This window comes from Bos grunniens, chromosome 3 (assembly GCF_055505025.1).
Source record: "Bos grunniens cultivar Pamir isolate PY7600 chromosome 3, Bosgru_T2T1.0, whole genome shotgun sequence".
In the NCBI taxonomy this organism is placed as follows: Eukaryota; Metazoa; Chordata; class Mammalia; order Artiodactyla; family Bovidae; genus Bos; species Bos grunniens.
This window is the reverse complement of record NC_141167.1, coordinates 70378685-70955400: the sequence shown is the minus strand read 5'-3', so window position 1 is coordinate 70955400 and position 576716 is coordinate 70378685. Positions and strand designations below refer to the sequence as shown.

The 576716-nt window shown below is 38.9% G+C and overlaps 4 protein-coding genes, 4 non-coding genes and 2 pseudogenes across 40 annotated transcripts; 4 read left to right on the top strand and 6 right to left on the bottom strand.

Moving 5' to 3' along the window:
- The first annotated feature begins 80219 nt into the window (after positions 1-80219).
- DIPK1A (divergent protein kinase domain 1A) lies at positions 80220-210229 on the top strand. Its single transcript, XM_086391212.1, has 5 exons — positions 80220-80306; positions 167509-167643; positions 201347-201454; positions 207124-207300; positions 208218-210229. The coding sequence occupies exons 1-5, from the start codon at positions 80253-80255 to the stop codon at positions 209028-209030; spliced, it is 1287 nt and encodes a 428-aa protein (XP_086247338.1). The 5' UTR covers positions 80220-80252; the 3' UTR covers positions 209031-210229.
- A 198-nt stretch (positions 210230-210427) lies between these two features.
- Positions 210428-219348, bottom strand: RPL5 (ribosomal protein L5). Of its 2 annotated transcripts, none has more exons than XM_086391214.1 (8): positions 218941-219348; positions 217653-217722; positions 217452-217567; positions 216463-216597; positions 214683-214885; positions 213498-213672; positions 211044-211132; positions 210428-210589 (listed from the first exon to the last, which is right to left on the bottom strand). In XM_086391214.1, the coding sequence occupies exons 1-8, from the start codon at positions 219232-219234 to the stop codon at positions 210490-210492; spliced, it is 1182 nt and encodes a 393-aa protein (XP_086247340.1). In that variant the 5' UTR covers positions 219235-219348; the 3' UTR covers positions 210428-210489. The 2 variants fall into 2 exon arrangements, with proteins under 2 accessions (XP_086247340.1, XP_086247339.1); XM_086391213.1 differs by having other exon boundaries at positions 213495-213672; positions 218941-219025.
- On the bottom strand, positions 210833-210965 carry LOC147375815 (small nucleolar RNA SNORA66). The gene has a single exon (XR_015161725.1). It is a non-coding gene; the product is annotated as a small nucleolar RNA SNORA66 (small nucleolar RNA).
- Positions 213745-213840, bottom strand: LOC147375814 (small nucleolar RNA SNORD21). The gene has a single exon (XR_015161720.1). It is a non-coding gene; the product is annotated as a small nucleolar RNA SNORD21 (small nucleolar RNA).
- Positions 219349-242916: 23568 nt separating the features above from the next.
- Positions 242917-243022, bottom strand: LOC147375812 (U6 spliceosomal RNA). Its single transcript, XR_015161704.1, has one exon. It is a non-coding gene; the product is annotated as a U6 spliceosomal RNA (small nuclear RNA).
- A 14837-nt stretch (positions 243023-257859) lies between these two features.
- EVI5 (ecotropic viral integration site 5) lies at positions 257860-507879 on the top strand. Of its 31 annotated transcripts, none has more exons than XM_086391188.1 (21): positions 268166-268703; positions 333251-333480; positions 355305-355494; positions 356410-356634; positions 357441-357515; positions 363841-363966; positions 365379-365522; positions 366471-366560; positions 366666-366763; positions 374761-374821; positions 386808-386861; positions 388707-388739; positions 389291-389437; positions 411249-411383; positions 416961-417101; positions 418327-418485; positions 429658-429804; positions 440300-440395; positions 470602-470697; positions 484988-485082; positions 503381-507879. In XM_086391188.1, exons 1-21 carry the CDS (start codon positions 268608-268610, stop codon positions 503391-503393), a joined length of 2451 nt encoding a protein of 816 aa, XP_086247314.1. In that variant the 5' UTR covers positions 268166-268607; the 3' UTR covers positions 503394-507879. The 31 variants fall into 31 exon arrangements, 29 of the variants coding, with proteins under 29 accessions (XP_086247308.1, XP_086247315.1, XP_086247310.1 ...); XM_086391186.1 differs by lacking the exon at positions 484988-485082 and adding an exon at positions 478253-478422 and having other exon boundaries at positions 503381-503827; XM_086391182.1 differs by lacking the exons at positions 268166-268703; positions 484988-485082 and adding an exon at positions 257860-257919.
- Positions 275238-276078, bottom strand: LOC147375811 (small ribosomal subunit protein bS22, mitochondrial pseudogene; annotated as a pseudogene).
- TRNAC-ACA (transfer RNA cysteine (anticodon ACA)) lies at positions 476004-476075 on the top strand. Its single transcript has one exon. It is a non-coding gene; the product is annotated as a tRNA-Cys (tRNA).
- LOC147375809 (5S ribosomal RNA) lies at positions 488218-488336 on the bottom strand (annotated as a pseudogene).
- Positions 507880-533868: 25989 nt separating the features above from the next.
- Positions 533869-542084, top strand: GFI1 (growth factor independent 1 transcriptional repressor). Of its 2 annotated transcripts, XM_086394438.1 has the most exons (6): positions 533869-534006; positions 534328-534510; positions 536371-536852; positions 536975-537112; positions 538134-538299; positions 540709-542084. In XM_086394438.1, exons 1-6 carry the CDS (start codon positions 533892-533894, stop codon positions 540885-540887), a joined length of 1263 nt encoding a protein of 420 aa, XP_086250564.1. In that variant the 5' UTR covers positions 533869-533891; the 3' UTR covers positions 540888-542084. The 2 variants fall into 2 exon arrangements, with proteins under 2 accessions (XP_086250564.1, XP_086250565.1); XM_086394439.1 differs by lacking the exon at positions 536975-537112.
- The last annotated feature ends 34632 nt before the right edge of the window (positions 542085-576716 follow it).

The following is a 576716-nucleotide window of genomic DNA, read 5'->3' as shown; positions in this document are numbered from 1 at the left end:
CTATAGAAGTTAAGTGCTCTTAAGTCATGATATGACTTTTGCTTTGGCCGTAATTTTCCTTTTATTTCTAAGGGCTTCCATAAAAAGATTCCTTTGTTAACATATAATGTATTTTCATTGTAATATAACGTTAGATTTTTCCTCCGTATTTTCACAAAAGCAAAAAATTTTTCGATCTGTGTCAGATATGTTTCTTATATCCTGCAAACCTATTGCCACAAACTTCTGTGGAACAAACTGCCTCATGTGCAACAACATGAATGAACCTTGAAAGCATTATGCTAAGTGAAATAAGTCAGTCACAGAAAGAAAAGTATTGCCATGAGTACACTTAATATGATGTTTCTAAAATAGATTCATAGAATCAAAGAATGATCATAAATTTTCAAACAAAATGAATCAGTTCTACTGTACAACATTGTACCTGTAGTCAAGATAATATATTGTAAACAAAAATATCTTAGAGTGGGTTTCATGTTAAGTGTTCTTACCACAAAAAAATTTAAAAATAAAGCAAACAAAATGTTTGTACAAACCAATAATTATCTCTAACACATATTTTTCCAATTATAAAATGTTGATGTTATTTCTGGAAAAATACAGAAAAGTTTAAAGCATAAAATAAAAACTACTCATAATCTACATGGAAATGAACACTATTAACATTTGGTGTCTGTGTCCCATATAAAATACTTCTTTTCAAAGGAAGAAAAAAATGTGACACTCATAGTTTATTTAAATTGGAAGTAAAAAAAAATAAAAATAAATTGGAAGTAGAAAATACTAGAAGTGTGATTAGAAATATTTGTGAATATTCCCTTTTTTGATACCTACTGAGGACTAATGATGAATAGCTCCATGAAACCAGAAGTGAAGACAGAGGAGACAGATTTGTAATTCCCATTCTCAAGAAAAGATATATTAATTTCAAAATTTATTTTAAAATATGACATAGAATATCACCATAAGGAAGAGCAAGAGATGAATAAACTCATTATCAAGATATATGTCTAAAGTGAGAAAGAACATCAAGAATACAATAAAAAAGGAATACAGAGGACATCCCTGGTATGGTGGATAAGAATCTGCCTGTCAATGCAGGGGACACAGGTTTGACCCCTGGTCTGGGAAGATTCCATATGCCTTGAGCAACTAAAGTCCATGCGCCACAGCTACCGAAGCCCACACACTAGAGCCCACGCACTGCAGCTACTGAAACCGGAGCACCTGAAGCCTGTGTTCCACAATAGAAGCCACCACGTTGAGAAAGCTGCCACATTTCTTTTACACCACAAGAAAGAGTAGCCCCTGTTAACTGCAACTAGAGGAAGCTGATCAAAGCAATGAAGACCCAGCACAAAAAGTAAATATGTAAATAAATAAATTTTTTAAAAAACCAGAGTAATACGCACAAAGACTGAACCTTATTATAAACTATGGACTTTAGTAAATACTAATGTATTGATACTGGTTCATCAATTTTAACTAACATACCCCACCAATGCAAGATTCTAATATATAAGAAGGGAAACTGAAGGATTAGGGAAGGGAGTATATGGGAACTTTGTATTGGCTTCTCAATTTTTCTGTAAGCCTAAAATTACTCAACAATGAAGTCCAGCAATTTTTAAGTTAAAGAAATAAGCAAATTAAAATAATGTGAGTCTTCAAAACTCAATACTTTCCCAATGGATTTTCTAACTGTTTGTTAATTATTCTTCTTCTGCTTAGCCCTTAAATAATAACTATGATACCTCTTCCTCAGTCCTTTGCATTTTTATTCTCTAGTCTACATTTCATAAACCAGTTGATCCACTTCCATATTCAACTGTCACTTGTTACGTATCATTTATTTCCTCCCCATCTTCCACTAAAAACATCCACTATCCCTGTGTTCCTCTTTTGGCTATACATCTACCACTTTCTATCCCACTTCCACTTGTGCTACGTTTACACTTATTTCTCTGCCTTTTTTCATCCTGTGCCCCCTGCCTGGAATGCCCTTGCCCTCCATCTCATCTTCCTGTATTGTATTCATCTTTTAATGCCTAGAACAAATGTTACTAGTTTTGTGAAACCACTCCTGATTCAACCCTTATATTAATTTTGCAACTGCTTATAACCACAATATAAGCAAGCCATGTTGCATGGCATCACCAACTCAATGAACATGAGTTTGAGCAAGCTTTGGGAGATGGTGAAGGACAGGGAAGCCTGGCATGCTGCAGTCCATGGGGTTGCAAAGAGTTGGACACAACTGAGGGACTGAACAACAACAATAACCACAATTAGGGCTTTAAAAAAGAGAAAAAAAACACCACACAATCTGATTTATATTGTAATTAGTTTTATGGTTTGCTTACCTCCTTCACTAATCTTTGACATCCTAGGAGGTAGAAAATATATTGCTACACTTTACATTGCCCTGTTGCCAAATACGGTACTATAAGCATAAAAGATAATAAGTATTTTGATTCATGATAATCAGTCTTTGAGCAAAACTCTAATTTATTACTCTGCTTTCATAAGATAACTTTTGAACTAAGTGGAAATTTTGATGGGGTTGGTTCTTGAAACATTCCTGAAATATTAAATTCTACAATTTAGTGTTTGTAGGCATTTAGTGGTGAGAGTAATATTGATGCTAAGTCATTAACAAGCATTCAATTTAAAATATAATAAAAATAATTTCTAGAATAAAGAATTAATAAAGTCTATTGAAGTGAAGAAAGACTGGTAATAAAATTTTTTAAAATACTACCAAAAGAAATTGAATCTCAAATAACCCAGAAAAAGTAAAGTTGGTAACTATAATTTCCTTAGTGTTTCTCTAGAACTTTTCAAGGGAAGGGTACCTAGATAACTCAATATGAGTATTTCTTTTTTTAAAATTTTTATTTATTTATTTGCTTGCACTGGGTCTTAAATGTGGCTTACAGGATCTTTAGTTGCAGCATGCAGTCTCTTAGTTGTAGCTTGTGGGATCTAGTTCCCTGACCAGGGGTAAACCTGGGCCGCCTGCCTTCGGCGTGTAGAGTCTCAGCCACTGGATCACCAGGGAAGTTTCCACAATATGAGTATTTCATTTGGCATGAGAGCATAGTCTTACATGAAACATCAAATATTCACAAAAAACATGAAAGAGGGATATCATATCTTGGTTTTTGTTTTTATTGTTTCCACAGCAGGACTTTATCATACTCTTAAGTTTCTGGTCGTTTACACACACGCAAATAAAACTGAAGGTGCTACACTGATAATCAGCCATGTATATTTATTAATTTAGACTAGAAGAAGATAATCATATGGTAAAAGACACAACTGAACTCAACCCTCATACCATATACAAGGTATACCAGAGACATTCTAATAGGATAACAGTTTTAATGTAAAAAGAGGAAAATAATTAATTTCTTCATGGGAGTAGAGAAAACTTCCTATTCAGAAACATAAGAAAAAGATTAATAAATATTTCACAAAGTAATTTCAAAATGGGCTTCTCTGGTGGCTCAGTGGTAAAGAATCTGCCTGCCAATACAGGAGACACTGGTTTGATCCCTGGATCAGGAAGATCTCCTGGGGAAGGCTGTGGCAACCCACTCCAGTATTCTTGCCTGGAAAATCTCATGAACAGAGAAGTCTAGTGGGCTATAGTCCAGGCGGTCACAGAGAGTCAAACAAGGTTTAGTGACCGAACAACAACAACAAATTTTAAATTACGTGATAAAAATTACAATAAAGGCTTCCCTGGTGGCTCAGTGGTAATACAGTGCTAATACAGGAGACATGGGTTTGAACCCTGTTGCAGAAAGATTCCTCATGCAGCAGAGAAATTAAGCCCCTGCACCACAACTATTGAGCCAGTGCTCCAGAGCCTAGGAACCACAGCTGCTGAGCCCATGTGTGGCAACTCCTGAAACCCACACACCCTACAGCCCAGCTCTGATAAGAGAAGCCACCACAATGAGAAGCTGAGCATGACATCTAGAGGGTAGCCTGCATTTGCTGCAACTAGAAAAAAGCTCACATGCAGCAACAATGATCCAGCATATCCCCAAAATAAAGTAAACAAAAACATTTTAAAAATTACAATGAAGAAAATAAAAAAATCCCTAATTGGGAAAAATTTTGCAATATTTATCATAGAGAAAAGATTACTATATCTGGAATATAAAAAGCTTATAAAATACAAAAGACCAAAATCCAATATATCAAGTGGATTTGAGATATCACAAAAAAAGTAATGCTGTCTGTCAACTATATGAAAAGATTTCAATCTCATTCATAAGAAAAATAATACAAATCAGTACTACAATATCATTTCTCACCTATAAGATTGGCAAACATTCCAAAGTTTGACAATACTCTTTTAGTGAAGCTGTTTGGCACATGTATACTTTCCTGTATGCTCATGAGAGTACAAAACATGACAACTGCTAATGGCAGAAAATTTGGCAGTATCTGGCAAAATTACCTGTGCGTTTGACCCAGAAATCCTACTTCCAAGAATCTATTACAAACATTTACTGGCACAAGTAAGAAAAAAGTTTGTATGGGACTATTCACAACTACATTCTTTGTATTATTGAAATACTAGAAACAACCCAATAGTTCATTAAAAAGGGAAACATTGACTAAATTGTGACACATTTACACATGGTAGAAATATAAAATTGTAAAAAAAAAAATGAGAAACATCTTTATATATTAAAATGGCATGATCATCAGGATTAAGTGAAAAAAGCAAGGTAGACAAAAGTGTTTTCCTATGCTATGATTTATCTATGCATAGGTAGAGAAAACTGAATGTATACATACATTTGCCTTTATATATCGTTAAGCAGAATGATAAATCACACAATTTTAAAAACAGTTACCTATGGGAGAAAGAAGGATAGACTTGAGGGAACAAGGATAGAAAATATATGTGTTTAATCACATCTTCTTTCAGTTTAGACTCTGGAACGATGTAAATATTTAATATAGTTATAAAACAAAATTAAATTAAAAAAAATTTAAAGCAAAGATCCAATTCAACTTAACCACGTATCCAGTTGGTGGCATAACTACACAGAGAGGGACTATTCCAAATGGCTTTTTAAAATTTATTTATTGGCCGCATTGGTCTTTGTTGCTACAAGAGGGCTTTCCCTAGTTGAGGAGAGTGGGGGCCACTCTCTAGTTGTGATGCACAGGCTTCTCATTGTGGTGGCTTCTCTTATTGCAGAGCGCAGGCTCTAGGTCACTGGAGCTTATGTAGTTGCGGTGCATGGGCTCAATAGTTGCGGCTCTCACGCACTAGAACAAGGGCTCAGTAGTTGCAGCACACAGGCATAGCTCCCTCGAGGCTTGTGGGATCTTCCCAACCATGGAATCGAACCCGTGTCCCCTGCATTGACAGGCAGATTCTTAACCACCCCGTGTCCCCTGCATTGACAGGCAGATTCTTAACCACTGGACCACAAGGGAAGTCCTCCAAGTGACTTTAAAACTCAGTAATTTGACTGTAGGTTCCTATTGGAATATACCTTAAGAAAAAAAGAATTGCAAAAACAAAAGAAAACAAACAAAAAAAAAGACTGTTCAACTGTTTTCAGTTGCAGTATTCATATTGTTGATGGAAGTGTTGGTGCTGTCCTGAGATAACTGTGTGTTGTATAAAGCGAATTAGCAATTAATATTGGTACCATCAAGAACTTGTATTTTTGCCATGTGACAAAAGAGATATAAATGCAAAAGAGAATAAGGGGGGAGGGAACCTGAATTTGAACTGAAAACATCAATATGATCTCATAGTGTCTTTTATCTTTAAATATATAGTATGCATTTCCTATCTCTGCCCACAAAAATGGTCTAAAAACAATGACAAACCAGAAGTAATGAGCAACCCTGATGCCCAGTTTGTAGGTTGTATGTAGCATTTTGTTCTAAAAGAAAAATCAAGGATCCTAGGAGAAATGGCTGACTCTGTCTAGGGCAGAAAATATAAGAGAAAAGGTTGGAATATTTTGTAATACCTCAAAGCAAGAAGGCAAATCAAAGACCATTGGCAAATCAAAGAACTCAGAAGCCAACTGACCTAAGATAGGATAATTTGAGTATTAAGTTATTAAAAAGAGAAAATAATTTCAACGGGTTTAAAAACATAAATCTTATTTAAGTCCATGAATTTGTAGTGATTAGGAGAAACTAATTAGTCACATTTAGAAGGTTCTAGGAACCAACATTGGAGAAGGAAATGGCAACCCACGCCAGTACTCTTGCCTGGAGAATCCCAGGGACGGGGCAGCCTGGTGGGCTGCCGTCTATGAGGTCGCACAGAGTCGGACACGACTGAAGCGACTTAGCAGCAGCAGCAGCAGCAGCAGCAGCAGGAGGAACCAACATTGTATCTTGAAAACCAGTAAGGAAAGGAAAAAAAAAAGCAAATCTTTATTCTACCTTTCCTATGTGAACTCTACCAAATAACCAAATAGTTCATGAGAAAAAATTTCTCATTATAGAAGTATTCTAGTTAAAAATGCAGGCCTTATGTAATTAGAATATCACCTTTTTACAACTTCTATTGAATTAATACATGCATTAATTATGTTGCTGCTGCTGCTGCTAAGTCGCTTCAGTCGTGTCCGACTCTGTGTGACCCTATAGACGGCAGCCCACCAGGCTCCTCCGTCCCTGGGATTCTCCAGGCAAGAACACTGGCCTGGGTTGCCATTTCCTTCTCCAATGCATGAAAGTGAAAAGTGAAAGGGAAGTCGCTCAGTTGTATCCGACTCTTAGCGACCCCATGGACTGCAGCCTACCAGGCTCCTCCGTCCGTGGGGTTTTCCAGGCAAGAGTACTGGAGTGGGGTGCCATTGCCTTCTCTGATTAATTATGTTCAGTTCAGTTCAGTTCAGTTGTTCAGTTGTGTCCGACTCTTTGCGACCCCATGAATCGCAGCACGTTAGCTAACATTAAAAAAAGATAATCAGACACTGTGTGCCTTTTGTTAAGTGTCTGATTCAACATATGAAGTAGTCCTGCACCCCCAAACTAGCAAAAATCTAAGCAAATCTTGTTTAGATCTAAACTATCAATTTATAGGAAATACAAAGAACAGAGGAATATAGTAAAAAAATATCATTGGGGATAATTCAGCATATCTGTACTGTGGAAACAGTATAGGACAAAAAACATGGTTTTTTCAACAAATTTCAAGTTAAGGGGTGCAGCATGCAGGGGAATCTATAGATTAAAAAAGGTTTAAAAGACATAACAACCAATTACAATGTATGGACATTATTTGTATCCTGATTCAAACTAATACTGTAAAAAACAAATTTTGTGAGACAATCAAGGGTATTTGAACACTGAATATTTGATGATATTAAGAAACTGTTCATATTTTAGATGTGACAACAGTTTTGTGATTACTTTGTTTAGAGTCCATAACTTTTTTTTTAACTTTTTATTTTGTATTGGAGTATAGCCGATTAACAGTGTTGTGGTAGTTTCAGGTGAACAGCAAAAAAGTGTCCATAACTTTTAGAAATACACATTGAGATATTTATAAATGAAGCCATGTAAAGCCTGGGATTTGCTCCTATGAACTAATGAGGGCAAGAGGGCTAACAGATTGAACAACATTGCCCATGAGTTGGTAATTATTTAATCTGGTGACAGGAATTCTTTATTCTATTCTACATTTGTAAATATTTGCAGTTTTGCTTAAAAGGTTAAATAGCATCTAAACTCCTCTTCGTCTGGGAAAACCTTTAATCACTTTGGAAAGGTGAGATCCTGTGGGCTTCAAAAGGAGATAGGTAGGTCACCAGAGGAGTGAGGGAGAACATTATTAGTACCAGAGATATTTAGAAATTTGAGCACATTTATTGATTAGAGAAAGTTGCCATTTGAGAGAGAGAACTTGAAAATATAAGGAAGGAAGGATAGCTGAAAGAGCATGGGCTTATTTTATTGATTAGTTGAGTTCATCTATTTCTCAAAAAAGTTTTTAAAATAATATTTTTTCCTTGAAAATGTTTATTTCAATATTCTGTCCTTCAAATAAGTCAGGCACCATTGAAATATCAACCCTCTTAACAAATGTCTTCCAAATCAATACCTTTAACTCTCTCCCTTCTCTGCCTTTTGAGTATTTCCACTCAAATATCTTATCATTTCCTCTGACTCAGCATGACCACAAACTAACTCCTCTAACTGCCTGCTTATGTCAGAGGGGCTACAATTCCCAAAGTCACCAGCTGGCTAATCCTTTAAGTCCTCTTAACTCCTTCCTTACCCTTGACACCCCAGTCCCAATCAACAAATTTCTTTTTTTGTAAGGCCTCTTTCTTAGCCTTTTCTTTCCATTCTAATATCCCTATAATACAATTTGCAGAGTATCCATTCGTTCCAGCAACTATTTATTGAGCCAACTATTCACTAAGCACTATTCTAGATTCTGGAGATACATTAATGAACAAAAACATTGGATACCCCATCTTTATGGAATTTTGCATTCTCATGGAACTGACTTTCCAGAAATTCTATTATCAATGAGTAGGTCTTTAGATGCAATAACCCAACAACTGGAAGTGTCCTAAGTCATCAGTCTTTGGTGATTATCCCATCTTGATCAAGTAAAATAGAAGTTTGACTCTTGCCCAGATAAGAGAGCAAAGGTCTCCGGCTCTACCCTCTATTTGTGGTGGTTTCTTGCAGGACACTGAGAAGGTGTGATATTCATGTGCTCAGTCATGTTCAACTCCTTGCAACCTCATGGACTGTAGCCCACCAGGCTCGTCTGTCCATGGGATTTCCCAGGCAAGAATACTCAAGTGGGTTGCCGTTTCCTTCTCCAGGGGAATTTCCCCAACCCAGAGATGGAGCCCACGTCTGTTATGTCTCCTGCACTGGCAGGCAGGTTCCTTAGCATTAGCGCTACCTGCGAAGTGTAGAGGGAGTTATTGTCCAAGTCCCTTCTTCTGAAAACTCCATCCCATAGACAACTGTCTGAATCTCACACTCAAGCGACAGGAAACAAAATTCAAATCACCCTTGGAATTCTCTAGCAGTCCAGTGGTTAAGACTCAGCACTTTCATTGCTGGGGCCTGGGTTCAGTCCCTGGTTAGAAAGCTAAGATTCTGCAAGCTGTGCAGCACAGCCAAAACAAATGAACAACCAAAAAATGGCTCTTAAACATATAAAAAGATACTATCATAACTGCAAATTAAAACTAACTGAAATAACGTTTTGCACCTTTCAGACTGTTAAAAAGCAAAGTGTAACTACACATTTTGCTGACAAGGTTATGGAAATAAATAAAGTGCTGTTGGGAGTATAAAATCCAGGACCCCACAGAGGGCACATGGAAGGCATTTCAGTTGCATTTATTCTTTGACCCAACAATTTCACTTCTGGAAGTTTATCCTAAAAATATATTTGCATTTATATAAAGCAAGATGTTTACAAAGTGGTTTGTTGAATAATTTTGTACTAGCCAAGATTGGAAAGAGCCCAAGTGTCCATCTGTATCACGGTTTCTCAACCTCAGTACTAATTGATATTTTTGGACCAGATAAATTCTTTGTTGTGGGGACCGTCCTCTGCACTGTAGGATGTTTAGCAGTATCCCTGCCTTCTACCCACTAGACACCAGTAGCATTCATCCGTTCAAACCGAAATGACTGCAGACATTGCCATGTGTCTCCTGGGGACAGATCTTTCCCATTCTTCTGATGAAAACCACTGATCTATAAAACCTGGTTAAATAAACAGTGGTATATCCATAAATGGAATACTATGCAGCTGTAATAATAATGAGGAGAGCTCAATGTACTATATAGAAAACTGATTGGATAATAAAAAAAAAATAGAAACAAAAGAAAAAAGGAAGTTGCTATTTTGATTACTACAGGGTGTGCCAAGGAGAGACAGAGGGGAGCATGTATCTCCATTATCCATAATACTTTTTTTAAAGTTTATTTTGGATAACTTAAATGTTATTTCCATGAAAAGTAAGGCTATAATTTTTATTGACTGTGTTCAAGATAAATAGTGAGGCTACAGAGAAAAATATCATTTTATAAGTTATAACAATATTTCTCATTTACAAAAAGTGTTTTTAAAAAGATATGAAAAGAAACTGTTAGGTTGATTGCACTTGCTTTTAACTTAGGATATTGTGCTACTACAAGGAATTGCTTAGAGATTTGTTCAAGAATCTACTGAACAAATCTAGTGATGGAAGTTGTACAGTTACATTTTTCCAACAGACTTTAACTTCCTTTTAAAGGTGCTTTATTCTTTAAAGTTCTAAGCCAGAAAAAAAGCAAGCTGCTGCCTTTATGCTACCAAGGATGTAAAACCATCCTCCAGGTGTGACTCAAATAAAAATAGCTATGGCATAGGAGAAAAAAATAGCCTGTAGATAAGATGTATATCAGTGACATTGTTCCACGAAATCTATCCCTGGTTAATCTTGCAGCTCCATGGAGACTTATGTATTTCTCCACTCATTGAACATCATGTTTGAGTGCCTACTGTGCACCAGACGTTACGTTAGGTAATGAGAATATAGTGACAGTCATAAATGACACGTTTCTTGCTTTTAAGGAGTGAAGGAGTCAGACCTAAAAACACCGTGTGTACAGAATGGGAGTATGAAGAAAAAGCACAAAGGAACTGGTTTGTGGTTTTGCCTTGTTTAGAATGAAACTCATATAATGCTTATTTCATTCCTCATGACTGTAGCAATTGCCTTGCTCACTCATTGCCTGTGTAAAATCTACCTTTTCCATACAATTCAGTTTAGGTTCTACGCAATCCCACCTCCTTGGAGAAATCTTCCTGGACCATCTCCAAGACATCACAAATGTGATATTTATCATTTACTGATCATATCCCATGTACTAGGCCCTATACATGCAATACCTTATTTTCACATCAACCCTTTGTGTGCGTGATGATTATGCCTTACTTTACCAATGAGGAAAATGAAGCGTAAAAAGATTAAATGACTTTCCCAAGTTTTCCTTATGCTAAACGGTTTAATGGAAATTTGAAAAAAGGCCTGATTCCAAAGCCTGTACTCTTAAACATTGTGTCTAATGGTCTACTATTGTGCTCCTGTGATTCTCATAGCGACTGTTGACTATACTTCTCACTCATTCATTCCAAACGACTCTTGTCATTTACTGCTTAGGCTCTTGTTTGTTTCTGAATTGTAGATATGTGTGTGTGTGGGGGGTCACATGTGTGTGTGCATGCAATTGTCTTGCATTCTCAACTTGATTGTAAACTTCTTATGGATGAGGACTTTTGCGTAGGCTCTACAATATAGCTTTCAGCTTGCGCTTGACTTAAACATTCAGCTGGTCCCTTAATTTTTTTGATTCTTCCTTGAAATTCTCTGCAGATCTTTCTTTTCTTTTCTCCCCTTCCATTGCTAGTGCTACCACACACACATCATTTCTTCCTTTTGTCTCTTAACCAATCTCTAAGCCTCCATTTTCTTCTCCCTTCAAAGATTCTTCCTCTCTTGAAGCCCAGATTTGTCCACCTAAAATATGCATCTTATCATATCATTCCTGTTCTTAAAATACTCTTAATTCCACAGGAGTGACCAGCTTGAGGTCAGAACCTTCCTTTTCTTCATCTCCCTGATATACACCCCACTCTCTAGCCCATTAGTACAGTCACATTCCCCAAACAGAATATGCTCTCTCAGAGCTCTGGTTCTTCTGCCCTGCTAGAAGGAACTTGGTTTTTTACATACTGAGCTCCTCTTCATCCTTCAAAGACCAATTCAGATGTTCTAGATATTAGTCCCATTAGTGCCAGAATTGAAAGCTCCTTCCATATTTCATATTTCTATGTTTCAGTTGCTCACTGTATAATTTATAATTTACTTATATATAAATAATTTCTGAAAGTTTCCTCCTTTTAGTCTGGGCTCTTTGAAAGAAAGAACTATGTATTTTCTCTATATATTCTACCATGGAGCAGGTTCACAATATAAATAGGTGATGAATCAACAATTTAGTGAACAGCATTCCTTTTTCTCATTTTTTAAACAGCGTTTCTTTTTTGCCTATGCTAACTAATTAGTCTACATATACCCATAGAAGAGTAAAAACAAAATCCCAATGTGGATTGTTTCATATGTTTGTATTATATTTTTCTTTCTCATAAGATTTTTTTTCCCTTCCCACTTCTATATGGCAGAGAACCCAGGAATCTTATTCAAGGGTGTCCTAAAGATCATCCTTCCTCTGTCCCTACCCAGTTTATTCAGTTCTGGAGTATTACAGGCACCTTCTGGCTTGTCCCACTCTTAAGTCATGGAGGTACTTTTTGATTCAGACTGGTGTCCTAGCCCTCTTTTCATCTGAGTGATTCATCAGTCAACTGTGATTTATTTTAATGGCAAACATTAGTCACAACAGAAAGACAAAATCAAATAAAGTAACTATACTGGCTTTTACCAAATATCAAATCCCTTCTCTCCTATCATCAGTGGGCAGAGGCACCTGGCAGCTTCAGAGGCTGGGTTTCCCTAATCCTTATCAGCATGTCTGCTTTGGCCTGCTTAATTTAGGGAAAAGGCTGTCTGTTTAACAGCCCTCAGGGAGTCAGTATGCTCATGAAATTGACCATGCTGATCCCAGAAGTTGGAGCACACTTCCATAGAGAAGTCCCTGTCCAGATCTAACTGTACTCTATGTATTGAAATGTTTTGATATTAAGCACATTTTAAAATATTATGATTTATTTCAAGTTAATAATCCAAGTTGGAGAAGGAAATAGCAATCCACTCCAGTATTCTTGCCTGGAAAATTCCATGGACAGAGGAGCCTGGCAGGCTGCAGTCCGTGTGGTCACAAAAAGTTGCTGTTTATCTTTCTCAGTCTTATTTCACTTTACTGTAATATCCTCCAGAATCATCCATGTTGTCACAAACGGCAAGATCTCACTTTTGTGAACTATATCTTAGTAAAAGCTGTTTTGTTTCGTTTTAAAGGTACTCAAATATAAAGTTTTTTCTTTATTCTAAGGTCTGTTTCTGGATTTGTAATGGCGGTTTTTTGGGTTTTTTTTGGTGGTATTGGGTCTTAGTTGCAGCACATGGGCTTAGTTACCCTGTGGCACATGGGATCTTAGTTGCCAGAGTAGGGATCAAACCTAAGTCCTCTGCATTAGAAGGCAGATTCTTAACCGCTGAACCACCCAGGAAGTCCCTCAATAGCGTTTTTTTATTTGATATTTAATGTCATTCTAAATAAAGAGAAAAGTAAAATTTTAAATTATTAGCATGAATTTCAATGTTCATAGTTGTATTGTGCAATGCCAGTTTTAAGCGCAAATATAAAAGCATGTGGTTCATTCAGAATTACCAAAATTACAGAGTTCATATACTGTAGCTCATATATGCACATATTAATATATTTTGTCCTTATCAGAACAGTGGAAACACTGCACAGAAATAACTCAACTGTTTTTATTTCACTTCTTGATACATATATATCCTACAAGAACTATCTTCAGCTTGCTGATGAGTAAGGAAGAACTGAAAGAAAAGAACTATGTGTCATTATCTTTCCCTTTCCTTCTGCGTCATTTTTAGTGTAAATGGTTGGTTAATATAAGGAAGTAACACAAGTAAGAAAGGATATGATACTATTTTTCAGTCATTTGTGTTAGGAAATCAGAAAGCAAGTTCTGTCAGGGCCCCACTTAGTTTTGGACATGACATGCCTACCTTGAACTTGTTATGAATTTTGCTGAACACTCAGGCATTGTGGATCTCTACCAGAATTCTGCATTCATGGGGCAAATCTAAAAAGTTACATGCAATTTCCACAGCAATTTTATCTCTTCTGTTCTTGCACAGGCCACATTGTCCCATCAGACTTCACTTGCAATATTTAAGTTCAAAGACTAAATTATTAAGAATTTCAAGATGAAAACAGTAGAACATTAGGCCAAGTGTCAGGCACTTTTGAATAAGGATCCTGTGTGAATTGCATAGGTTGCATGCTCATGAAACCAACACAGTGAAAATATTTGATTTCTAAATGATTTTAGATATAGTTTTGGATCAATGGATCTGAGGGCATAAATTTTTCTGAGTTTAATGTTTTTCTAACTGAGTGACTTTGAGCAAGTGATGTTCTATTCTGAAGGCTCTTAAAATCTAATTGGATGATTTCATCTCTCCATTATACTGTCCTGATCTATTGACCAATCATGATACACAATGTACTGAGTAACATAATCACAATAGTAAAAGATGTTTATCAATTTTCACAATCAATAGCCAGACAAAAAATAAATTACAGTTGCAAACCATAGTGGAACATGGTTAACCTGACAATATAAAATAATTACATATAATTGGGGGGGTCAAGCAGAATAATGTGGTAAGTGGAAGTGCATATATGCCCATGTTTCATTTGCTCAGTCTTTGTCTTTTGGTTGGTGCATTTAATCCTATACTGTCCTGACCTAAAAACCTAGAAGAGTGAATTATTGAGTCATTTTTCTTAACTCTTTCAGGTTCAAAGAAAAGTTCAGTGAAAATATATGCCATGATCACTTGGATATATAAGAATGAGTCTAAGTGGGCAATACAGATTGCCCTGAATAAGAGATTTTAACCCCAAGAGGGTCTGTGGTTGACGGAGGGAATAGGAAGGGGTTGAGCAGTGGATAATGTGGGGAGCATGGTTGTGGTTAGTTAGGGCATGCATCTGGTCATAAGCTAGGAGGGGTCTGAAAAAAGCTCATCAGCCTCCCAGCCCTCCCCAGAGCAAATGAGTAGAAAGGTGTTTGAAAATTAAAATTGTAGGTGCTCAATAATAATTTTTAATAGCTTTTTGCTGCTAAATTGCTCCAGTCATGTCCGACTCTGTGTGACTCTGTAGACGGCAGCCCACCAGGCTCCCGCATCCCTGGGATTCTCCAGGCAAGAACACTGGATTGGGTTGCCATTTCCTCCTCCAGTGCAAGAAAGTGGAAAGTGAAAGTGAAGTCACTCAGTCGTGTCCGACTCTTAGCTACCCCATGGACTGCAGATTTTACCTGCAATTAATTTATGGCCTTGGGCTTCCCAAGATGGCACAGTGGTGAAGATTCTGCCTGCCAAGGCAGGAGACAAGAGTTCGATCCCAAGGTCAGTAAGATCCCCTGGAGTAGGAAATGGCAACCCACTCTAGTATTCTTGCCTGGAAAATTTCATGGACAGAGGCACCTGACAGGCTGCAGTCCATTGTGTCACTAAGAGTGGGACATGACTGAGCACACAAGCACAATTTACAGCCTTAATAAATAAAGGTCTTCTAAGCTGATTGCTTAAGAGAAATATTCAATAAGGGTTTATGTAGCTAAAAGCACATAGCACTTCTAATATTATGAGCTCAAAAATCCTTATTGAATATAGAATTAGATGAAAGAATCTAGTTTAAAAAAAAACTTTTTAAGCTGAGGCAATGGGCCACTAAATGCTGTTGAATGCAGAAATTTTACTATCATTTATTCTTAGTGAGAAACACCAGTGTTAACTGACACTTGTCTTTTTAACCCAGTACTACGTAATGATTATGAGGGCTTCCCTGATGACTCAGTGGTAAAGAATCTGCCTGCCAATGCAGGACACTCAGGTTCCATCCCTGGGTCAGCAAGCTCTTCTGGAGAAGGAAATGGCAACCCACTCCAGTATTCTTGCTTGGGAAATCCCATGGGCAGAGGAGCTGGCAGGCTACAGTCTATGGGTTGGCAAGAGTCGGACACGACTTAGCAACTAAATAACAACAACATATTGATTACAGGGTTTCATGTATGACCCTCAGCCTTTTCATACTGGGAAATGGAACAATGGACTGGTTCAAAATTGGGAAAGGAGTACATCAAGGCTTTATATTGTCACCCTGCTTTTTTAACTTATATGCAGAGTACATCATGCTAAATGCTGGGCTGGATGAAGCACAAGCTGGAATCAAGATTGCTGGGAGAAATATCAATAACCTCAGATATGTAGGTGACACCATCCTTATGGCAGAAAGCAAAGAAGAACCGAAGAGCCTCCTGATGAAAGTGAAAGAGGAGAGTGAAAAAAACTGGCTTAAAAACTCAACATTCAAAACACAGAGATCATGGCATCTGGTCCCATCACTTCATGGCAAATAGATGGAAAAACAATGGAAACAGTGGCAGACTTTATTTTTGGCTGTCCCAAAATCACTGCAGATGGTGACTGCAGCCATGAAATTAGAAGATGCTTCTTGGAAGAAAAGCTATGACAAACTTAGTGTATTAAAAAGCAGAGGCTACAAAGATCCGTCTAGTCAAAGCTATGGCTTTTCCATTAGTCATGTATGGATGTGAGAGCTGACAATAAAAAAGGCTGAATACCGGAGATTGATGCCTTTGAACTGTGGTGCTAGAGAAGACTCTTGAGAGTCCCTTGGACAGCAAGAAGATCAAACCAGTCAGTCCTAAAAGAAATCAATCCTGAATATTCATTGGAAGGACTAATGCTGAAGCTGAAGCTCTAATATTCTGGCCACCTGATGTGTAGGGCCAACTCATTGGAAAAGACTCTGATGCTGGGAAAGATTGAAGGCAGGAGGAGAAGGGGACGACAGAGGATGAGATGGTTGGATGGCATCACTGACTTGATGGACATGAGTTTGAGCAAACTCCGGGAGATGGTGAAGGCCTTGAGTGCTGCAGTCCAAGGGGTCACAAGGAATAGGACACGACTGAGTGACTGAACAACAACAAATGTATGACCCTGGAACCCATGTAGTAATTCAAAAATTTTAAATGGTGACATTACATTCAATTTTTCCAGAACATTATAGTGTGCCTGTGGTGTTTGATTATCAATATATCCTATTTTCTGACCAAATGTACTCTACTTATAGTAAAGATTTTATTTAGTTAGTTTTTAGAGTAAGATTTACAATCCTCTCTCTATAGCAGCAAAAAACATATTTCTGCCTTTTTAAAAAAGTGTTTTCATTATCACCAAATGTAATGATTTATTTATTTTCCTAACCCTTGCCCTTTAAAGTCATAAAATACACTTTTGTTGCCTTCTTGTGTCAGCCCTTCTATTAAAACAATATACTCTTAAAAACTGCATGAATAAAGTGTAAATTTTATCCCTGTGCAGCTGGTTGATATGCTTCATTTTGGTAAAGGGAGGTGGAGGCATGGGAAATACAATCGCAGACTAATTTTCAAAACATGGTTCAGCCGTAGAACAGAGAGACCACCTTGGAACTTCTGCTATTGAGTTGGCCAAAGAGTTGACTTGAGTTTTAACATACACTGTTACAGAAAACCCTGAATGAATTTCTTGGCCAGCCCAATATGTTATGAGTAGTTAGTGCATGAAAAGATGCATCAACTTAACTTTTTAAAATGATGATACATCTAGCTTTGTTTACTTTTTAAAGAAAGCTAAGTATATAATTAATGCCAGAAAGGAATTTTTGAAACTTCATTCTCATTTAAAGTTCCTTTTTTAAAATTTAAATTTATTTATTTTAATTGGAGGCTAATTACTTTACAATATTGTATTGGTTTTGTCATAGAAAGCTTTTCCTATGCCTACTCTCCCAGTCCCTTTATTGGACTTAAATGAATTCCCGTGGTATTGGACTCTGTATCTGGGGAAAAGCTTCATCAGAGAACCTATAATGATCTTTGCCAGTAGTTATCATCTGTGAACTGTGAAGCTGCACTGGAAACAGTGAAGTCAAAGAGGACAATATTGCTTCTTTTTTAATCAACCAGACTGACAGATTGAGGAAATGCTATGGCTGCAAGTTTTCCAGATTAAAGCAGGTCAGTTAGCAAAAAGTTTTCATCGTTTCCTTTAAATATTGACATATAGGCAGGATAAAGGCATTACAAGTGTCTTCATAGTTGACGGGACATTGTAAGCCAAAGGGTATTCCCTAACAGTCTGGAGAGAACTTTCTAGTAAAGTGTCCTGGGTAAGTTCTTATTGTTGCTGTTGTTCAGTTGCTAAGTTGTGTCTGACTCTGTGACCCCACAGACTGCAGCATTCTTGGGCCTGCCAATTCAGGATTTATACTGGTGATTTATATCATGGTTTTGAAGGGTTTTTAAAAAGCAAAACTTGACTCAAGTTTAATCTTCACAGAAGACACATATATAAAATAGATAACAGCGGTATGGCTTTGGTGAAGTGGGGAATAAGCAAAGACGTCCACACACCTCTAGGTCTTTCCAGAGCTCAGAGTACTATTGACCCAGGTTAATAAAACTAGCTAGCTTTCATTGGGACTCCCTGAGTGCCAGACATTGTGTTACAAACTCTATATTACCTCATATAATCATCACCACACCTTTCCATGAGGAAGAATTCCTTATTGACTCCATTTTACAGAAAAAGAAATTAAAAATCAGAGCTGTTCATTGTTTAGTTAATTAATGATTGCACAGTGGTACACAGTGGGCAAGGGGACCAGATTTCCTGACTCCAAAGCCCAGGCTCTTAACTGTCACGTTATTTGGCCTTCTGCGAAAATGTGCCTGTTACAGGTGCCAACTGCTGGACAGTGCAGGGAGCTGAGATGAATGATAGTATGCTGAGCTCATTCAAAGCACCCCAAACCCCAACACACACACTGGATGGATCCGCATCTGCCTTCCCATGTCTTATCTTTATCTCCTTTCTCTTTCTGCCTCTCTTCCTTTCCCAGCTACTCATCTGTGGCTTCTCTTTGTGTCAACCCCAATCAAATTTGGCACCTTGTGGTTAAACACAGGCTTCACCCTATAATGTTCCCATTGCTTCTCTGATTGAATCTGACAGGTACTTCCGCTTTCCAGGAGCCCACACATCTGTTTTCAGTTTTGTGATGACCCAGGTGTGGCCACCAAAATGCCAGATGGGGGGGCAACTGTTGGTACTGTGAAAATTAAAAGAGTAAACGTCAAATGCATTCTGTTTTTTTACACAAAAACCCGAGAAACATTTTGAGGTGAAATTGAGTGCTCTAGATTCCACATTTATATGTGAACTTCGTTCCTAATAATCCACTAGCTTGAGGCAAAGTATTTTAACATTGCTTTGAAAAGAAAAAGTTGTTAATATTGTCATGTAGTCACTAAAGAAATACTTGTAAGAAATGTGAGAAGCTCAACTGCTTTTTTTCCATCTCATATCATTTATAAATATATATGTATGAATATACAAGATAGTAAACACCACAAATGCAGTAGGAAGTTAATATTTGTATAGAATTGAATCCCAGGGCCAGGGGAGCCTGGTGGGCTACCGTCTATGGGGTCACACAGAGTTGGACACAACTGAAGCGACTTAGCAGCAGTAGCAGAATGTATAGAAAGACTATAATGATCAACAAAAATGCACATCAAAATATTTAGTCTTTGAAAGAGAATTAGAGGGATTTCCCTGACAGTCCAGTGGTTAAGACTTCACCTTCCAATGTGGGGGATATGGGTTCAATTCCTGGTTGGGGAGCTAAAATCCCACATGCCTCGCAGCCAAAAAACCAAAACATAAAACAGAAGCAATACTTTAAAAACTTCAATAAAGACTTTATAAATGGTCCACAGAACCTGCTGTATAACACAGGAAGCTCAGCTCCATGCTCTGTGATGACCTAGAGGGGTAGGATAGTGGGGAGGCTCAAGGGGGAGGGTATTATATGTGTACTTACAGCTGATTCACATTTTACAGCAGAAACCAAAACAACATTGTAAAGCAATTATCCTCCAATTAAAAATAATTTTTAAAAAATGCTATATAAAAAAAATGGTCCATGTAAAAAAAATCTTAAAAAAAGAGAGAATTAGAAAAAGTATTTTCACCATAATTCTTTCAAAGTTCTCTCCATGATATAGTCCAAAAGATCTATGAGTTCAAAGAATTTGGGTTGCTGCAGGAGCCTGGCCTTGGGTCTCATTACATCAGCCTCCTACAAAGCAACCTTGCAGAGTGCCACGGAGATGAAGTGACAGGACTGCACCTGCCTCTGTGTCATGTGGGTCCCTCTATCATCTATAACTTTCCATCAAGGGATAATGTTCTTTCAAGCTGCTTCAGCTCCTAGGTCCACCATAACCTCAAATATTCTTATAATTCCCCAGGCCCAGGGAAGTGCCTGCCTCTCTGGAGAAATTTTAGAGTAGGGAAGCACTGCTCTTTCCATTGGGGTTTCAGTTGCATAATCAGTAATATTTCCAGAGCTGGGAACTATTCCTGAGAAAGATGCGGGAGTCAGGCAGCTGGACATCAAAGTATCACCTTCATTACTGAGACAGGCTAGTTCAGAGAATGTAGTTTAGCAACAAGATTGGACAGACAGACCCACACACTCACAGGCAGCACTGGGCAATGCTAGACCCATCCCTGTAAAACCCACAGCCTAGAGCAACACCCCAGAAGGTGTGTTCTTTTTAGAAGGGTAAATTCCAAAGAGGCATGTCCATCTTTAAAATTTACGTAACAGATAATTAACACTGCCTTCCATGGTGTGGAAGGAGAAATGACCTGAGGAACAAATATGTGGAGACTCCTGGCAGTGGTCAATAGTCTGACCATCTGGTCAGGGATGTGGAAAGAAAAGGACTAGAAGATCAGAGACCAGGAACACAGGCTTGTGGAAGGATATAGAAAGTAGGCACCAAGTATGAAGATTTTTGTATCAAGCATTAATGCCTGCCAGAAGCATCCACCACAGAAGTGCTGAACAAAGTAGACAAAATGTCTCAGCTAGTTGATGTTAGCCAGCCATTGCCACTGTCAGGGCGTGATGGGCACATGAACAGACCGGCTAGGGTGGAAGTGAGGGAGGCAATGTAGCTTAGGAGGCTACTTTCCAAGGCCAATCTAGCTATTGCTGCCTCTGAATGTTCAAACTTTCAGCAGCATGGGTCCAGCAATACTGGGGTCCTCATATGGAACCGTTCCTCAAAGAAACCAATTTCAATGTCCCTTCCATCATTGAAGAGCTAGTGTTTCATCTTCACAAGGATAGATACCTATTCCAGGTGTGGGTTTCCCTTTCCTGCTCACAGATCCACAGCCTGGACCATTTTCTGGGGCTTCTGAGAAGCTTGATCCACAGGCATGAAATCCCACTCAACATAATGTCTGACCATAGGATCCAAATCATAGGGAAGAAGGTGTGGGAATGGGTTCATGACTCCATTTCTTGTCTGAATGGTATGTTCAGAAAATAACTTAGGTTTTCCAATTTTCATTCAGTATTACCCGAGCAGATATTGTGTCATTGTTACATTTTGTTTCTATTATATGCTGTTATGGACTGAATAGCGTCATCTGCAAAATTCAGACATTGAAGTCCTAACCCCTCAGTGCCTTAGAATGTAATTGCATTTGGAGATAGGGCCTTTAAAGAGGTAAAGTGTAAGATAAGGTAAAATGAGGTCATTAGGGTTGCCCTAGTCCAAATGACTGGTGTCCTTATGAAAAGAGATTAAGACATAGACATGCACAGAGAAAAGACCCTGAAGACAGAAGAAGATGGCCATCTACATGCCAAGAGAGAGATCTCAGAATGAAATAAACCCTGCCAGCTCCTTGATCTGAGACTTCTAGCCTCCAAAGTCTGTGGTATTCATTATGGCAGACCTAACAAACTAATACATATGCTAAATTAATAATAACTAACATTTAGGGAATTCCCTGGTGGTCCAGTGGTTAGGACTCCACACTTTCCCTGCAGAAGAACCAAGATCCTGCAAGCTACACAGTGCAGCCAAAACCAAAACTAAACTAACATTTGTAGAGGCTAGCTTTACACTTTACAAAGCACTTTTGGGTATGCATCTTAATCGAATCTCATAACAACTCTGTGAGGTTGCTGGTAGGATGTTATAATTTTCAGTCAGGAGAATGAGGACATGGAAATCCCTAAGATCACATGCTGCTGCTGCTAAGTCATGTCAGTCGAGTCCGACTCTGTGCGACCCCATAGACGGCGGCCCACCAGGCTCCCGTCCCTGGGATTCTCCAGGCAACAATACTGGAGTGGGTTGCCATTTTCTTCTCCAATGCATGAAAGTGAAAAGTGAAAGTTATGTCGCTTAGTTGATTCCGACTCTTCACGACCCCATGGACTGCAGCCTACCAGGCTCCTCCGTCCATGGGATTTTCCAGGCAAGAGTACTGGAGTGGGTTGCCATTGCCTTCTCCATAGTGAGGGATAAAATTAGATCCTGAATCCAAGTATTCTGACTCCAGCTCCTTCTATCAAATGTGTGTGTCAGTCTTTGAGACCTCATGTACTGCAATCTGCCAGACTCCTTTGTCCATGGGGTTTCCCAGGCATGAATACTAGAGTGGGTTGCCATTTCCCCCTCCAGGGGATCTTCCGGACCCAGGGATCTAATTCGAGTCCCTTGCGCCTCTTACATTGCAAGCAGATTCTTTACCACTGAGCCATCAGGGAAGCCCTCTATCAGCCAGGACCTTCTCTATTTAAAAACCATCAGTAGCCAGGTGGTCTTTACTTAGACTGGCATACAAGGTCCCTCTCATTCTGGTGTAAGGGACCAGCTTTCCTGTCCTGTCTACTACCGCTCAACCCCTTTCAGCCTATGCTTTATCAATACAGATTTACCCACCACTCTTGATAAACAAAATCAAATTTACCTTGCTCTCTCATGCCATCATATGAACTGTTTCTCCAGCTGGGATTGCTTTTGCTGCTTTCTCAACTTGACAAATTATGGCACAGTCTCCAAAACCCAGCTCAGATATTGCCTTCTCTGTGAACCCCGCTGTGACTTTCTCTTCTCTGTGCTCCCATATTTTGTATATATCTCTACAACTGCACCTATTTCATGAGATCGGGAAGCAAATGAACAGAGTGAAAAGGCGCCAGAGCTTTGGAGCTAAGCAGACACAGCCTCAAATCCTGACTCTGCCATGTTTCATTCAATCAAGTGGCTTTTATCAAGAATGAATTATATGAAACATGCAGAGCCATGTTCCAGGAATACAAAGATGACAAAACTGTGTTTTCCCTGAAAGAAATTCAATCCTAATGCAATCTACTTGAGGATTCAGACAGTAAATTAAAACTTAGAGAGACAAGTGCACTGCTAGAGATACATGCAGGGAGCACTAGGCAAGGCATTGACACTTCCCAGGGTCAAGGAAGGCTTTCTGAAGGACAAACAGGAACTATTATTAATAAATTAAAGTGGGTAGAAAGTTTCAGGCAGAGGAATTAAATGTACAAATGAGAGTGAGAGAATAGCAAAGGCAACCCTCTATAAGCAAATGAGGAGACATACCCCTATCTCTTATGGTTGATGGTAGGATTAAATTTTTGACATATCATATGTAAATCATCTAATAAAGTGTCTGATATTGAGTGAGTGCTCTCATTATCGACATATTATTAATATTATTGTGTTGTGGTTATAACTGTTTCTGTCTCTCCTACTTCTGTCTTCTCCTACATGGGGGTTTCCTAAAGGGCCAGGAACAGCCTTATTTATCTTTGTATCCTAATCTTCTGACACTGCGCCTGGCATGTAGTGAGGTGTATTTGTTGAATAAGCTCATGAATGCATGAAGGACTAAGGACTGAGCATGTGCTTCAGAAACTCATCTACTCCAAAATAAAGATAAGAAGGAACCAAAAAAACTACTGAAACTCTAAAGACCCTTCAAACTTTTCAAAACTTTTCCCTTTTCAATTAATAGAAAAGCAGAGCTTCCTTCTGTGATTTATGTCTCCTGATTTATCCAGAAATTACCAACCTACCACCTTAAAAAAGCCATCCATCTAGGGTGAGTTGATTTGTACATGAAAAGGAGGAGTAATAAATGAAGGTTAGACCAAGTATAAATTCAAATCCCATGACGTTTTTCCCTTCAACAATTGACAATACTTTATTACAGAGGATTTAAAACATTTTTAATTGAGAAATTGGTCAATTAGAGGGAGAGGGTGGGAAGACTTGGGAGAATGGCATTGAAACATGTGAAATGTCATGTATGAAATGAGATGCCAGTCCAGGTTCAATGCACGATGCTGGATGCTTGGGGCTGGTGCACTGGGACGACCCAGAGGGATGGTATGGGGAGGGAGGAGGGAGGAGGGTTCAGGATGGGGAACACATGAGAAATAAAGGAATAAAAATTTAAAAACATACTGGAAGAAGAAGATAAAAAAAAAAAAAGAAAGGTAGACCAATGTCTCAGAAACTCCCTTTCTTTCCCCTTGGCAAGTCCTGAGGGAGGACCCTGGGATGATGGTAAGAACCAGTCTCATAAATTTTATAAATACCATGTGTGTAAATAGAAATGTCTAGGTCTTCATTAAGAACCATTCTTTTTAACACCAAAAAATGATTATAATATAAATAGATGTCAGTCTTCAAGGTCAGATTTTCTTGAAACAATCCCAAGCTATTAACTATGAGAGTAATTAAACTGTAATTTAAGCACATTTTAAATAGCTGAGCAGATCTTTGTCCAGTCAAACATTCCTAGAGGACATGCTGTACTTCTGGATTAATTTTAAAGATACTCCAGCAGTATGTGTAATCAGAATTTAGTCTCCAAATTACCAAATCCAGATTCTACTCTCCACTATTCAATTTATTTTCTTCAGTTTGTATGCAGATTATGCCAAGCAGGTGGTCTGTAGCACGAGACTGACAACACTTACCAGCTGTTAAATTTACACATCGCTCTAATTTAAATGCTTAATTGCTCTCAGAGCACTCAATTTACAGCTCATAAATCCCTCCCAATGGCCCTCAAATCTCTTCGCCTATGATAGATTCAAAGCTAAATGAACCATAGTGTCCCTTGATAGGAAAATAAAATATCTGAATAATCTTATGCTCTTTAAATGTTTGTAATTATTTATTAGAAAAAAATAACATCTGAGCATTTTTTCTAAATTAATTTTAGAGAGGAGAGGTTAGGTTCAATGACTGCCAAATCTCCTACTAGTTCATTAACATCCTTTCTCTTTGAAACTGGAACACAAGGATGATACCTGCCTTTATATGCATACAGTGTCCAAGATGACCAGGGAGAATCAAGGAAATATTAAAAACACTGTGAACAATGACTGTATAATTACAAACTGTCCCATGTCAATGGCATCTAACAAAGGTAAAGAATAAGGTGCTGTCAGTATTATAGTCTGGTAGGAGTGTCTGAAGGCTTTTCTGTCTACTCCCCCCTTTAGCTGGGAAATTGAACTCTGATTTTGAAAGAGCTTGTCTCATTCAATGTCATCATTTTATGGCTTAAGACATAAAGTTTAAGCGATTTGCCCAGATAAATGAGTGATGGAGAGCAGGACCAGAGTAATTGCCTCTATGGGCAACCTTTTGGCCATTTGACCACCCGACCTATCTTGTCCCCCAGTTTGTTGCAGTCAACTGCAGCAAGAAGAAGGGGAGTTAACCTGTTTTAAACCTTGCACAAGATACAGAAATGGGTTATCTTCAACGACTGATACCAAGGTGCTTTCGGCTTTAAGCCAAACCACATATGAACATAGAGTGCTTCTGACTTAATTTACAAGGATTCTCTATTAGATTGTTGTAAACATCCAGCTCCCCTACTGAATTTTAAAGTTTGATTATGCTAGCCTCAAGAACACATCTATTATGTAAATTAAAGTATTTGTGCATCCAAACCAATTAGCAAGTGTTTATAAAGTATAGTTGTCCCTTCGTATTCACCGATACCAAATCAAGTCACTTACACAAAATGGTGTAGTATTTGCATATAACTTATGCACATCCTCCTGTATACTTTAAATCATCCTTGTTGTTGTCCTTTAGTCGCTAAATCATGTCCCAACTCTTTTCCAACCCCAGGGACTGTAGGCCACCAGGCTCCTCTGTCCATAGGATTTCCCAGGCAAAAATACTGGAACCGGTTACCATTTCCTCCTCCAAGGATCTTTCTGACCCAGGGATCAAATTCGCACCTCTGTTGTCTCCCGCATTGGCAGGCGGATTCCTTACCTCTAGCGCCACCTGGAAAGCCCTAAGACAGTGAAACGATATGAAAATCATTGCCTCTGCGTGAATTGAAGTTTTGCTTTTTGGGAATTTTTTTCCAAATATTTTCAATCTGTGGTTGGTTGATTGCGTAGATCTGAAACCTGAGGCTATGGAGTGCCAACTGTACCTAACACTGTGTCAGGTGCTATGCAATTTTTTTTAAAATAATAAGTACAATATAAGTCATGTTCTCTATTGACAAGAAGCTCGTATCTTAGTTGTGGGCACTAGACAAAACAGATGAAACAACTTGAAAATAAAGCAGTATATAATGAAGCATTAAATTGTACCACGTGGAAAATTTGTAGGACATGAATAATAAAGAAAAAAGACACATGAAAAACTTTGTGAGACTTAAACATCTCTGTACTAATTTTACTTGTGTGATTTTCTGCTTATTCTTGGGTTTGCTAATAAAAACAGGCTGAAAGCAAAGCAAAGGCAAAACCAAGTCCTCTTCCCCTTTCAAAATAATTTAGCGAGTTTGTAAGAGTTTTGACGCCCTCTAGTGGTCAGTTATAATAGTATTGTCTGTCACACTTGAAGTTCTCCAACAACTTTTGAAGCCAAAAGCAATGGGAAAGACTGATTTAAAACTAATACAATTATGTAAAGTTTAAAAATAAAATAAAATTTAAAAGTAAAAAAAAAAAACTACTTTCAAAGTTTTCTTTGAATAATAGAAGCTACATAGCATAGTGGCTAACACACAATCTCCAGAGGTAGCCTGTCTCAGTCCCAACGCCAACCTTGGCACTTAGTAGCGGTTTGAGTCTGGGTAAGTCATGCTTAATCATTCCATGTCTCAGTTCCCTGTCTGTAAAATGGGAATAATAATAGTACCCTCTTTATGACAGTTTTATATTTATATATATATATATTTATTTATATCTATTTATTAGGCTGTGTCGGGTCTTAGTTGTGGCACCCAGGATCTTAGATCTTTGTTGTGGCACGTGAGATCTTTAGTTGCAGCATGAGAACTCTTAGTTACAGCATGTGGGATCTAGTTCCCTGACCAGGGATTGAACCTGGGTCCCCTGCATTGGGAGCATGGAGTCTTAGCCACTGGACTACAAGGGAAGTCCCTCTTCATGACATTTTTACAAGAATAAACTGAACTAATATTTTTAAAGCATTTAGAATTGTTCCTATCACATAGTAAGCATAGTATATATATTTGCTAAATAAATTAGAGCAAAATCACAACAAATCTCATTCTTTTAAAAATTTTATTATTTACTGATTCTTTTAGGAACATTATTTATTTATTTATTTTCGGCCCTGCTGGTTCTTCATTGCTGTGCATGGACTTTCTCTAGTTGCTGCAAGTGGAGTCTACTCTTTGTGGGGGTACACAGGCTTCTCACTGTCGTGACTTCTCATGTTACAGAGCACAGGCTCTAGAGCATGTGGGCTTCAGTAGTTATGGTACACGGACTTAGTTGACTCAAGACGTGTAGGATCTTCCCAGACCAGGGATCAAACCTGTGACCCTCACAGTGGCAGGCAGATTCATAAACACTGGACCACCAGAGTAGTCCTAAAGTTCATTCTTATATTTAGGTTATACTGACAATATTTATAATTTTTCTAAACTTGGAAAAATTATTTAGCTTTTCTGTGCTTAAGGTTCTTTAATAATAAATGATTATGTGTCAGGAAATTTTAAAAAATAGACTTTATTTTATTAAGTTCTCTTTGATGGCAGCCTGGATGAGAAGGGAGTCTGGGGAAGAATGGCTACAGGTATATGTATCACTGAGTCCCTTCACTGTTCACCTGAAACTATCACAACATTGCTAATCAGCTATGTGCGTGCACGTGCTAAGTCACTTCAGCCGTGTCCAACTCTTTGGGACCCTGTAGCCTGCCAGAATCCTCTGTCCATGAGATTCTCCAGGCAAGAATACAGGAGTGGGTTGCCATTTCCTCCTTCAGGGGATCCTTCCAACACAGGGGTCGAACCTGCATTGGCAGGCAAGTTCTTTACTGCTAGTGCCAGGTGGGAAGCCCTAATCAGCTATAGCCCAATATAAAATAAGAAATTTTAATGAATAAATAAATTGGTTTTCTTGCTGAAAAAAGAGTTCTCTTTAGAGCAGTGCTAGGTTCACAGAAAAATTGAGGGGAATGTACAGAGCTTTCCCATATACCTCCTACAGTAAACATGCATAGCCTCCCCCACTATCAACATCCTCCACCAGATAGAACACTTGTTAAAACTATTGAAACTGTTGATACACCATTATTACCCAAGGTCCATAGTTTACATTACAGTTCACTCTTGGTGTTGTACATTCTGTGGGTTTGGACAAATGTGTAATGACCCATATCCATCATTATGGTATCATACAGAGTATTTTCACTGCCCTAAAAATCCTCTGTGCTCCATCTATTATTCATCTCTCCCTCCCCCCAAATCCCTGACAACCTCTGATCTTCTTATAGCCTCCCTAGTTTTGCCTTTTCTAGAATGTCGTATGATTGGAATTACACAGTTCAGTTCAGTTCAGTTCAGTCACTCAGTCATGTCCGACTCTTTGCAACCCCATGAATCGCAGCACGCCAGGCCTCCATGTCCATCACCATCTCCCGGAGTTCACTCAGACTCAAGTCCATCGAGTCGGTGATGCCATCCAGCCATCTCATCCTCTGTCGTCCCTTTCTCCTCCTGCCTCCAATCCCTCTCAGGATCAGAGTCTTTTCCAATGAGTCAACTCTTTGCATGAGGTGGCCAAAGTACTGGAGTTTCAGCTTTAGCATCATTCCTTCCAAAGAACACCCAGGGCTGATCTCCCTCAGAATGGACTGGTTGGATCTCCTTGAAGTCCAAAGGACTCTCAAAAGTCTTTTCCAACACCACAGTTCAAAAGCATCAATTCTTTGGCACTCACAGTAGGTAGCCTCTTTAGATTGCCTTCTTTCACTTGGTAATATGAATTTAAGGTTGTTCCACGTCTTTTCACGGCTTAATAGCTCTTTTTCTTAGCACTGAATAATATCCATTGTCAGAATAAACCTCAGTTTGTTAATCTATCCACCTTATGAAGAATATCGTGATTGCTTCCACATCAATTATGAACAAAGCTGCTATAACCATCCATGTGTGTGTTTCTGTGTGGACATATGTCTTTAACTCCTTTGGGTAAATATAAGGACCATGACTGCTGGATCATATAGGAGTATGTTTAGATTTGTAAGAAGCCACCAAAGTGTCTTCCCTTTTGCATTCCCACTAGCAAGGAAGGAGAAGTTCCTATTCCGCATCCTTGCTAACATTTGTTATTGACAGTATTCTGAATTTTGGCCATTCTAATAGGTGTATAGTTATATCTGTTGTTTTCCTTTGCATTTCTCTGATGATATATAATGTGAAACATTGGAACACCTGTATATCTTTGTTCAGGTGTGACTTTATTTTTTAGAAGTTTTGTATATACAGAAAAGTTGAGAAGACGGTACATAGAATTACCATATACCCACACCGAGTTTTTCTTATTATCACCATCTTACATTAGTATGGTACATTTGTTACAATCTATAAACCAATATTCATACTGTTCACGGGGTTCTCAAGGCAAGAATGCTAAAGTGGTTTGCCATTCCCTTCTCCAGTAGACCACATTCTGTCAGATCTCTTCATCATGACCCGCCCGTCTTGGGTTGCCCCACGGGCATGGCTTAGTTTCACTGAGTTAGACAAGGCTGTGGTCCTAGTGTGATTAGATTGACTAGTTTTCTGTGATTATGGTTTCAGTGTGTCTGCCCTCTTGCAACACCTACCGTCTTACTTGGGTTTCTCTTACCTTGGACGTGGGGTATCTCTTCACGGCTGCTCCAGCAAAGTGCAGCTGCTGCTCCTTATCTTGGTTGAGGGGTATCTCCTCACCGCCACCCCTCCTGACCTTGAATGTGGAATAGCTCCTCTAGGCCCTCCTGCGCCAGTACAGCCACCACTCCTTGGACGTGGGGTTGCTCCTCTCGGCCATTCCTGCGCCGTCGCAGCCTGGCAATGCCAAAGAATGCTCAAACTACCGCACAATTGCACTCATCTCACATGCTAGTAAAGTGACGCTTGAAATTCTCCAAGCCAGGCTTCAGCAATACGTGAACCGTGAACTTCCAGATGTTCAAGCTGGTTTTAGAAAAGGCAGAGGAACCAGAGATCAAATTGCCAACATCTGCTGGATCATGGAAAAAGCAAGAGAGTTCCAGAAAAACATCTATTTCTGCTTTATTGACTATGCCAAAGCCTTTGTCTGTATGGATCACAATAAACTGTGGAAAATTCTGAAAGAGATGGGAACACCAGACCACCTGACCTGCCTCTTGAGAAACCTATATGCAGGTCAGGAAGCAACAGTTAGAACTGCACATGGAACAACAGACTGGTTCCAAATAGGAAAAGGAGTACGTCAAGGCTGTATATTGTCACCCTGCTTATTTAACTTATATGCAGAGTACATCATGAGAAACGCTGGGCTGGAAGAAGCACAAGCTGGAATCAAGATTGCCAGGAGAAATATCAATAACCTCAGATATGCAGATGACACCACCCTTATGGCAGAAAGTGAAGAGGAACTAAAAAGCCTCTTGATGAAAGTGAAAGAGGAGAGTGAAAAGTTGGCTTAAAGCTCAACATTCAGAAGACGAAGATCATGGCATCTGGTCCCATTACTTCATGGGAAATAGATGGGGAAACAGTGGAAACAGTGTCAGACTTTAATTTTGGGGGGCTCCAAAATCACTGCAGATGGTCATTGCAAACATGAAATTAAAAGACGCTTACTCCTTGGAAGGAAAGTTATGACCAACCTAGATAGCATATTCAAAAGCAGAGACATTACTTTGCCAACAAAGGTCCATCTAGTCAAGGCTATGGTTTTTCCTGTGGTCATGTATGGATGTGAGAGTTGGACTGTGAAGAAAGCTGAGCACCGAAGAGTTGATGCTTTTGAGCTGTGGTGTTGGAGAAGACTCTTGAGAGTCCCTTGGACTGCAAGGAGATCCAACCAGTCCATTCTAAAGGAGATCAGCCCTGGGATTTCTTTGGAAGGAATAATGCTGAAGCTGAAACTCCAGTACTTTGGCCACCTCATGCGAAGAGTTGACTCATTGGAAAAGACTCTGATGCTGGGAGGGATTTGGGGCAGGAGGAGAAGAGGACGACAGAGGATGAGATGGCTGGATGGCATCACTGACGTGAGTCTGAGTAAACTCCGGGAGTTGGTGATGGACAGGGAGGCCTGGCATGCTTCATTCATGGGGTCACAAAGAGTCGGACACGACTGAGCAACCGAACTGACTGAACTGATAAACCAATATTGATACTTTATTATTCACTGAAGTTCACAGTTAATTCAGATTCTCTTAGTATCTACCTAATGTTCTTTTTTTTGCTATTCTAGGATTCCATCCAGGATACCAAATTCCATTTAGATTTTGTCTCCACAGGCTCCCCTTGACTATCACAGTTTTTCAGAATTTCCTTTTTTTGATGACCTTGACAGTTTCAAGGGGTCAGGTATTTTGTGGAATGTCCTTCAGCTGGGATTTGATGTTTTTCCCATGATTAGATTAGATTGGGATTACGGGAGTTGGGGAGGAAGGTCAGAGGCAAAGTGCCATTTTCATCAAGCACTCGGGCTCTCTGGTTGTGGTGTACAGGATTAGTCCCGAAGCTTGTGGGATCTTAGTTCCCTGACCAGGGATCAAACCCTTGTCCCCTGAATTGAAAGGCAGATTTTTAACCACTGGACCACCAGGGAAGTCCAGTCCTTTATCATGATTTGACCTTTATCACCAGACTGATGTAGTTTTTGCCCACAGTAAGCTTTTGTAGGTTTCTCCACAGTACAGTTATTCTGTTTCCTCTCTTTCCAGTCTCTTTAGTTACTACATGCAGCCCACACTTAGGGAGTAGGGACGTATGCTCCCTCTCCTTGAGAACAAAGCATCCTTATAAAGTATTTGAAATTCTTCAGTATAGGTAATTTGTCTCTTCTCTGTTTATTAGTTTATTCAATAATTTATATCTGTATTAATTCATGGATAATTATTTTATGCTTTGGGTTATTATCCAATTTTAATTTTATTTATTTTTTTCCAAATTGCTCCAACTTTGGCCTTTGGGAACTCTTTCAGTTGGCTTTTCTGCCCTTTGTCATATCTGCATCAATATGATTTTTAAAGAAATCATATCCTAAAAAAAAAAGAAATCTCATCCTTACTTTCTGTCACTTCTGTCACTGCAACATGCTCCAGGCTTATCTGGTATATTTCATGCCCTAGTCTTAGAATCATTTCTCCAAAAAGCCCTAGTTCCTTTCACTGGAGAATAATATTAGAAACCAAGTTGAATGCTACATGTGTTTGTGCTAGGTGCTGTCATTTCTTTTAGGACCAGTAAACAGATCAGTTAACAGATCAAAGAAATATATGTTTTATACAAATCAGTACATACATACACGGAGAAGGCAATGGCAACCCACTCCAGTACTCTTGCCTGGAAAATCCCATGGATGGCGGAGCCTGGTATGCTGCAGTCCATGGGGTCGCGAAGAGTCAGACACGACTGAGCGACTTCACTTTCACTTTTCACCTTCATGCATTGGAGAAGGAAATGGCAACCCAGGCCAGTGTTCTTGCCTGGAGAATCCCAGGGACGGGGGAGCCTGGTGGGCTGCCGTCTATGGGGTTGCACAGAGTCGGACACGACTGAAACGACTTAGCAGCAGTATATACATACACATCTATTGATATTTCTATTTGTAACCATATATATCTGTATTAAGCTCAACATGAGTTCTTCCTGATATCTCTGATGTCTCCAACTCAGTCCATTGTGACATGCATCATTTTAGCCTCCCTCCACTTGCCTGTCTGTAAGTTCTCACTTCAACAAAGAGCTGCACCTGCTGCCCATTCACTCAGTTACATTTAGTTCCAGTATACACATGTACCAGTATCAGAATTGCTAACACATACCCCCAAGTGAATCAACTTTTTTAACTAGAGTTCTAGGCAATTTCTTTTGCCTTCAGTCCTACAGATTCCACTTGTTCTCAATTTCCCTTAAGTTCATCACCTTTCCCTCCTACATTCTTCAGTGATGTTTCATATATTTTTAAAAAATGTAGATTCTCCTATCATGCATGATATGCTTTCCTTTCTGGAATTTTCTGGCCTCCTCAATGATTTTAATCGCAATACATTAAGGTTCACTCTTTGTGTTGTACAGTTTTATAGGTTTTGATAATTTTTGACTGTCATGTACCCATGATTAAAGTGTTACATATTATACAGAATAATTTTGCCTCCCTAAATGTCACCTGTGTTTCACCTCTCCATCCCTCCACCCTGAAACTCTGGAAACCACTGTTTTTATTGTCTCTATAGTCTTGCCTTCCCCAGAATGTTATATAATTGGAGTCACACAGCGTGTAATCATTTCAGACTGGCTTAGTTCACTTGGCAATATTCATTTGCAATCCCTCCATGTCTTTTTGTGGCTTGATAGCTTGTTTCTTTTTATCTATGAATAATATCCCATTGAGTGAAAGTTCAATTTATCCAGTCAGGCAATGTTTTAATAATTTAAAATGCAGAGATGAAAAAGCCATCCTTATTCTGGAGAAGGTTTCTGCCACTGGAGTTGGTGGCACATATTTAAACTATAGCCTGATAAGAGCTATATTACATGTATAAATGAGGCTCTATAGGCACCTATAGGAGGAAGTGGATATCTATTAATATGCAGGAATGTGATGCAGTGTAGTACAGAGAAAAGCTGGCATTCATCTTGGGCCTTGAAGGAAAAGTAGGCATTTGAGGGTGAGAAGGGAGCAGTAAGGTGACTGGTTAAAGTGAGCCTGCCAAGGAGTATTGCAAGAAGGTGAGAGAGACAGCCTCAGGTCCCAGATCATAACAAGTGCACTTTCCTAAGGCTGGGAAGAAGGGGCTTTGCAGCGCACTTTCTGGTGTCACTTGGATAATAGCAGTAACAGTGGATCTCATTTATCAAGCACCTACTACCGCATGCCAGGCACAGTGCGGGGCACTGTATGCACGTTTTTCCCTCACAGAACTGGACTTGTGTGTATAACACACATGCATGCAAAGATATGGAAAGACTCCACCGTTCTTCCTCTTGGAAACAGATAACTATTGAAGATGATCACTAGTCAGCTGTGTGGGGTGACTGAAGAGGCACCGTCTGATACGTGTAAGGAAAGCCTGACTTTTGCTGTCTAGCCGCCACTACCACTTTCAGGCCTTCCTCACCCCAGCGCCTCATCTCAAGGCCCCCAGATTTTAGAAAAACACTGCTTTACCAGTTGCTGTATTCCATGGAACTGGCTACCTCCTCTGTCTTATCCAGGGATCAGGTCTCAAGATCACCTCACTTTCTTCTGCCTCTAATATTCTGCTGCTGCTGCTAAGTCGCTTCAGTCGTGTCCGACTCTGTGCGACCCCATAGAGGGCGGCCCACCAGGCTCCCCCGTCCCTGGGATTCTCCAGGCAAGAACACTGGCCTGGGTTGCCATTTCCTTCTCCAGTGCATGAAAGTGAAAAGTGAAAGTGAAGTCGCTCAGTCGTGTCTGACTCTTCGCGACCCCATGGACTGCAGCCTACCAGGCTCCTCCGTCCATGGGATTTTCCAGGCAAGAGTATTGGAGTGGGGTGCCATTGCCATTCTATGCCCAAACAATTCTAGAAATGAGCGATGATAGGAACTTGGATCAGAATTAGAGGACAACAAACTCTTCTTTTAACAAAATAGTGAAATGAGGTCAATGTTCTCTTGACTCTGTTCCATGTAAGTTTCCTAAAGAAAGTCAAAGCTGATCTATTGATCTATATTTAGGCTGCCTGCTTCCTACTGCAGAGTTCAGAACTGAACTTTTCTCCCTTATGTTGACTCTATATTATGTGGGAAGGCTCAAGACAGGGCTAACACCCCCTACTGGCCATCAGAACAGCACTGTTCTGTAACAGAGTTCTCTAGGGAAAAAAGCTATAGAGATATGGGAACAAAGAGTAAGAGCTGCACTAGTTCCAATGCTGTTTGATAATAATGACTTTTGGCTGGAAGATGACAGGCCAATTTGTACGAAGAAACAAATTACCAGTTTGGGACAGTCTTTAACAGAGACTTGGTAACCATATAAGAAACTATAAATCTTTTCCGCATTTCAGCTGTTGCAAACCTTCAGGGAATGTGTACATAGCTAAATATAAAATAGCAGTTAATTTGACACCCACTGCTAGATGACAGAAGTGGAGCCTAACAAGTGACTCATAATTATTATTTCCAACATTTAAAATACTGGTAATTAAGTTTCCTGTATTCACTTCCTAAGATGCAAGTGTTTCCAAAAACTAAACTCAAAAGTGTTGTAGAATAAAATTTCAGGATCCAGGCATTTATAGAAGGTCACGGTTGCATAAATACAAACATGTGTCCTTATCCACAATTGGCTAATTAGTATTTAGCTTACAGTCCTTATAATTTTATCAATATTGTAATCATATCTTTCCCTTTAGGCAAAAAGTTATTTTAGTCAAGTTAGACTGGGGGGTCATTGTGTATACAACCAATTCCACTACTAGACTGAAGCATCCTGAAGGTGTGCCTATGTTTTAAATGTTCCTGAACCTTCCACACAGCACAGGCTTCCAGATGTCCTTCAATATTCACAGCACTACACTCCCCAGTTTTTAAGTGGGTTACATGGTCACTCAGAATACAGACCACATTTCCTCAGGCTACCTTAACAGTAGGTATGGCCTGGTAACTAAGTTCAAACAAATGATATGCAAGCATAAGTATAAACAGTCTCCAGGAACCTTCCTTTATTTAACTTTCTTTCCCACTCTTTTCTTCATTCTGCTGGCTGGATGGCAGATCTTATGGCTAGAGGGAAAGCAGCTAACCATGAAAGGAGCAGCTTTGACCATAAAATAATCTAAGAAGTGAGGCCAGGCCTGGCAGAGCAACTTCATGGAGCAAAAATCACATGCCAATCTGGCCTGCTTTGATCTGGACTTTTAAATTTATTGATTAATTTAGGCTGTGCTGGGTTTTTGTTGCTACACGCGGACTTTGTCTAGTTGCAGTGAGCAGGGGCTACTCCCTAGATGCAATGCACAGGCTTCTCAATGCAGTTGCTTCCCTTGCTGCAGAGCATGGGCTCTAGGGCCCTTGGGGCTTCTTAGTTGTGGTTCATGGACTCTAGAGCATGGGCTCAGTAGTTGTGGTCCACAGGTTTAATTGCCCTGAGGCATGCAGAATCTTCCCAGACCAGAAGTGGAACCTGTGTCCCCTGCACTGGCAGGCAGATTCTTAACCACTGGCCCACCAGGAAAGTCCCTGATCTGGACTTCTATGTGAGATATACTTCTGCCTTTTTAATGTAAGCTGCAATAACTAGCAACTGATAATAATTGTAACTGTTAAACCTTAAAATCACTAGCATATGTTAATGTCATCAGTGCAGAATATATAATATTGAAAATTTATTGAATAAATGTTGCAAATTTGGGGGGAGTACATAATTTTTGTTGATCCAGAAATTCATGGGCTGAAACAGGAAAACAGTGAGGTCATCCCAAGGTCGGAGGGAAATGATTGATCGAGGAGTGGGAGCATTCAAGAGACCAGCACTTGTCAGGCAAATAAGGAAGAAATAGTCAAAACCTAGGCTCATTGAAAGAAGACATCACTTGGTTGGGGATCCTGGAGAGGAGAGGAGTTTGGGATTATCTGTGTCTGGCCTGGAGGACAGTGAGCATGAAGCTCAGGGTCTATGTCAGAGGTTCTCACTTGGGGGGTGATTTTCCTCCTCAGGGGACATTGGCAATACCTAGGGGCATTTTTATTTGCCATAGCTGGCTGGCAGAGGAGTGATGCTGGGAGTCTCTAGTGCATAGAGGCCATGGATGCTGCTAAATATCCTACCATGCACATCCCAGCTCCTATAACGAGGAATTATCTAGCCCAAAATGTCAGTAGTGCTGAGATTCGGAAACCCTGGTTTAGCTGGCTGTAACTGTGCAGATTGGACCCCAAACTCCAGCTACTCTTGGAGGTCAGGCCAGAGGTAAAATGGACTATTTAGCCAGCCTGGAAAGCAGCTTGGAAACAGACAATCATCCAGACTTAGATGTTCAGCATCCTTAAGCAGATTTTGTGGCTAAGCTGCATCCCTGCAAATTGCTCCCAGCATATTAAATAGCTTATACCTCCGAGTTCCCCCCTCAACACAAAGATGCTTGTGCTTAAGTATAAGGCTGAGGCTGTGACATACTCACAAGCCCTTAAAAAGAGTATGGGATATAACACAGGCATATACTGGGGCCCTAAGATCTCAGATGGGGAAGCTCCCTTCCATTCTCCAAACGTGAGGGAGAGAAATTAACTTGACAAGCAGCCTCTCCTTTGGTGTGTGTCATCCGCATCCTGATATGGGAACCATCTCCACATCCCCAAGGCTAGAGCTTGTGCAGAGGACCCATGCCAGCGCGGCAGAGAGGGCAAATCTATTCTCAGTGCTGCAGTTGGCTTGCTGGTTGAACTGAAGTAACCTCTGCCTTTTCCAGGTACCAGATTTTCTTACAGTGTGGAAGTCAAAACTATCATTAGCTGGAGGGAAGGCCTGAGGGAAAGAGAGAGGAAAAGCAAGTTGATTGAGCTGCTCTGGCTGTTAAGCACTAGGTATATAAATCAACTCACTTCAACCGCAGACTGTCCCCTTTGGTTCTAGGATGACAGCACTGTGGAAACATAGTCCTATTTATATTATAATTATATTCCTGCAACATACATTGTTTCTCATATTAATTAGATCACAGTAATTACTTTTGTTTCTTAAAAAACTTTTGCCCAACTGCCCTCAATACTAATTGAGGATTTCCCTGGTGGTACGGTGGATAAGAATCTGCATGCCAACGCGGGGAACCTGGGTTTGATCCCTGGTCTGGGAAGATTCCACATGCCATAGAGCAACCAAAGCCCATGCATCACAGCTGTTGAGGCCATGCTCTAGAGCACAGAAGAAACCATCATAATGAGAAGCCGGTGCACCACAACGAAGAGTAGCCCGTCCTCCCCACCCCTGCTCACTGCAGCTAGAGAAAGCCCACATGTAGCAACAAAGGCTCAGTGCAACCAAAAATAAATAAGTAAATAAATTATAAGAAAATATTAATTGGATGCTTATAAGAAAGCACTATGCTTGGTGTTATGTGATTCCTGCCCACACAAGGCTTTCATTCCAGTTGGAAAGCAGACATACACACAAATAAATTGTTACAAGCCATAATATTAACTGAAAACTATGTCTCTTTGTGGCTATTGAGCCAAAAGACAAAACCAAGCCAAAGACTGGGCAACAGAAGAATTTACTATTACTTGCAGCAAGTAAGAATACTAGGGATCTTTCGCAAAGCACGATCTCCTCAAACAGCAAAATTTGAACTGTTTTAGGGCTTCCCAGGTGTCACTAGTGGTAAAGAACCTGCCTGCCAATGCAGGAGATGTTAAGAGTAGCGGGTATGATCCTTGGGTCTGGAAGATTCCCTGGAGGAAGGCATGGCAACTCACTCCAGTAATCTTGGCTAGAGAATCCCACGGACAGAGGAGCCTGGTGGGCTACAGTCCATAGGGTTGCAAAGAGTCAGACACAACTGAAGCGACTTAGTATGCATGCACGCATATGCCTATTTGTGAAGGGCATTTGTTGTTGGTCAACAGAGTCCAAGCTTTAGTTGACTGAAGTCATGAAGGTCAAAAAAGGTCAATGTCCTCACCCCTTAGATTCCAGTAGCTCTGGTGGTTGAGCACTCTAGGGAAATCTTTGCCACTGAAACAAAACTGCAGTCTTTACAATAGATATATTATCTTTGCTATTGTTACTTCTCTGGCCTGATAACATTTTTTTCTGCATTCTTTTGTTCCCTCAAGATCATTAGTTAGTGAGACCTGTTTACGGGCAAGCATTGTGGCCAGGCTTAGATCACAAAATGGCTTAAGCCAAACATGGCTTAAACCAAAAATGGCTTCTCTTATGTCAAGAAAGCCATGCCTGGTTCTCTTTCTCTGGGGAACCCCGACTCTATCTGCTTACAATAATGCCATGGAAGAGACATAAAGTGTTATGGGTGTTGGGGATCAGGGATCGAACCTTTATCTCCTGCTTGGCAGGCCGATTCCCACTACCATGTGATTCAAAAGGAACTGCAAGTTGTTACAAATCCTGTTCTTTGGTCACAATTGATGGGTCTGTGGGTACAAACAGGACCCAAACAGAGCCAACCAGAGTATTTTATTACCTAGTCAAACCTAAGTCAAATCACAAGCCAAGTTAGTATGCATACTGTCTTCCTCCCCACCCCCCAGTACTCTAAGTTCTAAAATTATGCTTATCAACTTCTGCTTCCTAAATAAAATTCCTCTCCAAAGTGCTAGGAGGAAGTAATCTGATTTGGTATTGAAAGCAATTCACACTGAAATAGGGACAATTTAAAAGCTTCCCCGTGTTGATAATGGAGGAGGCTACGTCTATGTGGGAGCAGGGGATATATGCGAAATCTATACCTTCTGAATTTTGCTCTGTACCTAAGATTGCTCTAAAAAAAAAACAAAGTCTATTTTTAAAAAAAGCCTCCCTGGAGGCTTTGCCTTGAGATTGAGTTTTTTTTTTTAATTGAAGTATAATTGAAATACAGTATTATATTAGTTTCAGGTGTACTACATAGTGATTCGATATTTTTATAGATTGTACTCCATTTAAACAACTATTTTAAGGCACTAGAATGAAAATAAGACAAAAGAGAAACAATTTGAAAGTTTTCCCTTTGCCTGAAATAACCACCTCCTCACCCCATTCTCAAAGTTCAAAAACCACTTCACAATATGCATCTTTTATCCACTCAACTTAGGGCTGTTTGGTCTCATTCATTTTTTAAAATAATTATGTGTTTCTCACTTCTTTGCTTCTCTCAGCACGAGACTTCATTCTCTCGGTATAGCTTCATGGCAGGGAGAGGACTTCCAGCTCCCTATAGCTCCTTGGGCTCTCACAGCTTTGCCTCCGGATGCCTGACCTTTCCACCCCCTCCCCGAGCTCCAAGCCAAAAAAACCCCAAATCACAAGCTAACTAACTTGGCTTGTGATTTGACCTAGCTTTGACAAGTTTATAAAATACTCTGGTTGGCTCTGTTTGGGTCATATTTGCACCCACAGACCCATCAATTGTAACCAAAGGGCAGGATTTGTAACAACTTGGCAGTTCCTTTCCAATTACATGGTGGTAGTGGGAATCCTCCTGCCAAGCAGGAAACACTTTAGATCTCTGGGTTGGGAAGATCCCCTGGAGTAGAAAATGACAACCCACTCCAGTATTCTCTCCTGGGAAATCCCATGGACAGAGGAGCCCAGTGGGCCACAGTACATGGGGTCACAGAAGAGTTGGGAATAATATACCCCAGAAGAAAAGGGGTGCCCTTCTGAGGAAAGGAGCCTCGTGGACCAACACACATGCTAGCCGTCCACTAGGGGAACACACCAGGTGGCTTGGCAAGGCTTTGGGCAGAACAACAGATTCCTATCACTTGCAAACTTTTTCAAAGCCCTGGAAGTCCTAACAGCCCTACATCACCCTCAAGTCATCTCTGGCTTATGCTTCTGATAATGTAACAAACCCAGTGCACAATGAGCTGGATTCCTCAGAGACCTTGATCTTCTGCTATTTAGGTAGTTGGGGAAGGAAATGCACCCAGTTCTGCCCATTAGCATTTTTTCCCTTGAGGATTAAGTTGTAAAATAAACCACAGGGTCCTGAAGTAGCAAATTATATCAAATATCATATCACACTGATTTGTGCTGAATCCTTGATATTTTCTGGCTCCTTTCCTCACTATGTTCACATCAAGGTCACCTCTTCAGAAAGACCTCCCTGACCCATCCAGATATTTTCATTCCTATTCTCCTACCTGATTCTACTTCCCTTCATTCACATTTATCACTACCTGATGTCTATTAGTCTCTTTGCTTACTGTGTGTCTCTCAATAGAATTAAGGCTACCTGAGGGCCAAGACAGGAGCAGCACCTGTCACATGATAGATAATAAGTAAATTTTGCTTCATGTCAGCCCCTTTGATAGAGCAGTGATCTTCATACTCATTCAGGGTGAAATACTGGGAAATCATGATGTCATGCTGGGAAATAATGTATTTAATTTCATCTTATGGAATAGAAACAATTTTCTTACAGAAAAAAATGGCTGTAGGTTTATAATTTTGGTGGGGCTTTCAACTGGGCCTAAACTATAATTCAGACACTGATCTAGGCATGGGGATTCTACAACCACCTCGCCAGGATCCCAGACAGGCATTGGATAAATGGGCTGAGGATCCATTTGATAGAAAGATAGGTAGATGGGTAGGTAGGAAGATATATATTCATCAAATTCAGAATACTGGTTACCTCTGAGAACTAAGAAGAATAACATTCAGAAGGACTTTAACGTTATTTTAATGTTCTAATATTTTTAAATATTTTGAATAGAGAGAGATAGAAAGAGATAAAGATACAAAGACAGAGATACAGGGATAGGCACAGAAAGATAGAAAGAAATATTTTTAAGAGTAACTATGAACATGACAAAAGACTGGAAGTAAATAGGCCAAAATATTAAGAGCAGTTGATTTTGAATGGTTGGAATATGGCTGATTGTTTTCCTCTTTATTCTCTTGTTTATTTTTCAACTCACCCTCACTAAATAAAAGATAATATAAAAACAGAATTAATCATAAAAATGGAAGAATTAAACTATGGCTAAGAAAGCTCTTCCTGAAATAAACTGATGGAGTAATTTGACCATTTTTTTCTGCAACACTAAACTCGTATTCTTGCACTTTCAGCTCCTAGGCCAAGGATTTATCTCTTTTTGAAAACCGTTTTCTTTTAAATACTATGCTGATGTTCTGAAAATTTGGGGAGAGGAAAGATGTGTGACCTTGTGTCAGGTCTCTGCTTCCTAGAATCATTTTAGATTCAGAACTGGTTACAAATTATCTCTAACCAGCAGAGTGATTCAGTTCTGTGAAAGGAGAGAATTTTAATATCTCTTTCTATTGATATCTTGCATTTTTAATATGCTTTGTAGAGTAGATTAGTTTTAGAATCCATAAAGCCTATGGTAAGACTTATTTGATCATAAAGGTCTTTGCTGGATCCAGTAAATTCTCTGCATCCCTTTTTAGCACTTGGAATTTTAGTAATCACATGGCTGTTGTTGTCAGAGTTACAGAATTATCCAGGGAAGGGATTTATGTCTGCTTTGTTCATTGCTATGTGTTTACCCAGTTCTTACCACAGTAGGTAGGTAGCATAGAAAGTGCTCAGTGAATGTTTGTTGAATAAATAAATGGCTTTGAAGCATTTAAGATACATTAATTTAAGATTTGGTTTACATTCTCTTCAGGTGAGAGTTTCTAACAACTATGTAATAAAACACCAGGAAATGGGAGACTGAGCTGATCAGACTAGAGTCCCACACATCTGGGGGAGTAGTGGGGTAGAATTAGGACCGGGTTGGGAGAGGTTCTACTAAGGAAGGGAGGAGATAGGGTGTTGGGAATTAAAACCGACAGCTGCCCACCTTGTAGCTCACGAACTCATCATAAACTGTTCAATCACATCAGACTTTTCAGAAAGAAAACTTAAAATGAGAAAGGAGAAAATGTTAGGGATTATGGCGAGGAGCAGAGAGAGGTTGGAGGAACAGAAGGGAGGCCAGAATGAGTGAGGTAGAGAGTGCATGGACATGAACACTGGCAGGACGGTACAGCAGGCCAGGGTTCAAATCTAGAATTTTATTTTCAGTGTGTGGAAACGACATGACCCATTTATAGATCACTCTGGTAGCTATGTGGAGAATGGTCATTGAGAAGTGGCAAGAGAGGAAGTTTGGAAACCAGCTAGGGTTTCTTTTAGTAGTTCAGGCAAGTGATGGTGATGGTGGGGACTGGGGCGGCAGTAGAAAAGGGAGGAACCAGACATTAAGTGACTATTTAAACAAATAATTAATTATAACTGCAGAGAAGGCAATGGCACCCCACTCCAGTACTCTTGCCTGGAAACTCCCATGGACGGAGGAGCCTGGTGGGCTGCAATCCATGGGGTCGCTAAGAGTCGGGCATGACTGAGTGACTTCACTTTCACTTTTCCCTTTCATGCATTGGAGAAGGAAATGGCAACCCACTCCAGTGTTTTTGCCTGGAGAATCCCAGGGACCGGGGAGCCTGGTGCCGTCTCTGGAGTCGCACAGAGTCGGACACGACTGAAGCGACTCAGCAGCAGCAATTATAACTGAGTTGTGCGCTCACTCAGTCAGTCATGTCCAACTCTTTGTGACCCTGTGGTCTGTAGTGGGCCAGGCTCCTCTGTCCATGGGATTCTCCAGGCAAGAATACTGGAGTGGCTTTCCAGGTCCTCCTCCAGGGGATCTTCCCTGACCCAGGTATCAAACCTGGTTTTCCCGAACTGCAAGTGGATTCTTTACCATCTGAGCCACCAGGGAAGCCCATAACTGAGGCAGGTGTCATGAAAATGTTGAATGAGGCAACTCAACTAGTGGATGGAAGAGCAGTCAGGTGAGGTTTCTTTGAGCAAATAGACTTCAAGCAGGGACTGGAAGGATGAGCAAAGAGGGAGAAGAGAAGAAAAATTTCTAGAACAGAGGATGCAGGTGGGAAGGCTTTGAGGTCAGGAAGAGCACAGCTCAATTCAGGAACTAAAAGGAGGTCCATGTGGCTGCAGCAGAGAACAAGAGGAGCCATTGTGTGAGATGAAGCTGGTGGGGTCAGCAGGAGTCAGGTATCATAGCATCTTCTCAGCCTTACATGCCGTGTAAGACTGTTATGTTTTAGCCTAAAAATACTAGGAAGCCATAGAGGGACTTTTAGCCTAAGGGGAATGTTACTTATTTCCTCATTGAATATATATTTATTAAACATCATTTAGATGATCATCATCTCCATGACCAGATTCATAGTTTAGAAAGAGGACTCTGATTGCAGTATGGGAAATGAATCAGGGAGCAAGAGCAAGTGTGAAGGATTAGTGGGTGAGCTTGTGAAGTACACAGTGGGAGGCAGCGGTGGTTTGAGCTACCAGGGTATCAGTGGGCATGGAGGGACATGAATGATGTAATGGTTTGGTAAACCAGGAGAACTAGGAAAGTCCATGAAGGGTGGAGAGTGGATCTGGAAGGGCAACCAGAAAGAAGTCCGTGGTGGAGTTCAGCCAATTAAATCGACAATTCAACTTCTCACCTCTTGGCCTACACTGGGACAGGGTTTCAAACACTTTAACTGAGAAGCAAAAACGGAAGAAGGAAAGTTTTCTCAGCTGTTGGAGGAAGTCCCTCCATCTCTTCCTACGTGTTACTTGGAATATTTAGTTGTGAAATCTGACAAAAACAACCTTCAGGAATCTGTAGCTTTTGCCCTTGGGGGAATCGATAGCAAAATCTTCTAAAATATAGTTTGAGAAATGAAGACTTTTACTGTGAAGTTCAAAGGAATTTGCATCCTGCACAAGTCTGGGCTGTTTCCTGCACCCTAGGCAACTCCTTGGAGCTTAAATGCATCAGAACCAGCAATCTGGTCAGATTACGAAATTATTTCTCTGCATCATGAACCTGAGCTACCTAGGCTTTCTGCCTTTGTTTTCCCAGTTTCCCAAGTTACAGCAAATTTGTTTTCTAAGCACATTGTCTTTTTAAAATCCATGACAAATCATGGAAAAATCATCATTCTTGCTTAAAATTCATCTGGTCAGCACATTTTTCATCTATGACTTAGTAAAACAGGTTAGTCAGGTATCTTATTTCTTTGCCCTCTAAAATTATATGATCTTGGAACAAGCTGTCAATATTTTTCTTAATGGCTCTGGTTTCCACTGCACTTTAACAATGATTATTTGTGGTCTGACAGTTCCCTTGGCATTACACCAAAAATAGGAGCAAGAAAGCACATTCTTAGTCTGGGAGGTTTAACATATAAGCCAGACATTCAGCTGTGAATCCAAATTTTCTTCTTTTCTGTACCCCTTCTCTCCCTTGAGTGAAAATGCCATCTGACAGTTTCTTTGGTTTCCTACTTTGGAAAGCTATTTGAGCCCAGCAATTCCCAAAAATGTCACAGCATTTTCAAGTCAGTATAAATGTCGATCTGTTTTCTTAAGTAGAATGTTTGTCTCCAAGTTAAAAGAAATGAAATATTTTTTTTCTCTACTCTAGAAAGTTGGTTATCAAATATTGTCTTGGGGCAGAACTGCAGCCTGAGATCAGTAATGTAGACAAGTCAACAGCAGGTTGTGAGCTGCATGCAAAGAAAGTGGAAGCCTGTCCCTTCTCTCTCTGCTCCATCTGCTCTGTCCCTGCCACCCAGGCCTCACCTGAAACAGTCCTCTCCTTGAGAAAGAAGAGAATAACAGCAAGAGGATGGGGCACGGGAGCCTGTATGAAGAACCTGGGAAAGCCTGGTTTCTGAACACTTTAACAATCAATGTTCAATAACAGCAGAAGAGTTTCAATTAAAAACCTTAAGCATTAAAGGCAAATTAATTTTGCCTTTTTGTTTTGAAAGTAAAGATTAGAGAACAGAAAATTCAATTTAATAAAAATAAAAATTTTTAAATACAGTTCTAAAGTATAATCATTTAAAGGCAGATGATAGAGAAAAACAGGAGAATGAAGAGGTGGAGCAAGAAATAGAGAAATGATCTCAGTAATTGTCAAACTCCTGAGAAGTACAGATTCAATGTGTTCATGTTAGTGCTAATATATTAATACCATCTTTCCCATTAAAATTTTTAATTTATGACTTGTTAAATATGCCATACAGTTTTAACAAATTTGAGATTTTGGGGATTCATTTTTTAGTTTTTTAGTTTTAATAAAAATGTGTGAATTTAAGGTATAACATGATGATTTGATCTACATTTATGCAGTGAAATGATAACAAAGTCAAACTAATTAACATGTAATCTCCTCACACAGTTACCATTTTTTAGGGGGGTGATGAATACCTGAAATCTATGCTCTTTAGCATATTTCTACTGTTCAACAGAGGATTATTAAGATTAGCTATCCTACCTGTACATAAGATCTTTAGATTTTTTTCATGCTACACAACTGAACATTTGCATCTCCCAGCATCTCCTCCTTCCACCTCACTACCCCCTAACCCCTGATAACCACCATTCTATTCTCTGCTTCTATGAGTTCAGTTTCTTCCCTTTTTGTTTTTTTTTAGATTCCACATATAAGTGAGATCATGCACTTTTTGTTTTCCTTTGTCTGGCTTATTTCATTTAGCAAAATATTCTCCAGGTTTATCCTCATAGGACCTCATTCTCTGTCCACACACCCTTCTCTAGCCAAACCTATCTCCACACACCCAGAGCCTGCCCAGTCTCTACCCTAACCTCTGAAATCTACATCTCCCTAACTTCTGTTGGCCTGGTTTGTAATTTATAATTCCCTGATTTGCACTGGCCTTTAATTTCTAGGCATCTGGATAAAATGTTTATTGTTGACTCATTGCCTAGGTTATAAAGTGATCCTTGTCTCTTGCTGAGTAATGGATCTAGTAGAATAGCCCAGGCCTTAAAATCAGGCAGATCTGAGTTTGGATTCCGTACTGCCAAATTACCAGCTGTGTGAATTTGGTTAACAAAGACCACCTGACCTGCCTCTTAAGAAATCTGTATGCAGGTCAGGAAGCAACAGTTAGAACTGGACATGGAACAACAGACTGGTTCCAAATAGGAAAAGAAGTATGTCAAGGCTGTATATTGTCACCCTGCTTATTTAACTTCTATGCAGAGTACATCATGAGAAATGCTGGGCTAGATGAAACACAAGCTGGAATCAAGATTGCCAGGAGAAATATCAATAACCTCAGATATGCAGATGACACCACCCTTATGGCAGAAAGTGAAGAGGAACTAAAGAGCCTCTTGATGAAAGTGAAAGAGTAGAGTGAAAAAGCTGGTGTAAAGCTCAACATTCAGAAAACTAAGCTCATGGCATCCGGTCCCAACACTTCATAGCAAATAGATGGGGAAACAGTGCTGATTTTATTTTGGGGGGCTCCGAAATCACTGCAGATGGTGACTGCAGCCATGAAATTAAAAGACGCTTACTCCTTGGAAGAAAAGTTATGACCAACCTAGACAGCATATTAAAAAGCAGATACATTACTTTGCTGACAAAGGTCCATCTCCTCAAGGCTATGGATTTTCCAGTAGTCATGTATGGATGTCAGAGTTGGACTATAAAGAAAGCTGAGTGCCGAAGAACTGATGTTTTTGAACTGTAGTGTTGGAGAAGACTCTTGAGAGTCCCTTGGACTGCAAGGAGATCCAACCAGTCCATCCTAAAGGAAATTGGTCCTGAATATTCATTGGAAGGACTGATGCTGAAGCTGAAACTCCAATACTTTGGCCACCTGATGCAAAGAACTGACTCATTTGAAAAGACCCTGATGCTGGGAAAGATTGAAGGCGGGAGGAGAAGGGGATGACAGAGGATGAGATGGTTGGATGGCATCACCAACTCAATGGACATGAGTTTGAGTAAACTCCGGGAATTGGTGATAGACAGAGAGGCCTGGCATGCTGCAGTCCATGGGGTCGCAAAGAGTTGGACATGACTGAGTGACTGAATTGAACTGAACTGAACTGAATGCTGAGTTTAAATTATCTCGTTTGTCAAATACGGGCATGAGGTCATTGTGAGGATTATTCGAGACTTCATATGTAAAACAAATAGTGTAATAGGTGGCAGATAAGATACTTTTCATTCTCTTTTCTTTCCAACCCATCCAGTAGGGGAAAAAGTGAGGGAAGAAACTATGGTGTTTGGGTGTCTGAAGTTCTTTCCATTTATTTTTTGTTAAAGTATACTTGGATTACAATGTAGTGTTAGTTACTGCTGTACAACAAAGTGACTCAGTTATACATGCATATACATTCTTTTTCATACTCTTTCATTTCCATGATGGTTTATCACAAGATATTGAATATAGAACTTAGTTCTTTTTATATCTCACCAAGAAGACAAATGGGATTCCCTGGGCTCATGAACAGTATAATTCTTGGCAACAGATAATGTCTCAATTTCAAGATTAAGGGTTATAAGAAAAGTGGGATCTGGAGAGTCAGTGGCATTTTTTAACACCCTTGGATTATTTCAGTCAAATCTCAGTAGTGATTTTTTTTTGCAGTAGACGTTTTTCTTTTTCTTGGCAAACTATCCTGCTCAAATCTTTAGAAAGGAACGTGGATAAGAAAAGGAGAACTCTGAACATTAATCACTTCCCATACTTGTGAATGGTAAATAGAATTAAAACTGCCTGATAAAATCAATCCACTAAAAATCCTCTTTAATAAAAAAAAAAAGAATTCTTAAAAAGTCACACAAAAAAAGGTTTGGTATAACATGCCTCAAAATAAGTAAATTTTTTTTGAGCAATAAAGGTGATGGCAGAAAAACCATAGCTAATTAATCAGAATAAATGTGGTTAAGAAAAACTATTTCATAAAGTAAAAACCCGACAGTGTGAGAAACTCAGGTAAAGATTTAGTAATAAATAATCAAAGTGATTTGTGGGCTTCCCAGATGGCTTAGTGGTAAAGAATCCACCTGCCAAGGCAGGTGATGCAAGAAACACAGATTCGATCCTTAGGTTGGGAAGATCCCCAGAAGGAGGAAATGGCAATTCTCTCCAGTATTTTTGCCTGGAAAATTCCATAGACAGAGAAGCCTGCAGTCCATGGGGTCACAAAGAGTTAGACATGAAGCACACATATGCACACACACACACACACACACATACAATAAAAAATTATTAATGACTGACATTAAAGAAAATTGTTGGCCATCATAAATGAGTACTGACTCAAGAATAACACTCAAAGATTTAAACTAGGGAGATTATCCCATAATATATATAGATAGATCTGCTGGATGGTGGGCCCCTGGGGAGAACAGGGAAGTATGTGTTGTAAAATAGACACCTTGAGAGCCTGGCATGTCTCTACTCTCCTGTACAAAGATTTTATTCCAGGCACAGAATCTGGCTAAGCTTGCTAATATCCTTGTGCTGCCCCTAGATCCTTCCAAAGTGAGACTTGGAATAACTAGGCCAAGATATACCTCCTGCCTCCCACAGAAATCCTAGAGCTCATCTTAACCCTTTACCCTGCCCAAGATCTGGGACATGAAAAGTGGCTGACCAAGTAACAAACACAGGAGTCTAGCCAACTCTTGAGACAGTTGAATCAAGAGATATGCAAAGTTAGTGTCTAACTATGATTGATTCATACGGGGGTCAAGGATTTTGGTTTGTTTCAAGCTTCCATTCTACCTGAACTAATTTTAAACCACAGGGTAAGTCTCTAGACAGACAGCCTAACCTCCCAGTATACCACAAGGTTAAGGAAGGGGTAAGAGTTGGTCTGTTCCAGATGATGGCAGAGGACACAGATCATTCAGTTTGAGCCTGTACCCTTAGGACTGGCCTAAAACCTACTGCTGGGTTTGGGTACCATCCACCAAAGTATTTGCTTTGTCATGATACTGAAGACCAAAGGCTGGGAAGATCACATTATCATGGCAGTAACAAATGAAACTTACTTTCCTGCCTATTCTGTGATTTGTTTGCCTAGTCATCTTGTTTCTTGGGCAATATTAATGGTGAGGCAGAGTGAAGCTATAGAGGTTCTAAAGGGAGAAGCACAGCTGTAGGCAGTTGAGAAGAGAGTTGCTTTAACTATGAAGTCCTTTGCTCCTTACCTCCTCTAAGAACCCCTTCTCCATTCCTCCTGAAAAAGTAAGGTTCTGTTTTCACAAACATCTAGGTTTCATAGGTTGCATCATTCTTTCTCATGGACCCATCAAGGTTTAAAAATGAGCTTAAGTGTTTGCCCACTGAGAGCAATCCTGAAATCTTGGGTTTCACCCAAGAAACCCCTGATGAAAAGAAGCCAGATACCTTCCTGCATCTCTTCTTGCTGGGGCTCGTGGCTTTTGCATCCTTATATTGTCACTGCAGAAGAGATCTATACTCTGAGCCCGGGTTAAAAGCCAGAGTCCTGCTTTCCTGCTTCACTCCTACAACCTTATTTCCCAGGAGCTGGGTCCTGTTCTCATTAGTGTTCCTCATTAGCTTTGAATAGGTTACCCTGAATGACACTACTCTGCTGAGAATTTCTGAGGATGGGATAAATGTTAAGACCAGTGAAGATCATAATCACAGCCTTACCTTCTTTTTTTTATTGTAAAATAAATTCTTTGATCAGAAGCAATGTTGTATAGTATACCATTCTGGTGAATGAAGCATTAGTTACGTACATACATAATATTACTGGACGACACATACAGTTGGCAAGAAAGATTATCCAGAATAAATAGCTATTACAATGATGACAAATTACTAAATTACCATTCCAGAGATCAAATTGCCAATATCTGCTGGATCATGGGAAAAGCAAGAGAGTTCCAGAAAAACATCTATTTCTGCTCTATTGACTATGCCAAAGCCTTTGACTGTGTGGATCACAATAAACTGTGGAAAATTCTGAAAGAGATGGGAATACCAGACCACCTGACCTGCCTCTTGAGATATCTGTATGCAGGTCAGGAAGCAACAGTTAGAACTGGACATGGAACAACAGACTGGTTCCAAATAGGAAAAGGAGTACATCAAGGCTGTACATTGTCACCCTGCTTATTTAACTTATATGCAGAGTACATCATGAGAAACGCTGGGCTGGAAGAAGCACAAGCTGGAATCAAGATTGCCAGGAGAAATATCAATAACCTCAGATATGCAGATGACACCAGCCTTATGGCAGAAAGTGGAGAGAAACTAAAAAGCCTCTTGTTGAAAGTGAAAGAGGAGAGTGAAAAAGTTGGCTTAAAGCTCAACATTCAGAAAATGAAGATCATGGCATCTGGTCCCATCACTTCATGGCAAATAGTTGGGGAAACAGTGTCAGACTTTATTTTGGGGGGCTCCAAAATCACTGCAGATGGTCATTGCAGCCATGAAATTAAAAGATGCTTACTCCTTGGAAGAAAAGTTATGACCAACTTAGATAGCATATTCAAAAGCAGAGACATTACTTTGCCAACAAAGGTCCGTCTAGTCAAGACTATGGTTTTTCCTGTGGTCATGTATGGATGTGAGAGTTGAACTGTGAAGAAGGCTGAGCGCCGAAGAATTGATGCTTTTGACCTGTGGTGTTGGAGAAGACTCTTGAGAGTCCCTTGGACTGCAAGGAGATCCAACCAGTCCATTCTGAAGGAGATCAGCCCTGGGATTTCTTTGGAGGGAATGATGCTGAAGCTTAAACTCCAGTACTTTGGCCACCTCATGCGAAGAGTTGATTCATTGGAAAAGACTCTGACGCTGGGAGGGATTGGGGGCAGGAGGAGAAGGGGACGACAGAGGATGAGATGGCTGGATGGCATCACCGACTCGATGGACGTGAGTCTGAGTGAACTCCGGGAGATGGTGATGGACAGGGAGGCCTGGCCTGCTGCGATTCATGGGGTCGCAGAGTCGGACACCACTGAGCGACTGAACTGAACTGAACTGAATACTATTAATAGAGGGGGGCAATGTAATCAATGTGCCACCAGGTGGCAGTGTTTTCCTGCTGCGTAAAGCACTGAATTGAGGGCTCAAGATAGGTGGACTTGACAGCTGGCTCAAGATCAGGTTGATATTAAACAACTACAAGTAGTTGTTTAACGTGGTAGTAGCCAGATCAGCTTTGTTGAAGAGAACCCTATATTATACCCATGAATAATCTCTATCCGTGACACCATTAGTCTTTCCATGAGCCTACTGTGCAAGTAGGCAAGGGCTTCCCTTGTGGCTGACGGTAAAGAGTCTGCCTACAATGAGGGAGACCCGGGTTCGATCCCTGGGTCGGGAAGTTCCCCTGGAGAATAACACCCCACTCCAGTATTCTTGCCTGGAAAATCCCATGGACGGAGGAGCCGGGTAGGCTACCATGAGGTCGCAAATAGTCGGACACGACTGAGCCACTTCACTTCACTTCTTTACTTCACTGTGCAAGTACTGAAGTGTTAAGGAGAAAGAATCTGAATTCCAAAGTGGGTAATTTTGTTCACCTGACTATTCAGAGCATTTTCTACTGCAAAAGCTATTTGATGAGCATTCACAAAGGACAGAAAAATTCTCACATTGATAATCTTTCCAAAATATTCATTCACATGTATCTTCCCTAAACCTATAGCAATTTGGTATTCTGTTCCTCCTTCCCAGTTTCTGAACTTGTGACCAAACCCATAGCCTCTGTCCTTGAATTTATATAGATCTACTTTTCAGTCCATCCTTCTTTCTTGGCAAATGGACCATAAGATGTACTGGTTGAAGTTATGCCCCTGCCCCCTGGAAGGATTTCCATTCCTCCATGGTCTTTTCAGGATACACTCAAGTTGAACTGACACAGCAGTTCAGTTTTGACTAGTAATATCAGCTTATGGACAGTCATTTGTAATTCAGGCTTGAATTTCTTTTTCCTCCATTAATTGATTAAGGTAATTTCTCATAAGGATATAGGTGTGGAGTGAGTGTGAGAAGAGTAGGCATACTGTGAGTGAGAGACACCTGTTCATGCAATTTACTTGGGTTCTTGGAAGTTGCTTAAATCTGATCTTATATATGCTATTTCCCCTTGATAATGGAATGCTTGGCTTACCAAATTCATGGTTCTGTGGCTCAGACAACTGCCAGTAAAGATGGGCAACTCACTGCGTATTGGGTGTTCTGTGGTCAGGTAGAGGTGACTGGTTGCCTTGGTAAGACATATGCATCCCAGAGTTTGGAGAGAAACTCCATGAAGACACAGAGACCAGTTAATTCAGTGTAGTTTTTAGGAGTCCAGTGGTCAGAAGCTTGCCAAAATAATCTCCTTAAAGTAAAATACAGGGACTTCCCTGGTGGTCCAGTGATTAAGAATCTGCCTTGCAATGCAGGGGATGGGTTTGATCCCTAGTTAGGGAACAAAGATCCTACGTGCCTTGTGCTCCAGACCCTGTGCACCACAACTAGAGATCCCCTGCACCACAACGCAAGATCCGCATGAAGCAACAGAGATCCCACATGCTGCAGCTAAGATCTGACACAGCCAAATAAAAAGTTTTTGAAGTAAGATACAAATTATAACATCTTTAACCCTTACCATAAAGAAAGAACCACAGAGACTGGAAGTCTGTTTGAGTTCTGGAGGCAACATATTCCAGACTTAAGAACATTGCTCCTGCTCCTATATTGGGTAACATGGAGGGATATCAGCCTCAAGGGGGCTCAGAGCAGGAAAGGATACACCCCCAGGTGCAAAATGTGGAGCAATCAGCCACTAGGGTCATGTGATCCAGCAGGACCTACAGTATTGGACGTGTCAGGGGTGGCAAAAAAAAAAAGCCTATAGAAAGAGCCTATAGAGAATCCCAGAAGGAGTAGTAGAATCAGAAGTTCTCATACTTTTTGTAACAAAAGTGTTTTAAATTCCAAATGTTAATAAACTTTTATTTTGACTGAGATTTTAGAAAAAGAAAATCCCCCAAAGCTGGCCCCTGAGATTCTGGAGAAAGGTCATACCACACAGCAGAGAATTACATATAATTTGAAAAACAGATCATGGCAAGTTACAGAGGGCTAGTTACTTTGGTAAAGGCAGAATGTTTTGACTATGGAACATCAAATGATCCATGCATTCAGAATTTCCTTTTTTTTTAATAATATTTCATTTAAAAATTTTGAGCATTGATGCTCCTCTTTTATTATACAGAAACACATGTGTTTCACTTCTGGTAATTTGGTTATTCAATTAAACCCAAAGACTAATGATAACAAGAACAGTGAGACAAAATGTATATTTTTAAAAACATACTTGAAGGCATTAAAGAGCTAACAAGATAATGAAGAATCTGGCCAAGATGAGAAAAACATAGAAATTCAGAGGTGAGGCAAACTTCTGGGGAAAACAGAAGTGAGCCAATCTTCTGTGGATTTTTGTATAAAAATATTTGTTCATGCAGAAAGGTAGTTGAGAGGCTGAGCAGTTATTTCCATGGTTATTTGGGGCCAGAAGCTATCAGTCCACACTTTGGGTTGATCCCAAGAACCTGGACCCTAGAAGTAAAGAAGGACCAAAAGTAAACCAGTTCTCATATGGATGGCAGCTTAGCTTTGTGTCATACAAGTAACTCAGAAAAACACAATTTTTAAACTGGATTAAAGTGAACCTGGACCATTTGTATCCAGTTATCTGACAGAAACAAGTGAAAATTCTCTTTGAAGAAAGATCCTCCTAGGTGCCAAACTTTTTATTTTTCTATGAAAAATTTTTCATTACAGTATTCTGGCACACACTAAAAAATACGCGGGCAAACAGGGATATATGACAACATAACTAAACCCTGTGAAACAGTGAGCAACAGAGACAAACTCATAGAAGCTTGATATTGGAGTTAGTAGATTTTGATTCTAAAATAAATCTGGTTGTCCTGCTCATGGAGATAAAAAGCAAGAAAAATTTTGTGAGATAACTACAAGCTATAGAAATGAACAGCTCAGGAGAAAATGAGAGAATGTGAGTGAACACACAGCTTCCCCAGTAGTGCACAATGCTACCCATGAGGCCAACTTGTTTCTCACTCACCCAGAATCCTGAGGTGATCTTCATGACTGAGGGGTTGGGAAAGGTAGGTCAAAACAACCACCTCTCAGAACTCCTCACAGGAGCATGGATCCTACTAACCACTCTATGGACTTCATCAGGAAATCTGCCCATGTTCCCCTCAGAACAACTCACTTGATAATTGCTCTCTAATGGCCCATGGGTACTCCTAAAGCTTGTGCACCTCAAACCCCTCCAACCTCCTGCCATGGCTGACTTCCTGCATATAGTCACAGGGACAGCAAGTGTGAGCCTTTATTTCTCTTTCTCTTTTTTTTTTTTTAATGAAAGTATAGTTGATTTACAATATTGTGTTAGTTTCTGGTGTATAGCAAAGTGATTCAAATATATATACATATGAGTATATATATGAATATATATGTGTATATATATATGAATATGTATATGTGTGTATATGTGTGTGTATATATATATATATATATATGGGCTTCCCAGGTAGCTCAGCTGGTAAAGAATCCGCCTGCAATGAGGGAGACCTGGATTCGATCCCTGGATTGGGAAGATCCCCTGGAGGAGGGCATGGCAACCCATTCCTCTATTCTTACCTGGAGAATCCCCATGGACAGAGGAGTCTGGCTGGTTATAGTCCATGAGGTCGCAAAGAGTCAGACACAACTGAGCGACTAAGCACAGTGTATATATACATGTATGTGTGTATGTGTGTATATATGTATTTTCTTTTTCAGGTTCTTCTCATTATAGGTTATTATAAGATATTGGCAAAAAGTTTGAATATCTTCACCAAACAAGATATATGGATGGCAAATAAGCACATGAAAATATGCTCATGATTAGTCCCTAAGGAAATGAAAAGTTAGACCACAGTGAGACACTGCTCTGCAGGCACCATAATAGAAAACAGATAATATAAAGTTTTGGCAAGCATATGGAGAAACGAATTTCATACACTGCTGGTAAGCATTTAAAATGATATCAATCAGGTTGGAAATCTTTTAAAAAGGTAAATATACATCTATCCCATGATCTAATCAACTCTAGCATTTCCTTAGAAGAAAAGTAAGCATATGTTTATACAAATACTTGTACATGAATGTTCATAGCAGATTTAATTGTAATTGTCCAAAACTAGAAGCAACTCAAATGTCTACTGATGGGTGAATAGATAAACAAATTATGATATAGCCATACAACAGCATAGATAGTGAAGTCGCTCAGTTGTGTCCGACTCTTTGCGACCCCATGGACAGTAGCCAACCAGGCTCCTCCGTCCATGTGATTTTCCAGGCAAGAATACTGGAGTGGATTGCCATTTCCTTCTCCAGGAGATCCTCCTGACCCAGGTATCGAACCCGGGTCTCCTGCATTGTAGGCAGATGCTTTACCGTCTGAGTCACTAGGGAAGTCTACAACAGCATGCTACTCAGAATAAAAAAATTATGATTTTTTTTTTATGCACGAGTAGAGTACATCAGGCATTTGTGGATATCTTTATTTGTTCAAGTCATCAAATCTCAATTTTCATAAATTACCCCAGCAGTAATTAACAAATAGTCCTGAGTGGCTTAGAGTTACAGATGACCCTTTTAATGTGCAAACCACTGTTTCCTTTGGGGGCAACTTGGAATCTGGAAAGGCTTCTTATCAGCCTGGAGCGTTCTGTTCCGCTTCAGGAGTGCTATGTCCTTCGGGTTCCAACAATGGTATTTTTTAAAATTTCCCACTGAATAATAGTTGATGAACAAAATTATATAAGTTATAGGTGTACAATATAGAGATTCACAATTTTAAAGGTTATGTTCCATTTATAATTGTTATAAAATAATGGCTACCTTCCTTGTGTTGTACAATATATCCTTGTAGCTTATTTTATGCGTGATAGTTTATACCTCTTAATCTTCCACCTCTACATACCCCTCCCCTCTTCCTTTTCCCCACGAGCATCCACTAATTTGTTCTCTATATCTGTGTTTGATTCCTTTTAGTCAATAAACTATTGATACACACAATAACACAAATATATCTCAACATAATAATGCTGATTGGAAGAATTGAGATCCCCTAATAAAAGTGCATACTGTATTGTTCCATTTATATAAAACTCTAGAAAATCAAACTATAGTGACAGAAAATGGTTCAGTGTTTAGCTGGGTAGAGAGTGACTAAGGAGAGGGTACGGAGATACATGAAAACTTGTGAGGGTGATGAATATGTTTCCTACCTTGATTATGGTGATTGTTTCACAGGTGTGTGTATATATATATATAAAAACTTACGAAATTGTATACTTTAAATATATGCAGCTTACTGTACACAGTTATACTTCAGGGCTTCCCTAGTGGCTCAGTGGTAAAGAATTTACTTGTCAATGCAGCGGACATGTGTTCCATCCAGGTCCAGAAAGATTCCATATGATGTGGAGCAACTAAGCCCATGTGCTACGGCTACTGAGCCCGCACACTGCAACTGCTGAGCCCGCACCCTAGAGCTTGTCCTCCACAGCAGGGGAAGCCACCGCAACAAGAAGCCTGGGCACTGCAACTAGAGAAGAGCCCATGTGAGCAGTGAAGACCAAGCACAGCCACAAATAAATGCGTACATAAATAAAACTTTTAAAATTATACTTTAATCAACATTTAAAAATTGTAATAAAATGATAGTTAAGCAAAGACTTGAGGGAAGGAAGTTAGTCTTGTGGATAACTAATGAGAGATTAAAAAAATATATTAACCAAATATTTGCAGTAAACATTCATTTCTTTTTAAGCCAGTAGCTTTTCCTTCTAGTATAATATTATCTTTTGCATCAGTTAGGGTTAGTTTGGGCTGCAAGTGAAGGTAAATTTTGAAAGGTAGTAGCTAAAAAAGCTAGAAATTTATTTTTCTTTCCTAAATCTAGGCATTTCAGGGCTGGTGTGTTTCCATGATGATCAGGGACACAGATTCCTCCTAAATTTGTTGCTATGGCTTCCATTTTCTGATCCTAGCTACTCCAGGTCCAGCCAAAACATTTCTCTTCCAGGTAGTAGGAAGGAGAAAGGAAGCATGCCCCTCCTATTAGGATACTTCTTGGAAGCTGTGTATATGCTCTTCTGCTTACTATTGCTATTGGTTAGAACTTTGTCATATGACCACATGCAGGCAAGGAGAACTAGGAAACTTCTGAGCCACAATGTGCACAGATCAAAGAGGAAAAGGGAGAATAAGGATATTAAGAGACATTTAATCAGTCTTTGCCATATCCTCTTCTTTTTTGAAGACAACTCCTTTTCTTTTATTTTTAAATAAGATTTAAATTAATTTTAAGTTAAACAAGATTTAAATTAATTTTTATTGGAGTATAATTGCTTTACAATGTTGTTAATTTCTACTGTACAGCAAAGCGAATCCACCATACATATACATATACCTCTCTTTTTTAGATTTCCTTCCCATTCAGGAAGAGAGCATTGAGTAGAGTTCCCTGTGCTACACAGTAGATTCTCATTAGTTATTTATGTTATATGTATCATCAGTAGTGTATATATGTCAGTCCCAGTCTCCCAATTCGTTATTCTCCTTTCCCCTCTTGGTGTCCATACATTTATTCTCCATGTTTGTGTCCTCCTCTCTTACAAAGTATTATATGTGGTTCTAGTAAGGGCTGTCTGCCAATCATCTTAATATCTCATTGGTCACTGAGATGGGTGCATGACCTAAGCTGGGCTAATGGGAGTGATAAAGATGGGAGATGGAAACTTGAGAGCCCTTGGAAGTCAAGGGATCATTCTCAGGAAAGTCAATGTGCAGAGGGCAGTGAAGACTGAAAGAACAGTCCTGAAGGTGTTCAAATTCTGCTCTACACTTGAGGCTTGCTTGGCTACATTACTCAACCCTTGTTTATGTTACCCAAGATGATATACCTTCTACAGCTCAATTGTTAACCAAAGAGAACACAAAGGGAACAGTTTTTTCTCTTGAGCAGCCTCCTAAGGTGCCAGTTTCACTAAAGAATTAACACTACCTTTGAGGCAGTTCATATAAGAAGAAATATAAATGGCTAGTAAACATAAAACAATGCACAATATTCACTTCTAGTTAGGGAAATAATTATCAGAACAAAAAGAATACTTTTTTGTTTGCTTAGCAGATTGACAAAGTTTCACAAACTGGATAACATTCAATTCCTTTTAATGAGGAAATAAGAGATTTTAATATACTATAATGAGAATGTAAGTTATTACCACATTTGTTGAGAAAATTTTAGTACTGACCATGATTTAAAATGAATGTGTCTTTTGATCAGAAATTTACTTTTAGGAAACTTCACTCCAGAAAACTATGCATAAGGATATTCACTGCAGCATTATTTAAACAGGTGAAAGTTGGAGTCAAAGTAAAACATTTATTAATAAACACAGTTTCAGTAAATTATGGTACATTCATATGATGGTACATTTTTAAACAATTTATAACCAGGCTGTTTACAACTTTGCCCTATGGTATATGTGTAAAACTATTGGTAGAGAGCAGGATGCACTCAGGTGGTAGTATGTAGGTGATATGAACTTGCCAGGTGGTGCTAGTGACAAAGAACCTGTGGGCCAGTGCAGGAGACATAAGAGACACAGGTTTGATCCCTGGTCAGGAAGATCCCCTGAGGGAGAGCATGGCACCCAACTCCAGTATTCTTGCCTGGAGACTCCCAGGGACAGAGAAGCTACAGTCCATCCATAGGGTCGCAAAGAGCTGCAACAACTGAAGTGACTTAGCATGCACACATGCATGTAGGTGATACACTGTTAAATGGAAAAAGCAAGTTACACAACAGTATATAATATATAATCTCATTTACTTTAAAAATACATATATAGAGAGTGTGTCAAAATTTGAGATTCCTTATCTCTCTTACTAGAGCCTTATTTTCATTTTTTAAAAAAGAATTACAGTGAGACAAAAATCAGAGAATAGCAAGAGAGGGTTGTAAAATAGGTTTGTTTTGTTTTATTGTGGGAGGTGTGTGCGCATGTTGAGCTCCAGTCTGGCCAGGCGTGTCCCGATACCATCACACTACCCCTGCCCTTCTGCCTGAAGGTGAGCTTGCTCAATGATCTGAATGGGCCTGGGCCCCAGAGTTGTGTCTGCTCACCAGGCAACGAACGTCAACAGCAAAACAGATGTCCTCCTCTGCCAAACATTTTCCAAACCAGGAGAGCAAATATTCCAAAGCAGGAAGATGTTCTGATACCTTCTAGTACTTTCCTCAGAGCACAAATTGTGAGCCAATGGTGATGGCCAACTTGACCCCTTTCTCGAGGCCTGGAGAGACCGACAGGCTTCTCCTGAGTCTTTTGTAGAAACACATAAAAAACAAGCAATACTTTCTGTATTAAGAAGTGTAAAGCAGGGTACTTATGGATGCTCCATAAATGCTCCTTTATTGCAAATTTGGAAGGATCACATAGTCTTGGTGTACCTTGCTTAAGAATAACAGAATATAATTACAGCCTGTTCATCTCATCTGCTCTCCATGAAAGAGAAAATCATAATAGTGTTAGGGGCATCAGGACCTCCCTCCTCAGTGATTTCCTTAAGGTAGCATGTAGATAAAGGTCTGGAAGGAAACACAAGAAACCACTCCTAATGGGTACCCAGTGTGCACGCGTGCTACCTTCAGCATATCTAACTCTTTGTAATAACTGTGGACTGTAGCTCTCCAATCTCCTCTGCCCATGGGATTCTCCGGGCAAGAATACTGGAATGGGTTGCCATGCCCTCTTCCAGGAGATTTTCCCTATCCAGGGACCAAACACGAGTCTCTTACATCTCCGGCAGCTCCTGCATTGCAGGCAAATTCTTTACCGCTGAGCCACTGGGGAAGCTCCAGTGGGTAGCCAGAGGCAGTGAGAAGATAGCAGTAAGAAGGCTTTCTGTGCGGTCTGAATATTTTGTGTTAGTCCCTCAGTTGTGTATGATTCTTTGTGATCCCATGGACTATAGCCTGTCAGGCTCCTCTGTCCATGGAATTCTCACAAGTGTTTATTGCTTTGTTTTTTGGCTACCCCACACAGCATGTGGGATCTTTATTCCCCAGTAAGGGACTGAACCTGTGCCCCCTGCATTGGAAGCTCAGTCTTAACCACTGGACCCCCAAGGAAGTCCCAAGTGTTCATTACTTTGTAGTCAAACTCTTTTCTTTCCTGCTAGGAATTCATGCTGTATGCCTGCTGTGTGTGTGTGCGTGTGAAAATGTGTGTCCCCCACCCCCTACCCTGCACAAGGGATTTCCCTGGCAGTCCAATGGGTAAGACTCCGTGGCCAAAAAAAAAGGACCCCCCAAAAAATAATCTGAGGAAAAGCTTGTCCTGAATTTTCCTGTTCACCTTCATGAAAAACTTGAATCACTCTCGATTTAAGTATACATACTGGTTAGATGCTTTTCTTTCATAAAGGGTATCAATTCTAGGTTGATTATGCTTGATTATGTCATAGAACTTCTATACTTGAGGCTCTTCTCGGAAAAGACAACTTTAAAATTTCTAGTGTTGAATTATTAACAAAAGTTTAGTTGTGAAAATTATATGCAAGGAGAACAGCCTGATGGGAACAGACTCAAAAATTCTCTAGTCATTCTAAATTCTGTCAGGCTGGGGACAAATCCCAAAAGAGATTTCTTGGGCCATTGACTCAACACCTCTCTCCCTCGTGACATGGCCCTTTCTGACCTACATTTTTGCATTTTGCTTTGAATCTACACTGAGAGCTGTTTTAAGAAACAGCCACAAAGAGTCGGATATGACTGAGTGACTAACACACACACTATAGTCAGCATGGTATAATACTGTAGAATTGTTATTAAGAACATTTTCTGGTCATCACAATATATAGGAAAAGCAAAAATTTTCCCCGAGCATTTGGTCTTCTTTTATCTTATGGATACTGTGAATCTTTTAATAGCTTTGCTTTCCCTCGGGCATTAGGAAACTGAGCCAAATTTGAGTTTTTCTCGGTATCTATGTAGAAGTTCATGGATGAATTTTTAGTGCCTGAATATTATATTTTCAACTCTAGGTATTATATTTTTATACCTTTTTACTTTCCCTTTGCTCCCTGTCCTCATTTATGTTAGTAGACTTTTATTGTTACATTTTATTATAAATGACTCCAAATCCTTTTTTTTTCTTTTAAAAAATGAAATATACTAAGGGATTCACTTTACTTTTGTAGTGTATAATTTGCTAAAACTCACATGATTCAAACCAAGATTTCAAAGTCTTGTATGGTGGTTCTGATTATACCATATTAATCCTAGTGTCCTCAATATTAACATCAGACCCTATTGTCACAATTCCAGAATGACCTTGAGAATCTCAGAACCTTATTAAATCAATACTGTCCGGAGCAAGCTATTGTGTTTTGAGTTAGTGAAAAATGCCGTAAGATTTGAACTCTAGATCCAGTAGGTTAATTCATTTATTTAAATATTTGTTTACTATGGACTGGGCACACAGGTTCTGCACATACAGTGGTAAACCAAAAACAGACATGGCCTGTGCCCTCATAGAGTTTATAACCTAGAAGTCAAATAATCAAATGATCCACAAATGTAACTACAGGCCATAAGTAGGCTTTGGGAACATATGATGTGGAATCAGACTTGTCTTGGGAGTTAGGGAAGACTTCTTTGAATTGAGATCTGCAGGATATACCCAGAAGTTTGGAGCAAGGATAAGAAAAGGCAAGAAGCATTTTGGGAAGTAGGAAAAGTGTGTGCAAGAGCCACATGGCAGGAGGAAGCACAGTGCAATAGGGGAACTGAAAGAGGAGGCCTGTGGTGAAACACAGACATCTGAGGGACGGTGGTGCTAGCTGAAGCTATGCCAGCAGGCAGGTGGGAAGCCACTGAAGCATTTTAAATAACGACCGAGCTATGATAAATGCTCCTTAAGAGAATGGTAACGTTGAGTTACCAATTCAGCCACTGTTAAAGTGACTAAGGGGACTGAAGCTAAACTTTTTCTCAGGACCAGCACACTGGAAATTTCCATCCAGTTAAAAAGAAGGCCATCTATAGGAAAAAAAGTCTTTGGGGATTTTTTTTTTTTTAATAAAATTATGCACCATGAAAGAACAGCCTCAAATGTAAATAGGTCTGGATGAATGGATAGCCTACTAGGGCCAGTGTCTGCCCTCTCACCTTCAGCCACAAAGGCTGTTACCTAATCCTTATGTTACTCTCCACAGAAAGCCTGCAATATACAAAACACTTCTGAATAGTTTGTTTAATTCACACAACAAGTCTGTGACTTAAGCATCATTTTTAATCTTACAGTGATGAGAGAACTAGACACCAGAGAAATCAGGTAACTTGCCCAAGGTCATATTGCTAGAAAATAATAGAGCTGAGACTTAAACTCAGGTGGTCTAATCCAAATCCATATAAATAACAGTCATAGTAGGGGTCTACAGAAGAATGAATGTGGGTGAAATTCCCTGTCAGAACTTGTAGTTACCTTGAAATTGAGGGGGAAAGGGAAAACTGAATCCATGGTCCTCATTCCATGAACTGAATATAAAAGGAATTTTATCTTCTAAGGAAGATAACTTCTGCTATCAACCTAGTCAGGTAAGGCAGGAGCAGAGAGTCATTTATCCACATATTGTTGACCCTTGATATCTGCCAGGGTGATTCCAGGACTCCCGAGGATACCAAAATTCACAGAAGTTCAAGTCCCTTATATAAAATGGCACAGTATTTGCATACAAGCTACTCACATCCTCCCATATACCTTAAATAATCTCTAGGTTATTTAGAGTACATAATACAATGTGAGTGTTATATAAATAGTTGTCTGCAGACTATAAGTTTTGCTTTTTGGGACTTTCTGAAATTTTTTCATATATGTTTGATCTGCTGTTGGTTCAATCATTGGATGCAGAAACCACAGATATGGAGGGCCAACTGCATGTAACTACATGAGATGGTTCCCAGCTTAAAAGAAGGAAGTGAAACAGATAAACCCTCTGCCTATAGAGATAAAAGATTCTATTTCTCCAGATGGCCTCGACAGGGGGTGGGTTGTGTGAGACCTATGCTCTATAAAGAGAAGGGAAATGTCACCAGACTCATATCTGTAGAACTTTTGTTAGCATTCCGTAAAGAGGGAGAAAATAACATGGTACCAGCTGTTGATACTTCTGTTTTAATAAGAAAACCACCTTTGGAACAAAATCAGACCCATGCTGGGATAGAATAGGATTTCCTAGACACAACAAATACTAACTTGGTGTGGGATTATTAAGAAGCAAGCTCTCCAATCCTGCTGAATCAATGGGTAGGATCTATTTTCAGTTTTTGACTTTGTCCTGAGAGAGTATAAGCCTCTTGCCAAGTTGAATCAGAGCAGCATCTGTGGAAAATGATTAAGAATGTCACATTACCTTGGAAGACAGCTACAAAGTGCTGTGAACTCTTATCTGGATAAAAGTGTCCAAAAGTGAAAGATATAGAAATAAGGCCTATCTAGTCATAGAGTCAAATCTTTTGTTAACAAGGAAAAAGGAGGACCTCCTCTGGTTGAACCAATTCCATATTCCCTGGGCACTGGGTTTCCATTTCTCCTGACGGTTCCAAGCTGGACCCAGTTTGGCCTGAGAATCAAGTTTCCTTTGTAGACATCTTTACCTGGGTGCTTGACTTCTGCTGTCCAGAACTCTTGCCTCTTTTTTGCTTACTGGGTTCCTAACCATGGGCCTGGCTTTGGGTATTCTTGGTCTCCTAAAGCATTCCTTTGGGATTTCTGTTCAACTTAGTTGCTATCTGCTTGCCTAATTTCCAGCACACTCTAAATTTTGCCTGCCTTTCATTTCTGGATCACTGATTTTTATTTTTTATTTTTTTGGTCCTTTGGGAGAATGGCATTGAAACATGCATAATATCATATATGAAACGATCGCCAGCCCAGGTTCGATGCATGATACCGGATGCTTGAGGCTGGTGCACTGGGACAACCCAGAGGGATGGTATGGGGAGGGAGGTGGGAGGGGGGTTCAGGATGGGGAACACGTGTATACCTGTGGTGGATTCATGTTGGTGTATGGTTCTTGCATACTTTTAAACTATTTTTTCATGCCTGCTGGCCCACTGCCTAGCAAACATCCACTTTCAGCTTTCCTTACCCGTTTGATTTTCTTAACCTTTTTTTGCAAAGCACCATCTTTATTCACAACCCCAGAACTGACGTTTTTAGAGCCTGAGGTGAAACAATCAAGTGGAAATACCTCTTGTTCAGTCTTCCTTAGATCTGAATCTCAAAAGGCAATAATAATAGAGACTGTAAAGTTAAAAAAAATGAATTCTAATAGAAAGGAATTTATTGTTGGTAATAATGTAATAATATCTAAGAATAATTTAGAGTAAGAACCAGGTAGATCATTGATTCTAATAATATTCTATTTTCATGTCAAGACAATTTTGTTCCTTTGAACTATATACTTTTAGCTTATTATGAAATTTTGCACATGTGAATTTAGATTCTTTTAGACTTAGAATTCTTAGAATTTAGATTTCTTTTAAATGGGTAAAATTGAATTGTGCTATCTTCATAGGGATACACCGGCTCCTTTTGAAAGATTTACTTTTATTCTTTTTTTTAGCAATCTTTAAAAAAATGTTTTTAATTTATTTTTTGGTTGTGCCAGGTCTTCAGTGCTGTGTGGGCTTTTCTCCAGTTGTCGGTGAGCAAGGGCTGCTCTCTGGTTGTGGGACAAGGGCTTCTCATCGTGGTGACTTCTCCTGTTGTGGAGCACAGGTTCTAGGGGTTGTGGCACATGGGCTCAACAGTTGTGGCTCCTGGGCTCTAGAGCAGTGGCTCACGGTTGTGGCACAGGGGCTTAGTTGCTCTGCAGCCTGTGGCATCTTCCCAGATCATGGACTGAACCCACATCTCCTGCACTGTCAGGTGGATTCTTTACCACTAAGCTACCAAGGAAGACGGAAAGATTTACTTTTAGAATGCAGGAATTTATGAGAGTTAATTCTTAAGGTACATATATAGCAAGCTATTCCTTACCAACAATATATATTTCTTATAAATACACAATTCACTCTTGTCCCTTCAAAATTTATAAATGACACGACTCTAGAATTGTACAGTTGCAATTTTCCTTGGAATCAGAAAACCAAATCCAGTTATTTTTATATTTTCCAGAGTTGTATAACCTCTGTTTTATATTTTTTAATATAAATTTATTTTAATTGGAGGCTAATCACTTTACAATATTGTAGTGGTTTTGCCATACATTGACATAGATCCGCCACAGGTGTACATGTGTTCCCCATCCTGAACCCCCCTCCCACCTCCCTCCCCATCCCATCCTTCTGGGTCATCCCAGTGTACCAGCCCCGAGCATCCTGTCTCATGCATCAAACCTGGACTAGTGATCCATTTCACATATGATAATATACATGTTTCAATGCCATTCTCCCAAATCATCCCACCCTCGCCCTCTCCCACAGAGTCCAAAAGACTGTTCACTACATCTGTGTCTCTTTTGCTATCTCACATATAGGGTTATCGTTACCATCTTTCTAGATTCCATATATATGCGTTAGTATACTGAATTGGTGTTTTTCTTTCTGGCTTACTTCACTCTGTATAATAGGCTCCAGTCTCATCCACCTCATTAGAACTGATTCAAATGTATTCTTTTTAATGGCTGAGTAGTGTTCCATTGTGTATACGTACCACAGCTTTCTTATCCATTCATCTGCTGATGGACATCTAGGTTGCTTTCATGTCCTGGCTATTGTAAACAGTGCTGCGATGAACACTGGGGTACACGTGTCTCTTTCAATTATGGTTTCCTTGGTGTGTATGCCCAGCAGTGGGATTGCTGGGTCATATGGCAGTTCTATTTCCAGTTTTTTAAGGAATCTCCATGCTGTTCTCTGTAGTGGCTGTACTAGTTTGCATTCCCACCAACAGTGTAAGAGGGTTCCCTTTTCTCCACACCCTCTCCAGCATTTATTGCTTGTAGACTTTGGATAGCAACCATTCTGACTGGCATGAAATGGTACCTCATTGTGGTTTTGATTTGCATTTCTCTGATAATGAGTGATGTTGAGCATCTTTTCATGTGTTTGTTAGCCATCTGTATGTCTTCTTTGGAGAAATGTCTGTTTAGTTCTTTGGCCCATTTTTTGATTGGGTCGTTTATTTTTCTGGAATTGAGCTGCAGGAGCTGCTTGTATATTTTTGAGATTAATTCTTTGTCAGTTGCTTCATTTGCTAGTATTTTCTCCCATTCTGAAGGCTGTCTTTTCACCTTGCTTATACTTTCCTTTGTTGTGCAAAAGTTTTTAAGTTTTATTAGGTCCCATTTCTTTATTTTTGCTTTTATTTCCAATACTCTGGGAGGTGGGTCATAGAGATTCTGCTGTGATTTATGTTGGAGAGTGTTTTGCCTATGTTTTCCTTTGTTTTAGTTTAAAGGGAATAAAGAAAAACAGCAGAAATATTTAGGGGAAAAAAAAAAGAAATATGTTGGGAGTCAAACAGCCTGTGATACAAGCCCAGCTGTGTAGCCTCTCAGTAAGACCAGGGCAGATTATTCAGTGTGTCTTCACTTGAGAAAGATTAAAAAAAAAAAATCAATTCCACCTTCACAATCTATGACCTGGACTCAAGTCATCCTACTGGTTTAATCTAGATAAGATTCTAAACTTTACATCTCTCCATGTGTCTCTATCCTAATAGTTAAAACTTTGCCTTGACTTCTCTTCCAAAATTTATGTCCCAGCTTCTTGTCTGCACAGTTGCTAAAATTTAGAGCCCTCCCCTTCACAAAGATGGTGGATATAGACCCTGACAAGCTTAGAGAGATCATTTCCAACCTGCTATTCTGAATTGCAGAGTACTGTCTTTCCCTGAGCTGCTTGATTTTCTGTCAACTTGATTCAGTGATCAACTGCTGCCTTGGGCCTCTCACTGACAACTGCTTTTGTGAACTATGTCTGGTACCGAGAAATATTTTGAACACTGTCTGGCTTCTAATTCTTTTCCATTGGTTATGTTTAAGACTGGATCTCCTCTCCGGTATTACAGGGTCATACCCTGCCTACTTGTAATATGCCCGATGCGTGATTCTGTATTGCACGGTTCTACAGCATGAAGTTGTTAAATTGTGTCCATTATAATTTGTTTAATAAGACAGGGATTTAGGTGACATAGTTCAAAACAACCTCTATTAATGTAACAATGGTCAAAAGTTTTATGAGAGATGGTACTTAAAGAGACGAGTTTTGTTTTCTAATAAAATTTATTTGTATGGAAAAGTTCATTCCCTTAAAACTCAAAAATGAATTTTTACCTAAAGCTTTTTGGGAAAGTTTGTTGAAGATGCTGACTCAGGTTGTTCAATAAAAAATTACACAAGAATGATAAATCTATTCAGTTACACCTTTGAATTAAAAAAAATCCTTTCATTGTTTCTTTTCATCAAGAAAATAATAATGGCCTTCTAGAATTTTATTTTATTTATTTTTGGCCTTGCCACATGCTTTGTGGGATCTTAGTTCCCCAACCAGGGATTGAACCTGCAGTGAAAGTGCTGAGTCCTAACAGCTGGAATTTCCAGCAGCATGGTATTTTAGACATCTCTATGTGTGCATCTCTATGCTAGGTATCATGCTAAAAGCTCATAACATGAAGTTTGGAACCCTTAGGGCATTTTCCGTACTTCATGTGGAGCATAATTCTTATCTTCTCCTGAACTTTCTCCCCTTTTCTTTCTTTCTCTCTCTCTCTCTTTTTTTTTCCTTTTCAGTGTTTCTTGTTCCCATGTAATGATTAGGAGCTATCTGGAAAGAGTTTCCAAAGAAAGGCAATGTCAAAGAATGCTTAAACTACTGCACAATTGCACTCATCTCACACGCTAGTAAAGTAATGCTCAAAATTCTCCAAGCCAGGCTTCAGCAATACGTGAACCGTGAACTTCCTGATGTTCAAGCTGGTTTTAGAAAAGGCAGAGGAACCAGAGATCAAATTGCCAACATCCACTGGATCATGGAAAAAGCAAGAGAGTTCCAGAAGAACATCTATTTCTGCCTTATTGACTATGCCTTTGATTGTGTAGATCACAACAAATTATGGAAAATTCTGAAAGAGACGGGAATACCAGACCACCTGACCTGCCTCTTGAGAAACCTGTATGCAGGTCAGGAAGCAACAGCTAGAACTGGACATGGAACAATAGACTGGTTCCAAATAGGAAAAGGAGTACATCAAGGCTGTATATTGTCACCCTGCTTATTTAACTTATATGCAGAGTACATCATGAGAAATGCTGGGCTGGATGAAGCACAAGCTGGAATTAAGATTGCCGGGAGAAATATCAATAACCTCAGATATGCAGATGACACCACCCTTTTGGCAGAAAGTGAAGAGGAACTAAAAAGCCTCTTGATGAAAGTGAAAGAGGAGAGTGAAAAAGTTGGCTTAAAGCTCAACATTCAGGAAACGAAGATCATGGCATCCGGTCCCATCACTTCATGGGAAATAGATGGGGAAACAGTGGAAACAGTGGGTGACTTTATTTTTTTGGGCTCCAAAATCACTGCAGATGGTGATTGCAGCCAGGAAATTAAAAGACGCTTACTCCTTGGAAGGAAACTTATGACCAACCTAGACAGCATATTAAAAAGTAAAGACACTACTTTGTCAACAAAGGTCTGACTAGTCAAGGCTATGGTTTTTCCAGTAGTCATGTGTGGATGTGAGAGTTGGACTATAAAGAAAGCTGAGCGCCGAAGAATTGATGGTTTTGAACTGTGGTGTTGGAGAAGACTCCTGAGAATCCCTTGGACAGCAAGGAGATCCAACCAGTCCATCCTAAAGGAGATCAGTCTTGGGTGTTCATTGGAAGGACTGATGTTGAAGCTGAAACTCCAGTATTTGGGCCACCTGATGTGAAGAGCTAACTCAATGGAAAAGACCCTGATGCTGGGAGGGATTGGGGGCAGGAGGAGAAGGGGACAACAGAGGATGAGATGGTTGGATGGCATCACTGACTTGATGGACATGGGTTTGGGTGGACTCTGGGAGTTGGTGATGGACAGGGAGGCCTGGCATGCTACGGTTCATGGGGTCGCAAAGAGTTGGACACGACTGAAAGACTGAACTGAACTGAACTGGAGAGAGTTCAATTGTTTGTCTGGTTCTGTTGCTTTCTAGCTGTGTGACTCCAGGCAAGTTACTTAAAGTCTCTCTGCTTTAAAGTGGCAGAACCAGACAAACAACTGAACTCTCTCCAGATAGTTCCTAATCATTACATGGGAACAAGAAACAATCAACAAAAGGAGAGAGAGAAAGAAAGAGAGAGATAAAGAATAAGGGGGGAGGAAAAGCTCAGGAAAAGATAAGGATTATCGTCCACCCAACATTTGGACCTCTTAAGACATTTCTGAATTGGTTCTTGTAATTGGATTTTACTTGGGGTAATCAGCAAGGAAACAGATGGGTCCTCCGCAATCATCTGAGTGAATCAGCTGTTTCCTGGATTAAGATGGTTGTTCTTGCGTTCAGGAGAACTGGGAAATACCTAGGACTGGCCTTCAGAAGAAAAGAAACACGACAAATCAGCCAATGAATAGTGCTCTGGCAGTGCTACCAGGTCATCTCTTGCTTATTCTTGTCTCTACTCAATTTTCCTCTTTGATAAACAGCATGGCATACCTTAAAAACCAAATTATCTGCTGAGTCACTCAGACTTGTTCGATTCTTTGTGACTTCATGGACTGTAGCCTACTAGACTCCTCTGTCCATGGGATTCTCCAGGCAAGAATACTGGAGTCAGTTGCCATTTCCTTTTCCAGGGAATCTTTCTGACCCAGGGATCAAAATCTCCTGCACTGCAGGTGATTCTTTACCATCTGAGCCACTATAAACAAAATTCAGTTCAGTTCAGTCGCTCAGTCCTGTCCGACTCCTTGTGACCCCAAAGAAAGGCAATGCCAAAGAATAAACAAAATTAAGAGGATAGTTAAACTCAATTGTGGAATGCTGTTTGAACACTATGAATTTAACAGTTTGTCTATATGAAACCTTAAGACTGTTCCAGAGACTGAAAATACTCTGTCTCAGGACAAGTTCATATCCTGCTGAAGACCATAACTCACAGTAATAAGGTAATCCCTTCAATAATTCCCATGTGACAGGTTTTATATGATCATCTCTGTCACACTTGTTACAGCCTTGTGAATTCTCCATACAAGTCTTTTATTGCAATCTTTTCATTAGGGGAATTTCAATATCCAGAGTTTTAGTATTATGCCTCAAGTCAGACAAAAATCCTAGTATCAAATTATTATTGGCCTTTCCTTTTCTTGAGGAATTATTCCCCCAAAAATGTCTTCAGTGAATGTACTGATAATATTAAGGAATAGAATAAATGATTCTGTTTCAGATTCTGAATGATGCTTTCAAGTTAAAAACATCTTTAACATCTATTCTATTTTTATACCTTTAATTCTCCTGACAGCCTCATTTATTTATTTTATTCTTTCAGCAAATATTTGTGAATTACCCTATGTATGCCAGGTACTGTGCTAGGTATTAGAAACATAACAATGAACTAGAATTCTGATTATTCTCTTTTTTCTATTGTGAAGCATTCCATTTAAAACCAGATACACAAAATTCTTACCCTTCTTCATATAAGGTTTATGTATTCCATACTCTTAACATCATTTTATAACATTTTGGACATAAAAGGTTCATAGTATTAGGTGGTGGTGTTAGTGGAAAATCAGAGAACCATTGTATTTTTTTTTTTTTGCTTCAATATCCAATTTGCCTTTTCATAGAAGATCAAAGAGAGCCCTATCTCTCCTTTTAGTCTATGATCTCATGCCTAAAACACAACAGACTCATTTTTTCTGGAGTACAAATTTAGTCTCCACCTTGGCTAACCAATACCCTAAGCCATCTAGTGGATACAGGTTAAACAGTGTAAATAGATAATTTGTCTATTCTTTTCTCTAGGGAAGTTCTGGTAAAACGTGGGTTCTTTTTTAACTGCAGTATTCATTCAGAGCCTAATCTCCTCCCTTCTGTACTCTTTACTAGTTCCCTTTCCTGCTTCCCATTTTGAAGCTTCAAAGAAGCTCCTGATTGGGTCTACTTGCCCAAATCACTGTGAGGTTAACTCAGAGGTCATAATGTCAAATGCCTACAAGGACCAGACTGGAAAAATAAATAAATGTGGGGGGCTAGGGCAGGAGAATTAAGGAGTGAGGGACCTGTGGCAAACTGCAGAGCCTTGGCCCCCTCAAAGAAGGAGGAGGTACTCAGTGCCAGCTCATTGTTGCTGAGTGAATGAAAGACTTGGCTAGTTGATCATCCGATTTTTTAGAAAAGTAAAAAATCTGGACATTTATGTAAAGTGTCTTATTCTGTTCATGCTGGATCTGTCAAACAAAACACATCTGCCCAGGGCTGCAATTTGCAACCTCTGCTCTCACTGGTGCTGAGTTCAAAGAACTAAAAGCACCTAGGTTTCCAAAAAATCCTTGAAGAATATAAGTCGAGTTCTGTGATCCAACCCCATTATCAAGAGGAAAGGGGAAGAAAAACTTCTTATCAAGAGTATGATTTGATATTGGTTTAATCAGTGTATTTTCATTAATACTAATTAGTAGATTGTCACGCTGCAGTTTTTAAAAAATATAATTAAGTAATCCATCTTTATGTAAGAAAAGGGGATGAAATTATATTGAAGTTTAAAAATACATTTGATTTTGATCTCTGTAAAGGAACACTGACACTGGAAGAATGCAATAAAAATTCTATGTGGGTATGGACAAGGTAGAAAGGCAAGAGTGTGTATACATATTCAAAAATTAAAGTTTTAAATGAAAGTAAAAGGCATTAAAATGTCTATTGCAGAGAAGTATGGTCGGTTGAAAAATAGATTAAAATGTGTAAAAGTATGTAACAGGAAAAAATGTTATAAGGGAATGCAATTATTAAAGTTCAAGAAGAAAAGGGAACAGTGTTACATTTCTGATAGCTAAAGAAACAGTGTTTCATTTATTCATCAAATGAATGATACTCTTTCAATTGTATTAAATAGAGATGGTATTTAAATTCAACTGGACATACTTAAAGTTGTGTAACTATTTTACTTTCAAATGCCAATATTTACAACATAATGCTGGAAATAACTTCCTTTACAATTGCTTGATTTTATGAGAAAAAGATTTGGATGTTGATATAAAAATGAGGAAAAGATAGAAGAATTTTTCAAAATTCTTTTGGGAGTCCGCTGGATCACTGAAAAAGCAAGAGAGTTCCAGAAAAACATCTATTTCTGCCTTATTGACTATGCCAAAGCCTTTGACTGTGTGGATCACAACAAACTGTGGAAAATTCTGAAAGAGATGGGAATACCAGACCACCTGACCTGCCTCTGTATGCAGGTCAGGAAGCAACGGTTAGAACTGGACATGGAACAACAGACTGGTTCCAAACAGGAAAAGGAGTACATCAAGGCTGTATATTGTCACCCTGCTTATTTAACTTATATGCAGAGTACATCATGAGAAATGCTGGGCTGGATGAAGCACAAGCTGGAATCAAGATTGCTGGGAGAAATATCAATAACCTCAGATATGCAGATGACACAACCCTTATGGCAGAAAGTGAAGAAGAATTAAATAGCCTCTTGATGAACGTGAAAGAAGAGAGTGAAAAAGTTGGCTTAAAGCTCAACATTCAGAAAACTAAGATCATGGCATCCAGTCCCATCATTTCATGGCAAATAGATGGGGAAACAGTGGAAACAGTGGCTGACTTTATTTTTCTGGGCTCCAAAATCACTGTAGATGGTGATTGCAGCCATGAAATTAAAAGACGCTTATGACCACCCTAGACAGCATATTAAAAAGCAGAGACATTACTTTGTCATCAAAGGTCTGTCTAGTCAAGGCTATGGTTTTTCCAGTAGTCATGTATGGATGTGAGAGTTGGACTGTGAAGAAGGCTGAGCGCCGAAGAATTGATGCTTTTGAACTGTGGTGTTGGAGAAGACTCTTGAGAGTCCCTTGGACAGCAAGGAGATCCAACCAGTCCATCCTAAAGGAGATCAGTCCTGGGTGTTCTTTGGAAGGACTGATGCTGAAGCTGAAACTCCAATACTTTGGCCACCTGATGCGAAGAGCTGACTCATTTGAAAAGACCCTGATGCTGGGAGGGATTGGGGGCAGGAGGAGAAGGGGACAACAGAAGATGAGATGGCTGGATGGCATAACTGACTCAATGGACATGAGTTTGTGTAAACTCCAGGAGTTGGTGATGGACAGGGAGGCCTGGCATGCTGCCGTTCATGGGGTGGCAAAGAATCGGACACCACTGAAAGACTGAACTGAACTGAACTGAAGCAAAAAAGTCTAAAGATCATTGATGTTGATTTTTCTATATTTGAAACCATTGGAGTTGCTCTTTTGTCTCTGGACATCCAAAGTTATGTTATACATGAGGACTAAGAGGCCACAAATTACCTCTGAACGCAACCATATGGATCAGCTACACAACGATTAGTTTTGCATTACCTAGGAGAAGGCAATGGCACCCCACTCCAATACTCTTGCCTGGAAAATCCCATGGATGGAGGAGCCTGGTAGGCTGCAGTCCATGGGGTCGCTAAGAGTCGGACATGACTGAGTGACTTCACTTTCACTTTTCACTTTCATGCATTGGAGAAGGAAATGGCAACTCACTCCAGTGTTCTTGCCTGGAGAATCCCAGGGACAGGAGAGCCTGGTGGGCTGCTGTCTATGGGGTCACACAGAGTCAGACATGACTGAAGTGACTTAGCAGCAGCAGAAGCAGCAGCAGGTTTTATTTAGAAAAACAGTCTTTTAAGTTCACAAGAATGGATGCTAGGTAAACAGGTAAATTTAAATGTTTGTAAGGTAGTTCCACCACATGACATCAAAATTCACAGGGCAACTGTAATGCACATGGGAAGGAGAGCCAGGTCAAGAGGTAGAATGTTTCCTACCCAAAATGGCCACAGGTCAACCTGCTTGGATCATCTTGGGACTCACATGTAGATTTAAAGGAAAAAGTTAAGTCCAAAGGTATGAGAGCTCATCAAACTCACCTAGGAGGTTCCCAGGAAGGACCCTAGGGTAGCTGCTGCTCTACATGGGATGACAAGAGAAACTACGCAAATGAGAATTGAAAATGAAAATGAATAGAAAACTAATTTCCCCCTTTTGAACACGAAAGTGTTAACTACATTGATTCTTTTTGTTGTTTTTTGTTGTTTTAGTCACTAAGTCATGTCCAACTCTTTTGTGAACCCAAGAACTGTATGAAGCCTGCCAGTTTCCTCCTTGCTTGGCATTTCCCAGGCTAGAACATTGGAGTGGGTTGCCATTTCCTTCTCTAGGGGATCTTCCTGACCCAGGGGTGGAACCTGCACTGCAGGCGGATTCTTTACTGCTGAGCCACCAGGGAAACCCTACATTGATTCTTTCTTGATTCTAAATGGAAATTGACATTCACTTCTCATTTGGTTGAAACTTTATCCCTATTATTCCTGTTTATATCCTTCACCATAAGAAATCCTAGACTCCCAGATCACCCTTCGTCTTCCACCCACTAAATCACTCAGGGCTCTTCACATCACCTATTTTGAACCCCTTTACCACACTCCCCAATTTCTGAGACTCTTTCCACTATGTCCTCTGGAATTCACAGTTCATCTTCAGCGAAAACCTTTGTATCTTCTATCTCTTCTCTATTTCTTCACCTTCTTGTTCTAAAGCAAACCTGGCTCACCCTCTGTGGATGCTGTTGTCCCTGCAACCTTCCCAGAACCCTTGGAAGACTTGGAGGTGGGAGAGAGACCCTCTTTACCCTTCATTGCTTCTCTCAGGCTATTCTCCCCATCTCCTATCTAATTCCTCCCCCTGAAGTATTTGTTTCTTTAACGCATGACCTCCCATGAGAGGACATATCACTCATATCACTCTCCTCATTGTGGTAGTCCCCTACTCACTTAGCGATCACTCTGAATTATTTCTCCAGGACTTCAACTTTTGGCTACTGGCATCCTATCCAGGGGGCTTCCCAGGTGGCGCTAGTGGTAAAGAACCAGCCTGCTAACGCAGGAAGATACAAGAAATGCAGGTTTGATCCCTGGGTCAGGAAGATCCCCTGGAGGAGGGCACAGCAACCCACTCCAGTATTCCTGGAGAATCTCATGGACAAAGGAGCCTGGCAGGCTGCAGTCCATAGGTTGCACAGAGTCAGACACGACTGTAGAGGTCTAGCACACGTTTTCTATCCAGTATCTCTCTTGTCCTAAATCTTGCTGTTTTTAATATGTATAGTGAGAATCCTCATGATACTCCCTCATTGACTCACTTCCAATGACACTGTATTCCAGACTCCTTAGTCATTCATTGGCATGGTCAAATTCACTTCATCACTTCTCCATAATCTTTATTGCATGCATCCCACTCAAACTGCCACATTGTTATGGTCATTCTGCAGACTTGAGATAGATTCCTCCACCTGTATTTTGTTTGGGATGTCAAGACTGATGATGCTACACATGTACCAACTTTTTCAGAGTATGAAAAATTTTATTACACACGTAGAGAAGTTTTCTGAGGAAAGCAGGGCAGTCTCCAAGTTGGTCTAAATATGACTTGAGGGAACAGAGAGAGGAGACTTTCTTAGGGTTTATGGTGTTTGGGGTGAGTGTAGGGGGGCAGGGTCAAGTGTCCCTCACATGGACAGGCTCTTGTATACTTTGAACTTCCCATGGGCACCAAAGGAGTGAGCAGCTGGGCTTTCTGATCAATTTTCCCAGATGTGGGACACAGGGAGCAAAGAAGTGGTGGGGCTTGAAAGCTGTCATCAAATATCAAAAATGGAGCCAGACCGTTTATGTTATACCTATATTTTCAGATCATTCCCTCTTCTTGTTGGACTCCTACAGACCCTCAGCCCCAAAAGGACCTGCAATTCACTGATCCAACCACAGTTTTTCTGACCTTAGTCTCTCCATGTCTACTATTCCCTCATCTTAAAACTCCATGGTGAATCATACTCACTCCCTTACATCTTTGACTTCCTTGTGCCTCTGTCCTTGCTCTTATTTCCTTGGTAAAACCTAATTGCATACAATTCTAAGCTTACTTTGAGCCTGCATCCTGGCTCAGTCAATTACTGCTGGAGGAAGAAAGGACAAACATACTGACTTATCCCACTTAAATTTATGACCATGAACTCGGTTCAGTTCAGTTCAGTCGCTCAGTCGTGTCCCATTCTTTGCGACCCCATGAACCGCAGCACGCCAGGCCTCCCTGTCCATCACCAACTCCCAGAGCCCACCCAAACTCATGTCTATTGAGTAGGTGATGCCATCCAGCCATGTCATCCTCTGTCATCCCCTTCTCCTCCTGCCCCCAATCCTTCCCAGGGTCTTTTCCAGTGAGTCAGTTCTTCGCATCAGATGGCCAAATATTGGAGTTTCAGCTTCAGCATCAGTCCTTCCAATGAACACCCAGGACTGATCTCCTTTAGGATGGACTGGTTGGATCTCCTTGCAGTCCAAGGACTCTCAAGAGTCTTCTCAAACACCACAGTTCAAAAGCATCAATTCTTTGGCGCTCAGCTTTCTTCACAGTCCAACTCTCACATCCATACGTAACTAACTCAAGTGGGCCCTTAATGACACTCAGCAGGCCTGTGATATATTTTCTTTCCTAGTATATTCATCTTTCCATTCTCCTGGATGAATATATCACATCTTCGCTTCTTTCCTCATCACCTTCAGTTACTCTTCTGAATCTCCTCTTCCCTGCTGATGACCTTACATCATATGTCTCTGAAAAAAATTATCAGAAGAGAACTTCCACAGATCCTCACCACTGCTCCTATGACCTTCCCTCCAGTTTTCATAGATGAACAGTCTGTACTCCTGTCTATAGATAATCCTTTCATTTGTGTGCTAGATCATAAACGTTTCCCCTTTCAAAGGCACCACTCTAGCAATTCTCTCTTCTTGCTCCTTCATAAAAATTTCCTCTCTTCTAGATCATTCTCATTGAAACAAATATTTCAATTTTTTGGCCAACCTACTTTTGACTCCACTTCCACCACCAGTTAACTGTGGTGGTAGGCTCCCCATGATCATTTTTGGGCTCCCTTATACAGGAGAACTTCTAAAAAGAATTGCCTATAATATTAGTATCTCCAATTTCTCTCCTTCAATTTTCTCTTAAACCCACTCAAGTTTTTTTTCCCATTTCCCATAGCCTCCATGGTACTAAATCCAGTAGTTATTTCTCAGTCCTCACTTCCTCACTCACATGTAAGCACTAATACCTCCTTGATAACATTATATTCACTTGACTTCCAGGCACCTCACTCTCAGCTCACCAACTTCACTGGCTGTTCCTTTTCAATCTCCTTTGCTGGTTCATCCACTCTCCTGCCTTGAAGTTACAAGGTTTCATCTTTGGTTCTCTTCTATTTATATTCACTTCCTTGTGACTTTAAATATCATTTAATATCTCTATTTTTGGACAAATCTAAGTTTCTGATGACTTTCAGATCATACTACTGAGCTGGCAAAAACTCCTATATCCTGGGCTGTAGTCCTCAGTAAGGTCACAGAATAAGACATAACTTTCATCTTAAAAAAAAAAAAAGCTGGTATCTCTTATGCTGCATATGGTAGCTTGGACCACCCTTCTTAACACTGCACTCCCATGTACAACTGCCTATTTAAGATCTCCACTTGAATTTCCAATAGATATCTTGAATGTAAAAAAGTCCAGTCCTGAATTCCTGATCTTTGTCCCCTACCCAACTCTACCTGTAGTCTTCCTCATCTTCACCGGTTTGTTTTCTTTAACATACCCTCTATCTGCTTTATTATCCTATTTGATTTTCTTGTGTATTACTTGTTGCCTGCTGCCCCCACTTCCAGAATGTAATATCCACAAGGGGTGAGGGTTTTGTATTTTGCTCAGGTATATAACCCAATCAACTGGAACAATGTCCAGGGGCTCAATTAATATTTGTTTATTGAATGAATGAAAGAACGAATTAAACCAGTACTTATCATACTCAGAAATTACTGAAATCTTTTAACTCAAGCTGAAAGATCAATGAAAAACGGGTTTATTTGCCGCAATAAAATACCACACAGGTTTTAAACCTGTTTGTGCTTGGGTTGGGGGAGGGGCAGGCAAGAATGCAATTCTTCAGAAACGGAAAACACTAGAACAAAGCTTAAGTAAAAACCACAGTGAGAGTTAGTCACGTTTTGCTCCTAAGGAAACTTCTTGTCAGAGCAAGAGGCCTGAGTTCTAAGTGGCAACCTATGGGGTAAAAAGAAGCAAAAAGCATCTTCTTACAAGTCACTAGGATCAACAGCTGTTCTCTCCTGCTAGGATGGCTGTTTTTCCCTTATTTGGACTTCACTGTCAAAAGAAAGACACCACACCCTGTGTTATGTAGCCTTAACTGAGTGTGCCACGTCCCGGGCCTCCTGACTTCAGAACTGTATTTAATTTAGTAATGTTTGTCTTTTTCCCTTTTGACTCAAGGTTCGTGGGTAGGGCCAGGAAAGCTCTAAAGCTGTTTTGAAGCAATTCAAACCCAAAAGGTCAGACTTTAAAAAGTACTCAGGAAAAACAAGTTTAAGGCTGTAAGAGTTTAAGGCTGGATGTGGGGGCAGGTTACATTCAGTAGAGGGGAGCCCCGTCTGCGTTGGCTCAGGGGATGCGCCAGTCGGTTGCTCCCGCGGCCGCAAGGGCCACGGTACGCGAGGGAGGAAAAAGCCGGTCCCCAAGGAAGGAGCCCCACGCTTCCCTTGAATTTCCTCGCAACCCGCCCAGACACGTCCGGGCTGAAGGAGCAGAGTCCAAAAGAAGCGTCAGACCTGCCGGGCGGGGTGGCGGGACGCGCGGCCAGGGTAGCCAGGAGCAGCCACTTAGGTCGGCGTGTTCGGAGAGCTGGGCTCCACGGCCCTCCCCTCCAGGCGCCGAAAAAGCGACACCCCGGCTTCCGCGGCGCCCCCTCCTTCCTCCGCACGCCTCCCCTTTAAGCGCGAGGCGCAGTTGGATTTGTGTCGGCCGAGCGAGGCGCGACTCCCCTTTATGGCGGAGCCGGCAGCGGCGGCTCTGACAGCAGCGGCAGCCGGGCGAGCAGAGCAGGAGGCCGGGCCTCGGGCCGCCGGCCGCCGTCGCCGCAGCGGGGCCGGGGGGAGCGCGGCGCGCGCCGCGACGGGGGCGGAGGAGTGGGCGGGCCCGGCCGGACTGGGGGCGGGGAGGCGGGGAAAGGCGGGGAGCCGGGTCGCCGGCGCTCGGGTCCGCCTCTGACTGCGGCGCGGCGGGGCGATGTGTGATTACCATGGCGAGGAGTCTCTGTCCGGGGGCCTGGCTAAGGAAGCCCTGTTACCTCCAGGTAGGCCGGCGGCGAGCCCGCCGCGCGCCCGCTCTCTGCGCGGGACTTGCCCGCCTTCCTCCTTCCTCCCTGGGTCGGCGCCCGCCCGAACCCCGCTGCCCCCTGCCGTCCGGCACCTGGCGGCGCGCCCTCCCTCGCTGACCCGGCGCCGCAGCCTCCACCGCGGCGCTGTCCCGCCGCCCCCCAGCGTCCCGACCGGTCCGGGCTCGCCCTCGGCGCCTCGCATCCCGAGAGCCCCGGGACGTGACCTGGGTGCGACCCCACGCCCCTCGCGTTTGGGGCTCCGCAGTCTGGGCTCGGGACGTGCCGCGGTCCTCTCCCTGGTCCATTGCTCTCCTCCCCCCTCCCTGGTGGGCCCCGCAGGGAGGCTGTTCTCGGTTCAGTCCTGAGTCCTCAGTAGGTGGTAGGAAAGGTGGTGTGTCATTCCTCCATATTTTAGAAAATTATGACAAATTGTCACATCAGTGTTTTCTTCATACCCTGGTGAAGCGGCATGTGCCTCGGGCTGAACCACTTGGTTCGATCTCCATCACACCCGTGATTTAAACGGGAGCAAGGGCTCAAGCGAGGCGGATGGATGTTTGCTTTTTAAAAGGAAGGGGACAATGTCTTGTGCGGATCCCGAATACGCCAACAATGCAAATGTAATTCTGTTATGTCATGTATACTATTCGCGTGTTAATTTTTCATAATTTCCCATTCCACCCTCTATTCCGCTGCCAGTCTGTGTCTTCGAACCCTGCTACAGCTTTCATGTTAGTCACCAGGGGGACCTAGTAGACACCATGAGTAGCTGAGCGCAAATCCATCACCCAAGTGGAAAAACAACTACAAATCAGTTCTTCGCGTGGGTCAGCAGTTGTGTCTGCATTCAGAGAACAGTATTCCTTTACCGCTTACATTAAAATGCTTAAAGGTATCGATAGATTATTTGGGGATGGGAATTCATTAGGTGGTGCTTTTATCAATTATTTTAAAAGTTGAGAAGAAACCGTCGTGGGGCACGTAAATCTTTCATTTTTGTTTGGAAATTGCATGTGTGAATCACTGCTCTGCAATGAGTGATGTACTTCAAGTTGGAAGCTTGATTGATAGCTCATAAAATGAAGAATATAGGAGTAAAACTGATTGTTCTGAGCCTTTGTAGCAACTCCGCCAGTAGTAATTGTGCCCGAAAACAGTAGAGAAACCCAGTGTAGAATTCAATCCAGGCCAGATACCTCTTTGTAACCCTTTATGTGAAGAGAAAAAAAAAAAAAAAAGGAAAACAAACCACTTTCCAGACTCTATTCTCAAAATTAGTTTGAGATATTTAAAATCTTTTTTCGTAACTAAAACTGTCCAGCTTTTTTTTTTTAGATTTTGTGGCACACTTTTAGACTTTGATTCATTTGGTTCTCAACGTTCTCCACACAAGTGATTGTGACATTTTTTTGGCACCATAGCATAAGAACTTTCAGATTGGCTGAGTTAAGGTTAGTTTTTCAAATAGTTAGGCTTCTGTTAATGGCAAACATTTAGTAATTCTGCCTTCCAGAATGTGTGCATCATTATCCATTACCAAATTAAGGTAAACTCAGGTCCTCAGCATTTCAAAAGGATTTGGGGGCATAGTTATATATTAGTAGGCTATTTCTATATAAAATAATGATTAAATAGAAAACTTTGTTGGTTATAGTATTGTATTTGTGATAAATTTTAGAACTTGGGAACCTGGAGTACTGGTGTTTTAAACATTGTCTTGGTATTAGTATTTATTATTTATTAGTGTTTAGGAATTTTCTTGTTAGTTGTCCTTCACCATACCTTTTCAGTTTAACCCGCTGAATAAAAAGGCCTTCACATTACTCAGTGTCATGCCTTCTGTTCTCCATTGCTTAAATGCTTCACCTTTTGTTTTTAATACTACTTCTACTGTGTGGAGCTTCCCTGGTGGCTCAGATGGTAAAGAATGCCTGCAATGTGGGAAACCTGGGTTTGATCCTTGAATTGGGAAGATTCCCTGGAGAAGGGAGTGGCTACCCACTCCAGTATTCTTGCTTAGAGAATTCCATGGGCAGAGGAGCCTGGCTAGGTCTCACTTTTTTTTTTTTTTCTTCCACTAGGTGCTTCAACTGTAAATTGTTTTGGATGAAGTCAAAGAAAAATATTTTCATCTAAGACTATTGTACAGCTATCTATTCAGTTTCTCAGTCACTGAAAGTTGAATTAACATATACAATACTCCTTTCATTTTTTATTTTTATGATCTTTTAAATTTTATTTTATTTATTTTTGTTGTTTTTTGGCAGTGCCATGTGGCTTGTAGGATCTTAGTTCCCTGACCAGGCTTTGAGCATTGTGAGCGTGGAGTCTTAAACACTGGACAGCCAGGGAAGTCCCTGATTTTCTTTAAAATGATGTTCCTTTGGGAACAGCGTGAGGCATGAGGACAGAGCTGAGTTTTGTTCATTTGTGCATCTGGTTCATTATGACCTTGAAAAAATTTCGTAACTTTCTGGTTCCATAGTTTCCATATCATAAGTAGAAATTGTGGTTCTTAGCTGTGTAATCACATGAATGTAGTGAGGATAAGCTCAGTTTCAGTTCAGTTGCTCAGTCATGTCCGACTCTTTGTGACCCCATGGACTGCAGCATACCAGGCTTCTCTGTCCATCACCAACTCCCAGAGCTTACTCAAACTCAGGTCCATCGAATCGGTGATGCCTTCCAACCATCTCATCCTCTGTCGTCCCCTTCTCCTCCTGCCTTCAATCTTTCCTTGCATCAGGTTCTTTTCAAATGAGTCAGTTCTTCACATCAGTTGGCCAAAGTATTGGAGTTTCAACTTTAGCATTGGTCCTTCCAATGGATATTCAGGACTGATTTCCTTTAGGATGGACCTCCTTGGATCTCCTTGCAGTCCAGGAGACTCTCAAGAGTCTTCTTCAACACCACAATTCAAAAGCATCAATTCTTCGGCACTCAACTTTCTTTATAGTCCAACTCTCACATCCATACATGATTACTGGAAAAACCATAGCCTTGATTAGACCTTTGTCAGCAAAGTAATGTATCTGCTTTTTAATGTGCTGTCTAGGTTGGTCATAGCTTTTCTTTCAAGGAGCAAGCATCTTTTAATTTCATGGCTACAGTCACCATTTGCAGTGATTTTCAGTTCAGTTCAGTTCAGTTGCTCAGTCGTGTCCGACTCTTCGCAACGCCATGAATCGCAGCACGCCAGGCCTCCCTGTCCATCACCAACTCCCGGAGTTCACTCAAACTCATGTCCATTGAGTCGGTGATGCCATCCAGCCATCTCATCCTCTGTCGTCCCCTTCTCCTCCTGCCCCCAATCCCTCCCAGCATCAGAGTCTTTTCCAATGAGTCAACACTTCACATGAGGTGGCCAAAGTATTGGAGTTTCAGCTTTGGTATCAGTCCTTTCAATAAACCCAGGACTGATCTCCCCTAGAATGGACTGGTTGGATCTCCTTGCAGTCCAAGGGACTCTCAAGAGTCTTCTCCAACACTACAGTTCAAAAGCATCAATTCTTTGGCACTCAGCTTTCTTCACAGTCCAACTCTCACATCCATGCATGACCATTGGAAAAACCATAGCCTTGACTAGACGGACCTTTGTTGGCAAAGTAACGTCTCTGCTTTTTAATATGCTGTCTGGGTTGGTCATAACTTTCCTTCTAAGGAGTAAGCATCTTTTAATTTCATGGCTGCAATCACCATCTTCAGTGATTTTTAGAACCCCCCAAAATAAAAGTCTGTCACTGTTTCCATTGTTTCTCCATCTATTTGCCATGAAGTGATGGGACCAGATGCCATGAGCTTAGTTTCCTGAATGTTGAGTTTTAAGCCAACTTTTTTACTCTCCTCTTTCACTTTCATCAAGAGGCTCTTTAGTTCCTCTTTGCTTTCTGCCATAAGGGTGGTGTCATCTGCGTATCTGAGGTTAATGATATTTCTCCTGGCAATCTTGATTCCAGCTTGTGCTTCATCCAGCCTGGAATTTCATATGACGTATTCTGCATATAAGTTAAATAAGCAGAGTAACAATATACAGCCTTGACGTTCTCCTTTTCCTATTTGGAACCAGTCTGTTGTTCCATGTCCAGTACTAACTGTTGCTTCTTGACCTGCATACAGATTTCTCAGGAGGCAGGTAAGGTGGTCTGGTATTCCCGTCTCTTAGTTTTCCAGTTTGTTGTGATCCACACAGTCAAAGGCTTTGGCATAGTCAATAAAGCAGAAGTAGATGTTTTTCTGTAACTCAGCTACATGTAGTTAAATCTATTTTGTGGCATCTTAACTGCATTTTTAATAGAAAAGCATGTGAACTTAAATGGTAAATTTACATGTAAGTAAATATGTTCATTTCCTTCTACCAAAGGTCCCTGACTTTCTATCATCCCCTCTTTTATTTGTTGAGTCTTTATTGATCTAGGGGCATGATATGACTTAATTTTACTGACTTCATCATTTACTTAGTAAATATTTGTCTATGCTTTTCACATGCCAGAAACTCTGTGAGGGGGTTGGGATTCTGCAGAAGCTAAACAAACACCCTTGTGATCCTCATGGAGCTTAAAGTCTAGTCAAGGAGACAAACATTAATCAAATAACCTTAGAAATAAAAGTGCTATGAATAAAAAGTGAAGGGACAAAAGACTGCCTGAGAGGAAGAGAACAGTTTCTCTCTTTTTAAAAAGTATTTTACTATAGAAATTTTTATACATACATAAAGCAGAAAAGAATAATGTACTCTCAGGTACCTGTTACTTGCCCTCAACAATTATCAGTATTTTGTTTCATGTCCCTTCCCCTGTGTCCTTTTTCCAACTAAAATATTTTGAAGCAGATCCCATATATCACATAATTTCATTTAAATGCCTTAGTATGAATTTCTAACAGATAATGATACTTTTGACATAATCATAATACCATTATCATGCCTTAACAAAATTAACAACAGTTTCTTACTTTCTCTCATTCTCCTACATATGCATTATTCTGAGAGAATGACTAGATTTGATTTACCATGGGATGGATTTACTGTGATATGAGAGGGTCTCTTGGTAAAAACAAAATGAAAAACTCTCCCCTTACGAGCTAATTCCTACCAGAAGTTCTTTGAAGGAAAACTTAATTCTCATTTCAGGTTTTGGGAGAAAGTCTTAGAAAATGTCTGGTGTAAGTAACATTTTCATGTAAATGTAATATTTTAAAGTAAAGCTGTAATTAGTCAATAGATATATAAAAGATTTTGTTTTGTTTGGAGATAGGGTTGGGGTGAAGAGCACTGAAGGAATTAAATTTCAAAGATAGGGGGATGAGGTGAAGGGCCCAGCAAGAAGAGAGGAAAGTTTCAGAGACCAGCTTTGTATGCTTGCTTACAGTTTTGCTCTTCTGTCTTCAAGTGGGTGGAGTCCAAAAGTAGTTCTGTTCTGAGGTGTTCAGGCCTTAGGACTTGCAAGTTTCTCTTCCTACTGTGGTTTACAGGAAAAAATTTTAAGCAATTACCTATAAAGGAGCTTCATTCTCAGTATTTTCTTTAATCCGAAGGTCACTGTGATAATTGATAATGTTTATGGAAACTGTAGAATGTTTCTAGGAACAGTGGACTTCACTGGTGGCTCAAATGGTAGAGTCCACCTGCAAAGCAGGAGACCCGGGTTCAATGCTTGGGTTGGGAAGATCCTCTGGAGGAGGAGATGGCAACCGACTCCAGTATTCTTGCCTGGAGAATCCCATGGACAGAGGAGCCTGCAGTCCATGGGGTTGCAGAGTTGGACATGACTGAGAAACCAACACTTTCTAGAAACTGTAGTATGATGCAATTTATGATAAGTTTTCAGCTATAATATGGCTTAAGTAGGCATTTATGGACTAATGTGGGGACCTAATTACTTTTTGCAGTTTTGTTTATGTAGCAAAGGAGATTCTTCTGCTTGTGAAGAGAAAGACTGATAATAGTATATACCCATGTAGTAGAATATTGTTCAACAATAAAGAGAAATGAAGAATTGATATATGCTATAACATGGATGAACCTTGAAACCATTAAATATATGAAAGAAGCCACTCATAAAAGATCACATATTCTGGGGTTCCGTTTATTTGAAGTAGCCAGCAAAGGCAAATCTGTAAAGACAGAAGATAGATTAGTTCTTGCCTAGGACTGGGAGGGTTGTGGGGAAATGGGTATGGGGTTTCTTATGGGGTAAAGGAAATATTCTAAAATTGATGCTGTGCACAACTCTGTAAATATACTAAGATCCACTGAATTGTATACTTTAAATGAATAAATTGTATGGTATGTGAATTATATCTCAATAAAGCTGTAAAAAAAGAAATTTAGTTTATCCCATTGACATGGTTCTTCTCACTGCTTCTTGTTATAAATTCCACCCATGCCAGCTTTTTGGTGTAGAGAGTACTTCGTCCAGAGGACCAGTGCAGGCACACTGCCTGTGCGGCCTCTCTGTGAACCAAGAGGGCTTGTGATCTGCTAGAAGTAGGTATAGCCCAGCAGCATTTACCTGAGCAAACAACGGCTCAGGGCAAGGCAACATTCCCAGAGCACATTAACTTCAAGTTCTGTCCTTCCTGGCTAGTTTGTTGAAAGCTTACCTGGGAATTAGTATTTCCTGGACTAGCTATATGTTGTGGCACATTGAACAGAGTAGAATCCTGCCTCTGAGAACAGGATCTGTAGGTGTGTTCATGTTCACTAGTTTGGACCATGTTTAGGCAGTGTTTTTCTTCCACACAGCATTGTGATGGTACTCTTTGGGGCCTGTGTGGTGACCCAAGTTGACACCTGTGTTTGTCTCTTTTTAGCAGTGTGTTTTCAACAAATTAGGATCCACTTTGTTTAGAGTTTGCTCATAGCCTGAGTGGGACTGATAACACAACAGCCCTATAATTCATTGGTTTTCCTTTATAATACCTTCCTTCTTCTCACTGTCATTAAGTCCTGGAAGAATGAAAGTTAAGACAATTTAAGCTAATTCTCTATACTTAGATTAGACACATTTTCCATTCCAGTCATTCTGCCTACGTGCGTGCCCTGTTACATATAAAAGGCTGCTGGAATGCTAATGGCATTTGAAGTCTGAGATACTTGGGTGCTTATGAGGGTTTTTCAAGTCCTTTAAATTGCAAAAGTTTTAAATTTCTTAAGGTAGCCTCTTAAAAAATAACTAACAGTTTCAATGTGTTCAGTAGGGCTGTTACGAATGGATGGATAAATGGCATGTTCTAATGAGGGTGTCAGCACTTTAACATTTCTGATACCTACCTGGCTCTTTGATTTACATTAGTACTAGTCTTCAAACGTGACTGCTGTAGATGGTTTGGTTCTTTTTTACTTCATGTGTATATTTTTGCAGGATTTAGTGTCTTGTAGGGTTACTGATATGGTTTAGTTGATAATATTGACAAGGTTGACAAATACTGTAGTAAGAATAATATGGCTTCTTGCTCATTTTCAACTCCCAGGATTATTTTAAATTTAAGGGTAATAAAAGCAAGTATTGTTTCTTGTTCTCCAAAGGGAGGACTGTAGGTGGTGTGGTTCATCAGCTCTTTAATACGTGCTGTACAGGGTTAAACTTTTGCCTTTGCCTGAAACTGAATCTCCATAACTATGATTAGCTTTCTTAAAGTAGTGACTATACAGGGAGCATATGCATCCCATAATGTCTTAAATTTAAGCATAGAATTATAATGCAGCCTTTTGATATTATTATTAGTCACTGTAATAAACTCAAAGAAATGGTGAATTCTCATGCAGATTTCATACTCACACACTTTCAGGCTATCAGATCAGATCAGATCAGTTGCTCAGTCGTGTCCGACTCTTTTCGACCCCATGAATCGCAGCACGCCAGGCCTCCCTGTCCATCACCAACTCCAGGAGTTCACCCAGACTCATGTCCATCGAGTCAGTGATGCCATCCAGCCATCTCATCCTCTGTCGTCCCCTTCTCCTCCTGCCCCCAATCCCTCCCAGCATCAGAGTCTTTTCCAATGAGTCAACTCTTCACATGAGGTGGCCAAAGTACTGGAGTTTCAGCTTTAGCATCATTCCTTCCAAAGAAATCCCAGGGCTTATCTCCTTCAGAATGGACTGGTTGGATCTCCTTGCAGTCCAAGGGACTCTCAAGAGTCTTCTCCAACACCACAGTTCAAAAGCATCAATTCTTCAGCGCTCAGCCTTCTTCACAGTCCAACTCTCACATCCGTACATGACCACAGGAAAAACCATAGCCTTGACTAGACGAACCTTTGTTGGCAAAGTAATGTCTCTGCTTTTCAATATGCTATCTAGGTTGGTAATAACTTTCCTTCCAAGGAGTAAGCGTCTTTTAAATTTCATGGCTGCAATCACCATCTGCAGTGATTTTGGACCCCCCAAATAAAGTCTGACACTGTTTCCACTGTTTCCCCATCTATTTCCCATGAAGTGGTGGGACCGGATGCCATGATCTTCGTTTTCTGAATGTTGAGCTTTAAGCCAACTTTTTCACTCTCCACTTTCACTTTCATCAAGAGGCTTTTGAGTTCCTCTTCACTTTCTGCCAAAAGGGTGGTGTCATCTGCATATCTGAGGTTATTGAGATTTCTCCCGGCAGTCTTGATTCCAGTTTGTGTTTCTTCCAGTCCAGTGTTTCTCATGATGTACTCTTATTTAACATAAGTTAAATAAACAGGGTGACAATATACAGCCTCGACGAACTCCTTTTCCTATTTGGAACCAGTCTGTTGTTCCATGTCCAATTCTAACTGTTGCTTCCTGACCTGCATACAAATTTCTCAAGAGACAGGTCAGGTGGTCTGGTATTCCCATCTCTTTCAGAATTTTCCACAGTTTATTGTGATCCACACAGTCAAAGGCTTTGGTATAGTCAATAAAGCAGAAATAGATGTTTTTCTGCAACTCTCTTGCTTTTTCCATGATCCAGCAGATGTTGGCAATTTGATCTCTGGTTCCTCTGCCTTTTCTAAAACCAGCTTGAACATCAGGAAGTTCATGGTTCACGTATTGCTGAAGCCTGGCTTGGAGAATTTTGAGCATTACTTTACTAGCGTGTGAGATGAGTGTAATTGTGTGGTAGTTTGAGCATTCTTTGGCATTGCCTTTCTTTGGGATTGGAATGAAAACTGACCTTTTCCAGTCCTGTGGCCACTGCTGAGTTTTCCAAATTTGCTGGCATATTGAGTGCAGCACTTTCACAGCATCATCTTTCAGGATTTGAAATAGCTCAACTGGAATTCCATCACCTCCACTAGCTTTGTTCGTAGTGATGCTTTCTAAGGCCCACTTGACTTCACATTCCAGGATGTCTGGCTCTAGGTCAGTGATCACACCATCGTGATTATCTGGGTCTAGCATGCAGTAAAAGGGTTTCTTCATTGTTATCTTCCCAGTACCTCAGCTTTTCATCTTAATGTTTTGTATTCTTTATAGTTTTCTTTTTTTTACGGTTTTCATTCCTTAAAGTTGCTTTGAAAAACAATACTATACTATTCTGTTAAATACCATATTTTCACACTGACTGGAAAGATAAATGTCTCACATTTTTAACATATTTAGTTCTAGACATTTAAATATTTTGTGAATAATTTTTCTTTAAAACCCTTTAATCTACAATGCATATGGGTTTAGAAATAGCAGAATACTGCAAAATGAACATGTTTAAAATACCAAAATATTAGTCGATGAATTTTTCTTTAGAAATAGTAGAGGATTTTTTTTGATAATTAAGCAGAGACATTACTTTGCCAACAAAGGTTTGTCTAGTCAAGGCTATGGTTTTTCCTGTGGTCATGTACGGATGTGAGAGTTGGACTGTGAAGAAGGCTGAGCGCTGAAGAATTGATGCTTTTGAACTGTGGTGTTGGAGAAGACTCTTGAGAGTCCCTTGGACTGCAAGGAGATCCAACCAGTCCATTCTGAAGGAGATAAGCCCTGGGATTTCTTTGGAAGGAATGATGCTAAAGCTGAAACTCCAGTACTTTGGCCACCTCATGTGAAGAGTTGACTCATTGGAAAAGACTCTGATGCTGGGAGGGATTGGGGGCAGGAGGAGAAGGGGACGACAGAGGATGAGATGGCTGGATGGCATCACTGACTCGATGGACGTGAGTCTGGGTGAACTCCTGGAGTTGGTGATGGACAGGGAGGCCTGGCGTGCTGCGATTCATGGGGTCGAAAAGAGTCGGACACGACTGAGCAACTGAACTGAACTTTAATGAAATTAAACAATATCTGTTTTAGGGGTGATCATGATGTTGTGGATTTTTTTTCCTTTTGTTTTTTTTATTGTGGTCAAAAACACGCAGCACAAAGTTTTCCATCTCAACCATTTTTAAGATTATAGTACAGTACTGTTAACATATGCACATTTTTCGGCAACAAATCTGTAGAACTTGTAATCTTGCAAAACTGAAACTCTGTGCCTATTGAATAAGAGCTCCCCTTTTTCCCCTCCATACCATCCTGCTAACCACATTCTACTTTCTTTTTCTATGTGTTTGACTTCTTTAGATAACTTGTGTAAGTAGAATCATGCAGTAATTTTTTTGTGTGTGTGACTGGCTTTGTTTACTTGAATATCCTCAAGATTTATTCATCTGGTATGTATGATAGGATATCTTTGTTTTCAAAGGTTGAATAATATTCCGCTGTGTGTGTATACCACCTTTTTTATCCGCTCATCAGTTGATGGACATTTGGGTTACTTCCACTTCTTGGCTGTTGTAAATAATGCCATAGGGAACATGGGAGTGCTCATATAATATCTCTTTGAGATATTCTTTCAGTTATTTTGTATATATACCCAGAAGTGGGAGTGCCACGTCACTGGGTACTTCTGATTTTAAATTTTTGAGGAAAGTCTGTACTATTTTATATAGTGGCTATATCAATTTTATATTCCCATCAACAGTGCACAAGGACTCCAATTTTTCCACATCCTTGTAGCATTTGTTATTTTGTTTTTTGTTTGTGTGTTTACTGGGCCAGCCATCCTAACGGGTTTGAAGTAATGTCTCATTGTGGTTTGGATTTGCATTTCCCTGATGATTAATGATGTTGAGAATCTTTTCATCTGCTTCTTGACCATTTGCATGTCTTGTTTAGAAAAGGTTTCTTCTTTTTTTAAAAAGGCTTTATTTAATTTAATTAATTTATTTGGCCGCATCAGATTTAATAGTTTTGGCATGCAGGATCTTGGTTGCAGTGCACAGACTCTAGTTGAGGCAAACTGGCTCGGTAGTTGTGGTGCTTGGGTTTAGTTGCCCCATAGCATGTGGGATCTTAGTTCTCCAACTAGGGGTAGAACCCTCATCCCCTGCATTGCAAGGCAGATTCTTAATCACTGTACCAGGGAAGTCCTGAAAAAGTTTCTTTTTGATTTATTGTTTCAGAATGATGTTTATTCAGCAGGGTTATGTTAATGTAAGCAGTACTACCCTTTCTTTCCTAAGAAGGAGAAGGAGAAAGAGGGAGTGATGTTTAAATGTTTAGAGAGAGTGAGAAAGCAAACAATTATTGGACACTGTTAGCAATTGATTAGTAGAGGCATAGGTATAAGAGTATTCTTTGCACTTTTCTCCTAAATTTTCTGAAGATTTAAGCATTTCCAAAATAAAAGGTTACATTTCCAAAATAAAAAGAGAGACGGGTTTGATCTCTGGGTCGGGAAGATCCCTTGAAATGAGTAAGGAAGCAATTTGGGGCCAGGGCATTAGCTTTGGACATGTTGAACATGAAGTGCTAACTAGAGGTAGATACCAAATAAGCAGTGGGATGCAACTCTGAAGTTTGAGGTGGGGACGTTTGGGCTGATGATACACTAATACCAAATACTAATGGGTTGAGACCCATTAGTATTTGGGTTGTCGTGGAAGCCATGTGAAGAGACACAAGGAGACTACAAAATGAGAAGCAGAGAAGGTTGGAGTCCTGAGGACAACAGGGGCTAAAGAAAAGATGAGATTGAGATCAGAATTCAGTTCCATGCTGTGGTAGGATTGAGGGCTGCATTTCCTTGCTGGCTGTTGGCGGGCAGGGGTGGTTGTGGGGGGGTTGTTCTCGGTTTCTAGAGGCTGCCTACATTCATTGGCTCATGGCTTCTTTTCTCCATCTTCAAAGCCAGCAACGGTGGGTGGAGGACTTTGCGTGTTTTTATCTCTGACTTCCTCTTCTGCCTCAGCCTTTTTCTACCTTTCTCTGCCTCATATCTCTGACTGCTGCCTCTAAGAGTTCATATGATTATATTGGCTTCACCTGGATAATTCAAGATACTATCTCTACTTTAAGTCTCTTTATAGCAGTATCTAGATTAGTGCTTCGGAGAAGGCAATGGCACCCCACTCCAGTACTCTTGCCTGGAAAATCCCATGGACAGAGGAGCCTGGAAGGCTGCAGTCCATGGGATCGATAAGAGTCAGACACGACGGAGCGACTTCGCTTTACTTTTCACTTTCATGCACTGGAAAAGGAAATGGCAACCCACTCCAGTGTTCTTGCCTGGAGAATCCCAGGGACGGGAGAGCCTGGTGGGCTGCCGTCTCTGGGGTCACACAGAGTCGGACACGACTGAAGCGACTTAGTAGCAGCAGCAGCAGATTGCTATGCTATGCTATGCTAAGTCGCTTCAGTTGTGTCCAACTCTGTGTGACCCCAGAGACGGCAGCCCACCAGGCTCCATCGTCCCTGGGATTCTCCAGGCAAGAACACTGGAGTGGGTTGCCATTTCCTTCTCCAGTGCATGAAAGAGAAAAGTGAAAGGGAAGTCGCTCCGTCGTGTCTGACTCTTAGCGACCCCATGGACTGCAGCCTACCAGGCTCCTCTGTCCATGGGATTTTCCAGGCACGAGTACTGGAGTGGGTTGCCATTGCCTTCTCCAAGCAGCAGATTAGTGATGATTAAATAATCAGGGGGTGGAAACCTTGGGAGACTTAGAATTCTAACATAGAAAACACAACTGAAAATTGACAGTTAAAAAAAATTAATCATTAATCATTTCCTAAAGTATTTTGTTTTCCTTCCATTACTATTAGGTTTTAAGATGTTGCCATAAGAAATTTTATGAGTTACCATTGTATTTATCATTCTAGCAATTACTATGAGAGGAATCTTGGATACTTATTAAAGGAAAGAAAATATAAATAGCTACTGAACAACCACATGTGGCAATACTTGTTTTTACAATAGATACTATTCTTAAATCTTTTGTAACCTTGTACAAGCTAAAAAGTGGAAAAGTATCACTTTATGAACTCTAAGAAAAGGTTCTTTAAAATGTAACCTAATACATTGCCATATGTAGAATAGATAGCTAATAGAAAGTTGCTGTATAACACTGGGAGCTCAATGCAGTATTCTGTGACAGCCTAGAGGGGTGGGTGAGGTGGGGGGGCGGTACAAGGGGGAGGGGACAGATATATACTTATGGCTGATTCACATTGCTGTATAGCAGAAGCCAATACAGTATTGTAAAGCAATTATCCTCCAATTAAAAATAAATTAAAAAAATGTAACCTTGGACGGAGGAGCCTGGTGGGCTGCAGTCCATGGGGTCGCTAGGAGTCGGACACGACTGAGGCGACTTAGCAGCAACCTATGTCTGTCTGTTTATTACCTAACACTTGTTCTCTACTCCTTAAAGAAAAAAAATGCTTGTTTTGTTATGTCAGCTTATAAGATTTCAGTCACATCTGATCCTGTATAACTAAATTCATACCCAGTGAAGGCAGAGCCTACTTATTACTCTAGTTTTGTCCTTTATCCTGAGCATATAGTACTCAGGATGTGCAAAATGATACAGTATAGTACACATATTGAAAAATATTCTTTGGGGTTGGTGCACTGGGACGACCCAGAAGGATGGTATGGGGAGGGAGGAGAGAGGAGGGTTCAGGATGGGGAACACATGTATACCTGTGGCGGATTCATTTCAATATTTGGCAAAACCAATACAATATTGTAAAGTTTAAAAATAAAATAAAATTAAAAAAAAAGAAAAACTGACCAAAAAAATAAGAAAAATATTCTGTAATCACTCTGAGAAATTGAACTGCAGTAGCTCACACTAAGCACACATTGCTCTCTCACATTCTTACTGTTTACTCTTACTACCACCTCCATCATATCATCTTCACCATTGTCGTTATAACTGAGGCTGTTGCCACCCCCTCTTCTTCCAATCTGCCAACCTCCTCTGGCTTCCCTCTTTTCCCTGTTCAGTCAGGACCCGATGTTCTGTCATGTCAGCTACTCTTCTTTGCCCACTAACTACCTCTTTGCTTCTCTTACTTTCCTTTCTTCTTGTCCTGATACTCTCCTTTTCCTTTCAATCTCATCTTTTCTTTAGCCCCTGTTGTCCTCAGGACTCCAACCTTCTCTGCTTCTCACTTTGTAGTCTCCTTGTGTCTCTTCACATGGCTTCCACGACAACCCAAATACTAATGGGTCTCAACCCATTAGTATTTGGTATTTGTGTATCATCAGCCCAAACGTCCCCACCTCAAACTTCAGAGTTGCATCCCACTGCTTATTTGATATCTACCTCTAGTTAGCACTTCATGTTCAACATGTCCAAAGCTAATGCCCTGGCCCCAAATTGCTTCTTTACTCATTTCAGTTAGTGATACTCTCCAGTTACTCAAGAGATAAATATACTCAAGTCCTTCTAGACTCTCCCTCTCTCCTTATCCTCATATTTAATCCCTCAACAATTCCACTAGTGAATCTCCTTAAATAGCTTTTGATTGCGTCATCTTTCTTTTTTTAAATATACAGTGTTATCAACTGTAGTCACCATGTTTTACCTTAGATCCTCAGACCTTATTCATTGTGCAGTTGTAAGGTTTTTACTGGCCTTTTACTGATCTCTATTTTCCCCACCTCTCAGCCTCTGGTAGCCATTTTCTACTCTCTGTTTCTATGAGTTTGACTTAAAAAAATTTTTTTTTAGATTCTATATGTAAATGATGGGAGAAGGCAATGGCACCCCACTCCAGTACTCTTGCCTGGAAAATCCCATGGACAGAGGAGCCTGGTGGGCTGCAGTCCATGAGGTTGCTAAGAATCAGACACGACTGAGCGACCTCACTTTCACTTTTCACTTTCATGCATTGGAGAAGGAAATGGCAACCCAGGCCAGTGTTCTTGCCTGGAGAATCCCAGGGACGGGGGAGCCTGGTGGGCTGCTGTCTATGGGGTCGCACAGAGTCGGACACGACTGAAGCGACTTAGCAGCAGCAGCAGCATATATAAATGATACTATGCAATATTTATCTTTCTGTCTGGCTTCATTTAGAATAATGCCCTCAGGGTTCATCTATTTTGTTGCAAATGGCAGTATTTCTTTCTCATGGCTGAATAATTTTCTAGTGTGTTGCGTATGTTTGCATGTCTGCCATGTTTTCTTATCCATTTATCCTCCAGTGGACACTTTGGATACTGAGGTTATTTCCATGTCATGGCTATTATGAATAATGCGGCATTGAACACAGGGGTGCGGCTATCTCTTTGAGATTCTATTTTCACTTCCTTTGGCTATATACCCAGAAAAGTAGGAATGCTGGTAGTTCTGTTTTTTAGTTTTTGTGGAACCTCCATATTTTCCATAGTGATTAAACCAATTTACATTCCCACCAACAGTGCACAAGGGTTCCTTTTTCTCCACATCCTCACCAACATAGCTGTCTCTTGTCTGATGATAGCCATTCCAACGGGTATGAAGTGATAGTTCGTTGTGATTTTGATTTGCATTTCTCTGATGTTTAGTGATAGTACCTTTTCAGGTACCTGTTGGCCATTTGTTTCCTGCTGGTACCCTGATTCTTTCCTTTTGTCTCACTCAGTTCAGTTCAGTTCAGTCCAGTCGCTCAGTCTTGTCCGACTCTTTGCAATGCCATGAATTGCAGCATTAGGCCCACTATAATAGCCTCCAGAAGGGCCTTCCTGCCACCTTTACCCCTATCGGATTCACCCCCCACTTTCCTTCCAGATGAGTCTTCTCCAAAATGCCAATGGGATCTAATCCTCCTCCTACCAGTGAAGTCCTTCTGTGATTTACCATTGACTTCAGTGGACCATTACCTTCAGTGGCTTCCCTGATAACTCAGTTGGTAAAGAATCCGCCTGCAGTGCAGGAGACTCCAGTTCAATTCCGGGAAGATCCCCTGGAAAAGGGATAGGCTACCCACCCCAGTATTCTGGCCTAGAGAATTCCGTGGACTGTATAGTCCATGGGGTCGCAAAGAGTCAGACACTACCGAGTGACTTTCAGTGAACTAAGCAGAGCTCTGAGCCCTTTTTTTCTGGTCCCTTCCTGGCTTGCCATTTCATTCAGGCCACAACCATCTCATGAACTGTTTACTCTAGCAATTCTGAAAAACTTCCCGTTTCCCAACACACCTTGCTCTCCTCCACATGTCACCTATCTATCCCACCATTTCCTCCTCTTTGCCCTAGAATGCCCTTCCCCCATTTCCCTGCATCCCTCTTTACCTGGTTTATTCGCAGTTTTCTGCTTGTCCTTTAGGTTTCAACTCAGAGAGGAAGTGACCTTTCAGAAATTTCTCCCTAAACTTCACACGGCAACCTTTTTTGTGCCTCGCAGTGTGAGAACCTGATATCTGGCACACACTTCTCTTACAGAACTTATGATATTGAATTGTTATCACTGGTGACAGAAAGAAAGATTTTATTTCTCTCTTCTGAACCCCAGACTGTGATCTCCCTGACAGCTGAGATGGAGATGTCAGTTTCTTCTCTTTATCTTTTGTGCCTAGCCCAAAGCAGATGTTCAATAAATGTTTGTTGAATGACTGAATCCTCACAAACCTGTATAAGTATAGGAGAGCTTATGATGCAAGTCATGTTTCCCCTTCCACTTCTTACCCCCAGCTCTACTCTCAGAAGGTAGCCTCTTTGAATCACTTATCTTTTTGGATTTCCTGGTGGCTACACTTCTAACTTCTAGAACAGTGTGTCTAAAGGGAACTGCACACATCCCACACCCTGGGAGGTTCTTATAATGCTGAATTTGTTTCCTGGAAGAAATTACTTGAAATTGTGTTTATTCTTATGTGCTTTTTATATCTTAAAATATTTTTCACAGAATAGCTGATGGTTTCCTGTATTTGGTTTATTATTATAATAAGCATTTCCCCCAAGTAAAAATCAATTCAAAATTATTCTTCAGTTCAGTTCAGTCACTCAGTCATGTCCAACTCTTTGCAACCCTGTGGACTGCAGCACGCCAGCCCACCCTGTCTATCACCACCTCCTGGAGTTTACACAAACTCATGTCCATCAAGTCAGTGATGCCATTCAGCAATCTCATTCTCTGTCATCCCCTTCTTTTCCCCCCTTCAATCTTTCCCAGCATTAGGGTCTTTTCAAATGAGTCAGTTCTTTGCATCAGGTGCAAAGTATTGGAGTTTCAGCTTCAACATCAGTCCTTCCAATGAATATTCAGGACTGATTTCTTTTAGGATAGACTGGTTGGATCTCCTTGCAGTCCAAGGGACTCTCAAGAGTCTTCTCCAACACCACAGTTCAAAAGCATCAATTCTTTAGCGCTCAGCTTTGCTTGTAGTCCAGCTCTCACATCTATACCTGACTACTGGAAAAACCATAGCCTTGACTAGACAGACCTTTGTTGGCAAAGTAATGTCTCTGCTTTTTAGTATGCTGTCTAGGTTGGTCATAACATTTCTTCCAAGGAGTAAGCATCTCTTAATTTCATGGCTGCAGTAACCATCTACAGTGATTTTGGAGCCCAAGAGAAGGTTGTCACTGTTTCCACTGTTTCCCCTCTATTTGCCGTGAAGTGATAGGACCAGATGTCATGATCTTAGTTTTTTCAATGTTGAGTTTTAACCCAACTTTTTCACTCTCCTTTTTCACTTTCATCAAGAGGCTCTTTAGTTCTTCGCTTTCTGCCATAAGGGTGGTGTCATCTGCATATATGAGGTTATTGATATTCCTCCCAGCTATCTTGATTCCAGCTTGTGTTTCATCCAACCCAGTGTTTCTCATGATGTACTCTGCATATAAGTTAAATAAGCAGGGTAACAATATACAACCTTGATGTACTCCTTTCTGATTTGGAACCAGTCTGTTGTTCCATGTCCAGTTCTAACTATTGCTTCTTGATTTCTCAAGAGGCAGGTCAGGTGGTCTGGTATTCCTATCTGTTTAAGAATTTTCTGTAGTTTGTTGCGATCCACACAAAGTCTTTGGCATAGTCAATAAAACAGAAGTAGATATTTTTCTGGAACTCTCTTGCTTTTTCGATGATCCAATGGATGTTGGCAATTTGAATCTGGTTTCTCTGCCTTTTCTAAATCCAGCTTGAACATCTGGAAGTTCACGCTTCACATACTGTTGAAGCCTGACTTGGAGAATTTTGAGCATTACTTTACTAGCATGTGAGATGAGTGCAATTCTGTGGTAGTTTGAGCATTCTTTGACATTGCCTTTCTTAGGGATTGGAATGAAAACTGACCTTTTCCAGTCCTGTGGCCACTGCTGAGTTTTCCAAATTTGCTGGCGTATTGAGTACAGCACTTTCACGGCATCATCTTTTAGAATTTGAAATAGGTCAACTGAAATTCCATCACCTCCACCAGCTTTGTTTGTAGTGATGCTTCCTAAGGCCCACTTGACTTCACATTCCAGGATGTCTGACTCTAGGTGAGTGCTCATACATCGTGATTATCTGGGTGGTAAAGATCTTTTTTGTATAGTTTTTCTGTGTTCTTGCCACCTCTTCTTCATATCTTCTGCTTCTGTTAGTCCATACCATTTCTGTCCTTTATTGTGCCCATCTTTGCATGAAATGTTCCCTTGGTATCTCTAATTTTCTTGAAGCGATTTCTAGTCTTTCCCATTCTATTGTTTTCCTCTACTTCTTTGCACTGATCACTGTGGAAGGCTTTCTTATCTCTCCTTGCTATTTTAAAATTTCTATTATTGTGAGTTAAAATATACATATCATAGGTTAATATGACCATGATTTTTATAGAATATAAATAAGTATACAAATGTTAAGGATTTTTTTTTCCCTAATATATTTTCCTGAGAGCATTTTACTATAAAAAAAGTTTTGGGGCTGCTTTTTATCTCTGTTTCTTGATTTATTAACTTTAGATAATATCTACTGACTTTCTACTTTTAAGAAGGGCTATTTAGCTTTCCTTACACTACAGTTCTCATTCTCTGCCAGCGTTTGATTTTTAATTTTGTTTCTTCTGTTGCTTAATTTAGTAACTTCAGATAATGACAACTCTTTCTCATTTCATCCACTTTTGACAGTCTGTCTACTCTCCCCCTTTTTAAGATGGGGATTAGAACCTGTTTCATTTTTTGTGTGTTTTTTCTCAATTTCTGTCAGCAACACTTTTACATTGTCAAAAGTTGGTAACTTATATTTTGTCCTATGACAGTAACCAAATCACCAAATAAGTGAATCTAAAATATGAAAACTATAAAGTAGTATTATATTCAGTTGGCAAAAAACTTCGTTCAGGTTTTTCAGGAACATATTTCAGAAAACCCAAATGATTATTGTGATTTGTTAATTCTTCCATAAATAAAAATTCCCCCTATATATATGGCTGAGTCTCTTCACTGTTCACCTGAAAGGATCACAACATTGTTAATCAGATATACTCCAATAAAAAAATGTTTTTAGTGTTAAAAAAACTAAATTGAAAAAAATTTTTAAAAATCTCCCTTACAAAGCTGAGATCCTTTGACTACAACATGAAGTTCCTTCCCCTTATCAGGAAAGTGGGTAGAATTAACAGACTGGGATAGATGCCTCTTGTTATTGAGCAAATTATTGCAAGGATTTCCCCCTTTCCACAAGCTAAGCCGTATTTCTGCTAGTAGGGAAGAGAATGTGTGATATTTACACTTTTCCTGTAAAAAGTTTCTTTTTCTTAGAAATCATGCTTGCTTACCTTTTAATATTCTTACTAAAGAATAATTATTTAAAGCCTAGCCTTTGGAATCTGTAGTGAAATAACAGAGTTATGATTTGAGATGACTGTGAGTTACAGTGTCTACCCTTAGCAGTCAATATACTGGCATTTTTGAAATGGGTACCTGGTTATGCTCAGCTCTAGGGACTAGACATTAATTCTGTTATCTGCCCCTCAAATCCAAGTGAACTGAGCTAATTTTGGAGTTCTAGACCATTTGAATAAGGAAAACAATTTTCATCTTCAGAGAGAGCACAGCAGGTAGGAACTGAAAGTGAAAGTCTCTCAGTAGTGTCAGACTCTTTGCAACCCCATGGACTGTAGTCCATGGAATTCTCCAGGCCAGAATACTGGAGTGGGTAGCCTTTCCCTTTTCCAGGGGATCTTCCCAACCCAGGGATCGAACCCAGGTCTCCCACATTGCCGGCAGATTCTTTACCAGCTCAGCCACAAGGGAAGCCCTTGATAGCAGGGAGGAACTGGCTATCATTTTGTGCCACAGTTGTAGAAAATAGGAGGAGAGTAAAGCACTTTTTGCCAGTCTTTCTCATAGAGTCCTGAAGTTTATGTCTTGAGACCAACCATATCAAAGTTAATTCTGGCCTAAAATGAAGGGCCTCTCTATTTTTAGTACTCCCTAAAATATCATTCTATATTTAGTGCAGAGCCAATTTGTGTGCTAGGATTACATTTTCTTCTCTCCAGGGCCAGGGTCGTGACTCCCTTGTCTCTCAAGACTGTAAGATCAATAATGACTACATATTTTCTCATATTCCAATTTCTTATAATTAGGGTACATATAAGCATGCTTCTTATTTTGAAATGTAGCTTTTTTGGTGACATTTGTCTTTTCTTTCTTGCTTTTTAGTTTTCAGGGAGTTTCTAGTTGCTCTTTTTTTGGCCTAATATGCCTTTGCTGCAGCCTCACTTTTCCCATATTCTGTTATTTTTTTATTGTGTGGAATCCCATTTATGACCAAATGACTCTCTAGGCTGCTGCACAGCTGTCTTCCAAGGGCTTGCCTCCATTCTTCTGTGTTGTAATCACTGTTCTTAGGGTCCTAGGTCTTCCACTGTCCTGATTTATGCCATAATTTTACTGGGGTGTATCCTGAGATAAGTTCTTTAGAAAGGATGTGTGGGAAGTAAACTTTCTGAGTCATGTCTAAAACTGTCTTTATTATACCTTTGTTTGTAATTAGGTTGGGTGTAGAATTCTGGGCTGAAGATAAGTTTTTTTAAAACTGTGAAGACATAGTTCTATTGTCTTCTAACATCCTCTGTTGCTGACTAGAAGCCGGTTTGGTTATCAATCCTCTGTGGGTGACCTATTTTTCCTGTTCAGGTCTCCTTTTTATATTTGTTTTGGAATTTCGTGAGGAAATGTGTAAATGTGGGTCTTTTACTGGTTGGTTATATTGAACACTCACTGAGCCCTTTCAGTCTTAAGACTTGTGTCTTCTCTTCTGGGGAATTCTATTCTAAATTCTATTTAATAACTTCTCCTTTCTTTTTTTTCTGTTCTCTCTTTTGGCGGCGGGGAGTGTTTAATTAGTCAAATGTTGTACCTCTTGGATTGGCTCTTTGTATCTCTCACAGTTTTCTCTATTAGTTCCATCTTTTTATCCATTCTGAGTTTCTCAATTTTATTTTCCAGCTCATCTGTTGATTTTTTTCTTCTAATCACTCCTTAAATTCTGTCTTTTTGATTTGAAAGACTTCTGTGAGGTTCTTTGTTCCGTTTCTCCGTGTGTGGTTTTCTATTCCTAGTTTATATTCCATGCAGTACCCTTTTGATTATATTGGCTTGGCCAAAAATTTTGTTCAGGTTTTCCACACATACAGAAAAACTTGAATGAACTTTCTGGCCAACCCAATAGTAGATGTTTTGTTTTGTTTAATAGATTTTATTTTTGTAAGTTCCTTAATTGTTCCCCTCAGGATTCCTTTTTCTAAATGTTTTTCTTAGCTCTTCTCTTTTGTGCTGCTGGACTTGCCCATGTGCCTTGGTTGTCTACTCATTTTGTAGAAAGCAGGACTGAGACACTGGTGTGGATTTCCTCTGCTATTTTAGAAGTTGGTCTCTTTTCCCTCAGACCTTTCACCTGACTGGATGGCTGACTGTGCCCTCTGTGTAGGTGGGATGCGTTGGCTGGCCTGCTTGCTCTGGGGTGAGCCTGTGCTCAGGCCCTGGGGGCCCCGTTTCAGAGGAGTCCTCTACCTGGGGCGGACTGGACTACCACCAGAGGCCTTGGCTTTCCCCGGGTTGTTTGTTCCTTCAGGTATCTGGTTTTTCAGCTGAGGGTTAATGCCAGGCTGCCTGTGATCTATGTGGGCATGGGGGAAGCAGATAGTGGTGCCAGCTTGTGCAGTTCTAGATACAGACCTTCAGTTATTCCCACTGTCTTCAGCCTACTTCTCTCTCCTGCCTTCCCTCATACCTCTGGCCCAGAGCCCGGAGCCATCAGTTGTTCTAGGCCAGATTGGCTCTCCTGATGCCTTCTAGCATTCCAACAAGCATTTTGGCTTCCAGCTCCTTTAGGTTGCCTTGTGGAGTATTTTGGGCCGTGGCTTTCTTTGCCTCTCTCATCCGTCAACATAATTCAACCTGCTTTTTTAATTCTAGAAATTAGTTCTATCTTTCATCCACTGGTGAACCCCCTACATCCCCTTTCTTTTGATATTAGAGTTTCATTGTTTCTTTTGCCTGCCTTCTTGAAGTGTGATTTTGCACGCTATAAGTAGTAAACATAAATCCTCAGTAGCTTGAGATCTTGACAATCTCAAGAGTGTCAAGACATCTTGAACTGAAAGTCCTGACGTGAATTTTATCTATCATCTGAATATTTACCTACGTTGTTCATCTTCATGAATGAGGTGTCTAAGCATTGCATAGTCAATAAATTATTTCAATAAAATAAGGCAAGAGAATTTTCCCATAAAATCTTGTATAATAACAGTTTATTTTAGTAAAAAAAGAAAAAACTACTCAAAATTGGAATCTTAAAATTAGCATCAGTATTGTGCCTAATTTCTATAGATTATAGTCAATAAGGAGATTGCCTGCTATGTGTTGGGTAAGCACTGGGTTTGTAGCAGTGACTATGATAACAGTATGCTGTCAGAGAATTTGCATGTTATTTGGGGGATGGGCACTGATGGATAAATAATAAGTGAAATTAAAAAACAAGCACACAATGAAAACATCAGGTGCTTGTGTGCTTAGTTGCTCAGTTGTGTCTGATTCTGTGACCCCGTGGACTGTAGCCTGCCAGGCTCCTTTGTCCATGGGGATTCTCCAGATAAGAATCCTGGAGTGGGTTGTTGTGCCCTCCTCCAGGTATGGCAACAGTTAGCTATGTGCAAATGCAAATAAACTAAGTTAGGGATAAGGAGTGTCAGGACATTTGTGTTGGCTGACTGGCTAGAAAACCTGAGATCTGACTAACAAGCAGGAGCCAGCCAGGCAAGAACAGGAAATTTTGCATTACCCTCAGAGACATATCCTTCCCTTAGTCAGAACTATCTACCCCCCTTTTGGTTTTGGTCATCCTCTGTCCTGTAAAAAGGTTTTTATATTAATGTAATAAATTGCCTGAACATTTCATCAGCTTTTAAATAGCACTTTGGTGGAATAGAAAGACTCATACGATAATTTATTCCCCCAGGACAGAGAAGGGATAAACAAGCCTTTTTAGTCTGTGATAGTGGATTGGTTTGGTGAATATAAAGGCCTTAATTATTATGCTTTAAGCAACAACTTAATTTGTTTCAGTCTGATTCCTGGCTTTCAAGTGGAGTCTTCCTCTGATATATTGTGTTGCTATTTTGGTACTTGTCATTTTGCTATTGCACTTTTCCTCATCAAAAAGCATTTACTGAACACTTCTTATATAGTCCTGGTGCTTGTATTGATACCATGCACTGCAGATGCACATTCACTTTTATCTTGAAATTGGGTACATTTTTCAAGGAGTATGGGGAATGGATAGTTTAAGGGGATCAATTTGTAGATCCTTAAATTACCCAAGTACTTTTTCCTAACATTGTTCTGCCTGAGAATGTGCCTTTGATGGAGGCGCGGGGCTACATTCCCACCTTCCCTTTTGCAGTTGCCCTTCTCCCACTATTACAAAAGAAAGACACATTGCTCATCCATCTCGGATCTTACAAAGGTCCCTGGATGTGAAAGCCACCAGGGTGCCAAACAAAGGGAAATTGAAAATATTGGTGTTTGTGTTGAGATCATGAATGACTGAGGAACACTATCTCAAGGAATGACTGGATAACAGTTTCTTTTGCAATTCAAATAGTTTCCCATTTTTTGCTTTCGCAAAATTAAAAGACCTAATTGAGTTGCTTGCTAGTTTACTAGTAAATCATTAAGTATATATGTACATTTTTTGAAGTGGTTAATACTATTCTATAGAAATGATACTTTTTAAAATTTGATTTTTATTTTATATTGGAGAAGATGGTAAAGAATCTACCTGCAATGCTGAAGACTTGGGTTCCATCCCTAGGTTGGGAATATCCCCTATAGATCCACTGGAGAAGGGAATGGCTACCCATTCCAGTATTCCTGCCTGAGAAATCCCACAATCAGAGGAGCCTGATGGGCTGCAGTCGCTGGGGTTGCAAAGAGTCCGATATGACTTAGCTTAGTGACTGAGCAGCAACAACATGATGGGTTAGTCACCAGTTATACAAGATGTTAGTGTTGGGGGATGCTGGGGGAAGAGTACCTGGACCTCCTTGTATATCTTAGCACCTTCCTGTGAATCTATAAATACTTCAAATTAAAGTTAAAATAATTTGTGGTGAAAGTAGAGAGGAGAATAAGTTCAAGAATGAAAATAAGATATAGAAAATTTCTGACCATTCTGAACCAGTAGTTCATTCATTTTTTGAAATGGATAAAAGCAGCTATCAAATTGCAATAGAGTTTAAATTTCATTTGATGCATTTAAGGTAGCATAATAACTTTGTTTTAAAATATCAATACTTACAATATGTTGGAAATTATTCCTTTGAACTATATAAACTTATGGTGAAATTTTAAAATACTAAAAATTTTATTTTATTTTTGGTCACATTGCATGGCATGTGGGATCTTAGTTCCCCGACCAGGGATCGAACTTGCACCCCTGCAGTGGAAACATGGTGTCTCAACCACTGGATCACCAGGGAAGTTCCCTTATGATGAAAAATTTTAGATATCAATTTAAAAATGTGTGAGGAGGAGTATATAGTTTTTAAAATTCTCTTGGGGGGTCTACAAACAGAAAAACTAGATTTCAGTAGCATAATACCCCCATTGATGAAGGGGTTAAATTCTAAAAGTATACTTTAACAAAATCGAAATCTTAATTACCAGAGGTAGTTGAAACTTTTTTCATTTTTTTGTTGTTCTTGCTTTGGCACGCCACACAGCATGCAGTATCTCAGTTCCCCACGTGTGTGCATGCTAATTCACACATGCTAATGTGCATGCTTCAGTTGTGTCCCACTCTGTGCAGCTCTTTGGACTGTAGCCTGCCAGTCTCCTCTGTCTGTGGGATTCTCAGGCAAGAATACTGGCGTGGATTGCCATTTTCTCGTCTACTTAGTTCCCTAACCAGGGATCAAACCAGTGTCTCATAGTGGAAGCTCGGTGTCTTAACCACTGGACCACCAGGGAACTCCCTAGTTGAAATATTAAAGAACTTGAAAACTGTTGGTTAAGGGTAGGATTGTAGTATCCAAAATCCATTAAATAACTAGGAATACTAAATATGGCTCAAAAAACCATAAGAAAATGAAGTGTTGTACTGTGTTTAGATAATGTTATTGGCTTCAAATGGCCTATTTTTTGAACTGATACAGGTATGTTTAGTTGCTGTGTTCTGAACAGGCAAGAGAAGAAAAGGAAAGAACGTCAGTAGAGGGTTGGGTTTTTCAGCAGTCTATGTTAGTGGGGGGCAGAGTGACGAGGGATGTTCACCTCTACCTCCAGCAGTCACCCTGAAAGGACTACATACATCTTGTTAGCCTTTAGATAGTGCATGACTACAGACTTCCTGTTTCTGTCCCCACAAAAAGAAAATCTCTATAGGCTTGATGATGTCTCAGTCATACAGAGGATTAAACCTTCCATTTCACCATTAGCTGACTTAACATACAAGTACTTCGGGGATTACGTGCTGAGTCACTTTAGTCATGTCCAGCTCTTTGCGAACCTATGGACTGTAGTCTGCCAGGCTTCTCTGTGCATGGGATTCTCCAGGCAAAAATAATGGGTGGCCGTGCCCTCCTCTAGGGGATCTTCTCAACCCAGTGATCGAACACATGTCTCATGTCTCCTGCTTTGACAGGCAGGTTCTTTACCACTAGTGCCACCCAGGAAGCATTAGTTATAGTATAAATGAATTTCAGTCATTTGATATATGCAAGTTTGCATTTTCTAGTTGATAGAGAAGTGGAATGTGAAGAATTATTTATCATTCAACAAAGAGAGTACATGGGAAGGTGAGGAATTGGAGAGTTAAGTTTTGAAAGCTACAAATAGGAGTAGAAAGTGAGGTATTTTGGTCTTGCTAATGCATTGTTTAACATGATTTATGAATGTTTTTGTTAATATTTTATAATACTGCTGACTGCTTTATTAAGGAATTTATATCTCTAAGGATTAATTAACCTAAAATAGATCCCATTAAATCAGATTAATATAAAATGGCCCATAGCTCGAGCTGCCAAATAAATGTGAAAGTCATTATGTTATGTAGACTTCCCTCCCCAAAGATGATAGAAATTAATCATATAAAATGATACTTGGGGTACAAATGTCTTATGTAGCAAGTATTTTTAATGAAGTGATTTTGAATTTAAAGAAAAGTGAAAGAATTCTAGTGTTATATGCTTTCAAGATGAATAATATGCTTTAGCATGTCATTTGACTTGTCTTGGGCTTCCCTTGTGGCTCAGCTGGTAAAGAATCCACCTGCAATGCAGGAGACATAGGTTCGATCCCTGGGTTGGGAAGATCCCCTGGAGAAGGGACCAGCTACCCACTCCAGTATTCTGGCCTGGAGAATTCCATGGACTGTATGGTCCATGGGGTCACAAAGAGTTGGACACGACTGAGGGACTTCCACTTCACTTCACTTTTCTCAGCCCCTTTGTTTTTCTTAGCCCTATTTTTTTCATTTACTAGCGAGATGATGATGATGGTTGATAGGCCAGTTTTTCCTTCCCTCTCTAACAATATTTTCAGTATTGAAAGAGGAATGCTTTAGCTTCCTCATAAAATGCTATGATACACAAAATTATACATTTTTTAATGATTTTCAGAAAATGTTATGGCTTTCTATGTTGTACTCTTGTCTATTTCAAGGATTTTTTAAAACATTTATTTATTTGGCTGTGCTGGGTCTTAGTTGCGACATGTAGGATCTAGTTCCGTCACCAGGGATCAAACCCAGGCCCCCTACATTGCAAACAGAGTCTTAGCCACTGGACCACCAGGGAAGTCCCTCAAGGATTTTTTTGAAGTCAGATTACTGAAATGCCCACTTTCTTTCTTCAGATTGTCTATTTATCTTAGTTTGTGTTTATGATTATGTTGGAGAAATCAATGTATTTTTTTCTTATTGAGACATAATATATCCATTTCATAAAGATTTCTAGAAACTCATATACCAGTTATGTTTACATTTAGTCATATTGAATATAGAAAATTTCATTATTATGTCTGATGGTAAATGCTTTAACAAACTACAAAGTTCCGCAGAATTTTGTTTCACTTTCAGTAATAGGGACATATTTATATTACCTAATACAAAAAGATTCTTCTAATGTGTTTTTAGAACTTTAAATAAGTAGACAGTTTACATTTTTACTTATGGAAAGGGCCTAGATTAACACAATGGAGATATAGGTCAGTGCTGTCTGTGTTTACTAAATAGAGCCACATGTGATTCCTCCCCCTCTGTTTATATAAACACTTTCAGGAGTCTGGATGCTGTGGCCTTCATCTAAGTGAGTGGGTGTGGCTTAGATTCACACACTGGGCTACCTCCATAGAGAAGTTGTGTGAAGTTGTGTGTGTGTCAACAGGAGGCTGCTTTACCCAACAGGAGGGAAAGGTTGGAGTGGGGAGTATCCCTAACTCATAATTGAGGATTATGACTTTGTATGGAAAACTCTAAGATACTCATTAAGTGTATAACTCTATATACTGGCAAGTGTGGTTTCCCTCTATTATGAATAATGACATTTAAGGTTTAAATAACCTTCAAGTTGAATAATTCAAAATAAACTTTGAAATTTCTTATAAATGAAGGGTGATAGAAATAACCTTAGGTCGAGATGTGATTTTTCTTGAAATGGACCTTTGAAACAAACTGACAGTTACTTTTTAAGTTTAGAATTTTCCAAAGTAGAATAAGTAAAAGTGCTTATTTGCTCTTAGGTACCATATCTTGAATTTAGGAAGGTATCTACTAAAGTGATGTTTTTTTCCTGAATAGAGGTGTGTCTGATTAAAGATCAGAAACTAAGATCCACAGTCCAGACAATCATAGTTTTCTTCTACCATAAACTTTATTAAAGGTTTACTAGTATTCATATTAACTAATCATTGCTCATTAGCACAAGTTTGGAAAATAACAATCTCTAGAGGAAGACATAAAGAAATGCAGATGCTGATGCACAAACAAGAACCTTCTCACCGATCTTCATTTTTAACAAAATGTCTTCATCTATCCCTGCTTCTAACATTGTGGCCTAAATAAAAACATTCATCCTGGATTGGCCTAATTTGAGATCAGTCTGCTGAGACTTCTACCCAGTTTCCTGTTTAGCCAGTTGTTAAAATCTGTAAAACATATCTATTGTAGGCCAATTGGTGGCATGGACTCTCTATCTTTACTCAATACTCAGCTTTTACTCCTTAACAGTCTAGGCCCTCTATGGGTCTTTATAAAATCACTTTAACCTCTTAAAGCTTCCAGTATGACAATAAGGTAATATGAAATAGTGATTAAGAGCATCAGCTTGGGAGTCAGACACTGCAGGATTCATATTCTGGCTGTACCATGTAAGTGCTGTCTCCCTTTAGACAATATACTCAGCCTAAATCTCCTTAGCATAAAATTATGAAAATAAAAAAGTATTATTTCATGGAGTTATGAGAATTAGATGAAATGATGTATATAGCACACTTTGCTCTGTGTATGGTTCATAATAAAAACAGTGATAAGGGGAGGGGGAAGAAAATCATTCTTTTCAAATGTCTTTGACATTTTTTTAAAATCAAGAAAGAGCAAATTCCTTCCACTAGATTGTTACTAGATCTCTAATTCTGTGAAGCTGTTTGGTAAATGTTACTCTGCAGTTAGCTTAAAATCAGTTTCATTATTAGCCCTTATCGCATACTTTGACATTTATCCAAAAGGGGTTGTTTTTTTAATACGAAAGGCCAGAACCTTAACATGAAATAGCAAGAAAAAGTACTACTGAACTTAAGTATAACTTGCATATGAAAAAGTATATATATGATTGAGAAATAAAACCATACCAGCACTCTAGAAGCTGTCTTCATGTTCTCTTCCTATTTCTACCATCCCCAGTGATGGTAACCAGTGTCCTGACTTTTAATGGAATAGATAATAGGTCATATTTTATCTGACTTTGTTTTTTATATAAATGGAGTCACGTCTTTTGGGTCTGGCTTCTTTTGCTTAGCATTATATTTATGAGATTCATCCATATTATCACGTGTAGTTGTTACGGAGTCTAAGCGCATACTGCTTGCCACATAACAGTCCAATAAATCAAGAGATGAGGTTTTGAGACAAGGAGCAGCAACTTCATTCAGAAAGCCAGCAGACCAAGAAGATGGTGGGCTAGTGTCTCAAAGAACCATTTTCTTTGAATTAGAATTCAGGCATCTTTTATACTAAGAGAAGAGATATGATTGATTGTTGCATTCTTGGTGCTAGAATCTTTTGTTATGGCAGTCCATGAATGTCTCGCCACGATGTTCCTATAAACCTCCAACAAGACATGCTATTCTCCATTCTACAACTTTTTCTATGTGAAGGAGAAAGTGTTATACCTTTAAAGGTCAGAGCCTTGAGAATGGGTTATCCTGCATATTTCAGGCTATAGGCAACATCATTTCAGGCTATAGCAAAGCATCATTTGCTACAAGTGATTAATTTGTAGCAAAAGCAATAGAATACAAAGGTTAAAGTAAAGAAATAGAACCAATATGGAGTCCTATTTATTCCTCTCTATTACATGGTTATATATATTCACTTTTAGTGCTGTATAGTGTCCTGTTGTGTGAGCATACTGCAATTTATTTATCTGTTCTACTGTTATTGGATATTTGGGTTATTTCCAGCTTTTTAGCTGTTACACATATTAAAGCTGTGGAGATTTTGGTACCTGTGTTTTGGTGAATGTGTGTAAGCATTTCTCCTGGACTGGAATTGCTGGGTCATAAGTATGCTTATGTTCAGTTTAAATAAATATACTCAATTTTGCAAAGGATTGTACCAGTTTATACCACCAGCAATGTGTGATAGTTCCAGTTGCTCCATGTTCTTACCAATACGTCTTCTTCATTTTATACGTTCTGATGTGTATAGACTATCACACTGTGGTATTTAATTATGGTTTTAATTTGTATTTTCCTGATGACTAATGAAGTTGGACATCTTTTTAGGTTTATTTTCTGTTTGGATGGCCTTTTGTGTGAAGTCACACAAGTTCAAGTCTTGTTCATATTTCTGTTGTGTTGTCTATATTTTTCTCACTGATTCATAAGAATTCTCTATGTAAAATCCCGTCGTTTCCCAGATATATTATTGTTACATCTTCTTCCACTTTTATGGGTTGTCATTTTGCTCATGTTGTCTCTTGATGAACAGAAATACTAAATATAATCAAATTTATCATTTTTTCCTTTCATGGTCAGGGTTTTTGCATCCTGTTTAAGAGGATGTTGTTGCTATTGTTTAGTTGTTAAGTTCTGTCTGACTCTTTGTGACCCATGGACTGTATGTAGCCCACCAGGCTTCTCTGTCCATGGGATTTCCCAGTAAGAATACTGGAGTTGATTGCCATTTCCTTCTCCAGAGGATCTTCCTGACCCCAGGACTGAGCCCACATCTCCTGCATTGGCAGGCTGATTCTTTGCCTGTGAGTGACCAGGGAAATCCATTTAAGAGGATACAGATACCTGAAATAATTTCACAAAAAGATATTTTATGTTTTTCTCTGAAATTTTATTATCTTTAATATTTAGGATTGTGGTCCATCAGGAATTGACTTTTGTATATGGTATAAATTAGAGGTTAAGGTACTTTTTTTTTTTTCCCAACTGGATATTCAGATGACCTTTGCTGAGATTTTTTTTTTGAAAAGTAGCATGAATACTTTGGTAATAATAGGTCATTCACTGTAAGAAGGAGTTCCAACTCTAGCCCAAAAGGAGGCTAAAGGAGTGTTTTAAGACCTCTTTTTCTTTCCTGATTTCCTGGAACACAATAAAGCAGGTAGGGATTTTTGTTGATTCCCATAGGCTAAAAGTCATGTCTGCTAGAGTTAGGTAAAGTGTAACATGCAGTAACTGTGAAATAACACCTGCAAACTATCCAATCCTAAAGGAAATCAACCCTGAATATTCATTGGAAGGACTAATGCTAAAGCTGAATCTCCAGTACTTTGGCCAACTGATGCGAAGCTCCACCTCATTGGAATAGACCCTGATGCTGGGAAAGATTGAGGACAAAAAGAGAAGGGAGCAGTAGAGGATGAGATGCTTAGATAGCATCACCAACTCAATGGACATGAGTTTGAGCAACTACCTATAGGTAGTGAAGGACAGGGAAGCCTGGCGGGCTGCAGTCCACAGGGTTGCAAATAGCCAGACATAGCTTAGCGACTGAACAAGAGCAACATGATGGGTTAGTCACCAGTTAATGTGCTATGAGGAAGTTTGAAGTGATTGGAGAAAAACGTAGATCTGATGGTATCTAGTTTTAGATTTTATATGAAAGTTTTTTAAAAAGTAAAAAGTTTTGTAATAACATCGATTTACATTTGTACAACAGTTTACAAAGTATTTTTGTTTACACTTTTATTTTTATCCTTATAGTAACTAGCATTGTAAAGTTTTCAAGACAGATATTACTGTCCTTGTTTAACAGAAAAGAACCCTAAAATTCAGATCAGTTAATCAGTTTGATAAATAATTTTATAAAATTGAAAACCCTTTAGTCTTCTTCCTTTGAGCCAACCATTTTTACAAGACTGGCCTAGGCAAATTGAACCAGAGATGCAGAGAGCCCCAAAATATGATTTATTCTCTCAAAGAGATGTAAAGTTTCAGGAGTTAATCAAAACAAAGTATAATGTTTCACACCTGATGAATGACCTGGAGCTTGGAGGAGTTCAGGTAATAGAATTTGATGATTTCAAATTTTCCTGTTTTCTTTTTACAACTGTCAATTGAATTAGCTCTTTATGATGCTTCAATCTTCCCTTTTCTAGCACTTTATAAACTTTATGTTTGATGTCTGTTAGCAAAGAGACACAGTACCTAACTGCAATTAAACTGTACTTGGAAACTGATAAGAATGTAATTTTAAATGTATTACTCAGAGGTTATCAATTTTGCATAATCCTATTCAGTTGTTAACTCCTGGCAGCTCGTAGGTACAGGGACTATGTTATGCATTCTGGTTTTCCCTAGAGTAACCAGTTGTGAACCACATGTAATGAATATCCATAGTCTGTATGAGCTAACAATTGTCTCAAGTAGAGAAGTGAAGGTAAAAGTTGCTTCTACTAGTGATAGTTAAAAAAAAAAAAAAGATCTAAATGACTAACCCATTTAAAGGCTCAAACATAAATTATCCAGAGCCACATAACAGCATTCAATAAAGCAAAGATCAGGGTTCTTCATATCTGGTAGAGACACATGATTCTGGCAAAACTAGACTAAAACAGAAGACCCCAAGCTTCTTTTATGTTCTTTTATGTCCCCCTTCAGAAAAACTAGTCTTTGGTTTTCAAAACTACTTAGTTAAATGAATGCATAAATATATGATCTAAATCACCATAATTTCAACTGTGCATACCACGATTTTCTGATAATAGTGTTCTGTCTGACTCTGCAGAGCCAAATCAAATGCAGAGCTTTATTTTGTAGTGGGGATGATATTTCCTGTGTTTTAACTTGTTTAGTTAATCAAATATGGATCAATCGATGTGTTTATTTATTTGCTTTACTATTTGAATAAGTTATAAGGTAATCAGGATAAGGTAAAGATCCTATTCTTAAGTTGTCTGAAATTATATTTTAAATGGTAGAATTAATTTTAATGATCCTAAGCCAACCTGCTTATTTATAGATAAGGAGAAAACAGCCTCAGAGTCACACAGCTAGTCAGTAGCAGAGCTAAAATTTAACTCCTGGTCTTAGGATCCTGATTCAAGTGCTCTGATACCTTTAAATAAATTGGGGCATAATTTTTTGAAAATTTGTTTTATTGAAGTAGTGTTTATTTACAATGTGTTGCTTTCTGCTGTACAGCAAAGTGATTCAGTTATACATCCGTATATATTTTTCATATTCTTTTCCATTATGGTTTATCACAGGATATTGAATATAGTTCCAGGGGCATAATTTTTAAAGAATCTTCCCAAGTTTAAAGATACAGAATTTCTTAAGTATGTTTTCATAGTTTTCAGTCCACTTTTAGCTCCATTTTACTTTCATGACTCTGGAACTTAAAATACACAATTCTTTTAAAAACCGTTATGTATGGGGGTCCAAAATAAAAATATATTGTCATTTCTAGCAAAATACTGATAGAGAAAGAGCCTGTGACTTTCAGGTGTTTGAAATGACTCAGATTAAAAGTTTAAGATACAGGCAGCATTATCATTTTAAGATTATTTAGAAAAGTAGCACTGTTCAACAGAGCAGTCAAAAGGTTATTGTACCTAGAGTCTTGAGACCCACATTTTTTAGAGGCACCCACTAGCTGTGTGATTTTGGGCAAATGACCTGCCTTCTTCAGGCTTCAGTTTATCTATGGAATAAGGAAATAAGGCTAGAATTATAACTGTCTCTTTAGTAAATAACTGTCTTTATTGCAGAATTTGAGAAATCAGGCAGAGCAAGTTTGTTGTCAGAAGTCTTTGGTCATGAAAATTATCTGTGCATTACATTCTTTATTTGACACTGTTAAGTAACCACAGACTAGCCAACCAGCCATCAATCTCCATCTGTAGAACAGCCACTGTTGTCCATGTATGGAGAAGGGCCAGATTTTATTTTTGCCAGAAATACTCTTGGCAAATCTGTATCCCTAGAGATCACTGTTTAATTTTGTGGCACAGTGTATAGTTTAGTGAAAAAGAAAAGGAATGCTGAGCTATTTCATTTTAAATGCTCTCAGAGACAGCTCTACTTCATTTGTTTTTGTACTATCTGTGTTTCAAGATGTGTTGAGTGGAGGTAAGCCAAAATGAAATAAAAAGAGGAAGGTGAGAAACTGTCCACAGTATCTGCTGACTCTAGAAACGAATTTGAATGATACGAACGATTTGAATATATATTTACATATATTGGAAACTTAAGATATATGTATATAGTATTAACTGTCTTGCCAAGTTTATAATTTTATACATTCTTATGCTATTTTTGTTTTGTTTTGAATTAGTCTCATCTATAAATTGTTTAAAAGCACTTCATTATTGGGAAAATTTGCATTAACAGATAATTCAAAACTCTCCCATTATTTTGCCTTCTGGAAATAATGATAATGTGAATTTGAATAAATTTTCCACTGCTTTTTATTTGTAAAGATTCCAGTTAACAGCTGGATTTAAAATTCATTTGTTTGAAGAAGTTCATTTTGTGATTGAAAGTTCAGTGCTGAAAATGAAATCGCTAAATTTCATACGTTGTTAAGAGTAAATTCGGTTGAAGTTGTATTTGTCTAAAATGTCACCACCGATCTTCATCCTTCATTTTCTTCTTTCAGTCTTTCTGACACTTTTAAAATCCTTTTCTCCTAACCTCCACATCCATTTATTAACAGGTCCTAATAATTTTGCTTTCATATTGTCTCTCAGATTTCACCTTTCATCTTTATTGTGTTGGCCCATTCTAATCCAGGCTGAGCTTAGGTTGCTGCAGCAGCTTTCTGAGTAGTCTCCCCTGACTTTGGTATTCTCTTTCAAACTGTCCAACTAAAATCCATATTAATCTTTAAACATCAATTTTATATATCTGTTTAAAATCTTAAAACCTTGTAATTCAGTTCTCAGTGCTGTCAAGCCTTTAAATCCGTCTGTATGTGGTCCGTCCTTTTCCATCCAACTGAATTTATTCAGCAAATATGGTTTTGAGCATCTGTGTGCAAGACACTGTACAAAGGTAAAAATAAATAAAATATAGCTTCTTGCAGCTATATAATATCAGCATTTAGTGTTAACACATCCAGGATTTTTTTCTGTTTAGAAATATGTACTTACATTGTTCTTGCTAAGGTTATCAGTGAGCTCCTTATTGGCAGATTCATCAGGCGGTTTTCAGTCCTGATTGTGCTTTACATGGCACTGGGTGCTGTCTACCATGCCTGCTTTGTTGACACATTTTCCTCCCTCAGTTTCTAGGTATAGAATCACATTTTCTATTTCTTCTTGGAATTTTTTTTAAGGAACATAGTTTTCATTTTTTTGATCTTTATTTTGGGTTATTTTCTATTTATTAGTTTCTGTATTTATTCCTCCTTTCCTTCTACTTCCCTGTTTGTTTTTTTTTCTGGTTGAGTTCTTCAGTTTGATTTCCTATTCTTTTCCAGCTTCTTGAGATGCATGTTTAACTTTTAAATTTTTATTGAAATGTAGTCAATTTACAATGTTGTGTTAGTTTCTGGTGTACAGGAAAGTGATTCAGTTATACTTATATATATTCTTTTTCATATTATTTTACACGATGGTTTATTACAAGATACTGAATATAGTTCCCTGTTCCATATAGTAGAAAGGGCCTTGTTTATCCATTCTGTGTATAATAGTTTGCATTTCCTAGTTCCAAACTCCCAATCCATCCTTCCCCACACCTCTTTCCTCTTAGCAAACACAAATCTGTTCTCTCTATATCTGTGAGTTTGTTTCTGTTTCATAGATAAGTTCGTTTGCGTCATATTTTAGGTTCCACATGTATGTGATATCATATGGTAATTGTCTTTCTCTTTCTGACTTATTTTACTTAGTATGATAATTTCTGGGTCCATCCATATTGCTACAAATGGCATTATGTCGTTCTTTTTCCCCACTGAGTAATATCCCATTGTGTGTATATGTGTGTGTGTGTGTATACATACACACACCCCCCACATCTTTATCTGTTCATCTGTCAAATTTAGGTTGCTTCCATGTCTTGGCTATTGTAAATAGTGCTTCTATGAAACATTGAGGTGCATATATCTTTTCTAATTATAGTTTGTCTTGATATATGCCCAAGAGAAGGATTGCTGGATCATGTGGCAATTCTATTTTTGTTTTTTGTTTTTTTAAGGAACCTGCATACTGTTCTTCAAGTGGGTGCACCAATTTATATTCCCACCAACAGTGTTGGGTGGTTCCCTTTTCTCCACACTCTCTCCAGCACTTGTTATTTGTAGACTTTTTAATAGTGGATATTCTGACTGGCATGAGGTGGTACCTCGTTGTAGATTTGTATTTCTCTAATAATTATCAATGTTGAGCATCTTTTCATGTGCCTGTTAGCCATCTGTATGTTTTCTTTGGAGAAGAGTCAAGTAGACCTAAGCAAGGTCTTCTGCCTACTTTTTTATTAGATTGTTTGGTTTTTGTTATTGAGTTGTATTTGCTGTTAGTGTATTTTGGAAATTAAGCCCTTGTTGGTCACATCATTTGCAAATATTTTGTCCCATTCTGTAGGTTGTCTTTTCATTTTGTTTATGGTTTCCTTTGATGTAATAAGCTTTTAAGTTTAATTAGGTCCATTTGCTAAAAATAGACTATATGGTTTATTTATTTGACCACACTGTGTGGCTTGTGGGATTTTAGTTTCCTGATCAGGTATCAAATCCAGGCTCTTGGCAGTGAGAGCACGAAGTCCTAATACTGGACCACCAGGGAATTCCCCCAAATAGACTATTTTTAATAGCAGTTTTAGATTCACAGCATAATTGATCAGAAAATACAGAGTTCCAATGTCCCCCACATATATAGCCTCCCCCACTATCAACATCACCCACCAGAGTAGTACATTTGTTAAAAAATGGATTAACCTACATTGACACAGTATTATCACGCAAAGTCTGTAGTTTACATTAGCCTTCATTCTTGGTGGTGTATGTTCTATGGGTTTGGACAAATATATAATGATGAGTGTTCATCATTGTAGTATCATACAGAGCAGTTTCACCAAATCCCATGTGTTCCACCTGTTCATTTCTCCCTGTGCCCTAATCCTTGGCAACCACTGTTCTTTTTACTGTCTCCATGTTTTTGCATTTTCCAGAATGCCATATAGTTTAAGTTATACAGATTTCCAGATTGTCTTTCCAGATTGTCTTCTTTCACTCAGTGATAGGCATTTGAGGTCCCTCCATGACTTCTCATGGCTTGATTGCTCATGCCAAGACTGAATAATATTCCTTTGGATGTGCCACAGTGTAGTTACTCATCCCCCTACCGAAGGACATCTTGGTTGCTTCCATGTTTTGGCAACTCTGATTAAAGCGGCTGTAAACATCTGTACACGGGCTTTTGTGTGGACTTTTTTTTTTCACTTAATTTGAGTAAATACTAAGGAGCATGATTGCTGGATTGTATGGTAAGAATATGCTTTATTGTATAAGAAACTGCCAAACTATCTCCCAAAGTGGCTATATCATTTTACATTCCCACTAGCAATAAGAGAATTTTTGTTGTTTCATATCCTCACCAGTAATTGGTATTATCGGTGTTTTGAATTTTAGCCATTCTAATAAGTGCATAGTCATATCTTATCGCTGTTCTGATTTGCAATTTTCTAATGGCATGTGATGTAGAGTATCTTTTCATATGTTTATTTATCATATCTTTTGACTCTATAGTTTTCAAACTTCTTTTCTTTACCTGTGCCTTTACAGCTGTGGATTACCCTGTTAGAGCTTTGGTTGTTTATCTGTTTGTATGATTTGAACTGTTCAAATTTTGTTTAGACTTTCTTTATACCTCAGCACTAAAAAATTAGTTTCACATGTGCTTGAAAATAATATGTAGTTAGTACTCTTGCCTGGAAAATCCCATAGACCGAGGAGCCTGGCAGGCTGCAGTCCATGGGGTCGCGAAGAGTCGGACACGACTGAGCGACTTCCCTTTCACTTTTCACTTTCATGCGTTGGAGAAGGAAATGGCAACGCACTCCAGTGTTCTTGCCTGGAGAATCCCAGGGACAGGGGAGCCTGGTGGGCTGCCGTCTATGGGGTCGCACAGAGTCGGACACGATTGAAGTGACTTAGCAGCAGTGATGTTGAATGAAACACTCTGTATTAGGTCAAGTTTCTAGTCATGTTGTGGTGTTCAGATCTTTTCCAGCCTTACTGATTATTTTTTGGTTTACTTATCTATCAGTTATTGAGAGAAATGTTAAAATCTCCCATAATTATTGTGAATCTGTCTGTTTCTTCTTGTAGTTCTTTCACTTTTGCTTTATGCATCTTGAGGTTGTATGATTAGGAGCCCATCCACCTAAAAGTGCTGTATCTCCATGATGATTTCACATTCTTTTCATTAGGAAGTGTCCCTTGTAGTCTCTTTTGGCTGGTGCCAATACAGCTATAATATCAGCTATGGTGCCAGTTATAGCTGCACCAGCTTTCAGTTTGTATTTGCTCAGTATAACTTTTTCTACTGTTTCACTTTCATCCTTTTTGTATTCTTAAATTAGACATGAGTCTTTTGAATTTTTTCTGTTTCATTTTTATCTAATCTGAGAATCTTTGTTTTTTAATAGCCTGATAATCTTTGTTTTTAAAGGAGCATTTCGCTCATTCATATTTCATGTTACTCGTCTGTTTGAGTTTATGTTGCTTTATTTTGTCTTCCTTAGTTTGTGTAATGTTACTGTCTTGGTTCTCTTCATACCTTTCTGAGTTTTTAGTTTTGTTTGTGTGTGGATGGGGGTGTCACTCTCTGTTCTTCACTTAAATGCTAAAGTTCCCCAGGATCTCATTATTTGCCTTTTATTTTTCTTACTCTGTGTACTTATCCTTGGTGACTTTATTCATACTTATAATTTCAAATGCTATTTATTTGCTGAACTCCAAACCTATATATTCTTCCTGGACTTCACCACTTGGAAATGCTATTGCTTCCCCAGATTCATCATATCCAAAGCCATACCTTCTTCTATTCTAAAACTGGTCTACTAACTGTGTTCTCTGGATTGGTGAATATTGCTACCATTCATTTCTCAGTATATCATCATCTATTGGTAGAGCCACCTCCTTTCTATTCCCAAAGCCACTGCCTTATTTTAGATCTTTATTATAATTTGCCCACTTTGTTACAGTAGTCTTCTAGGTGGTCTTGCTGCATTTATTCTTACATGACTACATTTTACTTTCCGTTGCTTTCAGAATGATGAAGGGTTTTATGCAGAACAGTGATATCAGATTTGCATTTTAGATACATGACTCTGAAAACATTTGCTGAACATGGCAGCTATTAAAGGCATCTAATGACTGAGCACCTGAACTGAACTGAATGGCTATGTCCTTCCATCTCTAGTAGATTTTCTAGACCATGACTTTCTCACTTTTTCAGCCATAGCCTATAATAAGAAATACATTTTGTGTGATCAATATAAATGCACAAGTAACTGAAAGAAAGTTTCTGTTATTGTTCAGTCACTCAGTCGTGTCCGACTCTTTGTGACCCCACAAACTACAGCATGCCAGGCTTCCATCCTTCACTGTCCCCTGGAGTGTGCTCACACTCATATATCACATTGATCAGTGATATAATCCAACCATCTCATCCTCTGTTCCCCTTCTCCTCCTGCCCTCTGTCTTTCCCAGCATCAGGGTCTTTTCCATTGAGTCAGCTTTTTGTATCAGGTGGCCAAAAGTACTGGAACTTCAGCTTCAGCATCAGTCCTTCCAATGAGTATTCAGGGTTGATTTCCTTTAGGATTGACTGGCTTAATCTCCTTGCTGTCCAAGGAACTCTCAAGAATCTTCTCCAGCACCAGACTTTGAAAGCATCAATTCTTCGGCTCTTAGCCTTCTTTATGGTCCAGCTCTCACATCCATAGATGACTGCTGGAAAAACCGTACTTTGATTATATGGACCTTTGTTGGCAAAGTGATGTCTCTGCTTTTTACTATGCTGTCTAGGTTTGTCATAGCTTCTCTTCCAAGGAGCAAGTGTCTTTTAGTTTCATGGCTGCAGTCACCACCCGCAGTGATTTTGGAGCCCCAGATAATAAAATCTGCCACTGTTTCCACTTTTTTTCCCATCTGTTTGCCATGAAAAGATGGGACTGGATGCCATGATCTTTGTCTTTTGAATGTTGAGTTTTAAGGCAAATTTTTCACTCTCTTTCAACTCTCTTCAAGAAACTCTTTAGTTCTTCTTCATTTCTGCTGTTAGAGTGGTATCATCTGCATATCTGAGGTTGTTGATATTCCTCCCAACAATCTTGATTCCCACTATGAGTCATCTAGCCTGGCATTTCGCATGATGTACTCTGCATATAAGTTAAATAAGCAGAGTGACAATATACAGCCTTAACGTACTCCTTTCTCAATTTTGAATTAGTCTGCTGTTCCATGTAATATTTTGACTGTTGCTTCTTGTCCTGCATACAAATTTCTCAGGAGACAAGTAAGAATTTTCTTTAAGAATTTTCCATCTCTTTAAGAATTTTTCAGTTTGTTGTGATCCACACAGTCAAAGGTTTTAGCATGGTCAGTGAAGCCAAAGTAGATGTTTTCTTGAATACTGTTGTTTTCTCTACAATCCAACAAATGTTGGCAATTTGATCTCTGGTTCCTCTACCTTTTCTAAACCCAGCTTGTACATCTGAAAGTTCTCAGTTTGCATACTGTTGAAGCCTAGCTTAAGGATTTTGAGCATTACCTTGCTAGCATGTGAAATGAATGCAGTTGTGTGGTAGCATTGCCTTTCTTTGAGATTGGAATAAAAACGAACCTTTCCAGTCATATGGCTACTACCAAGTTTTCCAAATTCGTGGGCATATTGAGTGCAACACTTTGACAGCATCAACCTTTAGGATTTGAAATAGCTCAGCTATAATTCTATCAACCTCCACTAGCTTTGTTCATGGTAATGCTTCTTAAGGCCCATTTGACTTCACATTCCAGGATATCTGGCTGTTGGTGAGTATTCAATAGAATACTGTTTAGTAAGAAAAAGAAATGTAGTACTGACTGGCACATGCTACAACATGGATAAACCTTGAAAACATTATGAAAAGATGAACAGATCCAGTCAAAGATGACCACATATTGTTTGACTGTATTTATATGAAAGGTCCAGAATAGGCAAATTTTAGAGACGGAAAGTTGACTAGTAGTTGAGGGGAAATGAGGAAAGACAGATAATAGATACGAGGTCTCTTTTTAGCGGATGAAAATATTCTAATATTAGGTTTTGGTAATGGTTATACACCCTATGAGTGTACTTAAAAAAACAAAACAAAACATTGAATTGTAATTTAAATGGGTGAATTGTATCATATGTGAATTATATTTCAATAGAGCTTTTTTTAAAAAGCCAAGGGAGAAATCAAAATGCAGTACTAAAGCCTTTTTCTCAGATAACCCCAAAAGAGAAACAAGCAAACAGATGAACAGATGGCACAAATAGAAAACAGGTAGCAAAATGGCAAATCTAAACTCAGCCAAATCAAATGTAAATGTTAGACTAAACTCTGTAGTTAAAAGGCAGAGATTGTCAAACTGGATAAAAAGCACGACCCAACTATAAGTTGTCTATGTGGCATGTACATTTAACACAAAGACACAGGGTTGAAAATAAAAGTATGGGAAAAGATGAAAAATTTTGCCATGCAGACATGAATCATTCGAAACTCAGAATTAATATTTTAATAGTGGAAAAAAATATAAACTTTGAAACAGGGAGTATTATCAGAAATAAATAGGGACTTTTTATAATTGTAAAAACCCCAGTATAACAAGAAGACACAATTACAAATGTATATGCACCTAGTAATGTAGCTTTAAAATAGATGATGCACAAAACTGGCAAAACTAAAGGGAAAAGATTCAAATCCACAATTGTAGTTGGAGATTTTCACACCCATTTAGAGCAGCAGCCCCCAACCTTTTTGTCACCAGGGACCAGTTTTGTGGAAGACAGTTTTTCCATGGACTGGAAAGTGGGGGATGGATTCAAATGTATTACATTTATTGTGCACTTTATTTCTAATCTGATGCTACCGCTTATCTCACAGGAGGTCCTAGTCTGGAGTCCAGAGGTTGGAGACCCCTGCTTTAGAGTAATTAATATAACAACTAGGTCAAAAATCTGTGGATATATAGAAGATCTGAATAGCACTGTTAACCACCTTGACCTGATTAATATTTATAGAATCCAACACCCAACAATTACAGAATACAGAATCTTTTCAGGTAGCCTGGAACTTTTACCAAAACAGGCCACTTATAGGTCCATGAAACAAGTCTGAAGTCTGAAATCTAAAAGAGTATATTCTCTGATCACAATTGAATTTCATTATAAATCAGTAACAAAAGGATATCTGGAAAATTCCCAAAGAATTTAAATTAAATAATGTATTTCCAAATAACACATGAGGCAAAAGAATATCAAAGAGAAACTGGAAAATATTTTCATGTGAATGATAATGAAAAACAAACATGTGAGCATTTGTGAGGTGTAGTGAAAGCATTGCTTAGAGGAAAGTGCACAGCTTTAATGGTTCATACAGGCATACCTCGGAGATATTATGGGTTCAGTTCCAAACCATTGCAATAAGGAAAATATTGCAATAAATTGAGTCACAGGAATTTTTTGATTTCCTAGTACATGTAAGTATGTTTACACTATACTTAGACTATTAACTGTGCAAAAATATTATATATAAAAAATATATACATACCTTATTTTAGAAAGACTTTATTGCCAAAAAATGTTAACCATCTTGCCTTCAGTGAGTAGTATGTAGTAATATCAGAAATCACTGGTCACCATCACAAATATAATAATAATGAAAAAGTTTGAAATATTGTAAGAATTACCACAAAGACACAAAGTAAGCCAGTGCTACTGGAAAAATGGTGCAGATAGAATTGCTTGACACAAGGTTACCACAAACCTTCAATCTGTAAGGGAAAAAAAAAAAAGACAGTATCTGTGAAGTGAAATAAAATAAGATATGTCTGTATTTGAAAGAAGAAATGATTCAAATTTATTTTGTATATTTCCAGAAAGCTAGAAAAACATAAGCAAAGTAAACCCAAGAAGAAGTAAATTAAGAAAATAGAAGGTATCAGTTAAATAGAAAATGGACAACAAAGTAAATTAACAAAGCCAAATGGATTTTTTCAAATGATCAGCAAAATTGAAAAACCCACAAGTTACCAGTATTGGAAAATAAAGAAGGAGTATAATCACAGATCCATAAACTTTAAAGAATAATAAGGGAATTCGAAGAAAACTTTTGCCAGTAAATTTGATTTAGTGAAACAGAAAAATTTCCTGGAAAAATACAACTTGCCCAAATTGACACAAGATGAAATTAAAAATCTGAATAGGCCTGTCAGACTTTGTGGAAGAAACTGAATTTGTTTCTTTGTTTGAAAAAGAAAACATTTTTCCAAAGCTAACTCCAGTCCTAGAGAATATCACTGATAAATTATATCAAACGCTATGAAAGAAACCATAACAGCCTGACAAACTCTTTCAGAAAATGAAAGAAGAAGCCTTTCTTTTTAAAAAAATATTCATTTGTTTGGCTGTACTGTGTCTTAATTACAGCATGTGGGATTCAGTTCCCTGACCAGGTATTGAACCCAAGACCCCTGTATTGGGAATGTTGAGTATTAGTCACTGGACCACCAGGGAAGTCCCCGAAGAAACCTTTCTTAATTAATTTTATGAGGCTAGTATAATCCTGAGACTAAAACATAGTAAAGATATTTAAATAATTAAAAAATCTCTTATAAAGAGACATAAAACTCCCTAAGAAAATATTGAACCCAGGAATGTGTATGAGGATTAATATATCATGACCAAGTGGGTTTAATCCCAGGAATGTAAACTGATTTTGTATTTGAAAATAAGCATACTTACCATATTAACAGAAAAAGGAAAAAAAGAATATACGATCATCTCCATAGATGCAGGAAAAAAACATTTGACAAAATTCATCACCCATACTTGACATGTGGATCTGGAATTAGAAGGGAATTTCCTCAGTCGGATAAATACAGATGTACAAAATAATCTTCAGCTAACATCATGCAAAATGGTTAAGTTCCTGGAAATTCCCCAGGAATCCAGTGGTTAGGACGTGGCATTTTCTCTGCCCTGAAATCCCTGGTCAGGGAACTAAGATCCCACAAGCTGTGCTGCGTGGACCAAAAAAAAAAAAGTCAAATTAGTTGACAAATTTTAAAAATAAATGATAAATCATTGAACATTTTCCCTTTAAGACTGAGAAGAAGGCAAAGGTGCCGCTCTCACAATTTCTACTCATCATTTTCCTGACTGTCTTTGCTAATGCAGTAAGGTAAGGAAAACTCAAAGAAGTCAAGATTGGAAAGGCAGAAGTAAAAACTGTTCCTATACATAGATAATTTATATGTAGAAAATTAATCATCAAAAAATCTTTATAATCAATAAGTGAATTTAACAATATAATCTTAAGATATAAGGCCAATAGAAATACTAATTGTATTTTTATATATTAAAAGATGCTTGCTCCCTGGAAGAAAAGCTATGACAAACCTAGACATAGGTTTGTATTAAAAAGTATTTGTATTAATACACATAGGTGTGTATTAAAAAGCGGAGACATCACTTTGCCGACAAAGGTCTGTATAGTCAGAGTTGTGGTTTTTCCAGTAGTCATGTATGAATATGAGAGTTGGACCATAAGGAAAGCTGAGCACCAAAGAACTGATGCTTTTGAATTGCGGTGCTGGAGAAGACTCTTGTAAGTCCCTGGGACAGCAATGAGATCAAACCAGTCAATCCTAAAGGAAATCAACCCTGAACATTCATTGGAAAGACTGAAGCTGAAGCTTCAGTACTTTGGCCACTTGAAATGAAGAGCCAACTCATTGGAAAAGACCTTGATGCTGGGAAAGATTGAAGGCAGAGGAGAAAGGGGTGACAGAGGATAAGATGGTTGAATAGGATCACTGACTCAATGGACATGAGTTTGAACAAACTCCAGGAGACAGAGAAGGACAGGAAAGCTGGTGTGCTGCAATCTATGGGGTTGCAAAGAGTTGGACACAATTTAGCAACTGAACAACGAACAAAATAAATATGAGATTTTAAAACCAATGATATTTTAATAGCATTAACAGTAAAATACTTAAATTTAACATGCCCAGCTCTACATTGAAAAGTGCAAAATACGGCTCAAGGAATTAAAGCTGTAACTACATGAAGATATATAATTTTCATGAATTGGAAGCCACAATATTGTTGATATATCACTTCTTGCAAATAATTCTATAGGTGCAATGCAATGCCAATTATAATCCCAGCTTGTTTTGTAAATAAAAACATATCAGCTACTTCTAAAACATATGGAAATGCCAAGGACCTAGTATAGCCAAAATAGTATTGAAAAAGAGCAAAGCTGAAGGATTTATTCTCATCAAGGTTGTTATAAAGTGACAGTAATCAATATATCATGGTATTGGTATAAGGGTTGACGCATAGAGAAATAGAAATAGAGTTCCAGAAATATACACACATATATACAGTCAACTGATTTTTGCTAAAAGCACCTAAGCAATTTAATGAAAAAAAAGAAAGAAATTTCAGGAAGTGATATTCGAAAAACTGGCTATCTAAAACAAACAAACAAACAAAACTCAATCCCTGCATATGCCATCCATAAAAATTAATTCAAGGTGGCTCAGAAACCTAAATGTAAAAATTAAAACTATTAATATAAATTGTTTAGGGAATTCCCTGTTGGTCTAGTGGTTAAGATTCTGGGCTTTGACTGCCAAGGACCTGGGTTCAATCCCTAATTAGGGAACTAAGTTCCTACAAGCCCCTCGTGGCCAAAAACAAAAAGCAAGCAAAAAACTATAAAGCCTTTAGAAGAAACTATAGAATTTTTTTGCAACCTGAAAATCATACAAAATTTTCTAAGGCACAGAAAGCAAAAACTTTAAAACAAACATTGATACATTAAACAATCAAAATTTAAAACTTCTGCCCATCAAAATGTGCAGTTAAGGAAATGAATTTGGACCCCATAGACATAGACCACATAGACCCCATAGAGTTGGAGGGGAGTCACTAAACATGTATCTGACAGAAAACTTGAATCAAGAATATGAAATAAGTTACTGCCACAACTCAGTAAATGACACCTACCCCCAAATATTTAAAAGACCTAAACAAATATTTCACAATAGAAGATATTCTATAAATGGCCAATAAACATAAAAATACAAAATACCCTTAATCAACAAGGAAATGCAAATTAAAAGACAATGAGAGGGCTTCTCTGGTGGTCCAGTGGTTAAGGGTCCACCTGCCAATGCAGGGGACACAGTTTGATCCCTGGTCTGGGAAGATCCCACAAGCTATGGAGCAGCTAAGCCCGTGACCCGCAACTCCTGAGCCCACTCATGGCACCTAGTGAAGCCCACAGCTGAGAGCCCATGCTCCACAACAAGAGAAGCCACAGTAATGAGAAGCCCACATATCACAGTGAAGAGTAGCCCTGGCTTGCCATAGCTAGAGAAAGCCCATGTTCAGCAACAAAGAGCCAGAGCAGCAGCCGCCCCCAAAAAACTGCAATGAGATACTTCCTATTCCCTAGATTACCTGCAATAGTAAGGCTGAAAATACCAAATGTTGGCAAAAAATGTGGACTACTGGAATGTTCATACGCTGTGAATGGAAATTTTTTTTGGCGATTTCTTAGAAAGTTAATTGGAGAAGGAAATGGCAACCCACTCCAGTTCTCTTGCCTGGAAAATCCCATGGATGGAGGAGCCTGGTAGGCTACAGTCCATGGGGTCTCAAAGACTCAGACATGACTGAGTGACTTCACTTTAGAAAGTTAAACATAGGACTTCCCTGATGGTACAGTAGATAAGAATCTTCCTGCAGGGGACACTGGTTAGACTCCTGATGTGCAAAGACTCCACATGCCTCAGGCAACTAAAGCCCATGCATCATAACTACTGAGCCCACGCACTCTAGGGCCCATGAGCCACAACTAATGAGCCTGTGTGCTGCTGCCACTGAAGCCCATGGTCCTGGAGCCTGTGCTCTGCAACAAGAGAGGCCACCACAACGAGAAGCCTGCTCACCGCAGTGAAGAGCAGCCCCCACTCACCGCAACTAGAGAAAACCCACGCACAGCAGTAAAGACCTAGCACAGCCAAAAATAAATAAATAACTTAAAAAACATAGAAACACCTCCCCTTTAAATTAGTAATTCCACTTCTGCATATCTGTACAGGAGTAATGGAAACATTTCACAAAAAGGCTTGTGCAAGAGTGTCCATAGGATCTTTATTCCATGTGCAAAACTAATAACCCACATATCCATAAATAGGAGAATAAACCACATGGTTATATGCATACAGTAGCATAGTGCTCACCACAAAAAGGAGTGTACTATTAATCCATGCAACAAATGGATGAATCTCATAGACATAATGCTGTGTGAGAGAAACCAGACATTGAAAAGCTTATGTTGAATGATTTCATTTATATAAATTTGTGAAAGAGGTAAAAATCTCCAGAGGAAAAATATTGGAACAGAGGTGGCCTAGGGCTAGTGGTGGGGAGCTATAAATTGACTAGAAAGGTACAGAAGACAACTTTCTGAGCAAACAGAAGTTCATCTAAATTTGATGTGGGTTATTCAGATGTGGCCATTTGTTAAAATTTTAGTTAAGATTTGTGCACTTCTGTTTATGTAAATGTTACCTGAGAACTTCCATTACCAAAATAACAATCACGTAGGGGTAGGGAGAAGGTGGAAGCACCATGATATAAGAATGGCAGAATCCTAAAGTGTTGAAGTTGGGTGATGAATACATAGGGGTTCATGTTACCATTTTGTGTACTTTGTACAGATTTGAAGTTTTCCATAATAAAAAAAAATTTAAATACCAGATGCCCACCATAGTACAGAACTTCCCAGTTATTTGAGCCCATAAATTTTATTTCTGTCAAAACCAACTAGAGATGGATTTTCTGTTACTCATAGTCAAAAGCATCTCAAGTAATACACTGGAGATTGTAGTAGTCTTTTTTTTTTAAAATTCTATCATTTCTGCGTGACAATAAACCTGGTAGTTGGATCTTATCTAAGTTTAGCAGATGGAAACCTGTTAGACACCAGGAATTAGACGAGAAGTTGTGCTCGTCACCCATACAGCTGTAGACTGGAGCAGGGGAATCCACTGGCGCGTTCATTGACAGGATGGGACCAGTTGTCTGTCCACGCATTCTGTTTGTTGTCGAACACCAGGTCTAGGTATCTTTCTCATCCTCAAACGAGAGGTCACATAATAATATGGGACTTGGAAAACTTTTAGAACAAGGGAAAGGGAACATCGTCATGAAGATTTAAAGGAAGAGCGACTGAAAATTATTTTTTATAAGAATTATGAGAAATTTAAAAACTTTTCTGTATCCTTTGTTGATGCAAGAAGATAAGGCTCCTGTAGAACTGAAGCATAAAAGCAAAAGGAACAAATAGGTTAAGATGAAAACAGGACAAAGTTGGATAGATGTAGGTGAACACCATACAGGAGCAAAATTAAAATACCAATTGGAGATGGTGAAAAAAGGACTCACATTGAGGTGAAGCAATGAATGTGGAAAACACATTTGACAGTGTCTTGGGAACTCAGAGGGAGAAATAAAAGAGTTTGAAAATTGTGGGAGAGATGGTAGCTATGGATGACATCAAATGTCAGAAGGTGAGCCAAAGTTTTCAGGGGAAAGTCTGTGACTAGGGAGTCTTGTATCCAGCTGCATTTTGTTTTATTCATGAGAGTAACAGACATTCAAGTGTGCCAGAGTTCAAAACTGTGCCAACAGTTTACATAACCTTCTTGAAAAATAAAGCAAAACATTTAGTTGACTGAAAAACAAATCAAAATAAAGAACTTAAGAACAGAATATATGTTATGAAAGTCCTGGCATACTTCCTAAAGGACTGCCAGTAAATGGAAGGCCATCACAAGTTCTTGGTTAAATACTCATCTTACCAAAATCACTGTGATAGAACTGAGCACACTGATGAAGCTGTGCAGGAATGTGTATTGTGTGCTATCTGGACTAAACTTAAAAGCAGTTTCTTTATGAGTTGTTATTCCTCTGGGACAAAACTGTGTAATTGGCACAAACGATTCATCTGGAAACTGTCTCCCTCAGGCGCTGTTTACAAGATTCAGAAGCTCCAATAGAAGTAAAGTACGATAATGTTTTCAAAAAGAAGAAAAGAATAACTTCTCAGAAAAAAAGACTGAAAGGAAATACTTCAAAATTAAATTAGCACAACATTGTAAATCAAGTATACTCCACTTTTAAAAAGTTAAATGATTACTACAAAGCTATGAATTTTAATCTTTGACTTTTATGTTATTTTAGCTTTTGAAATGAGCACATATTGTTTTTCAATTAAAAAAAGAAAGAAAAATTGATGAGAATGCTGTTACTAAGCAAAAAAAAAGAAAAAAGAAATATTGAAATGAGAGAGCCAAAAACAAGGTTTCATTATACAGTTAAAGCAGAGAATACATATATTATTCAAAGTATGTCATTAGCGAAAACAATGTAAAAGGGAACATTGGAAACCTTCACCTTTTTTCAATTTCAAAATTCTTAAATTTTATTTAAGTAATAACATTTAAATAGTGGCTTTACAGTTTTTCAGATATATCAGTTTATGAAACATCACAACAAATAAACAAAAGCAAACAGTAAAACCAGAGGATAGAGAGGGGAAATATATAATCCAAAAGTAGTACATGCTCCCAGAATACACGTATCCTAAGTACAACTACAGTCTTCCAGTAATAGAACAATAGTTCTATATGGTTCATACCCTACCAAGTGTAATCATAAAGGGAACCTTAGTCATAAATCCTTATCTTTGGATCAAGGAGGTCATTGGGTGCTAAAGATGTTATAGACTTGCTATGCCTGTCTTTTCTTTTTTCTCTGGAATGGGTTATTTATTCCTTAGTTTCCCCTTCAAAATTCTTAGATTTTAAGGGCAGATCAGAAGACAAATGCGAGGTCTTAATACCCTTGTGCAGTGTCCTCTAACCTGAGATGAACAGTAAGACCACACTCTGACGGCCTTCCAGCGTGATGGTAGTTGGAGAGCCGAGGAACTCAGGACAGACTCCTGCATTGTACCTTTTGTGCCAGGCTTTCAAGTACTTCGTAGTGACTTCCCTAATTTGATCCTTGACAGCAGAGGCAGAATCAAACTTTTAGTTACACCCACATCTAATAGGCCTCATCTCTAGCAATTAGAAGCTCATCCAAGGGCTTCCCTGGTGGCTCAATGGTAAAGAATCCACCTGCATGGGTTCGATCTCTGATCTGGGAATATCCCATATGCAACTACACCTGTGTGCCACAACTATTGAACCTGTGCTCCAGAGCCCAGGAGCCACAACTACTGAAGCCCTTGTGCCCAAGAGCCTGTGTTCCATAACAAGAGAAGCTTCTGCAATGAGAAGTCCACACACCACAAATAGAGAGTAGCCCTTGTTCACCAAAACGAGAGAAAAGCCCAAGCAGCAATGGAGACCCAGCACAGCCATAAATAAATAAATAAATAAATAAAATTATTTTAAAAAGAAGAAAAGCTGAACTAAAAAAAAAAAAAAGAAAAGAAGCTCACCCCCTCTTCTCAGATATCTGAAGAGAGAATCAGAAGCCTACTGCCTTGCCATCTCTAGACAGTTCCACGTGCCAAGACCAGGCAGCACAGGTGGTGGAGTTCGGGTGCCCTCGCTGGGGCCTCGGGACCAACAGATAACAGCTTACCTCTTGCTTGAGGATTCCTTGGAAAGTTCTCTGTAAGTCCTACTCCTGAGTCGGGAAATGCTTCCATACACCTTCCCTGACCTACTTATCCATCAGATTCTTGTAGCTCCTTCACTTTAGATCAGCTTCTTACCTACCACCCAACCCTAAGGACCTGGTTTTTCTCCAGACTGTGTTTTTACTCCTGAGACTTTCTACCCAAGACTCGGCAGCTGAATCTATATTCCCTGGGTTCCCACTTTCCTACCATCTGCAAGGGCACTCAGAATATAAAAAATTGCTTATATAAAAAAAAAATCTCTTAAGCCTGTTTATGCTACCTTATTTTACTTCACATTTTTTTACGCATATATTTTCTGTAACTATCTTCAGGACTTGGTCCAGTATTGTTATCTTTGCATTCTAGTTTCATTCCCTCTTTTTCTGGGAAGTCTTTCACAATTTTTCCATCCTGAGTGTGTTTCTATAGCACTTAAAAACTAACACACATAATTGCTTTCTCAACACAATTGTAAACTCCTTGCAGGCTGGAATCATGTCCAATACTTTTCTTATGCAACATAGGGCAAAGTATCCTGGTATTTAAAATAATAGTAATCAAGTGCCCATAACAGCAGCAAGTAAATATTTCTTGGGCTGTGCATTAGCCTCCCAATGTGGAAACTGTGGCTTCCTTCAGATTCTTTCCCAACTAGTTCAGAGAGTCCCCAGGGACAGTTCAAATCTGCTCTGGAATAAAGTTCTTTAGGCTACTTTGTGTGTAGCCATTTCCCCCAGCTCGTGTTCCTTGAATGTTTTTCTTTCTACCACCACCTCCCACACCCACTTTCTTCCTTTTACACTCTGGCTACCATGGTAAAATACTCTGCCACTCCATGCTCTTATGTGCAGCATCCTCTGGGACCTGGATCTTCTTCTTTAATATTATTTCTTTGGCTGGGCCGGATCTTAGTTGCAGCATGCAAACACTTATTTGTAGCATGCAAATTCTTATTTGCAGCATGTGGGATCTAGTTCCTGATCAGGGATCAAACACAGACCCTCTGCATTGGGAGCTCAGAATCTTAGCCTCTAGACCACCTGGGGAAGTCCCCTATTTCTTATTTCTCGTTCTTTGTCTGGTTCAATTTGAGATAGTATCGCCTGCCTCACCAGCACTAACCCATTGATCTTACCCTGCCTTATGTTCTAGGATTCACATGGACCAACCCACCCAAACATATTAAGACATATTGTGGTTGTGTAGGATTGAGCCTGGGACTATCTCCTCCAGGAAGCCTTGCCTGAGTCATGCCTGCCCCCACCACTACCTCCATATAGGTAGTATACATCGCTTCTTTGTACCATGGTACTCTGAATATGTCCTAGATATAGTTCTTATTATGTTATATGGTAATTATCTTTTTGTGAACTTAATTCCCCATCTAAACTATGGGCCCTTTCAGGGAAAGAATCATGTCTCATGCCTTTGAGCGTCTCGCTTTGTTCTTGGTACTAAGATTCCACAGTATCTCAGGCTGGCCCCCCAGTGTGCTTGTATGTTCCACAATTGATTTGATTTGAATAATACCTTGTTTTAATTAATGGAAGTTCTTCCTTTGACAAGACTTTCTTGCCAAGGTGATTCATTGTTTTTTCCTTTAAGATTTATGTCAAATTAATTAATCAAACATTGAACGAAGCCCTGTATGTCCTAGTAATGCCCAGCCCCGTGGAGATATGGAGATGAATAAGACATGGTTCCTGCACAGCAGAGATCTAGAAGCTTCTTTGGGTTTCCCTCCCTCCATTTCTCCATTCTTTCCTCCCATTCCTTTTCTGGATAAATTTTTATTGCGTCTGAAATTATGTCTAATGGAGTAAATGCATGCAAAGAGATTTTTTTTTCTTTTTTCAGTAAGTTCTACTCAGTGCAACAGTAAAATTTTATTACAGATATAGAAATAGCACAGAAGAAAACATCATAGAATCTTAGGGTGGACTTGGCAGATCTTGCAGGAGGTGACTTTTAAGTGAGTGGTAAGGGGAAAAAAAAAACACAACAGATGCTGAGGTGGATGAAAGATGCATGCATGCTGAGTCACTTCAGTTGTGTTGGACTCTTTGCGACCCCATGGGCTGTACCCTGCCAGGCTCCCCTGTCCATGGGATTCTCCAGGCAAGAAGACTGGAGCGGGTTGCCATTTCCTCCTCCAGGGGATCTGCTCAATCCAGAGATTGAACTCACATTCACGTCTCTTAGTCTCCTGCATTGGCAGATGGGTTCTTTACCACTAGCACCACCTGGGAAGCCAAACAAAGAGCGTATATAAAAGCCTTGAGATGTGAAGAAGCATCATGTGCTCCAGAAACAATACTACTTGGCTATCTGTCTCTGCAACATAAAGTTTAGTAGAATAGGGATGGGGTGAGATGGAACTAGGGTAATAGGCAATATTTTAAGTCTTTTATGTTTGGCACACTTTTTAGTGAAGAGAATGGTCATCTCCAGTATGGCTGGTGGTATTAGTAATGAAGTGTGAAGTCATTACATTGCAAATTTCCATCCATTTCCATCACAGAATTAAGTGGGGTTCTGTGATCATCTAGCTGTAGTTTAGTATTCACTGTATGGGTGAATAAGAATGAAAAGAATATGCTCCCTAGATTTGATGTCCCTATTGAGGATAAAGAATTGACCCACACAGACAGTTCAGAGTCCTTACCAAGCAGTCTACAAACTAGTACAGACTTAAATTGTAAAGATAGTATATAAGCACAATATTTTTGCTTTTTTAAATTAAATTATAGTTGGGCTTTCCTGGTGACTCAGTGGTAAAGAACCCGTCTGCCAATGCAAGAGACATGGGTTCAATCCCTGGGTCAGGAAGATCCTTTGGAGAAGGAAATGACAACCCATTCCAGTATTCTTGCCTGGGAAATCCCATTGACAGGGGAGTCTGGTGGGCTACAGTCCGTAGGGTTGCAAAGACAGTGATTCAACATCAACAGTAGTTGATTTACAATGTTGAGTTAGTTTCTGGTGTACAGCAAAGTGATTCAATTATGCATATATATACATATTCTTTCTCATTATGGTTTTTACAAGATACTGAATGTAGTTCCCTGTGCTATACAATAGGACTTTGTTTATCTGTTTTATATATAGTAATTGTGTATCTAACCCCAAACTCCTAACTTATCCCACCCCCACTGATGTTTGTTTTCTGTGTCTGAATAAGCACACTCTAGATGAGTCATAGATATGATTAGGAAAGTGTGAGTTATAAAGAGACAACCTGATTTGGGGTTTAAAAACAATTTCCATCAAAGCTAGCTGAGTATAGAATATGCAAAATTGAGGAATGTATTTGTAAGTTAAAAACCTCTAACATTCTATAGTCTTACAGTCAAGAAATGACCTTCTAGTTAGACCAACAAATACTCATCTTTGAGCTTTATAGTATAAGCAGGAGACAAATTTATTTTTTCTTTATAATAAATTTGTTTACTTATTCTCTACTGGTGACATGAGCCTATGTTAAGTCTTTGTTTTCCACTAATCTTATTTTTATGCTTTTAGGTATTCAGTTTGCCTTAGAGATTGCTTATTATTTGTATGAAATGAGTCCCTGTGTTTCTGCCAAGTTACTCTCTGTCCAGACCACACAGGGATTATCTTAGATTCTCCTTTCATCTTATTATTTTCAGAAATGCACCATGCTTCTGCCTTTTTCCTGGTGGAATGCATTCACTCTTCTCCTTGTTTCACCAGGGCTCATATCCCCATAGCCCTCTATTCAGAAATTCTTTCCTTTCATAGAGCTCATGTGAACTTTTGTCAGCTCCTAGGGTCTGTATGTGAACCATCGTGGAGCCTTTGATCATTAAATCCCATTTCACACTTTTTGTTGTTGTTCAGTTGCCAAGTCATGTCCCATTCTTTGCAACCCCATGGACTGCAGCATGCCAGGCCTCCCTGTCCCTCATCATGTCCCAGAGTTTGCCCAAGTTCATGTCCATTGAGTTGATGATGACATTCAACGATCTCATTCTCTGTCACCCCCTTCTCCTCATGCCCTCAATCTTTCCTGGCATCAGGGTCTTTTCCAACAAGTCAGCTCTTCGCATCAGGTGGTCAAAGTATTGGAGCTTCAGCATCAGTCCTTCCAATATAATATTCAATGTTGATTTCCTTTAGGATTGACTAGTTGGATCTCCTTGCAGTCCAAGGAACTCTCAAGAGTCTTCTCCAACGCCACAGTTCAAAAGCATCAATTCTTCAGCACTCTGCCTTCTTTATGGTCCAGCTCTCATATCTGTACATGACTACTAGAAAAACCATAGCTTTGACTAGACAGACCTTTGTTGGCAAAGTAATATCTCTGCTTTTTTTTTTTTTTTAAATCTCTGCTTTTTAATACACTGTCTAGGTTTGTCTCCAAGAAGGTTTCCCTTCAAGGTTTCCCTCCAAGAAGCAATTGTTTTCTTAATTGTCACACTTAGGCAAACTCAAATTTACAAGGTGATGTGTTATAGTCATGGAGAAGGCAATGGCACCCCACTCCAGTACTCTTGCCTGGAAAATCCCATGGACGGAGGGCCTGGTGGGCTGTAGTCCATGGGGTCGCTAAGAGTTGGACACGACTGAGCGACTTCACTTTCACTTTTCACTTTTATGCATTGGAGAAGGAAATGGCAACCCAGGCCAGTGTTCTTGCCTGGACAATCCCAGGGACGGGGGAGCCTCGTGGGCTGCCGTCTGTGGGGTCACAGAATCAGACACGACTGAAGTGACTTAGCAGCAGCAGCAGTGTTATAGTCAATCCTCCAAAAGTATAGGGGAACCTTTCACTTTCAGTTTGTATACTTTATAAATTTACTATTTTCATAATAAAAAGTAAAGATGACCCAATTTGAAAAACTAAATTCAATAGTAGAGCCTTCAGTACCAGTTCAGGTCTGTTATCTTATCTATATCTACACACACAGACACACACACTCCATAGTGCAAAATAATATTGAAAGCCTCATACTAGTTTAGAAAGCAAGAGCCATAAAAATGTTCCTACTATATATGACCCAGAAGCTCTACCGTTGAGAAACAGCCTAAGGAAACAATTCAAAAGAAGGAAAATATAAATATCTATACAAAGCTTGTCTACACACAGAAAAATTGGGGAAAGAAGACTTTAATATCAACATTAGGGGAAAGTTAGGAAAATAATAATACATCATGGCATATTATTGCAACACTGAAAATGATTATTATAAAAAACCTATATTAACAACATAGCATGTTTACAGTATAATGAGAAAAAGAATACAAAATTATATATACACAGATTATAGCTGTGTATAAGATGAATTACATGTGGGTAGCTAGAAGGAAATGGACAAATGAAAACAGCTGTTGTAGTTCAGTGGAACTAAGGGTGAATTTTAAAATTTTATTGAATGTTTTTTCAGGAGATAAGATTGGAAATTTTGAGAGTTTCAAATTGTCAGTTAATTCAGATTATTATTGTTCTGGGACTTTTGCAGCAAAGACTCCAAGATCTGAGCCTCTTCCCTCTCTATTTCACTAACCAAGAGAATTACCCCCTAGGAAAGAAGGCAACATCTATTTTCTTAGAAAAGTTATAAAAAGGAACATTCTCAGGGCATATGATACTGGAATGACCTTCTGCAGAAGTCTGTAGATTCCATTCTTAGAAATCTTTAAGAAAGTAGTTGTGGTTGATTACTAAAGATGCATCAAATCCAGTAACCTCTTTGCTGCTGCTGCTGCTGCTAAGTCGCTTCAGTCGTGTCTGACTCTGTGCGACCCCATAGATGGCAGCCCCCCGGGCTCCCCCGTCCCTGGGATTCTCCAGGCAAGAATATTGGAGTGGGTTGCCATTTCCTTCTCCAAAGCATGAAAGTGAAAAGTGAAAGGGAAGTCACTCAGTCGTGTCCGACTTTTCTCGACCCTATGGACTGCAGCCTACCAGGCTCCTCTGTCTATGGGATTTTCCAGGCAAGAGTACTGGAGTGGGTTGCCATTGCCTTCTCCGAGTTATCTCTTTACTGAGATAAATTCACATATTATAAAACTCAGCCTTTTAAAGCACACTTTTTAAGTAGTTGTTCGTGTATTTTTACTTTATTCTACTTTTTAAGTAGTGTTAGTATATTTACAGATTTGCACAACCATCGATCACTATTACCTATTTTTAAAACATATTTTTTAGTACCCATTAAGCAGCCACACCCCCTTCTTCCCTCCTGCCAGCCCCTGGCAACCATCAGTCTGTTTTCTGTTTCTATGGATTTGCCTATTCTAGACATTTCATATAAATATGTGTGATTCATGTCTGTCTTCTTTCACTTAGCATAGTGGATTTCAAAGTTCATGTATGTTATAGCCCATATCAGTGCTTCATTCCTTATTATAGTTGAATATTAATGTTCCATTGTATAGTACACCACATTTTGTTTATCCATTCACCAGCTGATACACATTTGGATTGTTGCCATTGTGTGTGTGAAACTGTTGTGAGTAATGCTGCTTTGAACATTTGTGTAAAAATTTTTGTGTGGACATTTGTTTTCAGGTTTTTTGGTTAAACATGTAGGTATGGAATTGCTGGGTCTTATCACAAGTCTATGTTTAACTTTTTGAGGATCTCTTTTCCAAGTGGCCGAGCCATTTTACACTCTCACCAGCAATAAATGAGTTCCATGATGATCTTTTGACATCCCTTCCAGCTCTTAATGCAGTGCTTGAAGTGTGGTAAACATTGAATAGATGCCAGTTACTCTTACTGATAATGATGTCAGAGAAAACTGGAAATTGCCTTGTCTCTAAGTAAAATGAAGTCACTGTAATATTTTCCTCACTAGGCTATATTTTGGCTTTTTTTTTTTAACTCTCAGTAATTGGTAATGATATTTTCTTCCTTTAATTTTCCAGAGAGAGATTATAAATGTGTGTGTGAATTTTTTCCTTTTTGTTTGATAAACTACTTTGACATAGTTCTGAAGTCTGTAAGTATTAAATAAATACATGTACTCATATTTAGGGCATGCCATTTTGTCCCCAGGGTCCCCAGTCCTGCTATCCTGAATATAGGTGGTGGAGAAAAACCTGCTGCTGTGGCCTAGCAGCAGGCTGTGAGAGTGAAGGAAGGTGAAGAACAATAGAGACCTGGGCTGTGAACACCGGGGTCACCACGGTTAGACCTGCCGTAGGGTGTGTGGGAGTCTTCAGTGTGATCTCTCTTTCCTGTCCTTACCACCTTTGCCACATCCCTCCCGCCTCACTCCCTTGCTGCTTCCTAATGTTTACTATTCCTATTTTAAGGGAAAGTTCATATTAAAAGAGCTCCATGTATGATAAATGATTGAAGTGTTGGGACTTCCCTCTAGGGGTCCAGTGGTTAGGCCTCCCCGGTTCCACTACAGGGGGCCGTGCTGGGGAAGTTGGATCCCACAGGCCACGAGGGTGCGGCCAAGAAAAAAAAAGGTGTTGACAATGCGAAGATTTAGGTCAAGTCATGGTTTAGCACCTTTTATGATTTTTCCTCATTGCCACATTTAAAAAATGTTTTCTTCTTTCATTCCCATAATTCAAGTCACTCACTAGGTATTTATTGCTCTCCTCAGGTGTGCCAGGCACCGTTTCAGGTAGCCGTTTTTATCCTTCTGCATCCATTGCCTTCTGCTCCTACCTTTTTCTACCCCTTTACATTTCCCAAATTGGAAGTCAGAGAGACAAACGAGAGATAGAAATTATAGGATATAGTATCTATGTGTATTATATTCTCCTCGTATTCTAGTAATCATTTCATTGATTTTCTTTGATTTCAAAAAAATTGTATGTTTTCCCCAAACACCTCAGAAGTGTGTGAGAGGACATCCTATTTGTGTATACATTGGGTTTGAAGACTTCTTACTAGTTTTCTGCTTCTTTCCAGAATGGCATTGTTGATTTGTTCTTTATTTTCTGAGTCTGGCAAAATAGGAAGGAGGTCCTGGCAGGAGGAGTAAGAAAAATATAAACCAGAGAAGATAGACAGAAAGGAGCAAAACCAAAGTCTTGGCCAGAATGGGGGTTACTAATCAGAGTAGTTGAGGCCTCCAAATACATAATATCTTATATGTAATATTATTACATTATGTTGCCCTTTTGTATCATTTCAATAAAGTAGTTTAGTTTTCATGGTGCCAGAAGAAATTTTAGAGATTATTTAATTCACTTACAAAAATAAGTCATGGAACATGCAGGGTATCCTATTTTCACCCTAAGAGATAGAAAGGGGATAATAAATTGGATATTTTTGCTACTTTTTATTTACTAACTCAGAAACTATCTTTGTAGTAGTCTCAAAACAGAAAGGTTCTTCAATTAAGAAGACAAATGAATGGACTGGTATTTCCTCTATTTTTTTTTTTTGTGTGTGTGTCATATTGTGGCATAAAAAAGAATGAGCATTTGTAAAGCACTATGGCAAACAGACAGGGCTACTGTCAACTAGAGGTGACTGACCTGAGGTTGAGGCCACCAGTATTTTAACCTACCTGTAACTCTATCTCTTACACCAGCTGAGGAACTCGGAAACAAACTGTGTAAGCCACAGGATTATGGTGGATTGGTGTTGAATTTTACCCTTTACCGAGAAAAGTAGAGTGTTTTAGCATGAGCAAGGGGGCTGGAAATAATGGCCTAATTAACTCTGTGGCTTCCTATATACACGTACACTTGATGTTGTGTCTAGTAACATAATGTATGTCTACAGCAAGAAACAATTAGTGCATATTTTAGATTATAAAAGCTGGTCTCACATTTTTAGATTTTCATGGTCACTTGGGTTTTGGAGAAAATTTGAGGGAATTGAACTGTAAGTTCTAGACCTTTGAACTCATCAGGTCTTGGAGAATGAGGTATTGGAGCTTGAAGGTTCAAGCAGGTGAAACACTTTTACAGGTATCTAATATCCTATGGTATTTTGAAAATTACATCTATATTTTCATAGAAAACTTTTTTTCTCTGCCTTTTTCCCTTTACAACAAAGGGAATTCTTTAGAGGTATGAGATATGTATTGTCTTATTTTTAAAAGTCCATGAATGTTTGACATACATGTAAATATTGATACATTTTTAATATATACATATATATCATTTGTAAATTTTAAATCATAATTAAAAAAATTAACATCCACAAATCTATTGGTCATGTTAGTAAGTGATGGGAATGGGGCAGGAACCCAAACAGTTTCATCCTAAATCCATTGCTATTTCTAATAAGTATCTTGATATGTATCATTCCTCATTATTAAAATGTGCAATGGTGTCATGAAAACAAATTGAAATCGGTCAGTGATGACTCCAAATGTTGATAGGAATGCAGAGGAACTGGATCCTCATACATTGCGGTAGAAATATGAAATGGTGTAGCCACTCTAGAAAATAGGCTGGCAGATCCATTAAAAATCTAAACATGTAACTGCCATACAGCCCAGCAATTACATTTTGGATCATTTGTTCCAGAGAAATGGAAACTTCTTCACATACAAAAACATGTCAATGAATGCTCACAGCACCTTCATTTTGTAATACTCTAAAGCTGGAATCAGGCCACATATCCTTCATTAGGTAAATGATTAAAGAAACTGTGATACATACATACTTCATGGCTGCCAAGGAATCAGAGGAGGGGATAAAAGTGAGTGTGGTTATAAAAGTGCAGCACAGAGATCTTTGTCATGATGGAATTGGTGTGTACTTGACTATAGTAGTGGATACACAAAACTACATGTAATAAAACCAAATGGAACTAAATACCTTGACACACATAGAAATGAATACAAGTAAAATAGCAGATCCAAAAATCAGTAGATTCTATCATTATCATGATTGTGATATTATAATTTTGCAAAATGTTACTATTGGGAAAACTGGGCACAGGGATCTCTGTATTATTTTTGACAACTGCATATGATTCTACAATTATCTCCGAATAAGAAGCATACAAAAGTGAAATCCAATTTTAAATAACAAAATTATTGGTTCTAATTTTAGGAGCTGTAGTATATTCCTTTTATTAATAATAACTGTTACAATTTATAATGAACATTTATGGTTTAATGAAATCTTGGGATGGAAGGGAGCTTGAATGATGCATTCTAGTTCTGGCACTATTGCCGGTTAAGTAGTTGTTGAATGTAAGTCCATTTTAGTAAACTAGACAAGGGTTTCCTGAGAGGTTACTATTTATTTAGCTTGTGTCTACAACTCTTTCCCCCCAGATTTAACATGAATAACTTGGGGAACTTTTAAAATGCATATTCCCAAGGTTCATCTGTAAGGATTCTGATTGAGTAGATCTGGGAGTGTGTGGTGGGATGGGTGAGTGTTAGTTGCTCAGTCATGTCCCAACTCTTTGTGACACCATGGACTGTAGCCCGCCAAGCTCCTCTGTCCATGGAATTCTCCAGGTAAGAATACTGGGGTTGGTAGCCATTTCCTTATCCAGGGGAATCTTCCAGACCCAGGGATTGAACCTGGATCTCCTGTCTTGCAGGCAGAGTCTTCCGTGGGGCTACCAGGGAAGCCCCAGATCTGGGGATAAGTCCTGGAAACCTGCATTAAAAAAAAAATCAGCTGATTTTGATTCAAAAGAACAATGGATTATGCTTTGAGAAACATTGAAGTATAATTTTTACAATGAATCAATAAGAACAGTTTCAGTTGCTTTGTGGCATGAGGATTTGTGATTAGGTGAGAATTTTAAGAGCAAACTACTGATAAAATTCACCCACATGTTGAAAATGTTTGAATAAACTGAGTATGTATTTACTCTGAATCAACAAGAGCTTTGAACAAAACGGAACTTGCCTTTGATTCTTATTCATGTTGAAAGAATCCTGCCAATCTCTAAACTGCTTGACTTGCCTGAAACCACTCTTGATTTACTTGTTATAAAAAAGGCAAAGACTTCTGTTTTACTTTCATAGACTGTATGAAGGGAATGCTCTGCTAGGGTGAATGATTTATAAACTCTGAAAATAATCCTTATCCTTTTCCTCCTAAACTGTAGTAGTCACTTTAAGTGACTGTAGTTGAAAAGCAGGTGCAAAGAAATCATCCTATTTTAATTTTGGGGGGTGCTCAGTTTGCTTTTTGAAATCTGATGGGTCTCCCTCTGCTCTGCCTCCTCAAACAATTAAAACATATTCATTTGAGAATTCTTCAGGCTTAGAGTGGAGTCCAGCTCCTGAGTGTATGCTTTGAGCTAGTGAGTTGTCCTGTGGAAGCCCCTCTCTCTAGGCTTGGGGCAAGGAAGGATCAACCCTACCCTTCCTTTCAAGAGTATTTATAGGAGAGCAATACATCTCTTCAAAGAAACCTCTTGCAAATCCTCCCTTTCTAATAACCCCATCTTTCTGGGGATTGAAGTCAGAGAACCAGCCCTGGTCTTTTTGACTTTTAACACATGTGTTTTCTTGGGCACCTCATTTTGATATGCAGCTTTTATTATATTTTTGTGTGCTTCACAGTATAAAGCATATAGCACCATGTATCATATATAACTTGGTACTTCATGTAGCAAAATGCAAAAATATACATGGGAAAGACAGATAATGATTTCCTCTGAGGATGAAAGTTAAGATAATGAATATAAGGGGAGAGAGTTAGGTTTGGTCATAACATTGTATTTCTTCTTAAAAGAGAGTTTTAAATTAATATGGCAAACTATTGACATCTGTTTACATTTAGTGGTAGATATGGAGCTACCTTTTATGTCATTTTTCTCTGTTTTCCTCTTTAAAAAATTTTTATTGAGTACAGTTGATTTACAATGTTGTTAGTTTCTGCTGTACAGCAAAGTGAATCAGTTATATATATGTCTACTCTTTTTTAGATTCTTTTCCCATATAGGTCATTACAGAGTATTGGGTAGAGTTTCCTGTGCTATACAGTAGGTCCTATATAAAATATAACTTTTATATATAGTTATGTGCACGTCAGTCCCAATTTCCCAATTAATCTCTCCCTCCTTCTATTTTTCTATACAGACAATTTTTCTGTATGTTTGAAATGTTTTATAAGTTCAGATCAGTTGCAAGAATCAATCTAGGTTACAGTAATTTCTCTGTTTTATTCTTTGTATTATTTCTCTCTTCCTTTATTCTCGAAGACAGAGAAAAGTCATCTGATAGAAATGATCCCCGCTGACCACTCAGAGCCACACACACACACACACACACACACACACACACACACGTGCACACTTCTTTCCTTCTTTCCTTTGGGCACAGTGGAGTTGCTCTCTTCATCTCTGTTCTGGGTCTCCTGTCTTCTCACCTCTCAGAAACTTTGTACTATTAATCTGCCAACACCTTATCTCTTCAGGTTATCTCTTTCTACTGACTTCCTGTAAATATATTAAAACGTGCTAGTTCCTCTTAGCTTAAAAAAACACAAACAAACCCATGCCTCAAGTAGGTGCAGAACTATCCACACTGCAGGCGAAAACATTTTCATTTGGAAACTGTCCCAGTGCATTTTCTTTAGAAGTCAGTTCCTTTTCTTCTGTGTGAAAATCACTATGATCAAAATAGCTGTCGTCTGTCTCTGAAGCATTTTCTATAGATTTTGTTTTGTTTTGTTTTTAGCTTTCTTTGGAATTTAGGAGAGAAGTGAGAAGGCAGTTTTAGATTAACACCTGTCTGAGAAATTTCAAAATTAGAGATGGCCATCTGGTTTGCATAATGTGTAATATTTTTGAAAAAAAGGTCTTATCATTCTAAATAGATTTTTAAGTATTATTCTAAAATAATACTTAATTTTAAAACTGCTACAGCTATCAACATTTTACTATTGAACTGAAAAGAGGATCATCCGATGTTGGTGATGTTCACTCCAAAAAAGAAAGCTTCTGTGACCTCGCTGTCCTCTGTGAGATAGCTATGGGCAGTGGAAGGCCACATTTCTCCTTATTCAGGCTCATATAAATTGAAGGCCCATCTTCAATTCTTCTGTGCTTCTAATTATTCTTTAGAATAATGTACTTAAATCAGGCCTTAGGTAGTCAACCACAGTAGCTCTTAACATGTCTGAATTTGACCAAGGTCATCCCTACCTCGTGGGTACTTTAAAATTTGACTAGCTCTCTTGCCTTCTATTATAACTTTGAAATAAATTTCCTGGATACATCCCTGAAATTCTGCATTTTATAAATCCTGAGATTATCATTCACCAGCTCTTATTCAGTGCCCTACTGATCTATGTATACCTGAGCTTTTGTCAGATCTAGTGCTAAAGATTCAGAGAGCATATTAAAAAAACTCAAGGCTACTGTTCTGAAACTGTGACTGTAAATAAAACTGTAAACAAAACTAAAACTGTGATTGCCTATAGAATTTGATGCTGCAGGAGGTGAAAAAAGTGCATTTGAAAAACCAGTGAGTGTTAGTTGTTGCAAGCTTTTTGGAAAGTGGTGTAACAATATATATCATTAACTTTTTAAAACCATGTATCCTTTGAGCTAGAAATTTTCTTGCTAAAATCTTTCCTGAAAAAAATAATCAAATACTCAAGCAAGTATTTATGTATTTAATACAATAGGCAGTAGAATAGAGAGAGTACAGACTTTGAGGCTAAGTTTCCTCAATTCAAATATTTATTCTCCTATTTACTGCTCGTATCAGTTCATTTCTGTTCAGCTCAGTGGCTCAGTCATATCCGCCTCTTTGCGACCCCATGGACTGCAGCACGCCAGGCCTCCCTGTCCATCACCAACTCCTGAAGCTTACTCAAACTCATGTCCATCGAGTCAGTGATGCCATCCAACCATTTCACCCTTTGTTGTCCCCTTCTCCTCCTTCCTTTAAGCTTTCCCAGTATCAAGCCCTTTTCCAGTGAGTCAGTTCTTTCACATTAGGTGGCCAAAGTACTGGAGTTTCAGCTTCAGCATCAGTCCTTCCAATGAATATTCAGGACTGATTTCCTTTAGGATGGACTGGTTGGATCTCCTTGCAGTCCAAGGGACTCTCAAGAGTCTTCTCCAACACCACAGTCAAAAGCATCGATTCTTCGGTGCTCAGCTTTCTTTATAGTCCAACTCTCACATACATACATGACTACTGGAGAAAATATAGCTTTGACTAGACGGATCTTTGTCATCAAAGTAGTGTCTCCACTTTTTAATATGTTGTCTAGGTTGGTCATAGCTTTTCTTCCAAAGAGCAATCATCTTTTAATTTCATGGCTGCAATCACCAACTGCAGTGATTTTGGAGCCCAAGAAAATAAAATCTGTCACTGTTTCCCCATCTATTTGCCATGAAGTGATGGCACCGGATGCCATGATCTTCGTTTTCTGAATGTTGAGTTTTAGGCCAACTTTTTCACTCTCCTCTTTCACTTTCATCAAGAGGCTTTTTAGTTCCTCTTCACTTTCTGCCATAAGGGTGGTGTCATCTGCATATCTGAGGTTATTTATATTTCTCCCGGCAATCTTGATTCCAGCTTGTGCTTCTTCCAGCCCAGCGTTTCTCATGATGTACTCTGCATATAAGTTAAATAAGCAGGGTGACAATATACAGCCTTGACGTACTCTTTTTCCTATTTGGAACCAGTCTGTTGTTCCATGTGCAGTTCTAACTGTTGCTTCCTGACCTGCATACAGATTTCTCAAGAGGCAGATCAGGTGGTCTGGTATTCCCATCTCTTTCAGAATTTTCCACATTTTTTTGTGATCCACTCATATACCCTTGCTTTACTCTCCATACGTTTCTCAGTTTCTCCATCTGTAAAACAAAGAATAGTCCCCACTCATAGAGTTCTTACAAGGAGATTTAAGAGTAAGGAAGAGTCCAATATCTGTTAGCTACCACAGCAATGCTGCATAACAAATTGCCCCCAAAACTCAGTGACACATAATGAGCATTTATTTCTAACTTGTACATCCAACAGATCAGCTGGAGTTCAACTTTTATAGGCTGAGATTGGCTCCAGGCTATGGGTTTGGTTCAGGTGGGCCATGGTGTCACTTACTCTCCTGGAATGTGTGGACTGCCAGGACCTGTTCTTCTTTTGGCAAAGCCTGAAGCACAAAGAGGCAAGTCTTATTGTACCTTTTGCTTTGCGTTGCATCTACTAACAAACATTGACCAAAGCAAGTCACATGGCCAGGCCAACAGCAATGAGGCAGGGAAACTAGGGGAGGGGGAAGGAATGAATATTTACAATTCAAGGGTTGACAAACTATAAGGAGCAAGATAGTAAATATTTGGGGCTTTGCTGGTCATAAGGTCTCTGTTGCAACCACTCAACTCTGCCATTTATAGCATTAAAGCAGCTTTAGATGGTAAATCACCACAGGGGCTGGCTGTGTTCCAATAAGATGACTTGCAAAACCAGGTAGCAGACAGGATTTGGCTCATGGACCATAGTTTTTTTACCCCTGGCCAATATACCACAGTAGATCAGACTTTTTATGAAGATAACAGTCCCTGGTACAGTGCAACATAGTAAATATTGGCTCTCACTAATAATGTTTTTACTATTAATAGACCACAATATTGGAAATAACAACATGTTCAATGATAGAAATAAGGTTAAATACCCATAATGTATGGCATACCCATACTGTAAAATGTTAAACATTCATTTAAACATCATATTTTTAAAATATCAAGACTATGTCATGGCCTAACAATGTGTTTTAATATTAAGTCAAAAAAAGTGATAAACGACATTTATCATTTGACCCCAATTTCATTTTTCTTACAAGATAATGTAGATTATATAAGTACATTATACAACAGCTATGAAATAAATACACCAAAACTGGATTGTTTATTATACTTTTTTAACATAAGTATTCTTGTTTTTTATTAAGTTGTAATTAACATATCATGTGTTAATTTTAGGTGGACAACAGAATGATTTGATGTGTGTATATACTGTAAAGTGATCACCGCATAGATTAGTTAACATCCATCTCCTCACATAGTTACAGTTTTTTCTTGTGATGAGAACTTTTAAGATCTCCTCTCTTAGCAACTTTCAAATATACAATACAGTATCGTTAACTATGAGCTTCCCTGATGGGCTCAGATGGTAAAGAATCTGTCTGCAATGCAGGAGACCCTGGTTCAATCCCTGGGTCGGGAAGATCCCCTGGAGAAGGGAATGGCAACCCACTCCAGTATTCTCGCCTGGAGAATCCCATGGACAGAGGAGCCTGGCAGGCTACAGTCCATGGTCACTATGCTATACGCTGCACCCCAGGACTTACTTGTCGTTTAGCTGAAATTACATAATTCTTTGTTGTCCATTTTTTCTATAGGATGTGTGTCCTGTTTCCTGGTTGAAAGTACTTTGATGAGAAAAAAAATAGAATCCAGGTCTACTGAGGACCATTCTAACTGACGTAGTTACCATTTCTATGTCACTTCTGTTTCAATTGCTTGACAAACTGGGAGTGTACCTTCAGAGATTCTGATTAGAATGGACTAGATAGACACTTTCCAACCACTGTATTTTTAAAGGAAAATTGTTCTGCTCCAGGGCTCCTGGAAATATGTGGTAGGGTACCAACCAATGTGAATAGAATCCCCATATGCCTTTCAGGTTGAAGAAACAGTAGCTCCTTTCTGACCACAGTTCCTGAGCAACCACAATCCTTTCAGTGATACAAAGGCAGAATGTTGTTGCTCAGAGGTGAGCAACCTCCCCCACCCCTGCTTTGACCACCCCAGTATTTGAACATACACATCTGCTTTCCTCATGTATCAGAGAGAGGTTGGGTTTCAATGTTTAATTGCCACTGTGTCTGGAAGTCACCCAGATGAATCCTAGGAAAGGAAGTTTCTGAACCCAGCCGTCATCTTCATCAGTCTCACAGAATATTAACTAACATTAATTTCCTTTTTAAGACCCTTTAGAGTAATCAAGTTTCATCTAATTCTAATCAGCCTCTGGGTACACCAAGATTCTAAACTCTGTTGCAGATTATGTTAATCAGATTGTACAACCTAGAGGTAATTATCCCAAATAAATTTTCCTCTAAAATGTACTTCAGAGTCTGAAGTTTAAAGGGACCATGCTTTTTAACCTTTGAGTTTAGGTAAAATGTAGCTAAACTTTATTTTTAGTGAGTGAATTATTAGTGCCCACTGGGATTCCCATGTAAGATTTGCCTGCGGATGTTGTATGTTTACTAAGTTCTAGATTATAAAGAAAGCTGAGTGCCAAAGAATTGATTCTTTTGAACTGTGGTATTGGAGAAGACTCTTGAGAGTCCCTTGGACTGCAAGGAGATCCAACCAGTCCATCCTAAAGGAGATCAGTCCTGGGTATTCATTGGAAGGACTGATGTTGAAGCTGAAACTCCAATACTTTGGCCACCTGATGTGAAGAGCTGACTCATTTGAAAAGACCCTGATACTGGGAAAGATTGAGGGCAGGAGGAGAAGGGGATGACAGAGGATGAGATGCCTAGGTGGCATCACTGACTCGATGGACATGGGTTTGGGTGGACGCTGGGAGTTGGTGATGGACAGGGAGGCCTGGAGTGCTGCGGTTCATGGGGTCGCAAAGAGTCAGACATGACTGAGCGACTAAACTGAACTGAACTGAACTGAGACCCAGTATAGTGCTCAAGCCTACTAAAAAGGGAAAATGACCACCTGATTTGCCCATTCTGAGTCCCCAAATGTTGCTAAGACAACATGAATCCTATTTGGAGACTTATCTCAAGCAGTTCTTTAACTTGGAACTTCATGTGTATAAGCTAAAGTTGGGACTTCCTGACAGTCCAGTGGTTAAGATTCCGTCCTTCCATTGCATAGGGCGTAAGTTCAATCCCTGGTCAGAGAACTAAGATCCTACATGATGCAGGTGTGGCCCCCACAAAATAAATAAATAAATAAAGATTTGTTGATAGTTACTGCGGTCATGATATGGAATGAAAACTGTATTTAATAAGCTTAAATATATATACAACTACAGATACTATGAGTGGATTTTAATAGAAATTTCCAGTTATGCTCCATTAAGGAAGAAGGAAGAGCCCTTAATCTGAATGGCCAAGAAAATCATCTGTTCTGGCTAGGACTTGCACTTGTTTTTCTCTTCACTCTTAGACCCTGCTTTGCTGACCCGATCTGGGAATGGCAACTACTCTCCAAAGATGACCCTGCAGTAGCCCTGCCTCCTGGTGTGCATGCCCTTAAGGAGTGCCCCCTACAGTCCCTCTGATCTGGCCTGTGTAACCACGAGAGTAGGGCAGAAACGGGGCCGCTTCCTCCTTGGTCTCTGGGAGCTGTTGTCCTGGGGTAACCCAGCCATCATGAAAGAAGCCTAACTACCCTGAGCACCGTGCTCAGGAGGCCAGCTTGCCGTATGCAGCTGTTCTAGCTACTCCAGCCAAGGGACTGGGCCTGGGGGTGAAACAGCCACACGTGTGTCCAGCCCAGTCAGTCCTTTGTCACATGTCTTCAGCCCTAATCATGAATTCATGGAAAACTTGACTGACCAGCTCAGTCCAGTCAACTCAGAACCACGGGAGACATAGATTATTTTTCTAAGCCTCTGGGTTTGGGGATAGTTTATTATATAACAATAGAAAATGGGAACACTTAGCTTTCTTAACCCCTATCTTTTGTACTGGGATGTTGAAGAACTCCGTGACTGAGTTCCTTTGCTCTTAAAAATCCTAATATTCCTTTTATGTAGAGTGCTCATAGGGACTGCATCTCCCTTGCATTTGCTGCATAAAATGCAGGTTATTTGTTCATTAAAAGCCTTCTGTGTGCCTTCTTAGGGATGGCTTTGCTTTGTTTTTCTGGTCTTACGCTCTTTTAAACATGTGCCTGGCTTGTGGTCCCTAAAGCAGCAGCACCCTCTCCAGAATTTACTGTTTGTAGATTTTTTTGATGATGACCATTCTGTCTGACATGAGGTGACCCCTCACTATAGTTTTGATATGCATTTCCCTAATAATTAGTGATGCTGAGCATCTTTTCATGTGTTTGTTGGCCATCTGTATGTCTTCTTTGGAGAAATGTCTATTTAGGTCTTCTGCCCATTTTTTGATTGGATTGATTGTTTTTTTTAATATTGAGCTACATGAACCATTTGTGTATTTTGGAGATTAATCCTTTGTCAGTTGTTTCGTTTGCAAATATTTTCTCCCATTCTGAGGGTTGTCTTTTCATCTTGTTTGCTGTGCAAAAGTTTTAAGTTTAATTAGACCCCATTAGTTTATTTTTATTACTCTAGGAGGTGAGTCAAAAAAGATCCTGCTGCGATTTATGTCAGAGAATGTTCTGCCTGTTTTCTTCCAAGAGTTTTATAGTGTCTGGCCTCACATTCTGGTCTTTAAATCATTTTGAGTTTATTTTTGTGTATGGTGTTAGGTTGTAATTTTATTCTTTTACACATAGCTGTCCAGTTTTCCCAGCACCAACCACAGCCTCCTTTGTTATAGATTAGGTGACCCTAAGTGTGTGGGTTTACCTCTGGGGGTTCTATCCTGTTCCTTTGGTCTACATTTCTGTTTTGTTTCTTTTTGTGTCAGTATCATACTCTCTCTCTCTTTCTTGCTTTTTTTCTTTTTTTAAAGAATTCCCTAAAGCAGTAACTGACAAGGATCTTGGGACTATGGGATTACCATAATTCAGTATGACACTTTCTTGATTACTGTAGCTTTGTCAAATAGTCTTTTTAAAAAAAATTAATTTATTTATTTTAATTAGAGGCTAATTACTTTACAATATTATAGTGGTTTTTGCCATACCTTGACATGAATCAGCCATGGGTGTACATGTGTTCCCCATCCTGAACCCCACTCCATCTTCCCTCCCTATCCCATCTCTCAGGGTCATCCCAGTGCACCAGCCCTGAGCACCCTGTCTTATGCATAGAACCTGGACTGGCGATCTGTTTCACATATGATAATATACATGTTTCAGTGCTATTCTCTCAGATCATCCCACCCTCGTCTTCTCCCACAGAGTACAAAAGACTGTTCTATACATCTGTGTCTTGAATAGTCTTAAGGTCAGAGAGCCTGATTTCCCCAGCTCCATTTTTCTTTCTCAAGATTGCTTTGGCTATTTAGGGTCTTTTGTTTTTCCATACAAATTGTAAAGTTTTCTGAGCTAGTTCTGTGAAAAATGCCATTGGTAATTTGATAGGGATTGCATTGAATCTGTAGATCACTTTGGGTAGTATAATCATTTTCACAATATTGATTCATCCAATTCATGGTATATCTCTCCATCTGTTTATGTTGTGTTTGATTTCTTTCATCAGTATCTTATAGTTTTCTGTGTACACAGGTCTTTTGCCTCCTTAGGTAGGTTTATTCCTAGGTATTTTATTCTTTTTGTTGCAGTGGTAAATGGAATTGTTTCCTTAATTTCTCTTTCTGATCGTTTGTTCTTGGTGTATAGGAATGCAAGAGATTTCTGTATATTGATTAGAAAAAGGAACCCTCCTGCACTGTTGGTGGGAATGTAAGTTGATACAGCCACTAAGAAGAAGAGTATGGAGGTTCTTTAAAAAACTAAAAATAGAACTACCATGTGACCCAGCAGTCCCATTACTGGACATATACCCAGAGGAAACCATAACCAAAAAAGACACATGTACCCCATTGTTCATTGCAGCACTATTTACAATAGTCAGAATATGGAAAGCAACCTAAATGCCCATCAACAGAGAAACGGATACAGAAGATATGGTAGGGACTTCCCTGGTGATCCTGTGGGTTGAGAGTCTGCCTGCCATGCCAACGCAGGGGACTTGGGTTCTGTCCCTGGTTGGAGAGGATGCCACATTGCCATGGAGCAGCTAAGCCCATGTGCTACAACTACTGAGCCAGCTCTCTAGCGCCCTCGAGGGGCAATCACTGAAGCCTGTGTGCTACATCTGCTGAATCCCAAGCACCTAGAGCCCATGCTGTGCAACAAGAGAAGCACCACAAGGAGAAGCATGAGGGTAGCCCCTGTTCTCAACTAGAGAAAGCCTGAATGCAGCAACGAAGACCCAGTGCAACCAAAAATAAATAATAAATCAACAAATAAAATTTAATTATAAAAAAGATGTAGTACATATATACAATGGAATATTACTCCATTGTATGGGTCATTTCTAGGTTTATTTGGATAAACCTAGAAACTGTCAATGAAGTAAGTCAGAAAGAGAAAAATATTGTATATCAATGCATATATGGAATCTAGAAAACTGGTATTGATGATATTATTTACAAAACAGGAATAGAGACACAGACATAGAGAACAAATGTATGAACACAGGAGGGGAAGGGGAAATGCATCAAAGAAAAATGCAAGTCACTGTACATGGTATATGTTTCTATATCTATAAAGTTCAAGAGTAATGAACATCAAATTCTGCATTTTAGGTATACATGGTCAATGGTTAAACTACATAGGAAAGCACATATATGATTATCATTGAAGTCAGGTGCATGTTTATTTATATATATAACCCTTTGTTGAGAAGTCACATGGAGATCAGTGAAGGTACTAGAGAAACTGTTTCTTAACCCAAGTGATAGTTACATGGGTATTTGCTTTCTAATTATAATTTAAGTTACACCAGTGACCACCTGACCTGCCTCTTGAGAAATCTGTATGCAGGTCAGGAAGCAACAGTTAGAACTGGACATGGAACAACAGACTGGTTCCAAATAGGAAAAGGAATACGTCAAGGCTGTATATTGTCACCCTGCTTACTTAACTTATATGCAGAGTACATCATGAGAAACGCTGGGCTGGAAGAAGCACAAGCTGGAATCAAGATTGCTGGGAGAAATATCAATAACCTCAGATATGCAGATGACACCACCCTTATGGCAGAAAGTGAAGAGGAACTAAAAAGCCTCTTAATGAAAGTGAAAGAGGAAGAGTGAAAAAGTTGGCTTAAAGCTCAGCATTCAGAAAACGAAGATCATGGCCTCTGGTCCCATCACTTCATGGCAAATAGATGGGGAAACAGTGGAAACAGTGTCAGACTTTATTTTGGGGGGCTCCAAAATCACTGCAGATGATGATTGCAGCCATGAAATTAAAAGATGCTTACTCCTTGGAAGAAAAGTTATGACCAAATTAGATAGCATATTGAAAAGCAGAGACATTACTTTGCCAACAAAGGTCCATCTAGTCAAGGCTATGGTTTTTCCAGTGGTCATGTATGGATGTGAAAGTGGACTGTGAAGAAAGTTGAGTGCTGAAGAATTGATGCTTTTGAATTGTGGTGTTGGAGAAGACTCTTGAGAGTCCCTTTGGACTGCAAGGAGATCCAACCAGTCCATTCTGAAGGAGATCAGTCCTGGGTGTTCTTTGGAAGGACTGATGCTAAAGCTGAAACTCCAGTACTTTGGCCACCTCATGTGAAGAGTTGACTCATTGGAAAAGACCCTGATGCTGGGAGGGATTGAGGGCAGGAGGAGAAGGGGATGACAGAGGATGAGATGGCTGGATGGCATCACCGACTAAATGGACATGAGTTTGGGTGAACTCTGGGAGTTGGTGACGGATAGGGAGGCCTTGCGTGCTGCAATTCATGGGGTCGCAAAGAGTCGGACACGACTGAGCGACTGAACTGAACTGAACTGTGTATTTTTTAACTTATCTGTGGCTGCACTGGATCTTTGTTGCTTTCTGTAGTTGCGGTGAAGGTGGGCTACTCTAGGTTGCAGTGCACGAGCTTCTCATTGCAGTGGCTTCTCTTGTTGAGGAACACAGGCTCTAGGCCTGTGGGCTCAGTAGTTGTGCACACAGGCTTAGTTGTACCATGACATATGGAATCTTCCCAGACCAGGGATCGTACCCATGTGCCCTACATTGGCAGGCAGATTCCTAACCACAGTACCACCAGGGAAGTCTGACACTATTGTATTTTAAACAATTCTATATGAAGGATTTATTTCCAAGTTTTAAAAAAGAAATTTTTAAAAAGCACTCAGAAGACTTCTAGATCCTAGAGATATGTTTTAAAATAGATATGCTAAAGCACTTATATGAAAAAAAAAAACAACTATGTATTTGCATCTACTTACATATCTATCAGTTCAGTTCAGTTCAGTCGCTCAGTCATGTCCAACTCTTTGCGACCCCATGAATCACAGCACGCCAGGCCTCCCTGTCCATCACTGAATCCTGGAGTTCACCCAGACTCAGGTCCATCGAGTCAGTGATGCCATCCAGCCATATCTTATCCTCTGTCGTCCCCTTCTCTTCCTGCCCCCAATCCCTCCCAGCATCAGGGTCTTTTCGAATGAGTCAACTCTTCGCATGAGGTGGCCAAAGTACTGGAGTTTCAGCTTTAGCTTCAGTCCTTCCAAAGAAATCCCAGGGCTCATCTCCTTCAGAATGGACTGGTTGGATCTCCTTGCAGTCCAAGGGACTCTCAAGAGTCTTCTCCAACACCACAGTTCAAAAGCATCCATTCTTCGGTGCTTAGCCTTTTTCACAGTCCAACTCTCACATCCATACATGACCACAGGAAAAACCGTAGCCTTGACTAGACGAACCTTTGTTGGCAAAGTAATGTCTCTGCTTTTGAATATGCTATCTAGGTTGGTCATAACTTTCCTTCCAAGGAGTAAGTGTCTTTTAATTTCATGGCTGCAATCACCATCTGCAGTGATTTTGGAGCCCCAAAAAATAAAGTCTGACACTGTTTCCACTGTTTCCCCATCTATTTCCCATGAAGTGATGGGACCGGATGCCATGATCTTCATTTTCTGAATGTTGAGTTTTAAGCCAACTTTTCACTCTCCTCTTTCACTTTCATCAAGAGGCTTTTGAGTTCCTCTTCACTTTCTGCCATAAGGGTGGTGTCATCTAATGTAATATATATTCATTATAGAAAATCTGTATAATACAGAGAAAACTAAAAATCATTCATAATCCTACCACTTTTGACATTTTGAAATAACCACCCTTGACATTTTGATGTATTCCTTGTAGTTTGTACAGTCTGTTTGTGACTTTCCTTTTTTTCTTTTCTTTTTTTTTTTTTTTTTTGAAGCAAAATTGGGAACATATCATATATGCTGTTTTGAAAGTTGATTTTTTTCTCTTACCGTATCATGAACATTTCCACATACTTTGACACTTTGAGATATTAATTTGCTATTGAAATCAGCCACAGGCTTCAGGATCACCCCATGCAATTAGTTCCCCAAGGAAAAATGTTCTGCTTTTTTGGTGCTGTCAGCCCTGTAAGCTGTAAAAAATATGAACCAGCATGCAAAGAAAATGTGAAAATTATCTGCTACTTGTTAGAATTTTATTTCTAGAGTTCTAATAAAATCAGAAAAGAGAATATGCTCATGCAAATAAAACCTTTAGAATTTAGATCAGAGAATAATGACAGTTCTTCCTATAAAAGTGAAAACTCAGCTCTTAGATAAAGAATGCTAAAACTCTGAGCAATAGGCTAATAATGCCCTTTGACAAGGAATTCTCCTCTAAAGTTTTGTCATAAAAAAAGTATTTTCATGCTCAGGACAAGCTGGGGAACATAGATATTTTTAGGACCTTTTTTTTTCACTATTTTTAACTTATAAACACTCAAGATCTTCCTTGTGTGGAATGACATGAAAGTTCTTTTCTTGTGTGTTTCTTGGTTAAACATCATAACTGTTTCTTGATGTTCATGAATGTTAGCACTAAGAGAGTTAAGATACATTTAGATAATTTTCTTAATGGTTTTCCCACAACCCTCCAACTAAGCAGTGAGACAACCTTTAGTAAAGGTATAGGATCCATTCCAAACAAAGTTGATCTGGAGGTGTTGTGGTATACAGTATTTACCTTATTAAATGGTTTCTTTATATTTCTGTTTTTACAGTCAGCATGTTTTTCATGCTCAAGTATTATTATAAATATCTAGAGTTCATTTTTTAAAAAAGGATACAGTTATATTTAAAGATATGTCAATAATTTTAACTTTAGTTTTTTCCAGCCACATTACTCCTAAATATTTAGCAGTAAAAGTTAGCTAGCTATAGTATTGTTGCTGCTACTGCTGCTAAGTCGCTACAGTCGTGTCCAACTCTGTGCGACCCCATAGACAGCAGCCCGCCAGGCTCGGCCATCCCTGGGATTCTCCAGGCAAGAACACCGGAGTGGGTTGCCATTTCCTTCTCCAGTGCATGAAAGTGAAAGGTGAAAGTGAAGTCGCTCAGTCGTGTGTGACTCTTAGCGATCCCATGGATTGCAGCCTACCAGGCTCCTCTGTCCATGGGATTTTCCAAGCAAGAGTACTGGAGTGGGGTGCCATTGCCTTCTCCGATAGTATTGTTAATATAACAATAAGGGGAAAAAAGATATTTGAAGTTTATTTAAGAGTAAGTGATTATTTAAAAACTTGAATAAAAATACATTGTACACATGAAACTGATAAAAATGTTGTAAACCAGCCTCAAAAAATAGCAAGCTCATCTTAACTTTTTCTATGAAATGATGAAATCCTTGTATTTGAGTTTTTACAAGTTATAACCTTATCAGTTTGTTAGATTTTCTGAGTGTTCAAGTCTACTACATATATTAAGCAAAGTGTGAGAGAGATTTTTCTTCCTTACTTTTCACAATTAAGAACATCTGTATGGGGAGGTACTTAGGGATAAAGCAGATGGGCTTTGTGCTTTATATGTTTGTATTAGGTTGGTGCAAAAGTAATTGCAGTTTTTTGCATTATAAATTTGCCTTTGATATTAGAATGCATTCTTAAACAAATGTGGTTATGCTATACATAATTTTAATGCACATTTCTCATTTTATGTTTTTTTTGCTATTGACTTATTACTTGCTGTTTATTTTATATTTATTTTAGATTAGGGACATGATGTTACACAAAAAGCAAATTTGAGCAGTTTTCTTATTTGAGTTCAAAATGGGTCATAAAGCACTGGAGACAACTCACAACATCAAAAACACATTGGGCCTAGAAACTGTTAACAGATGTACAGTGCAGTGGTGGTTGAAGAAGTTTTGCAAAGGCGACGAGAGCCTTGGAGATGAGCATAGTGGCTGGCGATTGGCAGGTGACAACAACCAACTGAGGGCAATCACTGAAGCTGCCCCTCTCACTACTGCACAAGAAGTCACCATTGGCCATGCTATGGTCATTCAGCATTTGAAGTAAATTGGAAAGGTGAAAAAGCTCTATAAGTGCGTGCCTCATGAGCTAACCGAAAATCAAAAAAAATAGTCATTTTGAAGTGTCTTCCTATTCTACGTGACAACAACAAACCCATTTCTCTATCAGATTGTGATGAAAGTGGATTTTGTATGACAGCTGGTGATAACCACCTCAGTGGTTGGATTGAGAAGAAGCCCCAAAGCACTTCCCAAGGCCAAACTTGCACCATAAAAAGGCATGGTCACTGTTTGGTGGTCTGCTGCCAGTCTGATCCATTATAGCTTCCTGAATCCTAGTGAAACCATTACATCTGAGAAGTAAGCTCAGCAAATCAGTGAGATACACTGGAAACTGCAACGCCTGCAGCTAGCATTGGTCAACAGAGAGGGCCCAATTCTCCACAACAGTGCCTCACCACACATCACATAACCCATGCTTCAAAAGTTGAATGAATTAGGCTAGGAATTTTGCCTCATCCACCATATTCACCTGACTTCTCACCAACTGACTACCACTTCTTCAAGCATCTCGATAACTTTTTGCAGGGAGAATGGTTCCACAACCAAAAGGATGCAGAAAATGCTTTCCAAGAGTTCATTGAATCCCAAAGCACAGATTTTTACACTATAGGAATAACCAAAGTTATTTCTCATTGGCAAAAATGTATTGATTGTAATGGTACCTATTTTAATTAATAAAGATGTGTTTGAGCCTAGTTATGATGATTTAAAATTCACAGGTCGAAGAATCAATATTGTGAAAATGACTATACTACCAAACACAATTACAGATTCAATGCAATCCCTATCAAATTACCAATGGCATTTTTCACAGAACTAGAACAAAAAATTTCACAATTCATATGGAAACACAAAAGACCCCAAATAGCCAAACCAGTCTTAAGAAAGAAGAATGGAGCTGAAGGAATCAACCTTCCTGACTTCAGATTATACTACAAAGCTCCAGTCATCAAGACAGTATAGTACTGGCACAGAAACAGAAACGAAGACCAGTGGAAAAGAAGGAAAGAAGGTGTGGTCGCTCAGTCGTGTCTGACTCTTTGTGACCCCATAGACTGTAGCCTACCAGCCTTCTCTGTCCATGGTATTTTCCAGGCAAGGGTACTGGAGTGGTTTGCTATTTCCTTCTCCAGGGGATCTGCCCGACCCAGGAATCGAACCCAGGTTTCCCTCATTGTAGGCAGATGCTTTACCCTCTGAGCCACCAGGGAAGCTCTAAAGACCAGTGGAACAAGATAGAAATCCCAGAAATAAACCCATGCACCTATGGATACCTCATTTTTTATAAAGGAGGCAAGAATATACAATGGGGCAAAGACAGCCTCTCCAATAAATGGTGCTGGGAAAACTGGACAGCTACATGTAAAAGAATGAAATTAGAACACTTCCTAACACCATACACAAAAATAAACTCAAAATGGATTAAAGACCTACATTTAAGACCAGAAACTATAATATTCTTAGAGGAAAACATAAGCCGAACACTTAGTGACATAAATCAAAGCAAGATCCTCTATGACCCACCTTCTAGAGTAACGGAAATAAAAACAAAAGTAAACAAGTGGGACCTGATTAAACTTAAAAGATTTTGCACAGCAAAAGAAACTATAAGCAAGGTGAGAAGACAACCCTCAGAAAATCCCATGGACGGAGGAGCCTGGTAGGCTACAGTCCATGGGGTCTCGAAGAGTCGGACACGACTGGGTGACTTCACTTTCACTCTTCACTTTCATGCATTGGAGAAGGAAATGGTGACCCACTCCAGTGTTCTTGCCTGGAGAATCCCAGGGACAAGGGGAGCCTGGTCGGCTGCTGTCTATGGGGTTGCAAAGAGTTGGACACGACTAAAGCGACTTAGCAGCAGCAGCAGAATGGGAGAAAATAATAGCAAATGAAACAACTGACAAAGGATTAATTTACAAAATATACAAGGAGTTCATACAACTTAATGCCAGAAAAACAATCAACCCAATCCAAAAGTGGGAAAAAGACCAAAGAAGACATATAGATGGCTAACAAACACATGAAAAGATGCTCAACGTCGCTCATTGTTAAAGAAATGCAAATCAAAATCACAGTGGGATATCACCTCATACTGGTCAGAATGGTCATCGTCAAAAAGCCTACAAACAGTAAATGCTGGAGAGGGTGTGGAGAAAAGGGAATGCTCTTGCACTGTTTTTGGGAATGTGAATTGATGCAGCCACTATGGAAGATGGTATGCTGCTGCTGCTGCTAAGTCACTTCAGTCGTGTCCGACTGTGTGTGACCCCATAGATGGCAGCCCGCCAGGCTCCGCCATCCCTGGGATTCTCCAGGCAAGAATACTGGAGTGGGTTGCCATTTCCTTCTCCAATGCATGAAAGTGAAAAGTGAAAGTGAAGTCGCTCAGTCGTGTCCGACTCTTAGCAACCCCCATGGACTGCAGCCTACCAGGCTCCTCCATCCATGGATTTTCCAGGCAAGAGTACTGGAGTGGGGTGCCATTGCCTTCTCCGGGAAGATGGTATGGAGAGTCCTTAAAAAACTGGGAATAAAACCACCATATGACCTGACCCAGCAATCCTGCTCCTAGGCATATACCCTGAGGAAACCAAAATTGAAAGAGACACATGCATCCCATTATTCATTGCAGCACGATTTACAATAGCTAGAACATGGAAGCAACCTAGATGTCCATTGACAGATGAATGGATAAAGAAGTTGTGGTACAGATACACAATGGAATATTACTCAGCCATAAAAAGGAATGCATTTGAGTCGGTTCTGATGAGGTGGATGAACCTAGAACCTATTATACAGTGAAGTAAGTCAGAAAGAGAAAGAGAAGTATTGTATTCTAATACATATATACGGCATCTAGAAGAATGGTACTGAAGAACTTATTTACAGGGCAGCAATGGAGAAACAGACATAGAGAATAGATTTATGGACATAGGGAGAGGGAAAGAGAGAGTGAGATGTATGGAAAGAGTAATATGGAAACTTACATTAACATATGTAAAATAGATAGCCAAAGGGAATTTGCTGTGTGTCTCAGGAAACTCAAACAGGGCTCTGTATCAACCTAGAGGGGTGGGATGGGGAGGGAGGTGGGAGGGAGGTTCAAAAGGGAGGGGATATATGTATACCTATGGCTGTTTCATGTTGAGGTTTGACAAAAAACAATAAAATTCTGTAAAGCAATTATCCTTCAATAAAAAAATTAATTAAAAAGAAAAAGCAAACAAAAATTCATGGGTCAAAACTGTAGTTATGTTTGCACCAACCTAATAAATGAATGTGAAAAATAGGTAAGTAATATAGAAGTAGTCTTATGTAGCTGAATTTTGATATGTTGCCTCTTTATGCCTAATTCAAAACTTAATGTAAAACTATTTGAATAAATTCATAGGTTTTCAGATTTTTCATGAAATAAAATCATCACAGTAAAATAAAACAATATAAAAAAAAGAAAAAGTATCACTGTTCTTTACAGTAGAATTGGTAGAGAAAGTTTGTTTCATCATGTATATATTTTCCATCTCCAGTGATTTTTCTTTATGTATAATAAGATATTGCCAATCATTTAGTCATTAAGAATTATTTCTGTTATTTCCAGACAGATGTTATATTTTTCTAATTAAGTAGTAGTTTATGCTTTAAAGATTAATTTAAAATAAAATGATAGTGTCATACAAATTTGATTCTTTCAACCCCATAATCTTTGCTTTCATGTTATTTTGTAACCGTAATACAAGTTTTCTCAGTCTTAGTTAGCACTGTGGACGTTTGGGTAGATAATTCTTTGATGTGGGGAGCCCTCCTGTGCTTTGAAGGATGTTTAGCAACATTTCTGGCCTCAACAGACAAGACTCCAGTCACACTTTGTGGTTCTAGATCCTGCCAGGTATCCCCAGGAGGCAAAACTGACTCTAGTTGAGAATCATGCCATAGTGTATTCTCTAAAATTCTTATGACTTTCAGGAGCATAATTTGGAATAAAGCAGTGTACCACTAGTGAAAAGTGAAAGTGAAGTCACTCCGTCGTGTCCAACTCTTTGTGACCCCATGGAGTATACAGTCCATGGAATTCTCTAGGCCAGAATACTAGAGTGGGTAGGCATTTCCTTCTCAAGGGAATCTTCTCAACCCAGGGATCGAACCCAGATCTCCCACATTGCAGGTAGGTGGATTCTTTACTAGCTAAGCCACCAGGGAAGTAGCTAGGCCCAAAATCAGCAGAACAAATTTTGCTTCTGGGCAGTATTTTGGATAGTTCAGCATCAATAAAAAGATCATAAACAGTAACTATATTTTTTCATCAAAGTCTAGATTGTCTAGGTAATTGGTATAGAACAGACCACTGGGAACATTTTAGTGAGTGCCACACAGGGAAACAGTCAGTAGGTACAGATGTCATTTATGGCTGTTTTTCTTCAACCTTTATTTTAAAATGTGAGGCAACAGGATCTGCAGAAATTAAAGGACACATGAAAGCCCTTATACTAGTTTGTGTTACCCTCAAATCACGGTGATTTCAGTGACATACCAGAATAAAAATGCGTTTCGCTCCTTTTGTCATTTACATATAACAGGTGATGCCCACTGCCCTGCTGGGAACATCCTCAATCCAACTTCCTCTCCAAAAATTTTGGCATTCTGTATCATGATGAACACACAGTGGGCAAGCCAGTTTACAGGGTATTTTTCCATTTAAACATATGCCAGAGGGAAAAAAAAATTTAATTTAGCTCTTTGAGAGAAAAACAAAATTACTTCAAATTTTATTAAATTGGCTGTGCAGAAGGGAAAAATATACAGGTCTCTGCTGCCAACATTTATTAAGCTTAATATGCATTTGATAGCTAATAGAAATTATTGATGAAGACTCCAAAGGTAGTTGACATTACTAGACTCCTTGAGGTGGGTGTCAGGGAGAAGGTAAGACAGACCAAGTTCTGAACTAGCAGAGAACTCACCATGTCTGCGTGGTTTCCTTTACTCTGTGACTTCTACCTGCTGCAGAGCAAGGCAAAAAAAGGAAAAAAGAAAATATTATTTTACAGTGTAAGGTCTTCTTGATTTTTTACTAAACGAATTGAGGTTAATCTCGTTTTAAAACCCCATCTCAATATTAATGTAAGATTGAACTTCTCACCTAAGTGGTTGATTGTAACTTTATGGCCACTAAAAGATTTCAAACTGCATTCATTCCTCTTTGTATACATAATGAAAAATGGGCAAAATAATGAAGATTGATGTTTCCTTAAGTCTGCTCTGTTTAATTCTGCTGTCTGCTCTTCTACAGTGCTGTCTCTAATTGTACATAGTTTAATGATATCTAGGAGTATAAAGGTGTTGCCCATAAACAGCTTGTAAATAGCTTTCCTAAAATAAAATGGTTTCAATAATTGTATTCAGTAACTTCTTGATTGCTGAAACTTGGTTGCCTCTGATAATGCACTGTTATAATAATAGGTGTAAAAGATGTCATATATATTACATTGGGGTGGGTCGGGGGATGTGTGTGTGGGTATGTGTATAGTATAGACTTAATTCTTCACTTGTGATATATCCCTAAATGTAGAATTTGCTAGATGAAAATTTTTAGAGTTTTTGATGTATATGGCTAACTGCTCTTTCAGAAAATGCTGTGACAGCATACCCTACCACCATCCTAGGAGTGAGTACAAATCTCCTCAGTTCAGTTCACTTGCTCAGTCGTGTCTGACTCTTTGCGACCCCATGAATCGCAGCACGCCAGGCCTCCCTGTCCATCACCAACTCCTGGAGTTCACTCAGACTCACGTCCATCGAGTCAGTGATGCCATCCAGCCATCTCATCCTCTGTCGTCCCCTTCTCCTCCTGTCCCCAATCCCTCCCAGCATCAGAGTCTTTTCCAATGAGTTAACTCTTCACATGAGGTGGCCAAAGTACTGGAGTTTCAGCTTTCGGATCATTCCTTCCAAAGAAATCCCAGGGCTGATCTCCTTCAGAATGGACTGGTTGGATCTCCTTGCAGTCCAAGGGACTCTCAAAGTCTTCTCCAGTACCACAGCTCAAAAGCATCAATTCTTTGGTGCTCAGCCTTCTTCACAGTCCAACTCTCACATCCATACATGACCACAGGAAAAACCGTAGCCTTGACTAGACGGACCTTTGTTGGCAAAGTAATGTCTCTGCTTTTGAATCTGCTATCTAGGTTGGTCATAACTTTCCTTCCAAGGAGTAAGCGTCTTTTAATTTCATGGCTGCAGTCACCATCTGCAGTGATTTTCAAGCCCAGAAAAATAAAGTCACCCACTGTTTTCACTGTTTTCCCATCTATTTCCCATGAAGTGATGGGACCGGATGCCATGATCTTCGTTTTCTGAAGTTGAGCTTTAAGCCAACTTTTTCACTCTCCACTTTCACTTTCATCAAGAGGCTTTTAGTTCCTCTTCACTTTCTGCCGTAAGGGTGGTGTCATCTGCATATCTGAGGTTATTGGTATTTCTCCCAGCAATCTTGATTCCAGCTTGTACTTCCTCCAGCCCAGCGTTTCTCATAATGTACTCTGCATAGAAGTTAAATAAGCAGGGTGACAATATACAGCCTTGACGTACTCCTTTTCCTATTTGGAACCAGTCTGTTGTTCCATGTCCAGTTCTAACTGTAGCTTCCTGACCTGCATATAGATTTCTCAAGAGGCAGGTCAGGTGGTCTGGTATTCCCATCTCTTTCAGAATTTTCCACAGTTGATTGTGATTCACACAGTCAAAGGCTTTGACATAGTCAATAAAGCAGAAATAGATGTTTTTCTGGAACTCTCTTGCTTTTTTGATGATCCAGCGGATGTTGGCAATTTGATCTCTGGTTCCTCTGCCTTTTCTAAAACCAGCTTGAACATCAGGAAGTGACTTCAATTCTTGTCCTGAGCCCTCTAGCTACCCTCTCTTAATCTAATGATGAAAACTCCTGTCACATCCCATTTTATCTTTCAGCTTTGTTTACAGTGATTTTTGTCACAACTTTAAAGTTTTTACATAGTCAATGTCTTCCTTTAGAGATTCTGTGGTAGTTAGAATTTTTGTCATCTCAAAAAATATTTTTGAAAAATCCCTACATTTGTATTATATTATGTCATGTATTACATGTTTATCAGTTTCCTGTGGAATTTATTTTGATGTAAGATGTGTTTTAGGTTTTTAAATATGCTATTTCCAAATGATTAACAGTTGTCTAATCATCTTATACTAAATAATCTTTCTCTAACGGCCACATACACACAAAAGATTGGACTTATAAAAGTAAAATCATGCCATGCTACTGTTGTCCAAGAAACCCTCTGAACTGTGTTAAGGGTACTTATCTGGTATTTAGGATTTGTTTGTCACTGTAAACGCAGATGTTCTGAATGTGCCTAAGGTGGCGCCAGGCACGTAGTAGACAACAGATGGTGGCTGAATGAATGTGTGGGAAGCGGGTATCTTGGTATGAAAGTATTCCTTATCTTACAACGTAAACAAATGTTAAATCAGTAGAGAAAAACGTACAAACGAAGGCATGTAACCATCGCCCAGCTTGAGCAGTTACCAACTCACGGCCAGTATTGTTTTAATACTTTTCCCACATACCTTTCCCTTCCTATATTGTTTTGAAGCAAATCCCAGGTACTATTTCATTCATAAATGTTTCAGTGTCTGTCTCAAAAAGATTAACTCGTGTTTCTTTAAACATCACATTATTATGCCTAACAAACTAAAATAATGCCTTTACAGCATTAGGTATCCTGTCAACCTTCAAGTTTTCAATTGTCTCATAAATGTCATTTTTTGTTTTACAGTTTTTCATTTGAATCAGGACTCAAAAAAGATCCACGAAATGTGATTATTTAATATACAATATTTCTTAGGTATTTTTTGATCTTTGGTTTTCTCATCTTCTCTCTCTTTTCTCCCTGGTGATTTATTTGTTGAAGAACGGGGTTATTTGTATGGCCGCATTTCCCACAGCCTAGAGTTTGCTGATTGTATCCTAATACTGTCATTTACTTAAGTGTTACTTATATGCCTCTGTCTCCTGTATTTCCTGTAAACTGGTAGTTGGAGCTAAAGGCTTAATCAGATTCAGATTCAGTTTTCTTTTTGGCAAGCCCAAAAAGAAGGCGGTGGCCTATCATAATGACAGCGTTACTGGCTTTTTGTTCAGGGCCTTGCAAATTGATTTTGCTAACGTTTGTTGAGTATTTTCTGTGTGCCTAGCAAAGTGCTTATGTTCTGCAAGCATTATGTCACTCAATAATATTTAAGCTTTGTAATACTAGTACATATCAATTTCTGTCTGATGACTAGACCTCTTATTAGGGCCAAGTTATCTTAAATGTCTTTCAAACAAACCCCTTGGTGTATACTCATGGTCATTTATGTGATTTAATTTGGAAATCTATCTGGACTTTCTTTTTATTGGATTCATTTAGAGCTATACAAAAATAACTTGCATTTAAGTCATTAAAAAAATGTTTTAATAATAAAACTCAGAGATCTATCATTTAACTGTGAATTTGTTGTACTCAAGCTTTTTGGTACTGGGATTCACTTCACAAAGACCGATATCTAAACCACAAATAGAGCCAAAAGAATTCAGTATTTCGGAGTCCCTTTCTCCTCTGCACTCCGCAGACGCACTTGTGTCTCCTTCATCTCCCTCGGCTGTCTTTGCAAGCCCACAGCGCTCACAGTGTCCCGCTGTTGTCCCGTGTGAGAAACTGACTTGGGGTTGTGAAAGCAAAACTAGCTTTTCGTTGTTTGTTTACATGTCTTTAATTTATTTTTGCTCAATTCTCCACATGGTCCTAAATTCAGTTATTTATAAAATCAGACCATTGGAGTTCCAGACTCAAAACATAAATGTCAAATTATCTTGACCAGCTGACAGTTTTGGAGATGAAACTGTTTGATATGTAGTTGATGGAGAAAAACCCCCAACTGACCGGAGTCGCAATTAGATACCAGAGCACTAGTTGCAAAGCAAGGCAAAGAGGATCCTATTGTACAGCTTTACAAACTGACATGAGGGGAGTCATTTATTCTTTATATATATTCATCTTTCTTCTCCTTTAATAGTTGTAACTTTTTCCTCAAATTTCCAGAATATCTGTTAGGTGAAGCATTTGATTGATTGAATAAAAGGAACATAAAGCATTGGTGAATACAGCAGGGAAATAGGAATGAATGTGAAGTTTCATTTCATTTCATTTCTGGTTGTACCTCACTGTGAGACATTAGACTAGTAGCCAAATTCTCTGTTTTTATTTCTTTAAAACACAATTATTTTTGCCATACTTATTCATACAGAACTTTAAGATTCTTATTTGAACCAGTCTTCTATAAGCTTGTCATAGAGGGGACTGTGTCTCTCTTCACCTGATCTTACTCGGTGTCCAGGGTAGCACGGTGCACGTGCTTGAGCTTAATGAGTAACTTTGGATTCTGGTGGTATTTGAAAGATTATACATTTTAAAGGGTATTTTGTTCTCTTTTTCTTGGCAAGACCAAGGAGCTTCCTTTTCTAAGACCAGTGCTTTTTAGACTCAGTGAAAGTACACATTGTTCTAGGAGAATTGCCATATGAAAGCCTAGAATATATATTGAGTGCTTCCAAGAAAGGGGGAAAAGTCATGTTCTAGGACAGTGAATGCTGACTGTGTGCTGAATGATTGACTGTTATGTGCTCTTTTACTCACAGGCTCGCTTCTCATATGTGCGAATGAAATATCTTTTCTTTTCCTGGTTGGCGGTCTTTGTTGGAAGCTGGATTATATATGTGCAGTACTCTACCTATACAGAACTATGCAGAGGAAAGGACTGTAAGAAAATAATAGTAAGTATTTTTTATTTTCTAGTATATGAAGAAACCTATTCTCTAATTGAAGTAGAGTTGATTTAAAATGTTGTACCAATCTCTGCTGTGCAGCGTGACTCAGTTATATATATATACACATTCTTTTATTTATATATGTATATATATATTATTTTCCATTATGGTTTATCCCAGGAGGCTGGGTATGGTTCCCTGTGCTATATGGTAGGACCTTGTTGTTTATCCATTCTAAGTGTAATAACACATTAAAAAACTATATTAATAACAGATATATTTATTACTTATACATAGACTAAAATTATTTTCAAAAAGTAAAAGTTAATCTGATTTTGAGTTGTGTTGAACTTCTTACCATTTTGATATGACCAAATTAGTAGAACTGTTCCCCACTTTGAAAAACTCTGTATTCAGAAATCTGAGTAAGCCAGACTAGTATGAGAGCATACTTATTACAAAGAGGGATTCTTGCTTTTCAAATATATTTGAAGTTTAGTTTAATCAGATGGATTTTTAAATATTTATAATATGAAAGTGTTATTTGCATCCATCCTTTCTGGAACATATCTTTTGAATAAATGGAGTCATTCTCGAATGCTGAAAATATTTGTAAAAAGTATATACGTGTATTTATTATTTAATTTATATCCTACTGGATATATCTTAGGAAAATCACTAACAGAATAAGATTTCTAGTAGTAAATATTGGTTCCATAGCACTTATATTTTAAATGTTTGAGGATAATACTTAACTCCTTGTTTTCTGCTAATATCTTCTATATAAATAATATTAAAACATCTAAGAATTCATCTAAGAATTATATTTTTATCTAATAATTATTGAGATCCCAATTATTGTAACTTGTTAATGGTTCTAATTGTTGAATGGTTACTTTTTAAACAGGCCAGTGACGTAGGTGTGTACATTTAGCAATAAGGCATCCTGACCTTATGAACTTAGAGTCTAGTAGGGAAGAAAATGAATAATTACAGTAAGGTAAGATAATTATTATAATTATTACAGTAACAAATGATATAGGGTCATAAGATAGGGAGACCTGAAGCTTTCCAAAGTTTTAAGAGAATAAAAATCAGGTTAACTCTAGACATTCTGTCAGTCAGAATAAAAATAAATTATTCCCCAGGAGTATAATATTCGCTTAGTAGTCAGAAGAGAAATACTAATATAAGAAGCAAGGGAATTAATTAGCAAAGAACAGTTCCAAATCAAGGAAGGTTGAAAGATGTCAATCTCGTGTTCATTCCAATTGGCCATTCCAGATCCTTGAAGACTTTAGGAAACTCTGGGGGCAGGCAGTATACTGGGTACTTCATATCGTCATTAGTACTTAAAATGATCCTGTGAAAGCCCCCCCCAAAACCCACTTTACAAATAAAGAAATATGACTAATAAGAGAGAAGAATTTGCCTTTCCTGGTGGAGCCAGAATTTGATCCCAACTCTGTGTGTATAGAAAGCTCATGCTCTTTCTGCTACCCAGAGTCAGAAAAGACTGATAAAGGGAGTTATAGATTAATAAAGCTAACAAAACCCCCCCACAGAACCCACCAGCTCAGCTTCAGTGAAGAAGAAAGAAGTTATATAATCAACTATAATAACATGTAAATAACCAAAACTATTTGAAATGTTTATTTTCCTTTTTTAAGGTCACCTTTCTCAAAGTGGGTTTCTTGAGGCACCTTAAAAGGTAGTCCATGAGTCAGATATACTTGAAAACAGAAAGTTAAACAAAAATAAAGAGTTGACTTTACTGAGGACTTCTTAGGATCTTTAATATACTAATGTGTGTTCTGCATCTCCAAAGAAAGCAAATATATTTGATTAGGCGAAAAATCCATCCCCACTGTAATCCTCCCAGGAAGACCTATTAACATCATCTGGCTATGTTAGAATACTGTTCTAAGAGATTAGAAATAGACATGGTTTTTATCTTGTTTTTAATATAGTAGCCTTTAAAATGTAAGGCATATGTTGGTACATATTCTGTTATGAGTGAAATTATAGTTTAAGTACCTCATTTTTCATTTTAATGGGTAAGAAATGAAAGCAAAACATAATTCTAGCATAATTTAATGGTTATCTTTCTAAAACTTCAAAATAATAAACAAGTTTTCTAAGCCTAAAATATATCTTTTTCCTAAGACTGTCTTTAAAAAAAAAAAAAAAATTATAGTTTCTCTGCATTTGGGAATTATGTTCTTAAACTTACCCAAACTGGCAATACTTTAAGACCAATAATACTAAATAGTACTGATATGGCATAGGAATTGTGTAATTAGAAAAGAAAGCAGTGGGGCTTCCCTGGTGACTCACTGGTAAAGAATCTGCCTGTCAATGCAGGGGACATGGGTTCAATCTTCCATAAAGATCCCACATGCTATGGAGCAACTAAGCCTGTGCCTCACAGCTGCTGAGCCTGTGCTCTAGAGCCAGGGAGCTGCAACTGCTGAGCTCACGTACCTAGACCCTGTGCTCTGCAACAAGAGAAGCCATGGCAATAAGTCTGTGCACCACAGCTAGAGAGCAGACCCTGCTCGCTGCAACTAGAGAAAAGCCTAAGCAACAGCAAAGATCCAGCACAGCCAAAAAGAAATAAAAGTATTTTTTTTAAAAAGAAAACAGGCAGAGAAAATATTTTTAAAGTATATGTTAAAGCTTCAAAGAACTAACAAGGTAGTGAGGAATTACTTGATTAAGATCTGAGAAAAGGGAGACTTGCCTGGTGGTCCAGTGGCTAAGATTCTGTGATCCCAGTGCAGGGGGCCTCGGTTCAATACCTGGTCAAGGAACTAGATCCCATGTGCCACAACTTCAGAATTCGAATGCCACAACTAGAGATCAAATATCAAAGAAACTAGTGCTGCCAGTAAGATTCAGCATAGACAAATAAAATAAGTAAATATTAAAAAAAAAAGATCTGAGAAAGGATAAGATTTAAGAGAGGTGAGCCTTGATTTTGTAACTGTGTTTGCCTGGAGATAGATGACCTAAAATATAGTCTTTTTTTTTTTTTTTTTAACGTGATAGTTTTATCATTTATTTTAAATCCAGTAATGCATAGTTCTCATTTAAGTAATCCAGTTCTCATTTAAGTCTCACAAATACCTATATAGCTAATTATTGTCATATAAATTTCACATGAAGAGAACAAATTTTAGCACTGACAATATGAGAACTCTATTGTTTGATTATGAAACCCATAAATTATGTTCTGACAAGCAGTAATTATAAATATATAGGGTCATATATTTAAATTTTTGTATATTTTTCCATATACATCACCAAAAAGTATCTATTGGTTCTGTATTAGTATTCCAAGAACTACAGTTGTTGAGACCAGAGCAGTCAAAATACTGTACTTGGAAGCTATTACTGAAACCAGGAGTGAGTTACCAATAGTCTCAGCACATAAATCAGTTTAATATGGAAAGATTTTATTGTCATTGTTGTTGTATTGTTTACTTTTCCTTTCTTTTTAAAATCATGGTAGGAATGAGGTTTGGAGAACGGCATCTCATAAATTTTTATAGGATGCATTTTCATTTTTATTCATCTCAAAGTAATTTCTAATTTTCATAGTCTTATGAGGCTAGGAAGATAAAAATATAGTACAGTTTCTACCAAGAGTGGGACCTTGGTACACCGTGCTTTGGGCTGAGATCCCAAAGGGCTAGACCCCAAGAGTGAAGGTGAGCTAAAAGAATCTCAGAAAGGTGAGCTGACTCTTGTAGCTTCTTTTTCCCTTGAGGAATTTGCTGATACTAGGCATGAGCAGGCGTCTGAGAACCAGGACTGTATGCTGGGAGACCTTTGCTCTGGGGACAAGAAACCAGCAAGCTTTTATAGAAAACTAAGGGAACCTCAAGCAAACAGGCAGTTATCCTGTTGGGATGTTTGCCAAATCCTGGGCTTTACAGAATGGAAGGCTAAAAAAAATCTCATTGGAAAGCCTTTGAAAAGCAGACATTTTGGCAGTCTCACAAGATACAGACTAGAGTTATAAACCTGCCAGAGGGAGAAATCTCAATGAATTCCCAGGGTCTCAGTTAAAAATCCTGGAGGGTTGTGCTCTTGGAATGGAGATGAACCCAAAGTAGCTTGACCTTTACTGGAGACGTAATTAAGCCTGCACTCAGCACAGCCCCCTGATTGGTTTAAGGTGATCAGTTACCATATCTGCCTACTAGAGGAAAGGGAAATCCTCTCTGGAGGCATTATGTACAAAATTACAGGGCATACCAAAAGACAAGATGACATGACCGAAACCCAAGAAATAAACATGGACAATAGAAGCAGATCCGTAGATAATCTAGATATTGCTGTCATCCAAAAAAGATTTTTAAATAACTGTGTACATGTTCAAATATATAGGAAAAAAACAAAGGTAGAGAATATAAATTTTTAGAAATGGATAATTTCAACAGGGAATTAAAATGTATTTAAGAGAATCAGGAAGACAATATAGAAGTTCCTCAAAGTTAAATATAGAATTACCATATGAATTACCAGCAATTCTACTTTTAGGTATATACCCAAGAGAATCGAAAGCAGGGACTCATATACTTGCACACCAATGTTAATAGCAGCATTATTCACAGTAGCCAAAAAGGTCGAAACTCTCTAATGTCCATTAGCATAAAGAAAATGTGACATATCCATACAAAGGAATTTTAATCAACCTTTAAAAGAATGAAATTCTGGTGAACGTGCAATGTGGAGTAACTTTGAAAACACAATGCTGAATGATATAAGCCAAATGCAAAAGGACAAATGTGTGATCCACCTATATGAGATACCTAGAATAATGATTACACAAAATCATTACAAAAATTGGTTTGACTCCACTTGTTTGACTTAGTATGAATAGAATGCTTGATTTCTGATTTATAGTAACCGAAGACTTTGATATAGTTTCATGTATTTTCACATCTAGTATTACTGCTAAAAGTCTAGAAAATTTATTATCTTAGTGATTTAAAAACACTTGAGTGAAGCTTGAACTTTTGGACATAAATGGTATGGACCTAACAGAAGCAGAAGATATTAAGAAGAGGTGGCAAGAATACACAGAACTATACAAAAAAGATCTTCATGACCCAGATAATCACGATGGTGTGATCACTCACCTAGAGCCAGACATCCTGGAATGTGAAGTCAAGTACTTCTGCTTTATTGACTATGCCAAAGCCTTTGACTGTGTGGATCACAACAAACTGTGGAAAATTCTTCAAGAGATGGGAATACCATACCACCTTACCTGCTTCCTGAGAAATCTATACAGGTTAAGAAGCAGCAGTTAGAACTGGACATGGAACAACAGAGTGGTTCCAAATAGGGAAAGGAGTACATCAAGGCTGTATATTGTCTCCCTGCTTATTTAACTTATATGTGGAGTTATTTACCTTATATTCTTAACCTATATAGCTTATTTAACTTATATTCTTTTATACAAGAAAATTAGAGATACCAAGGGAACATTTCATGCAAAGATGGGGCTCGAAAAAGGACAGTAATGGTATGGACCTAACAGAAGCAGAAGATACTAAGAAGAGGTGGCAAGAATACACAGAAGAACTGTACAAAAAAGATCTTAATAACCAAGATAATCAAAATGGTTTAATCTCTAGTCTTTCCCATTCTATTGTTTCCTCTATTTATTAGCACTGATCACTGAGGAAGGCTTTCTTATCTCTCCTTGCTGTTCTTTGGAACTCATTCAATGGGTATATCTTTCCTTTTCTGCTTTGCTTTTGGCTTCTATTCTTTTCAGAGCTATTTGTAAGGCCTCCTCAGACAGCCATTTTGCTTTTTTGCATTTCTTTCTCTTGGGAATGGTCTTGATTCCTATCTCCTGTAAAATGTCACGAACCTCACTCTATCAGATCTAGTCCCTTAAATCTATTTCTCACTTCCACTGTATAATTATAAGGGATTGGATTTAGGTCATACCTGAATGGTCTAGTGGTTTTCCCTACTTAGTTCAATTTAAGTCTGAATTTGGCCATAAGGAGTTCATGATCTGAGCCACAGTCAGCTCCTGGTCTTGTTTTTGTTGACTGTATAGAGCTTCTCCATCTTTGGCTGCAAAGAATATAATCAGTCTGATTTTGGTATTGACCATCTGGTGATGTCCATGTGTAGAGTCTTCTCTTGTGTTGTTGGAAGAGGGTGTTTGCTATGACCAGTGCGTTCTCTTGGCAAAACTCTATTAGCCTTTACCCTGCTTTAATCTGTACTCCAAAACCAAATTTGCCTGTTACTCCAGGTGTTTCTTGACTGCCTACTTTTGCATTCCAGTCCCCTATATTAAAAAGAACATCTTTTTGGGTGTTAGTTCTAAAAGGTCTTAGAGGTCTTCATAGAACCGTTCAACTTCAGCTTCTTCAGCATCACTGGTCAGGGCATAGACTTGGATTACCATTATATTGAATGGTTTACCTTGGAAATGAACAGAGATCATTCTGTTGTTTTTGAGATGGCATCCAAGTACTGCATTTCAGACTCTTTTGTTGACCATGATGGCTACTCCATTTCTTCTAAGGGATTCCTGCCCACAGTAGTAGATATAATGGTCATCTGAGTTAAATTCATCCATTCCAGTCCATTTTATTTTGCTGATTCCTAAAATGTCAGTGTTCACTCTTGCCATATCCTGTTTGACCGCTTCCAATTTGCTTTGATTCATGGTCCTAACATTCCAGGTTCCTATGCAATATTGCTGTTTACATCATCGGACCTTGCTTCCATCACCAGTCACATCCGCAACTGGGTGTTGTTTTTGCTTTGGCTCCATCTCTTCATTCTTTCTGAAGTTATTTCTCCACCGATCTCCAGTAGCATATTGGGCACTTACTGACCTGGGGAGTTCATCTTTCAGTGTCCTATCTTTTTGCCTTTTCATACTGTTCATTCAGTTCTCAAGGCAAGAATACTGAAGTGGTTTGCCATTCCCTTCTCCAGTGGACTGCATTCTCTAAGAACTCTCCACCATGACCTATCTATCTTGGGTGGCCCTACACGGCATGGCTCATAGTTTAATTGAGTTAGACAAGGCTGTGGTCCATGTGATTAGATTGGTTAGTCTTCTGTGATTGTGGTTTTCAGTCTGTCTGCCCTCTGATGTAGAAGGATAAGAGGCTTATGGAAGCTTCCTCTGGGAGAGACTGACTGAGGGGAAAACTGGGTCTTGTTCTGATGGGCGGGGCCATGCTCAATAAATCTTTAATCCAATTTTCTATTGATGGATGGAGCTGTGTTCCTGCTATTTACCTGGGGCCCAACTATGGTGGAGGTAATGAAGATAATGGTGACCTCCTTCAAAAGATCCCATGCGTGTACTGCTACACTCAGTGACCCCAACCCTGCAGCAGGTGACCACCAACCCATGCCTCTGCTGTCACCAACTTAGACAGCATATTAAAAAGCAGAGACATTACTTTGCCAACAAAGGTCAGTCTAGTCAAAGCTATGGTTTTTCCAGTAGTCATGTATGGATGTGAGAGTTGGACTACAAAGAAAGCTGAGTGCTGAAGAATTGATGCTTTTGAACTGTGGTGTTGGAGAAGACTCTTGAGAGTCCCTTGGACTGCAAGGAGATCCAACCAGTCCATCCTAAAGGAAATCAGTCCTGAATATTCATTGGAAGGATTGATGTTGAAGCTGAAGCTCCAATACTTTGGCCACCTGATGCAAAGAGCTGACTCATTGGAAAAGACCCTGCTGCTGGGAAAGCTTGAAGGCAGGAGGAGAAGGGGATGACAGAGGATGAGATGGTTGGATGGCATCACTGATTCGATGGACATGAGTTTGAGCAAGCTCTGGGAGTTGGTGATAGACAGGGAGGTCTGGCACGCTGCAATCCATGGAGTTGCAGAGTCGGATAGGACTGAGAGACTGAACTGAACTGAAACTTTTAATCCAGTTCTGAGCCTATAAAGTGATACTGTGTTGTAAAAAGAAGAAAAAAAAAACAGAAGAAATTAATGTGATACAGTATTATTAACTAAAGTATAGATTTTGTTCAAATTTCACAAAATTTTATGCTAGTGTCTATTATTTGTTTTCATACCTTATTCAAGACTCCATATTATGTTTAATTGCATTGAGCAGCTTCAGCTGCATGCAACAAATTCTGGTAAATTCTCTTTTCATTTTTATTCTTTGCAAATATTTTCTAATTTTCCTTGTTATGGCTTCTTAGAAACATCTGTCATTTAAAAGTGGACATTTAATTTCCAAATGCATGGGATTTTTAAAATATCTTTGATATTAATTTCTCATTTAAATGCTTTCTTCTCTGCAGTAACTCTCTGTTTTTTCAGTCTTCTAATATTGAGGCTTTCAATGGCTAAATCAAAGATCTCTCTTGGTAAATGTCACATTGCACTTGAAAAGATACAGATTATTTTCAAATATCTTTTGACACTGATTTCTAACATAATTTCACAATGATAAGAGAACAGACTCTGTATGATTTCAGTACCTTTAGACCATGAAATTTTTGCACCTTTTTTTATGTCCCTGGATATGTTCCAGTGTCTCCTATTTTATAATCTATGGGAACTTGAATAGACTTCGTATCCTACCGTTGTGTGAAATTTGTATAAATCTTAATTATGTTGAGTTGGTTCATAGTGCTTTTCAGGTCTACTATATTCTACTTCTCTGTATATCCATTCTATTAATTTTTAAGAGTTTGATATTGAAACTCCAACTAAAACTCTTAATTTGTCTGCTTAAAAAATAATTGTAATACATAGTGGAACTATATGTAAGCTTGTTTTGTAATTTCCCAGTCTCCTATAAATGTGTTATCATACTTTCATAATTTAAAACATAAAAAAGAAAGACAAAAAAACTATTACACATAAATAGGGAAAAAGGTAAACGGAGTTAAAATGTTTAAAATCCTTATCATATTGCAGAGTAGGGGAAAAGTATTAATTAACTTTAGACTTACTAATTCAATTATGTATTTTGTTATTTCTAGGATAGCCTCTAGAATAGAAAAAGAGCACATCATTTCCAAACTAATGTAGGAAAATTGGGATAAATAATAATACTCAGTCCTAAAGATAGCAAGAAGGTCAAGAAAAAGAAACATAACAGGCAGAAGAAGTAGAAAACACATAATAAGATGATAGATATCACAAATTAAATTCCCTGGGAAACAGACTCAGAGACTAAGATTTGCCCAAAGGAAGTTTGTTGGGATGGTCTTTTGAGATTAACATCTGTGAGGGAGTGAAGAAGCAAGATAGACCTGAAGAAATTTAAACTGCAATGCAGTGGTAATAAACGCCTCAGTTGATTCTACAGGGAACCTGGAACTGGGATGGGCTTGCAGAGATGCAGGCATTTATAGAAAGCATCACTATGAACAAAGCTAGTGGAGGTGATGGAATTCCAGTTGAGCTATTCCAAATCCTGAAAGATGATGCTGTGAAAGTGCTGCACTCAATATGCCAGCACATTTGGAAAACTCAGCAGTGGCCACAGGACTGGAAAAAGTCAGTTTTCATTCCAATCCCAAAGAAAGGCAATGCCAAAGAATGCTCAAACTACTGCACAATTGCACTCATCTCACATGCTAGTAAAGTAATGCTCAAAATTCTCCAAGCCAGGCTTCAGCAATATGTGAACCGTGAACTTCCTGATGTTCAAGCTGGTTTTAGAAAAGGCAGAGGAACCAGAGATCAAATTGCCAACATCCGCTGGATCATCGAAAAAGCAAGAGAGTTCCAGAAAAACATCTATTTCTGCTTTATTGACTATACCAAAGCCTTTGACTGTGTGGATCACAATCAACTGTGGAAAATTCTGAAAGAGATGGGAATACCAGACCACCTGACCTGCCTCTTGAGAAATTTGTATGCAGGTCAGGAAGCAACAGTTAGAACTGGACATGGAACAACAGACTGGTTCCAAATAGGAAAAGGAGTTTGTCAAGGCTGTATATTGTCACCCTGCTTATTTAACTTCTATGCAGAGTATATCATGAGAAACGCTGGGCTGGAAGAAACACAAGCTGGAATCAAGATTGCCGGGAGAAATCTCAATAACCTCAGATATGCAGATGACACCACCCTTATGGCAGAAAGTGAAGAGGAACTCAAAAGCCTCTTGATGAAAGTGAAAGTGGAGAGTGAAAAAGTTGGCTTAAAGCTCAACATTCAGAAAACGAAGATCATGGCATCCGGTCCCACCACTTCATGGGAAATAGATGGGGAAACAGTGGAAACAGTGTCAGACTTTATTTTTCTGGGCTCCAAAATCACTGCAGATGGTGACTGCAGCCATGAAATTAAAAGACGCTTACTCCTTGGAAGGAAAGTTATGACCAACCTAGATAGCATATTCAAAAGCAGAGACATTACTTTGCCAACAAAGGTTCATCTAGTCAAGGCTACGGTTTTTCCTGTGGTCATGTATGGATGTGAGAGTTGGACTGTGAAGAAGGCTGAGTGCCGAAGAATTGATGCTTTTGAACTGTGGTGTTGGAGAAGGCTCTTGAGAGTCCCTTGGACTGCAAGCAGATCCAACCAGTCCATTCTGAAGGAGATCAACCCTGGGATTTCTTTGGAAGGAATGATGCTGAGGCTGAAACTCCAGTACTTTGGCCACCTCATGCGAAGAGTTGACTCATTGGAAAAGACTCTGATACTGGGAGGGATTGGGGGCAGGAGGAGAAGGGGATGACAGAGGATAAGATGGCTGGATGGCATCACTGACTTGATGGATGTGAGTCTGAGTGAACTCCGGGAGTTGGTGATGGACAGGGAGGCCTGGTGTGCTGCAATTCATGGGGTTGCAAAGAGTCGGACACGACTGAGCGACTGATCTGATCTGATCTCTGATACCCTTCTCCCTGATTAATCACTGGATACCATTTTCCATCCTCTCCCAACTTCCTTAAAGAGGATATGACCTTGGATAAGACTGTATTCCAGCTGAGGGCAAGTCCCAAAGAAGGATTCAGCCGAGACCTGTTGACTACCTATGTGCTCAGCAGCTGAGGGAATGAATGCTCCAGTTCTAGAGCAAATATGAGTGGCTTAGCATGGCACTGACTGTCGTATATCTAAACCCAAACATGTTGGTAATTAAATTAAATATAAAGGGACCAAATGCTTCAGTTAAAAGACAAAGATTGTCGGACTGTGTTAAAATTTAAAAGCAATTATATAAGATACACATCTAAAATATAAAGATGCAGATAGATTGAAAGTAAAAGAATAGGAAAACATTCATGCACATATGCAGATTCTAAAAGGAGGAATGTTTAGAGAAAAAACCATGGCTATATATATTCTTGTAAGTTCAATATTGCACAGACTACCTCTTTTTAAAGTTTGAATTAGCTCTTACTGGCTTGAAATGCAATTCCTTTTAAATTTGCTTCCCCCGGGTTACAGGTTTGCAATAGCTGCCTAAGTAATTGTCTGGTCTTCTCCTAAATTATGGCACTATCCACGCATACTTGTTCTGGTCTTAGTAATTCCTGTTTTGAAATGTGGAGTCTACACTGATTATCTCTCTCCCTCTGTATTACTGCATAGACTGTTCTCTTAAGTGGAATGAACTGAAACGGAGCATGTAATAAGATGGCTGGTTTTCAGTTTGGGATATACATACATAACACTGCATTATCTCAAAACCACATTTAGTGAAAACATGCTTGCCAAAGGATTACAGTATCTTGTGTATAAACTCTGAACAGATTTCCTTTAAAATCCTCAGTCAGTTTCATCTTAGTGAACTAAGGAAGATTAAAAAGAGACACAGAAGATCCAAAAGCAGCCCTGTAAATACTGTTTGCTAAAGTTTAATAATGAGGGTTCTTTTCTTTCTTTAAAAGTTGACAGTTTAGCTTTTAACCTTTTTCTAGTTTTTTTCTTATTTTTCATAATTTAATATGTATTTTCAAACATACATATTTAATATGTATGTTAGTCATTATTCTGAGTGCTGTTGATACAGTCGTAACCAGAGTCCATGTCTTAAGAAGCTTATATTCTTAAAGTGGAATATGAATAATAAAAGCAAAAAACAAATAACTGACTTCATATATTAAGAAGGGCAGTGAGAAAGGATATAATAGCAGCATTTAGTAGAGAATGGCAAAGGATCCTATCTTGACCAGAGTGGTTGGGACAGGATTTCCTGAGAGGAGGGCATTTTAAATTGAAACCTGACGAGAAGGAAATAGCTGTGTATCGGGGCATAAAGCATTTAAAACGAGAAAGGAAGTACAAATGTCCAAAGAACAGAGCAAGTTTGGAAAATAGGAGTGGTTTCATGTGTGACTTGTGGAAATGTCTCATTACTTTAGTCACATCGGTGTATCCTCAAACCCTTGGTACTAATGGTACAATACACAAAGTATGAGGAGCCTCTTGACTGTAAGTAGCTCAACCATAACATGTTAGTCTATTGGAGAAGACACTAGCCTGGACTCAAAGAACTAGTCTTACCCTTTCCCGTGATGCATGACTTTGAATAAATGACTTCATTTTATTGACTAGCTATTAGTTCCATTGTACAGGTGAGAAAAGTATTTCTTTTTAAAAATTATTTATTTTTGGCTGTGCTGGGTGCAAAATTTATTTTTGGCTTTTGTTACAGCGTGGGCTTTTTCTAGCTGCGGCGAGCGGAAACTTCTCTTTGTTGCCGTGTGCAGGCTTCTCACTTGGGCGGCCTCTCTTGTTGTGGAAAAGGAGCTCTGCGGCTCTTGGACTTCAGTGTTGCGGCCCGTGGGCTCAGTAGTTGCAGTTCCCGGCCTCAAAGCATAGGCTGAATATTAATAGTTGTGGCACACGAGATTAGTTGCTCCATGGCAGGTGGGATCTTCCCAGACCAGGGATCAAACCTGTGTTTCCTGCATTGGCAGGCAGGTTCTTTAACACTGAGCTACCAGGGAAGCCTCAGAAAATATTTCTGCCCTACCTGCATCACAGATTTTGTGAGGATAAAGTAGAATTGAACCAATTAAGCTGAACGATATTCTGACATATCTGTTTTTTGTTTTGTTTGAAAATAAACGTTTATTTTATCCCACAGTATGAAAAACAAAGACATTTTTTGAGCAGCTGAAGTATCTTGACATATCTATTGAATACAGAGAACTTGACTTCCTTTGGCCTGGGGCAAGTACCCTAGTGCTGGTGCCTGTAACAATTTGTACTTCAGAATTTCCTTAGAAGATTGCTCTGACTCTCTTACTTAGAGCATTGCCTCCAAGGTGAGCATATTGTCTAGGACAGGAACAACAGGTGACTGACACAGTGTTACAGGCAGTTTACTTACGTTTAAGAATCATGGTCTGTCTCAATTTACATAGCTTTCTTTTTCTCTGTATATCTCTATCTCTGTCTTTTCCACTTTCCTTCCATTTGTGTGTAATGGTTCCTATTTATTCTAGTAAAGTGCATCAGCTTTGGAATAAATGAACTTCAGGTTTGAGTTCCAGCTTTGCCATTCCTTAGCTGTATAAGTTAGGCAAATTATTTAGCCTCTATAAAATGGGGATTAATAATACTACATGTCTCATCAGGTGGTTGTGAGGATAAAATGAGTTCATGTATTAAAAGGCTTAATACAATACTTAACACTTGATACATAGTGTTCAATGAATTATTATCTCATTTATACCTTTGAATATGACTAGGAAGATAAGACATATACAAACATATATATGTACATGACATTATATGATCAGTGGTATCAATCAAGGTTCAAGCAGAGAATCAGAGCCAATAAAAATACATATTAAGAGATTATTATTTTAAATTTTATTAATATAAATTTATTAATATTATTTATTAATAACATGGGTGGACCTCAGGGACATTATGCTAGGTGATATGAGAAAGACAAATACCACATGATCATGTTTATTTGTGGAATCTAAAATATTCCACAACAACAAAATCCAGCTCATAGATGCAGAGAACATATTAGTCTTTGCCAGAGGAGGGGGTGTAAGGTGGGCAAAATTGCTGAAGTGGATCAAAAGTACCAAACTTCCAGTTATAAAATACACAAGTCATGAGGATATAATGTACTCGATGGTGACTATAGTTCATAATACTGTAGCCAGTGAATCACAGCTTTGGTCACTGGGCCTTTTGGCTACCTGTAAATTAATATCTTTTCCTCTTTTATATTTTTATAATAAATTTCAAAAACAAACAATATTGAACAAATCAGCTATGTATTTCATATGCATTATGTACCATATGTGAATTAGTCTAATTTAGTAATTAATTACATTTCTTATAAATTCAATATTGAAAATCACTATAGAAAGTTAGTATTACTGCCCTGAGATGTTCTTCACTAACCAATGGATAATTTTTGTCAAAAGATATTGTAAAGAAATGAGAACTGTATTCTGCTCTTCTTTGTTTAAAGGCAGCTCTCACTAAAACTAAGGGCAACCAGTAACTAACCCTAATTAGATGTGCTCAGAAGGATCCATTTTTTCCCAGTTGTGCTTTTTCTTTTTTCCACCAAGCTAGTTATAACATATTATACATTTTCTCTGATCGTAGCTATCACTAATTCACTTGTTATTTCAGCAAAGTCCTATTTTGTGCCTAACCATAAAGAAAGTTTGCAGTTTGGTTTGCTGGGTTCTTTAAAAAAGAAAAAAGAATGAGGGAGGAGGGAGAGAAATTTTCCTTCTATACATTTTTCAGGAAAACTTTAATATTGAAATTTCTGGCGTGTTCCTCCACGATCAAGAGTGTTTGTTCTAAGGCTCTACCTCAGCAAATAATGAGGAATCACTCCCTGTGATACATTCTGGTGAACCTTTGTGACTATTATATGAGCAAATGCTTTAAAATGTAAGCATTAAAAGATGAAAGAGCCCGTAGATTTTATTATAGTCTCTTAAGATTTAATTTCTAAAGATAATAGTTTGTTGCTTAAAACCACTAGCTTCAGTTCAGTTCAGTTCAGTCGCTTAGTCGTGTCCAGCTCTTTGCGACCCCATGAACCGCAGCACGCCAGGCCTCCCTGTCCATCACCAACTCCCAGAGTCCACCCAAATCCATGTCCATTGAGTTGGTGATGCCATCCAACCATCTCATCCTCTGTCGTCTCCTTCTCCTCCTGCCCTCAATCTTTCCCAGCATCAGGGTCTTTTCAAATGAGTCAGCTCCTCACATCAGGTGTCTAAAGTATTGGAGTTTCACCCTCAACATCAGTCCTTCCAATGAACATCCAGGACTGATCTCCTTTAGGATGGACTGGTTGGATCTCCCTGTAGTCCAAGGGACTCTCAAGAGTCTTTTCCAACCCTCAGTTCAAAAGCATCAATTCTTAGGCCCTCAGCTTTGTTTATAGTCCAACTCTCACATCCATACATGACCATTGGAAAAACCATAGCCTTGACTAGACAGAACTTTCTCAGCAAAGTAATGTCTCTGCTTTTTAATATGCTTTCTAGGTTGGTCATAATTTTCCTTCCAAGGAGTAAGCATCTTTTAATTTCATGGCTGCAGTCACCATCTGCAATGATTTTGGAGCCCAGAAAAATAAAGTCAGCCACTGTTTCCACTGTTTCCCCATCTCTTTCCCATGAAGTGATGGGACCGGATGCCATGATCTTAGTTTTCTGAATGTTGGGCTTTAAGCCAACTTTTTCACTCTCCTCTTTCACTTTCATCAAGAGGCTCTTTAGTTCTTCTTCACTTTCTGCCATAGGGATGGTGTCATCTGCATATCTGAGGTTATTGATATTTCTCCTGGCAATCTTGATTCCAGCTTGTGCTTCTTCCAGCCCAGCGTTTCTCATGATGTACTCTGCATAGAAGTTAAATAAGCAGGGTGACAATATACAGCCTTGACGTATTCCTTTCCTATTTGGAACCAGTCTGTTGTTCCATGTCCAGTTCTAACTGTTGCTTCCTGACCTGCATACAGGTTTCTCAAGAGGCAGGTCAGGTTGTCTGGTGTTCCCATCTCTTTCAGAATTTTCCATAGTTTATTGTGATCCACATAGTCAAAGGCTTTGGCATAGTCAATAAAGCAGAAATAGATGTTTTTCTGGAACTCTCTTGCTTTTTCGATGATCCAGCGGATGTTGGCAATTTGATCCCTGGTTCCTCTGCATTTTCTAAAACCAGCTTGAACATCTGGAACTTCACGGTTCATGTATTGCTTAACATATACTAAATTCAAGATACTTAGAACCATGTTTTCAGTAAGATAGCAGTACATAACTAATGGTTTCATTTAGCTTTCATTTACTCAGAATCAATTATTGTTTGGTTCTAGAGGTTCAGTTTGTGCTGTTATCCTATATTTTTTAGAACCAATTCATTTGAAACATACTGCTTTTAAAGTACAAGCTTAATTTTTTCCTTTTAAAAGTATGGCTTTCCTTTATGCCAACTTGAGTTAGGTTCCCAGTCTCTTATTTGCAAACTTACAGGAAAATATTTACTAAACAAATTTATTTCAAATCTTAACAGACATAAGCCCCAGAAGAGCTTCCCATGTGGTTCAGTGGTAAAAAATCTGCCTGCCAAGCAGGGGACACAAGAAACGTGGGTGTGATCCCTGGGTCAGGAAGATCCCCTGGAGAAGGAAATTGCAACCCACTCCAGTATTCTTGCCTGGGAAATCCCATGGACAGAGGAGTCTGGCAGGCTACAGTTCATGGGGTCACAAAACAGTCAGACACAATTTAGCAGTTAAACAACACAACAACAATGTAATTGAGACTGGAAGAAGGGTTGCTAGATTTATGAAACAAAACAGAAATAAAAACAGTATACCCAGTTAAATTTGACTTCAAAATAATGTGTTTTTAGTGTATGTCCCAAATATTACCAGAGAATAGCTAATAATTTTTTAGTATATGTCCCATGCAATATATTTTTTCATTGAGTAATCCTGAGAAGGTTCCAGAAGACTTTCTGGAAGAGGTTATATCTGGACTGAATTTTGAAGATTGAGCAGTGCAGGCAGAAAAAGGCTTGTGCAAAGCTACAAAGATATGAATGAATGCTGCATTCCAGAAACAGCCTGGCTAGAGCAGAGCGCATGGGGAGCAGTTTATAGAGGTCAAGTTAGCAGAGTCAAATTCAGAACTATGCATGTTGTGTTAAGGGTAGCAGAGACTCAATAGCAGGTTTTAAACAGGGAAGTGAGTGATTAGATTTATGTGTCAGAGGAATGTCACTGTCTGAGGCAGAGAGTGGATCGGGTAGGAGACTGTCACACACAGGGAGACCAGTTTTATGTTGTTGTTGTCCAGGCCCAGAGCAGTGAGAGTTTAACCGGCAGCCTTGGCAGTGGGAGTGGAGAGGAAGAAATAGCTTCAAAGTGTATCAAGGAGATAATTTGACCGCCAGCACATGGTGACCAGCTGAACACGGGAGGATTAGGAGGAAGGAGGCAGTTAGGACAGCTCACTGTTCCCTCTCTTGGATGCCTGAGTGGATGATGGTGCCTTTCAGTGAGGCAGGGAATGAAGGAGAATGACCCTCGGAGAGGAAGGCACGAGATGGTGAGTTCGGTTTTGTGAAGGTTGAATATAAAGTACATGTAAGTTATACAAATGGAGATAGGAGATGTCCAAAAAGCACTTAGATATATAATTCAGGAGAAAGACCTGTGTAAGGACAGAGATTTGTTAGAGCCATGGGAATAAATGTTACCATGATGACATACAGAGAAGCCAAAGAAAGTAGAACAAAACCATGGAAAAACAATAATACTTATGATGATGAGAAAGGACTGAAGGTTATAATTCAGAGTTCATAGTCAAACGTGTTATAAGGATTTTCAAAGTCTAATAGGATCCAAGGGCTTCAAAGCCAAAATACGTTGGATTAAATTTGAATGGGAGGAAAGAAGTGTCGATACCAAGTTTAAACTACTGTTTCTAGAAACTGTGCTGGGAATTTGTTGGTTTGGGTTTGGTTTGAATTTTTTTTTAATTATGATAAAATCCACATAATATTTACTGTCTTAACCATGTTTGCTTTTTAGTTTGTTACTACTTTTTGTCCTCACTTTATTGAGGTATAATTGACAAATAAAATTGTAAGATAGTTGAAAAGTATGTGGTAAAATAAAATCAAGTATGTGGTGATTTGACATACATATATACTATGAAAAGATCCCCCCCTCAAGTTAATTATCACATTCATTGCCTAACATATTTACTCTTTTGGTGTATGTGAGAACAATTAAGTTCTACTCTCTTAGCAGATTTAAATTATACAATAGAGTGTTACAGCTATACCTATAGTCACCATGTTATGTTAGAACCTTAGACTGTCTTCATTTTATAACTGAAAGTCTGTACTCTTTACTATCCTCTTCTTATTTCCCCACCCTCTCAGCCTTTGGCAACCACTTCCCCACTCTCTTGTTTCTATGATCTTTTATTTTCTTTTTTTTCATATTTCACTTAAAAGTGATACCATCTAGTATTTGTGTTTCTCTCTGTGGCTTATTTCATGTAGCGTAATATCCTGCAGGTTCATTCATGTTATTGCAAACGACGGGCTGAATAATATTTCATTGTATCTATTTACCACATTTTCTTAATCCATCCCTCTGTCCATGGACACTTAAGTCGTTTCTATAACCTTGGCTATTGTGAATAAGACTGCAGTGAATGTGGAAGTATAGCTGTCTCTTTGAAATAATGATTTTGTTTCCTTCGGATATATACCCAGATTTGATATTGCTGGATCACCAGGTAGTTCTATTTTTAATTTCTTGAGGAACTACCATACTGTTTTCCATAGTCCATGTTCACTGTTTTAAATGTACAGTTCAGTAGTGTTAGGTTTATTCACATTGTTTTGCATCCAGTCTCCGTAACTTTTTCATCTTGCAAAACTGAAACTCTATACCCCTTAAACGCCAGCTTTCCATTTTTCCCTCCTCCCAAGGCCCTGGTAGCTCAGCTAGTAAAGAATCTACCTGCAGTGCAGAAGACCATGGTTCGATCCCTGGGTTGGGAAGTTCCCCTGGAAAAGGGATAGGCTACCCACTCCAATGGGCTTCCCTGGTGGCTCAGACGATAAAGCATCTACCTGTAACACGGGAGACCCAGGTTCGCTCCCTGGGTTGGGAAGATCCCCTGGAGAAGGAAATGACAATCCACTCCAGTATTCCTGCCTGGAGAATTCCGGGGATTGAGGAGCCTGTTAGGCTACAGTCCACAGGGATGCAAAGAGTTGGACACGACTGAGCGACTTCACTTCACCCACTCCAATATTCTTGGGCTTCCCTGCTGGCTCAGACAGTAAAGAATCCGCGTACAACGAGAGAGACCTGGGTTTGATCTCTGGGTTGGGAAGATCCCCTGGAGAAGGGAATGGCAACCCATGCCCAGTATTCTTGCCTGGAGAATTCCATGAACAGAGGAGCCTGGTGGGCTACAGACCATGGGGTCACAAAGAGTCTGACGCAGCTGAGCTACTTTCACTTTCAAAGCCCCTAGCAACCACCTTTTCTACCTTCTGTTTCTGTGAGTTTGACTACAAAAGATCTCACGTAAGTGGAATAGCACAGTATAGTTACACTTGAACCACATGGATTTGAACTGCATGGGTTGACTTATGGTGGACTCTTTTCACTAAATACAGACTACAGTATTATATGACTTGCAGTTGGTTGAATCTGTGGATTAAGGACTATGGATACAGACAGCTGACTGTAAAGTTATACCCAGATTTTGTACTGGGGAGGGGATCACTGCCCTTAACCCCCGTGTTGCTCAAGGATCAGCTGTGTTTGTCTTTTTGTGACTGGCTTATTTCACTTAGCATAATATCTTGAAGGTTCATCCATGTTGTAGAATATGTCAGAATCTCCTTCCTTTTTAAGGCTGAATAATATTCCATTGTATGTATATAACACATTTTGTTTATCCATTCATCCATCCACCCACTCTTGGATTCTTGGGCTGCCTCCACCTTTTGGCAGGGAAATTGATTTAAACTCAACTAACCCAGGTTGGGCATGCACGCTTCCTTAGATTCTATTTTGAAAGATAATGGCAGCCACAGAAAATTTTGATGTAGGTGAGTATGAACTACTGCCACACAACCTCTTTACTATGTTATAATGAAAATGATTTCTACTATATACATAGGCATTTATTCAGCACATATTTATTTATAAGCAGTCATAAAACATTTCATATAATCAGTCTGTACCAGGTGGCTCAGTGATAAAGTAATCCTTCTGCCAAGCTGGAGACACAGGTTCAATCCCTGGCCTAGGAAGATACCCAAGAGGAGGAAAGGGCAACCCACTCCAGTATTCTTGCCTGGAGAATCCCATAGACAGCAGAGCCTAGTGGGCTGCAGTCCATGGGGTTGCCAAAGAGTTGGACACAACTTACAGACTAAACAGTAATAACAACAAACCCATTTAAGTTCTAACTCTGGCCTTTTAGTTGCTCAGTGAACTTTCATGAAAGATTTCAGAGGCAGGCTCCTGTTACCCTTATAATTAGCCTCGAGCAACTAGAAATTCTGAACCTGATTCTCAAAATGTTGTCTCTTTGATAAGCAGCAGCATTAGTATCACCTGGAGACTTGCTACAAATGTAAAACTGCAGCCCCACCTAAAACCTAATGATTCAGAAACTCTAAGAGTGCAGTCCAGCTGCCTGTTCTAACAAGATCTCCAGGTGAGCTGAAGCTCCCTAAAGGTTGAGAACTTAGCTCTAGGTACCTATCTAGACAAAGGTATGACTTCTACTGGTTCTTATAACATTCCCTCTCTGTGAAAGAGTAGGAATATCTTATATTTTAGCCAATGCACATCTCTCAATTTCACCAGTGATAGCTCATTTCTAACTTCACATGCCCCAAGTTTCACCTGTAAAACCCTAATTTGCTAATTAACGATATCTCAGAGATGGATCGATCTTTATCATACAGATAACAGAAGCCCTTACAGCCTCTGGAACATGGGCTTCCTTGCTCCCTCATTAGAACGCTAGTCAAGAGCCTGTGCGTTCCTGACTGGGGTATTGGAGGCGCCTGGACCATAAACAGGCCCACACAGCACACTGTGTGCTGCATGTAAAATACATTATAACATAAGGGAAGGCAGGAGTGGAGAGGGTTCGTGTGTGTGTGTGTGTGTGTGTTTGTGTGTGAAACGAGAGAGAAAGAAATTGAGAGTGATGAGCACTGTTAATGTCTGAGAGAAAGAAGTCAGGAGAGAGAAAGAATGAGAGGTTGATGATACGGTGAGAATGCAGAGAATGGTGAAGTTGCTTTAAAATAGCTGATGTAGGGAATGGGCAAGGGTGCTGACTAGAGACTCAAGAGAATTTTCAGGAATTAAGAACCCAACTATTGTGCTTCTTCCTAAGTAAGGAGAAATTGATAATTGTGTGAAATACATTTTTAGAATGTGGATCTTAGAAAATCATCTGAAACCTAGTGCTATACATCTGTTCATTGTTACCACCTCTTGTGGTACAGTTTCCATAGTTCATGAAGTTATTGTCAGCACAAATGGGTTTCATCAAATTTAGCTGAAGAGTGCCATCTTCTGGTACCATGAGGTATGTGCAAGCAAAAGGGGTGAATAGTAAAATCCTCATAGTTAAATAAAGCCTTTGATGTTTTCTGCTCAGTATTGTAAAGTTGAACATTCTCTGTAGTCTCTGTGTCTTTTTAGTTAGAAGATCAGATTACTGACAGTGATTATAGTTTGTGTGTATGGCTGAGCCTGAAAACAAGACAAAACGAAAAACAAAACAATATGTGGCCGACCATCCTTTTCATAAAAGCATGTGGGAAATTTGCTTTTAGTTTGTGATGGAAGCCACAAGTTGAAGAGCCTGTTCTTTGTGACTACTTCTTTGATGCAGGCTTGGCTTGGCGCCTTTGCTTAAAACAAGAATCTGATTCTTGTAGCTGAATGCCCGCTGAATGTCTTCACTGTTTCACAGTTTACTAATAAGATACTGGTTTGTTCCTTTTTTTTTTTCTTTAGTGTTTTAAACATTATGGGAAAGCATTCATTTTATCCTCAATGAGGTTTTAAAATCAAAAGCTCTATGTTTTTATGCTGGTTATTTAATAAGCATTTATTAGACACTTAAGCAATTCCAAACTGTGCTATGTGCTAGAGGGAAAGGGAAGTTCAGAGATGGCAAGGACCACATCTGTGTTCACATTGTATTAGGGAAGATAATGTGAACGTAAATGAAGTTAGATTTGGGAATGCAGGGAGAGAAAGAACAAGAATATAAGCTCAGGAAGGAAATAATACAGCCTTGGGATTGTTCAATGGAAGACAGGTGTGGTAGAAAGAACCACTTTAAATCTTGACCTGGGGTAGAGTTGCAGATAAAGTGTGCCTCAGAATGCAGGAGCCAAAGATTAGTTAAAGCAGGTAGCTATCCTTGTCCTACTCTAGGAGTTGTTCATAACAGAGTGCCCTATTTCTAGATAAAAAAACCAGAATACTCTTAATCTATTCATCTATCCAGTAAGAACTTTTTATATGCATTTGATTATATGCAAAGTTCCAAGGAAACAAATATGAAAGTTGTGTCCTCGCTTTGAGTTGCTGTGTAAAAGGAATGAGCACTTAGCAGGAGCACTGGGGATGGGCATGCGACCCCATCACTATTAAACATGCTCTAAATGTTGCCCTCCAAGATAAGTAATCCTGGTTCTTTTACTTGGGTGGTTAAAAGCACAGGCTCTGGAGGCAGACTGTCTGGGTTTGGACCAGCCCCACCACTAATGTGCTCTGCAAGTTTCTTTTTTTCCTTTTGTAATTTTCTAAAAATGTATATATTCAAACAAAATCATCAATTTTTTGGTATAAAATCTGTAATAGTCTCTGTTTTTAATGTCTGCAGAATATGTGGTGATATCCCCTCTTTCATGCCTGGTATTTTTTTATGCCTTCTTTTTCTTCATCAGATTTGTTTCTGCAAGTTTCTTAACCTTCTTGTGACCTCTCTTGCTTCAGTTTCTTTACCAGTAAAATGGAAATAATGATAATACCTCTTTCATAGGGTGGTTGTGAGGATCGAAGAGAAATATAACATGAAAAGTTCTTAGAACAACGTTGACCTATAGAAAACAATACAACAAACACCTGTGTACTTCCTACCTAGATAGCAGACCTTTGCCATAGTTGCTTAATTTGTATAGATTTTAAAAATAATTTTATTTAACTATGTATGGCTGTGCTGGGTCTTCGCTGCTGCGTGGGCTTTTCTCTAGTTGTGGCGGGGGGCTGCTCGATGCAGTGGCTTCTCTTGTTGCGGAGCACGGGCTCTAGGGCCCTCGGGCTCAGTAGTTCCAACTCCCGGGGCCTAGAGCACAGCCTCAACTGCTGTGGTGCGTGGGCTTAGTTGTTCTACAGCATGTGGGATCTTCCTGGACCAGGGATGGAACCCATGTCTCCCGCATTGGCAGGTGGATTCTTTACCACTGAGCCATCAGGGAAGCCCTATTTTTTAGAGATCTTTAGAATTTTATTTATTCATTTGTTTTTGGTTGTGCTGTGTCTTTGTTGCAGTGTGCAGGCTTCTAATTGCGATTGGCTTATCTTGTTATGGCAGGCCCAGTTGCCGCTCAGACAGTAAAGAATCTGCCCGCAGTGTGGGAGACCTGGGTTCAATCCCTGGGTTGAGAAGATCCCCTGGAGAAGAGAATGGCAGCCCACTCCAGTATTCTTGCCTGGAGAATCTCATGGACAGGGGAGCCTGGTGGGCTATAGTCCGTGGGGTTGCAAAGAGTTGGACACAACTGAGTAATTAACTTTCTCTTGTGGAGCACAGGCTCTAGAGTGCAAGGGCTTCAGTAGTTGGGCATTTAGAGATAAGCTTTATAGTCTCTGCGATCTAAAATCCTTAGAAACCTTAAACTATACCTGCAAAATCACTACAGATGGTGACTGCAGCCATGAAATTAAAAGACGCTTACGCCTTGGAAGGAAAGTTATGACCAACCTAGATAGCATATTCAAAAGCAGAGACATTACTTTGCCAACAAAGGTTCGTCTAGTCAAGGCTATGATTTTTCCTGTGGTCATGTATGGATGTGAGAGTTGGACTGTGAAGAAGGCTGAGCACCGAAGAATTGATGCTTGGAACTGTGGTGTTGGAGAAGACTCTTGAGAGTCCCTTGGACTGCAAGGAGATCCAACCAGTCCATTCTAAGGAGATCAGCCCTGGGATTTCTTTGGAAGGAATGATGCTGAGGCTGAAACTCCAGTACTTTGGGCCGCCTCATGCGAAGAGTTGACTCATTGGAAAAGACTCTGATTCTGGGAGGGATTGGGGGCAGGAGGAGAAGGGGACGACAGAGGATGAGATGGCTGGATGGCATCACTGACTCGATGGACGTGAGTCTGAGTGAACTCCGGGAGTTGGTGATGGACAGGGAGGCCTGGTGTGCTGCGATTCATGGGGTCGAAAAGAGTCGGACACGACTGAGCGACTGATCAAATCTGATACCTGCAGAAGGTTTCACTCCTGAGTCTTACCCAAGAACTCCCACCACCTTTCCCTCAGTGAAAAAAACATGCCAATGAAATTCCTGGCCATCTGATACCAAACAGATGGTTCTGCATTTCCTCAAAATCGCCAGAGGTTGACCTGGATGAGAAAGTATTGAGCATCTCCCCATGGAGTTCCCCACAGACTGCTTCTCCTATGAAGATGAAACCTAATATTCTTGGTTACAACCTGGTCTAAAGGAGAAAGGAGGCATGGTGAAGGGCTCACCCAAGAGCTTCTGCTAGTGATAGCTGAAGAGCAACAGATTCTAGGTGTTTGTATTCAACTCTACATGTGAGCAGGACTCTCATCTCTATTAGGGCTATCCTTATTCTCAGAGCAAATAGGTCTGCTGAGCCTGTGCTAGCCTTTCCAAGTATTGAGTAATTACCAAAACCCACTATGCTTTGGCTGTTTCTTTGGGATCATGAAAAATTTATGCCCCCAGGGACTTCCCTGGGGGTCCAGTGGTTAAGAGTTCTCATGCTTCCAATGCAGGGGGCACAGGTCCAGTCCCTGGTTGGGAACTAGACCGTACATGCTGAGCAGCATGGTAAAAAAAAAAATTATGTCTCCAGAATGAAAGGTTCAAGAAATTATCCTCAGCCACAATCCCATACAACAGGAAACCCAGTCACTGCAAACCTCTAATAGGTTGCCTTATCCCAAGAGCTAGAAGTGGGCAAGACTGAGACTAAGAGAACCAGACAGACAGGAGAAATTCTGGGAATGAGCAAACAAAAGGTAATTGCAGAAACCAGGAAAGAGCAAGAAGGTCTAAAGTAGGCATTAGGAGATAAAGATCAGAGGAATTCTCTCAGTTACAGGAACATACTTCCCTGGTGACTCAGACGGTAAAGCATCTGCCTCCAATGTGGGAGACTATGGTTTGATTCCTGGGTTGGGAAGATCCCCTGGAGAAGGAAATGGCAATCCACTCCAGCACTCTTGCCTGGAAAATCCCACGGACAGAGGAGCCTAATAGGCTACAGTCCATGGGGTCGCAAAGAGTTGGACACGACTGAGCGACTTCACTTTCAGCCATAGTCTTTTCTTTATTTTATATTGGTTAATGCATTCTTTCTGCATTCTTTAGATTTTTTAATTCATTTGTTCTGTGTTGTTTATTAATGTAATTAAGACTGCATAGAGCTTTGCCACGGAGAAGGCGATGGCACCCCACTCCAGTACTCTTGCCTGGAAAGTCCCAGGGACGGGGGAGCCTGGTGGGCTGCTGTCTATGGAGTCCCACAGAGTCGGACACGACTAAAGTGACTTAGCAGCAGCAGCTGCAACAGAGTTTTGCCAAGAGAATGCACTGGTCGTAGCAAACACTCTCTTCCAACAACACAAGAGAAGACTCTACACATGGATATCACGAGATGTTCAGTACCAAAATCAGATTGATTATATTCTTTGCAGCTGAAGATGGAGAAGCTCTATACAGTCTGCAAAAACAAGACCGGGAACTGACTGTAACTCAGACCATGAACTCCTTATTGCCAAATTCAGACATAAATTGAAGAAAGTAGGGAAAACCACTAGACCATTTGACCTAAATCAAATCACTTATGATTATATAATACAAGTGACAAATAGATTCAAGGGATTAGATTTGATAGACAGAGTGCCTGAAGAACTATGGACGGAGGTTCATGACATTGTACAGGAGGCAGTGATCAAGACCATTCCCGAGAGAAAGAAAAGCAAAAAGGCAAAATGGTTGTCTGAGGAGGCCTTACAAATACTATGAAAAAAAGAGAAGCAGAAGGCAAAGGAGAAAAGGAAATATATACCCATTTGAATACAGAGTTCCAAAGTATTGCAAGGAGAGATAAGAAAGCCTTCCTCAGTGATCAGTGCAAAGACATAAAGGACAACAATGGAAATGAGGAAGACTAGAGCTCTCTTCAAGAAAATTAGATACCAAGGGAACTCTTGCAAAGATGGGCACAATAAAGGACAGAAATGATAATGGACCTAACAGAAGCAGAAGATATTAAGAAGAGGTGACAAGAATACACAGAGGAACTGTACAAAAAAGATCTTCACGACCCAGATAATCACAGTGGTGTGATTGTATCCACGATGGTGGAATATCACTACAAACAAAGCTAGTGGAGGTGATGGAATTCCAGTTGAGCTATTTCAAATCCTAAAAGATGATGCTGTTAAAGGGCTGCACTCAATATGCCAGCACATTTGGAAAACTCAGCAGTGGCCACAGGACTGGAAAAGGTCAGTTTTCATTCCAATCCCTAAGAAAGGCAATGCCAAAGAGTGCTCAAACTACCACACAATTGCACTCATCTCACACGCTAGCAAAGTAATGCTCAAATTCTCCACGTCAGGCTCCAACAGTATGTGAACCATGAACTTCCAGAGGTTCAAGCTGCATTTAGAAAAGGCAGAGGAACCAGAGATCAAATTGCCAACATCTGATGGATCATTGAAAAAGCAAGAGAGTTCCAGAAAAACATCTATTTCTGCTTTATTGACTATGCCAAAGCCTTTGACTGTGTGGATCACAACAAACTGTGGAAAATTCTTCAATACCAGACTACCTGACCTGCCTCCTGAGAAATCTGTGTGCAGGTCAAGAAGCAACAGTTAGAACTGGACATGGAACAACAGACTGGTTCCAAATTGGGAAAGGAGTATGTCAAGGCTGTATATTGTCACCCTGCTTATTTAAGTTATATACAGGGTACATCATGATAAATGCCGGGCTGGAAGAAGCACAAGCTGGAATCAAGATTGCCAGGAAAAATATCAATAACCTCAGATATGTGAATGACCACACTTAAGGCAGAAAGCAAAGAACTAACGAGTCTCTTGATGAAAGTGAAAGAGGAGAGTGAAAAGTTTCTCAACATTCAGAAAACTAAGATCATGGCATCTGGTCCCATCACTTCATGGCAAATAGATGGGGAAACAATGGAAACAGTGGCAGACTTTATTTTGGGGGGCTCCAAAATCACTGTAGATGATTACTGCAGCCATGAAATTAAAAGACACTTGCTCCTTGGAAGAAAATCTATGACCAACCTAGACAGCATATTAAAAAGCAAAGACATTACTTTGCCAACAAAGGTCCATCTAGTCATGGCTATGGTTTTTCCAGTGTTCATGTATGGATGTGAGAGTTGGACTATAAAGAAAGCTGAGTGCCGAAGAATTGATGCTTTTGAATTGTGGTGTTGGAGAAGACTCTTGAGAGTCCCTTGGACTGCAAGGAGATCCAACCAGTCCACCCTAAAGGAAATCAGTCCTGAATATTCATTGGGAGGACTGATGTTGAAGCTGAAACTCCAATACTTTGGCCACCTGATGTGAAGAACTGACTCATTTGAAAATGCCCTGATACTTGGAAAGATTGAAGGCAGGAGGAGAAGGGGACGACAGAGGATGAGATGGTTGGACGGCATCACCGACTCAATGGACATGAGTTTTTGTAAACACTGGGAGTTGATGATGGACAGGGAGGCCTGGCGGCTGCAGTCCATGAGATTGCAAAGAGTCAGACATGACTGAGTGACTGAACTGATTGAACTGAAGACTGCATTCTTCTCTGAATCATTTTTTCAATTTTATCATTGGTTTTAGCTATAGTTTCTGATATTTTTAAAAATGCATTATTATGATTTCCCAGATGCTTAAAATTTCAATTTAGGCTTTCTCTTTGACTCAAGAATTAAAAGAATATTTCAAATTTTCCAGGTAGATTTTTTTGTTAATTTCAAATTTCTTATCATATTGTGACGGGAGAATACTGCTTTCTGCTGTGTCTATTTAGTGGAATGTGTAGAGCTTTTGATCTAATTCGTAGATGTTCCATGGGCATTTGAAAAAGTCTGTTCTCAGGGCAATTAGATGCACCTAGATTATTGAGTTCTTTTGTGTCTTTTTTTGTAAACTTTTTCCATCTGTCATGGACAGATAAGAAAAGTGAAATAGGGACTTCTAATGGTTTTCTCTTTATTTCTTTTTCTATTTCTTATAGATTTCATGTAATTAATTTTAACGTTACTTGGTTTACTTTATAGAAATTCAGGAAGGGGGAGGACTGTGAGGGAGAGGATATATGTATACGTATAGCTGATTCACTTCACTGCACAGCAGAGACTAACAACATAGTAAATCAGTTGTATACTCCAATTAAAGTATTTACACTCCAGTTAAAGTATTAGTATTGTAATATCATCGTGGATTATATGTTTTAACATTCTAAAGTTTCTAACATTTTCTTTTTTGCTTTATTTAACGCTCCCTCACGTAAAGAGGGGGATTCAACCTTATCTGGTATAAGATTGTAGCTTAACTTTTTTCTTTGTGTTTGGCTGGTATACCTATATCGTCTTTTATTTTTCAACTTTTTTGATATTGTCTATTTTCTAAAGATACTTTTCTTGCAATAGGTAAGCTTATCCCATTGACCTTTATAGGTATGTCTTAGTTCTGTAACACATTTTATGACCTACTTTTTGTTTTTAAGGATTGGTTTGTATCTTTCTCCAGAGGGTATATATTTGTTTTATGCTTTTGTTCCTTTTGATAATTTAGGAAGGTTTGTATTCTGATTTTAGCTCTTCTATTGGTTAGCCTTATACTATAACTTTTAAAAATATATTTTATTCTCTATTGCTTTAGGCCACATCTATTTATTCCCCACTACAAGCAGTGACAAAATTATTATACCTCTATCCATCCCATCTCCTTTACTCTACCTCATTTTAATGAATACATTATTATTATTAGTTCTTCAAATTATCATCTCTATACTTTTGAATATACTCTGTCTCTATTATTTGATTTATAAGAAATAAATAATGTCTTTTGACCTAGGATATTAAAGATAAGGAAATCAACATCCTTTTGCAACCTCTCATCTTCTTACATCTCCCCTTCTTGGTTTTGTTAATTCTATTACTTTTACTGGTATAGTTTATAATATTAACATTCTGAACAATATAGAGTAGTGATTAAGAGAATGAGCTCTGGAACCAGACTGCTTAGGTTGAAATCTTGGCTTTTATGATTTTGTAGCTTGAGTATAGCAATAGGTTCTACCTCACAGGGCTGTTGTCATAAAAAAAATGTGGCACTGGAACAGTGCCTGATACATGGTAAGCATCTAGTAACTACGCAATACTGTTTTAACAGTTATTATGAAATAGATTTTCAGGGTTGTTTTCATCCCAGTCCTACATCTCAACTGGCTTCCATGCGCAGTTTCTGTGTTCATCTCTTGGTTGCCTCAAATTCATTCTCTAATAGTTCTTCAAGAGATGCTAATGGGAATTATATCTTCTGATCCTTAACATATTCAAAAACATTTGATGCCTTTTACTTGAAAGAAAGTTTGGCTATGGAAAATAAGAAGAGTTATTATTGAGCACTTATTAAAATCACAGGTGATCCATCCTCATTAAATGATTATAGCTCATAATAGTGCTATAAGTCAAGCAGTATTTACATCTCCTTTTACAGAAGAGAAAATTAGGACACAAGCAGGTCACACTTCTTTCTCAAACTTTGCTGGCACTGCACTACCTTTGAAGATGGCTGTTGAGAAATCCGAGTCCAATCTGATTTATTTTCCCTTAAAAATGTCTTGATCTTTTGCCTGCTTGCTCAAAGGATTATTTATTTTTCAAGTCCAGTAAAATTCAATGGGATATGTCACAGGGATCATTCTGTGTCCATTTCCTTGGGACACTGTGAGTCCTTTCAATCTGTACATTAAAGACTTCTTTCACGTATATGAAGTTCTGTTGAATTCTACCTTGATTATTTTTTTCTTTTCCATGTATTCTGTTCTTCCATATATGGATATGCTGGATATCCTTTGTCTTCTATATCTATAATTTTATCTCAAATTCTTTTAGTTCTTTTTAAATTTCTATCTTATTTTGCTCACTTTTCTCAACCTAGCCCTCATAAGTCTTCCTGTGTTGTTGTTTTTGTCTTCCTACGCTTTTACCCATTCACACTATGTCTTTAACTTCTGTGATTTTTTTTTTCCTTTTCTTCCTTTCTGAGTCCTGTTTGCTTCATTTAAATTCAGTTCTTTTGTCTCATCATTATGTCTCCTGCTTTGAAGTCTTAAACTATTTCATTAAGTCTTTTGAATTGATAGCAGTATGTTTGCTGTGCTTCACGGCAATATTCTTCTGGAAAAAAATTTTTGTTTGAGATGTCCTCTTCCTATTCCTTTCTTCCTTTTCCTCATAGATTTGCTGTATAGATCTCCAGCTTGTTTTGAGTATTACTCATTAACTGAATGAAAGGAGTTCTTCAACCCGCTATTTGCAGGAAGCAACTGGGGCAGTGAAATGAGCGAGTGGTGAAATTCCTGTGGCCCAGAATTTGTGTGTATGTGTGCGCGTGAAGAGAAAAAGAAAAGATGAGACAGAGAGACAGAGATACACAGATTGCTTTAGCCTATCTCTCTCCTCAGCAACTACAGAGTTGCTCATAATATAGTCTCTCCCAACCCTTATTTTATTTACAGATTGCCTCCAACATAGATAAGATTTTTAAGGATTTTATTAATCAGTGCTGCCTTGCCCTGGTGGCTCAGTGGTAAAGAATTTGCCTGCCAATGCAGGAGACGTGGGTTTGATCCCTGGGTCAGGAAGATCCCCTGGAGAAGGAAATGGCAACCCACTCCAGTATTCTTGCCTGGGAAATTCCATGGGCAGAGGAGCCTGGAAGGCTGCTGCTGCTGCTGCTAAGTCACTTCAGTCATGTCCAACTCTGTGTGACCCCATAGACGGTAGCCCATCAGGCTCCCCCATCCCTGGGATTCTCAAGGCAAGAACACTGGAGTGGGTTGCCATTTCCTTCTCCAATGCATGAAAGTGAAAGTGAAAGGGAAGTCGCTCAGTCGTGTCCGACCCTCAGCGACCCCATGGACTGCAGCCTTCCAGGCTCCTCCGTCCATGGGATTTTCCAGGCAGGCTGCAGGGTTGCAAAGAGTAGGACATGACTGAGCACACACACACACTGCCTTGCCCTGCTACTTCATGATGCCAAATAGAGTCCTGGGAAGTTCTCACAGCTTGTGCCCCCTAAACTTTCATTGCAAACCAGAGAGATGGGTCTGTCCCTCAGGTATACCACGTAGTCAGTGCTCTCCCAGCTTTGAGAAGTGAGGTCACAGCAGGTATTTCATCTCAGCATCCTTCTGTACTCTGCTGTAATTTTTACTGTATTTGGCAGGTCATCCTCATTTATTGTGCCTTAGGGTTACATTCGGAGAAGGCAGTGGCACCCCACTCCAGTACTCTTGCCTGGAAAGTCCCAGGGACAGAGGAGCCTGGTGGGCTGCAGTCCATGGGGTCTCGAAGAGTTGGACACAACTGAGCGACTTCCCTTTCACTTTTCACTTTCATGCATTGGAGAAGGAAATGGCAACCCACTCCAGTGTTCTTGCCTGGAGAATCCCAGGGACGGTGGAGCCTGGTGGGCTGCCATCTATGGGGTCGCACAGAGTCGGACACAACTGAAGCGACTTAGCAGCAGCAGGGTTACATTGGCATCTTATCTTATCAAAGGATTTGGTTTCTTTTTTTTTTGGTCGCAACACATGGCTTGTAGAGTCAGTTCTTTGACCAGGGATTGAACCCAGGCCTTTGACAGTGAGAGCAGAGTCCTAACCACTGGATGACCAGGGAATTCCCATCTTTTTTTTTTTTCCTTGTCTTGGGGCAATATCAAGGAGACAGACAAGATGACAGAAGTGCCTTGTTATTTTAAAAATATTTTGGTATTTTAAACTTATTTTTAATTCATTTTAAAATAGAGCCATTTTAAAAAATAGACTGCCCATCTTCTCATAAGCAGTAGATACCATACTACCTCAGGCCATGCTAAGTGGGAAAAAATGACTTCAAAGTTCTGTGCATGCCCTAGTCACAATAAGATCTCTCATAGTTATATAACTAGTAAGGAGCAGAGCTTGGATTCAAATCCAAGTCTGTCCATATCCAAAGCCTGAATTATTTTTATCATAGAACTTTCTCTTAAAGAATGTAAATATTTCTTTATGGTATCTTTAATATGTTTCTTCTTTTTTAATTTTAATTTTATTGGCATACAGTTGGTTTACAATATTGTGTTAGTTTCAAGTGTACAGCAGAGTGATTCAGTTCCACATATACATATATTCATTCTTTTAGTTCTTTTCTCTTAGAGGGTATCACAGAATACTGAATAGAGTTCACTGTGCTATATAGTATTCCTTGTTGATTATCTATCTTATATATAGTAGTGTGTGTATGTTCAGTTCATCATTCTGATTTATCCCTCCCTCTCATTTCCCGTTTGGTAACCATAAGTTTGTTTTTGATACCTGTAAGACTGTTTCTGTTTTGTAAATAAGTTCAGTTGTATCATTTCTTTTTGATTCCACATGTAAATGATACCATATAGTATTTGTCTTTCTCTGACTTAATGCACTTAGTATGATAGTCTCTAGGTCCATCCATGTTGCTGCAAATGGTATTATTTCATTGTTTTTATGGCTGAGTAATACTCCACTGTATGTGTGCCACGTCTGCTTTATCCTTTCCTTTGTCAATAGACATTTAGGTTGTTTTCATGTCTCGGCTGCTGTGAATAGTGCTGTGGTGAACACTGGGGTGTATGTATCTTCTTGGATTATGGTTTTCTCCTGATATCTGCCCAGGAGTGGGATTGCTGGATCATATGGTAGCTCTATGTCAGTTTTTTAAAGAACCTCCATACTGTTCTCTATTGTGATTATACCAGTTTACATTCCCACCAACAGTGTGGGAGGGTTTCCTTTCCTCCACACTCTTTCCAGTATTTATTGTTTGTTACTTTTGGATGATGGCCATTCTCCATGGTGTGAGGTGATACCTCTTTGCAGTTTTGATTTGCATTTCTCTGATAATTAGTGATGTTGAGCATCTTTTCATGTACTTTCGGCCATCTCTCTGCCTTCTTTGAAGAAACGTCTATTGTGATCTTCTGCCCATTTTTTCTTTGGGTTGTTTTTATTTTGACATAAAGCTGCATGAGCTGTTTGTATATTTTGGAGATTAATCCTTTGTTGATTGCTTCATTTGCAAATATTTCAATGTGGTTCTCCTTGTGAACATTTTCCTATTAACTACTTTTTTATTTCCTGGTTTTTAGTGTGACAAATACAAGACCGGAGTTATTGATGGGCCTGCATGTAATAGCCTTTGTGTCACAGAAACTCTTTACTTTGGAAAATGCTTATCCACCAAGCCCAACAATCAGGTATGGACATTGTGAATTAACATTCCAGATTTATGGTGCTACCTGATTTTACCTTAAACTACTTATTAAAAGAACTGTTGAACTGGAACTTTAGGATATTTAAATAATTCAATTGTATAAGTGTTGACTCACTCATCCAACAGGTATTTATTAATCCCCTAGTCCAAGCATATTCCATACACTATTTTAGATGTTAGGAAAACAGGGGTGATTAAGACAGATAAGATGATTTCCCTATGGGTCTCACATTATCCCAGAGGGATAAGGAACATAAACAGTTGACAGATAAGTAAATAAGTAAAGTAATTACAGAATGTGGTGTTTTGTATAGGATATACACAAGGTGAGTTGATGAAATATACTCATTCCTTTTATAGAAATTTAAAGTAGGTTTCAAGTCTATAATACTAGCTATGCTTAAGAAGTTTTCTGAAATAAAGTCCAGTATTTGAGTATCTGCTGTTTGCTAAGTACTGCTTAAGGCATTGGGAGAGACCATGGGGAACAAGACAGACAAAACCTCTGGCCTCATATGCCTTATGTTTCATGTGAAAGAAGACAGGTGATAAAGAGTCAATAAAGAAATAAGGTCATTTCATGGATTCCCTGGTGGTACAGTAGATAAGAATCCGCCTGCCATTGCAGGGGACACAGGTTCAATCTCTGGTCCAGGAAGATTCCACATGCCACGGAGCAACGAAGCCCACGCGCCACAACAACTGAGCCCTTGAGCCTAAACTACTGAGCCCGCGTGCTGTAACTGCTGAAGCTTATGCACCTAGAGCCTGTGCTGTGCAACACAAGAGGCCATCAAAAGGAAAAGCCCATGCACCACAACTAAGAGTAGCCCCACTCACTGCAACTAGAGAAAGCCCATGCACGTCAGTGAGGACCCAGCACAACCAATAAATAAATAAAACAGAACATTAAAAAAAATAAGATCGTTCCAGACAGTGATAAGGGCTGTGAAGAAAATAAAATGAGGTCATGGCTTAGAGGGTAGTCTGTGAGGGAAGAGGGATCTACTGTAGGTAGGAAATTAGGGAAGGTCAGCCGAACGGGACCTCTTGGCTGAGACTTGAATGATGTGAAGGAATGAACTGTATGAAGATCATTGAGAGTACACTCCGGGCAAAACCAGTAGCAAGTGAAGGAGGTCATGAAACAGGAATGATGGTAATAGGTTCAAAAAACAGAGAGAAGACCAGCATAGATGGGATATAGAGACTGAGGCAGTAGGTGGTAAAGATCAGGTTGGAGAAGCAGGCCAGCTCATAAGAAGCCTAGCAGACAATGAAAAGGGCTTTGGACTTTAATCTGATTGAATTAGAGGGTTTGAAGCAGAGGAGAGAGTAATAGTATTACTAATTAATATGGTCATATTTGTTTTTTACAAATAAATAACAACAGTATAAGCAGCAGTAGACTGCCTGGGTTCACATGCTACCTTTGCCTCCATCGTATTCCCTTCAGCATACTGCTTCACTTCTCTCTGCTTCAGTTCATCTATCAGTGAAGTCAGGGTAATAATAGTATCTACTGCATAGGGTTGTTATAGGGAGTAAGATAATCAAGTAAACTAACAGATCATAGCATAACGTAAAGCACCATATATTGTTAGACTGTTAAATAGTTAGATAGTTAATAATGACTAATTCTGGGAATTAGGGAAATGGATGTTGAACTTTTCATGTTTCTGTGTAATTTGACTTTAAAAAAGACTATATTTATAGCTATAAACACATATTAAGAGATAAGATCTCAAATAAACAACTGAACTTTACATTGTAAGGAATTATAGAATAAACTAAATCTAAACCTTGCTGAAGGAAGGAAATAATACAGATTACAGTAGAGATCAAGGAAATAGAAAAACGATAAAATCAGTGAAAACAAAAGTTGATCATTTGAAAAGGTCAACAAATCTGACAAACTTTTAGTTAGATGGACTAAGAAACAATGAGAGAAGACTCAAATTATGAAAATCAGAAATGAAGCAGAGACATTACTGTCAGTTGTACATAGATAAAAAGGATTATGTGAGAATACAGTGAACAGTTGTACAGCAACAAGTTGGATAATCTAGATGAAATGGGCAGATTCTTCCTAGAAACACAAAACCTACTAAGAAATAGAAAATCTACATAGACTAACAGGGAGATCGAATCAGTAATCAAGCCCCCAACAAGAAAGGCCCTGGATGTATGGGTTTCTCTCATGAATTCTGCTGCTGCTAAGTCGCTTCAGTGTCTGACTCTGTGCGACCCCGTAGACGGCAGCCCATCAGGCTCCTCCGTCCCTGGGATTTTCCAGACAAGAGTACTGGAGTGGGGTACCATTGCCTTCTCCCTCATGAATTCTAATAAACATTTAGAAAACTAACACCAATCCTTCTTAACTTTTGATGGCTCAACAATGAAAATTGATCAATGTAATAATACATGACATTAACATAACAAAGGGGGAAAAGGAACACCACAATTAATGCAGAAAAAGCATTTGACAAAACTCAAGATAAAAACACTCAACAAACTAGGAATAAAAGGCAATTATTTCAACATAGTAAAAACCCTGTGTGAAAAACCTACAGCCAACATCATGCTCAGTGGTGAAAGACTGAAAACTTTTCCCCTAAGATCGAGAAAAAGGCAAGGATGCCTAGTTTCACCAATTCTATTCAATATAGTACTGGAAATTTTGGCAAGATCAGTTAAAGAGATAAAAGGCATATAAATTCGAAAGGAAAAAGTAAAATTATCTCTTGATAGGTGATATGATCTTATTTGTAGAAAAACCTAAAAATTTCACAAGATTATTAGAGCTAATAAATGAATTCAAAGTCCACCCACAAAAATCTGTTGCATTTCTATACAGTAACAATGAGGACAGATATATAGACTAAAGGAATATAATAGCCCAGGAATAAACCCTCACATATAGAGTCATATAATTTTTGACAAGGGTGCTAAGACCATTCAATAGGGAAAGAACTCTTTTTTAACAAATAGTACTGGGAAATCTGGATATACACATGCAAAAGAATGAAGTTGGACCCTTACCTAACACCACAGGCAAAATTCAAGTCAAAATAGACCAAAGATCTAAAGATAAAATTAAAACTATGAAACTCTTACATGAAAACATTAGGTAAAAGCTTTGTGACATTGGGTTTGGCAGTGATTTCTTCCACAGGCAACAAAAGAAAAAATAAATTGTACTTTATAAGAATTTTTAAACTTTGTGCATCAAAGATCTATATCAGTAGAGTAAAAAAGAAACAGAATGGGAGACAGTATTTGCAAATCATATATCTGATAGGGGATTAATATCCAGAATATATAGAGGGCTCCTAAAACTCCACAACAATAGCAACAAGAAACCCAGCTGTATTAAAAAAATCGGCAGGAACTTCCCTGGTCCAGTGGTTAAGAATCCTCCTTCATGCAGGGGACGTGGCTTTGATCCCTGTTCAGGGAACTAAGATCCCACAGGTCTCAGAGCAAATAAGCCCATGCGCCACAGCTAGAGAGCCATGTGCCAGAACTGAAGAAAGCCCACCCATGCACTGCTAGGAAGACCCATAGCAGCCAAAATTAAAAAAAAAAAATTCCATATATATGCGTTAGTATACTGTATTGGTGCTTTTCCTTCTGGCTTACTTCACTCTGTATAATAGGCTCCAGTTTCATCCACCTCATTAGAACTGATTCAAATGAATTCTTTTTAATGGCTGAGTAATACTCCATTGTGTATATGTACCATAGCTTTCTTATCCATTCATCTGCTGATGGACATCTAGGTTGCTTCCATGTCCTGTGGCAGATTCATTTTGATATTTGGCAAAACTAATACAATTATGTAAAGTTTAAAAATAAAATAAAATTAAATAAATAAATAAGAAAAATAAATAAATAAAAATTAAAAAAAAAAAAAGGTCAAAGAATTTGAATAGACATTTCTCAAAAAATGGTATACATATATCCAATAAGTACATGAAAAGATGCTCAGCATCACTGATTATAGGAAAATGCAAATCAAAACCACACTGAGGGAAATTCCCTGGCTGGCCAGTGGTTAGGACTCCGTGCTGTCACTGCCGGGGCCTGGGTCAATCCCTGGTTGGGGAACTAAGATCCCACATGCCATGTGGAATGGCCAAAAAGAAAAAGATACCACCTCACACCCATCAGCGGAGAAGGCAATGGCACCACACTCCAGTACTCTTGCCTGGAAAATCCCATGGACGGAGGAGCCTGGTAGGTTGCAGTCCATGGGGTTGCTAAGAGTCGGACACAACTGAGCGACTTCACTGTCACTTTTCAGTTTCATGCATTGGAGAAGGAAATGGCAACCTACTCCAGTGTTCTTGCCTGGAGAATCCCAGGGATGGCAGAGCCTGGTGGGCTGCCGTCTATGGGGTCACACAGCGTCTGACACGACTGAAGCGACTGAGCAGCAGCAGCAGCACACCCATCAGAATGGCTACTGTTAAAAAAAAAAAGGAAAAAAAACAGGTGTTGGCAATAATGTAAAAAAAAAAACTAGAACCCACTATTGGTGGGAATTTAAAATAGTATAGCCACTGAAGAAAACAGGTTGGCAGTTCCTGAAAACATTAGAAGTAACGTGACCTTATGATTCAGTAATTCCACTTCTGGGTATATATGTAAAAGAATTGAAATCAGGATCTCAAAGATATATGTGTAGATCCATATTCATAATTATTCACAATAGCTAAAACATGGAAGCAACTCAAGTGTCCATTGATGTATGAATGGAAACACAAAATGTGGGATATTCCTACAGTATAGTTTTAATTCAGCATTAAAAAAGATGGAAATTCTGATACTTGCTACAATTTGGTAAACCTTGAGGACATTATAAGCTTGTTAGAAAAGAACACTTACATAAGATACTCAGAGTGAGTAGTATAAATCAGAGACAGACAGTAGACTGGTGCATGGCAGGGCTGAGGAAGGGGGCAAACAGGGAGTTGTTTAATGGATAGTTTCAATTTTAGAAAATGAAGAGTTCTGGAGACAGATGATGGTGATTATACCACAAGTTCATGAAATCTAATACCACAGAACTGTATTGTTAAACATGGTTAAGATGATAAATGTTCTATTTTCTATATTTTAGCATGATTTAAAAACTGGAAAACAATAAAATTGATCATGGTAAAAAAATATATATTTATATATATATAAATATATATATATTTAGGTATGTAATATTTTTTAATTAGGAAAATTAAGGGAAAAAAGCTTTGAAGTATGATTTCAGATTTGCAACTCAAAAAGCCAGCTCAGTGTCGATGTTTTGTTGCTCGTTTGTTTTTTTGAGATGTTGGTGGTTTAGTCTCTAAGTCGTGTCCAAATCTTATGGCCCCATGGACTGTGGCCCACCAGGCTCCTCTGTCCATGGGATTATCCTGGCAAGAATACTGGAGTGGATTGCATTTCTTTCTTCAGGGGACCTTCCTGTCTCAGGGATCAAACCCGTGTCTCCTGCATGGAAGGCAGTCTCCTGCATTGCAGGTGAATTCTTTACCGCTGAGCCACCAGGAAAACCCCGTTTTTAAGAGGAGGGGGACACTAAAAATATCATGTAGATTAGATGAGGGTTTTCTACTCTGCCTAAAGCATAATTTGTCATTCTTTTCACAGATGTATTTAGGGATTTGGGATAATCTACCAGGTGTTGTGAAGTGTCAAATGGAACAAGCACTTCATCTTGATTTTGGTACAGAATTGGAACCAAGAAAAGAAATAGTGCTATTTGATAAGCCAACTAGGGGAACTACTGTCCAGAAATTCAAAGAAATGGTCTACAGTCTCTTTAAAGTAAGTATATGCATTCACATGTTGCTGGTATGACATGGTTCTCTTCTAGAAGCTGGCAGGATTTCGTTGTAAGCCATAAAAATGTTGCTATTCTTTGACCTATATCAAGGACTCTATCTTGAGAAAATAATTCAAAGAAAAGAAAAAAAAAAAAAGGAGGGTGTTTACTTTAACATTACTTATTATAGCTAAAAATGTCCAGATGTGAGAGTAGAGTTCATTAAGTAGATGGGCTGCTCTATAGCTTCACATTATAACCGGTACACCATTTTCAAAAAGGTGAAATAAAATTAGGCCGATTTTTTTTTTTAAGAATTAATACAAATATTAAAAGATGAAAATAATTAACACTTCTGGAAAGAATATGTTTTCTCATTTTCATTGCACTCATATATTTTCACTCAAAATCTTTTCTTTGGACAGACTGTTTTGTGCCAGGGAACATTTGTAGGGAAATGCTTTTTAGCCTTTACTATTGGAACAATATACTTGAATGAAATGTAAAAACAATTACAAAATAAGAGATAGTAATCTGTAGTTGACCTTTATAACTTTGGATATGGGCAAATCACGCTGCAATTTTGCAAGTGTATGGACAAGGCAAAGAATAATTAAATTAATGGCTTGGTTAACTATCTACAGGGTTTAAGGAGATTATGGGAGTTAGGGTGGTCATTTCTTAACAGACAAATATACTTAGCAAAATGGGTTTTACTGCAAGTACCTAAAGCATAGTTTTGACTTGACAAATATTATAAATACCTGGGAATGTCCTTAATCTCCTATGGGTATTCAGTAGCAAGGTTATTACTTAGCAGGTTAATCATTCCCATAGAGGAAGTTAGTTATGTATGTTACACTTGGGATACTCATTTTTCATACCTTCTATGTAATTAGCCAAGTTCTTATCTTTACAGGCAAAGTTGGGTGACCAAGGGAACCTCTCTGAACTGGTTAACCTCATCTTGACAGTAGCTGATGGAGACAAAGATGGCCAGGTTTCCTTGGGGGAAGCGAAGTCAGCATGGGCACTTCTTCAATTGAATGAATTTCTTCTCATGGTGATACTTCAAGATAAAGAACATACCCCCAAATTAATGGGATTCTGTGGTGATCTCTATGTGATGGAAAGTGTCGAATATACCTCTCTTTATGGAATAAGCCTTCCATGGGTCATTGAACTTTTTATACCATCTGGGTTCAGAAGAAGCATGGATCAGTTGTTCACACCATCATGGCCTAGAAAGGCTAAAATAGCCATAGGACTTCTAGAATTTGTGGAAGATGTTTTCCATGGCCCATATGGAAACTTCCTCATGTGTGATACTAGTGCCAAAAACCTAGGATATAATGATAAATATGACTTGAAAATGGTGGACATGAGAAAAATTGTGCCAGAGACAAACCTGAAAGAACTTATAAAGGATCGTCACTGTGAGTCTGACTTGGACTGTGTCTATGGCACGGACTGTCGAACTAGCTGTGATCAGAGTACAATGAAGTGTACTTCAGAAGTGATACAACCAAACTTGGCAAAAGCCTGTCAGTTACTCAAAGACTACCTACTGCGTGGTGCTCCAAGTGAAATTCGTGAGGAATTAGAAAAACAGCTGTATTCTTGTATTGCTCTCAAAGTCACAGCAAATCAAATGGAAATGGAACATTCTTTGATACTAAATAATCTAAAAACATTACTGTGGAAGAAAATTTCCTACACAAATGACTCTTAGTTCATTTGGACGTTGTAACCATTTTAAGAAAACTTAGCACTTCAAAAGAAAACTATTCATCATTTTTTCTACATGGCTTGATTCAAACCCTTGCGTTAACTCCTTTCCCCAATCCTAAGGAAGCCATCATCTTAAAATACATGTTGATTGCTGAAGGCAGGAGTTACAGGATCAAAAGGTCCAAAAAATTTATTCCTGTCCTTTTAGAAACTCTTGGTACACTTCCTAGTACATCTACCGTGTAACTATTTTGACTAATGACTTAAAAAATAATGCTGTGAAAAGCCTCATTCCATAAACATCAACAGTGAAGAGTATTTTGTAGATTTGTTAGCCAAATATCAGTGCTGGAAATTGTGTCTGCATTGAAGCTGCTATTTAAAAAAGAAAATTTATAAATTTACTAATGTCTTAGCATGGTAAAGTTTGCACATTAACAGGAATTAAGACTGCAAAGCAGGTAAATTAAAATTACTCCTTTATAAACAGGTGTTGGGTTAATAGCATGGTTTCTTGTATTATACACTTAATCCATTTATATATCAAATTTTACGTGGCTTCAGAATGTTGAGTGGCCCTTCCCCACTTGAAACCCATCAGGAAGATTCTTTCTGGCAATATGTAACTAACTGCCAATTTCAGAGGCTGAATATGGATGAGCTTTCATCATCCTAGATTTAAAGCATCTGTATCTTAGTAACCAGCCACTGGTCCTTCAAAAGGTGCATCTTTAGGCCATAGACCCAACAGTTCCACATATCTTGAATCTAAGCTGTTCAGAGTGGGACTCTGAAATCATACAACTTCCTATTAATAACTGTTTTCAAACATTCCCTATTGGCCAAAGGGCTGTTTCTTAAGAGGCATGTAAATTTACCCATCTAACACTTTGTCGTGTAAATCTGACATACAAGCGTTGATATGTGCTCCTCTTTTGTTTATTCAGATCTGGCATGTGCCTTTCAACTCTATAAAATGAAACATCTCGTGTGAGAAAGACCCAGTGTTTTCTGCTCAAAGCTTTCACCTGGTTAAAATGAATATGTTAAAATTATATGACCTTCATGGGACAGCTTCCTCTGAAAAATTAAAGCCAGGAATTAATTAGCATCAGTTTTTCTTACTTTAAAATTGTAAACTTTGAAGGTACTTTTTCTTCCCACTTATCATCTGGTTACAATAAATGAATTGAAGAAATACTTCTAATAGAAGGTTTGTCTGTTGCTTGCCAGACTTGAATTAACTCCTGTCAGGAAGAACTGATGCCCAGGCAGCAGATATGAACCTTCAGACAATATGTAAGCTCTCAGAAAAGCTATACTTCTTTCTGGAAGGAAAATACTGGCTATGTCAGGTGCTTTCCAAAATTCCATTAACAAGAGCTTAACACAAACAGCTGCTTGTTCAATAAGTTTATTATTCTTATCTGAAAAATCTTGATAGAAAATTGTAGTTTGGTTTAACTCTCAGCAGCTCGTTCCTGAGCTCTAAGGAAGCTTGCCTTCTTCTGAGCTACCCGATCTTTCTTCTGGGCAAGTGACATTTTGGGACGGTTCCACCTAGGAAACAAAAAGAAAACAAAGGGATGTAACTTTTAAAAACCTGACTTTAAAAGTCAAATAATCCAATTCTCAATACATGTACTCATTTATGATCTTAGTCTAACTTTCCCAAATTCCAATTTCTGTGACACTGTCCTATTATATCACAGGGCCAAAAATCAAGTAAAGTATAATGCTTAGACTCATTATTAAAATCCCATGTGCCATGCAGCACAGCCAAAAAAAAAATGGCAGTAGTTACAATGTACTGGGATAGAATGAGCCACCTCGGTAGCATCCGAGGCTAATACATTTCTATCACCACAATTACTTTAGCAAACCTGGTTCCCCTCACCTCTGCAACATCATGCAGAGCTAGTGATCGAGTTTGCACAATTTCAGAGTCTGCGAGAGATGCAACAAGGCAAGAACCCCTCCCAACCTTTCTTTCCAAAAGAAAAAAGATACACACCTCTTCTTTTTAACTTCTTTCTTAGGCTTCTTCTCATACACTGGATTCTCTCGTATTGCAGCATGAGCTTTCTTATACATCTCCTCCATCTGAAACAAAGCAAAGCAAACAGTACTTGGTTTCATTTCACATGCCCTAAACGATAATATGACACACTGTATTCTACTGCTTGCTCTATTTTGTCCTTCTAAGACAGATTCTCAAAAGGACTAAGTCCATGTCGGTATCCATATAAAAACCACATTTTCCTAAGTCCCAGTTTTTACCACAGGCAATATGAACTGACACTATTCACAAAACTTAACTTACTCTTCCTCAAAAAGAAAAAAATTCACAATTTCTGAGCTGTTCAACTATACTTCTTGAGTTAAGTTCAGAATAAACTGTTTCTGTAGAAACACATACTATGCTCACTTAAAACCATCTGACCTAAATTCTTTCATTCAAGTATGGATACATGCCAGCATTTAAGAGGTTACAATGAAGAATATGTGGGCCGACAAACAAATGCCAAATGCATCTCTGTCCTCCCACATTCCCCATTATTTCTATTTTCCACTGATTTCTGATAGGTCTTTACAAAAGTTATTCCCAGGATCCCATACCAGGGACCTCCTGATCTATTACCACAAATCACCATATCTGGCAGTATCAGGCCTTAGTGGAATCAGAAAGAGGTCTGAATTTCCCTAGAAAATCCTGAAAGGCTATTAGAAACATTACTGAGAATTTTGTTCTAAAATTTAACAAAAAACAATGTTGCAACTCTCTGAATTGTTTCAGTACTTCCTAACCCAAGCAAATGACTACCAAACACATGGAAGATCAAGTCATGAAGAAACTAAAATGCCTGAGACTCAGTAACAATTACCTTCTTCCTCAAGAATGAGTCAAGTTAATCCAGATCTCTAAAACTACACATTCAACGTGGATAAAATGCAATTACAACATGTATTTGTATAAAGCTCATTAGCCAAGGAAAATAATGCAAAAACTTAAAACAGCACTTGAGACCTCAAATACCTAAATCCCTTTTGAAAGTTTCTCTACTTCTCTTAGCTATTACAGCTCTCTACTGTATTTAACAAATTTAATGACTTCAAATGCAGCCATTTAACAAATCTAACCAACCCAGTTCACTTCTTCCACAAGATCAATTCCATAGGAAATACAACCATGTATGTAGATAACACCATGAATTTGGTTTATAAAAAGACCACTTTCTGTTGGAGACATACCAGATGTCTGCAGAAGATTTCAGGAGGCACACATAAGCAGAGGCCTCTACAGATAAAATGAATGAGCTTACTGTAAAAGGATTAGCCAAAGAATGGTCTGGCTGAAGTATACCATGCATTAAGAAAGCATTAGGAAGCAGACATCTGAAACACATGTTGTAGCTTAGGAAGAAGTTTTACAGGCAAAGCAGAATTAGTCAAACTAAAAGGTATTTTTAATATTAGGGTGATGTCAATAGTAACATAAATATACTCACGTGAAAATTAACATGCATCTACATTACTAATATAAAACTACCCATTTCCTAGCTCAAAAACTCAGAACTATAGTGTTTATTTAGTCTTAAAAGATTGTGTACTAAGCATACAAATGACAGTAAGTGATCTACCACCCAATTCTAAGTATAATTTTTAGACATAGGTATACCAAAATATAAACTATGCACCAACAGAAAGAACCTAATAACAACAATTACTTGACATATAATCCATCAATTTACATAAAATTCTATATTTGTAGGTTTTATAATCTGTGATTTTGGTGTTCTATGCCTTCATTATCAACACTAGCACTATCATCTTCAATTACTTCAATGTGTTAAGAGATAACCCTGAGACTCAACTTTAGGTGTGATAAACTTCACAACATTAAACTTCAGAAAACATGGGCCCTTTCACTTCTGCAACATCACACACAACTAGCGACAGACCTGTCCCTCTCCTTTTCTGTGCATGCCTGAGACACAGAAAATCAACATGGCACTTATTGGCTATAATGAAGACTGAACCTTTCCCCTATTATCTCAAGAAAAGGGAAGTTTAGTACATAGAACCTCATATCAGAGTAGATTATAACTATGACCACACAAATGAATTTTTTAACTACAGAACAGCCAAATGCATAAGAGCCACCAAATGCTTTAGATTTGATGTTTGAAGCTTGCCATCCTTAAGCATCTAAAAGATTCCTAAAAGCATGTTGACAAGCCTAGCTCCTTCTAATATCTTTTCTGACTTTTTAACTTGCCCTGGGCCCAATATCCCAATTTCATTTTAAGCCAAAACCAGCTTTTTAAGGTCTGTCTATACCTACAAACATGCCCTTATTCAATTTTAACTGTTAACCTGAAATAAAACTGTATTAACGTACCTACCCAAAACAGAAAACTTGGTTCTATAAATTTACCAATACAGGCATTTAAAAATTTTTTACCATGTCTGGAGTTACGTTGTTCTTTATGTACTGAGAGAATTGTTTCTTGTAAGCATCTTCATCTTCCTCAATCAGGTAGCGCATGTAATCTGCAACGTTTTGCCCCATGATGTGCTTTCGGTGTACCTCAGCACTGAATTCTTTGCTTTCTGAATCATAACCAGGGAACCGTTTGGTACTGAAATAAAATTTTCCATATTTTAGTATATACTGGTTGAAATCAGTTTACTAGCAGGAATTCATTTCAGTAGCTGCCATCAGTCCCGTCTTGAAACAATTAATTGCATCATATGCAACCAAAGGACCAACTACTGACTGCTCAGTTAGTGGGATATCATCATTCAGCAGCTAATTTCTGAATTCCTGGACAGAAAATCATGCAACAAGCACCTTTAAAAACTATTAAATGAACCAAGGCCACTATAAAGTTAGTTCTCCATATTTCATAGACACGTTTCAAAATTACTTTCCTGAAAACCTACAATTACTTAGTGGTGCCTCAGGGCACATGGTAAGTGATTTGTTCCAGATTACATTTAACAGGTGCCTTGCAAGAGAACTGGCAAGACACAACTCCCTCCCCTCTATTACAGAAGTAAGTGCCAGTCAGGCTATATTTTACTGTTTACCACTCCCCTGCCAAAACAGGCGGGGGAGGGGGAGTATCGGTGGAATAGAGCTGCTCATTTCCAACCAAAATTTCTCTTGTGGCTCAGCTCGTAAAGAATCCCCCTGCAATGCAGGAGACCTGGGTTTGATCCCTGGGTTGGGAAGATTCCCTGGGAGAAAGGAAGGGCTACCCACTCCAGTATTCTGGCCTGGAGAATTCCATGAACTGTATAGTCCACGGGGTGGCAAAGGTCAGACATACCTGAGCAACTTTCACTTTACTTCAACCAAAACTTAGCCACACACAAAAGGTAGTGGTTTCAACACTGGCTTCTCTACTTACTGGCTCTAAAACCTTGGACAATTCATTTTACCTCTGAAGCCCAGTCTCTCCACTTATAAACCATGTTACAATTCCTTCCCACCCCACCAAGTTCCTTTTACACAGTACCCAGCACATGGCAAGTACACAATGATACTACTATTACTTTCACTGGTTCAATTTTCTCCAAAGCCCAACTAGTTAGAAATAGTGCCGTTTTGGAGTCCAGGAAATGTGGCCTTGAATACTATTATTACCTGTGAGGGATAGACAAGCCTCCATCGACAGCTCCCTTTAGGGCCCCAAAAACTTTATTCCCGGTAGTAGTTCTGGCAAGTCCTGCATCCAGGTAACAGGTGAAGGCACCAGGTTGACCATCGATGCTTTCCACATTGTATTCATCTCCAGTCACCTCGACTTGCCCTTCATAAATTTTGTCCATACCAAACCTATTAAGAAGCTATTAACAAAGAAGCCAGTCTAAATGCTTATCAGAATATATTCAAACAACTCTAAAATATCTCAAAATTCACAACTTTAATAGCCAAACAATTCTTTCCAATTCACTTTTCTCTTTATCCCAACCTACTTTTAAAGAAATTTCAGACATCCAATTTTAATCACAAGTATAACTGTTTAACAGTTTCTGAATCGGCTACACTGTCCATACTTGATTTTTGTAACAATCAATTAGGACACGGTACTTAAAACAATATCTTTTTTTCTCTACAAAGCCACTACATTATGTTAATTAAGCCACTACTCTGCTAGTACACATCAGGTGGCTATGGTTTCACAAGTAGTGCCTTTGCAATAAAATGCTCTCATATAAAAGACAGTGTTTCCCAACCAAACATGTTTATAACCAGTGAAGATGTGGGTCCCCAACAATGGCACATGCTTAACCAAGAAAACAAAAACAAGGCAAAAATTACACTTTCATTTCCTTTCTGTATTATAGGAAATGCTGCCACCCAGAGGCAAAGATTATTAAAACTGAATACCCCCAACCAATGCCTAGCCCCACCCCAAAAGCTTAAGGCACTGCTTCTCAAAACTTAGCATGCATATAAATCACGTGGACATCCTATCAAAACATAATTTCTGAAGGTGTGAAGAACAGTCTGCATTTTTAACGTACGCTGATGCTCACAATGTATGGATGTGAGAGTTGGACTGTGAAGAAGGCTGAGCACCGAAGAATTGATGCTTTTGAACTGTGGTATTGGAGAAGACTCTTGAGAGTCCCTTGGACTGCAAGGAGATCCAACCAGTCCATTCTGAAGGAGATCAGCCCTGGGATTTCTTTGGAAGGACTGATGCTAAAGCTGAAACTCCAGTACTTTGGCCACCTCATGCGAAGAGTTGACTCACTGGAAAAGACTCTGATGCTGGGAGGGATTGGGGGCAAGAGGAGAAGGGGACGACAGAGGATGAGATGGCTGGATGGCATCACTGACTCGATGGACTTGAGTCTCAGTGAACTCCGGGAGTTGATGATGGACAGGGAGGCCTGGTGTGCTGCGATTCATGGGGTCACAAAGAGTTGGACACAACTGAGCAACTGATCTGATCTGATGCTCACAAGATCTACACTTTTGAGTAGATCTGTCCAACAAGTAGCCACCAACCAGCCACAGACGGTTATTCATATTTAAGTTAAAAACTCAGTTATGAGTAGCACTAAAAACATCTCAAGCACTCAATGTATGTGGCTAGTGGCTACCACATCAGACAGCATAGATTACAGATACCCATCACTGCAGAAAATTCTACTGGCCTAGATACACACAACAAACAGGAAAGAAAACTGGAGAGGAAAAAAGGCTTCCCCAGATTAGAAAGTGTATCTGTTAGAAACAATGCATTTATAAAATTGTCTTCTGCAGTAGTGCCCTTTTAAGCCACAGGGCAACAACAGGCACTTCTCTGTTCCCACGGTTGAAGGTATCTGATCCATGTATGAACCATCTATGTTACAGACAACTCAAGTGAGCTAATTCCAAAATATGCCAATTGAAATAATCTTGTACATACCCTGCGGGCCAGCAGCAGGCCAGTACAATATGCCGCAGCATAATTTGTCAGGCCAACCTTCACACCATATTTTGGGAGTTCGTGAGCATAAGCTGCACAAACTATCATATCTCCTTCTATACGGGCATAAGCAATCTACAATAAAAGAAAAATGAGGTTAGTAATCTGTTTTCACTGATTACTTGTCCCAAGTATCTTCTTTGTCAAAGGAGTTAACAAAAAGCTAGATACAGACCTGCATCACTTAAGACTTGTCTTCGTTAAACCCACTCACTGTTTCAACTACAGATTTATGGCTTCGTCAACTACAGCAGGTAGGTTTGAGTCAAATGCCACAATACATATGTCTCAAATTACACAGCTGGTAATGGACAGGGAAGCCTGGTGTGCTGCAGTCCACTGGATCACAAAGAGTTGGACATGACTGAGAGACTGAACTAATAAGCAAACTGCTGCTTTCTGAAAATCTTTTGCATGGGAGACACCTTCACACATATTTACTAAAACTACTTCAAACAATATACAGGAATAAGAACACTCTTAAGAGTCTAATATTCACACCTACCTACCTCTTCAAAGCAGTGCATAAGTGGACTTAGTCCACAACAAATTCTAGTATCCTACTGGAATTACAATGGTCAAGAACCTTCTACTAGGTCTTAAATTTATCCTCCCATCCCCCGAAAAACAGCACAGAACCATAAATTTCTCTAGTCCGCCCCCCTAAACTGAATGGATTAAAATGGAGTAGGATTGCTGAACAGCTGATCTTCAAAGTATTTTTTTTTTAACAGTACCAATTCTCCAGGCTCCACCTTCAGACCTACTAAAACAATTACTCAATGAATGTTTTTTGGAGTGCCAGGCACCAAACTAGACAGACCTAATGCATACATTTGTTCTGCTTCCCAAGTATGTCTCTAGCACAGTAAGGGAAGAAGTGGGGGTGGAGGTTACCAACCATTATTTAAGTCTAAAATACAACTTACCTGACAAATGATATCTCTGTTCGTTACACGAACAATCATTCTGTATTTAGGTGTGTTGTACTTATTTTTATCTTGGATTACCAATCGTTTCCGAGCATAGTAGTCAGTTTTGCCCTCTGAAAGAAAAAAATAAATTAAGAAAGTCCACTCCGTTACAAAGCAGAATCTTTTCCTAATGAGAATATGAAAACCTGACCATACCTCGCCTTCTTCTGAATTTCACTTGGTATCTCTTGAAGTAGGCCTTGTTCTTGACAACTTTAACAAACCCCTTTAAGATAAAAGAGTAAATTATTAAAACTTTGATAAATGTTTTAGCTTGATATCTTTGACATTTGAGTTAACTTTGTAACAAAGTAACAACTTTGTGACAAACAAAACTTTGTGACAAAGTAACAACTTAACTTTGTGACAAAGTAACAACCTAAACTTCAAAAGTGAATCCAGAAAACCATCACTTTCTCAAATCTGAGAAATCAAATCACTTTTCTTCTATTTTCCATCTATCAAGACTGACAATTTTATACAACAAAATAAAAATGAATCAGCGCCAAAACAGGAATGAAAAAGCAAACATACAAAATGTAGGCCAATTTATTATAGTAACCAGATATAAAACGAGCACTATTAAAGTTTTAAACACTCTCCACTTTTATTCCCTCTTGGACCAACAATCCTTGTGTCCCAACTTTTGCTTAAGACAACTATTTTGCAAACGTCAGTCTGTTCTTAATGCTGTCCCATTTCATGAACCTATATTTTCCCTTTCCACGAACTTTTTTCAAAAGCCTAAATTTCTTGTCACGAAACACAACTGGCCAAGCACATACTCGGCAATCACTCCCGATTAAAACAACAGTCCCCCACAAACTACAGCACCACACCACCCGAAAATTCACTAAAATCTGGTACCAGCGACAATTTAGAGAAAAAAGCAGGAGAGGTACACCAAACTAAATGGGCTTTCTTTCGGGGCCCAAAGACACCAGAGCCTCCAGGTTCTACTGACGGTTTTGGTTTAAAAGCCACTTTTTCGGACCAGTAACACAGGTTTCCCAAACAACCTGCCGACCCCGACGCTCCCTCGGAAAACCCACCAGTCATGAGCGGAGCTGGGTCCGAGAAGCCACAGCCCGTCTCCACTCAGGCCAGTAGTCTGAGACCGACTCCATGCAATCTTCCCTTCCGGGCCGCCTGCCGGAGCTCCCCTCTGCCAAGCCAGAACTATCCACACCGTTTGCTTACTCTACTCACCTCCTCCTCAATCCCCGGTCCCAGCTCCCATCTTCTTCAACCCCTCCCCCCACTAAGCTTGAGCGCCGTGGCAGCCATTAAGGCCACGCTGGGAGCTGCAGCCCGACCACAGCGGAGCCGGCAATCTAACGCCATCCGATTCCTGCGCCGCGCTAAACGGACTTTAGGCGGGCTTTAGGACAAGGAGAGGAAGGCCCCATGCATCCGTAGCCCCAGCAACGGGATACCCACTCACCATCCTGCGGATCAGAACCCAGACTCCGCGGCTTGCCACAGAGCTGCAGAACCAGCACGGCTCCGGGGGGGAAAAAGGCCGCAGCGCACGCGCAGGCGCAGTATGTAGCGCCGACGAACACGCCAGCGACGTGTGGAAGAGAGACCAGCCGGTCGGCCGGAGTGCAGTGTGCCTCCCCCTGCTGGTGGGAAGACCCGTGCTGACCTTCGCCTTCCCCCGACGAATCCTCAGAGCCGCAAAGTCCCTCATCTCCAGACTGGTAATCCGACAGGGAGCGACTGTGAGCACTAGCATGGAGGATTATTAACGGCATTCACTTGCCTGTGCTAGGAAGTTGTTTCATAACAAACCTGTATTACTTTTGTAAGCAAGAAAAAAAATTTTAATTAAGTAGAATAAATTTGCTGTAGAGCACTTTTGCCTGCTTCTTGACTACGCTTCCGAGTCCAGAGCATATGCCCCTCACGAAGCCTTGCCTTAGTGCTCCAAGCCTGGGTTAGGGGCCTTCCCACAGCACCTTTGTAATGGCACCCCAGTCCAGTGCTCTTGCTTGGAAAATCCCAAGGACGGAGGAGCCTGTTAGGGTGCAGTCCATGGGGTCGCTAAGAGTCGGACACGACTGAGCAACTTCACTTTCACTTTTCACTTTCATGCATTGGAGAAGGAAATGGCAGCCCACTCCAGGGTTCTTGCCTGGAGAATCCCAGGGACGGGGGAGCCTGGTGGGCTGCTGTCTATGGGGTCGCACAGAGTCGGACATGACTGAAGTGACTTAGCATAGCATAGCCTACCCTAGATTGTAAACTCCCTGAGGGTAGTAGGCCCTGCTGTTAAATTCCTTTGCTTCTGTAGCACTTAGTCTAATCTGTCTGATACTTGATGAAACTGCAAACAAACCCAAATTGAGAGACGTTTTACAGAGTAACTGGTATGTATCCTTCAAAAATGACAAAATCAGGATGGATAAGGAAAAACTAAAGAACTATTCCAGTTTGAAACAGACAACTACATGCAATGTGCGATTCTAGGCTTCATCTTGGACAAGAAAGAAAAAAAGAAAAAGGAAGGGCTTTTTTTTGTTGTTTTCTATGAAGAATATTCTCAGAATAGTCAGTGAAATTTAAATGAAATCTGTGGATTAGATGGTGGTAATAGATCAATGTCAATTTCATTCTGATAACCACACTACCGTTATGTATGAGAGTGTTCTTGTTTTTCAGGAAATATACTTTGAACTATTTTGGAGTTCAAAATAGGCATCATTTCACAATTTACTCTCAAAAAATGACAAAAAATAATTACATTTATGTGTGTATACACATATCCAGTATTTTGGCCACCTCATGTGAAGTGTTGACTCATTGGAAAAGACTCTGAAGCTGGGAGGGATTGGGGGCAGGAGGAAAAGGGGATGGCAGAGGATAAGATGGCTGGATGGCATCATCGACTCGATGGACATGAGTTTGAGTGAACTCCGGGAGATGGTGATGGACAGGGAGGCCTGGCATGCTGCAATTCATGGGGTCGCAAAGAGCCGGACACGACTGAACAACTGAACTGAACACACATACATGTAGAGAGAAGGAAAATGAAAAAGCAGATGTATTAAAATGTTAACAATAGGGAACCTAGAAGAAGGATATATGGAAATTTTCTGTACTATTGTTCTTACAACCAACTTGTGATTTTGAAATTATTTCAGAATAAAAAATAAAACATTGTGGTGACTTTTCTGGTGGTCCAGTGGCTAAGACTGTGTTCCCAACACAGGGGGCCCAGATTCAACCCCTGGTCAAAGAATTAGATCTTACATGCCTCAACTAAAAACTCCTCATGCTGCTGCTGCTGCTGCTGCTAAGTCACTTCAGTTGTGTCTGACTCTGTGCGACCCCATAGACGGCAGCCCACCAGGCTCCCCCATCCCTGGGATTCTCCAGGCAAGAACACTGGAGTGGGTTGCCATTTCCTTCTCCAATGCATGAAAGTGAAAAGTGAAAGTGAGGCCACTCAGTCGTGTCTGACTCTTAGCGACTCCATGGACTGTAGCCCACCAGGCTCCTCCACCCATGGGATTTTCCAGGCAAGAGTACTGGAGTGGGATGCCATTGCCTTCTGCATGCTGAAACTGTTCATAAAAAAATCTCACATGCAACAACGGGATTTAAAATCCTGCTTGCTGCAACTAAGACCTGGAGGAGCCAAAAAAAAAAAAAAGAGAGAGAGAGAACATTAGGAATTCCCTGCCAGATCAGTGGTTAGGAAATCCCTGGTTGAGGAACTGAGACCCCCATAAGCGGCTCAATGTGGTCAAAGGAAAAATAATTAAAAATAAAACATTGATTCCTCTTAAAATAGAAGATATTTCTCATATTATTTGAAATGAAAACAAACTCAGTTTTATCAAAATTTATAACAAATAGAAAATAAATCAGCAATTTTTAGTTCTGATAATGATGATTTAATACCAAAATATGGGAAGTATTCTATGATGTCAATCCATGAGGTACTTACTTAGTGCCCAAATCATCTAGATCTTTATTGAAACCATCATCAGTTCAGTTGTTGCTCAGTCATGTCCGACTCTTTGGGCCCCCATGTACTGCAGCATGCTAGGCTTCCCTGTCCATCACCAAATCCTGCAGCCTACTCAAACTCATGTGCATTGTCAGTGATGCCATCCAACCATCTCATCCTCTGTCGTCTGCTTCTCCTCCTGGCTCCAATCTTTCCCAGCATCAGCATCTTTTTAAATGAGTCAGTTTTTCGCATCAGATGGCCAAAGAATTGGAGTTTCAACTTCAGCATCTGTCCTTTCAATGAATATTCATTCAGGACTGATTTCCTTTAGGAATGATGGGTTGGATCTCCTTGCAGTCCAAGGCACTCTCAAGAGTCTTCTCCAACACCACAGTTCAAAAGCATCAATTCTTCAGCGCTCAGCTTTCTTTATAGTCCAACTCTCACATCCATAAATGACTACTGAAAAAACCATAGCTTTGAGTAGATGGACCTTTGTTGGCAATGTCTCTGCTTTTTAATATGCTGTCTAGATTGGTCATAGATTTTCTTTCAAGGAGCAAGCATCTTTTAATTTCATGGCTGCAGTCACCATCTGCAGTGACTTTGGACCCCCCAAAATAAAGTCTCTCACTGTTTCCATTGTTTCCCCTTCTATTTGCTATGAAGTGATGGGACCGGATGCCATGATCTTAGTTTTCTGAATGTTGAGTCTTAAGCAAACTTTTTCATTCTCCTCTTTCACTTCCATCAAGAGGCTTTTTAGTTCTTCTTCACTTTCTGCCATAAGGGTGGTGTCATCTGCATACCTGAGGTTATTAATATTTCCCCAGGCAATCTTGATTTCAGCTTGTGCTTCATCCAGCCCAGCATTTTGTATTAGTTACTCTGCAAAAAAGTTAAATAAGCAGGGTGACAATATACAGCCTTGACATGCTCCTTTCCCAATTTGGAACCAGTCTGTTGTTCCATGTCCAGTTCTAACTGTTGCTTCTTGACCTGCATACAGATTTCTCAGGAGGCAGGTCAGGTGGTCTGGTATTGAAGAATTTTCCACAGTTTGTTGTGATCCACACAGTGAAAGGCTTGGCATAGTCAATAAAGCAGAAGTAGATGTTTCTCCAGAACTCTCTTGCTTTTTTGATTATCCAATGGATGTTGGCAATTTGATCTCTGGTTCCTCTGCCTTTTCTAAATCCAGCTTGAACATCTGGAAGTTCATGGTTCATGTACTGTTGAAGCCTGGCTTGGAGAATTTTGAGCATTACTTTGCTCAAAATGAGTGAGATGAGTGCACTTGTGCAGTAGTTTGAACATTTTTTTGGCATTGCCTTTTTAGGGATTGGAATGAAAACTGACCTTTTACAGTCCTATGGCCACTGCTGAGTTTTCCAAATTTGCTGGCATATTGAGTGCAGCACTTTAACAGTATCATCTTTGAGAATTTGAAATAGCTCAACTGGAATTCCATCACCTCCAATAGCTTTGTTCATAGTGATGCTTCCTAAGGCCCACTTGACTTCACATACCAGGATGTCTGGCTCTGGGTGGGTGATCACACCATCGTGGTTATTTGGGTCATGAAGATCTTTTTTGTATAGTTCTGTGTATTCTTGCCACCTCTTCTTAATATCTTCTGCTTCTGTTAGGTCCATACCATTACTGTCCTTTATTGTGCCCATCTTTGCATGAAATGTTCCCTTGGTGTCTCTAATTTTCTTGAAGAGATCTCTAGTCTTTCTCATTCTATTGTTTTCCTCTATTTCTTTGCACTGATCACGGAAGAAGGTTTTCTTATCTCTCCTTGCTATTCTTTAAAACTCTGCGTTCAAATGGGTATATCTTTTCTTTTCACTGTAATTATGATCAAAAAACATCTAATTATCTCAAAATGTTTTTTCCACTTTGGCCACTCATGCAAATTGTTGACTCATTGGAAAAGACTCTGATGCGGGGAGGGATTGGGGGCAGGAGGAAAAGGGGACAACAGAGGATGAGATGTCTGGATGGCATCACCGACTCAATGGACGTGAGTCTGAGTGAACTCCGGGATTTGGTGATGGACAGGGAGGTCTGGCGTGCTGCGATTCATGGGGTCGCAAAGAGTCGGACATGACTAAAGGACTAAACTGAACTGATGATCAATTATTGTTTTCAATAGAATACAGCAGAAACTATTACCAGATATTTTGATATCATCATATAAACCACTGCCATTTTTTTTTCCAGATTTCTTTGTCTCTTGCAATAGTATCCACAATTCAGTTCAGTCACTCAGTCGTGTCCAACTCTTTGCGACCCCATGAATCGCAGCACGCCAGGCCTCCCTGTCTATCACCAACTCCCGGAGTTCACTCAGACTCACATCCATCGAGTCAGTGATGCCATCCAGACATCTCATCCTCTGTCGTCCCCTTCTCCTCCTGCCCCCAATCCCTCCCAACATCAGAGTCTTTTCCAATGATTCAACTCTTCACATGAGGTGGCCAAAGTACTGGAGTTTCAGCTTCAGCATCATTCCTTCCAAAGAAATCCCAGGGTTGATCTCCTTCAGAATGGACTGGTTGGATCTCCTTGCAGTCCAAGGGACTCTCAAGAGTCTTCTCCAACACCACACTTCAAAAGCATCAATTCTTCGGCACTCAGCCTTCTTCACAGTCCAACTCTCACATCCATACATGACCACAGGAAAAAACATAGCCTTGACTAGACGAACCTTTGTTGGCAAAGTAATATCTCTGCTTTTCAATATGCTATCTAGGTTGGTCATAACTTTCCTTCCAAGGAGTAAGCGTCTTTTAATTTCATGGCTGCAGTCACCATCTGCAGTGATTTTTGAGCCCAGAAAAATAAAGTCTGACACTGTTTCCACTGTTTCCCCATCTATTTCCCATGACGTGATGGGACCAAATGCCATGATCTTCGTTTTCTGAATGTTGAGCTTTAAGCCAACTTTTTCACTCTCCTCTTTCACTTTCATCAAGAGGATTTGAGTTCCTCTTCACTTTCTGCCATAAGGGTGGTGTCATCTGCATATCTGAGGTTATTGAGATTTCTCCTGGCAATCTTGATTCTAGCTTGTGCTTCTTCCAGCCCAGCATTTCTCATGATGTACTCTGCATAGAAGTTAAATAAGCAGGGTGATAATATAGAGCCTTGACAAACTCCTTTTCCTATTTGGAACCAGTCCGTTGTTCCATGTCCAGTTCTAACTGTTGCTTCCTGACCTGCATATAAGTTTCTCAAGAGGCAGGTCAGATGGTCTGCTATTCCTATCTCTTTCAGAATTTTCCACAGTTGATTGTGATCCACATGGTCAAAGGCTTTGGCATAGTCAATAAAGCAGAAGTAGATGTTTTTCTGGAACTCTCTTGCTTTTTTGATGATCCAGCAGATGTTGGCAATTTGATCTCTGGTTCCTCTGCCTTTTCTAAAACCAGCTTGAACATCTGGAAGTTCACGGTTCACGTATTGCTGAAGCCTGGCTTGGAGAATTTTGAGCACAATTACCCATGTTTTATTATTCTTCTTACAGTATTTCAATGATGGCATATGATAAAGGAAAACAAAATAGTAGCATGTTGCTCGACTTGTTCAAATGTCTTCAATCAGACTATCTACACTGACCTTTCAGGGTCAGAAGATAATCTCTATAGAAATTAGTTTTAGGTTTGTTTGTGCTTGAGTTTACTTCTTCCCAGTCATGCAGACTTTTCCATTTCCTTATTCTAATTTCCTTATATTTCATTCTAATGTCACATTTGTTGAATATCTCTCATGTAGTTTCATTCAACATAGAAAAAAATGTATCTACAATTTTTATGTTCTAAAAAATTAGATCTGTTTGAACACTTGTAATTATTAAAAGCAAGTAATATTTAAAAACTAGCACAAATTCAAAAAAATTTTTATTTTATTTTTGCCAAAGACTAATTTGCTCTCTATCTGAGCACCTTCCCTGTTTCACTTGACTCTTCCACAGCATCTCATATCTTGTTTAAATAAAATCTAACTTTTAGCAGGATGAATACCTCTAAACCTGAAACTGGAACATAAAGATAAGCACGAAATTAGAGGCTTGGCTTTACTCAGTCATGAAACTTCATTATTCTAGAATCTTTTGTGTTCCCTTTATCACAAAGAAAAGATATGATCAGTTAGTTTTTTTTTTTTTTTTACTTCCCTAATAAAAAATTTCCATTACTCAAATTCTCCTGCACTCCAAAGCAGTTATCTGTTTCAAACAGCAGCACAACCTAAAACCTCATGACATTCAGACACAGTTGCTTTTTGTGTTGAGGACACAGCACAAGAAATGTGAAACAGCATTTCCCTGGGGCCTGAAGGTGTTGATTGCCAGGGCAGATGCTTAGAGTTTCTGGTAAGAGCTGAATGCCAAGTCCCAAGTGACAGAGGCAGCCATGGCCATGCATTCCATAATAAATCTACTTTTCTATGTGTTTGAGAGATGTGAGGTTTTATAAAGTACAGACCCAGGGTAAGGGACCTGGCAAGGGCCGCTCTTGCCTGGGTCTTGGGAAGGTACTTTCTAGAAGCATCACAACCCCTGAAGATCATCTGACTTGAAATGTCTGTACTCCTCCCTGTTGGACTGTTCTTCCAGACTAATCTCAATGACTCAGACTTGGTTGGGGGGGGATAGTGAATAGGGAACAGAGAAGGAGTGGCAGGATTTCTACATGTGGATCAGAAATAACAGACATCTACTGAGAACTTACTATGTGCCAAAGTCTATGCTAAGTATTTATTACATTATTTCATTTTAATCTCAAAACTGATCCATCAATAGTTCATTATCCTCACTTTATAGATGAAGAAAAGGATGCCATAGCCAATCACTGTGGAACACAGAAGGACTTTTCAAATCTGAGCCTGTCTTAAAACTGTACTAAAGGAAGGACCTTGTACTATAAAAAGTTCATTAATGTGTGTATTTGACTTTGGAGTATATGCCATGATGTATTTTTGTTTGACTAAGATGTTAACATTGTTTGTGTGAAAGTGTTAGTCTCTCAGTTATGTCCGACTTTTTGCAATCCCACAGACTGTAGCCCACCAGGCTCCTCTGTCTATGGAATTCTCCAGGCAAGAATACTAGAGTGGGATATATGTATACCTATGGCTGATTCATGTTGAGGTTTGGCAGAAAACAACAAAACTCTGTAAAGCAATTATCCTTCAATAAAGAAATAAAGATTCTTCACTGTCTGAGCCACCAGCAGCTGAAACATTGGTTGGCTTAGACTAACTACAACTAGTTTGACATTGTAACTAATTCTAACTTTGTTTGAAAATAAAGATGAGGGAATTCCCTGGCTGTCCAGTGGCTAGGACTCTGCACTTCTACTGCAGGGAGCATGGGTTTGATCCCTGGTTAGGAAACTAAGATCCTGCAAGCCATGCGGCCAACAAATAAATTAAGGTGAGACTGTAGCTAGTGAACTTCTTGTCATCTTCTAAGTCATCAAAATGAAACTAAAGTTTTACAAACTTCCAGAGAATGAAGACTTAACAAAACTCTGATCAGTCTGAACTAAGAGTCATAGCTTGTTGACTAGATGAAACCTTCTAATCTAGAAGGATTAGAAATCCTTCTAGAAGCAGGAGAGAAGCCCTTGAAGCTAAACAAGGCGGTCTCAGGACGAATCTGGTAAGTCCAGCACCATTTTATTAGATGGTCAGTTAATATATGAAAGTCAAAAAACTTAAATGATTCAGTAGTATTTAGGTGTTTTTCTGGAGACTAAATTTATAGCAAGTCCTTAAGAAAAAGTTTGAAAGTCTAGAGATTGCTGAACTTTAAAGGTCAGTGCTGTCTTCAGGGCAATTATCATCTATTATGCTCAAGTTAAAAAAAAATCTATTATTGCCACAAGTTGAAGAAAACTATTATTGCCACAAAATCCATGGGGATACGAAATAAGGGGAAATCCCTGGCAGTCCAGTGGTTAGGACTCGGTGCTTCCACTGTTGAGGTGGGACGCACAGGTATGATCCCTGGTTGGGGAACTAAGGTCCTGCAAACCTTACCGTGTGGCCAAACAAAGCAAAACAAAAAAATTGAAACGAGAGGAAAGAAGCAGCTGGCTAGGCCGGTGTTAGGTGGTAAGGAACTCACCTGGGAATTAAAAGTATGCCTTCATCTTTCCTGGAATCATCCAAGTTAACTACAGTCTTATCTTGCCAGTTCTTCAAGGCTTAAAATATATGACTCATAGCAACCTCCATAAATCCTTTTGAGACTGTACTTGTTAAATGACACCAATAATATCTGTCTCCCTCTTCAGTTACTTTGGGAATGTAGGGAAGACCCCAGATACACACAAGAAAGCCCACCGAGTTCTTTTGCCCCTTAGCCCACGATGGTAAAACCGGCTTCTAGATTCTCCCTGTTTCCTGAGTCAACTTCTTCAAGGAAATGTTGCAAGCAAAAAAAAGGTGTAATTAGATCTGTTACAGACAACTTCAAAGTGATGGTCATGGTGTTCTGAGTCATCCCTGCATTTCTGTGTGGGGTCAGCTTCTTGGAGAGTCTGTGCTTAAAGGCACAGTGTCTTGAATGGCATTTAACTCTGGCATCATGGCTATTAGATGAGTCAATACACAGAATGACTCTAGTATAATAGCAATGGAGGGCAGGACAAGTACGTGAACTATACTTGCTATAGAGCAATAACACCAAAAGCCTTAAAGTCATACTTAATGCCTGTCTTCTAATCAAGTTCCACATCCATATCCTAGTGGCTGTATGTACTTTTTTTTTTTGGCCGTGCCATACAGCTTGTGGAATCTCGGTTACCAGACCAGGGATTGAACCCAGGCCATGGCAGTGAAAGACCTGAATCCTAACAACTAGGCCCCCAAGGAACTCCCATGGTAGCTGTACTTTTAATATATATATGTAATATCTGACCACTCTTATCTCTCATGCCCTGGTCTAAGCTACCATCATCTGCTACCCAGATCATTGCATTAACTTACAGGTCTCTCTGTTTCAAATTCTCCACACAGTCAGACTGATCTATCAAAAATATATGTCACTTCTGTCCTCAAAACCCTCCAGTGCCCAAAGTTTCTTCCAGGGCCTATGAAGCCCTATGTGGTCTGTTCCTGCCCCTATCTTCTTCTAACTTCATCTCCTCTCTTTCCATCCCTCCCTCATTCTGTTCCAGCTGGCCTTGAAGCCACGCCTCTTGAGTTTTAGCATTTGCACTAAATATTCCCTCTGTCTTTATTGCTCATCCCCCAGATATCCGTGAGATGTGCTGCCTGACTTCTTTCAAGTCTCTATTCAGTCATCTTCCTTTCAGAAAGGCCTTTCTTGGCCACACCATCTGATATAGAATACTCCATCACTCTTTATTCCTCATAGCCTGCTTTTCCTCCAAAGCATTTATTGCCAACATCTGCTGGATTATGGACAAAGCAAGAGAGTTCCAGAAAAACATCTACTTCTGCTTTATTGACTATGCCAAAGCCTTTGACCGTGTGGATCACAATAAACCGTGGAAAATTCTGAAAGAGATGGGAATACCAGACCACCTGACCTGCCTCTTGAGAAATCTGTATGCAGGTCAGGAAGCAACAGTTAGAACTGGACATGGAACAACAGACTAGTTCCAAATAGGAAAAGGAGTACGTCAAGGCTATATATTGTCACCCTGCTTATTTAACTTCTATGCAGAGTACATCATGAGAAATGCTGGGCTGGAAGAAGCACAAGCTAGAATCAAGATTGCCAGGAGAAATCTCAATAACCTCAGATATGCAGATGACACCACCCTTATGGCAGAAAGTGAAGAGGAACTCAAAAGCCTCTTGATGAAAGTGAAAGAGGAGAGTGAAAAAGTTGGCTTAAAGCTCAACATTCAGAAAATGAAGATCATGGCATCCAGTCCCATCACTTCATGGGAAATAGATGGGGAAACAGTGGAAACAGTGTCAGACTTTATTTTTCTGGGCTCGAAAATCACTGCAGATGGTGACTGCAGCCATGAAATTAAAAGATGCTTACTCCTTGGAAGGAAAGTTATGACCAACCTAGATAGCATACTAAAAAGCAGAGACATTACTTTGCCAACAAAGGTCCATCTAGTCAAGGCTATGGTTTTTCCTGTGGTCATGTATGGATGTGAGAGTTGGACTGTGAAGAAGGCTGAGCGCCGAAGAATTGATGCTTTTGAAGTGTGGTGTTGGAGAAGACTCTTGAGAGTCCCTTGGACTGCAAGGAGATCCAACCAGTCCATTCTGAAGGAGATCAGCCCTGGGATTTCTTTGGAAGGAACCATGCTAAAGCTGAATCTCCAGTATTTTGGCCACCTCATGTGAAGAGTTGACTCATTGGAAAAGACTCTAATGCTGGGAGGGATTGGGGGCAAGAGGAGAAGGGGACGACAGAGGATGAGATGGCTGGATGGCATCACCGACTCAATGGACGTGCGTCTGAGTGAACTCCGGGAGTTGGTGATAGACAGGGAGGCCTGGCGTGCTGCGATTCATGGGGTTGCAAAGAGTCGGACACGACTGAGCCACTGATCTGATCTGAGCAATTGTCAATTTATTTGTCAATTTTTAAATTGTGTGCCCTCCATGCTACAAACACTCCCTTAAGGAAGGGAGGAACATTATCTGTTGGAATCACTGCTGTACCACCAGCATAAAACAGAGCTTGGTATGAAATTAATTGAATGATAAATGAAATGAAAATAATATCAAGATAGGCACACTGTAATCTCTAATCATGTATTCTGATCATCCCATTTATCAATTGTTATGTAACAATCTACCTCAAAACATAGAAGCTTAAAATAATACTGTCATCCATTTGTTTTCTGTGAATCTGTAGTTTGGGTAGGACTCAGTTTAGATGGCTTAGCTCTGCTCCCTTTGGCATCAACTAAAGCGGCTCAACTGGAGCCAGAAGGACCCATATTCTAAATGGCCCATTCACAAGGCTGATAGTTTGGCTAGGAGCTTGGTTCCTCTCCATGTGGGCCTCTCTGCAAATTCTTCACAGAATGATGACCAGACTCCTCGACTGAGAGTTCCGAGAGAACAAGGGAGACACGCATGGCAGTGTGACTTCTGTAGTACTCCACGGGACAAGGCAGTCACAAAAGCCCGCCTAGAGGAGAGGCACGGACTTCATCTCTTACAGGGGGAGTGGCATGGTTCTAGAAGCACATGTAGAGTAGGAGAGATTGTTACAGACAGCTTTAAAAAAACAAAACAAAACACAGTATTCTAGGGATTCCCTGGTAGTCCGGAGGTTAAGACGCTGACTATCCACCACAGAGAACGTGGGTGTGATCCCTGGTTGGGGAATTAGCATTCTGCATGGTACACAGAGCAGGCCAAAAAAATACATACATACATACATATATATATATATATATATATAAAGTCTTCTAGGGAATTGCCTGGTGATCTGGTGGTTAGGACTCCATGCTTCTACTGCATGGATTCAATCCTTGGTTGGGGAGCTGACATGACCCCCCCAAAAAAAGTCTCTTATGCTAATTAAATGAATTTTTGATTTTGTAAAATCATTATAACAACAAATATATTGATTTGTATGGAAATGTGCTCTATGATAACTGTACTTTTTTGGAGCTCATGTTTAAAAGTTATGCTTAAAGTATCTCAGAAAAAAATATATTCAATTCTTTCTGGACATTGTGTCCAGTCCTACTTCCTGGGGCTTGTTTCTGGCTTCTATAACTACCTCTTCTCTTATTTATTTTATTTTTGGTTGCCCTGGATCTTCATTGCTGAGTGAGGGCTTTCTCCAGTTGCAGCAGGTGGGGGCTACTCTTCATTGTGGCGCATGGGCTTCTCGTTGTGGTGGCTTCTCTTGTCATGGAGCACAGGCTCTATGTGCTCAGGCTCAGTGGTTGCAGCACATGAGCTTTGTGGAATCTTCCTGGACCAGGAATCAAACTCACGTACCCTGCATTGGCAGGTGGGTTCTTATCCACTGTTCCACCGAGGAAGTCCTATAACCACCTCTTTAAAAGGGATTTCAATGAGAACTGAATTCTTGATCTTTTCTTTTCTTCTACTATTAAAAAATTATAGAAAAAAATTTAAATATCAATTAAAAAGTCAATCAGATCAGATCAGATCAGTCGCTCAGTCGTGTCCGACTCTTTGCAACCCCATGAATCGCAGCACGCCAGGCCTCCCCGTCCATCACCAACTCCCGGAGTTCACTCAGACTCACGTCCATCGAGTCAGTGATGCCATCCAGCCATCTCATCCTCTGTCGTCCCCTTCTCCTCTTGCCCCCAATCCCTCCCAGCATCAGAGTCTTTTCCAGTGAGTCAACTCTTCGCGTGAGGTGGCCAAAGTACTGGAGTTTCAGCTTTAGCATCGTTCCTTCCAAAGAAATCCCAGGGCTGATCTCCTTCAGAATGGACTGGTTGGATCTCTTTGTAGTCCAAGGGACTCTCAAGAGTCTTCTCCAACACCACACTTCAAAAGCATCAATTCTTCGGCACTTAGCCTTCTTCACAGTCCAACTCTCACATCCATACATGACCACAGGAAAAACCATAGCCTTGACTAGACGGACCTTTGTTGACAAAGTAATGTCTCTGCTTTTTAGTATGCTATCTAGGTTGGTCATAACTTTCCTTCCAAGGAGTAAGCGTCTTTTAATTTCATGGCTGCAATCACCATCTGCAGTGCTTTTGGAGCCCCCAAAAATAAAGTCTGACACTGTTTCCACTGTTTCCCCATCTATTTCCCATGAAGTGATGGGACCAGATGCCATGATCTTCATTTTCTGAATGTTGAGCTTTAAGCCAACTTTTTCACTCTCCACTTTCACTTTCATCAAGAGGCTTTTGAGTTCCTCTTCACTTTCTGCCATAAGGGTGGTGTCATCTGCATATCTGAGGTTATTGAGATTTCTCCCGGCAAACTTGATTCCAGCTTGTGTTTCTTCCAGTCCAGCATTTCTCATGATGTACTCTGCATATAAGTTAAATAAGCAGGGTAACAATATACAGCCTTGACAAACGCCTTTTCCTATTTTGGAACCAGTCTGTTGTTCCATGTCCAGTTCTAACTGTTGCTTCCTAACCTTCATACAGATTTCTCAAGAGGCAGATCAGGTGGTCTGATATTCCCATCTCTTTCAGAATTTTCCACAGTTTATTGTGATCCACACAGTCAAAGACTTTGGCATAGTCAATAAAGCAGAAATAGATGTTTTTCTGGAACTCTCTTGCTTTTTCCATGACCCAGCAGATGTTGGCAATTTGATCTCTGGTGCCTCTGCCTTTTCTAAAACCAGCTTGAACATCAGGAAGTTCACGGTTCACATATTGCTGAAGCCTGGCTTGGAGAATTTTGAGCATTACTTTACTAGTGTGTGAGATGAGTGCAACTGTGTGGTAGTTTGAGCATTCTTTGGCATTGCCTTTCTTTGGGATTGGAATGAAAACTGACCTTTTCCAGTCCTGAGGCCACTGCTGAGTTTTCCAAATGTGCTGGCATATTGAGTGCAGCACTTTTACAGCATCATCTTTCAGGATTTGGAATAGCTCAACTGGAATTCTATCACCTCCACTAGCTTTTTTCATAGTGATGCTTTCTAAGGCCCACTTGACTTCACATTCCAGGATGTCTGGCTCTAGGTCTGTGATCACACCATCGTGATTATCTGGGTCGTGAAGATCTTTTTTGTACAGTTCTTCTGTGTATTCTTGCTATCTCTTCTTAATATCTTCTGCTTCTGTTAGGTCAATACACATATTCTAACTGCACATCTCAAATGTTCTCTTAGCTGTCTTCATTTTCAAATATTATTTCTTTCATGGAGTTGGATATGCATGATTATTCATCTTTGAATTTTATGTTGGGTGTTTTAAAACTAATTTTATGAAGTATAGTTGATTTACAATATTATGTTAATTCTTGCTACATAGCAAAGCAATTCAATTATACATATATACCTTCCTTTTCTTATTCTTTTTCATTATGGTTTATCACAGGATATTGAATATAATTCCCCATGCTTTTGGGACCTTGTTGTTTACCCATTATATATATAATATTTTGCATCTGCTAACCCCAAACTCCCAATCCTTCCCTTCACATCCTCTCTCTCCAAGTCTGTTCTCTATGTCTGTGACTCTGTTTATGTTTTGTAGATAAGTTATTTGTGTTATATTTTAGATTCTACATAAAAGTTATATCATCATATGATAAATTTGGATTTCTTTATCAAGTGGACCTCAATTCAGCTCTATGGCTTGAAAAGTATATGAAATACCTACTACTTGCCTGGTACTGTGATAATGCAGTAGGAATTAGGAACAGTTATATTCCTGCCTCAGAGCCGAGGATATTTGATCAAATAGAACATTTCATTCATCTCAGAATGCTGAGTAGCAAAAATTATCATAATATGACTTAGTTATTCCATAGTACTTATATTTTCTGTAAAGAAGAGAACCAGGTATGTGAAAAATATCATTTATTCAAGATAATACCTTTTGAATTTCCTGTACTGATTACTAGCAGGGCCATATTCTAATGAACATATCTTATATTTCCTCTGGAAGCTTGGCTAAAATAAGAATATTTGTTTCCTCTCTGTGCTGGTGCGTGCTCAGTCATGTTTGACTCTTTGGGGCTCCATGGACTGTAGTCCACCAGGCTCCTCTGTCCATGGGATTTCCCAGGCAAGTATACTGGAGTGGGTTGCCTTTTCCTCTTCCAAGGGATCTTCCTGACCCAGGGATTGAACCTGCATCTCCTGCATTGCAGGCAGGTTCTCTACCTGCTGAGCCTCTGGGGAAGTCTTCTCTCTATAGAGTAGTTTTTTTCATGCAGTTTGAAGTACTGTTTGGTCTTGTCAAAATGGACAGAGTATCCACAGCCAAGGACAGAGTTGAAAGTAGTGCCTGGCAGTCCAGTCAGATGGATGAAGCCGCCTGATTTTCTGGGGCAGCTGTGCACTGGGGGTGAGTGAGACAGACTGCAGCTCAAGGTCTGCAGTAAAAGAGCCAGTGAGACAAGACACACACCACAAACTCACTAAAAGCAGCAGTACAGAAGTGAGTAGCAGTGCCAGGGGGGCAGTGTGTTATTAAGTGTCACAGAACACACAAGTTAGGAAGTGTGGGGCCCTAGAGAGCCTAGCAGAGAGCAACTCTAGAGCTCTGGAATACTTTGTGCAAAAAGACGGAATTGGATAGGTGGGGGGAGGGTGCTGGGTGCAGGCTGCTGATGAACAAAGGTGAAATGCTGGGGCTTCCCTGGTAGCTCAGTGGTATAGAGAATCTGCCTACTAATGCAGGAGACATGGGTTTGATCTGTGGTCTGGGAATATCCAACATGCCACGGAGCAACTAAGCCCATGCACCACAGCTATTAAGACTGTGCTCTAGAGCCTGGGAGCCGCAACTCATGGTCCACATGCTGCAACTACTGAAGCCCACACACCCTAGAAGCCATACTCTGCAACAAGCGAAGCCTCCACAATGAGAACCCCGGGCACCACTAGAGAGTACCCCGCTGCTCACTGCAACTAGAGAAAAAGCCCACTCAGGGATGAAAACCCAGCACAGCCAAAAATAAACAATTTTTTTTTTTTTTAAGGTGGAATGCAGGGATCAATGTGAAGGTGGCATCTGGGGTAGAGTTGGGCAGAGGTGGAGTGAAGGAACTGGTTGGGCACAGGTCTTCCACACTTCCTGGGAGTAGTGGGAAGAAATGGGGAAAGCTGGGCAGGATCTGGACAGGGAGAAAACTCAGACTACTGTGTCTGGCTTCCCTCTGGTGTCTAATCATGAGCTTCTAAAGGTTTTTTAGCAGGAAAGGTTCTGAAACCTGGTGTTACATTCTCATGATCACAGGACTTCTCCTCACAAGTTATTCATATTATTTTGTTGAATGAAACGAGTTGCAGTGCTAGAGTTTACTCTGAAGTTTTGTTTCTTAAAGAGTGTCAAGATTCATGATTATTATATTATCAATACACACCCTCTTTATTGTGAGAGGCACCCAGGAAGCCATGTCTTTGCTTCTCCGGTGATGTGATGAAGAGCAGACTGGCTCTGCTGACATGGGTAAGTTAGTCAATGTCTCTGTGCCTCCCAGGAGTAATATGCGGGCAGTCAGAGCATCTGTCAGCTAGAGGTGTATCAAGAGGATGGTCTGAGCCAGTACAGGGATGGACCTTAGAGCAGGACCTGGCATGCAGAGAACACTGCACAAGGGCTTGTTAACTGAATCACAGACAATTCTGATAGCACTTTCCCCTGTCAGGACAGACTCGACATAAATGCTGGAGGTGTCAGGCCTTGTTTGAACCTCATTTTCTTCTAGAAAGAGAGTTTCAAGTGGGATATACCCCAGAACCTTCTCAGTAATGGAGGGTTAGAGCCGGAAGAAGCTTCTAAGAGCAACCAGCGAGGTGGTCCTTCTTACAGGCGAGGAAACTGAGACTGTGGCCCCGTGGAGCAGCAGCCTCCGAACACCCCCCAGGCTGCCTCTCCCCTCACATGGGGGGCCTCGCCCTGCCTCTGACACACTGAGAATATTCCCTCCTCTGGGCCATTGCTCTTGCTCTTTGCCCAGAGGTCACTGTGGCCTCGGGTCACGTCCCTCAGGCCTCGGGTCAGACGTGTCCCGTGAGGTATTTTTTGAAGTGTATAAATTTACAGTGTTATGGGTAGTTTTGGCAACCTGCTCCAGTTTTCTTGCCTGTAGAATCCCATGGACAGAGGAGCCTGGTGGGCTATAGTCAGTCCATGGGGTCTCAAAGTGTTGGACACAACTGATTGAGCACACACGCGCACACGCGCGCGCACAATGGGTAGTTTGATATTGCTTGCAGTGCCTCTGTGTACCAGAAGGACTGCACTCAGAAGGCTGCCAGACAGAGCTGTATTTCAAGAGACAAAAGGCAAATAGGGAAATGAACAAATGACCTACTCGTCTCCGTCCAAGCGTCCCTGAAGAAGGGCACAGCTCTTGGCTTCTGTCCTGACATATGGGAAGCAGGGAAGGAGGATGCAAGTGAAAAGCTGGGGGGAGCTTTTAAAGCTTCCTCTTTTCCCACTAACGGAGGGGCAGGAGCAGGGCAGTGTAAGTGTCTGTGCTTGTGTTTCAGGTGCCATGGCGGGGGGGGGTGGGCGGTGGGCAGGTAGGGAGGAATCCTCAGAAAGAGAAGACTGGCAATGACAGAGTCAATAGGTGTTAGTACACGACTTCACAAAACAAAATGAAAAACCAGAAGTAAGCACAGGACTTCACGGACATCGTGTAGTTCATATTCATGCATACTTCTGTGTTTGGTCCTAAAATATGAGACGACCTGTATGTGCACCACACCTGTCCTCTGTATCTCAATCTACTAAAATACGCCGACAGACATTGTGCCTTCAGCGTGGAATTGAACGTATCTCCTGGGCTCACTGTCTTCTAATTTTTGCCCCCTTTCCTTAGCTCACTAATACCTGCTGCCAGTCTTCCGTTGAGACAAAGACCAACTCAGGGTGGGATGCCTTTTCAAGAACACCTGCAGTTCAGTAGCAGTGACTTTGTATATTCTAAAGACCTTAAGTGACTGAATCAATTCTGGGATGACTTCAAATTTGAAACCAACAAACCAGAAAGACTTCAGACCACTGTGGACTCCAGGGCCAGGGTGGTGTCAAAGACAGAGAATGGGCTTTAGTATCTGCACAGTCTCGTTAGCACCATAGTCATTGATGTAGACAATTAACGTTTCCTCAGTTTCTGTGAAGTGCTGTATAACTGCAGCTTCAAGACCTGTTCCCTCACCCTACCTTCCCATCTAGAAAGCTGCCTGTCCCAGACCCCTGCTATAAAGGTATCCTGAAACCATCACTAGTTCCTTATCTGCCATGAACCAACAACATTTGGTTTCCTGACTTGGCTTGATGATTACAGTCTTATCTTCAGTTTTTGAGTGGGTGCAATTGAGAGTCTTTGAACTTTGCCCAACTTTGTCTCATGTAACCAATGTAGTTATAATATCTACATTGGAATAACAGTTTTGATTGGCATTAGTTTGGGTACTTTAGGTGTAGTTTTAACATCTTTGCTTTTAGTTCACTGTGTGAACTTTGGCCATTTAATCCTGGAAGTAATCATTAAAACATGGTGTCATCTAATCACATGTTAAGTAAAGACCCTGTCAAAAAAAAAAAAAAGTCTAAAATGGCTTGCTTTGATTTTTTTTAATTTTTATATTAGAGTGTAGTTGATTAATAATATTGTGTTAGTTTCAGATGTATAAAATGACTCTTTGCTTTAAAACCACACATATAAGAATAATTTTTCATTTGACAAAAGTATAAAATTAACATGACTTTTTGGATAGGAGAATTTGAAAATTTTGCTGTTATCATTACTTAACACATTTATTAATGACTCACCAGTCCTTTTTCCCAGAACCAAGTAAGTTTTATCTCTATAATAGGGAGAGGGCTTCCCTGGTGGCTCAGAGGGTAAAGTGTCTGCCTACAGACATGCGGGAGACCCAGGTTCGATCCATGGGTCGGGAAGATCCCCTGGAGAAGGAAATGGCAACCCACTCCAGTACTCTTGCCTGGACGGAGAAGCCTGGTAGGCTACAGCCCTTGGGGTCACAAAGAGTTGGACACGACTGAGCGACTTCACTCACTCTATAATAGGGTAGATGACTTTTTTTTTTTTCCTACCAGATTTCTTCTCAAGGAGAGCACAGTATTTGTTGGAGAAAATACTTGGATAATGTGCTAGTACAAAGGATGAGACCCCGACATACTCAAGCACCATGCTTGCTAAATTGCTATGCAGAAAGCCAAGTGAAGAATTTACTTTGCTTCTGGAAAGCATTAGGGTGGATGAGAGAGAAGGGAAAACAAAGAGAGAAGAGTGAATCTATGAACTGACCCACAGAATGGTGGTGGAAGTGAATTTCTTGTGAAAACTCATGAAGGGCTGAGTTCTGGGAAGGCATTAATGAAAGAGGAACAAAAACAACGAGCCCAGAATATGAGCCACAGGCAGAGATGGTCATGAAATCAGAAGCCACCGTGAGTGAACAGAAACCTGGATTAGGATATTGGATTTTATGGATCTCAGAAACTGAGAGGTTGAGTTCTCTGCCAGCTGAACCTGAAATAATCTTCAGAGAGAATTTTCTGCAGAAGAGAGAGGACTGCCTAACACCAATTGTCAAGCCAGACAGTTTGTGTTAAAAGGGAGGGTAACTACTGCCTAACTTCATCATTTGGAAATTAAACCCATATCATAAGGATTGGCCTTTTTGTATTACAGTGAAGAGTCTACTGATTATGTTTTTTAAAACTCCTTCTTCAAACTCTGAAATTTTCAGAAATATATCTCATTTTTCAGTAGTGAACTGGTGCTTCAGTCTGAAATTTTGATATACCCAAGTATCAACTTTGATAAATGTCCCCAGAACTGACTGATGTTGCTTTCATGCTCTGTTCCTCTGCACCTGTCTCTCTGGGAGGAATGTTAAATTCTTCCTGTGAAGAGCCTGGGGTTAGGGTGAGCTCCTCTAGATTTTTACACGGCTCTGCCACTTATCATCTCTCTGAGCCCTAAATTCTTTACCTGGGAAATGGCAATAATAATAGTACCTCCTTTCAGGTTACTTTGAGAATTAAATAAATACTCAATGTTTATTCTTACTAGTAATACTGATGGAAATATTAATGGAAATGCATATAAACCCAATTTCTATGCTGGTGTTTTATAATCTTCTTAGTGTTCAGGTTTATCTCTTGAAATGGATACAGGAAAGTGTCAGTGAACCTGAACGCAAAAGGAGTTTCTCCTGAATAGGGCTGGACATAAACAAGATAAGCAAATGATAACAAGGGATTATCCAGAACCACAACCTGAAGCCTCTATAGCTATCACATGCCTTCTCAGCTGTTGACTAACATCCCATGAATCAGAAATCTAGCCATTTAAGTAAACATTTTATTCAAATGCAAATACACATAATGCTGATAAAGATAACTATGGAGTGAATAATTTTAAACATTCCTTTCCTAAGAAGAGGTTTCGAATGAGCTAATGAAGGAGAAAATAAGGGGGCAATGAACAGACTTCTGATAATCCTAAAAAGAGAGAAAAAATTAGAAAATTGAGAAGAGATGGGTCTCAAAGACAAAGGAAGGATTTAGTGATAAAAATGTTAGTAGTCAAGAGAATCTGTTTGCAATATCCTGATACTGTAGCAGATTATCAATGTGGACAATGTTAGACAAGCTAACCCAGAGGGAGATTTCAGTCTAAGGGTGTTGTCTTTCAAACCAGAGTGAGAAGTGAGGTTTGCTTTCCTGTCTCTCACTCTTATGTTGCTTAACCACACTGCTGAAATTTATCTGGGCTGATTTCTCTGGAAATTCATGTGGTCTTGAAAACTGAGAGCTAGAACTGAGGATCACAGTGAGTGCACTGGCCACGCTCAGACTTGGACTGAGGCAGTTTCTGTGATGTCACCAGAGACTTGTGGACAAAGCAAGCACAGGAGATCTCTTCAAGACCAGAAAGACTCCCTAGAACATGGACTTGGCAGGAGTCAGACAAGCTTAGGTTTGCACCCTGACTCAATGGCTTACTCATTGTTTGACTTGAAGCAAATTAGCTAACTGCTCTAAACCTTAGTTTCATCATCTGTAAAACAAAATTAATTATACCTCATGGGGTTGTATTAAATAATACAGTTCATGTGAAGTACCTAGCATTATATCTGAGAGTACAGATATAATGTACTAATTTTTTATAATTTTTAGATATAATGTTCTAATTTTTTCTACTGCCCAACAAAGTACAGTGTGTGTGTGTGTGTGTGTCAGTGTGTGTGTGTGTGTGTGTGTTTTCATATGGAGGTTTGATGGCTTGTCTTATGTGTCAACTTGGCTAGGCTATGGTACCTACTTATTCAATCAGACATTAATGTAGGGACAGCCCTGGTGGTTCAGTGGTTAAGAATTCATCTTGCAATTCAGGGGACATGGGTTTGATCCTTGGTCAGGGAACTAAGATCCCACAGGCCATGGAGAAACTAAGTCCATGTGCTATAACTACTGAGCCCATGTGTTCAGTAAATAAGTTAATTTAATATATATATTTTAAAAAATGAATGTAGGTATTGCTGCAGTGGTATTTTATAGATGTGGTTAACATCTATAACCAGTTGGCTTTAAGTAAAAGAGATGACCTTGATAATGTGAGTAGGCCTCATCTAATCAGTTGAAGAAATTAAGAGCAAAAACAGATTTCTTGGAGAAGAAATTCTGTTTCAAGTATGCAGCATAAAATCATGCTTGAGTTTTTAGTCTGCAGACCTGCCCTACAAATTTGGACTCAGGACTGGACCATCAGCTCCTGCCTGAGTTTCCAGCCTGCCAGTTTGCCCTGCAAGATTTCACATTAGCCAATCCCCACCATCACCATGAGCCAATGCCTTAAAATAAAGGAATTGCATGTGTGTGTGTGTCTGTGTGTGCGTGTGTGTATTCTATGGTTTCTGTTTCTCTGGAGAACACCGACTGATATATGGATTACACTTTGGGTATAAATCAGCACAACAGGTTCAGAAAATCCAATTGAGACTGTGGAAAGAGGGAGAGGGGGCAAGAGAGGTTTTAAGAAAAAAAATAGGATCCTTTAAACAGCTCACTAGACCCAATTGGAATTTCTACAGGAAGTGGGAGTCCCTCAACTGGTGGGCTACCCAAAGTGGCTACACAAAAGTGGGCCTGGTTCCCCCAGAGGAATTTTTGCTCCCTATCACTGAGGATCTTCTCCTGTGAGTTGCCTGCTTGACCTCACCACTTCCTCTGTGGTCCTCTGGAATTCATGGGTCCATGGGTCAGAGGCTTCTTTCCTCCTGACTCGGACTGAGGACTGAAAGATGCTGTACCCCCATCAGTGCACAAACTGGCCCTCTCAGCCTCCTACTTCTTAGAGTCTCTGGAGAAAAGTCAAATGGGAACAAAAATCTCCTCCAATCCCTGAGGATTTCAAGGATGGACTCTTTTCTGCTTTGTGTCACTTACTGACTGGTACATGTTCCCCAAAATACTATAGATACAACATGGTGATTGGAATCAGAGTTGGAAGTTGCTCTTTTAGAGTCCCAAAGGGCACCTAGCTATTAATTAAAGCTCAGAGAAACTAAACACTGCATCTAGACAATGAAGCAGTTAATTAAGCAGAATTTGTTTAGATAATACTCAGATTCAGATTTTAAAATTAAACTTGTCAAATGACTTAAAAACCACTCACTTCACACTCTACTTAAAATTACTTAAAAATCAAGGTATTACTATGCTTTGAAGACTATATCAATAAAAGGAGAACCTAACAGGAGTAATACCTGTATGGATAGTCTTAATGAAAAACTTTGTTTTATATTACAAATATTAAATGCCTAGATAATTAAACATCGCCAATCAAACACACCTTTTTGTCTCACTTAAGTTTCTTGCACCATGGGTGACTTTCCAGTCAGCATTTTCTACCTCTGTATATTCTCCATACTTCTGTTAAGTTTCGTCTTTCTGAAATTCCAGTTTTATCAGATCAAATTAATAATGAGCTTCTTCTGATTAAATCTGAGTACCTAAAACAATAGTATCTATTTATATTTTTAAATTAAAACTCTATAAAACTTTCTTCCCGTGTAAAAAGTGTTTCCAAAGATAAATCAAGATCATTATAATATCAGTGGATACTTACTGGAATTTATGTCATTGTTTGGACAAATTACCCCTGAAAAAATTAGAGCTGAGTAAGGAACTAATTATGTCCCATCAAGTGTTCATATGGTTTCCCGATTCTACCCAAGGGTAGGGAAAAGGGGTTTGTGGACAAGATTCAGTAGGGATCCTTAGGATATCCAAGAATTCACCAAGCCAAAATAGCCAAAAAGGAGGTATTAGGGAAGGAGAAATGTAGCAATGTGTGAAAAATATTGATAAAATTTGGATGACTAACTGAGGAATCAAGGGTCAAGATGACTGGGTGGATAGTGATACTGATGACCATGAAATTGAAAGACCAGAATGAGAAGGCAAGTACTGACTAGATACTGATAGAATTTTGAATTGGTAGAAATATGTTTCATCCTATTTCCATGAAAGAAATAATTTGAGGAAGAATGAAGCTGTAAAATCATAGAAGAAAGGTTGTTCATTTTACCAGAATCTGAGTTTTGATCACATTTGTATCTCTGCCTACTCTGTGTCTACATCTAGTATATTTGGTGTAAAAGCACAACCATGCTGACTGCTCTCATTTAAAATTTTTGACTGTGAACTTTAAGTAGGCCATTGATGATGCCTGGCAATCAATCATATTGTATTTCTCTATTGAATTTGTTTCACTGTCCCAGACAATTATGTCATACATTCCTCTTAGCTTTTTCTTCATCTTCATGAACACTTCACAGATTTTCATATTCCCTTGTTCAGGGGTTGTGCTGCTTCTCTCTCTATTGTTCCCATTTTAGTATATGTGCTGCCAAAGCAAGCATTCTTTTAGCTTCTGAAATTGTCAACACTGTCTACATCCTCACTCTCTGATGGCTTTCCGTCTTGTTTCACTGAGAAATTATAAGCACAATGAGAAAAGAATGTCTACCAATTCCCACGATCTCTACCCCGCTAAACACTTTTGTGTATAGACACCTTGCATTTCCTCTTGTAACAGTGGATGAATTGCCCATGATTCCATCTGAGGCTAACACTGCCACGCCAGCACCTTATTCTGTGATGTAGCTCCAGTGATTCTCTCCCTTCTCTCCTGCACCCTCAGTTTCCTCCTTCTAATAGATCTTCTCAATTAGCATCCAAACAAGATGTTATTTATCTCACTTTAAAAAACAAACAAAAAACACTTTCTTACAACCATCCTCCACTTTTCACCTTTCCGTTACAGTGAAACTATCGCAAACATTTGTCTATGATTCCACTTTCTTTCCTCTTGTTTTTTCTTGGACCTACTCCAGACAGTCTTTTGCCTACACTGTTCCATGGAAACAGCACCAATAATGTCCATTTTGCTAAATCCAGTGGTCATTCTTTACTCATCAATAGCAATTAACTCAGTATTCTTGAAATACTTTTTTTTTTTTTTTCTCTCTTGGCTTCCCAGACTCTATACAATCTCCTGGTTTCCCGTTCATTTCACTCAATTGCTCTTTCTCGGTCTCTTTTGTTAGTTCCTCCTCTCTCCAGCCTCTCTAGTTGTGCTCTAGCTAAAACCCAGTCTCTAAGCCTGTTCTCTTCTTCATCTATACTCACTCAGGTCCATTTCATGGCTTTATGTGAGTCAGTAAGTATGATCCCATTTTCATAAATAAACAAACTATAGGTATGCATTTACTCAGAAATGAAACAGAAAGAAAAGAGATGAAAAATGTCAATGGTGATTATAATTCTGTGATGAGATTATAAGCGATTTTAATCTTTGTAATCACATACAATTAATAGGTAATGTTTCTATAATCTGATTTTTTTTTTTAAAAAAAAGAAGTACACATAGCTGGAGGGATGCAGAGAAATTTACCTAATAAACTCTAAAACTTTCTTTTCCCACCCTAATAATCAGAAGCTTTGGAAATAATGAGAGACATGCAGATTTGAAGCAATACTTCACTGGTGGGAAAAAAAGAAGCCTTGGTCAACAAAAACTATGCCAATTTGCTTGCATTGTCCAGGATGAGACCTGTTTATATTTCCCAGGCTCTGAATGACTGAGAGTCAGGGTCATTCTCCTGAGGAAGGACAATGGGAAAGTCTGAAGGCTTGAGGATCCCAGCCCATGAGTCCTTAGGCTCCACAGTTTTCTTTGATGTAGAATAAAAATTCACTGAATATTTCTGTTCCCTAAAAATTGAATTTTAGTAGTAGTACTTCTTGTTTACTAAATCAGAATTTTCCTCTTTAAAAATTTTTTGGCATGTAATATTTGCTCAAAAAAAAAAAAAGAGAATATCTGTATGTAATGAAATTCAATAATAAAATAGATGGCCTTAAACAACCCCAAACTTTGCCTGGTCCCAGTATATCACCAATACATTTGCATGTACCTGGGCCACTCCTTTCCTATCCTATGGGCTTGCCTGTCTCCCTGGAGGAAAAAAAACACTAATGTTGTTAGCATTTTCATATCTATTTTAACAGTTTTGTTGAGTATGTATACTTTCTTAAACAGTGTATTATTTAGCTCCTTTTAGAACTTCTTAAAAATAGTGTCATATCTTATGAGGCTTTCTGCAAGTTGCTTCTGCAACTCAATATGTTTCTATGGCTTCCCTGATGGCTCAGTGGTAAAGAATCTCCCTGCAATGCAGGAGATACAGGATTGGTCCCTGAGTTGGAGAGATCCCCTGGAGGGGGGAATGGCAACCCACTCCAGTATTCTTGCCTGGGAAATCCCATGTACAGAGGTGCCTGGTGGGTTACAGTCCATGAGATCACAGAGTCGGACATGACTTAGCTACTAAACCACCACCATCGTTATGTTTCTAGGTTTCATCTACATTTTGTGTAGAGCTGTAGTTCATTCATTTGCACTGTTATATAATATTCATTGTGTTAATATTCCATGTACATTCACCTGTCAATGGATATTTGGTTTTGTTTTGTTTTTTTTTCTACTACTAACAATGCTGCTATGAACTTTCTTGAAATAAACGTGTGTAAGAGTCTTTCTAGGCCAATAGTTTCCATGCTTTTTTCCCACTGCAATCCAAGTAATAAGTAAATTTTACTCTACAATTCAGTACACCTATATGGCACAGATGGTTTGCTGTTCATTCACTTTCATAGTGCAGAGTTATTGCTGGAAAGCAGAAGTTACTTAGAAGTATATTTTCAGACTCCCTTGGTAGTCCAGTGGTTAAGAATCTGCCTGCCAATGCAGAGGACGTGGGTTCAATCCCTGGTCCAGGAAGATTCCACATGCCAAGGTGCAACTAAGCCCTTACACCACAACTACTGAAACTCAAGTGCCCTAAAGCCCGTGCCTCCCCAACAAGACAAGTCACTGCAATGAGAAGACCGCACACCACAACTAGAGAAAAGCCTGCACACAGCAACAAAGACCCAGAACACCAAAAAAAGAAAAAAAGAGCATATTTTCAAATATTGAGATCTCTGGAGATTAAAATTGATTTATCTATCTTTTTACCTTAAAGAGAGAAAGGTAAATAGATAAAATTTTTGCTGTTGACTTCTAATTTCGTTGCATTTTGGTCAGAGAAGGTATTCCATATAATGCCAATTATTTAAAATTTGTTGAGACTTGCTTTATTGTCTGAAAAGTGGTCAATGTTTAGAAATGTGCAGTGTATGACAAATAAGTATTCTCAAATTGTTGGAAACTGGTTCCTATTTTTCCATAAAAAAATCAAAGTTGTTAATTATTTTTAAAAAACTTTTAAAACAATGTTTACAGATGTAATAATTTGCTTTAAAATACTCCAGTTCCTCTTGGGCTTTCCCCAAGGCTCAGAGGGAATACTCTGCCTGCAATGCAGGAGACGTGGGTTCTAATCCCTGAATTCGGAAGATCCCCTGGAGGAGTAAATGGAAACCCACTCCAGTATTCTTGGCTGGGAAATCTCAGAGGAGCCTGGCGGGCTACAGTCTGTGAGGTTGCTAACACATGACTGAGCAATAGAGCACTACTACTCCTCCATTTCTTCTAAATCACTCAGAAAAAAAATTGCAGAAATATTTTAAACCAGCAGTCCCCAGTCTTTTTGACACCAATGACCAGTTTCATGGAAGATGATTTTTCCACAGACAGGGCCAGGGGACCGGGGTGGGGGCGGGGCTGGCGGGGCTTGTGGTGGGTGGGTGGGGGTAGGGGATAGTTTTGGGATGATTCAAGTGCATTACTTTTATTGACACTTTATATCTATTATTATTATATCAGCTCCACCTCAGATCATCAGGCATTAGACCCTGGAGGTTGGGGAGCCTAGCCTTAAATAAGGTTGCCAAAATGGGGAATTCCCTGGCAACCTAGTGATTAAGACCCAGCATTTTCACTGCTATGGCTCTGGCAAGCCACGTAGGGCAGCCAAAATAAAAAAAGATTGCCAAAACGCGTCAGTACTTAGAGGGTCATTACATCAAACCAGGGACCCTTGAAGTGAGGTTTTCCAACTAGCAGCAGCAGCACCACCTGGGGACCTACTAGAAATGAGTCCCAACCTTGACCTACTGATGTAGAAACTGGGATGGACCCAGCAGTCTGTTTTTACAAACTCTCCAGGTGATTCTTATGTACACTAAAGTCTGACATTTTATCATAGCTATCTTTTTGTTGGTGTTTGCCTGGGTTATCTTTTTCTAACTGAAATTCTATTAAGGTAATAGTACATTTATACACATTTGTAAGAAATACTACAGGGAAATCTTTCATATAGTTTGCCCAGTTTCTCCCAAGGCTAAGATTTTGCAAAATTATGGCATATCACCACCAGTCTACTGACATTGATGACTGGCCTTTTTTCTACTTCTTTAAACCTTTCCCTATTCTTATATTTTAGGTATGTCTCTTGTAAATAGTTGGGTTTTATTTATTTTTTCATCCAATCAACTTTTTTTTTTTTTTTTAAATTTTTAGCCTGCACTGGATCTTTGTTGCTGAGCAAGGGCTTTATCTCGTTGCAGTGAGTGTGTTTGTGTGGGGGCGTTCAGGGTGGGTGGTGTGCAGGCTTCTCACTGCAGTGGCTTGTCTTGTTTCGGAGCATGGGCTCTAGAGAGTGGGCTCAGTAGTTGTGGCGCGTGCATTCCATTCCTGGTACAATTCCTGGGAAGATTCCACTTGCCACCTTCCCAACCTAAATTTCCAATTTTTTCAGATATAGCTTTTAAATTTTAAAGTGTTTGGTAAACTGTGGCTGAGTTTTTTCTGTTGCCAGTAGCAAACTGCTTTCCCATTTATGGAGAATTCATGCCTTTCAAGCATTTTAAATATGACAATATTTATAAATGTGTGGTTTGGAGGAATTGTTTAAATTCTTTTTCCTAATTTCCTTTCTCTTCAGAATAGATTCTTTCAATAAGTAATTTGTAGTAATGACTGTGTTGACTTCAATTTTGGAATGTAGTGAAGCCAACACAGAAATTGCTGCTGTGTTTTTTCTTCAATGATAAATAAAATACTTACAGAATTTGTAAAAAAAAAAAAACATAAATAAACAAATTTCCAGTTTTTTTGTTTTATCCTTTAAAAAAAAAACTTCCAAATGAGCGATATTTATTGTTTATAGATATTTGTTTAGATTTGACTACCTGCTTAATTACATCTTTGCTTAATAGTTCATTTCCCACCTTTTAGCTAGAATTATTTTTCTTCTTTCTTTTCCTGCTTCTGGTCTGAGATCAGCAACAATGGCATCACATGGGCAGTTATGAGAAATGCAGACTCATAGGCTCTTCCTCAAGATCTACTGAAACAGTATCTGCATTTAATATAATCCCTGGGTGATCTGTATACACTTTAAAGGTACACATATTAAAGTCTAAGAAGCATTGCCCCAAAGTATTCCCTTTTAGAATTCTGCCCTGTGCAGATCTCTAGTGGCAAACATTCTCGTTCCTATTTATCCAAAAAAATCTTTATGTTACCATTCTTCTTGAATGGGTACCCAATTCTTCATTAGCAACTATTTTCTCTTAGCATTTTTAATGACTTCATTTCTCTATCTTCTAAATTATTTGCTCTTAAATTTCCTGTTTACCTAGTTGCTATTTCTCTCTCACTGCCACTGAGATATTTTCCTTTGACATTATTCTGTTTTATTACAGTCTTTTCAGCTTTAGATAGGAGTTTTCCTTGTGGTATAGATTTGGGAAGATCTAAGGTAAAATCTTTGCGTTGATCGCTGAGGAAAGCTTTCTTATCTCTTCTTGCTATTCTTTGAAACTCTACATTCAGATGCTTATATCTTTCCTTTTCTCCTTTGCTTTTCGCTTCTCTTCTTTTCACAGCTATTTGTAAGGCCTCCCCAGACAGCCATTTTGCTTTTTTTGCATTTCTTTTCCATGGGGATGGTCTTGATCCCTGTCTCCTGTACAGTGTCACGAACCTCATTCCAAAGTTCATCCGGCACTCTATCAGATCTAGGCCCTTAAATCTATTTCTCACTTCCACTGTATAATCATAAGGGATTTGATTTAGGTCATACCTGAATGGTCTAGTGGTTTTCCCTACTTTCTTCAATTTAAGTCTGAATTTGGCAATAAGGAATTCATGATCTGAGCCACAGTCAGCTCCTGGTCTTGTTTTTGCTGACTGTATAGAGCTTCTCCATCTTTGGCTGCAAAGAATATAATCAATCTGATTTCGGTGTTGACCATCTGGTGATGTCCATGTATAGAGTCTTCTCTTGTGTTGTTGGAAGAGGGTGTTTGCTATGACCAGTGCATTTTCTTGGCAAAACTCTATTAGTCTTTGCCCTGCTTCATTCCATATTCCAAGGCCAAATTTGCCTGTTACCCCAGGTGTTTCTTGACTTCCTACTTTTGCATTCCAGTCCCCTATAATGAAAAGGACATCTTTTTGGGTGTTAGTTCTAAAAGGTCTTGTAGGTCTTCATAGAACATTCAACTTCAGCTTCTTCAGCGTTACTGGTTGGGGCATAGACTTGGACTACCGTGATATTGAATGGTTTGCCTTGGAAACGAACAGAAATAATTCTGTCATTTTTGAGATTGCATCCAAGTACTGCATTTCAGACACTTTTGTTGACCATGATGGCTACTCTATTTCTTCTGAGGGATTCCTGCCTGCAGTAGTAGATATAATGGTCATCTGAGTTAAATTCACCCATTCCAGTCCATTTTAGTTCGCTGATTCCTAGAATGTCGACGTTCACTCTTGCCATCTCTTGTTTGACCACTTGCCTTGATTCATACTGTTCCTCAGAGATCAATGCAAAGAAATAGAGGAAAACAACAGAATGGGAAAGACTAGAGATCTTTTCAATAAAATTAGAGATACCAAGGAGCATTTCATGCAAAGATGGGCTCAATAAAGGACAGAAATGGTATGGACCTAACAGAAGCAGAAGATATTAAGAAGAGGTGGCAAGAATACACAGAAGAACAGTACAAAAAAGATCTTCACGACCCAGATAATCACGATGGTGTGATTACTCATCTAGAGCCCGAAATCCTGGAATGTGAAGTCAAGTGGGCCTTAGAAAGCATCACTATGAAAAAAGCTAGTGAAGGTGATGGAATTCCAGTTGAGCTATTTCAAATCCTGGAAGATGATGCTGTGAAAGTGCTGCACTCAATATGCCAGCACATTTGGAAAACTCAGCAGTGGCCACAGGACTGGAAAAGGTCAGTTTTCATTCCAATCCCAAAGAAAGGCAATGCCAAAGAATGCTCAAACTACCACACAATGGCACTCATCTCACATGCTAGTAAAGTAATGCTCAAAATTCTCCAAGCCAGGCTTCAGCAATATGTGAACCGTGAACTTCCTGATGTTCAAGCTGGTTTTAGAAAAGGCAGAGGCACCAGAGATCAAATTACCAACATCCTCTGGATCATGGAAAAAGCAAGAGAGTTCCAGAAAAACATCTATTTCTGCTTTATTGACTATGCCAAAGCCTTTGACTGTGTGGATCACAATAAACTGTGGAAAATTCTGAAAGAGATGGGCATACCAGACCACCTGATCTGCCTCTTGAGAAATCTGTATGCAGGTCAGGAAGCAACAGTTAGAACTGGACATGGAACAACAGACTGGTTCCAAATAAGAAAAGGAGTACGTCAAGGCTATATATTGTCACCCTGCTTATTTAACTTATATGCAGAGTACATCATGAGAAACGCTGGGCTGGAAGAAGCACAAGCTGGAATCAAGATTGCCGGGAGAAATATCAATAACCTCAGATATGCAGATGACACCACCCTTATGGCAGAAAGTGAAGAGGAACTCAAAAGCCTCTTGAAGAAAGTGAAAGTGGAGAGTGAAAAAGTTGGTTTAAAGTTCAACATTCAGAAAATGAAAATCATGGCATCCGGTCCCATCACTTCATGGGAAATAGATGGGGAAACAGTGGAAACAGTGTCAGACTTTATTTTTGGGGGCTCCAAAATCACTGCAGTTGGTGATGGCAGTCATGAAATTAAAAGACGCTTGCTCCTTGGAAGAAAAGTTATGACAAATCTATACAACATATTAAAAAGCAGAGATAATACCTGACCAACAAAAGTCCATCTAGTCAAGACTATGGTTTTTCCAGTAGTCATGTAAGGATGTGAAAGTTGGACCATAAAGAAAGCTGAGCACTGAAGAATTGATGCTTTTGAACTGTGGTGTTGGAGAAGACTCTTGAGAGTCCCTTGGACTGCAGGGAGATCCAACCAGTCAATCCTAAAGGAAATCAGTCCTGAATATTCATTGAAAGGACAGATGCTGAAGCTGAAGCTCCAATACTTTGGCCACTTGATGCGAAGAATTGACTTATTGGAAAAGACCCTGATACTGAGAAAGCTTGAAGGAAGGAGGAGAAAGGGGCGACAGAGGATGAGATGGTTGGATGACATCGCCAACTCGATGGACATGAGTTTGAATAAACTCCGGGAGTTGGTGATGGACAGGGAAGCCTGGCGTGCTGCAGTTCATGAGGTCCCAAAGAGTCAGACACGACTGAGCAACTCAACTGAACTGAGACTCACAAAACTATAGTTTTGCCTTTTTTATACTTAAGTATTAGAAAACTAAGATCATGGCATCTGGTCCCATCACTTCATGGGAAATAGATGGGGAAACAGTGGAAACAGTGTCAGACTTTATTTTTTTGGGGCTCCAAAATCACTGCAGATGGTGACTGCAGCCATGAAATTAAAAGACACTTACTCCTTGGAAGAAAAGTTATGACCAACCTAGACAGCATATTCAAAAGCAGAGACATTACTTTGCCAACAAAGGTCCGTCTAGTCAAGGCTATGGTTTTTCCAGTGGTCATGTATGGATGTGAAAGTTGGACTGTGAAGAAGGCTGAGCACCAAAGAATTGATATTTTTGAACTGTGGTGTCGGAGAAGACTCTTGAGAGTCCCTTGGACTGCAAGGAGATCCAACCAGTCCATTTTAAGGAGATTGGTCCTGGGTGTTCTTTGGAAGGACTGATGCTAATGCTGAAACTCCAGTACTTTGGCCACCTCATGCGAAGAGTTGACTCATTAGAAAAGACTCTGATGCTGGGAGGGATTGAGGGCAGGAGGAGAAGGGGACGACAAAGGATGAGATGGCTGGATGGCATCACCGACTCGATGGACGTGAGTTTGAATGAACTCCCGGAGCTGGTGATGGACAGGGAGGCCTGGCGTGCTGCGATTCATGAGGTCGCAAAGAGTCAGACACGACTGAGCAACTGAACTGAACTGAACTGACTGATACTTGATTATTAGGAAAACTATATGGATCATAACTAGATAGGAGTTAAGCCCTTTAAATTCTGATAGGATAGAGATAATAGAATTCTGTACCATTGTTTCAGGTCTACATCAAAAGATTAAAGTCTTTCTATGGAACTCACCCCTGGAAAAAGAACGAAATATTGCCATTTGGAGCAACATGGATGGACCTAGAGAGTATCATACTAAGAAAGTAAGTCAGACAGAGAAAGATATATATTATATAACATTACTTAGATGTAGAATCTAAAAAATAATACAAATGAATCTATATATAAAACAGAAACAGACTCACAAATGTAAAAAACACACTTATGGTCATCAAAGGGGAAAGCCAACGGGAGAGAGATAAACTAGGAATGTGGGATTAACAACTAGATAAGCAACAGTATTTACTGTTTACACAGTGAAATATAGAAAATGTAATAGTCTAATATGTAAAACAATCAAAGTAAAACGGAATCACTTTGCTGTACACCTGGAACTAACACAACATTGTAAATCACTATATTTCAATAAAAAAAACTTAAATGATGAAATGAGCGCAGGCTAAGATCCAGGACTAGTAAATTGTGTGTTTCCCATAACTTCTACTTAATTACAAACAAAGATAAAATGCTTTTTTTCACTTTCCCCACAGTTATTACAGAATGAGTAGTATTGGGGCAGGGAAACCACTAACAGATATCAGTCTTTCGTTTCTTGTAAATGGAAACTCCATCCTTCTATTTGCGCAATCCCCCAAAGTTGGAGTTATCTCTGATTTCTCTCTTTTAACCCATAGCCAACCTGAAGACAAATCATGTTGACTGAAAATACATTGATCACCTCTCACCTACTTGAACTTCCTACTCTGGCCCAAGCAGTCACTTTTCTCATTAGCTTCCCTGTTTGTACCCTTCCCTAGAATCAATTTTGAGAAGGAAATGGCAACCCACTCCAGTATTCTTACCTAGAGAATCCTGTGGACAGAGGAGCCTGGTGGGCTGCTGTCCATGGGGCCGCATAGAGTCGGACACAACTGAAGTGATTTAGAATGCATTTATGCATTGGAGAAGGAAATGGCAACCCATTCTAGTATTCTTGCCTGGAGAATCCCAGGGACGGAGGAGCCCGGTGGGCTGCCGTCTATGGGACTGCAAAGAGTCGGACACAACTGAAGTGACTTAGCAGCCGCAGCAGCTAGAATCAATTCACTGCACAGCAGCCAGGTGAGACTTTTAAACATAAAACAGATCAGAGCATGTCATTCTGCTTATCCATCCTACTTAGAGTAAAAGCCAAAGACCTGAAGATGGCCTGCAGGGCACACTTTGTATCCTGGTTCTGTTTTCTCTCTGATTTCATATCCTAGCATTTTCTATGTTGCTTATGCCATTCTAACCACAACACTACCCTCTTTGCTGTTCCTTGATTATACTAGGTATATTCCTGCCTCGGAGCCTTTGTGCTTGCTTTTCTCTCTGCCTGAAATGCTCTTTGCCAGATGACTTGCTCTCTTACTACTTTGTTTGTGAGATCTTCCTCTGACTATTTTATTTAAAAATTTAATAACCCTTCCCCATACTCCTTCTTCCTTTCTCTGTTTTAATTTTCCCCTTGTACTTACACCATCTTATATACCATCTATTTCTGGAAGGTTGTTTATATATTCAACTTACTATTTCAACTAAGTCAACTCAAGATTCTCTTTCTCATTTTTAGGAGGCTTTCTTTTCTCTTCCTATTGTGGAAATATATATATATATATATATATATATATATATATAATGAAGTTTACTATTTTAATTGTTTTTAGATCTACAATTCAGTGACACTAAGTACATTCACAGTATTGTATAACCATCACCATTATCTAGTTTCAAAATATGTTCATCTCCTCAATCAGAAACTCTCTGCCCATTTAAGATTAACTCCCCATGTTCCCTTCCCCTTGACTCTAGTAACCCCTATTCTACTTTCTGTCTCTGTGAATACCTAGATACCTCGTACATGTGGAATCATATAATATTTGCTCTTTTGTGTCTGGTTTATTTCACTTAACATATTTGCGCTTTATTCATCTTGTAGTATGTATCAGAACTTCATTGCCTTTTACAGGTGAATAATATTCCTTGTATGGATATACCATATTTTTTTAATCCATTCATTTGTTGATATATTCTTGGGTTGTTTCCCTTTTTGGCTATTATAGATAGTGCTGCTATAAACACTGATGTATCTGTTTAAGTTTCTGTTTTGAATTCCTTTAAGCAGCTTGAAGAATGATTGCAGGGTCAAACGGTGATTTTGTTTAACTGTTTGAGGAACTGCCAACTGTTTTCCACAGTGGCTTCATCAGTTTACATTTCCATCAGCAATGTGTAAGGGTTCCAATTTCTCCATGTACTCTGATATATTTGTAATTTTCTGATCTTTTTTTTCCCTAACAGCCACCATACTGAGTGTCAAGTGGTATTTCATTGTGGTTTTCATTTGCATTTTTCTAATGACTGATAATACTGTGCATCCTTTCATGTGCTGTTTTATATCTTTTTGGGTGAAATGTCTGTTCATGTTCTTTTCCCATTTTTTAATTGGCTCATTTGCTTTTTTGTTATTCAACTGTAGCATTCCTTTATATAGTTTAGGTATTAATTCTTTATCAAATATATGATTTGAAAATATTTTCTCCTACTCCATGAGTTATTTTTTAACTCTTTTGATAGTGTCTTTTGATGCAGACACATTTTTAATTTTGATGAAATCCAGTTTATGTATTTTTCCTTTTGTTGCCTGTGTTTTTGGTGTCACATTTAAGAAATCCAATGTTATGAAGATTTCCCCCTGTTTTTTAAATTGAGTTTATAGCTTCAGTTCTTAAGTTGAAGTCTTTGATCCACTTTGAATTAATTTTTTTATGTGGTATAAGACAAGGATCCAACTTCATTCCTTTACATGTGGATATTCAGCTTTCCTACTATTTTTTTGCTTATAGTATATATCTGATTATTGTCTGTTTTCTCCCACAAGAATTTGAGCTCCATGAAGGCATGGTCTCTGTCTGTTCTTGCCATTGACATATTGTATTAATTTTTATTACTCTTGCCATTTATTGCTATTTGTGGTAAAAAAAAATCACTTTAAAATTTAGTGCCTTAGAAAAGCAATAAACATTTATTATTATTTAGGTTTTTTTGGCTACACTGGGTCTTTGTTGCTGTGTGCAGGTTTTCTCTAGCTGTGGCGTGTAGGGATTACTCTCTGTTGTGGTGCATGAGTTTCTCATTGCGTTGGCTTCTCTCGTTGCAGAACACAGGCTCTAGGTGGGCTCAGTAGTTGTGGTGCAGAGGCTGATCATCTCAGACCAGGAACCAAACCCGTGTCCCCTGCCTCGGTAGGCGGATTCTCAACCACTGGACCACCAGGGAAGCCCTAATAAACATTTATTATCCCTTACAGTTTTGACATGTCAGGAATTTGGGTGCAGCTTGCTGAATGGCCCAGGTTTACGGTTTCTTGCGGGATTCAGTCAGATGTGGGCTAGGACTGAAGTTATCTGAAAACTTGACTGGGACTAAAAGATCTGTTTCCAAGGTGGCTCATTGACATGACTCTCAAGTTGGTTCTAGATGCTGATGGGAGGCCTTAGATTTGTTCTTAATAGAGTTGCTCACACATATCTGCTGACTTCCCCCAAAGCAGACAATCTAAGAGAACAGGGAAAAACTACAGTGCCCTAACGACCTTGTCTCAGAGGTTATAACCTACGCTTTTCCTATTTTATAGGTCACACAGTCCAGCCCTTATCAATGTGGGAGGGACTATACAAGGACAGAAGAATAGGCAGCAAGGATCACTGGGGGCCCAAATAGAGGCTGGCTACCACTTGTATCTATCCCCAGTGCCTAGAACAGTACCTAGAATAATAATCTGATATAATAAGCCATATATTATATAGGCAGCGTATATATGTAAATGTTCAGAAAATACTTGATGAGTGAATGAGTCGCTTAGAGGTTCTTGGTGAGGCCGCAGCATCAAAGAAAAATCAGAGCAACAGAGGCTTAGGAAAGGCAGGATTGACTGGAACTGAGGATTCTATATCTTCAGGATGCTCTCTGTTTCATTTTTTACTTCTTTGAGAACAGCCAGGATCTCTGGGTTCAAATCCCTGAGCTTCATAGTGAGAAGGCAAAGGGCAGCTTTGGCCTGAAAAATCCTTGGGGAGGTTTCTCCCAAGCCTACCCCCTTGAGCCAGTTACTGTGGTCAGGGGATCAAGGTAACATGATTGGTTTAGCTTAAGGTCAGGTGTCTACACCTGTTATTAGAAGACGGAAGGGGATGTGGGCAGATAAAAATAGTACAACTCCCTGGCCAGATTAGGTAGATCCCCATTCTGTATGTTCCCATCATACTATATCTCCAAATAATAGAACATATCATTATTGTCCATTTATTTGTTCACATGTTTGTCTTGTACAGGAGACTATACGATCTTAAACTAGAGTCTCAACACAGGTACTACATTTTTGTAACTCCAAACAACACAGTGAAGGTAGAATTATGATTGCATTTTTGCGTTTTGTTTTTCTGTCATTGTGGTTTTGGGCCAGCCATAGTGTCCTCATCTTTTCTATGGGCCAAATGATAGCTTCCCAGGTGGTGCCAGTGGTAAAGAACCCACTTCCCAATGCTGGAGGTGTAAGAGAAGTGTGTTTGATCTCTGGGTTGGGAAGATCCCATGAAGGAAGGCATGGCAACCCACTCCAATATCCTTGACTGGTGAACTCCATGGATAGAAGAGCCAGGCGGGGTACGGTCCATAACGTCACAAAAAGTCAGACACAACTGATGTGACTTAGTAGCAGCAGCAATGACAGCCACCTCATTTTGGAAGCACATTACATTATTGGTGATGTGAACTGAGAATATTAGTTATTGCCCTTCCTTTTAGAAAAGTGCCTGACACAATTCTATGTTCTTGATAGGTTTATAAGTGAAGGATTGAATGAGTAAATAAATGAAGCATTCTTAGAGATTTGCTTGGGTTCACTTATAAATGAGGATAGTAATAGGGATATGGTGAAGATCGCTCAGTCGTGTCCGACTCTTTCAGACCCCATGGACTGTAGCCTACCAGGCTCCCCTGTCCATGAAATTTTCCAGGCAATAGTACTGGAGTGGATTGCCATTTCCTTCTCCAGGGAACTTCCCAATCCAGGGATCAAACCCGGGTCTCCCACATTGTAGACAGACGCTTAACTGTCTTAGCCACCAGGGAAGTCCCTTTTAGATAAAAAGTGCTTCCATAGCCCAACTCATGGACAGTGGCTTATCTCTATTTAGATATCTCTCATAAGGTATATAACTTGCCTCTGTATTTCATAAAAACTGTCAATGAATAATCCTGAATAACACAAATGCAATATACATTAACACAATAGCCTGCAGTATTCCGAAACCTCAATTAAAGAGTAGAAAAAAAACAAAAAATAGAACTTAACAAACTAATAATTTTGTCTAGAGTCAAATTTAGGTACTGAAACCAGCTAATATAAAGAAGCTTCTAACCAGTGGCTCAGACTTGGCACCCCAAACACAGTAACAGTTAGTGTTATAATTGTCATTCTGAGACAAATCAAATCATTGAAAGGAGGAAAGAAGGAAGGAAAAGGAAAGAAAGTAAAGAGAGAGATGGAGGAAGAAAGGAAGGAAAGCTGGAAAAAAAAATTAGCATCCTTATGGCCAAAAAGCTTTGTTTATTGCATTCCTAGTCCTCCACGTTCCCAGCTTCCCCCAGAGGTGCTACCTAAACAAATATATAGGGTGGAACCGAAAGGGTGCTAAATGGGTGGATCCCAGTGGCAATGTCTTGTAAACACTCCCTATGAGTCAGCTATAAATTCAATTCAAATCCCCGGTCTTCCTGTCTTTGCTTATCATGGTTACCACCAAAATGACTTCTGCCTTTAGAAAGCCTAGTAGGAAACAGGTAAATGTCTAAAACAATGTTTGATTTTACATTAAAACTTTGAAAATGTAATTACTCAAAAAAGATATTTTGTTATTCAGTTAGGATAAATATACCTTGCTTGCTCTTCAAGTCACAGGAACAGCTTGTTAACATTTCAGCTTTATTTTAAGACTGTTATCTCCTTATTCTGTGGCCATTTGAGTGTCGAACAAAAATTTATGAAGTGTTAGGTTTAATTCCACACCTGTAAGAAAGGTTATTTTAATAACTGACTTCTGTAATTCAATACTGTTTCTCTCCTTGCTGTAACTGGCTGCTGGTTATCTTTTCTGAATGTGTTTTTTCAGAGGAGACAATGTGGCTGCATGGGTTTCAAATTTCTCATGTGGAGAAAATGATTAACTGGGGAAAAACCTGGTTACCACAGAATTTGTTGACAAATTCTGTTTGGTGGCAATGTTGATGGTTGTATGGCTTTTCAGTGATGACTTCAACAGTGGTTGCTACCTAGTTGTGTTTTGATGCACAGGGCATAAAAAAAGCTAAATTAATTTTATCATAAAGTAAAATTTTACCTTCCTAATGTAGTTTCTTAGTTTCATTTTTGGTAGAGGTTGGGACAAAGTTAACATTAGCTGATATTGTACTTTCGGAGAAGGCAATGGCAACCCACTCCAGTCCTCTTGCCTGGAAAATCCCATGGACGGAGGAGCCCAGTAGGCTGCAGTCCATGGGGTCTCGAAGAGTCGGACACGACTGAGTGACTTCACTTTTACTTTTCAGTTTCATGAATTGGAGAAGGCAATGGCAACCCACTCCAGTGTTCTTGCCTGGAGAATCCCAGGGATGGGGGAGCCTGGTGGGCTGCCATCTTTGGGGTCGCACAGAGTTGGACACGACTGAAGTGACTTAGCAGCAGCAGTAGCAGATACTGTACTTTACTGCTTTTAGACACTTCTCACACGAATAACACTTCTGTTGTTGACAACTCTTATTCTTACTTGTCTGATGAAACAAGCTTACAGAGACCAAACAATTATTAGCAGGTGGTAGAGTCAGGATTTTTCTGTTACAGAGTCTTTTAGAAATCTATTTAAATTTTTGTCATATTGATGCTTTGTAACTTTGGATAACAGGAATTACCATTCACTGAATGCTTATTTTGTGCCTTGGGTATATTATTTCACTTAATTGTCACTTCAATGTTTAAGTAGATCATTTTATTCTCTCCAGTTTATAATGAGAAGACAGGAGCTCAAAAAGGTTAAACACACATTTGGCAAACGCATGTGAAATTTTAGGTTACAATCTAGTCACGTGCATTAATTTGGAAGTTATTAGTTCCCAGATAATTGGATAGATTGGAATTGCTACTCTAATTGCACTAAGTTTTGTCTTGCTCTAAAACAGACACTTTAGACTGTCAAGAAAAGAATGGACTTCTCCTTTGGTGGGTGAGGTGAAAACTGACACTCAACTGATGTCCCAATTTGGTGGCAGAGTTTTAAAAGCTGTTGTTGGGTTGATAGTGTGAATGTGTGATATCACACGTAGAAATGATGTCCAATCACTGGAGCCCAAGACCTGGTTCTTTACCACAACTATGGCAGATCTAGCCCTTACTCGTGCACAAGTGCCAAGAGATGGCAATAGAATTGTGTGCCTCTCAACAATGTTCTTTCCTAAGATAATGTGTCTTGCAAACCACAGGATGTGGTGGAGGTGAAGCGGTGAGGTTAAAGCCATTTTTATCACCTCAGTACAAGGAGAGGCCACAGTTTTTTTGCTTGAATGCCTTTTGGTTTGCGCTAAGGAAAGCACTGAGCCAAGTGAAATAGGCTTTCACTCCACTATTTCATTGTGAGCCTTTGGGCTGAAGGTCACAATGGAGTGTTGTTCCTCCTTTTTCTGGAATAGTGCTGCCAAGAGAACTTTCTGATGGATAGAAATGGTGTATGTGTGCTGCCCAACTTAGTGACTAGCTGCCGCATGTGGGCTATTATTAAGCACTTGAAAGGCGTGACTGCTACTGAGAAACTGAAATTTTAAGTTTCAATGTAAATAGTTACATGGGGCTAGTGGCTGATGTATTGGACAGTGCAGTCCTAGAATGTAACTGAGATGCCCTGATTTTCTCTGGAAATTCAAGATGCCAGCTGATGCCCAAAGTGAGTTTACCACTAGTTAGTTCCTTTTCTGGACTCTTGAGTAGTTTTTGCCTCTCATGGGAATGTACTGAGGTTATAAGAATGCTTCCCTTGCCTCTCCTTCCTGTGAGCAATGAGGCTCACATGGCTGACTTATAAAACACTGTTGGTGACTGAGAGCACAATGCTCTGATGTTTAACCCTTACCTGGTTTAGAGGGGACTAGAACTCAAACTCTCCTTCTGTTCCCCTCCTAGTGTGTGCATGCTAAGTTGCTTCAGTCATATCTGACTCTGTGCAAACTTGTGGACTGTAGCCTGTCAGGCTCCTCTGTCCATGGGAATCTTCAGGCAAGAATACTGGAGTGGGTTGCCATGCCCTCCTCCAGGGGATCTTCCTGACCCAGGGATCAAAATTGCGTCCCCTGTGGCTCCTGAATCGCAGGCAGATTCTTTACAACTAAGCCACCAGAGCAGCCCTCCCTTCTTAGATAGTGACCCAAATCAATATCAGGGGTGTGTGGCATTAGAACACAGGGAATCTTGAATTGCTAACTGAATTTGCCTCAAATTCAACTGTCTCTGAGGAGGGGACCCCTGCCCACTGCACCCGCACTTCCTCTATCTGCTATTCTAGTTTCATTCAGGGTGTGAACCGCCGAGTGGCAGACGGCTGGAGCAGAGGTGGTGCTGGTGTGATTCACACAGTGGAATTTCACTTATGCAAGTGTTTAAGCACTTGGGAGAGGTTAGAATTAGCTATTTCTCTAGTTAGATTTAGCTTTCATTTTAATCTTATTATTTATTTGTACAGCTTTTTAAAATTTAAAATAAAAAAAATTAATTTTTCAGTGAAAAACTAAAGTGTAAACTCTTTCATCAAATAAATTGGATGGTTAGAGCTAATGGTAGAAGCTTCTCTCCTCAGACCTATGATCTCATTAGAGATAGTACATCTTAGGCACTTAACACAATGGTACTGATTATTTAGATTGTTTAGAATATTACACACACACAGACACATGCATGCGTGCATGTGTGCTCAGCCGCTTTAGTCATGTTGGATTTTTCTGAGGCTCTATGGACTGTAGCCTGTCAGGCTCCTCTGTCCATGGGAATCTTCAGGCAAGAATACTGGAGTGGGTTGCCATGCCCTCATATAATTTGTACCAATTAAAAATACATAATTTGTACCAATAAAATCTACACCAAGCTTGTTCTTTATCATTCATTCAAAATATGTTAAGCAGCTACTATGCAAAGTGCTGGGGCAACTGAATAGTCTAAGACAAAATATGATTTCAATCTTTGCAAAGCTCTTGATCTAGTGGGTAAGTAATATAAACCACTTCTGACATTAGACTGACCGGGTTCAAAGCAATGCCCCATCATTTTTTATTTTTATAGATAGGGGCAAGTTACATGGTATTTACTAAGTCTTAGTTTTCTTATCTGCAAGGGGGTTATAGTGATACCAACCTCATGAGCATAGCATAAGGATTAAAAGAAAAAATGTATTAATATATACAGTCCTTAGCCAATACTTACAAAGTGTGCAACTGTGCATTAGCTTATTTTTAAAATTGAATTGACTCATGATATTATATTAGTTTCAGATGTACAACATAGTGATTTGATATTTTTATACATTATGAAATGATCACAACAGAATGGCTAGTTATTAGGTTGGTGCAAATGTAATTGTGGTTTTGGTCTGTGAATTTTAAATCATTATAACTCAAACACATCTTTATTAATCAAAATAGGAAACCATTACAATCAATACATTTTTTGCCAATGAGAAATAAGTTTGTTTATTAATGTAGTATAAAAATCCATGCTTCCGGATTTGATGAACTCTTGGAAAGCATTTTCTGTCTCCTGTTGGTTGTGAAAACATTTTCCCTTCAAAGAATTGTTGAGATGCTTGAAGAAGTGGTAGTCAGTTGGTGAGAGGTCAGGTGAATATGGCAGATGAGGCAAAATTTCGGGGCTTAATTTTTGAAGCATTGGTGTGGGACACGCAGTCATGCATTGTTGTAGAGAAGAAGTGGGCCTTTTCTGTTGACCAGTGCCAGCTGCAGGTGCTGCAGTTTTTGGTGCATCTCTTTGACTTGCTGAGCTTGCTTCTCAGATGTAATGGTTTTACCAGGACTCAGAAAGCTGTAGTGGATCAGACTGGCAGCAGACCACCAAACAGTGACCATGACTTTTTTTTTTGGGTGCAACTTTGGCTTTGGGAAGTGCTTCGGAGCTTCTTCTAGGTCCAACCACTGAGCTGGTCATCTCCAGTTGTCCACTTTTCATTGCATATCACAATCCGATTGAGAGATGATTCGTTGTTGTGTAGAATAAGAGATGAGGACACTTCAAAACGACAATTTTTTTGATTTTCAGTCAGCTCATAAAGAATTCACTTATAGAACTTTTTTACCTTTCCAATTTGCTTCAAATGCTGAACGACCTTAGCGTGGTTGATGTTGAGTTCTTTGGCAACTTCTTGTGTAGTTGTAAGAGGATCGGCTTCGATGATCCTCTCAGCTGGTTGTTGTTAACTTCTGATGGCCCGCCAGTGCACTCCTCATCTGGTCTCAAGGCTCTCATCTCCATTGCAAAACTTCTTGAACCATCACTGCACTGTACATTTGTTAGCAATTCCAAATGCATTGTTGATGTTTCGAGTTGACTCTGCTACTTTATGACACATTTTGAACCTGAGTAAGAAAATTGCTCAGGGGACTTCCCTGGCAGTCTAGACTTTGCCTTCCAATGCAGGGGGTGCAGGTTTGATCCTGGTTGGAGAGCTAAGATCCCACATGCCTCATGGCCAAAAAGCCAAAAACATAAAACATAAATAATATTGTAAAAAAGTCAATAAAGACTTTAGAAAAAAAGAAAATTGCTCGAATTTGCTTTTTGTGTAACATCATTTCCCCAATCTAAAATAAATATAAATACACAGCAAGTAATAAGCAAACAAAATAAAGGGAGAAATGTGAATTAAAATGATGTATATCATAACCACATTTATTTAAGAATGTATTCCAATATCAAACAGCTAATGTCGACAACATAAAACCGCAATTATTTTTGCACCAACCTAATATACTCTGTCACCAAAGTTATCACAACATTATTGACTACATTCCCTATATTACACTGTACATTACATTCCCATGACTTATGTTATTACTGGACATTTGTACTTCTTAATTCCCATATCCTATTTCACTTAATTCCCCATTCGGTTTGTTCTCTGAGTGTTTCTATTTTGTTATGTTTGTTTTGTTTTTTAGAGTCCACCTATAAGTGAAAACATGATATTTGTTCTCTGCCTGACTTTTTTTTTTTAATATAGCATATTCCCTCTAGGTACATCTACGTTGTTGCAAATGGCAAGATTTCATTCTTTTTTATGACTAACATTTCATTGTGTATATATACGCTGCTGCTGCTAAGTCACTTCAGTCGTGTCCGACTCTGTGCGACCCCATAGACGGCAGCCCACCAGGCTCTCCTGTCCCTGGGATTCTCCAGGCAAGAACACTGGAGTGGGTTGCCTTTTCCTTCTCCAATGCATGAAAGTGAAAAGTGAAAGTGAAGTTGCTCAGTTGTGTCCGACTCTTAGTGACCCCATGGACTGCGGCCCACCAGGCTCCTCCATCCATATCTTTATTCATTCATCTATTGATGGACACTTAGGCTGCTTCCATATGTTGGCTGTTGTAAATAATCTGCAGTGAACTTTGGGTGCACATATCTTTTTTTTTTTTTTTTTTGCCACACTGAGAGGCTTGTGGGCTCTTAGTTCCCCAACCAGGGATCAAACTCGAGCCCCATGTAGGGGAAGCACTGAGCCCTAACCACTGGACCACCAGAGTATTCTCTGCACATATCTTTTTAAGTTAGTGTTTTCATTTTCTTCAGATAAATACCCAGAAGTGAAATTGCTGGATTGTATGGTAGTTTTATTTTCAATTTTTTTAGGAATTTCCATACCATTTTCCACAATGGTTGCACCAATAGTGTGTTACTGTTTTGAGTACTTGAACTCTCTAATCAGTAGAAATTGATAAGAGGCCAGATGAGAAATCCAGGCAAGTTATTGGATCTCATGCTGCAGCACAAGGGAAGGAAAATGAGTAACAGATGCCCTTACTGGCTCCAAGGGGTGGTGGGAGGCAAGAGGTTTCTTAAATGGGTTGAGAGGATGGGCAAGTTGGTGGGTTGGGCAGGAAACATAGCTTAGATGGTCCGTCCACCCAACTGGTGGTGCTGTGTGCAGGAGTCATACATAGTACCCTGATTTTGCTCCTGACACCTTGGAAATGGCAGTTGGTTTGTGGTCTTTTTGTATCTGCACATGTGTGCAAGTATTTTTAGTCCCTTATAGCTTCTTTGTATTCTGTTGCTTAAGGAAATATTTATGCAGGTGCAAGCACTCCGGTAAAGAGTCCCAGGTATCAGCCTAGCCCAAGCGGGACAATTTTATGACCCAGAAATTTCTCTCATGTACCTTCCCAATTTCCTGCCAGAGGCAATCTGTTATGATTTTTTCACCACAAACTAGTTTTGCCTTTTCTGGAATTTCAAATAAATAGAATCAGAGTATGCACTCTTTTGTGTCATTTATTTTCAAATAGGTAATATTAATATATTCACATGGCTTGAAATTAAGAAGGTACAAAAGGGCAGGCAGTCAAAAGTCTTCTTCCCAGCCTTGACTCCCAATCATTCAATCTTCCTCCCTTGAAGCAACCATTGTTATTAGGTTTATGTGGGAACATCCCATGGCAATCATTATTAATTCAGGGCTTTCTTTATACAGGTACTTTGAGAATTCAGTTTTAAAGGTTACCCAAAGGATCTTCAGACAACTCAGCTAAACAAAATAAAATCAATTTTAAAAATTACTGGAGTTCTTTTTAGACTCTGATTCCAAATATCAGATTGTGACATTTTACCTATCTATGACTTAGGTAACCTTCAAGCCATATCTAGTTCAAGTTCTAGTATTAGAATAATTAATTGTTAATTACTTCTCATTTATTGAATTAACAAAACATACATTGAACAAGTATAGAAATACAACCATGAACCAAAGAAAACCAAGCTTCTGGCCGGCGTCATTGGTGTAATTAGTTGAGTAGGGGAAACAAAAATTCACCAAAAAAAATCACATTATTACAGTTTCAGTGCCATGTGATATGAAAGGACCAAGGCAGGGGAGTCTGAAGGTACCTCTCAGAGGTAGAGACTAGAGGTGCAGTCAGAAGGATGAGTGCTGGAAGAGGTTTCCAGGCACAGAGCAAAGCATACACGAAAGGTCTGTGGAGGGAGAAAACTGAGGAATTGGAAGAGGTCAGTGTGGCTGGAACAGAGATAGGACAGAATGTGGTCTGAGCAGTGAGAAGAGCTGGAGAGGTGGAGAAGAGGCCGCCTGACCATGCAGATTAGTTAAGAGGTTTTGTCTAAGGAAGTGGGAAGCCATTGAAGTGGTAGTGCTGTGGTACACAGAGCCATTTGTGTGGAGACAGGATTAGAGAGAGGCTACAGGGCATATATTTAACTTATATGCAGAGTACATCATGAGAAACGCTGGGCTGGAAGAAGCACAAGCTGGAATCAAGATTGCCAGGAGAAATATCAATAACCTCAGATATGCAGATGACACCACCCTATGGCAGAAAGTGAAGAGGAACTAACAAGCCTCTTGATGAAAGTGAAAGAGAAGAGTGAAAAAGCTGGCTTAAAGCTCAACATTCAGAAAACTAAGATCATGGCATCCGGTCCCATTACTTCATGGCAAATAGACGGGGAAACAGTGGAAACAGTGTCAGACTTTATTTTTCTGGGCTCCAAAATCACTGCAGATGGTGATTGCAGCCATGAAATTAAAAGACGCTTACTCCTTGGAAGGAAAGTTATGACCAACCTAGACAGCAGATTCAAAAGCAGAGACATTACTTTGCCAACAAAGGTCCGTCTAGTCCAGGCTATGGTTTCTCCAGTGGTCATGTATGGATGTGAGAGTTGGACTGTGAAGAAAGCTGAGTGCCAAAGAATTGATGCTTTTGAACTGTGTTGTTGGAGAAGACTCTTGAGAGTCCCTTGGACTGCAAGGAGATCCAACCAGTCCATTCTAAAGGAGATCGGTCCTGGGTGTTCTTTGGAAGGAATGATGCTAAAGCTGAAACTCCAGTACTTTGGCCACCTCATGCAAAGAGTAGACTCATTGGAAAAGACTCTGATGCTGGGAGGGATTGGGGGCAGGAGGAGAAGGGGACGACAGAGGATGAGATGGCTGGATGGCATCACTGACTCGATGGACATGAGTTTGAGTGAACTCCCTGAGTTGGTGATGGACAGGGAGGCCTGGCGTGCTGTGATTCACCGGGTCGCAAAGAGTCGGACACAACTGAGCGACTGAACTGAACTGAGAGGGCGTAAAAGTAAACCAATCAGAGACTAAATTAGTAGCCCAGGGCCTCCCTGGTAGCTCAGTCTGCAAAGAATCCGCCTGCAGTTCAGGAGACCGGGTTCTATCCCCTGGAGCAGGAAATGGCAACCCACTGCAGTATTCTTGCCTGGAAAATCTTACGGACACAGGAGCCTGGCGGGGTACAGTCCATGGGGTCCCAAGAGTTGGACACCATTTAGCGACTAAACCACCACCACCCAGGCCCCTGGTCCTCCCAGGCAAAGGTAGTTTGGACTTAGGGTGGTGATGGAGGATATAGAAGAGGCCAGATTCAAGGAAAATTTGGTAGGTAAAAATCTACAGGATTTTCTGATAAATGGAATTTAGGAAGGAGAGGTAGATTAACATGGTGTCTCAGCTTTCTTATACAAGATGGATTCAGCTGTGATGAAACTTGGTTGAAATTACTTTAAATAACGGCATAATCTAAAGTTATGCAAAATTTTGCCTCAGATAAAATTTCAAGTTTTTATCTGCGTGGAAAGACATGGCTCTACTTCCTATTTTTTGAACTTCCTAATCTTTTTTTTTTTTTTTAATGCTTATTACAGTGGAACCCTTTCTGGAAATTATGGTTTTCAATTAGATAATAACCAGGGCTATCTAATTTCTAGGTTCTTTTTTGGGTGCTAATTACTATCATTTTGTCACTTCTAAATGTCTAATGAAAGTAATTTATATTGCCTTTGTTATTATTTTTTGCCTGTTTTTCTGGGATTTGACCGGGATTCGTAGCTTGTTTCTGTTCCTCAATAAGTACTTTCCTTCTAAGAATGTCTTCGTTGATATTGGATGACTGCCCGACTGGACATCACATATTTGTGCCCATGTTCTGCTTACTGCCGGACTCTGCATAAACCCAATGTGTCGAGACGACTGATGGTAGAGGGATTTGCAATCACAAGTGCCATTTACACGTTAATTGTTTTTTCAGAGTGATCTGGTTGCCTCTCGAGGAAGCTCCGGCGACCGCTGTAAGCTTGCGCGCCTGCATCGCGCGGCCCCAGCCTGGGACCCCTGCGCGTGGGCGGTGCGGCAATGCCAGGCCGGCAGCCTTAAGGCTGGGGTCGCTTCGGGCCGGGAGCGGGAACGTTTGGTGCAGCTCTTACAGGCAAGGGGCGGTTCTAGAGACTGGGGAAGTCAGCAGTTTGTGCGTCCGATGGCTGGAGCTTTGAAAGAGAGGCGGAGGAACAAGCGAGAGCTCCCCGCCCCCCTTCCCCACTGTCCAATCCCTTCGGCTTCTCCTATCCTCGGCTGGCCGGCCCGACCCCTAACCTGCTCGAACCCATTATGCGGTAGAGACGGCCGGGGCTCTTTAAGGCCCTTGCCGCGCCTGCGCCTTGAGCCTTCCTGACGCGGCCGGGCCGGACCCGGGAGGAGCCGGCGGCGGGCACGCTAGGGGTCGGGTGGTAATTGAAACCGCGGCGGCTCGGCAAGAGTGAGGTCAGGGTCGGAGGCGGCCCTGAGCTCCTGAGTGAGCGCGGCGCTCGAGAGGAGGCGCAGAGGGCGGCCCGCGAAGCCGGGAGCGAGGCCGAGGAGCTGAGACGCGGCGGCTCGGCTGCCGGCTGGATGGGAAGTTAATGTTTACGACGGAGTCCACCCAACGTTTCCAAGGTGAGGGGCGCCGCGCCAGGCCGGGCGGGCCGGGAGGCCGGGCGGGCCGCGAGCCCGAGTTCCGCGGGACGCACAGCCGGGCCGAGGCGCGGCGAGTCGGGGCCGCCACTAAACTTGCGGCGCGAGCGGGGCGGGCGCCTCCGGCCCTACTGGGGCCTAAGTTCCCTGTGGCCATCGGGACCCTCCCCACCGCGGTTGCTGCGGAAGAAACTCGCCAGCGGAACTCCCAGTAGATTCCCAGGGAGGTGAAGGGACGAGGCTGCTTCGGGGGCGCTTCCTCGATATCCTGTGGGGGCATACTGACTCTTCACCCCCGCCCTCGAGGCCAGGAGTCTGTTCCCTCTGGGTGACCAGATGGGGCGAGACTGTCCGCGCCTCTTGCGAAGTTGGCGTCTTTACTTGGCCTCGGGGATTCTGCGTAAGGCCATGTCTCCAGGCAGGTGATGGGAGAGCCAGGTGTGGTAAATGACGCCCAAGGATCCAGTTCGGAGCGTTTGTAGCCATCACTATAATCACCTTATGACTAGAGGGGCAAGCCTCAAATTAACCACAGAATTTCCGGTAGGTTGGATTGTGGTGGTAGTGTCTGATTTAGAGTTGCTGTGATTTCTTTGTGTCTTTCTTTCTGTCTTGGGCATCATAGATCAACTCGGTTGGCATCCTTTCACTGAAGAGTTATCCAAAACTTTTGGAATGGTTCCTTCACTTTACTCCTATCTGTTGATGTTAGAAGTGGTTTCAAAAAGCAGCAGTTTCTTGCAGAGATATCTCAGCTGTGGGTTTCAGTGTAGAATAACAGAATTCTTCCATTGGTGAAAGCAATCTGGTGCTTCATGAAAATCAAGAAGTTATCTGTTTGTAGTTTTTACCTTTGTTCTGGACTGAAATGTATTAGTAGCTTTTTTGTTTTGTTTTCCAAAAATGTTATTAATAAAGTTTCTGCAGTTTACCAGAAGCTCCTATTCTAAAATGCTAGCCTTAAGGTCTCTGAGAAATTTGTGTCAAAGAAATCTTAGAAAACTTATTGTAGTATAACGTATTTTTAAAAAGTGCCAATCTTGAGTATGCAGGTAAAGACTTTTTACTAAGTGTATTATTACAGATCAAGAAACGCAACATTGCAGGATTGGGTTATATATCCAGGAGTGGAACTGTTGATTACTGAGGTATGTGAATAATAAAATGTTAGCATTAGATCCAGTTGAACATTTTCCCAAAGTAGTTTTACTTTGGGAATTAGCAGGGAATGGTATTCCATTTACCTCATATCCTTGCTAACGCTTCTCAGTTTAAAAAATTTTTGCTATTTTGATGGAAGTGCAGTAATATTTATGTAGCTTTATTTTACATTTTTCTGATGGTTGTGGTGAGTACCTTTTGTTGGCCATTTATATGTTGTCTTTTGTGAAGTGCCTGTTCAGTCTTATTATTTTTTAAATTGGTTTGTAATTCTTTATTCAGAATATGAGTTCTGTTTGTGTGTGTGTGTGTGTGTATGTATATACACATCTATTTCCCATGAGTCCTTTCTGGACTTAATCATTTTCCACTTTGTATCTTGTCTTTTCAATCTTGATGGCCTTTTTTTTTTTGATGAATGGAAATTGCTAATTTTAATGAAATAAACTTATTCCTGATTACTCTTTTTTGTGAACTATTAAAGAAATCTTTGCTTCGCCTAAGAATATGGAGATGATTTCTCATGTTACCAAGTATGTGTGCTCAGTTGCTTCAGTTGTGTGCGACTCTTTGCTACACTGTGGACCTTAGCCGATCTGGCTCCTCGTCCATGGGATTTTTCCAGGCAAGAATACTGGAGTGGGTTGCCTTTGCCTGCTCCACCCATGTGATCATACAGAAGTTTTATTTTTACTTTTTACATTTAAGTTGTACAACTTACAGTAAGTTGTAGGTGGATTGTAGGGGTCAAGATTCACTTTTTACCGTATGGGTATATATTTGACCCAGCACTCTTCACTGATATATATCATCCCTGCCCCTCTGCACTGTGTGACACTTTTGTAAGTCAGGTGAACGTAGAGTGTGGATCTGTTTCTGAACACTGTTCTGTTTCATTGGTCTATTTGTTACCCTTGCACCAATATCACTGTATTAATTGGTGTAACTTTATAATAAGCCTTGATATGGGTCTTTCCTATTTTGTTCTTTAAGATGGTCTGGACAGTTCTTGGCTCTTAATGTTTCCATATAAATTTCAGAATCTTGTCCATTCATACAGATTTTGGAGATTGGAATTGAATCTGTTTATCAATTTGGAGAGAATTCAGTTCTTAACAAAACTGAGTTTTCCAGTTTATGAACGTGATATGTTCTTCCACTTCTTTATGTCTTTTAAAATTTCTCTAATGTTTTGTAGTTTTCTGTATTAAAGTCTTGCATACCATTTGTTATTTATTTGTAGGTATTTGATATTTTTAATGTAATTGTAAATGATATTTTAAAGCATTTGTGGCCAGTATACAGAAATACAACTGATTTTGGGAGTGAGGGGAGTGGCTCGGAAATTATTTTAAAACAAATCCCAGACATCATTTCATTAATAAATCCTAAATTTTTAATCTCCCTTCAAGACCTAGTCCAGATTACACCTTGTATGTTCTAATTTTCCAAGGTTTTCTCATCTTTTTCTATTTGCATGTTTTCTCCAGGGTCTGAGACAAATTAAAGATTTGTAGAGTGTTTAATATAAAGTGTGAATGTGTTAGGCTCTGGGGATACAAAGCTAATTAAGATGCTGCCCCTGCTTTTAAGGAGTTTAGAGTCTAGGAGGAGTTGTAGAAATTCAAGAAAAGGCCTTTATCTTGCTATGATGAAAATTGGTTTGGCTGCATGCAAAAGGGACATTTAAATCAAACTGTGGGGGAGGTAATATGCCTGGCTCCCAGTGTTCTGAGAGCTGGGCAAAGGAAGTGGGCTGTGGGTGGGGGCTGCTATTCACTATACATACTTCTGCTTTATCCCTTGGCTTTCAGCCTTGAGCCTCTCTCCACTCTTCTTGAGTCTGGAGTCTCTCCAAGTCTGTGTTTCCAGAGAATATATTTATGAGAGGACGTGAATGGGGGAGAAGGGAAACTGCAGGTCCATATACAGACTTTGTGTGTGTGCTCAGTCGTGCCCAACTCTCTGAGACCCCATAGACTGTAACCTGCCAGGCTTCTCTGTCCATGGGGTTCTCCAGACAAGAATACTGGAGTGGGTAGCCATTCCCTTCTCCAGGGAATCTTCCTGACTCAGGGATGGAGCCTGGGTCTACTGCATTGCAGGCAAGTGTCTGAGCCACCAGGAAAGCCTTTAGCTGACTTTAAACCACTAACCTGATTTTTAGCCCTTTACTTCTTCCCCACTGACTGTGTACTTGGAGACTCTCAAGGGCTGAGCCTTTCTGGGGCTCTGAATGAGGCCTATCAGTGTGTTGACCTCCAACTTACTTTTGCAGGCCTGGAGGTTTGACTTCTTGTCCTCTACTTCCTGTCTTCTACCTGTTACTTGTTTTTTCATCTCTTTTCTTGTTTCATAGATGCCATATCTCTTTATCTGTCTCAGAACATTAAAGATAGTTTCTTTAAGCTGTTTTTTTCCTTACATAGCTTATTTCCTCCAAGTTACTTTTTTTCCTGTTTGGTATAATCTCAGCAGTAGAGACCCTCCTCAGAGGTCTGGTAATCCTTGGTTGTTTGCTTGTGATTGAGAGACCAAATACATTATGTAGCAGTACTTTTAAAAATTTAGATGTGATTGCCCACAGTAAAATATATAGAGTAAGTGTATAGTTTGATAGTTTTCCTATGTATGAAAGTGAAAGTGAAGTTGCTCAATTGTGTCCAACTCTTTGCGACCCTATGGACTGTAGCCTACCAGGCTCCTCCGTCCATGGGATTCTCCAGGCAAGAGTACTGGAGTGGGTTGCCATTTCCTTCTCCTGTGTAATTAACACACAGTACAGAGCATAGTGAAAAACCCAGACAATTCCTTCATATTCCTTTCTTCTATCTACCCCACTCCCTGCCCAGAGGCAACCCCTATTCTGATTTCTCTCTGCATAGATTAGCACCAGTATTTTCTAAAGTTGCCCAGGTGATTCAAAGGTATGGTCAGGGTTGAAGCCATTGGTTTGAGTGGGCTGTTTGAGCCTCTTTCCAGTGTCTGTCTTTCCTTTTGGCCTGATTCTATTTCCCAGAGAGTATGGAAGTTTTCTGCTTGGAGGCCAGAGGTCTAGTTGCCAGTGGTCTGGGAACTCAGGAAAGGAGAGTTGGGTAATGAGCCATTAATGAGCTTATAATGTGAAGGGACACATAATTGGCTTCATCTTTCATGATGTATGGTTTTACCCTTTTTAGAGACTGAATCTCTAATCTGCTGCCTTATTGAGATTAGATCATTCAGTGACTTGAAAGAGGAATGCAGGTCTAGATTTCTAACTGTTCAGTTTTCACCCCATCTTTCCTTCTTCAGTCTCCCCCTTCTTTGCTCTGGCAGTTCTGGATCCCTTTGAGGATTCTGTACTGTAAACTGGGTTTGTTCTTGGTGGTCAGTGCACTGCTGTCTTTGCAAACACTACTTGTCTTTGACCCAATCAGTTACCACTCATCCATCTCTCCACTTTTCAAGGTTGTGTTGCTGTTCTTTGTTCCATTCTCTTGATCCTTATGGTAAGTGTCCTAAAAACAACAGCAAAGTTTTCTTTATTCTTGTTTTATTAGAGTTTTGTTGTTGTTTAGTCACAGTACTGTCTAACTCTTCTGCAATCCCATGAGCTGTAGCCACCAGGCTCCTCTGTTCATAGGATTTCCCAAATAAGAGTACTGGAGTGGGTTGCCATTTCCTCCTCCGAGGGATCTTCCCAACCCAGGGGTCGAACCCGTGTCTTCTGCATTGGCAGACACATTCTTTACCACCGAGCCACCAAGGCAGCCCTATTAGGATTCTGGGAGAGAGAAGAATTAGATGTGTGTGATCAATCTGCCATCTTAACCTGGAAGTCCCTCATCTTTCATCATACAAAAATGTGTTGCCATCTGTCAATCACTGTTGTCTCCTACCTGTGGGGTTATAGCTTTTAAAGTTTCTTTACTGTTATCTACATAGAATGGTAGGAGGGAGAGCATCTGAATACTGGATCAAACTGTCATTTCTCTAGAAATCCCTAAATTCTTTTGAGAAGTATCCTTTGTCCCAGAGTCTTATAATCTCAGGATTGGAAGTGATTTTAAAGATAAGACAGCTTAGTGAGCTATTTGATACTTTCTGTAGTGGGGAACTCACTTCAGTTCAGTTCAGTCACTCAGTCGTGTCCGACTCTGTGACCCCATGAATCACAGCACGCCAGGCCTCCCTGTCCATCACCATCTCCTGGAGTTCACTCAGACTCACGTCCATCGAGTCAGTGATGCCATCCAGCCATCTCATCCTCTGTCGTCCCCTTTTCCTCCTGCCCCCAATCCCTCCCAGCATCAGAGTCTTTTCCAATGAGTCTACTCTTTGCATGAGGTGGCCAAAGTACTGGAGTTTCAGCTTTAGCATCATTCCTTCCAAAGAACACCCAGAGCTGATCTCCTTTAGAATGGACTGGTTGGATCTCCTTGCAGTCCAAGGGACTCTCAGGAGTCTTCTCCAACCCCACAGTTCAAAAGCATCAATTCTTCGGCGCTCAACTTTCTTCACAGTCCAGCTCTCACATCCATACATGACCACAGGAAAAACCATAGCCTTGACTAGATGGACCTTTGTTGGCAAAGTAATGTCTCTGCTTTTCAATATGCTATCTAGATTGGTCATTACTTTCCTTCCAAGGAGTAAGCGTCTTTTAATTTCATGGCTGCAATCACCATCTGCAGTGATTTTGGAGCCCCCCAAAATAAAATCTGACACTGTTTCCACTGTTTCCCTATTTCCCATGAAGTGATGGGACCAGATGCCATCATCTTTGTTTTCTGAATGTTGAGCTTTAAGCCAGCTTTTTCACTCTCATCTTTCACTTTTATCAAGAGGCTTTTTAGTTCCTCTTCACTTTCTGCCATAAGGGTGGTGTCATCTGCATATCTGAGGTTATTGATATTTCTCCCGGCAATCTTGATTCCAGCTTGTGCTTCTTCCAGCCCAGTGTTTCTCATTATGCACTCTGCATAGAAGTTAAATAAGCAGGGTGACAGTATACAGCCTTGATGTACTCCTTTTCCTATTTGGAAACAATCTGTTGTTCCATGTCCAGTTCTAACTGTTGCTTCCTGACCTGCATATACGTTTCTCAAGAGGCAGGTCAGATGGTCTGGTATTCCCATCTCTTTCAGAATTTTCCACAGTTTATTGTGATCCACACAGTCAAAGGCTTTGGCATAGTCAATAAAGCAGAAATAGATGTTTTTCTGGAACTCTTGCTTTTTCCATGATCCAGCGGATGTTGGCAATTTGATCTCTGGTTCCTCTGCCTTTTCTAAAACCAGCTTGAACATCAGGAAGTTCACGGTTCACGTATTGCTGAAGCCTGGCTTGGAGAATTTTGAACATTAGTTTACTAGTGTGTGAGGTGAGTGCAATTATGGGGTAGTTTGAGCATTCTTTGGCATTGCCTTTCTTTGGGATTGGAATGAAAACTGACCTTTTCCAGTCCTATGGCCACTGCTGAGTTTTCCAAATGTGCTGGCATATTGAGTGCAGCACTTTCACAGCATCATCTTTCAGGATTTGAAATAGCTCAACTGGAATTCCATCACCTCCACTAGCTTTGTTCATAGTGATGCTTTCTAAGGCCCACTTGACTTCATATTCCAGGATGTCTGGCTGTAGGTGAGTGATCATACCATCATGATTATCTTAGTCATGAAGATCTTTTTTGTACAGTTCTTCTGTGTATTCTTGCCAGGAACTCACTTAGAAGAGATGAATGACTGGAGAAATGGAGTTGGCTGTGGATCTCTGCACTGGGTCTGGAAATCCATATGTGCAGTAAACATCAGATAGTGAATCAACAAATAATCTTGCATATTTGTAACATATAAAAATTATTAAAAAGTCATGGTGGTTTTGTTATTTTAATCAATAATTCTTAAATCTAGTTATGGCCATGGGGGGTAATACTTAAAATTTTTTGTTTTTTGCTTTTGACTGAGTTCTCTGAATATTTATCACACAGGTCACAGCAGTAGCAGGTATGAGGGAGAGATGGGCGACTCCTTTACCCTTTAGGTAGGTCTTGGAGGTCTGCCTGCCTACGGGGGGTTTCCTTCAGGCCTGCCTTCTGCCAGATGTGCCTCAGGTCTCTCTTGAACTTGATCTGCTTCGCTTCCAGGCTGACTTTCCACTGCAGGAATCAGGTCCTCCTGACCGACTGGCAGTGCTTGAGATGATGCTGGCAGATCTTGAGCACATCTTTGCAGTGCATCTCAGACCTCCTTACCCCCTCCTGCCTAACCCCTTCCCCAACCTGGCTGGGCAGACCCTCAGAGTTGGTGAGACACAGTCCCTGAGGCCCCAGCATCCAGTCTGGGCAGGAGGTAGCAAATGGTTAGCCAGTTCTCCAGGGGCTGATGGAAACCTTCCTGGGGACCAGCATCTCCTCAAACTCCGGGTGGACCTGCCGGCCAGGAAGGGAGGCAACCCCATGTGGGCCTGTTGGTGGCGTGCTGTAGTGAGACTGGCAGTCTTGCCTGCCCAGCACCTCTGAGACAGGCCAGGGCCCACTGCAGCCTGCCCCGGGGTACATCCCCAAGCAGCTGGGAGTCAGGTGTGCCAGAACATGGTCTGTGTGTGGCAGCAGCCTCAGGTGCTCAGCAGGGCCTTCCTGAGCCTCAGCTTCACCCTGAGGCACCCACAGTGCATTGCAGGTGGTGTGGGTGCCTCGGCTGTTCCTGGAACCCACAGGCTGTGGCCTCACGCTGACCCTCCCCAGATGTGGCCAGGAGACTGACCATTCCACCATCCAGAATTTTTTGTTTTGAAACACAAGGTTTTGTACCAGAAAAAATTGATAAATTGCTAAAGTTGTTGAAATCTTGATAGTTAACTTAAACTGGTAAATTAATTAGAACTACCCATTAAAACCTCTCTGTTACTCCTTTAACAACTTTGTTATGCTTTGCACTCTTTTTTTTCTTTAAAACACTAAGTAGGTTTCCAAAAGCTTTTTGAAATAGAGTTCATGATATGAAAATATTCTCAATGTAACTTGCTTTCTGTTAGGCTAAATTTATAAAATTTTATTTGTTTACCCTTCAGTTGTACCCATGTTTCTGGGTTTCAGTGTCTTTTTTTGCTGTTGTTGCTCTTGTTCAGTCACTCAGTTGTATCCGACTCTTTGCAACCCCAGCACACCAGGACTGCAGCACACCAGGCTTCCCTGTCCTTCACCATCTCCTGGAGTTTGCTCAGACTCATATCCATTGAGTCCATGATGACATCCAACCAGTCTCATCCTCTGTCGCCCCCTTCTCCTCCTGCCCTCAATCTTTCTCAGCATCAAGGTCTTTTCCAATGAATCAGCTGTTCTCGTCAGGTGGCCAGAGTATTGGACCTTCAGCATCAATCCTTCCAGTGAATTTTCAGGGTTAATTTCCTTTAGGATTGACTGGTTTGAGCTCTTTGCTGTCCAAGGGACTCTGAAGAGTCTGTCTCAAGAGTACTGTCTCTGTGCTTCATGAGAGGGTTCCCTGCCTGTGCTGTTTGTAGTTTATTAAGTAGCCAAAGACAATGTGGCTTTAGTGCTTGTTTATTGTACTTTGTACTAATCCAACCCTCACAGTTGTACTTTGAAAAATGTTCCCTAAAGCTGGTTAAACTGGCTATTAATCTGGGTCTTCATTGTAGGTTTTGGTAATCAGTGTCTTATGAATTTATGATTAGGGCTCTATCTTTAAAGCACTGCTGGCTCCTGTGTTCTTGAAAGGAACCTTGATAGAGATAGGAACAGAATGGTTTTTTTATGGATCATTGCCCTTTTTGTTTTTCACAAGAAAGTGTAAGCACTGATGGGGAAATGACCATGGGCATTTTGTCCATGGTCATTATTTGAGCAGTGATGCTCAAATGATTAGTTGCTGTATTTGGCTTGGTACAGTTCTTTTGCCATGTTAAAAATGAATCCAGGGACTTCCCTGGTGGTCTAGTGGTTGAGAATCCATCTTCCAGTGCAGGAGGCATGGATTTTATGCCTGGTCAGGGAACTAAGATCCCACAGGCCATGGGGCAACTAAGCCCATGCACCGCTTCTACTGACCCCGAGTATCACAACTAGAGAGGCTTTGTGCTGCAACGAAAGGCCCGATGCAGCCAAAAATAAATAAATATTTTAGAAAATGAATGGAGCTTTCTCGTACATTATGCTAGTAAGTTTGTTAGAACAATGTTAACAGATATTGGATAAAAGTTTCACTTTAATGAACAATTGTGTAATATCATATTTGAATGAGATACATGACAGAAAGAAAAATTTAATATATTCGGGTATACTAGAAATCATGATAGTTTAGAAGACTGAGCCAGAATTTGATGGTGAGAAGATATAAGTAATTTGAGAATGAATCCTAGCTCATGAAAAGTGTAGTGGCTTTAAATATTTAATTGAAATGCATGTAAGAGAGGAGCACAATGTTAAAGACTCAACTTGGCTGCCTTTTTGAAAATGTGGAGAAGCTTCTTTGCCACTGCTGGATGAACAAGGTTTTAAATGTTGTCAAGCATGGTATGTTTACATTTAACACACATCAGAAAAATGAGTCAGTAGATGATCTAAAAATTTAATGGAGTTATAAACATTGTCAGTAAGTCATTAAGAATCAGCAAAGATAACATATATATAGCATCCCGAATGTGTCAAGTATAAAGATGGGTGCTGGGGTAATTGTAATCAATTCTACATAGACGGAATCTTTGCTTTCACGGAATTTATAAACCAGAGGAACACACAGGGGCTACAGTCTTGTTTCTTTACTTTTTTTGCGTTTGGTCACGCTGCTCAGCTTGTGGGATCTTAGTTTCCTAACCAGTGATCGAACCTGGGCATGTGGCACTGAGAATGCCAAGTCCTAACTACTGGACCGCCGGGTAATTTCTGGTGTAGTCTTGTTTCTGAGTGAGACGATAAAGAAAGAAGGGGGGTGATTTAGTGATTGGTTTGTTTTAAATCTTGAGGCTTTTTAAAAAATGAAGTATAATTGATTTTCAATGATGTGTTTCAGGTGTACAGCAAAGTGATTCAGTTATACATATATCCTTTTTCAGATTCTTTTTCTTTATAGGTTATTATAAGATATTAAATATAGGCCCCTATGCTATACAGTAGGTCTTCATTGTATGTATAGTAGTATGTATCTGTTAATCCCAGTCTCCTATTTATCCCTCCTTTCCCCCACCTTTTTGCTTTGGTAACCATAAATTTATTTTCTATGTCTGTGAGTCTATTTCTGTTTTGTAAATAAGATCATTTGTATCTTTTCTTTTTTTTTTTTGATTCCACATTTAAGTGATATCATATGATATTTGTTTTTTTCTGTCTGATTTACTTCACTTGGTATCATAATCTCCATAGGTCTGTCTGTGTTGCTGCAAATGGCATTATTTTATTCTTTTTTTATGTGACTAAATAATATTCCAGTGTGCATGTATATATACCACATCTTTATCCATTCATTTTTTGATGGACATTTAGGTTGTTTCCATGTCTTGGTTATTTTCAGTAGCGCTGCTCTAAATATTGGAGTGCATGTATCTTTTTAAATTAGAATTTTTGTCTTGTTTGAATATATGCTCAGGAGTGGGATTGCTGGATCACATGGTAACTCTACTTTAGTTTTTTTAAGGAACATCCATACTGTTTCCATAGTGGCTGCACCAATTTACATTTCCACCTACAGTACAGGAGGGTTCTCTTTTTTCCACACCCTCTCCAGTATTTGTTATTTGTAGACTTTGGTGATGGCCATTCTTCCAGATGTGGTGGGCTATTCTGACAGCTATGAGGCTTTTGTATGGAAAAATGCTGATTTAAAAGTTTTAAATCTTAATGTTTGCTTTAGAAATTTTTGAGGTGAAATTTATGTGTAGCAAAATGCTCAGAACTTAACTATAAAGCTGAATGAGTTTTAAAAAAATTGATGTGTAATGGTTTTACAGTGTTGTGTTTCTGTTGTACAGCAGTGTGAATCAGCTATAAGTATACATATATCCCCTCTCTTGAGCCTCCCTCCCATCTCTACCTCCTAGGCCATCACAAGTGCGGAGCGGAGCTCCCTGTGTCTGTAGAGCAGCTTCACACTGGTTGTCTGTTTTATGCGTGGTAGTGTATAGATGTCAGTGTCCCTCTCTGTTTGTCTTACTCTCTCCTTCCCCTACTGTGTCCACAAGTCCATTCTCTGCATCTGCGTCTCCTTGCTTTGCAGATAGGTTTATCAGTATCATTTTTTCTAGTGAATGAGTTTCAGTAAATATGTACTCTTGTGTGACTCTCTGCCTTCCCAATAATCCTGCATAGTTCCTTTAATCAATTCCTGTTCTGATAGCTTTTACTACCAGTTTAGTTTTTCTAGGTCTTGAACTTCACCTAATAGAAAAGTAGAATAAGTGTGTATTCTTTTCAGGCTGGCTTCTTTAGTTCAATGTAATGTCTTTGAAATTCATCCACTGTTGCTCTTATCAGTAGTTCTTTTATTTTCCTGTTGCTCGTTGGGGTATATCTGCCATCTTCCTTTTTTTAAAAAAAATTAATTTATTTTTTTTTATTGAAGGATAGTTGCTTCAATAGTTCTTTATAGTGATGTGTAGTAAAACATTATACGGGCTTCCCTGGTATCTCTGCTGGTAAAGAATCCGCCTGAAATGCAGGAGACCCCAGTTCAATTTCTGGGTCAGGAAGATCCCCTGGAGGAGGGCATGGCATCCCACTCCAATATTCTTGCTAGGAGAATCCCAGTGGACAGAAAAACTTGGTGGGCTACAGTCAGTGGGGTCGCAAAGAGTCAGATATACTGGGCAACTAAGGACAGCTCAGCACGATACATTATATAATTATAACACAGTTTGTTCATTCATTCTCCCTTTAGGCTATTATGAATATAACTGTTATGAACACATAACTGCTAGTCTTCTTATAGACATACATTTTCATTTCTCTTGTATAAACAACTAATGGTGGACTTACTGGCTCATGGGGCAGCTGTATGTTTAACTTTAGAAGACACTGCCAAACAGTTTTCCCAAGGGAGTATATCATTTTACATTGCAACCAGCATGACACATCAGAACTGAGTTTCAGAAAGCCTTTTCTGGCACAGTGGGGTATGAGACTTGAGATAGAGGAGCACGCACAGTGAAGCAACACAGCTGGAAATTGGTGTATTCCTGTTCTAAGGAATTGATAGGACGGGACAGAATCCTATGGACTCTAGAGCCTATGGTGTATGGGGTGAACATAAAGCAGGGGTCAGGTGATCCCCACATATCTGCCAACATGTTAGTCGTTCAGCAGTGTCTGACCCTTTGGGACCCCATGGACTGTAGCCCGCCAGGCTCCTCTGTCCACGAGATTCTCCAGACAAGAATACTGGAGTGGGTAGCCATTCTCTTCTCTAGGGCATCTTCCCAACCCAGGTCTCCTGCATTGCAGGCAGATTCTTTACCATTTAAGCCACCAGGGAAGTGCATATCTGCCATAGGCTGTTGGATATTGGTGCACCAGTCATTAATAAAATGGAGGAGTACATTTTAGAGGGAAGAGGGAGAAATTTGTTTGTAAGTAGTAATTGGGGTAAAAGGAAGTAGATGAGACAACTGTGTATAGAAAGGAGAAAACCCAGGATGGAATTGGAATTTTGGGGACCACTGACATATAAGAAATAAGCTGATGAAGAGAAGTCTGGAAAGGAGCAGGAGGAATTCAGTAACCACTACAGAAGGGACACCGGAAGCGATTTTAACAAACTGAAAGAGTTCAACTTTGAAGAAGGAGGGAGAGGCTTGAATGTTGTTAGTGTGAGTAAAAAATAATAATAGCCTTTTTGGAGATTAACTTAAAAATCCATTAAAACTTAAAATATAATGTTATTTGACCATATAGTTGCACTTTATGGAATAACTGCTAGAGAAACAGACAAATATGTAAAGATGTGTTTCAGTTCAGTTCAGTCGCTCAGTCGTGTCCGACTCTTTGCGACCCCATGAATCGCAGCACGCCAGGCCTCCCCGTCCATCATCAAATTCCGGAGTTCACCCAAACTCATGTCCATCGAGTCGGTGATGCCATCCAGCCATCTCATCCTCTGTCGTCCCCTTCTCCTCCTGCCCCTAATCCCTCCCAGCATCAGAGTCTTTTCCAATGAGTCAACTCTTCGCATGAGGTGGCCAAAGTATTGGAGTTTCAGCTTTAGCATCATTCCTTCCAAAGAACACCCAGGACTGATCTCCTTTAGGATGGACTGGTTGGATCTCCTTGCAGTCCAAGGGACTCTCAAGAGTCTTCTCCAACACTACAGTTCAAAAGCATCAATTCTTCAGCGCTCAGCTTTCTTCACAGTCCAACTTTCACATCCATATATGACCACTGGAAAAACCATAGCCTTGACTAGACGAACCTTTGTTGGCAAAGTAATGTCTCTGCTTTTGAATCTGCTATCTAGGTTGGTCATAACTTTTCTTCCAAGGAGTAAGCGTCTTTTAATGTCATGGCTGCAGTCACCATCTGCAGTGATTTTGGAGCCCAAAAAAATAAAGTTGACACTGTTTCCACTGTTTCCCCATCTACTTGCCATGAAGTGATGGGACCAGATGCCATGATCTTCGTTTTCTGAATGTTGAGCTTTAAGCCAACCTTTTCACTCTCCTCTTTCACTTTCATCAAGAGGCTTTTTAGTTCCTCTTCACTTTCTGCCATAAGGGTGGTGTCATCTGCATATCTGAGGTTATTGATATTTCTCCTTGCAATCTTGATTCCAGCTTGTGCTTCTTCCAGCCCAGCGTTTCTCATGATGTACTCTGCATAAAAGTTAAATAAGCAGGGTGACGATATACAGTTTAGAGGTATTCTAAACCTCTAGGCACCTAGTAAAGTATGTAGTAATGAAAAACTGAAGACAACTCAAGAATCCATTAATAAAGGATTGGCTAAATAAAATATGATACATTCATATGATAAAATGCTATGCAGCTGATGGAATACGTTATACACACATACCATATTCCATCAGCTATATAGCATTTTATAGTATGTGCACCATACACACACAGGGTATTAGTTTTCTATCGCTGCTGAAACAAATTAGTACAAACTTAGTGGCTTAAAACAGAAATGTAGTCTCTTACAGTTACGGAGGCCAGAAGTTTCAAGTGTTTTACGGGGCTAAAGTCAAGGTATTGACTCTGCTGGTTACTGAGGTAGAATCCATTTCCTTGCCTTTTCCAGCTGTTAGAGTTGCATTCTTTGTAGTCTTTGCATTGCATTCCTTGACCTCTTCCTGCATCTTCAAAGTCAACTGCATTGCATCTTCAGGTGGGCCCAGCTCAGGTAATTTAGGATAATCTCTTCACCACAAAACCCTTCCCTTAATTACCTCTGCAATTTAAGATAACATGCCCAGGTTCTGGGTTTTATGATGAGCTCTTTTGTTGTTGTTTAGTTGCTAAATTGTGTCTTGACTCTCTTGCAACCCCAGGAACTGTAGCCTGCCAGGCTCCTCGGTCCATGGAGTTTTCCAGGCAAGAATACTAGAGTGGGTTCACATTTCCTTCTTCAGGGGATCTTCCTGACTTAGGGATTGAACCTGCATCTCCTGCATTGGCAGGTGAATTCTTTACCACTGAGCCTCTAGGCAAGAATACTGGAGTGGGTTGCCATGCGCGTCTGCTGGGGATCTTCCTGACTGAGGGATCAAATCCAGACCTCCTGCATTGCAGGTGGATTCTTTACCACCTGAGCCACCAGGGAAACCCTGAGTTCTTTTGGAGGCCATTAATTACGCTGTCACATAATATACTAACAAAGAAATCAGGCTCGTTATATAAAGATTTCTCAAAAATATATAGTATCTATTTTTTTTTTTTTTTGGCTGGGCTGAGCAGCATATGGGATCTTAGTTCCCAGACCAGAGATTGAACCCATGCTCCCTACAGTAATAGCTTGGAATCTTAACCACTGGTCCACCAGGAAAGTCCCCAAGTATGATCTAATTTTTGTTAACTTAATACATATACCCATATAGTAGCATATGTATAGCAATCTTAATGAATATGTACTGTACTGCTAACAGTGGCTGTTTTTGAGAGTGGGATTACAGAGTACTCAAACTTTTCCGTTTTTTCTATGATAATTTCAGTTTTAATGAACATGTATTTACTGATCAGAAAAATAAAAAACGAAAGAGTATTGTGTGGGTCACATGTTACAGAGAGATCTGCAAGTAAGATGAAGATTGTAAATCGTGTACTGAATTTAGCGCAAAGAGGCTGTTGGTGAGTGACTTTGATAAGTGTGGTTTTAGTAAAATGGTATGGTGGAAACCACATTTCAGTGAAAAAGTGGGAGATGAAGTAGGGAAGAATGAAAATTAAACGTGTGTCCAGCTGTTTAGCTGTGGGGGAGGGACAGTACTGTGAGACAGTGGGTATTTAGTGGGATGTAAGATCTAGTTAGAGTTCTCAATATGGCAGAGCAGCCTGTGTAAAAGTTGAGAGCAGAAACTGGGAAGAAGAGACAGACTGCCTCCTGAGTTCCAGGACAGAGAACAGGAGGCCTGTCTTCTGACTTTAGACAGAAACCCTACCTCTCTGTGGCTAGTGAGACTAGAGAGGTATGGATATAGGTAGTAGTTAAGTTTATAACATTTTTGTTTTCTTTAACATTATCAGATTAAAAAAAAAAAAATCTCTCGTAGTCCTAAATGTTCCTCTGGCGTTTTGTTAAAGTCTAAAGTTATTGTGTACCTGGGTTAATTTACCCAAGAGTACTGGCTAATGTACTCTCACTTTGTTGGTTTGTCCCAGAAATTCTGATTGTTTCTGTAGCCTCGTAGTGGCTATGTAGTTCAGGGAATGAGACCTTAGTTTTCTAGTGCAGTGTTTTGGGGATTCCCCCTACTCCCTGGCCCCTTTATTATTGAAACTAATATTACATAAAAATCTGCTAGTATGAGCTGATCTATTTTCTTTTGGCTCTACAATGTCTGAACAGAAAGGCATTGGAGATACCATTCACCCCAGCCTTTTTTTTTTAAGTTCTGACAAGGAAACAAGGTTTAAAAACACTTTAACTTGTGAAGGCCCTGTGGCTTTTGGTTGCTTGCATGCTTAGAAGGCCCTATGTACTTTGTCAGTAAAATGTGGTGCTTTTACCTTGCTGAAATGCTGAGGACCTTTCAAAAAATCATTTCATTGGTACTATATTTCTGTGAGAATTTCTTGAGTTTTCATGTGTCCTTCTATCCAACTTCAATTAACATACATTTTCCACTCTTATTTTAATCAGTTTTTTTAAACCAGTATCAGTATAATTAAATTAATTTAAATGTCAATTTAAAGTAATTTTTAGGCCTTGCCGTGATGTGTGCATTATTTGCCTGTTTTGGAGAATTATGTTAAAGATTTTTATTGGCATTTTAGGATTTTTCAAAACAGTGGCAATTCATTTTTATTTCACCCTCAGTATGGAGTGATAGTGCTTAACACACTTTTTTTTTTTTCACACTTCTTGATATATTGTGTACATTAAATAAAAGATTCCTGTAATGTGTGATATATTTTAAGAGATACTTGTTCTGAATTTGTGCTTTTTTCATACTAGATGGAAGCATAAGAAAACAAGTATTTTAGTACTCTTGCTGCTGCCAGGAAAAAATTGTGTGTGCGGATATGCTTTTTTTTTAAAAACAATTTTGTGTTTGTAACAATGGAAGGTTGAGGTTGGGGACAGGCTTATTAGCTCTTTACTCATGAACTTGAACACCTTGGCTATAGAAATTTTAGGTTCAGCTCACAATGGCCAAATTTTAGTTATCTAGTATTCTTATCAGTGTATTTTACATAGCATTCTCTTCCAGTTTTAATGCATAAATATTGATGGAGAAATTATATCAGTAGTTTGGTAATACAGTAAAATATTTCACATAATATCAGTGCCTTTTCTTTGAAGGAAAGCAGCAGTAGTTTTTATTGAAGCAAGTAAAGTTCTGTTTCAGGAAGAATTTCGTTATGATATGAATTGGTGGCCAGAGGGGAACAAAGTGGCATAATGTAGAGAGTGTGTGTTAGTCACTCAGTCATGTCTGACTCTTTGCAACTCCACGGTCTGTCCATGGAATTCTCCAGGCAAGGATACAGGAGTGGGCTGCCATTCTCTTCTCCAGGGCATCTCTCCAACCAAGGGATTGAACCCGGGTCTTCTGCATTGCAGGCAGATTCTTTACCATCTGAGTAGAAAGAGCAAGCATTTTGCTTTGTCATTTTCCTTCTTCTTTTAACCTGTCTGGGTCTGTTTCTTTATCAGAAGAATGGGTGTTTTCATATTTACCATGCAATGTTGTTCATGAGGAATGGAAATAATAAATGTAAAGTATCTGGAACAGCGCTTGGCCTGTTTTGTGTTAAATATAAATAGCTGTTATGATTTTGTGATTATCAGTTTCTTAAAGGAAGTTTAAAAGAATGCAGAAAGCATGAATGGAATTGACTGTAAAATATAAGGAAGACCCTTCTGATAGCAGGATTGGTTTCAGTTTTGTGTTCAGTTTTCAATTACCAGAATGTCTCAAGTGGATTGCCAGAACTACCTGTAAGTTAGTTTTCGCCTGTCAGTCTGAGGAATTATGCTGTGTACCTCATAAAGTTGTTTGATGCATTGTATATACTTAAAAATACTGATTATCTTATTCTTTGAATGGTTTGGCCTATAGCAGGCAAGATTCTAGGTTTATATACATTTTAAAATAGGTTGTGTCTGCTGAAGTGTATAGCATTAAATAAGTCATTTTTAAGCGTGAACAAAATTTAATTCAGATCCATAGCTCATGGTAATATTTGTTTTATGATCAAGGTGATTTTAAAGGTCACTGTTTTTTCTTAAAAAACCTAGCAGTGACTATCCTGAATGTATGAAAACTCTTTTATGAAATGTCCAGTTAAAAGATTTCATTAGATTTTTGAATAAAACTGAACTTGGATAGCTCTTAGGTTTCAAAGACTTAAACAAATGCTAATTCTTTAAGATAACTAAGTACTATAGTACAGTTTTGTATATTTAAAACATTTAAAATGCTAAAACTTAGGACCTTATCCACATGTAATGCTTTAATCAGATAGTCTCTAAATATCAGCAGTACTCAGGTGTTTTGAATGGTTGGAAAAGTGTGTGAACTTTGAATGTAGTTTAAGGTATTTCTGAGCTGTGGCAGTCCATAGAGTTAAGGGCATTTGGTTAGAGAACAGTGCATATAGTTCTTTAAAGCTGAGTATAGGTACAGATTTGCAGCTATTAAACCATGAGCTTATACTTTTGGAGCATCCAACAAAACTGACATTTTATGTTTAGAAGATTTTTAGAAAACTTATAATTTATAAACAAGTTAGATTAGTTGCAGTTGAATGTTTCTGTTACCCTTGGTAAATTTCCTTTTATCCCTGTTTCAGGCATGTAATTGTGATGTGGTTGCCGATGGTTGCTTTTCACTGTTCATTTTCTTTTCTTCCTTTCCTTCTTTTTCTTTAGAAATTATTGCTGTAGCTTACAAAGTGGGATGGTTTTCTTTTGTGCAAAATGTTAAAGTCAGGAAAATGTCAAATATTTCTGCAGTTATGCAGATCTGTTTACACTTTCTATAATAAAAGAGGTTTTTGTTGATATTCTTGAGACTTTTTTTTACACTAGTATTATACATTGATATAAAAGATAAAATATAGTCAATAATACGCTCTTGTCAAAGGAGGTAGGAGTTTTCTTGTGATTGACAGTTTATTTTCAAATATAATTTCCATCTCAATATTTTAGTTAATTGAATCTCTTAAGTAGGTAATCAGATTGGTTTGCTGCAGGTCCTATCTGTCTGTCAAAATCCTTAGAGTCATGACATGTTCTGGTGTGCTGTGTTTTTACTTTTATGCTCTTCTGTTAGTTTAGCTCACCTTCCTTTGAATGATTTACACTTGTGAGGACATTTTGGTTTTAGGACTGAATGTTTAGTATCCTGGCTCCATCACTTATTAGCTAATGGCTTCTTGGGCCAGTTGTTCTGTCAGTCAGTTCAGTCCAGTTGCTCAGTCGTGTCCAACTCTTTGTGACACCATGGACTGCTGCATGCCAGGCCTCCCTGTCCATTACCAGCTCCTGGAGTTTACTCAAACTCATGTCCATTGAATTGGTGATGCCATCCAACCATCTCGTCCTCTGTCATCCCCTTTTCCCCCTGCCTTCAATTTTTCACAGCATCAGGGTCTTTTCAAATGAGTCAGTAGTTCGCATCAGATGGCCAAAGTATTGGAGTTTCAGCTTTAACATCAGTCCTTCCAATGAATATTCAGGACTGATTTCCTTTAGGATGGACTGGTTGGATCTCCTTGCAGTCCAGGGGACTCTCAAGAGTCTTCTCCAACACTGCAGTTCAAAAGCATCAATTCTTTGGTGCTCAGCTTTCTTTATGGTCCAACTCTCACATCCATACATGACTACTGGAAAAACCATAGCTTTGACTAGATGGACCTTTATTGGCAAAGTAGTGTCTCTGCTCTTTAATCTGCTAAGTTGATCGTAACTTTTCTTCCAAGGAACAAGCGTCTTTTAATTTCATGGCTGCAGTCACCATCTGCAGTGATTTTGGAGCCCCCCCAAATAAAGTTTTACCTCTGTAAACTTCAGTAAAATCTGTCTCCGGATTATCGTGAGGATTAAATAAGATAATGAATGTAAGTCTTGTCATAGTGCCTGGTAACAGTAAAATATACAGCAGCAATAATATATCACTGTGTGCAAATTTTCCTTTTCTTTTTTTAAATTATAGTTGATTTACAATGTCATGTTAGTTGCAAGTTTTCTTTTCTGAAACATTGCCCTAGAGGTAGGAAGGATCAGAGAGAGATGAACATATGCTGTATGCATATAGAAAATAAATTAACTCAGAGAAATTTGTCATATAGACATCTAAAGGAAGACTTGTCAGCAGTGTTACCCTTTTTTTGTTTTTTTTTTCCCCTTTCAGTGTAATTCCTGTTTGCTATTTTTTTCTATTCTTATCGAAGTCAGTGTTTTGTATCTTTTCTTCCATCTGACAACTGTTAAATAAGTGAAAGACATAATTTGAAATTCTTCTTTGAAGATATTTATAGATTTTTAAAGATCTGTACTCCATATTTATTGATAATACTCAAAACATGCAGAACATTGCTGTTTATAATAATGTTTATTCCCACATTTACAGAGCTGAAATAATACTTCCTTAGGACCTGCTTAAAGACTGATGATAGATATTATATTTGTGTCCTATTGGAATAATATTGAGTATAAATATTTATATATTTTTTGCTTTCTACATGTTTTTCAGTTGTATATCAAGTTCTTTTATGGGCTCAGAATTTCTAGTACTTTGAAGAATAAGTAACAATGTGTATGGATCACAAATTGATTATTTTTTATATTTACATTGGCATAGAACATTTTGAAATTTGAGCATATATTTTAGGTGTATTTCTAAGTTTGACACATTGCTGTTTATTTTGGAAGCAAAGATGAAAAGACCTCTCTGGACCCATTTGGCAATACACACAGACAAATACCCACTTAAAAAGTATGATGCTATAAGGTGATGAACTTTGGGTTTGCAATCTTGTTAAGCAGTCAGAGTTGTAGTTTAAATAATGGTCCTAGAGGTACAGTTGAAGAAGGCAATGGCACCCCACTCCAGTACTCTTGCCTGGAAAATCCCATGGACGGAGGAGCCTGGTAGGCTGCAGTCCATGGGGTCTCGAAGAGTCGGATACGACTGAGCGACTTCACTTTCACTTTTCACTTTCATGCATTGGAGAAGGAAATGGCAACCCACTCCAGTGTTCTTGCTTGGAGAATCCGAGGGAGGTGGGAGCCTGGTGGGCTGCCGTCCATTGGATCGCACAGAGTCAGACGCGACTGAAGCGACTTAGCAGCAGTAGCAGCAGCAGAGGTACAATTGCCTGTCATTCAGGTACTGGCCAATTTCTCCATAAGTTCATATAAAACTTACTGAAACTTGAGATGTTTCTAATATTCCATTTCAGACTAAGAGTATAAATACTTTTAAAAATATGATGTAGTTGGAGGAGCTCAGAAATCTATAGAATTTGTCTTCTATTTTTTTAACCGATTTTTGTTGTTGAGTTTCTGGTATATACCGGGTACTGTGCTAGGCATTACAGAGGGCAAGTAATACTTTGTCTTTGGTCAGAACAAAAAGGAGATGCCTTCTCAATAGTGCTCCTAACGTGCAATCCTGACCTCAGTAATGATTTCTTAATATGTTATTTCAGTATTGTTGCTTTCTCCCTTTTGATTCCTTCTTGCAAATATATTTTTCAGATTAGAACATATATAGTCTGTCATGACAGAGGATTTTAAAAAATGATTTCCCCTCAATAATGCAAATAATACATATGTGTTTAGGAAAATTTGGAAAAATCAGAAGTATAAATAATTTTAAAACCATAAAGTTGGGACTTCCCCAGTGGTCCACTGGTTAAGACTCTGCACTTCCACTGCAGGGGTTCTATCCCTGGTCAGGGAACCAGGATCCTGCATGCCTTGTGGTGCAGCTGAAAAAAAAATCCATAAAGTTAATGTCTTGTATTCTATTCAATTCTGTTGTGGTAATTGCTGTTGGCAGCTTCTGTTGCTGTTTTTCTTTAGCCAGAGCAGACTATTAAAGGTCTATTTGACATTTGTATGCCATGTTCATAGCAGCATTATTTACAATAACACAAAGTTGGCAACAACCCAGATGTCCATCAGTAGAAGAAGGGGTAAACATTAGATGAGTAGAGTTCGTTCTTTCTTTCCTTCCTCTCTCCCTCCCTCCTCTCTCCTCCCACCTCCCCACAACCCTTCCTGCCTCCATACCTTCCTTTCTCTCTCCAGTTTTTCATGGCCTGAGTTTCTATTCTAGCACCATGAAGAATGAGAGAAGTATATATAATGGAATATTGTTCAGTCATAAAAAAAAATGAAGTTCTGATACATGCTGCAGTGTGGATGAACCTTGAAAACTTTATGCTGAATGAAATAAGCCAAGACACAAAAGAACAAATATTGTATGTATTGTTTGCTGTTGTTTAGTCACTAAGTCGTGTCCGACTCTGTGATCCTATGGACTGTAGCCCACCAGGCTCCTCTGTCCATGGGATTTTCCAGGCAAGAATACTGGAGTGGGTTGTCATTCCCTCCTCCAGATTGTATGTATTAATATGATTCTATTTATATTTCTAGAATAGTTAAATTCACAAAGTCAGAAAGTAGATTAGAGGTTACCTGAGGCTATGGAGAAAGAGGAATGGTAGTTTCTGTTTGGTAGAGAAAATGTTTTGGAAATAGACAGTGGTGATAGTTGTACCTCATTGTGAATATAATTAATTCCAATGAGTTGCACACTTAAAAATTGTTACAACGGTGGGTTTTTATGTCCTGTATATTTTACCCCAGTTAGGAAACAGTCTGTTAGGAACCTGTGAGAGCCTTGTGGCTAGTTCACAGTTTTACTTCTTAGTAAGGCTAAGGTCTCATTCATGCTTCCTCATGCTTCCCTTGTTCATGCTCCATCATTTTTGAAAAAAAAAGACTAGCGCTGATTGAGTGGCGATTTTATGGATAATTTTTCTTCATAGTTTTTTCATTTTTTGGTAAATATGGATCACATAATGAAAATATTCATAAATGGGACTTTTTTTTAAAAACAAATCAGAAAATATTTATCTTCTTTGGCTTATTGCATAGTGTTATTTCTTTTAATCTTTATTTCTTCTTGATCATTTCACTTTCACTTCTTTCACTTTTTTTGGATGTGTGTATCATTCTGTAATTTTATAGTTTTTAGTATAACTAAATTGGAGATAATTGGAAAAAGAAAGGAAAGGATTCTTCACCTGCCCACAATTCACTACTATATCATTGAGTTTCTTGGTTTTAATTTTAATATATTTTCTTCTATTCTCTTCTTTGCTTATGTCTTTGTCCTTATGAAAATTTATGTATAATTTGAATTCCTTTTTCACTTTTTGCTACATGAGCATTCTACATGTGGTCTGCCTTGTCTTCCTAACCATCTTTTTTTCCTCTAATCATCTTTTTAAAATAAAGTTACAACTTCCAGTTTCTGCAGTCAAATGCTCTACCCCTGAGCTATACCCCCCTAACTTCCAGTTTCTGGTTCAGCATGGAAGTTGCCAGTTCCCCTTAACAACAGGTAAAAAAACTAAACAAAGTGAAAAATCAGTGATTCTTATATTCACAAAAAGTGAGGCCACAAGACAGAGCACTGCCCCCTAAGTTGGAGAAACACAGAAGTAGATACGGAGAATTACAACTTACTGGAGAGAAACCTGTGAGTTTGAAACCTCTGTGGGAACTGGTGGTAGGGAAGGGAAGCCTGAACTAAAACTGATGGATTGCTGCAGGCTCAGTGTGAACAGGTCTGAGAGATAAAAAGTCCAGGGGGATCCAGTCTTCGGTGCCCCAACACTTTTGTGAATTTTTCCTCCAGGAGCTTGGCCAGGTTTTCATAGTAAATATGAGAGAAAAATCCCCTCTTGCTTCCAACTGGAGGAAAAGAAAAGGAAATGTTTAGAAATACACCAGAATATTCTCTTCTTAACAGCATCTGCCCTCAGGAGAAAGTGTTTAACCAGAGCCTCATCTCCTGGAGTTTGATCAGGGCCTAACTGACCTGGGGGAAATAAACAGCTCTGGCCTTGTCTGGCCATTTTGTCTCACATAAGGGGAGTGAAGTGATGGGAGAGGGAGATGACTGAGTGGCACATGTAAAGTTCAAAGTTCAGAGATACAGGTTCACTGAAAGACTAAGATCTAATCATAGGACTATAAAATGCTTCCCTTCCCTCCACACTGTGCTACCACATTATTAATAAAGGCCTGTTTACAGCAGTTCCTTTTACCTAGTACATCATATCTATAAAGCAATTATAAGACACACTAAAGACAAAAAACAATTGGAAGAGACAGTGCAAGCATTAGAACCAGACTCAGATATGGTAAGGATGTTGGAATTATCAGACAAAAGAAGACTTTAAAGCAACTGTGATTAAGATGCTAAGGCCTCTAATGGATAAAGTAAATAGCTGACGCAATAGATGGGCAATATTAGGAGAGGCTGGAAATTATAAGAAAGAAACCAAAAATAAATGGTAGAGATCAAAAACACTGTAATGAAGAATGCAGTTGGTTCAGCTTATTAGTAGACTGGATATGCCTCAGGAAAGAATCTCTGCGTTTAAGAATAGCTAGGTAGAAACCACCAAAACTGAAAGGCAAAGAGGAAAAGTGACTAAAAAAAATAGAATATCCAGTAATTGTGGGATAACCACAGAAGGTGTAACACATGTGTAATGGGAATTCCAGAAGGAAAGGAAAGAGAAAAGAACAGAAGGAATAGTTGAAGCAATAATGAGTGAGAATTGCCCCAAGTTAATGTCACATACCAAATCATAGATCCAGGAAACTCAGAATGAAGCAGGATAGGTGCCCAGAAAACTACGTAGGCATATCATTTTCAAACTACAGAAAATCAAAGATTAAGAAGAAAAAATCCCGAAAGAAGCCAGAGCGAAAAAAACACCTTACGTATAGAGAAGCAATTTTAAGAGTTACATCCAACTTCTCAGAAATGATGTGATCAAGAAGGGAATAGAGCAAAATACTTAAAGTGCTGAGAAGAATTCTGTGCTTTGCAGTATCATTCTTCAAAAGTGAGGGAAAAATAAAGATTTTGTCAGTCAAGCAAAAATTAAGGGTATTTGTTGCCAGTAGACCTGCCTTGCAAGAAGTGTTAAAATAAGTTCTTTACAGAGAAGGAAAGTAATGTAGATCAGAACCTCAGACCTTACTTCCTTACATAAAGAAAAGAAGAGTCATGAAAAAGGAATGGGTGAAGGTAAAATAAAAACTTTAGTTTTTTGTTATCATTGATTTAATAAGTTTGTCCAAGATAATGTCAGTAGTGTATTTCATTATGTATTCTTACATGTATATATATATTTATGTATTCTTACATGTATATATATTTATGTATTTATACATATATATATGTATGTATCCTATGCATAAGTGCAATGAATAACACCAATGAAACATGGGCAGGGGGGGAGGGGAGGATTTATGATTATTTCCTTATCGTAAGGTTCTTGCACTACCCATAAAGTGGTATAGTGTTATTTGAAAGTAGAATTGGATTACCTGTGATTGGGTAACCACTAAGAAATGTATAAAAGAAAAAATATAACCAATATACTAAGAAAGGAGAGAAAATAGAATCTTATAAAGTTTTTCTTAAAACCATGAAAGTCAGAAAAAGAATAGAAGACAAAAATAGCAACAAAGAACAAGGAAGCAAACAATAACAAATTTGGTAGGTATTAGTCCAACTGTATCAGTAATCACTTTGAACATCAATAGTGTAAATGCACAAATTAAAAGATAGAGATTGTTAGAGTAGATAAAGAACAAGATTCAACTATGTTGTCTATAGGAATTCCTCTTTAAATATAAAGACACATACAGATGGGATTAAGAGGTACAGATTACTATATATACAATAAATAAGCTACAGGGATAGATAGTACAGGGAATGAATATAGCCAGTATTTTATAATAACTAAAAGTAGAGTATAACCTTTAAAAATTGTGAATCACTGTTATACACCTGTGTAAATCAACTATACCTCAAAAAATAAAAAAACCCCACATAGATTAAAAGTAAATGAATGGAGAAAGATATCAAAGATACACAATTGCTAACACTAATTAAGACAGAACAGCTGTATTAATTTCAGACAGCAGATTTCAGACCAAGGAAAGTTTTCAGGGATAAGCAGAGAAGGGGATATATAATGATAAGGGGATCAGTTCATCAAGAAGACATAACAACCCTTGATATGTATACATCTAAACCAGGGAACCAAACTGAGGCAAAAACTGAAGAATTGCAAGGAGAAATAAATGAATCTATTTTCACAGCTGGAGACTTTAGTACCCCTCTAAGAAGTAGACGAACAAAGCTAGTGGAGGTGATGGAATTCCAGTAGAGCTATTTCAAATCCTGAAAGATGATGCTGTGAAAGTGCTGCACTCAATATGCCAGCACATTTTGAAAACTCAGCAGTGGCCACAGGACTGGAAAAGGTCAGTTTTCATTCCAATCCCAAAGAAAGGCAGTGCCAAAGAATGCTCAAACTACCTCACAGTTGCATTCATTTCACACGCTAGTAAAGTAATGCTCAAAATTCTCCAAGCCAGGCTTCAGCAATACATGAACCATGAACTTCTGTCAACAGCGTGAATGTTCAAGCTGGTTTTAGAAAATGCAGAGGAACCAGGGATCAAATTGCCAGCATCCACTGGATCATGGAAAAAGCAAGAGAGTTCCAGAAAAACATCTATTTCTGCTTTATGGACTATGCCAAAGCCTTTGACCATGTGGATCACAAAAACTGTGGGAAATTCTGAAAGAGATGGGAATACCAGACCACCTGACCTGCCTCTTGAGAAACTTATATGCAGGTCAGGAAGCAACAGTTAGAACTGGACATGGAACAACAGACTGGTTCCAAATAGGAAAAGGAGTTTGTCAAGGCTGTATATTGTCACCCTTTTTATTTAACTTCTATGCAGAGTACATCATGAGAAACGCTGGACTGGAAGAAGCACAAGCTGGAATCAAGTTTGCCGGGAGAAATATCAATAACCTCAGATATGTGGATGATACCACCCTTATGGCAGAAAGTGAAGAGAAACTCAAAAGCCTCTTGATGAAAGTGAAAGAGGAGAGTGAAAAAGTTGGCTTAAAGCTCAACATTCAGAAAATGAAGATCATGGCATCTGGTCCCATCACTTCATGGGAAATAGACGGGGAAACAGTGTCAGACTTTATTTTTTGGGCTCCAAAATCACTGCAGATGGTGACTGCAGACATGAAATTAAAAGATGCTTACTCCTTGGAAAAAAAGTTATGACCAACCTAGATAGCATATTCAAAAGCAGAGACATTACTTTGCCAACAAAAGTCCATCTAGTCAAGGCTATGGTTTTTCCTGTGGTCATGTATGGATGTGAGAGTTAGATTGTGAGGAAAGCTAAGTGCCGAAGAATTGATGCTTTTGAAGTGTGGTGTTGGAGAAGACTCTTGAGAGTCCCTTGGACTGCAAGGAGATCCAACTAGTCCATCCTAAAGGAGATCAGTCCTGGGTGCTCTTTGGAAGGAATGATGCTGAGGCTGAAACTCCAGTACTTTGGCCACCTCATGCGAAGAGTTGACTTACTGGAAAAGACTCTGATGCTGGGAGGGATTGGGGGCAGGAGGAGAAGGGGACGACAGAGGATAAGATGGCTGGATGGCATCACCGACTCGATGGACGTGGGTTTGAGTGAACTCTGGGATTTGGTGATGGACAGGGAGGCCTGGTGTGCTGCGATTCATGGGGTCGCAAAGAGTCGGACACAGCTGAGCGACTGATCTGATCTGAAGAAGTGGACACGTTCAGTGGACCGTGAGGACACAGTTGAGTTCAGTAGCACCATCCATCAACTAAATGTAACAAATGCCTGTTAATATAGACTACTTCATCCAACAACAGCAGAATGTACAGACTACTAAATTTCACATGGAATATTCATCAAGACAGATAACATTCTACCAATCTTGAGAGACATGATCTGCCGCAACTCACAGAAGTATAGACAGGTTTTTTAAATTAAAAAGTAATAAAATTTTTTTGGCCACACCATGCAGCATGTGAGATCTTAGCTTAGTTCCCTGACCAAGGATCGAACCCCTGCTCCTTGTAGTGGAAGCATGGAGTCTTAATTAGTGATCTGCCAGGGAAGTCCCAAGAATTGACAATTTCTATTAAAGTAATTGAATCAATTAATAACCTTCCAGAACAGAAAGCACTAGACTCCTGTGGATTCACTGGTGAATTCTACTGAACAGTTAAGGATAAAATTGTATCAATTCTCTACAGTCTCTTTTAAGAAGATAGAATGGATAAGAAAGCCATGGTACATATACACAATGGAGTATTACTCAGGCATTAAAAAGAATACATTTGAATCAGTTCTAATGAGGTGGATGAAACTGGAGCCTATTATACAGAGTGAAGTAAGCCAGAAAGAAAAACACCAATACAGTATACTAACGCATATATATGGAATTTAGAAAGATGGTAACAATAACCCTGTATACGAGACAGCAAAAGAGACACTGATGTATAGAACAGTCTTATGGACTCTGTGGGAGAGGGAGAGGGTGGGAAGATTTGGGAGAATGGCATTGAAACGTGTAGAATATCATGTATGAAATGAGTCGCCAGTCCAGGTTCGATGCATGATACTGGATGCTTAGGGCTGGTGCACTGGGACGACCCAGAGGGTTGGTATGGGGAGGGAGGAGGGAGGAGGGTTCAGGATGGGGAACACATGTATACCTGTGGTGGATTCGTTTCGATATTTGGCAAAACCAATACAATATTGTAAAGTTAAAAAAAAAAAAAAAGATAGAAGCAGAGGAAGTACTTCCTAACTACATTCTGTGAGGCCAGCATTACCCTAATACCAAAACTGGACAAAGACATTAAAAGATAGCATGCAGACCCAAATATCTCATGAACATAGATGCAAAAATTCTCAACAAAATATTAGCAAATTGAATCCAACAATGTATAATAGAATAACATATTGTGATGAAATGGGATTCATCTCAGTTATGAAGGACTGATTGAAATTTTGAAAATCAGTTAATATAATCTACCACATCAACAGGCTAAAGTAGAAAAATTGTATCAATAGATGCAGAAAAGCATTTGACAAAATGCATTACCCACTTATGAAAACTCTCAGCAAACTCTCTTTGAACTTGATAAAGAATGTATACAAAGTTATACAGCTGTTGTACTTAATAGTGAGAAACCTGTAGCTTTCCCACTAAGATCAGGAACAAAGCAAGGATGTTCCCTATCCCACTGCATTTCAGCAGCATACTGGAAGTCCTAGTTAATGCAGTAAGATTCTTTTTTTAAAAAGGGAAGTTAAAGGTATACAGACTGGGAGCAACAACAACGAAAACTGTTCACAGATGACATGACTTGAAACTCTGAAAGGTTTCAACCACAAAAACTTCATGGAACTAATAAGCAATTATAGGAGGGTTACAGGAAAAAAAATACATAGTCAATTGATTTACTATATATCAGCAATGAACAAGTGGAATTTGAATTGAAAAACACAATGCCATTTACAGTAACATCTTGAAAAATGAATTATTTAGGTATAAATCTAACAGTATGTGCAGGGTCTATCTGAGGAAAACTATAAAACTCTGAATGAAAAAAGCTACTAAATAAATAGATATTCCATATTCATAGATTGGAACACTCAGTTTGTAAGGAGGTCAGTTCTTCCCAACTTTAATCTGTAAATTAAAATCCCTGTAAAAACCCCCAGAAAATTATCTTATTGGTTTTGGCAGACTGACTCTAAAGTTTATAAGGAGAAGCAAAAGATCTGGAATAGCCAACGCTGTTGAAGGTGAAGAAGAAAGCTAGAAGACTGATACAATTCAATTTCAAGATATACTATAAAGCTATAGTAATCAAGAAAGTATGGTGGAGAGGAAGGGGTAAATGGGAGATTGGGACTGGCATATACACACTGCTGCTGCTAAGTCGCTTCAGTTGTGTCCAACTCTGTGCGACCCCATAGATGGCAGCCCACCAGGCTCCCTCGTCCCTGGGATTCTCCAGGCAAGAACACTGGAGTGGGTTGCCATTTCCTTCTCCAATGCATGAAAGTGAAAAGTGAAAGTGAAGTCACTCAGTCGTATCCAACTCTTAGCGACCCCATGGACTGCAGCCTACCAGGCTCCTCTGTCCATGGGATTTTCCAGGCAAGAGTACTGGAGTAGGGTGCCATTGCCTTCTCCATATACACACTACTGTATATAAATAGATAACTAATAGGGACCTACTGTATAACACAGGGAACTCTACTCAGTACTCTGTAATGACCTATATGGGTAAAGAATCTAAAAAAGAGTGGATATATGTATAACTGACTCACTTTGCTGTATAGCAGAAGCTAACATACCTTGTAAATCAACTATACTTTAATAAAAATGAAAATTGTTTCTAAAGGGAAGAGAAAGGAATGAATTGATGGTGACAGACAGATGGACAAACTCCACATATTGATTGGGGGAAGAAAAAAAGGGCAGTATGGTGGATAAATAACAAGGTCTTATTGTATAACATGGGGAACTATACTCAGTATCCTGTGATAAACAATAATGGGAAAAGAATATGAAAAAGTTTTATATATATATATGTATATATAGTTGAATCACTTTGCTGAACACTCGGAGAAGGCAATGGCACCCCACTCCAGTACTCTTGCCTGGAAAATCCCATGGATGGAGGAGCCTGGTGGGCTGCAGTCCATGGGGTCGCTAGAAGTTGGACACGACTGGGCGACTTCACTTCCACTTTTCACTTTCATGCATCGGAGAAGGAAATGGCAACCCACTCCAGTGTTCTTGCCTGGAGAATCCCAGGGACAGGGGAACCTCGTGGGCTGCCGTCTCTGGGGTCACACAGAGTCGGACACGACTGAAGCGACTTAGCAGCAGCAGCAGCAGCAGCTGAACACTAGAAATTAACGCTGTAAATCAACTATACTTCAGTTAAAAAGTGTAGTATTGAAAGAATATACAAAACAATGGAGTGAAATAGCCTAGAAGTAGTCACACATAAATATAGTCAACTGATTTTTGACAAAGGAGCAAGGCAATGCAATGGAGAGATGTGTGTGGGTTAGTCGCTCAGTCGTGTGTGACTCTTTGCAACCCCATGAACTGTAGCCCATGAGGCTTCGCTATCTATGAGATTCTCTAGGCAAGAATACTGGAGTGGATTGCCATTCTCTTCACCAGAGGATCTTCCTGACCCAGGGATTGAACCCAGGTCTCCTGCATTGCAGGCAGATTCTTTACTATCTGAGCTACAGGGAAGATCTCGGAGAGAAGATAGTCATTTCAACAAAAGATAACTGGAGTAACTAGGTATCTACATTAAAAAAAAAAAAAAAAGGATTCTAGGTACAGACCGTACATCCTTCACAAAAATTAATTCAAAATGGATCACAAACCTAAGTGTGAAAGGCAAAACTGTAAAATCCCTGGAGGATAACATAGTAGAAACTCTAAGTGACCTTGGGTTTGGCAGTGACTTTTTAGACACAACACCAAAGGCACAATCCATGAAAAAAGAATTCATGCCTGAATTTCAATAAAATTAAATATTTCTACTTTGTGTAAGACACTGTAATGAGAATGAAAAGGCAAGCCAAAAAATGAGAGTATTTTCTAAAGACATATCTGATAGTGAAACCACACTCCTATTCACATAAGATTTGAACTCAGCCAAAACTAAGGTTAACCCCATGGGCTAGGACTTGAACCCACTGTCTTTTAATTAAAATCCGCTACTGAAGCTCAGTAAGGTTCTTTTTTCTCTGATATGGAAAATTTGGCTTGAGGCAAAGCGATTAGTAAAAAGTGTGTTTATTAGCATTGGACACTTTTGTAGGCAAGAGAGCACAGCCCTGAGAACAAAGAGGGCTAGATTTTTATAATCAAAGAAAAAGTAGGGAGGGAATAAGACCACCTTCTTCCTCATTCTTGGATATATGTCAATCAGGGCTTTCACCATTAGTTCCTCTTTTGACCCTTTATGATCTGAGACTGTCATGGTGCTATTTAAATCATATGTATATTAGCATAAGGGTAGTAACCAATTCATCTCAGCTTTCATTATAAGGTGCCCTTTCACTTACATTCCTGTCTTGGCTACATGCAGAGATGCTACTTTTCAAGGACCATTAGCTCCCTGACTTCAGGTAACATGAATCAGACCCCATGTCTATTATCTTGTGTTTGAGTTATCAGGATTTATGACTTGAGTGTGCCTGGTCTTCCTTCAAGGTGTAGATTGTTGCTGGGTTCCTGGATTCTTTCCTTGAATGGTCACTGACTTATATCAGTTTCCCAAAACTCTTCTTAAAATTCTGTCTCTGTCTTTAATCCCCTAGTGGAATTTTTAAACTAACCTTTTATTTATCCTACTTTATCTGATATCCCTACTGATATCCTATCAGTAATGGACTTTATCTGATATCCCTATCAGTAATGGACTGTTACCTAAAAATAGAGAATTCTTAAAACTGAACAGTAAGAGCTCAACACAATTAAAAAATGGACCAAAGACCTTATCAGACACCTCACCAAAGATATACAGAAGGCAAGAAGCAAATGAAAAGAAAAAAAAACAAACAAACAAACACAAAGATGTTTCACAACATATGTCATCCAGGAAATGCAAATTAAGATAACTGTAAAATACTACCATATTCTTATTGGAATAGCCACAATCTAGAACACTGACAACAACAAATGCTGACAAGGTTATGGAGCAACAGGAGCTATATCATTCATTACTTTTTGCAATGCAGAATGGTACAGCCACTTTGGAATAGTTTGTCTAGTTTTTACAAAAGTGAACACATTTTTACCACACAGTCCAGAAGTTATACTCCTTGGTGTTTACTGAAAGGAGTTGAAAAATTACATCAATACAAAAATCTGCATATAGATGTGTATAGCATCTTTACTCACAATTGCTAAAACTTAGAAACAACCAAGATATCCTTCAGTAGGTGAATGGGTAAGTAAACTGTGGTACATCCAGACAGTGGAATATTATTTAGCACTAAAAAGAAATGAGCTATCAAGCTCTGCCAAGATGTCCAGGAAACTTAAATGCCTGTTACTAAGTAAAAGAAGCCAGTCTGAAAAGGCTGTACGTAGTAAGAGTCCAACTCTATGATATTCTAGAAAAGGCAAAACCATGGAGACAATAAATGGGTAAGTTGTTGCCAGGCATTGGGAGGAAAGATGAGATGAAGAGGCAGAGCACAGAGGATTTTTTGGGCAGTGCACCCACTATGTATAATGCAGTTGGATTTCCTTATTGTTGGGTTTCTCATTCATGGATTCAACCAACTACAGATAAAAATATTTTAAGAAATTCCAGGGACTTCTTTGGTGCTCCAGTGGTTAAGAATCTGGGTGCCAGTGCAGGGGACATGGGTTTGATCCCTGGTCCAGGAAGATTCTACATGCCGTGGAGCAACTTAAACCCATGTGCCACAACTGCTGAGCCCACACACCCTAGAGCCTGTGTTCCACAGGAGAAGCCACCGCAATGAGAAGCCCACGCACTGCAATGAAAACCCAGTGCAGCCAAAAATAAATATTTTTTTAAAATTCCAGAAAGTTCCAAAAAGCACAACTCGAATTTGCCACACTTCAGCAACTAGTATTATAAGTAATCTAAAGATGGTAAAGTATAGGAGGATGTGTGCAGGTCATATCCAAATGCTACACCATTTTATATAAGGGACTTGAACATCCACAGATTTTGGTGTCCACAGGGGTTCCTGGAATCAATCCACTGTGGATACTGAAGGGTGACTGCACTGTAATGATGAATACATACCTTTATGCATTGTCTAAACCCACAGAATGTACCGTAATTTAAATAATGGAATGACAGAATGGGAATAATGGAGTGGGAGGAATACAAATCAGCTAGGATCTTTTGTTAGTGTGACCAAAGCCATTCAGTAATACCTTTGAACCCTTTACTTCTAGCCAAAGATGCAGAATTATTTGTTTATTTCTATTATCTTTTATATAGTTCTTCAGCTTTTGTTACATTATGTGTTAATTGTTTCTATGTTTGTGCACACTCCCATCAGTGGTGCTACTTGAGGACAGGGCAAGACAGGAGCCAAATATGTTATTCTTCCCACTCAGTGCTGTGCTTAGTAAATATCTGTTGAGTGAAATTATGGGGTTTTTGTGGAAGTAAATAAGTTAGAAGAAACATTAAATTCCTGAAGCTGAGATAGGCAGGTTTTTGAGTCATTGTTAACTTGTGTAGACCACCCTGTTTCTTCTGAAGAGTGGTAACAGTAAGCTTCTGAACTACTTATGCCACTTTGGCTGTAGGAGTTTGGCACTGATTTTGAAGTCTTGGCATTTGGCTTCTATTTTGTTATTGTTCTCTGGGGCTTGGTTTAGGAGAAAATGTCTTCTGTAAAAGATTTTAATTGCAAACTCCTTCTGGGCATATTAATTGAAGGTAAATGTTCTTTCATTTTTCAAAATATGAAAGTGTAATAAAAGACCTACAGGCCTTTCAGTTGAGGATTTTGCTGATGGTGTCCTCAGGAGGCAGTGCTTAGCTTCAGCTACATCCTAATGTGTTATTTTTATTTATAGGTTTTGGAGAGCCAGTGTATTACTGCAGAGAATAATATACCTAATTTTAGAATATCAAGGTTTGAGTCTCACTTTTAGTTTTTATTTTTAAGTGTCAGCCTCTCAGAACCTGTTTTCTTATTTGGAAAAGATTTCATGTTCATGAACTGTAGCACTCCCTGCCAAATAACAACAAAATGCCAATTTCTCTGGTTTCAGTAAATGGCACCATCAGTTGCTCAGGTCAGAATAGACTGTACTCTTGATTTGTCTTTTGTCCTCATTATCTACATCTACTTCATCAGAAAGTCATTTCCACCTCCACAGTATTATTTTGGAGGTAAATATTACATCTATTTTCTTAGTCTGTGCTGCCCCGTAATAGCTTAAATCTTATCTCTTACCCAGATTTCTGTAACAGTTCCCTACCGAGTCTCCCTACCTCTTCTCTTACTCCCCTATAATCTGTTTATAAAGGAGGGTGCTTTTTTTTTTTTTTTTTATAAAATAGAAAAGACCATATTATTCTTCTACACATGGTTAAAATCTTAAATGACTCTTATATTCCAAATAATTTCCTTTCTTATAAGATCCTTACTGATTGAACCCTGGTTGACTTCTAGTTTCATCTTTTTGCACGTCCCCTTAAACTACTATGCATTAGCTGTAATGCTCTCCTCTTAGTTCTAACCTCTGCTGTTCAGTATGGAGGCCACTAGCCACGTATAACTGTTGAGCACTTGAACTGTGACTAGTCTGAAATGAAATGTGCTCTAAGCATAAAATGAGCTTCCTGGGTGGCTCAGTAATAATCTGCCTGCCAATGCAGAAGATGCAGGAGACATGGGTTTGATCCCTGGGTCAGGAAGATCCTCTGGAGTGGGAAATGGCAACCTGCTGCAGTGTTCTTGCCTGGAAAATTCCATGGACAGAGGAACATGGTGGACTATAGTTCATGGGGTCTGAAAGAGTCTGACACGCTGAGCACTCATTCACATACGTAAGTATAAAATACACACTGAATTTCAGCTTAGTATTAAGGACAGAATGTAAAATATTTAATTAAATATTCATTTTCTGTTGAAATAATATTTTTGGTATATTTGGGTTAAACAAAAGAATTTCATTTGCTTTTACTTTTTAAAGTTTAGCTACTAAAAAATTTAACTATTGTGGCTTGCATTGGGGCTCATCTTATATTTCTTTTGGGCAGCTTTTTTCTAACACATTAAGTTTGTTAATTCCTCAGGGCCTTTGTACATGTCGTTCCTTTCTTTGCCTAGCTCTTTGTATAGCTGGCTCCTTCTTGCTCATTTGGAAGATCCTAACTCGAATAATGCCTCCTCAGAAAGGCAGTCCTTAACTGCCCTAACAAATTGAGTTCTTGTTTGTTGTCCTCATGCCATATAACCTTCCATGCCTTTGTTCACAATTTGTCTGATTTAACTAGTTCCTTGAAGGTAAAGAACATGTCTCTTTTCGTTATGACTACATATTCATGTATATTTATTACCCAGTAATGTGATTTTCAGATTAGGTTCTAAATAACTGTAACTTGTCAAATAATACTTGTCAACGTAGTAATACTGGACTTCTTCTCAGATCTGTTGTAATTAAATATATGAAAATATTTTGTAAAGGCCAGTAGCAATGTTATTTATATATAGAGAAGCTGGAGAAATTGGTCATATGCCTCTTGAGAAATTAAAAATCAGTTAGATGAAGCAGTCTGAATTTAGCCTGCAATTTGGTGTGTCCTTCAACCTTTGCCTCTGATAGTTTGACATAACAGTACATGTATTATGTGACCTAGAACTTTGGAGGATTGTCATGTTTTAAAAATGGTTTTTTGAAAGGTTTTTTACCTCTGTTTCTTTTCTCCAGTAGTTATTTTTATAGCTTTTATTTTCTTTGTAAGGGTAGTTAGGGTATTCATTTAAAATAGTATCAGATCTCAGAATAGGTGATGAAATATTTGTAGGTGTATTGTTACCTTCAGTTTTGGCTATATCTTTTTCTTGGCCATTCCTTAAATATGCTGAGATTATCAGAATAAAACTTAGTATTCTAGTCAGTATTCAGGTATCACTCATGCTAAGTTAGGATGACATTCTTGAAGAAATTATTTCCATAGGAAGAATTCTTGTCAAAAAGAAAATTTAATTTGATTTTTTATTCAGTGATTTCACAGATACATATTTGTATTTTAGAAAATAAAGGTTAACTCACATAGTTTGTGACATACTGATTATAAACCCATCTACAGCAGCAGCGATCTGGAGAACAATGATAATTCTTACTTTGTGAACTATTAAAGATTGGGAGAGGAAACAAGCAAGGGTCCAGATATAATTAGTTTAAGCCTCTGTAAAAGCTTAGGGGCTTCCCAGGTAGCTCAGTTGTAAAGCATCTGCCTGTCAATCCCTGGGTCGGGACGATCCCCTGGGGGAGGGCATGGCAGCTCACTCCAGTGTTCTTGCTTGGAGAATCCCATGGATGGAGGAGCCTGGCGGGCTGCAGTCCATGGGGTAGCAGAGTCCAGCACAGGTGAGTGACAGTACACACGCACAAACACAAAAGCTTAGGAGATAGTGCGGAGAACACTGTGAGTCTTTTATTAATAAATACACAGCAGCATAGGCAGTAGAGGTAGCACTGATATAGTAGTAGTGGCAAAAGTTTGAATGCCTACAATGCCACGTGGCCTTTTAAGTGTCAGAAAAACATAATTTTCATGACAGTCATAGGATATATGTTATCAACCCACTTTTTTTTTTTTTTCAGTTGGGGGTTAGAGGCATCAAGTGATGAAACAGATTGCCCAGGGTCACACAGCAACATCTGGGTACAGAGTTTGTATTTGATTTAGCACAGAGTAAAAGGAGAAGTGGCCAAAGATGGCTTTGTGGAGGACATCTGATAAAGCATAGAAAGGATCTAGCAAGAAAGAAACCTGAGAAGTAGAAGGAAAAACCTAAGGACATGTCATCATAAAGGCTCCAGGAAGAGAGAGAAGAAGAAAGATTGTTAGTATGAAAATAGCTGCATTTATTGAGTGCTCTACATATGCCAAATGCTTTGATTACATCTTATCTTTTATTTTTGACCCTGTTTTATAGATAAGAAACTGAGGCTTATTATATCAGTAGTAAGGAGAGGAGCTGGTGTTGCACCCAGGTCTTTTTTCTTTTTTACTGGGGTATAGCTAATTAACAATGTTGGGATAGTTTTACATGAACAGTGAAGGAGACCCAGACATACATATACATGTATTCATTTTCCCCAAACTTTCCTCCTCTCCAGGCTGCCACATAACATTGAGCAGAATTCCCCATGCCATACAGTATTTCCCTGTTGATTGTCCATTTTAAATCTAGCTGTGTTTACATGTCCACCCCAGACTCCCAAACTATCCCATCCCCCCAGCAACAGTAAGTTCGTTCTCTAAGTCTGTGAGTCTGTTTCTGTTTTGTAAGTAATGACCTCAGTCTCTAATTTCAAAGACCAAGTGCTCAATCTTTAAGCTGTCCTGCTTCCTAACAATATGAGGGTTTGTGGAAAATAGTGATCAAATTGGGAGGAACAGTAAACGTAGGAATCCAGCCCAAGAAGTACAGAAACTGCATAATAAGACTTTGGAAAAAAATATCATCAAAGAAACAAATCAGGAAAATTTCCCAGGACTGAAGGACATGAATTTCTAAGTTAAAAGAGCCCATCAGAGTGCTGAGCACAATGGAGGAAAAAAAGATTTGTGTCAAAGCATTTCATTGCAAACTTTTACAACTTAAGAAACCAAAGAGTTGGAGAACTTCCCAGAGATGAAGGGAAAATGGGTTAATTAATAAAACTAGAGTGGTTTCAGATTTTTCAATAAGAATAGTGAAAAAGACAACTGAGTGCTATATCTACAAAATCTCAGGGAAAATTATTTTTAATCTAGTTTGTAATGCAGCCAAATTTTGAAGTGAGAGAATAGAATAAAGATATATTCATGTATGCAGTGTCTCAAATTTACCTCTCGTTCAGCCCTTCTCAGAGGCTTTGGAAGGTGTTAACCCACCAGAATGAGAGAATGTACCAACAAATAGAAAGACACAGGGTTTGGGAAATAAATTACCCAAGCCAAGTGAGGAATGGATAACAGTGAAGGGAAGTCCCTGGAGGACAGTTGTATACCAGGTATAGCGAGCAATCAGTCCAGAATGGAGCAGGTCAGTTTTCAGAATGGACATGATCAAAAATTGGTAACTCATGTGAGAAATATGTTGTGGAAATTTATAAAATTGGATGAAATGGGAAATAATTGGGCATGAATTAATAATGCATACATATTAAAATGAGGATGTTTCTTAAGGGTATGTAAAAAGTTCCTCTTCATGAACGACACCCTTGTCATGGTAAAGGGGCTTGCGTTACTCAGTGAAGCTGAGCCATGCCGTATAGGGCCACCCAGGATGGATGGGTCACAGGGCAGAGTTCTGAAGGGTCTTAGTGAAGAGTTTTCTGGGTCCACAGAAGGAGGAAGTGGCAATCCACTCCAATATTCTTGCCATGAGAGCCCCATGGACAGTATGAAAAGGTGAAAAGATATGACACTGGAAGATGGGCCCTTAGGTTGGAAGGTATCCAATGTGCTACTGGGTAAGAGCAGAGGCCTATTACTAATAGCTTCAGAAAGAATGAAGCTGCTGAGCCAAAGTGGAAACAGTGCTTAGTTGTGGATGTGTCTGGTGGTGAAAGTAAAGTGCAGTGCTGTAAAGAACAGTATTGCATAGGAACCTGAGAAGTTAGGTCCATGTATCAAATTAGACATGGTCAAACAGGAGATGGCAAGATTGAACATTAACACCTTATGAATCAGTGAACTAAAATAGATGGGAATAGGTGAATTTAATTCAGATGACCATTATATCTACTACTGTGGGCAAGAATCCTTTAGAAGAAATGGAGTAGCCCTCATAGCCAACAGAAGAGTATGAATGCAGTACTTGGGTGCAACCTCAAAAACGACAGAATGATCTCAGTTCATTTCCAAGGCAAACCATTCAACATTACAGTAATCTAAGTTTATACCCCAACCACTGATGCCAGAGAAGCTGAAGTTGACTGGTTCTGTGAAGACTTAAAACACCTTTTAGAACTAATACCAAAAACAGATAACCTTTTCATCAGAGGGGATTGGAGTGCAAAAGAAAGAAGTCAGGCGATACCTGGAATAACTGGCAAGTTTGGCCTTGAAGTACAATATGAAGCAGGGCAAAGACTAACAGAGAACATGCTGGTCATAACAAACACCCTTTTCCAACAACCCATGAGATGACTCTACACATGGACATCATTAGATGGTCAGTACCAAAATCAGATTGATTATGTTTGCAGCCAGAGGTGGAGAAGCTCTATACAGTCAGCAAAAACAAGACGTGGAGCTGATTGGCTCAGATCATGTGCTCCCTATTGCAAAATTGGGGCTTAAATTGAAGAAAGTAGAGAAAACCATTAGACTGTTCAGATATGACCTAAATCAAATCTCTTATGATTATACAGTGGAAGTGACAAATAGATTTAAAGGATTAGATTTGGTAGACAGAATGCCTGAAGAACTATGGACAGAGGTTCATAACATTGTACAGCAAGCAGTACCCAAAACCATCCCAAAGATTAAAAAAAAATGCAAGAAGGCAAAATGGTTGTCTGAAGAGGCCTTACCAATAGCTGAGAAAAGGAGAGAAGTGAGAGGCAAAGGAGAAAAGGAAAGATATAAGTATCTGAATGTAGAGTTCCAAAGAATAGCAAGAAGAGATAAGAAAGCCTTCTTCAATGAGCAATGTGGAGAATTAGAGCAAGACAATAGAATGGGAAAAACTGGAGATTTCTTCAAGAAAATCAGAGATACCAAGGGAACTTTTCATGCAAAGTTGGGCACAATAAAGGACAGAAATGGCATGGACCTAACAGAAGCAGAAGATATTAAGAAGAGGTGGCAAGAATACACAGAAGAACTATACAAAAAAGATCTTCATGACCCAGATAACCATGATGGTGTCATCCCTCACCTAGAGTTAGACATTCTTGAATGCAAAGTCAAGTGGGCCTTGGGAAGCATCACTACGAACAAAGCTGGTGGAGGTGATGGAATTCCAGTTGAGCTATTTCAAATCCTAAAAGATGATGCTATGAAAGTGCTGCACTCAATATGCCAGCAAAATTGGAAAACTCCAGCAGTGGCCACAGGACTGGAAAAGGTCAGTTTTCATTCCAATCCCTAAGAAAGGCAATGCCAAAGAATGCTCAAACTACCACACAGTTGCACTCATCTCACATGCTAGCAAAGTAATGCTCAAAGTTCTCCAAGCCAGGCTTCAATAGTACGTGAACCATGAACTTCCAAATGTTCAAGCTGGTTTTAGAAAAGGCAGAGGAACCAGAGATCAAATTGCCAACATCCGCTGGATCATTGAAAAGGCAAGAGAGTTCCAGAATAACATCTGTTTCTCTTCATTGAGTATGCTAAAACCTTTGACTATGTGGATCACAACAGACTGTGGAAAATTCTTCAAGAGATTGGAATACCAGACCACCTGACCTGCCTCCTGAGAAATATGTATGCAGGTCAAGAAGCAACAGTAAGAACTGGACATGGAACAACAGACTGGCTCCAAATAGGAAAAGGAGTATGTCAAAGCTGTATGTTGTCACCCTGCTTATTTAACTTATATTCCGAGTACATCATGAAAAATGCTGGGCTGGATGAAGCACAAACTGGAATCAAGATTGCCAGGAGAAATATCAATAACGTCAGATATGCAGATGACACCACCCTTATGGCAGAAAGTGAAGAAGAACTAGAGTGTCTTGATGAAAGTGAAAGAGGAGAGTGAAAAAGTTGGCTTAAAACTCAACATTCAGAAAACTAAGCTCCTGGCATCTGGTCCCATCACTTCATGGCAAATAGATGGGAAACAATGGAAACATGAGAGACTTTATTTTTCTGGGCTCCAAAACCACTGCAGATGGTGACTGCAGTCAGGAAATGAAAAGACACTTGCTCCTTGGAAGAAAAGTTATGACCAATCTAGACAGCATATTAAAAAGCAGAGACATTACTTTGCCAGCAAAGGTCCGTCTAGTCAAAGCTATGGTTTTTCCAGTAGTCATGCATGGATGTGAGAGTTGTATTATAAAGAAAGCTGAGCGCCAAAGAATTGATGCTTTTGAACTGTGGTGTTGGAGAAGACTCTTGAGAGTCCTTTGGACTTCAAGGAAATCCAACCTGTCCATCCTAAAGGGAATCAGTCCTGAATATTCACTGGAAGGACTGATGCTGAACCTGCAACTCTAGTACTTTGGCCACCTGATGTGAGGAACTGACTCCTTTGAAAAGACCCTAATGCTGGGAAAGATTGAAGGCGGGAGGAGAAGTGGACGACAGAGGATGAGATGGTTGGATGTCATCACCGACTCAATGGACATGAGTTTGAGTAAGCTCTGGGAGTTGGTGATGGACAGGGAGTCCTGGTGTGCTGCAGTCTGTGGGGTCGCAAAGAGTTATATACAACTGAACTGAACTGAATGTAAAAGTAAAATGTAAAAAAGTAAAACAGATTTTACTTTTTTGGATTCCAAAATCACTGGACAGTGACTGCAGCCATGAAATTAAAAGACTTGCTTCTTGGAAGGAAAACTGTGACAAACCTAGACAGTATATTAAAAACCAGAGATATCACTTTGCCAACAAAGATCCATATACTCACATCTGTGGCTTTTCAGTAGTCATGTACTGATGTGAGAGTTGGATCATGGATCATAAAGAGGACTGAGCACTGAAGAATTGATGCTTTTGAATTGTGGTATTGAAGACTCTTGAGAGTCCCTTGGGCAGCAAGGAAGGAGTTTAAACCAGTCAATCCTAAACGAGATCAACCCTGAGTATTCATTCAACTGATGCTGAAGTGAAGCTCCAATACTTTGGCCACCTGATGTGAAGAGCTGTCTCATTGGAAAAAACTCTGTTGCTGGGCAAGATGGAAGGCCAAAGAAGAGGACTTTGGTTAAATGGTTTGACAGCATCACTGACTCAATGGGCATAAATTTGAGCACACTTCGGGTGATAGTGGAAGACAGAGGACCTGAATAACAACAGCAACAGTGTAAAATGTTGGGCTAAGGGACTGTGAAGAAAGTTGAGTGCCGAAGAATTGATGCTTTTGTGGTGTTGGAGAAGACTCTTGAGAGTCCCTTGGACTGCAAGGAGATCCAACCAGTCCATTCTAAAGGAGATTGGTCCTGGGTGTTCTTTGGAAGGAATGATGCTAAAGCTGAAACTCCAGTACTTTGGCCACCTCATGCGAAGAGTTGACTCATTGGAAAAGACTCTGATGCTGGGAGGGATTGGGGGCAGGAGGAGGAGGAGACGACAGAGGATGAGATGGCTGGATGGCATCACTGACTCGATGGACGTGAGTCTGAGTGAACTCTGGGAGTTGGTGATGGACAGGGAGGCCTGGCCTGCTTCGATTCATGGGGTCGCAAAGAGTCAGACACGACTGAGCAACTGAACTAAACTGAAGGGAGTAAAAGTAAACACAGCCACTTATAGAACCACTGTGACTTCAGTTACATAGTCACGTTAATGTATATACTGAATCTTGATGTGACCAAAAGTATGTTTTAATTAGATAGGAGTGGTGAAATGTAAGAGATGTGTGCATGTTATGGTAGGCAAGGCATGGATGGTTTGGGTGATGGGGAAGAGAACTAAATTGTCCTGTTTCATAGTGAGAGGTCAGTAGATAAATTATTTAAAACTTTCTTTTTCGTCATAGGCCTCGTATAGCTGATAAGCATAGTGTGAGTAAGGGGAAGTAACAGTGATGAATCAGGTATTAGCTGAAGGAAAGCCTGGTTTTCTTATTCCTGTGTCTGTGTATTATGTGAACCTTTGAAAGCTATTTGCAAAATTTTGTTTATATGTTCCTGAAGTTTTCAGAGTGACCTTAAAAATGTCCAGACTTCTGTCTTATAGGAGAGGTGTAAGGGGTGGTATGATTATAGTGATGGTGGTTTTCAGCATGCTTGACAGCTGAGGTTGTTTTGGTGCTGATTCTTTTTTTTTTTTTTAAGTTTTTTGGCTCCATGGCATGTAGATTTTAGATTCCTGACCAGGGATTGAACCCTGCCTCCTTCATTAGAAGTACACAGTCTTAACCACTGAACTGCCAGGCAAGTCCCCTGGTGTTGATTCTTGATTCATGTTTTTCTTCATGTATTATTTAATCATCTTATATGAAAAAAAAAAAAAATAAGAGAAGGCAATGGCAACCCACTCCAGTATTCTTGCCTGGAAAATCCCATGGATGGAGGAACCTGGTGGGCTGCAGTCCATGGGGTTGCTAAGAGTCAGACACGACTGAGTGACTTCCCTTTCACTTTTCACTTTCATGCATTGGAGAAGGAAATGGCAACCCACTCCAGTGTTCTTGCCTGGAGAATCCCAGGGACGGCAGAGCCCGGTGGGCTGCCGTCTATGGGGTCGCATAGAGTCGGACATGACTGAAGTGACGTAGCTGCAGCAGCATATGAAAAATGACATTGGGAAACTAACTACCATTTTGTTTTTGGTCCTTTATCCAGATAAATCTCCAGAGTATTGCTTTGTATCTTTGTGCTGCTTTATAAGGTATATTCAGTTCTTCTAGTTCACTGATTTCCTCTTTATGGGTGGTTATAACCTGTTTAACTCTCTATCTCCCCCATCCTTCTCATTCCTGGTTTTTTCCTTGCTCATTTAAGATACTCTCTTTTATTGCTTTCAGCATTTTAGACGTACTTAATTTATATTCTGTATTTGGTAACTCTAGTAGTCGAAGTGCTTCTTGATCTAATTCTGTGTTATTTAATTTGTCATTATTATTAATATTATTACTATTTTTGACCACTGTGAGATCTTAGTTCCCTGATCAGGGATCCTTTCCCCAGTTGAAGTGTGAAGTCTTAACCACTGGCCTGCTAGAGACGTCTTCAGTTGCTGTTCTTTGAGCTTTGTTTCCTGTGTGCATTGTAGTTTTAAATTGTGAGCTTTTTTCCATCTGTGTCTACTTTGGTGGTTTGATTGAGCATTTTTAGTTAGAGAGATTTTAAGAGCAGTTATGTGAACATGAGTTAGTGTGGACATTTGGAAATTTGAGGTTGTGGGCCCAGTTTTAGCAGGATGTATATTGCATTTGGTAAGATAGGATCTGCATTTTAATGATCATTTGAGTACTTAGCAAACTGCTTTTTTTTTTTAATGCCTTCATGTGCTCTAAATAGGGAGGGAGTTTTCCCCTAGATGTCTTAAGGTCAGCATGATTTGGCTAATTGAACACTTATTGTATTTACTGGTTATTACTCTCCCATTTATTTTATATGTAACTTCTTATTGCACAGACATTTGTTGAGTATCTGTTTTATGACAGACACAGTCTTTGGTACTAGGGATATAGAGATATTCAAGACACAGTATCTTATTTTGGGGAAGTCAAGTAGCAGTTGAAACTGAGAAAAACCTTGTTGAGAACTTACAGTTGCTCAGGCTGCACAAAAATTAAAAATGATAGGATGTGTTGGCAAATAGAAGGGGTACTTTGCTCTGAAGTAAAAGAAAAAGATGTTTTGAGTTGAGTAGAGAAATAAGTGAGGAATTTAATTATTAGACCACTTCTGCTTCATTAAGGTAAGGCTGTTTGAGAACATCTGAAAGTTGTGGAAAGACATGAAAAAAGGGTTGTTTTTTTTATATTTATTTATTTGGCTGCACCATGTCTTAGTTGTGGCATGTGAGATCTAGTTCCGTGAGCAGGCGTAGAACCTGGGCCCCCTGCACTGGGAGTACAGTCTTAGCCACTGGACCACGCGGGAAGTCTTTTTTTTTTTTAGGATAGGAGATTTGATTAGAGGTGAGAGTTGTCAAGCATTGTCTGCATCATAAATTGGTCTTTGTTATTTTATGGAGAAATTTGTTCTAACCTAAATTTTATGTTGTTGTTTTATGTACATTATAATGCTGATATTATTTAAAATACATAAGTATGGAAGAAAATATATCCAATATTAATAGTACTGACCTGGAATTGTGTGTGTGTGTGTGTGTGTGTGTGTGTGTATGTGACTGTGCTGCGAGGCTTGTGGAATCTTAATTCCCGAACCAGGGGTTGAATCTGGGCCCTTGGCAGTGAGGCACTGAGTTCTAACTGCTGGACCACCTGGAATTCCCTGACCTGAACCTGAAAATTTTTTAATTTTATTCTATTTGTTTGACTATACTGGATCTTCCTTGCTACACACTGGCTTTCTTTAGTTGTGGTGAGGGGAGGATACTCTAGTTGTGATGCTGGGTTTCTCATTGTAGTGGCTTCTCTTGTTGAGGATCATGGGGTCCAGAGGGTGAGAGCTTAGTAATTGTGTCACACGGACTTAGTTGCTCTATGACATGTGGAATCTCTCGGACCAGGGATTGAACCTGTGTCCCCTGCATTGGTCAGTTGATTCTTAACCACTGGATCATCAAGGAAGTCCTAACCTGAATTTTTAAAATAACTTTTTTTCAGACATAATTCACATCCTATATAATTCACCCATTTAAAATATGTAATTGACTGGTTTTTAGTATATTCACAGGCATGTGCAACCATCATCATAGACAATTTTAGAACACTTTCATCACTGCAGAAAGAAACCTAGTGCCCTTTAGCCATCACGTCCTGTTCCTACATCCTCCCCAGTCCTATGTAATCATTAATCAGCTTTTTGTCTCTACGTAATGCCTATTCCAGACATCTCTTGTAAATGGAATCATTATATGTGGTATTTTGTGGTGGGTTTCTTTTACTTAGTATAACGTTTTCAAGATTAATTTATGTTGTAGACTATAGCTAGTTCATTCTGTTTTTAGCTGTGACCTATTTTTTTAAATGTAAATTTAATTAAAACTGCTTATACCATTGAACTAAACTTTTTTGGATATTCTTACTGAAAAATTTCTTTCAGTAAAATAGAATAGGTTTCTATTTTAATCACTTGTCTTAGTTAAAATATAAATATTTATAACTATATCTTCAACTTAATTATATCCTGTATTACTCAAAAAACAAGATTTCTATTTCAAGAGAATAGCCTACTTGTTAAACAAAAGGCTTCCTTGAATATCTTACTTCTTGGCATTGCTTTAACATATGATCAAAATGCTATTTTAATAGCAGTGAAAAAATAACATGATTTAAAAGCATTTGACTCTGAGCTGCAAGTCAAGTGATACATTTTCTAACTTAATTAAATGCTGTTCTTTTAGGCCTTTGGAGCATTAATTTTATTTTCTGGTTCTGCTATTTACTTATATTTTCCTAGTATACTAACTTTGTTTTTTCTCAATTACATGTATCCTCCATCCTCTCAAAAGCAAAAACAAGTGCAGTATGATGTCTCTACTAATGCAACTTCCTGGCTTTATTTTAAGTTTTGTTAAATATTTTACTTTTATTTTGTGATTTATAGCTGTGTATCAAGCCACCATAAAACTTAGTGACTTAAAATAATCATCTTAGTATATCTGTAGATTCTTTGAATCAGAAATTTGGACAGAGTTTTATGAGGAGAGCTTGTCTCTGCTTCATGATGCTTTTGAAGCTGAGAAATGGAGACCTTTCACCTAAGGCCTTGAGTTATTTGACAGTGTATCTACGCTCATGTCTGGTGGTTGATGATGGGACCTCAGAGAGGCTGTTAGCCAGAATACATACCTACACTTGGCCTTTCCATGTGGTCTCTGTGTGGACTAGTTTAGGCTTCTTAACAGCATGGTGCCTGGGTTCCAAGAGTGAGCCTCAGTAATGATGTTCAGTGTACACTGTTGGTTGAGGTAGTCAGACAGGTCTGCTCAGGTTAAAGACACAAGACAGAGACTCTCCCACTCAATGGGAAGATAGCAGATAAGCAATGTGGCCATCTTATGGATTGAATTGTGCCTCTCCCTCCTCTGCCCCATTAACTCAGAATGCAGTCTTGTTTGGAAATAGGTTTGTTGTATATATAATTAGAGGAGAATGCCATAGAATATTGGAGGCTAAATTGAAGTGCTTGAAGTACTGCAACTACAAGCCAGGAAATGACAAGGATTGTTGCCAAACCACCAGAAACTAGGAAGGGACATGGAAGGGTTCTCCCTGTAGATTTTAGAGGGAGAATAACCTTCCTGATGCCTCGGTTTTGGATTTTTAGCCTTCAGGACAGTGAGACAACAAATGTCTGTTGCTCTAAGCCACGCAGTTTGTGGTACTTTGTTAAGGAAGCCCTAGAAAACTAATACAGGACATCTTTAAAAAACACAGTCTGCTATAGTTTTGTAAGATAGCTTTTTTCTCTTCATTTGTATTTGGCAGTGATTTTGCCCATCTACACTTTTATGTTAATACATCCAACGGAAACTTAACAGGAGGGGCTATTTTAACAGTCATCAGCCTAGTTTATCTGTTAACATTTTTTGTTGAATGAGTACAAAACATAAAAGATTGTCAGTGTATATAGCTGCAAAAAGAAGTTGGAATGGGACTTAGATTCATTGAAATGTAATGCTAATAAAAATTTATTAGGGGAATATTAATTTTGAGTGCCTACTATTCACATAGTTTTGTTCCTTTTTTGTTTTTGAATTGAAGTATAGTTGATTTACTGTATATATATTGTTTTACATGTACAGCATAGTGATTCAGTATTTTTGCAGACTATACTCCATTATAGGTTATTACAAGATAATAGGTATAATTACCTGTGCTATACAGTATATCCTTGTTGCTTATCTATTTTATATGTAGTATTGATAGTTTGTATATTGGATGTTAATCTGGTACCCTTAATTTGTCCTCCCCTTCTTTCTCCCTTTTGGTGACTACAAGTTTGTTTTCTATATCTGTGAGTCTGTTTCTATTTTGCAAATATATTCATTTGTATTATTTTTTAGATTCCACATATAAAGGATAAATATAGTATTTGTCTTTCTCCGACTGATTTCATTAAGCATAATATTCTGTATGTACATCCACGTTTCTACAAATGGCAGTATTTAATTTGTTTTTAATCCTTAGTGGAAACAGTGTCAGACTTTATTTTTTGGGGCTCCAGAATCACTGCAGATGGTGACTGCAGCCATGAAATTAAAAGACGCTTACTCCTTGGAAGGAAAGTTATGACCAACCTAGATAGCACATTAAAAAGCTGAGACATTACTTTGCCAACAAAGGTTCGTCTAGTCAAGGCTATGGTTTTTTCTGTGGTCACATATGGATGTGAGAGTTGGACTGTGAAGAAGGCTGAGCACCAAAGAATTGATGCTTTTGAACTGTGGTGTTGGAGAAGACTCTTGAGAGTCCCTTGGACTGCAAGGATATCCAACCAGTCCATTGTGAAGGAGATCAACCCTGGGATTTCTTTGGAAGGACTGATGCTAAAGCTGAAACTCCAGTACTTTGGCCACCTCATGGGAAGAGTTGACTCATTGGAAAAGATTCTGATGCTGGGAGGGATTGGGGGCAGGAGGAGAAGGGGACGACAGAGGATGAGATGGCTAGATGGCATCACTGACTCGATGGACGTGAGTCTGGGTGAACTCCGGGAGTTGGTGATGGACAGGGAGGCCTGGCATGCTGCGATTCATGGGGTCACAAAGAGTCGGACACGACTGAGCGACTGAACTGAACTGAATAGTCCATTTCCCACACCCCTTCCTCCCCCACACCCCCACACATCTTCTTAATCCAGTCATCTGTTGATGGGCACTTGGGTTGCTTCCATCTGTTGGCTGTTGTAAATAGTGCTGCTGTGAACCCTGGGTTGAGGTATCTTTTCGAATTATGTGTTTTTTGTTTTTTTAAGATACTGAGTTGGCAAAAGAATTGGGTCAGGTTTTTCCGTAACATCTTATAGAAAAACCCAAATGAACTTTTTGGCCAATTCAGTATATACCCAGGAGTGGAATTGCTGGATCATATGGTAGTTCAACATTCAACAACTCAAACATTCAAAAAAGTAAGACCTTGGCATCCAGTCCTATCACTTCATGGCAAATAGATGGGGAAACAGTGGAAACAGTGACAAACTATTTCCTTGGGCTCCAAAATCACCGCACATGTTGACTGCAGCCATGAAATTAAAAGACACTTGCTCCTTGAAAAAAAAGCTATGACTAACCAAGCCAGCATATTAAAAAGCAGAGACACTACTTAGCCGACAAAGTAATGCAGAGACATTACTATGCCAGCATTGTCAAAGCTTTGGTTTTTCCAGTAGTCATGTATGGATGTGAGAGTTGGACCATAAAGAAAGCTGAGTGCTGAAGAATTGGTGCTTTTGAACTGTGGTGTTGGGGAGGACTCTTGAGAGTCCCTTGGACTGCAAGGAGATCAAACCAGTCAATCCTAAAAGAAATCAGTCCTGAATATTCATTGGAAGAACTGATGCTGAAGCTGAAACTCCAATACTTTGGCCACCTGATGTGACTCATTAGAGTTAACTCACAAGAGCCGACTCATTAGAAAAGACCCTGATGCTGGGAAAGGTTGAGGGCAGGAGGAGAAGGGGATGACAGAGGATGAGATGGTTGGATGGCATCACTGATTCAATGGACAGGAGTTTTAGCAAGCTCCAGGAGTTGGTGATGGACAGGGAATCCTGACATGCTGCAGTCCCCGGTGTTGCAAAGAGTCAGACATGACTGAGTGAACTGAGCTGAACTGACTTGCATCACTGATTCTGTTCATCATGCCCATTGTCTTGCCGTTCACACTGTTTGCACTGTTTGCTGAACCCAGGATAGGCAAGGCTCGAGCTAAGAGGCTGAAAGGAGACTCGAGGAGCTGTAGGAACTGCAGACACATTTATTCTGTCCTGGCTACCACGGCAGCCATAATACAGCCTCTCTCCTGGCTGACACAGTAGCTGTAGCAGCAGTGACAATATAACCATAGCGTAGCCATGACATAGCCATAACATAATCTCATATAACATAACCATGAGGCTGCTCGAATGTAACTCCAGTGCAGTAGCAGCAGTCATGGCTTTCATGGTGAAGCTCATACAAGTATACTGCACAAAGTAGCTTGTGACCAAGTGAGCACCTTGTGATGCACAGTCTACAAATGATCTCAGCTGTTACATGGTCTATTCACAAAACATGGGGTGAGAAAGCCTGAACATGCCCTCTTGGCCAATTTGCTTTCTCTCCACTTTCCACCTCTATGGGATCTTTCACCTCACATTCTATGTGCAGTGCATCTTTAGTGATATTCCCTTGGTGAGTAGCACTGACACTTGGATTTACATCTTGTAACGGCAGTGGCTACAACAGCAGTTACATACCCAATACATATCAATGCCAGGTATCACCTAGAACTCATGTTCCAGTCCTTGCCCTCAGGGGGCTAGACGAGCCACCCTCCATGTGTGGAGTGCCTTTATCTTCCATGGCCAAGTCCAGTCCACCATCTGTCCTTGTGAGATTGCAGGAGAGCCTCCGCAGGGGAAGCTCCACTCCTGCCAGGTTTATTATTAAGGACCCGCAAAACCTCCTACAGGTGCTGGGGCCCACCCCTTCAAGGTTGAGGCATTCCCAGGCCACCCTACCTGATTCCAAATGCTCTCACACTCTTCTAAATCTGCAGGAGAATCAGTGCGTAGTAGCACATCATACGACACAGCCTTTTACAGTGCAGTGTCCTAAATCTAGAACACAGCCTAAGTCTCTGCAGTCTAAATCTGTATCACTTGGCCGCATCACCATCAGTGTATGCACTAGGACCGGGAAACTACTCTGGCTTGTCATAAACAAGGCTGCATTCAGCACCAGTGTCAACCAGGGCCATTACTCTCTGCACATTAGCTAGTGACCAGTGACTTGCAAGTTCTACATGGGGCCACCTGTCCTTGCTTGGGTTCTTCAGGAGGGCACCCTGGTCTGAGCCATATTCAGAGCCGGAAAAGGGCATCATCTAAAGGAATGTCCTAGGGCGCCGTATGATCTTTTAGCTGAGCTGTCCATTTCTTGCTCTGGGTTCTTCCCAAACATGGTAAACTGCTGCTCTGGTCTCAGTTACTTCCATAGCTCTAGGAGCAGAGCTTTGGGCTGTTCATCAGTTTTATTTCTGTCAACTGCTGCCAGCAAATCAACCCACACTTGCATTCTCTTCACCAGGATGGGGCCTTTACCAGCTTGGGTCCCCTTCGGGATCTTCACATGTCTAGTCCCCTTTGGCCTGCTGCTGCCCCTCAATTTTCTCCCAAACTAGCAACCATCAAGGTCACCTCATAGATGGGGTGCCCCACATAGGGTGCTAGGATAGCAGTCAGGGGTCCAAAAAAGGTAGATGGTGCGTTGTTCAAAATGTCTTCTCAAACGCCGCCAGTAAAACGCTCGTCATTTGGCCTCGGGTGTTTGGGTTGAATATTGACTGCTCCATGCCCAGTTCTCTCACTACTTGGGTCAACGTGGCATAGGTATGCCATTTACTCACAGTATCTGGGAGCTCTCCCGCGTTTGACCACACCGTGTAGATGACGGCGTTAATCCAGTCCATGAGGGTGTGCGTTTGTTTAGGCGCCCCTTGCATTAATTGCCTAGCATTCTGCTAGGCAGAATGAAACCTTTGTTTCAATGAGGGGGTGAGTGGTTATAGATGTCAGCCATTCTATTTCATCCCCAGAACACAGGATACCATCCACCCCTGTGTCTCAGAGTCACAGGAGCCAAGTTGCCATGGTTTCCCTTGCTTTTGCTGAAATTGTGTACCCAAGTCTGCCAACTCCACCTGAGTATATGGTTGATAACGTTGTGAACTCAGTCACATTGGGGGCCGTTGAAGATGTCCCCCTGAGCCACAGGCTGCTCATGCTTCAGTTTCTGCTGTACAACAGGCCTCACTGCCAAGTGAGGACCTGCAGTCTCACAGCGTTCATCATCATCATCCTCAGTCTCATGTTCATCATCACCGTCACTTACCGCTTCGTCGTCAGAGATGCTGGGTTCTTCAGGGCCATGGGGTTCTTGCTCTAATGCCAGTATGTGTTGCTCTAGTTCTTGTAAGCATCTCTACACATTACGCACTAGTGTAGCATCAGTGAGGGCGTTATCCATATTTGCCCTCAGTGCAGTCAGGAAAATCTACTTCATGGTGCCAGTGGCAGTCCATGCCACTTTGTTTGGCAAATGGGAGCTCACTGCCCATAATGCCTTTTCAGTGCTATCTGGTGAACCATACGTTGCCTCCCAGTCTTCCACCAGACTCCATGCTGAGAGAGTCGTGGCCATGTGGTACCACATGCTATATGGTGGCCACTGGCTTCCTCCATCCAGTGGCGCCTTAGGCTCCCCTACCTGCTGGTATCCTGCTGACCTTCTGGGAGCCTCAGGGTCCTCTGCCTGCTGGATATCCTGCCAACTGTGCCAATTGTATCACTGATCCTGTTCGTGACGCCAGTTGTCTTGCTGTTCCTACTGTTCGCTGAACCCAGGGTAGGCAAGGCACAAACTAAGAGGCTGGAAGGAGACTCAAGGAGCCATAGGAACTGCAGACACGTTTATTCTCTCCTGACTGCCACAGCAGCCATAACACAACCTCTCTCCTGGCTGACACAGCAGCCTCTCTCCTGGCTGAGCAGCAGCCATAGCAGAAGTCACAATATAACCATAATGTAGCCATGACATAGCCATAACATAATCTCATATAACATAACCATGAGGCTGCTCCAGTGTAGCCCCAATGCAACAGCAGCCATGGCTTTCATGGTGAAGCTCATACAGGCGTACTGCACAAAGCAGCTTGTGACCAAGTGAGTACCTCATGATGTGCATGCGCAGTGCAACAAATGATCTCAGCTGTTCCGTAGTCTGTTCACAAAATGTGGGGCCAGAGAGCCTGAACATGGCATCTTGGCCAATTTGCTCTCTCCCCACAGTACTTCCCAAGTGGTTGCACCAATTTACATTCTGACCAACAGTGTACTAGGGTTTCCTTTTCTCCACAACCTCTCCAGCATTTGTTATTTGTGGACTTAAAAAAAAATTAACTCAATTATCTAAATAATATAAAAAAAATTATTTTGGCCATGCTGCATGGCACATGGGCTCTTTGTTCTCCATTCAGGGATTGAACCTGCACCCCTGCGCTGGGCATGGGGAATCTTAACTGTTGGACTGCCAGGGAAGTCCCTGCTTGTAGATTTTTTGATGATATGTCTCATTGAGGTTTTGATTTGGATTTCCCTAGTAATTAATGATGCTGATCATCTTATGTGCTTGTTAGCCATCTTTATGACTTCTTTGGAGAAATGTCTAATCAGATTTTTGGCCCACTTCTTGACTGGGTTCTATTTGTTTTTGTTGGGCAGGCATGGAGTTGTATGAGTTATTTGTGTATTTTGGATATTAACCTGTTGTTGGTCACATCAGTTGCAAATATTTTCTCCCATTCCATGGGTTGGCTTTTTTGTTTTCTCAGTGACTTTATTTGTTTATTTTTGCTTTTATTTCTTTTGCCTTAGGAGACTGCCCCAAGAAAATATTGCTACAACTTATGTCAAAAAGTGTTCTGCCTTTGTTTCTTGTAGAAGTTTTATGGTTTCAAGTCTTCTATTTAAGTCTTTAAAGCATTTTGTGTTTATTGTTGTGTATGGTGTGAAGGAATGTTCTAAACTCGTTGTTTGGCAAATAGCTGTCCGGTTTTCCCAGGACAGCTGTCCAGTTTTCCCAGGACCACTGTTGAAGAGACTGTCTTTTCTCCATTGTGTAGACTTGTGTATACTTTGTCATGAATTAATTGGCCATAGGTGTGTGGGTTTGTTTCTGGGCTCTCTCTTCTGTTCCTTTGATCTTTGTGTCTGTTTTTGTGTCAGTACCACTCTGTTTTGACTACTGTACATATAGCTTCGTTCTTGCTCATCAAGACAATTCATGAAAAGAGTAGTCTTGTTGACCTATTACATTCGTTTTGGTGACAATATGGATATATATGAAATATTATTTTTATTTCTTAAGGAACCTCTAACATCTAAGTGGTTAATAATCCAACAGTATAAAGATAATATGACACAGGTACCACAGGGTTGGAGGTTAAATTACGTGATATCAAGTATCTGAGTGTAATTTACTAAGCACTTAGTAAATATTAACTGTTATTACTTTGCTAATGAATGCTAAAGTATTCAATTAAGTTGTCTCTCAGTATCTGCAGGGGATTGATTCCAGGACCCCATGGATACCAAAATTTGGGTATCAGTGACACAGTATTTGCATATAACCTACACATATCTCTGAATACTTTAAATCATATCTAGGTAACTTATAATACCTAATAAAATGTAAATGATGTGTACATGTAGTTATCAATGAATGCAAATTCAGTTTTTCGCTTTTTGTAACTTTTTTGGAATTTTTTTTCCCCTTCTATATTTTCTATCCTTGGTTGGTTGAATTGGTGGAAGTGGGACCAGCATTTATAGAGTACTGACCCTAAGAATGAAAAGTACCATAGAAATGGAGAGAAAAGTAAGAACACAGTTACAAACACCTTAAAGAATGAATACTGTTTGGAAATAGCATTTCTCAAAATATGTTTGCCTATAATGGTGAAAAAAAGGATTTATGGACAGTTAAGATTGGAAAGTACATTCCTTTACCTTCTGTCTTGACAGTAATATAGTAATATAATTCCTGCCTGTACAATAATACAGTTCAGTCTGTGAGAAGTTGAATAATTTAAAAAAAAATGTCACCTAATCTATAGGACCTCTTTAAACAATATGGTTCACCACTGCTTGGAAAATCTCTTCCTAAATAAAGCATCTAGAAATGCAAAAATCTTTTTAAATGCAAAATTGTATTTCCAAGAAGGTAAGGGAAATACCCCAGAGGAAAAACAGTCAGAAACTGGAAACCAGATGGCCTTCAAACCCACCTATGTATTGTATAAATTATTTACTTTTTTGAATAATCAATAAAAAGCTGGAGTAGCTATGTTAATTTCAGACAAAGCAGACTTGAGAAGGAAAGTTTTCAGACATTATGTATTGATAAAGAGGTTAAGTCTCCAAAAAGGCATAGTTCATGAGGCAAAAGCTGATAGAATTTCAAGGAGAAATAGACACATTCACCATTATGGGTGGAGTCTTAAGCACCTGTTTTTCAGTAATATAGATACAGCAGGTAGAAACTCAGTAAGGATACAGGTGAACAATACCATCAGTCAACTGTATTTAATGATGTTTATCAGATAACCACTGAGTATATGTTCTTTTCTGGCGTCCATGTATCAGTCATCAGGATGCACTATATTCTGGGTCATATGGTTCATGTGCTCTCAGACCACAATGGAATTAAGTTAGAAATAATAGAAAGATAGCTGGAAAATGAAAATATTTAGAGATTAAAAAACACATTTCTAAATAACACATGGATCCAAAAAAAAAGTCCAAAGAAAAATTTTAAATATTTTGAACTGAAGCAAAATGAAAAGTAGCAGAAGCAGTATTAGAGGTTAGTTTAGAGCATTTGAATGTATTTTAAAACAGAAGAGAGATGCAAAATGAGTAGTCTAATCTTCCAGCTTAGAGAATCAGAGAAAAAGAGGGATATAAACCTTAAGCAAGTGGAAGAAAAGAAATTAAAATTAGAGCATGAGTAAGTAAAACTGAAAACAGGAAGACAGAGAAAAATCAACAAAACTATTAATAAAAGTTGGTTCTTTGAAAAGATTGATAAACTTCTAGCCAGGCTAACAAAAACCAAAAGACAGAAAGACACAAATTACTAATAAAAGGAATGAAAGATGTAAATATCTTTTTTTAATTTAATTGTGATAAACTCCTGACCCTTGAACAACATGGTAGTTAAGGGCACTGACCCTCGTACAGTTGAAAATCCATGTATGACTACCATTCAACCTCTGTATTCATGGTTCTGCATCCTTGGATTTAGACAACCACAGATCTTGTGGTACTGGGTAGTACATACTTGTTGCAAAAAACCTGCATATAAGTGGATCCACTCCCTGGTGGCTCGGATGGTAAAGAATCTGCCTGCAGTGCAGGAGACTGGAGTTTAATCCCTGAGTCAGGAAGATTCCCTAGAGAAGGAAATGGCAACCCACTCCAGTATTCTTGCCTGGAGAATTTCATGGACAGAAGAACCTGGTGGGCCAGAGTCCATGGCGTCGCAGGGTCACACACGACTGAGCAACTAACACAGACACACACGGTACAAACCCGCGTTGTTCAGGGGCCAGCTGTACATAACGAAAGTTTACCATTTTAAGCATTTTTAAGTGTACAGTTCAGTGGCTTTTTAAGTGCATTCACTTTGTTATGCAACCATCATCACTATCTACTTCTAGAGAACCCATTAAACTTCCCATTTCCCACTTCCCTGGCAGCCACCATTCTGCGACCTGCCTCTATGAATCTGACTGCTCTTTGGTACCTCTATAAGTGGAATCATAGAATATTTGTCATTTTGTGACTTGCTTATTTCACTTGGTGGGTCAGACGGTAAAGCGTCTGCCTACAATGCAGGAAACCCGGGTTCGATTCCTGGGTTGGGAGGATCCCCTGGAGAAGGAAATGGCAGCCCACTCCAGTACTCTTGCCTGGAAAATCCCATAGATGGAGGATCCTGGTAGGCTACAGTCCATGGGGTTGCAAAGAGTCAGACATGACTGAGCGATAGAACTGTTTCACTTGAAGTAATAGCTTCAGGGTTCATTCATGTAGCGTATGTCAGAATTTTTTTTTTTAAGGCTGAATAATATTTCATTGCCATTTAAAAAATCCATTCCTCTGTTAATGAACATTTGAGTTGCTTCTGCCATTTGTTTTTTTTGTTTGTTTTATGAATTGATATTTCATTTCTTTCTTTCTTTCAAAAGAAATTTGCCATTTATTTCTTTTTTTTTTTTCAAGTATGTTTTTTTTTTTTTTTTCCGTCTAGTCAAGGCTATGGTTTTTCCTGTGGTCATGTATGGATGTGAAAGTTAGACTGTGAAGAAGGCTGAGAGCCAAAGAATTGATGCTTTTTTTTTTTTTTTTCATTTTATTTGGTTGCTGTTTATTAATATAAAGCTGTACAAAGGTGATACAAATTTCTGTCTTGAAAATTTTATTGGTCTTACTTTCTTTTTTTTTTTTTAATATTTCAATAAATGTTCTATAGATACTCTTCATCTGATTTTCAACATAGCCATTTGACACAGCAGAATAAGCCTGCACAGTGTTCTGTTCCTAGCCACATGTTTGTACAGTGAGCTTTATACTGTTTCCAATAAATGTTTTACTGAAACCTAATTCTAATAAATACTTCAATAACCTGCTTTTATGAATGTAACTAAATTAATCAGAACAATATTTTTACCTTGGTTTTCAGAGTAAAACACGTATAAATAATCAAAATTCTTTAATTGTCAACTAGAATCTTTTTTTAGTATTTTCACTAAATTACTGATGTTTCCTCTGAAACATATAAGGTTTTTAATGACCAGACTTTACAGGTGAGACATTTTGAGTTTCTCTCGGTTTCTTTCTTTTTTTTTTATTTTTATTTTTATTTTTTTATGTTAATAAACTTCTGTTTGATTTTGTCCTGCTATTCTGTCATTTCTTACAGAGATCCTCAGCTAAGAACTCAAAAGGGTAAAGGGAAATAAGCCTCTATGTCACCCTAAGTCAGCTTCAATAATTGCCATAGTCAGCAGTCTTTTTTTTGGGGGGGGATGAAATGTCCTATAGCTATCAATTAGGTCTAACTGGTCTATTGTATCGTTTAAAGTTTGTGTTTCCTTGTTAATTTTCTGTTTAGTTGATCTATCCATAGGTGTGAGTGGGGTATTAAAGTCTCCCACTATTATTGTGTTATTGTTAATTTCTCCTTTCATACTTGTTAGCATTTGTCTTACATACTGCGGTGCTCCCATGTTGGGTGCATATATATTTATAATTGTTATATCTTCTTCTTGGATTGATCCTTTGATCATTATGTAGTGACCTTCTTTGTCTCTTTTCACAGCCTTTGTTTTAAAGTCTAATTTATCTGATACGAGTATTGTGACTTCTGCTTTCTTTTGGTCCCTATTTGCATGGAAAATCTTTTTCCAGCCCTTCACTTTCAGTCTGTATGTGTCCCCTGTTTTGAGGTGGGTCTCCTGTAGACAACATATGTAGGGGTCTTGTTTTTGTATCCATTCAGCCAGTCTTTGTCTTTTGGTTGGGGCATTCAACCCATTTACGTTTAAGGTAATTACTGATAAGTATGATCCCGTTGCCATTTACTTTATTGTTTTGGGTTCGAATTTATACACCGTTTTTGTGTTTCCTGTCTAGAGAATATCCTTTAGTATTTGTTGGAGAGCTGGTTTGGTGGTGCTGAATTCTCTCAGCTTTTGCTTGTCTGAAAAGCTTTTGATTTCTCCTTCATACTTGAATGAGATCCTTGCTGGGTACAATAATCTGGGCTGTAGGTTATTTTCTTTCATCATTTTAAGTATGTCTTGCCATTCCCTCCTGGCTTGAAGAGTTTCTATTGAAAGATCAGCTGTTATCCTTATGGGAATTCCCTTGTGTGTTATTTGTTGTTTTTCCCTTGCTGCTTTTAATATTTGTTCTTTGTGTTTGATCTTTGTTAATTTGATTAATATGTGTCTTGGGGTGTTTCTCCTTGGGTTTATCCTGTTTGGGACTCTCTGGGTTTCTTGGACTTGGGTGATTATTTCCTTCCCCATTTTAGGGAAGTTTTCCACTATTATCTCCTCAAGTATTTTCTCATGGTCTTTCTTTTTGTCTTCTTCTTCTGGAACCCCTATGATTCGAATGTTGTAGCGTTTAATATTGTCCTGGAGGTCTCTGAGATTGTCCTCATTTCTTTTAATTCGTTTTTCTTTTATCCTCTCTGATTCATTTATTTCTACCATTCTATCTTCTAATTCACTAATCCTATCTTCTGCCTCTGTTATTCTACTATTTGTTGCCTCCAGAGTGTTTTTAATTTCATTTATTGCATTATTCATTATATATTGACTCTTTTTTATTTCTTCTAGGTCCCTGTTAAACCTTTCTTGCATCTTCTCAATCCTTGTCTCCAGGCTATTTATCTGTGATTCCATTTTAATTTCAAGATTTTGGATCAATTTCACTATCATTATTTGGAATTCTTTATCAGGTAGATTCCCTATCTCTTCCTCTTTTGTTTGGTTTGGTGGGCATTTATCCCGTTCCTTTATCTGCTGGGTATTCCTCTGTCTCTTCATCTTGTTTAAATTGCTGAGTTTGGGAGTCCTTTCTGTATTCTGGCAGTTTGTGGAGTTCTCTTTATTGTGGCGTTTCCTCGCTGTGTGTGGGTTTGTACAGGTGACTTGTCAAGGTTTCCTGGTTAGGGAAGCTTGTGTCGGTGTTCTGGTGGGTGGAGCTGTATTTCTTCTCTTTGTTCAGTCGCGCTGTGGGGAGGGAGGGAGGGATGCTGCAAACAAATGACACTGGCGTGCGCTCGCAGTGCCTCAGCCACACTGGGTCTGCCCCCGCTCACTGCGCGTGTAGCCTCCCTGCCCACACTGCTCGGGCTCTAGGTTGTTCCGCCGGGAACCATCCGAGGCTGGCCCTGGGTCATGCAACCTCCCAGGTCCAAGCCACTCAGGTTCAGGCACTCAGGTAGTCCTCAGAGGCGCAGACTCAGTTGGGCCTGCGTTTTGTGCTCTTCTCAGGTCCGAGCAGCTCAGGTGATGAGGTGTTTGGCGAGCGCCAATGCTGCGACTTATCGCCTCCCCGCCACTCGGTTATCTGGGTGTAAAACCGGCGCACCTTCTCAGGCAGATGTTGACCGTCCAGATCCCCAATAAGTTTTAGTTAGCAAAGAAGCCAGTTTTATAGATAATGTCTCTCTGGGGCTGCGATTGCCCCCTTCCGGCTCTGGCTGCCTGTCACCGGAGGGGGAAGGTCTGCAGCCGGCTATCTCTGTTTAGTCCTTTGTTCCGTGCGCAGGCTGGCGGTGTCTTAGGTTAGGGCTGGCTTTTCGCATGGTAGATATCCCACAGTCTGGTTTGCTAGCCCAAATTATTTCGCTCAGATAGTGCTCAGGGTATTCAGGCCAGATTCTTACTCTCAGCGATGCAGCCCGCGCCGCGCCTCCCTGCCCAGCCCCCGCTTGTTAATGGCGGATGCAGGCATCTGCGCTGCTTCTCCGCTGGTGGAGTTACCGTAGGGCTCGCAATCTGCGAGTTTTAATTGTTTATTTATTTTTTCTCCCTGTTATGTTGCCCTCTGTGCTTCCAAAGCTCGGCACGGATTCGGCAGTGAGAAGGTTTCCTGGTGTTTGGAAACTTCTCTCTTTTTAAGACTCCCTTCCCGGGACGGAACTCCGTCCCTCCCTCTTTTGTCTCTTTTATTGTCTTTAATATTTTTTCCTACCTCCTTTCGAAGAGTTGGGTTGCTTTTCTGGGTGCCTGATGTCCTCTGCCGGCATTCAGAAGTTGTTTTGTGGAATTTACTCGACGTTTAAATGCTCTTTTGATGAATTTGTGGGGGAGAAAGTGTTTTCCCCGTCCTACTCCTCCGCCATCTTGGCGCCTCCCCCATTTATTTCTTTAGAACACTAACTCATCAGGTCCTTTCTGAATTAGTTTGATAATTTGATATTGCTATTGGATAATGGAACATTGGGCTTCATGATTTTAATTTAGACCACCCTTGAAAATGTAGTGAGTGCTTCCTTGTGATTTATTAATAGTATAATATAAGTAATAATAAGTAATGCTTTTACAGAGTGTTGAATCATGTAAATTGGGGAGTTTTGAGGGAAATTAGATTTCCACCTGTCAATATATTGCGTTGGCCAAATTAACATCTTATGAAAACCCTGAATGAACTTTTTGGCCAACCCAATAATTCCTAACTCCTCTCCCTACTCCAATAATAGTAGGAACTTGGTAAGTGATTTCAAATGAAAGGAGAGAAAGAATTTACTCTGATTTCATGAATATGTGATGAAGTTGAAGTCATGAGTTGTGTACCCAATAAGGATATAGGCTTTTGAATCTGAGACCTGATTTCAGTTTCTTTCACTAGCTATGTGATCTTTGACAAATTATTTTACCTCTCCAAGTTTCCTAATCGGTGAAATATGGAAGGTAATTTTTACCTTTCAAAGTTACTTTGACTAGGTAATATGCACAAAACGTTTACCATGGTACTTGGCACACATGGCCATTGTTGGAATAGGAGAAAGATACCTATGGGTGGAAAAAGCCTCATATAATATTCTTGACTACTAAATTTAGGAAAGTCAACCTTCTGCCATTTGAATATTGCGAATAATGCTGCTATGAACTTGGGTGTATAAATATCTCATTTAGTCCCTGCTTTTAATCCTTTTGGGTACATTCCCAGAAGTGAAATTGCTGTATTATATAACAATTCTATGTTCACTTTTTTGAGGAATCATCATACTCGTTTCTGGGCGCCCCAGGTGACTGTGGTAAAGAACCCGCCTGCCGATGCAGGAGACACAGGAGATGCGCGTTTGATCTCTGGGTTGGGAAGATACCCTGGAGGAGAACCTGGCAGCCCACTCTAGTATTCTTCCCTGAAGAATTCCGTGGACAGAAGAGCCTAGTGGGCTACAGTCCATGGGGTCACAAAGAGTCAGACATGACTTAGCAACTGAGCAAAACAAACAGAGTATTTTCATTGCCATGGAAGTCCTTTGTTCTCTGCCTGTTTGTCCCTTCTCTTGCCCAACTCCTGATCTTTTTATTGTCTCCCCAGTTTTGTCTTTTCCAGAATGTTATGTAGTTGGAATTAGAGATTATGTAAAACTTTTCGGATCGACTAAGTCCTTTTAAAATTGAGATATAATTCACATACCATAGAATTCTCTTCTTTAAAGTGTTCAGTGGCATTTAGTGTATTCACAAGTTGTATAACTGTCACTGCAGTCCAATCCCAGAGCATTTTCATCACTCTGGGAAGAACTGTACCCATTAGTAGTCATTTTCCATACCCCCTCCTTCAGTCTCTCCAGGTCACTAAACTACTTTCTCTCTCTAGGTTTGCTTCGTTTATGTAAGTGGAATCATACGCTGTGTGGCCTTTTGTGCCTGATTACTAAGCCTTTTTAATGATGGCTTTAATCTTTTCAAAGTATGTTCATGTTTGAAAATAAATGCATAACACCTCTGTGAGGTAGACAGGAACTTTGTGACAAACTTTGTGACATAGTTGCATTGTCAGATTTATTGTGTCTTCATGACACAGTTTGACATAAGATGAGGGAAAGAGGTTGGGAGGTGGCAGGGTAGAGATTTGGAAAAGTAGAGTTAAAGAAAAAATAGGACATGATGATATATGAAAAATAACTCAGTCCTGTGGGATTTCTACAACCATGAGTATTAAACATTATTAAAGTGGAACTGCAGTTAGATTTAAGAATTTAAAATGCTAAAGATGGGTTGTTGAGCCTTCAGTAGTTACAGACTGAATTTCATTTCATCAAGGTTGAAAGGATATCAGGATTGTGTTCTTGGTTATTCCAAACTCTTTAAATGGAAGCCTGTTGCTACAGTATGTAGAGGGGTATGATAAATTTATTTTTTAAAATAAATTAAAACAAATAATACATGTCTTTTGCCTTTGCCACAGTTAGCTGGAGTAGAGAACTTTTATGTAAGGGAAGTGTAAAGCTTTCTTTAAGAATTATTTCCATATGTATTTTAAAATTGAAGTATAATTGACTTATAGTATTTCAGGTGTATGTAAAAGTGATCCAGTTATATATATATTCTTTTTCAGATTCTTTTCTGAAAGATATTATTATAAGATATTGAATATAGTTCACTGTGCTGCTATACAGTAGGTCCTTGTTGTAAGTATTAATTCTTGAATGTTAATTATATTTTAAATTAATAGTGAAGGATAACATTTTTCTGTAAATTTTACATCTTAGGTTTTCTGTTTTACAATATAGTGTGCTTTGAGGATGCAAATTAGTGCTGTCCTCACAATTGAATTTGTATTTGTAACTATGTAGAAAAGATCAATAGAATAACAAACCACAAGAGGCTGTCTTGTTGACTGCCAGGGCTCTTACCATTTCCTGGTACAGAGGAAGTTCTGGCTAAATTATTTGGTTCCTGTATGATCTTTTACCCTAATAAACTGTGTTGCAAGTCTATTCATTGGTGAGGACTGTTTGTTTTCCTGGAAGCCCTGAGATCTGCTCCATACTTCTTTTCCTTGATTCCACTCCTTCATCATGCTTGTCTTTCTTGGGGATTCTTCCCTCAACAATAAGAACTCCCTCATCCCATTCCATGGGAAGTAAGTTCTAAAATAGAAAAGTTATTGGAAATGAAAATTAGAGGTAGGTCATGTATCTGTTGATGAGGTGAGAAGGCAAGACTGGGGCAACCTATGAGGAGGGAGTAGTATCTGCTAAGATAGTCTAGGTGGCCTTTTTATTTGTGTGTATATATATATATATGTTGATGTTTTAATTTGTGTGTGTATAAATTGCTATATGAAACCAAGGTTAGCTGAGAACGTCTACATAGAAAGTAGTTTGTAGTCTTTTGGTCATTTACCTTTTGTGTAAAATTTCAGATTTGTATGCACATCTGCTTAAGACACTGGCATGATTTATGAAGCATATATCAGTTATATAGTTATATAGTTCATTGAATCTTGCAGATGGAAAGGTTTTAGGATTTGAAAGGATTTTCTGGTCCTGGTTGCCCACTTAAAGCAGAAATTCATCTTCAGTCAACTGTTAACTTTTGACTCTTAGAATGTCTACTCTTTCTAGGCATCCTATTCTATTTCTGACTAGTTCTGTTTGAAAATTGTATCCTGAAACTCTCTTACTCTGTTAAAACATTTATCATAATTTTGTTCTTCTAGAACTAAATCCTCTTCTAAGAAAACACTCAGTAGTTTGAAGGTTTATTATGGATCTCATTTAATCTTATTTATGCTAAGCCTAGTTTTTGTTGAATTGTTGATCATGTTATAGGATTTCCCTATCCTAATCACCTAATGGACATGTTTTGGTTCCTTGGCTTTCAACTGTTTTGAAATACAACCCAAATGAAGAAGGTATTTCATATTCCAACTCAACATACCCACACATACCTGCATGAAGTATGTAGTTTTAATACGTATATGTAACTGAGGCAGAAATTTTGTGACAACGTATCTTTACACTGACACTTTCTGCTCCTTTTCATTTTTAAAAAATGCTGGTGTTATCTATTAAATTTATTTTATCACTCCCTGATGGATTTCAGCCTGTAGTTTGGAATCACTGTTGTAATTTGTGCGTGCTACAGAACTGAAATATGGAGTTTCCAAAAGCTGTATGTTAGAACAGTCATTGCTAAAGCAGGTGTTACCTTTATTAACTCAAAGAGAATATTCTGATTGCTGGTTTTCAAATAGAACTAATGAGAATTATCAAGTTCTTGGTAATGCATAAAATAAAACTGAAATATATGTAACTTTTGTTTTTGTACTTAGGTGGCGACAGACAAGGTTGCAGAAAAGTTGAGTTCTACTCTCTCATGGGTGAAGAACACGGTGTCACATACAGTCAGCCAGATGGCCAGTCAGGTGGCAAGTCCATCTGCTTCCTTACACACTACATCCTCGTCTACCACACTGTCAACACCAGCCCTTTCACCATCCTCACCGTCACAGTTGAGTCCAGACGACTTAGAACTCCTGGCTAAACTGGAGGAACAAAATAGGTAAGTGAGGTTGCTTGGGTTGTCTTTCTTTAATTGTCATATGTACTTAACCATTCATATATGTATGCATGCCATAATCAAAATTTTAAATATTTGTCCGTATTAAGAATGTGTAGGGGAGTTCCCTGGAGAAGGCAATGGCACCCCATCCCAGTACTCTTGCCTGGAAAATCCCTAAGAGTCAGACACGACTGAGCAACTTCACTTTGACTTTTCACTTTCATGCATTGGAGAAGGAAATGGCAACCCACTCCAGTGTTCATGCCTGGAGAATCCCAGGGGCGGAGGAGCCTGGTGGGCTGATGTCTATGGGGTCGCACAGAGTCGGACACGACTGAAGTGACTTAGCTTAGCAGGGGAGTTCCCTGATAGCATAGGGTTAGCATTCTGGGGTTTTACTGCCATGGCCTTAGTTCATTCCCTGATCAGGAAACTGAAATCGTGCAAGCCATGTCGAGGGGCCAAAAAAAAGTTTCGTTTTTTTAAAAAAATCAGAGTTAATTAACAGAAGTTTTCAAGTATTTTTTTTGGAGGAGTTGGTCTTAAAACTAAAATTGGACTAAAATTTTCTTCAGACTTGGATAGCTGTAGACTTGTTTACTTAATGTAGCAAATTGTCTAAATTCTTCCTGAATGGTTCTTTAGGGCATCAGCTACAAAAAGAGTTACTGAAAGAGCACCCTTTTATGTTCAGTCAAAATAAGGATAATTACAGAGATAATTTCTAACAGCTCTTTTGATTGTGATTGACATAATAAAGTACACATACTTAAGGTATACAATTTGATAAGTTTAGACATAAGTACATACCTGTGAAATTATCACCAAAATCAGGAAAATGAACATATCTGTTATCTGCCTTTGTATCTCCAGATAGCCACTGATCTGCTTTTGGTCATTGTAGATTGGTTTGTATTTTCTACAGTTTTATAAAAATCGAATCATACAGTATATACTCTTTTTTAATGGATTATTTCATTATTCTCAAAATGAATTGTTTTGAGATTCATTTGTGTTTAATACATATGAATGGTTCATTTCTTTTTATTGCTTAGTAGTATTCTACTGCAGTACTCTTGCCTGGAAAATCCCGTGGACAGAGGAGCCTGGTAGGTTGCGGTCCGTGGGGTTGCTTCTCGGACACGACTAAGCGTCTTCACTTTCAATTTTCACTTTCATGCATTGGAGAAGGAAATGGCAACCCACTCCAGTGTTCTTGACTGGAGAATCCCAGGGATGGGGGAGCCTGGTGGGCTGCCGTCCATGGGGTCGCACAGAGTCAGACATGACTGAAGTGACTTAGCAGCAGCAGCAGCAGCATCAGTATTCCATTGTATGGATATATCACAGCTTACCTACTCACCTGTTGTGAAATGCTATAAACTTTTGTGTACAAACCTTTGTATCAATTTATGCTTTCATTTCTCCTGGGTAAATACCTAGGAATAGAATGGCTGGTTTATATGGTAGAACTATATTTAATTGTCAAGCTGTTTTCCAAAGGGCCTATAGTTTTCACATTCTCATCATCAGTGTATGAACATTGCTGCTTTTCTGCAGCCTTACCAACATTTGGTATAGTCAGTCCTTTTAATTTTAGCTGTTCTTACAGGTATTTGTATCTTTTGGTTTTAATTGCATTTCCCTGTTGGTGTTGAGCCCTTTTTAATGTGCTAATTTGCCATTGATAAATCATCTTTGATTAAATGTCTGTTCCAGATTTTGCACATTAAAAAAAATTAGGTTGTTTGCTTTCTTACTGTGTTTTAAGAGTTTTTTATGTAGTTTGGGTACAAGTCCTTTGTCTGTATATATGCTTTTCAAATATTTTTTCACAATCTGTGGCTTATTCTCTTAGCAGTATCTTTTGAAGAGCAAAAGTTTTAGATTGTGATTAAGTCAATTTGAAATTGTTCTTTTATGGACTGTGCTTTTGATAACTCAGGGTCACACAGATAGAATTCTGTGTTAAGTTTTAAGTTTTACATTTACCATAGTCCACTTTGAGTTAATTTTTTTTTTTTGTATGAAACAAAGGATAAATCAAAGTTGTTTTTGAGTATGCATGTTTGTTTTTGTATCTGTTGAAAAGACTGTCCTTTTTCCTCTTAATGACTTGTGCACTTTTGTCAAAAATCAGTTGTCTGCGTATGTATGTTTCTTGGCTCTTTTTCTGTTCCATTACTTTATTTTTCTACTTTAATGGTAATACGACACTATTGAATATTATAGCTTTATAATAAGTCTTGAAATCAGATAGTGTTAATCGTCTTTGTTCTTTTGACTGTTTTTGCTCCTTATCATACCTTTGTGAATTTTACGTCAAGTAATTTGTATAAAAACACTTGCTGAGATTTTGATCAGAATAGTGTTGAATTCCTAACAATGGTGCCTTCCACCCATGAACACATTATATTTTTCTTTTACTTATTATTTGTGCATGGTATTGTTTTTGTAAATTTAATTTCTGATTGTTCATTGTCAGCATATAGAAATACAATCTTTTTTCTTTTATCATTCGTGTATTCTGTTGCCTTGATAAATTCACTTGTTCTGGTACATTTTTTTTTTTTAGATTCCATTAGATTTTCTATATAGATGAGCATGTGGTCCATGAATAAAAGCACATTTGCATCTTTACAATATGGATACCTTTTATAGCTTTTTCTTGCCTTATTGCAACTGGTTAGTACTTCCAGTACAAATTTGAATACACATAATGAACAGATAGCCTTGTCATTTTCTCAATCTTAACAGGAAAGTTTAAAATTAAAATTATTTTAATTAAAAATTAAAAGACACTTGCTCCTTGGCAGAAAAGCTATGACCAACCTAGACAGTATATTAAAAAGCAGAGACATTACTTTGCCAACAAGATCTGTCTAGTCAAAGGTATGGTTTTTCCATTAGTCATGTATGGACGTGAGAGTTGGACTATAAAGAAAGCTGAGCATCAAAGAATTGGTACTTTTGAACCGTGGTGTTAGAAGACTCTTGAGAGTCCCTTGGACAGCAAGGAGATCCAACCTGTCTATCCTAAAGGAAATCAGTCTTGAATATTCATTGGAAGGGCTGATGCTGAAGCTGAAGCTCCAGTAGTTTGGCCACCTATGTGAAGAACTGACTCATTGGAAAAGACCCTGATGCTGGGAAAGATTGAGGGCAGGAGGAGAAGGGGACGACAGAGGATGAGATGTTTGGATGGCATCATCGACTCGATGGACATGAGTTTGAGCAAGCTCCGGGAGTTGGTGATAGACAGGGAAGCCTGGCATGCTGCAGTCCCTGGGGTTGCAGAGTCGGACACAACTGAGCGACTGAACTGAACTGAAGGGGAAAGCATTAAAAATGAGTAAATTGTAGGTTTCTATAGATGACTTTTTATCAGGTTGAAGAACTTCTGTTTCTCATTTGTTAAGAATTTATAAGAAATAGATGTTTCATTATGTCAAATGCTTTTCCTGAATCTATCGAAATGATCAATTGTTTTCCTCTTTTAATTTGACAGATTACTTTTTTTTTAAGTTAAACCCCACTTAGTCATTATATATTGTCTTTATAGGATGTTGTTGGATTTGATGAGCTAAAATATTGTTTGGAATTTTTGCATCTGTGTTCAGGAGGAAGCTCAGTCTGTAGTTGTTATCTAAAGTCTTTGGGTTTTGTTTGTAATGTCTTAGGTCCTTGTAATATTTTTGTTATCTTTCCTCTTTTCTCATGAAGTGTTTAATGCTATACATTTCTCCTGAAGCTCTGCTTTTGCAGGATCCCTTTAAGTTTTATAGTCCTGAGTATAGTCTGTTTTGATATATGTTTTATGTGCACTTGGAAAGATTGTATATTCATCTGTTATTTGGTGGCATATTCTATAAATGTTAATTGGTTCAAATTGATGGTGTTGTTCAAGTCTACCATATCTTTTCTGATTTTCTGTTTACTTGTTGTATCAGATATTGAGAGAAGGGTATTGAAACCTCCAACTATAATTGTGATTTATTTCTCTTTAAATTTTATCAGTCTTTGTTTCATATAATATGAAGTTATATTGTTGTATATATAAACATTTAGAATTGTTACAACTTGTTGTCAAAATGCCTTCATTATTCCTAGTAATATTGTTTGCTTTAGAAATCTACTTTATCTCATATAGTCATTGTAACTTTTGAATAGTGTTAGAAGTTTATATACTTTTCTGTTTTTTACTTTTATTCTGTTTTTATCTTTACAGTTTGTCAGATAGACAATATATAGTGGCTCTTGCTTCTTAAAATAGTCTGACAGTCTTTACCTTTTAATTATGGTATTAGATCACTTTTAAAACAACTGTGACATAATTTTATTTCTTGCTTACATTTATGTTCATCTCAAAATTTAGGCTGAGTACATTTTTATTGCACACTTCTTAATTTATGGACCAGTGACCAGCCTCTCTGCAGGATAAACCAGACTCATGTCAAATGGGAAATGGATATAGAGGAAATATATCTTAAAACATCTACTAGGGAGTGATATACATAACTTCAACTTACATTTTATTGGCCAAAGCAAATCATATACTTAATCCTTATGGAGTAAAATTGGGATTAGAATCTTCTTGCAGGGCTGGGTCTAGGAAAATTTATACTAATTATTGTTTCAGAACCCTTTGCCAATATTCTTATTGTATTGCTCTTGTGCTTTTAATTATTCACTTACCATGAAAATCCACCCTTTTAAAGTGTACAGTTCAGTAGTTTTTAGTATACTCACAGAGTTGTGTAAATATTACCATTATCCAATTTCAGAATGTTTTTATGACTCCCAAAAGAAACCTTGTATCCATTAGTCTCCCCTTTTCACCCTTCTTCCTGGTAACCACTAATCTACTGTCTCCATGGATTTGCTTATTCAGGCCATTTCATTGGTAGTCTTTTGTGACTAGCTTCTTTTACTGAACACAGTGTTTTCCAGATTTTGAGTAAAACAGATCGTTTACATTTAATGTAATTATTGATGGTTATGTTTATGTTCGTCATCTTATTTTTACTGTTCTTTATCTTAGTATTTCTGCCTTTTGACTGAATGAAATATTGTTTATGATTCTATTTTATCTTTTGTTAATTTATTATTTATAACTGTTATTTTGCTGGAGTCATAGTGTATATCCTTAACTTACATACTCTACCTTCAAGAGATCTCATACCACTTCACATGTAGTATAAAAACTGAGAATAGTACATTTCCATTTCTCCTCTCTGGTCCTTTGTGCTAGTTTTGTCATGCATTTTGCTTTTGTATATTTTTTTTTGTTAAAAATTATTTATTTCTAAACTTTTGACTGCGCTGGGTCTTCATTGTTGCATGCAAGCTTTCTCTAGTTGTGGCAAGCAGAGGGTACTCTCTTTTGGTGCGTGGGCTTCTCATTGCAGTGGCTTCTCTTGTTTTGTGAAGGAAATGATAACCCACTCTAATATTCTTGCCTGGAGAATTCCATGGACAGAGGAGCCTGGCAGGCTATATATAGTCCATGGGGTTGGAAAGAGTTGGACATGATTGAGCAACTATCACTCATACTCACTCACTCTTGTTTTGGAGCACAGGCTCTAGGGCATGCGTGTTTAATGATTGGAGTGTGCAGGCTATAGAGTGCAGGCTCAGTAATTGTGAGGCACAGGCTTAGTTGCCCTGAAGCGTGTGGTATCTTTCTAGACCAGGGTTTGAACTGGTGTCCCTTCTGTTGTAGGGAAGATTCTTAACCACTGGACCACCAGGGAAAGCCACTTTTGTGTATGTTTTAAACCCCATGCTACATTGTTGTTTTTGCTTCAACAGTCATTTACCTTTTAATGAGATTGATAAGGAGAAAAATAAGGAAATAAGGGAAAAATTCATATTTTTCTATATAAATTTATGTTTGCCTATATAGCTTCCATTTCTGGTGTTTTTTGGTTCTTTCTTTTTAGCTCCAGATTTCAAACTGATAGAATTTTCCTTCTGCACAGAGGACTTCCTTGAATGTTTCATGTAGTGTGGGCTGTTCCTATTTGTCTGAGTCTTCATTTTGCCTCTGATTTTTAAAAATATTTTTTCTGAGTAAAAGACTTTAGGTTGACAGGGTTTTTTTGTTTGTTTTTTTTCCTTCAGTACTGTAATAAGGTGTCATTGACATCACTTTTGCAGTGTTTACATCAGGAAATTGGATGCAATCCTTATCTTTGTTTCTGTGTGGATAATGTGTCTTTTTTCCCTTCTGTCTCCTTTTAAGATTTTTTCTTTATTCCTGGTTTTAAGTAATTTGATTCTAAAGTGCCTAATTGTAGTTTTCTTCCTATTTCTTACTTGTGAGCTTTGTTGAATTTCTTGTAGACTTACAGTTTTCCTCAAATTTGAAAACTTTTCAATCATTTCTTCAAATTTTTAAAATTCTTTTCTTTCCTCCTTCTCAGTGGCTAATTACACAGATATTAGGCCACTTGAAATTGTTCCATAGCTCATTAATATTGTGTTCATTTTTTGGAAAATTTTTATTGCTTTGTATTCAGGTTCTGGACACTGTGATCTGCCATGTCTGATTTGCCATTCATCCTGTCCGGTGTGTTTTTCATCTCCCGTTTTTCATCTCTAGAAGGTGGAGCTGAATGGTGTTTGTATGTCTCTACTTAAGTTTTGAACATACAGAAATACAGATTTAATACCTTTTAATGGCCTTATCTGGTAGTTCTAACATTTCTATCAATATCATTTTCAGTTCAGTTCAGTTTAGTCATTCAGTCGTGTCCGACTCTTTGCGACCCCATGGACTGCAGCACGCCAGGCCTCCCTGTCCATCACCAACTCCCGGAGTCTACCCAAATTCGTGTCCATTGAGTCGGTGATGCCATCCAACCATCTCATCCTCAGTTTGCTTTTGATTAATTGTTTTTTCCTCTCATTAGTTACATTTTTCTGCTTCTTTGTGTGCCTGGTAATATTTGATTAGATGTCTCACATTGTGAATTTTACCTTGTTTGGTTTGGCTGTTTTCCTATAAAGATTCTTAAGCTTTGCCCAAGAATGCAGTTAAGTTACTTAGAAAGAATTTGCTCTTGAATGATTTCGTAGGTGGTTCAGTGGTAAGAGAATCCACTTGCCATTGAAGGAGTTGCTGGTTCAGTCCTTGGGTTGGGAAGATCCACTGGAGAAGGAAATAACAACCCACTCCAGTATTCTTGCCTAGGAAATCCCTTGGACAGAAGAGCCTGGTGAGCTACAGCCCATAGAGTTGCAAAAAATTGGACACAACTGAGTGACTGAGCACGCATGAACATGCAGAAGTACACAGCTTAGGGCTATTATTCCCTCCTCCCGAGGCAGGACCTTTTTGTGTACTCTACACAGTATGCCTTGAAACAGATTCTTCAGTCTAACCCATGGGGACAGTTACTTTCCTGGCCCTGTGTGAATGGTGGCTTTTATCGCTAGCCTTGGGTACTTTACTTACATACATATGCTGATCAGTACACAGCTGAATACTTAATGGGTACCCTCTGTCAATCTCTGAAGATCTTGTTTGTATACTTACCTTTCTGGTATTCTGTTCCTTGGACTCTAGCTACCTTGGTCTCCTCATGCCCTCAGCTCTATCCATTCAGTTGAGAAAGTTCACTAGGTTCTGTTGATTTTCCCTGCCCAAGCCAGGATCTGGAAACTCAAGACAGGTAAGATGGCAATCATAGGACTTACTTCACTTATCTCTTGAGTTTCAGTAATAGCTGTCCATTGTTGCCTGTTGTCCAGAGTCTTTTAAGAAAAGAAACATTGTTCTCATATAGTTGATATATCTTGTCCAGTATTTTTTGGTTGTTTCTTGGGAGGGAGTAAATCTCTTATCTGTTACTCTATCATGGCCATAATGAAGTAATTTTTTTTCTTTAAGAGAGTTTTGCATTTTCATTTGGCTGGAAGAAGAAGCTTGAATAAGATTAGAAAAATAGACATATTATTTGATAGTTAGATTTAGAAGTTAATACTATATGTAAATGTATTCTGAATATTAACTCTGCTCAGCTTTAAAATTATTTTATTGCTGAGATAGTTATTGATATTTTTGTTTAAAAATGACTTGTCCTTAGGTTTGGTCTCTTCCTGTTGGTATGGAGATAGAAAATAGAGGCATGAGAGCAATTTCCTGGAAAGAGAATTTTTAAGCTAGAGATTTTGAACCTGGTCCATGTGAACCACAAAAAGAAGACCTAATGTTAGCTCATACAAACTTGGCAATAGAAATTGCCCTCTTCTGATGATCATTTCCTAGAAAGTGCTTTTAAAAGGGATTTCTTTGGCAGCATTTGATGAGTAAGATGGAAAGCTTGGTGTGCCACATGATGATAACTTCATGTCGGTTTTATGTGTGTGTTGATTTTAACTTTGTGCCCTTTGTTTATTATATTTGAAAGATTTAGAGCAAAGAGTTTTGGTTGAAGTTTTAGGAAGAGAGAGTTTTAATATGTGGTTTGGCAGAGTTTCTTGGATAAGATGAATTTGGAAGAGGGTCATAAATGAGCAGGGCTTTTCTGGTGGCTCAGCAGTAAAGAATTCTGCAGTGCTTCAGATGAGGGTTTGATCTTGGATCAGAAAGATCCCCTGGAGGAAATGGCAAACCACTCCAGTATTCTTGCTTGGAAAATCCTATGGACAGAGTAGCATGGCAGGCTACATACAGTCCACAGGGTCTCAAGAGTCAGACACAGCTGAGCGACTGCACCACTACCATCACCAGTATAGAAAATACTATATTAAAAATTGTTGATCCCTGGTCTGGCAGATTCCACATGGGGCAGCTAAGCCCATGTGCCACAACTACTGAAGCCTGAGCACCGTGGAGCCTGTGCTCCTCAACAGTTCAGTTCAGTTCAGTTGCTCAGTCATGTTCCACTCTGTGACCCCATGGACTGCAGCACACCAAAACTCCCTGTCCATCACCAACTCCCAGAGTTTACTCAGACTTATGTCCATCGAGTCGGTGATGCCATCCAACCATCTCATCCTCTGTCATAACCTTCTCCTCCTGCCTTCAGTCTTTCCCAGCATCAGGGTCTTTTCCAGTGAGTCAGTTCTTCGCATCAGGTGGCCAAAGTATTGGAGTTTCAGCTTCAGCATCAGTCCTTCCAATGAATATTCAGGACTCATTTCCTTTAGGATGGACTGGTTGGATCTCCTTGCAGTCCAAGGGACTCTCAAGAGTCTTCTCTAACACCACAGTTCAAAAACATCAATTCTTTGGTGCTCAGCTTTCTTTATAGTCCAACTCTCACATCAACTCTCACATCCAAACATGACTACTGGAAAAACCATACGTTTGAGTAGATGGACCTTTGTCAACAAAATAATGCCTTTGCTTTTTAATAGGTTGGTCTAGGTTGGTCATAGATTTGTTGTCTAGGTTGGTCATAGATTTTCTTCCAAGGAGCAAGCATCTTTTAATTTCATGGCTGCAGTCACCATCTGCAGCGATTTGGGAGCCCCCCAAAATAAAGTCTGTCACTGTTTCCATTGTTTCCCCATCTATTTGCCATGATGTGATGGGACCAGATGCCATGATCTTAGTTTTCTGAATGTTGAGCTTTAAGCCAACTTTTTCACTCTCCTTTTTCACTTTCATCAAGAGGCTCTTTAGTTCTTCACTTTCTGCTGTAAGAGTGGTATCATCTGCATATCTGAGGTTATTGATATTTCTCCTGGCAATCTTGATTCCAGCTTGTGCTTCATCCAGTCCAGCATTTCTCATGATGTACTCTGCATATAAGTTAAATCCATTACAGTGAGAAACCCATGCACTGCAACTAGAGAACAATACCCACTCCCAGCAACCAGAGAAAGCCCAGGTGCAGTAACGAAGACCTAACACAGTTATAAATAAATAAATTAAAAAAAATTATTGCAAGTGATGTGTGTGTATAAACTTTTCTCCAAGTAATTCATAATTTATTCCAGAGTTCTAGATGCACTTGGCATATGTGTTAACAAATGATAATTGTGAGAGTTGTTTAAAGATGTCTAGAAAAGAGATTTTTGACAAATAAGACTTTGAAGAAATAAAGGGAGCACAAGATTTTCACCATTTGTTCTTGTGTTCAGTTCAGTTCAGTCGCTCAGTCGTGTCCGACTCTTTGCGACCCCATGAATCGCAGCACGCCAGGCCTCCCTGTCCATCACCAACTCCCGGAGTTCACTCAGACTCACATCCATCGAGTCATTGATGCCATCCAGCCATCTCATCCTCTGTCGTCCCTTTCTCCTCCTGCCCCCAATCCCTCCCAGCATCAGAGTCTTTTCCAATGAGTCAACTCTTCGCATGAGGTGGCCAAAGTACTGGAGTTTCAGCTTTAGCATCATTCCTTCCAAAGAAATCCCAGAGCTGATCTCCTTCAGAATGGACTGGTTGGATCTCCTTGCAGTCCAAGGGACCCTCAATAGTCTTCTCGAACACCACAGTTCAAAAGCATCAGTTCTTCGGCACTCAGCCTTCTTCACAGTCCAACTCTCACATCCATACATGACCACTGGAAAAACCATAGCCTTGACTAGATGAACCTTTGTTGGCAAAGTAATGTCTCTGCTTTTCAATATGCTATCTAGGTTGGTCATAACTTTTCTTCCAAAGGAGTAAGTGTCTTTTAATTTCATGGCTGCAGTCACCATCTGCAGTGATTTTGGAGCCCAAAAAAATAGTCTGACACTGTTTCTGCATCTATTTCCCATGAAGTGATGGGACCAGATGCCATGAATTGCTCAAATCTTTTACTTTTTTGAGTTCACGTTTTGAATCTCTGTAAAAAAAATTGGTAAAATTCAGAATCCACGAGAAGGGTTTACGTGTAGAGACTGGGTGAATGCAGCACTCTATTGTTTGTTTTGCCTTAGGAAAACAATCCTGGTGGAAAAACACATCTTGCTGGCTTTAATAAAAAATAAAATGACAAACATTAAAATCTAGCTCTCCTTCCTCTCTTCCGCTCTTCTTTCCACCAATGTATTATGTCTAAGGAGAAATTGCAAGAATAATAGCTTAAATTCTCTATGACCACTTCTGTGGTTTGTAATGTAGATATGTAAGTTATGTATTTAAAGTAAAAATTAGGAGATGCAGCTAGTACTTGTAACAGGGAAGATGCTTTTATTTAGGATTTTTTCTTCTCTTCCCCACATGTAGATGAAACTCTTAGGTTGTTTAACTACTTTTGATTTAGAAAGTATAAAAAAGAGTATTTTAGAAAGTTAAAATTGAAGAAACATAAAAATATCAAAGTCCTATAAAGAAGCTATTTTTCCCTCCCATGGTTTTACTGCAGTAATCACTTTTGAAAATCAGTGCATGTGGCAATCCCAGTAAGATGTGAAAAAACGGTTCAATACAATATCAAAGATCTGTTTGATCAAAGTTAATTATTGATAGCCTTGAGGTTGAAATGGGATAGCTATTTTTTTTTCTATGTTAAATGTGTTTTTCATTTTAAAATTACAAAGACTTTTTGGCAGAGATGAATTCAAGAAGGTAAGGTTCAAGTGTAATAGCAGTGCATTTTAATTAAGCAGGGGAATAATGCTAATTTAAATTTTGAACAGGCCATTATTTGGTTTAAAAATTTGGCATTGCAACCATGTTTGTTTCCTTTTACATCCTGTTACTTAGAGTCAGATTTTACTTTTTAGCAGGTTTGGGGGTGAAATATGAGGACAAGAAAATGGAAAGAGTTCTTCTAAATTAAAGTAAATATATTTTATGTAACATCTAAGTCTACACTGTCAAATATGGAAGCCATTAGCCGTATGTGACAGTTGAGCACCTGAAATGTGACTGGTTTGAATTGTGATGAGCTATAAAAGTAAAACATACTCCAGATTTTGAAGAGCTGATTTGAAAAAAAAAAAAAGAGAGAGATTGTCAATTAAAAAATTTTTGATTGTGTAGTAAAAATATGTAATGTTTTGACTGTGTTTGATAAAGTAAATTATTAGAATTAAATTGCAATTATTGTTTTATACTTTAAACTTGGCTATTAGAACATTTAAACTTATGTAAGGGGCTGGCATTATATTTCTGTTGGACAGTACTGATTTCAATGATCTAACTTTTACATTTATAATTTTACCACCACAGCATTACCTCAGTTATCTAAGGGTACTGTCTGTAACACAGCCATGTGTATTTAAGGAAGTGGTAAAAAGCTTCTGAACAAGTATTTTAAGTCTGTGTTAAAAACATATATTTTTAATCATAGAGTTCTTTAGATCGTCACTCTAACCTCTTATTCTTTTTCTTTTCATAGGAGAATTGTTTTAAATTTTTAATCAGTTGTCTGGTTTCCTGAGGAATTTGATGATGGGATTAATTAAAAGAATTTATTGTACTACTCTTTCTGTTGCAACTTAGCTTCAGTCTGGAATATCTGTAAAAATCAGTCACTAAACCGTCAGTTTCTGATCAGAATATTTGAGATTGGCCTGCAAGACTCATGCATTCACCTTCTCTGAGACCTTATCTTAAAGAAACAAAAGCCAAAGAAAAACCCCCTATGCTTTCAGAACTAGAGAGATTCTTGTCATTTAGGCTCCTCCCTTCTGAGTTGTCTCTGAGTTGTTGCTTCCTGTGCTAATTCCTTGTCTTTTTTCTTAATTCTCCCTTCTTGCTTCTGAGACATGTATATGCTTGCTGATGTAGATGGGAATGGGTGTGACTCCTCTGTGAGTCAGATATGTATTCTGTTGCTATTGATTTGGAACAGCCTGGTTTTAGACAGCAGGCTGTTGTCTTTCTCCCTGTACTTTCATATCCTGTTTGGTGTAAGGTTACAAGAGTGTTTGAACCCTGTGTTTGAGAAGTTGCTCCTTCTGCAATGAAGTGACAATGTATTTAGCTTTTCAAGTGTTTTTCTCATATAGCAGTATTTTTCCTTAGCTTTCTTAGCTCCTTCCTTAGCTTTTTATAAATTATCTTAACAGTTTACACATTCCCAGCTGGCATGTTGACCTGTTATTTTTGTATCCTGCTCTCTTATTTCTGGTATCCATGGGAAAGCATTATACTCAGTACAACAGGATATTAAAAAAGTTTGTCAAATAATTGCCAAATTTCCATTTGTAGACTTTTCGACTGCTGTACTATTTATTTACATGGATATGTCTCCCAAGTATTTCAAACTCCAAAAACCCAAAAGAAAACCCTTTTTTTCTCTTCCTTTGTATTTTTTGTAGTATTGTAGAGAACTATTTTCTTTCATGTTTATCAAATATATGCATTGTACATAAGTTACTTTTTTTTCCTCATATGCCCGTCATGAAGTGCACAATGTACTGTTTTCCTCAGATAGGTGGCCCCTTGGTGAGATGAAGGTTCAGTTCTCAGTTGCAAGAATATGGTGAAGATAATCTCTAAAATAAGACCTAAAGACCCAGTTACTCTCTTTGTTGGCACATACCAACAAAGTGTTGTTCTCACTTTAGAGAATTGGAATTGGAAATGCTTTCTCTCTGCCAAGTATCCTAAGCTTCTGCAGTCAAAGAATCTTAGACATTTTCCATCCTTAATACTATTGGAAGTCCAGCTGACAATGGGCTTTAGCACCCCCACCTCAGATAATGTGGAACTGTAGCTACTTTGAATGCTACCCTTAGAGCTGGAGGTACAGAAAGTTGGAGTTGTTTAGGTGGAAGACTGCAGATTATATATTTATTCCCCAGTCAGTAGAAATCCAAGCTCTGATGCCTTAGTCTTGCAGCATTCTAGGAGGATGAATAAATTTAGGTCTCTCAGTTATTGTGTAGCCCCAGGCCACACCTGCCTATGGAGAATGCCTTTGATTATCACCTACAATGTTCCTACCAGGCCAGTATACTTTTCCTTTAATTCAATGGATTTTTTCTTGTTTTAGTCATAAGAAAATTATGATGGGATGGGAAGGTAGCTTCCTTTTTTTTTTTTTTTTGCAGTAAATCCTTGCAAGGCAGTGAACCCATGTGCTCTGGGGAAAGGAAGGTAAATGAGTAACTTTTGAATAGACTTCTCACTAGCTCACAGACCTCTGAGTAATGCTGTATTACCACTTTCTCAGGTGCCTGGCTACATAGTCTTAGAAAACTGCTCACATTTTCAGGCAGTATGCCTTTACTACCATGTCAAGAGTATTTTAATTGAAACTAGGTTGCAACCTATCTAGGAGTCTTCCTGAGGTGATTAAAAAAAAAAAAAAAGAATCACTGCTTTTAGCAAAAATAAATAGAAAAGTATGATTCTAACTACACATTCTGTAAAGTCTACATATTTTAACGAGTATGTAAATTCTTTTCCTACATACCATGATTAAGTAGCTAGTGGAGAGAGACTTGATAGTATCAGCTCAAGTATTACTTCTGGAAAATGTTCTCATTCTCTCAGACAGAAGGACTTCATTATATTCATAGCATTGAAAAAAATTCTAAAGTTTTTACTTGGAAAATTCTAAATTTTGATAGAATGACCAACAAATTTGAAAAAAGAGAAAGTAGTGTTTATACCTTCCTTTGTTTACAAAATAGATACACTTAATATATCAAAAATAGTCACTGTTTTTGTGATCATGTTATAATCATGGTTTTAAAAAAAGTTCTGAAGGGCTTTCAGTAATATAAAGCAGTAGTTTCTCACCTAATTCTTACTATCCCTAATGTCATTAACCAGAGATAATATTTTTAATAAATTTTTATGAAAGTGAAAAGTGAAAGTGTCAGTTGCTCAGTACTGTCTGATTCTTTGCATCCCCAAGCACTGTAGCCCGCCAGGCTCCTCTGTCCATGAAATTTTTCAGAAAAGAATACTGGAGTGAGTAGCCATTCCCTTCTCTAGGGGATCTTCCCAACTCAGGGATCTAACCCAGGTCTCCTGCACTGCAGGTGGATTCTTTACCTTCTGAGCCACCATTCAGTTCAGTTCAGTCGCTCAGTTGTGTCTGACTCTGGGACCCCATGGACTGCAGCACGCCAGGCCTCCCTGTCCATCACCAACTCCCAGAGTTTACTCAAACTCATGTCCATCAAATTGGTGATGCCATCCAACCATCTCATCTTCTGTTGTCCCCTTCTCCTCCCACCTTCAATCTTTTCCAGCATCAGGGTCTTTTCTAATGAGTCAGTTCTTCACATCAGGTGGCCAAAGTATTGGAGTTTCAGCTTCAATATCACTCCTTCCAATGAATATTCAGGACTGCTTTCTTTTAGGCTGAACTGGTTGGATCTCCTTGCAGTCCAAGGGACTCTCAAGAGTCTTCTCCACCACCACAGTTCAAAAGCATCAATTCTTTAGTGTTCACTTTCTTTATAGTCCAATTCTCACATCCATACATGACTACTGGAAAAACCATAGCTTCGACCTGATGGACCTTTGTTGGCAAAGTAATGTCTCTGCTTTTCAATATGCTATCTAGGTTGGTCATAACTTTCCTTCCAAGGAGTAAGCATCTTTTAATTTCATGGCTGCAGTCACCATCTGCAGTGATTTTGGAGCCCAGAAAAATAAAGTCAGGCATTGTTTCCACTGTTTCCCCATCTATTTGCCATGAAGTGATGGGACCAGATGCCATGATCTTAATTTTCTGAATGTTGAGGTTTAAGCCAACTTTTTCACTCTCTTCTTTCACTTTCATCAAGAGGCTCTTTAGTTCTTCACTTAGTGCCATAAGGGTGGTGTCATCTGCATATCTGAGGTTATTGATATTTCTCCTGGCAATCTTGATTCCAGCTTGTGCTTCTTCCAGCCCAGCATTTCTCATGATGTATTCTGAATAGAAATTAAATAAGCAGGGTGACAATATACAGCCTTGACATACTCCTTTCCCTATTTGGAACCATTCTGTTGTTCCATGTCCAGTTCTAACTGTGGCTTCCTGACCTGTATACAGATTTCTTAAGAGGCAGGTCAGGTGGTCTAGTATTCCCATCTCTTGAAGAATTCTCCACAGTTTGTTGTGGTCACACAAAGGCTTTGGTGTAGTCAATAAAGCAGAAGTAGATATTTTTCTGGAACTCCCTTGCTTTTTTGATGATCCAACAGATGTTGACAGTTTGATCTCTGGTTCCTCTGCCTTTTCTAAGTCCAGCTTGAACATCTGGAAGTTCATGGTTCATGTACTGTTGAAGCCTGCCTTGGAGAATTTTCAGCATTACTTTGCTAGCATGTGAGATGAGTGCAATTGTGTGGTAGTTTGAGCATTCTTTGGCATTGTCTTTCTTTGGGATTGGAATGAAAACTGACCTTTTCCAGTCCTGTGGCCATTGCTTAGTTTTCCAAATTTCCAAAGTGCAGTACTTCGACAGCATCGTCTTTTAGGATTTGAAATAGCTGAACTGGAATTCCATCACCTCCACTAGCTTTGTTTGTAGTGATGCTTCCTAAGGCCCACTTGACTTTGCATTCCAGAATGTCTGGCTCTAGGTTGGTTGATATATAATTTGCAAGAGAGAAATGCACAGTTCTTAAGTGTACAGTTTGAGCTTTAACAGATACAAACACCTAACAGATATATACACCTGTGTATAACCCCCACACCCATTAAGATGTAGACAGTTTTTTTCATCTTAGAAATTTATTTGTGCCCCTTTTAGCAACTCCTCCACCAGAAACTTTTCTTCTGATATTTATTGCTGTGGGTGTATTTTGCTTATTCTTTTTGGTGAGGCTATAATTCATATACTGTGCAGTTCACCCATATGAAGTGTGTAATTCAGTGGTTTTTTATGTATTTACAGAGTTTTGCAGTCATCACCACAATCATTTTTAGAACATTTTCATCACCCCCCCCAAAGAAACTATATCCATTAGCAGCAACTGTCCATCCCTCCTTGTTCCCCTTACTCCCACTCCAGTCCTCAGCAACAGCTTATCTACTTTCTGAATTCTAGGTATTGAATATAAATTGAGTCATAAAACATGTTTCCTTTTGTGACTGGCTTCTTTCACTTAGCGTGTTTTCAAGGTTCCATGTTCCAGCATCCATGTTGTAACCTGTATCTCTGCTTCATTTTTTTTCAAGACTGAATGATACTATACCTTATGGATATACCAGTGTTTTTATCCATCCAGTACTTGATGGATATTTGGATTGTTTCCACTCTAGCTATTATGAATAATATTGCCATGAACACTTGTTATGTAGGTTTTGTGTGGACACAGATTTTCATTTCTCTTTAATATATACCTGGGAGTGGAATGGCTGGTTTGTGTGGTAATTCAATGTTTAACCATTTAAGAAATTGCCAGACTTTTTTTCTGCAGTGATTTTACTATTTTATATTCCCATCAGTGTGTCTGAGGGTTCCTATGTCTCCATATCTTCACCAACACTTGTTGTTGTCTTTTTCATTATAGCCATACTATAATGCTGTACTGTGAAGTAGTGTGTTGTTATGTTTTGATTGGCATTTCCCTAATCATTAGTGATGTCGAGCATCTTTCTGTGTGTTTATTGGCCAATTATATATATTTGTGGAGAATTATCTGTTCTTATTCTGTGCCCATTTTTTAATTGGTTTATCTTTTTAGTATTGAGTTGTGTAAGGGTTATTTATATATTCTAGATAGAAATCTTATGGATTGTGCATAGTTTTTCCCATTCTGTGGGTTTTCTTTTTACTTTCTTAATGGCATCCAGTGAGGTACAGAACATCTAAAATTTTGATGAGTCCAGTTTAAATATATTCTTTATTTTACCTGTGCTTTTGGTGTCATATTTAGAAAGGCTTTTCTTCTGTAGTGTATGTGTTCTTGAACTTCTTGTAAGTGGAATCAAGTAGTATGTTCTCTTTTGCATCAGGGTTCTTTCACCTGGTGGGCTCCATACAGTCCATGGGGTTGCAAAGAGTTGGAAAGGACTGAGCAAGTAACACTGTTCTTCACTTCTTTCACCTAATGTTTATAAGATTAATGTTATGTATCAGCAGCAGTTTGTGTCTGAGTGATGTTGCAGTGAATAAATGTATCACAATTTGACCATTTATTTTTCTGGGTATATGGGTTGTTTCTGGACTTTATGAATAAAGCTTTTCTGAACTTTAAATTGTAAATCTTTTTGTGGATGTAGGTTTTCATTTTTCTTACTGTCGTATAAAAAGGTATTCAACTTTATAAAGAATTGCCAAATAGTCTTCATAGTGGTTGAACTCTTACGTACTACTGACATGGATATATTAAAGTCACAATTGGTCTCATCTTTGGCAGCACTTAGTATGGCCAGTCTTTAAAATTGTAGCCATGCTGATTGTATACATAGTATGGTTTTAACTTGGGTTTCTTTGGTGACTAAGGATGTTGAATGTTTTTAAGTTGCTTATTAGCCACTTGACTATTTTGTTTTGGAAGGTGTCAGTTTAAATCTCTTACTCATTTTTAAAAATGTGTTGTTTGCCTTCTTAATTATCAACTGTAAGTGTTCTTCCTGTATTCTGGATGCCAGTCTTTTGTCAGATGCATATGTTAAGGATATTTTTTTTTTTTTCAGTTTGTGGCTTACCTTTTCATTTTCTTAAATGTAGAGCTTTTAAAATTTGAAATGCAATTTAGTATTTTTTAGTCAATTTTTTTCTTTTATGGTTAATGTTTGTTTGTGTCCCATTAATAAATTTTGCCTATTCCAAGGTTGTGAAAACTTTTTCCTGTTTTCTTCAAGATGTTTTATAGTTTTAGTTTTTATATTCAAGTCTGTTGTCCATTTTGAGTCTTTTTTTTTTTTTTTTGGTATTATGTGAATTAAGGTAGGGATAATATCTTTAAATAATGTAATGTGTGTACTTGGAATCTTTCATTTGTAATGTTTTTCAAAGTTTTGTATATTTATAGTACTTATTGCATTGTCCTCTGAAGATGAACTGCTTAACTCTCTTCTCTAATCCACCCATGAATTCATTTGGTTTTCCTGCTTATCCTAAAAGTTATAACATGGAGATCTCTGAGACCTTTCTGACTGTTAAAAAATAAACAAAACACCCTTATTTTTAGGTACTTTTTCATTTATGCTTTCATTATATCTCAGATTTCTGGTTAGCTTAGGAAACACTAGTATTTCCTTTTTAACTGCATGTCTGTATTAATGGTAGTGGTGCAATTTAATTATTTGTCATATAGTGAAGTGAAGTCGCCCAGTTGTGTCCGATTCTTTGCGACCCCATGGAATGTAGCCCACCAGGCTTCTCCATCCATGGAATTTTCTAGGCAAGAGTGCTGGAGTGGGTTGCCATTTCCTTCTCCAGGGGATCTTCCCGACCCAGGGATCAAATCTGGGTCTCCCACATTGCAGGCAGACACTTTACTGTCTGAGCCATCAGGGAATCCTAAAAAAGTGAAAGTCACTCAGTCGTGTCAGACTCGTGACCCCATGGACTATACAGTCCATGGAATTCTCCAGGCCAGAATACTGGAGTGGGTAGCCTTTCCCTTCTCCAGGGGATCTTCCCAACCCAGGGATCAAACCCAGGTCTCCTGCACTGCAGGAGTATTCTTTACCAGCTGAGCCACAAGGGAAGTTAGCAAGCATTCAATGAATAATTAAGTGAAATGAACTTGGATTCAGGTTATTTCTGTAAAGTTTGTTTCTGTATTCTGAGGTTTAGAATCATACATAAAATTACTTGTATACATACACTTATTTTTTCATAAGTTATATTGTGGACTTATTAAAATAATATCTATGGAAAAAACAGTATTTAAAGCAAAACTTCATCATTAATTAGTTTTTTTCTGATAAAGACTATTTATAGCAAATAATTGACCCTGAATTTAGCTGTTTTATAAATTTTTCTATTTCTGGCAATATTTGGGACATTTTATTTCATTTACTGTTGCCATGAAAAAAATGTATTAAATTATGCTATGAATAAGGAAAGTGTTTTAGTTTATATTATTGTGTTATTGAGTTTGATCATCTCGTATTTGAAGTTTTTTTTCTTTAATATGGGGGTTTGAGTTTTATTTCAGTTCTGTCAGTTTTCAGTGTATTTTGTTTTGAGCTAAATACAAAGACAATATAAAGGGATATAAAGGTGAGTAAGACATAAATGTGGCTTGCAAAGGATTTTTTATAGTCTTCTAAATATAATTTGACTCATGTTTCTTTATTAGTTTTTATACATCATAAATTAATATTGGGAGCATTTTTTGTCTAAGCAGATGATTTTCTGAAGGAGTTACTGGAAGTAAATAGTATCCATGTTAAATAGATGTTTTAGGACCCCATGGCATGTAATTTACATCTTAATAATGATAGAGCCACATTTTCCAGCCTTTTTTTTTTTGATAGCCTGTTTACATGTGAAAGAAGTAATGGATTTGATGTTGTATTGAGTTACGGAATGGATCTTTGAAATTATCTTAACCTGTCTTTCTACACATAAGGAAGAGGCCTTAAGGGCCTTAACAGTGAAGAGGTCTCAGTTTAAAAGTGCATGTCCAGTGATAAATGACAGCTGTTAGCTGGCCTGAGTTTCTGGGAGATAGTAGGGTTTATGGAGAGTCAGTGGATTAAAGTCCTTTCTTATTTAAAGGGAGAAGCTTCTACCCTGCTATACCCTGTTTTTCTGGAATATAGGCTAGTTTTGCCCTTTTTATTTTTTAAGAGATCCAGAATTGTAAATACAAATGTATGTTGGAGAAGGAAATGGCAACCCACTCTGATATTTTTGCCTGGAAAATCCCATGCCTAGAGAAGCCTGGTGAGTTGCAGTCCATCAGGTCGCAAAGAGTTGGACATGACTGAGCAACTAACACACACACACACACACTCACACACACACAAATGTATGGGTATATAAACAAATGAAATCTTCTAATTTTAGTTTTAGTAATTGTTTGTTTTTTTTTTACACAAAACATTGCTTGAGCCAGACAAAACACTCTTTGTTTGGGCAGATCAGTTATGCCTGGGTGAAGCAAAATTGAAAGAGACAAAGATTTGATTAATTTGTGTGTCTGCCTTACTTTTTTAGTCCTAGACACATTTTAAACATGTTAAGATTAGTTCTTCCATAAAATTAGTTAATACCTCTTCCAAGTACAGTTTCTTTTTTCCTGAAGCGTTCTCAGTGAATTTCTCCCCAGAAGACTTCTTCTAATTTGAATTTTTAGTGGAGATAAAGGGAAATTATGATGGGACTAATAGCACTAAAATATTTAACATAATTTACTTTATCAAATTTTTAAATTGCTATTCTTAGTAGAAAAAATATATAGCAATTAATTTTGTAGATGTCAACCAAATATTTTTAGAATTACGTATATTTTAAAACTATGGCTAAATTGCTGTAGTGAAGCCCTTAAGTATCATCATGTTGTTGCAGGAAGGGGGACCCCTTCCAGGGCCTGAGAGTGGGCTCTTGTCTAACACTCGGAAATGGATTGTCCAAGGAGGTGCATATGCTGGCAAAGCTAGAGGGGCACCTGGGCAGAGAACAGGAGGGTAAGGGAACCCAGGAGGACTGCTCTGCTGTGTGGCTTGCTGTCTCATGTTTTGCGTTGATGAGATTAGTTTCTGGGTTGTTTCTGGCCAATCACTCTCGAAAACGAGTCCTTCCTGGTGGCATACCCATTGCTCAGGCAAGATGGATGTCAGGATCCTGGGAGGTGGTAGGACAGGTGCTGTCTCCTTTTGGCCTTTCCTGAACTCTTCCAATTGGTGGTGGCTTATTAGTTCCATGTTCCTTACTGAGACCTCCTGTGGTCTAACTAACTCATGCAGATAGTTACTATGGTGCCTGGCCTGGGTGGGTGGTTTTAGTCAGTGTGTTTCCTCTAATATTGTCATCTAGTGTCACTGTGAGATCTTGAACAATTTTTAATTATATTTTAGATTGTTAGAGACAGATAGTAAGTCTTTAAGATCTGTAAATGGATCAAGAAGGAACAGTGGCTCCTCCCTGGTGTCAAGTTCATCAGCCTCTAGCAACCTCAGTCACCTTGAAGAAGACTCTTGGATTCTTTGGGGAAGAGTTGTTAATGAATGGGAAGATGTGCGCAAAAAGAAGGAGAAACAAGTTAAGGTATTCATATTCTTTGCTGAAGTTCTTCCTCTTATCCCATCAGGCAGAGATTGATAGAAGATTAAAAAAAAAAAAAATTGGATTCTAGTACTTCCCAGTTGCTATGATGAAGAGGTCGCTTTATATGTTTTCTTCAATTGTGCCAATAGAAGTTTTGATTTGCAGCTATCAGCTATTATAAAAGTCTCCTAACTGTAGAAATATAGATTCAGAAATGAAGTGGTGACATCCAAAATCCTTCAGTTATCATTATTTTACTTTTTTTTTTTTTTAAAGCATAAAACAGCCCTTTGAAAGATCATGGTTACCATGCTATCTGTCATTCACAGCTCTGCAGATTATCAGTTCCTTAATACCTTGAGAGGCCATACTCTGAGTGAAATGACAGGAATTTATCCACAGCATTGTTGTTCCTCTGATCAGAACACAATACATCAGTATCTTAGCCAAATCTTAGCTTTGGTTAAAAAGTTCCGTAGTCTTATTATACGGAGAAGGCAATGGCACCCCACTCCAGTACTCTTGCCTGGAAAATCCCATGACGGAGGAGCCTGGTAGACTGCAGTCCATGGGGTCGCTAAGAGTCGGACACGACTGAGCGACTTCATTTTCACTTTTCACTTTCATGCATTGGAGAAGGAAATGGCAACCCACTCCAGTGTTCTTGCCTGGAGAATCCCAGGGATGGGGGAGCCTGGTGGGCTGCCGTCTCTGGGGTCGCACAGAGTCGGACACAACTGAAGTGACTTAGCAGTCTTATTATAAAAGTAGCTTTGTGAATTAAAATTTGAGAAAGTAAAAAAAAAAAATTTTTTTTTTAAAAGTCATCTGCTCTACTCCAGCTTCCAATCCCCATGGCTTTCAAGGTAGGAAGCCTAAATAAGTCATTTAAACATTTTTATTTTTATTTTTTAGGAACTTGTTCGTAAAGGGATACCCCATCATTTTAGAGCAATAGTTTGGCAACTTTTGTGCAGTGCACAAAGTATGCCAATTAAGGATCAGTATTCAGAACTCCTGAAAATGACCTCACCTTGTGAAAAATTGATCCGAAGGGACATTGCTAGAACTTATCCTGAACACAATTTTTTTAAGGAAAAAGATAGCCTTGGACAGGAAGTTTTGTTTAATGTAATGAAGGTAAGTTCTATTTATTCATTTTGGGGGGGGGGATGAAATAAATTCTTATGTTGAAATTAAATATTTCTCATAATGAGGTACAAACTCATTCTAGTAATCAGTTGCTTCGGCAATCAATTTGATTTTAGCATAATTTTGACTTTAATTCTGATGTTTAGGTTGCTGTCTGATTTGAAGAACTCTTGGGAAATTCCTTACATTGCTTGGTATTAGTTGAAGTCAAATAACCTATAAATGACTATACATACCATAGAGAAGACCCTTCATGAAAATGAGTAATTCGTCTTCTATGAGTTTCACAATCTGGGAGCAGATTTTCTGTTTGCCATGGCCAGCATCACTAAGAGCTCCTCACCCTTGAAAGTCTGTGGCATTGTAATTTTTTCTTCAATGTTGTCTTTTCTATTTTCTATCTGCATAATTCCTTTCCCTTTTAGCTACCCCTGTGAAATTATGATTTCTTGTTAAACCGTATCTATTTTGTCAATGCTTTACCGTCATCCTACTCAAATTTTACTCTATCAGCTACATATTTTTAATGATTTTTAAGCTTTGCCACTTCCCTGAGTACAAATTCCTTTATTTTCTTGTCCTTAAGAGCTGACAGTTCCTAATTCATAAATCATCAAAAGAAAATTTTATGTAGTAAATCATATAGAGTAAGAGCATCTACAGCAAAGGAATCAAGAGCTTCTCTAAAAAATAAATGGTCTTTAACCCACCTTCTCAGTATTTTTAGGCTTTTAGAGAAGGAAGGTATGCTATATCATGATAAAGTATTTTGAACAACATTTTTTACTTTTTAGGCATATTCTTTAGTGGATCGTGAGGTTGGTTACTGTCAAGGAAGTGCTTTTATAGTTGGATTGCTGCTTATGCAGGTAAGTTATATAAGTATTTAAGCTGGAGAATTTAAAAATCATCCTTGTTTTTAGGAAGTGGATTTTGGGTGTTTTTCTCCTAAGCATAATCTAAATAAGAATGTTTAGTTTGCAATTTAAAATATTAAACATGTTGAAAATAACACATAGTAAATATCCTACCACTAAATCAAATTTCGTCTTATCTACACTTGGAATCTTACATGTCTGTATTTAATGAGGAATAGTCTTTTCCCAGCTAAGGAGGACTGATTAAAGTGTTTGTATAGAAATCTTACTTTATGGGACTTCTCTGGTGGGTTTGATCCCTGATTGAACTAAGATTCCCCATACTGTGTAGCAAGGCTACATGCACACACAAATCATAGTTACGATATACAATGTCTTTGGAAGTTTATACAGTACTTTTATTTGTCACAGAACTGAGGGCTTGTTACACCTCTCTTATTATAGGCTCAAAAATACAGGTACTCAGTCACTTCTGCTGCCTTAAGGATAAACATGTTTCCATTGGCAGTGGCTTATATTGGGTGGGGTGTTTTTGGAAGTCAATGACAGGACATAGCTTTGACAGGAAATAGCATGTGGTATTATCTATTCAGCGTTATTGAAAATTTTTTTAAAAGTCTATCTGTATTAAGTCTCAGATTGAAATATAACTTGAAAAGAAACCTTGGAGATAACTTTTGAGTCATATAGGCTTGTTTTTGCAACTCAGTTTTACACTGAGTTCTGTAATCTTGGGCTAGATTATTTTAACATCCTTTTCATAGCCATAATTAGGTACTACTTCTACTTTTAGATTCATTATGAGGGTTATATAAGATATTATATGTAATAGGCTAGCATGGTGTTTGACACATGGTAGACATGCATAAAAGTTCCGTGACTTGCCCAAGGTCACATATCTTGGTAGATAAGAGCAGTGTAGGAATCAGAAACTGTGTTTCTCCACTGTTACTGTTGTTCAGTCGCTCAGTAGTGTTGAACTCTTTGTGACTATATGGTCTGCAGCATGCCAGGCTTCCCTGTCCTTCAGCAACTTCTGGAGCTTGCTCAAACTCATGTCCATTGAGTCAGTGATGCCATCCAACCATCTCATGCTCTGTTGTCCCCTTCTTCCTCCTGCCTTCAATCTTTCCCAGCATCAGGGTCTTTTCTAATGAGTCAGTTCTTCACATCAGGTGGCCAAAGTATTGGAGTTTCAGCTTTAGCATCAGTCCTTCCAATGAATATTCAGGACTGATTTCCTTTAGGATGGACTGGTTGGATCTCCTTGCAGTCCAAGGGGACTCTCTCAAGAGTCTTCTCCAACACCATAGTTCAAAAGCATCAATTCTTTGGCACTCAGCTTTCTTTATAGTCCAACTCTCACATCCATACATGACTACTGGAAAAACCATAGCTTTGACTAGATGGACCTTTGTTGCCAAAGTAATGTTGCTGCTTTTTAGTATGCTAAGTTTGTCATAATTTTTCTTCCAAGGAGCAAGCATCTTTAATTTCATGGCTGCAGTCACCATATGCAGTGATTTTGGAGCCCAAGAAAATAAAGTCTGCCACTGTTTCCACTGTTTCCCCATCTATTTGCCATGACGTGATGGGACCAGATGCCACGATCTTCATTTTTGGAATGTTGAGTTTTAAACCAGCTTTTTCACTCTCCTCTTTGACCTTCATCAAGAGGCTCTTTAGTTCCTCTTCACTTTCTGCAAAAGGGTGGTGGCCTCTGCATATCTGAGGTTGTTGATATTTTTCCTGGTAATCTTAATTTCAGCTTGTGCTTCATCCAGCCTGGCATTTCACATGATGTGCTCTGCATATAAGTTAAATAAGCAGGGTGACAGTATATATCCTTTCCCAATTTTGAACCAGTCCGCTGTGCCATGTCTGGTTCTAACTGTTGCTTCTTAACTGCATACAGGTTTCTCGGGAGGCAGATAAGGTGGTCTGATATTCCCATCCCTTGAAGAATTTTCCACGGTTTGTTGTGATCCACACAGTCAAAGGCTTTAGCCTTTAGTCAGTGAAGCAGAAGTTGATGTTTTTCTGAAATTCTCTTGCTTTTTCTATAATCCAACAGATGTTGGCAATTTGATCTCTGGTTCTTCTGCCTTTTCTAAGTGCAGCTTGAACATCTGGGAGTTCTCGGTTCTCATACTGTTGAAGTGGAGAATTTTCAGCTTTATGTTACTAGCATGTGAGATGAGTGTAATTGTGCGGTAGTTTGAGCATTCTTTGGCATTGCCTTTCTTTGGGATTGAAATGAAAACTGACCTTTTCCAGTCCTGTGGCCACTGCTGAGTTTTCCAAATTTGCTGGCATATTAAGTGCAGTGCTTTAACAACATCTTTTTTTAGGATTTGAAATAGCTCAAATGGAATTCCATCACCTCCACTAGCTTTGTCGTAGTGATGCTTCCTAAGGTCCATTTGACTTCATACTCCAAGATTTCTGGCTCTAGATGAGTGATCACACCATCGTGATTATCTGGATTATTAAGATCTTTTTTGTATAGTTCTTCTGTGTATTCATGCCACCTCTTCTTAATATCTTCTGCTTGTGTTAGGTCCTTACCGTTTCTTTCCTTTATTGTGCCCATCTTTGCATGAAATGTTCCCTTGGTATCTCTGATTTTCTTGAAGAGATTTCTAGTCTTTCCCATTCTATTGTTTTCCTCTATTTTTTTTGCATCCATCACTGAGGAAGACTTCCTATCTTTCCTTGCAATTCTATGGAACTCTACATTCAGATGGGTATAGCTTTCCTTTTCTCCTTTGCCTTTAGCTTCTCTTCTTTTCTCAACTATCTGTAAGTCTTCCTCAGACAGCCTTTTTGCATTGCTTTTTTTGGAGATGGTCTTGATCCCTGTCTCCTGCACAATGTCATGAACCTCCGTCCATAGTTCATCAGGCACTCTGTCTATCAGATCTAATCCCTTGAATCTATTATTCACTTCCACTGTACAATCATAAGGGATTTGATTTAGGTCATACCTGAGTGGTCTAGTGGTTTTCCCTACTTTCTTCAATTTAAGTCTGAATTTGGCAATAAGAAGTTCATGATCTGAGCCATAGTCAGCCTCCCATCTTGTTTTTGCTGACTGTGTAGAGCTTCTCCATCTTTGGCTGTAAAGAATGTAATCAATCTGATTTCAGTGTTGACCATCTGGTGATGTCCATGTGTAGAGTCTTCTCTTGTGTTGTTGGAAGAGGGTGTTTGCTATGATCAGTATGTTCTCTTGGCAAAACTCTGTTAGCCTTTGCCCTGGTTCATTTTGTGCTCCAAGGCCAAACTTGCCTGTTACTCCAGGTGTTTCTTGACTTCCTACTTTTGCATTCCAGTCCCCTATAATGAAAAGGACATCTTTTTTGGGTGTTAGTTCTAGAAGGTCTTGTAGGTCATCATAGAACCGTTTATCTTCAGCTTTTTCAGCATTACTAGCTGGGGCATAGACTTGGATTACTGGGATACTGAATGGTTTGCCCTGAAGACGAAGAGAGATCATTCTGTCATTTTTGAGACTGCACCCAGGTAATGCATTTCGGACTTTTTTGTTGACGACAAGGACCACAACCATTGACAGGAGAACTATGGGTCCCACCAAAAAAACTGTTTCCCATGCCTTTGCTTCAATTTCATAACAATTCTACCTAAGCCTCAAAGCTCTCTATCTGTCAAGAACAGGAATATACACACTTCTTTTCTCAGTAGCAAAAAACCTTTCAGAGACCTTGGCTTACTTGACTGATTTTTACTTGGTTTTATAACTGCCCTCAGTTATTGTTGCAAGATATTTTCCCATTTCTAGGTGACATTTGGTTTATTTTAAAAAACAAAAAACCCTAAAACTAGATTTATTAATGTTGAGATATATCTGTTCTCCAAAGTTGTGATATTCCTAATTTGTAATTGGTTACTATTAGTAGACCTTTCACTATTGAACTCAAACATCCCTGTTACCAATTTATTGATTTTTGTCACAATTCTGTTCCTTTTACATCGCTTCAAAATAACCTTTTATTTCTTTTGCACATAGAAGAGCAGTTTTTTCCCTGCTTGAGATATGAGTCTCACAATATCTGACCTAGCTCTCTAGGACTCCTATAGGGGGTCATCATACTTTTCTTCAAGACACTGCAGGTGCTGGTAGTGTCATTGTCTTTCAGTGATTGATTTACTCAACTATTATTGTCAGTGGCAGCTAAAATACTACCATAACAGTAACCATTTAACAGCTCAGGACTAGAAGCTAGAAGATGTCGGCAAGCAGATTCAAAAGCTGTCCTGTCTGTTTCTAAAGCTATTCTCTTTATACCCTAATGCTACTTTGCCTCCCACATATTAGCTTAGAAATATAACTCAGAGTCTGATAAAATGTTTTTGCAAGTTAGCTTATTTAGTACATGGTGTTAAAATAGTTAAGAGTACTGGGTATATGTTTTGTGTACATCTTAGTACTGCTTTAAAATTGGGTAGATGGTGTCCCCACTAGACCTTTGCAAAAGACATGATTCTTATTAACCCAGTGTCATAGAGAAAATGTGTATCAGAGAGAAGGGGCAGTTAGTGGCAGTGAGGCATTGAGGTCCAAGGAGGGACATGTGCGTCTCTACGCCTGCCCTCTTCCAGTGCTGAGGGAGAGAAAACAGCCTCCTCAGGAGACAGCCACATTTCGGTTTTGAAGTATCCTTAGGGGGAAGTCAGGTTTCACTTAGAGAAAAACAGTGAAAGAACATTTGGTGAAGAGATTGAGGGTATAGACAGGATATTTTGTTGATGGCAGGTTATTAGTTCCAGAAAGTGCTGTGTAAAAGGTTTACAGCATGTTAGAAATGGGGTAGATTATGGGAGCCCTGGAACCACATGGGATGAGCATTCTAGGATATTGGGCTTCTTATAGTGACTGACATAAAAATCAGTGAGGCAATAAAGCTTGATAGGATTAATGAAGATATGTGTTGGGAGGAAGGAAGGAAGGATGAGTTTGGCTAAGAGTAGTTCTTGGCTCCTGTTCATTCCCTGTGTTGAGGCCAGGGAAAATGTATTGTTAATAAATGTAGTCTTCAATAAGAAAAGTGCTTAGAGACCTTTTGAGGTTTCCTCTTTTGAAACACACTGGTATAATGTGAGTGAATGAACAGTAGAAAATTTTATCTTAATACACAAGAAATTCCCTGGCAGTCCAGTGGTTAGGACTGTATGCTCCCAGGGCATGGGTTCCACCCCTGTTTGGAGAACTCAGATCTTTTTTTGCATGACAAAAAAAAAAAAAGACCACACAGTAATTTGTATGTTATGTGTCTAAATTTAATATCTGTGTAACTCTACAGAGCTTTTATATTCAGTATCTTAGTTGATGTAGTTATCTAGTGAGTTATACACAAAATGTGAAATTGAAACCTTTAAAACCCTAATTACAGATTTTTTGGGAAAACTTATTTTACTAGTTATTTTAACACTTATACACTATTATTTTTGCTCAGAACCCTTGAAAAGCCTCCCATCTCACTTAAGATAAAAGTTCAAGTCCTTACAGTGGCTTCTAAAATCCTATGATTTGGTTTTTTGTATTTCTCCTCTATAACCATACCTTCATTTGTAACATCACTCCTAATTTAGTAGTCCCGTGTTTATCGTTCCTTGAGCATGCCACTCGTGATTCCATTTCAAGACATTTGTATTCTCTCAGCACTGTTCTTCCCTCAGTTGTTCCATTACTTTCAGTATTCTGCTCAAATGTTACCTTATCAAGAGATGTTCTCTGACCTACCTATAAATAAATAAAATGTATCTCCCCAGGATTCCCTGTTGCTTTACTGTGTCTTATTTTCATAGCACTTTGCACCATCTGACATGTATTAATTGATTATTCCATATATTGCCTGGAGAATCCCATAGACAGAGGAGCCTGTCAGGCTACAGGGTGGGTCACCGGGGACTAACCCACCATGTACTATCTTATCTCCCCCTACTGGAAGGTTCAAACTCCCTGAAAGTAGGCTGTTTATTTTGTTCACTGGTATATGAGAGAGAGAGAGAGAGAGAGAAGTATCTGGCTTTAAATGAATATTTGTTGATTAAATTCATGAGTTAGGCAAGTGAGGCAGCTGGTCTCAGTTGTAAGATTTGCCTAATTTCTCAATGGTGGTGATAGAATGGGAAATTAGAATCTTCTGATTCCTAGTCCATTGCTCTTAATATTACATCACTTGGCACTCAAAACAGTGGTTATAGTTGGATGAGTACTTAGTTTAAATGTATTTAGCCTATTTGTTTATCAAAGAACATTAATATGTGTTGCTTTTTTTTCCTCCTAATGTAGATGCCAGAAGAAGAAGCTTTCTGTGTATTTGTTAAATTAATGCAAGATTATAGACTTCGTGAACTTTTTAAACCAAGTATGGCAGAATTAGGCCTTTGTATGTACCAGTTTGAATGCATGATACAGGTAAAACTGTGGTGTTAACCAAGAACATACTGCCCTTACATTTTTTGTCATCTTGGTTTGAGTGACAACTAAGCAAATATAATGTTAAAAGCATTAAAGCAACTGAAAAAAAAATCACTGTTTTGATTACATGATTATTTGTTGGTCCGTTAATCCACAATTTAGACTTTGCTTCCCAGTTAGGTGCTGTCCCAGGTAGATCATCTAGAACTTTACTACAATTTTTATGTTCAAATCTTAAACATTTGTGCCAAATATATCATAACCTAGATGCATGAGTTTATTTATTATGCTGTGTTGATGACATTATTTTATGTAGGTTATTCTCTCCTACAAGAAGCCCATGACATTTGGACGCTGGTATTAATTCATTTCCTTTGAGATGGTCTCTCATCTCTTTCAATCCTCTCCCCTGCCGTTCCCCTACCTTTCTTTACTGCCTTTCATCTCACTTTTTTCTGCTAGCCTGTAATCTTAAAAAAAATTACTGTTTCTATCCTTTTATATTGCTAATTTAAGATTCATAGTCTTATTGACTGAGGGTGAAGAGAAAGAGAGGAATCAAAACCAAGTAAAAAATACTTTTAAAGTATTTCACCTTTCTGGATTTAATTTTTGTATTTATATAAGTAGATTTGCTATTTTTCCCTGTGATCTAATGGTATAAATATTCTCCATTTACTTAAATTTCAATTATGTAAGCAAAATTTAAGAATATAGTTTAAGGATTCAGCTGGCATAAGAGCCATTTTCCTGAGAAAAATCTCCATTTCCCTGGCAGCCTTACACACAGGAATTTTAAAATCCTCTACGTTTTCTATGTGTGATGAGAAGAAAGGGATATGCCAAATGTTTTTGCATTTTAAAGAGAAAGACAAAGTAGGTCTTGATGATTCTTATTTGTCTTTTAACTGGTAAGCTTATTTTTATCAACCTTAAACTCCCTTGGTTTATATTCAGTTAATGTGTCATTTATGTTTTGAATTACTAGAGTTGCTGAAGTATCTGTATTTCGGATGAGAAGGGAGCTTAGGATAGGCAATCAGGTATATAGCACCTGAAAGTATTTCAACATAGCATCTTTCCTTTAAAATAATTTTTTTGAAAATATTATAGTTTATAGAAAAGTAAAGAAAATTATAAAAATTTTACTTATTTATTGTAATTTTTCTTATTAAGAAATCATTAGAAAGTTCCAACTTTTTAAATTCCAACTCCACATCCTTTTTCCCTTGTTCCTTTTCCAAATAGTAACTATCTAAAGTGTCCATTTCTGCCTCTTATTTCTTCCATATGATTCCTGAATTTTTGTTTATGTTTGGTAAGGGCTAATTTAGTATGTGTACAATGGTGTGGCTTAAAATACTCCATTTTACAATGTTTTAGCTAATTAATTCCTTTCTTCTATTTAGGAGCACCTTCCAGAGCTCTTTGTGCATTTTCAGTCTCAGAGTTTTCATACCTCAATGTATGCATCATCATGGTTTCTGACAATCTTCCTTACAACTTTTCCACTACCAATTGCAACAAGGATATTTGATATCTTTATGTCTGAGGTAAGTTAGTGGGCAACTTACCAGACTGAGCACAGGAATCATTGGGTTAATGAGAGCTAGGCAATGAGGAGAACAATGAAGGAGACTCATGTGTTCCATGCTAAACCGCTTGCATGGATAATCTCATTTAATCCTATAACATCCATATGAGTACTGTTCATCTCCTCATTTGATGGATGACAGGTGAAGAAGCTGATACTTAGAGAAAGATTAAGTAGCTTGTGTATGGACACATAACACGTAAGTGGTATAGTAACCAAGATTCAAACATAGGCAGTCAAAATCAGGAACCCATACTCTTAATCAGACCTGAATTACCTCCTTTTTGATTTAGTGAGAATTAGTGAGGGTTAAAATTTCCTTTACAGTTTATATTGTTGCAATGCATCTGTTACCCAAAGAGGAAGAAGTGAGTATAATTTTCTTCTATCCCGTGAACATCTTGCAGGTAGTCCTCTTAATTGTCACTAACATGTAGTGGTGATCCTTTGTCTTCTATATTTTGACAGAGAAGGTAAGGATAGGTGATCAGTGATAGCACCAAAGAATGTTATTAATTGTTATTAATTACATCTTGGGAAGATCAATTTATATAACATAGCTAAATTCGGTTAGTCTGGAGCCAGGAAACTATGAATCATGTACTGATCTGTCCTCGTTTGCCTGCCAAATCTGTCCTTTCTGTAAATAAAGTTTCTTGGAACATAGCTATGACTGTTTGTTGATGTGATGTCTGTGTCTGCTTTTCAGCGGCAATTCCAGGGTTGATTATTTATGACACTTATAGGTAGGGCTCCTAAAGCCTAAAACATTTGTTTTCCAACTCTTTACAGAAAATATGTGCTCTCCTCTGGTTTAGGTACCTAAGTGTTTACCTTAGTATTCTTTTGAGTGATTAGTTGTTGTGGAAGAGTAAGATAAATTTGACTTTATAATTTGATTCTTCAGGGTTTAGAAATAGTGTTTCGGGTAGGATTAGCGCTTCTTCAGATGAATCAGGCAGAACTGATGCAACTCGACATGGAAGGGATGTTACAGGTAAGCCAGGTCCAGATTTCTTAAATGTCTTTAGATTTAACTATTTATTAATGAGTAGTAAATGGCACTAAGTAATTCTTATGTTTTTCTTCTGTTGTATCTTAGCACTTTCAGAAGGTCATTCCACATCAGTTTGATGGTGGTCCAGACAAATTAATCCAGGCAGCTTACCAAGTCAAGTATAACTCTAAAAAAATGAAAAAGTAAGTTAAGTATTTTATATTTTGTTTTTTTTAGTTATAGGGGTTTGTCAGTGCATTTTAGGAGATTAAATAGAAGCACCAAAACATTCTAGTAGTGAGTACAACTTTCCTCATCATTTTATAGAACTGTAATGTTTTATTTGGTGGTATTAGTTTTAATATGACATAAATTTAATATTGGAATTTCATAGTGCTCTGATGGTGCATAGGATTATTGTGTATTACTGTTTTTTTCTTTTTGATTTCACTTTTAAAACTCCTTTCCCATTCCACAATGACTAGAATTAGGAACCTGAGTGTGCTCTTGTTTTAGGAATCGCTTTTATGGTGTTGTCCCTAACATTCTTTTCCTCTCAGTTGATCCCAGTCTGTCACTTAAGTTCAAGATTAGCATAACCAACAAGAGAGTCATGAGGTGTGCATTGGTAAAATTTTCTTTATTATGTATTCAGTTCAGTTCAGTCTCTCAGTCATGTCCAACTCTTTGTGACCCCATGAACCGCAGCAGGCCAGGCCTCCCTGTCCATCCCTGTCCACCCAAACCCATGTCCATCGAGTCGGTGATGCCATCCAACCATCTCATCCTCTGTTGTCCCCTTCTCCTCCTGCCTTCAATCTTTCCCAGCATCAGGTTCTTTTCCAGTGAGTCAGCTTTTCGCATCAGGTGGCCAAAGTACTGGAGTTTCAGCTTCAACATCAGTCCTACCAATGAACACCCAGGACTGATCTCCTTTAGGATGGACTGGTTGGATCTCCTTGCAGTCCAAGGGACTCTCAAGAATCTTCTCCAACACCACAGTTCAAAAGCATCAGTTCTTCGGTGCTCAGCTTTCTTTATAGTTCAACTCTCACATCCATACATGACCACTGGAAAAACCATAGCCTTGACTAGACAGACCTTTGTTGGCAAAGTAATGTCTCTGCTTTTGAATGTGCTATCTAGGTTGGTCATAACTTTCCTTCCAAGGAGTAAGCGTCTTTTAATTTCATGGCAGCAATCACCATATGCAGTGATTTTGGAGCCCAGAAAAATAAAGTCTGACACTGTTTCCACTGTTTGCCCATCTATTTCCCATGAAGTGATGGGATCAGATGCCATGATCTTAGTTTTCTGAATGTTGAGCTTTAAGCAAACTTTTTCACTCTCCTCTTTCACTTTCATCAAGAGGCTCTTTAGTTCTTCTTTACTTTCTGCCATAAACGGTGGTGTCATCTGCATATCTGAGGTTATTGATATTTCTCCTGGCAATCTTGATTCCAGCTTGTGCTTCCTCCAGCCCAGCATTTCTCATGATGTACTCTGCATAGAAGTTAAATAAGCAGAGTGACAATACACAGCCTTGACGTACTCCATTTCCTATTTGGAACCAGTCTGTTGTACCATGTCCAGTTCTAACTGTTGCTTCCTGACTTGCATACAGGTTTCTCAAGAGGCAGGTCAGGTGGTCTGGTATGTCCATCTCTTTCATAATTTTCCACAGTTTATTGTGATCCACACAGTCAAAGGCTTTGGCATAGTCAATAAAGCAGAAATAGATGTTTTTCTGGAACTCTCTTGCTTTTTTGATGATCCAACGGATGTTGGCAATTTGATCTCTGGTTCCTCTGACTTTTCTAAATCCAGCTTGAACATCTGGAAGTTCATGGTCCACGTATTGCTGAAGCCTGACTTGGAGAATTTTAAGCATTACTTTACTAGCATGTGAGATGAGTGCAATTGTGCGGTAGTTTGAGCATTCTTTGGCATTACCTTTCTTTGGGATTGGAATGAAAACACCTTTTCCAGTCCTGTGGCCACTGCTGAGTTTTCCAAATGTGCTGGCATATTGAGTGCAGCACTTTCACAGCACCATTTTTCAGGATTTGAAATAGCTCAACTGGAATTACTTTCTAGTGAAACTTTTTTTTGTATATATTTCATTAAAGTTTAAGATAAGCAGTCTTGTCTCTTAAAGTTTGATTTCTGAAATATGATAAAAGTGTTAAGAACAATAGCTCTTATTCTTCTAGCTTTCAGCAGTTAAATAAATCTTAACCTGAGGTCATAATTAGCATTTCTGACACTTGTTAATGTGGTACAAGATGCTTTAAAATGATAGTAGTACTAGCCTCACTGTTCTTAATATCTTTGCTGCTGCACAATGAAATTGCATTAACATGTAGAATGTACTCCCATAGAGATTCCTACTCCAAAAATATATTAGAATATCAGTAAATATTTTGTTATTAAAATTAGTTAACTCTTAATTTGTGAAAACAGATAATCTATCATGTTCAACTAGTATTGTTAATAAATTGCCTGTGAAATTACTAATAACTAATCACATCACAGCATCATTTTGAGGCATTTTAGACTAAAAAGCTGTTCTGTTCTATAATTGATAAAATCTTAGGAACTATCTCAGTTTCTGCCTCTTGACCTTAATTTAAAAGTACTTTATTGCTAAAAAATGCTAATCATTTGATCCTTTAGTAAGTTGTAATCTTTTACCGTAGTAACATCAAAGATCCCTGATCACAGGTCACCATAACAAATATGCTTCTGTTTTTTCCTTTTTTTTTCTTTTGTTGGTACTTGCCTTCATTTTCCATTGCAATATCTACTTCTTACTGCTTATTATGCATATTCTGGAGAGTAATGTTTTATCAGTATTAAAGGATGAGTTTCATCTGTTTCTAATAAGTACCACTCTCAGAATATAATGAACTTAGACTTGGACCTGGCTCTGAAAAAGGTTCAAACTTCCTGTACGTAGGCTGATGGCAGACAAGGAAGTAAATAGCTCATTACAATTATAGTCTTAGTTCAGTTCAGTTCAGTCTCTCAGTCCTGTCTGACTCTTTGCGAGCCTATGGACTCCAGCATGCCAGGCTTCCCTGTCCATCACCAACTCCCAGAGCTTGCTCAAACTCATGTCCAAACACATGACTCTCATCCTTTGTCGTCCCCATCTCCTCCTGCCTTCAATCTTTCCTAGCATCAGGGTCTTTGTCAATATAACAGGTTACTAATTTGACATGTAAGAGATGCATAGCCTATGTGTCTTTAAACTGTATACACAGTCTAGTCTGCTGGGGGCCAGGAAAATGTTCAGAGCATGGTGACTAGATTTTCAGTTTCCATTTATATTCTTTCCTAACTTTTATCTTCATGATAATATTCCTGAGTTAGAGGTATTTTTACTGAGTTCAGGCATATACTAGTCACTGGCCACATGACAGGCCAGTAAATCAAGAGTCAGGGAAGAGTGACTTTATTTGGAAAGCCAGCAGACTAAGAAGATGGAGGACTGGTGTCCCAGTGAACAGTCTTACCAGAGTTAGGAGTTAGGCCTGTTTAATGCTAACAGGGGAGTGAGGGTAGCTGGTTGTTGCCAATGTCTTGGTGCCGAAATTCTTTGTTTTTGCAGCAGTCCACAGATCTGGTCACAATGTTCCTATAAACCCCCAACGAGACAAATTTTCTTCATTTTACATCTTTTTATCTCCATATGAATAGAAAAGTGCTGTCCTTTTAATGATCAAGCCTGGGAGGCGGAGCCTTGAGAATGGGCTCTCATTTATATTTCAGGCTCATGTATCTAGGTAACATCTTTGTACAACAGTTCGGAGCCAGAATGACTAAGCACAGGTAACAAAGCACAAAGGTTAGAGCTAAAGGAGTAGATCCAATGTGGAGTCAGGTCTGTTCTTCGTTACAGTATCTTTGTGTTCCTTTCTACCTTCCCTTTTACAGTCTGCCTTCTAGCACTTTATGAAAGTAAGGCAAAGCTGTCATAGTCCAATTCTTACTGTGGTACATTACTTTGGGATATAAAAATATCTGGGGTACCAAGTCAGAGGGGCAATTTCAGAAAATTTTGCTCCAGAAGGAGTGTGCCCTGAGAGAACAAAGAAAGAAAAATCAGATGGGGCAGCTTCTTACTTCATCCACCTAACAGATGCTTGGCAGTACTGCCTTATCTTGCTTACAGTTAGAATTGAAGGTTAAAATGGTGATGATGGAGTTCAGTTCAGTCGCTCAGTCGTGTCCAACTCTTTGCGACCCCATGAATTGCAGCATGCCAGGCCTCCCTGTTCATCACCAAATCCTGAAGTTCACTCAGACTCACGTCCATCGAGTCGATGATGCCATCCAGCCATCTCATCCTCTGTCGTCCCCTTCTCCTCCTGCCCCCAATCCCTCCCAGCATCAGAGTCTTTTCCAATAAGTCAACTCTTCACATGAGGTGGCCAAAGTACTGGAGTTTCAGCTTTAGCATCATTCCTTCCAAAGAACACCCAGGACTGATCTCCTTTAGAACGGACTGGTTGGATCTCCTTGCAGTCCAAGGGACTCTCAAGAGTCTTCTCCAACACCACAGTTCAAAAGCATCAATTCTTCTTCACAGTCCAACTCTCACATCCATACATGACTACTGGAAAAACCATAGCCTTGACTAGACGGGCCTTTGTTGGCAAAGTAATGTCTCTGCTTTTGAATATGCTATCTAGGTTGGTCATAACTTTCCTTCCAAGGAGTAAGTGTCTTTTAATTTCATGGCTGCAATCACCATCTGCAGATGATGGAGTTAAGTATTATCATATACTTATTTGAGTTGAAAATAATTGCTGATTGCTGTTTGTGATCAGATAGGTTGCACATCTCTCCATTGATTTTGTACTTCTCCCCACTGGTGTTGTACCCTTTCCTCTGGCTGAAAAGACTGCTAAGAAATTTAAAGAGATTTAAAGGGCTGACGCCCTTTCCTCCCCTTCATTTTTGTTTTTTTTCCCTTTTTGGGAGCCAGACACTAAAGATATTTAAAAACATCTCCATATATGGAGGAAATTAGAACATGATAGCACATGCCCAAGGGAGAATCTCAGAAAAGACCTGAAAATACCTTAAGTTTACATCTCGGGTTGGTCATCATGTTTATAAGAGACAACTTATAAAAGTCAAAAAGACAATAACAGTAACAAAAGAACAGCAAACCCTGGGGAGGAGGAGAATCTGACTTACAGAGTTACCAAATTACTAGGTTCAAATGTCTAGTTTTCAACAACAAAAAAATCAAGGCATACAAAGAAATAGGAAAATTATGACCCATTCAATTGGGTCTTTCCTGGTGATCTCTTGGAAATGTATAAAAATGTCAGATCACTGTGTTGTGTATCAGAAACTAACATAGTGTTTTAGATAAGTTATACTTCAGAATCAAGCTCATAGAAAAAGAGATGAGATTTGTTAATACTAGAGATGGGGGTCAGGAGAGGGAAGTTGATGAAGGCAGTCAAAAGGCACAAATGTCCAGGTTTTAGTGCTGGGGATGTAATGTATAATATGAAGATAGTTAACACTGCTGTACATTATATATATGAAAGTTTAAGGGTAAATTGTGAGTTCTCATTATAAAGAAAAAAAAATTTTTTTCTATTTTAAAAATTTTGTATCTGTATGAGGTAATGCATGTTCACTAAACTTACCGTGGTAATCATTCATGATGTATATAAGTCAAATCATGCTGTACACTTAAACTTATAGCACTTAGATCAGTTGTATCTCAGTAAAACTGGAGCAAAAAATTAAAAAATTTTAAAAAGTTCTATCCATTAGAGACTCTTAAAATTTAAAAGTAAAATGTGTTCAAAACAATTTTTGTATATTCTAAGAAAGACACTCAACAGAAAAGACAATCCACAAAATGGGAGAAAACAATTGCAAATCATTTATCTGATAAAAGATTAATATCTATATAGAGAACTCTTAACCTATGTATTATCTATTTACTCTTATCTATATATTAATATATATCAATATATATTAATATATGGATATATTAATATATGGATATATTAATATCTATATAGAGAACTGTTACAACTCAACAGCCAAAACCAAACAACTGAATTTAAAAATGGACAGTGGATTTGAATGGACATTTCTCCAAAGAGCTATAAATGGTCAATAGGCACATAAAAAGATGCTCAATATATGGTATAATATGGGTAAACTATGGGGACATGATGCTGAGTGAAATAAACCAGTCACGACAGGACAAATACTGTATAATTCCATTTCTGTGAGATACTTAGTGTTGTCAGACTCACATACATAGAGCATAAAACAGTTGTCAAGACCTGGTAAGAGGGGGCAGTGGAATGTTATTCTTTCATAGGTATAGAGTTTCGTTTTTTAAGATGAAAAAAGCTATGGACATGGTGGTAGTGAAAGCTTCACAACATTCTCTGTGTGTTCGAGTGTGCGAATGCATTCACTCAGTAGTGTCTGACTTTGAGATCGCATGGACTGTGGCTCGCCAGGCTCCTGTACATGGGTTTCTCCAGGCAAGAATACTGGAATGGGTTGCTATTTCCTATTCCAGGGGATTTTCCTGACCTAGGGATCGACCCCCCATCTCTTGCATCTCCTGCATTGGCAAGCAGATTACAACTTGTGCCACCGGGAGAGACCACTGAATCGAACATTTAAGAATAGTGAAGATGGTGAAATTTGTTATATGTATTTTACCACAATACAAAAGTGTTCTGTGAGCTAAGTGAGATTGAAAGTAAAAGAAAGTGAAAGTGAGTGAGATTAAACATAGTAAATAATAGATTCTTGTCTCTTGAGGGAGAACTTGATGTTTGAAAGCAGCTGTAAGTTATGTGGAGCTTGGTTATTATTTGGAGGGTTAAACTTGTTATTAACGTTTTTGATTGAGAACAAGATTTAAAAAAAAAAACTTGGTAGTACTAATTTTTGGATGGCCAGTCATTTTTTAAGATAATTTTATGCTTTAATAGTAGAGTTGCAAATATAGTACCTTGCATTTGTTTGTCATTTCTTACTGTCTTACAGTCTGTGACAATTCCTTAATCTTTCTTGTGTTTTCTGACCTTGACACTTCTGATCGAGCTGGTCAAATGTAATTTATTTAGAATGTCCTTCAGTTGGGGTTTAATGATTCCTCTTGATTAGCTTGAGGATATGCATTACTGGATAGAATACCACAGAGGTGAGATGCCTTTCTCAGTACGTCTTAACACGGAGTGTGTGATGTCATTTGCATTACTAGTGATGTTAACCTTGATCATTTGGCTTAGATGTTGTCTGCTAAGATCCTATACTATAAATTTTCTATTTTTTTCCTTTGTAATTACTAAATGTTTTGGGAGAGATACTCTGAGATTGTGTCTAAACTTCTAACCACTGAATTTAGCATCCATTTTTCTTGCCTATGGCAGTTATTTATTGTAGAGCTCTAATGGTGATTTTTATATTTGCCTCATTCTTTCCGTATTTATTAACTGGCATTTTTTTGATAGGAGGAGTTGTTCCTTTTCTCCCCTTACAGATTTCTTAGTCAAGCTTAGTTAAGATCCAATTGAATTTTATCAATGTATTCCAATTTGAGGGGGAAGGGTAGGTGGTTCTTTTGTAAGTAAAGGGCTGAATAGAATCTGTAAGCTCAGTTCTATGGTTTGTGCTTTATATTTATAGCATTTTGCTTTTTAAAGTTTACTTTTCTGTGGTTCTTATTTTTATTATTATTTTAAAATATTTATTTTATTATTTATTTGGCTGTGCCAGGTCTTAGTTGTAACATGTGGGATTGTTGATCTTTGTTGTGGCACGCAGGATCTTTAGTTGTGGCATGTGGGATTTTTATGGTTGCAGCAATTGAACTCAGTTGTGGGACATGGAATCTAGTTCCTTGACCAGGGATTGAGCCCTGGCCCCCTGCAATGGGAGCCTAGAATCGTAGCCACTGGACCACCATGGAAGCCTCTTGTTTTTGTTTTTTTTTGTCTTTGAAGTAATTTTTGTGTGTGTGAAAACGCATACAACTATTGAGATGATTTTTCTGATTCCAAATATTGCAAGTCACAAGTTAGGGGGAACATAGTAAAATTGTATTTTGTGTTAATATATGGTTTTAAATTTTATAATTTCCGTAGCTAGATTGGAATTAAAGCATACCTTTAACTTTTTTTTCCCCCCTCTTTCTTAGGCTTGAAAAGGAATATACTACAATAAAAACTAAAGAAATGGAAGAACAAGTTGAAATTAAAGTAAGTATCTTAGGACTTTTAAAAGTACTGAACATAACTTGATTGAAGTCAGTTATTTGGCAATATATGTTAGGTAATGTTGACATGTGTTGATATTATTGCAGATTGAATGATGGTGTTTGTATTTATTTATTGATAAATTTACCATCCCACTAGGTTATAGTTAAAAAACAGACATTTCAAAAAATAATGTGACTGAAGTGGTTTTCATTCTAATATGGAAGAAAGCAGCTTTTCCTTTTTCTGGATTTATTGGCAGGTCATCAGGAGAAAATACTTCTTTGGGGAAAAAATAATTATCATTCCATTTAAGCATGTTTTAAAAAGTTACAGAGAAGATAATCTATAACATGTTGAGACTAAAAGCAGTATAGTATAAGGGAGACCAAATAGAGGAGATTATTGCATTAGAAGTAATTTTGGCTGCCTTAGAGAAGCAGAAAGCTTTGACTAATTCAATCTTCCAATCTCTAAGCAAAGGTTATATTTTAATTACTGTTCAGAGAAACAGGTAGGTTTTCCATCTGAAGGATATGTAAATTCACATGTGTATCTAAAATTGTTTGTATCCCTGTAGGCTAGAAATTGCTGAGGATCCTTTAGCATTGTGTAAGCTGTGTGTTAAGGAAAATTAAATTGGCTCTTATGCTGATATTTCAAGATGGGGATAATGAATAGAAGTGTGAGTTAGTGAAGGAACTCAGTGACTGGCTGATCCAATTTCTTACCTTTTATTTTCTCCCTAACTCCTGTAAAAGAAAAAGAAAAAACGAATTTATTGAATGACTACACTTTAAAAAACAAAACACAACTGTATGTTTGAATATGTCTGATTTTTAACTTGGACCTAACAAGACATTGGATGACCATCTTATTTACAGTTTCACTAGCCATGTACTAATTCAACCTTGCTATAAAATAAGACTTCATTACTCACATCCTACAGGCCCTTTTTACTAGGGAGTGAGTTCTGCTAAATTGCTACTCTTTCTTACCATAATCCTGCTCAAAAGCCTCCTGAAACACAATTTCTTCCCTCATCAACTCTGTCTCTCTTTTATTTCCATTTCTATCACCTACTCACTACCTGTTGGAAATAGATACTTCTAAATTTTTCAGAGAGACAGAGAGAGGAAGAGAGAGAGAAAGAAAAGATCCCTGTGGATTTTTTTCCTCTTTTTTTTTTTTTAAAGTCTGTCATCCAACTGCTGCTCTACTATTTGCTTTTCTTTTAGGTTCCATGAGTAAGAGTAATATTAAATCATACCCTCCACTTCAACCTCCTGAAAGTAAAAAGTACGTCATCCTGATGACTGGGGCGAGACCATGGGTTATTCGGAACTGCAAATCAAGAATCTGAGGATGGGGAAACCATCCTGTTCATTTCATCATGCTTTGTTGTTGCAAAAAAAAAAAGAAAAAAAAAAAACCTCAGTTCTATGAACAATCCTTGCTCTTGAAGAAGTTTTTTTTCTAAGATTAAGTCACATATGTAGGAATATCAAAAGGCCTTTTCAAAAAGATCTAGCAGACTTTAGCCTGTATTTGCAGTTTTTTTCAAATTTTTATTTTTGGGTAAAGTAATAGCTGACATACCTCACAAAATACTTTAAAACATGTTTTAGGCAAAAACAGATGGCTTATAAAGTTGTTTATAGAGAAGAATCTGGGGAAAAAACATTTAAAAAGTTAGTGGAATGCATTGGGTAAACAAAGTATGCTGATTTCAAAGATAGTTCCTTTTATAAAATCTTGTTTCCACTTAGTTCTTTTTTACTCTTTTTTTTTTTTTTTTTTTTTACTCTTATACCATTTTCTTTCCTTTCCTCATTCCTCCTGCCCCTTAATGGACAAAGCCAAAACAATTTTTGTGTAACTGTACTTTTTAAACTTTGTTTGCACATGTGTGATTTTTAAGTTGGATCTGGCAATTATTCTCAGTCATAATCAGAAGACCACATTATTTACAGTTAATTAGCCATGTATTCTTGGAGCCTTTCTCATCAGTGGGTAATGCCACTTCCTTATTCACATTCCCTTCCCCTCCCACAAGGTCCCTTTTACAAGGGAATTAATTCTGTTAAACTAGTACTTTCTTGCTTTGGTTCTTAAAAGCCTTATATTGTGCTTTTCACAAATAGTATGATCATAATTATGTGATTTTTTTTCCCATTTTATTGCAGTTTGTAGATATATTTTTTTGTTTATTTTAAATTGGAGGATAATTGTTTTACAATGTTGTATTGATTTCTGCTGTACAGCAACATGAGTCAGCCATGAGTAAACATGTTTCCTCCCTGGTGAACCTCCCCCTACCCCATCCTATCCCTCTAAGTAGTTATAGAGCACTTGGTTGAGCTCCCTGTGTTATACAGCAGCTTCCCACTAGCTATCTGTTTTACACACGGGAATGTGTATGTTTCAGTGCTACTCTGTGAATTGGTCCCACCCTGTCCTTCCCCCACTGGTCCAGAAGTCTGTTCTCTCTGTGTGTCACCATTGTTGCCCTGCAAATAGGTTCACCAGTACCATCTTTATAGATGCCATATGTATGTGTTAATATATGATATTTGTTTTTCTCTTTCTGACTTACCTCACTCTGTATAAAAGGCTCTAGGTTCATCTACATCAGTTCAACGGACTCAAATTCTTTCCTTTTTATGGCTGAGTAATATTCCATTGTATATATGTACTACAACTTTTTTTATCCATTCATCTGCCAGTGGACCCATAGGTTGCTTCCATATCCTGGCTATTGTAAATGTTAATCTCCAAAATACAAAAGCAACTCGTTGCAGCTCAATATTTGAAAAGCAAAAAAATCCAGTCAAAAAATGGGCTGCAGACCTAAACAGACATTTCAAAGAAAACATACAAATGGCCAACAAACACATGAAAAGATGCTCAGAATGGCTCATTGTTAGAGAAATGCAAATAAAAACTACAATGAGGTATCATCCCACACTGGTCAGAAGTGCCATCATCAAAAAATTTGCAAACAGTAAATGCTGAAGAGGATGTGGAGTAAAGGAAACCCTCTTGCACCATTGATGGGAATGTAAATTGATATAGCCACTATGGACAGCATAGAGGTTCCTTAAAAAACTAGGAATGAGACCACCATATTACCCAGCAATCCCACATCTAGGCGTATACTCTGAGAAAACCATAATTCATAAGCACACATGTACCCCAGTGTTCATTGCAGCACTATTTACAATAGCCAGGACATGGAAGCAACTTTGATGTCTATCAGCAGATGGATGGATAAAGAAGTTATGATGATATTTTGATATAGAAGTAAAAGATCATTCTTTGATGACGTGACATGTGTTTAAGGTTTGACCTTCAGGTCAATAACTTATGCTAACAATTCTGTCAGCTTCTTGATCAAGAAGGTGACTTTCAAGTATTTTCCATTCTTTCTCTGAAAGTGTTATAGGAAGATTTTGTTAATAACGATTTCATACGGTGAATGTTAGACATTTTACCATGTGAAATTTTTTGTTGAAACACCTTTGTCAGTATTTTCTTCCAGTCTCTTGATGTTCTACCTGAGGGGGAGGAGGTAAGAAATACTAAAATTCTAGCTTATTTGGGGGTAAACCACAGATCTTTAAAAAAGAAGAGCCTTTATCCCCTGCTCTATTTAAGATAGACATATGAATTTATGTTTAAATTTGTGCTTTGGGGCATAGAGATTTAAGTCCTGTGAAGAGGAGTTAGAAATTCTGACTGGTTATTAGTCAGATTTGGATATTTTTTACTTCAAAAATTATGAGATATTCCAGATATGCTGAAAACTAGAGCATATATATATAAATATTTTTATACATATATAGAACATCTGTTTTCACTGCCTGACATAAATAATACAAACATGACAAGTGTTACACAAGTCATTCAGGAATTATATTAAACAATCAATATAAAGTACTAGTATTCACACATTTATTCAACACTTAAAATATAAAGGATAATTTATATACATTATCTCCTTTTAATCTTTGGTAACCTTTTGAAATGGTTGTTCATCTTTCTGTGAAGAAACCAAGGTTCAGGAAGCTCAAATAATATGCTAGTGGTTATATTGACAGAGGGCTTCCCTGGTGGCTTAGATGGTAAAGAATCCACATGCCATGCAAGAGACTTGAGTTTGATCCCTGGGTTGGAACAGTTGCCTGGAGAAGGAAATGGCAGCCCTCTCCAGTGTTCTTGCCTGGAGAAACCCATGAACAGAGGAGCCTGGCAGGCTACAGTCCATGGGGTCTTCAAGAGTTGGACATGACTGAGTGACTAAGCACGCAAGGACATATTGATAGAAGATTGTCAAGGGTTAGAACTCTGATTTGGGTTAGTGTGGATTCATACATGTTCTTAAGTGTATACATTGTGCTACTTGCCAAGAGAAACTTTAATGTATTGTTATCTAAAAAGGACTTGTATGCCAATTTTTCTGTGGCTTTATAAGTTTTTCATTAAAAAATGAATAGCTATGGCAAAACCAATACAATATTGTAAAGTTAAAAAATAAAATAAATGAACACTGTCAAAAAAAAAAAGAATAGCTACTTAATAAAGTCCAGTGGGGAAACAAGAGCATAATTTTTTGAAGGAATCATTCATTTATCAGATATCTACAGGGCCTACTGTGTGCCCAAACACTGTTCTAGGCATTTGAGATGTGTTTATGAAACAGACCAATTCCTTCCCTCGTGATGCTTGTTTTCTAGTGTGGAAAATATACGATAGGTAAAATGTACAGTATTTTAGATGGTGATAAGTGTTAAACAGAGGGGAAAAAGTCTTAGGGAAGGCCAAATAAACTGATGGTGTCTGGATTAAAAATTTAGAGTAATTGACCACGTTTCCTTTGAATAAATACCTGAAGGAAGTGAGAGATCTAGATATTATAAGGAGAGCTGAGTCTGGTCAGGAGAGTGCTGATGAGGAATAGTGATGGGACAGCATGAAAATGAAGGAAGTAATAAGACATAAGATGCTGCACATTACAATAATATAGGGAGTTGCTGAACACATGAAGACTTTAGCTTTTCCTCAGGTGAGCTGTCAGAGTCTTCAGTAGAGAAGGACAAGGTATGACTTAAGTTTTCAGTATGTCTTCTGGTTGCTGTATGAGAGTATATTGCAGAGGGTAGGCGCAGAATCAAGAGAAATAAGTAGAAAGCTGTTGAAGTAATGCAGGCAAGAGGAGGTGGTGGCTTGGACTGAGGTGTTAATGATTGGATGGTATAACTGATGTGGAGGTGTCAGAGGGATAGGAATCAAGGACTTTGTCCTGAGCAATTAGGAAAATGCAGTTCCCAGTGCCTGCAACAGGAAAGTATACAGAAGGAGTATCAAGAGCTCCAGTTTTGGCTGTATTAAGTATGAGATACCTAGGAGCTATTCAGGTAGCTCCTCAAAATATTTGAAGTTGGAGTTAAGAGAGCACAGGCTGGAAATACAAATCTGACAGTTATTGACAAGATCATACTAGTATTAAAAGCCATGAGAGTGGATGAAATTAACTGGGGAATGGATGTTGATAGAAGAATTCAAGAATTAAGCCTGAGAGCATGTCAACATTTAAAAGCTAGGAAGACCAAGAACTAATCAGTAAAGCATAACAACAGGGAAATGTAACACCTAGAAGTAGAGAGACAAAAAAAAAAGTGTTTCACCGAGAGTCGTTTACTGTGTCAAATGCTAAAGAAAGATTTTGTGCGATCAGGATGACAAGATAATGATTGAGTTTATCAACATGGAAATAGATTAGTAAAAGTTTTGGAAACTAAAGCTTGACTAGAATGAACTAGAAAAAATTGGAGTTAGAGAGTATAAGTATTTTTCAGGGAATTTGCTATAAGGAAGGAAGAAGTGGAACAGTATGCTTAGGGTAGTGATTTTGAAGAGATTTTAAATTTGTTTTTCCTTCCTTTTTTGTTAAGATGGAATAATTAAATAGGAAACATTCATGATGTATGATTGTCAGGATAATTGCTGGAATGAGCAGGATTATGAGGTTTAGCACCGAGGTGGAAGACTCACCCTGGTCTACTGTATAGATCAGTTCAGTTCAGTCGCTTAGTTGTGTCTGACTCTTTGTGACCCCATGGACTGCAGCACGTGAGGCTTCCCTGTCCATCACCAACTCCTGGAGCCTACTCAAACTCATGTCCATTGAGTTGGTGATGCCATCCAACCATCTCATCCTCTGTCGTCCCCTTCTCTTCCTGCCCTCAATCTTTCCCAGCATCAGGGTCTTTTCCAATGAGTCAGTTCTTTGCATCAGGTGGCCAAAGTGCTGGAGTTTCAGCTTCAGCATCAGGCCTTCCCAATGAATACTTAGGATTGATCTCCTTTAGGATGGACTAGTTGGATCTCCTTGCAGTCCAAGGGACTCTCAAGAGTCTTCTCCAACACCACAGTTCAAAAGCATCAATTCTTTGGTGCTCAGCTTTCTTTACAGTCTACCTCTCACATCCATACATACTGCTGCTGCTGTCACTTCAGTTGTATCCAACTCTATGCGACCCCATGGTCTGCAGCCTACCAGGCTCCTCCATCCATGGGATTTTCCAGGCAAGAGTACTGGAGTGGGGTGCCATTGCCTTCTCTGATTCATACATGACTACTGGAAAAATCATAGCTTTGACTAGATGGACCTTTGTTGGCAAAGTAATGTCTCTGCTTTCTAACATGCTGTCTAGGTTGGTCATAGCTTTTCTTCCAAGGAGCAAGTGTCTTTTCATGTCATGACTGCAGTCACCATCTACAGTGATTTTGGAGCCCCAAAAATAAAGTTTGTCACCGTTTACGTTGTTTCCTCATCTGTTTGCCATGAAGTGATGGGACCAGTGCCATAATCTTAGTTTTCTGAATGTTGAGTTTTAAGCCAACTTTTTCACTCTCCTCTTTCACTTTCATAAAGAGGCTCCTTAGTTCTTCACTTTCTGCCCTAAGGGTGGTGTCATCTGCATATTTAGGTTATTGATATTTCTCCTGGTAGTCTTGATTCCAGCTTGTGCTTCATCCAGCCTGGCATTTCTCATGATGTACTCTGCATGTAAGTTAAATAAGCAGGGTGACAAAATACAGCCTTGACGTACTCCCTTCCCAATTTGGAACCAGTCTGTTGTTCCATGTCTGGTTCTAACTGTTGCCTCTTGACCTGCATACAGATTTCTCAGGAGGCAGGTCAGGTGGTCTGATATTCCAATCTCTTGAAGAATCTCCCACAGTTTGTTGTGATCCACACAGTCAAAGGCTTAGTGGCATGGTCAATAAAGCAGTAGTAGATGTTTTTCTGGAACTCTCTTGCTTTTTCAGGGATCCAACGGATGTTGGCAGTTTGGTGTCTGGTTCCTCTGCCTTTTCTAAATCCAGCTTGAACATCTGGAAGTTCACAGTTCGTGTACTGTTGAAGCCTGACGTGGAGAATTTGGAGCATTATTTTGCTAGCGTGTGAGATGAGTGCAATTGTGCAGTAGTTTGAGCATTCTTTGGCATTGCCTTTCTTAGGGCTTGGAATGAAAGCTGACCTTTTCCAGTCCTGTGCCAACTGCTGAGTTTTCCAATTTTGCTGGCGTATTGAGTGCAGCACTTTCACAGCATCATCTTTTAGGATTTGAAATAGCTCAACTAGAATCCATCACCTCCACTAGCTTTGTTCGTAGAGATGCTTTCTAAGGCCCACTTGACTTCACATTCCAGGATGTCTGGCTCTAGGTTAGTGATCACACCATCGTGATTATCTGGGTCGTGAAGATCATTTTTGTATAGTTCTGTGTATTCTTGCCACCTCTTCTTCATATCTTCTGCTTCTGTTAGGTCCATGCTGTTTCTGTCCTTTATTGAGCCCATCTTTGCATGAAATGTTGCCTTGGTATCTCTAATTTTCTTGAAGAGATCTCTAGTCTTTCCCATTCTATTGTTTTCCTCTATTTCTTTGCACTGATCACTGAGGAAGGCTTTCTTATCTCTCCTTGCTATTCTTTGGAACTCTGCATTCAAGTGTGTATATCTTTTCTTTTCTCCTTTACCTTTCACCTCTCTTCTTTTCACAGCTACTTGTAAGGCCTCCTCAGACAACCAGTTTGCCTTTCTTTTTCTTGGGGATGGTCTTGATCCCTGTCTCCTGTACAATGTCATGAACCTCCATCCATAGTTCTACAGGCACTCTATCAGATCTAATCCCTTGAATTTATTTAGTCACTTCAGTGTATAATCATAAGATACTATGTAGATAATTAGTTAACAGAAAAGAGAGAAAATGTAAAAATATATGGGCAAAAAAGTAGGTAAGGTGTCAGATGTGGTTGTGGGATGTAGTGAAATTCTATTTTGATTGTTTCTAATTGTTTCTGTAATTCTATTTTAATTTTTTCATGAGCTCAGAAACAAGATTATCATCTGAGAGTGACAGTAGGGTGTGAAGGGTTGCTGTTTGAAGAGGGGAAAGTATGAAATAGTGATCTAAGAGGGTGGGAGAAAGAGTGGACTAAGGACACATTATTATTGCTAGGATGCATTGAGTCCAACTAAATTTAGTGATTGTTAATTGAAATAAACTTCTTGGTTTTATTTTTCTTTGATTGTATTTACTGGCTGAGGCTCAGAATTGTTAGTGTGTTTTGATCCAGAGTGGTGGTTTCCCAGGCAATGCTGACTACTAAAGGAGAGAAGGGATAGGGGAAATAAAAGCAGGGGAGAGTCTGCAGTGATTGGAAATTGAACTTTGGGAAGAATGGATATTAGGGAATGAGAGACAGTGAAAACTTGGTAGGATCAATGAATTATCCCAACTAAAAACATTATTATTGTATTTGGGTTATTTCATAAAATGAATAAGGTGGAAAGAATAGAGTGAGTTGTTTGAAGCTAATATTCCTCGATTTTGGGATATTTCGGTTGTTTTCATCATTAAAAAATAATGCTTATAGTTTCCATCTTTGTATATAAAGTTTTGTGGTATCTTGTATTTCCATTGTTGTTGTTATTTAGTGGTTAAATCCTGTTTGACTCTTTTGCGACCCCGTGGATTGTAGCCCACCAGACTCCTCTGTCCATGCAGTTCTCCAGGCAAGAATACTGAAGGGGGTTGCCATTTCCTTCTGCAAGGGATCTTCCCGACCCGGGGATTGAACCCATGTCTCCTGCTTTAGCAGTCAGATTCTTTACCACTGAGCCACCGGGGAAACCTTTAAAAGCTGTAATTGCTAAAATACTGTCAAGGTAACCCTGAAACAGTCTTTAATAACTCATAAAGACTATTATATATTTTCCATCTCCTCAGGAAGTGGATATCACACACGTGAGGAATTGATGATTTATTGATGATAAAAAGTGATATTTGTGTAGGTGCTATAGGAGAACATATTTGTATAGGGGAAAATGAATTTAGGATTTATTTGTAGCAAAATTTCAGAAAATTTAAATGGTGTGAGAAGGGAAATCAAAGTGTTTTTAGTTTTAAATTTTATTATTTTATAATCATTTCAAGTGTAAACTTTATTCTCTTAATTGTCTGGTTGAACTTTACTTCCTAAGTCTTTTAGAATAAACAAAATGCTACTTTTTTTTTTCAAGAAATATGTTGAAAAGATACTGAGAATGTTTATTTCTTTAGCTTTCCAGACTTTAGCAGCATTTAATAGTTGTTTATTTGTGTAGACCGTTTTACTGTATGTAATATGAGTTGCCAAGAAGTATTTTATTCTCCTCAAACTATTTTGTCATCTGAGAGCACATATAAGGTAATATCTATTCATATCACCTAAATATATTCTAGTGAATAGAGCAAGAAAATTTAATTTGCAAAGTATATTTGGAATAACTCTAAGATATATTCCACTTTATGGTCTACCCAATAAGAAAACAATAATTTATAGTCTTTTGTTTTGTTACGAGATTTTATATGTTATGTGTTCAGTTGCTCAGTTGTGTCCTACTCTTTGTGGCCCCATGGACTGCCCATGGGGTTTCCCAGGCGAGAATACTAGGGTGGGGTGCCATTTTAGTCCTTACTGACAAAATAATAGATCGAATCATAGAAAAATTTTCCGAGGAAGATATTTTTAGCAGAAAGTTAGAGAAAAGTAGGGTTGAAAGAAAGTTAGATTGAGCTCTAGAGCAAATTGGTACAGAAAGGTAAGAGGGAGTTTGAAATTACAGTGACGGCAAAATGAAGGTATGACTTATATTGGTGACTATACAAAAAGACAATGATTTTTTTAAAATGTAGAGTGATTTTTTGTATATCTGACTTACAATGATGTGTTAAATTTTGCTGTATAGCAAAGTGATTCAGTTGCACGCATATATATTCTTTTTCATATTATTTTCCATTATGTTGTCACGATATTAACTATCATCCTCTCTGCTGTACAGTAGGACCTTGTTGTTTATCCACCCTGTATGTAGTAGTTTGCATCTGCTAGTCCCAAACTCCCAGTCCGTCCTTTCCCCATCTGCAGTCTCCCCTTTAGCAGCCACAAGTCTGTTCTCTATGTCTGTGTGTCTATTTTGTTTCATGGATATGTTCATTAGTGTCGTATGTTAGATTCCACTTATAAGTGATATCATATAGTATTTGTGTTTCTCATTCTGACATACTTCACATAGTATGACCGTCCTTGTCGCAAGTGGCATTTTATCATTCTTTTTATGGCTACTGAGTAATATTCCATTGTGTATGTGTACCACATCTTCTTTATCCATTCATCTATTGATAAACATCTAGGTTGTTTGCATGTCTTGGCTATTGTAAATACTGCTGCTGTGAACATGGTGCATATATCTTCTTGAATTACAGTTTTGTCTTGATATACATGGGGATTCCCAGGTGGTGCAGCGATAAAGAATCCACCTGCCAGTGCAGGAGATGCAAGAGATGTGGGTTTGATTCCTGGGTTGGGAAGATCCTCTGGAGTAGCAAATGGTAACCCACTCCAGTATTCTTGCCTGGAAAATTCCATGGACAAAGAAGTGTGGCGGGCTACAGACCATGGGGTCACAAAGAATTGGACATAACTGAACAACTGAGCACACACGCTTGATACGTATGCCCAGGAGTGGGATTGCAGGATCGAATGGCAACTCAATTTTTAATTTTTTGAGAACTTCCATATTGTTTTCCATAGTGACTGCACCAATTTATAGGATGTTAGATTTAATACTTAATAGAAGTAATTTGACAGAGTTTTGAGAGTTGGGCATTGAATAGTTAGGTGCAGAGTTTTTTTTTAAATCAGGTTTTACTTTTAACTGTAGGAAAATGCTAATAATTAAGTTTGACGCAACTCATGATAAATAATTCATTTGATGAAATCAACTCATTATATTTTCAGAGTGGAAATTTGCAACTTTGCATGTACAGCACATTATAATTGGAAGCTGATCTAGTTTTAAACTGACAATTTGATATTTATCCCATTAATATACATTTTTCAGGTTTCTTATTTGATAATAGACAATTGATTATTATTTACATTGTCATTGTAGGAGATAAAAATGAGTTAGAATCTTTTCTATCTAATGGGGATGTTAAGACATATAAGAAAATACTGGGAATTCCCCGGCAGTCCAGTGGTTAGGACTCTGTACTTTCAGTGCTGAGGACCTGGGTTCAGTCCCTGGTCGAGAAACTAAGATCCTGTAAGCTGTAAGGTGAGGCCAAAAAAAAAAAGTAAAAGTAAATACTGATTATGAGTCCTTTTGCTAGGTACTGAAAAGAAAGAGATTATTTCTGTATGTACTCTAGCTTATATTTAAAATTCAAACATAGGCAGAATGATAAATATGGTCAATTCTTTTTCCATGCATTTCTTACTCTGAGCCTTTAAGAATTTCACAGATGATAATGTAGCCATTTCTTAGACTCTTTTCCAGTTTATTAAAGGTAGTACATTTTATGGACTATGATTTAGGTGTCATTTTTCTTTCTCAGGAATGTTTGCAAACAAACCTTTGTTTTTTTCTGCAGAGGTTACGAACAGAAAATAGACTTTTAAAACAGCGCATTGAAACATTAGAAAAAGTAAGTAAATTGCTACTTCTGTAAACATCTGTTGAATTCACAATAACTTTTCTATTTTAAATAAAGGCTCAAAAATCTAGCACATGTCTCCAAAATTCTGGTACTGACTATTTAGCTTGCATAGCTTAACTAAATAACTTGTCAATAAAAATTGATCATTACTAGTCCTTGAACTCTCAGGCTAAAGTTTCAAACTAAGGTTATTAATAGAGTAACATATTAATATTATTTGTTTTCATTATATAATCTCTAAAAAGTGTGTTCTTCAGGGGTAACCTAATTGAGAATCGATTCTGTATAGTATTTTAAAGATGACTTTCAAATGTTGCCCTGACTGTCCAGACATATATTAAATGTGGCAGTGATTTCTTTAAGGCCTAGGCTTGCTTTAAATTTAGTCAAAATGACCGACTAATTTCTAACATAAAAACTCATGAAGTTTGTTGATTTTCAATTCAGGAATTATGCCTAAACTTTTGGTTCTTAGAATTATTTTGATAACACTTGTTACCTCTTCCTCTCTATTTCGTATAAAATAATGGGTAGATATTGCAATTTTGTGTTTTTTTCTTATTATGCTTTTGATATAACTTCTTTTTTAGTCTTCTTCCTGGTGCTGTAAGAATATATTGAGTAATAAAAGCATAGTCTAAGACACTTGTTTTATTAAAGATGTCCTAATTCACAAACCCTTGGTGTGTTTTCTGGTTTTTTTTTTTTTTACCAAAGATAAGAATTAGTTGTTTAAAAAATACTCCTCATGATATTGCCAAATATCTTAAAATCTTCCCTGAAAATTGATTGGTCAGTATTTAGGAACAAAATGAATGAAGATACAGATTATTTGCATTTTTTCTTTTGTTTGGAAGTGGTTTCATATTAAATAGCATAGCACAAGGACAGGACTTTATTACATATGTATTTTTGTTGTATAATAATTGCAGGTACATTATATTAAGGATATAATGCCTTCATCTTATTAGAGTTGCTTTGAAGATAATTCTGCTTTTTTGGTAACTGCAAAAGGTTGTGCTCTTAATTGTCTTTAAGTCATTTTAATTTTATATATATATATATATTTTTTTAAACTAAATATTCAGTTTATAGTAAACTATACCTCTTTCTAGGTGGCCTTTTATCTTTGGAGTAAGACATTTTCACAGAGAAAGTATTTTTATTTCCTCAAATCTTGAGAATAATAAAGGTGCTGTTGGAAAGTGTTAAGTTTGGATTTTGCTTCAGAAAATTAAATAGTTTTTTGCTGGCTTATTTGGCCTAGGTGTGTTCTTTAGCACTTAGAATCCTGTAAATACTTAGATACCAATTAAAGTCCATAACCACAATGTTTACTTACTCAGTTAATGCTAGAGTTTATTTCAGTTGAGCTCATTAATATCATTTGTCATATTTTCCTTGCTTTGTTCCTTTGGAAGTTGCTGTTGCACAAATTGCTGTCATACTTTATAAGTGGAATTGCTTACTCAAATTCCTTCTCCCTTTCATATAAATGATTTGACAATATGGATAATGCTAAAAATACTTTAAAAGTATGCTTTAAAGAGAAGATATTGGTTTGTCCCAAATTATGAAAAAAACCCTCTTGGAATTTGTGTTTGGTTTCTTCTAGAAGTACATGATGTTCTCCCATTTATCTTTATTTTGATATATTTTTCTTTAAGAATAGAAATACATACAATAAAAAACTTTTAAAATCTAAATGTCCATTTTAATTGCAACGAAAAGTAGGTGGAATTTGGGTATGTGTTGTTTCTTCTTATTCCTAATTTTATCACCTTTGTTTTATTTCTGTCTCTTACATTCCTATCTGAATTTTTCCTTTTGTAGGAAAGTGCTTCCTTGGCAGATAGATTGATACAGGTATAGTTTTTTGGTTTTTTTTTTTAAAGCATTTTCTCTAACATCTAAGGGAAGTCCTAAACCTAGAAATTCATATTTTAATGCATGCAATTTTACATGCATTTTTCTGGAAGTAATTTTTGGGTGGTATCTATGGTTGTAAACTTAATTTTTGATAACAATGTGTTACTTTTATTAAAATAAGCCCATCTTTTGCACGTTTTAGAGCTAACCTTATTTTAAAGTATTTATTTCAAAATGGCAATAAGTGGATTCTGCAAAATTAACCACTATTCATTGAAAACATTAGTCCTGCATGTACAGTAATATTGCATGAATTGAATTTTTATTGACTGAAAGGAATTGTTCTTAAGATTATCAGATGAATTTTTCATTGAGTCTCCCAAAATTTGCTGGAGCAATAAGCTGCTGGCTAATGATTACTTAGGTTATTCTGTTTTCTGAGGTGATTTTTTTTTTAACATGTCAAAGTAAGTAACTAAAGCTCACAAAGGCAGTCTTTCTTGAATCTGTCCTAAATTGCTTTACACACACAAAAATTATGTCCTAAGGGACAAGTGACAAGAGCCCAGGAGGCTGAGGAAAACTACCTCATAAAACGGGAGCTGGCCACCATCAAACAGCAGAGTGATGAGGCCAGTGCTAAACTGGAGCAAGCTGAAAATACCATCAGGAAGCTCCAGCACCAACAACAATGGGTAAGGAGTCTGGTAGTGTTTTTTCTCACCTTCCTCATCCCCTTCCTTTAAACTTTTTTTTTAAGCACAACTTCTGTGCTCTAGTTTTTTAACAATTTTGTTTTCTACTGTAATTGAATTCTTAATCAATTTGAAGTTTTATAATACTTAGGGGTCTTATTGTGGCCTAAAGCCTCCTCGTTCTAACATTTTTTTTTTTTTCTGTTTACACAGTTTTGTTAGAAATGGGTATTATTTTGTTTCCTTACATTATGTTTTCAGTCACAGCAAATAAGTGGTGTTTGTCAGACCTGCTTTTTAGGTTTTAGATATCTGTTTCATAAAAAGTAGGTTTTCATTTTACAAATTAAAAGATTAATTTGTAAATCTTTTGCCAGTTTTTGTTAATTGTGTACATAAGATACTACCTAACATATAGAAAATATATAAATACCTCATTTAGATCTTTGATAATATGGTGATTTATGTCTTAGAAATACTGTAGTCCTCATACATCGAGGCATTAAATTATGGGTTCAGTTGTATGCTTACGTTTTTTCCAGAAGAGAGAAATTGTCAAAATGAAAAAAAAAAAAAAGATTTAAAAAATATTAGTTAACTGTCTTTGCGACCCCATGGACTGTAGCCTATCAGGCTCCTCAGTCCATGGAATTTTCCAGGCATGAGTACTGGAGTTGGTTGCCATTTCCTTCCCCATAACTTACAGTAGTAAACTGCTACTGATCATAGAACTATCCTCAGGTATCTTTTGTAACTTAGATACTATTTTCCATTGGCAAATTCAGACCAGTGTGATCTTAATCAAAAATTTGGAAGTTAAAAAAAACCCAACTATATGAGAGTTGAAAAGCCAGCTGTTTATCTTTGAGAATATATTATTTCTTATTTCAGCTTTCTGTTTTCAAGTAAGAGTTGGATTGTAACAGGAATAGGAAGAAAAAGTGTTAAACTTATAACTCTATATGGGTCCGTAAAGCAAAAGAATGACTTCAAAGTTGGGTGTTATTTTTATTCAGAAAAATTAAGATCTTGTATTCTCTTCTGAGCATGAAAATCAGAAAACTAAAAGCAAAAAGAAGACATTGGTAATTGAAAAAAACATAGATTTTTTTCTTATTATGTTGATTGAATATGGTTACCAAAAAATGAATAAAAGAGTGGTCAAAGAATACATTCACTGCTTATTATCTGTGGAAGACTGGTTCCAGGACACTTGAGGATACCAAATTATTGTGTGCTCAAGTCCCTTTTGTAAAAGGCATCATATTTGCATTTAATCTGCATGCATCCTCTCATATACTTTGGTACAGACAAACCTGAATGAACTTTTGGCCAGCGTAATAGATTGTACTAGGTATTACTATTATAAATCATCTCTAGGTTACTTATAATAGTAATACCTAGTACAGTCTATTACGCTGGCCAAAAGTTCATTCAGGTTTGTCTGTACCATCTTACAAACCTGAACGAGCTCTTTGGCCAACCCAATAAATGCTATGTAAATAGTTGCCTTTGTATGACAAATTTAAATTTTGCTTTTTGGTACTTTCTGGAATTTTTTTTCCTGAATATTTTCAACCCATGGTTGGTTGAATCTGCAAGTGCAGAACCTGTGGCTGTGGAAGGCTAGCTGTACTAAGAAGATGGGAACTCAGATGTTTTATTTTGCCTTTGAATGAAATATCAGTAATATCAAAGCATAAAAACAGGAAAAACAGAATTGAGAGGTCATGCGGAGAAGGCAGTGGCACCCCACTCCAGTACTCTTGCCTGGAAAATCCCATGGACAGAGGAGCCTGGTGGGCGTCTGTGGGGTCGCACAGAGTCGGACATGACTGAAGTGACTTAGTAGCAGCAGCAGTAGCAGCTGAGAATTAAGCTGAACTGAGTTATCAGTGTAATCTGATTTTGTCATGAGGAAAGATAAATACTATGTTTACATTTAGTATAAGCTACAGTCTTAATAAAATACATTAGAATCATGAATTGTTAGTTTTTTACATAGTTTTTCAAATAATAAGACCTGTGGATAGATATGTATCAAAGATTAAAAAAATACTGGTTTATAATGAAAGAGCTAAGAGAGCAGACAGAAGCAGCCAGAATGAACTGAAGCTTTTGAAAATAGTCAAGTGTAAAAAAAGAATATTTGTACTCTAATTCAGGGACAGTTCAGTTCAGTTCAGTCGCTCGGTCATGTCCGACTCTTTGCGACCCCATGAACCACAGCACACCAGGCCTCCCTGTCCATCACCAACTCCCAAAGTCCACCCAAACCAATGTCCATTGAGTCGGTGATGCCATCCAACCATCTCATCCTCTGTCATCCCCTTCTCCTCCTGCCCTCAATCTTTCCCAGCATCAGGGTCTTTTCAAATGAGTCCAGCTCTTCGCATCAGGTGGCCAAAGTATTTGGAGTTTCAGCTTCAACATCAGTCCTTCTAATGAACACCCAGGACTGATCTCCTTTAGGATGTACTGGTTGGATCTCCTTGCAGTCCAAGGGACTCTCAAGAGACTTCTCCAACACAGACCCATACTGAGGGCCTATGATACAGCAAGTAGAAAGCAAATCTCTACTTCAATTTTGTTACCGTCTAAGCAAGCATTCTCTTAAACTGAAATAAACTGTAAAGCAGATGTATAAAACAGCAATGCACAAAAATAGGTGAAAATATCAGAGCCTTGGTTAAAATTTCAACTTCAAAGTAAAGTGTATATCTCTGGGTAATCAGTTATCAGGATGATCACAGGAATATTACTTTTTTAAAAGGATCTTACAAAATAAGAGATACTAAAGGCTTTGAGGTTGGCAACTGCAGCTAAGTAATAATGGCTGGATATCTCAAAAGAAGATCAGTGACCTTGATAATGCTTCATTAAAAATTCCTGAAGCATGTGATTTGTGAATAAATAGAAAAATAACTTATATTAACTGAATGCTAATTTACTCTGTATGTCATAACAAACTAACTTTATTTCTGTAATAAACAGAAATTCTTAGAAGTTATTGGTAGTCTCTCTCATGATATCATTCTTGACAGAGTAGAAAAATATAGATGGAATTAGTAAACAAGTGGTTTTACAAGTGACTGTGTCAAAACGGCTATTCATGTTGAAGAGATATCAGAGGTCTTTGTCTGCTAAGTCTGTGCTTCAAATATATATTATTTAAATCTTCATGTAAAGGTATGTTTAAAGTTTATATATGAAATATTTTAGGAATGTAGGTAATATGCTAATGGTGAGTCAAGATTTCAAAATATTTAAACAGTCTGTTCAGAATAAGAAACTAAATAAAAGATTATCTCATAGAAATAAATCTATAGTTTTGTCTTGAAGTTTAAATCTTAAAGATATATCTTAGTGATGCTTTATGTAACAAAACCTTGAAATTGAGAATCAGGAATTACCAGTAATAATATGATACTCCCCAAATCCCAAGTATAGTGTTCTATAAGTAGCTTGTAGAAACTTGGTGGTGTTGTATCTAGTTTGAATACCAAAACTCATATGAAATGTTTACAGACTGTATTATGGCAAGTTTAGGAAGATGTGGAATCCCTGGATATTTTTAGATTCCACTAAAGAAGGTTTTAAAGATCATCATAGGTAGTTATTTTTAAGTATTGGAGAGGTGAGTTTATGGAAAAGTAGTTAGTCTCTTTTGATATTGCTTCAGAGGCAGAATGTGTTTAAGATCCAAAGATACAAAATCTTATTGGAATTTTGACAAATGGAATAATTTCTTTGCAAGGTACTGAGAATACCAATTCTTGAAACTGACCAACTGACATTGCTAAATGTCTTGATTACAGCCTTCCAATATAACATCATGAAGTCTTCAAAATTCTCTAAGGTTTTCAAGTTTATTCCAGCAGGAGATATTGAATTACCAATATAATCAACCACCATCACCACCCTCTACTGCCAGTAGTGTCATTTTATATGATATACATAGCTTTGGATTTCATATAGGGAACTGAATTCTAATCCTGTTTTGCTAGCTTTGTGACTTTGGATACTCAGGATTGGGTTTCTTTTCTTTTCCAAAATGATTGTATAAGGCTAAACCATGTCAAGTCTTTCTCTTTAATTTTTTAAATGAACTTTGTTGAGGTATAAGTTACATGCAATCAAATTCATCAAATTAAAATATATGGTTTGATGTGTTTTGGACATTAGTCGTATAACCTTCACAGTCAAAATACAGAGCATTTCCATCATCCCCACAATTTCCTTCATGTCCCTTTGCATTTCACCTTTTCACTCCCAGCAGCCTTTCTGCTTTCTGTCACTGTAGTTTTGCCTTTTTTAGAATTTCATATAAATGGAATTGTAAGGTATGAGGCTTCTGTGTCTGGCTTCTTGCACTTAACATGTTCACCCACTTTTTTTCTTCTTGAAAATTTTTTTCTTCATTGTGGTAAAATAGACACAACATAAGATGTACCATTTAAGTGCTCAGGTCAGTGGCACTAAATATACTTTTACTGTTGTATGACAATAACTACTGTATTTCTAGAGCTTTGTCATCATCTCAGACAGAAACTTTGCACCCATTAAAAAATAACTGTCCTTTGCACCTCCACCTCTTCACCCTTGGTAACCTCCATTGTATCATATAAGTAGAGTCATATAATATTCATCCTTTTGTATCTGGCTTATTTCATTTAACATAATGCTTTCAAGGCTCATCCTTGTTGTAGCATTGCATTAATATCAGAATTTCCTTAGTTTTTACTGTGGCTGCATAATATTCCATTGTATGCGTATATATTTTGTTTACCCACTCATCCGTTTATGGTCATTTTGGTTGTTTCTACTTTTTGGCTGTCATGAATAATACTGCTGTGATCATTGATCATTAACACACAAATATCTGTTTGTGTCCCTGCTTTTAATTCTTTTGACTATATACCTAGAAGCAGAGTTGCTCCATCAAATGGTAATTCCATGTTTAACTTTTTGTAGAATCAGCAGACTATTTTCCACAGCTGCTGCATCATTTCACATTCCCACCAGCAATGTACAAGGGTTCCAATTAATTTCTCTACATCCTCAACAACTCTTGTTCTTTGCTTTGCTTTTTTTCTTTACTGTTTTTTATTTAAAGAAAAAATAGCCATCCTCATGGTAGATGTTAAGTGATAATTCATTATGGTACATAGGAGTAAATTTAACTAGGAAGATGAAAGACTGTGCACTGAAGACTATGAATCATTGTTTATCCATTCATCTGTTGATGAAAGAAATTAAGGCATAAATAAATGGAAAGACCCCATGTTCATATATTGGAAGATTCATATTATTAAGATGTCAGTGCTACCTAATATGATGTATAGATTTAATTCTGTCAACCCTATCAGTCTTTTACAGAAATGAGAAAACTTATCCTGAAGTTCACATGGAATTGCAAAGAGCTCTAAATAGGGAAAACAATCTTGAAAAAGAACGGAGTTGGCAGACTCACATTTCCCAATTTGAGAACTTACTACAGAGCTAGAATAATCAAAACAATGTGGCAAGAAGATAGAAATATAGATCACTGAAGTAGAAATTGAGAGTTCAGAAATAAGCCAATACATCTATGGCCAATTGATTTTCAAAAAAGGTTACCAAGACCAATTGGTAAGGAAGAATAGGTTCTTTAACAAATGGTTCTTGGAAAACAGGATATCCCCATGCAAAAAAATAAACTTAGACTCTTATCATACACCACATTAAAAAATTACTCAAAATGAATATCAGCCATCTTTGTGCTTTTAAAACACATAAAGATAAACCTTCATGAGCTCAGATATGGCAGTGGATTCTTAGATATGAATTCTTTGGCACCAAAAGGATGAGCAACAACCACCACCAAAAAACAGGTAAACTGAACTTCAAAAGTAAACCCTTTGAGCGTCAAAGAACATTATCCAGAAAATGAAAAGACAGCCAACAAAATGGTAGAGAATATTTGCAAATCACATATTTAATTGTTTAGCATCTAGAATGTATAGAGGACTCTGAACAAAAAGACTGCTGCTGCTGCTGCTGCTAAGTCGCTTCAGTCGTGTCCAACTCTGTGTGACCCTATAGACGGCAGCCCACCAGGCTTTGCCGTCCCTGGGATTCTCCAGGCAAAAACACTGGAGTGGGTTGCCATTGCCTTCTCCATTGTGTGAAAGTGAAAAGTGAAAGTGAAGTCGCTCAGTCGCATCCAACTTGTAGCGACCCCATGGACTGCAGCCTACCAGGCTCCTCCATCCATGGGATTTTCTAGGCAAGAGTACTGGAGTGGCTTGCCATTGCCTTCTCCAGAACAAAAAGACTACTCAGTTTTAAAATGAACAGAGAATTATACAGCATCAACCAAGACATGGAAACAACCTACGTGTCCACCAATGGATGAATGGATAAAATGATACACATAAACACACACAATACACCCTTGCATGCTAGAATATTATTCAGCCATGAAAACAATGAAATCTTGCTATTTGCAACAACATGGATGGACATTGAAGGCATTATGCTAAGAGAAATGTCAGATAGTGTAGGCACATATCACATGACTCACTTATATGTGAACCCAAAAACAAAAAGTCCAAGCTCATAGATAGAGACAATAGATTGGTGGTTTCAAGAGATGGGAGGATGAGTGAAATGTAGTTAAGGGAATCAAAAGGTAGAGATTTCCAGTTATAAATAAGTCATGGGAATGTAATACACAACATGGTGATTATAGTTGACAATACTATATTGCACATTTGAAAGTTGCTGAGAATAGGTTTTGAAAGTGCAAAATTGTAACTGCGTATGGTGATGAATGTTAGACATTGTGGTGATCCTTTCGCAATTTATATGAATACCAAACCATGATTTTGTATAGCTATAGTTAATATAATGTTATATGTCAATTGTATTTCAGTAAGACATTTTTTTAAGTAGGCAGAAGACTTAACTAGATCTTTTTCCAAAGAAATATACAAAAGGCAACAAACATTTGAAAAGATCCTCAACATCATTAAGCTTTAAAATCACCTCTCAATTACTTAAAAATGACTACTTAAAGCATTGGCTAGTGAAAAATTTATAGCATCGAATGCTTATATTAGGAAAGGAAATAAGTCTCAAACCAACAATCTATTCTTCTACCTTAAGAAACTAGATTTGTCCAAGAAAATTAAACCTAAAGCAAGTAGAAGGAACAAGTATAAAGAGAGTAAAAATTAATGAAATTGAAAACAGTATAAAACAAAAATAGAGAAAATCTGTGAAACCAAATGCTGGTTCTTTTAAAGCATCAATGAAGTTGATAAAACTGTCTAGACTGACTAAAGACAGAAAAAAATAATAGCCCATTTAGGGATAACATTGGCTTTTTACATATGTAACTAATTTGTCTTGTCTTATACCCTGGATTTGTCTGATTCCTTCTTCATGGTGTCATATCTTCTGTAAACTAGATTCAGTAAATATTTTTAACATTTAGATTATAGATGATGTTGTGAACTTTGCTTTAAATCAGGAATCCCATAATGTAAGTTCCCACTATTTAGTGATGCTGAGTTAGTTTGTCATGCCGAGTTTGGTTACCATACACCCTCTCCCTTGTAAAGGTATGGTTTCTTCTTTGCAATAATTAATATATTGGGAAATACTTTTGTACCAAATAAATATCTTGTCCTCTATTCATCTATTACCTAATGGTTTTAGCATCCTCTGATTGGGTTTTCAAGATGGTGATTTCCATATTTTCTCATTTTTTCCTACTCTGTTAGCTAATGTTTCTCTGTAAAAGAATTTTTTCTTTTTTTCCCCTTCAATCTCTCTCTCTCATGTACTTTGAATACTTTTGTATCATTCCAGACTCATGTGCTTTTATTTGTTTTGGTGTTTTCATATCATTTTTAATGCAGTTGGTACGATGATATATATTAAACTTTTGAATGGCAGTTTTTAGTATAATTTTAATAGATTTTGAGTATTGATATTCCTTAAAAAGAGTTTGTGCAGTACACAATTATTGAATGATTGTCTTTAACAGGTCACTGGTTCCAATGAACTTGATATTGCTGGTTTTCAAAAATGATGTTATTTTATTATAATTTTTTAATTGAAATATGTAGTTGGTTTATAATACTAGTTTCAGGTATGCAACATATTTACTCCATTTAAAGTTATCACAAAGTAATGGCTATATTTTCTTGTGCTGTACAATGATCTGAGTTAATTTATTACTTAGTATTTACTGTACTAAATAAAATTTACTTCATTTAGTAATTTTAAATGATAAACATTAAACTAAGCATAAGATAAATCCAAGCATTTAGATTAAACTATCCTGGTCAAGGCTATGGTTTTTCCAGTAGTCATGTATGGATGTGAGAGTTGCATTATAAACAAAGCTGAGCACCGAAGAACTGATGCTTTTGAACTATGGTGTTGGGGAAGACTCTTGAGAGTCCCTTAGACTGCAAGGAGATCCAACCAGTCCATTCTAAAGGAGATCAGTCCTGGGTGTTCATTGGAGGGACTGATGTTGAAGCTGAAACTCCAGTACTTTGGCCACCTGATACGGAGAGCTAGACTCATTTGAAAAGACCCTGATGCTGGGGAAGATTGAGGGCAGGAGGAGAAGGGGACGGCAGAGCATGAGATGGTTGGATGGCATCACCAACTCAATGGACATGGGTTTGGGTGGACTCTGGGAGTTGGTGATGGACAGGGAGGCCTGGCGTGCTTCTGTTCATGGGGTCGCAGAGTCGGACACGACTGAGCGACTGAACTGAACTGATCCCTTGAAGTGTTTGCTATGCAATGTTACACATCAGTTTTCCTAGGAAGCCCATAGAGGTAGAAATGTCCAGTAACATTTCATACAGTCGCATGTCTGACTGTCCCTTTTGAGTGTGTTGAGGCACAGATGTGTTTATGTTGGATGGTTTTTCCTGAGGAGATCTACTGAGTCTTGCTTGGTCTATTAATATTTAAAAACTTTTTATCCTACACACGACTGCCTATCATTCAGGTGTCCTGAATAAGTAATCTTTGTCCATCAGTTTATTGGCTAGGATCAGCGTATACAAGAAGGATTGTAATAGTTAACGTTGTTGACTGCTGAAGTGACTGCCTTTCAGATGATTGGGACCTTTGTACCAGGAGGTACTAAACAGGAGGCTAGGCAAGATTTCTTTTGATCTTCCTTCCTCTTCCTATAATTCTAGAAGAAAATATGAAATAATTATGTGATAATTTTAAGAACCAAGGATTTGGTGTGAGGAATAAAAACTAATCGTACTTAGAGTAAACATATGAATAAACATTAATAAATTAAAAACTGTTAGTGCACTTGTGAAATCTTTTAGATAATTCATTTTAGAAAATATGTTTGTTGAGCAGCATTTAGAATTTCCCAACACCTGATTTTACCTAGTGGGTTTGTTTTTCTTTATGAATATGGAAGTTAATATCTAACATCTCTTCCTGCACAATAAACACTTTTAAACTGTACTTCGGTGACATTTCAAGAAAAAGCCATTTAATTTTTAAAAGCCATGTAATTATTGGTAAGTTTATTTAAATTTCCTAGAAATCCAAAATAGAGTATATTCAGTTCAGTTCAGTTGCTCAGTCATGTCCGACTCTTTGCGACCCCATGAACTGCAGCATGCCAGGCCTCCCTGTCCGTCACCAACTCCTGGAGTCCACCCAAACCCATGTCCATCGAGTTGGTGATGCCATCCAGCCATCTTATCCTCTGTTGTCCCCTTCTCCTCCTGCCCTCAATCTTTCCCAGCATCAGGGTCTTTTCAAATGAGTCAGATCTTCACATCAGGTGGCCAAAGTATTGGAGTTTCAGCTTTAAAATCAGTCCTTCCAATGAACACCCAGGACTGATCTCCCTCAGGATTGCCTGCTTGGATCTCCGAGTCTTCTCCAACACAGTTCAAAAGCATCGATTCTTCGGTGCTCAGCTTTCTTTATAGTCCAACACTCACATCCATACATGACCACTGGAAAAACCATAGCCTTGACTAGACAGACCTTTGTTAACAAAGTAACATCTCTGCTTTTTAATATGCTATCTAGGTTGGTCATAACTTTCCTTCCAAGGAGTAAGCATCTTTTAATTTCATGGCTGCAGTCACCATCTGCAGTGATTTTCGAGCCCAGAAAAATAAAGTCAGCCACTGTTTCCACTGTTTCTCCATCTATTTGCCATAAAGTGATGGGACTGGATGCCATGATCTTAGTTTTCTGAATGTTGAGCTTTAAGCTAACTTTTTAAGCTTGGTAAATTCTTACACTGTTGGTCAGTATGCCTAGAAATCTGAACAGAAGTTTTCTTCCAAAATAATTTTGGCCTTAGTCTAAGATTAAACCTTTTACATTCATATGTAATCATTTCTTTTCAGCCTAAATAATAAATGAATGCTCACTTCAATGGAAATAATTGTTTTCTTAGCATTTTTTTTCATCAGAGTATCTTGCAGTTGAGTATAAAAATAATCAGAGATGATCTTCCATCTTAAAGGATGTATGTAAGTTTTCAGATGTTGGAAATCATTTAAAAAATGATATACCATTTTTTCAAAAAAGTTTAGTGTGGCAAATCTTAAATAGGGCATCCATATTGTTTGGATTTCTTTTAAACAAAGACTACATGGAGCATGTAGGGAGGATTACAAACATCTTTTGGGATCGTATGCTGGGTGGGAGAGCAAGATACAACTTTTTATTTAAATTTTTTTTTATCTTCTGATATTTCTTTGCATGGAATCATATTCTTGACCATTTGCCTATGTAATAATAGTTTTCTCAGATGCTTTAGCCGTAACAGTAGAATGTACCATGTGCTGTGTTGTGCTTAGTCACCCAGTTGTGTCCAACTCTTTGCAACCCCATGGACTGTAACCCGCCAGGCACCTCTGTCTGTGGGTATTCTCCAGATAAGAATACTCCAGTGGATTGACATGCCCCCCCCCCTGGGGATCTTCTTTACTCAGGAATTGAACCTGACTCTCTGGCATCTCCTGCATTGGCAGGCAGATTCTTTACCACTGAGTCACCTGGGAAGCTCTAATTCTTAATATAGTACATATTAAAATTCTTCCCTGGTGGCTCAGACAGTAAAGAATCTCACTGCAATACAGGAGACCAGTGTTCAATCCTTGGATCGGGAAGATATGCTGGAGAAGGACATGGGTACTCACTCCAGTATTCTTGCCTGGAAAATGCCATGGACAGAGGAGCCTCGCAGGCTACAATCCATGGGGTTGCAAAGAGTCAGACATTACTGAGGGACTAATACTTTCACATATTAAAACAATATATTAAGCTCTAAAAAGTATTATTTCATCCTTTATATGGCTTGCAAGTTATGAATATGGGCTCTGTAATCCATATTCCCAAGTGACAGAATTGCCAATTTCTTTTTACCTTGCTGGGTCTTTTTAGGTTACTTAGGTTAAGTGAGGATACAAAGTGCTTAGCATATGCCTGACATATAATGAGCACTCAGTAGATGTTAGCTGCTATCATCATTGTTGTTATCATCATAAACTTTAAAAATCTGTTTTGTAGTGAGTGTTACAGGAACATATTAAAATGAAACAGCTGCATGGGAAATGATCAGGGCTTGGGCTCAATGTGATAGTTGTTATTAAACCTCACTTTGAGCTTCTCTTGGCTTTGATGATTTTTTAAAGTAATTTTATTTATTTATTTTGGCTGTGCTGGGTCTTCGTTGCTTTATGGTGTTTTCTCTAGTTGAGGTGAGTAGGGGCTACTCTCTAGTTGCAGTGTGTGGGCTTCTCATTGCAGCAACTTCTCTTGTTGCGGAGGGGCTTAGTTGCTCTGTGGCATGTGAGATCTTCCTGGATCAGGGGTAGAACCTATGTCTCCTGCGTTGGCAGGCAGATTCTTTACCAGTGAGCCACCAGGGAAGCCCCTTGATGATTTCTTTCTTCTCTCAAAAGTTTATCATTCTTTATTTTTTTTTAATTTAATTTTATTTTTTAACTTTACAATATTGTATTGGTTTTGCCATATATCAAAATGAATCCGCCACAGGTATACATGTGTTCCCCATCCTGAACCCTCCTCCATCCTCCCTCCCCATGACACCTTATCTTTGACAAAGGAGGCAAGAATATACAATGGATTAAAGACAATCTCTTTAACAAGTGGTGCTGGGAAAACTGGTCAACCACTTGTAAAAGAATGAAACTAGAACACTTTCTAACACCATACACAAAAATAAACTCAAAATGGATTAAAGATCTAAATGTAAGACCAGAAACTATAAAACTCCTAGAGGAGAACATAGGCAAAACACTCTCTGACATACATCACAGCAGGATCCTCTATGACCCACCTCCCAGAATATTGGAAATAAAAGCAAAAATAAACAAATGGGACCTAATTAAACTTAAAAATTTATCATTCTTTTCCTGACCTCAAGTCAACCTCATATATAAAAGCCCAGTTTTTGTTGATTTGTTTTAAAACTTTCAATGCAGTGTTGTTGGTTTCTAAATTTTTATTGTTTTTTAATTATTTTTTTCTATTTGGTTTGGGAAAACTATAAAGTGAGGTGGACTATCCATGCTAAAAAGTTTTCTAAGTAGACATGGTACTCGGAATTTTTGTTCCTCAGTGTTCACTTGTTTCATAGCACTGTCATCATGGCACATCCTCCTGATAAGCGGCTGGAAATGCCCACATGTGCTACAGTTTTTTTTTCAGACTGTATGGCACCCATAGCCTTTCTTGATATCTCTTATTCCGCTGGAGGTAGTTAAGTTAAAAGGCTTCATAAAAACAAGAGAAACAAAACTCCTTGTTTTATAAATGACACTCCCCCACCCCCACCCCATGGAAAAATTTTAAAAATTGAAACAGGTATTTTACAGTGCACAGCAATGTCTTTTAACAGTGGCATTTTTATCCCAATTCTGCCACTCAATATTTGTCCTTTTACAAATTACTTCTGTATATAATACAAATTTTTTTATCCTGTATATAATAAAGGATTATTGAAATTTAAGTGAGTTGGTCCTCTGGAAAAATGCTTAGCATAGAATGAGTACTCAATAAGTGGTAGTTATTATTAAGATTAATATTAACATTATTTCATTATTCTATCAGCTTGTTTGGTCAGTGGCATAAATGGCTAATAACCAAAACTTAAAAGACTAAAACTGACAGGTGAAGTTTTAATATCAGAAGTATATCATTTTCCTGATCAAATTTAGATCTGCAGAATTTTGAACAGCAAAATTGGAAATGTAGAAATAAATACCAAATAAGAGAATTCAATTGCAGAAGCTCTGAGCCAATTGAAAGGGACCAAAACCAAGCAAGAATAATAAAACCTCTATAATCAATAAATGTTATCTTATAAAATTTACCCTGTATTAGAGTTCTGCAGAGTAATGAAAGTAATTCCAGTCCAAGGGTAGGAGAAGACTAATGTCCTAGCTCAAGCAGCAGGCAGGAACAGAATAAATCCTCCCTTTTTCTGCTACATGTTCTATTAAGGCCCTGAACAGATTGGCTGGTCCCCACTTACGTTGGGAGGGCAGTCTACTAAGTCATCTGAAAACACCTTCATAGAAACACCCAGAAATAATGTCTAATCTGGGCATCCCATGTGCTAGTCAAGTTGATGAGAATTGACCATCACAAGTCCAGCCTTTGTCAACTTGGCACACATGTGCATCTTGTTAATCTATACTTAATCTCCAGGTAAAGAAAACAATAAGGTCATAATTCTGCATAACTTCGTACAGTTATGTCCTGAGCATAACCAAATATGTACTAATGCCTTCCCCAGAAGAGGTGGTGAAATTCTTGAGTAATGTTTTCCCTTCTTGATATCTTGTAATTTAATTACAGGATATACTGTAAAATTAACAATACTTAAATGCTATAATATAAAGTCAGTGCATCTTATATTGCATAAGAGAACAAGAGAGGAAAGAAAACGCACATATTCAAAGAAAACAGAAAACATTCATAGCAAAATTGGGAGGAATTACTCATGGCAGTTGCAGTCCTTATATATGTAAGTCATCATGTGGTAGTATTTGTAACTACCTTCTTCCACTACCCACTCTGTATTCCTTTACCTTCAACAAGCACTTCAGCTGGTCATGGTTCTTTGCTTGGTGGGATGACCCAAACCTTGAATCCTGAAGGATCTGGGCCATAAGCAATCCTTCCTGTATTGAATTATTGTAATTTTTTTTACCTTAATTGCAAGGCATGAAAATATTAGAGACACTTGAAAGGATCTCCTATGTTTCACATATATTCTTCCAAATCTCCACTGTAGTGTAGTGGACTACTCGGTAGTGATCAGTCAGCCAAACCAACACCATAATTCTCTTTTTTTACTCAATGATTCAGATGTGTGAGGACTCAAAGTGGTTTGCCTTAACTTCCAGTTTACTGTCTCTTCATGGAACCATTCCTCCCTCAGGAACTAAGAAATCTAGACCAGCAGAACATAATGTTGCAAAGCAAACATTTGTTGGTGAGTCTGTAGCAGTAATAGTGTCACTCCTATTTACACCCCTTGATTCCTATATCTGTGAATTATGGGGGAAAATGACACTGTATATTGCACATGACTCACAGCATATTCATTCTTCTGGAGAACCTTGTCCCAGTCTTGTAAGGTATTGCCACCTAGCTGGCACTGGAAATGAGTTTTCAAATGGTCATTCCACCCTTCTGTCAGTCCAGCTGCTTGATATTAGGGAATTTGATGAGACTTATGAGTTCCACGAGCATGGGCCATTGCTGTTCTTATTTTGCTATGATGTGCACTCCTTGATCAGAAGCAGCGCTGTGTAGAATACCATCACAGTGGAGAGGCATTCTGTAATTCCACAGATGATAGTTTTGACAGAAGCATTGCATGCTGGGAAAGCAAGTCCATATCCAGCGTAAGTGTGTATTCCAGTAAGAGCAAAACATCCCTTCCATTTTGGAACTGGTCCAGTATGATTAACCTGCTACCAGGTAGTAGGTTGATTACCCCCGGGAAGGTGTCATATCAGGGGTGTAGTGTTGATCTCTGTTGCTGGCAGATTGGACACTTAGCAGTGGCAGTAGCCAGATCACCTTGGCGAGTAGAAATCCGTGTTGCTGAGCCCATGTATAACCTCATTTCCAGCTACTGTAGCTACTTTGTTCATAAGCTTATTGGGCTTTCTGAGGATAGAGGCTGACTGGTATCCACGGAATGGGTTATCCCATTCAATTGAGTTTTTTTTTTTTTAATGACTTAAAATCTTTTATTTCTCTAACTTGAGAGCACCATTTTCCCCTTTCTCTATCAAGCAATGAAAAATATTTGACTCCAAAAATAAAAAGCAAGAAACAAAAAATAAAACAGAACTTTTTAGTGCTTAATAGCAAATAGTATTACAGTTTTCAGAGATGAGCTGAAACTGACCTCGTAGAGCAGAGAGCATAGTGGAAGAAGCAGATATTATTATATTCCTTTCATCTAAGTAGGGCAACACTGCAGCTTTTGTGATTTGTCCAGCCCAGAAGGGAAGAATGAGAATGCTCTTGCCACAAGAAATTTTGGACCACACTTTCCTTAGAGCCTAAATCAGAATCTTTCAACTGATTTTTAAAAATCCTCTGCTGAGGTCACCCTTTGGCAAGCATTCACGTGGGAAGCAGCATCTTCACAGTTTTAGCATATTCAGAAAGATATGTCTCCATACATCTTCCCCAATTTCTTTGTCACCAGTTTTCCCTTTCTTTACATTGAACCAAGGCATGTCCAGCATTTCCAGTTCATTCACCATGGGCCACCCTTTGGTCCATATTCCAACCAAATAAATGCTAAACCCCCAACTCATAGCACTAAATGCAGAATCTCCAGTGAGTCCATATCAGTACTAAGAACTGATCCCAGTAAAAGCTTTTTGCTCAATAATGCATATGAATGTAATTGAATAGTTCTAGTTGCTATATACAAAAATTGATAATGAGATGAAATTGGCTCAGTGAAGTTAGGTTTATTTTGAATACTCTCTTAAAGTGTATCACTGCTTGTATAATTTTCATTAACATGTTTGTTCTAATAAACATGGAATTAAAACTTCTTTAATCTCAGTACAAAAGGAAAAGAAAACACCTGCCTGGGCCAGGTGGCAAAATCGTAAAAATGCTTCTACTACAATTTAGTATAAGCTGTAACGTAAAATACAGGTATACCTCAGATTGTGGGTGCAATTCCAGGCCACTGCAATAAAGCAAATATCACAAAAAGTGAGTCACACAAATTATTTGGTTTTCCAGTGCATATAAAAGTTAGGTTTATACTGTATTGTAGCCTATGAAGTATGCAGTAGCACTATGTCTAAGAAAAACAAAGTACACACATTAATTAAAAGATATTTATTGCCAAAAATGCTAACCATCATCTAAGCCTTCAGTGAGTAAGCTTTTTGTTGGTGAAAGGTCTTGCCTCGATGTTGATGGCTACTGACTTATCAGGGTGGTGGTTACTGAAGATTGACAATTTATATTTTTAAAAAGGCAAAGTGAAGTTTGTTACAGCGATTTTGATTCCTTTCATGAAAAATTACTCTGTATCATGCAGTGCTGTTTGATAACATTTTGCCCACAGTAGAACTTCTTTCACAGTTGGGGTCAATACTCTCCAACCCTGCCAGCGCTTTATTAAGTGAGCATGTGTAATATTCTCAGTCCTTTGTTGTCATTTCAGTAATCCACATGCATTGTCACCAGAAGTAGATTCCATCTCAAGAAAGCATTTTCTTTGCTTATCCATGAAAAGGAACTCCTTGTGCAACTTTTACCATGAGTTTGCAGCAAGTCAGTCACATCTTTAGGCTCCACTTCTAACTCTAGTTCTCTTGCTCTTTTTGTTACATCTGTGCTTACTTCTTCCACTGGTCTTGAACACCTCCAAGTCATCCATGAAGGTTAGAATCAGCTTCTTCAGTTAATGTTGATATTTTGACTTTTCCCCATGAATCATGAATTTTCTTAATAGCACCTAGAATGGTTAATCTTTTCCACAAGGTTTTCAGTTTACTTTTCACAGATCCATCTGAGGAATGGCTCTTTTTTGACAGCTATAGCCTTACAAAATGTATTTCTTAAATAATAAGACTTGAAAGTCAGGATTATTCCTTGATCCTTGGGCTGCAGAATGGATATTGTGTTAGGAGGCATGAAAACAACATTAATCTCATTTTACATTTCCAACAGAGTTTTTGGGTGACCAGGTGCACTGTCAGTGAACAGTAATATTTTGAAAGGAATCTTTCTGAGCATTAGGTTTCAACAGTGGGGCTTACAGTGGTAAGCCATGTCATAAACAAATGTGCTATCATCAAGGCTATGTCATTGATTTTTAGAGAGCATAGACAGATTTAGCTTAATTCTGAAGGGTCCTAAGATTTTCAGAATGGTAAATGAGCACTGGCTTTGACTTCAAGCCTCTAGCTTCATTAGCCCCTAACAAGAAAATCAGCCTGTTCTTTGAAACTTTGAAGCCAAGCATTGACTTCTCTTCTAGCTATGAAAGCTTTAGGTGGTACCTTCTTCCGATAGGAGGCTGTTTCATCTACATAAAAAATCTATTGTTTAATGTCGTCACCTTCATTAATGATCTTACCAAAATCTTCTGGATAAGTTGCTGCAGTTTCTACATTAGAACTTGCTGCTTCAAGTTGCACATTTATTTTATGGAGATGGCTTCTTTCTTTAAATATCATAAATCAATCTCTTTTTAACTTCAAACTTTTCTTCTGCAGCTTCTTCACCTCTTTCTGCCTTCATAGAATTGAAGAAAGTTAGGTCCTTGTTCTGGATAAGACTTGGGCTTCAAGGAATGTTGTGGCTGGTTTGATCTTCTATCCAGGCCACTAAAACTATTTCCATTATCAGCAGTAAGGCTTTTGCACATTTTTACCACTTACGTGTTCAGTGGAGTAGCACTTTTAATTTCCTTCAAGAACTTTTTCTTTGTCCCAACTTGGCTGTTTGGGACAAGACCCCTAGTTTTTGGCTTATCTTGGCTTGCGACAGGCCTTCCTCACTAAGCTTGATCATTCCTAGCTTTCAGTTTAGAATGAGAGATATGCAGTACTTCCTTTCTCTTGAACACTTAGAGGCCATTGTGGGTTACATATGGCCTGATTTCAACAGTATTGTATCTCAGGGAATAAGGAGGCACAAGGAAAAGGGGAGAAATGCGGGGAATGGCTGGCTGGTCAGTGGAGCTGTCAGAATACACACAACATTTATCAGTTAAGTTCACCATCTTAAATGGGTGTGTGGTTCATGGCACCTGAAAACAACTGTGATAGAAACAGCAGAGCTCACTGATCACAAGCCAAAAATAATAATAATGAAAAAGTTTGAAATATTGTGAGAACTACCAAAATATGACACAGTGACTTGAAGTGAGCAATTGTTGTTGTAAAAAACAGCACCAATAAACTTGGTTTGAAGTAGGGTTGCCATAGACCTTCAATTTGTTTAAAAAAAAAAACAATCTTCAAAGTGCAATAAAGTGAGGAGCAATAAAATAAGGTATGCCTATATTAAATAATACCCACTACACACTGTAATTAATAGTTAGATGGTCATATATGTAAGACTATTGCAGTAGTTCAAAGAAAGGTGAGAGCATAAATAAAAACAATGACTGTGAAGGTGGAAAGGAGCAGACAAATTCAAGAGGTAGCTGGAAGAAAAACTAAGATGTGGTGATTGATTTGGTATGGGTTGAGTTTAATCATAGTGGAAGTTTTTACTTGGATGGTTGTTAGATGATGGGATCCTTAGCATATAAGGAGGAAAAGATAAGGAGTCCAGTTTTGAAAGGTTGAATGTGAGGTGAGTGTGAGGCTAAACAGACGAAGAAAACCAGTAGGAAGTTGTTAATATGAATCTTTAGTTTATTAGAAAGATCAGGGTGAGAATACGGACTTGAGAGTCATCACTCTTTATATATCTGTATATCTGTCGATTTCTGTCTATATTTATTGTCCTTCAGTTCTGGTCATTCACTCAGTCGTGTCCGACTCTTTGCGACCCCATGAATCGCAAGCACGCCAGGCCTCCCTGTCCATCACCAACTCCCGGAGTTCACTCAGACTCATGTCCATTGAGTCGGTGATGCCATCCAGCCATCTCATCCTCTGTCGTCCCCTTCTCCTCCTGCCCCCAATCCCTCCCAGCATCAGAGTCTTTTCCAATGAGTCAACTCTTCGCATGAGGTGGCCAAAGTACTGGAGTTTCAGCTTTAGCATCATTCCTTCCAAAGAAATCCCAGGGCTGATCTCCTTCAGAATGGACTGGTTGGATCTCCTTGTAGTCCAAGGGACTCTCAAGAGTCTTCTCCAACCCCACAGTTCAAAAGCATCAATTCTTTGGCGCTCAGCCTTCTTCACAGTCCAACTCTCACATCCATACATGACCACTGGAGTTCCATTATTGTATGTTCCTCTCCCTCTCCACCCCAGCCACCACCTTTTTTTTTTTTTTTTTTTTTTAACTATTTTGCAGGTCCTTCCTTGGTGATCTCATCCATTGTCTATATAGAATTAAATAGAGTAAAAATCTGATATACATTGTATCTGATACTGTCTTTGTATGGACTGTATTAGACAATGGATGAAATCACATAGGAGGAATCTACAAAATAAGAAAATTAACAGAAAGATTGAGAGAAAACACAGAATATAGAAACCCTGAGGCCTACTGATTGATACACACATATATATACACATAAACACATAGACATATCTATAATGAAGTAGTAGAACTGACAGAGCAGACAGAGAAGATATGAGGTAAAACCATGAAAGAGTAACACCTCGGAATCTGGGGGAGGAGAGATTTTTAATGAGTGGTCAGTTGTTTTAAATTCCATAGACTATCTGGTGAAACTAAGAGCTGAACAAAAGGGCTTTTCATTGAGTTTTTATATTGTTATTGGATATTAATACTGTTAGTGATTAGAGTAGTTTCATCAAAGGATGAAGGCTAAAATTAGTTTGTAGTGGATTGAGGAACAGCTGGAGAGAAGAGAAATAACATGTACACTGTAGAAAGAATCCATTGAACAACAGAGGATGATTAGAAGTTTTGTAAATTTTATTGCTAAAAATTTGTTCCCAATATTGCTAGTCTTTTTTTTTTTTTTTTAAACACTTGTTTGGATGGGTTGGTTTACACCAGATCAGTGGTTCCATTCTCATATTGGCCATTTGGGTTTGATGTGTTCCTTGGGCCCTCCTAATAAAGTTTTAACAAGTAAGCCTGAATTACTGTTGTCAGAGCTTTAGATTAAAGGCAAAAGATTCTAGTATTACTCATAAAATAACTGTGATCTAATTAAACAAAAATCATGGCACCTGCATTTTGGATGCAGCCATTCTAAAACTGTCATTTTTCTGTTTGGTAAGGTAAGTATTTGCTAAGGTGGTATACCTATTGCAGATCTATTTCTTATATTGAAATACTGTTTTAATAGCATCCGAAAGTTACTGGGAGAAATAAAACTGAGTTTAAAAGTTCTCATTTGCCCAGTAGGTGAACTGTGCATTTTTAAAACATAACTTTTTGAGTAATGGGCAAGGGAGTACTGTATATTTTAATTAAGTATTTAATAGTTTTTAAATAGTTTTAATTTGCTATTTGTTTTGTTCCTAATATATTAGAGTAAAAAGACCCATTCTTTACTTATGTTAGTTCACTAGAAGATTTTCTCTGTGACTCTTATTTTGGAATTTTGAGTTGTCACTGTTTTTTAATCATGTAGTAATTACTACGTGAATTAAATGTGAAGCGATAGTTTATTTTAGGAAGTCTTTTATAGTGGTAAATTAGATGTCTTTTTCCTTTTTTGAACATCTTTGTGTACAAACTAGTTTGAAAGGGGATTTCTTAAATAGCTACATTGGTGTAAAGTAGGAAAGGAGATGGAAGAGTTTCATCCTTTCATGGTTAATTTCTTTATGCAGCATCATTGCTTCTAACAATCTTTTTCATGAATATATTTAAAGAGATCAGTACATTTTTAACAGCAAATACATTTTTGTTCTTTTGGGATTTAGGATGGTTTACGTTATTATAGATGCCTTATTTTTATTCCTATTAAGTTAAAATAGAATTTTCAGTAAATGTCTGTAGTCTATATCAGTGCTGTCTAATATCAATATAATGTGAGCCACATATGCCTTTTAAAGTGCCATAATAAAAGGAATAACTAACAATGAAATTAATAAATAATAAATTTTATTTGATTAAATCAGTATTTTAACTCAGTACATTTGAAATGTTATATCAACATACAATCAGTATTAAAATTAATGAGATATTTTGTCTTTTTATTTCACATTAAGCCTTCAAAATCCAGTTTGTATTTTATACTTACAACCTTTCTTAATTTGACTAGCCACATTTCAAGTGCTCAGTAACCATATATGACTGGTGGTTATGGTGTTGTTCAGTTCAGGTCTATAAAGCTGGAACAGATTCTTAGCATCTGGATGGACGGATAGATAAAAGAAGATATTTATCTTCTACGAATTGGATTCAATTATAAACACCTGATAATGTGATCATCATTATAGATATCAAACCTGGAATTTTTTATTTTCTGGAAAGGAGATAAGCTGGAAATACTAGGTGGATGGAACTTTTACAATCTGGTTACCCTCAATAGCTGTATTGTGTAATTGCACTTATTTTTAATATATATACATGTTCAAACTTCTGAAAAATTTCAGTGTATGTCTATAACTTGTAGCATAAATGCAGTTCCAACTACAATGAAGATTTTGTGCTACAGCTGGAGAAGGAATTGGTCCAAGCCCGACTGAGTGAAGCTGAGTCTCAGTGTGCACTGAAGGAAATGCAGGATAAAGTTCTGGATATAGAAAAGGTAAGAACAACATGAAGGCTGTCATTCCCAAACTGGAGGGGACATATGATAGATATTTAAGTGCTTATTGAGTGGTGAAATTTGGCATGGTTTTTTGCACATTAAAAATCTTACATGGTTATAAGAGAGGAAAGGAAAAAATACATGATTCCTATTTAATTTTTGTTGTTACCATACTGGTCAAAGCCCCATATTTTGGGTAAAAATAGAGATTAAAGTCCTTTTAGAGGGAAACAACCAGGATAATTTTGATATGAATGATATTTAATTATTGGAGAAAAGAAACTTAAGGAATAGAGATTAACTGTTGTCAAGATAAGTAGTACTTAACAGCCTTTAGAGTCACCCAACTATAGCTGACACAGTATCTCTCAGACTGCTGCTGCTGCTGCTAAGTCGCTTCAGTCATGTCCGACTCTGTGTGACCCCATAGATGGCAGCCCCCAGGCTCCTCTGTCCACAGGATTCTCTAGGCAAGAATACTGGAGTGGGTTGCCATTTCCTTAAAATCCTGGGGCAATTGGGATATGAACTATAAAAGTCTACAACGTAGTAATATTACATCTTGGCCATTGACCGAATACTAACCCTTTTTTTTTTAGTATATAAAATATGCTGAAAACATTCCTCTTAAGCACATTTCAGTTAATGTAATTAAACAGAAGGCAGCAATTTCCTTCTAGAAGAATTAGATTTAGCTATGAAAAATTTGCCATATATTTGTTAAACTAATGTATGGAATACTTTTGGGTTAGTGTAGACCACAGTGTATTTTTGAATTTAAAACCTGTGCTAAACATGAGTAAAAAGACCTAAAATCATAACCACATTCATAGTTCTTTTAAAAATGAATATTACCATTTTTATCCCAACAGTATATAAATATATCACTTGCTTTTCTCCCAATTCAAGGTAAATTTTAAAAAATCCACTATGAAATTTGCATCCTCAGCACAAAATACACAAATATTCATTTTTTTTTTAGTTTTTATTTTATTTTTTAACTTTACCTGTGATGGATTCATTTTGATATTTGGCAAAACTAATACAATTATGTAAAGTTTAAAAATAAAATAAAATTACAATATTGTATTGGTTTTCCATATATCAACATGAATCCGCCACAGATATACATGTGTTCCCCATCCTGAACCCTCCTCCCTCCTCCCTCCCCATACCATCCCTCTGGGTCGTCCCAGTGCACCAGCCCCAAGCATCCAGTATCGTGCATTGAACCTGGACTGGCAACTCGTTTCATACATGATATTATACATGTTTCAATGCCATTCTCCCAAATTATCCCACCCTCTCGCTCTCCCACAGAGTCCAAAAGACTGTTCTATACATCAGTATCTCTTTTGCTGTCTCATATACGGGGTTATCATTACCATCTGTCTAAATTCCATATATATGCGTTAGTATACTGTATTGGTGTTTTTCTTTCTGGCTTACTTCACTCTGTATAATAGGCTCCAGTTTTATCCACCTCATTAGAACTGATTCAAATGTATTCTTTTTAATGGCTGAATAATACTCCATTGTGTATATGTACCACAGCTTTCTGTCTTGTTTTTCTTGTAAAAGTAAATTTGTTTAAAGAAAGAAATTAACCATTGTTTTCAAATATTATAATAGTTTTATCTGCAACAGTATAGAAATAGACTAGTTAAATAAATACGTAAGCATTTCAGGTTAATTTTCATCTGAGTATAACTGTTACAGCTTTCTAAGCTACAGAAAACCATCACAGTTTATATAGGAAGATTTTAGCTGGAGATGTACTTACAGAAGTTAACTTACCTCTTTTGAAGGTTATTAAAGTACAGATGAGTAGTGGAAATAGAAACACTTTTAGGTTTCTCATAACTTCAGACTTGAGAGTCTGTGTTCCAAATCACAAATTCTGAATCTCTGTTTTCTCATCTATAAAATCATAGATGATTTGGGTTCTGTGTTGCATTTGTTTCTTTTACCCTTAGGTAGTATCTAGCCGTTGATTGAGAATCTCATAAACAATGGACATGAAAGAGCCTCAAATTCTTAACTGTTTCTTAATGAAATAGAACAGGGTATAACTACAGTTAATAGTGGAATAATTGTGCTAGAAATCTACTTGCTATTTTTATATTATCTTTGGAAAACTTTTTCTCCTATTTGTTGAGAAAAAAGCCAAAAAAAATTTAAAATGCCTAATGGGGAGTATTCTGGGCTCCATGATTTAGTTAAGAGTCTGGATCTTTCTCTTTTGAATATTTGGAAGAAGGAAATGTTCTTGGGTCCAATTTAAAAATAGATTTTTAAAGTAGCTTTGTTGGTATTCATGCATCCTATGGTTAATCTGGGGAGGCCTTACAAATAGCTGTGAAAAGAAGAGAGGTGAAAAGCAAAGGAGAAAAGGAAAGATATAAACATCTGAATGCAGAGTTCCAAAGAATAGCAAGAAGAGATAAGAAAGCCTTCTTCAGCAATCAATGCAAAGAAATAGAGGAAAACAACAGAATGGGAAAGACTAGGGATCTCTTCAAGAAAATCAGAGATACCAAAGGAACATTTCATGCAAAGATGGGCTCGATAAAAGACAGAAATGGTATGGACCTAACAGAAGCAGAAGATATTAAGAAGAGATGGCAAGAATACACAGAAGAACTGTACAAAAAAGATCTTCACGACCCAGATAATCACGATGGTGTGATCACTGACCTAGAGCCAGACATCCTGGAATGTGAAGTCAAGTGGACCTTAGGAAGCATCACTATGAACGAAGCTAGTGGAGGTGATGGAATTCCAGTAGAGCTATTTCAAATCCTAAAAGATGATGCTATGAAAGTGCTGCACTCAATATGCCAGCAAATTTGGAAAACTCAGCAGTGGCCACAGGACTGGAAAAGGTCAGTTTTCATTCTAATCCCAAAGAAAGGCAATGCCAAAGAAGCATTGAGCATTCTTTGGCATGCTCAAACTACCGCACAATTGCACTCATCTCACTTGCTAGTAAAGTAATGCTCAAAATTCTCCAAGCCAGGCTTCAGCAATATGTGAACCGTGAACTTCGTGATGTTCACGCTGGTTTTAGAAAAGGTAGAGGAACCAGAGATCAAATTGCCAACATCCGCTGGATCATGGAAAAAGCAAGAGAGTTCCAGAAAAACATCTATTTCTGCTTTATTGACTATGCCAAAGCCTTTGACTGTGTGGATCACAATAAACTGTGGAAAATTCTGAAAGAGATGGGAATACCAGACCACCTGACCTGCCTCTTGAGAAACCTGTATGCAGGTCAGGAAGCAACAGTTAGAACTGGACATGGAACAACAGACTGGTTCCAAATAGGAAAAGGAGTTCGTCAAGGCTGTATATTGTCACCCTGTTTATTTAACTTACATGCGGAGTACCTCATGAGAAACGCTGGACTGGAAGAAACACAAGCTGGAATCAAGATTGCCGGGAGAAATATCAATAACCTCAGCTATGCAGATGACACCACCCTTATGGCAGTAAGTGAAGAGGAACTCAAAAGCCTCTTGATGAAAGTGAAAGTGGAGAGTGAAAAAGTTGGCTTAAAGCTCAACATTCAGAAAACGAAGATCATGGCATCCGGTCCCATCACTTCATGGGAAATAGATGGGGAAACAGTGTCAGACTTTATTTTTCTGGGCTCAAAAATCACTACAGATAGTGACTGCAGCCATGAAATTAAAAGACGCTTACTCCTTGGAAGGAAAGTTATGACCAACCTAGATAGCATATTCAAAGGCGGAGACATTACTTTGCCAACAAAGGTTCGTCTAGTCAAGGCTATGGTTTTTCCTGTGGTCATGTATGGATGTGAGAGTTGGACTGTGAAGAAGGCTGAGCACCGAAGAACTGATGCTTTTGAACTGTGGTGTTGGAGAAGACTCTTGAGAGTCCCTTGGACTGCAAGGAGATCCAACCAGTCCATTCTGAAGGAGATCAGCCCTGGAATTTCTTTGGAAGGAACGATGCTAAAGCTGAAACTCCAGTACTTTGGCCACCTCATGTGAAGAGTTGACTCATTGGAAAAGACTCTGATGCTGGGAGGGATTGGGGGCAAGAACAGAAGGGGATGACAGAGGATGAGATGGCTGGATGGCATCACTGACTCGATGGACATGAGTCTGAGTGAACTCCGGGAGTTGGTGATGGACAGGGAGGCCTGGCGTGCTGCAATTCATGGGGTCGCAAAGAGTCAGACACAACTGAGCAACTGATCTGATCTCTGATGGTTAATTTCTTCATGCAAGATAGTTATTCTTAAAATACATATACAGTAAATTTCTGGATTTCAGTTGAGAAAATATTTAAAATCCATCACAAAAAATGTGTAGTTGGCAAGAATAACTTTATTCAGCCATCTCTGTGGGCTAACATGTTAATGAAATATTTCAGAGATAGAAAATTTTGTAGACTTGGAACTTAGTTTACTCAAGGAACTTTTATTAGAGCCTAATTTAGAATTCTTTGGTCATTCCTGAGAGCAGTTTAATACGGCAACCCTATATCCGAAGATGGGTCTTTCAGGACCCATCTTGTACCCTTGAAGGAAATACTTAGATTACCTTAGAACTAATTTCTTGAGTATTGATTAGTCACAGTAGTGACTAATGTACAAATATTTTATACTCCTTTTCCAAAGTGGTGTGTTGAAAAAATAAAACAAAATTTGAACTGCTCTCTTCCATAAATCCTTAAAATATAAATGATGTTCATGCTTTGTTTGAAGTCCTGATCAGAGGTTAGTATGTTTATTGCCATGTTGAAAAACATTTTTAATCTTGTTGCTCCATAATTCTGATTAGTGTTTTATTAAAACAGAATTAGATTCTCAGTGTCCTTAAAATTAAAGACAGTTCCTTCCTGGTGGGAATGTAAAACATGCAACTGCTTTTGAAAAGTTTGCCAGTTTCTTAAAAATTAAATGTAGAATTACCATATGATCTAGCATTTCTGCTCTTTCATATATACTCAGGAGAGTTAAAAACATATATCTACACAAAAACTTTTACATAAATGTCCATAGCAGCGTTACTAATAGTAACCTCAAAGTGGAAACAACTCATATTTCCATCAACTGATGAATGTATAAATAAAATGTCGTATATCTGTACATTGAAATTATTATTTGGCAATTTTAAAAAAAGATGAAATTTGAAAACATGCTGAGTTAAAGAAGCTAGTCATAAAAGGCCATAAATTGTATGATTGCATTTGTATGAAATATTCAAAATAGGCAAGATCGTAGAGACATACGTTAGTGATTGTCGGGGCCTGGGGGTGTAGAAAACATAGAGTAACTGCAAATGGGCATAGGGTTTCTTGGGGGTGATTAAAATGTACTGAAATTAGTTTGTGATGCTGGTTGCATAACCCTGTGAATACTCTTAAAAACGGCTGACTAATAAGTTTCATAGTTTGTGGATTATATCTCAATAAGATTGTATCAAATTAAGCACAATTACATATGAGATAAAATAGCTCTTGTTATTTTGCTGTATTGTTGTATATGCTATATTTTATTCTTTAAATTAAAAAAAAATCCCCAATTCTCTCTTGCATTAGAGAAACAACTCCTTTCCTGATGAGAATAACATTGCAAGACTTCAGGAAGAACTCATTGCTGTGAAACTGAGAGAAGCAGAAGCTATTATGGGTTTGAAAGAGCTTAGACAACAAGTCAAGGATTTGGAGGAACACTGGCAGGTATATGAGTATATTTTGTGTGCCTTTTTTAAAAAAAATGTAAAACCTGAATATCCATTTTGTATAAATTTGAAGTAGTTAACGACCAACACTAGGGTTTGAGTTTAAAGTGAGAAAGACTCTGTTAGGTACAAAACTGAGAGCATTTAGAAATTGAAAGTACTTTTAAGCTTTTTTTCTCTTTGATTTTTAGAATTAAGTAAAATGTAAAATAGAGACCAAGTCATATTTTTGTTGTCTTATTATACCATTGTGATTTATGTTAACTTTTTCTAAAGAACTAAGAGAAAATATTTTTTATATTATACTTATTTCTTCTGTTGTTAATTCATTGGTCATTATGAAACATCAGAAGGGTGTGTGGCATCAACATAAATTTATGAATTTGTAACTTCTTTTGAAAATGGTTTTATCACAAAATAAAATAGACATTTAGTTGGTTATATGCCACAAATTTATTCACATATGAGGGAAACTACTGATAAGTAGCAAAAAAAAAAAAGAAAAATAGAATCTATAAGACAGAAGGGAAAACAGAAAGGAAAAAAACTACGTATTATTTCAGAAAGTGATCTTGGTATGAATTGGGGTGGGGAATATATCTAGCAAAGTTCTTTACATTGCCATGGCTTTTTTTTTTTTTTAAGAAATATCAGACAGCAATAAACTGGAAATTAATTAAAAACAAATGAAAGAATTTTTTGAGAACAGTGTTCTTAATTTCTGCTATTGTTTCCCTAATTCATGAATGGTTCCATTTCCCCCTTTTCCTGGGATTTCATTAAAAAATAATGTAAAAATCTCTCAGGGAAAAATGAGGATAAAAATTATATTTTTTACAATAATTAATCTACAGAATAAAAACATGTTTGAACTGTATCTGAGTTTATACTCCAAATCTGCCACTTACTGGCTGTGGGACCTTTCTGGAGTTACTTAATCACAATTTCCATTTTCTTTTCTGTACAGTGAAAATAATAGCGTTTAACTTTTAAGATTTTCTGGGAATTAAATAAAATGACACATATAAAGTGGGTTATACAGTACTGGGCCTGAAATAAGTGCTCAGTTAATTTGGCTTTTATTTATAAATATATATATATATTTATAAATATATAAAAGTATATATTATATATATATAAGTATATATGTTTATATATATATAAAAGTATATATAGTACTGGGAATATTTGTTGCAATATAATTTTTTTTTTTTTAATTTTAGCGCCACTTAGCTCGTACTACTGGGAGATGGAAAGACCCACCTAAGAAAAATGCCATGATTGAGTTACAAGATGAACTGATGACCATCCGACTTAGAGAAGCTGAAACACAAGCAGAAATAAAAGAAATAAAACAGAGGATGATGGAAATGGAAACACAGGTAGCCTAATAACTTTAAAAATTATTGTTAACCCATCAAAAGTTTATGTACAAATTGTATCATCCTTACAGTAGAGCTAAAAGGTGGACATATGAAACTATCTCATCTACAATTTTCTATCCCAAATGAAAAGGACTAAAACGTAATACTATATATATATATTTTTTTGGCCATGCTATGTGGCATGCAGGATCTTAGTTTCCCAACCAGGGTTTGAATCTGTGCCCCCTGCACTGGAAGTGCAGGGGCAATTTTGAGCACTGAACCACTAGGAAAGTCCCAAAACCCATATTCCTTGATGGCAGAGATTTAGTGTCTTCTTTAACTCTTTCAGCAAAGTTGAAGCAAGTCGTAAAACTCTATTTGACTTTGTTTCCTTATTGCAAACCTAAAAGGGAATATTCAGGTTGAGCAAAATTTCTTAACACAGCTTAACATTTGGGGCCAGATAATTTTTTTTTGTGAGACTGGCCTGTGCATTGTAGCACGTTTAGCAGCATCTCTGGCCCCTAACTACTACCACATCCCTCTACCCTCTATTCAGAAGCACCACACCCCCACCTCCCTATGATGGCTGAAAACATCTCCACACAGATGTCAAATGTCCCCAGGGAGGCCAAATTGCCCCTGCTTGACAACCACTGATACAGAATGTAATGTGAAGGATGCTTCCTAAAATTGTGTAATGTGGTGACTCTGAGCAGTCAGTTCCAAAGTTATACTTCTCTTGTCCCCTGTTTCTCTAGTAAATACTATCTCAGATATTCTTGACTTAAAACCTACAAAGTCCTTTTTATGACATCCATTTGCATTATAAAAGTACATTTGGGATATTTGGTTTTTATGTGGTACATCTATTCTCTGTAATGTTATTTGGTTTTCAGAATACTTTTTCAGTCAGTAGGGGGCATAGTTAACTCATATATCATTCTATACACGTAAATGTAAAATCATCATCCCAACTTGAATGTGATAACACAGATATGTAAATCCTTTAGAATAAGTATATCTTATTTTACATTGTTCACAGAGTTATTTCATGTGTTTTTCATTGTAGTTAAAAATAATAGTAAGATTATAAAAAGTAGAACTCTGGCTTTATGATGGGCAGTTTTACTCTTATGATCAGATTTTATCTCAATATAAATATTAAATATGCAACCACAACTTTTTAGCCAGTGTTCAGGATTTATTTCAGAGTGACTATAGGTAAATGAGTCAAACTCAACAAATGTAGTTTTTCGAACTTATGAATACAAAGCAGCGTGTAGCCATCAAAGATCTTATACTTGAGAAATCAGTCATGCACAAACTGTATTTAAATTCACTATATAAGACGAATGTTAACTAAATTTACTGTGGTAATCATTTCACAATATATGTAAATCAAGTTACGCTGTACATGTTAGACTTATACAATGCTGTATGTTCACTTCAGTTGCTCAGTCATGTCTGACTCTTTGCAACCCCATGAATCGCAGCACGCCAGGCCTCTCGTTCCATCACCAACTTCCAGAGTCCACCCAAACCCATGTCCATTGAGTTGGTGATGCCATCCAACCTTCTCATCCTCTGTTGTCGCCTTCTCCTCCTGCCTTCAATCTTTCCCAGCATCAGGGTCTTTTCAAATGAGTCAGCTCTTTGCATCAGGTGACCAAAGTATTGGAGTTTCAGCTTCAACATCAATCCTTCCAATGAACACCCAGGACTGATCTCCTTTAGGATGGACTGGTTGGATCTCCTTGCAGTCCAAGGGACCCTCAATAGTCTTCTCGAACACCACAGTTCAAAAGCATCAGTTCTTCGGCGCTCAGCTTTCTTTCTGGTCCAACTCTCACATCTATACATGACCTGGGAAGAACCATAGCCTTGACTAGATGGACCTCTGTTGACAAAGTAATGTCTCTGCTTTTGAATATGCTATCTAGGTTGGTCATAACTTTCCTTCCAAGGAGTAAGCGTCTTTTAATTTCATGACTGTAATCACCATCTGCAATGATTTTGGAGTCCAAAAAAATAAAGTCAGCCACTGTTTCCACTGTTTCCCCATCTATCTGCCATGAAGTGATGGGATTGGATGCCATGATCTTAGTTTTCTGAATGTTGAGCTTTAAGCCAACATTTTCACTTTTCTCTTTCACTTTCATCAAGAGGCTCTTTAGTTCTTCGCTTTCTGCCATAAGGGTGGTGTCATCTGCATATCTGAGGTTATTGATATTTCTCCGGGCAATCTTAATTCCAGCTTGTGCTTTCTCCAGCCCAGCGTTTCTCATGATGTACTCTGCATAGAATTTAAATAAGCAGGGTGACAATATATAGCCTTGACGTACTCCTTTTCCTATTTGGAACCATTCTGTTGTTCCATGTCCAGTTCTAACTGTTGCTTCCTGACCTGCATACAGATTTCTCAAGAGGCAGATCAGGTGGTCGGGTATTCCCATCTCTTTCAGAATTTTCCGCAGTTTATTGTGATCCACACAGTCACAGGCTTTGGCATAGTCAATACAACAGAAATAGATGCTTTTCTGAAACTCTCTTGCTTTTTCAGTGATCCACTGGATGTTGGCAGTTTGATCTCTGGTTCCTCTGCTTTTCAGCCAGCTTGAACATCTGGAAGTTCACGGTTCACGTATTGCTGAAGCCTGGCTTGCAGAATTTTGAACATTACGTTACTAACGTGTGAGATGAGTGCAATTGTGTGGTAGTTTGAACATTCTTGGCATTGCCTTTCTTTGGGATTGGAATGAAAACTGACCTTTTCCAGTTCTTTGGCCACTGCTGAGTTTTCCAAATGTGCTGGCATATTGAGTGCAGCACTTTCACAGCATCATCTTTTAGGATTTGAAATAGCTCAACTGGAATTCCATCACCTCCACTGGCTTTGTTAGTAGTGATGCTTTCTAAGGCCCACTTGACTTCACATTCCAGGATGTCTGGCTCTAGGTCAGTGTGAGTGATCACACCATCGTGATTATCTGTGTCGTGAAGATCTTTTTGTACAGTTCTTCTGTGTATTCTTGCCACCTCTTCTTAATATCTTCTTAATATATTAATATCTTTGAAATATCTTCTGTTAGGTCCATACCATTTCTGTCCTTTATTGAGCTCATCTTTGCATGAAATGTTCTCTTGGTATCTCTAATTTATCAATAAAACTGGAAGCACTATATAATTCAGAAATTTGTAATTAGAGAATTAAATACAAATTGCAATGGAGAATAGGACAGGACAATTAATTCCAACTAGGTGGTTTTGGAAAACCTAGAAGAAATTTGGAAAGGAGAAAACCTTCCTAAGGAATTTGTATTTTGCACTATTCCTGACTAATGGATATGGTTCCTAAATGTCAGGGCATGTACTGGTGATGATCCATGATGCTTTCTCATTGCAAAGTGAGAAAAATAAATAAAAATAGTGTGATGTGTTGATTATCTAAAGAATATTGCATTAACCACCCATGTATTCAGCATCCAGATTAAGAAATAGGTCCTTGCTGATACATGTAGCTCCAGTTCCTTCATTTTAATGACTTTTAGAAAAGTGCGCCTGGTAAGTATACCTTAGTTTATGGAGCCACTTTCCTCCTTGTACTGACATTTGCTATTACAGACATTGCTGCCCTGAACATTCTTGCATGTTTCCTTGTGTATATCTCCAATAGGAGTTTCTTTAGTACAGAGGTTCTTATCTGTTTTGTGTGCCATGCACCCCTTTGGGAGCCTGAAACCTATGAACCTCTTTTCAAAATAATATTTTTTAATGCATAAAATAAAATATATAGGGTTGTGAAGAAAACCAGTTATATTAAGGTACAGTTATCAAAATACAAGTTTGTGATATAGAGGGCAGACACAGAAACATACATAACATATTCCCATTGCAGGAATCAGTTTTTTCATAATTTAGATTTTTTTTGTACCTGAATTAGATTGTACTGTAATTTTCTTTTGTGGGGAGACTTTTATCTGGTTTTGGCACCAAGGTTATAGTAAGCTTGATAAATGAGTTGGGTTGTATTTAACTTTTTCTATTCTCAGAAGTTTTTTTGTAAGATTGAAATTACCTGTTACTTAAATATTTGCTGGAATTCATTCCTTTTCTTTTAACTCCTTTTTTTTTTTTTTTTTTTGGTCATGGGGTAGTTGAGATCTTAGTTCCCCTACCAGGGAATGAAACCCCTGCCCCCTGCAGTGGAAGCAAAGACCACTGAACCACCAGGAAAGTCCCTGGAATTCATTCCTTTAAACAGTCTTGTCTTTTTGTTTTGTGGGCATGTTTAAGCGATACATTTGAAATTCGAATCTTTAGATGAAGTGGACAATTTCCTAGGGAAATACAATTTGACTTGATGTGACTTTTGCTTGTTTTTTCCTTGAGCTTCTGGGACCTGTGAATTTGTGACTGCCATGAAATTTGGTAATTTCTTAGTCATCATTTCATCACATACTTATTATCCCACACTCTCTTCTTCAGGAATTCCAGTTGTATTTACATTAAATTGTTGATGTTGTCGAGCAATTCTTGGTTATTCTTTGCCTTCCCATTATTTTTCCTCATTGTATTTCAGTTTCTGTTGACTGACCTATTTCTCTTGATTTATCACTAAGTTCATTGATTCTTTCCTCCACTTTGTGAGTTATCTGATGAGCCATTGAAGGCATTCTTTACGTCTGTTACTATGCTTTTTACTTCTAGTATTTCCTTTTAATTCTTACAGTTTTCATTTCTTTGCTGGTATTACCTATCTGATGTTGCATATCTTTCTCCTTTCCCATAGAGCCCTTAATTTAAATTCCCTGTCAGAAAACTTCAATATCTGTGTCATGTATGAGGCTGGTTCTGTTGATTGCTTTATCTCTTGGAAGTGTTTGGTTTTTTACCTTTTCCTATGCTTTGTAATCTTTTTTTTTTTTAAACTAGATGTGCATCTTGTGTAGGAGAGTAGACTAAAGTAAATGGTTTGTATGCCTGGAAACGGGTACATCTTTCCTTCTACTGGGCCTTTAATGTGGGGGGTTTGAGTTAATACAGTCAGGAGTTGGGCAGGTTTGAGGTTTGTTGTTTCTGTGGTTACCCTCATTGCACCACAGGCTTCAAATTCCTCTAGCAATGTCTTATTTTTAGGTTAGGGGCTGGTTTGCCAGAGGGTTTTCTCACTATCTTTAGGTCTGCCCTTTGCACAGCACTTGAGGAGTTGTCAGTCCCCAGCAGTGTCCCACTGTTACTTTTGTTCCACAAGAAACTGGAAGAGCAGGGAACACGCCTGCCCTGTTGTTCTGAGAAAGCCACAGTCTTTCGCTGCATTAGTGTGTTCCTGTATCTGGGGCATCTGGCCTCAGTGCTCGGGTCCTGTGTGTGTTAGTCGCTCAGTTGTGTCTGACTCTTTGCAACCCCGTGAACTGTAGCCTACCAGGCTCCTCTGTCCATGGAATTCTTTAGGCAAGAATACTGGAGTGGGTTGTTATGCCCTTCTCCAGGGGATTGTCCCAACCCAGGGATCAAACCCAGGTCTCCTACATTGCAGGCAGATTCTTTGCCATCTGAACCATCAGGAACCCTATTCCCAAGCTATAGTCCAGCCCCTTCCCCAGATGCACTTGTTTTCCCAGTGCCCAAGGGACAGCAGTGTTTGTTGTCCTGCTCCAAGCAAATTAACCTTTGGTTCCCTAGAGGAGATAAGCAAGGATTAGTGCCCTTTCCCCCTCCCTGAGGCCTGTACTATGGAGATCTCTTTCTCAAGACTCTCATCCATCTTTTCGGTCTGTTCTGTTGAAGAAAAATGTACAAGAGTTTGTGAACTGTTTTGTCCCCACAGGCTCCACACTTTCTAACCAGCCCATACGTATGCTCCACCAGTTTGATATTTATTCTAGCTGAATTATTCTTAATGGCTTATAGCAGCATCTGCCATGTCCCTTCTTAGATTTGGGGCTGGTTAGTTATCCTGTGACCTCTCAGTGTGTTCAGCAGTAGTCATGAACTTAGAGTTTGGCTGCCCTTATTTTTTTTTAATTGAAAACCAGTGTTCTTTCTGACTCTCTACATCCTCAATCAGAAATCAAAAGTCTTTATTATGATGTGTTTGAAGTTATTTTATTTTATACTCTCTCTCTTCTTTTTTTCCGTTTTTTCCTCCTTTCTCGCTTTTTATTGGGTTTGTTTTTCTTTTTCCTTTTATTCAGCTCAGTCGCTCAATCATGTCCAACTCTTTGCGGCCCTATAGACTGCAGCACACCCAGGCTTCCCTGTCCATCACCAACTCCCAAAGCTTGCTCAAACTCATTTCCATCGAATTGATGATGCAATCCAGCCACTTCATCGTCTGTCGTCCCCTTCTCCTCCAGCCTTCAATCTTTCCCAGCATCAGGGTCTTTTCCAGTGAAACAGTTCTTTGCATCAAGTGGCCAAAGTATTGGAGTTTCAGCTTTAGCATCAGTCTTTCCAATGAATATTCGGGACTGATTTCCTTTGAGATTGACTGGTTGGATCTGCTTGCAGACCAAGGGACTCTCAAGAGTCTTCTCCAACACCACAGTTCAAAAGCATCAGTTCTTCAGCACTCAGCTTTCTTAATGGTTCCAACTCTAACATCCATACATGACTACTGGAAAAACCATAGACGGACCTTTGTTAGCAAAGTGTCTCTGCTTTTTAATACGCTGTCTAGGTTTGTCATAGCTTTTCTTCCAAGGAGCAAGTGTCTTTTAATTTCATGGCTGCAGTCACCATCTGCAGTTATTTTGGAGTCCAAAAAAATGAAGTCTCTTACTGTTTCCATTGTTTCCCTATCTATTTGCCATGAGTGATGGGACTGGATCCCATGATCTTCATTTTCTGAATGTTGAGTTTTAAGCCAGCCTTTTCACTTTCCTCTCTCACTTTCACAAAGAGGCTCTTGAGTTCCTCTTTGCTTTCTGCTATAAGGGTGGTGTTATCTGCATATCTGAGGTTATTGATATTTCTCCCAGCAATCTTGATTCCAGCTTGTGCTTCATTCAGCCCAGCATTTCACATGAGATACTCTGCATATAAGTTAAATAAGCAGGGTGACAATATGCAGCCTTGATGCGCTCCTTGCCCAATTTGGGACCAGTCTGTTGTTCAATGTCCAGTTCTAACTGTTGCTTCTTGACCTGCATACAGATTTCTCATGAGGCAGGTAAGGTGGTCTGGTATTCCCATATTAATTTGACTTTTATAATTCCTTTTCTTTTCTACTAGTGTTTGTTACCTAGGAAAGAAAATGCTTCCCTGACGGAACAAAGTCTAAAGTTACTAATTATCTCTGGTTTTTTCCAAACTGTATTAGGTCCTTAGAAGAACTCCCATGTGCTCTTGCATCTTCTAGTCTTATATCTTACTATTATTTGTACCTCCAAATTCCTATTATTTTTTTACCTCCAAATTTCTAGATATTATTGTCTTATGGAGTCAATATTCCTGTGGTTTTGTCTGAAAAGTGAAAATGAAAGTCGCTTACTCGTGTCCAACTGTTTAAGACCCCATGGACTGTATAGTCCATGGAGTCCCCATGCCAGAATACTGGAGTGTGTAGCCTTTGCCTTCTCCAGGGGATCTTCCCAACCCGGGGATCGAACCCAGGTCTCCTGCATTGCAGGCAGATTCTTTACCAGCTGAGCCACAAGGGAAGCCTGTGGTTTTGTCTACCTGCATGCTATTTTTTTGCTCTTTATTCTTACTTTTATTTAACAGTTTCCTCCCAGTTTCAATCATGAGTTGTAAACTCTCTCACTTTCTTAAAATAAATGTACTTTCCTCTGTGATAGTTAGCTGAGTATACTTTTATAGGATGAATTTTTTTTTTTTTAACACTACCAATTTTTCCTGTTGAGATGTCTGCTGGATATTTCACTTTCCACCTTCACAGATACTGTTTTTCCCTTGATTTGCCTCTGCTTTACTTTAGCATTCTATAAGTTTTGATATAATATATTTTGATAAGGATTTATTTATATTTATCCCAAATAGTATTTGGGACTAATTGTGCTTCCTAGGGTATAGATGCATACATGATTTTTGTTGTAAAAATTCTCAATTTTTACAACAATTATCATCTTCTTAAGCCATCACAGCTCACTTTTTTGGGGGGAGGGCACCACCTGTAAAGTATATTTTATACCCCTTTATTCTTTTTTCTATCTCTTGACATCTTCTGGGACACTAATTTTTTCCTCATTGTGTCTAGTTGTTAGATGCTTAGTTTTATCTGACTTTTTCCGACCCCATGGACTGTAGCCTGCCAGGCTCCTCTGCTCATGGGAATTCTCCAGGCAAGAATACTGGAAGGGTGTTGCCATGCCCTCCTCCAGGGGATCTTCCCAATCTAGGGATCGAACCCAGGTCTCCCACATTGCAGGCAGATTCTTTACTGTCTGAAACACCAGGGAAGCCCAAGAATACTGGAGTGGGTACCCTTCCCTTCCCCAGGGGATCTTCATGACTCCAGAGTCAAACCAGGGTCTCCTGCATTGCAGGTGGATTCTTTACAAGCTGAGCTACCAGCGAAGTCCGACTCTTTATGACCCCAGGGGCTGTAGCCTGCCAGGCTTCTCAGTCCATGGAATTCTCCAGGCAAGAATACTGGAGTGGGTTCCCATGCTCTTATCCAGGGGATCTTCCCAACCCGGGGATCGAACCCAGGTCTCCTGCATTGCAGACAGATTCTTTACTAACTGAGCTACTGGGGAAGCCCTCATTATGTTTAATCTCCTATTTAACCCTTTAATTGAATTTATTATCAGTGTTAATTTTGGAAATTATATTTGGTTATCTTTCAAATTTGCTGATATTTTGACAGTGACTAGTTCTTTGTTTATGCCTCTTTTTATGTTTAATATGTAAATATGTAAACTATTTTGTATAAAATCCTTATGTGATTTTTATCTAGAGTTCTTAAGAATCTAGCATATTTTTTGTCTGCCATTTCTCACTCATAGTCAATTCTTGGGTTTTAATTATTTGTGTGAGTATTTTGTAATTTTGGAGCATGGAATGGTATTTAGGGGTACAGAGAGGAGTTTTGGAGTGTATGTTGAAGGGGTGTCCCTCTGAAGTATAGTTATTTGTTTTAATGATAAGACAGAGATAGACAGAGATAAGATAGATAAGATAGAGATAACACAGTAAAAACAGGCTGTGGAACATTTTGAATATGGTTAAGAAGTTCACTCTTAACTTTGTAGACAGACAGTGTTCATTGATTGAAAGTGAGAAGAAGAGAGTAGAGGATGGTCACAGGAAGGAGGCATTACTTCTGTGGGTCAGGAAGATGAATAGTGAAAATAAAGAAACCTGGAAGTGGTAGAAAGTGTTTGAGCTTAAATCTATCAGGTGATACAGATTTTAAAATGAAAACTGGAGGCAGGATCATTTTCATAGAATGAGATAGAATAGTAATAGTAATAACCAAGTATTTGTTAAATGTCTTCCATTTCAGGCATTAGGAGAGAACTACTTTCATAAGCTTTTCTCATGTAATTCTCACAACACAGCCTTAAAAGTCAAGCAGTAATATCTCCACTCCTATCAGTATACTAAAACTTGATAGAATTAGATAACTTCACCAAGATTGAGGAATTGTTAAATGAGGAGCCAGGTTTTTGCCTGTGTTTGGTTATGAAAATGCCTACTGTTTCTTTCAGGACCCTAATAGAGTAATTTAGAATTGAGAGAATCAAGCTGAGTCAAGCCTGAATATGAAAACTACTTCATGTCAGTGAATTCACTATCTGTAATGTTAAGGTCCTATTGTATAGTAAAGGGAACTATATTCAATATCCTATAATAAACCATAATGGAAAAGTATTTAGAACGGGGGCGGGGGGGGGAAATATATATATATACACATATATATGTGTATATATATATAATTGAATCACTTTGCTGTATCCCAGAAACTAAAAGGGCTTCCCTGGTGGCTCAGACAGTAAAGAATCTGCCTGTAATCCAAGAGACCTGGATTCAATCCCTGTGTCAGGAAGATCTCCTGGAGAGGGGAATGGCAACCCGCTCCAGTATTCTTGCCTGGAGAATCCCAGGGACAGAGGAGCGTAGGGGTTTACAGTTCATGAAGTAATTGTAAAGACAATTAAATGAGAAATAGACAGTATTTTGCATATGGTTTTCTTTAAAAAAAAAAAGTATTATTGTTGTGTAGTCACTAAGTCTTGTCCAGCTGTTTTGAAACCCCATGGGCTGTAGCCTGTCTGGCTTCTCTGCCTATGGGATTTCCCAGACAAGAATACTGGAGTGAGTTGCCATTTTCTTCTCCAGAAAATCTTCCCAACTTAAGGATCCATCCCAAGTCTCCTACATTGCAGGAGATTCTTTACCACTGAGTCACCTGTGAAGCCCTGTGTACGTTTTTCAAATGAGGAAATAGAAATTAGACATTAATTAGTTTGTTTAATTACCAAATGGTAATCCAGAATTCAAAGCTAGTCCATAAGCCATAAAAACAGACTGTGCTATACACTGTAGGAATGTAGTTAATATGACACAGTTTGTGACATCAAAAAGTTTGCAGTTCAGTAAGTATCTTTTCAGTGGTATCTTTTCAGCGATCTGTGCTTTCTTTTGTGAACTGGAAAGGGGAGTTATTAAATACATCATATCTCTGTATCTATCTGTTTATACCATATTGCCTATTTCAGAAATTAATACCTATAAGTTCTATATAAACATCCTTATAGTTAAAAGATATTTATTGTATGAATGGTAAATGGATCTTTAATGAAAGTTTCTAATGTGAACCTTATGCATTCTTTTGATTTTTAAAGCAGTTTTATAATTTTTTTAAGTATTTAACTATTTGTTGAATAAAATAGACCTATAACTAACAATAACATTGAAAATATTGCTGAGACATAATATATACACGTAGAAATTTATAAGTTTTGTGATAGTCATGTCCGACTCTTTGCCACCCTATGGACTGTAGCCTGCCAGGTTCCTCTGTCCATGGAATTTTTCAGGCAAGAATACTGAAGTGGGTTCCCATTCCCATCTCCAGGGGATCTTCCCAACCCAGGGATTGAACCCTGGTCTCCTGCATTTCAGGCAGATTCTTTACCTTCTGAGCCACCAGTTTTTTATCTGTATTCTGATATTTGTATTTTTATCTGTATTCTGTTTTATATTTTTAATTCTTAGAACCAGATCAATAGTAATCATCTTCGAAGAGCAGAGCAAGAAGTGATCAATCTACAGGAGAAGGTGCAGTATCTTTCTGCACAGAACAAAGGATTGCTTACCCAATTGAGTGAAGCAAAGCGCAAACAAGCAGAGATTGAATGCAAGGTAAATATATCAACTAGCAAGTTTATGTTTTAGTCAATATAATAATGTTTTTTTGTTTTTGTTTTTATCTCATCATTGAGTACATTATCATAAAACTAAAAGAAGCTAGTCTTATTTCCTACTTTTCCTGAACTTAGTTTGGCAGTTGCTTTTGGGCCAGGTTACCTCATCATGCTCTGGGTAAATTTCAGGCTGGAAACTTCATTTTCAACCACATGGTTAGGAAATTAAGTTAACCAAGTGATTGAAGGTTGGTATCTCTGTTGACCTGTAGCCCTTTAAAACTGAAACTTTTAATGTCTCAACCAGAAAGATAGGTAATTTAGAGAAGTTGGGTCTACTCTGCTTTGATTGGCACCTTATTAGTGAGCTGTCAATATTGATATATGTTTTCTGGATAGAGAATAAAAGAGCTGTGTGTGTACCCAAGGGTTGGCAAAATTGTACGCATTTCAAGTTATTATTTTAATCAATTAAATTTTTTATGGAGTGTTTGGATTCATAAAGCATGGAAAAGTTTTTGAATGCAAGTATTTTTTTTCCTTAAATAAATTTATAATACAGCAATGATTAGAGAGAAGGCGAAGTTGGGAAATGAGGTAGAAGGGGAGGGGTTGTATATGTGTGTGTGTGTGTGTGTGAGAAATAACTAAAGAGATGACTGTGGTGAACATTAGAATGAATTACGAGGGCAAGTTTGGTTTTGTTTATGAGATTTAAAAAAAAAACTAGACATTCATCTTTCCATGGTGAAAGAGTAGGAATAATGCCCTTTAAAGATTCCAGCCTTACTATTCTATGATAAGAAATAAGACTTTCAATGGCAGATATAAAGCTGTAATTCCATCAACTTGTTCTAGTGTCATTAAAAACCAAAAGTGAAGCTTGAGTGGTTTATCAGTGTCACTGAAATCCAGAGATGAAATTACATCCTAATAAATATGCATGACTGTTACAGTTTACTCTGACAGAAATCTGTAGGCAGTACTGAAATTTGTACTAATGTAAGAGTAGTCCCTCCTGAAGTATGTAACTAAGTGTGCTTTTTTTTTCTGTCTTGTGGGATCTTAATTCTTGGACTTGGGATTGAACCTAAGCCATGGCAGAGAAAGCACCGAGTCCTAACCATTGGACTGCCAGGAAATTCCCTAGGCTAATTTAAAAATAAGGTGATGTAACATGAGATTACATCAATTTGATTTATTATACTAATATCTTTTTCAGTTTTTTATTTTGCAGTGTCTGTCCTGACTTATTTTTAATAAAGAACTAAATTTAGTATTTTATTATTGATATGTTTTCCTTTAAACATGTTGATAACATTGTTGCTGGATTTGATATTGTACCCCAAATACCTTAGTACCTTTTAATCAAAGTAAAGTGTTATTTGGAAATAAATATTTGGGGAGTTTGCCGATGAAAATAATTGTTTGCTTTGAATTTGTGTAAGTAATGGGCCCACATTCAGAATTCTGAGAACTGATATGAGATCTTATTTAACTTTAACTTTTCATTAATACCTCTGTAAAGTATATACAGATGCTGATTCTGAGATCTCCCCTGTGTTTAAGGTGTATATTGGTTTATTCAAATTTTTTAAATGCCTTTTGCAGATTTCCAGCATGACCAATGTTAATTGTCACCCTAGCATCTGGCACATTCTGATTAAGTGTTAAATATTTAATTTGTCATATTGAAACAATTCAGCAGTAAACTGAACTTTTTCAAGAGAGCTAGTCTTTCAGTTATATAAATCTGATACTTTTCATTTCATTTTATGTGATTATAGCTTGTGGTTTGTTGATAAGTAATTATTAAAGCTCATGCTGTTTTTCATTGATGTAAAGCAGGATACTGTTTTCGCTTGTTTTTAATTTTTTTTCTTTTTTTTTTTGGCTGCGCTGGGTTTTTGTTGCTGCATGTGGACTTTGTCTAGTTGAAGCGAGCGGGGGCCACTCTTGGTTGCAGTGTGCGGGCTTCTCATTGTGGTGGCTCCTGTTGGTGGGGAGCACAGGCTCTTGGCACTCACGCTTCAGTAGGTGTGGTACACAGTCCTAGTTGCTATGGCGTGTGGAATCTTTCAGAACCAGGGACTGAACCCGTGTTCCCTGCATTGGCAGACAGATTCTCATCCACCATACCACTGGGGAAGTCCGGGATATTGTTTTTAATATTAGCATTATCATTGTTACTTATCCCACTTGGTTTGAGTACTTATACATCACTGCTTCATTTTTGTTGAGCATTGAGCATACTGTTTCATTTTGGACACTGCCTCAGAACCCATTGGATAGTATAGTGTTCCATTTATGCACCTTATTACTCTTCTGAAGTCTGAAAAATCTGAAATTCCATAACATACCCGGCCCCCAGAATTTCAGTGATAAGATTGTTGGATTTCCTGTGTAAATCTAAATTTCAAAATTATACAAAGATTTTATACTCTAATAACAGATATATAATTTTCTATCTCCAGGAGAAAAGGTATTACATATTCATATACAAACTTATAAAATTGTGTAATAAATAATGTTAAGTGAGGAAAGCTGAACAAAGTATTTTATGATTATAATATTGTGCATGTATGGAATAATGATAGGAAGAAAACAAGAAATTAAACCTGTTGCTTATCATGTAATTTTTAGTAGCTTAATACTTGTGCATTTTTTCATAATGCTTTGATGTTTTTAAAGCTAAATATAAATGAAAACATTCAAATCCTTTTTATCTTACTCTCTTCCTGACACTACCACATATACCCCTTTATTTTTTCCGCAGATAATGGCTTTTATTATTTTCTGATAACTTCCTTTAGAGTTTCTTTTAGGCAGATACTAGTAATTAAAAGTATATACTTTTTCTTCTCACAGTCTTATGTGAAAGTTAGCAGAGAATAATATATTCTGCTTTTTGCTCTTTATGTTAATATGTTTTGTCCAGCTTTCAGTTATCAGTGCTTGGAGTCTCCTCGTTAGTTTCTAAGATGCATTGTTTTCCATTGCATGTATATACCCCAGTATCCTTGACTAGGTCCCTGTTGATGGGTTCATGGTTTGTTCCCAGTGTTTTACTACTACAAGCAGTGTATAGTGAATGACTTTGTACATACATACTTTCAGATGTATAGAGGTATTTCTACACATTTCTATAGAATAAGTTACTATAAATTTGATTGCTTGGTCAGTGAGTAAATACCTTGGTACTTTTTTAGTTTTTGTCAAATTACTCTCCTTAGGTTTGTACCATTTTGTGCTTTGACCTGCAGGGCGTGATGGTACCTGTTTCTTTATCATGTTTCTTATAAATTGTATAATAAAGTCTTTTCATTTTAATTAGATGCAATTTATATGTTCTAGATCAGTGATTTTCAAATAAGGATTGGAGGAGGTGAGATTATGAGACTTCAAAGAATGATAACATCAGCATACATATTTGTCAAATATTTGGGTGTCTTCTTGTAGGTTATTCTTATAAGCATTGGGGATACAGTAATGGAGAAGGTAGACCTAATGTTTAGTGAAACAATAAATAAGAAATAGAAAAGATCATTAGTAATAATGTTCTATAGAGTGAGAAGTTAGAGGAAGTGGTAATTAAGATCAAATGCCAGGAGATGGTATCAGAGCTGAAGAATAAGAAAGAACCAGCCATATGAAGAGTAGGAGGGAGATCCTTAGATGAAAAAGGTCAGAGATCAAGACCCAAAAAGCAGGAAAGAACCTGGTTGCTGAGTCTCATATATAATGCAGAGCTGAATGAGATAAAGCCAGGGAGGTAAGCTAGGACTTAGCTTCTTACCATGTAGATATTTATAGCTCATGGTAACAAGTTTGAGTTTTACTGTTAAATGCTGTGGGAGGCCACTGAGAGGTAGGATAAAAAACATGATACATTTTTTTGATTTGCTATATTTGCTTCAGTTTTTTATTTAAATTTTATTCATTATTTTATTTTTGTTTGTGCTGGGTCTTTGCTTTACAAGAGCTTTTTCTCTAGTTGTGGTGAGTGGGGGCTTCTCTCTAGTTGTGGTGCGGGGGCTTCTCTTTGCAGTAGCTTCTCTTGTTGCGGAGCACAGGCTTTTGAGCTTGCAGGCTTCAGAAGCGCTTGGGCTCAGTAGTTGTGACACACAGCTTAGTTGCCCCACAGCATGTGGAATCTTCCTGGACTAGGGATTAAACCCCTGTCCCCTGCATTGGCAGGCAGATTCTTAACCATTGGACCACCAGGGAAGTCCTTTGCATCAGTTTTTTACTTTTACTTTTGAAATAATTTTATGTTTACAGTAAAGTGGCAAAGATGGTACAGAGAGTTCCCATATAACCTTTAATCAGTCCCTCCTAATTTTAACCTGTTACATAAACATGACACATTTATTAGTACTAAGAAATGAACATTAGTAATAATGTTATTACTGAATTACAGACTTCATTCAGATTTCCCCATCATGTCTCATTCTTCTTTGATCTGTGAGGTATGCTGTAGAAATCCCTCAGTTTAGGATTATCTGATGTTTTCTTATGCTTAGACCAAGGTTATGTGTCTTACGCCCTTTCTCAGTATATTATATCAGGGGCATGTATATGTTCAGTTGCTAAGTCGTGTCCAGCTCTTTTGCAGCCCCATGGACTGTAGCCCCGCCAGGCTTCTCTGTCCATGGGATTTCCCAGGCAAGAATACTAGAGTGGGTGGCCATATCTTCCTCCAGGGGACCTTGACCCAGGGATCAAACCTGCATCTCTAGCACTGGCAGCATATTCTTTACCACTGAGCCATCTGGGAAGCCCATCAGGGGGCATTACCTCTGGTGCTATTAACTTTGGTCATTTGCTTAAGTTGGTATCTGCTAGCTTTCTCCACTTACAGAAGTCCCCCCACCCTCATACTCTGTTCCTTACAGGCAGGTTACTGAGCCTAGATGATGGTCCAAGTGGAGGAAAGGGCATTAAGTTACAACTCCTGAAGGAAAGAGTATCAAAGAATTTGTTACAACCACCACAATAGGGCAATAATTAATGAGTATTTGGAGGAACTATTATGACCAACTTGGACTGCAAGGAGATCATTCCCTGGTGGCTTAGATGGTAGAGCATCTGCCTACAATGTGGGAGACCCGGGTTCAATCCCTGGGTCGGGAAGATCTCCTGGAGAAGGAAATGGCAACCCACTCCAGTATTCTGCCTGGAAAATCCCATAGACAGAGGACCCTGGTAGGCTACAATCCATGCAAAGAGTCGGACACGACTGAGCGACTTCACTCATGACCAACCTAGACAGCATATTAAAAAGCAGAGACATTACTTTGCCAACAAAGGTCCGTCTAGTCAAGGCTATGGTTTTTCCAGTGGTCATGTATAGATGTGAGAGTTGGACTGTGAAGAAAGCTGAGCGCTGAAGAACTGATGCTTTTGAACTATGGTGTTGGAGAAGACTCTTGAGAGTCCCTTGGACTGCAAGGAGATCCAACCAGTCCATTCTAAAGGAGATCAGTCCTGGGTGTTCATTGGAAGGACGATGTTGAAGCTGAAACTCCAATACTTTGGCCACCTCATGCGAAGAGTTGACTCATTGGAAAAGACCCTGATGCTGGGAGGGATTGGGGGCAGGAGGAGAAGGGGACGACAGGAAGAGATGGCTGGATGGCATCACAGACTCAATGGACATGAGTTTGGGTGAACTCCGGGAGTTGGTGATGGACAGGGAGGCCTGGCGTGCTGCGATTCATGGGGTCGCAAAGAGTCGGACACGACTGAGTGACTGAACTGAACTGGAGGAACTATTTTGCGTTTATGCAAATATGCTTAAGGTTTCAGCAGTTAATTTTAGCTTTATTAGGAGATAATGCATGTAACAATATAATTATTTTTAAAAAGAACACACATGCCATTGTGTGTGGACATGGATTGGAGGTGGCTTTGGAGAGAGGTGATATGAGATCATCAGGTAATAGAACAAGACAGAGGTGCTAGCTTTGCCTCAGGTGTTGGCAATGGAACTAAAGTAGAGTAGATCAATCCAGTAATTTTATAGAGACTCAATGATTGGGTTGGAGAGGGAGGAAAAGTAGGAGAAAGTTGGTGCCCAAATATTTGGTGTTTTACCTCATGGATATAATATTTTTATACACAGTTAAAATTAGTAGAGTAAATATGTATTAGTTATCTATTGCTATTTAACAGATAACCTTTAAAATTTAGCAGCTTAAAATAATAGTAACCACTAATACCCCAGAGTTTCTGTGGATCTGAAATTCAGAAGCAGCTTAATCTAGTGATTCTGATTTAGAGTCTCATGAGGCAATGCAAAGAAATAGAGGAAAACAAAAGAATGGGAAAGACTAGGGATCTCTTCAAGAAAATCACAGATACCAAAGGAACATTTCATGCAAAGATGAGCTCGATAAAGGACAGAAATGGTATGGACCTAACAGAAGCAGAAGATATTAAGAAAAGATGGCAAGAATACACAGATTCTTGAAAAAAGAAAAAAAGATCTTCACGACCCAGATAATCACGATGGTGTGATCACTGACCTAGAGCCAGACATCCTGGAATGTGAAGTCAAGTGGGCCTTAGAAAGCATCACTACGAACAAAGCTAGTGGAGGTGATGGAATTCCAGTTGAGCTATTCTAAACCCTGAAAGATGATGCTGTGAAAGTGCTGCAGTCAATATGCCAGCAAATTTGGAAAACTCAGCAGTAGCCACAGGACTGGAAAAGGTCAGTTTTCATTCCAATCCCAAAGAAAGGCAATGCCAAAGAATGCTCAAACTACCGCACAATTGCACTCATCTCACACGCTAGTAAAGTAATGATCAAAATTCCCCAAGCCAGGCTTCTGCAATACATGAACCATGAACTTCCTGATGTTCAAGCTGGTTTTAGAAAAGGCAGAGGAACCAGAGATCAAATTGCCAACATCCGCTGGATCATGGAAAAAGCAAGAGAGTTCCAGAAAAACATCTATTTCTGCTTTATTGACTATGCCAAAGCCTTTGACTGTGTGGATCACAATAAACTGTGGAAAATTCTGAAAGAGATGGGAATACCAGACCACCTGATCTGCCTCTTGAGAAATTTGTATGCAGGTCAGGAAGCAACAGTTAGAACTGGACATGGACAACAGACTGGTTCCAAATAGGAAAAGGAGTTCGTCAAGGCTGTATGTTGTCACCCTGTTTATTTAACTTATATGCAGAGTACATCATGAGAAATGCTGGCCTGGAAGAAACACAAGCTGGAATCAAGATTGCCGGGAGAAATATCAATAACCTCAGATATGCAGATGACACCACCCTTATGGCAGAAAGTGAAGAGGAACTCAAAAGCCTCTTGATGAAAGTGAAAGTGGAGAGTGAAAAAGTTGGCTTAAAGCTCAACATTCAGAAAACGAAGATCATGGCATCCGGTCCCATCACTTCATAGGAAATAGATGGGGTAACAGTGGAAACAGTGTCAGACTTTGTTTTTCTGGGACTGCAGCCATGAAATTAAAAGACGCTTACTCCTTGGAAGGAAAGTTATGACCAACCTAGATAGCATATTCAAAAGCAGACACATTACTTTGCCAACAAAGGTTCGTCTAGTCAAGGCTATGGTTTTTTCTGTGGTCATGTATGGATGTGAGAGTTGGACTGTGAAGAAGGCTGAGCGCCGAAGAATTGATGCTTATAAACTGTGGTGTTGGAGAAGACTCTTGAGAGTCCCTTGGACTGCAAGGAGATCCAACCAGTCCATTCTGAAGGAGATCAGCCCTGGGATTTCTTTGGAAGGAAGAACTTCCAAATGATGCTGAAGCTGAAACTCCAGTACTTTGGCCACCTCATGTGAAGAGTTGACTCATTGGAAAAGACTCTGATGCTGGGAGGGATTGGGGGCAGGAGGAGAAGGGGACGACAGAGGATGAGATGGCTGGATGGCATCACTGACTCAATGGACGTGAGTCTCAGTGAACTCCGGGAGTTGGTGATGGACAGGGAGGCCTGGCGTGCTGCGATTCATGGGGTCGCAAAGAGTTGGACACGACTGAGCGACTGATCTGATCTGATCTCATCTGAGGCTACTGTCATCTCAGGGTTAGCTAAAGCTAAAGGATGAGGCTTTTTAAGTGGCGCACTCAGTGGTTGCAAGGTGGTGCTGGCTGTTGGAAAGAGATCTTTGTCCTCAAGGGGCTCTGTCTTAGCAAAGGATACAGACAGACACACCATTACAATGCAGTATGAGTGGTGCTATGATTGAGGTGGTACATTGTATCCTGTAATGTGAGTTTAGTGTTAGATTTATGGTTCAAGCAAAGCTCACTAAGGAATGATTCAGCTGAGACCTTAAGGATGTGTAGGAGTCAGTTGACGAAAGGCAACAGAGAGTTCACTAGGCGAAGGGAACAGCACATGTGAAGAGCAAAACAGAGAAGGTTGTTTGCTTGAACTAAAAGTTCATTCAAGTTGGAGGGGAGTGTGTGATAAGGAATACTGGTAATATATGAAGCTAGAGCAGTAGATAGGGAAGCCAAATCATGGGGAATCCTGGACACCAGTAAAAGAACCTGTTATCTCAAGATCTGTGGAGTACTATTAAAGTGTTTAAAATAAGGGAGTGACAGAGATTTGAGTTTTATTAAACATAGACACAATGGTGTATTGGAACTAGCTGGTAAAGGCTTGCAAGAACCAATTGTTAAATTTTCAGGAATTTTGTGACATAATTGTTAAACAGCCATATTAAAAATTAAATTATTTAATGTAATTAACAAATTATGATAAAATAATGATAGTAAATACTCAAACTTCATGATTTCCTAATTTTTACATTTTACTATTATCTGTGCATTTCAGATTATTTATGCTTAACTATATCTGTATTGTAGACATACCATGGTGTGCCACTGATGTTATCTTCACTAATATTCACTAATGTTATGTCAAGTTGAAAGGAGCCATGATGGGAGTAGTTATACCACATGAATTGGCAAACTACAAATCAAAGCTTGACTTACTGTTTTGTTAATTATCTAGACCAGAAGTTGGCAAACTATAGCCCATGTTCCAAATCTATCTGTTTGCCTGTTTCTGTAAATAAAGTTTTATTGGAATACATTCATTTGTATATTGAAATATATTCATTTATTTCCTATTCATTTGTATATCGTCTGTAACCACTTTCACACTCCAGGGGCCGACAGAGTAATTGTGATAGGCTGTATGACCCATAGTCTGAAATTATTTACTATCTGGCCCTTTAAAGAAAATTTTTGTGTCCTTCTCTAGACTGTTAAAGCTTAAAAATGTGTTGTGTCTTTAGTCTTAACATTATGAATAACACAGTAATATTGAGGAAATTATCTTCCAGTATTTGATCACTGTTATCAGAGTGATAATAACTCTATTATCAGAATAAATAACATGAACAAAAATTAGCCAGAGTTCACATCAACACTTTACTTTTTCCTCATTTTCAGTGGTAGATGACTTATGGACACAAGATTTGGCAAAAATTAAGGAAAGCATTCTGTGAGAGTATATTGACTAAATAGAATTTATAATAATGAGTGTTACATGTCTTAACTGTTACATACTGTACATCTTCTATTTCAATCTAGATTTAAAATATATTGTAAATATACATACAAACATATTTGTACACGCACACACACACTTGCTTGAGAGCTGGTCATTAACTGGGTGCAGAAACTATACTTAGTGGCCATGTACAACGTGGCAAAAATATTTAAAGCAATATTTGCTTGAAAGAAGTACCAGGATCATATCTAAAAAGATAAAAGAATGAATATATTTTTATTTAAAAGTTTAATTATATTTTTACTAGGTTTGATATTTTAAAAAATTTTGATATTACTGTCAGGTGCTTAATTTCTCCTATGGTCACCATGCTGCACATTTTTGATACTGATTGCTAAATTTCAACTGAAGTTAATATTTCCTCAATATTATATATTTTTGTATATCCCATCTTTCTCTTCTATTATCTCCTTTTTAGTATAAAGTAAATATTCATTAACATTCATTGCCTCAAAATGTAATTTTAAAAATATTATCTAGCTAATATACAGTGTCTATATTCCCTATCAATCTATTGCCCTAGTTACATATTTGAAAGTTCTCAATAATTGTTCTTGGATAAAAAATTAATTTTTCACAGTCAACAGTAATTTTAATAGTTTTAATTAAGTTAACTTTTAATTTAAAAGTTTGAGCAATATTTATATACAAGTGCTCTTAAATATGGAATGCTGTTCTGTATATTTATTCTTCATTTTATACCAAGTTCAAGATATAATGGCATTTAAAAAGATTTTTTTATTGGAGTATAGTTGATTTACAATGTTGTGTTAGTTATAATGGCACTTTTTTCCCCTCTGATTTAATCAGGGGTCTATTTGTTACTTTCTAAATTTGAGGCAAGGTACAGTGTTTGTATTTTATTAATGGTTTGGTTTATTGTGTGGTTTATTTTTGATTTGTTTTGTTTACCACTCTAGAACAAGGAAGAAGTGATGGCTGTGAGACTCCGGGAAGCAGATAGCATAGCAGCTGTTGCTGAACTACAGCAGCACATTGCTGAGCTTGAAATCCAGGTACCATATCAAAATAGTAAAGTAAATGTAGTAATAATGCAGTTATTTCCCCTTTCCTCTGCACCTGGATAGTGACTTATGTCTTCATCCTAATGACTGTGTTTCTGTATTCAACACTTCTTTCCAAGTCCAGTTTTTTAAATTGCAATAAAAAATACTTACTGGAAATAGAACTGCCTTATGATCCAGCAACCCCACTGCTGGGCATACACACTGAGGAAACCAGAAGGGAAAGAGACACGTGTACCCCAATGTTCATCGCAGCACTGTTTATAATAGCCAAGACATGGAAGCAACCTAGATGTCCATCAGCAGATGAATGGATAAGAAAGCTGTGGTACATATACACAATGGAGTATTACTCAGCCATTAAAAAGAATACATTTGAATCAGTTCTAATGAGGTGGATGAAACTGGAGCCTATTATACAGAGTGAAGTAAGCCAGAAGGAAAAACATAAATACAGTATACTAACGCACATATATGGAATTTAGAAAGATGGTAACAATAACCCGGTGTACGAGACAGCAAAAGAGACACTGATGTATAGAACAGTCTTATGGACTCTGTGGGGGAGGGAGAGGGTGGGAAGATTCGGGAGAATGGCAGTGAAACATGTAAAGTATCGTGTGGGAAGCGAGTTGCCAGTCCAGGTTCGATGCATGATGCTGGATGCTCGGGGCTGGTGCACTGGGACGGCCCGGAGGGATGGTGTGGGGAGGGAGGAGGGAGGGGGGTTCGGGATGGGGAACACGTGTATACCTGTGGCGGATTCATTTTGATATTTGGCAAAACTAATACAATTATGTAAAGTTTAAAAATAAAATAAAATTGGAAGAATAAAAAAAAAAAAAGAAAAAAAAAAATACTTACTGCAGTAAAATTTACAATTTTAATGTATACAGCCTGTTTCATTAAGTACATTCTCATTGTTGTGTAACCAATTTCCAAAACTCTTCACCTTGTAAAACTGAAACTTTGTGCCTATTCAACAACTCCCCATTCCCTTCTTCCCTCAACCCCTGGAAACCACCCTTGTGCTTTCTGTCTCTGAATTTGACTCCTCTAATTAATCTCATGTAAGTAAAATCATAGAGTATTTGTTTTTCTGTGACTGGCTTTTTTTTACTAAGGGTAATGTCCTCAAGGTTCATTCATGTTGTAATGTTGTATCAGAATTTGCTTCCTTTTTTATGGCTGAATAATACTCCATTGTGTGTGCATACTACTTTTTGTTTATCTGTTAATTCATTGATGAACATTTAGATTGCTTCTGCCTTTTGGCTGTTGTGAGTAATGCTGCTATGAGTATGAGTGTACAAATGACTATTTGAGCCCATGTTTTCATTTGTAGGGGGTATATACCCAGAAGTGAAATTGCTGAATCATGTGGTAATTCTGTGTTTAATTTTTTGAGGAATTGTTATACTGTTTTCCATAGCAGCTGCACCATTTTACATTCTTAGCAGCAATTCACAGGGGACTAGTTTTTCCACATTCTCACCAATACTTGTTAATTCTCTGTGTTGTCCTTTTTTTTTTTTAAGTAGTCATCCTAATGAGTATGAAGTGGTATCTCATTGTGCTTTTGATTTGCATTTCCCTAGTGATTAATAAAGGTCTTCCCTCGTAGCTCAGTTGGTAAAGAATCTGCCTGCAATGCAGGAGACCCAGGTTCAATTCCTGGGTCCGGAAGATCCCCTGGAGAAGGAGATGGCAACCCACTCCAGTGTTCTTGCCTGGAAAATCCCATGGACAGAATAGCCTGGTGGGTTACAGTCTGTGGGGTTGCAAGACTGGGATACGACCTAGCAACTAAACCACCACCAGTGATTAATAATGTTGACCATCTTTTCATGTGCTTATTTGCCATTATGTCTTCTTTAGGGAAATGGTAGGTTCAGTACTTTGCCTGATTTTTAAATGGATTGTTGTTGAGTTATGGAAGTTTCTTATATATTCTCAAGGTCAATCCATATCAGTATATGCAAATATTTTTCAAGGTATTTCCTCTCATTCTGTGGGCTATCTTTTTGTTTTGTTGTTAATGTCCTCTGATACACAAAAGTTTTTATTTTTGAGGTCCAACTTATCTATTTTTCCTTTTGTTACCTGTATCATATTTCCTTATTGTCAAAGCTATCTTTGAAAGAAAATTCAAAACTTTGAAAATAAGTGTTTTGTCAATTATGAACTACTGTATAATATAAATACATTTGATTTATATTATTTGCATTATGGGCAAAGTATTATGTTTAAAAGTCTTATTTTTAGAAATGTGTTATTACATTCTATTCCAACCCATAATACAGTTTTGGCTGGAACATCTAGAATTTTCTTCCCACCTGAAATGCCTTTTAGTCTGTAAATTTCAATTTAAGATCTGGGTCAAAAGTAATCATAACACATTATGATTTGCAGAAGTTTATAAAACGGTATCCTTTATGTTCTGTTGATAGTATTCCCCAGAAATTATTGCATATCCACAAAAACTTTAGGGCTTCCCTGTTAGCTCAGTTGGTAAAGAATTTGCCTGCAGTGCAGGAGACCCTGGTTCAATTGCTGGGTCGGGAAGATCCTCTGGAGAAAGGATAGGCTACCCACCCTAGTATTCTTGGGCTTCCCCTGTGGATCAGCTGGTAAAGAATCCACCTGCAGTGCACAAGACCGGGGTTCAATCCCTGGGTTGAGAAGATCCCCCAGAGAAGGGAAAGTCTACCCACTCCAGTATTCTCTGGAGAATTTGATGGGGTCGCAAACAGTTGGACATGGCTGAGTGACTTTCACTTTCAAAGAAAAACTTCAGACAAGAACCAACTGCATAAGATATGCTATCTTATTTATTTAAGTCATGCTATCATATGCAGTTCTAGTTTTAGTCCTTTTATATCATGAAAATTATAAAATTTTGTCACATTTCTGTACATCTTAGTCACAAAATAGCAAGATTTGATTACTCCTTTTGTTGATTCTTAAATGCTAATTAAAATGAAGAACGGTATGCTGCATGCTTTGTTTAAAATGAAATATAACACGTATTTCACCAGTTTTAAAAAACAAAAGGAATGCATAAAATTTTACTACTAAATTTATTTATTTTTTTTTTTACTGTTAATAGGAGTATGTTAGCCTCAAATGTCTCATAAGTGAATCCTAATTGCTGGTTCATTGCTATTTTTTCGATACTTAACTGGCTGGAGCTTATCTCATATGTCATTATTGACCCCTTTGTCCTCTTAGCTTTTTTCCTCTCTTGGCTTTCCTAGCACCATCCACTTTTGACTCTTTGCTTGTTGAAGTTGTTTTCAATTCTGTGTGTTTGTATTCCTCTGAAAATCCAAGATTTTTATGTTTTTAAAAACTATTCAGTGTACAATGAAGGACCTCACTTACATAGCTTCAAGGGCCATCTTTACAACAATAAATTCTAATCTGTCTCCATCCTAGCATGTTTCCTTCTAACTAACAATCTTATACCCTATTAAAAAATTATTTATTTATTTGACTGTGCCAGGTCTTAGTTGGGGCAAGTAGGATCTTTAGTTGTGGCGTGCGAACTCTTAGTTGCAGCACATTGAATCTCTTCCCTGACCAGAGATTGATCCCAGGCCCCCTGCGTCGGGAGCATGGAGTCTTACCAGGGAAGTCCCATAATCTTATATCTTTAAAAAAAATTATGAACATAGTATACAGAAAAGTTCATAAAACAAAGCTACATTATATGTAAAAACAGTATCCATATAGCTAATACTTGGGTCAAGATAGAATATTGTCTGTATTCCAGAAGTCTGTGCAATCACACCCTGCTCCCTTATCCTGAACTTTATAGCAGTGACTCCTCTGCTTTACCTTATAGTAGTGTCATCTTGGAAAATCCCATGGACGGAGGAGCTGCAGTCCATGGGGTTGCTGAGGGTCGGACACGACTGAGTGGCTTCACTTTCCCTTTTTACTTTCATGCATTGGAGAAGGAAATGGCAACCCACTCCAGTGTTCTTGCCTGGAGAATCCCAGGGACGGGGGAGCCTGGTGGGCTGCCGTCTATGGGGTTGCACAGAGTCGGACACGACTGGAGTGACTTAGCAGCAGTGTCATCTTTGTATTCATCTCTCATCCATACAGTTTAGTTTTCTGTTTCTGAATTTCGTGTAGAGTCATGTTGAATATTTGTGTCTCTTCTTTCTTTGTTCACTGTTACTTTAGTGGGTCATCATTTTTCTTATTGCAACAGTTCCATTTTATAAATATATCGCAATGTGTATGTCCATTTTAATTTTAGTGGTCATTTGTAAATTTTCAGATTGGGACTGTTACAAACAATGCTGTGATTATAAGCAATCTTATACACTATACTGACCACAAATGCACAAAAGTTTCTTTAGTATGTATGGCAGGGTGTGGAATGACTGGGTCATAAGCATGCGGATCTTCAGTTTTGTTTTCCAAAGTGTTTGTGCCAGTTTTAACTTCCAACCACAGCATATGAAAGTTCTGTTGTTCCACAACACTTGGTGGTGTCAGATGTTTTAATTTATGCCTGTCTGGTGGGTATGCAGTTATATTTCATCATGATTTTAATTTCCATTTGCTGTATTACTAATGAGGTTGGCAACTTGGATTTCATCTTCTATAGAGTGCCTATTACAATCTTCTGTATTTTTTCATGTGGGTTGTTTATCTTTTTCGTATGTATATATAGTTCTTTTAAGTTTTATTTTATTTTTAATTGGAGGATAATTACTATACAATATTGTGATGGTTTCTGTCATATGTTATGTTTTATAGATATCTACTTCCATTTTGTAACTTGTCTTTTGTTGTTGTTTTTAACATATTATGCCTTTTGATCAGTAGACCAATGTTTTTAATGGACAGTAGAGAGTTCCTCCTGAAAGCTGTACAGGAACTCCAAATTCAACATGTTTAAAATCAAATGTGTTTCTATTCCATCCAGTGTTTTTATACTTTGGTATCTCAAGTCTTGTTTGATGGTATCATCTCTTACCAAATTACTCAAACTTAGTAGGGACTTCACTTATTATGCCTTTATTAATGTTCTGCCGTATTTATCAAGGCTGAGTATATACATTTTCAACTTTATTTGAGAATATGAAGTTATTTTCACAGTGTTTGTGCTAGTTAACATTCCTACTAGCATTTCAACTGCTCACCTACTCATGTAGATTTGCCTTCAGTGCAGTCAGTTCAGTTCAGATCAGTCACTCAGTCGTGTCCGACTCTGAGTCCGCATGCCAGGCTTCCCTGTTCGTTACCAGCTCCCAGAGCTTGCTCAAACTCATGTCCATCGAGTCAGTGATGCCATCCAACCATCTCATCCTATGTCGCCCTTTCTCCTCCTGCCTTCAATCTTTCTCAGCATCAAGGTCTTTTCCAGTGACTCTGTTCTTCGCCAAAGAATTGGAGCTTCAGCTTCACCATCAGTCCTTCAAATGAATAGTTAGGACTGATTTCCTTTAGGATTGATTGGTTTCAGATATTTCTTAATAATTCATATAGATTAAACATGTCCAGCTCTTCAGTTTCTTCAAAAGATAAAAGTCATGGGTAAATATAAAACTAAATCAAAGGTAATTTTACTCATTTCAGAAACTTAAAAAAAAAAATATTTCATGGCCTTTCTGTTCCTCCCTGCTACTCCCTAATGTATCTGCATTCATCCCTACCTGAACGTCACAACTTGCTGTTCAACTTCTTTTTCTCCGGCCTGAGCTCTCCCATGGAGCCACCGAAATTATCTTTCTAAGGCATAAAAACCTTTATTGACTGCCTTTTACCTACCAAATCACATCAAAACTCCTCAGCACAAATGGTAGGCTTTTCATTATTGTTGAAACTTTCACCTCCACCTCTTCTTTGACCATTACCACCCTATCCTCTCTCCCTAGCACCTATACACAAACACACACACTCTCACTTTTTAAAAGTTTTTATATTCTTTTAAAATTTTGTACCTTTTACAAGCTATCATGTCTTTAGAAAATTGCTGTTTTCCTGTATTCCCTAGTCCTCTGCTTTTTACATCGTTCTGCTTACTGAGTTTTCCTTGCCCAGTTTGCTATGTTTTCCGTAAACATCTTAATGATTCAACCTTCATTCATTTATTTATTATATACAAGTTAAAATCCATAAATAGATCTTTTGTTAAAATCCTAAACTCCTTTTTCAGTTACAAAAACAATACATTTTAGGTTATGTTTAATCATGGAAATATTTTAGATCATTTTCAAGTTCCACTAGGGGGAGAACTCAACTTAGTCAAATATTTTTATACTTCAAATCTCTTCAAGACCAACTCTTCCAGTTACTATTGCTGTCTTGTAAATAAAAATTTTACCCACAAATCAAATTCTTCCAAACCCTTCATTTCATAAATTACATGACTATGCAATTAGTTATTGATAAAAATAAAGGCTACTTTTAAAAAAAAGTAGTAAAGAAAATTGTACTTTTGTGAATGTCTCATTTAGATGAGGAAATACTTATTTATGTACATACTGTAGCATTCTGTAGAAGATATACTTATGAGGTTGAAGTTTATTGTATTTATTTTCAAAGAATCTATAGTCAACTTGAAACTTTCAGGTCTGGTTCATAATCACTACCCTGCCATGTTATTCTGAGTGAACTACATTTGTAATATGCTTAATGTTCTTTATAATAATGCCTTTTCCACAGTCTTTGGAGGAGCTACTTTACATTAATGTTTCATAGTGAATTTAATTTTTTTTTTAATGTGGCATCTTTCAAATTTTAGCCATTTTCCTGAGCTATTTGTAAAAGTTATTTCTGAGGTTTCCTCCTTCTCAAGCAGAATGACACTTATTAATGGATTTTAGTCACTATGTAATGCTTGTTTGAAGCAGATCATACCCTTATAGAATTAAGGGGTGAACTCTAAAGTGACATTAAATATAAAAAATATGATATCATGTATATTATTTTAATATTTTTCAGAGTAATCATTATGAACTTTAAATACTATATGATCTCACATCATTCAGGTCTCTATAGTTTTCTTAGATAAAGCTCCTGTTGCCAAATTTCTATCTAAAATAATATTCATATCCTAATCACTGTACTCTTATGCTACTTATATTTCTTCACAACAATTGTTTCTTGCCATAAATTATACATTTTTGTTGTTGTCCACTTCTCCACTAGAATGGAAGCTCCATAAGAGAGAAATGTTTGCCTGTTTTATGCAGTCACTGTCTTTCTCAGTGTTGGTATATAATGCTTAGTATATAACCATCATTCAAAAATTTGTATTTGAAGAAGTTAAATTAAGATAATAATTTGTTCACCTGTTGTTTCTACAGTAAGTGGTTTTTATTGTATGTAATTTGAGTATTCAGAATTTTTTTTTAATTTAGCAGTTACCACTGTATTCACACATTTATGAATTTGTACTTTGATCATTAGGTCACTAGTGGCTAGGAAAGATAAAATGAATGCAGACTCTGCCTAAGTGCATTTGCCATTAGACAGAAGGAGTGATTGAGCCTGGGTCCTTTCTTTGCAATATCACTGAGTAGAATTTAAAGCTCTGAAAATGTATGTACATTATTGGTGTTAGTAATAACTAACACTTATTAGTTAATAATAAGTGTTTTATAAATAATAAATGTTTTAATTATTAATAAATGTTTATTATTAGTTAACTTATAATATTAGTAATAACTAACTAATGTTATTGGTGTTACTAATAATACCAATAATAATAAAAGAGTTGGACATAACTGAGAGAACAACAATTGTTAATGGCTTTAATTACATGTGAGATGATGCCATTGTTATCTTTTAAAGGAGAAATTTATTTTTTTCTTGCTATCTGCACATATACTTTACAAACTAATTGAATGGCTCAGATTAATGGAATTTCTATAAGTAGCCTGCAAAAATAAATATGATGTACCTTGATCAGAATTAAAATGGTCAATAAACTTAGTTTTTATTGGAAACGAGAATTTTAGAATACTAAGTAACTCTGTGGTCACAATTTTTGTCTTTTTGTTTTCTTGTAATTGCTAGAGAGTTTTTTGATTGGTTGACGGTATAGATTTTGAAGACAAACAACTTCTTGGCTGTCTTGTCTGACAAGTTATTTAACTTGATTTTGAATTTTCTCACTCAAACCTAAAGTTATCTGCTTTAGAGTTGGTATTAAATGAGAAAGCATGTATCAAGTTATCAAGTGTTCTTTCTTCCCTAACTAGTTTCCAGAAAATCAGCTTATCAATGACCTTATGTAAAAGATCACACTCAGCATTGTAAGGGCTTCCAAAAATTACAACCAAAATGCAGAAAGTCTTCTGAGTTCCCTTTAAGATAATTTTTATCCACTCCAGATAATCAATTTATCCCTTTCTAAGAATTAGATGTAGCTTCAAATTAAGAATTGCTTTGACTTTTTTTTGGGGGGGGGGTGAACTTATTTCTGTCCACTGTAAGTTAGTCTTCATTTTTGTGTATTTAAAGTATTAATAGCTAGCATTATTGAATACTTAAAACTTGCCAGGCATTATTATTAGCAATATATTTGTATTTACTTATTTAATCCTTGTAACAGTCATATGATACTAGTTATTGTTAATATTCCATCTAATAGTGGAGGAAACTGAAGCATTGAGATTTTATTGTAAGTTTAAGAACTCACTCTGTAACTTAAATTCCTTCCAGAACTAAAATGAAATTTTTTTTTCTTTAGTTTTACAAGTACTGTCATGTTAATTATATGGAGTTTCTTGATAGACTCACTCCTACAGCTTAGTTCCCTGTTCTTCACCTGTGTCTTTTGATAGCTCCCATGGCTTTCAGGATGAAATTCAAATTCTGGCTGTTCTCACAAGACCATTCCTGCTCTGATTCTTACCACCCTTTCTGACTTCATTTCCTGCTTTTCCCAGCATATACCTGTGCTTGAGCCACCATAAACTAGTTAAGAACTCTTTGAATCTGTCATTGAGATTCACTCTGTTTTTCTTCTCTCCTCCTTTGATCTTGCTTATCATTTCAAAGGTCTGATTAATTGATCAGCCTTCCCTGATGATGCCAGTCCAGCCAATTTTGTTGTGTCTCTGCTCTCATAACCCCCTCTGTTATAGAGCTCTGTTATTTCATCTCATATTATATTAATCATTCTCATTTAAAAGCCCAGATTGTGGAGAACAGATTAAATTATTTAAGTGGAGTATTAGTTTCAATTCAGCAAATATTTATGGAATACCTGCTATGTGCTAGTCACTACTCTAAACACTTTATAAGAATTAGTGAACAAAACGCATAAAAAAGATTCCTTTCCTCATCAGTCAAGCTTACTGGGAGAGAAAGAAATAGGATGAACAAAACAAATGAATCTTTTTTTTAAATTTTTTTTTAAATTTTTTTCTAATTTTATTTTATTTTTAAACTTTACATAATTGTATTAGTTTTGCCAAACATCAAAATGAATCCGCCACAGGTACACATGCGCTCCCCATCCCAAACCCTCCACCCTCCTCCCTCCCCATACCATCCCTCTGGGTCGTCCCAGTGCACTAGCCCCAAGCATCCAGTATCGTGCATTGAACCTGGACTGGCAACTCGTTTCTTACATGATATTTTACATGTTTCAATGCCATTCTCCCAAATCTTCCCACCCTCTCCCTCTCCCACAGAGTATAGTGTGTGATTCAGAAGATGATGAGTACAATAGAAAAATGTAGGAAAAGGAGAGTGTTCGGGTGTTGAAGTAGGCTACCATTGCTTTTTTAAGTAATGTGATCTGGAAAGGCTCATTAGAAATCTGCATTACAAATCTTTGCTTAAAAAACCCCTTCTAATGAGTATATGTGGTACATATACTCATTAGAAGGGGTTTTTTAAGCAAAGATTTGTAATGCAGATTTGTGATAGGAATGCCCTGCTAAGGGAATCATACGAACAAAGGGCCTAATGCCAGGGGCTCGTCTCAGTCCCCGAGTGGAGTAAGAGGGGATGTTAGAGGAAGTCTGAGAGGTAAATAGGGCCAAATATGTATGGCCAAGGACTTCGGCCCTTCTCTTAGTAAGGCAGAAAATCATGGGAGGGTTCTGAGCATAGGAGTCATCAGTTAGATGACATTTAACCTTTTTAAAAAGATTAATTTGAACTTCATTCAGAAAAAAATATGCTTGTAGGAATTCATAGTACTTAGATGGGAGGAAATAGTGGTTAAAAGTTATTTCCTTCTCTTCATGGAATTTTCCACCTTTATTTTACTGATCCAAATGTTACTTACTAGTTGAGGACTATATTTTTGTATTAATACTCTCTGCACTTTCCAAGTGGTAGAACAAAACACAGAAAAGTTAAGTTTTTGCTCAGTTCGTGGAGGAAGACAGATGAGAGTTGAACCCAAGCCTTATGATATTTAACTGGAATTGAGTTTGTGTTTTGATTTTTATAAAGATAAACATATTAATTTGTCATAACCATATTAAACGCTTCTGTGAGCTAAGCACGTCTATAAAATTAATGCTGCTTTGTTATAAATAATGAAAAGTTTTAAATTTAAAACAGTTCTATTCAAATCCAGATTTTTGTTCCTTTCCTGGTACCCAGTAACATTTACCCACTTTCGTTAGTTTGCCCAATAGATCACCTCTAGGGATGCCTCATATGGGCAATACCCCAACCACTCTTGGCTTAAAAACACCCACTCAGAATTCTGTTCTGACATAAAATGAGGGAGTTAGATTTAAATCAGTGTACCCAGATCAGTAGGCAGTTTTGACAGAGATAGAGAGGAAGTGATAAAAATCTTTACCATTTAACTTAAAGTGTATCTTAATAATGTGAAATTACAATGACATTACTAAATGATGGAGTTTATCATGAAGCTTTGTGATTAGTTTGTAAGTCCTAGTTTTCTGAGCTAATTTAACTTGTTAATAGTTTCACAGCAGGTGGTAGTTTATATGCCAACTCTTTACTAACAGACTTCTTTTTGAAGGATTTTTTTCCCCTTTAAGTACAATGGTTTCTGTTTTGAGCAACTTATTTAAATATTAAAATATTTTTCATTTTTCTTTCATGATCTTTCTTGAATTTTTAAGCATTTTAAAGTTAGGAAAATAGCTATTTTGTAATTTTATCTGGTCTTAATACTAGTTCTCAACAAAGAGAGTTAATGTATACAGAATATTTTATTCAGCTTGCTATCTGGTCATTAGGTATTGTAAATTACATTAATTTTTTTTTTTAACTAAAGTGTTCAGAGTTGGTTCTCTGGTCTCCACCTTTAGTATGCAATTAAATATAAAGGGATTAAGTATCTAGAGGTTTTTAAGATATTGCTGTATCTAGTAATGAAGGATGTTATTCACTTACCTGAGACCAGCTCTTAACAGCGTCTAAAGAATTAATGAAAGAATTAAGAATTAGACCCTCAATATCAGTGATCATCTTGGAGTTATTAAAAATTAGGGAATTCTGTGGTGGTGCAGTGATTAGGACTTGGTGCTTTCATGCCATGACCAGGGTTCAGTCCCTGTGTATGTGTACGTGCTCGTGTCAGACTCTTTGCCATCCCATGAACTGTAGCCTGCCAGGTTCCTCTGGCTGTGGAATTTCCCAAGCAAGAACACTGGAGTGGGTTGCCGTTTCCTTTTCCAGGGGATCTTCCTGACCCAGGGATCAAATCCGAGTTTCTTGCCATCTAGTGCATTGGGACGGAGAAGGCAATGGCAACCCACTCCAGTACTCTTGCCTGGCAAATCCCAGGCAATAGGAGCCTGGTGGGCTGCAGTCCATGGGGTCGCTAAGAGTCGGACATGACTGAGTGACTTCACTTTCACTTTTCACTTTCATGCATTGGAGAAGGAAATGGCAACCCACTCCAGTGTTCTTGCCTGGAGAATCCTAGGGACAGGGGAGCCTGGTGGGCTGCCGTCTATGGGGTCACATAGAGTCAGACATGACTGAAGCGACTTAGCAGCAGCAGCAGCAATGCATTGGGAGGAGGATTCTTTACCGTTACGCCACCTGGGAAGCCGTACTAGGGGAACTAAGAGGCCATAAGTGGTTTAATGTGGCCAAAAAAATTAAAAAAAAAAATTAGTTTATGTACACTTAGCAAATAGATCTTGATTTCTAATACCATTCTCCAGTAAAAGAAACCAAGGCTCCTCAGAGAAATAGCTGATTCCAGGCCTGGAACAGGAATTATACAAGATGAGCCTGGATATCTTACAATGTCAGAAAGTAAGGAAGCGCTCCAAAACAAAATAAAATAAAACCCTACATTAATGGAACAGAGAGGGGCCAACTGAAAAAGCTCCCAATGGCCAAAGGTGGAACAATATTTAAAATAGGAAAAAATTATTAACATAGTAGTAGATTATAGATCAAGGTACAGTGAGTTAATAAATTAATAAATGAGGAAGAAGAGATAAATCTCTATGCAGAATTCCAAATAATTTTTGTAGATACTCTGCGTTTAAAAGGGAATCATAAATTTCTATTCTTTAAATATAGGCTGTGCATAGTGACTTCCTCCCATGGAGTCCAGAATGGAAAGGGTAAGGAAAAAAGACTTTTTTTTTTTTAATATTTATTTATTTGGTTGAATTGGGTCTTAGTTGTGGCGCTTTGGCTCAGTAGCTCTGCAGCACCTGGGATCTTAGTTCCCTGACCAGGGACTGAACCTGCATCCTCTGCATTGGAAGGCAGATTCCTAACTACTGAACCACCGGGGGAGTCCCCAACACTCACTTTTGAAAAGAAACCTGACAAAACACTGCCTAACCCAGATAATCAAATCAGCATCAACAGTTGTAAATCACACTGATAGTATATAGTCTTAATAGGATGTGATGAAATGGCACTTTACCTCTGTGGTCTTCCAGTAACCCATAATCACATTCTTGCTATGAAAATATCAGACGAATTTCAGTAGTGGGGCATCTGACAAAACACCTGACCAGTATGCCTTAAAACTGTCAAGGTCATCAAAAGCATGGAAAATCTGAGAGACTATCACAGCCAAGAGGAACCTAAGGAGACACAACAAGCAAACGTAATGGGGGTATCCTGCATAGATCCTAGAACAGAGAAAGGACCTTGGGTTTAAAACCAAAAACAACAACATCTAAGAAAATCTGAATAAGCTTTAAATGTTAGTTATTAACAGTGTATCAGTGTTGGTTCATTAATTGTAACAAAACAGAAGATACTAATAGGGGAAACGGTACAGAGGAGTATAAGGTACTCTCCTCAGTTTTTTGTAAACTTAAAACTGTTTGAGAATCGAAGTCTGTTATAAAAAATAATTTATGGGAATTCCCCAGAGGTCCAGTGGTCAGGACTCAGTGTTCTCACTGCAAGGGGCCTGGGTTCAATCCCTGATCAGGGAACTAAGATCCCACAAGCCGTGCAATGCAGGTGGGGAAAAAAAAAATTTTTTTTTTTCAATTTTTTAAAAATTAAAAGTGCTTTATAAAAATTCCATGGTTTTTAGGAACCCCTGAAATTTGATAGAATTTTAAGTATAGGTCACAAAATTGATCTGTTTCTAATTGATCTATAAGAAATATTTTCTAGCTTTTGGACCTTGTGCAAATGCTTATTTTTTTCATGTATATATCTAACTGATCTAGTAAGAAACATCATTTTAAAAATGTGTTTGTGTCAGTGGGGGAAGGAGACAGTGGAATGAATTGAGGGAATAGCATAGAAATATATATATTACCATATGTAAAATAGATAGCGAGTGAGAATTTGCTATGTGACACAGGGCACACAACCCAGTGTTCTGTGACAACCTAGAGGGATGGGATGGGGTGGGAGAAGGAAAGGGGGTTCAGGAGGGAGGGGACATATTTATACCTGTGGCTGATTCATGTTGATGTATGGCAGAGTCCAACACAATATTGTAAAGCAATTATCCTCCAATTAAAAAAAAGAAAATGCAATTAAATCAATCTTAATAGTGAGAAAAAATTTTATTTTCCGTTCCATACTTTTCAACTTACTTTATTATTTCTTAAAAATATTTATATGTACTTTTTTTTTCTAGTTACTAAAACATAAAGAGTATTCAAACCTTTTTGTCTGTGACTTGAAATTACAGGAAATTGTTTTAGAAACTTACCAATAGTACATGATATGAGTATGATTTGTTTTTAGATGTTTCAAATGAGTCACCTTGAAGTCATGGAGAGGCTACCATTTACCACATTTACTATTCTGAATAATTGTTCCTAAGGCAAAGTGCAAATCAGTAAAAACCTACTAAAGCTTAGTGGTTGCTATTGATGTTTCAGTAAGGTTATGTTGATTAATCACAGTGATTGCTTATCAACTGTCACGGATTTATTCAAATCATTATGTTTTCTGCTACTATCATAATTTCATATGTAGTTATAATTTACTTAATATATTTTGCTTTAACTGAAAAATATCACATTAGGACTTAGAAATTGTGCCGCTTCTTGTTGCAAGTTAATATGGTTGCCTCTGTGACCGTTGAACATAGTTTCATAATATAGCCTTAAAAAAAAGTATTATTTAACCTTTAAAACAGTCAAGACGGTGCCTTTTAATGGTCTCTAAAGTGGTTTAATTTTTACTGGGTAGAAAAAGAGCTCTTATATATCTCTATGTAGCATAATCTCTCTTTTTGTTACATTTTTTATCTGTGGGTATAATTTAAAATATTTTTTAATGTAAGCTTTACACTTGCATTTGAAACTAAGCAACCTGCATTGTGTCATGACCCCTTCTAATACCACAAACCTTCTGTAATACTACTCCGAGCGAAAAACCCACATCCTATGTATAACCTTAGATTTATTTTGAAATCTCTATGAAGAGAGCATAGAGAGATTACTAATTGTTTCTGTTATTTCCTTTAAGGGTGTGATATCTATTTGTAAACCATGTTTTAAGTTTTACTTTGTCAGGCTTAAAATGTTAAAGTATATCAAGTACTGATTTCTTATTCAAGAGTTCCTGTATAAAAGTTTAAAAACTAATGATGTTTCAGTTTAGAATTGGGTAGTGTGTTAGATATCTGTAGGGCACTCAAGAAAGGAGAAAGCAGTGGAACTGACCGTAGCCAGTATTTCTAATACCACTGGCCAGCACAATACTAGCAAACAATTGCAATTTAAACAATAAGCTACCCCCCACCCCGTTTTATTCCCGCTCCTTTATTACTTCCTATTTTAGGTTTGCTTTGTACTCTTTATGTAACTTCTTAAGATGGATGCATAAATCTAACATTTTTAGTATTTAAAAGCATGGTTAACTACTCATCATAGGGAGAATGGTTAAACCATAGTAGATGCATATTTATAAAAGTCTGTATCTTTAAGAAAGAATAAGGAAAGCTCTGCAAGACATAATGAGAAAAATTATAGACAGTGTGTGTGATAATTCCATTTGTGTATGTTAAAAAGTATCCGTGTGTGTGTAAGTACATTGGGATGTCTGCTGTGATATCTATCATAGCCTGTCTGTGGAGGGTAAAGGGCTTGGTGCAGAAGAGTAAAGAGCACTTCAGTTTTTATACCATGTGAAATTATTTGATTACCATTATAATTTTTTAATGTACTTACATTTAAATAACTTTTGATGTAACCATTGCTAGAATGGAAATAAGAATTAGAGCCTCCAAATAATTACAGGAAAATAGCAATGAAGAATACTTGGTCAGCCTAGCAAAAATGTCACCTTTCTTCTCTGGCTTTAAAGTCTTTGAGTGGTCTAGCTCCTGCCTACTTCTGTGACTGAATCATAAACGGCATTCCCCTTCACATCATGCTTTAGCAGCACCAACTTTCTTTTTGTTTCTTGAACCAAGCTCATTCACTCCTACAGGTTTTTGCTCTTGCTCTTCCCTATATTTGGAATGCTGTGCTCCCTGATCTTCCCATGGCTGATCCCTTCTCGTCATTTATATCTAAATTTAAAAGTCACCAACTCATAGAAATTTTTCCTGACCACCTTTGTCAAGTAAATCCCTAATGCTGTTACTCTCTATTTCATCATCATGTTTTATATTATTTGTAGCTCTTATAAGTGTCTGAAATTAACTTCACTTTAAAAATTAACTCACAGACACATGTAATATATTAGAACCTTGTTTGTCTTATCTACTGGTTTATACTGTGTACCTGGCATATAATGGGTGATCAAAAAATAATTGTTGAATGAATCTTAGGGAGCAGGAAGCAGCCATATGTATGAAAACTTAATATTCTTATGCCACAAGAGCAGGTAGGTTCAAAGTACTGTTTTTCTTGAAATATAATTGATGTACTACAGTATTATATAAGTTTCAGGTGTGTAAATACTGAACAAAATTCATTTGTTTAAATACTGCCCCAGAGGTAGATTGAAACTACTCTTATAATTTCCTACCCCAACCATCTAACAAAATAGTAATTTTTTTTAAGGCATATGCTTTCCCACTAAAAGGCTCTTAGTCTTTCAAATAAACTTTCAAAGGAAAAGCTAAGGAAAGAAAGAAAATTGTTTTAGAGCACAAAGGCCTACTAGAGCTCAGCTTCTAACCTCAACTATCCTCCCCTCTCCTTTGTCACCATGCTGTATAAGTAAGTCAGCAAAACCCTCAGAGCATTCAGTCATATCCCAGATGTGGCCAGAAGGAAAATAAGTATGTCTGACTGAGATGTTGTAGAAACTTTTAGGAGGAACAACCCAGTGAAAGAGATTAGAAAGTGAACATCTGAGTCTTAATTAAAGTGAAGGCCTTGGAACAACACACTCTATTTCGGAAATTATCTGAATCCTGAAGCCCAGGTTTTGGCCTGTATCCCCCCAGTTAGGTAATACGAAATATCCAAGAAAATCTCAGAAGAATAAACAGAGCCCTTGTTTAGGTAGGTTCTTCTTTTCCCCATGCTATCCCTCAGACCATGGAGAAATGAAAACAAACTTGAGCTTGGAGGGCACAGATAATAGATTTTAAATATGATAGAAAAAGACTTAATGAGTAACTCACACCATTAGAGCATTTAGAATATGCTGGGAGAGAGTGAGAGCAGGAGGAGAAGGGGACGACAGAGGATGAGATGGTTGGATGTCATCACCCACTCTACGGACATGGGTTTGGATGGACTCTGGGAGTTGGTGATGGACAGGGAGGCCTGGCATGCTGCCGTTCATGGGGTCGCAAAGAGTCAGACACGACTGAGTAACTGAACTGAACTGAACCGAACACCATTGCAGAAATCACAAAAGAATCACCTATTCAATGGACCATGCTGAAAATTGGACTATTGGCATAGAAGAAAAGCTTGAGAAGGTATTCACAGTGAATGTAGAAGTTAAGAAGGGAAAGCGTATTAGTTAATCTTGATAGATACTCTAACACTGAGGATAATTGGTATCCCACCACAAATGGAAAGAAGATATGTGCAAAAATAAGCAAGAAGAGGTCCTTGAAATTAATGAAGATTCAAATATGCAAATTAAAAGAATACCCCATGTTCTAGGAAAATTTGACACAATGCTCCATAAACACTTAAAGCAAATTATGTACAAAGTTATATGGGAAGATTAAAGACTTGTCCTCCAGATTGCTCACAGCATATTCAGTGCCAGAAATCGACAGCAATGGCTATGCTGCAGTCTTTAGTACGATAGCCAGTAGCCAGTCTCTTGTGGTTGTAGCCTCATGTTGCACAGTAGCTACTAGCTCCCATATTAGATAGTGCAGATAGAGAACATTTCCATCACTGCAGAAAGTTATCTTAGTGCTAGTCTACAACATTCTGAGTTTGGCTGACCCAGAAATATTATAGTCAAACAATGTGTAAACCAGACAAACAGGTTGACATTTTCCAGTGTGTAAAAGTTGGTAAGTTACTACTCTCATAATCTTGAAAAAAATTACTAGATAGTGAAATCCAACTTAAAACAAGTTAAAATAAAGAATGATGAAATACAGGCACAATTTGGGAAAAAGGAAAAATATTGAATCTGTTTAAATATAGAACCAACACTTTAAAAATATGGGAATAATGGTTACAAGTGAGAGTTTTTATTTTTTTAATAAACTTTGACAATGTAAAAACAACATAGCTAATAAAAATCTAAAAGTGGAGGGGAAGGGGACTTGAAAGAAGGTATAAATGCACTCATATCCAAGCAAGATAGTCGATCAATACCACACACATTTAAAACGTTAATAAAATGTAGACTCCAACATCTTAATTATTTTTGTAATCTCTTTTATTTTGACGTTTTCTAAAAAAGGAAATTATCTCTCATACTGAAGATACGCTTTGCATTCACTGTATTTTGTTTTCCTGTTAATTTCAACTAATGTTTAATTTTCATTTTTGTATTTTTAGCTTGTCTTAAATTGCTTAAAGAGAACATGTAAATTTTACAGAAACAATTATTTTTCTTAAAGTCTGGCTGCACATATTACGTATTCCAAGATGTTAACATTGATCAATTCTGAGGAGTATGAATAGAAACAATTGTTACTGTCTTTGTTTTTTTTTTAATTAAAAATTTTTTCTTGCATTTTCCTCCTCAAGTATTTAATTTCCAGTGTACAAAAGATGAACTCCACATCCTAAGCTAAAGGTGATTAATGTTTGATGGAGAAATATATACAGAGGAAAAATGACTCTGGAAAAATCTAACTGTATTATTCAGAGCCAAGCCAAACCACCTCACTGAAATTGTTGAGAAAGGGAATTAATTTTATAGTTCAGTTCACTCGCTCAGTCGTGTCCGATTCTTTGCAACCCCATGGACTGCAGCATGCCAGGCTTCCCTGTCCATCACCAGCTCCCAGAGCTTACTCAAACTTGTGTCCATTGAGTCAATAATGCCATCCAGCCATCTCATCCTCTGTTGTCCCCTTCTCCTCCCACCTTCAGTCTTTCCCAGCATCAGGGTCTTTTCCAATGAGTCAGTTCTTCACATCAGGTGGCCAAAGTATTGAAGTTTCAGCTTTAGCATTAGTCCTTCCAATGAATATTCAGGACTGATTTCCTTTAGGATGGACTTTTTGAATCTCCTTGCTGTCCAAGAGACCCTCAAAAGTCTTCTCCAACACCACAGTATGAGTTACTAATTTGAAATTTATAAACTATTATTGACATCATGTGGCTGTCTTTGGTTTCTCTTTGTTTTTTTGTACTTGGTCTCCCTTGACTTCATATGGGATGGGATTACTGAATTTGTAAGTAATATTTTAATTTTTTCACACTGACCCTCTATACTTAAAGTGTCTGGCTGTCTGTCAAGTTCTTTCAGGGGTGGGGAGGAGGTGCTGTACCACGTGGTTTGCAGGATCTTAGTTCCCCAACCAGGGATTGAACCCATGCTGCCTACAGTGGAAGTGCAGAGTCCTAGCCACCGGACTGCCAGGGAAGTGCCCCTGTCAAGATCTAATAGGTTGATAAAGATGCTTTTTAGCAAAATTATCAGTACGTGTATCCTTTAAACAGGCCACAGAAAGGCATGTCTTATCCTTGAGATGAATATACAGGAGTCATATATATGGTCATCTGATGCTAAGGAAGGTACATGAGAAAATTTGACAGCTAAGGACTGAAATCCCCAACTTCTGGCTTACTAATACTCGTTACAGAGGGTCCAGAAAAAGATAAACGAGTAGCATAAGCAATGTCATTTTTGGAAAAAAACAATTCTAGCACATTTCCTGTTGTGATTTGTCTTAGAATTAAGGTACTAGTAATGAAATCTGATTTCTATTCTTGGCTAGCCGTGTGATCTTTGATAAGCTAGCCATGAGTCTGTTTAATCTTCTAGTGCTGTTGTCACCAGGCTGTGCTTAGATCAGTTCATCTATGAGGACAATATTCTAGGAAAGCACCTTACCAAAAAAGAACACTTATTATGAGTTTATCAGTCTGGAGAAAATCTGGTTAAGAGAAAGAAGTGCTGACATAAGAATCCAGAGGATGGAAATAATAGATCTAGATCATAATTGTCATCAAGCTGGGAAAGGACAATCTAGAGAAAAAAAAGTGATGGATGTAAAATGACAGAGTGATAAAATGATGTTTGCATAGATCTGGAAAGGCTTTTTGTAACTAATTCTTCAGAAGTCTTGGTTTCTTAGACAGTACTCCCCAAAGGGTTTGTCCGGTATTAACTCAGCCTAGCATAACAGTGTTTATCGTTAGTAAATGGATACATCATCATATATCCTTTCCTCATAGGGGAAAAAGTGAGACAAAAGCTGCTCTACCATGCATAAGAGTACGTATTTGGAGTTAAGTTTGTGGTATCAAAAACAAAAAACTAAGAAACAAACAGATAAATATTTCACTGAGATGATAACCCCCATGACATGAAATTTAAAGAAAAGTAAAATACGACAGTTTCAACTATCCAGAAGATGAATCATGTTTTCTTCAGTTACAGTTTTTCTAGCAATGAGCACTCTCAGTAAGCAAGATAAAGCTTAATGAGTGGTTGTTTTATGCTTTTTTTTTTAAAAGGTTAAGTAGGACAGTTACTAACTTCTAGAGGGTGCATGCTGGAATATATAGTAGTAAAATGTGGTACCTGCAGTTAACATTCAGATAGTTCAAACAATACATATAAATAGAACAAAAGCAAATGTGGCAAAAGAGTAATTGGTGAATTTAAGGAGTATATGGATATTGTACTGTAATTTCAGCTCTTTGGTAGATTTAAAACTTTTAAAAACTAAAAAGCTAGAGAAAAATTTTGCAAGAAGTTAATGATAGACTCCATGCTTTTATATTCAATCTAGGGTGCTTTCTACTACCTCATCTACACATCTAGTATATTAAGTAGCTGTTAACTGGTTAAATTCTTTAAAAAAACAAAATCTTCTAAGCATATTATATGGTTGTAAAGAGTATGAAAAAAACTATGACTTGAAACACAGCTTTTAAAATCTGCTATCTTCCTGTCTAAGGAAGTGTCCTTCCTGTGGCAACATAGGGTAAGTTATAACCAGCATTAAAAACATAGATAAAAAAAGAAACAAGAATGGACTCTTAGGCTTGGCTATTACAATTTCTCTTTAAAAATGAGACTTATTCATGAATTTAAACAAACCTGGACCCCTGCGTCTTTTCTCACTGCCACAATACTTTTTAATGTTGTACACTGCTAAACCGCAGTTTTCTTCCAGACACTTGTTCAAAGCAACTTAACAACATTTATCTCAGTTTTGTTGCAGCATAACATGCAAAATCATGCTCCATAGAGCTATAGAGCATACACTTCACGTTTTCTCTTCCATCTTTTAGCTTGATATGCATCACCATACTTAACTGTTCAACCTTTTAAATAGTATGTTGGAGTATAGTAGATATAGGTGAAGATATTTCTCATTAAAATGTCTACTTTCTGCTGTGCCTTGCACAAATACATAATTCATTTTTTTCCCTGCTGACCACAGCATTTATGATTTTTCAATCAATAGGTTGAAAATATTCCAGTAACAGAATATTGTCACATCCTGACCACAGCCGTCTCTACCTTATTCTTTCTATGATTAAAGCTCCCAAAAGTTGCAGGAACAAAACAGGTGAAAACATATGCCTAAGGTTGTTAATCAACAATCTAGGTGGTTGAATACCAGAATCACTACTCTAAGTAAAAGATTTCTGTCTACACATTCATGGGTTATATTAAAGAACATAACTCTGGGGCTATTAACAATCTGTTACCTGATTAAAAATTTACAGAATTGGATTCCATTTTCCCTTATTTATTGCCGTATCTCCTCATAAATATTGGGATTTTAAGTTTTAAAAGAATTATTTTCTTGATCCGCAGATCTTTGGCTTTTTTTTTTTTTTCCTCATTCTTTAGAACAATTAGTTTTCAGTCTTACAGGTCATATGTGTAGAATTTTCTCAGATCCTAAACATTTTATTTAGTTCCTCATCATACATTACCAAACTTTAAAATTATATTTTCTGTTTGAGAGCTAGGTTAACCAAGAAAGGGATTTGAGTTCAAAATTGAACCAACCTCTGTAGACAGGGAACTGACCAGCTGAAACTATCACAGAAATAACATGAAGTGAAACTGATAGCAGAATTGAAAGAAATTAAAGAACCCTTGACAGCTCTCTTCTATTTTTGTTTTTAAATATATTTGTTCTGGAAAACAGAGAGACTATTTGTAAGTAAGTTTTTGAGTCTTGGTCATTTACCTGGACATTCACTGTCGTTGTAGTTTAAAAAATATCTCCTTTTTTTTTTTTAATATATAAAATTACACTATGTAAATTCTATAATGAGTATCAACTCATAAAATATTGAGATTTTTAAGAAATAAACAAACATTTTCTACTTGGCATATTAATTTTAGATTTGTGTTTTTTAAGAAATAGTTAATTTTCAAAGATAGTTCAAACCAGTGTGTTTCAGTGTATTTTTGTCACACTGGTTATGTCAGAATCACCCCTTATTCAGAGATTTCAAGCTCCATTCCCAGACATTTAGAATTCAGTAGATCAGAAATAGATTCTCTTAATCTATAAGTTTACAAAACTCCCAAAGTAATGTTTTTTTCATAATCATCTTTGGGAATCATTGTTTTAAGCATTTCATAGGTTATGTTGTTTACATTATGGTGTTTGTTTCCTTGGGCTTCCCAGGTGGTGCTAGTGGTAAAGAACCTGCCTGCCAATGAGACATAAGAGACCTGTGTTCAATCCCTGGGTCGGGAATATCCCTGGAGGAGGGTACAGCAACCCACTCCAGTGTTCTTGCCTGGAGAATCCCAAGGACAGAGGAGCCTGGCGGGCTACAATCCATAGGGTCTCAAAGAGTCGGACTTGACTAAAGTAGCACATGTGCATTTACTTAGACGTATTTTTAAAAATATTTATTAGGTAGGATGTTTTATGGCAGGTAACAGAAAATCCATTTCTGGTTTTGTTTATGGCATAAATAATATGGCTTAAATACTAAATGGTATTTATTGGCTTGTGTGCCTAAAAGTCCAGAAGTAAGTTATGCTTCAGGAAAAGTTTAGTTTGAGGTCCATCTTGTATTTAACCATGATTCTTAAGGCTCTACCCTCCTGATCATTTTTATCTTCTGGAGGTTTTCCTTATTGTGTTAAAATGGCTAACAAGTGAGCTTTATACCCATGTGTCATAATATCCAGAATAAGAAACTATACCCCATACTTTGTGGCAAAAGTTTTGAGTGTCACACTTTGAGAAACTCCTGAACCAATCACTATGCAAAATAGATGTGTTTATCTTGTTTGGGTTAAATTCCACCAATCAGGGCCTACCTATGGAGTTGAGGATCAGGATAATTCCAGTCCTATTACCACTACATAATGAAGGAGAGAGAATGGATTTTGAGGTAACAACCATAAAATCTACTGTATGTTATTATAGAGATGAACTATAACTTAGCTTGCTCCAAAATTATATTCTATTTAATGAAGTACTGACTGTATGGTTTAATCATATTCCTTTTTCATTTCTTGAGTTTTCAGTGAAATGTGAAGAAAGCAGTGTCCATTCTAAAGCAAAACATGGATTTCTATTTTGCTTGTTTTACTTTTTGTCCCCACTGTTTGGCATGTGGAATCTTAGTTTCCTGACCAGGAGTTGAACCCACATTCCCTGCAGTAGAAACAGGGGGTCTTAACCACTGAACTGCCAGGAAAGTCCAAAAACATGGATTTTTAAGTGAAGAATCATTAAGTAACTTTGGAAGATAAGAACAGTTTGGACCAAGTGCTTACTTTTTAGCAGACTGGGAAGGGAGAGGAAATTAGTTGTTTTTCATTGATGACTTCTTCCAATACTTTATTATGAAAAATTTCAAAAATACAGAAGTTGAAAGAATTGTGTTATAGTGAACACCATAAATTCACCACCTCCATTCTAAAATTAATATTTTGATGTATTTGTTTTATCTCTTGTTTCATCAGATACTTACCTACCCACCATTCTAGCGAATTTATTTTTTCAATGCATGTCAGAGTAAGTTATAGTTGTCATACTTTACCCCAGTCACTTAAGCTTGCATATTATTAACTAGAATTATTAATGACCTTTTGACTACGAGGTTCATATATAAAGCTCAGTGACTTGAGGCCTTAATATGAATTAGATTATTTTAGACATCAATGATAATTCCTAAAATTATTTTTCCAAAGTAGATCCAAGTATGAAATGTACGTTCAAAGCTTTTATAAATGTTACTTTATGCTATCTTGATGTAAAGTTTCTTTTACTGTGTTACAAAAAGTATTTAAGGTCTGTTCATTGAAATTGCTGAATGCCAAAATTGTTGACACGTTGGATCTCTCTTCCTTTAAGTTTGTTACTTACCTTGTTGTTTTGCTTAGGAAACCAGTTAACTGGCAATCTGTTGTTATCAGCTGGACCAAAACAAAACCTCAAGAAAATTCAGGTTCATGGTAAATTTACCACTGTAGCTGACATTTTCCCACCATCTTATCAGAAAGAACCATGTGGACATTTCTTGAAAATAGAAAGGTGTAAAAATACTTTCCAAAAAACCCTTCAGTTCAGTTCAGTCACTCAGTCGTGTCCGACTTTTTGCAACCCCATGAATTGCAGCACGCCAGGCTTCCCTGTCCATCACCAACTCCCGGAGTTCACTCAAACTCACGTCCATCGAGTCAGTGATGCCATCCAGCCATCTCATCCTCTGTCATCCCCGTCTTCTCCTGCCCCCAATCCCTCCCACATCAGTCTTTTCCAATGAGTCAACTCTTCACATGAGGTGGCCAAAGTACCGAAGTTTCAGCGTTAGCATAAACATTAGATAATTGAATGAACTGCCACAGAAGTGAAAGTAAATTGATACCTACTTATTAGACTATAGTAATTATATATGTTTTTGGGTATTATAAGCATACAGTTATTCAGTTTTTACATTTAAAAAGAATCTTTGAAAGACTTTATATTAACATATTTAAGTGAGACCCTATTTGTAGAATATAAAATCATAGACTTACAGATCAAATGTCATTTTTATACATTTCAGTTCATTATATAGCATTCAGGACATCTCTTACTTTTTATCTCTGTTATTGAAATATCAGCTATATTCCCTTAAAGCAGGCTATTGAATCAAAATACCCCAAGTGGAGCTTTCCACTTGTGTCTGTCGCCTTGGTGTGCTCCTAATGTGTGACGGTGTGCCTGGATGGTAACTGTCTTCTCCTGGGGTAACTGCTAAAGCCTGGAGCCGCTTATTCATCCTTCCTCTTTCTTCAGTTTAGCCAGTGCCTTACAGGTTGTTTACTGGGGTATCTGTCCACAGAAACAATGATTTAATAGGCATCAGAATGTTTTTATTTGTAAAAGTTTTTTTAAAAAACTAACAGTAATCTTTATATTAAAATCTAAAAAGAACAACTATATGCAGTTAGATTTCATCAAATATATAGTGTTTCTCTTTGAAATTCTGCCTTTTTTCCTACAATTAATAGACATTGAAAGAACACCTATTTTTAACAATAAAATCTAAAAGGGCTTCTTTGATTTTCACAAGTGTCATTCAGGAGTCTTTTTTTAAGTTAAAAGCTTTTCATTTTTTATTGTAAAGTTTCTTAACTGCTCTCTTTTTTCATTAAATACTACCTTCCCTCCAAAGAAATCAAAGTGCTATAGCCAACTTTTTAGCCAAACCCTACAATGACCCACCCACCTTTGGAAGAAACAAATCTCTGGAGTCATTTGATCATTTTTTATAAAACAGACTTAATGATTTCTGTCTTGCCAAGCCTTTTTTCCAAAGGTCTTAATTATTATTACTGGTCATTCTATAGCCATTCAGATCTAACGCACTTCTACATTCTTAGAGCTTTAGCACTTACCTTGGGCTTTGTCATTTTTTGTTGTTGTTTAGTTACTAAGTTGTGTCCAACTCTTAGTGACCCCATGGACTATATAGCCTACCAGGCTCCTCTCTCCATGGGGTTTTCTAGGCAAGAACACTGGAGTGGTTTTGCCATTTTATTTACCCTGAAAATTTTACATTATCCCACATGATAATATTGCTCTATGATGACCAAAATCCTCAAGACTTTTAACTTTCTTGAGGACCTAATTAAAAATCACCTTTATCCAAGTATGATTCCAAACCATAAACATTTAGCTTATTTCATTCAGAAGGATATCTTCCAAGTAGTAGATTGCGCTTACCATTTAATCACCTATTTCAAGAGAATTAATATGACATAGTAATAAAATTAGACTAAAATAAAAAGCCAGCTGAACACATATATTAAAATGGATAATTCTTATCACATTTCCTGGCTTTGGAAATATAGTTACTTACTAAAAATATGCTACCCTTTCTCATGTCACATAGGATTTAGAAAGTACATTCTGGAAGAATAATGGCTTTATTTTATTTATATTAATGAATATTCTCCTTCCAAAAATTTTTTTCTACATTCTTCCTTGTCTTCCTTCTTCTTTCAGTTATTCACTACTTAATCCTTTCTACCTGACATCATCTTTTCCATCTTTAAGATATACAGGACTAAAGGTGGAGTAAGTCTAGAGCCAAGGAAAATCTGAATATAGGTGGTGGGTTCATTAGTCTTTATTTTATTACACTTTTGTTCTTATTCTTCCTTTGAAATATTTCATTTAAAAAGTGGATGATTAAAAATAAGATGCAGGCATAAGGACACGTAAGTTGTATTAGATAACTGTAAATTGATAATATGGATCATATTAGCTTAGGGCCATAGATGCCAAGTAGCTATAGCATTTTAAATTCCTTTGGTATTGCAATTCCTGTGTAAATCAGAGGGAAAAGTGCAAGTGTTAGTCATTTAGTCATGTCTGACTCTTTGCGACCCCATAGATTGTAGCCCACCAGGCTCCTCTGTCCATGGGATTTCCTAGGTAAGAATACTAGAGTGGGTTGCCATTTCCTCCTTCCCAACCCAGGGATCGAACCTAGGTCTCCTGCATTGCAGGCAGATTTTTTACCGTCTTAGCCACCAGGGAAGCCCTTAGATCAGCAGAGGCTAAAATAAGTATTTTTGTAACAAATCCAAGAAAGCTAATTTGTGAGTCCTTTGCATAGATCTCCATATATTCTGTTTCATTATTTCTCATGTTCAAAGTGCCATAATTTAAGGTAGAAAATGTGTCATCTATTGTTGTGACTCTTGAGCATCCAATTCACTCAGTCTTTCATTTAAGTGTCCTTATCTAGGAAATAGGAATAAAAATGGCATCACTGACTCAATGGACATGAGTTTGAGCAAGCTCCAGGAGATGATGAAGGACAGGGAAGCCTGGAGTGCCACAGTCCTTGGGGTCGCAAAGAATCCTACACGACTGAGGGACTGAACAACAACAGTTATACACGTTGTGATGATTACATGTAAAGGGCTTAGAACAATTCTTAGCTCATTGTAAGCCTGTCTTTCTCTACCACCACTCCTCCAATAGAGAAGCTCTACAGAAAATTGAGTAGCTATTTTCTCAGTTGTTCTAAGGATGATATAAAGCTAGTACCATTTTAGATGCATAGGAGGTAAGTTAGATCATTACATACAAGGATACTTTAGGCATTAGGGCTTAATTCCTGTGATAAGTACTATGAGTTTATATGTTCAGTCATATCCGACTCTTTGCAGCCCTGTGGACTGTATGTAGGCCAACAGGCTCTTCTGTCTGTGGAATTTTCCAGGCAAGAATACTGGAGTGGGTTGCCATTTCCTTCTCGAGGGCATCTTCCTGACCCAGGGATTGAATCTGTGTCTCCTCCATTGCAGGCAGATTCTTTACCCACTGAGTCATTGGGGAAGCCTGTGGGGGAACCTCAATTGTGAAGGCCTAATAAGTGCTCAAGATATGTTAGCTTTAATTTTTTTGGTTATAAGTGACAGATCCATATTCAAACTGGTTTAAGTAATCGAGATTTTATTGGTTTATATAAATGAAAAAATCGGTAAGGAAGGCTTCAGAGATGGTTTGATTAGGATTATGTTTTGGTATCTTTGCTGTTCTATTGGTTCTGCTATCATTTTTCTGGCCATCGTATTGATATTTCTAAATTTTCAAAAGAATTTTTGTCTTAAATATGGGAATATGGCTTAAAAACATGTCTTATGTATGTATTTTGAAGGCCCTGCATGTTTGAAATATAGTAATTGTTAAATTAATTCTTTTTTTAGGTGATTATATGTGATATCCATGTGCTTAAATGTATAAGAAAAGTTTTACAGCCTGTGGAGTAGGAAATGGCAATCCACTCCTGTATTCTTGCCTGGAGAATTCCATGAACAGAGGAGCCTGGTGGGCTACAGTCCATGGGGTCACAAAGAGCAGACACGCCTAAGCATTAACACTGACTAGACAGAAACAGTAGTAGTTCTTTTGTTGTTGTTTAGTCGCTAAGTCATTTCCAACTCTTTTGTGACCCCATAGACTGTAGCCTGCCAGGCTCCTCTTGCCAGGAAATTTCCATGGAATTTCCCAGGCAAGAATCCTGGAGTGGGTTGCCATTTTCTTCTCCAGGGTATCTCCCCGACCCAGGGATCAAACCCACATCTCCTGCATTGCAGGCGGCTTCTTACCACTGAGCCACCAGGGAAACTCAATTGTTTTTTTACCTCTCTACAAATATTAGTTACATCAAACTGCTTCAGGAGGCCACATTCCAATAAAAGGTTTTTAAGTCAAATTTCCATAATAAAAAAAGAGAGGGAAGGATCATATAGGAATAACTTGATGAAAGGATTGCAGAACAGACTAAAGGGTACATAAGAATGAAATGAAGGTGGCAGGAATAGAGTAACACAGAAGAGCAGTCTTGTTGGGGTGGTTGCCATTACTCTGCAAAGGAGCTGCCCATCCTGTTGCCAAGGCAGTTCTGGCTAGTTCTTCTTTTTGCTAAGGATGTTAGGGGAGCGGGTGTGGAAGCAAAGTAGAGGCTGCATGTGATTGCAGTCAGAATTCCAAACCAGATTATGTCCAAGGTCCCTTCTTACTGTGAGTGGAAAGACACATTTTCCACGTTGGAAAATGCTCTTCACTACAACCAATCACACTCAAGGTAATTGTACAGAACCTAAGGCACCTTTTACAACTTACTTTTAAGTAACTGATAAATGTTTAGATACCACTAAGATAACTTTTACGGGAACTCCAAAATTCTCTCAGATCACAATGTATTATCCTTCTGCTGCATGCTGATATTGAATGATCTTCAGGTACTATTCTTGAGATAATAGCAAGTGTAGAACAGCTTGTATGGTGTCTATAGTATGAGTAAAAATATGTGTGTTATACATGTGAGTTTACACATGTCTGTACAAAACACCATGGGAAGACTACATGAAAAAAACTGTTAACAGTGGTTGTCTCCATGGAAAGAAACTGAGTGGTGACTATTGAAGGTAAATTGATACTTTTCTGGCATCAGGAGTTGCTCAGTAGTTTTCAGTAGATGTCTCTGGATCAGAGCTTCTTAACATTTAAAACATCAGACATGGCCTCCTAAACAAATAATCTGAAGACACCAAAAACAATCCTGTTTTTTTCCCTTTACCTTAAAAGTTCATTTGTTTTCAGGTGGTGTAAGAAAAAGGCAGTTCCTCCTCTTTCCAGTCTGTCTCCCTGGAAAATGATTCCAGCATGATTCTGTAACTAGTTCTCAGGATTAGAGCACCTTTTAATCACATTGCTGAGCTAATTAAACAGAAGCTATTCAGAGCCATCTTCCCCTTGTAAGAGGGTTTTGAACAACCTTTTCTCTCTTTTTTTTTTTTCTTTCTGTCCCCCAGCAAAAGCAACTTCCTACTGTAATTGTAGGAGACTTACCACTTTCCCAATTAAGCATTGAATCTCTTATGGAATGGATAGAAAAGCATTTACCCTCAAAATGACTTAATAAATGGCTTTCAAATTCTAGGGTAATTTTTTTTCACTAGTAGACCCTTTTCAATTATTGATTTCTAAGAGTCTCTCAAAAGATACAGTTTATAAATTGTGTTAATTATATTAATACAGTTAATCAGCATTATTTAGAAATAGTATAGTTCTCTATTAATTTTACAGAAATAGCTTGAGAATGTATTTGTTCAGAATTTAGCCAGTTAAAGGATATGCCTTTATGCTGTCCTGAATCTTCAAATACTTGAGTACAGGCTGTGAAAATTGTCTCTTGATTTTGCTTTGTTATATTGTCACAAAACAGAAAGAAGAAGGAAAGCTTCAAGGACAGCTTAACAAGTCTGATTCTAACCAGTACATTAGGGAACTGAAAGATCAGATAGCAGAGCTGAATCATGAGGTAAGTGATAAATTTTGATCGTCACATATTTCTTTCTTCCTTCCTCTGTATTGTGACAACACTTTATTATTGCTTATGATTGACTCTTTCATGGTAAATATTTTTTGTGAATCTTTGATTATTATTAATAATAGTATTTTAGAAGATTATCTTCTTTTTAACACACATTTTTCTGTTCTAGTATTGAGGATTTGTTTTCCTTAAACCTTGTTAATCATATCTGAAATGATCAATTAATGTTTGTATGGCGAATACTTTACTTTTTTATTGAGATCTGAAAACACTTGATTGTTTGCCTGGGTTTCAAAGTTACTTCAATTAAACTAAATTTTTCTTTTTATCTCTATAGTAGATTTGTGGTATTACCGTTGTGACTAAAGGGAAGTCTTTTTTACTCTTGTCTTCTTTTTCACTTCATAGCAGTATTACTGAGATTGCAAAAAAGGATACTTGCCTAATATCAGTTAACAGATTTCTTAGTATCTGAATACTTTTTAAACTGGCACTAACTTGAATCTGTGAGAGTCAGCTCATGAAATTTTCAAGTAGTTTTTACTAGATTGTTTTATTATCCTAGATAATTTAAATTATTTAAAATAGTGTGTTTTGATAAAGAGAGACACTTTTTAATTAATGTGATTCTAGGTCAGTTTCCTTGGGTTTTTTCCTAATGATAACTATCTAATTAAACATAAATGGAAAAGTATGCTTCTTATATTGAACTATTTGTACAATAATATTTATTCACAGTGACTTGAAGGGGTAATATAAACCGCGCTTCTTAAGAAAGAAACTCATTTTCTTCACTAAATTAATTTAACCTCAAAGGAAAAAGTGTGGACATTACCCTTTCCTGGTATTACACTCTTCAGTTAAAGTCTGTATTTTGGGTAATACCTCCTGGAGGCAGTCAATCTAAGTAAATTCTGAATGAAAAGAAAAAAAGCTAACAAAAATGATAAATCTTAGATGTGGTTTAATTTAATTTGCCTTGAAGTTTTGTAGGTCTTTCCTATAAATACTGATTTTTCAGCTGTGATAGCATTTGAGGGATCCAAGATCATGTATAATTTTATTCATGTGAAGTTTTTTATAATCTGATCTGATAGTCATACATGAAAGAACAAGTTACAAATAAGCATGTTCTAGAGATTCTTATTGAGAACCCTAGGGATTATTCCTTACATTCAAAAGATTTTCTCAAAGAAAATTATGGCTGAAATAAATCAATTTCCCATTTATAATTTTGACATCTAATGATAAGGAAACATATCTTAACTAAAAATAATGATACTCTCTCCTCATCAGGAATGCCAGAAAATAGTTAACATGAGGTTTAACTTTAATCTCAGATTTTTAGGTGTGGTTTGTGAAAATAATCTTTAATTTTAGAACAGTTTGTGATAAGATGCTAATTGGGTGATTCAGAATAGGCCAGAGTCGTGGGCTTAAAACAAGTCCCAGTTAGAAAACAGTAGAGAGGAGAATGAGTATAGTTGGGGACCACACTCCCAACCCACTCCAGTATTCTTGCCTGGGAAATCCCACGGACAGGAGGCTGGCAGGCTGTGGTCCATGGGTTGCAAAGAGTGAGACACAGCTTAGCAACTAAGCAGCAGCAGCAGCAGGAAACCACACAGGCACACAGAGGTGAGAGTGAGTATAGGCTTGGGAGTGGAGGAGGCCAGGTTTGATTCAGAAGTAATGTGACTGCATTGGGGAAATAAAGTTAGACTGAATAGAATCAGTTTATGGTGAATCTTCAAAGCTAGAAGAGATTAAGTGTGCTAGATATTGTGAAACCACTATAGGTCTTTAGTTGGAGACTTATTTTCATTATGTTTTTGGAGCAAATTTTAACAGTATTCACCTGTTCAAAGTTTTATAACTGAAGAAAGCATAAGGGAAAACAAGTGAAAGTTTAAACTGAGATACTGGCTGTAGTTGACTTAGTATAAAACTTACTATTTATTGGCCAGCTTCTTGAGAGATTTAAACAAATTTCACCTTTTTATTCTAGTGATTTTTTTTTTTTTTTCATTCTTGTGTATAGCACTTCACAGTGGGGGAAAAAAGACAGATAGATAAACTGAAGTCAGTCTAATTGCTCCAACTTAACTTTTGCTTGTGTGCTAGAATTTGCTAGAATCTTTGACTTTCAACATAAGAATTGACTTTTAAGTGTTAATGCTGTATTTGAGCATGTGACTGTTAATAGTTACTGTGTTAGCTGATTTTTGTACTTCTCTAAATGTTGAAGGAAATATTGAAACAGCTTTGCAGATTCATCTTCCTGAAGATATAGCAATGTTGTGCATGTTCTAACAGCTATGACCACTTAGCATAGTTGTCTGTATGAAATGGTAAAGAGAATTAAGTTATTTTTCATGAATGGCTGAATATATTGTTAATCTATAAAGTAGCAATAATATATACTGTTTATTGGTCTGTCACTCAAGCATGGTGTCAGACACTTCATATTTATTATTACTAATCTTCATAATAATCCCATATGATGGTAGTATCCTCAGTTGAATAGATGTGGAAACAGACTCAGAATGATTAAGTAACTTTTCCCAAGATGACACAAATAGTAAACGATTGAGCCAGGGTTTAATCCAGAGTGGCCGATCTTTTCTGTGCTACTTACAGAGAGTTTAGATTAGAAAACAATATTTAAAATCTTAAGAATATCAATTAGTGACCATATTTTAACCGTGTTGTCCTCCTTGACACATGAATTTGCATATATCCTGTAAGTAAATTCTGCAGCTGACCTAGTCACAAGAGCTCCCTATCTCTCTCTGTTAGCATTGCAAATAGAGATTTATATTCATGTTCTGCAGCTTACTATCATCCATCCACACACCTTCTCTGACTCCCAACCCCTGTGATTCTTACCCTTAGCACCTAATTTTGCTCCTAGTATTACCTACCTACCATAGAAATCTTTTAATTTGAAGCCTCTTACCCTGCCAAGAGCTTCACAGAAGCCACTATGGAAGCTCTTGCTGCCCCAGACCTGGAAGGGGCTGTGAATAAATCCTCTCCTAACCCTATGTTCTATCCTCGTGGCAGACATAGATAAGACCCAAGGTCCCAATTTAAGTGCTTTCCTTTCCCTGTCTTCCCACCTTCTGCCCTTTCATCCATCTGTCATCACAGCACCTACTCTGTACTAGGCACTGGGTTTAGAACTGAATATAAAGGAGATTGAAATACAATTCATAGCCTCAAGGGACTCACAGTCTAACAAAGGAGATTGTTGTTGTTCAGTTGTTCAGTCCTGTCTGACTCTTTGCAACCCCATGGACTGTAGCATGCCAGGCTTCTCTGTCCTTTACTGTCTCCCTTCACTCTCTCCTTCATTGTTTGCTCAAACTCATGTCCATTGAGTCAGTGATGCCATCCAACCATCTCATCCTCTTGTCAACTTCTCCTCCTGCCCTCAATCTTTCCCAGCATCAGGGTCTTTTCCAGTGAGTCAGCTCTTTGCATCAGATGGCTTCAGCATCAGTCCTTTCAATGAATATTCAGGACTGATTTTCTTTAGGATTGACTGGTTTGATCTGCTTGCAGTCCAAGAGACTCAGAAGTCTTCTCCAGCACTGCAGTTCGAAAGCATCAATTCTGCTGCGATCAGCCTTCTTTATGGTCCAACTCTGATATCCGTACATGACTACTGGTAAAACCATAGCTTTGACTAGACAGACTTTTGTTGGCAAGGTGATGTCTCTGCTTTTTAATATGCTGTCTGGGTTTGACATAGCTTTTCTTCCAAGGAGCAAGCGTCTCTTAATTTCATGGCTGCAGTCACTGTCCATAGTGATTTTGGAGCCCAAGAAAATAAAGTCTGTCATTGTTTTCATTTTTTTCCCCATCTATTTTCCACGAAGTGATGAGACCAGTTGCCACTATCTTAGTTTTTGGAATTCTTTAGCTTTCATCATGAGACTCTTTAGTTCCTCTTCACTTTCTGCCATTAGGGTGGTATCATCTGCATGGGTGGTGTCATCTGCATATCTGAGGTTATTGATATTTCTCCCAGCTATCTTGATTCCAGCTTGAGCTTCGTCCAGCACAGCATTTCTCATGATGTACTCTGCATATAAGTTAAATAAGCAGGGTGACAATATACAGCCTTGACATACTCCTTTCCCAATTTGGAACCAGTCCATTGTTCCATGCCGGGTTCTAACTGTTGCTTCTTGACCTACATACAGGTTTCTCAGGAGACAGATAAGGTGGTCTGGTATTCCCATCTCTTGAAGAATTTTCCACAGTTTATTGTGATCCACACAGTCAAAGGCTTTAGCATAGTCAATGAAGCAGAAGTAGATGCTTACCTGGAATTCTCTTGCTTTTTCTGTGATCCAACAGATGTTGGCAATTTGGTCTCTGGTTCCTCTGCTTTTTCTAAATCCAGCTTATACATCTGGAAGTTCTTGGTTCAAGTAGTGCTGAAGCCTAACTTGTAGGGTTTTAAGCATTACCTTGTTAGCATGTGAAATGAACAGAATTGTGCAGTACTTAGAACATTCTTTGGCATTGCCTTTCTTTGGGATTGGAATGAAAACTGACCTTTTTCAGTCCTATGACCACTGCTGAGTTTTCCAAATTTGCTGACATGTTGAGTGCAGCACATTAACAGCACCTTTTTTTAGGATTTTAAATAGCTCAGCTAGAATTCAATCACTTCCACTAGCTTTGTTCGTTGTAATGCCTCGTAAGGCCCACTTGACTTTACACCCCAGGATGTCTGACTCTAGTGATCACACCATCATGGTTATCTGGGTCATTAAGACCTTTTTTGTACAATTCTTCTGTGAAATCTAGCCACCTCATCTTAACCTCTTTTGCTTCTGTTAGGTCCTTACTGTTTCTGTCCTTTATCGAGCTCATCTTTGCATGAAATGTTCCTTTGGTATTTCCAATTTTCTTGAGATCTAGTCTTTCCCATTCTGTTGTTTTCCTCTGTTTCTTTGCATTGTTCTCCTAAGAAGGCTTTCTTAGCTCTCCTTGGTATTCTTTGGAACTCTGCATTCAGATCAGTAAATCTTTCCTGTTCTCCTTTGCTTGCACTTCTCTTCTTTTCTCAGCTATTTGTAAGGAAATAGGCATACAAATAAACAAATTGTAATACATAATCAAAAGTATACATTATAGTAGATACCATTTGTTCAGTAGTCGTTCTGTGTCAGACACTGTACTAAGTATTAAACTTCCTTTATTTCTTTTAGTCTTCACAGCAAACTTCTGAAGTAGGTAGCATCATTCTTATTCATGCTTTACATGTCATAAGGACTTCCCTGGTGGCTCAAATGGTAAAGTGTCTGCCTACAATGCAGGAGACCCAGGTTCGATCCCTGGTTTGGGAAGATCCTCTGGAGAAGGAAATGGCAACCCACTCCAGTACTCTTGCCTGGAAAATCCCATGGATGGAGGAGCGTGGTAGACTACAGTCCATGGGATCACAAAGAGTCGGACATGATGGAGTGACTTCACTTTCTACATGTCATAAAACTGAGGTTCTTGGGTATTAAATAACTTCCCATGGTCATACACTAGTCAGTGACAGAGGTGGGAGGTTAGACTACGTAACTTTAAGTCCACCTATGCACTTAATTCCCGTATGCTAAATAGCCTCCTTTGAAACATCGTGGGATAAGATGGCAACAGCATCTGGGCTGGGTTTTGAAAAATTAAACTTTTTCAGGAGGTTTGGATGTCAGGAACATTTAAGTCAGAAGACATAAAGCTATAAGTTCCAGAAATGAATGCGCCGTCTGCTTCAGCATTTGATCCATCTTCTTACAGCTGCCAACCATTAAAGACAAACAAAGAATATCTTCTAACTGCCTGGAAAGGAAGATAGAAGGAAATAGAAAGTTAATTTCATTTAGAAGCCAAAAGAAATGTACTCAGAAGTCATTAGGTATTGACATATTGAGAAGTATAATCATACACTTCAGCCACAGTATCAATTGATGAAGCTTTTCTGGGCTCCTTTAAGCCTTGCTGTCATTTACAGTATTTTTTTCATGTGAAAATGCTCACCAAACAGCTGATCTGGAAATGTTTTTGCAACACAAATTTTATGTTTTAACTTGTTCTTGGTGCTGATGTGTTCTGGTAGATCTAGGAATAGGTAGATTTATTCCAGACTGAAGATAGTCCACTTATACTAAAAATTAAATATTTCCCCATTATATAGCTTTGCTTAATTTTTTATGATGTCTTAATAAAATAGTTTTAATGTACTTTATATCCTTAAAATCCCACAAAAGTAATTCTAGCCTAATCACTTAGTAGCTTTTCTTTTTTATTTTTTTAGTAGCTTTTCTATATAAAGCAGATATTCCCTATTTTTATTAAACTTTCTGTGTGGTAGTTGCTAAACCAGATATAGATCTTTTGGATAACTATTTTAATCTTCACAGTTATCCTGTGAAAATTGTTAATATTTCCACTTTATAGGCTCAATGAGGCTAAATAATTCATCTAAAGTTACATAACCAGTAAGTGGCAGAAGCTGGAATTTAGGGTCAGGACTTCTAGTCAGATTACAGTGCATTAAATAAGAATGAAGTAAAACCAAACATATTGAAGTAAAACCAAGCCATATATTTTTTAAAAGAAAGAAAAGAATTAGAGCATTTTTTATTCACTAATACCATGCTTTGTTCCAGATAGGATAAAGGAAGTTTGCAAATGATTAAAAAAAAAAGGCAAAGTGTAATTTTGTGAGAAAAAGTCAAGAACACTAGGAATGTAACATGGAACCTTGAACAAGACCAATACAAAATCGCATACCACAAAAGTGTCTTACACATTTTTATCATGGGCCTCAAGCTTGGCTTGAAGAATAAGGTTTTCAGCAGTCAGCAAAAAGGGGAAATCTGGTCACTTTAAACTTTTCATAGTGTCTTTGTGATAAAACAGACCAGTTGGTTAGAAGAGCCACACCTGTTCCTGATACTAAGACCAAGCAACAGTTTCTTCGTTGCTCTTTCTGTGATGGAGACCTAGAATGAGTCCACCAGCTGTTATCCTTAACATTCTGCAGTTGTATGGGTTCATAGTCATAAAAATTGAACAATCTAAAGAACACAAACTTCTAAAACTTTTCTATAGAAGTATTACTTATAGAAAAGTGCCCAGGTGACAAGTTTACAGCTCAGTAAGTTATCACAGAGATCACATCCATGTAACCACCACCCAGGTCCAAGAGAGAGACTGCAAAGCTCCATTCATGCTCTCTCCCATCCTGTCTTCAGTCATACCCTCCTCCTCAGAAATAACTATGATCTCAACTTCTAATACAGTGGTTTAAGTTTTTAAATTTTATGTAAATGACTTCTTATGGTGTATCTTCTTTTGTGCCGTGCTTCTTTTGCTCAAAGTTGCTAGTGAAATTTAACCATGTTATTCTTAAATGTAGCTCTAGGTTATTCATTCTCATTGCGGTGTAACTTTTCTTTATATAAATATATCACAACTTATTTATCTATTCTGTTGGTGAATATTTAAATTACTTCTGTTTTGGCCTTTTAAGATCATTGCTGTTGTTTATTGGGCTTCCCACGTGGCCTCAGTGGTAAAGAATCCACCTGCTAATACAGGAGATATGGGTTTAATCCCTGAGTCAGGAAGATCCCCTGGAGAAGGAAATGGCAACCCACTCTAGGATCCTTGCCTGGGGAATCTTATGGACAGAGAAGCCTGGTAAGCTACAGAGTCAGACACCACTTAGTGACTAAATAACAACAACAACAGTGTATACTCCCGTGCGCCATAAAGACAGTTTTCATTGTTCTACATGCTTGTCAGCATGTGGGATTGTCGGTCTTTATCTAATTTTAGTAATTCTGACTGTGAAGAGGATTCTCATTACAGTTTTAATGAGTATTTCCTTAATTACTAATAAGACTGAGTACCTTTCCCCTAGCATCCAGAATAGTGTTGGCATGTGGTAGGTACTCCATGAAAATGTTTTTAGTGAAGAAATGTTTGTGGAAGGCTTTGCTGATAAGGTAACATATAAGTTGTGATAGGAATGCTAAGGAGCTTCTGATGTGCAAAAAAACAGTGAAAAGATCATTCCTGGCAGAAAAAACAGCTAGCACAAAGACCCTGGAAAAAATGAAGTGGACTTTTGAGAAACCATACTAATGTGGCTCAAGTATAGTAGAGAATGGGAAAAAAAAATAGTATGAGGTAAGACTAAAGAAAGAGAGTCAAATCCTGTATAATGTTCTGTAAGCCAGGATCAGTCATTTGGATTTTATTTTTGGCTAAGCAAGAATGATGTGATCTGATTTGCCCTGCCTGCTATGTGGTGAATTGGTTGTAGGAAAGTAAGAATGGAAATAGGGAGGTTCATTAGGAGGCCATTAAAATAGTCCAGGTAAGAGCAGAAGTGGAAATCTTAGCATGGTGGATGTTTTAGAGGTAGAGAACTTGCTGGTGGATTGTGTGAGGAACATGAGAGAGAGAGTAGTCATTGACTCCAGAGATGCTTGATTGTTGAGTGAATGGTTGGTGCAACTTACTGAGGTTAGGGAAGGTAGAAGATCCAAAGTTTTAAGGTTGAGATTCCTATTAAACATTAAAATGAAAATAGCAGGCAGACAATGGATATGTGAGTATGAGGCTCTAAAAAGAGATCAGGGGCTAAAAATAGGTTTATTTGTCATTGGCATATAAATAGCATTCATCGATAAAGAGAAAGGGGGGTCTAGAAGCAAGTTTGTGGTGCTCCTCACCTTTAAGGTCAAGAGAGCTAGCAAAGGAGACCAAAACCACCAGTGGGCTAGGAGGAGATCTAGCAAGTGCAAAAGCATCAATTCTTCGGTGCTCAGCTTTCTTCACAGTCCAACTCTCACATCCATACATGAACACTGGAAAAACCATAGCCTTGACTAGACTGACCTTTGTTGCCAAAGTAATGTCTCTGCTTTTTAATATGTTATCTAGGTTGGTCATAAGTTTCCTTCCAAGGAGTAAGCGTCTTTTAATTTCATGGCTGCAGTCACCATCTGCAGTGATTTTGGAGCCCCAAAAAATAAAGTCTTGACACTGTTTCCACTGTTTCCCCACCTATTTCCCATGAAGTGATGGGATTGGATGCCATGATCTTAGTTTTCTGAATGTTGAGCTTTAAGCCAACTTTTTCACTCTCCTCTTTCACTTTCATCAAGAGGCTTTTGAGTTCCTCTTCACTTTCTGCCATAAGGGTGGTGTCATCTGCATATCTGAGGTTACTGATATTTCTCCCAGCAATCTTGATTCCAGCTTGTGCTTCTTCCAGCCCAGCGTTTCTCATAATGTACTCTGCATAGAAGTTAAATAAGCAGGGTGACGATATACAGCCTTGACGTACTCCTTTTCCTATTTGGAACCAGTCTGTTGTTCCATGTCCAGTTCTAACTGTTGCTTCCTGACCTGCATATAGGTTCCTCAAGGGGCAGGTCAGGTGGTCTGGTATTCCCATCTCTTTCAGAATTTTCCACATTTCATTGTGATCCACACAGTCAAAGGCTTTGCCATAGTCCCTAAAGCAGAAATAGATGTTTTTCTGGAACTCTCTTGCTTTTTCCATGATCCAGCGGATGTTGGCAATTTGATCTCTGGTTCCTCTGCCTTTTCTAAAACCAGCTTGAACATGTGGAAGTTCATGGTTCATGTACTGTTGAAGCCTTGCTTGGAGAATTTTGAGCATTACCTTACTAGCGTGTGAGATGAGTGCAATTGTGCGGTAGTTTGAGCATTCTTTGGCATTGCCTTTCTTTGGGATTGGAATGAAAACTGACCTTTTCCAGTCCTCTGGCCACCGCTGAGTTTTCCAAATGTGCTGGCATGTTGAGTGCAGCACTTTTACAGCATCATCTTTCAGGATTTGAAATAGCTCAACTGGAATTCCATCACCTCCACTAGCTTTGTTCGTAGTGATGCTTTCAAAGGCCCACTTGACTTCACATTCCAGGATGTCTGGCTCTAGGTGAGTGTGAGTGATCACACCATCGTGGTTATCTGGGTTTTGAATATCTTTTTTGTACAGTTCTTCTGTGCACTCTTGCCACCTCTTCTTAATATCTTCTGCTTCTGTTAGGTCCATACCATTTCTGTCCTTTATCGAGCCCATCTTTGCATGAAATGTTCCCTTGGTATCTCTAATTTTCTTGAAGAGATCTCTAGTCTTTCCCATTCTGTTGTTTTCCTCTATTTCTTTGCATTGATCGCTGAGGATCAATGTCTCTCCTTGCTATTCTTTGGAACTCTGCATTCAGATGCTTATATCTTTCCTTTTCTCCTTTGCTTTTCACGTCTCTTTTCACAGCTATCTGTAAGGCCTCCCCAGACAGCCATTTTGCTCTTTTACATTTCTTTTCCATGTTGATGGTCTGGATCCCTGTCTCCTGTACAATGTCAGGAACCTCCGTCCATAGTTCATCAGGCACTCTGTCTATGATAGGGCATAATTGTACTCCTATGAAAATTGCTTTAAGGCTCTTGAATGAAATGTGTAGCACTGGTTTTTAATCTTGCAATCTCCATTTATCGATAAAAAACTGATTCTTTAATGACTTCTTTAAATGACTGTTACTACTCTTAACATATTCCATTTTCTCAGGTAAGCAGTTCATCTTATTATAATTAAGAAAATATTTATTGAACAGTGTCCAGTATTTTATGTCTGGAATAATAGCACTATGTAAAAGACTTAAAACTAAGATTTTAAAAAAGTGAAATATATATATATATATATATTTTTTTTTTTTTTAACCAGACTTGTTCTTAAAGTTTATCTAGTTTTTCACTTAATAAATGAGGAACCTGAGTACCCAAGAGTTGAAGGGACTTACCCAAAGTTGCGCAGCTCTTTAGTGGCAGAGACAGAACTACTGCCTAGGCCCTGGAGCTTCTGATCTACTCCAATCCAGTGCCTTGCCAATCCTGTCGACCAGTTCAGCTGTCTTATGGTAGACAAAGTAAGAGTTTAATAGAAGTTTAATTGAATTAAAAGTAATTCTGTCTCTCAGATGAGAGTCAATTTTTAGGTGGTAGAAATCTATCCTCATTTAGTATTCCTTACTTTTCTTTCTTCAGGTTTTAGACTTCTATATAATCTGAGACTGGGGAAGTGGTCTGACTTGACCCTAAATTCTGCTTTAGTTTCCAGTGGTTGCCACTAAAGTCTTAGCTTTTAAATATTAGATGATTTTCTGGAAACAGAGGCAACTGAGATTTTTTAGCCAAATCTGACATTTCTAGAAACCTAGAATTAAGTAAAAATTGTCAACCCATTTTCATATATACATATTACTTAAGAAATACAAGCTTATTCAACTATGTAAATTAGCTCAGCTATTCGATATATTCTGTTTCAAGAATCTATTTATAGAAAGTCAAATATCATATGATATCACTTGTATGTGGAATTTTAAAAATTATACAAATGAACTTATTTAAAAACCAAAATAGAGTCACAGACATAGAAAACAAGTTTATGGTTACCAAAGAAGGGAGAAAGGGAGAGAAGTTAGCAGTTTGGAATTAACATATGCACACTGTTGTATGTATAATAGGTAGCAACAAGGACATACTGTATAGCACAGGGAACTATCTCAGTATCTTATAATGACCTGTGATGGAAAAATAATCCAACCAGTGGCCAAACTTCCAGCAATTGTTTCCAGATGTTTTTAAAATCTCCAGTGATATGTTTCCATTCATTCGTTGCCTCCTAAAAGAATAATATACCACATTCATATAAAGAAAAACAATGATAATCCAACACAGGACTTTTAGACAATCTCATAGTTTTATGTTACATTCATAAAAAGAGGGTGTTCTACTCAACTACATACATCTGTGTATCCTGGTTGCTGTAGGTAAAAAGAAAAATTTTGATTTGTTAGTGAATAATAATGTTTCTAATGATGGTAGTTTCATTAAGAAATTTGGAGTTGAATTGTGAGAATACGAAAAAAGTTTCTGGTAGGAGAGGGTAAAGTGAAATAATTAAATCACTTAGAAAAGAAAAATGAAAAATATAAAACAATTAGCTGTATACCTGAAACTAACACAACTTTGTAAATCAACTATACTCCAATATCAATTTTTCAAAAACTAGAAACCAAGGCGAGAAGGAACTAGAACCCAGAAAAGATGAGATACCAAGGAAAGAAGCCTTTTAGAAGTATTGACTAAAGTAGGACATGCCTCTAGAAGGGTTTCTTTACAAAATTTCTAGGACAAAATCTGGGTGAACTGCCAATTTACAGAATAAAGAATCAGTCTGGAACTAGAAATTCGGATCTGGTACTCTGAATTAAAGGACAAGTAAGTGTCCTCAAGAAATAATATGCCATTGGCCAAGGAACAGAACCAGTTATAAGTGTAAAGTCAGGCTTGAATATTAAGCTGTATCAGATGGAATTTTTTCTGATATTATGCAAGACATTGTAGGAAGTATACTTTTCTAGGCAAGAGTACTAGAGCGGGTTGCCATTTATTTCTCCAGGGGATCTTTCGAACCTGGGGATCGAACCCGCATCTCCTGCATTGGTAGGCAGATCCTTTACCACTGAGCCACCAGGGAATCCCCATATTTAGAGATTACTTAAATTATACAGAAGGATGTGCACAGGTTATATGCAAATACTACTCCATCTTATATGAGGGACTTGATCATCTGTGGATTTTGGTATCCACAGGGTCCTGATCCAGTCTCCCTTGGATACTGAGGGACAACTGTACTGATCTGTAAATTGCTAAATAAATGGTCCCAACAATTACTCTGTGGCTGTTAGATTGGAAACATATCACAAGAAACCACTTCAAAGGAAGCTGCATATACCCAAGTGGTCAAATGCCACTTGAGTTATAAGAAATAAAGGCAGATAATACTAAGCATTTTTAAAGGAAATGGAACTAACTATAAAGCCTAGAGTGACAGTTGGTGTAGTTACTTATTAGTACTCCTTGGGAGAAAAGTTATGACCAACCTGCTGCTGCTGCTGCTGCTAAGTCGCTTCAGTCGTGTCCAACTCTGTGCGACCCCAGAGATGGCAGCCCACCAGGCTCCCCTGTCCCTGGGATTCTCCAGGCAAGAACACTGGAGTGGGCTGCCGTTTCCTTCTCCAATGCAGGAAAGTGAAAAGTTAAAGGGAAGTCGCTCAGTCATGTCCGACTCCTAGCAACTCCATGGACTGCAGCCTACCAGGCTCCTCCGTAGATAGCATATTAAAAAGCAGAGATGTTACTTTGCCAACAGAGGTCCATCTAGTCAAGGCTATGGTTTTTCCAGTATTCATGTATGGATGTGAGAGTTGGACTATAAGGAAAGTTGAGCGCTGAAGAATTAATGCTTTTGAACTATGGTGTTGGAGAAGACTCTTGAGAGTCCCTTGGACTACAAGGAGATCCAACCAATCCATCCTAAAGGAAATCAGTCCTGAATATTCATTGGAAGGACTGATGTTGAAGCTGAAACTCCAATACTTTGGCCACCTGATGTGAAGAGCTGACTCATTTGAAAAGACCCTGATACTGAGATTGAAGATGGGAGGAGAAGGGATTGACAAAGGATGAGATGGTTGGGTGGCATCACTGACTCAACGTAAGTGAGTCAACGTTGAGTAAACTCTGGGAGTTGGTGATGGACAGGGAGGCCTGACGTGCTGCAGTCTATAGAGTTGCAAAGAGTCAGACACGACTGAGCAACTGAACTGAAATGGATTTATTTCAGTAAGGGTGGAAGAGACTTCCTTTTAGCCTTTCATGAAGAGGTCATCTAATAGTATACTCTTAGATCTAAGACATGAGGAAAATAAGATATAAATGCCTAAAGACATTTCAATCATATGTATGATACCAATAAGGTTTTAGCATGATTACAGTATTGTTTGTTGACATTTGTAATGACACTGATAAGATGTACTTGAAGATTTTCATTCAACCTGACATGGGGCAACCAAAATGAGCTATGATTTTAAAATCCAGGGAATTTATTTGTGTGCTCAGGTTTCAAGAGTTTAGTGTTCATTTTTTAAATTTATTTCATTTATTTGAAAGCTGATTATCCCGACTCTCCATCTAACTCTGACTTTCTCCTTCACTACTGCTAAACACATTAATAAAATAAAGAGGGGAAAATAGATATCCATGCAACTTATCAGGTTCTTAATAGCATTCTGGATTTTGTTTGTGGTTCTTTGGGTGTTTTCATTTGATAAGTTTAGTTTTGTTTCTGAATTTTGTGTCTTTGCTCTCCATCTTACTGTAGGTGGTTGAGAAATGGTCATCCTGGAGTGTGGGGCTAGTTCTGCCACTGATTAACTGTGTGGCCTTAGGATGCCTATTCATACATTCATTCAGTCAGTGAGTATTTGGACATCTTTTAACTCTCAGGCATACTTCAGGCCTTGCCTCAATTTCTGCATTCCAAAACAGTTATTTAAATGATCATTATAAAGTCCTTTCCATCCCAGTCCTGTGCTAGGTGTATAAAAGTCATAGTCCCAATTGTGAAGGAATTCAGACTGGTAGGGAGAGCCAGTCAGTATTGGCAGTGCTGTGGTAGAACCGTATGGTGCCACAGCCTAGAAATATGAAAAGATTTCTGGGTGTGGGGGTGCCTAAACTCTTTATTGAAGGACGAATAGAAGTTAGCCAGGACAAGGAGAGTAGAAAGCTATTTCAGGCAGAGAAACCATCATATGCAAAGGTTCAGAGGTATGTAAAGAGCTCCAGAACAAATAACTGTAGAAATCAATAAAGATGGAGAAGGCAATGGCACCCCACTCCAGTACTCTTGCCTGGAAAATCCCATGGACGGAGGAGCCTGGTAGGCTGCAGTCCATGGGGTCGCGAAGAGTCGGACATGACTGAACGACTTCGCTTTCACTTTTCACTTTCGTGCATTGGAGAAGGAAATGGCAACCCACTCCAGTGTTCTTGCCTGGACAATCCCAGGGACGAGGGAGCCTGGTGGGCTGCCGTCTCTGGGGTCGCACAGAGTTGGACATGACTGAAGCGACTTAGCAGCAGCAGCAAAGAATCATAATGTTGATCTTTCTTTTTCCACATGGTTTATTTGCCATCTGTATGTCTTCTTGGTAAAATATCTGTTCATATCTGTCACCTATTTTTCTTTTCATTAACAAATAAATAGCTCCTTTTTATCCTCAAAAAAAAAAAAAAAAGAAATCAATAAAGAGGGGCACCTCTAAAACCAGAGTGCCTTCTGATTAGTCTGTTTTTAGTGTGTGGTAGTGAAGAAAAGCACTTACAGAGATTTAGCTGATGGCTGAGGGTAAAGCTTTCTTGAACAAGAGGAAGTGCATTAAATAAAATCTTCATCCTTAATTATGTTTTAAGTTATATTCCTATTAAGGCCTTGGTTTAAATGATGCATTTCAGAGCCAATTTGGATTTTTTTCAGTCTAATTTAGATATATTTGTGCTATTTTTAACCAAGCTACCCAGTAGTTCACATTTGTTTGTTAATGCTATCTATTCTTAAATATTAATCCAGTTTCTTCAACTACACTAAGATTTGGAAATATAATCAGTTATTTTAAAACTTTGGCTTTTTTTTTTTGCATCATGTAATTCAGTTTTAAAGAAACAATAGTATAGTATTGATAGTGTTTCAAACTAGGAACCTTAGAAAATGTGCTCCACAAATGCACTGTTGATTAAAGGAAAATTGGTACAAGATGAATAGCTAGCTCTCTCAGATTTACAAAACTAAAACTCTTACATTGTGGTTGGAAGTTTTAGTGCAGTAAGTCATGTGCTTTTCATGGGCCATATCTCGCAGATGCAGTTGGACATGAGATAATCAGATTTTCACTCCCTGCAAGCTGGACAGCCGAAAATGTCATACCAATAGTACGTGTCAAAGACTCAGTGCTACTTTCCTGACTGTCTGATTTAAGTTGTTGTGGTCAGTGTGAGGAACCTGTGATATGATAAGATAGCATTCATGAGGTCATGTGGTTTGCAAGGACCCAATCTTAACTAAGCAGCCTGTGAGTACCTCCAAATGAGGAAGAGAGGATACTGACCTGTCTGTTTGAAAGCTTATTTTGTGTTCAGTGATAAAATAGCATGGGTTTGTGGCTATGTATGTATATTGTATATTTTTTAAATTATTTTTCCATCAGAAGTTTTAGTTTCTGAAAAAAGTAAATACTATAAATGAATTCATCTCCTTTAACTTCAGTCTAAAGAAATAAACATTTTATTGTGAATATTTTCTGCCTGTTTAAAATGAAGCTGTAGAAGGTAGCCATCATTTCTTTTTATGTTGAGGAAAAAATTAAATGAAAGTTAACGTTGTTGATGAATTTTTTTTAATCAATTAAGTTTTCTTCACCTCCTAAATAGAAAATTATTTCTTTTCAGTCTGCCAATATCTCTGTTAAAAATATATCCACAGAATGGCTATCTGACATGTATGTAAATAGATATAAATATTTTGTGTGTGTGTGTATGTATATAAAACAGCTTTATCGAGCTTTAATTCATGTCTAATACACTTCACCCACCTAAAGTGTACAATTCAGTGGTTTTTAGTATATTCACTGAGTTGTGCAACCATCATCACAATAAATTGTAGAACTTGTTTTCATTCAAAAGTTAGTCACATTCCCTCAAGGTTCTCTTCTGCTAGTTCTAGGCAAACACTAATCTGTTGACATTTTCTGTCTCTGTTGATTTCTCCGTTCTGGATATTTCATTTAAATGGAATTATACAATATGTGGTCATCTGTGATTGGTTTCTTGTACTTGGTATAATCTTGTCAGAGTTCATCCTTGTAGTAGCATGTATCAGTACTTCTTCATTCATAATGCCTAATAATATTCCTTCATATGGGTATACCATAATTTATATATCCGAGCATCAGTTGATAGACATTTGGGATGTTTTCACTTTGGGGCTACTTTAAATAATGCTGCTGCAAGCATCTATATACAGGTTTCTTTGTGAACATTATTTGTCTTGAATGTGTACTTATTAATGATATTGCTGAGTTATATGATAACTCTACTCTTAACCATTTGAGGAACTGCCGTACTGTTTTCCAAAGAAGCTGTACCATTGTATATTCCCACCAGCTATTTATGAGGGTTCTAGTTTCTTCACATTCTTGGCAGTACTTGTTATTCTCTATTTTGGCGGGGGGCGGGGGGGGGAGGCGGGTGGGCAGGGGATCAATAGCTATCCTGCTGCTGCTACTGCTAAGTCGCTTCAGTCGTGTCCAACTCTGTGCGACCCCACAGATGGTAGCCCACCAGGCTCCTCTGTCCATGGGATTCTCCAGGCAAGAACACTGGAGTGGGTTGCCGTTTCCTCCTCCAATGCATGAAAGTGAAAAGTCAAAGTGAAGTCGCTCAGTCGTGTCCGACTCCTAGCGACCCCTTGGACTGCAGCCCACCAGGCTCCTCCATCCATGGGATTTTCCAGGCAAGAGTACTGGAGTGGGGTGCCATTGCCTTCTCCTTTAAAGCCTACAGCACCCGGTATTCCCAGGTGGCCTCCCATCCAATTTCTAACCAGGCCCGACCCTGCTTAGCTTCCGAGATCAGACGAGATCGGGGGTGTTCAGGGTGGTATGGCCAGAGACATAGCTATCCTAGTAAGTGTAAATGTCATCTCATTTTGTTTTTTTTTTAATTTATATTCTCTCTATAGTTAATGACAATTGAGCATCTTTCCCTATGCTCATTAGCCATTTGTATCTTCTTTAGAGACCTATCTACTCAGACCTTTTGCCCATTTCAAATTGGGTTATCTTTTTATAATTTAGTTGTAAGAATTCTTTATATAGTCTAGACACAAATCCTTTATCAAATAAATGATTTAAAATTTGGTTGATTAGATGGACTGATAAAACCTATGATTCAGCTTTAGAGAAGAATAATTCCTCCTAGGAATTCAATCCAGATAGAAAAAAAATACCTTGTTTTTATGAGGATGTTTTGCTGAAGGTTTGAATTTTTTTTTCAGTGCTCCAGCTAAAGGTTAAATCATATGAAATGTACGTGGTACTTTGATGTAGCTTTAAAAGTTCAGAGTGAAACAAGTGTGAAGTGATTTATTTCCTGTAATTGGTCATAAATTTACATAGAACCTCACATATTCCTAACCTCATCACCATTGACATTAGAATACCTTCTAAATAATGTTAATGGTTTCAATTTTATCAAGATGTGTCAGCTGCCAGGAAGAGCGCAATGGCAGTTTCATTTTGTTTGCCTCAGTGTACTGGATAAATCTAAGTATGCACTAGAGAAAAACTAACAGTTCTTTGTAAATGGCTTTTATTTCCCCGCCCCCCCCCCCATCCTTCTCTCGTAACAAATGCACAGTATAGGTTTCTTCAGTTCCAAACTTTACTTTCCTTCTTTTTCACTTATTAATGTGTATACATATTTTTTCTTTGCTTCTAACAGTATGAGTTTTAACCGTTGCATTTTATACATTTAACATAGACTCTCTATATATTTTTAATTTTAAGTGTTTCATCTGGCTTTAAAGAGATATACATAGATTAGTGCCAAAAACATTGTCAGCGTTGCCTATTTTATATTATTTCAATAAAATTTTTGATTTTTTCAACTTAATCTGAATTTTAATTACTGTAAGTCTGAATTTTGGCTCTTGTCTATGTAATGCAATGATCAGCAGGTCATGACCTCCGACTGATCACTTTTATTGGTTTCCGGTTCTGATTCACTGGAAATCTTTTGGTTTGTGTGTTTGTCACTAGTTTTAATCTTTGTCATGTGTGTAATTCCGTTTTTAAGGCTGATAATTGAGAATAAATATACTGACTGTATCATTTCTCATTTACATGTATTTAAAATTTTGAAAACTATTAAAATTATTTTGTAAGGAATCCAGCAAAATCACTGATTAAACTTTGGGGGAAAAAAGAGTAAAACCTTTATAAATTAGAAATACAAATCTATATTATTGGACTTATCTGCTCATATAAGATAATGTATAGTTATTTTTATATATTATAGATCACTTATAGAAGTGTTACATTTAGCTTTAAAACCTATAGCCCTGTGTTTTACAAAGATTGATTATAGAGACCCAGATGTACAAATAGGAGCTTTTATAATCTGATATGACTCAGTCTTGGAAACTTACTGCAACTGTTTTGCAGTTCACTTGGTATCACATGACTCACTTCAATGGTTTAAACCCTGTCTAGTAGTGATCAAAGTTCATTTGGTTAGGGGTTTTTTTTGGTGTGTGGATGACTTTTTTCCACTTTGTTGTGGATTGATTGTCTTTCAAAATACTCAGTGCAGTCCTTCTTATTCTTTTGAATCTCAGAAAGTAGTAGTTGCCTGTACAATTCAACCTCCAAGCAGACACATGGGGAAAAAATTTTAACTTGAAATAATATACACAGAACTTTAACTTTAAAGCATCATATCAATATAAGTGTTCATTATTAATTCTGTTACCTCTACATGTTGAAAATGGCAGAAGATTAACCTGTTGTGTCGCTTTAAAATCAACTGTAAAGTTAACCCTAACTTTTTCAAGGTACCACTGTTCTATAATGTGCAGAAAGAAAGCAAATACATAGAGAACATGCTGTGTCCTCTGTCTACATGGTCAGCGACCCAGATGAACAAGTTTTCTTAGAACAAATTTCCGTGTTACTTATTAAGTTATATTAAAAGCTGTATATCTGTAAAACATATCACATTTTTCTGTTTTACGAAAGAAACTTCTGTCTTAACCTTTAGTTATTTAGTGAATGAAGTAGACCAAGTTGATTATGAAGTCCTTTGAGGCTTCAGAATATTCACCCCTGCAGATTCTCCCTGCTTTAAAATTTTAGTGTAATTTTTATGTGAAATAATTGTAATAGTTTTTAATACTCTTTTTTTAGTGTCTGAATTTTTACTGTCTTGCAGTTAGAAACGCTGCTGTTTCCTGTCAAAACCTATGTTCATCAGACTGAACATGACAGTTTCCTGTTTTCTTATTAACTATACTGCGTTTTGTTTTATTCTTTATAAGTTGTATGTCTTCACTTATCACTTTCCTTTTCTAATTACTAAATGCTTTGGTAAGCCTTGCTTAATATGTGCAGAGAAATCCTTAAGTCCAATCTCTTTGTTGATAGTGAGAGTTTAAGATTTTGTTAACTTTTTTTAAGTTGTAATGTGTATATCAGAATGTCTTAAGTATTATTTAAATAAATTCTATATATTTTCACTTTTTTTACTCTGTCTCTTAATGCATAACATGATGAAGCAGTCCACATCAGGTAAGAAACAGTACATTTTTGGGTCTTGTATATTAGTAGCCCCATCTGTATGCTTACTAGTTTTCTCTTTCAGCATTTAAAAGGACCAGATGGATAATCAATGCCCGAGAATTTTTTCAAGAATCCTGCTGTTTTAGTGTAGTTCATCAACATTCTTATGTGCCTACTCTGGTCAAGCCAGAAAGCTCAGTTCTAGGATACATAAATGATTAAGAAATAATCCTCATCATTAGGGGCTGACAGAGAGGTAAAGTGTATGTACAGCAACCAGTCATTCCATATTTTCCCAGACGGTACTGATTTTAAATATTTAATTCCAGTGTTAAATCATATAATTTTGGGGAAAAAAATCTATAAATAAAAACTCAGGGACTTCCCTGGCTGTCCAGTGGTAAAGACTCTATCCTTCCTCTGCAAGGGACACATGTTCGATCCCTGGTCAGGAAGCTAAGATCCCTCATGTCATGCAGCATGGCCAATAATAATAAAAGTGCAAATATGCATATATGTATGTGTGGATCACTACAGTATTAAAGTATTTATGCCTGTTGATTTATTTAAAATGCTATAAAAGTTATAAAAATGGTTTATAAAATGCTAATATTTTAAACTTAATATCAAAATAATACTAGAAAACAAAAAAAATTTTTTTAAATGAAGCAATTTTTATTTTTTTGTCTTTATTATTATTGGATTATTTGGGAATTTTATTCTGGTGAATGTAACTACTTTATTATCAAAATGGTCAAGTTACAGATAAATTTGGAAGCATATTTGAGAGGTTTTATTGATCACCTAGTCTTGGGATACAAGTAAACAAATAATTGAAACTAAAAAACTTAATATGCATGATGAGAAATGTTTGTTTTTAGATTTATACTCCTCCTTGTTCCCTAAAAATTTTGAGGCAGTTTGCATGAATGTATATAATACAAAAATAACCAAATATTAGGTTAGTTAAATATAATTATTTAAAAATATGTAAATCGACACAGTCATGTCTGACTCTTTGCAACCCATGGACTGAATACTGAAGTGGGTAGCCTTTCCCCTCTCCAGGGGATCTTTCCAACCCAGGGATCAAACCCATGTCTCCTGCATTGCAGGCAGATTCTTTACCAGCTGAGCTACAAGGGAAGCCCGAGAATACTGGAGTGGGGAGCCTATCCCTTCTCCAGAGGATCTTCCTGACCCAGGAATTGAACTGGGGTCTCCTGCATTGTAGGCGATTTCTTCACCAACTGAGCTATCAGGGAAGCCCAGTTAAACCAAAGGAAATTGCTAATACTTAACTTTCACTTACAAATATGGTGGTATCATATGGGTCAATCTAATAGTTAAAATAATTTGTCCTAATCTAATAGAATCAGAGTTATTATTAGCATACAGAAATGCCTAGAGTATCAAAGTGGGCTGCATAAGTGGCCAGCATAAAGCATGGAATATAATATATTAAAGATTCATGTTGTCTAGTAAGACAAAACCAAATCAGTTATTCCTTTTCCTGCTTTTTAACTTTGATTTCTTTTATGGATTCACATATGGTACTGGAAAATATACTGAATAGGAAATTGTTAGGCTAAGTAAGAGCACTGTTATAATGGACTAAAATAGTGGAGTCCAGATATATAACTAGTGATTGTCTGGTTAAAGCCAAAGGTAGAGTTTAGAAATACTAGCAGAAGAAAAAAAAAAAAGAATGTATGGCAATTGCATGTCTTTCTAGCAACCTTCCATAGAAACTATTTCTTGGATTTTTATTTAATAATAGACATTTTATTCTTAAAGTATCAATTATATACAGAAAAATTCATGAGTCCTAAGTGGTCCAGCTTGATGAATTATTACAAAAATAAATATGCTTATTTAATCTTCCATCAAAGTCAAGAACTAGAACCTTGCCAGCATTTCAAAGGTTTCTTTGTCACTCTTCCACTTACTGCCTAGTGTTTAACCTTATACTAATGGAATCATACAGAATGAATTATTTTGTGCTTCACTTCTTTTGCTCATACTGTGACATTTATCCATGTTGTTCCATGTAGCAGTAAAAGTTCATTTTCATTACTGTATTGTGTCAATTATATGATATACCATAACTTATTTACTCATTCTATTGTTATTTCTATTTGGGGTTATTATGAATAAAATTGCTAGGAAATCCCATTATAAATGTTTTTTCAGTATATTATACTTACTTTTGTTGTTCATATACTTAGGAATGGAATTGCTTGAGTGACTTACTATTTATGGTTCAAACCAGGGCACTTTTAAGAATGAAAATAGTTTGTCCCAAGCAAACTGTAATCTATGGTTATTTTAGGTGTAAAGTATATAGGTACACAACTTTAGAAAATAATACCAAACCATTTTCAGAAATACTTTTACTGATTTATACTTACGCCATCAGTTTATAAGAATTACCACATTACCATGTGATTACAAGAATCACAAGTCTCTGCTAATATGCTTGAACAGCTGAAAATACAATGCCGTATTTTCTAATAAGAGCCTAGAATGAATTTAATCAGGATGATCAGTTAAAGGACCATTAATTTGCTTTGACAATCATCTGGCAGAAGGTAAGGCCAAAGTATTCTTGCAAAATTTAAAGAGCTTATGTTATAATACTTTGGGAAATGATTTGGCAGTTTATTAGAGCTTAATAATACAGTGACTCAACTTAATAATACAGTGACACAGCAGTTATACTGCTGGATGTATTCAAGAGCAGTGAGTGCTTATATTCTAAAAATCATATTTAAGAATGTTCCTAGCAGCTTTATATGCAGTAGGCTGGAGACAGCCCCAAAGCCATTAATAGTAGAATGGATAGTTAAATTCTGACATAGTTAAATTCACATAGTGGAATACTACATGCTGCTGAAAAAGAGTGAACAACTGCTATACATGCCAACATGGATGAATCTCACAAACATAATGTTGAGTAACAGGTTCAGTTCAGTTCAGTCACTCAGTCACGTCGGACTCTTTGCGACCCCATGAATTGCAGCATGCCAGGCCTCCCTGTCCATCACCAACTTCCAGAGTTCACCCAAACTCATGTCCATCAAGTCAGTGATGCCATCCAGCCATCTCATCCTCTGTCGTCCCCTTCTCCTCCTGCCCCCAATCCCTCCCAGCATCAGAATCTTTTCCAATGAGTCAACTCTTCGCATGAGGTGGCCAAAGTACGGGAGTTTCAGCTTTAGCATCAGTCCTTCCAAAGAACACCCAGATCTCCTTTAGAATGGACTGATTGGATCTCCTTGCAGTCCAAGGGACTCCCAAGAGTCTTCTCCAACACCACAGTTCAAAAGCCTCAATTCTTCGGCACTCAGCTTTCTTCACAGTCCGGCTCTCACATCCATACATGACCACTGGAAAAACCATAGCCTTGACTAGACTGACCTTTGTTGCCAAAATAATATCTCTGCTTTTGAATATACTGTCTAGGGTGATTATAACTTTCCTTCCAAGGAGTAAGCGTCTTTTAATTTCATGGCTGCAGTCACCATCTGCAGTGATTTTGGAGCCCCAGAAAATAAAGTCTGACACTGTTTCCACTGTTTCCCCGTCTATTTCCCATGAAGTGATGGGACCAGATGCCATGATCTTTGTTTTCTGAATGTTGAGCTTTAAGCCAACTTTTTCACTCTCCCACTTTCACTTTCATCAAGAGGCTTTTTAGTTCCTCTTCACTGTCTGCCATAAGGGTGGTGTCATCTGCATATCTGAGATTATTGGTATTTCTCCTGGCAATCTTGATTCCAGCTTGTGCTTCTTCCAGCCCACCGTTTCTCATGATGTATCTGCATAGAAGTTAAATAAGCAGGGTGACAATATACAGCCTTGACAAACTCCTTTTCCTATTTGGAACCAGTCTGTTGTTCCATGTCCAGTTCTAACTGTTGCTTCCTGACCTGCATATAGGTTCCTCAAGAGGTAGGTCAGGTGGTCTGGTATTCCCATGTCTTTCAGAATTTTCCACAGTTGATTGTGATCCACACAGTCAAAGGCTTTGGCATAGTCAGTAAAGCAGAAGTGGATGTTTTTTCTGGAACTCTCTTGCTTTTTCCATGATCCAGCGGATGTTGGCAATTTGATCTCTGGTTCCTCTGCATTTTCTAAAACCAGCTTGAACATCTGGAAGTTCACACTTCACATATTGCTGAAGCATGGCTTGGAGAATTTTGAGTATTACTTTACTAGCATGTGAGATGAGTGCAATTGTGCGGTAGTTTGAGCATTCTTTGGCATTGCCTTTCTTTGGGATTGGAATGAAAACTGACCTTTTCCAGTCCTGTGGCCACTGCTGAGTTTTCCAAATTTGCTGGCATATTGAGTGCAGCACTTTCACAGCATCATCTTTCAGGATTTGAAATAGCTCAACTGGAATTCCATCACCTCCACTAGCTTTGTTCATAGTGATGCTTTCAAAGGCCCACTTGACTTCACATTCCAGGATGTCTGGCTCTAGGTGAGTGATCACACCATCGTGATTATCTGGGTTTTGAATATCTTTTTTGTACAGTTCTTCTGTGTATTCTTGCCACATCTTAATCTCTTCTGCTTCTGTTAAGTCCATACCATTTCTGTCCTTTATCGAGCCCATCTTTGCATGAAATGTTCCCTTGGTATCTCTAATTTTCTTGAAGAGATCTCTAGTCTTTCCCATTCTGTTGTTTTCCTCTATTTCTTTGCATTGATCGCTGAGGAAGGCTTTCTTATCTCTCCTTGTTATTCTTTGGAACTCTGCATTCAGATGCTTATATCTTTCCTTTTCTCCTTTGCTTTTCACTTCTCTTCTTTTCACAGCTATTTGTAAGGCCTCCCCAGACAGCCATTTTACTTTTTTGCATTTCTTTTCCATGGGGATGGTCTTGATCCCTGTCTCCTGTACAATGTCAGGAACCTCCGTCCATAGTTCATCAGGCACTCTGTCTATCAGATCTAGTCCCTTAAATCTATTTCTCACTTCCACTGTATAATCATAAGGAGTTTGATTTAGATCATCCCTGAATGGTCTAGTGGTTTTCCCTACTTTCTTCAATTTAAGTCTGAATTTGGCAATAAGGAGTTCATGATCTGAGCCACAGTCAGCTCCCGGTCTTGTTTTTGCTGACTGTATAGAGCTTCTCCATCTTTGGCTGCAAAGAATATGATCAGTCTGATTTTGGTGTTGACCATCTGGTGATGTCCATGTGTAGAGTCTTCTCTTGTCTTAAGGAGCCAGACACAAATGAGTATATGCCATACGTTTCTTTGTTTAAGTCTGAGAACAGGCAAAGTATTCTGTGATGTTAGATGTCAGAGTAGTGGCAACCTTTAATGCAATGTAGGGTAATCACCCAGATAAGAGAGGACACAAGGGGGCCTCCCAGGGTGCTGGAAACATTCTATATCTTGATCCAGATGGTAGTTACATGGGCATATACATAAGTAAAGATTTATTTGTCTGTACACTTAAAATCTGTGTACTTTACTGTGTGTGTTTTTTTTTTTTTAAAGAACAAGAGGCTAAACATTGTCTTAAAACAGACAATTTTTGCTCAAATTTCTCAAAATTTGCTCAAGCAATTCTGACATTATAGACAAATATGGTCATAGACAAATATCACAGACCATCTCATTTTTTTTTAACTGATAGACTTTATTTTGGGAAACAGTCTTAGGTTTACAGAAAAATTGAGCAGAAAGTGCAGAGATAAACCCCCTCAGCACCTTCCCACAGTTACCCCCATGAACATCTTGTGTTAGTGTCATACATAAGCTAATATTGACATATAAACTAAAGTCTGTTTTTACATTAGGATGCATTCTTTGTGTTGTACATCCTGTGGGTTTTTACAAATGTACTAGTTACGATGACTTGTAACTGCCATTACTGTGTCATACAGAATAATTCACTAAGCGTCTCCTGGGCCCCACCTATTCATTCTTCTCTCTCTCCCTTTTAATCTCTGACAACCACTGATCTACTTACTGTCACTACAATTTTGCCTTTTCCAAAATGTTATATAGTTGTAATTTTACAGTATTTAGCTTTTTCACATTGACTGCTTTGACTTAGCAGTAGGCACTTAAGATACCTCCATGTCACTCCTACAACCCCAGCACCCCAACAGCCTAATATTAAACTGCTTAGCAGTTCTTAAGACCTCTCTTTGGCCTGCGTATTTTTAGTACATGCTTCATCTCTTTAATGGAGCCTTTCAAATGTGTGATACCATGAGATACTGTTTAACCAGAAAGAATTATTGGTACAGATTCAGTCATTTGGAAAGAAACCAGGATCCTACTTAAAGATCTGGAAAGGATCCACTCTTTCAAAAGGTATATTTTGTGTGTGTGTGTGTGTTTTAAAGCTCCTGAGTTTCCTTGGAGGCCTCTCCTCCAGAGTGGAAACCAAAGGCCTTGAAAATCTTATTTTTAACAAGTTTCCAAGGTAGTCTTATCAGGGAAGTTTGGAAAATAATGTTTTGGGGAGGATTTGTTTGTTTTTCTGTCTCTAGTTATTAATGTTTTCAGCTGATTTATTGAGGCCTAACTTACATATCATAAAGTTCTCCCATTTTAAGTATAAAATTCAATAGCTTTTAGTGTATTTACAGAGTTGTGTGACAATAACCACAATCTAATTTTAGAATATTTCTGTCACCCCAAAAAGAAACCTCGTGTCTACTTTCAGCCATTGTCTTTCTCCTTCCCTCTTCCCTAGTCATAGGCAGCCACTAGTCTACTTTGTCTCTGTGGACTTGCCTGTTCTGGACTCTTCGTATAAATGGAATCACGTAATATGTTGTCTTTTGTATTTGGCTTTGACTCAGCTTAATGTTTTTGAGGTTCATTCATGTATCAGGACTTCATTCCTTTGTATTGCCTTTCAATTGTACAGAACAGTGTCTTGTGATTATTTCACCTGCATACATTTATTCAAATGATTGTCTTAGTTTTTTTCATTTTATTGGTGTGTTCTCTTATGTTTAACTCTTCTCTTGTTATTCAGTTGCTAAGTCATGTCTGACTCTTTGCTACCCCATGAACTGCAGCATGCCAGGCTTCCCTGTCCTCCACTATCTCCCAGAGTTTGCTCAAGTTCATGTCCATTGAGTCAGTGATGCTATCTATCTCAACCTCTCCTGCCCCCTTCTCCTTTTGCCTTCAGTCTTTCCCAGCATCGAGGTCTTTTCCAGTGCGTTGGCTCTTCGCATCAGGTGGCCAAAGTATTGGAGCTTCAGCTTTAGCATCATTCCTTCCAGTGCATATTCAGGGTTGATTTCCTTTAGGATTGATTAGTTTGAACTCCTTGCTATCCAGGGGACTCTCATACAGTGCAAACTCTCCTCTAATACAGTGCAAATCTCCTGTTACGTGTTAGTTCTCTTCTTTCAGTTTAGGTGTACTATTAATTTTACCTTTGTTTTAAAAATTCATCTTTGTCTTTGCATGGTTTGACAGCTTATTCCTTTTATTTATTTACTTAGTTATTTATTTGGCTGCACTGGGTCTTAGTTGTGGCACATGGGATCTTTGTTGTGAGGGCGGGATCTTTAGTTGCAGCATGCAGACTTTTAGTTGTGGCACAGGGGAGCTAGTTCCCTGATCAGGGATCGAACCCAGGCCCCCTGCATTGGGAGCGTGGAATCTTAGCCACTAGACCACCCAGAAAGTCCCTGATTTCACCTTCTTGAAAAAAAAAATCCTTCCTCCTGCCTGCTGGTCTACTTCAAAGTGGTGTCATCATGTATAGGTGGAGGCCTCCTGCATAGCTGTCATCATGGGGACTTTCTTTGTTATCCTAGGGATTCTTTTTGCCTCACTTCTGCATTAGACTTCCTTTTTCCTGGATCAAAAATAAAAGCATGTCTTTCTTGGTGTACTTCATTTTGGTGGACATATCACTTACCTTTCTGGGGGGAAAAAAAGATGTGAGATAAACTATAGAAAAGATTTATCTGATTCTGGTTCTCATGATTGACCCCAGATTTTAAGTCCTTGAAGCTTTTAACTCAAACTTTAGCCTCACAGTTACTTGATAGTTTGTATGGGTATAAAACTTTTTTAAGATAATTATAATTTTTTAAAATATTGGTTAGAAATTTTTTTCTCAGAATTTTGAAGGCACTAATCTGTTGTCTAATACTGTTCTGATTCTTAATCTTCTATGTAAAGTTTGTTGGTTTGGGCTGGATACTTTGTCTTTTCTTTGTTCCCAGTGTCCTGAAATTTCGCTGTGATATACCATGATATAGGTTTACTTTTAAACCATTGTCTTCGACACTTGATAGGCTTTTTCAGTATCAAAGCTCATATCTTTCAGGTCAGAGAAATTTAAGTCTAAGACCCCTTTTTAAAATATCACGTTTTCTTTTTACATGGATGCAGTGTCTTCAGAAGCAATGAGTAATGCTTTTTTTTTTTTTTTTTTAAGTTTTTTTCTCCCCAAATAGTCTTAACTTCTTGTTGCCTTTTTTATGGTTTCTCTTAAATGCTTTCCTTAAATGTCTGATAATATTTGACTCTCTACTCAGACTTAAGACTACGGAACTTTAAAACCTGACAGGAAGGTCTGAATGCCTGGGTAGGATGCATTGACTGAAACCATCATTGTATCATGATCCTGCTGAGCTCCTTCTCTGAGGAATTCAAAGATTCCCCAGAAAGGACCCTTTGCATACAATTCCAGAGAGTCCTGGTGCCTTTTCTTTCCTTGTGAAATCTCAGAAGTACTTTGAGGCACATTCATTGCCGTTAGAAACTATGTCTAATTTCACCTAGAAAAATAATACTTTCTCTTTTCCATGATATGAGTGCATTGTTAGCACTTCACAATTTTAAGTTTTTGTCTTTGCTTTTAGTATTGTGAAGATATTCCTATAGTTTTTATAAAATTAGAAGACGGTGGGCCTGAAAAAGGTACACTCAAGAATATATGTGTACTTTTCAAGACAAGAATCAATAGCTTTTATCAGGTTCTTTATCCTGTGATTGACCCCCCCAAAAATGTCAAACAAAACCAAACAAAAGAAAAAAGTGAAATATTGTGTAAAGGGTGGTCCTTACCCTTGAATGTACATCAAAATTATTCAGCTTTTTTGAGCATATACATTTCTAGACTCTACTCTTAAACCAGGAAAAAGTTTCAGGAAAAGATATTTCAACAGACTACTCCTTGTTTCAACCACCAGATGGTAGAATCGGCCCAGAACGGCTTGGTTGTACTACTGAAAGGTGGTGTCTGTTTGTATATACCAGACACACACACGGGCAGACAGATGTTCATAGTTCAGCAGCACTTTTGTCCTGAATAAATGATAGTTCCATTTTGGGTAAATCAACTCCTTTCTGAGTCAGCCTCATTTGGTTTGAACAGAGGACCTACCGCAGTCATCCTTTAACTGAGCATATCAACATCTCCTCAAGTGCTTTTTTAAAATAGATAAATTCTGGGTTTTCATGCTCTGGATTTGGGTTCATTAAATCTGGGGAGCGATTCTACATTTTTTGTAGGTATCCTCAGTTATTCTGATGCCGATGATCAATGGGCCATATTTTGAGATATGCTAATCTAAATTTGCGACCAGTATTACCCTTGAAAGTTTTTGTAGCGGGGTTGGATTGAGAAGGTTACTTGTTTGCATTTTTGTTGTTTTTTAAATATAGTTAGTTCCTAGAAGTCTAGTAAAAAGGGTGAGCAGTACAGCTTTTAGACACAGACAGCAAAAATGGCACTTTAGAAGGCACGGCTCTGGACTTCTCCCAGGCAGACTGCTTTTCAGAGGATGTGGAGTCCCAGAGGACATCCCTGAAAGTGGAAATGTTAGTTGCTCAGTCATGTCCAGCTCTTTGGGACCCCATGGAGTATAGCCTGTCAGGCTTTTCTGTCCATGGATTCTCCAGGCAAGAATACTGGAGTAGGTTGCCATTCCCTTCTTCAGAGGATCTTCCTGACTCAGGGATCAGACCCACGTCTCGTGCGTTGCAGGCAGATACTTTACCATCTGAGCCACCCTGAAGTCTAACCCTTTTGAGACCACACTCTGGGTACTCAGTACCCTGGAATTCCTTGCCCAGATGTTTATTTTCAGGGCCTGAAAATAAACATCTCAGAACCAGTATGCACACTCTACCCTCTCAGAACCAATATGCACACTCCTAGGTCCAGGGGATAACTAGTTTCAGTTTTATCAAATAGTCCCTTACCTTCAGACTTTTCTTCTCTCCACCAAAAACTTTCTCTATGCCTTTGCTATTCTGTATTAGCAATTATCAAATAAGGAATCATTTTTTAAATTGCATCTCTGATGTTGAAGAAATGACCCTTCTATCTATAGTTTTATTTCGTATAATATTTGAGGTCAGTGATTACATTTGATATGATGCTGTGGTGTTTTAATTGCAGTAAATTTTGTTAGAACAAAGAAAAGCTACAGCTTTCCCAACAATTGGGAAGTTGTAGTTCCTCTACCACAATCCTCATTTATAGCCAGGAAGAAGGAGGACACTCGCTCTATATTATTTCTTCAAAAGGGTCTGGGGACAAGAGAAAGGAAGAGATTAACTGACTTAATTTTATGTTTGGAGCTATAAATCATGTGTTGCAATTCGGTGATAGGATGTTGCATCAGAGCATGGCAGTTGTAGTAATGCAGTGGGCATCACAACCACAGGTTGGTCTCTCTGGTGCTCTCTGTCCTTTCCCTGGAGATTCAACTCGAAGTTTATCTCCCTTGGGCTATGCCATAGAGGAAGGTTTTACTTCAGTTACATAGTAACTCACAGTGATGTTCTTTTAGCCTAGGGCACAAGAATTTCTTAATGTCTGATGCTTTCCCTGAGGTAGACATCGCTGTGTTGAGCCCCAGCATCCTTCTTGTTTCCCATTGTCACATACCAACAGAGATTTACTAGGGTTTCTTCACTTCTTCCCGGATGTCTATCAGGAAAGCTAGGAGGTGTTATGGCAAAGCTGTAATGTCTTTACTCTCAGAACCGTTAGTTTTGAAAGTGTATGTAATATTTCCTGAATATTTCACATTGCCTTTTTCTCAAGATTGGAAAGATAGTTAGTGACCAGGAATTTGTCCCTAAAGAACAAAAGTTGCAGGTTGATAATACTGATAAGGACAAGAGATATGAAGTGTATTTTTAGCAAATTCTTGATAGTCAAAGTAGATTTGGGTAGTTATTTGTTTTTATTGTTTTAGATTAAAAAAAAACTCTTATAGGAGAAAATTCATGATGAATGAGAGAAATTAAACAAGTGATAATATCAAGATTAAATTTTATATTTTTGAAACAAATTATTGAAAAGAGGCTGATGTCTTAATTATATGGTAGTGGACTGAGGCAAAGAAGGGACAGATGATGAAGAGAAAATCACTCTCAATACTGGTAAAACTGGTTTGGGAGAATGTGGTTTTTGCTGTGTGACAACAGTGGGCTTTTCAGTATTGAACTTTAGAGTTTGTCTGACTTGCCCACCCAGTAATAGGTAGCATTTGATCTCCATAGCCCTTCCCACACAAGGGTATGGCCCTGTAAGACTCCAGGGTTGGAGAAGCAGAACCTGGTTCCCAAAGATGGAAAGAGAGGGAAAAGAGCTGAGCAGTACGTGCCATTCCTCTCCCCTACCCCTTAGTGAGAGAAGTCACTCTTTCTCCCTGGGAAGAATAGGGGAGAGAAGACAAAAATAGTCTTCTATTTTTGTCATGGTGGGAAGAAAGCATCTCTGCTCTCACTGAGTGATAGTGGTACAGGATGGAGACTCAGCAAATGTTTTTGATTTGTAAACCATTATCATCATCATCACTCACAAAATTATGGAGACATGCTCCAAGACAGGCTATGTAATAGTTCAGAGTATTGTCTTTATTAAGTTCATTTCTTCTACAGACGTACACTGAAATATTTACAGGTGAACTGATAGGATGAGATTTACCTCAAAATAGTCAGGAACATGAGAGGTATATTGTAACAAGACTGTCCATGATGTGTTAGATGTTGAAATTAATGATGGGTACATGGGCTTTATGTTATTTCTAGTATAGCAGAGGTTCAGTTTGGATCTAAACTTGACTATTGTGTGTCCTCAGCAAGCTATACTACCTGAGTCTCTTATTTCCTAATCTCTAAAATGAAGACAGTAAAATCAACCACATAGGATTGTTGTGATGATTTAACTAAAAATAAATTATGTGCCCATTGCATGACATTTAAGAGTCACTAAAAAATTGGTAGTTACTATTTATATCCATAAATTGAAAAAAGATCAAGGTATCTTCTTGCTTAAATATGAAATGTTTGCTTTCTTGGAGTGTGTGTATTTCCCCAAGTTGAGTATATTAACTTGGATTTTGTTTTGACAGCTCAGGTGCCTAAAAGGCCAGAGAGGCTTCTCCAGCCAACCCCCTTTTGATGGAATCCACATCGTCAACCATTTAATAGGAGATGATGAATCATTCCATTCCTCTGATGAAGAGTTTATAGATAATTCCTTACAGGAAAGTGGCATTGGTTTCCCCTTGCACAGAAAATCTGGTCCAATGTCTTTGGACCCCACTCTGGCAGATGGTAGTGAAAGCGAAGCAGAAGACAGTGTGCTGGAGACCAGAGACGGCAGTCGAGTGGCTCAAAAGGAGCAGCCCCTGAGAAGAGCCTCGTACTCAACCACCGTCTGACCATCACTGTGACCTAGACTGTGGATTTTTCTTTAAGGGATCAGTTATCATGACTAAGGGTTTTTGGAACATATCTGTTTCATATGTATATGTGTGTGTATATATATATATATAAATATATATTTTACAGTCTTATCTGCCTTTTTATCTATGCCAAATCTTAACCACTGACTTACCATTGCCATAAAATAGAATGGAATATGGTTAATGGGAAAAACGCGGTTCTAACAGTATTACTAAATATTAACATTTCTTGTTTAGAAAATGTAGTTATATCTATATGTGGGGAACCATTTTGAAGTTCAGAACTATGGAAAATTGAATTTTCTTCAGACAAAGCTGTTCTCGTGCAATATTTTATGCTCAGTGAACAAATTGTATATTTATATTTATCAATTTGTTTTCAGAGCAGCTGTCTACACACATTTAACCAAGATATACATCTGAGTTATCTTGGTATTTTGTGTTTGGAAACTTCTTTTTTTTTTTTTTCTTCAACTAAAATTACTGCTTTATTAGTGGTCCATTGAAAATTCCCAAACACAAAGCCTTTTTTCACATAATTTTATAAACACAAGTTAATGGTTGTCTTAAGAATTTTAAGTTTTGTTTTAATTTCAAATTTTTATGTGCATATGATGCTTCCATGTGTTGCCTACCAGAGTACTAGTTAGCTACAAATATATTGGGTTTTTGTACATATTTATAAATCTGTACCACCCAACATTGAACATTTTATATGGAGAATGTACTTGTTGAAAAATGACTGCCTTCAGCATTATAACTGGACCTCTGTAAATAATAGGTTAAAGACAATTGAAAATAAAACCAAACACTAATATTGCAGTAGCTTTAGTATTTTGCTTAGCATTCAACACTAGCAGATTCATAACTGATGCTTATTCAAAGACACTATTGGTGAAATCTTTTACTTCATGTGTATGTAACTACTAAATTTTTCTTGATTAGAGAGAGTATAACAGGCATCACTTAGTGCTAATATTCTACTTAATATAATTTAAGCAATGGTCTGAGGTCCACGATGCACAACAATTATATCTGCAAATAATCTATGAATGTTATCTTCAGATTCTCTAGTTACTGATCTATAGATGAAGCAAGCCATAAGAATCCGTTCCTACCAGTTCTTTATCATCTAGATCTCTTTTTCCCTAGAAAACTGATGCCTGTCACTGATAAATTAGAGGAAACACCCAAACTACATTTCCACTATGGAAAGACTCCAGAAATGTGTTGCCTGGATGCTTTCTACTCTGATTTTCCTCAGCAGCTTATGAAAAGGAAATAATCCTCAAGAATGAGAGGAAGGCAGAATTCAGTAAATACAGAGGTAAATTTTGTACAATATGTTGCATGCAGAAAAAAATTACATGATAAAATGGAATAGAAGAGACAAAACTAGTTTTCTAGAACAAGGAGGTAAGCCTTATGGTACATTGTAAGCAAGGCTTTCCCAGCAAGCCCTTTGTAAGCAAGCTCTTGAGAGACAAGATTGAAAACATGCCTCCTGAGTCCATAGCTCCAGGCTAAATTCTAGTGGTTAAGTAATATAACTGTGGCCACAAGTTAGTAAATATCAGAGCTAAAGTTTTAATCCAGATTGCTCTGACACCAAAGCATTTGAAAAGGCTCAGCTAAATGAATTTATCAATTCCCTGCTTTTCTGGTAGTTAATGTGATTTAAATAAATTTGATTTAAACTGTTTCCTGGATATATTACAGAGATATATGTATATCTATATGTATAGATATGTGAGTATCAACATTCATAAGCTACATAAAGCTTATGAATGTAGGTACTGCTAGAATTGTCTGACTGGTGCCTTTGAGATTCTCTTTTTGGGTTCATTGCTGTCATTCTTGAGGCTGTTGATGCCCAAGTGAAGTGAGATGATTTATGGCAACATGATAGCTTTGACCCCCACATCAAGAAATCTGACTGGTCCAGCCCATAAGCTTGTTCCAGCCAACAGCCTATTTTTACATGACCCACAAGCTAGTTCAGTTCAGTTTAGTTCAGTCGCTCAGTCGTGTCCGACTCTTTGCGACCCCATGAATTGCAGCACGCCAGGCCTCATGTCCATCACCAACTCCCGGAGTTCACTCAAACTCACGTCCAGCAAGTCCGTGATGCCATCCAGCCATCTCATCCTCTGTCGTCCCCTTCTCCTCCTGCCCCCAATCCCTCCCAGCATCAGAGTCTTCAATGAGTCAACTCTTCACATGAGGTGGCCAAAGTACTGGAGTTTCAGACCCACAAGCTAAGGGTGATTTTTATATTTTTGAAGAGTTGAGGGGAAAAAAAATCACATGAAAATCATATGACCTTCAAATTTCAGTGTCAATAAAGTTTTATTAGAGCATACCCATGCTTCTTCATTTGCGTATTATCTGTTACTGCTTTTGTGCTACAATAGCAGAGTGAAAGTGAAAATGAAGTTGCTCAGTCCTGTCTGACTCTTTGTGACCCCATGGACTGTAGCCTACCAGGCTCCTCTGTCCATGGGATTTTCCAGGCAAGAGTACTGGAGTGGGTTGCCATTTCCTTCTCCAGGGGGTCTTCCCAACCCAGGGATCAAATCCAAGTCTCCCGCATTGCAGGCAGACGCTTTAGCTTAAAGTATCTACTGTCTGTCACTTTAGAGAAAGTTTGCTGATTTTAATTTAGATACTCTAACATGTAGGTTTACCTCTTCAGTTTGTCTCAAGTAGATTTGCTTTTGCTATTGAGCTAATGGTTTGGACCTAAAATTTCCTGGTGGATCCTATACTTAAAACTATTCAAAATGGAGACAGTGCCAGCTATTTTAGATTATGAAGTATTTGAAGCCATAGAAAATTCAGAAGGATATCTGTGCCTTTGGAAATGGAGAAAAAAAGGAAAGAATTCCAGAATCTTGGCACCATTCTCTAAAGCATGCATCATTGACCTTTAGGGTATGCTTCATTGAGTCATTGTTATAATTTGACTTTAAAGGTATGAACATCCTTTTAGAATCATGTTTCAATTCTAAACTTTGAAAGATATCCTTAGAAAATTTCCTAAGTACTGTTTCTGGTTAGGAATTAGTAGTTAAGTAAACCTTAATCTGTTGGGACTCTTGTAATTTGAATAATGAAAAATTAGAAACAACAATCTTTTCTTTCAAGATCTTGGATTCAGATACTTCTTAGAAGGGTTTAAAATCTTCCTGGCCTTTAGGATGTAATAGGATAACTTGCTCCCTTGGAATAGTTTATTTCTGGTGTCATTGTCATCCTGGGTTGAAATGCTGAGAAGAGGTTACAAGTCACTTGAATAAAGTGGAAATTACACTGAGGTGATTAAACAGAGACCTTACAGACCAAGAAAATATTTCAATAGCCTATTAAAAAATTAGTGGAAAAAAATTTTCTTCCTGGAAATATATGTCAAAGATATAACTACATGATTTCTACCCTTTTTGTTGATAGGTATTAAGCATTCAGTGCTTGATGACTAACTGAGACAGCAAGTCCCAACTAACTGGCTGGCTATTTGGGGAAGGAAAAAAAACTTGCTTAGCTCTGAATGCAGCTTGTTACTCTCCAGACAGTGCCTTTGATTGAAAACAAGGTCTAGACCTTTTAAAGTATTTTATTTCTGACATCATTAGAAATGACATGGTTCCTCATGCTTCTTTTTCTTTACATAATGCACTATAATGTTCAGATTTAAAGTAAAATGAGTATATGAATTTTGTCTTAATAAAGCCCTTTCATGGCCAGCTTGATTTTTATATAAGTACCAGGCATCAACAGCTAACATTTCATTAAATCAGTGATTTACTTTGTTAAAACAATGAACTTTAGCCTGAAAGTTATTGCTGCTCTGTCATTAATGAAACAATGTTTTTTAGTTAATTTTTATTTAATTCATTCTACTCAAATTAAATTTTCTGACTAAAAATGGAGTGAATGCTATTTATAATCCAAGTTTTTACATTACATCCATTGATCCGCCTATACCTTCTTTTCATTCCAAAGAAGAGAAGATAGAATAATACATTAAATATACTATAGAGATGCAAAATTATAATGTATTTCATTTTAATTTTTGGAATTTCTTATTGTAACATTGTATGATAACCTGAAATGTTTACTTGTGCCTTTGCTTTAAACAATTAAAGTTTTCCATTTTATAAGAATTTCTGTTTCCTTGAACTATTCAACTGAAAAGGGAGTAGGCATCAAAGGTCTGTCTGAAAAGGAATAGCCTAGCATCAGGTATTCATGAGTGAGGCATGTGTTCTCTGGGTATAGGGACCATATCCACCTGGTCCACCCATGTGTAACTAGTGCCAGACAGAGAGCCTGGTATATATTTTTCAATAATGAAAGGCCTAAAATACCAGGATTTGTTATTTCCTTCAGAAACATTGTTATTTTTTGAAGATTGTAATGGCAGTATTTTTATCTCACATTGTGTTTTAGGTTATTTGATTAGTAACTGATTCAATAAATATATTTAAATATATAAATTGAATATATATACAGAGGTAATCATAAAAAGAAATTTATGCCTTCTGCATCATTACAATGTTTGTTAGTATCATTTAATTCAGCATTGTGTATGCTGCTTTATTCCCAAAAGGATTTAAGGCACTTCACAAGGGTACCTGAACTATGACAGGATAATTATAATCCAGGGCTTCTTACCTTGGCACTGTTGACAGCTGGGGCCAAGTTGCTGCAAGTGGCTGTCCAGTACCTCATCGGATGTTCATCAGCACCCCTAAGCTCTGTGCACTGAGAGCCAGTAGCACCCCCTCCTTCAGTCGTGATAACCTAAAATGTCTCCAGTTGCCAAAAGCTGGGAGGACTGAGAATGAAAATCACCCCTGGTTGAAAATCTCTGGTATATATTTAGAAGTGAGTCAGAAAACAAAAAGCCACTAGGACCAAAACTAAAAATATATGCACCTATTGAAGGTGGGTAACGAATTCAACTGTTTCTAGTAGCCAGTGAGAAAAGTAAAACCTGAACCACAGTGAGGTGTCTCTTCACACTTTACGATGGCTATTAAGACACGCACTAACAAGTGTTGGTGAGGGCATGGGAAAATTGGAACGTTTGTCCATTGCTGCTGGAAATGTAGAATGGTGCAACCATCGTGGGAAAGTTTTGTCAGTGCCTCAGAAAAGCTAAACATAGACTTACCATATGATCCAGCAATTCCACTTCTAGATAAATAGTCCAAATAAGGCCTCAAGCATACTTGTACAACAGTGTTTATAACATCGTTTTCACAGTAGCAAGAAGGTAGAAATGACAAATGACAACAGATGAGTGGGTAAATAAAATGTGGTATACACACATGGAATATTATTCAACTATAATGAATGAATTTTTTTTTTTTTATGCCATACCTTGTGACTTGCTGGATCTTAGTTCCCCACCTAGGAATTGAACCTGGGCCCCAGCAGTGAAAGCACCTAACCACTGGACCACCAGGGAAAATCCTAGGAATGGAGTTCTGATACATGCTACAATACGGATGAACCTTGAAAAATGCTAAGTGAAATGAGCCAGACACATAGTGTATTTCCACTAATCCAAAGTACCTACAGTAGCAGATTTATAGACATATATACAAGTATTTCTGTACTTGGCCAACATGTCTAATGTGTAGACATGAACCATGGGATGGGGGAAAGGCGAGTTACTGTTTAATGGGTACAGATCTTCTGTTTGGGATGATAAGAAAGTGCTGGAAGTGAATAGTAGTGATAGTTGCACAACACTGCATGTATTTAATGCTGCTAAATTGTACACTTAAAAATGGTTGACATAGGGACTTCCCTGGTGGCGCAGTGGATAAGAGTCTGGGAAGATGCCACATGCCACGGAACAACTGAGCCTGTGTGCCACAGCTGCTGTACTCTAGAGCCCGTGAGCCGCAAATACTAAGCCAGTGTGCCAAAGTACTGAAGCCTCTGTGTAGAGCCTCTGCTCCTCAACAGGAGAAGCCACTGCAATGAGAAGCTCGCACACTGCAATGAAGAGTAGCCCCAGTTTTCCGGAACTAGAGAAAGCCCACACAAAGCCAGGAGAAGATCCAGCACATCCAAAAATAAATCATTTTTTTAAATGGTTGAAATAGTTTTTTAAAAATAGGCATGTTGAGGACTTAGAGTTGGCTTATAAGTTAAATATGTTCAAGTGAGGATATATAGGAGGGAAAAAAACCTAAGAGTCATATAAGATTTGCAATGCCCATGAAATAAAAAGGTTTTTAGGTGTCGAGTTCTGACACTAGACTGTGACTCAAGCTTTGTGTTGATGAAACCTGGACAAGTCACAGAAACTGGTGGCTTCCTTGCTGCTCCTCACCAGACTCCCAGGTCCTTTCCCTTCCTGCAGTGGCCATTGGCCACATTCCGCAATCCTCACTCCCTATCTCCATTTGAACTCTGTTCACGTATCAGCTGCGCAGGAGGCTTCTTCTGACCCTTCCTTTCTAAAAGCCCCTTCCCGGCTTTATTTTTCTCCATTGCATTGATAACTACGTATTTTATATTCATTTGTTTTTATTCATCTGCCCACACTAGAATGCAAGCTTTATGATTTTTGTCCCTATTCCCAGTATTCAGGACGTCTTAGCTCACGATACATGTTTATTGAGTGAGTGAATGAACAGTTGAATAAATCACTGTACCTCAGTTTGTTCACTGTTGAAATGGGATAAACATCTGCAGAATACGAATGTCAGTGGAAAACCCAGAATCTCAGTGCACCCAGCCTGACTTCAGAGTCCTCTAATTACTGAATAACTGCTTCAGCAAAAGACATCCACCAGGCATTGTTGAGGAGGCAGAACCAGACCACCTCCGGTCCTCACACATGGTAGGAGAGAGAGAAAAGTACAGATACAATGCTGTTGGGAGTTCAGAGATTACGTCCTACTTGCGGGAAAGGGCCTGCTTCATACCCCTTCCTCACTCTCTGCCATCCAAAAGCCCCACCCAGCACCAGGGCCGGGCCCGTGATCCCTGCAACTACTGTGAGTCCCATCGGCTCCTGTCCAATGACTTGCTCTCACCCAGGCACTGAGGTCTCCGATCGGGGACTTTGGCTTCATCTCTTCTGCACTCTAGACTTTACCAAGGATGTCTAGAAATGAAAAATCATAAGCCAGAGTGGGGGATTTCAGGCCCAGAGTATTTTTTTATATCCTGAGTTGACTCTTACAAACTAGCTGCTGCTGCAAGGGATCTTCTTCTCAGGCTGTCCTCAGTAAAAGGAAGAACAGGGCCAGGTGGAAGGAGACTGGTTGACTTTCAAGATGTTTCTCTGATTTTTTTTTTTTTTTAAAGGAAATGCATACTGAACACATGAGAGACTCCGAGGCTGAGAGATGCCACGGCAGTTGAGAAGCACCTGGGAGCGCCTAACTGTTCCCTGCCTCTGCCGCAGTGGGTGGGCCAGGCAGCCCCTGCCCACAGCCCTCCTCAGCAGACTGACCAGAGCCCCTGGCAAGTCACAACTCCCTGTCTCTTCCCCTGCCAAGGACTCTTTCTCTCCAGGCGAAGGCTGTCCTGGTCTCTGGTGTCTTCTCTGTCGTGCCCACCTGGGTCTGGTCTAGGGGACCCTCTTTGTACTATCTTCAAGGCACAGTTGTGTGTGGACCTGCCTAACTCCAGCCAGGCTGATGCTTCTCCGTGGGTAGAAGAGCCAACAGCTGTTCCCCAGAGCCTTGCACTCTCTCTGTTTTGTACGTCTCAAAATCCAGCTTCCTCTATCCTTGTGCCTGGTGCTCAGGACTGGGCCAACTACACTCCATTTACAAAGAGAGTTTTAAAACTTTAGGTGCATGAATAAACATTGGTCTCTGCAGCCTTCTCACAACAGATAAACTTCTGGTCAGACCTAGGCTGTCAGTTTAAAGGAGTCTCTGAGCCACTTACCTCCCCCTGCCTCATCACCCCACTGAGTGGCTGCCAGAACTGCAAAAGCCAGTTCCCAGGAGAGGAGGTGGAAACCCCAATGGTGAGGAGTCGTGATGGTCAGCATAAATCTTATAAAGAAAAGTGTCAGGCATTTCCCCCCGCCCCCAGTTAGTGCCTAGTCAATTCAAAGGCGAAGGCCAGGTCCAGCTCTGCCCTGTTCCAGCAAACTGCCTTCCAGCTGTGCTCTGAGGAGGGTTGTCCCTGGCGGGCAGCGCCCCGGGCCAGTGCTGGGATTTGAGTAATCACAGGCCCAAGTCGGGTGTGTGGGAAGGTGTATTGTTTGGCCTGGCTCACAGCCCTTAACACTCTGCAGCTATTTTAAACGGATCCCACAACCTTTTATTTGCTTCACTAATTTCTCTAAAATAGAATTGTTTATTTGTGGGTCAAAATTGGAGAAGCTTCTTATTCATCACCAAACTTCTCTTTGATGAGACTGGAGACTACATAAGCCCCAGAGCCCAGAAGGACTTGGAACTGAGTCAGTACTCAATCAACATTAGCTAACAGCGAGATCGTGTGTGGCATCTCCGAATCCCCAGAACCAGAACAGGCCACTCAGTACTCATGGATTTGCATGTTCCTTCATCTGCCCTGACCTTGCCTGGTGGCTCAGGTGGTAAAGAATCTGCCCACAATGTGGGAGACCTGGGTTCGATTCCTGGGTCGGGAAGATCCCCTGGAGAAGGGAATGGCAACCCACTCCAGAATTCTTGCCTGGAGAATCCCATGAACAGAGAAACCAGGCAGGCTAATCGCAAAAAAGTCAGACACACTTTCTCCTGCCCTGACTTCTCATTTGTACTCCAGTTCTCTATTTTCACTGTCTAAATGGTATTTCCACATAAATACGTTTGAGGTGATGGGCCAACACTATTTCCTAATTTCTGCCAGTAGTGGTAATTATACTAGTTTTTGTTGTTGTTGTTATTAATACATGGCCTAGAATCTCAAGGCTTACAGTGTTGGCTCTCACTCATGCGACATGTCCATCAAAAGTTGGCTGCAGCTCTGCTCTACATTGGTTTTCGTTTGGCTTTTATTTGTGCTTTCTCTAGCTGCAGCGAGCGGGGCTACTCTCCACTTGTGGTACCGTGGCTCCCCTTGTTGCGGAGCACAGGCTCTAGAGCATGGGCTTGAGGAGTTTGCGGCTCATGGGCTTAGTTGCCCTGAGACACGTGGGATCTTCCCGGACCACGGATTGAATCCGCGTCCCCTGTATTGGTATGCGGATTCTTAATCCCTGGACCACCAGGGAAGCCTTCTGCATTGTTTTTGCTCTCAGAACCAGGCTGATGAAGCCACTTCTATTTTGAATGTTGCTGATTGCTACAGCAGAGGGAAAGTGATATGGTGGCTCCCAAAGCTTCCAGGAAGTGATATACATCATTTTCAGTCACATTTCATTGACTAAGGTAAGTCACACAACTAAAACTTCTGCAAGGAGAGGCAGTAAATATTTGGAAACATAGTACTTACTTCATGCCAGCAACTATTCTAAATACATCTTTAAAATAACAGTTTTATTGTGATATAATGCACATATCATAAAATTTAGCCTTTTAAAGTATATGATTACATAATTTTTAGTATATACACAGTTTTTCAGTCACCACCACTAGTAATAATGGTTCACACCAATTTCAGAATATTCACATCAATTTCAGATTATTTTCATCACTCAAAAAAAGAAACCTCATGCCTATTAGTGGTCTCTCTCTATTCTCTGCCCACCCCCCAGCCCCTACTGTTAGTAGGCAACTCTTTTTTTCTAAATAATATTCCAGTATGTGAGTATACTATATTTTGTTTATCCAGTCATCAGTTGGTAATGTGGGTTGTTACTAGCTCTTTGCTATTGTGATTGATGCTGCTGTGAACATTTGTGTCCACATTTGTTTGTGAACATAGGTTTCCAGTTCTCTTGGGTATATACTTAAGAGTGGAATTTCTTTCTCATGTGGTAATTCTGTTTAACATTTTGGGGGGTCTCCTGGTGGCTCAGATGGTAAAGCGTCTGCCTGCAGTGCGGGAGACCCTGGTTCGATCCCTGGGTTGGAAAGATCCCCAGGAGAAGGAAATGGCAACCCACTCCAGTACTCTTGCCTGGAAAATTCCAAGGACTGAGGAGCCTGGTAGGCTACAGTCCATAGGGTTGCAAAGAGTCGGATACGACTGAGCAACTTCACTTTCACTTTGACTTTCACCATTCAGTTTTAAGTGTCTACAATATTTTACCATCCCACCAACAATATGTGATGGTTCCAATTTCTCCACATTCTCAACTCTTATTATTGTCTGTCCTTTTTATTTTAGTCAGCCTAGTGAGTGTAAAGTGGTATCTAATTGAGGTTTTGATTTGCATGTCCCTTATGACTAGTGAAGGAAATGGCAATCCACTCCAGCACTCTTGCCTGGAAAATCCCATGGACGGAGGAGCCTGATAGGCTACAGTCCATGGGGTCGCAAAGAGTAGGACACGACTGAATGACTTCACTTTCCTAATGACTAGTGATGCTGAACATCTTTTCAGATGCTCATTGACCCTTTGTGTATTTTCTTTGAAAGTGTCTATTTAAATCCCTTGTCCATTTTTTAACTGGATTTTTTGTTTTTTTTATTGTTGAATTAGTAACAATACTTTGTATATTCTGCATACCAGTCCCTTATCAGATATATGATTTGCAAACTTTTTCTATTCCATTAGCTATCTTTTCACTTTCTTAATGATATCCTTTAAAGCATAAAAGTGTTTAATTTTGATAAAGTCAATTTTGTCTATTTTTCCTTTTGTCGCTGTGTTTTTCATCTAAGAAACCATTGCCTAATTCAAGGTAACTATGTTACAGTTTTATGTAAAGGAGTTTTATAGTTTTAGCTCTTACATTTAGGTTGATGATCTATTTTGGTATGAAGGACGAGTCAATACTTTTTTTTAATTAATCTCTTATTTTGTAATAATTTTAGATTTGCAGTACAGTTGCACAGATTGTATAGTTCCCATATATCTTTCACCCAACTTCCCCTAATGTCTAATGTAACTATAGTACATTTGTCAAAATAAGAAACTTTAAATGATATGATAGTTTTAACAAAACTATAAACTTTATTTGGATCCTATCATTTTTCCACTTCTATACTTTTTTTAATTCCAAGATCTAATCCAGGATAAAATATTGCATTTAGCTAAATACATTTTTATATATTAAGTAATTTAATCCTCACAACAATATAATTATCTTCCCATTTCAGAAGAAATGAGAGTGGCTCAGACAGTAAAGAATCTGCCTCCAATGCAGAAGACCCAGGTTTGATCCCTGGGTCAGGAAGATCCCCTGCAGAAGGGAATAGCAACCCCCTCCAGTATTCTTGCCTGGAGAATCCCATGGACAGAGGAGCCTGGCGGGCTACAGGTTACAGAGTCGGACATGACTGAGCGACCCAACACTTTCACTTTCACAGAGGAAATTAAAGCATAAAGAGCTTAAGTAACTTACCCAAGGTTATATTGCTAGTAAGTGGTGGATTTTTTTCTCATCTTCATTGTCAATCCAAAATTCTAGGTAAATTACACTGCATCCTTCAGTCCCCTCTCAAAGAAGGTGCATGGGAGTTGAATGTTGTGAGATGTTGTTAGTCTGAAAATGTTTTATTGTTTTTATTCTATTTGACTGGCAGTTTGGGCAGTGTGATAGACTGCCTGGTGTACCCCAATATCTCAGGGTTCTGAAATTTCACCCTGGCATCTCCTGATATAGGGACTTTTTTATTCACTGTGTTGAGCCCTCCCTGCTGCTGCTGCTAAGTCGCTTCAGTCCTGTCCGACTCTGTGCGACCCCATAGACGGCAGCCCACCAGGCTCCTCTGTCCATGGGATTCTCCAGGCAAGAACACTGGAGTGGGTTGCCATGTCCTCCTCCAATGCATGAAAGTGAAAAGTCAAAGTGAAGTCGCTCAGTGTCCGACTTTTAGCGACCCCATGGACTACAGCCTACCAGGCTCCTCTGTCCATGGGATTTTCCAGGCAAGAGTACTGATAGCCTTTAGATTTGGAAATATTGTTCTTTTTTCTGTGATAATTTACTTTCTATTCTGTTAGTGAGATGGTGGGACCCCGGGATTTCTCCTCTAATTTTCCTGTCTTTTTCTCTCCTATTTTCCTTTTTTTGTTTTTATTTAGTTATTTTTTAAACTTGTGAGTATATATACATATTGTCATGTGGCCTGATTTTTTAAATTTACTTTTTTATACATATTTTAATGGCTGTACATCATATGAACATTCTTTAATTTATTTGACCAGTGTTCTTTTATTAGGCATGTGTTCGCTATTAGTGCCATGTACCTGGTTAAAATAAGTTGTACAAAATTTTGCTTCTTTATGATATATTACTAAAAGTGGAATTCCTAGATCAGAGAATATGTTTATTTTAAATACATTTTTCTGGAATATGTTATCAATTTAACCTCCACAAATTAACATTCTCATTAATAATATATAAGAATATTTATTCATTTTCCTTATAAAGCATACTTTTGGGAACAGATAAGCTAATTTAAACTGGAGACATATATTCTTTGTAAATAGAAACTTGTAATATTGAATACATTCGAGGGAAATTTTCCTCTCTAATCTGAGAGATTACTTTATATGTGGTAGTTTTAACATATATTATCACTATTATGCTGCTAACCATCCTTAGAACGAATACTCTGGTTTACGTATAGAGTTATCTCTTCTCTGGCTTAACTAAGAGCATCCTCGTCATACAGCCATAATACCTAAGAATTAGATCAGGGTGGCCAGGGCACTGAGAAGAGCAAGATGGCTAACAGCTTTGAAAACCTGGGGATTTGTCATTAGGTGAATTTTACATAAACCACTTTGGATGCAGAAAACTCATAGCCAGTTTTCCTGAAAATGAAGGTTTTACCTTCTTAGTACATGATTTGGTAAGGACCATTGGTTAGCCAAGAAAACCTTCATAGGGCTAATGATGAAAAAGCAAAGATCTTCTATAGTTTTTCTTTGCTTCAAAAGTCATTGTTAAAAAAGAATCCTTATTCTTTATAGAGACATTGAAATGATTATAGAAGAAATGATATGATATTTGGGGTTTATTTCAAAATAGATGGAACAAGGGAGCAGTGGGTGGGGAGATAAAAGATAAAATGCAAAAAGTTTGGCCATAGATTTACTGTTGAAACTGGGTGACTGATACTTGGGGTACATTTTACCATTCTATCTGTATATGTTTTATATTTTCCATGAAAACAAAACAAAAACAAGGAAACCTCCTTCACTGAGGTCTTTTGGGAAAAACTGAGGCAAGCTATTAGATTTGGCAATTTGAACCTGATCCCAAGGCAAGACGATAGAGTGACATCCCAGATATGAGCTGGCTCAGGGAGGCTCACTTGACCTAACTCTACAAACCATGGTCAATGGCCTGGATTTTTGTAGCTCCCAAGAAAATTTTAACCAGAGCTCAGTCATGTCCTCCCACTTTAAGCAACTGGTTAAAAAATATAAATTCAATATAGCACCCAAAGTGCTGAAAATAATCTAGGTCTTGACTTGGGTATATATCTATGTAAAAATTAACCAAGCTATACTCTTAAGATGTGTGTACTTTCACATATGTATATATATGTATACATGTGTATATATATGTATTATGTGTATATATATACACATATACAATATTATATGTTTATAAATATAAATTATATAATAATAAAAATTTATAAAAGAGAATAAAGTATCCAAGACTTTATTTCTAGAGCTGTTTAAGAATTATTGTGGGTCCAGGCTGAGACACAACCCAGGGCCACTTTAGGGAGGGCCAATCCCGTAATCCTGTCCCTAAATGCCAGTGAGTTGTAGACACTGCTGACTCGGTAAGCGAGGCTCTACTGGATTCAACAGAGCCACACGGCTGGAGCCAAAGCCAGACAGCAGGCTGATGTGGGGCAGGGGCGGGGGGGGGTCAGCATCTAAGCCACCTAGACCACTGTCATCATGGTCCCCGCAGGGCAAGTGGAGCCACCCCAGCTTATGTTGGGGTGCGAAGACTAAGCCATCCATACCACAGATGGGGAAGCTGAGTCCTTATATCATCAGGGTCTGTGGGGAAGACACGGCGGGGCACTCCAGCAGGTCAAGAGTGGCTAGACAGCAAGGACAGGGGCCCAGTTCAGGGCTCTCACGATCAGAGGAGCCATGTGAGTTCCTGCTAAGGGCAAGGCTGGCAAGGTTTGAACCTCCCACGGGTGCCAAAGGAGAGAGCACCTGGGTTTATCCTCCTGCTCAGGTGTGGGATATAAGTGAGAGCATGGGGATGTGGCTTACAGGCTGCTAGCAGTCTAACATGGAGGGACAGGGTCTAGGCGCTCATAACCCTGTTGGAGGTTGATAGCCACTGGGCTGCCTTGCTCTCTACAGCTCAGGCTCCTCTAGCCAGCAAAGATGGCCTGGGCACCTCAGTCAGTACTAGGCCTCAGCGCTGGCCAGGGCGGCCCGAGAGAATGAGTGTGGAGTGGTATGGGATCTGTTTTGCTCTTCCCCAAGTTTGTATTTTATGCAGTGAAGTTTATTTTTGAATTAAAAGACTGAAGTTCTGGAAGCTGTAAAAAAAAAAAAAAAAAGAATTATTGTGAATCACAAGCTCTGATCCTTATAAACAAGAGGTATTTCTGATATGTTCCCTCTGCAAACATGATCATAGCTGGCAGAAAAGCAGCATTTATTCTGTCTTTGAAAAAGCCAGCCTAATTCAAGGATCATCTAGTATGTTTGCTTATTAGAGGGGGCAGCAAAAACAGTTTAAAAGTCTAGGCTTTAATATCAAATTCACTTAGGTTTGAATCCTACTAAGTAGTGGCATTACTTTGGGCAATGTTACCTCTCAACTTCAGTTTCCTCATCCACAAAATAGCAATAATAACACTGCCTACATCATAGAGCTGTTGCAGTCAGTGAGATAAAATGTGAAAAGAACTCATAGTCAACAACCAAAAAAACTGAGTTATTAGCTCGATTGACAAATTTTTAGCCTGGGTTTTTCTAGCTAGTTGTACATAAGGAATAGGCAGACTTTCAGTTCAATTCAGTTCAGTTCAATTCAGTTCAGTCGCTCAGTCGTGTCCAACTCTTTGCGACCCCATGAATCGCAGCACGCCAGGCCTCCCTGTTCATCACCAACTCCTGGAGTTCACTCAGACTCATGTCCATCGAGTCAGTGCTGCCATCCAGCCATCTCATCCTCTGTCGTCCCCTTCTCCTCCTGCCCCCAATCCCTCCCAGCATCAGAGTCTTTTCCAATGAGTCAACTCTTTGCATGAGGTGGCCAAAGTACTGGAGTTTCAGCTTTAGCATCATTCCTTTCAAAGAAATCCCAGGGCTCATCTCCTTCACAATGGACTGGTTGGATCTCCTTGCAGTCCAAGGGACTCTCAAGAGTCTTCTCCAACACCACAGTTCAAAAGCATCAATTCTTCAGTGCTCAGCTTTCTTCACAGTCTGACTCTTACATCCATACATGACCACTGGAAAAACCATAGCCTTGACTAGACGGACTTTTGTTGGCAAAGTAATGTCTCTGCTTTTGAATATGCTATCTAGGTTGGTCATAAGTTTCCTTCCAAGGAGTAAGCGTCTTTTAATTTCATGGCTGCAGTCACCATCTGCAGTGATTTTGGAGCCCCCCAAAATAAAGTCTGACACTGTTTCCACTGTTTCCCCATCTATTTCCCATGAAGTGGTGGGACCAGATGCCATGATCTTCGTTTTCTGAATGTTGAGCTTTAAGCCAACTTCTTCACTCTCCACTTTCACTTTCATCAAGAGGCTTTTTAGTTCCTCTTCACTTACTGCCATAAGGGTGGTGTCATCTGCATATCTGAGGTTATTGGCATTTCTCCCGGCAATCTTGATTCCAGCTTGTGCTTCTTCCAACCCTTAGACATAGCTTATCTATTATATGCAATATTATATTCCTTTGAAATTTTCTCAGGCTTTAGAGCTGTTGGCAGGAATTGGGTATGGCACCATCTGCACAAGTTCAACAGAGATACACTCTATCCTGCTCCCCGCCTACTAACACTTACATTAAATCTTAAAGAATCTGAGCAATGTTTTCATAAATGAGCTTGAAAACTCCTATCTGTTGTAAAAAACGGAAAAGCAAGCACTTTTCTATATGCAGATAAAATGAGTCATTTCAAACTCAGAGCTCATGATAAAACCCTCTTGGTAATCACTGCTGGAGAAGTTAAATATTTGCAAAATAAATTTACACTTGGTATGTATTTGGTAGGTATTTCTCAACTTCTAACTGGTTCATAATGTTAAATCAATGTTATATAAGTTTCTTTATCTCCATATATATCATAAATACTCTATATATATCACAAATATTTAATACAAATACCCAGAGGGTAGATAGGGCAGAAAGTATCCTTACTAAAAGTTTTGACTTCTGGGAATGCTTAATTAAGATTTTCTTGGGCTTCCCTAGTAGTCCAGTGGTTAAGAATCCCCCTGCCAATGCAGGGGACATGGGTTCAATCCCTGGCCCAGGAAGATTCCACATGCCATGGAGTCACTAAGTCCCCGTGGCGCAGATACTGAAGCCCACATGCCTAGAGGCTGTGCTCCGCAACGAGAAGCCACCACGATGAAAAGCCCACACACCGTGACAAAGAGTAGCCCCCACTCACCACAACTCGAGAAAGCCCCCACGCAGTAATGGAAACCCTGTACAGCTAATAAAATGTTTTTAATTAAAAAAATATTTTCTTTTGATGTCAACATTTTCTTTTAATTTTTTTGTTAAGGTTATGTTGGAGTTAAATCTAATTAGAATTATTTGGATGTTCATTGTACTATTCTCTTCAAAGTTTTCTGTACTGAAAGTATAAATTTGGAAAAATGTAATTTTGGCCATGTTCTATGGATGTGACCTTTTAGAGTCTAATTTGCGTGCTACAAAGGCTTAAAACAATCTCCTCAGGAAACGTCTACACCTGACTTTGGGTTTTTCTTGTAGGTGAGAAAAGCCTTTTACTCAGTCAGCGGTCCTCAGGTACCTCAGCTTTCACAATAGGTCAAACTCTACCCTTGAATTGTCTGTTAAAGTATGTGTGTCTGAATTTAGACAACTCAGGATTCACATTCCAGGATTGCTAAGTTGCATCAGTCATGTCTGACTCTGTGTGACCCCATAGATGGCAGCCCACCAGGCTCCCCTGTCCCTGGGACACTGGAGTGGGTTGCCATTTCCTTCTCCAACGCATGAAAGTGAGAAGTGAAAGTGAAGTCGCTCAGTCGTGTCCAACTCTTAGCGACCCCATGGACTGCAGCCTACCAGGCTCTTCCGTCCATGGGATTTCCCAGGCAAGAGTACTGGAGTGGGGTGCCATTGCCTTCTCCACATTCCAGGATTAGGTTGGGAATATAATCTCATCTTGTCACCCAATATTCATTAAAAACTCAGTAGGGAGAAGCAATTTTCAGGAAGTGCGTGGTGCATGAGTGCTCAGTTGTGTCTGACTCTGCTACCCCACGGACTGTAGCCCACCAGGCTCCTCTGTCCATGGGATTTTCCAGGCAAGAATACTGGAGTGGGTTGCCACTTCCTTCTCCAGGGGATCTTTCTGACCCAGGGATTGAACCCGCATCTCTTGTGTCTCCTGCGTTGGCAGGTGGATTCTTCACCACTGCACTACCTGGAAAGGATTATACTTCTTCAGACAATCTAGTCTAAAACATATCCATGGATTAAACCAGATCATTAGACAGCTGGTGCCTTGCTGGACAGTGCATAGTTTCTCAAAGTATAATTCTTACCAATTTGTACTTTAATATGATATCAACATTGTATAATAAGTGTTACATATATTATAAGGAGGTATGAAAATATTATTCATTTCTATCATAGAGTTAACCACTTTTTAGGATTCCAGAAAGAAATATAGCTGGTCTTATAATATATAGCTGGTTATAATTTATATCTTATAAAATATAGCTCATCTTATAACTACCAAAAGTAGTTAATAGTAATAGTCTCAGCTTTGCATTAGAAAGAATGAGAGAGAGAGAGAAGAAAAAGAAATAAAACATTTTCATCTACCCTCTCTGGCTCCTTCCCAGAGAATCCAAGCAAAAACATGGAGAAGTTTTGGTTAGAGAGGCATCATGGAATATGTCAAAATCAAATAAGTGATTTTCTACAATCCAAACTATAAAATACTTCCCAAGCCAGAAGCAAAAATGTGTATGCAAAGAGTAGATCACACTCTTGGGTTTCCCTGGTGGGTCAGTGGTAAAGATGGAGAAGGCAATGGCAACCCACTCCAGTACTCTTGCCTGGAAAATCCCATGGACAGAGGAGCCTGGTGGGCTGCAGTTCATGGGGTCGCTAAGAGTCGGACATGACTGAGCGACTTCACTTTCACTTTTCACTTCCATGCATTGGGGAAGGAAATGGCAACCCACTCCAGTGTTCTTGCCTGGAGAATCCCAGGGACGGGGGAGCCTGGTGGGCTGCCGTCTATGGGGTTGCAGAGTCGGACACGACTAAAGTGACTTAGCAGCAGCAGTGGTAAAGAATCCACCTGCCAATGCAGGGGCATGGGGTCAATCCCTGATCCAGGAAGATCCCACATGCCTTGGAGCTACTAAGTCCGTGTACCACAACTATTGAGCCTGTGCTCTAGAGCCTGGGAGCCCCAACTATTGAAGCCTGTGCGCCGAGAGCTGGTGCACCACCACAAGAGAAGCACTGAAATGAAGAGCAGTCCCCGCTCGCCACAACTAGATTCAAGGCCACACAGCAATGAAGACCCAGTATAGCCAAAAATAAATGTAAACCAAACAAACAAAAAACAAAACTCTAACCCCAGCTTCATGTATCATGTGAGTCTCAGATCTGTAGTAGAAACTGTGCAATGGTGCTGACTGGCTGTGCTTATCAGGGTTCTCCAGAGAAACAGAGCCAGTTGGATGTATCTAGATATATATGAGAAAATTTATTACAGGAATTAGCTTACCCTGTTATGGAGGCTAGGAAGTGCCATGATCAGCAAGCTGGAGAACCAGAAGACCAGTGGTATAATTCAGGCTGTGTCTAAATGTTTGAGAACCAGGACAACTGATGGTGTAACTCCAGTCTGAGGCTGAAGGCCTGAGAACCAGAAATTCCAACGTCCAAGGCTAAGAGCAGATGGGGTGGAGGGTGGAATTCACCCTTCGTTTCCACCTTTTTGTTCTCTTAGGGCCCTCTATAGACTGAATGATACCAGCCCACATTGTTAAGGGCAATATTCTTTACTTTATTTACTGATTCGAAGTCTAATCTTTTTGGGAAACACCCTCACAAGATACATCCAGAAATAGCATTTTGCCAGTTATCTGGGTATCCCTTTTTGTGTCAAGATGACACAAAAAGTTAATCATCACACTGGTCAAAAGAAAAGTCCCTGGGGAATTCCCTGGAGTCCTAGTGGTGAAGACTCTTTCACTGCCATGGACAGGGGTTCAATCTCTGGTCAGGGAATGAGATCCCACAGGCTGCATGGTCATCTCAGAGGCCTGGAGTAGGACGGAAATATTCTTCATTCATTAATTTTGTCTTTTATTTACCTTCCATGCTATAGTCACTTCTTGGTTGGTAAAAGAGAGCAGAGACTCCCATATCCATCTCTGTACCCATCATGGGGCACAGTATGTGAAATTCATCCAGTATTCACTAAATATTTGCTGAGTTAAACTGAATCATGCTATTGGGACTTTCCTGGCAATCCAGTGACTAAGGTACCAAGCTCCCAATGCAGGAGACCCAGCTTTGATCCCTGGTCCAGGAAGATTCCACATGCCTCACCGCAACTAAGCCTGTGAGCCACAAGAGCAGCCACCACAATGACAAGCCCACATGAATGCCACAACTAGAGAAAGTCTGTGTAAAGCAATGAGGGCCCAGCGCAGCAGCCCCCCCCCCAAAAAAAAAATTAATAAAATGCTTCCTGGCAAGTCCTGGGCATTGTCTGGAGTGTGAAAGCTATTGCTCCCACACTGTGAGTCCTACCTCCCTCTAAGGGCCCTCCTGCAGGGTCTGCGGCCAAGGCTGGCCTGGGTTTGAATCTTGGCCCTGTCCTCTGGCCATGTGATCTAGGAAAGACAAACCTCTTCAAGTCTATTTCCACACCATGTTTATTGGGATGGTTAAAGACAGTGTATGAAAGGGCCTCAATAGTGCTTTGGTATATGGAAACAATAACTAACAGTAAATGCCAATTTGATGCCTCACATCTGTTAACTTGTTAAGTCTCTGCAGTGCAACAAACTACGAGGTAGGTGCTATTCCTATGAGCATGTTCACAGATAAAGAAACGGGGGCTGAGGCTGAGGAACTTGCCTAAGGCTAATAAATGAAAGAGTCAGAATTTCTAGATTTTAGAAACCTGGCTCAGAGTCCATGTCTTTAATGACTACATTCTGCTCTTTCTTGGTTACTATGGTCTTTATAATTTTTCTTGGCAGAGGTGTAACTATTGTATTCATTTGGGAAAATAATTTGTCAATATACGTTCATAAACTTGAAAAAATTCTTATTCTTTGATGCAGTAATTCCATTTCTGGCAATCAATCCTAAAGAAAGAATTATACATACATAAAAACCCAAATGCACTTTAAAAAAATTACAGGGACTTCCTTGGTGGTCCAATGGCTAAAAGACTCTGTGCTCCCAATGCAGGGGTCCCAAGTCAGATCCCTGGTCAGGGAACTAGATCCCACATGCCACAGCTAAGGACCGCACATGCCACAAATGAGACCCAGAGAAGCCAAATAAATAAATATAAATATTTTTTATTTTTATTTTTTTGTTGCTGTTGACAAAGCAATGTCTCTGCCTTTTTTTTTTTTTTTTTTTTTACTTTACAATATTGTATTGGTTTTGCCATACATTGACATGAATCCACCATGGGTGTACACGTGATCCCCATCCTGAACCCCCACCCTCTTCCCTCCCCATCCCATCCCTCAGGGTCATCCCAGTGCACCAGCCCCGAGCACCCTGCATCATGCATTGAACCTGGACTGGCAATTCATTTCACATATGATAATTTACATGTTTTAATGCCATTCTCCCATATCATCCTGCCTTTGCCCTCTCCCACAGAGTCCAAAAGTCTGTTCTGTACATCTGTGTCTCTTTTGTTGTCTCACATACAGGGTTATCGTTACCATCTTTCTAAATTCCATATATATGCGTTAGTATACTGTATTGGTGTTTTTCTTTCTGGCTTACTTCACTCTGTATAATAGGCTCCAGTTTCATCCACCTTATTAGAACTGATTCAGATGTATTCTTTTTAATGGCTAAGTAATATTCCATTGTGTATATATACCAAAGCTTTTATATATACCAAAGCTTTCTTATCCACTCGTCTCCTGATGGACATCTAGGTTGCTTCCATGTCCTGGCTAAATCACAGAATTATTCATAGAAGGGAAAAAGACAAACAATTGTCCAGAAAAATGTTAATAAATAAAATCATAACACATCATTTAAATGGACAATTATGCAATATGATCACAGTATACAAAATATACATTATACTTTAAGACTGAGAAAAACATTCCAAAATATTATTAGCGGTAAAGCTTAGGTAATGGGGTATGGAAGTGTGCTTTAATATGTTCTTTTATCAACTTTATAAGTGTTCTGTCATACAGCTATTCTGATTTTAGCAAGTTACTCACTTAATGCTGTTTTCTGGGCTTGGAGCAGGAGGTGAGGAAATGTGTCCCCTTTCCTCTACTAATAAAAATTATCAGCTTCATCTCCCCCATCCTTATCACTTCCTAAGGCTCTAACAGGCACATGGCTTTTGGCTCAAGGCTTTTCCTCCCTGTGCTAGATGTGGAATGATTAGCAGGGTTTGGTGGAAAGAGACAAGATGGGAATAGATTTGGTTGAGTTTACAAAAGCTGCTAGTTATCAGAACCTAGGCTTCTTAAACCACTGGTGTCCTTGGGCAGGAAATAGAAACAACTCTAATGTCTGCCTCTGAGAAGTACCAGCCTTTTTCTCTTCTCCACGAGGCCAGTAAGCAGGAGAACTAGAGCACCCCAGTGGGTTGCATCTGCCTAACACAAGTCATGCTGTCCTTCTACCAGGGACCTGACTCAGAGCTGCTATGAGGGTTGATCTTTTGAGCTTCACAGACTGCCTGAGTTTTCCAGGGGTCTTAACTCCCACCTTACTTCTAGGTCAGACATTCCGTGTAGCAGAGCTATGCTTTGTGAGTAATTTTTTAAAGTTACAATATATAGGCTTTATGTTTCATCTAGGGTAAACACAGGATAAAATGATCACCAAACATCCTGGAGGAAATGATGAAAAACTCAAAAGAAAAATAATATTATATTTTCTCTCGCGCTACATTTTCCATTCACTAACTAAAATATACTTTTTTTCCATAAAAGTTCACGCTGGGTATGTTTCTATGAAGAGTCATTTCATGCAGCCCACACATAAGATGACACTTTATTCAGTCAATCTGTTCTTAGGAACAATGTAAAAATATACGTGGTGAGGTTAACAATTTTCTTATTTGAACTCTGAACACCTAAGCTGACAGCTCCCTCCCTCTTTAGATGTTTGAAATTCTTTATGTAAATGTTTAAATTTTTATAGCTAAGAGAATATAATTTATGATGTGACAAGATTTAAATATATTAGTCCCAAATGTTTATTAAAGGAAAATAGTGTTTTTCTTTATGTTTGCAAAGGTTCTGAATATTAATATAAGATTGGGTCTTACTCACAGCATGTCTTATATTAATTTATCTCCAAATTTCTTCTACCCATTTCCCAACTTTGCATACATTGATAAAAAAGCATTACCCACTTTCCATAAATGATGATACCATCAAATCTTATTCTGACTTACTGTATCATTTGAGTGTTATTTTGATAACTTGATGCTTATAAGGGTGGAAGTGAGACAAATATAGTACCTCACAGAATTATCATTCTGCATTTATAGCCCTTTAATTCATACAATTTAGAAAAATATATATTTCCATTTAGCTTCACCCACTAAAATAACTAATCCAAAGACAAAAATTAGATAGTTTTTTAATACCATGAGAACAAAATCATAGCAGTATGACAGGGTGTGGCCTCTGTCCAACAAATACTTCTTGTGCATAAAATAAAAACTAGTTCTATGTCTAGTCTTTTATCATGGCCTTACTTTTCCATAGTTGATTTTTAAATCTTTTAACTGTTTGCTATATATTATGATTTTTTTTTTTTGGCTTGTGCATTACCCAAACACTTTTTCTGGTATGTAACAAGAGCCATAAAAAATATTTCTTGTTGGATCCAGAAATTCCACCCCTAGAAAGATATTCTGAAGAAACAATTTAAAATATGGGTAAAGCTATAGTCAGAAAACTTATCACTGCATTATTTAAAATAGTAAAAAATGAAAATAAGCTAAATACTGAGACAGGCATGATTAAGTAAATTATAGTAACCTAGTTGATAGATTTTTAATGTCAATTATCAATTATCAAAAAAATAATATAAAAGCAAGGAACATGATTGTCATGATTTCTATTTAAATAATTTTATTATAAAATAGTTTTGTTCAAGTAAAGAATTTCTGAAAAACTAAAGAGAATAGAAGAAATATTATTATCCAGTGGAAAAAAACAGAATACATATTTGTATTTGTGATATGATTGCAATCACTTTTTTTAAAAGAAGTAAAGCAAAAATATCAAAATGTTGTCTTGCTATGGTTTCTTCTTTTGTGTGTTTATCAAATTTTATCTAATATAATTTATAATGAAAAATATATTTAAAAAATAAAGCATCACCTTTTTTGTAGACAAAATCTCTTGTCTGATTTACAGAGGAGCCCCATGCCTAATTCCATCCTGTGATTTTTTTTTTTTTCTTTTCACTCTGTGTATTAAACATTGGTTTTACTCTCAGTGTCTCTCCCACATCTACTCCTCAGTCAAAAGTTCATGGTATTTGATACATGTGAGGCATTTCTTGCTTTAAAGATGGGAAAACTAAGTTCTGAAACAAGTTAATTATTCATATAGCATCACCCAAGTAAATCCATAGGATATCTAGAAAGGAAAATAGATATTTGATTCATTTTTTTCCCCTGACCTTTGCTTTTTAAAAAATCCAAATCTCTGCAAAATGCTGTCACAAAGTTCACTTACTTGAAGTTGAACAAACTGAATCAGGACATGGAACAAGGAGGTTAAACCCAAGACACCTTCACAGAGAGCATTCTTTCATTCTTGGTACTCAGAGGAATCTGTGAAGAGTGGAAATCAGAGGACTGCTCCACGGTCTTGCAAGGTTGATAAGTATTTGGACTTTGCAGATGAGAAACTGAGGCTGGGAGAATTGAGCTAAATTGTTCAAAGTAACAGGGCTAGTAACTAGCGGAACAGAGATTGATACCACAAATGGCCATCTACAAAAAGCCCAGACTCTTTCCTCTCCTGATAGCATCACTGTGATGATAAAATGATGCAAACGTCACAGAAGTGTGTGCTGGAAATGGACGCATTACCTCTCCTCTGCGGCTTCAGGACCACCCATTTTCCTATGCCTCTCACAAACAGAAGAGAGATGGTAACTGTAAAGTTTTGTGAAAAAAAAAAAAAAAAAAACCTAAACAAGAAACTGGTAATATCCTGTTACCATCTTCTTTCTAAAAATGTCTCAAATCTTTTGTTGTAGGGAAATTCTGATCTATGAGATGGTGCTTGAAATAAATGGGTCACTGGCCAGAGCTTGGAAATGTTTGCCATACGAAGAAGGTCATTTGGCATCTGTAGATATATTATTATTATTTAATAATAATTAGTAAATTACTGACAAAATTAGTATATTTAACATGTTTTTTTGAGAAAACAAGTGTTTATACAAAATTACGCCCCACGCCTACATTCTGCTTACTATTTTATCCAGTTCCAAAAGAATGTTTGGGGAGACACACTCTTCCTAGATTTAAAAAAGTGTACCTTTCAAGGGTAGGGGTTGTCTTACTCGCTTCACTCTCCATGTAGTAGTGAATGAGAGGGAACTTGGAATAGTGGGAATCAGGTTCATTCTATCATCGTTTCTGGTCCTGGCTCTATGCTGCTCCTTGGCAAGTTTCTTATCCTTTCTGGGTGCCCCGCTTCTTACCTTTCTCCTCTGTCCCCCTCTAAGTATGAGAATCATATTCTAAAACTATACACCTGAGAGATGACCTGATCTCGATGGCTGACTATTTTTCGTGTGCATTTATTTATTTGAATTAGTAATACACCCACATGGCTCACAACATAGAATATGTAAAGGGGACTTCAGGGCCACTTCCCTCCACCCGCTCCTTTCTGGGAGCCCCTGTCCCAGTCCCAGTTTTACTTTGCAAACTTAGAGGTTATGAAAGGCAAAAAAGAAAAAGGCAAGATGACTAGATTTCCTCTGAATGAAAGGGATTTATTCTAAGGTAATTATCTGTTCCCTTCATAGTCTCGCCATGCTTTCTGAAACTTTAAACAGCAACTCTCAACTAAATTACTAACTAATCACAGTGCCTTTTCAAGAAATTTTGACTTTGAACTTACTAATGTGCAAAGGAAATGGTTCCGCCATTTCTCTAGAACTTGGTTGATAGTAAGTTTTCTTTGGTCTCATTATCATTAAATTTTTTTTTTTTTTTTTTTTGCTGTTGAATAAAATAGAAGGGAAAAAAGATGTGTTTTGACTGCTTTAAGATTTTTATATCTTAGGCAAGGACAAAGTACACAAATAAAAACTTCAAAATGACCGTAATTTCCTTTCAGCTAATTCAATATTTGTAGTCCTTCTGATTACGATTGCTCGCTTCTGCACTTATTTATAAAGAAAGTGTGTTAAGCAAATGAACAGTAGTGTAAGGAGGACAGCTAGTCACACAATTAAGATGTGTGTATGGTCTCACACCTGTTACATAGTAGGTGTGCAGCCACTGGTATATAAAGCGTCTAAATTATTAAAGCATGCTTGAAACATGGCAATAGTAACCAAATACTTTCCACAAACCTTTAGATTTACAATGCAAATTAGAAATCACTTAAAAAAATTCTCTAAGGACTTTTTTCCGTGACAACTTTGGATTAATCTAAAAAATAGTAAGTTATTGTGCAGTAACTGAGGAACACCACTCTCTTCCCTGGAGATTTATTGTGCAGAAAGTAGTGATCAAAATTAACTCAATTTATTTAGGAAATCAAGGTAATTATAACGGCTATCAATCCCCCTTAGGAAAGGTTTAGGCTTTAAGTACACACCACAGGCCACACTCTTTGGATCATCACATACAGTCTAGCACTGGAGGTTTTTGTATTTGTTTATTTATGGGTGAGGTTTTAATTCTTTCGTCTTCTACAATTAATTAGTTAATTAATACTATTTTTTCGCTTAGTCAGTCCACAGACATTCCCGCCAGGATGTAATGCTGTAGATCCACTGCCTGCCCTCGTGGAACACACAATCGCAGCGAAGACTGACTTTTCAATAATCAGCAGGGTGGTGCTTTTATGGCGCCTTACTGCTCCCCTCCAGTCCAGGTGCCTGGGTTGACCTTAGGCGGCGACGGAGCCCGCGCCTGGGGTACGGCTCTCCTTGGCTTGTCCCGGCAGGGCGGGGTCAGCCGAGCAGCCGCCGTCGCTGCCCCCGCGTGCTCCCTCCCGCGCGGCCTTTAATTTTGCAGCTCCGACCACCGGAAATTAGCCGCCGGCAGAGCGGACCCGGCCCAGCTCAGAGGAGCGCGGCGTGGGGAGGGCGTGCCTGCCAGCCCAGTCGGGCGCCCGCAGGACGCGCCGCCTGCACCCTTTAGGCCGGGGGCTCGGCGCTCGCCCACCTCTTCCAAATTTAACCATTACCTAAATCCGAAGGGAAATGAGCAAACCTCTGGGATTGGGTGTCAAGGTATTTTCAGCCTTGTTGGGCGTATTTATCCCGAAGTGTTTCCACAACAAGCTATTTCGGGTCTGCGGGGCAGGTTTCGCTCTGCGGACGCCGCGGCCACTCGCCGGGCTCCAGGCCGGCGGCACCGCGGGCGGGTGATTCACGGCCCCGACCCGGGGGCGGCGTAGCCCAAGCAGGCGGCGGGGTTGGGTGTGTGTGTGTGGTGGTTGGGGGCGGGGGGGGGGGAAGTGTCCCGGCCCAGATGGGCGGGGAAGCCTCCTCGGAGCTGGACGCTACCAGCCCCGGCGCTCCAGTCAATCTGTGTCCTGAATCTGTGACTTCTTCTCGCTGCGGAAGTCTCCCAGGAGCCAAGAATAGTTCTTTTTCTTTCGAGTCATTTCTAGTGCCCGGGTGTTTGGGCCCTCTGGGTCTCCCCATCTCCTGCCTTCCCACAGAGGAAAAAAAAAAAAAACACGGAGAGAGCCGCGGGGGAGGGTGCTAGGAAGGCCGGGCCCCTTGTCCACCTCCTATACACCCTTGCGCAAAGGAGGAGCGCGCCCTGCCGCCCGACTGGGGCTTGGAGGAGGGGAGGGGGGCAGGTCTGACAAGGCTAAGCGAGCTACTCCTTAACGCTCAGGAAGTGAAGCTTGTGGTTTTGGGGGCTGAGCTCGGAAGGAGATTTAAAAAAAGAGAGAAAGAGAGACAGCGCGGTCTCTCCCGAAAGCAACTCAGTTTGAAAACTCTCGGAGCGCTGTGCCCGCGCCCTGACCCCTCAGGTAGGTCCGCTGCGCCTCTCTCCCTGGCGGGGGCGGACGCGGGAACTGGCACGGCGCTGCCGCTGCGGGGAAGACCGGAGGGCTCTACCGGGTTCCCACACGAGGTCGGCCGCAGCTTGGGAGCCAAAAGAGCTGTATCCTCTTGGTCCCCGCGCGACCCATACGGAGGCGCTGGGGATCTGGCTCAGAGGACCCACGCCAGGCAGTTTGGTTCTGCGAGGGAGCGGGATCCACAGGAAAGGAAACATCTGGTGGGGAGACGGCGGCAGCTGAGCTCTCCAGCTCCCGCCATCCCAGGCCCTGGCTGCGAAGAGTCTCGGCCGGCCCGCGTGCGCAGAGGGGACCGCCCCACCCCTCGGCCGCCAGCTGCTGCGAGAGGTCGCCTTCCCACGCGATCAGCCCTTGGTCCTACTACCGCTCTACCCACTCCACCCTCCCGGGAACGGACGGAGCCTGCCAGGCTGAAAGAGAGGCGTGCGGCTGTGGCCCGAGTCGGGAGGTTGCTTGCGTGCCTGCCTGATCCCGCGCTGTTCCAGCCAGTCCAGACTCGGCGGCGGTGGGGACAGCTCATCCCTGCATCTCCGCCCCACCCCCGTCCCGCTCCGCACCGAGCCGCAGCAGGGCCCCTCGGGACATTTTCACCCTCGTTTTCCTTTTCCTCCGAGTTTCATAGCCGTTTAAGAAATTGATTTTTGGCTTTGTGGTGTCTTAAGTAGACAGCCGACGGAGCGGCTCATGCCGGGGCTCAGAGAAAACTGAACAGACAGTCGTTCGCCCTAGGGCAGCCGAGCACCCCGAAGCCTCCTAAATCCCCGATCGTAGGGGCTGGCCCGGACACGGGCGGGTGGCACCCTCACCCCTAGGGGCCTTCTGGCGTTTAGGACACGGGAAACATCCCTTGGGACTCAGCTACACGTCCCAGCGGTCTTTTTCTCTCAAGCCTATCCTGTCCTTCTTCCGGGGAAGGGGACATGGTGGGGGCGTGGAGCGAGAATCCGTCTTGACACCGGAGCGCCCACCGGCTGACTTTAGACCCTGGGAGCCGCATGACCCCTAGGCTGGCAGAAAAAACCGGGCAAAGCCCAAGGATGACCCTTGTCCCGCCCGGGGATCCCCAGCGCCCTTGTGTCTGAACTAACCAAGACAACCGAGAGCTGCCATGCCCGAAGAGCCTACAGCTCGCACGTGAACCCGGCCCCCATCGCCTTCACCGAGAGAGAAAGGCACATTCGTTTTCCCCGGACCTCCTAGCCCTCCTAGCCCCGCCCCCGTAGCGAGCCAGGGGCAAGAACCGTAGGCGCTGCCCCGCCTCCCCGCCGGGCTCAGGTTTCGACCCCGGGATTAGGTGAACTGATTGTGGGGGTTAATGAGAGCGGAGTAGCGGGCACTAACTCCCTCCCAGGCCCGCGAGCCCGGACCCCGGCTCTCCTGCTGCTGCCAGAGCAGCCTGCGCTCTCCCCGCGTGCTCTAAAAGGTGGGTTTTCTTCGGACTCCCGGACATCGTGCGTTTCCCAGCCGTCGCGCACGAATCCGGCTGGACTTTCCGTAGGCGAGGTTTCTGGTGAGCAGAATGGCAAGTGCTTTTCCGAGACGTTGTTAGGTGTCCATGGTCCAGTATGTCTTGCTCGGATACCTGATTCTTCTCTGCGCACCCGCGTCGCAACTTTTTCCCTGCGTGGGGGCACGAGTCAGGGCGTTCAAGATCACCGGGAAGCGAGTTTTCCCCGGGACCTTGCTTGGTCCTCTGCCACCTGCTTCCCTACCTTCCTGCCTTCTTTCTCCGGCCTTTGCTTCTCCCTAGTCCTTCTGCTGCAGTTCCCCCGACCCCGCCTCTCAGCCAGCAGGAGCCCTTTCTCCCCAGACCTCTTTTCACTGCAGTCTGTGAGCCTGCTCTTGGAGGCTTGGCTCTTTGCCCCAAGCGAGTTCGCTACCGTCTACACATTCCCCTCCCAGCCCCACTAAATTGATTGGCGCGTCTACGCCTTTCGCAGATCCGTATAGGCAGTGTGTGGTCGAGTTGGGGTAACTGGCCCGCTGGGGACTTCAGCTCTCCAAGAGTTTGATACCACAATGAGTTTTGCTAGGGAAGGGGAGGGGCCGAGGGGCGTGGGCAGGGCAGAAGGAAGAGGCCTGAGTCGGAGCCCGGAGACGGGTTGAGCTACGGCGGCAGCAGCGGCGGGCTCGCGCCACCTGTCCGAGTGCCACCTGGTGAGCGTGGCGCAGCGGGGCCAAGCCCCTCCTCCCGGGGGCCTTCCTCCCTCCTCCCTGCCCGAACGCTCTCTCTGCTCCGCTGCCCAGTCCCGGGGCCCCGGAGCGTGCTGACCCGCGCGTTTCCACCCTGTTCTCCTCTCGCAGGTCTCCGCCTGGCTGGGGCTGACGAACTCGGGTGAAGGTGGGCTGACGGCGGCTCCAGCGACCCTTGGAGAGGAGCGGGGAGCGCGCCCGACCACCATGCCGCGTTCGTTCCTGGTTAAGAGCAAAAAAGCTCACAGTTACCACCAGCCGCGCTCCCCGGGACCTGACTATTCCCTCCGCCTGGAGAACGTACTGGCGCCAGGCGGAGCAGGTGCGGGGAGGGCGCGGGCCGGGAGGGACTGCTCCCGGGGCCGTAGACTCTGCGTCCCGCCACGCCATCTCCTAGGAACCAGGGGAAGAGTTCTGAACCCCCTTTGCTGCCTTTTCTTGTTACCCACTGTTTGGGTTCCTTTCGGGCTCGTCGCCTAGATTGCCAAGGCCTCCCTGCTCTCGCCCTTGGATCCAGGAGGGTTCAGGCCAGGTCTGGGGAGAGCTAAGAGAGCCCAGGTGCCACCATCTGGGGGGACGCACTTCAGAACCATCGGGCCCAACCAGACCCAACCTGAGCCCCTATCCGGCCTCTTCTCCGCAGACGGCATCTCGAGCACAGGCGGGGCGAAGGCGGAGCTCAGGGGCCGTGTGTCCCCCGAGTCTCAGCTGACCGAAGCCCCCGACAGAGCCTCCGCGTCCCCTGGCAGCTGTGAGGGCAGCGTGTGCGATCGGAGCTCGGAGTTTGAAGACTTTTGGAGGCCTCCGTCGCCTTCTGTGTCTCCAGGTAGGGACCTGTTGGGGGCTCTGGGGCCCGGGAGGGAGGCGGGGACAGGGACCCCGCGCTGAGCAATGAACCCGCGCGGCTTTGGGCACAGAAGTGCCAAATCGATTGCGGAGAATCTTTTCGAGAAGAGGGATTTGTTCTTGCTTCCCGAGGGGAGGCATTGGCTTCTCTAGGCCAGCGTCAGCCTGCTCGCGGGGGTCGGCTGCTTGGATCCCAGGCGACGGGACCTGGGCTGTTCATCCCTAACATTCATTGGCACGGAGCTAGTGGGCGAAAGAAAATAAATGAGTCGTTTCTTTAGGTAGCAATGTTGACATTTCGTTTTCTGACGAGAGATGATTGTTTACAAAGAGCCAGGATTCCAGAATACAGACCCCTCCCCGAGTCTCAAACAGAGACCTGGGCAGTCAGTGAAAAAAGAAGTGTCGTTGTCTTGAAAAATTAAGCTCGTTTCCGCAGCTTTGGGCCTGGCAGAGATGGGGCCCCAAGCCGGACAAAAATCTCGGTCCCTCGCTAGGTCTTCGCAGGCGCAGATTGGGGGCCTATTTTATTTTTTGTTCTGCCGGGTTGGCCCGGCTTTGGGAACCAGTGCTTGTTGGTTTCATTTCCAGCCAGCAATCGAGTTTCGCGCAAACTGAGTGACTTGCGCGTTGGGTGGGGGCGAGTCTCCGGTTCCGGCGGAGGGGCATGGAGAGCGCAGGACCGGGATTCTGCTAAGGACCGGGATTCTGCTAAGGACCGGTTATTTCCAGATTCCATTTACCAGTTTTAAAAGATACCCCCAACCCCATCCCACACTCAGTGTGTGGATCTGGCTAAGCGAGGGCGTCTGGGAACAGGCCACCGGAGAGTCCTTCTTGGCTGTGCTGGACACCGCCCCGCAAGGACTGGGCGCCGCCGGAATCTCCGACGGAAACTCGAAGTGAGAAGCCACTTCTCACTGAAGTGACTAGCCTGAGCTGGATCTGTTCACAGAACTGCAGTGTTTGTGAACAGATCTGTAAATCCGTGTGCACTGAGGGGAAAGTGTATATTGGTAGCTGGTTTTAACAAAATTCGCAGGGGTGGGGGTGCAGAAGGCCGCTAATTCGGAAAGTTGTTCGTCTTGCAGGTGGTGGCTAAACCTTCAATTCTAAATTATTCTCTAAGAAATTCGTGTTTTGTTTTCTTTTTTGTCCCCTGTCAAACTACGATAGGAATGGGAACGGGGAGTATTTTGGCAAACAGATCAAGCCCCAAACCCCCTTCCCGCTGCCTCTTCGCTACCTGCCAACACTGGATATTTAATAACGTTGAGAGTGCTTACACCTTCCCGTTGTTTTTTTTTCCCCCAGACACAAATGTCTCGGATAGGTCGGGCCATATTTTATTGGTCCTCGTCTCCCTCCCTCATTATAGATCCCAGGAAAGAAAAAGGACGGAGTGGGAACACGTAGGGGCCGGGAAAGCGCCGGCACTGGGCCCTCTGCCCGCAGGCTCGTCCAGGTCCGAAACAGTGGCCGCTTTCTCGTCCGGCACAGCTCGGCTCTGCTCCAAACGTTTGTAAAGCATGGCGCGCCCTTCTCTACGCGGCCGCCACATGTGCCGGTCCAGTCTAAAAAGACCCTCTTAACGTCGTGCGCTTCGGCTGTCCTGGCACAGAAAGTCCTCGCCCGATATCATTTTAAGTTTCTGTGTGCTGCCTTGCCGCCTCCAGTGGTTCTCGGAGGCCCCAGGGACCCGGCCAGGGTTTGAGCCTGGAGGCGTCCCTGGCACCCAGCGCAAGGGCCGGCGCCCCGGCGCCCCAGGGATGGGTGCCTGGCAGTTCCATAGACACACCGACCGGTTGACCTGACCGGACGCCCTCTTGTGCCTCCACAGCCTCGGAGAAGTCGGTGTGCCCGTCGCTGGACGAAGCTCAGCCCTTCCCCCTGCCCTTCAAGCCGTACTCGTGGAGCGGCCTGGCGGGTTCCGATCTGCGGCACCTGGTGCAGAGCTACCGGCCGTGCGCGGCCCTGGAGCGCGGCGCCGGCCTAGGCCTCTTCTGCGAGCGCGCCCCGGAGCCAGGCCATCCCGCGGCGCTGTACGGCCCGGAGCGAGCTGCGGGCGGCGCGGGGGCCGGGGCGCCCGGGGGAGGCAGCGCAGGAGGCGGAACTGCCGGCGGCGCGGGCCTGGGGCTCTTCGGCGACTTCGGGCCCGCGGCGGCAGGACTGTACGAGCGGCCGGCCACCGGCGGACTGTACCCGGAGCGCGGCCACGGGCTGCACGGCGACAAAGGCACAGGCGTCAAGGTGGAGTCGGAGCTGCTGTGCACCCGCCTGCTGCTGGGCGGCGGCTCCTACAAGTGCATCAAGTGCAGCAAGGTGAGGCTCCCGCGCGCCTGGCTTGACCGGCCCCGCGCCCGCGCCCCACGGCCCGCGCCCAGCCGGCGTCCGCGCCCCTCGGCCCCTCTCAGCGGCCCTCTCCCCGGCCCCACCCGCCTCAGGTGTTCTCCACACCGCACGGGCTCGAGGTGCACGTGCGCAGGTCCCACAGCGGCACAAGACCCTTTGCGTGCGAGATTTGCGGCAAGACCTTCGGGCACGCGGTGAGCCTGGAGCAGCACAAAGCCGTGCACTCGCAGGTAAGCGCGGGGCGAACGGCCGCGCGCCGCCCTGCTCAGGTTTTCGCGTTCGGGGATCTCCTGTGCGACACCGGATGCTCTCCGCCTGGCAGCTTTCGCCTTGGACTTACCCCGACTGCCCCCAGTCCCCTCTGCCACGTCCCCTGGCTCAGACGTAGGCGTGGAGAGAGAGGTCGGGCGTTGCCGGCCTCGAGGCAGCCCTGGAGTTCGGTGTCACATTGTTTGTGAGACTTAGGAAAGTGATCTTGATCATTACTTTGGGTCTGAGGAAGGCTTGTATGCACTCCTGCGGGTGATATGTCAAATTTGTTAGCTCTGTTTCTTGGCCTCTTTCTTTTCACCAAATGGCTGATACTTAACCTGCCTTGACCTCTGCGGGTTGAAAAGGAGCAATCTCAGCTCATTTAGAGCCTCCAGTGTTTGTCCCGCTATTCTTTCATTTATTCATTTGTAAATATTTGTTACTCAACTTCAGGTACTAGGTCCTTGAGAATCCAATAACACACCAGCTTCCTGACAGGATACCCTCACAGAGATTATGCTTTAGCTGAGAGGGTAGATAACCAAATAAGAACACAAGTAACGATGGCAGCAGAATGCTTATTTACAAACTCATTTGCTCAAAAGTATTCTGTCTCCTTCAACACCCACACTGGGTGGGGATGGGATGGGGGAGGAGCATCTCAAGAGACTGAGGTCTAAGCCTCCTGTTGAGGAGGGTGGAGAAGTGTTTGTAAATGGGTGTCAAGAAAGCAGGGTGGGGATACAGTTTTGCCAAGGAGTGTGGAAGGTTGTGGCTGAAAAGTGTTTGGGTCGAAAAAATGTTAAAGGGGTAGAGGATAAGAGCGGGAAGGGTGGAGGCTGGAAATAAACTGGGAGGAGAGAGGATAATGGAGCACCCTGTGTGGATGGAGAGTCTGAAGGAGGGGACAGTCCTGGTTTGGGGGATTTCAGGGTCAGTTGGTGGTGAGGAGAATGGCAGCCTAGACGATTGCAATAGGAATGCCACGTCTTTCTGCAGGAACGGAGCTTTGACTGTAAGATCTGTGGCAAGAGCTTCAAGAGGTCATCTACGCTGTCCACACATCTGCTCATCCACTCAGACACCCGGCCCTACCCCTGTCAGTACTGCGGCAAGAGGTTCCATCAGAAGTCAGACATGAAGAAACACACCTTCATCCACACTGGTGAGCGAAGGCCTTTGGCTGGTAGGAAACACCTGGTGAGGGATGGGAAATAGGGGGAGGGTGGGGGAGGTCCAAGTGTTTCTCCCTGAGGCCAAGGTAATTCACCTCCTCTGTGATATTCTTGAAGAGAATTGGTGGTAGGTGGGACCTCCCAGAAGGAGTTAATCCACGCAGAGAAAACTGAGGAGGCAGATTCTCTCTGATTCATTTACATACATGGTTCTCCACAGAGGCTTTGATTTGGGGTTATATCTGAAGAACCATTCAGCAGGTCAGCTGCAAGTTTTCTATCCTTGCAAAGAATATTTTCCTCTACGTTAGCAGCTGCTCCAGCTTCTTTCTGCTCTAGGTGAAATATGAAGCTCCGGGTCCTTTCAGAGCATTGCTCTAAATGTTTACCTAGAGATCGAGATTTTCTCCAGGGCTACCACCCAGCCTTTTCAGGGGGAAGGGTCTTACGTGCGACCTCTTGGCTGCATTTTTAGGAGTCTGACCGCTTATTCTGATTGAGCAAGGGAAAAAATGGTAAATATTACTAGGCTTTTTCATCTAAGCACTTTTAAAATGCGGTATCTCATTTTATGCTCACAACAACTCAGGGAGGTGAAGACTATTCCTTATCCCCATTTTAGAGAAGAACAAACATAAAGTGAGGCACAGAAGGGTTAGGTACTTTCTCAGAGTCATATTGGTAGCAAGTGGTAGATCCGACTTAAATTCAGGACTGTCTGCTCTCAAGTGTCTATGCTTTCTACCACTGTTTATTGTATTCTGTTTTCAAAGTCAAAAGGATTGGTGAATATAGAACTCCTCTATTCACTTATTGCCCTTTTTAAAATATAAGCAAGTTTGTCATAATAATGATGATTCTTTACTTATTATAATGCTTCATAACGTACCAAATGCTTTCAAATCTCTCTCTTCCTTTGATTCTTACTCCTGTCCCATAAAGTAGAAGGAGCTGCTCTTACCATCATGAAACTCAGAGAGATGGAATGATTTACCAAAGTTCAGACTGGAAGTAAATCATCAGGCTGTGGAATGCTCTGGCTTCCAGTCCTGGATTCTAAATTTTTGGTTTTGTGTAGGCGGCAGTGTTAATGCCAGGAGCACTCTCTTTAATAATCAACAAGATATTTACATGAGAGCCAGAATTTTATTTCAGAATATGAATACTGACTTAATTTGCAGTGTGTTCCAGACAATCACCATTGATGTTTTTAAATATGTCTGGCGTTGCAAAGAGTCGGACACGACTGAGCGACTCAACTGAACTGAAGTGAGTGTAGATGCCTCCGTCAGAAAACCCAGAAAAAATATCCTACTTTAATTGTGTTCTCTTGCCTGAAATTTCCATGCAACTCATTCCTTTTGAGTAAAGGTATTCAAGACATTTACCAAAATGCAACTAGGATCTTGATTGAGTGAAACATTAAGCCTTTATCAAACGTTTTCATTATAGCTAGAATTTGTTTCTCAGATTTGTTTGACCCTAAAGGGATAGGACAAGTTTTGATGAGTGGTTCCTTATCAAGGAAATCTGAAGCACAAAGATAGAAAGGGGTATAGCAAGAGGAACAGAGAGTTCCTCAAAAACAAACTTCATCTATTTTGCATTTTTTCCAAGGCCAAACCTGACAATAATGCCATGCTGAGGCTATTTGAAAACATCATACTGCTTTTCCAAATGTTAAACTGTACATGGATTAGGGGGGAAAAGGAACACTTTTCTGTTATTTATTAATCCATGGTGAAAGAGCTGTTGGTATATAAAGAATCCTGTGATTACCCTCATAAAAAAAAAGTAAAATCAAGATAGAAAAGGATCAGCTGCCTTAAGAAATACTTTGTGACCCAGGTGTGGATTTTTTAAAAATAAGACTTCGAGAAATACCCATCCTTCAGATGCATTCTGTTGTCCTCCAAGGGCAAGAAAGAAGGCAGCCTCACTGGTCCACACAGACCAACACCGACTTGGAAATTCAGATTTGAAAACTTCCTCTCCATTAGAACAGAGTCACATGGTTTGAAAGACAGCACCCCACCCCCCTACAGCCCTTGTGCTGAACATCTGCTGTGGGGAGCTTTCTACTTCTGAAGTCGGGGGTGTCCTCCCAGGGCGGATTCAGCTGCAGTTCTGGGGAGGGCACGTGGCCTGTGCTCTGCTTCCGTTTAGCAGGAAACGGTTTGAGGCCTCCGGCTGGGAACCCCCATGCAGAAAGCCTCCCTTCCACCTGGTGCACCTATGGCTTCCCTGGCCTTGCATTGCCACACACATCACCCTCCAGACTGCTCACAGGCCTTAGGCTGTGGTGTAGCCAGCTGCTGCCAAGATCCTGTGGGTCACTGTGAGTCCCCGCTAGCTTTATCATGGACTCATGCTTCCCCCTCTCCCTTCCATCCCTGTAGGCGAGAAGCCCCACAAGTGCCAGGTGTGTGGCAAGGCATTCAGCCAGAGCTCCAACCTCATCACCCACAGCCGCAAACACACAGGCTTCAAGCCCTTCGGCTGCGACCTGTGTGGAAAAGGCTTCCAGAGGAAGGTGGACCTCAGGCGGCACCGGGAGACGCAGCATGGGCTCAAGTGAACACCGCACCTCATTCGCGTGTGCAGTCATACAACACTACGGAGGGCAGCCTCCCCACTTGCCACCAGCCACTTCCGCAGATCTCTCTGGGGTGATACCTTTTCCCTTTCCTCCCTGGAACTGCCAGAGGAGATAAGTTACCTTTTCAAAGTCCAGTGTGGAGGGGGAACCGAATGACTCCCTGGGCAGAGGACTCGCCAAATAGGCTTCTTTACACCTGAAGACTCCAAGTGGAGAAGAAATTGGCTAAAATCTTCGGCCTGATAGTCCTTCCCATACCCAGACCTGTTCCACAGATAGAAAGCCCCTTGGGTTTCTTCCCTTCTCTTCCTGTCCAACCCCAGATACTTGTGTGGAAGAGGAGGAATCATCTCTCACAAGATAGATACATATTAATGTTTTTATCTGGAATGAAGAATGAGTGTTATTTTTTTCCTTCTGGGGACTTTGTTGACCCCTTTTTGTTGGGTGCTGCCTATAAAGCTTGGAGGAATTGTTTCTTGCATTTGAAAATTGGTTCAGAAACTGATTTGGGAAGGGAATTTCATACTTTTGAAAATGATAAAAAATGCACTGTAGAGCCTGCCCAAAAAGAAGCAGAAGGCAAGTGGGCTTGGTGAGAAGAGATTCAAGGTTCTCCCTCCAGGAGACTTGTGAAGGCTTCTTCAGAAGAGTGGAAGCACATAGTAATGCCTTTGGGCAAGGCTGTCATCTGTTCACTCAGCAAATGTCTACTGACCACCAGTTACCATGGTATCAGGCACTATGCTAGGTACTAGGGAGCCAGAGAGTAGCGGCTCAGTCTCTGTCCCTGACCTGCATCTCCAAGTAGCTGGGTCTGTTCTTCCCCACAAAGGAATTCTGAGAAGATAAAACAGGATCTTGAAACTTCCCTTCAGGTCGTTTGGATTTTATCAAACATAAACGAAAAATAGCTGAATAGATACTTCAAAGATTCATGTATAAATTGTTTTTTTATTGTTAAGCTGATATTTTTAAGATGTCTAAGCTAGCAGGCATGTGGGAATGAAGGCTCTGTCTTCAACTCTTTTGAACCCTCCATGTGTACCACAGAGGGAAAAAAAGTGATATTTTTACTTTGATGTAAATGTTTTTAGATCTTCTGGAGTGTATTATGTTTGTTAATACATATTTATTAGAGTGATGTTTTAAGTTAATAAAGTATTAAGACTCTTATATATTGCTTTTCATTTAGGCAAGGAATTTGGTCTGTATGGGGAGTTGGTACTGAAGGACACTGGAGTTAAATATAAAGCAGATAAGACAACATCCAAAAGAGAGCAAAATCCAATAGCTCTGGTTTTCATGTGTTTTTTTTTTTTTTTCTTTCTTTCATTCTGTGCCTGAGCACCTTCTTTCTTAACAGGAAAGCTAGGGTTACAACAGTAAGCTTCTACCTTGCCAAGTCCCTGATATCCTACATGTATGTGCTCAGTCATTCAGTTGTGTCTGCATCTTTGCAACCCCATGGATTGTAGCCCACCAGGCTCCTCCGTCCATGGGATTCTCCAGGCAAGAATACTGGAGTGGGTTACCATTGCCTTCTCCAGGGGTTCTTCCCTACATGTTTATGGGCTCTTTATTCTGAGAGTTTCAGGATTTTTTTTTTTTTTTTTTAAACAGGCCAGAAGGCTCCCTGATGAATAAAGACATTAGGAACCTTTGGTCTAGAGATTGAGTCAGTCATGACCCTGTCACCAGCATACCAGGTGACTTGGACAAATCGTTTGACCTTCCAGATACAGATTTCATTCACCATAATAATGAAGATATGATTCTGTCATCACAGTCCAAACCTGACTACTTCTCTGGAGATTGGAGGGAAAGAAGTATCTGAGATTGATTAGCTACGTCACCTAAAACAAGTTATAAATCTGAAGACTGATGAGAGGCAGTAAAATTGGGATCTAGGTTATTTCTGGCTCTGTCCCACCTGTGGGAATTTCTGGCATAGATCAGTCCTTGAAAAGAATGAACCCAGAATAAACTTCTGGCCTAAATCCCAACTACCTGTACTCTTTCTAATACTTGGTCAAGGCAGTGCACAGCCCATGGTGACTGTCAGCAGATTGTCCATTTCTGTTCAAATCCATTTCACCCATATTGGTATGTGCCTGGCACTCTTCTAGGTGTTGGGGATTCAGCAGTGAACACAATGTCCTGTGGAGCTTTGTATATTTGGTCAGTGCTGAATCTTCAACTCCCAGAACAGTGCCTGGTGCATAGTAGGAGATCAATCAATATTTGCTGAGCTGGTAAGTGAATACGCAGAGGAAATAAACTCCTGCTTCATCCTGGCTGCTCTGCTCTCTCCAGCAGAAAGGGAAGAGAAACTGCTTGAGGGCCAAAGAAGCAGATAGAACAGGTAGGACTCTCTCTGGGTTGGAGAGTAAGGGGGGCTTTGACCATGCTTTTCTCTGGTCTCTCCAAATCTCAATGCTCCGCTATCCTTACTTGGTTTTCAAGACTGTATCTTTTCATGTCAGTTTACTCTCATTCAAAACTGAAACATGTACACTCGAAGGCCGTTTAAGATAATTTTCCAGAACTGTTGGGTGAACAGCTACAGCATCTAGGAACCTCTTTCTAGTGTCCTGGGAAACAAGGTTCCCAGTGAATAAAGATCACAGAATGATCTTCTCACAGGATTCACTGTGCATACCGGTTGCTAATTTCTAACTTGGTTTGAAAAGTAAAGAAGCTACATTGTGGGGTAAGTAGAACTGATTGAAATCTAGTTAACTGCTCTGTCCTGCGCTCCCATTATGACTTTTAGAACTTTGATCCATTTTTATAACCTATATGCAATAAATGTGAAATTTAATTTTGATGTTAATAGTATGCATATTGGGGGGAAAAACATATCTTGATATCCTCACTTCAGAATCAAAACAAATTACTGTGCCTGTTACTGTGTGAAATTTGAAGATTGCGAATATCTCTCTTAATGTTATTACTTGACTCCATTAAAAATAGATTGTGAATATTCCATGTCACATTATTCATGAAGCAGGCCCTCTGCTTTTTGTCCGCGGGAGTAACAGTAGAAAGGGTAACCAGAGACACCAGAGCACACCTTTGTTTCTTTCACTAAATTTTTAATAACACCTCCAGCTAGCCAGTTGGTGAAGCTCAGCTCTTGCATAAAAGTGGAAACGCACAGCTATCTCAGAGAAGACCAACTCTTTCAGGAGCTAATTTGAGTTTGCGTTCATCTACACCAGAGATGATTAAATTACCTATCAGGTGTGCTGAGCTATCAGGATTCAGGCCATGTAAAAGGTGAATTTCATCTGATTGATTTGAAACACAGATGGAACAATTGAGTTTTCAAAGCCCCACCTTAATTAAAGGAAGAGCAAAGTATCACTCTGGGTGGGTTCTTAACTGCCATTGCCCTTGAAAACTGGGTGTTGATAGTGATTTTTTTTTTCGGTGTAAGTGTCGATAGTGATTTGACCTGTTCATTTTGTCGTGTGCCTGTTTGTTTAACCTGATCATTTAACAGAAAGAAATGAATTCAGAGTAAGGCCAAAAATTACGTGATTGCTTTTTCTGTGCATTTCTAGAGCACTATTTAAATCTCTCCTGCTATATTATTTCTGAAGTAAAAATTTCTCAGTTACATATGTAATATATTAATTCAACATTTCATTCATTGAGTTTTTTTTAAAAAGGAATATCATCCCAAACTCTTCTCACTTACAAGTTTGTTAATTTTTTAGTGCTCATTTCCAGGCTACCCACGTGTGTGTATATTTATGTATTTTTTTATCCTGTGATCAGTTGATGTCTACATAGTGCTTTTATTTATTGATTGATAATATGGACACGTATTTGCTTAAAATAGAAATATTTATGTTTAACAATGAGAATTTTGACATTTTATGGTTAAGTTTTATTGAAATCATTTATTAGGAATTTTATCATTCATTAAGATAAAGTCTTTTCTGAAGTTTTATTTCAAAGTTATTCACTTTAAATAAAACATTTCAATTGCATGGGAAATTAAAGAGACTAATACAATAAACATCAGTGTACCCATTGTTCTGCCATATTTATTTCCGATTTTATTTTAAAATAAAATATTACAGACATGGTTCAGTAACTTCTAGAATATGTTTTTACCTAACCCCAGTCCCTTTCCTGTCTCATCAGAGGCATCCACTATACCAGAATTGGTACAATATCATCACCATGAATATTTGTATACCTTTACTTATACAGAGTCCCATGAAGAACATGTGATACTGTTAGGTATATTTTAACTTATTATAAATGGTGTCATAGTGTATATATCCTGCGTCTTGCTTTTTTTCCCCTTAGTACTTTCTTTTTTGAGATTTATCCATGTTGATACATGCAGTTTTGTTCAGTTATTTTAACTGCTGCATATAGGATTCATTGTATGAATAATTAGGTATTATTAGGTGATTAGTTAGGTATTCTCCTGTTGAGACAGTTTTGGTTATTTCCAGTTTTCCCCTATCACAAACAATTCTGATGCAAGCAGCCTTTTACATATGTCCTTGTGAAAGGGAGTCTTCAGATTATGTTCCTGGGAATGGAAATGCTGGATATGTCGGTTCTCCCAATTTACGTTCCCATCAATAGTATGAGAGAATTCCTGTTGCTCCACATTTTACTAACACTTGGTATTTTCAGACTTTAAAAATGTTTGCCAATTGGGTGGATGTGAAATGTTAATGTAATTTGCATTTCCTGATTTCTCGCCTGGCATGCTGCGATTCATGGGGTCGCAAAGAGTCAGACACGACTGAGCGACTGAACTGAACTGAACTGAGTGAGGTTGAGAATCTTTTCATAAGTTTTTTGGCCTCACAGGTTTCCTTTTCTGTGAAATGCCTGTTAATGTACTTTGTCCATTTTTTTTTTTGATTGGGCTGCTTCTTTTTTATCAACTAATTTTTCTGTGTTCTAGGTACTCACTATTTTGTTAAATATGTTGCACATGTCTCCCAGACTGTAACTTGCATTCATTTTGGTTGAAGAGAGAATTTGTTTGTTTTTGTCTTTGTGTTTATGTTTTTAAATGTATTTGTCTTTTCCTTATTGGCTTATGCTTTTTATGTCTTAATTAAATCCTTCCCTAATTGGTGATCATAAGCTTATTCCCTATATTTTCTTCTAAAAATGTTAAAATGCTTAGTTATAATATTAGCTTTTTAACCCACTTATATGTGTATGATATGAAATAAAATCTAACTTAAACACTTTTTTCCTACATGGATAACCAATTGCTCCAACATTATTTATTGCAGATTACATCCTTTTCCCTCTGATTGTAATACCATCATATGTATTGATGTTTTGCCATCAAATGTCAAATTTCTCTTTCTGTATAGTTCTGCTCCTGATCTGGGCTCAGATCAGAGCTCCCTGATCTGTTCCGTGATCTGTTCCATTGGTCATTTTGTCTATCTCTGTCTGGAAAATCCCATGGACGGAGGAGCCTGGTAGGCCGAAGTCCATGAGGTGGCTAAGAGTCGGACACGACTGAGCAATTTTACTTTCATTTTTCACTTTCATGCATTGGAGAAGGAAATGGCAACCCACTCCAGTGTTCTTGCCTGGAGAATCCCAGGGACGAGGGAGCCTGGTGGGCTGCCGTCTATGGGGTTGCAGAGTCGGACACGACTGAAGTGACTTAGCAGCAGCAAGCCAAAGCCATCGTGTCTCAATTAAAGTTGTAATAAACTCTTAGTAGTTAGTAAGGAAGGTTTTCCTTTCATCTATTTCATCCTCTTAAGGGATATCTTGGCTACCCTTGGTTCTTTGCTCTTGCTTGTGAAAAACTTAATTGGAATTTTTTTTTTTTTTTTTTAAATTTGGCTGCTCTGGGTCTTAGTTGTAGCATGTGGGATCTAGCTCCCTGACCAGGGATCGAACCTGGGCCCCTGCACTGGGAGCTCAGAGTCTTAGCCACTGGACCACCAGGGAAGTCCCTGGAATTTTTATTTATACTGCAGTTACTATTTAATTGGGAAGAACTGAAACCATTTCGATCTTGATGCTTCCCATCCATAAATATAGTATATTGCTTGTTTTTAGAGTTTTCTTTTATGTCTTTCAATAACCCTTTATAATTTGGGGCATAATTTTCTGTCTGTCTTTGGTTCACTGCTTTCATACTTCTTTTTTAAAATTGTACTTTCTAACTGCTGCTGGTGTATTGGAGCAAAATTATTGTTTTTGTATGTTGATCTTGTATTCTGCAATTTTGCTAAACCTTCTTTTTTTAATATTGATTTTGTTTATTTATTTACTTGGCTGCCCCAGGTCTTGGTTGCGGCCAATGGGATCTTCCCTGCGCATGGGAACTCTTACTTGTAGCATGTGAGATCATTCCCTGACCAGAAGCAGACCTCGGCCTCAGCCCCCTGCATTGGCAGTGTGGCGTCTTAGTCACTGGACCACCAGGGAAGTCCCTAAACCTTCTTTATAGTTTGTTGCAGATTATTTTAAATGTTTCAGTGTAAGGTAATCAAAAATATGCAAATGATTATAGCTTTGTTTCGGTCTTTCCAATGTACTCTTCTTGACTTCACTGCAATAGCCAATACTATTAAATATATTGACTAGGGGCAGAATAGTAGGCATCCTTGTCTTATTCCTAATTGCCAGGGAAATGCTTTTAATTTTTCACATTTTAACTTGATTTTGGGGGTAGGTTTGGGTAGATAACTTAAAATATCAGATTAAGAATTTCTATTACTATTTGATAAGAATATCTGTGTGCATGAGCATTTAATATTAACGTATGATTTTTAGGCATCTGTTGTGAAAGGCATGGGTTATTTTGTTTCTAAGTCTTATGGTTCTTATTCTTTAATTTGTCAGTATGGCAAATGAGAATTTATAGATTTTCCAATGGTAAATTATCCTTGCATTGCTGGGAAAGATAAATCCCAACGTTTTTATTTCTATATCTTAGCTAAAAAGATTTCTTACTTGACAGATGTATTGCTTAGAAGTGCATTTAAGTTTCTAATCATGTTTTTGTGTAATTTTTTTATGAATTATAATTTAATAACATTTTGATGAGATAACATGACCTGTATGACATTAATTTTCTGATACTATTTGTTGAGATTTATTTTTTAGTCTTATCCATGGTCAATTTTTATAAATAATAGTTCTTGAAAAGAATGTATGTTTTCTGATTACTGATGTTAATATAGTTATACCACCTTCCTTTTGGTTGGTTTTTATATTTATTTACTTCTTAAAAGTCTTTCTGACATGAGTAAAATATAGTTTCCAATCAAAATTTTAATTTCTGATACTGTTTGATTTTGTATGTGTGTATGTATGTATTTTAAAGCACCTAACATTTTGATCACACCCACACACACTTGAGAGGAGAAAGTGCTCAATTACTCTGTCCAAAAGACTATATATTGCTTTACTCTGCCAGTTCATTTTCTGGTGTTCGAGGAAGGATATTAATTTGCAGGATTTCTAAAGCCTGAATTTATTGTAACTGTAGAGGAAAAACAGAAGCAGGAAGTTAGACTTGCTCCTTGGTGTTGGTTATACAAATTTCATTGAGAATTTTTTTATTTTTGGTAAATTAGGAAGCATAGTTTCAATTCTGTCTTTTAACATGAATTAGACAGTTTCCTAGGCTGGCCTTTTTGAGAAGTAGAACTGATTGACACGCCTCTATAAGATTTTGCTGCAGTGGAAATTCCTTATTTGTTCTTAGAGTAAGGAAGGCTGACTGGATAATTCTTATCAGCTGACTTTTGAAAGAATCAGGAACCATTCTTTCATTACCTTTCAGTAGACTTATATGTATTTCAATTCTTGGATATACCTTTCCAGAGATTTCACACAAACTTGACTTCTTCTTTCCTTGTACTGAAACTACTATTCATGGGACTCTAATAAACAAGAATGACAAATTCTTAACTCAGCTGAGGGAGTCCCACCACACTCTCGTATTTTTGCATGCCATCTTTCTGATTTATCTTTGTGTGGTCACTGGTTATATCACATGTTTAGGCACTAAAGTGCATGTGAAATAAAATGTTTTGAATAAAGAATCAGATGAACTTCAAAATGTTTTAATTCAAAGGTACTCTGATTTTAAGTTCTTCCTGTTTTTCCAACAGTTCATCTAAAAATGACAATTTCAGAAGTATATTTCAGGTATGTCCAACTAAGTCCTTTCACTGAGAAAAGAGTTAACATTAGGAAGCTCTGGAAAAGAGATCCAGTTCAGTTCAATTCACTCACTCAGTCGTGTCTGACTCTTTGCGACCCCATGAATCGCAGCACGCCAGGCCTCCCTGTCCCTCACCAACTCCTGGAGTTTACTCAAACTCATGTCCATCGAGTCGGTGATGCCATCCAGCCGTCTCATCCACTGTTGTCCCCTTCTCCTCCTGCCCCCAACCCCTCCCAGCATCAGGGTCTTTTCCAATGAGTCAAGCTTTGCATGAGGTGGCCAAAGTATTGGAGTTTCAGCTTTAGCATCAGTCCTTCCAAAGAACACCCAGGACTGATCTCCTTTAGAATGGACTGGTTGGATCTCCTTGCAGTCCAAGGGACTCTCAAGAGTCTTCAACACCCCAGTGCAAAAGCATCAATTCTTCGGCGCTCAGCTTTCTTCACAGTCCAACTCTCACATCCATACATGACCACAGGAAAAACCATAGCCTTGACTAGACGGACCTTTGTTGGCAAAGTAATGTCTCTGCTTTTCAATATGCTATCTAGGTTGGTCATAACTTTTCTTCCAAGGAGTAAGCATCTTTTAATTTCATGGCTGCAGTCACCATCTGCAGTGATTTTGGAGCCCAGAAAAAGAAAGTCTCTCACTGTTTCCTCTATTTCCCATGAAGTGATGGGACCAGATGTTGAGCTTTAAGCCAACTTTTTTACTCTCCTCTTTCACTTTCATCAAGAGGCTTTTTAGTTCCTCTTCACTTTCCTGCCATAAGGGTGGTGTCATCTGCATATCTGAGGTTATTGATATTTCTCCCGGCAATCTTGAATCCAGCTTGTGCTTCTTCCAGCCCAGCATTTCTCATGATGCACTCTGAGTAGAAGTTAAATAAGCAGGGTGACGATATACAGCCTTGACGTACTCCTTTTCCTATTTGGAACCAGTCTGTTGTTCCATGTCCAGGTCTAACTGTTGCTTCCTGACCTGCATATACATTTCCAAGAGGCAGGTCAGGTGGTCTGGTATTCCCATGTCTTTCAGAATTTTCCACAGTTTATTGTGATCCACACAGTCAAAGGCTTTGGCATAATCAATAAAGCAGAAATAGATGTTTTTCTGGAACTCTCTTGCTTTTTCCCTGATCCAGCGGATGTTGGCAATTTGATCTCTGGTTCCTCTGCCTTTTCTAAATCCAGCTTGAACATCTGGAGGTTCACGGTTCACATATTGCTGAACCTGGCTTGGAGAATTTTGAGCATTACTTTACTAGAGTGTGAGATGAGCGCAATTGTGCGGTAGTTTGAGCATTCTTTGGCATTGCCTTTCTTTGGGATTGGAATGAAAACTGACCTTTTCCAGTCCTCTGGCCACTGCTGAGTTTTCCAAATGTGCTGGCATATTGAGTGCAGCACTTTCACAGGATCATCTTTCAGGATTTGGAATAGCTCAACTGGAATTCCATCACCGCCACTAGCTTTGTTCGTAGTGATGCTTTCTAAGGCCCACTTGACTTCACATTCCAGGATGTCTGGCTCTAGGTGAGTGATCACACCATCATGGTTATCTTGGTCATGAAGATCTTTTTTGTACAGTTCTTCTGTATATTCTTTTACTCCAGTTTACTCCATTTAACCAGTTACCAAGGGATGGAAGCTTTGTGATTAGCCATTATGTCTAATAATCTTTCTCCATCAGGTGATCTGTCTCTCCACCTGTGGCTCGGAGAAAGTGAAAGTGGAAGTCACTCAGTTGTGTCTGACTCTTTGGGACTCCATGTACCATACAGTCCATGGAATTCTCCAGGCCAGAATACTGGAGTGGGTAGCCGTTCTGTTCTCCAACCCAGGGATCAAACCCAGGTCTCCCACATTGCAGGCGGAGTCTATCAACTGAGCCACCAGGGAAGCCTGTAGCTCAGAGAAGATAGGAATAAACAATTCTAGTCAGTAGATGGCCATAAGTTTGTATTAATGGACTGTGGTTTTATGTTGGTACCATGTATAGATTATTACATTAAAAAAGTAAGATTATAGCAAAGTCATATGCTATTAAAATTTTAATTTTTATTTGATGACTGAAAATTCAAGTCTCAGGTGATTATTAGGTATGTAGTAGCACTGATCAAGATAGAATTCTCCAACAGACAGACTTCTGGGCACGTGTGCTCTTGTTAGGTACATGAAATAATGCACAATAGACTGGGAGACACATTGTAGTCCAAGCACCGGTACCAGAGGTTAAGCTCATCCCAGGGCACCCAGAAACTTAGACTTTGTGCATTGCTAAGGATACCCTGGTGTTCTCATGGAAATTTATTTTTTACTCTTGGTCCAAGACTGGAAAGTTCTAAGTATGGGAAGTGGATGTAAATTTTCCTAGGGAATCTTCTTTCTATTTCTCAGAAAGACATATAGTTTTGTGAAAAACAACATTGACTTCCAAAAACAGCACTGAATTGGGAGACAGACTACTGATATAGTCTCTCTATCAGTCAGGGTTCTCCAGAGAAACATAACCCATCACACACACACACACACACACACACACACACACATAAATAAATAAGGATTTGGCTTCCATGATTATGGAGGCTGAAAAGTCCTGAGATCAGCAGTCAGCAAGCTGGAGACCTGGGAAAACCCCTGGTATAGTTTCAGTCTGATTGCAAAGGCCTGAGAAGAAGGAGGATTGATGGTGTAAGTTCCAGTCCAAGAGCAGAAAACCAAACGAGCTAGCACACACCATCATGAAGACAAAATTCCCTCTGAGCCTTTTGGCTCAATTCAATAGGTTTGGTCTTCAACTGATTGGGTAAGACCTACATACAATAGGATGGCGAATCTGCTGTACTCAGTCTACCAATTCAAATGTCAATCTCATCCAGAAACACCCTCATAGACAAGCCAGAATAATTTCCGGGCACCCCTTGGCCCAATTACATTGACAAGTAAAATTAACCATCACAGTCTCCAAATTGCCAGTGTATTTGTCAGAGTAAAGATCACTAGTTGCTTTAACAACTCCAAAAGCTCAATGGATTATAAAATAGTTTATTTCTCATACACGTCACAATCTGTTTGGGTGTGTTCAGGGTCCTGCCTTCACAGGTGATTGAGAGATCTCAGCTTTTTCTATCTTGTGGTGGTTTTAGGGGGCTGCCACATTCTAGTGATTGTTTGGCGTCCTTTGCTGGATTATCTGTATTTAGCTAGAAAGTGTACAGAGGATCATATGAGACCTTTACAGAGACAGACTGGGGAATGAATTTTATCACTCCTGTTCACAGTCCATTGACCAGAACACCAACACATGATCTCCATCTTACCTCAAAGGAATCAAGAAAATGAGAAAATGGGACTGGTGAGCATCTGTCTAGCCAGTCCTTGCCAGAGCGCTAAGTGAAACTCCAAGTGTTAGTTGCTCAGTCATGTCCAACTCTTTGCCACCCCATGGACTGTAGCCCACCAGGCTCCTCTGTCCATGGAATTCTCCAGGCAAGAATACTGGAGTGGGTTGGCATTCCCTTCTCCAGGGGATCTTCCTGACCCAGGGATTGAACCCAGGTCTCCAGCACTGGAGGCGGATTCTTTACCATCTGAACCACCAAGGAAGCCCAAATGTTAGTTGTTCAGTCGTATCTGACTCTTTGTGCCCCCATTGTCTGTAGCCCACCAGGTCCCTCTCTCTGTAGTTTTTAAACTTGAGCTTTTCCCGTCTCTAAGTCTGTTTCCTTCCTCATAAAGTGAGGAGGATGGAAAAATGCCCTCTAAGGGACTTTCCAACTCTGACCATCTAAGGTCTATAACACTATCAAACCCCTGACTAGGTCTTGTAAACACTCAGTTGGACATGGTCTTTCTCAGTCCAAGAGGGAAGAACAATGCTCAGTGTTCCCCCAAAGATTTTCTGGTCTACACCTGCAGCCTCTGGGAAGTTTATTCACTTCCTAGAATTCCCAAGAATCAAGATAACCCCCTCTCTCAGTGTATAGCCTTACCCTAGGTCGTGGTACCAGTCCCTGCTACCTGGTGTGTATGCAAATACTAATGTGACCATGAAACTTCCTCCTTATCTTCTCTTCTTACAATTCTCAGGCTGTGGAAAGTGATGTCGCCCTTGGGCTCCTTCCCTAAGATTCTAGAGTACCAAGAGACAGGGGTGAAAGCTATATACACCCCAGCCCCAGACATCCTAGAAGAGGGTTTCACAAAAGGATAGGCTATGTCAGAGTGATTGTGTTCATGGGTTTTCTTCTTTTCTGCATTTTCTGATGTTTTGCAATTTATTTGTCTGTTATCTGACTCCTTGTTGGAGTTTTTAAATTTATTTCTTTGGCTGAGCAGAGTATTAGTTGAGGTAGGTGGGATCTTCAGTTGTGGCATATGAACTCTTAGTTGCAGCATGTGGGATCTAGTTCCCCGACAATGGATGGAACCCCAACCCCCTGCATTGGGATCATGGAGTCTTAGCCACTGGACCACTGGGAGGGAAGTCCCCCATTGGATTTTAGACTCCACAGAGTCAGAGATCATGTCTACTTTATTACTGCATCTATAGGGGCCTATAATGATGCCTGGCGTAAAGTAAATATTTTTGAGTGAAGAAATATTACTTAAAATCTTTTAGTCTAAGTTCAGGGCAATAGAATTTCTAGGGGGAATTATGTTAGTAATACACTCATATATTTGCCTACTTAGTAATGTTTTAATCTTACCAAAGTCTACTGTCAACACTAGGAATTTTAGAATAATGAGCAAGAAGCCAGTAACAGAGTATCCTTCAAGGTTTAACCTAAGCTTGGGGTTTCTTGGTGGCTCAGATGGTAAAGAATCTGCCTGCAATGCGGGAGACCCAAGTTCGATCCCTGGATCGGGAAGATCCCCTGGAGAAGGGAATGGCAACTCACTCCAGTATTCTTGCCTGGAGAATTCCATGGACAGAGGAGTCTGGCGGGCTACAGTCCATGGGGTTACAGAGTAGGACATGACTGAGTGACTAACATTTTCACTTTTCATTGGGGGCTCAAACAGGATATAAGTGCTGTTTCTCCAGGCTGGGAAGCATCTGCTCTGAGCGTTCGGTTGAGCGGCACTTTCTCCACATAGTGGAGTATGTGCCAGATTGTACTTATGTTGGACAATGGTCAGTTTCAGAGTATGAGCATGTGTTTTTAAACTAGACAGTGTAGCTGTCTCTTTTTAGTTCCATGAAGTGTAGGCATTAGCTTTACTCCTTATTTGTATATCAAATAAAATCCAGTCATCCTGCAGCTCCACTTGTCCCTGAAGAAAAGCTGCAACTGATCTCTCCTCAGCTTATGCTTTCAGTTTCACTGTGATCATTGTCTCTTTATTTACCACCCCACTTTATGAATTAAACACAATTTGTAAGATAAGTCGAGCTTCCCTGATAGCTCAGTTGGTAAAGAATCTGCAAACAAAAGGAGCAAAAATATCGTATCATGTAAGTCAAGAATCTAGTGTGGAATAGAAACTCAGTAAATGGCCCTACCATTATTAATAGTTGTATCATTATTGGTATCTTCTCATATTAATTAGTAACTGCTACTTATTAAGACTTTGTGCTAAGTGTACTGCATGCCTTTTCTCATTAAGCCCTAACAGTGTTCCTATGAAATATTGTATTAGTCAAGGCTCTGCAGAGAAACAGAACTAGGCAGTCTGTCTGGCTCTCAAGGCTGACTGACCTCAGGTTATTTGCACCCTGCTTTGGGAACAGATCATGTCATTGGTTGGTTTTATTTCCCAATTAGAACATGACAAATTTTTATTCTAGAAACCCTGCTAATTTATTATTAAATCATGTACATTCAGTCAAGAGAAGTATATTTCTTTTTTCAAACAATTCACAAGAATGTTTAAGAAATTAGTCACTCATTGTGGAGAGCTGCAGTTTATAGACTGCCTCTCCCAAACCTGAGACCATTCCATTGCCTGATGTCCTTTGATACCATCACCCAAGTTGTTTCAGTGTGCCTGATGGAGATCAGAATTTTCTGTGATCCTGAATAAGTGCAATTGTATGAGATACCTGATTCAGCAATTTATTGATGTCTAGAGATAAAGCTGGGCTTCTTTGGTGGCTCAGTGGTAAAGAATCCGCCTGCCAAGGCAGGAGACGCAGGTTTGATCCCTAGGTGTGGAAGATCTTCTGGAGAAGGAAATGGCAACGCACTCTAGTACTTTTGCCTGGGAAATCCCATGGACAGAGGACCCTGGAGGGCTACAATCCATGGGGTGGTAAAAGAGTCAGATACAACTTAGCGACTAAACCACAACAAGAGGTAAAGCTATACTCTTTTTTCACTAGGTTACTGATTATAACATCCAAAATGCAAATATGTTCTCTGGTGGCATTTAGGAAGTGGAATTACACATAACACCGTTGATTTTGGACAGAACCTCCTTGCAGATACTGAATATTCTCTGACTCTAGCTTTTTTATTGCTGTGGAACCCACTGAACTTTCAATTCACTTAAAATTCTTTATTATATAACATTTGTTCTATACAGAAGAATATATGTAATGAAATTGTAAGTTGTGAATATAATAATAAAATCAAACAACTATGATTCCAGCTCAAAGTTAAAAATGAGAATTTTATCAGTACCCATTGACTCTACCTGTATACTCCTGCCTTGGCTCATTCCTCTGAGAATCACTCTTTATTACTTCTTTTACTTGTGTACTTTTTTTGGTAAGACTAGAAAGACTTGAGACATTTTGTGATTAAAAAAAAAAAAATCAGGGGGGCTCAAGAGGGAGGGGACCTATGTCCCCCATGCTGATTCATGCTGATGTATGGTAAAAACCATCACAGTATAATAATTATCCTCTAATAAAAAAAAAAAAAAGGAAATCAGTTCTAGTTCTCTCTACAAACTGAGAAATAAAAAGCATAATTTCCATGGCAGGCACATCCCTTCCCCAAACCTTTGCTTCCCGTACACTTAAATATAGGCTACAATTATTACTTCTGTATTTAGAGATTATTGTGGTTTCAGTTTTCATTGTGTCCTTGTGGGTTTTTTGTTTTGGTTGCCATTATAAATGTCTCTTTTATTCCCCCATGTGGTCACTTTCTTAAAAACCTTGTTTAGCACATCTTCAATGGAGTGGGGTTTGACTGCATATCTACCAGCCTCAAGGATACTCAGATACTTTTGTTCCATTCCAAGTATAGAAACCAGGCAGTGATAATTTAGGCTCTGTAAAACTGTGAGGGAAGCAAAGAGCACGTGCATCTCTTAAGTGTATATGTCAAGCTTTTTTTGCCAGTTTCTTCCCAAGTCAAAATTCCTAATGGTCATTATGTCCTAGTTGTAACTGTCCCTATGTCTACATTACAGACGAGAAAACTGAGAAGTAATCACCCAGGGTCACACCACACTAAGTGGTGGAGCCAGTTTTCGGATGCGTCGTTTGTGGGTATCGTGGGTGGGGGGGACAGTTCAGCCTAATGAGAATCAGGCAGTCTCATTCCTAGATATCTGCCCCCTCCTTTCTTGTGGAAATGGTAGTGCCGGTCCTCTTGGTTCACTTCCCAGGGACTTTGTGGAGCTTAGTGCAGTAATGCCTAGAATTTCAGAGGACAGATACTATCACCATCAAAGGCATTGCTTATTTTAGTTTCTGGTGGTCAGGCAATGAGTGGACATTTAGTCCTGGATCATCATTTACAGAGACCAGCAGAGCAGAACGCCTCTATTCAGACATGATGCCAAATTTCAGGTCACCCCTGTGTTCACCCATTTCCATTTACCAAATCTGCTCACACAGACTGAGTTGTGTATCTGGCCCTTTCCTACCCCTGCAAGGCCCCTCACCAAACTAATGTGGAGTCAGGACCCTGAGCGAGGACGTCAAGAAACAAGACCCCAAGGACACGGACTCAATAATAAGCTCACAAATATTTAAATAATGTTTTAAAATAGTATATGTAGATATAAAATAGGTTAACTCATCTCAGAGCTCCAGGGTATAGCACCAGGAAAATAACTTTGAACACAGAAAATGGTCACAGCTCTGAGAGCCTTTCACAAATGAAAGAGCCTGCGTATAACCAATGGCACCCACCAATGCCATTGCTGATTCTATTTCTTTGATCAAAGAATCTGACTACCTAAAAATGATGATTCTTTTCCAACTTCTCTCTGGTTCTGGTATTAGGTTGGTTTTCTTCAACAACCTGCTGATTAGTCTTGGCCATGAGGAACACTGTGTGCGTGTTAGCATTCTGAAGGTGGTTTGGAGATTTTCTCCCACTGAGTTGATAAACTTCCTCCTTCTTAACGGTTTTCTAAGAGTCCAATCCTAATCATTGCCTTATTTCCAAATTCTCCACATATGTTGCTCAGGAAGCATAATTAGTTGTTAACCACAGAGGCTGGTTCTCACCAACTGCTGGATTCAACCTGTAGAAAACTGGACAAAGCATGGCCAAGCCTCTCAGGAGCCTAGAGCAACTCCAAAGTGAAGAAAGTGAACTCAATTTGTATTGTGTAAATTGCACCCCCTCAAACAGTCTCAGGAAGTATCACAGCTTCCTGATTGCAAACCCAGATAAAGTTGAAGGCCACAGCTGCTAAGGACAAAAGCCACCAACCTAAAAAATGAAGAAAAACGGCATCTAAAGGCTGCAGTTGTGAGAAAGTCCCACTAGATATATCGTGGACTAAAAGAGCATTCAGATAATGGGGTCTGTGTCTCACAAAAATAAAAATCACCTGGCGCTTTGGGAGAGTAGAGAAAAGGGGGGATCTGAGAGCTCTGAATGTTAAGTCAGTTCTGCATGACCCTATCACTGAAGAGCATTTTGAATCTGATGAAGAAGCATGTCAGGGATATAGGTTGAGATGATGGGAGCCTATGATTTGTAACACTAAGAAGGAAAACCTTACCCCTTAAACTATCTTCTCTGCTCAACTTGCTTTCAGTGCCTGCTGTTAAATATAAAAGTCACTATGTACTCTCAATATTAAGAAAAAAGACTCTGGGAATTCTCTGTTGGTCCAGTGATTGGGAGCTTCCGCTGCAGCTGGCACAGGTTTGATCTCTGGTCAGGAAACTGAGTGAAAGCGAAAGTCACTCAGTCGTGTCAGACTCTTTGCGACCCCGTGGACTATGCAGTCCATGGCATTCTCCAGGACAGAATACTGGAGTGAGCAGCCTTTTCCTTCTGCAGGGGATCTTCCCAACCCAGGGGTCGAACCCAGGTCTCCTGCATTGCAGGCAGATTCTTTACCAGGTGAGCCACAAGGAAAGTCCAAGAATACTGGAGTGGGTAGCCTATCCATTCTCCAGCTGATCTTCCCGACCCAGGAATTGAACCAGGGTCTCCTGCATTGCAGGCAGATTCTTTACCAACTGAGCTGTCAGGGAAGCCCTGTCAGGGAACTAAGATCCCACAAAACAACAACAACAACAGCAACAAAAACCACTGCAGCTTGAAAAGAAGATCAGGATTGATTGCAAAGGGCAGAGTCCAAATTCCTTTGCTGATTGGTTGTGTGACTTTGGACAATTTAATCCTATTTGCCTTATTTGTTAAATGCAAAGAATATTATCTACTTGTAAGGTTATTGTGAGATTGGGGATTATCCCAAACAAGGGCAGGCATTCGACATGTAATAGTTGTTATGTTACTATTGTTAACCAGTGTCTCTGAAATTTATCACATAGCACCCAATTTGAATCATGACAGGGCTGGAAACTTCCACTTCTGGTAGTATTATGGGTTAGATACCTGAAACAACCTTCCAGAAGGAGGTAACTAAATTTCTCGGTAAAATATTTTTAAAGAATTGTAAATACACTCAAAGTAAGGAATTTGTTGGTGCTTCCCAGGTGGCACAGTGGTGAGGAATCCGCCTGCCAATGCAGGAGACACAAGAGATGCAGGTTTGATTCCTGGGTGGGGAAGCTCCCTTGGAGGAGGAAATGGTAGCCCAGTCCAATATTCTTGCCTGGGAAAATCCACGGACAGAAGAGCCTGGTTGGACTACAGTCCATGGGGTCGCAAAAAGTTGGATTTCTGAGCACACACACACAGTTAAAGTAGGAAATCTGGTCAGGAAACAGGTACCAAGCTGGCTATAACCTTAAAGCATTGTTTCAGACTTCACAGAGTCCTTCCTCCATGATGCCTGCATGAAGCAGAGCATGGACTTGGGAGTTAAAGCCTGGGATGACCAAGGTGGAGACGAACAGAAAACCTGCCATATTACGCCCTCAATGTAAGGGATGAATAACAAATCACACTGCACAGGAGGTAATGAAGAAATGTCTATTTTCACCTTACTGTTGGCAGAAATCTTTGAGGATTCATAAATCATGTTGGTCCTCATATGTGTTCTCTGTTAGGATTCTTTCATTTAAATGCTAATTGTTAGGTTAAAATTTTAATCCAACTATAGTCCCAGATTGGTAGCTCTCCAGGCAACTGATAGAAACAAATAGAAATTTCTCTGTAGAAACTTGACTTTAATTCAGATCTGAAAGAATCCCTGCCAGTTGAGTTGTAAGGAAAATGGGAAGCTTACAATTTTTTATTTTATTTATTTATTGACTTACAATTAACATACAATATTATATTAGTTTCAGGCATATAATATAGTGATTCAATATATTTTTAAATGTTTATGTATTAATTTGTATTTTTTGGCTGCACTGGGTCTTCGTTGCTGTGCATGGGCTTTCTCTAGTTGCAATGAGTCGGGGGGTACTCTCTAGTTGTGGTATGTGGGCTTGTCATTGCAGTGGCTTCCCTTGTTGCAGAGCACAGGTTCAGTAGTTGTGGCTCATGGGCTTAGCTGCTCCCTGGCTTGGGGACACTTCCAGAAGCAGAGATTGAACCCATGTCCCCTGCATTGGCAGGAGGATGCTTAACCACTAGTCCACCAGGGAAATCCTGATTTGATATTTTTATACATTATGAAATTTTCACCACAGTAAGTCTAGCAATCATCTGTCACCATACAAAGTTATTATAATAGTATTAACTATAATCCCTATGCTGTGTATTACATCCCTGTGACTTACTTATTTTATAGCTGGAATTTCTTTAAAAATTGAAGTATAGTTGACTTATAATGTTCTCTGCCGTACAGAAAAGTGACTCAGTCATATATGTACATATACATTGTTTTTTACATTCTTTTGCATTATGGTTTATCCCAGGAGAATGGATATAGTTCCCTGTGCTATACAGTATGGAGAAGGCAATGGCAACCCACTCCAGTACTTCTGCCTGGAAAATCCCATGGATGGAGGCGCCTGGTAGCCTGTAGTCCATGGGGTCGCTAAGAGTCAGACACGACTGAGCGACTTCACTTTCACTTTTCACTTTCATGCATTGGAGAAGGAAATGGCAACCCACTCCAGTGTTCTTGCCTGGAGAATCCCAGGGACAGGGGAGCCTGGTGGGCTGCTGTCTATGGGGTCGCACAGAGTCGGACACGACTGAAGGGACTTAGCAGCAGCAGCAGCAGCAGCTATACAGTAGGACCTTGTTTATCCATTCTAAATGTAACAGTTTGCATTTCAATTCAGTTCACTTCAGTTCAGTCGCTCAGTTGTGTCCGACTCTTTGCGAGCCCATGGACTGTAGCATGCCAGGCCTCCCTGTCCATCACCAACTCCCGGAGTTCACTCAAACTCATGTCCATCAAGTCGGTGATGCCATCCAGCCATCTCATCCTCTGTCGTCCCCTTATCCTCCTGCCCCCAATCCCTCCCAGCATCAGGGTCTTTTCCAATGAGTCAACTCTTGGCATGAAGTAGCCAAAGTATTGGAGTTTCAGTTTTAGCATCAGTACTTCCATTGAACACCCAGGGCTGATCTCCTTCAGAATGGACTGGTTGGATCTCCTTGCAGTCCAAGGGACTCTCAAGAGTCTTCTCCAACACCACAGTTCAAAAGCATCAATTCTTCGGTGCTCAGCTTTCTTCACAGTCCAACTCTCACATCCATACCAAACCCAAACTCCCAGACCATCCCTCTTTTTCCCCCTATTCCCTTGGCAACCACAAATCAGGTCTCTATGTCTGTGAGTCTGTTTTGTAGATAGGTTCATTTATGCCATATTTTAGATGCCATGTATAAGTGATATCATATCGAACTTGTCTATTTCTGACTCACTTCACTTAGTATGATGGTCTCTGGTTGCATCCATGTTGCTGCAGATGGTGTTATCTCATTCTTCTTTATGGCTGAATAGTATTCCATTGTATATGTGTCCATATCTTCTTTAACCATTCCTCCATCGATAGACATTTAGGTTGTTTCCATGTTTTGACTATTGTGAATAGTGCTGTTATGAACATAGGGATGCATGTATCTTTTATATATATATATATAAAATTTTATTTATTTATTTTATTATTTTTGGCTGTGCTGGGTCTTTGTTGCTTCCTGGGCTTTTCTCTAGTTGTAGCAAGTAGGGGCTACTCTCTAGTTGCAGTATGCAGGCTTCTCACTGCAGTGGCTTCTCTTGTGGAGCATGGGCTCTAGGGCACTCAAGCTTCAGTAGCTGCAGCTCCAGAGCACAGGCTCAGTAGTTGTGGCACATGGGCATAGTTGCCCTGTGGCATGTGGGATCTTCCCAGACCAGGGATTGAATGTGTATCTCATACATTGGCAGGCAGATTCCTTACCACTGAGCTACCAGGGAAGCCCTGCACATATCTTTTTGAATTATAGTTTTGTCCAGGTATATGCCCAGGAGTGGGATTGCTGGATCATGTGGTAATTCTATTTTTAATTTTCTGAGGAACCTCTATACTGTTTTCCAAAGTTGCATCACCAACTTACATTCCCACCAACAGTATAGGAGAATTCCCTTTTCTCCACACCCTCTCTTGCGCTTATTATTTGTAGACTTTTTAATGATAGCCATTCTGAAAGTCCCAGATTTGCCAAAGCAATCCTGAGGAATAAAAACAAAGCAAGAGGCATCACTCTCCCAGACTTCAGACAATACCACAAAGCTACAGGAATCAAAACAGTGTAGTATTGGTACAAAAACAGACATGTGGATCAATGGAGCAGAATAGCTGCTGCTGCTAAGTCGCTTCAGTTGTGTCCGACTCTGTGTGACCCCATAAATGGCATTCCACCAGGCTCTCCCGCCCCTGGGATTCTCCAGGCAAGAACACTGGAGTGGGTTGCCATTTCCTTCTCCAATGCATGAAAGTGAAAAGTGAAAGTGAAGTCACTCAGTCATGTCCGACTGAGTGCCCCCAAATAAACCCACACACCTATAGTCAATTAATCTTCAACAAAGAAGGCAAGAATATGAAATGAAAAAAAGACAGTCCCTTCAGCAAGCCATGTCAAAAGTTGGACAGCTGCATGTAAATCAATGAAATTAGAATACACCCTTACACTATGCACAAAAATAAACTCAAAATGGCTGATAGACTTAAATGTAACATATGATACCATAAAACTCCTAGAAGAGAACATAAGCAAAACATTCTCTAACATAAATTGTACCAATGTTTTCTTAGGTCCGTCTCCCAAGGCAATAGAAATAAAAACAAAAATAAACAAATGGGACCTAATTAAACTTACAAGCTTTTAAACAGCAAAGGAAACCACAAAAGGAAAAAAAGAAAGAAAGAAAGAAAGGCAACCTACAGAACGGGAGAAAATATTTACAAATGATGTGACCATCAAGGGCTTAATCTCCAAAACACACAAATAGCTGATACAACTCAATAACGACAACAAAAACTAAACAACCCTATCAAAAAATGTGCAAAAGACCTTAACAGACATTTTCCCAAAGAAGACATACAGATGGCTAGTAGGCACATGAAAAGATACTCAACATCACTAATTATTCAGTTCATTTCAGTCGCTCAGTTGTGTCTGACTCTTTGCGACCCTATGAATCGCAGCACGCCAGGCCTCTGTCCATCACCAACTCCCGGAGTTCACTCAGACTCACATCCATCAAGTCAGTGATGCCATCCAGCCATCTCATCCTCTGTCGTCCCCTTCTCCTCCTGCCCCCAATCCCTCCCTGCATCAGAGTCTTTTCCGATGAGTCAACTCTTCGCATGAGGTGGCCAAAGTACTGGAGTTTCAGCTTTAGCATCATTCCTTCCAAAGAAATCCCAGGGCTGATCTCCTTCAGAATGGACTGGTTGGATCTCCTTGCAGTCCAAGGGACTCTCAAGAGTCTTCTCCAACACCACAGTTCAAAAGCATCAATTCTTTGGCGCTCAGCTTTCTTCACAGTCCAACTCTCACATCCACACATGACCACTGGAAAAACCATAGCCTTGACTAGACGGACCTTTGTTGGCAAAGTAATGTCTCTGCTTTTCAATGTGCTATCTAGGTTGGTCATAACTTTTCTTCCAAGGAGTAAGCATCTTTTAATTTCATGGCTGCAGTCACCATCTGCAGTCATTTTGGAGCCCCCAAAACTAAAGTCTGACACTGTTTCCACTATTTCCCCATCTATTTCCCATGAAGTGATGGGACCAGATTATTAGAGAAATGCAAATCAAAAGTACAATTAGGTACTGCAATTTTTTTAAAATCATAAGACAAACACTGAAAACAAGACACCATGAATGAGAATGGCTGGAAACAAATTTCAGCAGATAGACCCGCAGATGTATCAGATATTGGAATTATTGACACTAAAACAGAAAATATGTATTTTTTAACTTGTCATTGAATTGTTAGGACAAGAAGTAACTACTTTTGTTATTTTTAACATTTGGATATTCAGCGATAACAGAATTAAGTACCTAGAGTATTCTTAGAAATTTAATAGAATTTTTTTTACAGCTTTGACCTTTCTCTATGTCACATTAGGATTGGCTGGTGATTCTTTCTATCCCCACAGGTTACTGAGGCTATAAAAAGAGAAAGGAACTAAATAACTAGCAAATTAGATGTATTATATGAAAAGCCCAAAGAGGAAGTCTGTGGCTTCATAATTCATGGAATGTATAAGATGTCAAGGGTTTCCCTGGTAGCTCAGCTGGTAAAGAATCCACCTTCAATGCAGGAGACCCAGGTTCAATTTCTGAATTGGAAGATACCCTGGAGAAGGGATAGGCTACCCACTCCAGTATTCTTGGGCTTTGCTGGTGGCTCATCTGGTTAAGAATCTGCCTGTAATGTAGGAGACCTGGGTTCGATCCCTGAATTGGGAAGATCCCCTGGAGGAGGGCATGGCAACCCACTTCAGTATTCTTGCCTGGAGAATCCCCATAGACAGAGGAGCCTGGCGGGCTGCAGTACGTGGGGTCGCAGTCAGACACGACTGAACAACTAAGCACAGCACAGCACATAAGGTATCAAACCATCTGGATGACAAGGTAGTAGTAAGTGGGAAGGTAGGGGGGTGCTTTTTAAAAATTTAATTAATTTTTGGCTGTGCTGGGTCTTCATTGCTGCTCAGGCTTTCTCTAGTTGCAGCGAGCAGGGGCTACTCTCTAGTTGCAGCATATAGGCTTCTGATTGTGGTGGCTTTTCTTGTTGCAGAGCACAGACTCTAGGGCACATAGGCTTCCATAGTTGCATCTCCTGGGCTGTAGAACACAGGTTCAATAGTGTTGAGTAGTTGTGCATGGGCTTAGTTGCTCCATGGCATGTGGGACCTTCCTGGACCAGGGATCAAACCTGTGTCTCCTGCATTGGCAGGCATATTCTTTACCTCTGAGCCACCAGGGAAGACCATGGGGGATGTTTTTAATCCTTGCTAATAACAGATTTGTTAAACTCTTAGAATTCAACTTCAAAATAATGTTTTACATTCCAGTAATCTAGGATTAGAAACAAAGATGTTTCAGGGGACTGCTGATAGCACTCCTTTCCCTTTCGATGCCAAGTAGACAGCTCTGATGAACGCTGCCCTGTAAAGATTGGTCAGTGCCAGTGACCGAAACTAACTTGAGGTGACTAAAGCAGGAGGGACTGTATTAGGGCATAGATTAACTCTGGTTTATTCTAATTAAAGGCAGCATTTTTATTCCTACTTTCCCATATAGAAGAACAAAACAAAACAAAAAGTACTATATTAATTATCTGCTTGCCCCTTCCACCAACATCTCTGGCTCACTCTATATCAGAGTGAAAGGACAGCATGAAGTATTTAAAAATTTTTGCTTATATGGAAGTATTTAGCTAACTTCTTAATTTTTTTGTTTATTTAGCTAACTTCTAAGTAGGTGACTTGACTTTAAGATATTCATGTCACTAAGGTATTTGAGTCATATTTGCAAAAAGAGTTTACACAACAGTGTAAAACAAAATAGAAGAAATATCAATGTGATATTTAGGTGATAAAATTGATAAATCTTTTATGGGTAACAAAATGTGTACATTCTTTGTATGTTGAGAATAACAGGAAACTACTAACCAAATAGTTCAAAACAGACATTCTCTGTTAAATCAGATAAGGAAATATCTATATTTAATATATCTAAAGAAATTAAATGAATGCTTGACATTATGAACAGAGAATAATGGCAATAAAGAATGACTAAGCAGATTTGAAAGAAAATAGAACTTCTAGAAGTAAAAAGGGAACAAAGAACAGATGGGATAAATAGAAAACAGTTATTAATAGCAAGATATTAGACGCAAACCCAGCCATATCAATAATCCCATTATATAGAAAGGTAAATGATTTAAACCAGTGCTATCCAATACAGAAGCTACTAGCCACATGTGGCTATTGAGCATTTTAAATGCAGTTAGTGTGACTGAGGAACTGATTTTTAAATTTTAATAATTTAAATTTAAATAGGCATAAGTCCCAAATCACTGCAGATGGTGACTGCAGCCATGAAATTAAAAGACGCTTACTCCTTGGAAGGAAAGTTATGACCAACCTAGACAGCATATTCAAAAGCAGAGACATTACTTTGCCAACAAAAGCCCGTCTAGTCAAGGCTATGGTTTTTCCAGTGGTCATGTATGGATGTGAGACTTGGACTGTAAAGAAAGCTGAGCGCCGAAGAATTGATGCTTTTGAACTGTGGTGTTGGAGAAGACTCTTGAGAGCCCCTTGGACTGCAAGGAGATCCAACCAGTCCATCCTAAAGGAAATCAGTCCTGAATATTCGTTGGAAGGACTGATGTTGAAGCTCAAACTCCAATACTTTGGCCACCTAATGTGAAGAACTGACTCATTTGAAAAGACCATGATTCTGGGAAAGATTGAGGTAGGAGAAGGGGACAACAGAGGATGAGAGGGTTGGATGGCATCACTGACTCAATGGACACGAGTTTGGGTAAACTCCGGGAGTTGGAGGCTCCAGGACAGGGAGACCTGGCGTGCTGCAGTCCATGGGGTCACAAAGAATCAGACATGACTGAGTGACTGAACTGAACTGAACTGAGAGCTCCTGTTAAGGAAGTTTTAATGAAGCACTGTGGACATGGTCTTCTTAGAACAAGCAAAATGGCTCTGGAGGCAGTGGAGGTGGGGTAGTCATATGACATTAATATGGGGAAATGCTTGATTCCATTCTCTTTGCTTCTGAAGTGGCTGGTGGCTACTGTATTGGGCAGCACAGTTCCAAACATTCTGATTAAAAGGCAGAGATTACCTGAGTAGATGACAAAGCAAGATCTAATTATATGCTACCTACAACAAAGATCTATCTTACATATAGACACAAATAGGTTAAAAGTAAGAGAATAGTAGATATATATCATGGAGATATATCATGATAAAAGTAATTAAAAGAAGGCTGATCTACCTGTATTAATGTCAGACCAAACTGATTACAGAGCAAAAAATTACCAGAGATAAAGAGAATGATTTCATAGGGACAGAAGGGACAAGACCTCAAGAAAATGTCATAATCTTACATATTATGCAACTAAAAGCAGAGCTTAAAAATATATGTGGCAAAAACTAATAAAACTGAGAGGAAAAAAGATATACAATCATAGTCAGATTTTTCAACTCTGTTCTCTAATAGACCTCTGTGATGGCTTGGACAGTAAAGAATCTGCCTGCAATGTGGGAAACCCGGGTTCAATCCCTGGGTTGGGAAGATGCCCTGAGGTAGGAAATGTTAACTCATGCCAATATTCTTGCTTGGAGAATTCCATGGACAGAGGAGCCTGGCAGGCTACAGTCTATGAGGTCGCAATGAGTTGGACACAACTGAACACACATATTCAGTTGTGTGTGTGTAACACACACATATTCTCTAAATAATTGGTAGAACAAATAGACATAAGTAACAGTATTCAGTAAACTTAGTCAACTGACATATATACAGAACATTCTATCCAACAGGAGCAGGATACATATTTTTTAAAGTACACATAAAACACATATTCTTTTTAAAATTAAAAAAAAGATTATTTACCAACATAGACCATATTCTGAGCCACAGAAGAAATACCAATATATTTTAAGTGATTCAAATATGCAAATTTTATTTCTGATCATAATGGAATTAAATTAGAAATCAATAACAAAGATATCTTGAAATATCCTAATATTTAGAAGCAAAATATCATGCTTCTAAGTATCACATGAGTCAAGGAGGAAATAAAAAGGAAACTTAGAAAGTATTTTGAATTGATAAAAATAAAAATACACATCAACATCTGTGGGATTCAGTAAAGAGTGCTTAGAGGGAAGTTTATATCACTGAATACCCATATTAGAATCGTTATTTCCCCAGAAACTAGAAAAGGAAGAATAAACAACACTCAAAGTAAGCAGGAGGAAGGCAATAAAAAGATAAGACCAGGACTTCCTTGGTGGTCCAGTGGTTAAGAATCTGCCTGCCGATGAAGGGGACATGGGTTTGACCCCTGGTCCAGGAAGATGCCACATGCCATGGGGCAGCTAAGCCCATGCACCACAACTTTGGAGCCCATGTGCCCTAGAGCTGGTGCTCTGCAACAAAAGAAGCCACTGCAATGAAAAGCTTGTGCAGGGAAACTAGGCAGTGGCAGCTCCCACTTGCTGCAACTAGAGAAAGCCCACAGACAGCAACAAAAGCCTAGGGCAGCCAAAAAGTAAAATTGAAATTTTAAAAACCACAGTGTAATACAACTACGTATCAACTAGAATAGCTATAAGCAAAAAGCCTCACAAGGATGTGGAGAACTGGAACTCTCATTCGCTGCTGATGGAAATGTAAAATGATACAGTCACTTTGGAAAACCTTTGGCAGTGTCTTTAAAAGAAGTTAAAAGTATGTGTACAATATAACTCAGCTATCCCATTCCTAAATATTTACCTAAGAAATGAAAGCTTATGTCCATAACAAGATGTACATGAAATGTTCATAACAACTTAATTTGTAACAGCCAAGAACTGGAAATATCCAACGAGTGACAAGATAAACTGTTATATCTGTATAGTGGAGTACTACTCAGCAATAAAAACAGCAACAATTGATAGACCTGACAACACTGACAAATTCTCGAATAATTTTGTTGAGTGAAAGAAATCACACTTAAAAAAAAGAAGTCATGCTGTATAATTACATATGTATAAAATTCTAGAAAATGCAAATTAATCTATAATGATAGAAGCAAATCAATGATTGTTTGAAAAGAGATAGTAGTAGGGAAAAACTGGAGAAAAAGTTTTAGTGATAAATGATTTATTTATTATTTTGGTTGCCGTGATGATTTCATGAGTATATCTGTATGTCAAAATTCATCGAAGTGTACACACTGAATAGGTACAGTTTATTTTATGTTGATTATGCCTCAATAAGGCTGTACCCCTCAATGCATTAAAAAGAAGTTAGTCATAGATGAAGAAAATCAGAGAACTGAATATCTGAAGATATTTCCACATGTATTAGACTAACATAAAAAGAGAATCATATTATAAAGAGACTAGTTCGTTGAGTTCCGTTCAGTTGCTCAGTTGTGTCCGACTTTTCGCGACCCCGTAGACTGCAGCATGCCAGGCTTCCCTGTCGATCACCAACTCCTGGAGCCTGCTCAAACTCATGTCCGTTGAGTCGGAGATGCCATCCAACCGTCTCATCCTCTGTTGTCCCCTTCTTCTTCTGCCTTCAATCTTTCCCAGATTCAGGGTCTTTTCTAATGAGTCAGTTCTTCACATTAGGTGGCCAAAGTATGGGAGTTTCAGCTTCAACATCAGTCCTTCCAATGAATATTCAGGACTGATTTCCTTTAGGATGGACTGGTTGGATCTCCTTACAGTCCAAGGGACTCTCAAGTGTCTTCTCCAACACCACAGTTCAAAAGCATCAATTCTTTGGTGCTCAGCTTTCTTTATAGTCCAACTCTCACATCCATACATGACTACTGGAAAAACCACAGCCTTGACTAGACGGACCTTTGTTGGCAAAGTAATGTCTCTGCATTTTAATATGCTGTCTAGGTTGGTCATAACTTTCCTTCCAAGGAGTAAACGTCTTTTAATTTCATGGCTGCAGTCACCATCTGCAGTGATTTTGGAGCCCCCCAAAAATAAAGTCTGCCACTACTTCCACTGTTTCCCCATCTATTTGCCATGAAGTGATGGGACCAGATCACTAAGATAATGGGGCCATGATCTTAGTTTTCTGAATGTTGAGTTTTAGGCCAACTTTTCTGCTCTCCTCTTTCACTTTCATCGAGGCTCTTTAGTTCCTCTTCTCTTTCTGCCGTAAGGGTGGTGTCATCTGCGTATCTGATGTTATTGATACTTAAATAACCTAAGATACTAATGTACCTTAGGCTAATGTAAAGGTCCAATAAGCAGAGTTCTAGGAAAATATAGTAAGAATGCAAAAGAGCCAGTATTTCTTAGATCCAGGAAACACAGTGAATTTCAAGCAGCATGTATTAAAATATATTCTCCCCTAGACACATCATAGTGAAATCATAGTGAAACAGCAGAATACAAACAAATTGAAAGAGAGCAAGAGATTGAGAGTGAGATCTTAAAGTACCCAGAGAAGAGAAAAATCACCTATAGAAATGAGCAATTAGACTCATAATTCACTTTGTAAGAACAAGTCTAGAAGAAAACACATTGTATGAATTTCTTCAATGTGCTGAGAAAAGATAGCTATCAATCTAGAACTCCATGTCCCATAAAGCTTTATTTCATGGAAAGGTATTACACAAAAAATATTCCTAGGAAATCAAAACAGAGAAAAGCAATAAAAACATCCTGTCCTGCTCCCAATAACCTGAGAGAGTATATCATACAAAGACCCTCAGTAAAGGAGATCCTAAAGGATGTACTTTAGAATAAAAAGTGAAAAGCTTGAGGTACAAAAAGGAATGTTAAATAAACGTATCGGTAAATATGAAGTCATATCTCAAATATAGACTGTGGTAAAACATACTATAACAAAGTCTAATTTTTGGAGGGAAAATAGACTACAGTAAAGATACTGGGCTTATAGTAGAATTAAAATTGTCCAAGGTCCTTGGTTATTTAGGAGTAAAGTGAAGAGAATTACTTTAGACTTTAAGTCAGCATCCTGGAGAAGGAAATGGCAACCCACTCTAGTATTCTTGCCTGGAGAATCCCATGGACGGAGGAGCCTGGTGGGCTACAGGCCATGGGGTAGCAAAGAGTCTGACACGACTGAGTGACTTCACTTTCACTTAAGTCAGCATGCTAAACCAGCTAGTGGAATCCCTGAAAAATAAACAGTGGGTATATTTTTCAAACAATTAGAAGGAAATGGAAGTAGAAAAAAAAATCAATTCAAGAGGAGGCAAAGCAAAGGAGTTCCAGGGTGATCCAGTGGTTAAGACTGTGCTTCCAATGCAAGGGCCACAGGATCAATCCCTGGTCGGGGAATTAAGATTCCCATATGCTACGTGGCATGGCCAAATTTAGCAAGAGGAAGCAAAGCAAGAAAGAGGGAAAAAAAATAACAGATAGTAATAGGATCTAGTGCATTTAGAATGATGCCTGACATATTATCATTTTAATAATATTCTTTTACTAACAAATAATGATATACAACAAATAACAATTATTGTTGTTATAACTGTTATTTCTGTGTTGGTAGATCTCTGTGGCATTCAAGACAAGGACCTTTTTAATAAGCAAGTTCTAATTCTCGCTGTTCCTTGATATTAACAAGTCAGTAATACTAATTAAAAGACAGGTGGTAATCTGTAGGAATTTAAAAGCTCTATTATTCTCAAGGTGTATAAACTTAGGCTAGTCATTCACACTTGGGGCCGTAGTTTGTTCATCTGTAAAATGAGGGAGTTGGAGGGGGTTGGAAGACAAGTTCAAATTGGGTGGTTCTGTATTTTGAAGTCCTCATTAACCAAAATAACGAGAAAATCTTACTCAAACCAAAACAAAAAATGGGGTGTGTGTGTGTTCAGAAATAGTTTGGGTGAGTGGTCGTTTCACAGCACTCACAACAGACACTCACAAGAAGTTCAGTCCCCATGGAGTAGGAAGCAGTATTTTTGCTCTATACCAGAACTTGACAAGCTTGGAGGCCACTGAGTGGGGACAAAGGAAAGCCCCCACTTAGAGGAGACTTGTCAAAGGCACCCAGCCCAGCTAGGATGGCAGGGATTCGAGACTCTCAGAAAAGCCAGCAGGCTCACAGCTCTGCACCAAAGCCCTGGGGTTGGGCTGCCAGACAGCCTGGAGCTATCAAACAAACCCACTTTCTTGAAATCCTCCTAATTACAAAAGACTTTTCAAATGCACCCCTGTCAGCTGAAAGCCTTGATTGTTGAACTTCTTGAATCCCCTCTCCCTGACATTCTCCTAATTCACAAATGCATGCCCTTTATGGATTTTACACACATTGTAATATGATGGTGGTGTTCTCCGGGTCTAGGCGTTGCCAAGGAAACGCAGGTATCAAAGATAGCTGGCTCAGCTTCCAAAGATAAACGTGGTCTGTGTGATGGCTGCTGAGGGAGGAGGGCAGAGAGCCACTTGTGAAGTTCCCTTGAATTTACTTGTGGCATGATTCCTTCTGTTCCCAAGAAGGGTTTTATCTAATCTGCCTAGAAACTGTTCCACTGACCGACTAATTGCTTTATCACTAAAAAAAATCTATTGAACTAAAGTTCCTCCTCTGCAGTTTTTGAACATGGGATCTGGCCTGTCTGAAAGCAGTGTCATAAGCAAAATGATATGTGTAAAGGATGTTTACCAGAGCATTGTTTAAAATTGTGAAATATCAGTAAAAACCCATCAGTAGAGTCGTGGGCTATATATTGTAATGCTAGGAATTCAACAGGTAGCAAAGCAAGTCTTTGGTATATAAAGTAATGATTCCATTCTGATAAAAATCAGTGGTAACAATAATAATTTTAGCATATGATGAGGAAAAAATTGAAGGAATGTGGGTCAAAATGTTAACAATGATACCTGGGGATGGGTGAAGTGGGATGGAATTTGGAGAGACTTCACTGAGTGTTGTGTTTACAATGTTTCAATTTTACATAACTTTGTTTTCCTTTTGGATCAAAAGAAGGAAGGAAGGAAAGATAGTGTTAGAAACATTTCTTCATTCCCTGGATCTCTGGTCTTGATGTTGTACCCTCTCATTAGCCAAGGTGAGGATTAGGGCTGAGGTGCTTACATGCAAAGGTTTTTCCTGGAGAGAGGTACTCTATTTCCGAAATTGCAGGCTTTATTCCACAACATGCAGCAGCAGCTTATTGCCTTCACTTATTTGTAATGGCTCTGTTCTCAACAGGACATGTGGTACCAGTAGGCATTTATATATTAAAATACTTGAGGTAGCTCACTGTAGTATTTGACTACTGAGTTTGAAATTCATTTATATATCACTTTTGGTTAAACTGATAAAGTCTTTTTTTTTTTTCTTCTGGAAGTAAAACTCTATTTTAGAGTTTACTTAAAAAAAAAAAAACTACTCAATTCGTGAGGATATTTATTGCAACAGAAAGAACGGAGAACTTCAAGGTGCTGAGATTAAAATCTGATGTAGACTATCCATCCATTCAAAACTTTAAGGTTCCTATGGCTTTTTATATCTTAAACATGTCTATACATGTACACCTGGAAATTTTGACCCCCAAATATTGCCTCAGTTTACTGGATATTTCCAGGGAATATATATACGTTCTTTTACTTTACGTCTCCAGACTTACGTTAACAAAACTTGGCATATTTTCATAGATTTTTTTTGTTTGGAATTTATTTCATTCATCCACTCATTCAATAAACATCTATTATTATTATCATTAAAACATAGCTTACATTTTTAAAAATACCTTACATTTAATAAGTATAAACTACTTGCTGGCAGTTAACACAAGCTAACATTTAATTCCCATTTATTACCTGCTGCTCTTTAATGCCTTCTTTTTGTGTGGCGTTGGAGAAGATAGAAAGATGTTAGCAAGACCCCGAAAATGTATATTAATAGATGATCCAAATATGGCTCTGTGCTCCAAAGGAGGGTGAGCTAGAAGCTGACTAGATGATGCAGTTGCTAGACTGATAATAAATCCTGGTTCTCACGCTTGAGCATCCAGTTAGCCTGGGACAGATTAAGGAGTGCCTAGAATGGTGGGCTAGAGCTAGGTGGTCATCTCAACACAGAGGAGAGTCACTGAAAGTTTTGAGGGATATGTGAATAGCTGAGAAAGGTGAGATAGGTGCTAAGATGATTTGAAGTTTTTTGTTTTTAATAATTTTATATTTATTTGGCTGTGCTTGGTCTTGGTTGCTGCCCAGGCTTTTCTCTGGTTGAGGCAAGCAGGTGCTACTCTTCCTTGCGGTGCACAGGCTTCTCACTGTGGTGGCTTCTCTTGCTGGGGAGCACAGGCTCCAGGGCATGTGGGCTTCAGTAGCTGCAGCATATGAGGCTCAGTGGTTGTGGCTACTGGGCTTTAGGGCACAGGCATGGTAGTTGTGGCTCGTGGGCTTAGTTGCGCTGTAGCATGTGGGATCTTCCTGGATAGGGATGGAACCCGTGTCTCTTGCAGTGGCAGGCAGATTCCTTCCTGCTGAGCCACCAGGGGAGCCCAATTTGAAGGTTTTTAGGCTAAGAGACTGGGAATCTGGAAATTATATTTTGGTGACTTTAATTTGATATCACATAGTTTCTGTTAACAGAATCAGATCTAAAAAAATAATTAGTTCAATTTAAAACAATTAGTTGATCTAAAAATCAGTTCTCCTCAAAGTATTTGATTGAATATCACCTCTTTTAAAAAGTTATGAAAAAAAAAGAAAAAAAAAGTTATGGTTTTAGACACAGATTCTAGTTTAAGATTATGTTAAGGGTGGTTGGAGAAAGTGGGTCCAATATGTAATGGATCCCAGGTATTCAGTTTGCCTCCTCTGAGGCTTTGTTTCTTCCCTTGAGAGGTGAAGACTGTTACTTGAGTCCAAACACCCACATACCCTTTATTCTCTTTACATTTGAAAAAGAAATCAAATATTGACTCCTTTTTTTTGAATTCTTTACTAGAGGCTTATTTTAGTTATATTTAAATTTCACTTTCCTCACAAGCAGCATCTTCCAGCGCCACATATGATAGCAATAGGGATCAGTGAAAGAAGTTATCTTTGGCTACAGACACAAAGCCTCCCAATTAGCAGCAGGAGTCTCATTCCCTTCACCTGTAGAATTACAGGCCAGTAATGTCTATTTCTGCTTTATTGACTATGCCAAAGCCTTTGACTGTGTGGATCACAATAAACTGTGGAAAATTCTGAAAGAGATGGGAATACCAGACCACCTGACCTGCCTCTTGAGAAACCTATATGCAGGTCAGGAAGCAACAGTTAGACCTGGACATGGGAAAACAGACAGGTTCCAAATAGGAAAAGGAGTACGTCAAGGCTGTATATTGTCACCCTGCTTATTTAACTTCAATGCAGAGTACATTATGAGAAACGCTGGGCTGGAAGAAGCACAAGCTGGAATCAAGGTTGCCAGGAGAAATATCAATCACCTCAGATATGCAGATGACACCACCCTTATGGCAGAAAGTGAAGAGGAACTCAAAAGCCTCTTGATGAAAGTGAAAGAGGAGAGTGAAAAAGTTGGCTTAAAGCTCAACATTCAGAAAACGAAGATCATGGCATCTGGTCCCATCACTTCATGGGAAATAGTTGGGGAAACAGTGGAAACAGTGTCAGACTTTATTTTTCTGGGCTCCAAAATCACTGCAGATAGTGACTGCAGCCATGAAATTAAAAGACGCTTACTCCTTGGAAGGAAAGTTTCGACCAACCTAGATAGCATATTCAAAAGCAGAGACATTACTTTGCCAACAAAGGTCCGTCTAGTCAAGGCTATGGTTTTTCCAGTGGTCATGTATAGATGTAGATGTGAGAATTGGACTGTGAAGAAAGCTGAGCACCGAAGAATTGATGCTTTTGAACTGTGGTGTTGGAGAAGACTCTTGAGAGTCCCTTGGACTGCAAGGAGATCCAACCAGTCCATTCTGAAGGAGATCAGCCCTGAGATTTCTTTAAAGGGAATGATGCTGAAGCTGAAACTCCAGTTCTTTGGCCACCTTATGCGAAGAGTTGACTCTTTGGAAAAAACTCTGATGCTGGGAGGGATTGGGGTCAGGAGCAGAAGGGGACGACAGAGGATGAGATGGCTGGATGGCATCACCGACTCGATGGACATGAGTTGAGTGAACTCCGGGAGTTGGTGATGGACAGGGAGGCCTGGCGGGCTGCAATTCATGGGGTCACAGAGAGTTGGACATGACTGAGTGACTGAACTGAACTGAATGCACCTCAAAATCACTGAGCTCTCAAGGGGAGGCAAAGAGCCTAGTTAGACTAAGTTTCAGTCCCAGTTCTGCCACTCATGAGCCTTGAAATCTTGGGGAAGTCATTCAGTGTTTCTGTAGTTTATTTTTACCTATGAAATGCAGCTAACGAATGAAAACTCATCCCAGGTTTGTGCTGGTTGTGAGAATTGCTAAACAATGGGCCAATGGAGTTGACCACAGTGCCAGGCATGTTGTCAGCATCTTGTTCAAAGTTGAGTTATATGAATTGTCTCACGCACACCTCAGGACAGACAAGCTGCTCAGAAAACAGCATTTCTAATAGGAGTTGTTGGTTCCCAAGCACTAGTACTGTGCTCTTTAGATGAGCTCTGCTGCTGCTAAGTCGCGTCAGTCGTGTCCGACTCTGTGCGACCCCATAGACGGCAGCCCACCAGGCTCCCCCATCCCTGAGATTCTCCAGGCAAGAATCCTGGAGTGGGTTTTCATTTCCTTCTCCAATGAATGAAAGTGAAAAGTGAAAGTGAAGTCTCTCCGATGTGCCCGACTCTTAGCGACCCCACGGACTGCAGCCTACCGGGCTCCTCCGTCCATGGGATTTTCCAGGCAAGAATACTGGAGTGGGTTGCCATTGCCTTCTCTAGAACTGAAAATATAACAAAACCACTTCACAATTTATTCCTCCAGGGTCAATTGTTTTGAGAGCATTACTAAGAGAGGAGCCTGGGGGGCTATAGTCCATGGGGTCGCAAAGAGTCAGACACGAGTGAGCGACTAACAACTGCCTTTAAGGAAGATGAAATTTCCACATCTTTGATTTATGTAAAACTATCCGCCCCAAACCAAAACTGACGCGCGCTCTCTCCCGGTCTGGCCTGCTTCACAGCTGTTCATATTCCCT

Excerpts from the sequence above, each read along its gene's own strand:
- GFI1 (XM_086394438.1), top strand. The coding sequence starts at position 533,892 with ATGCCGCGTTCGTTCCTGGTTAAGAGCAAAAAAGCTCACAGTTACCAC. Across the intron at positions 536,853-536,974 it reads AGTGCATCAAGTGCAGCAAG|GTGTTCTCCACACCGCACGG; the intron begins GTGAGGCTCCCG and ends CACCCGCCTCAG. Across the intron at positions 538,300-540,708 it reads ACACACCTTCATCCACACTG|GCGAGAAGCCCCACAAGTGC; the intron begins GTGAGCGAAGGC and ends CCATCCCTGTAG.
- EVI5 (XM_086391180.1), top strand. The coding sequence starts at position 268,608 with ATGACGCCCAAGGATCCAGTTCGGAGCGTTTGTAGCCATCACTATAAT. Across the intron at positions 268,704-333,250 it reads AATTAACCACAGAATTTCCG|GTGGCGACAGACAAGGTTGC; the intron begins GTAGGTTGGATT and ends TTTTGTACTTAG. Across the intron at positions 366,561-366,665 it reads ACATGGAAGGGATGTTACAG|CACTTTCAGAAGGTCATTCC; the intron begins GTAAGCCAGGTC and ends GTTGTATCTTAG.
- RPL5 (XM_086391214.1), bottom strand. The coding sequence starts at position 219,234 with ATGCTAGTGCTCACAGTCGCTCCCTGTCGGATTACCAGTCTGGAGATG. Across the intron at positions 214,886-216,462 it reads GCCTGCTGCTGGCCCGCAGG|CTTCTTAATAGGTTTGGTAT; the intron begins GTATGTACAAGA and ends CTTTGTTAATAG. Across the intron at positions 210,590-211,043 it reads AAAGAAGTTAAAAAGAAGAG|GTGGAACCGTCCCAAAATGT; the intron begins GTGTGTATCTTT and ends TTTGTTTCCTAG.
- DIPK1A (XM_086391212.1), top strand. The coding sequence starts at position 80,253 with ATGGCGAGGAGTCTCTGTCCGGGGGCCTGGCTAAGGAAGCCCTGTTAC. Across the intron at positions 201,455-207,123 it reads CCACCAAGCCCAACAATCAG|ATGTATTTAGGGATTTGGGA; the intron begins GTATGGACATTG and ends TTCTTTTCACAG. Across the intron at positions 207,301-208,217 it reads TGGTCTACAGTCTCTTTAAA|GCAAAGTTGGGTGACCAAGG; the intron begins GTAAGTATATGC and ends TTATCTTTACAG.